The 473,774-nt window shown below is 44.0% G+C and overlaps 7 protein-coding genes across 13 annotated transcripts; 5 read left to right on the forward strand and 2 right to left on the reverse strand.

The window, feature by feature from the left end:
* Positions 1-306: 306 nt before the first annotated feature.
* MRRF (mitochondrial ribosome recycling factor) lies at positions 307-53,929 on the reverse strand. The gene is made up of 7 exons (XM_063082275.1): positions 53,879-53,929; positions 48,967-49,178; positions 41,081-41,236; positions 37,009-37,127; positions 30,865-30,956; positions 9,236-9,395; positions 307-1,224 (listed from the first exon to the last, which is right to left on the reverse strand). Exons 2-7 carry the CDS (start codon positions 49,148-49,150, stop codon positions 1,147-1,149), a joined length of 789 nt encoding a protein of 262 aa, XP_062938345.1. The 5' UTR covers positions 49,151-49,178; positions 53,879-53,929; the 3' UTR covers positions 307-1,146.
* Positions 45,132-45,386, forward strand: LOC134365919 (small ribosomal subunit protein eS27-like). The gene has a single exon (XM_063082292.1). It carries the CDS (start codon positions 45,138-45,140, stop codon positions 45,384-45,386), a length of 249 nt encoding a protein of 82 aa, XP_062938362.1. The 5' UTR covers positions 45,132-45,137.
* A 33-nt stretch (positions 53,930-53,962) lies between the features above and the next one.
* Positions 53,963-75,952, forward strand: RBM18 (RNA binding motif protein 18). Its single transcript, XM_063082276.1, has 6 exons — positions 53,963-54,075; positions 57,322-57,450; positions 64,569-64,695; positions 67,840-67,926; positions 69,623-69,708; positions 72,649-75,952. Exons 2-6 carry the CDS (start codon positions 57,338-57,340, stop codon positions 72,806-72,808), a joined length of 573 nt encoding a protein of 190 aa, XP_062938346.1. The 5' UTR covers positions 53,963-54,075; positions 57,322-57,337; the 3' UTR covers positions 72,809-75,952.
* Positions 75,953-84,583: 8,631 nt separating this feature from the next.
* On the forward strand, positions 84,584-106,830 carry LHX6 (LIM homeobox 6). 3 transcript variants are annotated; one of them, XM_063082384.1, is made up of 10 exons: positions 84,584-84,667; positions 85,825-85,896; positions 86,278-86,460; positions 86,799-86,920; positions 95,673-95,893; positions 98,520-98,620; positions 98,840-98,935; positions 99,150-99,324; positions 102,363-102,466; positions 106,751-106,771. In XM_063082384.1, the coding sequence occupies exons 1-10, from the start codon at positions 84,584-84,586 to the stop codon at positions 106,769-106,771; spliced, it is 1,179 nt and encodes a 392-aa protein (XP_062938454.1). The 3 variants fall into 3 exon arrangements, with proteins under 3 accessions (XP_062938454.1, XP_062938455.1, XP_062938456.1); XM_063082385.1 differs by lacking the exon at positions 102,363-102,466 and having other exon boundaries at positions 106,751-106,830; XM_063082386.1 differs by lacking the exons at positions 84,584-84,667; positions 102,363-102,466 and adding an exon at positions 84,967-85,017 and having other exon boundaries at positions 106,751-106,830.
* Positions 106,831-131,009: 24,179 nt separating this feature from the next.
* Positions 131,010-140,562, reverse strand: MORN5 (MORN repeat containing 5). The gene is given in 3 exon segments (XM_063081543.1): positions 131,010-131,105; positions 136,585-136,732; positions 140,516-140,562. Coding segments are annotated over 3 exon segments (291 nt in total).
* Positions 140,563-140,732: 170 nt separating this feature from the next.
* On the forward strand, positions 140,733-154,308 carry NDUFA8 (NADH:ubiquinone oxidoreductase subunit A8). The gene is made up of 4 exons (XM_063082514.1): positions 140,733-140,919; positions 146,741-146,904; positions 150,255-150,420; positions 153,988-154,308. The coding sequence occupies exons 1-4, from the start codon at positions 140,869-140,871 to the stop codon at positions 154,123-154,125; spliced, it is 519 nt and encodes a 172-aa protein (XP_062938584.1). The 5' UTR covers positions 140,733-140,868; the 3' UTR covers positions 154,126-154,308.
* Positions 154,309-200,176: 45,868 nt separating this feature from the next.
* Positions 200,177-458,965, forward strand: TTLL11 (tubulin tyrosine ligase like 11). Of its 5 annotated transcripts, none has more exons than XM_063081751.1 (9): positions 200,177-200,664; positions 245,164-245,260; positions 251,865-251,998; positions 299,258-299,833; positions 310,615-310,710; positions 311,481-311,596; positions 403,315-403,566; positions 413,105-413,211; positions 449,653-458,965. In XM_063081751.1, the coding sequence occupies exons 1-9, from the start codon at positions 200,251-200,253 to the stop codon at positions 449,943-449,945; spliced, it is 2,085 nt and encodes a 694-aa protein (XP_062937821.1). In that variant the 5' UTR covers positions 200,177-200,250; the 3' UTR covers positions 449,946-458,965. The 5 variants fall into 5 exon arrangements, with proteins under 5 accessions (XP_062937821.1, XP_062937822.1, XP_062937823.1 ...); XM_063081752.1 differs by lacking the exon at positions 449,653-458,965 and adding an exon at positions 434,445-434,538; XM_063081753.1 differs by lacking the exon at positions 403,315-403,566.
* The last annotated feature ends 14,809 nt before the right edge of the window (positions 458,966-473,774 follow it).

Consider the following 473,774-nt stretch of genomic DNA (forward strand, 5'->3'; position numbering starts at 1 on the left):
GTAAAGATTACAAATAATACCTAGAACTGTATCTAACTCATGATGGCTATATTATGAACAAATGGACGAATGGATAGATGGATTAGGGAAACAAAAAATAATTGGGGAGGGGTACTAACTTAATCCAATACCCAAAGATGAGCCCCAACAAATCCCTTGTCTGTCAACAACGGGTAGGCCCTGGGTGAAAGGTATCTCATTACCAAGTGATGTTGAGGATAAGGATAAGAGTAGAAAATGACAGAAAGATAATGTTAGGACCAGAAAAAAAAGAAGCCACCATTTGTTGAGTAGCTACTATGTGCAATTTATTCATACCACAAACATATGAATGCTCATATGCTCCAGGCCAAGTTCTGAGGATATACAGACTAATTCACATAAAGAATAATTTGGGTTCAGATAAAAGCAGTAGACTATGCTATGACAGCCAATAATGTGGGTCCTAGGTTAGGGGAGAAAGAAAGACTTCCCAGAGTATTGATACCCAAGCTGAGACCTTGAAAGTGAACAGGACTGGCCAGGTGAGAAATGGAAGAGTGATGTGGGCAGAGAAAAGAGCTCATGTGAAGATGACCCAGAGGCAAAGTACTGTTCTGGTTGCTTTATACACAGGTCCTTAGAGATCATCCATCTAGACCCACTCTATCCTTTCCTTTGTGGTTGCTATTCTTACAAATTTATTTAGATTTTACTGTTTGGTGAAAATGGGATTCTAGCAAAGTTGTCCATCACAGGTGACGGCCCACATTGGCCCAAATAGAGTTCAAAATTGGGGAAAGGGCCTGACTAACTGTTTGAAAAGGAGGCTCCTGAGATGAGGAGCAGGCGGGGCTAAGCCTGCCAATGGTCCCAGTTCCCTGGAGACATCACAGTCAAGGCAATGCCTTGAGTACAGGCCCTCTGCCAGCAGCAGATATTCTCCAACGGCCAACCATGCCAGAAGGCCCAGAGCAGAATGAGGTGGGCAGGGGGTAAGAGGAAGAGAATGAACAAGTCTGAGCGCCCCACTGGGAAGGGTGGGCCTCACTAGGACTGACAGCACAGTGACAGCCTTCTGTGTGGATGGGGGGAGAAAGGTGCCAACTTGCCACCCCTGGGATCCACCAGAAACTGGGCTCTGGAGTGTTGCTGGCCCTTGCACTTTCATCCAAGGAGTTCTTTGGTCTTCACTGCCAGATGCTTGTCCAGCTCTGCAACTGTGTCATCGGCCATTTGGCTGATCTACAAAAACACAAAATGAGATAGCCTGATAACTGGGGCTGGAAAAAGGTAGGGGAACAAATGTTCCAGAAATATAAAAAGGTCATCTGGGAAATAAAAATAGTGACAAATATTCACATTAATTGAGTCCCAGCCAGGCATTGTACTAAAAATATATGTGGGTACTTCAAAAAGTTCATGGAAAGATTTGTATTATCTTTTAATTCTATTTTCTATTTTCCATGAACTTTTTGACGATCCCTCATATATATATTCTTATTGACTCCTAACAGCAACCCAATGAGATAGATAATATTATCATCCCCATTTGCAGATAAGAGAACTGAGGCAGTTAGATTACTTATTCAGAATACACAGTTAGCACTGAGAAAATTAATCCATGGTAGTCTGGTTCCACAGCTCAAAATTCTTAATACACAATACAGAGAAGCCAGATTTTTCTGTCCCTTAATGAGCCTGTAGAACTTCCTACACCTCTGACACTCTGCTATATGAAGCCTCATACAAATTGATAAGAAGAATATTAAGATCCCAATAGTTAAGCAGAAAAAAAAAATGTCCTGAAAAAAAATACAAAGTACATCTGGTTAACAAACATGGGAAATCCAACAGACACTGAAGAAATGCAAATTAAAACAAGATACAATTCAGCTATCATAGTTAGCAAAATTTGATGTTGTGGTTTTTAATTACAACAATATTCAATGCTGGCAAGCTATGGTGAAATGGAGAAACTCATATATCATTGATAGGCATTCAAATTAATGAAAGTGTTCATACTATTTAACCCCAAAATCTCTCAACTGGGATTATCACAAGAACGGGATCTGAAAAAATTTTAAATTCTACACATAAAGTATTGATCCTGGCTTTATTTTTAATTAAAAAAATCACAAAATGTAAAGTTACAGAATGAAAAAGTATTTTTTTTTTTGTATTTATTTTTGTGGGGTAGAGTGTGTTGTTTCAACACATGCGTATACTGCACAATGAATCACTTAGGGTAGACAGTATAGTTTTGTACTCATTAGCCCACGTCTTCTCCTCTCCCCCTTGAAAAAGTATTTGAATTCATATAGTCATTAAAAATGGTTCAGACTGTCTATTTCTTATGGAAAGGGTGTAAGCAGGAATAACATTCCAATATATATTTCTGAAATGTTTGAATGTTTTATAACAAGCATGAATTGCTTTTGTAATCAGAAAGAAAAATATTTTTTTATTTATAATATCATGGAAACATGCTCATGTTATCCTTGTTAATTCAAGGACTAAAGAAAAAGCAGGATACAAAATTGTGTACATATGTAGAAGTATCTCTAAAATATGTAAACAAAAAAAATTGCATGTTTTTAAAAAAATGGAAGGAAGCTTGCAAAATATTAACAGTGGTTATCTTTTAGTGATGGGAAGATAGGTAATATATTATTCATGTGCGTATCTGTCACATGTAGCCTAGGACCTAGCACATATCAAGTTCTCAGGAAATATTTACTAAGTAAATAATAATTAAAATTTTCTGTGCTTTTTTATATTTTCCAAATTTTCTGCGATAAATGTACTCAATCTAAGAATAAAAAACAAAACACAATACAATTTAGCAGGTGCTGCAGCCTCCCTCCTGTCTAAATGGGACCAAGGGCAGGAAGATTTAGGCTGGAAGCTTTGAAGGCGGCAGTGTGGTGCTCAGGATCTGTGTACTCAGCAGCACAGCGGCTGTTGGCATCTTTATTTGCAGATCACAGGCCTTGGCCAGGAACTGGGAACTAAATGCACAGGAAAGGGTAGAAACTAAAAAGGACTTAGCGCAATTGGTCCCAAGCAGGGAGGCTGCTGGGCTCTTACCATAGCAACAGCTGCACACTTTTCAGCTGGAAAAGCAAAGTTCCTGGGGCTGCCAGACACTTCGGAAGAGTGGCTGGACTCAGAATGGCAGCTTGGTCCCTTCCTCACTCAGCCAGCCACAAGCCCTTGAGATGCTTTTGCCCCCTGTGGCTGCCTTGCATGGGGTGTGGCATGGTGCCCAGCAGTACTCCAGCACCTGCAGGCTGGCAGCCTGGGACAGCCAGGAATGAGGGCTGCAAACTTCCTACGAAAAAACGGCTTCGAGGGTAGTTTGGGGACAGGGATGGGGACTGGCAGGAGGGAGAGTACCTAGGGTATCAATTTGATAACGTGGGTTGTGGGTTAAATTCTCAGTGGGGTGACAATGTGCAAGTCATTTTCATCGATCAAATGAGAATGCTAGATCCCTTCCTCAGAGAGTAGTTGTGAGGGTTAAACAGAATCATGAACACGCAAGCATGTTTCAAACTAGTTATTTGCTATGCAAATGTTGGTTGTATTACTATGATTTTTACCATCACTTCCTGACTTTTCAAATTAATCAATCAATGAAAATACTGATTAACTTTTTAACATAATACAGGTACAAAGTGCCCTTGGGGACAGTCTGCCTGCAAGTTCATCTTTTCCATCTTTATCAGACTTCTTAAAATAAGGATGATTAACAGCAAGAACACCAACAGCTCCCACTTACTGAATACTTACTACATGCCAGACACTGGATTAAAAATTTTACAAGCATTATTGCACTTAATCTTCACAACATATGAAATACTATTCTCTCCCTTTAACATATTACAAACATTATTTCATCTAACAGTTGCACGGTAGCTCCTACTAAGCAAAAGTGTTTTGTCCTCTGTTACTTTACTCAAATCCAACAACTTCATATAACCTCTATAAAACAGGTGGAACAGCTATTATCCCCATTTTACAGAGGAGTAAACCAGAGCACAGAATGCTAACTGATCTGCCCAATATCACACAGAAAGTCAGTGGTGTGGCTGAGCCAAGAACTCACCCACCCCAATGGCCAGTTTGATGCTCCTACTCCCTTTGGGAGTGTCCATAGCATCTGGCCTAGTCGTTCCTCATTCCAGACAGGCTGTGTTAGGGTCATTAAGAATGTCAGTGCCCCAGTCTCATATTTAAAGTCACAGATGGAGGAGAGGAGTGGGATGGAAAAGCAGGGTAAACAATTATAGAGGACCAGCAGCCATACTAGCCACTTTTAAGTATGCTGTGTCATTTAGTCCCCATATCAATCCTGCGAGACAGGCACTACTAGCATCCACATTACAGATGAGGAAACAGAGGCTCACAAAGATGGAGTCATTTGCTGACCATAACAGGTGAGAAGTAAACAGGGCTGGGATTTGAATCCAGGCCTGTCTGACTCCAAAGAGCAAGCATATTACAATATGCTGCCTTACAAAGACATGATGATGAGAACATCATCATCATCACATGTGCTACTTACAAGTTCAGGAGAATGAAAGGCAGGGACATAGAAGGGGGATGGAAAGAGCATGTAGCACACCCTGGGGTAGGCCTGTGTACAAGTCATCCTTCCTGAGGCCTGGCTTGGAACACCCACTGCTTCTCCCAGTCCAGCCTCGTTGCCTGCCACCCAGTCTGCCGGAGCCCTCCCTCCTTCAGCGCCACTAGCACCCACTTTTGCTCATTTCAGAGAAGCTGCGTTTCTCAGAGAAAGGCAGTAATGAAAAGATCTTGGGCAGAGTTACTGGTGGTTTCTGCCATGTGCTTTAATGTTCAGCAGCCCCATTTATAGCAATCAAAAGTGAAGGTCAAACAGCAGGCTGGCAGATGCCAGAGTCCTGAGTGGGAAGACCCTGGTCCTTCTTCAGCAGATCTGGCCTCGGCTGAGTTGGGAAGTTTGGGGAGGTTGAGGGAGTTTGGGGGTCAGACACGACTGCACAGTTAGAACTTACAACAGAATCATTACATACTTATATACCAAAGATGAAAGAAATATTTTTATAATAAAGTTTTAAAAAACATGACATGACCTCAAAAAAATTCTGGGAAATTTTTTAAAAAGAAAAAAAAGAAACTCTCTTAAAAAATAAAATCAAAATTGTTCATAATCCCATCACCTGATATAACCACTTTTAATATTTTGATATGTATCAGCTACCAACCATTTTATGTACATGTGACTTTTCTTTATAAAAATGGAATCATAATACTATTGTATAACCTACCTTTTTAAAAAAAAATAAATTCCAAAAAAATTTTGATATCTGTAAAATATTTTTGTGACTTTTTCTATATTCATTCCAATGAATAGATGTAAAACATTTTATTTTCCCACTGTCAGAAACTTAGTTAGTTCCCAGTTTTCTACTATTATATATAATACCTCAACAAACATTCCTATAGATAAGATTCTTGACAATCTATTTTGGATATATTCCTAAGTCACTGAAACAGAAATGTACGAATTTTGGTATATACTGTCATATCATCCTCTGGAAAGGTTGTATGAATTTATATAAAGAATAATTTAATCTTTTCTGCAGAATGTGGAAGTAAAACCAATACTACCAAGATAAATGACATTTTAAGCTCACATTAAAAATTCTACGTTCAAGCATTATGGGTTAAAAAGATGAAATTTTAAAAAAATACACATATTCTAAAAACCCTGCAAGTGATTAAGCAGTACGTACCAAAGACCTTAAAAATATGCATTCCCTTGTAAGTGATCCACACTTGGGATGTTCTATTCTAAGGAAATCATCTCAACAAAAATTTATGTATAAAGACATTTACTGCAACCTTATTTATTTAACAAAAAAGTTTAAACAAACTAACAGTCCAAAATGAGGGCTTATGAAAGTGAATTATCAGGGCTGGCTGGTTAGCTCACTTGGCTAAAGCACGGTGCTGATAACACTTTAATGCCAAATAGAAAATAAAAAGCTGGATATAAGATTGTTTATATATGTTCTCAATCATGTTAAAAACTATGTAGTTAAAAAAAAAAGAAAGGAAGGAAGTATTCCAAAATGTTGAGAGCAGTTGCCTCTGCAATGCGGAATTATGGGATGAGTTATTCCCCATTTTTTAAAACAATTTTCTGTACTCTACATTTTCAACAAGGAGCATACATTACTTTGATGATCAGGAACAAAAGCAAACAAATAAATTTTAAAAAACTGATGAAGCAACAATTAGCCAAAACCTTGTTCATTTAAAAACAAAAAACGCACACCAAAAACTCCAGCGTGGTGCCTTCTGACTGGGAAAAAGAACAAAACGAAGTGTATACAAGGCTGTCTCCTAAAGATTTTCCTACCCAAACTTTTAACTGTATGAGAGTAAATGAACTTATTAACAATAACAGTAAGAACTAACATTTAAATGATGATGCTTTTAATATTTTTATATTGGAAAAATATGAAATATGGTGCAATATAAGTAGTATGATCTTTTTCCTGTAATATTACATATAGCTTAGAGAGATAACTTGAAGGTCCACACTAAAATGTTAACAATAGCCATCTCTGAGTAATGAGATTTCAATTATTTTCTCTTTTCTTTTTTCTTTTTTTTTTTTTTTTTTACAGTAAACATTTATTACTTTAGCGTCAGAAAAACTAATAAAGCTATTTTCTCTTTGGCAAAATAATAATAATCAACACTTAAAAGCACTAAAGGAAAAAAACTAGCCTGAAGAGGATGGTGAAAAGCCAGTGCTAATGAGTGACGGCTTCTGGCAAGGTCTTTGTCAAGCAGGTTTTATCAAGAGTGCAGGTTATCTGATCACTCTTCCTTTTTCAAGAAGCACGTGGACTCTGGTCCCTCGGGCAGACCCAAGCTTGCTGAGTGAGGGGAGCCTGGTAGGCCTCGGAGGTCCCCAGGCTCACCAGCAGGAAGCAATGAAAAGGCCAAGTGTCACGTGCAGAAATGGAATCCCCTGGGAGACAGACAAGGAGCTGGCCCAGACTATTATGAGGCCTGATCAGTGCTCAAGAAAAGGCCAGCCCAATCTATGAGCCTCCTCTTTTAGCTGATGCAGGGAAAGAGGACGCCAGAAAGATGGCAAGAGGGGAGCTTTGAGGGTTTAGGTGTTAGGTACTCTAATGATGCTTTTTAGAATCTAGGGCAACCCTTCGAGGTAGAAATTGCCAATCCCTTTTTACAGAAGAAACAGATTCCAAGGAGTCAAGTAACTTCCCCAAGGCCACAGGACATCAAGTGCAGAACCATCTTTTCTAACTCTGGTGCCATCACAAGGGTGTATTATAAGGCTTTTAAGTCATTATCTTCCATGTGTGCTTTTGCAGAATTATCTGGGGACCTTTCTAAAATTATACAGTCCTGGGCATGAATCAGAAAATGCAGGAGCAGGGCCCAGGAATCCATCTAAAATCCTCCACGAGGTGACTGTTGTGGCTGGCCTTCGACTAGCATCCTAACTGCTGCTCCAGGAGAAGGGGAGCTGCTAGTCAATTTATGGCCTTTTCCAGGGGTCCTCCTAAGGGTTCTCCTTGCCTCCCACTACTTCCTTCTTCACTCCTCAACCTGCCCACACTCCTGTTCAATCCTCCTAACATAATGCTTTTATTACAGACAAGGAAGCTTTGAGGCTTACCAAGCCTTTTATATTACATGAAACATTACTAACTCTATCTCCTAAACACTGGTAAATTAATCTTCCTCTCTCACTTCCCACTGGTACCACTCAGGTTCAGACCATCATCACTTTCTGAATGAATTTCTGCAACAGCCTCCCTGGTCTCCCTGCCTCCAGTCTTGCCTCTACAATCTGTTTTCTACCTGGCCACTACAGTCATCTTCTTAAACACAAATATGATCTCCCCACTGCCTTAAAAAAAATCTTTTAAGACAGTTATTGTATGAGAATCACCTGTGAAGCATTTAAAAATGCAGAACTCGGGCCCCACTCCAGATTCACTGGCTCAATCTCTGGGAGTGGGGACCCCAGATTCTTGTATTTTTATAAGCTCCCCAAGTGATTATGGTACTGTGGTAAATAGATATTGTTCAACAAATATTCACTCCCTCTCCCAGACCTCCATGTACACATATAATTCCTTGTACCAATGATACTGGGCTTAATCTATGTCATTTGCTTTGGCTAATGTGATTTGACAAGAGCACATGCTAAAAATGTGTTTGAGTAGTTGGGTTTATGCTCTTGACATCTGCTGTTGCCATGGAAAGATGCCCTGGGAAACCTGTTGACTCCAGAAGGTTGAAAAATGTATAAATCAGACTTGAACCCAATCCAAGATCTGCAGCCAAGGCCACTGAGCCCAACCTAGATCAGCTACACCCAGCTGGCCCACGGAAACGAGAATAAGAAATAATACTTTGATATTATAAATCACTGAGTTTCAGAGTAGTTTGTTATGTGGCATCATTGTGGTCATAGATAACTGATATAGATATATAGCCAATGTGGGACTCCCTGGGTATGTTAAAGGTCAAACTCTTCAACCTGGTATACAAGACCTTCTATGATGGGGTCATTCTGTCTTCTCTATTCATTCCCTAGTCTCATCCTAGGTTCAATCCCCAATGACCTACTGAACAATGTCCTTTTATATAACCATACCTTTGTAACATGCTGTTCTACCTTTCCCCCTTGTCTCTATTTTCCTACAGTCGCTCCTTTAAGACTTGTTCAAATACTACTACTCAGCACACTGAGAACATGAAGTACTCACTTCTCAGCAATCAGAAAACCAGCTAGGAGAGCATTAGCATTATTAACCAGATAGGCTCTGAAATCAGTCTACCTGTGTCTGGATCCCATTTCTACCACTTCCCAGCAATCTTTGAGCAAGTTGAGGACTTTGAAAAAATCATTAAACTTCTTTGAACCTCAGTTTCCTCACTACCAACCTCACAGTTTTGTAGTTTTGAAGATAGATGAAGTAATGTAAATGTCCAGTACAGAGCCTGGCACATGGTAAAAGGTCAACAGCATCTTATCATCCCCCATGGATCCCTCCCAGGGTCCAGCACAGGGCTAGGTCCTGGATACTCAGTCAGTGCTGATCACGTGAATGAAAAAACCAGAGGTATTCCGTTTTAATTGGCCCTGCTTCAGACATGAAAAAAGGATTCCTTGGGTCAGATACATAAACACTACATCTGCTGGGAATAGTACCTGTTTCTCTATGAGCCTAATGGTGTCCTCTGAGACCTTGTCCTTTGATTTCTTCAGCTTATTCATTGCATTGGTACGAACCTTCCTTAAAGAGTCTTTGGCCTTGTTGGTGTTCTGTTTGGCCAGTTTCACTAGCATTTCTCTGTGCTCTCTGGTTACTCTGATAAAAGATGGAAAAAAAAAAAAAAATCAACAAAATCATTCTATACATTAATTGCTAACCAAGAATTTAACATCACTCTATCAGCTCAGTGGTTTGTAACTTTACCCTCTGTTGGTTGATGATCTTCATGTTCCTCACACATACCCATGGGCATGCTCAGGGTCAAGTACAATTCCTGGAGAGTTAGCTAAGGACAGCCAGTAAGAATAGTGCTTAAACACATTACCCAGAAAGTCTAGGCAGACCTGGGATCAAATCCTGGCCACGGCCCCAACAAGAACATAAGTGACTTCCTCTCCTCAGAGTTCCTATCTGTCTAATGGGCATTGTGTCAGCACCCGTCTTCAAGAGGTAGTGTGAAGATTAAATGAGACGATGCATGTAAACTGTTTAAACACTGACCCTGGCACTTTTTAAGTGCTCAATGAAAGGAATCAATTATTAGCTATAACTCCATCCCTTTCTCTCCTACTAAGGAAAGCAATACAATAAATAATGATGCTATATAAAGAGCATCATCTCTAAATCACCCAAAACAAGTAAGTAGCAACCTTTAGAATCTTAAAAATTACTATAACACTTATGAATCAACTCGAAACTGACCAAGACACAAGAGTCCCAACATAGTATGTGAGAGCCATTGTGCCAGCTAACTTCCATCAAGTACCCATGAGAGTGTCTAGCACATTATGAATGCTTAATAAATGTCATATTTTTTACTATTAACATCCTCATTATAACAACAGTGAGCATACTGAGGGCCTACAATAAACCACTAGGATAGGCACTTTATACACTGATCCTTACAACAACCTTATGAGGCAGTTATTATTATTCCTATTTTACATTTAATCATCACAGCAATGCAGAAAAGTAGCCCAGCATGTTTGCCTTGCCTTCCTTCCTTCATCATGTACAAACTACCTATCAAAACCAGTGCTGGGCACTGAGGTACTATGATAAACATGAAAGACCTCTGTCCTGCTCTTAAGGAGCTTAGCTAGGCAGAGAGACAAGGAAAGAGACATTTACAAAGAGTGTGAGAAGTGCTGTGGTATGGGAAGTGGGGAAGTACAAGGTGCCATAGGAGAGCAGAAGCTCAGTCATCTTACCAGGAACTGTCTGAGTTTAGGCAGTGGGCACTAAGGTAAGACTTTCCTGAAGAAATGATACCTAAATGTGGTAGTCATTAGGTCAGTTTACTAGTGTTCTGGTTTTCATCCTTCCAGGCACATAGTAGGAATGCATTTCCCGACCCCTTCTGAAGTTAGGCTGTATAACTTGTTTTGGCCAATGAAAGGTGATCAGAAATGACAGGTGCCACTTTAAAGTGACAGCAGCTTTAAAGGCAATGTGTGCTCTGCCACATTTGTTTCCCTCCACCATAGTACAAGTTGAGATAAAGCTTCCATCCCTTGGGTTCCAGAACGACTATGATGAACAGCACCAATCACACAGCATGAGCAAGAAATAACTTCTATTGTTATAAGCCACAGAGATTTCGGGATTGCTTGTTATTGTAGCATAGCCCATCTCATTCTGAGTAATACACCACACTAGCATCCAAAGAACGAGTCCAAGTTGCCAGTACTGGCATGGCAAAAGAGGATGTCCAGGAGGAAAGAACATATATGAAGTCTTTAAGCTGCAAAGAGACTATGTTTGAGCTGAGGAATTGGCTGGGGCACAGATTGGAAAGAAGGTAGTAAAAGAAAAGAGGATGGGAAGCCATACCACGGAAGGCCTTGTAAGATCATGAACCCTATTTTACAGATGAAGAAAATGAGGCCCAAAGAAGTTTGGTAATTAATATGAAGTCAAACCCAGTCCCCAGGCTGGCTTGTCTCAAGAGCCAATGGCCTTACTATGACAAAATTCCTCTTCCCCCAGGTCCTGAAATGAATATCACTGGCATATGCTTCCTGACTCTCAAATCAACATGGTTCTTGCTGAATACGGACAATCCCAAGATCTGGGTATATGTTCAGTGTGAAATAGTGATGAGCAGCTGTTGAAGACTTAGGGCTTCTACCTGATATTTTCTCTGATGAGAAAAAAGTTAAAGAGTTTTGAGACAGGACAAGCTCTGAAGACAAAGTGGAGAGCTGTGTTATAAATAAATCCTTCTGGATTCAGCTTTTTAAAGGTATTCTCAAAATAAAAATGATCCTGATTACTACTATTATTAAACCTCTCTATGCCATATGAGTACTTTAAGTGTGTTACCTCACTGATCCTCACAACAATTCTCCAAAAATTAGATTCTAATACCCCCATTTTCCAATGAGGAAATTAAGGCTCACAGATGTTAAGTGACTTGCCCATGGGTTTGAATGACAGAACTAAGATTCAAATCCAGATCTTTCTGGCCTGTATTATTTCCACTACTGCATGCTGTCTACCCCTTGTAATCTATTTCAAGTAAATCACGCACTGCTGCCATTACTTCTCTGCTTCCAGGCAGAAAGCTTTTCAAAGTCAGTAATATGAATCTTGGGACTGGAAAGGACAAAACCACCATGTCAGGAGTTTAGGGATTTGGATCAGATCTTGTTACTTTTATGGTTTTTTATTCATTGAACAAAAATCATGCTGACATGTTTAGGCCTCTTTTTTGTTCTGCCAAAGCATATGTCAGTATAAGGAAGGAACAGGAAAATTAAAACTTGATCCACTGATTCAAAAAACTTAATCCTGCTGAAATACTAGGAGGGGAGAAAATAAATGAATCTAAGTCTGTAAGAAACATCTTAAACTTAGACCTTATTTAAGTATTTCAATCCTGTATTTCACATATAATTTGAAATGGGCATCCCACTGTTTAGAAGACACTTTATAAGAGAAAAAGTTTTATCTAACCAACTTTTCTTTTCACTATATTGTTACATTTATATTTTAAATGGAAGAAAAACCATACATTTTAAGAAACATAAACTAGGACTCAAAAAAATCTTAAAAGTAAAAGGTTATAAAGAAAACAAAATCAAAGTATATGTATTTAGCTTTCATAAAATGTATTATCTTTTATTAATGCAAATGTGACATTACCATACTATTAACAACAGACAGTTTCCACATGTAATAGTGTCCAATAGTTATTGACATTCTGAAAAATATTTCCAATTCAGTATGCAAATACAGAGGCAATAATCAAAAAGGTACTATAGGGAAATGGAGAGGCAAGGCAGTGAGGAGGGGAAAAGAAAGAAGGAGGGGAAGGGGATGCTGGGCACAGGGAGGACTGAGAGGAAGAAGGGCATATGCATAATGGTTCAGGGTGTTGAGCAGAAAGTTATCTAAAATACAAGATCAGAAGCAGGGTGATGGCAAGGCATTGGTTTTGAAGTCAGACAGACTGGTTTCATTCCCATATCTATCACTCAGAAGTTGACTATTCTTGGGCAAGCTACTCTCTCCAAGCCTGTTTCCTTAATTCTAAAATGAAGATAAAAAGGACACCTTACAGCACGATTAGGAGAAGCAGACATAACAGATATAAAGTACCAATAAAGAGAACAGCATATAATAGTCTTGAATAAATGAAAGCATTTATGAATGTTGTCATCAAACACACTTAATTACTTCCTTATGAAACAACGAGGGCACAACTGTTTTAGAAACATATTATATTATGCAAATATTTTAATTCCTTTCCAAAGCAGTGATTAATACATCTGATCATCTCCATCTCGCAGTCATGGGGTTCTGTGAGTATACATTAGAGTTTGTATTCCAGGCTTCTGAACTCAGCTAGTTGGTTCCAAGCACCCACTCTAACTTGATGTGCGTTCGTTCACTCATTAAGCACTGGCTGAGCCCCCTGTGCTCTGTGCCAGATCTGGGGTCAGGCTGAGGAGCTGCCGAGAGGAGGCAGGCCTGGTCCAACTTTTCTAGAGGCTCTCAGTCTTGTGATGGAAACAAACTTGTCAGCCTCTACTTAGAAAGAACAAGACTGCTGCTAGGAGAGAGGGATGGACCTGCTATGGGAGCAGCATGCAGAAAGTACAATTTATCTGCTATGAGATTTGGAAAATGCCTTAGAGATGCATAGTAACTTGTCAGCTGCAGAAGAAAGAAAAGGGCATTTGGGGAGAAGCATGGTGAGACAGGTAATGGTGGTAGAGCATGAGGCTGAAAAGGGTATATCAAGGCCAAATTTATTCTGCAGGCCTGGAGTTTTCAGATTCTTCTTTAGTCACAACACCCTGGCTTCAAAGAAAACCAAGGCAGAGGCCCTATTTATAACACAGATAAAAAGAGACTACTCCATTTGTTAAAGGGAATTGGGGTAGGGGATGGTGCTCTATCCCAGGCTACAAAGCTCAGCTACACCCCCATTTCTGGACCTGCCATGTACAGGCTGAGTGATCATAAGTAAGTTGTTTAAACTCTCTGAGCCTTGGTTTTCTCATTTGGAAATATAAACTAAAAGCAAACAAAATAGCACCTTCCTTTCAGAGTCATTGTGAGAGTTGAGATAATACATAGAAAGCAGCCAGTACAAAGCCTGGCAGAGAATAAGCACTCAGAAAATGTAAGCCGTCTTTGTTGTTTGTGTTTTGGCAACCCCTGAGGCATCTTCAAATAATGAAGAGATTATTCATGAAAGTTTTCATCAATGGAGAAATGACAGGGCAAAGATCTATGCTTTAGCAAGACAACTTTTTGAAATCTGACTGGTAATTTAACATCTCGTATACATTTTAAAATCCAAATGCACCCAACATATAGCCCTAAAATTTTCTCTTTTCAGTATTCATTTATTCACATTCAATTTATAGCTTCATTCAACAACTACTTACTGTGTACCTACTCTATGCCAGCTACTATGGCAGAAACAAGGGATATAGTATTAAACACATGAGGAGTTTACAGACTGTCAAGGAAGGCGGTCATTAAACAAATGCATGAAAAATGAATCAATAAGTTACAGTTGTAATAAGCACTACAGAAACACATAGAGCTCTATGAAAATAATTCATGAGAGAAGAGAGTCTGACCAACCTTTTCTTGTGGAGCCCCCTAGGAACGAAATGTGGAGATATTTAAGCTTAGTGATATTTAAGTCTAGATGAGTAAGAGTGGAAGGGATAGTGAAAGATCATTCTCAACAGAGGAATTGGCATGTGTAAAGGGATTTCTTTTTCCAGATAAGAAGGATACTGCTCTTGAGAGACTGAAAAAAGGCAGCGTGGCTCGAGTACAGAAAGCAGAGGGTTAAGATTATCCCAGATGAGAAGGCAGGAGAAGTGGTGAGGGCAAGACTACACAGGCCCTTCAATGTCATATTCTTAGTAGACTCATTGGTGGATGAGTGGATAAACAAAATGTGGTATATACATACAATGGGATATTATGCAGCCTTAAAAAGAAACGAGATTTTGATACATGCTACAACATGGATGAACCTTAAAAACATTATGTTAAGTGAAATAAGACAGACTCACAAGGACAAATATTGTATGACTGCACTTATATGAAGTTCCTAGAGTTATCAACTTTACAGACAGAAAGCAGAATAGCAGTTACCAGGAGATGAGGAAAGGGGGAAGTGGGGAGTTGTTTAATGGATACAGAGTTTCAGTTTTGCAGGATAAAAAGCATTCTGGAGATTGGTTGTACAACAATGTGAATATACTTAATAACACTGAGCTGTATGCTTTAAAATGACTAAAATGGTAAAAATTTTTAAGTATATTTTGCCACAAAATGAAAAAAAATTTATTTTGCCACAAAGTGAAAAAAAATAAAGAGTTCTAGTAGATATGTTCCTAAGAACAACATGGAACACCATGGAAGAGTTTGAAGGGGGAAGAGAGGAAACTTGATCAAATTTATATTTTGTATAGACGCAATATGCAAACCAGATCTAAACATGTGGCAAGAGTCTGACTAAGAGCCTCTAGGCAGGCAGACAGGGAGCTCAAGACCCACCCCGTAGCAGCTTCTTAGCTGGGTGATGAAGACAGCAGCCTTTTCCACTAGGGTCAGAGAGCCTCCCAGCATAGGGCAGGGGTTCTGGCTGAGCTGGCAGGGTCACACATTGTTTGTACAAACTCCACCAGGCAGATCTTCCAGTAACATCCTGGATGGGGGCCTTCCTGCAAAATTCCTTGAGTGTGTTCCCATGAACAATAAGCAGAGGGCATGCCCTACTGGTAACTCACACAACAGAGAATTGCAGCAACTGAAATGATACTTCCTATTGTTTCAACGAGAATGGGACATGTGCACAAAGCTATACTCCAGGTGTATATCAGAGGAAGCCATGCTCAGCTCAGGCGATTACAGCAAAAAAGTTGTAATATGACAGACATTCAACTTCGGAAGGATCTCTGGTCACTTAAATGGGGCTTTAAAATATAGAAAGGACATGCTTTAAAGCCAAGACCTAAGCTGGAATCCCAGCCCTGTTACTTGTTAGCTTCAGAACTTTGAATATGCTATTCAACTTCTCTAAACTCAGTTTTTTCACGTATAAACTGGGAGTAAGAATATTACTAAGAGGACAGAAGCGAGGATTAAGCAAAATGATGGGTAGCGAGGGCTTGGCACACTGCCAGTGTGTATGCAACTGCAGTAGTTTGATATAGGGTGGCTGCATTATTCTTCTTACTACAGAATCTCCAGGACTTGGGGACAATAGGATGTGAGGGGCGAGAAAGAAAACAATCAAAAGGGATTCAGTCACTTGGACCTTGGGCTACTGAGTGGATGGTGAGCAGAGAGTGACAGAGGGGAAGGAGAGGAGAGCAGCGGGCAGTGAGGGCTGGGAGTTCTGCTCCAGCAGCTGTGGGGAGCAGGACGGGAGAAGGAAGCTGCACTTCCAGGGAATGGCACATCAAAACACATTTCTGACAGTTCCACTGAGAGAAAGTTTGCCATTCCTCACTGGGCTTCTGGGAGACTTCCCTCCAGTAGGAGCATCAGCCTGCAATCAGCAGCAGACACATGCCCTGCTTTATTGTTTGCTGGTGGGAGCTGCCCAATGCCTTGGGGCCGCTGGCCCTGAAGGAAATGTTTTTGTTTGTGTAGCCCAGCCAGATTTCCTATGCTTCTAGGTACACCACCCCCACCCCCTAGCCATCAGCCTGTCTTACATACATTAATGTCTCATGTAGGTAGGTGTCCTTTTAGCCCAAAGGAAATCATACATTTTCGAAGGACTTCTACCATCAGGGGAATTTTACTTCTCTCTGGGAACACAACTTTAGTTCTCTGCTTTCAAAAGACTGTCCTGTGACTGAAACCTGGCTAAACCAGACACACCATCCTGAAACACAGCCCGACATGACAGAAAGAAAAAGGGGGTTGAGGTCACGGGTCACAGCTCCACATTCCTAGCTGAGTGGCTTTGATTAAATCACTTGTCTTCATCCCTGGCACCCCAGAAGGCTGGAAACCCAGGCCCTGGAATAAGCAGATGTAACTCCTGCCTCAGTTCCAATGTACATGAGAAAGAACACAGGTTTGGCAGTCAAAGCAGACCCGATTTCCACTCCAAGCTCTGCCACTTACAAGTTGAGTAACTGTGGTCAACTAACCTTTCCTGAATTACAAGAAGGTTGTATAGTGAAGTGTTTAAAGAGAACACAGTCTCTGAAACCACACTGCAGGGGTTCAAGGCCCAGATCTACCATTTCTTAGCTATGTGGCCCTGGGCAAGTAATTTTAGCTCTTTGTCTCAGTTTTCCCATCTGTCAAATGTGTAAAATATCGTTTACTTAATCAGATTGTTGTGAGGATTAAATGAGTTAATGTGCTGGTAAATGGGATGTGCTCAATCAACATTATCTATTATTATTCAATCAACATTATCTATTATTATTCCTCAACTGTCAAACGGTGAGGGGATAAAAATGTAAACTTTCTTCCACAGTGTTATGAGCAAATGAGAGATAATGGCTAAAGAACTTTGCATATGTAGGTACTGAACTATTTTAAGTTGTCAGTAACATCAGTAATAAAAATAACCACGATGTCTCCTACTGAGAGAGAGTACAGCACAGTGGCTGCAAGCCTAGGCTCTGGAGAAAGACTGCCTGTTCCACCTACTACCTGTGTGACACTGGGCACAAAGAACTCCACTCCTCTATGACTTTGTTTCTTCATCTGTAAAACAGGGATAATAACATAATAACTTCAAAAGACTGTCATGAATATACAAGGGTACTTCAAAAAGTTCATGGAAAAACAGAATTGAAAGATGATACAAATCTTTCCACAAACTTTGTGAAGTACCCTCGTATTAGCCAATACACAGACAGCACCTGGAACAGCAGTGGGCACATAATGAGTGCTCACATTCATTTATTCTACAAACATTGGCTGCATTATTGCGTACTTACTATGTGCTAGGCCCTGTTCCAGGGGCTAGGGATACAGCAATGAACAAAACCGACAAAGCTCTTCCTCTCTCCTCTCAAAGAATTCACATTCTAGTGAAGGAGAGAGAGAGACAGTAAACAAATAAATATATAAAATGACACACAGTGCTATGAAGAAAATAAAGCAAGATAAGGAGACAAGAAGGTACCTTACTATTACCACGGTAAGGGCCCATTTATATTTGCCTAGTCATCTGACCCCAGTGACACCTGGTCCCCTTCAGTAATATAATAATGATAACTAACATTTGCAGGGCCCTTTCCATGTGGCAGACTCTGAGCTGCAGCATTCTCCATGCATTAGTTCAGTGAATATTCACAACACTCCTATGACATTATTGGTATTATTATACTTTTTAAAAAACAGATTAGCAGCAGATTGTGGTGCAGACAGATCAAGTTACCTGCCCAAGGTCACACAAGTTCCTGGAAGACCTGGGAGTTGAGCACATTGAAGCCTGACTCCTAAATTCCAGGCCTTCTGCTACACTTCCTCTCTTGCTAGTGCTAGACAAATCTAGCAACTATTCTTACAAGTGGTGGTAATAAGAATAGACCAGCTCTCACAATAAGACCTGCTTAATTACATAATTCATTGCTACTCCTCTAGCTCCCCTACATGTCCAAGAGAAGTGGGGAAAAAGGAGAGAGGGGATCTATAGGAATGCAATGGAACAGTGAAGCCCAATGCATGGGCTTCTCCTCAGCCCATGCTCTGCTCTTGACTCCTGATTATACTTCCTTGTGTGTTTCAATCAGCACATCTGTACTGGGAGGGAACCTCCATTCCACACACGTGGGACCTGTAAATAGCTGGAAGAGCACCTAAAAAGCCACAGGCCAAGAGGGAAGCAACACTGAACAGGAGAAGGCAAGTATCCTAAAACTGCATGAACAGGCCTGGAAGGTAGAAAGAGAGAGAGTACTGGAACTCATCTGGGAGAATGAATGGTCCTGCAAAAGCAGCTATGGCAAACAGGTGGTGGGAATAAACAGGCTGAAAAGGCAGCTGCAGTGGCTCAAATGCAGTTTGTGGCTGCCCCAGCCCAAGGCAGGTTATTAGGTATTCTTCTCTCATTTTTTTTCCTTTCAAGTTTGCAAACGTCTGTACGTGTGTGGGTCTTGTAAGAAAAGGGTATTACCAATATTTCCTGGAACGTGCGAATTATATATACTGTCCCTGTAACAACATCCACAAGGCAATACAGTAGCTAGTACAAGGAGGCCACAGAACTGAATGGAAGTAAGTTCCATGTCAGCAGCCCAAGGAGCAATGTGATGAAACCTGAATGGCAAGAACACAGGCTTTAGAAAGGCAAATTCAAGGTTGAATTTGCTTACTAATCTGTGACCCTGGGCAAATTACTTGAACTTTCTGATCCCCAGTTTCCTCATCTTTATTATTCATCTCAAAAAGGTAATTCTAGGTAGCCAAAAAACAGTGAGATCACCAGGAAAAGATGTACACATGATATTATTAAGCAAAGAAAAAAAAAGCAAGTTGTAGTACTGTAGATATTTAATTCCATTTATGTAAACTAAGTATATATGTGTCTTATATGCATACTAGATAAACTAAACTAAATACATACATACACACACAGATATATACGGGCTTGAACATACATCTTTTAAAGTCAGGAAGGACATATACTAAACTTATCAATGGTTACTTCTGGGAAGAATATTTGGGGAACAACAAATGAACTCTTCTTTATATATTTCTGTAGAATTTGAATTTTTGTGATAAATCAGTATTATATTTGCAATTAGAAAGGAGAAATGAAAATCATATAACTGATGAGTCTAATATACAGAATATATAAAAAAACTCTCACAACTCAACAACAAAAGGATAAACAACCAATTAAAAAATGGGCAAAGGATTTGAATAGTTGTTTTTCTAAAAAAAGACATACAAATGGCCAATAAGCACATGAAGTAGACTGAGGCAGTCTCAACATCGTTAGTCATTAGGGAAATGAAAATCAAAACCATAATGAGATACCACTTCATACCCACTAAGATGGTAATAATAATAACAGCAACAAGTATTGGCAAAGAGATGGAGAAATTGGAACCCTCATATGTTGCTGATGGGAATGTAAAATGCACAGTCCCTGTGTTTGGCAGTTCCTCAAAAAGTTAAACATAGAGTTACCATATGACACGCAATTCCACTCTTAGGTGGAAACTCACATCCATGAGAATTGAAAACATGTTCATAAAAATACTTAGACAGTAACGTTCATGGCAGCATTGTTAATAGCCAAAAAACAGAAACAACCCAAATGTCCATCAACTGAGGAGTGGATAAAATGTGGTATATCTATACAATGGAATATTATTTAGCGATAAAAAACAGTACTGATACATCCTATGTTGTGGATGAACCTTGAAAACATTATGCTAAGTGAAAAAAGGTAGTCACAAAAGACCACATATTATGTGATTCCATTTATATAAAATGTTCAGAATGGAGAAATCTATAGATGCAAAGTTGATTAGTAGTTGCTTAGAGCGATCCCTAGGAGGAGGTTGTGGGGGGAAAGTGGCGAGTGACTGCTAGTGGGTACATGGTTTCTTTTTGGGGTGATAATAAAAATTTCCTAAAATTGGTCGTGGTGATGGTTGCATACCTCTATGAATATATTGAGAACAACTGAGTTGTATGCTTTCTTTTTTTTTTTTTTTTTTTTTGGTGGCTGGCTAGGACTTGACCTTGTTGTTAACCACACCACACTCTAACCAACAGAGCTATCTGGGCAGCCCTGAGTGGTACACTTTCAATGGGTGAATTATATCTCAATAAAGCTGTTAAAAATGCCATAGGCCCAGTACTGGTCTCCTAGGTGGAAAGCTTCATGATAGGCAGCATGCTTCATGGCAGTGAAGATAATGCTCCACCAAAAACCTTAACAATCACCATGCAGAAGAGGTCACAGGAATGTTCAACAACAATGTCTAACTTGATATGACAATTTAAAAAATAAAATTAACTCTCACTTGTTTAATTTCTTTCCTTTCTTCACTGTCAGACCTGCACTGAAGTCTAGAGGCTCTCCCTGTCTACTCCTGCTCCTTCACAGGAGTTTCTCCCAATAAATGCTCACAAGAATAAATACTGCTATTATCTCATTTTATAGATGTGGGAACTAAGGTTCAGAGAGTTGAAATAACTCGTCTAAGGGCTCTTTCTATTGGTTTTCTTTTTGGAGTTTTTCTGACAGTAACCTTGGCTCCTCCAGCTATGAATTCCAGCTCTCCCTGGCTACGAAGCAGCTACCCCTTCCAAGTTAATTTAGTGTGGGACCATCCTACACTGTCTTACCCAGCTTGATCTCCCAGGAAAAAAACTGGTCACCATCCATGAAAAACCACACATCAGCATATTGTGAGGAGCAAACACTTGAGAAAGACAGGATGTAGGCTGGGAGAACTATAACTCGGGGCTTTTTACTGTTATCTGGGACGCGGTCTAGGTGGAATTCTCCTTCCCATCACCTTGGAACAAACTGTGGGGAAAGGAGCCTGGTCTAGGCATAGAGAGTATCATTCCCAACAATGCCCAGAGGAAAAGAGAGCACTGATGATGGCAATCATCCAACAATCCCTAGGCCTTGGGGAGCACGTCAGTGGGCTGAGGGTGTGAAGGACAGCCAAGGTCTCACCTTTACCAGAAACATAGGGTAAATCTCACACCAGAGGCAGGAATATGCATTGGATTTTCTTATTTGGGATATACCTTCCAGGAGGTCTTATTCACCATAATTCATATTCAAAGAACAAACCAAGTGCTTATTAACAATCAAACTACAGTGCTCCTGAGCAACTTAAATTCCAAGATAATTATAACATAATGACTCCACTCTTCTCACCTCTAAAAATGGAGGGAAAGATAGGGAGAAAAAAAAAAAAAAGAACACGGGGCTATGGGAGAGATCCATGAAAAAGAGAGAGAAGGAGAGGGCTAAGATCTAAAAGAAATCAGCAAACAAATAAAATATCATTGGTTTTACTCCCAAATAGAAAAAAAATGTTTCCAAGACCTTCTTAACCAGAAGAATTAGGAAATAATAAATTTTAATTTCTTATAATATTTGTTAAGTACCTATGATATACCAGGCCTTACACATAATCTCTTATTACTCCTCAAAACCACAGAAATTATTCCCATTTTACAAGTGCGGCTGAAGAGTCAAAAACTTAAGCAACCTGCTCAAGGTCACTGCAGCAGGCATGGAGGTGGGCTGCTCAGATTGCCCTCCAGGAGAACCTGCTTCAAGCAGCACAGATGCCTGAGAGCTTCCAGCTCCCACATCTTGGAATGCACTGTGACACTCATGCTGAGGTTATGCCAAGGCCACATTCCCTGGGCTGCTCCCAGACAATGGTGATGCATGGCAGAGCTACTAGAGTGGGGTTGGGCATGACAACCGCTAGAAGCAATCTTTGCTCAGGAACACCCTATCAGCCTGGCCAAGACTTCCTCGAAGCTGCACTACAGTTAGAAGTCTCCTTCTACCTACCAGTGTCAGATCCGCATGCTGTCTAATCCTTTCCTTTCTTCACCAGTGTCACACCTGCATGCTGTCTACCCCTAATCCCCCTTCCCTTTATCTTTCACAGGCATCTCCTGCAAAACATCTCTTGTACATCTAATTCTGTCCTGGTGTTTTCTTCTCAGAGGACACAAGCTGACATACCCAGAGAGTGACAGCACAGGGATTTGAGTCCAGGTCTGTCTACCTGCAAAGCCCTTGTACCTTCCTTTATACCTCAGAACTGGATAAGGTGATAAATAAATCATGTTGCCAAATCCAACGGCCAATTCTCAGACCCATCAGCAGTATTCAGCAGAGCTGGTCACCCCCTTCTCTTTGAAACACTTTCTTCACTTGGTTTCCAGGACCCCACACTTTCCCAGTTCTCTTCTGACCTCACAAGCCACTAGCTCTCAGTCTCTTTTGCTGGTGTCTCCTCATCTCCTTGACCCCTAAACCTTGAAGTGAAGTGTTCAGGACTCAGTCCTCAAACCTCTTCATCTTCTACATTTCCTCTATAACGTAATCTCAACTAATTTCACAGCCTCCTTTACATGTTCATGATTCCCAAATTTATCTCTCTAGCCCACGTGTCCTCTGAACTCCAAATTGATATACCCAACAGCCCACTATACCTCTCCAGTTAGATGTCCAGTAGCATGTCAAAATAAATATGGACAAAACCTCCTCTTTCCTCACTCTCAACCTGTCCTCCCACAGTTTGCCCTATCTCAGTAAATGACAACTTCACCCTTCCAGTTGCTCAGTGCCATCCTTGAGTCCTCTCTTTCTAAATACACATCTAATCCATCAGCAAATCCTGGCAGCTTTCCTTTCAAACTCATCCAGTATCCATCCACTTCTTACCATTACAGCACTAATCCAGGCCATCATCATCTCTTGCCTGGATTACTGCAATAACTCCTAACCAGTCCTCTACTTTTACCCTTTCCTTGGCAGTATAATTCTCAAAGTAGCTACCAGAATGATCCTTTCATAACCTAAGTTATACTGCCCCCCTGCTCAAAATCCTCCAATGGTTCCCACTTCATTCCAAGTAGAAGGCAAAATTCTTACAATGGTCTATAAGACCTTACATAATTTGGCCTCTTCATTCCACTCTGATGTCATCTACTATTTCCTTTCCCTCACTCACTCTGCTACAGCCACACGAGCCCTTGTGCTGTTCCTTAATCATCCCTGGCAGACTCCCACCTCAGGGCCTTTGCACTTCCTGCTTTCTCTGCCTCAGTGCTAAAGATACAAGCATGGTTCATGCCCTAGCATCCTTCAGTTATCTCTCAAATATCACCTTCCTCTTAAGACTTCCACGAACAAACACCCTACCTAATACTGCATCCCCACACCCCCCGTCCATGGCATCCTTTATTTCCTCTCAGTGCCTTATTTTTATCCATAGAGAGAAAACTATAACCATCTGACATACACTGTATGTGTGCAGTACTGACTGTCTCCTCAGAAGAAGTTCCATAAGGGCAAAGGCTTTGTCTAGCTTGTTCACTATTTTATCCTCAGTGTCTAGAAATAGGTACTCAATAAATATCTGTTGAATAAATTTATGAATGTCCTAGAAGTTTTACATTTCAGCATAAAAACTCTATATTCTCATAAAAGCAGATAAGTGGTTGTTTGGGACCACAGGAGGAAGACTGGGGACTGACCTGCAAAGGGGCAGAGGAGTGGGGACTTTTTTGAGTGACTGCATTGTTCTATATCTTGATTGGGGTAGTTACAGGGACACATATATTTGTCAAAACTCATCATCAGTACACTTGAAATGGATTCATTTCATTGTATGTAAGTTAAACCACAATAAAGATGGACTGAAAAAGTAAATGCCCTATATCCCAGACTGCTTCTCAAACCAAACAGTGGCATACAAATTCACTGTCAGGTTATGCATCCTGACCTGAGCTTTGGAAATTATGCTCTGCAAAACTGTGTTATTATATAATTAAATTTTAAAATAACAAATGCTGTCCCGTGCTACAAAAATAAACAAACACAAAACAAAAACAGAAAGCACTCTTAGAAGTCCATAAATGCAAAAAAAATAGACTTGAGGTCAAACAGACCCAAGTTTGAATCTTGCTCAACTCTGCCTTTACTAGCTAAATGAACTTGAGCAAGTTATTTAAACTTTTCTTAGGCCTACCTTGCTCATGTATAAAAAACAGGGAATAACAGAATGAAGTGAGTTAAATAACATAGTATAGGGCCTAGAATATAGTTCGCACTCAGTAAACAGTCACTTTGCTTAATATTATTGCCATGAAGTGAGCCAGGGGAGGCATTCAAATACCAATAGGGTTTCCTAAAAGTGCACTGGGTCTAAGGACCAACAGAGAGGTCACTTGGGTGTATTGCAGATGGTTGTCTCGCCCTGAAATGTGCATGTCTCTAAGAAGCTCAGCACTGTGCAGCACTGTTGTAAACGACTCAAGGAGCAATAGTGACACCAAGGTCCTCCACATGCTACATTCGCTTCTCTCCCAACTATAGTCTCCCCCACCACTTCCCACTCCTGGCAGAAGAACAGGAAGTAAGACCTTAGAAGATCATTATAACATGGTTAGTAAAGGAGAAAAAAATGTAACCAAGATATTCAACATTTGGGAACTAGTTAATGCTATGTGTAAAATGCAAACACTACACAGCCTTTAAAGAGAGTGGGGAAGAAAAGAAGTACAGAACAGAATATACAGTATATATTACCATATCATTACAAGAAAAATAGAGAAGGAAATATGGACATGTGCTTGACTTTGCATAGAAAAAAATCTAGAAAATCACGGTGCTAAAAGGGGTTCCTTATGGAGAACAGAATGAAGGTATTTTAATATTTATTTAATTCTATTTAAAGTAAAACCAATGCAGACAGTGACAAAAGAAGAAGAGGAAAATCAAGGATGTCAGCTCAGTGGAGAATGAGTCAATCACATGTACTTTTGTCTCTTAGGTAAATTCATGATTTCCTTATATTTAAAGCCAGACATGAACTTAGCAATCTCAAACCAAAGCAGCTCTATTCTAGTTAGTGTGGTTTTCCCACTGACATTTGGTAAAACCATGAGTAAATGAGTGTGTGTTTGTCTGTTTGGAAGCATAATGAAGGTATGAATATGGTGGTGGCAGAAATCTGTCCAGATCAAAATGAATTCCTAAACAAACAAAAACAAAATGAATCCCTGCTCAAAACCTTTCAGGGCCCCTGATTTAGAAGAAAAAGACTGAAATTCCAGATAAATCTTCTATCAGGAGATAAAAATAGGAAGAAGGACAGTCACAAAGACCCCAATTCTAATCCCACCTCTGCCACTTACTAGCTATCTGACATCGGGCATTTACTTCTGTGAGGTTCAGGTCTCTCATCAGTCATATGAGCCTAAGAATAGTCTCCTCATTCCATAGCATTGTGGGAATTTGGGGAGAAACCATAATGCATTCAACTCAGCACCTCCAGGTGCTACACACATCTAGTGTAGGTAGTTAACAAATGGTACCCAAAATGATTACATGAATAGGAAAGAAAAGTAGAGAAAACTATTTCTATAAATCTCAATTAACAGGAATATTCAAAGAATCCATCCAGTCAACTGACTTACCTAAATACAAAAACATTGGCCAGAGAAGAAAACAAAAGCTATACACGTTGTCAGTGGGGAAGGACAAAACCCAGAGCCTTGAGGCTCAATGGTATTTTACCTGAGAGAGCCATGATAAAAATTTGCACACAGCCACACAGAGCTGATTCTCAGAGGCTGTGAAAAGAGGAGTTGGTGTTAAGAACCACTTAAGCTCCAAGTCTGATCAGTTATTTGTGGAGTATACTAACATTTATAAAGCAAATGTATTTCACAGGGCCTAGTTTCCAAAGCGCTGTAGTTTTAGGTTTAACTTAACCTTTTAAAATTACATATAGAAATGTTAACCTTGCAAAAGACAAGAAACTTTCCCCAGGCTAAAGTCTCTGATATAGATATAGAATTGTATCACAGCAAAATTGTTGGCTCAAGGACAGACGTCCTTGAAGCAGGTTAACCTACTGACTGATATGTTAAGAAAGTTGCTTTACTGTTACGTAAAAATACTAAGGAAACTGCTATAGGAAAACACAATATTTGCTAAGAACAAGCTTTTGTTGGTAGATCAACTTAACCTTTTGCAAACTGCATTACGGAATGCCACTTTGCTATTTCACTGATGTTACCAGCCTCTATTGCTAAACTATACTTAACCATAACTCCACCTATGTTCTTTTTCTGTAACTTTCTGGCCTGGAAAGTAAATACCGAGACAGAACCCCAGCTCAGTGTTAATTTTCCAAGGAGGAATGCCTCTCTCTTGAGGATTCCGGGAAGTTAACCCTTCAGGGTGTCTCACTGCTCAGAAGAGATGTGCTTTGAGTAATCCTTTTTGTGTATCCATCACCCAGGGGAAGAGAGGTGACAAATCTGTGTGAGGCAAAGCAACAGTTATTTACTTAGGATTTATCTTTTGCCTTCTTCCCCAAAAGATCAGATGCAGATTATGGTAAGATTCACATACTCAGTAGACTCACTTAAGTAAGAATGTAAGAATCACAGCAGTGTAAAGTAGTAGCTGAGCTCTTCTGCAAGTGAAAATAAAACTTAGTGATTGGCATCCAGAGTTAAGACAAAAAACAAACTTGTAGACTATCATTAGGCAGAAGAAGAATCATGATCAATCAAGAAAGGCAAATTTTCCTAGAACTAAACTTGAAATTTTATAATCAGAAACCAATCCCAGGAATTTATGCTTCTTCAGCTCCCCACCTCCCAATCTCCTAACATAAGCTTTGGTGTATTATTTTCCTCCTCACAGCTTTGCCAATTACCAACTGTGTGACCTGTAGCCAATGCCGCACCTCTCTGAATCTGTTTCCTCATCTCTAAAAGGGAATGATACTCCCCTACCTATTTGTGAAAGGGTATTAAGGAAATAGCAACATTTGCTAGCATTAATTGGGTGCTTACTAAGCATCAAAAGTTTTGTTTATATTATCTCATTTAAATCTCCCAAAAACTACATAAGGCAAGTCCCATAAATTATCATTTTTACTGATGAGCTCTCTGAGATTCAGAGAAGCAGAGACAGTTGTCACTGTCACACAGCTAAAAAGCATAAGAGCTGGAACTCAATTTCATGCTTACCTGATACCAAGGCATAAATTTAACCATTACACTTTTCCACTTTCCCTGTATACATCAGGCACATAACAGTTCTTGGCACACAGCAGGTGCTCAACACTCAACATATTAGTTCCCTTCCGAAGCTCCTTCCTTTTCTCCTAAAATTACATATTTACACTTTTAATTTTCTGTGTGTGTGTGTGTGTGTGTGTGTGTGTGTGTGTATATATATACAGAAAATTAAAAGTATATACACGTGCATATGTATATACACACATATACATATGCAGAAAATTAAAAGTTTACTGAAATAATATTAGTATCTTATATTTATATGATTTCTTTACTCTAAGGAAATCCTGCTAATTAATATGTTTTCTCATTAATCTCACCAAATCTCTGCCTATTTCACCTATTTTACAAATAAGGAACTAGAAGGCAGCAAACTGCTAGGGTGATGTGCCCAGAATCGTATGGAAGTCACTGCCAAAACCAAATAAGAACCTTAGCCTTCTTACTGCTAAATCAACCTTTATCCTCTCACATGACACAGCCTACATAATAAAGAACAGATCATTCATTTTTTATTTGGAAAACTACCAAAGGTATAATTCAGTAAGGGGCCTCATGACCCTACCACCTTGTCAAAGGGAAAAAAGAATATAAAAAATGAGGTTTGCAGGAACAGACCGTTTTGGTCCATCAACTTTCTCTTGGATTACACCCATTAACAAAGATAAAATAATGTAAAAAATAATGTAACAGATCTCCAAGTCTTTGGAAATTCAAGTTAAACTCACCAATCTTTCAAATTTACATATAACGCATCAAGGGCAATTGTTAACTCCTATGGGGCTACAGAGGTGCATGTTATGTCAATCAGATCTTTGAAAAAAAAAATATGACATATAATTGGACCACTTGAAGAAGAATCCAAATGAGTAATGAGCATTTGGCAGCACAAATTCATAGCATCACAGAATTTTGGAGCTTCAGAAGGAACTGGCAGGCCTCTGAGAACAACCCTTTCATCTGGTATGTGAGGAAACCAAGGCTCTGGGAGATTAAGTGGCATGTCCAAGGTTTCACAGACAGGAGAGTAAGAACTAGAAAATAAACCTGCTGATTAATACCTATTCCATTTGTAAATCTTGCTTCTAATGTCCATGAGTACACTTAGCACTTTCTAGAATTACTCATCTACACACAGAGTGCAGGAGAAAGGTAATGGAAAAACTCAGGATTCAAATACTGACTGCCACTTACTGGCCACACGATCTTGGAGGAATTCCTTTTTTTCTCTGAACTTCAGTTTTGTCATCTATAAACTGTGGGTTACAATAAGTCCACAAGTAAGCTGGAGGTAACATAAACAAGGGGCCCGGCACACAGCCTCTGAGCTCCATGAAGGTAAACATCAGGTCTGCACATCTCCAGCATACAGCCTGGCACAGACATATTCTCAGAAAATTCACTGAGCAAATCAATGCACTTACCAAGCTAATAGGTATTGGACGTGAATCCAGGTCTATCTGGTTCTTGAACACTAGAGGTTTATTGCTCCCAATTCACCTGATTTTAAAGCAGAGTGTTAATTCTGCCTTACAGAGTATTGAAAACATAATGGAACAAGATAGCCATTTTCTGGCCATAAGCAGGAAAATGTTCAGTGGGTAGAGTTCGTGGACTCTCAGTGCTAGAATTAATTCTTGTTGTTAGCATGGGGACACCATGAGGCATTGTAATCAACTAAACGTGGGTTTAGGTTCCAGCTTCAGCATAAGCTGTGTGGCCTCAGAGATATTACTTTACTTCTCTGAACCTAAATTTCCATATCTGGGAAAAAACCTACTTCATAGGGACTATGTGATAATTGAGGCAATACTCATGTATGTAAAGGAATACAGGATGGTGTGTGGCACGAAAAGACACTCAACTAGTGCTACACTTCATTTTTCTTCTAGTCATTTGGAAGCTTCATTCATCCATTTCACTTAGGTTTTACTCAAATGTTACTTCCTTCCTGCCCCTCCCTATCTATAATAAAGCTCCAAATTTCTCTATTTCCTTACCTGGCTTATTTTTCTTTGTAGTCCTTACCATCACCTGACATTACATTATGTAGTTATTTTTCTGTTTATTGTGCCTACTCAACTATCAGGTTGGACAGGGACTTCTTGTTCATTTTGTTTACTGCTATATCCCAACAACTAGTAAAGCACCTGGCATACAGTTAGTGCTTAATAAATATTTGTTGAATGACTGAATTAATTAATTCAACACTTATTCGGGACTTGCTGTATGTGAGGCACTATGTAGGAATAGGGATTTAAATCTTCTGCTATAGCATCTGAGAAGATTTATGTCTCACCTGGACTGCTGCTGTTGCCTCCTGACTGTTTTCCTTGTATCCACTCCATCCCCTTTACACACCATTTGTTAATCAGCAGCCAGAGAGACCCTTGCATAGTCAACAACAGATCAGGTCACTCCCCTGCTTAAGTCCCTCCAATGGCCTCCCATCACAATTAGAACAAAGCCCAAACTCCTTACCATGGCCTATAAAACCTAAACCATCAGCTTCTACTGACTAGTCCAACTTCCTCTCTGACCACTGTCTCCCACCGAGTTTCAGACACACTGGCTTTTCTCTTTCTCAAACATACCAAGGTCTTGTCTTTTCTCTTCTTTTTTTTAATCTAAAAATGTACATATATTTTCATTCATTTAAACCTTTAAGTTCTCCATATTTATATAATTAAAAATATTCTGTTCATATGCCTAAAATTCTTCAACTAGCAAGGACTAATATAAAATAACTCCTCAAGGAATATGGATTAGAGATTACAAGTGTCAAGGTTTTTTCTGACTCAGGGTCTTTGTGCTTGCTGTTCATTCTGCCTGCAATACTCTTCCCCTAGGCTGGCTCTTCCTCATCACTTAGCTCTTAGCAAAAATGTTACCTCCTTAAAGAGTCCTCCCTCCAAGGCTAAAGTTGCCCGTTCCACCATTAACCTCACCAAGTTACTCTCTATTGGATTCCACTGCTTTTTCTTTCCTCATAGCATTTCATCATCTGGACTGATTTTATCTATTTATTTGTCCCATCTTCCCAACAGGAATGTAAACTACATGACGACAAGAAATTTCTCAAACTTACTGCTGTACTCCCCGCATCTGCTACATAATAGGCACTCAATAAATATTTCTGAATCAGTAAACTGGCTCTCAAAAGATGTTTGCCAGGATGAAAAGTGTAGATAAGGTATGCTATCAGCCTAACAGTATAGCAGGATGTTGGTTTCCTTCCAAGGACAACCACACCATTTCATCAAAATATGTGCATTTCAGCCAAACTTACTTGGGAATGGGTACCCGAATTAGCGTTCCTTCTACTTCTGGGTTCAGATTCATTCCACTTTCTCTTATAGCCTTGATAGCTGCAGCTGTACACTGAAAACCAGATCAAAAGGTACACAGAATTAGTAAATAATTATTACCAGATGCAAGCCCTCTGTCGATAACTGGCAACCCATCTTGGCAGAACATGGAAACATTTAGTTCTGTTACCAGTAAGATCAGGAAGTTACATGGGTGTAGAGTGCTTTGATCAAGCTGAATAGCAAACTATGTCCACTCCTGGTACCAGTGTATTGAGGGAGAAAAAAAGGAAAAAGAAAAAAGAAAAAGAAAACAGCTCTGCTTCTTTGAAAAGATTTCAATGGTCTGAGGCAACACAGATCAAAACCACAATAAATTCTCAAGGGAGGGGGGTTGGTCTGTGCAAAGACTGGTGTAAAGACAGATGAAAGATTTCATACGTTAAAAACTTCAGTTGACATTTTACACTCAAAATATACCAGTGCCGATCTGGAATGAGTAAATAAATTTAACTCATTCGCATCTACACTCACACCAACTCACTCATGTTGTGGAATGAGCAATGAATCTCTGCTGGTGTATGTTCCAGGAAAGGTAGTATGGTATAGTAGTCAAAAGCATGGAATTTGGAGTCAGAAAGAATTCAGTTCAAATCCCATCTCTTATAACCATGTGACCCTGAGCAATAAGCTTGACCTCTCTGAGTTGCCATTTCATAATCTGAGACCATGTGGCACCTAAACCTCAGAGATGTAATTAAATGGCAATGCATATGAGCTGATGTCACCATTTAGCCAATGCAGTGCTAAATGCATCCTGTCCAACATCCTTCAGGGGCTTCTCTGACAGGTTTGCTCACTAATGCACCAACTGGCATACTGGCATACTGATGTCTCACCTCACACTCAAGCAACATCATTATAACTGCACCTGGTATGCAATACTAAAGGATAAGGAGAAAGCAGTGTAGAAAAGAGGTACTTCATTGGCATGACAATTGGATTTCATGAAAACAAGGCCTCTGACATTTTCAAAAGAATTTTAGGTTTGACCAGAGCCAATCCACATCACGTGTATTCACAAGCCAATTCTCAGCCTTGAGTTCCTCCTTAGAATTTCTGGTTCAAGGAAAAGGTGGTTGATATATATCTATTTTACTTTTTTTTTTTTTTTTTTTTTGGAGGAGGTGCCTAAAATGCTTATCCATTTTGTTTTAAATAACCTTAATTCTACACCTATGTGACGCATTACTATAAAGTCAAAGAAACAAACCAGAACCTCCACATACGGATGAATAATCCCCTTGGAAGGCTGTACACAGAATCTAACAGTGTGGCCCCTGCTTAAAATAGTTCTTAAAATGGTACCTCTGACAACAGATTATCAGAGCTGGAAGGGACCTCTGACATAACCAAGCACAGCCCCTTCATTGTGTCTACCAGGACCTGTAGGATAAGGGCACATCCCTAAGCACAGACATGGTCTTCCCTAACAGCCCAAGAGAGATGGGGAGAGGACCCACCCATCATACTGCCAGTTACTGGCAGAGTGAAGAGGAAACTGAATAGAGACTGAGTCCAATGATGTCAATTTGTCTATAGGTTTCTCCAGATATCCGAGCTCAATGTATTCAGTAATTGTAACATAGGGATTTGATTTTTTAAAAAATACAGCCAAAAATAATTTGGAATCAGGTCTGGTGTATAAAGAGTATGGCAGAGGTAAATAAAAGAGCTGGATAAAGAAATGAAATTAATTTTCCTCTGCAAAAGAACTGCCATCTTCCTTAATAAAATTAAACAGATTTCTAAAGTTAACAATAAAGAGAGGATCTCTACTTTAATCTCAGGCCTAATCTCAAATCTCCCAATTCTCTTCTGTAACTTCTCAATGAATGATAATTCGCTGCTATAACATCCCACCATCACCTCCTCCCTTTCACAGTCTGCCCAAGTGTTTCCACACAACCTTCCCCTGTAGACACAAGAGCATCCACTGCTGACACCAAGTGGGCAGGAACTACGTCTCAATACTTACACCTTCCTAGTACAAGGCACGTGCCAGGTACGTGTTCTGTGCTCAGTTAAAGCTTGCTGAATGAATAATTTAATGATCTGGTTCAGATCTATTAGAAAAACTCATCTCCTTTACTTTATGTATACAACCACTCAAAACCTTATTTTATACTTTAACTCTTCTGTGTCTTTTCATATGAAGAAAACATGTGAATCAATCAAGGTTTCATTTTACAGAGAAACCTACTGAAAGAGGTAGTACTTCTAACATATTCTAGATATGTGTATTTTTGTTTGATATGGTAGGACACAGAACCTCAGGGAATTAGAATCATTTTCCCAACATGATGTCCGAATTACTCATGGTTCAGACAAAAAAGGCATACATTCCTGTAGAATTTCCATCTCTTATCTTGGCCTCTATCCCCTCACTGAAGGGATTCTTACCAGTATCCCAGGGCAAATGGCAACACTGACCAACTGGTTGTGGCTGCTTGGAGTACTGTTTTGAGAAAGATCATAGATCCCGTCTGGAGTCAGGCAAGGAAGCATGCTGTGATCAATTAGCGATGTCTGTCATTGCTATTCTTAAGCTAATCTACGCTAAAGGACAAAAGATGATAAAACTTTTGTAAACAGGTGAACAAATCCTTGAGAATCTGGGTTCAAGTCAACTGTTAGTGCCATATCAATTACTGCCCTTCCATTTTCTTTATATCTCAATGAGTCTCTAGAACGTAAGGTCTATGAAAACAGACATCTAGTCTATCTCAGTTATCAAGGAATTCCCAGCACCTCAAATAGAACCTAATCACTTACAGAGACTTGAAATACATGTGTTGAATTAATGAATGAATGGTCAAAGGAGCACAGGCTTTTGTATCAAACAGAACTATGTTCAAATCTTGGCTCTATCACAGCAGTGTGAACTTAAGGGAGATATTTTACTTGTCTGAGCCTCATCTATAAAATGGAACCAACCTAAATGTCCATCGATGGATGACTGGATAAGGAAACTGTGGTATATATACACCATGGAATACTACTTGGCCATAAAAAAAAATGAAATACTCCCATTTGCAACAACCTGGATGAGGCTGGAGAAACTTATAATGAGTGAAATAAGCAAAGCACAGACCACAGTAATGCATTTTGGACTTGCAGAGGGAGAGAACATTCTATGGGCTACAAAGTGGAGTGGGGGTAAAGGGGAGAGGGGGACGGAGCGTGGGGATTATTGGGTGGGGGACACGGAATACAAATGCAATTTATGGTAATGGGTATACAGCCAGTATGAATCTGGCCCCCACATCACAAGCACGAGGGGTGACAATCAGCTTTGTATGTCATGAATATTCATAACCAATAAAAAAAAGGAATAAATAATGCCTAATTTTACAAACTACCTGTGTTGATCACATGAAACAAAACAAGAGAAAGTGACTGGCAACACAGTAGACAGTCAATATGCATTAGCTCTCTTCCCTCCATGACAGCAATAATGGAGCCTACAGAATTTTTTTTTATTTGCCTTGTTTTGTTCAAATCATGCTGTGGTTTTTATTCACTTCTTTTCTTTCCCATCATTAACTCTAGCTGCAGGCAAGTTTATGAAAGGCAGCAACCGTGTGTATCATTTATCAAGCAGGACACATGTTAAACAAATGCAACACAGTTTTCTGTTTTCAATGCATTTGAAAAGATTATGCATGTAAATCTGCATTGTGTCACTACAGCATGACAAAGAAATGCTTGGGTTTGGAAAGAAAGCCAACAGCATGTGAAACAGAAAGGAATTATATAAACACAGAGAGATTAGCTCAGCATTTTGAAGCTATGAACCTGGGTACTCTACAGACAGCTTCTAAGCTAGAGGAAGGAAATATTTAGTTAGAGTTATTTGTTTAATATATACACCAGATGAGATAAAAGAATTGAAAAGACAATGTAACTCATACTTCCCCACTCTGTCCCTACAAATGAACCTCTCTACTAAGATGCTTATAAAGGTTCTTTCAAAACCCACGGAATTTCAACTTGGAGAAATGGCGAAGATGCTTTGGTTGAAAAATGAAGATATACTCCAACGTCCTAAGAAAAAATTAAGCTGTTAATATCTCTTCTTGCCTCATAAGATGCTCTGGTGGCCAATCAGGTGCCTCTCCCATGAATGCCATTTGCTATTTAATAACAGAAGTGGCTGGCTCTGAAAAGCAATCTGCCTGATGAGGTCTTCAAGCTGTGTAATTAGGAGGCTATTCCCTAAATTGGCCTGCAGTACCTATGGGATTATATGAACAAGGCAGAGAGGCCTCAGTGGTTCAGAGGGGGCCAGAAAGGGAAACAGTTGTCAGTTCCCTTTTTGTCTATTTCTCTGCTCCTCAGCAACACCAGAAATGAGTACCTCCCTTCCATCACCCTAAGGTCACGTATTCATCCATTCAAGGAAAATTTACTGAGTACTACCATGTGCCAGGCACTGTGTTTGGTGCTGGACACAATAAACAAGTTAGATATGATTTTCTATATTCCAAGCTTACATCTAGTGAAAGTGAGATGGAAAATAAACATGTAAATAAATGTATAATTATTAATAGTGATAAGTGCAAGGAAGAAAAAGAACTGTGCTGTATAAGAGAGCTTAGTGTGGAGAAATAATTTACATTGGGTAGCTTACGGAAGGCTTCCCTGAGAAAATGACATTTAAGCTGTGATCCAAAATATAAGTACCAACTAGCCAGGCAAGAATGTTCCAAGCAACAACGAGGATGCAAACGGCTTGGTATGTTTGAGGAATTGAAAGGCCAGTGTGGCTAGAGCAGTGTGCAAGGATGACAGTGGCATAAGACTGCAGAGACTGAAGAGAAAAGCAGAGGACAGATCATGCAAAGCCTCCTAGGCCACAATAAAGATTCTGGACATTTTCTTAAAGATTACTTGAAGCCAATGATAAATCTAAAGCATGGGAATGACATAATCCAATATGTATTTTTAAAAGCTCACTCTGGCTGCAATATGGAGAATAGAGTGGGTAAGTAGTAACAGCATCCTCACGGATGTTCCTGGCACATTAGCTACAGAGCCCTCGGATATGAAACAGCATATTCATAGCAAAGGCTTTCCCTTTTTCCTATCTCTCACCTTGTTTGTTGAATCCAGCAAGTTCAACTTGGTTTATGTGTTTGGAATAGTACTACTGAAACAGACAATCAGAACAGGATGATTCCTTCACCTCACGTAAACAGATGAGGAAATGGAGGCCCAGAGCATAAAGCAACTTGCCCACGGTCAAACAGCCTATTGTCAGTACAAATGGGACCAGATTCCAGGTCCTCTAGGACTCACAAACTAGGCCCATTCCTAGTGGACCAATAAGGAAAAGCCCAATTATCTCCTTCAACTAAACTTAAAATCAAAAAGCCGCAAGGTTGCGATGATCTAATGCAACCCACCTTCCAGTCTTGGAAGCACTGTGCTCCATGCAATATTCTGCAATGGTCAGTCTAGTTTGAAAGGAAAATTCCTGGAAGGTCTGCTCCAAACACTAATGCATAGGTCACAAATTGGTAGCTCTTAAGCCATATCTGGGCCATTAATGTTTTATTTGTCTCACAGTCTTAAAAAAAAAAAAGAAAACTGAATTAGTTATCAACATTTAATGAACAAAGATCTCACATAAAAATTTGGGTAATCAGCTTCTTCTAGAAATACAAATCATAATACCCAGTAACACTGGTTACCAGGCCTACATTTCTGCTGGCAATGATCAGTAGGCACTGGGCAGAGGTGCCCCCCAAGACAGGGCACAGGCTCTCCAGTTTAGCAGCACTCCCCTCACATTGGTCAAGTGCCAATCACTGCATTTCCATTATTGTTTTTCTTAGGTGGGGCCTGTTTCAGTATTCAAATTACTTGCCTGGCATTTCAGTTTAACAGAAAAGGAATTTAGAAACAGGAAGAGAGCTTTTCTTTATCATTAAGTTCTCTTTATTATGTCTTCTTTCTTGTTTCATCTCAAGCTGAAGGGAACACTTCCTCCTGACCTGACCTCGCTTCCTTCATTCCAAAAGAGACCACGGACAGGGACCCTTTTAGCAAGGTCACCTTACCTCTGGAAAGCTGGCCATATTCACCAAAATCAGCTGTGGCGACTTCATGGAGATCTGGCTAATCTGGTTTAAAGTAAGCTTCCCATCAGCAGTTACCACAGTAACATGATCAAGTGATCCTAAAAGAAAAATTATAGGGTTTTAGAATTCTGAAGGACCTTAGTAGCCCCACATCTATGTTCCTACCTAATTCAGATTCAACAAACATTTAGGGGTCCCTTATCAATGTGACAAGACTGTTCAAGGGGCTTTCATAGGAACAGCAGTGTCATGCGATAGACAGCTTGAAACACTGACAGAACTATGTTAGAACTCCTCACCAGTAATTAGGGTGGCCAACCATCCTGGTGCGCCTGGACCTGAGAGGCTTCCTGTGACACAGGACTCAGAGTGGATCACCACCCCCCACCCCCAACAACTTCACCATTTAGCTATGAAACCTCAGGTGAGTTACTTATCTTCTCTGTGCTTTGGTTTCCAAATTAGTCAAAAAATAACTACCTTATAGGATTAAAGTGAGGACTGTGACTAAAGGATTGCAGCTGAAAATACACACCAAAAACTAGGGATAAAAAAGGTATCTCTTATTATTCCTTTTAGTTCTTACAACCGCCCTGTAACACTGTATCACTATCTTTACCTTACACGTGAGAAAATGAGTCTTGGGAAGGATAAATCAACCAAGATCATAGAGCTAGCAAAAGGAAAAACAATCAAGAGCCAAGACCCAAACTCAGGTGTGCTTAATTCTGATATCAATCAAGGTCTTTTCATTATATGAGTGGAACTCAAATCTGGCTGGGCATCAGAATCACCAGGGAGTTTTTAAATTTAGATTCCTGTGCCCCAGCCTAGAGATCCTGATTCAGTAGAGGCTTAGAAGCCTATGATTTTGGGGGGAGGCTGTAATATTTTTAAAGTTCACCACATGATTCTGACACACAGTCAAGTTTGGAACCATTCCCTTAAACCACCCTTGATTTTGGTGCTTAGATCCCCTTCAGAAAGGAGCACATTAAAAAAAAAAAAAAAAAGAAAAGAAACTATTAACACTTCACTGTTACCCTGTTATCTGATCTTTATCCATCAATACATGAATTCTGGAGAACCATGGGCAAAATTTTCAGAAACCCAAGAAGGCAAGCAAAAAAGCCACAGTTACATATGGAAAGGGGATATTATTCGAACTCCCTGACTTCCTATGCAATGAGAACTAGAAGAAAAGCCTTACCATTCACAGTAGGAATCACTCATGGATAGCTCATTCTGAGACACAAAAAGAAAGGGGGAGAAAGCAATCTTTCAAACAAACTGGAGTTGTCCTGGAAATATGTTATTAGAATAAAGTGGTACCCAAAGATCTGATTTGAAGTACCCAACCAGATCCAATGTCATTATAAGATGCAAGGCTGCTGACACTACTGGCTTCAACCTGTAAAATCCAGGAGGTATAATGGAAAAAGTCTCCATGGTTCTCAAGACCAATGACCTGAGTTCAAATACCAAATTGCTACTTCCTGATTGTGCGACCCTGGGCAGATCTCTTCAACCTTGTGGGCCTGTTTCTTGATCTCTAAGTGGAGAATAAAAATTATATTTATCTCATAGGGTTTTTATGAGGGTTAAATAAAAGAGTATATGAAAAGCACTTATTATAGCTGTGTCCCACTAAATGTTGACCATCATTACTTGACATTCTCCTATGTTTTAAGCAAACTGATACTAATTTTAAGTATCACATTTCTCCCTTTCACTTTCTCTAATACACTCTGTTCTCTCTTGCCTCAGGACTCTTGCATATAATTTTTCTTCTACCAAGAACACCCTTCTCAGCTCAGGTAACTCTTGCCCATTCTTTAAAATTCAGCTATAGTAGCATCTAATCTCAGAAATCTTGTCTCATTTCCTAGGCTGGATTACAAACCCGCCCTATGGACCCCAAGCATCCTATGCACACTTCTATAATGATGACAGCCTATATTAGTAAGACATCCTGCTAAATGCTTTCTATAATTTATTTGCTTTCATTATCACAGTAACCCTATAAGATAGTTATTATTACTTCCACCATTTTACAGATGAAAAAACTGAGGCACAGAGAGTGAAGTGCCCAAAGCCACAACAGTTCTTAATAATGGAGCCTGAATTCAAACCCAGGTCTGACCAACTCCAAAGCCATGGTCTTCACCACTCTGCTTTGCTGTATGGTTTTATGCATGTTGGTTTACTTGTCTGTCCTTTCACATTAGGGTCTAGGCTCCTGGAAGACAGGGACATGTCTTTACTCTCTGTATCCACAGCATGTATTAAAGCAATCAGCATAGAAAAAGTGCTCAGAAATGCTTCAATGAATAAATAAATGTACGGATGGAGAGATGAAAGGGAAAGAGGACAAGAATGAACAAACAAATTAACCTGTATCTTAGGCAACTGCTAAAAGGTGTCAGTCAACTATCTTGGAGCTAGAAATTGCTGTTACACAGATGAAGGTGTAAGGGGGAAGCGCCTGCTGGTTCAGATAGTAAGGAAAGATATGGAAGAATCTGGCAAAAAAGACTGGCTAAGTTTAGCTTGTTTCGCTTCAGGTTCTACATAGAACCTTATACAAAAATGACCCTGAAGAGAAAGAAGCAAAAAGGAAATACCAATGGGAGGCCTTTTGAAAATGGATCTTAATTCAGCTTTCCTGATTTGCCATCAGATCCTTTGCTACAGAAGTCCCAACACAGGCTTTTCAGTACACACTTGTGCTAGTTCTCATTCCCTTAAATCCATATCGACATAATGCATCAAATCCTTTTCCCTCAATCTGTCCCCAGCGAGAATCTCCCTCAGCCTCATTCCTGCCCCTCATTTTCTCAGAGGTTAACATTTAACAAATTACACTCCCAACCTCTTTTCAGGCCCATCATCTTTTTAAGTTCAACAAGAGTGGAGCTTGCTGGCTAATTTTAAGTATCACATTTCTCCCTGAGCTCCTCTCAAACTGTTCTCTCGTTTCGGCTGCAGAATGTTAACAGGCCAGAAAGCACAGGGGAGACAAAGCATTTTATCAGTTTCATACCTAAAATAATAAGCACGTTTAAAATAAACAGTTGGGAGAGATTGAATGGCACACTCTACTGTCAGCAAAGGCAGAAAAGCCCTAGTCCAAAGGTTGACAAATGATGGGAATGGTCTTCTAGTTTCACACTGGGTCTCGTGTCTGAACTTAGCATGTTTCAGACAGTGTTTATAAATGGAGCTGTTCATGAAATATATTCTAGTTTCCTTATAAACTACCCCAATCAAGTTCTGAGTGGAAGCAGCCCAAGCTCCCATAGATACTTTCTGAGGAGGTCCCAGGCTTGACTCTAGGATGCTGACAATTTGCAAAAGGCCAATTTAACAGCAATTAGATTTTTCCTGCCTGCTTGCACCATCAGCTGACAACTCACTTCTCCATCACATCTGCAAACAGTTCTCCTAGACTGTACTGACATTTCCCACTTAAAAATGCCACTTTCAGGAAGTTATTAACCCAAACGGAATCTTCGTGGTCAAGCTCAGGGGTACAGAAATGCCTCAGATGGGCAGGTTTACAGCCATTTGGTTCCCAGTAAGGGATAAGAACTGCCAGATAGGACAAACTGGAAAAAATCAGACCAAAGATGTCAGTCACTCTGAGACTAAATACCTAGATGTGTTTATAATGCAGTCATAATAAAACTCCCATTTTTGAGAGGATAATTCCATGAAAGCAAAGGCCATGCCGACTTTTATTTACTACTGTGCTTTAGCATAATGCCTAGTTCACAGTAGACAAACACTTGCTGACTGGATAAATAAATGTAGTGTTAACTGTGTGCCAGGCAGCGTGCTAGAATCATTACATACGTTACCTCATTAATTTTAATACCTACCCCAAGGCTATAAGGTAGGAATCAGACAAGTAAACCGAGAACCAGAAAAGTAAAGTAACTGCCCACAGTCACCACGTAGTAAGTGACAATGCTGGGACTAAAACTCAGCTCTGCCAAAGCCATGCTCATCTCACTATACCCCTCCCCAAAATATTGGTTCAGTCACTAACCTGGTGAAGTCCTTATATTGAGAGTCTTATTGAAATTATCCTTGAGTGCTTCCATCACAGACTTCATTTCCTCATCCACCTCTTCCAAGTTGATTATATCTTCCACCAAGGCAGTGTTAATATTCACTCTGGTTTGGGACTGTCCTTTCGCTTTGGCTAGAAAGTCAATATTTAGTGAATAAAAGAACAGCAGCATAAACACAGACAATAAACAATTGGTGAAGAAGTGCTTATTGTGTGCAGGGCAAAATGTCGAGTACTGGAAAATTATCATTGCCCTAAAAAAGAGCCAGTATTTACTGAATGTCAACTAGTACCCAGCATTGTGCTAAACACTTTCTCAGATATTAGTCATGGCACAAGTTTTATAATCAGACATTCCAGGTTAAAATCTTGACTATGATGAATACTAGCTTTATGACCTTGGGCAAGTTACTCTGTCCTTCTGAGTATCAGGTTCCCTACCAGTAAAAGAGGAATAATAATACCTATATTGCAAGGTTGCTACAGGGATACAAATTAAGTCATTCCAACACCTAAAAGAGCCCCATCCATAGGGCAGGGAATCCATAAATAAATTAACTTCTTATTTTTAAGAAAAATAAACAGAAGAGAAAGATAAAGTGATGTGTCTAATGTCACAGGTCAGGAAATGATGAAGTCAAGATTTGGTCCTAAACACACGAACTTTCCATTAGACCATCTCCACAAAATCTAAATGAAGAAAAGGAAAATGGATTAGTTCATTTAAAATGAACACTAAGACAAGAATATGCACAGTATCTGACAGCTAGTACTGACTAAAGAAACAAAAGTAGTTTAGAGATATTATACACTACCAATGGTAGTGACAAGGGCTTGTCTCTTAGAATATCAACAACATTAGGAACTGAAAAAAATTTGATTTTATGTCTAAACCATCACAGTGATTTTTCATATACATTCTATCAAGTGTACATACACAGATCACTGCCATGAGTGATAAAAATATTCCTGCATTTTTTAATGAGGAGGTGGGAGAACAAAAAGAATAAAAATATTTAAGTATTATCTTACACTATTTATTCATTAAACATTCAACAAATATTTATTGAGACTCATTCAACAAACTTTATTGAACATCTACAGAAGCTCAATACTGTGTAGCACACTATAATTTGAAATGCAATTTCAGGTATATTCCTCTATTCGATTTTCAAGATAGCTCTCTAAAGTGGGAAGAATAGAGATTACTATTGTCTCCACTGTGCAAATGAGAAGTCTGAGGCACAAGCCATTTAAATGTTTTGCCCAAAGTAAATAACCAATAAGCAGTACAGTGATTTTTAAAAAACATTTATTTGCTCATGTCATTGTCCTGCTTGAAACCCCTCTGCTCTTAACAAGGTAATGGCTTAGAATCCTTCAGAACTGATGAAAGACGTGGATCTTCAGATTCAGAAATGTAAGTTCCAAACAGGATAATAAAAGTAAATCCACACCTAGACATCTTGTGAATGCAGAAAACCAAGGATAAGGAGATCTTGAAAAAAGCCAAAGAGATAAGACAAATTGTCCATAAAGAACCAAAATTTAGAATACTTTCCAAGAGCAACAGCAGAAGCCAGAAACAATGGAAACAATAATTCCAACTTTAGACTTTTTAAAGCAAGTATGCATGTTAAAATTTAAAGATATGCCCATCAACATCAGATTGGATAAACAGTGGTACATATGAAAAAAACTACACAGCCATGAGAAAGACTGATCTACTACTACAAAGGAGAATTTAAATAAATCTCACAAACACGATGTTGGGTGAAGAGGCCAGACACAAGAACACTTGTGTCTATACAATACAAAATCTGGATATAAGAATATATACTGAATGGTACAAAATCAGACAAAACTAATCCATGTCATCGGAAGGCAGAATAACAGTTACCACTAGAAGGGAGCATAAAGGGGATTTTTGATATGGTAGGAATGTTCTGTTTTTTGATCTGGGTGATGGTTACACAAGTGATTTCAGTTTGTGAAAATCATCAAACCATATTCTTATGATAGCTGCACATTTCTATAGTGTTTATTTCTATAAAAAGGTTTAAAAAAAGCAGTAAGAATAACATTAATAACCACCAAAACAATAAGAAATAAAATCTGTATCTTCCAAATCAGCAGAGATGAAAAAAGGGGAATAAAGAAACTTGATTAATCTAGTAGAAAGAATAAAAAAAGAAAGAAAAAGTATAAAATAAAATGAAAACGCAAATACTTAGCAAATACAATAAATATAATGAACCAAAATGGTCAGTTAAAAGTTAAAAATCCCCAGTAAGATTTTTAAAAAATCTAATCATGTACAATATACAAGAGGTTTTACAAATACATAAGTACACAGAAAATTTAATGTATGGGAAGGGAAAATTATAACCCTGGCAAATATTAATCCAAAGAAGGCTGTTATAGTTACAATATCAAAAAATAAAGATTTTAAGACAAAATGCATTATTAGAAATAATGAGGGCCATTTCAAAATAATAGAAACAATTTATCAGAAATATATAATTCTTATATATATATATTTAATAGCCTCAAAATTATCAACATTAAATGGAGAAACTGATAAATCTACAATCATACTAGGAGATTTTAATACATCTTTCTTGGTAACTGATAAAATGAGCAAATAAAAAAGTCAATAAGTAGAAAATCTGATCAACATAATTAGTCCGCTTGATCTAATGAACATATATAGAAGCATGCACCCAACAATAAAATACACATTATTCTCAAGCACATTTGAAACTTACAGGAAATAACCATGTTCTATCCCACAAGGCAAACCTTAACAAATATCAGAAAATCTATATCATACAGAACATATTCTCTGACCAGAGTGGGATTAAGTTAACTCCAAAACAACTACATGTTTAAAAAATTTTAAACACTTCTAAATGAGAAACACTCATGGACTAAAGAGCAATGCATAATGGAAATTTAAGAATATTTAGAAATGACCATAATAAAAATCCTGTATTAAAAACTTGTAAGAAGCACTTAAAGTTGTTTTTTAGATAGAAATTTATAGCCTTAAATGCATATAAGAAAAGAACAAAGCATTATTCACAATAGCCAAGATACAGAAACAACCAAAGTGACCATCAGTGGATGAATGAATAAAGAAACTGTGTATATATACACAATGGAATATTACTCAGACTTAACAAAGGAGATCCTGACATTTGCCAACAAAGGAGATCCTGACATTTGCCATAGAATGGATGAATCTCGAGGACAAATGCTAAGTACAATACACCAGACACAGAAAAACACTGCATGATCTCATTTATATACATAATCTAAAGAAAAAAAAGAAAAGAACATACACAGATAGAGAATTAAACAGTGGTTACCAGGGAAGTGGTTTGGGGGTAAATGGAGAGATACAGTCGAAGAATACAAAGTACCAGATATGGAGGATGAACAAGTCAGAGATTTAACACACAACATGAGAACTATAGTTAATATTGCATTGGATTTTGGATTTTTGCTCAAAAGAGATTTTAGGTTTTCTTCACACATACACATACACACACACACACACACACAAAATAGGTAACTATGTGAGTTGATAATAAATATGTTAATTTGCTCAAGTATAAGTAACCATTTCACTATCTCTCTCTATATACATATCAAAACATAATGTTGTACATCTTAAACATATACAATGACATTTTTTTGGAAAAAAAGAAAACAAAGGCCAAGAATTAATGAACTGCCCAGCTCAGAGGATAGAAAAAGAACAAGTACACAGGAGAAAGTAAACAATAAGAAGTAGAAATCATTAAAACTGAAAAAAAGAGAGATTAACAAATAAAAAGCTCTTTTTTGTTTTGGGTGACTGAGCAGTACAGGGATTCAAACCCTTGACCTTAGTTGAAAGCTGTTTTGTAAAAGGCTTATAAAATTGACAAACTTCTATCAAGAACAATTGGCAAAAAAGACAGTAGACACAAACAAGTAATATTAAGACAGAAGAAGGGATCGAGTGGTGAAGATCTCCCATGAGAACATGCCTCTCTCAAAGGGTCTCCTCCCTTCCTCTCCAGAAAAGAAGAGGAAACACAAGAAGCGGCTGGTACAGTGCCCCAATTCCTACTTCACAGATGTGAAATGGCCAGGATGCTATAAAATCACCACGGTCTTTAGCCACGTAGAAATGGTAGTTTCGTGCGCTCACTGCTCCAATGTCCTCTGCCAGTCTACAGGAGGAAAAGCAAGCCTTACAGAAGGATGCTCCCTGAGGAGGAAGCAGCACTAAAAGCACCCTGAATCAAGATGAGTGGAAAACCATCCCAACGAACACATTTTGGAAAAGCAAGGAAGGAAAGCAGGAAGAGGGACACAGTTATCAAAACAATAGAAATTTTAATAATCTCAACAAACTACTGCAGGCGACTTTATGCCATCAACTTTGAAACTTAGATAAAATGAAAAATTTCCTAACAACATACAGCTTACTAAAAAACTAAATCAAGAATAAAGAGAAAGTCTAAGCAGTGACATGATCATTAAAAAAATGAAATCCGTGATTTAAAGTCTACCCCCATACAGGCACATGCACACACACAAATACCAGACCCAGATGATTTTGCGGGCAAATTCTATCAAACATGCAAGCAACTGATAATCCTAATTTTATACAGACCATCCTATTAAGAGAGAAAGAGCTCACATCATGAGGTTAACTCAGTCTTAATACCAAAACCAGATAAGAATACCACTAGAAAGTTATGCCCATCAATATTAGAAAGTTACATTAAGGCTAATCTCATACAAACAGACTCAAAAATCCTAAATTAATACTAGCAAACCAAATCCAATAATGTATATACAGATTATATATCAAGCAACGTATATACAAATTATATATCAAAAGCAAGTAGGGCTTATATCAAGAATGCAGAAGTGGTTTAACATCAGAAAAAGCTACTGACGTTGGGTTACCACGTTAATAGATTAAAAGAAAAAAATATGATCATCTCAATAAATGTAGTAAGAGCATTCGATTAAAATTTAACACCCATTTGAAACAAAAATGCTTAGCAAAATAGGGATAGAAGACATTTGCTTAAAAGAGACTACCAAAAACATAAAGTGAACATAATTTTTTTTTTTTTTTTTGGTGGCTGACCAGTCCAGGGAGCAAACATAATTCTTGATGTTAACATATAAGAAGTGTTCCCTGCAAAGTCAGGAATAAAACAAGGATGCCTACTATCATCAATCACATTTATTCAATTTATACTAGAGTTCCTAGCCAGTGCAGTGGAAGGAAGGAGAGGGAAAGAGGAGGGGGAGAAGGAGGAAACATATGTGCACATATGTGCGCCAAACACATGTACAAGGATGTTCATAGCAGCATTACTTGGTTTAGCTCAAAACTAGAAGCAACCCAAATGTCCATCAATTGTACAATGGATACACAAATTGTGGTATATGCATTCAGTAGAATACTATAAAGAAATAAAAATGCACAAACAATGGCTATATGCATAACATGGACAAATCTCACAAAGAGATTGTTACCAAATGAAGCCAGACAAAAAAGAATCCATACTGACTTCAAAAAGGACCAAAACTAATCTGTGGTGTTAAAATCAATATAGTGGGTTATCTTTTGGAGAGTGACAACTGAAAGGGACATAAGGGAAGTTTCCAGAGTACGTGACATTCTATTTCTTGATCTGCATGATACTTACATGGTTGTGTTACTATGTGAAAATTCACTAAGCCGTACACACATGATTTATATATACACTTTTCTGTATATATCTTCTAACACAAAAAATTTACAAAATAGCTGGCTGGGTAGTTCTGTTGGTGGGAGCATGGTGCTGACAACATCACGGTCCAGGGTTTAATCTCAGTACCAGTGGGCAAAAAAAAAAAAAAAAAAAAAAAAATTTAAAAATATATCATATACAAAAGTGATGAAAATAATATGATACCCCAGAAATAAATCTGATTAAAGAACTGTGCAAGAAGAGCAAACAGTGAAAGAGAAAAAGTGTATGTGTGGTAGTACGTGTAGTTGGGGGAAAGATTTGTACCACTAGATTTAAGACTTTATGACAGTGATTCAAGGAGTAAGGAATTTAGTGCAGGAAGAGAGAAATAGTTCAATAAAATCAAGAGCACAGAAACAAAGCCATATATACAAAGAATTCTAACATACAATAGAAGGGGCATTACAAATTTGGGAGTAAAGAATGAGCTATTCAGTGAGTGACATTTGTACAACTTATTACCCATTGCAAAAGAAACTTAAAATTTTATTTCTTACTTCACACCATATTCAGAAATATATTACCTAGGGATAGGGAAGGCCTTCTTAAAGAAGACACAAAGAAGCACAAATGATAAAGGAAAGGACTAAAAAATATGACTACACTAAAACTTATGTTCAACAAAGACACCATAGACAAAGAAAAAAGCAAAGATGATACTTGTAAAATATAATCAACAAAGGATTAGCATCCCTAATATAGAAAGAATCCAATAAATCTAAGAGAAAAAGTCAAACAATCAACTTTTTAAAGAGGCAATCAAAAAAGACAAAACTGAATTCCTATTAAAATATGAAAAATGCTGCTTACATGCTATAGTTAATGTCTAGTACACTGCAATGCTGTAGTCATCAGCAGTCCCAGGTTTCCAGTTCTGTCAGTAACTAGATATGACCCTGGGCAAATTTCTTACAAATGTACCTCAGTTTCCTCATTTGCAAAATGATGAAATCTGGATTCACTAGATAATTATAAGGATTTCTTCACTGGAAAATTAATTCCTTTAATGATAATTATAAGGACCAAATCAGTAAACGAATGGGAACTTTTTAAAAATACAGTGAAATATACAGATAAAAATTTAATACTATTATCACTATTAACAGAATATAAGTCTTCTAAGCATTAATGCTCTTTTAGCAATTTGTTAATTTTCCTATTAACAGTCAGAGGAAGGTCTGTGTAAGCCAGAAAAGGAAAGTCAGTGGGAGAATATACAACAGCATATTTCTAGCACCATCCTTGGGAGGGGACTCCCTGACTCACCACTGCAAATAGCTAGTCTGCCTGACAATTTTCTGTCACTAATTCATTCATTCATTCAACAAAACTTCTGAATGCGTACTATGTGTCAGGCCCTGTTGGGTGCTAAATAAAGACAAAGAGTCTATCTTCATCAGGTCCAACATAAAAGACAGATAATAATCAATAATCAATATTACAATTTATTAACTAATTAATGACTGCTGTTCTAAGTGTGTCAAAGGTAAAAAAAACAGTGTACTGAGTGTGGGTAATAGGGGCCATGACCTAGTCTAAGAGGTCAGGGAAGGCTTCCCTGAGGAAGTGGCATTTAAGCTGAGATCTGTGGTACATCAAAGTCTCATTCTTGGATGACACAAGCCATTAAGATCATCCATCTAAATCTATGGCTCTAATACCCCCTTCACCCAACAACTTTCTGGTTTTCATTATACTTCTAACATGCATCTTCCTATAAAGAGAGAATATATTGACCCCTGCCATGAGCACTCTGGTTTGCCCAACACTTATACCTCTAATTCTAAATCTAAAAGAAAGAAATTAGGCATTTTCTGAGCCACCAAGAAAATGAATGAGGCAGCATGGTAATGAGAAAACAGACTCTGGGTTCTAACACTTTCTCTGCCACTGTGACCTTTTTTAAACTAATCAACTGAACCATCTGAAAAACCATTTCCTCATGTGGGCAAGGGGAAAAATTCAGTATACCTCTGAGATCCCTCCCAGCTATGAAAATTCAAGGGCCAACTATAAGAAAGGGGTAAAGAGGGAAAAGTCATATGTCTCTACCTTTGGCTTTCTTGGTAGCAAAATGGCGCACTGGTACAGGTGGATAGGCCATGCGCTGCCTATGGTCATGTTGTCTTCCACTCACTGTCTTCGCTGTAACTTCTGAAACAGGTCTGGTCAAGGCTGCAAAGTAATTACGAAAGGCAGGGTGGACGAAGCGGAAGCACTTTAATCCCAAGGCCATGACTGAAGATAATCCTTGCAAACATCCACTAAAAAGATTAAGACAAAAAGGAGATCTAAGTAAAAGAGGCCCTATTGCAACTTCAGAAAATGTGTAGCAATTATCAAGCAACTCCTTTAAACCGAGCTATGTACTATCCAATTTAAATACATTATGTCTAATCCTCCTCCCAACAGCCATAGAAGGAAATACTATCAGTCTCATTCAACAGGATGAAGAAACTGAGACTCACAGATTTAAGTTACTTGCCCACAGTCTGTAGGACTCCAAATGCCAAACTCTTTCCACTACACCAAAATGCCTGTTAAGTAAATGTGCAGCAGCCTAAACCTTTAATGATGCTAATTAAACCCTTTCACGAGAAAAAGCACAAAATCTTGATAAAGTTTAAAGATGGAGAGCAGAGCACTAGAAGAGAACTTTAAACTAAATAAGAAAACCATTTTAACAGGCATAAAATGACTGGAAAATTCACACGACAGCGTTTAATTAAAATTTTCTTTGGTTCCTTATGCACTGATTACCAATTAGAATGCACTTTACTTTAATGTGAGTCTCAAGCATGATTGAGGTTTGAGGTCTTCCATGGTATAGAACTAAAGCTCCGGAAAATGTCACCCTCCAATGTGTTAACACAAGTTATACATTACACTTCTGAGGTCTTTGACCATGGAAAGACACTATTGCCGACAACTACATCTGGGATAGAACACAGTCCTAAGCTAACTGACAAACGTAGCATTAATAGCTTCTGCCAGGAATTTGGTGTTCACTCACTCAAAAATTAAGAACACTTAGCATCAAATACCTGGAAGCTGCTATCTCTGGAAATCAATTCCACATCTCATTTTTTAAAAAAGTCCCACCCTAAAATTTTGATGCAGTATTATTTATCCACTCACACGGGAGTGAATAAATAGGAGCATGAGCTTTACAGCCAGGAAGACCTGGAATCCAATCCCAGCTCCGTCACTAACTAAATGCTGCTGAATATCTCTGCATCTTGATTTCCTCAACCATAAAATGGGGATAATTATATTTATTTCTTAGGGGTGGGAATAATAAATGAGGTTATGCAGGTAAAACACTTGGCACAGTGCCTAGCACAGCAGCAGCCCCCCAAATGATACCTATTGAGAGTTATCACCTTTCCTTTCAAAGACTTTCACGCCAGGGTCAGACACATTAAAGAACCCTTGTGTGTCATTATTGAAGTGCAAGGTAGGTTAGAGTCAGTCAGACCTGAATGCAATTTTCAACTTTGGGCAATTCATTCTGCTGTTCTGGGCATCACTTTCCTCATCAATGAGAAAAATTATCCCGATCTTAAGATAAAATGAAATAATGAATGCATGCAAAACACCTAGTACAGTTCCTGGAATATAACAGCTGCTTAATAAATGGTGACTATCATTATTATCATTTCTTTCTTTAAAAGAAAAGCAAATGAGTAGCACAAAGGCAAATGATTTCTCCTGATGAAATGTTTAATAGCAAGGGATACTAGATGTTAGTGATCAGTGTATGAAGTCTATAAAAACAGCTCTGGATGAAAAATGGAATACTTTTTTCCTCTTTAATAATTGCTATCAATAGCTACTATTAATGAGGTCAGGTCTGGGCTGCTTGCTTCACCAATATTATTACATTTAATCCTCTCAATAATGCCACATAGAAAGTACAATAATCCCCACTTTACAGATGTTGAAACTGAGGCCAAGAGATTAAGTCACTGTCCAAGAACATGAAGCTAACAGCCCAGCCCTATTTTGGCAAAACTGTTCACAAAAATTTGGCCCCAAGTGAGGTTTCTAAATCTAGGTTTTTGCCTAATACAGTCAATGCCTAACTCACACTTATATCCAAATATGGCTGTATAATAATGTGTACTTTTTTTTCTTTTTTTAAATCCACAGGGTCTTAATCTGGCTGCTCTATTTAGACTGGTTTCCTGGCGTTCCTGTTGCAGGTCATAATACCAATCCACAAAGCAACAGGAAATCAAAATGAGTTAGAAATAAACAACCTTTGACAGAAAACGCAGCACCCAAAAGCAGACCCAAGTACACGTGAACCGGAAGACAATTCTATAAATAAACCACATTGCTGAAATGCTTAAGGCGTAGATTTTAATTGCACAGAAGTTAGGAAATTTCAAAGTGGAATTTCAATAAAGGCAGTCCCTTGGGTCTTTTACCTTAAGGACATGCACATTAGCATTCAGTTCAGCACAGATGAAGAATTAAAGTTGAGGAAAGAAACTAGTTATGAGAGTCCAAGTATTATCCAACAAAGTTAACCTATACACAAAAGCAGTGTGATGGAAGTTACTGGTCTTTGGACGCAGTCTGGAACGGGAATCTCAGTTCTCCCACTTACTAGCTGTGTGACCTTGGATAGGTCATTTAGCCTGGGCTTCAGTTTCCACCACATTGTTACCAAGATGACAATAAGAAGCTTTTAAAGAGATAATTATAACAATAATAATAACAATAACTAACATTTATATAGTGATAACTATGTAGAAGAAGCTATTCTAAGTGCTTTACATATATTAACACATTTGAGCCTCATGAAAACCCTATGGGATAAGTAATATGATGATCCCCATTTTAAAGATAGAAAACAGAGGCACAAATAAATAATGTGCCCAAGACTTGAACTCAAGCAGTCTAGCTCCACAGTCTGTGCTCTTAATCACTATATTATACTGTGTACATAAAACACTCAGTACAATGCCTGGCATCCAGCAGGAACACAATAAATAGTAGCTAATGTATTATCCTAACTGTATTTCTAAAATCTACTTGAAGAACTCATTCTTTCTCCAAAGTTGAGGGTCTCAAAACATGAATTTCCTTGTTCTTCATAGAAGCTGCATTTTAATTTTGGAAAGAATTAGATGATGAACCCAAAGTCCTCGCTTCCCCATTGTCCCAGCAACCCCTTCCAAACCAGCTGTATATTACTTTATAATATGTACTTTTTTACAAATATGAGTGTGCACACACACAGGCCGTTGCTGTATATAAAATAACTTCACATGCATTGTTTTATTTGATTCTCACATTAACCAGAGTCGTGATTACCACCCACATTTTATAAGATAAGCAAATTGATCTTTCATTTGTTCAAATGCTCCTCCTGCTCCAGTCTTCAAACATGCCATTGAATCTGCTTGGAATCATCCTTCCCTCACCTCTTTAACTGACTACCTCTCATCTTATGGAGTGAAATAAGCCAGGTACAGAAAGAGAAACACTGAATGTTCTCGCTTTTATGTGGGAACTAATAATAAATAAATAAACAACCAGAAAAGATACAACGATTACAATAATTCATTGAGCTTTTTAAGAGAACAGCACTGACGTTGCTGGGGTGCGGGAGAAAGTGCCAAAAAAAATCGATTACATTGTATAATGATGAAAAAAAAAATTCAGTTTAACTTTCACTTCCTCAGAGGATGCCTTCCTCTGCCACCTCCTACAACCCAACTAGGTCTCCCTAGCACAGTGCCTGCACAGAAGAAGCTGTATAAATGTGATGAATACATGAATTAAAGTCCAGAAAGAATAAGTCCTTGCCCAGGGTCAATGAAAATCTACACTTCTGATGTAGTATCTTCTGGACTGTAAGTCCTGCTTCTACTTCCCAATACTGCCTCCATTATCTCTCGGTTTGCTAGATTTTTGCTTAGAAATAGTAGGGCATGTTCTCTAAATTCAGTTTCATGTAAACAAAGGTACTTGTAGTATCTGACTATACACAGAATCATTATGTCCCTGGTGCAGCCGAAGAAGGGATGAGACATTTTAGGAGAAAGAGCTTTTGCCACAGAGCTAGGAGATATGGATTCCAATATTCCTACCTCATCGCTCCATGCAACCCACCCCCTTTAGATTCATGACCACCCATATTCAAAAAGCATTTGCGGGCAGCTCTACCACTGACTTATGACTTGTACCAAGTAATTGCTCATACCTAGTTTTTATTTCCTCAACTATAAGATAACAGGGTCAGACCAGGTTTTCATCCTTTCCAACAAAAGCTCTCCAAGATTCTGGGAAATGCAATACAGCGCGGTTGAAGGAAAAGACACCAAACGTGAAGACGTCCTGGAAAAGAGTCGTGCACTTTCTAGACATGTGACCTTGGTCAAATTCTCTGGACCTCATTCTCATCTATAAAATGTAAATGACAATACTATTTATCAGGGTTATATAAATGGGGAAGGGTTATTGAAATGACAACTGCTTTGCCACTGGGTGGCACAAAGTAGTGGTTAAAAGTTCAGGCTTTGGAGTCAGACAGACCTAGGTTTGAATTTAAGCTCCGTCACTTACTAGACACGTGATCTGATAAAGTTACCTCTTTAAGCTTCCGTTTCTTCATCATGGGAGATAATAATACCTGCTCGCCTAGGACTGTTCCGAAAAACGTTCCTGTTAGGTACTGTGCTGCTAGATAAACTGCTACTATTTGGTAAGTGCCACCCCGCCCCAGCATCCCCTAAATTGCTAACTGATGTGACGAGCCCCCCGCCCCCACCCCGCGAGACTCGCTCCCGATGCGACACGTCCCGCCCCCGGCATTAAAGGTCAAGCGGACTTGAACTGAACAGATCGGGGGCGGTGGTCTGGTCCCCTGAAGTCTCCCGGAGGTCCTTCAGTAAGGGTCGCCAACACCCGGAACCCGCGAGTGTCTCACGAACCTGCCGAGACCACTCACCAGCTATCGCCCAGGTTACTAAGGAAAGACTCGTGCGGCGGCGGCGGAGGCGCGGGCGTGGTGACGTCACGGGGCGGCGCGGCGGCGCAGGCGTAATGCGTCACGGGCGGCCTGGCAGCGGGCGGTGCTGAGTCGGACCGCGGAGTTGGGACCCGCTTTCGGGGCATGAGCTGAGGGCTCAACACGGAGGCCACGAGGTGAGTCCGGCTGCGATGTGTCCTTGCACCTCAGCATTGGCCCCAAGAGGAGGTCTTATGGGAGGCTGCTCTCGCAGGACGGCTTCTCACGCCCTGCCGCTGGCCCGGAAATAACAATATGGATAATGACCCCTCGCCTGTGGGAATTCCCGGGCTAGAATCGGGAAGCCGAGGTTCCAGGCTTGACCCCGCTTTTAGCTTTTTGGAACAAGTGCCATTGCTTCTCTGGACTTCAGTTTCCCCGAATCACTATTCCTGGCTACCAGGGTTGTTGCAGCTCAGCTGGGAGAATAGATGTAAAAGCGTTTTGTGAACTATGTCAATTTAAGGGATTGTCGCCGTTGCATACCCAAAGGATGTTGATGGTCGGCTGCCGTCTTGATCTTTTATTTCAGTTTACCGTTTCTCAAAAAGCTCTGTGCTGAGCTGCCACCGGTATTGTTTTATTTAAAACTCACAACGACCTCATGAGATAGGAATAATTGTACCCATTCTGGGAAGGAAGAAGAAACTGAGGCTCCGATTGGAGAAGTGGCTTGCTTCATTCATTCATTCAGTAAATACTGAGCACCAACCATGAGCCAGGCTGGGGATAGAACTGTGATCAAGATTGGCAAGGCCGTGTCCGCCAGGAGCTTTCATTCTAGTGAGGACAACAGAAGATAAAACATTAAATAACACATTGAGTTAGCATTATTGGGAAGAAAAAGGTAGCTGTGGTAGAGAATTACAAGAGGATCTATTTTATTAGGGAAAGCTTTTCTGTGGAGAAGACACTTAAAGGGAGATCATGTGACCTGCTAAAGTCCCACAATAACTAGGTGCAAAAGTCAGGATTTGAATCCCGGTCTCTCTGGTCCCATATTCTGCACTCATCCCGCTAAAATATGGTACCTTTTTGTGGTATTAAGTAGCGGCTGGTATTATTGGTATTTTTAGACATGAGAAAATCAGAAGTTCGTATCATTCAAGTCTCAACCCAAATGTCATCTCCTTTAGAGAGAGGCCTTTCTTCTCCACTCAAACTAAAGTAGTCCAACCCCATGTCAAATAACCCTGCTTAATTGTATTTCAACATTTATCACTAATTGTAATTTTTAGTTTATTTCGATTTTGTGTTGTCCTGCTCCTCTTCCAAATACAAGCTTCCTGAGGGCAGGGACCTTGATTTTATAATGCTCTGACCTCAGTTAACTAGACAATGGCTGGAAAATAGAAACAAAGTAATTTTTTTTTTCCTGAACAAATGAGCTGTAAGAAAGTAGAGGGAAAGGAAAGCAGGAAGAAGACAAAATGTTTCTCCCGTTTCCACTCCTGGGATTCTGTTTATGTCTGTTTCACCTTTCTCTCAGGAGGTAAGAGCGAAAGCTATGACTTACTAATTTGTCTATTTTCAGTAGATAGCTCAGGGTCTAGCAGTTTGTAGTTGCTTGTCACACACTGCTGAACAGATTGAAGATGTGAGTGGGAAAGGAAAAATTATTCACTTGTGCAGGGGGTAGGTAAACATGTTCAACAAACAATTACCTAGGAACTGATATGTACTAGATTTTATAGGGTGTGCTGAGATGTAAAAGAGGTAATGGCAGTGTCAATATGTATCAGCCGGTGTTATTAAGACACAGTTCCTGCAGTAATTACCTCTGAGGCACTTCTGGATATTTAGGACACATGTTTTCTTTAGCAGGGAGTTCTGAACTCCGGCACAGCCAGCCATCTTTCCAGCCCCTTTTTCTTTTCTTTCTCTACCACATTATACATTTATTAAAGCTTATTTTACACCTATCATCTCATTTTTGGTCCTCTCAGCAGCCTTAAGTTGTAGGCAGGGCAAAGTTTATATAAAGATGAGGAAACAAGCTCAGTGAGAAATGACTTCCAGTGGAAATGTCATAATTCGAAACCAGGTGTTCTGACACCAAGATATCTACTCTTTCCATTACTGTCTCCAATCCTAATCCTCATTCTCCTTGGCTCTGAGATGAGACATTTCAGGAGCTAAGACTAGTACAGTAGGTCCTCCATGTCCAGGGATTCCACATCTGCAGATTCAGCCAACTGTGGATGGAAAATACTTGGGAAGAAAAAAAACCAAAAACCAATACAATGTTTTAAAGAATACAGTATAACAATTTACATAGTATTTACATTGTATTTGGTATTAAAAGTAATCTAGAGATGATTTAAAGTACGTGGGAGGACGTGTAGGTTATATACAAATTCTATACCATTTTGTGAAAGGGACTTGAGCATCTGCATATTTTGGTATGGGGGGGTGGAGTCCTGGAACCAATCCCCTGAGGACACCAAGGGACTACTATAATAATTTAAGCTAACATTAACTGAATGCTTACTAGGTGCCCTGCACTTTTCTTATTGCTTTAAGTATATTAACTCAGTGAATTCCCACAACAATTTTATGAAGTATTGTCCCCATTTTACAGATGAGAAAACCAAGACAAAGAATGGTTAAGTAACTTGCCCGAGGTTACACAACTAACAAATGGTAGAAATGGAATAACTAAGGAGGAATAGCCTCTTCTTCCCAGCCTCTCTCAAACTCTTAAACATGATAATAGCTAATATGTATTGATTACTTACTGTTGTTAGTTACAGTATTTAGTGATTTTTCATGTACTATGTTTAATCTTCACAACAACCCTATAAAATAACTATTATCTCCACTAATGTATTTGAGGAAACTGAGGCCTAGAAAGTGTAGGTAATTCACCAAGTCACACAACCTGCTTTCAAACCCAGTTCTAACTCCAAAATCTATGTACAAATTTTCCATATTTTCTCTTCCCTTTTCTGTATTGCCTCTTCCATGAGGAAAAGGGAGGTAATGCAACTCTTCCCAACGCGTTTCCTTCAGTGCAGTTAAGATTCTCTGCCTGGTGGTTTCCAAAGCTTATTTTGGGTGACAGTTGTTGAACTGGAGTATCATGTAGTAATAGAGACTTTGGCCTCTTGCCCAGTCAGCCTCTGGCTTCAGAAGAGGAAAACTTTAGTTTCTCTACACAGAACCACGCCCCTTTCACCTTAAATGGCAGCTTCTGTGCTCTGGCTGCCAGAAGAGCTCTCCCAAGGGAACTGGTCTGGGGCCCTGGTTGTGGAATAACTGAGGCCTTTGAAGGACTACCCAGGGGACATGCCCTCCTTGAATAAATGTTTGTTAGGTTGAATTTGAAGTCTCATGTTCACAGTATTGCTTCTCTCCTGCCTAAATGTTCACATTTCCTTTAGTATTTCATAGAGATTGATGGAAGCAGAAACCAAAACTCTTCCCCTGGAGAATGCATCCATCCTCTCAGAGGGCTCTCTACAGGAAGGGCACCGATTATGGATTGGCAACCTGGACCCCAAAATCACAGAGTAAGTCTAAGTTACCTTAATTCAGGACATACAAAATTGCGATGTTTTCAGTGATGATGCTCAGAAGAATTTTAAGGGGGTGTAGGATATATTTTGGCCCTTTTATTTATGTTTTACCTTGGAAGGTGATGTGATGATGTTATTAGCCTGTTATCTTGTCAGTTTTCTTACATTTGGACTCTCCTGAAAGGACACAAGCTTGGTTATCCTTTAAAGCCTGTATCTCTTTTTTCCTGCTTGCTACAGATGTTTTCCCATTTCTAATTATTTTAATTCTTATACCCAGTGGCTATAAGAAATTATTTTCTAGTATCAGCCTCAGGCATACTCTTGTCCCTAAAAATGAAGCTACAAGCAGAAATATTCTCAGTACCTTTGCAAACCAGGCAAGGGGGTACCACTTGACTATAATTCATGTTAAGCAGCCGCAGAACCATAAAAAGGTCAGAATTAGAAGGGAGGAAAGGATATTAGAGATCATTCCAATCCTTCTGGTTTTCGTTCATTGATTAAATGATTTGAGTGCCTATTGTGAGCCAAGTGCCATGCTAAGTAGTTTTCAGACATTTTCCATCTGAGGAATTCCATCTTAAAGTCAAAGTAATCAGAAGTTTGGTGGGTCCGAGTGCAGTGGTGCTTACAACTAATTGATCACAAAGTAATCAGAAGTTATATGTCAAATAACTTAAAGCTGCTCTGATCAAAGGGGAAGAGGTATACTCAAAGCCTTTTGTCAATTGCAGGCCTTTCTTTGGCAATCCCTCATGAAGCTCTGTGGAACTTCTAGGGCACCATGAAGCAAACTTGAAAACTTCTGGCCTGATCCAGCTCTCTTATACTACAGTAGAGGAAATTGAGACCCAAGAGAAAAATGTGCCACGCCCAAGATCACAAAACTGATTGAATTGTCCTGACTCCCCACTCTTTTCATCACAGACATTACAGTGGAAAGGAATTTCCTAACAGAAAGAATTGAGAGGATTTTCTTGCCCCCAGTGGTTTGATAGGAGGAAGTTGGTGTTTGGTGGCAGAGTAATGAAGGGCAAATGGATAGAGCTGTATGAGGCCAATGCTCAAAGCAAGCGAGGAGTATATCATCAGTCCTAGAAGTCAGTACCTTTGGAATAGTGTTAAAGGAAAGGGTAGAAGAGATGAGGGAACCTGCTTGTTTGAGTCTGGGATGAGAGGAGGGGTATATAAGGATTGGAATTAGGAGAGGAAAGGAGATGTAAATTTATACATCGGGATCATGACAGAAAATTTAGTTCCTTAAACCTGCTCAAGCTTTTTCAGGTAAATGTAGATACATTTGGGTACCTCTAGAAATTATGATGGTATTTAAGATGTGTTGCCCCATATCATGTTACCTTGGTCACGGGGACCCTGGAATTCGATGGCATTTATTTCTCTTTTATGGTTCAGTGCTTTGAGGATGAATGTGTGAATCTGCCCAAACTCTCAATTAATGTCTGTCCATCAAAGAAGCGTTTTTCATTGTCTAACAAGCTACGAGGAGATGCTCCCAAGAGTGATTTCCATTCCCACCTCTGCTTGTCTGAGTGGAATTCTAAAGCATGGAAACAGTGTTGGTCGTGTTGGCTGCAATTCTCTGTAATGAGACTCTGGTTCTGATTGTGTCCTGCTGCTTGACAGGAAGGTTCAAATGGGCATTTGCCCCCTAGTTTATGTCATAAGTTGGAGTATGTGAATGTTTTCTTCTGTTAGAGCATTAACAGGAACATTGAGTCAGAACTTTCCCACTGATATCTCTGTTCTTTTTACGTCAAGCCAGAGGTGGACGTCAAGTACGGAACTAGATCAGAGCCTCACTGGCTGGAAGTGCTCATGCTCTCCCTGTGGCTTCTCTACTTCTCTATCACCAAAGGCCGTTTTCACTATTTTTCTTCTACTGATTCTTTACCTTAAAACATTTTGTCTGTCAAACAAACCAATTTATTAAGTAGTAATGAATTTCTTTTTAAAGACATAACTACCAATCATAGCTTATGGTTAACATGAAATGTTTAGTATTGCCTCATTTAAATTAATTACAGCAAAGAAATTTGACATTTTAGTAAGGTAAGTCTTATATTATGGAAATATATGATTTCCTTCTAGGTTTCTGAAATACATAACTTCTGGATCCTGGTCCTCTCAGGGTAGGTAAGATGAGCCTAGATGAATTATTAAAATATAGTCATTCCCGAGCACCAAAGGATTATGTACACATAATCTTTATGCAGACATATGGTACCTGTCTTCTAGTCCAGTCTCAGAAAGTATTAGTTTAATCCAAATCTTTGAACTTCTAATGACTCTTGACAGAAGTTTGCAGAGCATCTTATAGTTTTCCTGGTTATATTTACCCCCCACCCACAAATTGTTGCCAGTTCTTCCTGTTTCCCCTTCAACAGACCCTTCTTATCTCTCTGTCCTAAATATATCCTTACTCTTTACCATCCCTCTTCCTGATCTCTTCTATAAATTGACTTGAATGCACCTTCAATTCAAATGCTCTCTTACCACTTGTTTGAAGATAAATTATAGCATATATTTACCATCATGAATGGTTACAGGGCTGTGTAAAACAGAGACAATTTTTAAAAAACAACGTTTTTCCACTTAATTTTTCGAAGTTTATTTTGCAGTTAGTTCTAGTCATTCTGTGTATATGCCTGTTGGTTATTAATCTGAGTCCTGGCTGATGGACTAGGATGTCGATCAGTCTCTTCTCAACAGAATATACTTTCCTGACTGTCTAGCACTCCAATATTATGCAGTGGTTGCAGTTCTGACCATTTTAGGGCTGTGCTAGATGCCAGAAATATTTGTATGCTTAAATAGATCTTAGAGATTTGGATTTGAGGGAGTGATGACCCACTCTTCTTTATGGAGGTAGCAGAACCCATGTTCTTTCTACTATATTCTGAATCCTCTCAACTACAGTGTACTTCATTTCTTACCTATAAAATGAGAATGTTCATCTAAATGATCTGAGCATTTCTTCTTGCTCTAATATTGTATGAGTTCCTCTTTTTTAAACTTATAACAACTTTGTGAGGTAAGTAGAAACATTTTTCCTGTTTTATAGGAAAAGAAGAGTTAAGTGAGTTGACTCTGTTTACTGAAGTAGCTAGTGATAGGACTGATTTCTCACTGCCTAATTAACTGCTCTTTGCACAACGTATACTAATTGTCCAAATAACCAGTCATAACCTGAAGTATCTTATTCTAAATTTTAAAATGTAAGGACTTTTAAATTGTTGTGGGACCCACAATTTAAATGTAAGGGTAAACAATACCTTTAATATTATTACCAGTGCCTTCAACAAAGAAACCAAAAAAGTTAATGTCCTTAAGCATTATCTTTTTCCACACTTTGGTCTTCTTTAAAAGCGTTAATATTGGCTTTCTTTTTGAAATATTAAATGTGCTGTATAGAAAGCCATATTAATAGCTACTGAAGGAGAAGTATGAGAGAGAACAAAGCCAGTAGAAATTCTAATAGAGGGAGCATTCTAAGTGGAGGGGAAATCATAAATAAGGGTAAATAAATAAGAATAAGAAAGATTGTTATTTATGAGCAGAATATCAGGAACACCTTTTTGACTTAAGGAGAGGTTGAATACTAAATGGTAATGAAAATAGTAGGATAGATAGGTCAAGGCAGGGTCTTTAAAATTTGTTCCAACAAATTTGAATTTTATGTAGAAAAGACTCATTGTGGGTGTTTTGCAGGAGACCGACTTCATGAAAGTGATGTTTTAGTAGGAAGATTAAACATCAAGTTGTAGGATGAATTGGAGGGGCGCAGACCGAAGATGAAGATTTGCTAGGAGAGAATGCCATAAACTAGCCCTGCTATCAGTATCACCTAGTTAGAGACAGTGAACTTGGAGACCGGTGGTGCATCTGAGAGATGAAGTGATGAAGAGGAGTGGAGAGTTGAAGATGATCCTGAGGTTTCTTGCCTGAGGCATGTAAAGGAATCATGTTCCCATTGACCACTGGGATAGCTAAAGAGCCATCAGTTTGTGGTGGGAAGGAGATCAGTTTTGGGGTATGTTAACTAAACATGAAAGCAATGGAGAGCCATCCAGGTGGCAGTGTCCTTCTGATGTAGATGTTAAGGGATAAACTGAGTAAATTAGAATGCAAGGGAAAATAAATGCATGAGCATGTGAGAACAATACATTCACCCCTGAAGAAAGCCCTGTTTATCTCTTAGTCCATTCCTCATTTTTCCTTCATTGTCCATGCTTCTTTTCATGTCTTGGTTTACATGAAATGGTCTTTATTGTTTGCTTACTTAAATTTGAAACACAATAAGACCATTTAATAGCAAGCATAGAATAGAAAATAAAGACCCACCTCATAATAGTTTTTATACATTTATATAGAAAATTTTCTCTAAAATTGTGCACTAAAAATGATCTTTAATGTCATTTCACTGGCTTTCCATTGCTTATAACATCAAGTTAAACACACCACATCCTTCATCACCTATGCCCTGCCTACCTTTCAGCCTGATCTCTTACTGCCTACCCCCACTCTCTTCCAGTGGATCAGACTCTTTTTCACCTTCATGTCTTTGCACATGATATCTTCTCACACTGACACACTCCACTCAGATATCACCCCTTCATGGAACTTTCCTTAACCACCACATTCCCAGCACAATTTGCCCTCTTTCATGTGTGTGCTCATGTTCATAACCTCCGTGTACAAGTATCACACGGTTTTGTAATTGCTTGATTACATATCTCTCCCCTCTAACCAGAATGTGAGGTTGTTGAAGGCAGGGAACTGATTTTATTCATCTGAATAGTACAAGTACCTAATTGGTGCCTAATTGACACATAGTAGGTGTCTGCTCTAACATTTGTTTAGATTAATTACTTCTGTGACATTAGGTGGAAAGGCTGCATTAAAGACCCATTACAGAAAACACTGATTAAGTTGCCGAAATATGTGGGACTGGATACTTATTCTCTAGTGCCTGAAGGCTGCGGGGTGCACATTTCATGAAGTGAAGCAAGCCTCTGCTGAGTATTGAGCTCTCCCATACTATAGCAGCAGATAAAAGTGCTTGCAGATGTGAAAGCAAGATCCTTCAGGCTTTTTCACTATCAGAGCTTGCAGTCCCCATCTCCAGGAAACAAAATAGTAAACATTTCATTCCTTTTGTTTCGGTGTTCCGATAATTTCAAGAAATTATCAAACAAGAAAAGAAATCCTGGAGAAGTTGAAAGACACAGACCTAAGCAGATGTTCCTGGAATCTTAAGGTCGCACTTCTCGGGCAGAATGTGTTTGTTAGTTTTACAAAGAATAATCTGTTGGCATTTTCTTTTCTGAGTAAATTAAAATTCATTTCCTAGGAAATGCCCGTTGTGTTACCTTCCTGCTATTAAGCAGAATGGAGCTAATGAAAAGATGACCAGCCCACAGTAGCCCTTAGATCATTTTTTAAAAACGGGTTCGATATACCATTTGATGACAACTGGCAAGGTGTTGTGGTTTGGGATATAGTAAGTGGAAGATGCAGCTGTGAATTAAAGATCCTGGGGGAAATTCCTCTAGCTCCTCTGTGTATCTTAGAGACTCGCCCTTGCAGTAAGCCTATTCAAAAAGTCAAGTAAAGCCAGAAATTTGTACTTGATGTACCCCGCTTTCTTCTAAAGAATCGTCTCCTACACTCTCACTAGTGGTTGAGATGTCCTGATGGGAGTTGAGAATTTAGAAAGGAGAGGGTCATGGTGATTTTCTCTTTCAAAACAGATACCAGTACTAAACCTGTATTATGTTCCACTATGTCAGACAGCTGACCCAGGATAATGGGCTTCCTTGTCGATGTGCATTTGTATCAAATTTAGTATAGCTTATGATCTATTTTATATCTTTCTGTTTCCCAAAGAAGATTCTTGCTCAAGAATAAAATCTTGATGAGTTTCTCCTAGAAAACAATGTGAATATAAATGTGGCTATAACGACAACTTTACTGACTCCCTGTAGGTTAGAATTCCCAGTAATAACAGATTTAGCATGTGGGCTGATACCTTTTTAGTATCACAGGGACAGCATTGTTTAGAAAAAGCCTTGACTGCATTTGAATAGTGTGGAGGATGCCAGGAGGAAGGCCAAAGGAAAAGGAAACGGGAGAGCTGTTGGTTTGTCTCACCCTTACATCAGATGACAGGAAGTCAGAATTGAGATTGGCCACAGCAACCTGTTAGGGCCACATCTGTTTGAATAACTTAAAAGCTCTGTAGAAACCAAGTAAGTTTTAGAGTAAGGTATCCAAAAAGAGGATGAGGAGCAGAGTGGCAAGCAATAACTTAGGGTGAACGTCCTGCCTTGACCATTTCTTCCTTGGCCATACCCCAGAGTATAAACTGTATTAAGGCAACTGAGGTTGGTTAGTTACCCCATCGGTGGTTCCCCTGCCCTGTATGAGACCAGCCTCAGTCACGTTATGGTTGCACATTGTCCTAGTGTTCAATCACATTAGGGATTGAAATTCTCAAGCACTTATGGAAATGCCACTAGCTGTGGTTTGGTTTTTGACAGTTTCTGGCAAGTGCAAATTGGGTCTAATGATTTACTACTGAATCTAATAAGCAAGTCTTCCAGGACTGTTTTTTGTTTGTGTGAATGGATATGTAGATATGTATTTGTTACTTTGTTTATTTTTGAGATAGAGTAGGCTTTGGCTTTTAGAGTTTGAGTGTGTGTTTCTGATGGAGTTATAGTTATTCAAATGCCATTTCATTGCCAAGAAATTAAAAATAAATAAATCGACACTATTTTTGAGCTTTTCTCCAAAAGAAAAACAAATGGTGCTTGTGGGCCAGACAGCTGTTTGTAAGGTGTGGGTTTTTGTTTGGTATTTTTGTGTTGGATAGACGCATAGCCATGACAATTCTAGTTCCCATTCCAAACAGAGGCAAACAACTCTGTTTGCCAGATAAACTAACACAGCAGTTTGGAGGAAGGCAGGGGGCAAGAGCTAGAGATTTTATCCCTGGGGTAAATTATGTCCTGCTTTTATCTCGCACTTCAGACTGAGTGGCCAAGAAAATTCCCAGAGCAGACTCACAGGCCCTTCTTTCTCCACAGATACCACCTCCTCAAGCTCCTTCAGAAGTTTGGCAAGGTAAAGCAGTTTGACTTCCTCTTCCACAAGTCAGGTGCTTTGGAGGGACAGCCTCGAGGGTACTGTTTCGTTAACTTTGAAACTAAGCAGGTAATTGAGATTTCTTCCCTTTTCATAGTACTCATCAAACTCTGTCATAACTATTTGTGAATCTCCTTTGACTACTAGAATAGCAGTTTCTTGTAGGCAGGGGCCATGTCTGATTCGTCTCTGTGTGGCTTGCACCGAATCCTAAAAGAGATCCTCAGTAAACGAATGAATTTGTGAACAGCTTTCAAAATCTACCCTCCCTAGGTCTTACTTTTTGGACCAAATGCTTTTTTGGGATGCCCACAGTGAGCACATGGACATCGTCCTTCCTATTCTGTTTTGTTTGTTCCTTTAGTGGCTGACCAACAAAGCCTCCTTTTCTTTCAGCAGTTTTGCCCCACGGTACAGCAATCCTGTCTGTGGTGAGCCACCCACAAACTCTTTTATTTTGATTTCTTAAAAATGTACCCTTCTTCTCAATGTCTCAGAACAAATGCATACAAATTTTTAATATATGTAGAGGAAGAGAATATTCAGCTTTAACAATGATATATACATGTATCTTCTTGTATTAAAAATTAGTCTTTGGAGGGAAAATTCATTGATAAAGAAATTGAATTTGGATGTTATTAAATATAGAGATGCTGCTTAGTACTTTCTATAATTTGTTGTGTGTAAGAACATTGCTTTGTAATTGTTTTATTAATAATAATTTATATGGATGCCTTTCTTACTATAAAAGTAATATATTCTTATTATAGATGAAAATATAGATAACCACAAAAGAAAATTTAAATTGTTTAGCCCAATATCCGGAAATAATCACTGTTAATATTTAGGAGTACATCTTTCTAGTCTCTTTCTTTCGTCACATTCACACACACTTAAACACAATATGAGTACAGTTTATAACACACAAGTAGGATCATATTATCATGTTTATCACTCAAACAATATTAAAATTTTTCTGTAATTCAATATATATCAAGATAACATTCTGTATTGTGATATTGTGGTTTCACTAGTATATGTATGTACATATATATGTATGTGTGTGAACATAAGTCATTGATCTACATTGAAGATTTATGCATTTTATTATATGTGACTTAGACTGTAATTAAAAACTAATTAACATCATTTTTGATGACTGCATAATATTTTACTATATGAATATATGGTAAGTTATTTGACTAATCCCTAATTGTTAGCTATTTAGGTTGTTTCCAATGCTTCACCTAGTGTAAGCATCATGGTAGTAAATATCTTATAGCCCTCACTGTATGTATATTATTTACTACATTCATGGAAATGGAATGGCGTCATCAAATGCCTGACACAGTTGCCCAATTGCCTTTCAAGAAATGATGTATCAGTATGTTCTGAGACTATATGAAAGTGTCATTTGTTCTTATCAGAGCTGGGTATCTTTTTATTTCATATAATTTTTGCAAATATGATAGGCAATACGTGATACATTGTTATTCTAATTGTTCAAGTTTTTTGAGGAAAGTGAAAGAATGCCTTATATAATTAGCATTATATGATAGAGTGTGATGAGGATTCTTGCAGACAGCTAATCAGTGATCATGTTGGGGATAGATGTTGGTTTAAAAATACTGGACTAGGGCCGAGCCCGTGGCGCACTTGGTAGAGTGCTGCGCTGGCAGCGCGGCGACGCTCCCGCCGCGGGTTCGGATCCTATATAGGACTGACCGGTGCACTCACTGGCCGAGTGCCGGTCACGAAAAAACGACAAAAAAAATAAAAAAATAAAAATACTGGACTAGAAGTCACAAAACCTTACTTGTATTTCTAGCTGTCTTACTTATTAGCTTCAAGCAAATTTCTTAGCCTTTTTTGGCCTTAATGTTCATCTAAAAATGGGGATTCAAAACACACGACCTTCTTACCTTATAGGAAGTTGGGAGAATAGATGAGGTTACTTATGAAAACACAGTTGGCATTTAATAATATCATTGAATATATAAATTTTGAAAGAATATACAGAAATAGGAAATTATTCTTTAAAACACTTATCTCCTGCTGGCATCTTATTACTGCTGATACTTCAGAACTAATAGAGTGCCATATAAGTTCTAATTCACCAAATGAAACTTAAAAGAAAAATAAAATGCCTCTTATCTATCACTTTATGTGTGCTATAGTGGGGCAAGGATGGCCAGTGAATATCCAGTGCCTGACACATAGTGGGTTCTTAATGAATATTTGTTAAATGTCATGCTTGTGCTCTGGAGGAATAAGAAAATCGCCAGTAAAACCATACCGGAATACGTACTGGCATTACACCCCAATCTTGGGTAGCCTCTCCCTCGCCTCTAGGACTTCCTGTTCCTCTTCTGTTCCTTAAGAACTTCACCTCCAAGAAATGTGGGTTACACTTGGCTGAAAGCCTCATGGATACAAATGGGGCAGAGAAGCTTTGGCAGGATGGGAAAGTACAGGCTTCCTGGGAATGACCTAGAGTTACTATTAATCCAGCTTCAGGAATTCCTTTCAACCTTGTTGCTCCCATATCTGATAGGGAAAGGGTCAGGGAACTTTTGGCTCTGAAAACCAGGTGCATAGATTGACTCACACAAACACCTTGCTCACAGCCTCTTTGACTTACTCCTGCTTTTTCCGGCCTAGTTTCCTTCACTCCTGTATCTTTTGAAGCCATTACTGTTTGTCACTTTGGATCCAAGGAGTAAGGTCTAGTTCAGGATATAGTTCTAGGGTCTGGGTGGAGTACAATTTCTTGACATAGTATGTGTGACCCTAACTAGTAGAAGTGTGTAGAAAGGTATCACCTAATGAGAACAATACTATTGCTAACATTTGTTAAGTGCTTACTATATGCTCCATACTTTACATGCACTCTGAATCCTCACAACCACCACTGAGGAGCAAGCCATATTACTCCATCTTACAGGTAACAAAGCTAGAGCCATTAAGTGACCTGCCAGATATCATACTGCTAGCAAGTGACAGAGCCAGGATTTGAATTTTCGTCTGACTAGCTTTAAAAAACTCATACCCTTTTTCTTATTCTGCCTTTTTAAATTGTAAACCCTTCACCACTTATTTACCAAAAGCAGTTTGGTTAGAAACTCAGCCATCAAAGCTAGTGAGGCCCTATCAGAATGCATAGCCAGCTAAGCATTTCAATTTTTGACTAACATTTGTCCTTTTCCTGGACAGGAAGCAGAACAAGCCATCCAGTGTCTCAATGGCAAGCTGGCTCTGTCTAAGAAGCTGGTGGTGCGATGGGCACATGCTCAAGTAAAGGTATGTCCAAGAGGCTGGAAAGGCAACATAAAACCCCATCCTGATGAGTTTTCTGAAAGACATTTGTCCACTAACCCATTTGTATCCAGCCTTTTCACATCTGGTACAGCCATACTTTGCTCTCCTACTTGTATTTACCATGTGTGTTGCCAGATTTCTCTTTTGAGAAACAGCTCAGGAGGGATTAACTTCCTCCGTTGTTTCTCTCCACATGCCCACAGATCCTGTTTTTGATTGATTTTTTCCGTGTGGCTGATGTGTATACTCCGATCTCTATCTTTTTTTTTTGGTGGAGCTTGTTCTTTGGAGGAAAAAATGTATTTATTTTTAAAATTAGTTGCTTTAGGCATTATTAGACTCTTCCCAGCCTCTCAACTCTGCAGAGAGATTGAATTTGTTTATTGTAAATGCTTGAGAAATGGGTAGTTTGAGTGCTCAAAGCACTGGCATCTCCTTACTCCAGAGGTCTGGACAGTTGTTAGGTTGTGGGTTTGTGGGAGTTTGAGTGCTTGTATTGTCTCCAAGCCCTGAGAAGTGGCAAACTGCCCTGTTCATCCTGTAGTTGCTCTCTTGGGAGCATGTACTAGAAAAGCTGCAGTTTTTCTATAAATAAAATATGAAAAAAATATATATGAGTGAATGGCATTCTATTCCAGCTGGCACAGAGGTGGTGAAGTGTGTGGACTGGAGCTGTCCCAGGAGTAGATTCTCCTCTTTCTGCAGTGGGATTTTGACAGATCTGCCTGAGAAAAGATTTGTGACAGAGTTGGAACTTCAATCTTTAGCAATATGAGCATGGCTTTAAGAGTCACAGAAACTAAACAGATACTTAAGCTCAATGTCCAAGCTGAAAGACAAAGCTCAAACACTTTGTATCCTTATATCAGGTAATCACAGAACTTTCTCAATTTCAAGGACACATTGCCTTAAAAATAGAAACAACAAGAAGAATTAGCAAGCGCTTTTTTACTCAAAAGAAAATCAAGTCTCATTTGCCAAACTGGCTTTCGTTTTCTTTTTCTGCATCTCATTGAAGAGGCATGCAAGAGAAATCATCCTTCATTCCTGTCTTTCATTTGAAAGTCTCTATGCCTCATGGTTCTCTTCTATAAATCTTTTTTGACCAGAGGCTCCTGATTGCTCTTTAATATTACATTTACTTTTTACAAGAAGTATGTAATTATCTGACATCAAATTAAACCACTCTGTTACCGCAGAATGTTTTCTGTATCAGCAACTGAAAGCTGTTCCTACTTTTCTTCTCCACTCAGGCCTCTTAAGAATTGAGTATGATGCTTGCTACTTTGCAAAATCCAGCAGAATTTTAAAGCATTTTGAATAAAACAAAATAAATATTGTAAGAGGTGATATATGACAGTTAAATGAGAATGTAAGAGTGTAGCCCTGCTGTGTATTTATACTATCTGTGAATTTGAAAGTTGAAATTCTTTTCCTACCAATTAAGGAGGACTAATGGCTATATGGAGGCTTCTTCTCAACTTCTTTTTCTAAACTTACAGCTTTTAGGCCAAATCTGTCTGGGGTTTTGCATTAATTCTAAATGTAAAGTAGTCCGAAAACTATCCAGAAATATGCTGATGATACACTAGTGGGATTAGAGTCTCTGAACCCATGTAATACAGTAAAGAGCTGGTTTCTGCCCCCGTGAAGTAATTTTTCTTTTTCTTACTTTCAGCGATATGACCATAACAAAAGTGATAAAATCCTTCCAATCAGTCTTGAGCCATCCTCAAGCACTGAGCCTACTCAGTCTAACCTAAGGTAAGATGGTGTACTGTAGAAAGACAGTTATTCAAGAGCTTGAGCCATTTCTTCATTCCACACTTTTATTCATACTGTAGAGAATCTTCAGACTCTTCACTTAGAATAGAATCTGCTGGTTGGCTCCGTTGGTTAGAACGGGTGTTATAACACCAAGGTCAGGGGTTTAAATCCCCGTACCAGCCAGCTGCCAAAAGAAAAAAATCCACTAACCTGACATGTTGAGAGATGTGTTTAGTTAATCTCCAGAGTGTATGCATTTCTTCTCCTTCCATCCCTCCCAGATTGTGTACCCATTTATAGAATTTACTCACTCAAAAAAGTCTGGGTGCAGCTACCACACCAGGCCTTATGTTTAGCATTGGGAGTACAAAGATAAATCAGACACACTTCTTATCCTAAAAACAAGCATTTTAATAAGGCCTCGGGGCTCTTTGGCATTTGTCATTATAATTCCTCCCCAACCATGAGTTTCCTTGTACAAAATTTTAGTTTGCAGATATTTAATTCTATGTACCATTGCAGCAACTATAACAGTTTTGGTTCTAGTTTGTATGAATTATAAGTTACTTCTTTGGAGTTAATTCAAAACAGGAGAACTAAGGGTTGGGTAGAGAAAGGGGAAGTTAAGTGAATGATTGAACAGAAGAAAATATATAAGGGTGTTTTTTTTTTGGTTGTGGGGGGGTATGTGTGTGGTTTTGTATTTTTTGTTATTGGGTTTTTGGGGGTTTTTTGGCATTGTAGCCTAGGGATAAATTTTAACAATAACAGTAACAATAACCAGAATTTATTGAGATTACTCTGAAGCAGGCACTGTACTTAAACACTTTACATGCAATTTGTCATTTAATTATCATAAAAATTCTGATATAAGTACTCTTGTACTCATTTTACACATGAGGAAAATAAAGCTTAGAGAAATGAAATAGCTGAGATCATGCAAGTAGCAAATAGCAGAGTCAGGATTCAAAGCCAAGTCTGTTGGACTTCAGAACGCAGCCTTTTATTTACTATTTCAAAGAAGCTCTACGTTGTAAATGCAGGAATATAGTTCTAAAGCCTGTTCCGGGGAGGGAAGGAAGGTATGTGAAGGAGCACCAATGATACATAAGGATCAGAAATCAGTAGTCATAAAGTCAGGAAAGTGATGACTATTTGAATGGAGGACCAGACAGGGGGAAAAAAGGCCTTTCTTGTATAGTATGTGCACCAAACAAAACAGATTTATACACATCTCATTAAACTGCAGGGAAAGGTGGTCCTGAAAAGTCTTCAGGAGTGGTAAATTGAAATTAATTTTAATAGTTACTCATTTAGATTTACTGTCATATTGCTTAATTTTGTGCTGCCTTTATTTTGTGCTCTTGGAAATTTAAAATAAAATGATTTCTATGCGGGTATTTTTTGTGGAAAAACAATTAAAAGATAATGCTAATCTTTCCATGAAGAGATACTTTTTGAAGTACCCTCACATAGATTCACTGGGAGCTTATATCCACTGTGCTGTTTTCCCCATAAGGTTTGAACATCCTTGATTACAGATTGATCTCCTTGGAGGTTTTCATAAATCTACACCTGCTGGGAAGGGATGACTACCTTTATACTTGGTGGTCTTCATGTTATAATGAATGTGTCTTTAGTTTCTTTTATCAGTGTTTTCCACTTATTTACTAGATAGCATATTGCTTTCCATTTATTTTTTAAAATAGAGAACTTTAACTTACATCTTTCTATTAACATCTATGCCTAATTAGAGATGGTTGTTTCCCTGCATACAGAGTGAATGGCTGGCTGTCCCATTAATGGAAGAGATGCCAGAATGCATCTTAGTAATACCTTAGTGTTCCTTTTACTGTAGCTTTGTTTTTTAATTTCTTGCCTATGTAAATTTATGGGTATGTGCAGCAGATGTATACCTTTTGAGGAGTTCTATAAGGCCATATATACACTCATTCCAAGTTTCTCTCACTGGCTATAGGCCATTGACAGCATCAAGAGTGGAAAAAGGAGCTTGGGCCAAAAAATACCCACTGCCTGAGTGTTTTCCATTCTGGTCAAGGGAGAGCAATGATCTGAATCAGAGTGAATTCCTTACAACTTCTGCAGCATTTCCTTACCCTTTCTGTTTAATACAGAGCTGTTCAGCTCCCAACCTGATAGAGAGGAAAAAGCAAGGGCTTTGGTGATAAACTGGAGTTGAATCCTGGCTCTGCGGTCTGTTAGCTGTGTGTACCTTGGGCATATCTCTACCTCTCTACGTTTGTTTTCTTTATCTATAAAATGTGGATGGTAACCCTTGTAGGGTTATTGCAAGGATTAGAAACAATATAAGAAAAATGCTGGGCACTGTGCCTGGCTCATTGTAAGCACTCTGTGAATGATAGCCTTTATTACACACGTTTGTCAGTAGAGAGAGACCTTATAGGATTTCCAGAATGTTTTTCCATTATTATTCAGTGATTCAAAAGGTGGTACAATGTAATGGTTAAAAGCAATGGGCTTTGGAGTCAGTTTGCATTCAAATCTCATCTCTATCACTTACTAGCTGTGTAACATTGGGCAAGTTAACCTTTCTGTGCCTTGGTTTCTTTATGTGCAAAATAAGGAATATAGCCTACTTTGTAATGTCATTTTCATTCCTACAAGAATTATTTTTGAGTGCCTTCTCGCAGCCAAGCACTAAAGTGCAGAATGGTGTCTGCTTCTGAGGATTAAATGTAATGATATGTGAAGTACTCCTAACACTGTCTGGGCTTATATTAAAAACTTAATAGATGGTTTAGACTTGATCTCTTTCTTAAAATGAGAGTATTAGTTTAAATGTTTATAATATCCTCTTGCTTCTCTGATATGCATAAGAGGCACAAGGAGATGAAATAACAAGTATTTTCTGAATGCATGTAGACCCACTCTTATCCTCTGCTGTCCTTTTTCTAGTGTCACTGCAAAGATAAAAGCCATTGAAGCAAAGCTGAAAATGATGGCAGAAAATCCTGATGCAGAGTATCCAGCAGCACCTGTTTATTCCTACTTTAAGCCACCAGATAAAAAGAGGACTACTCCTTATTCTGGAACAGCGTGGAAATCTCGAAGATGATGATTGTGAATTACTGTAGCAGCAAAATCAAATCGGTCTCCACACCTGAAAGCCTCTGCCTTGTACATTGTAGATGTGAATGGTACTATCCAACAGAGCACAGTCACATGTTAGAGTTTGGTAACATAGCGTTTTTGGATGTCCTTGTGGATGTGTCTTCCTATATGTAGAATTGAGCATCATCCAGAATAAATAGGATCGTATCCCAAATTGTGATTTGAACACTGGGATGCTCTAGTTGGCTGGTTTGTTTGGATTTGTAACTCCAGAAATATTCTATCATGTGCCAGAGAAAAAGGCAAACATACAAAATGTTATTATCGAAATCAGGAAATGAAATGTATTAACGTCCATCAAAGAAAAATAGAGCATTCTTCTGTGCTCACAAGTCTTTACAACCTAAAGAAAAAGTAAGAGACGGAGGGAAGTGAGAGACAGAATTTAAATCATGTTCAGAACTATGGTTCCAGAATTTACTATGGAAATCCCTCCAACTGGACTAAAAAAGAGAAAGTTCTTGGCAAAAGAAAGCTGGACTTTTGAGGAAATGTTGTAGTAATGTGTTCAAGAATTATGCTTATTGTCTCAAAATCCCAATTAGGAAAACATGGTGTATATCTTGAAATTGTTTGCATCAACCAAACTGTAGAATCAAATTTAGCATTTTATATCACAACAGAAGTTCTGTTTGAAAACCCAACTTTTATTCTACATTGATCATTTTTTAAAAATCTAAATAATCTTGCCATCTATAATACCAAATGTTGTTATTAACGTGGGACTTTTAAAGTTGCACTTACTGCATGAGTTTGTTTTTATAGCATGAGAAGGTTCTGTTTGGAGTTGTATCATGGCCAATCTAAATAGAAAAGCAGAATTTCCTTGAAAACTTAAACATTGATGTATTGGTCACTATCAAACATATTACTTTCTAATAATTGTGTAGGGGGTCTGCATAGAAGAGGTTGAATTATCTTGTACAGGATGAGGAGGGGACATGCAGTGAGACAGAAAGTCAATGGAGCAGGCTCTACTCTGGCACCAAGATTATAATGACCTCATCTTTTATGTAGTTTTAAAAGACTGCATGATTTGAAAATGATTCTTCTTTTGTAGAACATACTTCTCCCTAGATATTATTGCCTCTTTTAAAATCCTAAGTATAACAATATAGAGAGCTAAACAAACCAACAGATTTAGGAGGGTGTTTCTTCAGCACAGTTTTGATCAATTTGCTGCCAAGTTTGACAGACTGTTTCACTGGGCAGCACCCTTGCTCCTTTACCAGGTAAATCACTTTGTTGCTCCAGGTGCCATTCCTAGTGATTACAGACTGTTTAACCCTATCATTCCTAGTAAGAGGAAGCTTTCATTATAGGAACTTAAGTCTTCCTATGGGTATAAATGAATTTAAGACACTTGAATCAAAACTTCAGCATAGTGGTTTCAGAATTCACAGAACTGGCTCAGAGAAATTCTTATCACTTTTTCCAAGGTTAATCTTTTTAGATATCTTTAGATATCAAGTACTTTCTGTATTTATTAGCTATGTCTATCTATGAGGCAAGTAACCTTCCACTTGCAGGTTGGTTCAGAGAGAGGGGAGCACTAAAATCTCCCATTTTGCTGGTGACTTCTTGGAGTGTAGAATTCACCATTTTATCCTTATAAATTCTCAAAGGGTTGTGGTGGAGTAGAACTTACTTAATGCAAATTAGTTTTCTATTTTTAATAGGAACTTAAAAATCCTTAATTTAGAATTATATAGAGTTTCCTTTAGAAACCAGAGCTATTTATTTGTATTTAAAGCAGTGTTTATTATTTGTACCAATTCTTATCCTTCTGTGTGAATAAATACAAGACAGTGTCTGTGTGGTTTGTCCATTTACTGGAATAAAGACTGCAGCTCTCTGGTAAGCTTGCTTCCACTCAGGACTTGCACCAGTGTGTCCAGTGGGGTGCTGCTTCTAAGTGTCTTCTCTGCAGAGGGCTCTGGCAAGAGTCAAGCTCACAGGCAATTCTCTTCACCCTTTATGCCCACCTACCTCTGCTGTTAGAGATGAGGAAAAAGACCAGCTGTTCTCATTGCAGATGTCACTATTTGAAAAGAAGAAGTCCCTGCAAGTATCATACCATGTTTAGTCTTTCCTTCAAAGTAGAGGTTTTAAAAGAATAAATGTATAAATCATGACTATACTGACAGCAGTCTGACGAAAGGTTTGTAAAGTACCAGTGTTAACTTGGTTCAACTCTTTGTAATGAGGTTACCTGTACTTTGAAATTATTCTTTGGTTTACTGTTTTGCTAAAATTATGTCACTTAAAATTTTGATTTATACAAGGGTAAAGAATTGAGGGACATATTCAAGAGGTGTGAACTATCTAATCTCAGCTCCTATTTTATCAGATGCAAAATGTAACCCTAACCAGTTGATTTTCTATAATTGGCATTTCAGTATTGGGGAAGAGGATCACATGAGAAAAGATTTTCAAAGCATGTAAAAAATCAATAGTGCAAGTTTTATGAAACCAAGTATGCAGCTCTGACCTTGTTTACTAAGGTATGCACAGTTAATTTCCAAATCTGCAAATATATGTGTGATTTTTTTATACTACTATAAAAAAGAACAGGATTAATTCTTGCCTTATAAATTAAATGTTAAACATTTCCTGTGTGCAATTGTTATGTTCCTACAACATGATTTGATCCCAGTATGTTTATCCTTGATTTTCTCTTTTTCCCTCCTGCTCCTATCTAGTCCTTCAACAAATCCTGTCAACTCTACTTTCAAACAATATCTTGAATCCATCCACTTCTCACCACCTCCAACACTACCATTTTTGTTCAAGCTATCATCATCTCTCGCCTGAACTATTACAGTACCTTTCTTATTATCTCTCTGTCTTCACTATTGCCTCCGTGTAGTCCATTTTCCACACAGTAGCTAAAACAACCCTTTTCAAATTCATTTAAAATGTCATTCTCTTCTCAATGGCTTCCCATCACACCTAGAATAAAATCCAGAGATCTGTAAGGCCCTAAATGACCTGTCTCTGACTACCTGTCTACCCTATAGCCTGCTATTTTCCCCTTGCTCATTGTGCTCCAGACACACTGGCTGCCTTGCTGTTCCTTGACTACAAGGGAGTCCCTATCTCAAGGCCTTTACATTGGCGGTTGCCTGGAATGCGTTTTCCCCAGATAGCCACAGAGCTCTCTCATTTGATCCAAGTCTCTGCTCAAATGTTGATCCAGAGCCTCTCCCTGGTCTCCCTTTTACAATTATAGCCCTGTCATTCTACAGTCCTTTTCTTGTCTTCATCTTCTACACAGCACTTATCACTACCCCACAACACATATGTAACTATTTTGTCTCTTCATTAGAATATAAGTTCCACATAAGCAGAAACTTTATCACTGCTATATCCCCAACATTTAAAACAGTGTCTGATATATAGTACATGCTCAATAAATATTTGTTCAGCGAAATATCAGAATCCTGGTATTTGAGAGCTGAAGGGCCCTGATAACTATCACATATGGCCTCACTGTCCAGCCAGAAAAAATGGAAACCCAGAGAGACACAGTTGGTCAGGATCACATAGTTAATAGGAGAGCTTTTGGTAGAACCAGGCCTAAAAACACCTAGTCCAGTGTACATTGCTTTGGCAAACTGGCCTGTGCCACCTCTTTATACAGCACATAAGCTAAGAATAGTTTTTATGTTTGTAAGTAGTTGAGGAAAAAAGTCAAATACTATTTCATGACACGTGAAATTAGAATTTCATTGTCCATAAAGTAGGTTTTATTAGAACATAGCCATACCCATGCATTTACATACCATCTATGGTGGTTTTCCCACTATAATGACAGAAAAAAGTAGTTGCAACAAAGATTGGCCTGCAAGGCCTAAAATAAATACTGTCTGTCCCTTTACAGAAAAAGTTTGCTAACCCCTGCTCTAAACTATACTTCATTACTAGAAATGTGTTTCTAAACCTTTGTGATGTCAGAAATTCTAGTGTTACCACAGAAAATAAAAACATGACCGAATGATGTGCGCTGAGTGTTGTTAGATCCTTATTCATGTTTCTGACCCTTTCTATATCTTTTGGGATAGGAAACTGGCTATCCCAGCCCTAGAAGCATGACTGTACTGTGAAAGATTGTATACCTGCAAGCTAAATCCCCTCATTGTCCATGTGAGGAAAGTAAGCCCCTAAGAACTTTGGCATCACATCTGCTTGTGTTAGACTTCTAGTCCTAGCTATGTGAGCAGATTAGTTGGGACTCTTTCAGTTCAAGTGATGAAAACCCTACTCTCACTACCTTATGATAGAAAATTTATTGGCTCATGTAACTGAAAAGTCCAGGTGTTCAAATGATATAGTCAGGATCTGTCTATCCCTTGATTGTGTTTTCCTCTGGGTTGGTTTCATTCTCAGGCAGGCTCTCCTTAGTGGTCTCTGGAGAGAGATTTGAATCCCAGGTAAAAAAAAACCAGATCTGTCAAAACTTATCCCAGGACATGGGTCTGTATCTTCTTTCTTCCACATTGAGTCTTACCTGGTTAGGATTACTGATTATATGGAATGGCATTTTATTTTTGATGTGTCCTCTGACCTTTCTAAGCTAGAAATATAATTTAAAACTTAGCCTTAAAAAATATAACAAATTAAGTTTTCCTCTTTAACAAACAGACTGCTCCCCTTTGAGAAGCTTTCTGCTAGGTAAGCTCATCAGAAGGAAATTTACTCATTCCTCAAACATAAACTGGGCATCTACCAGGTGCCAGGCGTAGAGGGCATAAAGATTATAATAAAGTCACAGTCCCTGTGCACTAGGATGTGCCACAATAAAGGGAAGTCTCGGGAGCAACAGGAGAGCAGAGGGCAGGCACCTAACCGAGCTGGGAACAGGAGTGAGAGTGTAGATGATTCTCCAGAGGAAGCAACACCTGAGCTAAGTGCTGAAGGATGTTTAAACATAAGCCAGGCAAAGGGTTTAAGAATGTTGGAGGAGGAAGAACAAAGCCCCAAAGTGAGAGAGTTTGAAATGTAATCAGAAGAGGAGTTAGAACGCTTACGCATACCAGGTTGAGGAGGCCTTCTACAATCCGCTCCAATGTGCACTCCCCTAATCACACCAAAACACGATGGAATCTGCCAGATCCCCCTGTCCTTGTACACAATGTTCCTTCTACCCAGAAAGTTCCTTCTCCCCACCTCCGCCCCACCGTTTGTCTAACAGATGTCTTACTACCCATCCTCACTCATCCAAGGCAGTGAAATGCCCCCCTTATCACTATACATAATGTGCTTTCTAATTTTAAAAATGATTTGCACTGAAAATAAGATAAGCCTCAGCAGCGAGTTACTTCCCAGAAAGCAAACAAGTCAACTCTCTTCTTGTATGTGAGGTAAATCCTGGCTGTCGTAAAATCTCATCAACTCCCATGGCTTCCACGGCCAGCCCTGTGCTAATGTCTCTGAAGTTCCTCTTCCCAGTTCCAGCCTCTCTTCTGAGCTACAGACCTGTCTATCCAGTTCACTCCTGGGCGTCTCCATGTGAATATTCCCCTGGCGCATTGAACCAAAACTGAGCTCATTAATTCCCCTTGTCCCTCCCCAGTTACTCTTGTGTTCCATGTCTTTGGGAACAACCCGATGAAGAAAAATAAATAAATAATTAGAAATCTGGGTGTTATCTTTGACATTTTCGGCTCCCCACATCCAGTCTCCTAAATAACCATATATGCATAATAAATAGATATGTATACATAATATATAAATATGTACACAATATACATAAAATAGAATATATGATTCTGTATAACATATATGTTATTATCTTTATAACTTGACTATGTAAAGTCAACTAGGAGATTGGATGTGGATGTATAGAGGGTATGCCAAAAAGTTCATCTTCCAATTCTATTTTTTCATGAACTTTTTGACATACTCTCATATATATATATTTATAAATGTGTGTAATATATAATGATATATAGCATGATAAAGTGACATGTAATAATTAACTTTTTGTGGTATTGCTTCTTTCCATCCTACTTGTCCCTGCAGCTGTCTCATCACTTCTCCCTTAGATGACAGCAGTGCCTTCAGGACTCAGTGAAGGCCTCACCCCCTTTGAATCCATCTTCAAGTCAACTGCTTAAGTCATCTTCCCAAGCCTCCAATTGGACCATGTCATCTTCATGCTTAAAAGCCTTTGGTGGCCCCTCACAGTTTATATTTTGAAGCTGAAATTCCTTAGCGAGTTATACAAGGCTTATCCCAGTCTAGCCTATTTTTAAGCCTTATCTACCCTCTGCTGGGAAAAAAGTAATAAGGGAGATTTACTTTAAATAGTGTGATCAGGGCAGAATTCTCTGAGGAGGAGACATCTACCCCTTGAGAATCCCCACTTACCTAGTGCCCTCTGTGTACCCATGACATCCTCTTCTTAGTGATGACAGTGGCTCTGGATGACAAAGCACTTAGCAGGTACCAGGCTACTGCCAAGCTCTTATCTTGAAGGTGCATCTTGGTTTCCTGCAATTGTCACAGGACTTGTACATGGGTTCTCTGTTAATGCCCATTTTACAGCTGAGGAAACCAAGGTTCATCGAGTTTGTCACTTGCCTTAGGACACACAAACTGTGTGTAAGAGAATCAGGTTATCAATTCAGCCTACCTGACTCCAAATCCGGAATCCTTAACCACTGTGCAACGCTGCTTCTGCAGAGACAGGATGCTGCTTCCTGTGGAACTGTTGGCTTTTAACCCAAGCTTTCAAGGTGAATCTAAACTCCTCAACTCAGAACTCAGCCCCCCAGGATCTGGCTCCTACCTGCCTCCCCAGCTTCATCTCTCAACATTGCCCCAGCAAACACCAACCGACTCTTCATCATGATCAAACTCCCCTCAGTCCTTCCTGTCTCACACTTACTTATCCTTTAGGACTTCCATGAAAAGTCACTTCCTCTAGGATGCCTTTCCTGATATCCCACCTGTAAGCCAGGTTAAGTGGCTCTCTACTTTCTTCTCTAGTACGCTTTGTAGCACCTGTCACACTGTGATGCATCGCTGGCTCTCTCCCCTCTCTTCATGGGCACAGACATGGACAGCTTCCACTGTTTCCTGTGCCTAGGATGGAACCTGGTGTGTTCATAAATATCTGCTGACCTGAATTTACCCAGCAAATGTTAGAACTGGGAGGGAACTTTGGGTGACTATGATTGTTCACATTCTCATTATACTTGGATGTCCAAAAAGCCCTTTTGCACTGATTGTTTCATTTACTCCTCTGAGCTAGATATTATCCCCATAGTTGAGGAAACTGAGGTTCCATAAGTTAAGTGACTTTTCCAAGTTTACCCAGCCAGGAAGTGGCTGGGCTGGGATTTGACCTCAGGTCTATTTGACTCCGAGGCTCTCTCTCCATCACTTCCCAGAACACCGATTCGAACAACACACACAATTTACCAACGAGGATACACTGAGGCCAGAAGAGGTAAATTGCTGGCCTAGGGTCATGCAGTGGTAACCCATTCTGTGCTCTTTCCTCAAACAGGAAATGCCCAGGAAGGTGACAAGGTGAAGACAGCGTCCTGGGCTGGGGAGTGGGGTGCTGCCTATGTCTCTTCCCATTGCCCCCTCCCCATTTGTCACAACCTGAATGTTTAAATTTCATATTTAGTATTTACTCTGAAATGGCTTTCATCTGATTTCCCCCTTGCTCACCAATTTAGCTGTCAGAGTAAATAAATGTGAAGCCGGGTCTCCAGCCTCCCCCAGCTCACATTACCTTCCTAGAATTACTCCCCGGCGGGGTGGAACTGCTGCTGGGGGCCTCCCACAGAATTATCCAGTTACTAATGAAGCCTCTTTTCAAACCCAAACCTCGGACCTAGAGTCAGGTGGGGGAGGATGGCAAAATTCACCTCAGAGGACCCGATGGCCACATCCTGTTTAGAGACCAGGAGAAGACTGAAAGTGAGAACTAGATGCCATCGTACATGTAGGGAGCTTAACATAGCTCTAGGAATGGAGTCAACACTTTGTAAAATCTTAATTTTTAATGTATGGTTAGTTGTCAACCCAATCCCAAGAGATAAGTCTTGTTATCCCCATTTTGCAAGGAAGAAAAGGGAGGCTCAAAGAAGCAAAGTGATTCACCCGCAGTCTCCCATAAAAAAAAAAAAAATCGAGTATCTTGATGAAACATACGAAACTTGCTAATCCTAATTTTGCCAAGGTCACTCCTCTCTGGACTCTTTTTCCTGCCAGAATCAAGGGTTGTTGGAAGAGAGATTTCTTTTCCAAGATAATTTCGCTTCTGTCCTCTTCGAAGCCAGGCAAGCCCTGCACTGCAGCTTCCTTAGGTAAGTTACTCAGGAGAATGTTAGGTTATTTGGTTGATTTGTGTCCTGCCTTACTCCACAAAGGATTTGATGTGGCACCTGGTAGCATAACAACTGGAAAATTCAGCCAGTCCATGCCATAATCACAGCTAATATTTATTGGTTGCTTAGTGGGTGTCAGGCATGGGTCATTTGTACAGTTTTCACAACCACAGGAGGTGGACTCTGTTATCATCCCCACTTTACAGATAAGGAAACTGAGGCTGAACAAGTGACTGAATAACTCGTTCAGGGTTACTCACATAATAAGGGGCCATGCAAAGATTGGAACACAGGGGTGTCTGGCCCTAGAGTCTTTGCACTTCACTACTGAGTTCAATGCCTTTTATTTCAGTTTTGACTTTCTGAACACTTAATCAGAACTCAGGATCAGAATTGCATAGTAGGTAAAAGTTTGGGTTCTGGAGTCTGAGTGCCAGAGCTTCAAATGGGGCTCCTATGAGCTTGTTTCCTCAACTATAAAATAAAGATAATAATGTAACTTCTTTGTACAGTTGCTGTGAGGATCAAAGGGAATAGTGCATGTAAAACTCGGTGCTTGGCACATAAATGCTTAATAAGTGGCAGTTATATTATCATTATCATCATTATCACTCAGGGAGCATACCTTTCACGTTTCCCTTCATAGGAGCGCAGCAGCATGTTTGTTTAGCCTCTGAACCTTTGCAGTCATCTCTCTACTTGTAATACTTTCTGCTCTCCCTTTAACCCATCCAAATTTCACATGCCCTTTAGTTTCAGTTCAAGCCTCTTCCACCCTTCTTGCCTAAGAAGTTTTGCAAAGCCACTACAATCTTCACAGTCTTCTTTCCTGGAGTCCCTCTGCACTCACACATCTGACATATAATGCAGCATAGTATAATGTTCGCTGACCTTCCATTTCCCCCAGCCACCCAGAGGGAAGGGGGAGAAGAAGATAAAAGAGGTCTTATCTATCATTATTCCTATTTTGCATATGAGAAAACAGGCTTAGCCCATAAGTGGTGAGGCCAGGAGTCATATCCAGGTCTTTTGACAGATGATGTGGAAAGTGTAAACGTGCACATGTGTGTGTACGTGTGTGTGTATTCAGAGAGTGGATGTGGTCATGTGTGTAGCCTAGATATCAAGATTGTACGCTCTGATGTCAGATTAATCTTACATCACTCACTTAATTTTAAACTTAATTTTAAGTTCATGGCTCTGGCAATTATTAGCCATGTGGCAACCTTTTTTTGGACATATCACGTGATCTCTCTAAACCTCAGTTTCTTCATCAGTAAACTGGGCACCATAACAGATGCTACCTCACAGAGTTATTGTGAAAAAAAAAATGAGATCATGGTTGTACAATGCTTAGTATCATGCCTTGAACAGATTAAAGTACCACCCAGGAGTAGTAGGGATCATTATGTATCAAAGAGATATTTCAGGGGGAGGGAGTTGTTCATCTGTGGTCATGTTTAAGGGTGCATGCATATGTATGTACACATGTATATATATATATATATATATATATATATATATATATATATATATATATATATATATATATATATATATATATATATATATATATATATATATATATATGCACACACCTCACCTGCTGTCACGTTGCAATCATGCTCTTAGTATAAAAGATTAGAGTTCAAAGAGAAACTCTTTCATTTTCTATGTCTGAGAGCAACAAATGACTGGAATGCAGAGGGTGGGAGATGCCATTAGCTGGGGCTGAAGCTGTTTCTGTGCACCTTGGTGTCTGTAAAGAAACAGATGTTTGTATCTTTGGGGGATATAGGTTTGGGTCTTTAGTATTTTGTTGTTGTGCAGGCATCCTTGTCTGTCTGCATCCCTTAGGATGTCCCTTGTGTGTGTGCAGACTGAGACTGTGACTATTAGGAATCCTAAACAGAGGTGTATGTGCTGTTTCTGCCTTTAAATGCCTGTAAATGCTTATGTCACCATCTGTAAGGATGTGTGTGAATATTTGGGTGTGTCTGAGTAGAGGACATCAGGTTATATGTGGGTTTGGAGCTCTGTGAGTCTGTGCTGTCTTGAAACGGATGTGTGTACAAGTGTAGGAACAATTTTGTGTGGAGTGTTTACATCTGTAAATGAGGGCAATTATGGAAGAGATGATGTGTGTGACGGACTGGAGATGGGCTGACATGGTGTCTATAGGGCTGGATCTAGGTCTTAGTGTGCATATTTGTTTTTAGAAGAGGATGTATATTTACCCATGTCTCTTTAGGCTCAGTATGTGTCTAGAGAAGGGGGCCGTGGCTGTGTCTACCTATGTCTGTATGCTGTAGGGAGTTAGTCCCCGTAAGGCTCTGAGTTTGAGGGCTCTGCGTCTCTGTGTTGGGGAGCTACGTCTCCTATCTAAATGCTTGGGTCTTCCTGCCTTCCCTACCACTCTCATTATCAGTAGAACCCTAGAGAAGGTGGGATGGGCATTGGACAGTGTGGCTAAGCAAATCCTGAAGGGAAGGGGGATATCCCAAGCACTCTAGAGTATTCAGGGAAACTCCTCTTTCCTCCCTCTAGCACCCGCTCCCTCCCAGCCCAGTCCCATTGGGTCCTTAGGAGCTGGTGCACTCTCTGGTTGTTATGGTGCAGAGGTATCTGTGCAGGTGTGTGAGAGTATGTGTGGATGCCTGTGCCCGCGTAAGTGATGTTAACAGGTAGTCATTGCATCAGTATGTACACAATTGTACGAGGCACGGGATTGCATCAACAGAGTGTAATGTGTGACTTCACGTGGAACCCATCTCCGCAGATGGTAGGACCGTGGGTCCTTCTCGTACCCGTGAGTGGGGCTGTGTCTGAGGGCAGTGGGTGCCCCTCGGGGGAGGTGAGCTGCGTGGATGTGGGCCCGCAGCCAGTGCCTTTGTATGTCAGCGTGTCTCTCTATCAGCAGCTCTGAGTTTCTGTGTGTCTCTGTGCTTGTGTGTGCATGTCTCTGGGTCTCTGCCTCGTTTGTGTGTCTCGCTCTCCCTTGGCGGGGAGGGGGGGATTGGTCACGCATGACTCATCTTGAACCGAGCGGGGCTCCAGCGGCAGGGCGGCCGCCGCCGCAGCTGGAGGGGGAGGAGGACGGGGAGGAGGGGGAGGAGGAGGAGGAGGACTACCAGGAGGGGGAGGGGGAGGAGACGGAGGGGGCGGGGGCCTCTCCAAGTTTGTCAGGACCTTCTTCCGAGGCAGCGGCGGCGGCAGCCGGGGAGGCCAGGGCTGGGGCTGGGCCCGGGACAGCGGGGCAGGCGCCTCCGCTCTCCTCCCGCTCCTGCTGCAGGCTCTGCTCGCACTGCCGGGGGCCCCCTCGGCGCGGCCGTCCGCGCTGCGCCCCCGCTGAGCCCGCCGCTCTCCGGCCCATGTACTGGAAGCATGAGAACGCCGCCCCGGCGCTGCCCGAGGGCTGCCGGCTGCCGGCCGAGGGCGGCCCCGCCACCGACCAGGTGAGCTAGAGAGCGAGCGGCTGAGCGGCCGGGGCCGGGGCCGGGGCCGGGCAGAGGCCGAGACCGAGCCAGAGCGGCGGCGAGCGGCGGCAGCGAGGCGGGGTGCGGGGTGCGCCCGCGAGCGGGAGTGTGTGAGTGTGTGAGCGCGCGCGAGCGCAAGGGGTGGGGGGTCGCGGGAAGCGGGAACAAATTATGCAAATGTCGGAGGAATTTCTCAAAAAGCGATTTAGCAAAGACACAGGCGAATCAAGAGGAGGCGAGGCCGGTATTGTCCGTCTGAATAGGCGCTGATAGCGCCGATGCGCCGGGGGTTGTGCGGGCGCAGCGCTGAGAAGCCCGGCGCGGGGCCGGTCCCGGGAGAGCCGAGGGGCCGGACGGTGCTTCTTCCTTCTCGTGGACGCCTCTCTTTTCTCTCTTTGGTCCCGTTTCGCCCCCGGTCTCGCCCCCATTTCGCTCCGCGTTTCTCTCCGACGGGCCCTCGCAAGGCGCCCGTATCCGTGGCCGTGTCACCGCTGCAATTCCGCGGCGCGCGTCGGGCGGGCGGGCGGGCGGATGCTCCCGGCCCTCGGGGTTTTATTTTCCGCAACCAACCCCCATCTCCTTTTTATTTTCTTTCTTTCTCTCTTTTTTTTCCTTTTTGCATTTTGTGCCGAGAGGAGGAGAAGGGAGAGAGGAAAGGGGGGGGGGTGGAGAGAGAAAAAATTCGATTTTTAATTACTACCATTAAAAAATCAAATTTGCAATTCTTTGGGCGGCCTGATGGATCTCACTGATTGACAGTTGGAATTGACACTCTGGCTACCTCTTATCTTGGGCATTCACGACAATTTCTAATTGCAGGTAGTTTGTGTGTGTGCGCGTGTTTTTTTCCCCCCTCGGAGGCTTGGATTGCAAGGGAACTAAGCGATTACTTCAAGAGCCACGGGTTAAGTGCAGGGAGAGGGGGAGAGAGAGGGAAAAAATCCAATCCAAATTCAAATTGCTTCATTAGAGAGACACCGCTTTTGTAGGGAAGGGCTTTAAATGCCCACTACAAAGTTAGGACTCATTGTTCGGCGCCGGTTTATATAACAGGCGCGGGGAGGCGCTGGGCTCAGGCTGAGCGGAGCCAGTTCTGCAGCCGCCGCCGCCTGCGTTCCCTCCCCCCCCTCCCCCAGGTGATGGCCCAACCAGGGTCCGGCTGCAAAGCGACCACCCGCTGTCTCGAAGGGACCGCGCCGCCCGCCATGGTGAGTCCGTTCGGCTCTGCCTTTGGTCCCCGGTACCCCGGCGGCCCGGCCCTGGGGACCTGGCCCGGCTTTCCGGCCACATACCGCTCGCCCATGCGCTGGGTGACTCCAGGCAGGCGCCGCCCTTCTCGGAACCTCGGTTTTCCGGCCGGGAATGTGGCTTTTGACAGCTCGGAGCACCCAGGATGCGCGTGTTAAAAGTTGGGGCCATTCCTTCCTCTCCAATAGGCCCTTCCATTCCTATCCTCGAGCCTACCGCGCAGCGTCCCGGGGAGATTTCGTTGTCAATTTGTGCGCTCGGGCCCCAGATTTGTCTCCGAGGCAGTGGCAACTCTGGGTGCCCGGCTCAGCGCTCCCCTCTTGCTCTCTCCCCCACCGCAGGCTCAGTCTGATGCCGAGGCCCTGACGGGCGCTCTGGACAAAGACGAGGGTCGGGTCTCCCCGTGTACGCCGAGCACACCATCTGTCTGCTCGCCGCCCTCTGCCGCCTCCTCCGTGCCGTCTGCCGGCAAGAACATCTGCTCCAGCTGCGGCCTCGAGATCCTGGACCGGTATCTGCTCAAGGTGAGACAGGACCAGGTGTTGAGGCTGTGTTGGGGGCTGTGTGGGCTGCAGCCCAGTGGACTGCAGGGAAGCAACGCCGCCGCCAGGTCCACTTAATTCCGAATCCTGGTCAGCCGCTGCGGGATTGCGCGGCTTTGGGCAAGTCCCCAGGTACCGTCTGAGAAATGGGAAGTTTATTTCTATTTCCCTTAGCCTCAGTTTTACAGAAGAAAAGTAGGGGAGACAGAAGCACCTTCTGAGCTCCAGAGTCTCTGTCTGCAAATGGGGCCGGGAGGGCTTGGGGAAGAGCGTGAAAGAGGCCTGCGCTGAGCCGACCCCCCTCCCCGCCCCCTCCCCAGGTCAACAACCTCATCTGGCACGTGCGGTGCCTCGAGTGCTCCGTGTGTCGCACGTCGCTGAGGCAGCAGAACAGCTGCTACATCAAGAACAAGGAAATCTTCTGCAAGATGGACTACTTCAGGTAGGCTGCGGCCGCCCTGCCAGCAGTGTCGCCGTAGGCAGGCCCCGGTCACATACTGAGACCAACTTTGCGGCATGTGGTCTCCGGCTCCGGAACCCCGGCGTCCGGATTGCACTCCCGGCGCGCCATGCGGTCCCAGTCCGCCGGCTGTCGGCGTCGCGAACCCAAAGCTCCGGGCTGCGCGCTTGTGCCTGCGCTTGCATAGTCTTGGGCCCGCGATCCGCCTCCAGTACCCGCGGTCCACTGGGTTTCGGTCGTGTCTCTGGCTCCGTCTCGGGTCCTGCCTGAGTGTCAGGTTCCAGTACCGACCTCAAGCGCCTTGGTCGAGCTCTGACGATCCCTCACTTAGATCCCAGCTGCCTCTGGCTGCATTTCCAGTGTGCTCCTGCTCTGGGTTCCAACCCTACTTGGACTCCAGTGGTGCCAGGGTCTCTCCCGGGCCAGACCCCGAGCTGGACTCCGGACTCGTGCCCTGCCTCTGACCCGGGCTCTGCTCTGGATTCGGGTCTGGTCCAGTCCAAAGCACCGGTGCTGCATCCGTCTCAGATCCGACCCCAAGTCCAAGCCTCTTGTTGTAAGCCACAATCTCCGGCTCCGCCTCAACCCATACCCCGGAGTCGTGTCGCATTTCCAGGCTGGGGTCCTGCCCGTTCCAGTCCCAGCTGCGCCGTCGTTTCGAGCTCCGGCTTCGGCCTCTGCCGGGTTTAGGTTTTGACTTTGCGCCGCCGGGATCGGAAGGGGGAGAGTCGGGCGCGACAGCTCAGAGCCCTGAGTAGGATTGCCCTGGGCCGGACCGCGCTCTGCGCGCCGCACTGCGGCGTCCCGGCAGCTCTAGACAGCCGCCAGTTGTCCTCCCGCCGCGCCGCCGCGTCTCAGCCACCTGTCCCCGTCTTGCTTCTAGCCACGCGGCCTAAGCCTGATGCGGTCATGAGGTCTAGGTCACTGCAGGGTCAGGGGCGCCGCGGCCATCCGCCTGATTCCAGCGGGAAGCGGCCATCCGCCTGATTCCAGCGGGAAGCATGAACCAGGCCTGAGGCCCGGCCACCGGGCCTACGGAGTCCAAGAAGAATGGTGTGGAATTGGTTCCTGGGAGGGACGCCTGTTCTCAAGTGCTTTCTCAGGACGTGGAGAAAGTTACTCCCCCGTAACTACCCTCCAACCCACAGACATCTCCACTCTTGCCTGAGGACAGGTCATGGTTTTAGTCTTCCTGGGAAGACCCAGGTTCCAGAAGGAGCCTCTGAGTCAGGGAATGTGGTGGAAGCCTCCCACCCCCCCCCACCCCTCACCCCCCGTAGAGCCTCCCCGGGACCTGGAAAGAGAGGGCCTGTGTCTATGGGGAAGTTATCAGCATTTGGGGCTTGGATACGCTTAGGAAACCATGGGAAGCATGGTTAAAGAGGTGAGCTCTTCCTTTATGTGATGGGTGTAAAAAAGTGTGAAGCTGGGGTGAATGTGTGTGGGGTCCTCTACCAGGTGGCCTAGGACTCAGTGTTCGAGGACTGTACACGTGTCTCTATTGTCTGGGATCTGTGCTGTGGTGCTGGGAAACACGTCACTGAGCAGGGTCAGGGGTTTATGGACAGCATGTGTGTTTCTTCATGGACAAACAATTGTCTTGAGCTCACGTGTGTGTGTCTACATGTGAATGTTGAGGGGCGTGTGTGTATGTGTGTGTGTGTGTGTACAAGATGGTCAGGACAGGATTACATCTGGATGGGATCCGGATATGAGAGGGTGAGTTGGCATGCAGGGAGAATCTGAAGTCCTGTCATTTCCCACCCCCACCCTGTCCTCTGAGGGGGCCTTCCTGCTTAAGACCCTCCACCCAGGCACTGAGGGATGTGAGTGTGTATTTGTGGATGGGCACTGCTGTGTGTGTAGTCAGAAGGGGGTTATCATTGCATGGTGTGTAACCAGAGTGTGATGTCTCTTCCCACTGACCCATCTGACTGTTGCTTTGGCCAGTGCAGGAAATGGAGTTTGAACTCACTGTCACCCACTGCTCTAGGCCTGAATGTAGTTGGGGAGTGGGGTGGGGGGAAAGCAAGCCAGCTGCTGTTTCCGGGCTCCTTGGAGTCATCAGCTACTAGGGACAAGGCTCCAGTTTGGGGAACCCAACAGTATGGTGTCTGAGCCACCATTGTAGAGTAAGGCAGGGCAGGACCCCTCTCCTAGCTCTGCTGGTGACCATGGACCTGGCAGCCCTTCTCGCCACTTTCCCAAATTTCTTCCCTGCTTCTGCAGCCCCAGCTCATACCTATGGACTGAGCCTCCTCGGATGCTGTGTTTTACCAGACCATGAGTGACTAGTGAAAACTCTCATCCTGACTGCACTGTTCAGAGCCTCCACTGATTCTGGAGTCCCCCTTTCCACTGCAGTGGCATAGAGGGTAGGGTGCACAGCCACTGAGGGGAGAGGCAGGGGACTGAGTTCTCTCAGACCAATTGTGACCTTGGGCAAGTCATTGCATCTCTCTGCCCTTAGCTCTTCCTTTTCAGGGTTGTCTCCCTGAGCTGCCAAGGAGGCCACTGAAGGGGGGAAGTCTCCATAAATGTTCCTAAATGGCAGTTGTCAATTATCACCATTGGCAGGATGGATGCCAGGCACAAGCCTGTGATGGCATTTCCCCAGGCAGCTTGAGGAGCAGGGCCTGCCTGGAGGAATGGGACTGGGCCATTTCTAGTCTGCAAGTTCTGAGACCTAATCCTCTTCCAGTGACAAGAGGCTCCAAAGCAAAACTAAACCAGAATTTTGGTTAAGAAAATGGAGGCAATAAAAGCTCACATTCCCTGGGCTGAGGGTAGAATTGTGGCTGTTTGATCATTTCTCCCCTGCCAGGTCTTCCTGCAGGCACAACCCATCCCTGGCAGCCCCACCTGTAACAAAAATAATAAAACCCACAAAAAGGGAAAGAAGAAGCTGGCGGCGGAGCGCCAGGAGAGGACTATTGTCTGCATTGAGCAGCAGCCCAAGCTCTGGGTGGCTGCTGTGAGGAGCCTCTTCCTGGAGACAGCATGAATGGCAGTGTGTGTGGGAGGCAGAGTTCCCTCTCAAGAGCTGGGGCTCAGGGAGGGGTCATGCACTGAGATTCTCTAAGCCTCAGTTTTCTGAAGACCAGGTTCAAGGGTCTGGTGGGATGTGGATAGGTGTACTCTGACCAAAGAAAGGCCAAAATCTCCCAAGGAGGTGGAGGGAAGGGAGTGGCCAACGCCCTGTGGAGGGGCCACTTGGGGGTTCCATGGTCTTGTCCCCCAAAGAAGGGTTTCTCCTTGGTTCAATCCCTTATCTTGCCCCTCTTGGATACTGTCTTACAGATCCTTCTTCAGTCTCCATTGGCAGAGTTGGCTCAGGAAGTTAGAGGTTAGGAAGTGATGCCAAGTTAACCAGGGAGGGAGCCTGCAGAGAATGGGCGGAGTCAGGGAGGTCCAGTGTTGCTCCTGGCTCATTTGCATTGCTGGGAGGGGTTGATTTTCCATTGGCTGTGTGCCCTTGACCAGGCTGCTGGACTTCTTTTCCTCAGTTTCTCCAATTTACTCCCCAAACAGGGACCTCACCAGCCCTTCTGTATTCAGTCTGATTCCACTACCCCTGAGTTGTAGCAGAAAAAAAATACCACCAGGAAAATGTGATAGGTATTTTAATGTCTTTGCTTGTTACGACCATTTTTCTTTCAAGAGGTGAAGAAAATTCTGGGGGAAAAATAGCGTTCCTTTCTGGGGCATTCACATTTCCATTGCCTTCAGCAACCACAACTCCAGACAACTCCCCATATCTCCCTCCCATCTAACTACCTGCAGCTAGCTGCTGTTTCCCAAACAGGGCATGGCCTGATTAGACTTGCCCTCCTGGCTCTCTTAATCTCCTGGAGCATTGTGCCCATTGAATAGGTGGGGAGACTGATGTCCTGGGAAAGTGGAAAGTGATGTGCTCAGGGTCACACAGAGAGAGAAAGCACGGAAGAGGGGCTGGGCAGAGATAAGGACACCCATTATCAGATTCCATTCTCTAAGCCAGGAACTGTGCTAACCCTTCACCTGCTTTATCTTGTTTAATCCCCAGGTCCACCCTGTGAGTCTGATATTCTAATAATCCCCACATTATAGGAGGGGAAACTGGAGTGCTGAGAAAATTCTCATACAGCTAATAAGTGACAGAGCCTGGATAAGCCTCAGGGTTGCCTGACTCTACCATCCCTGCCCCTAAACACCCCCCATACTCTTGTTCTATAAGCTGGATATGTTAGCCACCCCTCTGTGCATCATGGGATGGGTGGAATGGCAAATTCCACTTTCTGCTGGTCCTAAGATTCCCTGCCCAGTTTGGTTGGCTTCACATAGGGAGCAGCCTCTGTGCGCTCTGCTGTGTGAGTTCTCCTCGGTGGCCCTGGGAGCATTAGGGCAGAAATGACCTCCTCAGAAGCCTGTGAGTGCAGCAACTTTGCCAAGTTCAGTTCACCGGGGTCCCTGGCCTTCTTGCCTTCTGACAAGAGAGTGGGAAGTAAAGAGTTAACTTCTTCCTCCAAGTGATTATGGAGGTGGGGGTTCAGAGAGTGCCCCCAGAGCTAAAGTTCCAGTTCTCCGCTTGGCCCACGAGACTCAGGGCAAGCCCCCAGCCTTCTCTGGCCTTCTGCTTGGTGCCCAAGCTCGTCTGCGGGCTCCAGCGGGAGAACCCCACCCCCTCCCCCGGAGCGAGGGTCCCAGGGGAGGCTCAGAGCCGGGAAGCGGCCCCCCACCGCGGCGGAGAGCAGCCCAGCGGCCGCCAGCTGTTGGGGGACAGATGTTGGGGGAGCGGAGCGGAGAACTCGGGGGAGGGGCCTCGGGCCGGGACCTCCGAGGCGCGGGTCCTTTTAACCTCTTAATTGCTGGTTCTGTTTTTTTCTGGCTTCTAAGGGTTTGCCTAGAAGGGAAGGAGCAGAGGGAATAGGAAGGGCTCCACCTTCACCCCCCGCCCTCTTGTTGCCTCATAGGACCTAAAGCCACCAAGCGAACTTCTTGAACCTGAAATAAGTGAACTCCAGTCTGAGTTGCCGCAGCTCAGCTCGCTAGCTTCGTAACTAACGTTGCCGTTCCCAGTCTGAACTTCGGTTTCCTCATGCGGAAAAGGGGCAGCTTAATAATGGGGAAAGGGGTCGTGGTGTGACCCTGAGGGGCTCTTTCGTTGAGACTCATTCATCCAACAAGTAATTACTAAGCGCCTGCTAGGTGTCCGGGGTAAGCAGGCTGGGAAAGCGAGCCTGAGCCGGTGGAGGGGCACCGCTCCCTCGCACGGCACGAGTACCCCGACATCTCTGCCCCGCCTGCTGGTGCGCGATGCCCACCCTATTCCTTCGTGCAGTTGCCAGGATGCGCAGCGTCTGTCAGACACTCCACCCCCACAGCGCCTCCGTCCCTGGCGCCTCTGACCACCGAGCGCCGAGATCCGGGGAGGGGCGCGCACGGCCCAGACCTCACAGCAAGGCTGAGCTGGCGGTAGGCGCGCCCCCTAGTCCCTTCGACGCTCCGGTGGCAGCGCCCGGACACCCCTTTCTTGAAGTTTCGTTGCTGTTTTCGACGCCGATTTCGTTGCTTCCGGAACCCAGTGGCTCGGGCCTCGCCGCCAGTCTAGGAAGGAGTCTGTCGGTTTGTCACACACTCGATCCGTGAGCCTCCTGGCGCCCTTAGTTCGTGCCGTTGACCCCTGCCCGGGGTGCGGGACATGGTGCAGGAGCGGCCCGCAGCGCACTCAAACCTGCATAATCACCCCCCTCCGCCCACACACCCCACCCCAAGGATCCAGTGCGAGGACGATTTCGTTGACTGGGCCGAGCCATGGGGAGCCTAGGGAGATCCTAGGACTAGCGACAGCTCCCGGCACTTGAGGTGACACACGGAGGGTGAGAAAGTTGCTGAGAGTTCACTCGTGGCGCCCGCCTCGGAGAAGGGGAATGGGGGGACCGGGACCTACCTGCGTAGGCGCAGAACGGACTCGGGCGTGGCGGACTCGTGGGACAGGGAGACCAGAGGTGCGCGAGGAGTCTCGGGCGCGTCCCTGGCCGAGGACAAGGAATCCCACAGAACCAAGCGCTACGATCCGCGACCGCACACTTCGGCGCAGCGCACCCACGGGCCCCGCGCAAGGAGACCACAGGCCCGAGACGTGGCCGCTCCTGCCTTCCTTCCTTCCCTGCTCGGGCTCTCCCCGGTCCCCGAGGACGCACTCCCCGCCTTCTCCAGGCGGTGGGCCCCTGGCCCTGCGGCCTGGAGTAGGGAGGCAGCGCGGTCGGACCAGCCCCCCTTGCTGTGCATCCACCCGAGATCTCAGCTCCCCTTATCTCCATTGAGGGTGCTCCGCAGGTTCTAGGCCCTTTTTTGCACCTCGGAGGGGACCTCAAACCCGGCCCCAAACTGTGTGGTCTCGGGCAAGTCACTTGCCGTCTCTGAACTTCCGATTCCACGTGTGAAAAATGGGTGCCACTGTCTCCACCTCACGGTGTTGCGACGAAAGAAGCCGAGGGGGTGCAGTGAAGGCGTGGCGCCCCAGGACCCCGGCCCGGCCCGCAGCAGGGCTCTGCGCGCGGCTGGCTGCAGCATAAATAATCATAAATAATCGAAGGCCAGACTCCCCACTGAGGCGAGAGTGCTTCCAATCCGGGAACCCGGGGTGTGTTCCACGGCGGAGGTAGGCTGGGATGGGCAAGAGCACTTTTCTCTGCGCTTTACTGTGGGATTGGGAACAGAGACCACGGGCTGTGCTGGGCTCTTCCGAGATCGGGAGCAGCCTCTGCCTAGCCGGGCGGTTGACCCGGCAGAGGCGCGCAGCACGGCCTCAGCGAACCGAGCACAGAGTCCCCTTGCTCTAATTGTGCGAGAGAGTGGCGTTGGGGCTGCGCCCGGGAACGGGGACTGGCTGTAGCTTCCGCGCTCCCGCACTCGGTTCAGCTGAATGCCGCGTTTTCATCCGTCAGATACTTGAATTTGCCGCTGGAACCAGAGCATTTTTGCTGGGCTGTTTCTTCCTTGCACACACAAGCGTTTCCAAATGCTCCTCCGGTTGGAAGGGTGCCGGCCCTGGGGACACAGAGGCAAATCTTTTTGCCTCCCCCCCCTCCACACACAAATGCCAAAGGTGGAAGGGGAGAGCCAAGGAACCAGACACGTACATATTGGTTGCACCAATGCTGAAAGGGTGGTACAGGGAGCTGTGGGACTCTGGGGGAAGGCTCCTACGGAGAGGGACAGCCTGTGCAAAGGCCTGGTAATGGGAAAGTGTTTCAGATGGGGCCATAAACAGCTAGGACTGGCCTTCCATTGTGGCTGACTAGGACGCATGTTTGGGAGTGGAGTGGGAGTTCTTGGAGAAGGTTAGGGAGGAGATGGGCCTGAACAGGATGTGGTCTGTTGGGTTTTGTAAACCCCAAGGGTCTTGGACCAGATCCGGAGGGTAGAGGAGCCACCAAAGGGTTGTAAGGAGGACAGGATTCTACGTGCATGCAGAAAACTGCTGTGACTGCGGTGTGGAAGATTAGTTGGGAGGGGTGAAACTGGAACAGGGAGGCCAAGGAAGAGACTGGCAGTGAGGGGTACATAAGGGACCCTGGCCTAGGAAGGCAGTGGAGATAAAGAGGAGGAGATGATCCCAGAGATACTTAGGAAACAGAACCAACAGTGCCTGATGATTGGCTGGATGTGGGGTTGATGGGGGTGGGGTGGGGGAGAGATGTATGATTTAGATTTCCAGGCTTGAGGGGCTGGATGGGTGTTGGCACCATTCCCTGAAATAGTGTGCACCAGAGGAAACTGAGGCTGAGAGGGTTGGGACAGAGTCACAGGTGAGTCATCCACTCAATGAACAAACCTTCCTTGGCTGACTTCTGGGACAGAGTGAACCAGACTCTGCTGCTTCCCTGACGGGGGCTCCCAGTCTGGTGTTGGAGGCAGCTGCACCCAAATAGCTACACTGCTAGACGGAGAGGGAGAAGGGAAAGAAGCAGAATTGAGGAGGGCTTACGGGGAAGGGGACATTTGATCTGTGCTTTTAATTTTAATTTTTGTCTTTTTAACATTTAGTATTAGAATGTCATAGGATCCAGAGTCTGGGACTAACTGGGTACTTAGTAGGCTGCAAAGCATTAAACAAATAGTAGTAGTTATTGCTGTTGTCATCTGTTCAGCTCAGGGCATGGAAAATGAGAACTCAGAAGAGTTAAACGATTTGCTCAGGGTCACAAAGCCAGTAAATGCATACCTGTCTATTCTTCCAAGAAACTCTGGGCTTCTGTAGAGCTGGGGATATAGCGTGTCTTCATCTCTGGAGTTGGACTGGCTCAGGTTGCTATCCTTGCGAGTTGTGTGATCTCGTGCAAGTTACTTTACCTCTCTGGTTTCCATTTTCCTCACCTGCTAATTGAGGATTAGTTGGGATAATGAACATAAAAACACTCAGGGTCTTGCTCTGCAAGTGGTAAGTGCTAAAAAAATTTGCCTTTTATTCCTATTAGTACATATTACTAATGCTTATGATGTATTTTAATTAAAAAATAATATAATGTGTAAATGTAAGTGATCATCGTGGAAAATGTGAAAAACTCAGAAAAGCACCAAGAAAGTAAACATCATCCACCAGTTCACTTTCTAGGTGGGACTTGGCTGTAGAGGGGTGGTGCATCCAAACAAAGGGTGATGCATGAGGGAAGGATCACTGAGGGTCGGAGAGGGGAGGGATGGCCTGTCTGAATCTGGCCACCCCTGCCCCTGCCCCCTTGACCTGCAGCCGATTCGGGACCAAGTGCGCCCGGTGCGGCCGACAGATCTACGCCAGCGACTGGGTGCGTCGGGCGCGCGGCAACGCCTATCACCTAGCCTGCTTCGCCTGCTTCTCCTGCAAGCGCCAGCTGTCCACGGGCGAAGAGTTCGGCCTGGTGGAGGAGAAGGTGCTGTGCCGCATCCACTACGACACCATGATCGAGAACCTCAAGAGGGCCGCCGAGAACGGTAAACCCGCCCCACCCAGAACCTCTGCTCTTGGCCCTTTCCCACCCCACCCCTGCACCCCAGGAACCGCCCACACTTCTCTAGCGATGGGGCTGCGCACGGAGCATGCGCTTCTGGCTCCACCATTTGCTTGGGAGTCAAGTCACACTGCAACTATGAGTCAAGTCTCTGCAACTGTTTCCTTATCTGTAAAATGGGCTAATGATAGGACACCTTCTCAAAGACGGAGGAGCTGATGTGATGTACATCCAGGAGGCACTCAGTGAACCCTAGAGATGATTCTCGTACTGAGGCAGCCTACTCCACCTTCAGCCAGCTCTCATTGGCTTGGGTTCATCCCCTCTAGCTGCCTGGAAACAAGCTTGGGCCAGTCCCGGAGAGATGTTGTAGCTGCCATTCTCCCAACTCCTATCCTAACAGCTCCAAGACAGAGGTTTGGGGGTGGGAGTTTCATCCTGGACTAGGGTCTCTAACTGTAAGGGGAAAGGGCCCTGTCTCTCTGAGCATTAGTCCCCCTATCTGTGCAAGATGGGTACTGGACTAGAAGGATCCCTAAATTTCTTCTGGCTCTGATACTGTGATTCCCCAAGATACACAGGCTCAGGGACAGGGTCCAGGTCTTCCAGGGATCCTGAGGGCTGAGTCACAGGTGGGTCAGGGGCTGAAGGAGAGGAGTAGAGACTGGGCTGTGAGCAGAGGCAGGGACCCTTTCCATAATTCCCCTGTCAGGGTCTGTGGAAGCTGCTAACTTCTTTGTAACATGGATTATTTTATGGACTTTTTTTAGTCCTAGGAAGTAGGTGGTGTATCCCCATTTTACAGGCGAGGACACAGGCAGAGGTTATCTGCAGTACCTGACCTGCCAAAGGTTACATACTAGTAGGTCTGCCTGACTCCAAAGCCTGAGCTCTTAACCCCCATACCACACCATACCACCTCATCCCTAAGCTCCAGGGCCCCTTTATCATAAAGCTGGGGAGGCTGCTGGTATGTGGCTGCCTCTGTGAGTTTCATTTCCCATCTAAAAAACAGGCATGCCAACTCTTATCCTGCCTGCTTTCCTAGGGAACATTAATACCACAAAGTGTCTGCCCCATCCCCAGTTCCTTTGGGGAGGGGTATAGACCGTCTGCCTCAATTTCTAGGCCCAAGCCTGGGAACTAGTCAGGGACCACTAGAGTGATCCTGGCCATGGCCACATCAAAGCCATCACTTTCTCTTGCCAGGATCACAGCTAAGTGGGCCTAAGTGGATAGCTAGTGAACTTGGGGTGCTATGAAGTTATTTGCAGTGGTGGGCAAGTCAGTAGTAGAGCTGGGATGGAAAGCCAGGAGTCAGAGCTCAACCCACACTGTGGTCCATCAGTGACCACAGGATCCTTCCACACCTGGAACAACCAGGACCACCCGTAGTCACAGCCTTGCCAATTACAACCTTGTTCTCACAGCCATGCCCGACTCCAGACTCCTACCATGCAGGAGAACTTGAAGACTTAGGGCCTCAGATCTCCCTTACTGACCAGCCCTCATTGTCCACTACTGTTTTTGTTTTTGAACATGATACACAAACACACACATGTTCATTGTAGAAAAATTGGAAAAGATGGTTAAGCAAAAAGAAAAAAATAAAGATCGCTCTAAATGCCACCTCCCCTCATATTTTAGTGTATATCTTTCCAGATTTTTTCTGTGTATGCGTATTTGAATTTTATTTTTTTCTTTAACACAGTTTTTTTCCTAATTAAATAAGTTACTATAAATTGTGACCAGTGGTTATCTCTGAGTGGTGGAATTACTGGTGATTTTTATTTTCTTCTTTGTGTTTATGGGAATTTTCTGAGTTTTTGATATGGAGCATGTTTCTTTTTTCTGTAGTCAGAAAAATAAAGTATTAAAAAAAGGGAATATATTTAGTGATTTAGTATGATTGTAAAAATATCATAAGTGAGAACAGAATATCTAACATATACTTCCAGTTAACAAAATTAAACCTTAGAGAAGTAAGGTGACATATGATGGTTTTAAAAACCTCAAAAGTTACAGGAATATTGAAAGTGTCTGTAATCGCACTCCTTGGAGGTAAACCACTGCTAACACCTTCGTATATATCCTTCCAATCTTTTTTCTTCCACTCGTTTTTTATAAAATGGGGATCACAGTTCTGTAACCTGCTTGCTTCCATCTCCACCAGCTTTTGGTTTGCCCCAGTTTAGCTAGGGGGGAGCCCAGTTTGGGGCGTTTGGGTCAGCCAGCTTTCAGATCCTAGTCGAAAGGTCTGGGGCAGGGGCTTTCTTCTCTCTGAGACTCAGTTTCCTCTGCTCTGAAGTAGGGATAATGCCACCTCTCCTTATCAGCACCGCACTCTCCCGAGTGAGCCACCGGCCGGCCCGCCACCTCTCCTTAGGGCTGTGAGACGGACGAAAGAGAAGTGTCAAATAGCAAGTGGACGCTCAGAAGCAGAAACCCTTTCCCCAAAGACTGAGCTCAGGGACTAGGACCCTGGGATCCCCGCTCCCAGCCAACTCTGCTCCTGACCCTTCCAGGGACAAGCTCCCCCACCCACGTCCTTTCCAGGCTACCACTAGAAGACATGGGGACGCGTGATCAGCCGCTTCTGTCGCCCTCAGGGAACGGCCTCACGCTGGAAGGGGCAGTGCCCTCGGAACAGGACAGTCAGCCTAAGCCGGCCAAGCGCGCGCGGACGTCATTCACCGCCGAACAGTTGCAGGTACCCGGGCTGGCCAGGCGTGGCCGGGGCGCGGGCGGGGCCTCGGGGTGGGCGGGGCTGAGAGGGTCTCCTGGCCCCGCCCCCTCGGTCCGGACGCGCGGGTGGCGGGGAGGGGCTGTAGCTGCCTGGGGCGTGGCATCCAAGCCGGAGCCTCGGATTGGGCCGGGGTCTCGGAGACCTCCGCGCGTTCGTGCCTCACCGCCCTCCTGCGCCCCGCAGGTTATGCAGGCGCAGTTCGCGCAGGACAACAACCCGGACGCACAGACGCTGCAGAAGCTGGCGGACATGACGGGCCTCAGCCGGAGGGTCATCCAGGTGGGGCCGGGGGGCGGGACCTTCGGACCCGGGGCGGGGCTAGGGGCCTGGGGGCGGGCCCTCGAGCGTGTAGCTAGGCTCGCGAGCCCGCGTCGGGGACGCACGTGGCCGCCCTTCAGGAGGCCGTCCCGCACGAGGCAGTCCCGCTGGGGTCCCCTGGCGGCGCGTGCGACCCTTTTCCGCGAGGCTGAGGCTGCTGAGGCTGTCGTTCCAGGTGTGGTTTCAAAACTGCCGGGCGCGTCATAAAAAGCACACACCGCAGCACCCAGTGCCGCCCTCGGGGGCGCCCCCGTCCCGCCTCCCCTCCGCCCTGTCCGACGACATCCACTACTCCCCATTCAGCAGCCCCGAGCGGGCGCGCATGGTCACCCTGCACGGCTACATTGAGAGTAAGTGACCGCGACACGGAGGCCGCCGAGGAGCGCGCGTGGGCAGCAGAGGCGTGGGGAGACCTTGCAGAGCCTCGTGGGTGAAGATGTGGGCCCCGCAGTCAGTCGGACTTAAGGTTGGGGGAGGGGGTAAATTCCCCCTCTCTGCCTCAGTGGGATGGGACCTTTAGTAGAGGTAAGCAATTCAGCCATTCAAAAAATACTTTCCAAGCACCCACTCTGTGCCAGAGCCTGGGGACTAGGGAGAGGACAAGATGGGCAAGGTCCCGGCCCTGTGGAGCCTGCGTTCTGGTGGGCACGACAGCATGGAACAATGATCAGACAGATGAGCCTGTAGTTTTAATTGCGATGATTAGGAATCATCTGTAGGAAAGGGGCTGGATGGGAGTGTCTGGAGATGCTGGGGGCGGGGGTTGGGGGTGGGGGTGGGAACAGCCTCTGAGCAAGCTGAGACCGGAAAGATGGGTAGGCACAGGGAGAGGGGGAACCGAGTGGGGGTAGGAGCTGACCCAGAAAGCATCGTGTCCTGGGCGCGTTTGGTGGAGCAGAAGGCCAATGTAGCGGGAGCACACAGGACTGTGAGGCCTTGGGCGAACCGCCTACCCTCATTGAGCCTCGATTTCCTCATCTGTAGACTGAGGTATTAATAATGCCTGCCTCGCAGTGATGTGAGAATCTGTTCATGCACTGAGTAAGTGTATTTGGAGTGCCTTCTGTGTTCTTATCACTGGGTTACAACAGTGAACACAATGGACCAAAGCTGCTGTGCTCCTGGGGCTCATATTCCAGAGTGGGAGATGGGTGAAGAGGCAATAAATCAGTAAAAGAGGGAGGGCAGCCATGGCAGTGGGCAATGAGCGCTATGGGGGAGATGCAGGGGAAGGTCATTGTGAAGTGAACTCCAGCAGGAACCTGGAGGAGTGAGGGAGTAGCCTCGTGGGTTTCTGGAGTATGAGCATTCAGTGAATCTGCTACTGAGCAGGTGCTTATCACAAATTTTCTTTCCCTTTGCGGGTGTTTCCATCAGTTGTTTCCTCAAAGCTAGGCATGACCCTTCTCCCTCCCCCCCAAAATAGAAGTGGATACAACACACACACACACACACACACACACACACACACACACACACACACACACACACACACACACACACACACACACACACACACACACTCCCTTCTCTTGCTCCAAGTAAGGTCAGAGAGAGAACTGCGGCTCACTGAGGACTGTGTCATGATCTCATGGAATAGATGGGGAAACAAAAGACCCATTGTAAGTTAGTGGGACTCAGTATTCTTTAATGATTGAGTGTGGGCGTTGGTGTCAGACTGTGGGGCTCCAAATCCCACTCCTGCCACTTACTAGCTGTGTGACACTGGGCAGGTTTCTTAGCTTCCCTGAAAACCAGTTCCCTCATGTGTAAAAAAGAGGACAATAAGAGTACATATTTCAGAGCGGTGTTATGAGCATCAGATGAATTAGTTGATTGGAAGTCTTCAACATTTAGTACGTGCTGGATAAGTATTAGTTGCTCTTGTGCTGTTGGTAGTGGTTTTGGTTGGCAAGACTAGAAGTGCAGAGTCCTGTCTACTGTACCAGGCTGCCATTTGGAAACCAGGTTTCTTTTTACTGTTCCATTTCTTAATCATCTGCTCAGTAGGAGGGACTTTTCTCCCTTTCAGAGCCCATTAAGCACCTGTTAAAGGCTCCAAGAACCAGGAGCTCTATAGGCACCAGCTAATACTTGGTGTGGAGTCAGTAATGGATCTAGGTGAGCTCCTTGGAAGTGGGGCCATTGCTTTCAGAGTCCCTGCCAGGACTCTCTCCGCACATTCCGTTGACCAAGCCTAGATCTGCCTTTGGTGCCTAGAGAAGGGGCTGAGGTGCCCCTTCATCCTCCGCTTGAAATGGAACCCAGCTTGGGTCAGAAGATGTTGAGGGTGGACACCTGCCACCTCTTGCTGCATGACTGAAAGTCACCCTAGCATTTGTTTTATAATTAACTAAAGTCTTGGAGTCCCGAATTTTCTGAAGCCTCGGAGCTAGGAAGCTTGTGAAAGTGTTAGAACCAGACCCCAGAAAAATGAACTTTTGTTTTGCAGTTAACTACAGGCACAGGATCCTGAGTTTCCTGGAGCCTTAGAGCTTGGAATCTGATAAAAGCTTTGGAACCAAACCCCAGAAATATGCACAGACATACATACTTTTCCAAATAATTAAAGGCTGTTCATGGACCCCTTGAACACTCCAGCTTAATAACCCCAGATTTAATACAACAGCTTTACTCTACAGATGAGAGAACTGTGGCTCAGAGAGGCATAGTGACTTGTCCAAAGTTACATATCAATTGTAAGTCTGTGTACAGGGTGCTTTCCCCTGTGACCGAAGAGGATGAAGTCTAGAGACTGGCAATGGACTTCTCCACTGTAGTGGTAAACAGGCATGAGAGATTTAGATCAGACACAAGATGGACTTTCCCAACAGTTTTATATGCTAGAATAGGGTACAGAAATTCATTCAACAAATAAAGAATACCTACTAGATGCCATGCCTGATTCTAGGTACTAGAAATCCACCCAGATCTAGAATATAAAAAACAGACAAAAATTCCTGCTCTTATGAAGCTTGAACTCTAGATGGCAAAGACAGATAATTCCAAATAAACCATAAAAATATACAGTAGGCCAGGATGTTGGTGTTGGGTTGCGATTGTAAATAGGATGGTGACATGAGTGTAGAGTCCTCTAGGAGGATGGGGTACAGCCTTACTTGCAAGAGGTGTTCAATACATATTTATTTAGGAGTGTTTGTTTATCAGTGAGCTAGACAGTTATACCTTGCCATTATATAGCACTTTATAGATTATAAAGACCATCACATACAGCATTGCAACTAACCCTATTGAAATCTCGCTCAGGGCCACCCAGGTGGTGTCAGAGATGAAACTGGTCTCACAGCTCCCACCTGCAAAGCATGGGGCAGGTGGGATCCTGCATGGAGCCTGAGGAATGGGCTCCAAGGCATCCTCTCATCCACAGGTCAGGTTCAGTGCGGGCAGGTGCACTGCCGGCTGCCTTACACCGCGCCCCCCGTCCACCTCAAAGCCGATATGGATGGGCCACTCTCCAACCGGGGTGAGAAGGTAAATGGAGCTAGGGTGGTCTGGTGGATCAGAGCCATCCTGCTGGGGATGGATTTCTGGCAGCATTCCCCGTCACTGAGCAGGCACCATGCTGCTTTGTGGCAAACCCTCTCTGCCCAACCCACTCAGGCCCCCACTGTGTCCCCAGGGCAGTCACTCGAGCAGCTGCCAGTATATTCCATGTGTACACTGCTCCAAAGGCTTCCTTGCAGCCCTCAGCAATAGTTTGGCCTTCCCTTTTTCAGATTTGTGAGTTTACTTTACTCAAGCTTTGACATTCCAGGGAGGGCTTATATCATACATCACCTGCCTCCCGTCATCTCACTGGTTCCTCCTCCTCCTTTTCATTCCTGTCTATTGGGAGTTAATATCCTGAGCTAGTGGACCTTAGGGATAGCAAACCAGCAAGTGGCCTTGGTCAACTTTGTGGAACCAGGATCTCTGGTTGTCTCAGACATTAGGACCGAACATCCAGAAGGGTGCTAAGACATCACCCAGCCCAGTGGCTTGAAGTCTTTATTTTTCAAGTCCTAGAACCCATTGTCTAATCTTTTCCATAATGCAGATGAATGTGGATGGAGCAGCTCTGGGTGAAACCATGGGGTGGGTAGGGGCCTCACCTCCCTCTTGGCTCTGAGACCCTCACAGTTAGCATTGAAAGCCACTGCTTGAAGACAGCCCCTCATTTTAGAAATGAGGAAATTGAGGCCAGTTAGCTCAAGGTCACAGGCTGGATGAGAACCTGTGCATTAATTCATTCACTTATTTGTTTAACTGGGGAGACATTTCCTATGTACTGACTGTGCCCAGCAGCCCTGAGTCCATTGCCAGGAGCACAGAGATGCATTAAGTCTGGTCCCTAAACTTGAGGAGGCCACAGTCTGGAGGGGGAGACAGAGCCCAGCAGTTACAACACAGTGTGATCAAGCTGCTATCGTGGAAGCCATGGGAGCTGGGGAGGGGGTGCACAGGAGAGATGCAGGGATAACTTCCTAGAGGAGGGCAACCTCTAGCCCAGGCTAAGAGCTGAATCGCAGCTCATCAGGGAACCCTAAGCCATCCAGTGTTGCTGGCACACAGGCTTGGGAGGAAGAGTGATGAGAAGTGGGGGTCTCAGGGGGTGCTGCCAGGTGGAAGAGTCTGGACTTTATCCTGGGGCAGTGGGGGGCCCTGAAAGGCCTGTTGCAGAAACATTACATAGCAGTCCTCAGAGAGTTTGGGTTGGAGGTCGTGTAGGCAAGGCAAGGCACCCTGAGAATGGGTGTGGTGGGCAGGGAGAGAAGGTCAGTGCTTTAGAGCTGGAGGCAAAGGCCCTCCCATCCGGCAGATCCCAGTCTTGGCCATGCCTCAGAATCACCTGGGCAACTTGTAAAGTTACGTAGACTCCTAAGCCTCGCCCTCAGAGTCTGACAGATAGGTTTGGGGTGGGGTGCAGGGATCTGTGTGTATAATACCCAGTTTGTGTGATTCTGATGGGCAGCCAGGGGTAGGGACCACTCCTCCAGGATGGTCCTTCTGGTCCCATCTCCTGATTGAGCACCTACTGTGTGCTGGGCTGCCTATGTACTGGGCACCATGGGGGGATGTGTATGGTGCAGATGTACAGATAGCCTAGTTGGGCAGATACATTCATAAAAAAATGGTAGTACTCAAAGCAGAATCCTGCAGAATCTGGTGGTGGTTGAACACACCCCAGGAAGAACCCCTCTGAGAATGTCATATTCACAGCCAGGGCTGCTGTTTGTTGAGCTCCTCCTGTGTTCAAGGCAGGTGCTTTACACACATTGTCTGGTTGACATCTCCCAGCCACTTTGTGGGTGTGAGGGTGGCTTTCCTCATTGTAAAGATAAGGAAACTGAGGCTCAGAGAGGTGACACAACTTGTCCAAGGATACAGAGTCTATCAGACTCTGAAGTCCATGCAGTTTAGTAATTGCTTCCTTTTGTGCAGCACTTTACAGTTTACACAGTGCTCTCCCTATCTTCATCCTTCACAGCCTCCCTGGGAGGATGACATTGTTTTGTTTTGTTTTGTTTGTTTATGGTGGCTGGCTGGTACAGAGATGTGAACTGAATCCTCGACCTTGGTGTTACACCACCATGTTCTGGGGGGATGATTATGATGACCACCATTTCATATCAGTAGAAACTGAGGCTGACAGAGCAGTAGCACATCCAGGGTTCCACAGTGAGTGTGGGCAGAGCTGGCCTTGATCCTAGGACCACCTGCCTTGGAGCTGCCCCTTTCCTGTGAGAGGGGTTTGAGGGGACCGTGGGGTGTTCAGGGTGGGGAGCTGATGGGGGCTACATAACAAAGGGCCTGGATTGTCGAGCGAATGGCTCGGGTGTTATATGTAGGGCAGATATGGGCTTTAGAAGTATGTGGGGCCTGGCTTAGCACTTGCAGGGGACCCCTTGTCTCTCGGTTGCCCAGCTAAGCTTGTGGTTATATCTGGTCTAGCCTGAAGGATGAGCCAGGCTGGGGTCTGACAGCTTTGGCTGTAAAAGGTTTCTGGCCCCTGGGTGTGGCTGCTGAGCAAGTCCTCTCTTGCTGGGCTGTGTTCCTAGCTTTGCAGCCAGAAGTTCTGCATTAAAATGTCTCTCTCTCCTTCATGACCTTCTGCCCTCTCACCGTCAGGCCTTCCGCTGCAGTTCCTGGGAAACTTTCCTGCCCACATTTTGTCAAACCCATGGGTCCTGGTGGGCTGTAGGGTGCGGGCTGTGTGTGGTCAGCATGGTCAGCACAGGACCATATGGGCTTTCTCCCAAGTCCCCCCAGGCTTGAGCCAACCTAGCTGTGAGGAGACACAGTGTCCCCCTTGGGCTGGCCCCTGAACCCATTCGTCTAGATCAGCACTGGCCTGTCCAGGAGAGCAGTGCTTTGAGCATTCTTGGGGTGCATCCTCTGCCTGTACTGCATTATCATTTGGCCACACATGCCTGTGGATAGTTCTACAACCACATTTCTTCCTGGTTGTGTCCCCTGATCCCACAACTTCAGTGCTTGGAAGGTTCTTAGAAATCAGGGCTAAGCTGTCATTAATCAGATAGAGAGACTGAGGACCATGGAGGGGAAGGTCTTACTGGGGTCATCCATCTCAAGAGAGCTTCTCTTAATAAGAACCCCAAGCCCAGCATCCTGGAGGTCACAGGGGAGTGGTGCCCATTTGGGTGAGGAAGGCAGTGTGAGCTCTGTCAGCTCTTCCCTGCGAGACCTGGGAACACATTTAGCTCCTCTGAGCCTCAGTTTCTGCAGCCATAAAATGGGGATAATGATAGTTGCCACCACTTAGGGTTGTTGCGGAGAGTAAATGCAATGATGTGTGTAAGAGCCTAACACATGCCTGGCATGCAGGAAGCACCCCATAGTGCTGGTTATTATTATCATTACTGTTATGGAGACCATCGTCATCACTTTCCTCCATCACCTCCTCATGGTAACCAATTATGGGCAAGTAACATTCCTGATCAGAAAAGGGAACAGCCATGTGGCTGTGCTGACCAGACGTCCCTGGACCAGTTTAGACCTCCTCCTCACACTTTACTGAGAAAAGGCACATCCCATTGACCAGCCAGCCCATAACCCTTGACCTGCACTTCAGGAACTGGCTGTGTGGCAGCCATGGGATGTCAGCCGGATGCTTCAGGTGGAAGAGGGAGGGGGCGTGTGGGAGCCACGTGCATGCGTGCCTCTTGCGTGTGAAGATGAAGTGCATGAGAAGTGCTTAGTCTGTTCCCTGGTGGGTAGTAAGCAGTCAGAGGCCACAGACATGGCCTTGGAGAGGTGGAGGTGATGTGGTCTAGTAAAGAGACGTTGCTCGTTGCTCAGGAGCCATGCCTGGCCTCTGATGCTGGTCCACTCTTCCTAGCTGTGCGATCGTGTGCTTCCTGATTTCCATCTCTCCGAGCCTCAGCACCCTCCCTGTAAAGTGGAAATAATGGTGGGACTCCCTCACGGGGTGAGGGGCAGCCTCTGTGAAAGGATGCATGGAAGGCATAGGGGACAGTGTCCAGTAGACTTTAGCTGCTGCTTCTGTGTCTCATTGAATCCTCCGGATTCTGAGAGAGAGGTTTTGTCCTCCCATTTTGCAGATGAGGAAACAGGCTCAGAGAGGTGAAGTGAGTTCCCCAAGGTCCCACAGCAAGTAAGTTGACAGAGCCAGGATTTAAGCCCAGATCTGGGCCCTGAGCCCACCCTTGTTCTCTGTGCCTTCAAGGTCCTCTGGGGGGCTGCCGAGTGGAGCAGATCCCCAGCTTAGCCACCCCCCATGTCCTCCTCTTGCAGGTCATCCTTTTTCAGTACTAACGCTGCCGGCACTTCCGCATCTGTCCGTGGGCACCCCACAGCTGCCCCTCAGCCGCTGAGATCCAGTGTCCAAGCTGTGGCCAGGGATCCAACCGCCTCCGCATCCACCCCCATCTACCATCATGCCCGCCACCAGCTGGGCCCCGTAGGCCTGGCCTTTCCCTCTCCTGCTGCGAGCCAGAACCCACCAGGAGCATCACAGAATCCTCCTCTTGGAAGGCAGAACTCCCTGAAATTTGGAATCAGGGTGAAAACAACAGCCTGTTTTTTCCATTTAAACAGGAGTCCTCTTCAACTTAAGCTGATTACAATAGCAAAAGGCAGAATTGAATTGTGCGATGCCAGCAGCCTTCTAATTTACAGGTTTTCTCTCCCCCCACATTGGCCTTTATTTACTACTTCCTTGGATCCATCTCTGAATTCTGAATAACCGACAACCCCCAGTGTTATCCACTCTGTTGCTTTTGTCTGGAAAACTCTACAGTGTTTGTGGGATGTCCCCAAAGGAAAGCTATGTTCTATAATTTTATCATTTCCATCTGTCTGGTTATGTCAAGTTAATTCAGAAAGAGAAGAGACACTGACCAACCCTGAGAGGCCCAATAGGGCAGAGATGGAGGCCTGCCCAGACCAAGAGGCAGGGGGATAGGTGGGGGATGGGGGTGCACAAAGTCCTTCATTGGTTTGGAGGTGCAAAAGAGGGACGTAGCATGCTGGACTGGAAGGGGCACTAGCCATTTTAAAGAGAGGAAAGAGAAAACTGGGGATGGGGGGCAGACCCTACCTCCACCTAATTATTTGGCATATGCAGGAAATGTAGCAGAGATGGTATTGATCTGTGTGATGACACTTCTGAATGTTTGGGCAGGTTAGAGTTGGGGATGCTTGTTGGCTACTTGTTGACCCCTGGTAGGGGTGCCTGGGTCAGGTCTCTGGGGGGACCACTCATAGAGGGCCAGGGAATAGAGCCCAGTGAAATGGCAGTCAGAACGTTAACTGGATCCATCTCTGAATAGAGAAGGGGTACTTGTTGCCTAGATGAGTGTGCCAACTCAGGACTCCAGCTGGCACCTCTGGGCTTCCCCACCAACCCTGCCCAGAGCCAGCCCCACCCACTCCTGAGAACAGAGGACAGACACAGCTGTGCTCACATCCACCCCATCCTGCTGCAACTCTTCCACCCAAAACAAAAGGGCTTGGGCTACACATGACCATGACTTATGTTTTCAAGGGACGCCCATTGTCCTGTAATTCTAGAACTACTTGGTGTCCTGATGCATTTCCCGCTAGAGGCTGCTAGTAAGCATGTTTTAGCCCAAGTTGTCCTTCCTGCTGTGGTTAACCTGATGTGTTGCTTTTGGAAGGAGACTCTAGGGCAGGGAAAGTGAGTTCATGGTACATATGCTGCTGCTGTCCCTGTTTTAACCCATGGTAGACATTGCTAATCAATTGCAGCACTCTCACTGAGTCTGGATGAGGTTTCAGAATTCAAATGCTTGAAGTTGGCACTTAAAATGAAAAACTATATGCCATTGCTCTGCGACCTGGAGGAGAGCTAGGCATGGGTGTGGCTTAAGAAGGGAACCTGCTTTCTCTCCCTTCCAAAGATGGTTAGAGCTGACTAAGGGTAAAGAGAAGGCACCACTGAAAATGTGGGGAGTACAGCTCAGTTCAGAACTCATCCATTGGTAACTTGTGCCCCGCCCAGTGCTGGGCACTGACATCAACAGGAGTGACTTGGGCGCCATCCCTGGCCTCAGAGAGCTCAAAGATTTCCTTTGATTTTTGCTTCTGATGATCAAAGCCCCAATGACAACCATGTGGTAAGTGGCCAGCGGAGACCCGCCCTGGGTCACCCAGTACCCACTCTGCCTTGAGCCTCCCCCCAGGGTCTATTCCTTGCGTGGAACACATAGCATGTTACAGTTCAAACATGTCTCCACTACCCTGTTAAGAGCAGCCTGGGAATGTACAAGCTGTCAAGACTATTTATTTAAATACAAAACAAAGGGGAAAACACACACATGGAAAAAACTTGTAAGCACTTTTTTGTAAAACCAATGTCTGTTTTGTTACATACCTTTCATGTTGTGCTTTGTAAATGTCTTATTTGTGTAATAAAGTTAATGCAAGTAGAAGTGCTGGCACTGAAATCCAGAATATGATGGTATTCCATTTCTTTCCTGCTTTCTAGTGGAGGGCTTAGGTCCCTGGCTCTCAGAATATCTGGTCTGCTGGACAGTGCAATTCCCCTTCCTGGAAAACTGGTACCATTTCCCAGGTAGTAAATTTTGCATTGTAAAGGTGTGACGAGTGTTTGGTCACTCCTGCCTCTCATCTAAGCTTTGTAGGAAATTGGGCTGGCCATTCTCCTCCATTCCGGTCCCTGAACACACGTTCTCTGCTGGTCTCTGTGCTGGCTCTGCAGACTCAGAGAAGAGTCCTAGTTGACCCTGTCCTAGAGGAGCTCTCAATCTGGCAAATGCTGTAAACAGACATTCCTCCAGCATGCTATGGGGGCTCAGGATGGGCATTTGAGCTGGATCTATCATGTGAGAAGTGCCCAGAATAGGTACGAAAGAGGGGGGTGTTGGCGGTGGGGCAGGGAGGGAGGTGCGGAGGAGCCTATTTGGAAGATGGGGAAGAATTTAATAAGGTGAAGTTAAGGGAATATAGGATGGGAGACAGGGCTCCAGCTTCCATACAAATCAGGGTCTCAAAGTAGCTATTTCAGGTTCCAGAGCCACAGTGTAATCTGGGCAGTGGGGAGTAAGAGAGAGCATCTTTCTGGTGGTTGTCAAATTTTCTTTCAGCAGCAGAATCATTTGTTCAAGCCAAAGTTCCTGCTGTGGAGTGGAGCTACCCTGTAGGGTGTGGAGGTTTCTGCAGCCCCCTGTGGCCTTGCACAGAAATGAGTTACTTGTAAATGTCGTGGTGTACATGGTCACCAACTCTGCAGGGCCCCTCTCTTTATTCTATTAGTTTTTATTCTCCTATCTGGGACCCCATTTCTGCCCTTCCTCTCCACTCTTCCAATCCATTTTTCAAAGGTTGACCTAGATTAGTTTAGTTGCGTGCATACGTGTGTGTGTTTCTTACATGAATATACCTTCTGTTTTCAAAACACAGTTTGGAAAGCACAGGTGGAGCTCACCCCTATCATTCTATCAAGGTGACTGGAGCCTCAGAGGAGAGGGGTGTTCTGCAGGCCTCCTCCATTGTACAGCTGAGAGGAGCCCAGGCCTCCCTCTGGCTTCAGGCCCTGCCCCAGCAGCATCCCTCTGGGCCCCTAGTCTGAGGTCCAGTTTCCCCCTGCCCCACAGACCTCAGCAGAGCCCTCCCAAGTTTGACTCACCTTCATGCCTCCACCAGGCAGCTCTGTTGAGTCAGGGGACAAAGCCCAGGGGCTGCAGGATCTAGTGGCCTCTAAGGAGGGACTGTGATGCAAAGATCCAGGATGCCTGTGGCCCAAATGTGGCCCTGGAACATGTTGCTGCTTCCACTTCTGGTTTTCATTTGACTAATGTGATCTTTGGGGGTGATTTTGAGGAATGATTATATGCACAGCTAACAAATTGTTCTTTAAAGCAAACATACATTGGGTGCCTGCTCAGCGCCAGTTCCTTTACTTGTATTATCTCATTCAACCCATACAGCTACTCTGTTGTTTTAAACACCATTATAACCATTTTACAGATGAAGAACCTGAGGCTTAGAGAAGTGACTTGCCCAGGGTTACATGATACCTGTGGTTGAGCTGGGATTTGAACCCGGGCATGTATGATGCTAAAGCCACATTCTTTCCATGGCACCATGCTGATTCTGAGCTTAGTATATGAGGCTCAAGTGGGGGGGGGTGCTGTTGAGAGGGAGAGGCAGTCCTGGGTAATAATTCTTGGGCCTCTGGGAAGGTACCAGCTGTGAGTCTGGGCACCTGATCAGGTCCTGCTGCCCGCTGAAACCGAGGGAGTGAGTCCCATCTGCAGAAGGTGATGCTCAGTATACCTTGCAAGGCTGCTGTGAGGAGCAGAGATAGTGCACACACACCGCCTGCACCGTTAGTTGCTCGTTCAGTTTACATATATCTATTATTATGAGGTGATGGGTCTCAAACTTTAACATGCATGAGGAATATCCAGGAATGCAAATGGCTAGGCTTTTTTCCCAAAGATTCTGATTGGCAGGTCTAGGGTGAGGTCCAGGAATAGCTGTAGTTCACCATTTTGCCCAGGTGATTCTGATGCAGGGGAGAGGAAGATGCCCTTTGAGAAACAGTCTTCTAAAGAAAAACATGTGGGGCCACTGACTGCAGAAAACCTTTATTCCTGAGTCCAAATCAGATTCTAGAACTACGGCCTCTGCCCCGGGCCATCCAGTGTCAATGGGACAGAGGGAAGCCACTGGTGGAGGTGGATGCAGAGATCACAGCTTGAGCCTGTGGCCCACAATCTTGTCCTAGCCCTTTCGACAGGTACGGATGATCCACTCATGCTCGTCATCATCTGCAAGGAAAGAGAAGGAGCCGGTCGTGCTTGGTGCTATCCAGGACCTTCCCTACCCTTGGAGTCCCCTAGGTGGGGTCTTGGGACTGAGGTGCACTGCAGCACAAGGTGGTGGTCTGTTGGTGGTGACCAGTCTGTTTAGCTCTGTGCTGGGGAGGAACAGACCTTTCACTAAAACCAAATCCCTCACTTGCCCAGTCTTGTGCATGCTGCTTATAGAGGCAAGTCATCTGGCCACCCTGAGCTGCACTGATCCCTACAGGCAATCAGAGAGCAGCAGCTTCACACTCAGGCCCCTGCCTGGTCCATCTCACCACAAGCGGCACCCCTGGTACTGCGGGTCCGGGCCTTGCCGTAGTGCTAGGAGACAGAGTCTTCAGATTTTACTTTCCTTTCTGGGCTCTCCATTCTTGACCCTTTAAAGAACCTGTGGTTTCCCCAGGAGGCCAACACCCTTGGTATACTCAGGACCTTTCAGTGAGGAGCAGAGAGGAGGCAGACAGGAGCTTGTTGGTATTCCCTGAAGTTTAAGGAAGTTTAGTGCTCATGACCACCTGATAGGCAGAGGTCGGTCTTTCCCAGTATTTTACAGATGAACAAACAGAAACTCACAGAGGTCGAGTCACTTGTCCACAGCCCCAGGGTTAGCATGTGGGAGAGCCTGGAATGTCAACCCTAGTGCCGCCCAACTTCAAAGCCTGTGCAATTTTTTAAACCTCAAACACAGAGAGTTGAGTGAATCCCATTCTTCAGTCCACAGCACACCACCGTCATCTCCTTGTGCAAGACCCCTCTTTGGATTTACTTTTATTTTTTCCCCTTTCTCCTCTGAATCTACACCCACCTACTCCCCCACCACAGCAGAGACCCTCTCTAATGGTGGGATATGTAGCCCTAAACGTGCATGTAGCTCTGTGAAATATGTACTTTTGTTTTGTGTATGAATGTGCTTTTAATTTACATAAATGGCATTGTGCTGTGAATTTCATTGTCTTACTTTTTTCACTCAACACTATGTTTTCAAGCCCTATTGTCGTTGCTACATGTGCATCTAGTTCTTTGCTTCTTACTGCTACCTAATATTCCATGGTTGGCTCCTGGCACATTTAACTCTCCATCCGCTCAGTGGTGGATATGGAGGTTGCCTGCAACTCCCTGCTCCCAGGAACAATGCTGAGATGAACGTTCTCATCAGGTCCCTTCGTGGATATGTGGAAGAACTTCCCTGGAGCTATATTCCAGAAAGCGGGTCACTGGGTCCTACATAGACTCGTGCACCTTCATCGGGACTCCCAGCTAAGCCCCTGCTCTTCCCACCATACTGCCTGCCTGCCTTCTGCCCGTCTCCCTTCCCTCCTTCATTCCCCGCTTCCCTCTGCACCAGCCTCTGCCCCAAGCAGCTCTCCTCGGGGCTACAGTGCTGGAGGAGTTCTTTAACCTGTGCCTAGCCTCCCGCATAAGAGATGGGGGGATGGGACTACCCATCCTCCTTGGGTGACAGATGGCAGAAGCTGGGGAACAAGGGAACTCCCTGAAAACTGACATGCAGAGGCCAGCAGAAGCCTGCCCTTCACATCAGATCCCCCTGCCTAGGGATGCCTTCTTCTTCTGTGAAAAGCTCCAGACCCAGGGTCAGGGAGATGGAGGCTCATCCAGAGCCTACTGTGTGCTCGGTGCTTTACAGATACTGCATCTCACTGGATCTTTGTAACAGCCCAGCAGGGTAGGGGAGATTACCCCCATTTTATAGACTGGATGAGCCTTGTCCTGGGTCCAGGGCCAGTGGAATTCAAACCAAGGTTCACCAGGTTCTGCAGCCTGACTCCTAACCCCAGGGCAGATGTGGTAGTGCCAAGAGCATGCAGAACCAGCCACCTCTCCACTATTTCTTTTCATGTGACCTAAGGAAAAAGGCTTGCTGCTTGGCATGCTCTGGCTTTTGAGGACTTCCCTAAATAGCCAGTGGGCCTCAGTTTCCCCTGAGGAGGCTGCGGGGGAATCCTCACTGAGGCTGGGACACCCAGGGGTGGGGAGAGCGGTGGTGATGCATCAGCACACAAGGAGTTAAGTGCTGGTGGAGCCCACTTTTGCCACACTGTGAGCAGCCTGGTTGATAATTACAGTTCTGAAGTCTCTAGGCTATTCGAATCAGTGCAGCTGCAACCTCTTCAGCGGTAACCCCTGAAACCAGACAAACTGGGTGTATTGTACTGCGCCAGTCCTCAGGCCCCTCCCTGATCGTTAAAAATTGACAGCAATGGACTTAACAGCCCTCTTCACTACCCCTTTCACTCTCTACCTGGCGGCACAGCCACCAATTTGAATCACAGATGCCTCCCCTCCCAGCAGCTGCTCACCAACCCTCCCTCCACCTCCCCTGCGCCTCCCTGGCTCCCTGGCCCTGCCACGCCAGGGTGAGGCTGCTGGAGCACATTTCATCAATATTTAAAATGGAATTAAACCTGCAGCTTTGATTAATGCCTCCCAGATCCTGGGAGTTGTGATTACTATTTCACAAATTGCGATTGTTGGAATATGTTAATATGATTGTCTGAGAACATCTTCACCTTCTCAGATAATTTTCCCCCTTTTCTGGCAGGAGGGGAGGGAGAGAGTAGGAAGAAAAAAGATGGGGAGAAATTACCCCGTAAACTCTTTAATCAATTGTGAATTATTACCATTGGCACCATTGGCAGTGGTGCAGAGGGAAGGGAGGAAGATTTCTTGTTTGGTGCATTTCTCTTTGAAAGTTTTTAGCCTCTGTTGGCTCAGTAATTCTACTCTGGGACACTATCTTAGGGAATAATTTATTTGTCTCGGGACTATTTAGAATCACGAAAAAGGAAAATTTACATTTCCAAAACCAATGGAATGATTATTTTGCTGATATTCATTCATTTAACAAATAATTTCTAAACCCTGACTATGTGCCAGGCATCGTGCTAAGTTTGGAGGTGGGGGTGTACACTATAAGCTATGTGAGGGGATATTTAGCAGCTATTGAAAATAATAGTTATGAAGTCTGTATAGTAACATGGGGAAATGTTTTTCATGTGATAATAAGCAAAAAAAAAAAAAAAAGAAAAAAGAAAAAGAAAAAGGGAAGAGGCAAGAAACAAAATTACAGACAGTATATTCTGTGTAAAAATTGTGCACAGGAGAAAAATTAAAGATAATAAATTGAAATGTGGATAATGGTCAGCTCTGAGCAGTGTAACTAGAGAGATTCTCCTTTTTGATTTTGGCTTTTCCCAAGTCTTCTTTCATTGATGTGTATTGATGATAGAAAAACATTAAAATAATTATTGGCTTTTTCCCCTACCCTCCAATTTAACTTTCTTAATGGAGATAAAAAATTTCTAGATTCCTAGAAATACCAAAAGTGTTCTTGGACTTCTAAAAAGTAAGAAGACCTGGCATAAAAATATTGGTAAAACGCATAAAAATCAGATAACAGACAAATCTCCTGTGCAGAAGAATTCCAAATAATTTATGTACTCTGTCCTCAAAGAGTTGGAGCAAAACTCCCCACTTCTTAAGTGTGGCTGTGCATAGTGACTTTCTTCCAAAGAGTACAGTATGGAAAGGGAGAAAAAAAAAGAGTAACTTGACAATGGAAACCTGACAGACACTACCTCGGCCAGGTGATCGAGGTTAACATCAACATCAATAAGTCGTATTGACAGTCTGTACCCCTGAAATGACGGGATGAAAATGGCACTTCATGCCTGTGTCTTCCTCCTCGAAACCCACAATTCCAGTCTAATCATGAGAAGAGCGTCAGACAAATTCCAATTGAGGGACATTCTACAAAATACCTGACCAGCACTCAAAACTGTCATCAAAAACAAGGAAAGTCTGAGCAACTGTCACCCCCCATGGAGAGCCTAAGGAGACATAATCAAGTCTAATGTGGTGTCCTGGATGATATCATGGAACAGAGAATGGACATTAGGGAAAGACTGAGGAAATGTAAATAAAGTATGAGTTTTAGTTAATAATCGCATGTCACTATTAGTTCATTGTGACAAATGCACCATACCATATAAGATGTTAATAATGGGGGACACTGAGTGTGGGGATCACTAGGAACTCTGTGCTATCTTCACAATAATTCTGTAACTCTAACTGCTCTAAAATAAAAAGTTTATTTCAAAAAATGCATAAAAATCCAGTGTGCTCCCTGCAAGGTGAGAGTATCATGATCTCTAAGAGTGAAATCCCTTCACTCCCCAACCATCCAAAAAAATGTCATTCACACCTTTTGCTCTCTCATGGCCCCTTCATACCACAATTTTGGAATCTATACTTATTTGCCTATTTTCTCATGATTTTCTCTCCAATTAGACTGTAAGCTCTCAATGCAGGGACCATGTCTGCTTTGTTTTGACCACTGGACCCAGCATACAGTCGATGCCCAATAAATGCTTTGCCAGATGAAGTCTGGAATAAGCCTTTTTCATTCTGACATCCCTCAATTGCCAACAACAAACATTCCTTGAGCATCCACTTACTGGCATTCAGGTCTTAACTCAAATGTCACCTCCTCAGTGACCCCTAATCTAACTGCCTCCACTCCGAGTCACTCTATCTTGTCTTCATTTTATTTTCTTCATAGCATTTATCACTCTGCAATTTATTATTTACGTGTTGTCCAAGCTATAAGCTTCAGTGATGCTGGAAGCCTCATCTGCTTGTTCACTGTGGTATCCCCAGTTCTTAGAAGTATCTGGCACATAGTAGGTGCTCAGTCAGTATCTTGAATGAATGAATGAACACGTTCAATCCTGTGGCCAGCCCTGTGCCTAGTGCTGGGGACAGAGGGGACTCAGACCCAGCAGTGAGTGCTGCCAAGAGGCCCAGTCCAGGCACTCTTCAGTTTTTAGTCTGTCACTGGGGCAGGAAGATGTCTTTATTCTGGTTCTGAAGCTTTGGAAGGGACCTCACTGCCACTTGCATGCCCTGCCCACACAGATCACTTGGAGAACCGGGCTTACAAACAACAAAAGGAACTTGCTGCAAGAGAGACCTCAAATCTGGCCATGGAATCCCCTGATAAAAAGCCTTCCCTGAAAAGGCTCTCCACTGCTTAGCCTGGACTCAAAGGCCCTTCAGGTCTTCCTGCTTTCCAGGCCTGCTTTCCTCCCTGGCTCACTTCACACTGTAAAATGCAGCCACCCTGAAGAACTGTAGCTTGTCTTTTCACTTTGTTGTTTCTTTTGCTATGCAGAAGCTTTTCAGTTTGATATAATCCCATGTTCCCATGTTCACCAGTGCCTCTGTGCCTTTGTACATGCTGTTCCCCTGAGGGGAACACTCTTCCTTTCAGGACCTGGTTCAAGTGCAGGGCCTCTCAGAGCTCAACAGAGGCCCAAGGCACTTTCCATGTCTGGGCTTTAGTGTATATAAAAATGGAAAAAGGCCAAACAAGATGATTATACTGTGGTATATTTTAAACATTTGCATTTGATAAGTTATTGCTTTTAATACAAACAACCAAATGTAATATAAGTGTGTTATTCCAGGATTTCTTATAAAAAATATAAATTCACAGTGTGGTAAAGACATTTGGTCAGGAAATGGGGTGTGAATTTAGAGTTGTCTGATGAACATGGTCTTCCTTCAGCCCTGTCACAGTCCAAACGTTGGGCCCCTCATGAATGTGTGTGGGCTGGCTCAGTGCCCTGAAAGCTGTCCCCACCACCCTGCACACTATGGCTTTGCCTGGACGTCAGCCTCCCCTGACCCAGGCTGAGGTCATTCCCACCAGCCGGAGGCAGCCACGTCCGATGGTCTTCAGGGCCCAGCACAGATCGGCACTTAAAAAGTATTTAATAAATACAGGGTGCATGAATGAATAAAGAAATGTAAATTTGGCGACATGAAAGTAACAGGTTTACCCTGTGGGATTTGACAAAGGGGGAGGAATTCTTTCCCCACCCTAGGCAAACGGGGCTCCTGAGAGGTCACGGCAGGCCTGCCAAGTGCAGGTCCCAGGTCACTGGCTGCTGTTTCCTCTTGAGAATCGAGGCCATCAATCAGGCAGCCCCACCACAGAGAGGCTGGGTTGTCTGGGTCATACCTGGCCACTAACCACTCAGGAAGCTCAAAGCTGGGATGGCCTGGGGCCTGCCTCACAGCCAAGGAGGGCAGGGCCAGCCCATACAGGCTGCAGCTGCGCTTGGCCCAACAAGCTCTGCCCAGGTCACTAAAGGTGACATTATTGCAGTCTGCAGGTCAGCAAGGTGTTGGGGGAAGAGATCCTGAAAGTCTCAGAACAGCTGCAAGGAAATATCAGCTCCCCAGATGGCTAGCAGGGATGCAGGCAGTGTGCGTGATGGTTAAGAGCGTGGGCTTTGGGGCTCTGTGCAACCAGCTCAGAGACCTTGGACAAGTGGCCTCAAACCTCCCTGGATGTCATTTCCTCATCTGTGAAGCTGCCTACCTTAAGGGTTCCCGTGAGGACCAAGTGAGATCATTCCTGAAAAGTGCTTAGCCCTGTGCTGGTGCACAGAAAGTGCCAAAACCCAAAAGGAAAGCCAGACGTTGTCTCTGCAAGGTGTGCTTCAGGGTGCATATGACAACACAGCACAGACTGGAAGGAGTTCTGGAACAGACAGACCTTGGTCCGGTGCTGAGCCACCAAATTGCTGGGTGATTTTGGACAAGTCACTCCCCCTCTCTGAGCCAGGCTCCTCATCTGTACAGTGAGTTTAATCAGACCTCCTCCAGAGGGCAAAGTGAGGACCGGCCAGGATGAATGGCACTCGGTGAGCACCCAGGAAGTAGAAGCTACAATTGTCATTCTGATGGGTCTTTAATTCCCAAACTGGATACCTGAAAGGGAGTGTCCTTGAGGGACTCACTCAGGACACTCCTAGGACCTCTGCTTCCCTGCCAGGATGGAGGGGGGAGCCAAGGGAGGAGCAGGACTTTACACAAGGATCAGCATCATAAGGATCCAGAGCCGCAGCTCAGCTAATGATTTTTGTTCAAAGCCGGGAGGGCAGGCTGGGGCAGGCGAGCCCAGTGATGCCAAACACACAGATTAGGGTCACTGAGCACCCACAAGTTGGGCTCTGCCACCTCTTGCACACCTTTGGTCTGAGCACAGCTGCAGTCACCACTGCTATGCAGCGCCCACCCTGTGTGAGTGGGGGGGCTGGGGTGGGGACTGGGAAAGGGAGGAGACCAAGATGAAACAAGCATCTAGCCTCAGGAGAGAGGAAGAGGCTACACCGGCCGGCCGGCCGGCCTCTAGGAGGTCACACAGTGAGTGGCTGGCTGAGCATTGCTATGTGTGAGTCCCTGAGGTCTGAGTGTGGTGTGATCACATGCAGAGGGAGGAGGCACTTTCAACCCGCAGAGACAGCCCAGTGCCCATCCAAAATGCCAGGCTGGCAATGAGCACAGGGGCTCGGCCAGGTGCTGGGGAAAGGGGGCTTCTGAAGTGGGGGCTGCCCTCTTCTGCTGAAGCCCATCCTCAGGGGGCTCCAGGCTGGGATGGGGGGTACATAGCAAAACAGGCTCCCCAGCCTATGAGCACCTGTGGGGCCACCTACAGCCCTGCCACACCCGCTGTGCAAGTGCAGGGCTGTGTGAGCCGGTGGGGAGCACGAAGGCAGTGCCACGATGAGGGCGTTACAGCTCCCAACAAGAAAGAAGCTTTGAACTTTGCTGGCAGAGGCGGTGGCCAGAGGCCAAGGGCACAGCACCGTCAATATTGACTGAGGGGTCATTGCCCAGGCAGAGCCTGCCACAGGGCACTGGGGAAGGCCTTGAGGCTGCTTTCGCTTCTCCTGGTAAAGAAGCATCTTCTGGGCTGGGTAAGCCTTTGGGGAATGGATTAGGGTGAGCCACTTCACCCACTGGGAACTAGAGGCACAGGGCCCAGCACCCACACACATTTCAAGGCCTAATCAAATGCAAGAGGCTTGGGAAAAAATGCTTAACTCTAAAATATAAAAAAGAAAAACTGAAATTAATAAATCTCATAATTAATGCATTCAGACTTAATTGATTATAAACTTTAGAAATTAAAACCATTTATTACACTTGAAATTTGTTTGTAGGCTTGATTTTCTCACTGTTCCAGAATTCTCCAGTATGCACATGACTCAAGAAATCAGTCGATTGTTAAAGACTTGTAGTCAAACAGTTTACCAAGCAAAGTTATAAAGATCCTTTCAAAGTTTTAACTGCAAAAAATTTATATTTAATGTGGGAATGTGGATATATTTTGTTTTAATGTGTTGAAATAATCGGGTGAGGTCTCCAGGGTCAGGCCTGGAGCTGGATTTGGAGCTATCAACGGGGAAGGGTGAATTGGGGCATGTGATCACACACACTCATATTAGGAAGCACTTCCCTGTGCCTGGTGCCATGCCTGCCACTTTGAATGCCCGGTCTCATGCAATCCTCTTTAACACCTCCGTGTATGCACAGCCGCTGTTTTCTCGAGTGGGAGTTTTAGTTGCTCCAGCTGATGGGTAGGGAGAAAAGTGCCCAGAGTCACAGTGACTCTTGGAAATCTCTTAGGAGGACTCCACGCTGGAGAAGGACATCACAGTAAGTGACACCCAGCCAGTCTTCTGACATTGTTGGTACAGAGAGTTAGTCCTGTTGTTGAGGTCTAGATGCATAGCCAACTTGTGTTTATTGGTGACACTGGTCAAAAATACATATCCTTAAATACAAGAGTCATCCTCTGTGTGTCAAGATGCTCCCAGGACAGGAGGCACGCAGGCTGGAGACCGACTGATTCCGAGAAGTGTGTGCTGAACGCAGGGGACATGCAAAATCACCAACACTTTTTATGGTCAATGTTCTTCTTGCTTCCCCTCTTTCATCTTTTGAGCCCTGATAGTTGAATATGTGTTCACCAAACAAGTTCATGAGGCCTAGCCAGTGCACTAAGGCAGCCAAGTACAGGGAAGCCAAGTACCACAGCCAAGATCACTTTGGCCTGACCCCGTAGCATTTGCTCTGAACCTCTCTCTTCTACCTCTGCTCCCCGCTGCACGTGGACGATGCGCTGAAGGGGGCCTGGCAGTTGGGAGCCTGTTGTCCAGCTGGCAGATGCTGAGGGCTGGATTAAGGCTGGGGCAAGGGGGGACAGCCAGAAGGGATGTTAAGAAGGAATCTGCAGAACTCTGTGACAGGCTAGAACTCTTTGAATCCTCACGGCAATCTCATAAAGTCAGTGCTATTATCTCTGTTTCACAGGGGAGGGTACTGAGGCTCAGAGGTGAAGCCTTCTGTCCAAGCTCACCCAGCTAGTGAGAGGTGCAGGGCCACAGCCAAGTCTGTCCTCAGAGCTATAGTCCTCAGCCACTAGCCACTTCCCTGAGAAGCTTTTTTGCAACTCCTGTCATTAACTCCTCACTGTCTGAAGGATTGAAGCAAAACTCCCTAACCTGGCATTCAAGGCTCTCTCCTGCCCACACTGGGTCCTCTGCCTTGAATGCCCAGCTCAGACCCACTCCTACGCACCCATCAAGGCCCAGTCTGTCTATCGCTGCCTGAGGCAGGCCCCCTTGACTCCTCCCCCGTCCCTCAGCACACAAGTGGGTCTCAGGTGCTCTGTCTCGAGATTCATCTCTCTGTGCCTTTGCCATGCTGTTCCTTCCCTTCCATGCAGCAATCCACCTCTCATCTTTTATGGCCTAACTGAACACCACCTCCTCCCCCAGCACTCTGTGATTCTAGCTCCTGGCGCCAGAGAAACAGGGACACTCCCAGTTTTGGGGGGGAGAGAATCTCATATTTGATATTTCAATGTAAACATTAGTATAAGCATCATAGGGAATAGAGGATTGTGTTTTTTACTTCCTTCCATATTCTTTTTTATGGTTTATGTTATTTTTATGCTTAAAGTGTATTTTGAGAAATGGGAGGTTCGCTGCAGTCTTTTGAGCACTTGGGCTGCCTAAAGGCCCTGGGCTTCTGTCTAGAGAACACCCATCCCGGTCCTGTGACTGTCATAAACATATGCATCTGTTCCCCCCAGCACTGTGCTGGTTTGGGTAGGGTGACCAGCACTGGGTCTGGCCCCCAAGTGAAACCCTGGTGTACGCAGGGACTCAGCAGAGGCCTGTGTCTGGTGGGAACTTAGGAGGTATGTGGCTCTAGGTGGATAAGAAATGATGGGGATAATGGGGAACCCACCCAGAAGAGAATGCCAGGGGCTGGGTTGGGACATCAGAAAACCACAGGACTCTAGTCCAGTCTTGAAATCGGCATCAAAAGCAGGTGGGAGGAGGCCAGAGAGCAGTTCGCCAAGGTGACAGTGGCTCATCCCTTTGGGATATAGAGTTAAGGAGGCCCCAGTTTTTTAACTTTTCACCGCAGGGTGTAAAACACCCACAACTGTGGTCGCCGACATGCACCAAGCGCCCTGCACAGGCCCGGCACTGCTCTCGCTGGATCCCTGAGCTTTCCCACTTCATACTCACCACAACCCTGTAAGGGAGGTCTGCATTTTTCAGACAAGGAAACTGAAGCTCAGAGAAATTAGAGATGAGCTCAAGCTCACACAGCTGGTAAGAGGCAGAGCTGGGATCTGACTGCAGATCTGGCTGACTCTAAAGTCTGGCTCATAACCCTATCTGCCTCTCCTGGACCTGAGGTTGGGCGGGGGTTTTGGCCATCTGCCCTGAGTTCCAGAGCTTGGCTGGAGGAAGAAAGATGAAGCTCTTACCCTGTGGGCTCTGGCTTTGCATTCACTTCTATTAAAGGAGGCAAAACAAACAGTGCTGGCCTGGGTTGACTCCAGCTGTGAAAGGGGAAGCCGTGTCCTTTGGCCGCCTCCACGAGGCTGCTGTGGGGGGGGGGGGGGGAGGATGTATTGTTACCAGAATCCGATGGGCACCATGGCTGGAAGGGGAATTTCCAGGGCCTTTGGGATTGGGATGGGGAGAGAGGATGGCAGTGGGCAATTCCTGCAGGTCAGGGAGAGAAAGCAAGCCAGACAGCTCTCACTCCTAGAGCAAAGATCTCGACAGATGCCTGTGGATAGCTTCCATGTGGCCAATCCTGCCCTCTGTAGGCAAATTCTGTTGCTGGGTTCAAGTGTATTTTTCTAGGGGAAAAAGTCCTTAACTTTGCTCAGATCCTCAGAGAGATTGGTGACTCAGAAAGTGCCACAGTGTATCTCAGTGGTTCAGGGCATGGCCTCTGGTGTCAGAGAGACCTGGGTTCAAATTCTGATGCTTCTCTTTACTAGCTGCATGACCATCAGTAAATAATTTACTCCCTGAGCCTCCGTTTCCCCATATGCCAAACAGGGATAATGGCACGTCCGTCGAACAACTGGGATATGGTAATAAGTCCCTGGCACAGTGGAGGCATTCAACACTCATAACTTCCCTTCCTGCCCCTTCTGCTTCTAGCAAATGCCCAAGTCTGCTGGCAGGGATGTGCGATCTGTGCGGGCATTTTATTTGGCAGTTACAAGTGTGAAATTATCTTCCACAAAGCCTTCATTATGGTGCTGTTAACAATACCACAGATAAAGCAGGGATGCCCCTGCGTGCCAGCCTGCAGGTGATTATAACATTTGGGTAAATTGCCTTTTGTCTCGTTGGAGAGATGATGGCGGGTGGGGCTACGATGGAGATGCACCAGCCATTTTGCAGGAACCACAGGGAAGCATTGCGGCGAGGTGGCCTGGGTCTGTGGAGGAGCCTTGGCCGGCAGTGGGAAACCGGGGTGTCAGCCCGGGTCCAGCGCAGACAGGCTGTGTGGGGTCAGGCACATGATCTGCTCTCTCTGGGTCTCAGGTTTCTCACTTGTCGGGGGAAGGCAGTGGCTTCAAGATTAGAGGACTCTTGGTTTGTCATTGGCACTGAGAGACTTTGTCTTCGGCCAGTTTTTGAGCAACAAAGTGGGCAGAGATTGTCTTGGGAAAAAGAACTTCCACTGCAATCTTATCCTCTCTGGGTGTGTACTTTTTATATATTTGGGCTCAATTCTTTCTTTCACTAGTAAACTCCAACTTCTCATTCAGAACCAGCTCCAATGCCGTTTCTAGCTTTGGAGTCAGCTGAACCCGGGTTCAAATACCAACTCTGCCACTAATTATCTGTTTGACTTTGGGCAGGCATTTCACCTCGCCTCGGTTTCATTATCTGTGAAGTTAGAATAATAAAGATAACTATTTTGCAGAGTTACTTTGAAGATCAGATGAAATGAAATAAAATAATACTGTAAGCACTCAGTAAATGCTGGCTATTTTTATTATCCTGCTTTTTCACCTGAAATAGAATCTAGATACCTTTGTGTATCAACAGATCTAGTTCTTCATTGTCATTTTTAACGACTGAATTGTATTCTATTGTAAGAATACACTACATGTTACTTAATTAGTCTTCTGTTGGACATTGGGGATGTGTCCAGTTTTCAACTGTTTAAACAATGCCAGAGAAACCTTAGAAGACCACAGTGGGCTTTTATTTCTGGGTGTTCACTATGCAGCTTTTCTAACATTGGGTGGGGAGCAGATACACACCAATGTCTGGGAGCTCCTTGCCCATGCTTTCATCTTCACCCTCCTCATTCTCACTCTGGGGAAGCCAGCCGTCACCTCCCAAAGACTCCAAATCACATAGGCCAGGTCACTTTTCAGATCCCAGCTCACACCCCTTTCTCCCACTGCCCAGGTGGTGAAGTGCACATTCCAAGGAGGCTTGTGGTCTTGATTTTAAATTCTGTCTGGAACCCACAGGTTCAAACGCAAAAAGGCCCTCTCTGCAAATAATCACTGGTGTGTGATATTTTTAAGAAGCCAAAGCCATTGTTTCTGATTGAAGGAAAGTTGGTGCTATTTTGAAGAGCAGCACGATTAAGCGGTGGCGTTATCTCTTTAACCATTGGGAATTATATGCTGTTTGAAAGATTTGTGAGCTCTAGGACATTTGCCAGATGTGCTTGATTCGACATTTCAGACAACAAAGGGGATAATGTTGGCGGGAATCTTGACGGCATTTCTGATGATCAGAATATTCTTTGAGGATGGTACTGAGACCTTTCGGGGAAGAATTTCAGCTTTTACATAAACTAATTTGGGATGCTCACTCTCTGTCTTCCACAAAGCAAATTTAGTTCATTGTTAGTTGTATATGTTAAAATGGTTATGAGGGTTTTTTCCTTGAATATTAATAATGTGCCTTTCATCTGAGACACTCACATGGGGTATCATTAATTGGGGGGAACGAGTAAGGATTAGTGGTACAGTTATTTTGCAAATGATTCCTGCTCATAACGTTGAGGCAAGCAACAGCTATATGAAAGAGATACACATACAAACTGCCACTGTGGCTCTGGTTTATCCTTCCTGAGAGAAATGAAAGGGACGTGTGGGAGGGGGAAGGGTTAGAGTTAATCTCCCAATTTTCCATCATACTAAAGGTAATTATCCCACATATCTTCAAATGCCTCCTTATTGGCTCATAGAGTATAAAGGACCCCTTTGCAAATAAGGTAGCATCTCTTTTTGGGGACTGTGGTGTTTGTATCTTAAGACTCTGAAATGGACATTTTCATTCATATAAGAGTCTTACTGAACTCCCACTAGGTGCCAGGAACTGTGCTTGGTAGTGGAACAGCTATGGATCAGACATGCCCCTGTCTAGGAGGGGAGATAGATAAGTGCAGAATAAACTAGCCCATGAAGCTGGCAAGAAGAAGGAAAAGGACAGGCTTTGGGAAGATCTGGGTTTGAATTTGACTCTGTCACTAGCTGTGTGACAGTGAGCAAGTTATTAATCTGTCTGAGACCAGGTGCTCTTATGGCAAACAGTGTCTCATGTAAATGACCCACTTGGGGTGACAGGAAAGAGCAGGTGAGATAAACTGGTACAATGCTTAGTGCAGGGCCCAGTAGGGTCCTCCACAATGAGCATCCCTTTCCCCGAGCTGTGGATGTCCAGGTGAAGCCACATGCCATTCTTCAGGGGTTACAAGCAAAGACTTCCTGGCCTTCTGTTATGTAATAAGCATCGAGAGATGGGGAAGTCTGCGACAGGTGGAGAAAAGACGGGAAGGCATTCTGTGCTGGGGGATATATGAGGTCACAGTGGGGAGTAGAAAGTGCTGGATGTGTTTACCAATGGATGGCAGCTGGTCTGGCTGGACTAGAACATGAGGTGGAAGAGACAGGAAGATGGAAGGTGGACCTTCAAAGTCAGGCTGGGGCTCTGAATGCCATAATCGAGTGCCTGCAGACACCAAAGTTTCAGATCATTTCATTTCCCAAGCAAAACCCCCGAGGAGGCTGAGAGACCTAGCATATCCAATCACATCTGTCTCCCTAGAGACTTTCTCTCGAGCACCTAGAGAAAGTTTAGCAAATCCCAGGGCCTAACTCATTTCCCTCTCCTTCAGCCTGAGTCAATAATCATCATAATGACAACAGCCACAAATACCAATCACTGAACACCTGTATTGGGCCAGGTGCTGTGCTATGCATTTTGCATACTTAATCTAATTTTTTCTAACCATAACTCCTCCAGACAGATATTACTATAATGCTCACTTTACAGATGAGGAGACTGAGGCTCTAAGAGGAAAAATATGACCAGAGGTATGGATTCCAGGCCCTGGGCTTTTAACCACCACACCATGCTGTCTCCCTGACCAGCTCTCAAGTCTCCTGTACGGCAGGAGGTCCTAACTCAGTCTCTGTTGTGTTTTGTGTTTGCTGTATTAATTGTAATACACAGTAACTGTTTACAGTTGCTATCATTAATGGTTTTATGGTCCCAGCATAAGCAGCAGCAGAATGTAGACCAGAGACCAGCAGACTTGTAAGTAAATGGAAGTGGGTTTGAGTTCCAGCTCCACTATCACCAGTCTCTCATTCATCACTCCAAGATCGAGCTTCCTAATCTCAGAAAGAGCCCATTTCCAGCTTCCTGGATGCACGGGAAGTTTACACGAGATGGAGGGCTCATGAGCTCAAAGGCTTCAAGGTGGGTACCAGAAATGACTGATACTGTTGGGTGCCAGACAGCAGGGAGTGGTGGGGACCTGGGCAGCACAGGCCCCACCAAGGTGCCTAAACCCAAGAAATTTCAAGCATTGGACCAACCAAACAAAAACATTACAGTCCAGATGTGGCCTGAGAGCCACTGGGTTGAGAATTCTGAGTAAGCTGCTTTGAAGACTTGGATATGCATAGAACTATAATGAATTGTTTTTATTATTCAAAATAATAAATTGTCTATTATGTACCAGGAAAATTTTGTATTATTAGTTGAAGAATATGAGGGATTTGAGAGCAGGTGCTCTCCCTGCCTGCCTGCCTGCTATTTTCATTTAAAAATATTTAATCAGCTCCAACTTGTGGGAGATGCTGGGGACACAGTGATGAATCAGACATAGTCACATGGTCCCTGCCCTCAAGCAGCTCCCAGGCTGGGGAAGATGAGCAAATAGAGATACTTCTATTGCCACAGGCCAAGTGCTGTTGGGGAGGCTTGTGAGGGTACAGAAGAGGGACATCTAACCCAAACAGTGCAGTGGAGGGAGGGAGGGACAGAGGGAGAAAATGGTTGGTCAGGAAAGCACCTAAAACAGTGGCCTACCAATGCCTGGTCCCAACCCTTAAGACAATTGTGAAGTCAATTTAGTGCATAGCAACCAGCATTTAAAAAAATTAAATAGAATAGAAAATATCATAGTACATTGCACGTGCCTGTGCACGTGTGTATACTGAGTCATGATGTAAAGTATTCCTTACTACGGGCCAATTGTTTGAGAGCTACAGAGAGAATATGGTGCCTGCCCTTATCCCCAAAGCCTGGCATATAATAGGTGTCCAGAGACTTTTGGGTGAATGGAAGGATGAATTTAAAGTCTCACAGCCAGGCAGGTACCGTCCTCCCCAGTTAATCTCTAAAGGTATTCTCTAAAACCCAAGTCAAGCAAACCCAGATTTGCCAAGCATGTTTGCAGTTAAGAAATTTGTAGTCTAGCATTCAGGGCTTTCCAGTCAGGTCTGAAGGAAAATTCTTTGACCAGAGAAATAAGCCAGCAAAGAGATGGGGTGGGAGCTGAGGCAGTGCAGAGGCCCGAAGGCAAACCAAAGGCAGCTCTTGCGCCAGTGCCCTGGCCCATGGCCTTGTATAAAATAAGCGTCCCTGACTCTGACCCACTCAGGTGGCCTGTGCTCCATAATAGCAGTGGCCATGTTGTGTTTACTCTGGGATGGCCTCAGACACCCACTTCAGGCCCACAGGGCTAGCAGCTTGTGCCTTCAGAGCACTGTTTATGGGGGTGGATTGGAATGCAGGGGAGAAAGGGCCCGGGGAAAACAGAAGGTGGACAGGAGCCCAAATCAGTCCCTTGCAGGGTGACGTGAATATGGGGTAATGACTAGGTGGCTACAAACAGAGACTTCCTTTTGGTGGTTTTCAGCACACTCTGAACTTGATCTGTTCTATAACATCAGGGCCCAAATACCCCTTGGCCACCTTTATCCTCCATCATAGTCTCTTAAGGTTGGAAGATCCCTATTATCCAGCCCAATTCCCTCATTTTATTGATAAAATTCCGGACTTGGAACCCAGGTCTCCTATCCCACCACCCTGGGCCCGTACTCCTTCAGGTGCCCCTTTCCCACCATCTTGCCAGAAAGACCTCTTTTCTAATTTTACCTGCCATGTCCTCTTCTCTGTGTGTAACCAGAGAAGTCTTTCTAAAGGACAAATCAGCTACTATGCTACCTGCCTAAAACCTCCCCTTGCTCCCTACTGCCTTAGGGTGCAAAGACACCCATGATCTTTCCTCCTGCCCTCCCCTGCCCACCTCTTGGGCTTCCTGTCTTGCTTTTCTTCTCCTCAAATGTTGCCACCTCATGCTCCCGAACTACTTGCAGCTCCTGCATGTGAAATGTTCTCTCCCAGCTCTAATCCTCCTGCACATGCTGTTCCCTCTGCCTTTAACACTCCTCCCAACCCTGCTGCATTTGTCTCCTCTTTAGCTTTCAGAGTAGATCTTGCTTTTTCTAGGAAATCTCCCTAGCCTGCTGACCTCCAAGGTTAGGTGTCCTTCTAAGTTCTTTGGCAGCAACTCTGAATTGTTGTGATCTATTTTACTGTCAGTTTCTCCTGCTCCCCAAGAAAAGACTGTGACACTGCTATCACCTTCAAGCCTCACGTGGAGCCAGACCCATAGCAAATACTCAATAAATATCTGTTGACCAAACAATCATTAGTGTCCATCCTTCTCCGACCTTCCTAAGAATAGCCTTCCCTTCCCATGATACATTTTTAAGCTTATCACCAAGCATGGCTTCTTCTGCCCACAGGATTCAGGGAACCACAATTTCTGGTTCTGTAGTCATGCCAGGCTTTTTCATGCCTCTGTCTTTGCACATACTGTTTCCACTACCTGGAGTGCCCTTCCCCAGCATTCCTGTTCACAAAATCCCTATTCATTCATTCTTTAAGATCTATTATGTCTGTGACATTTTTCCTGACTGGTATCCTCCATCCGAGCCAGTGATCAGTTCCCCTTCCTCAATCCCCCCTCAGCCTCCAGGGATTCCCTCCACCAGGGTCCATATCACATTATATTGTAATCATGTTTCTGTGTCTGTCTCTACCATTAGCCTGTGAATCTTCATAGAACCAGGATATTATCTCATGGAGGCAGGACTGGAATAAAATTAAAACCTAAAAAGCTCCAAATGAATCAGATGCATTGTACCACAACTGAAGAAAGAATTCCCAAAAATATATTCCATGGAAACCTATTTCAATAAAATGCTCCCTCCTGCCTCACCACTCAACTATCTTTATGGTCAAATCCATTCAGGAAATTATATGAGCGTATCTCCCTGGTAGAGATTCACAGCACACATTCATTCCTTGATTTGTTTCATGTATACTTAATGTCCTTCTGCCATTGCCTGGGCCTGTGCTTGGTGCTGAGGCTATAGCAGTATGCCAGTTTTTAGGCAGAATTTTTGCTTCCTCTCCTACAACTTTGAACTTTACTAGTTCACAGGTCTTAGTTCTACAGGAGGAATGGTCACATCAGGTGATGCAGTGATGGTTCTGCTGAATTGGGTGTTGAAACAGCCACCTGGCCATTTTGGCTCCTTATGACACTGAAATGACAATCAAGGAAGGGGAAACTGTACTGGCTGGAGTGACTGTTCCTGATTGCTGGGGGAGACTGGGTTGCTGCTATTCAGTGGGGGAAAGGGGATGCTGTATGGAACTCTGGGGTTCTCTAGGGCACCTCTTAGGACTTCCAATCCCAATTGTAAAAGTTAATGAAAAACTAAACCAACCAACTAAATGACCAAAAAAGGCAGAACCAGTAAGGATCCAGATACTTTAAGAATGAAGGTTTAGGTCACCTACCAAATAAAAAGCCAGGCCAATTGAAGTGTAGGCTGAAGGCAGATGGAACATGGAATGGATAATGGAAAAAGGAATTTATAAATATTAACTACAGCCTTGTGACTAGTTACAGAAAGAGAACTGTAGTGGTGGGATAGTTTTTCTTCTTTATTTGCGTGTGTATGTGTATGTAAATCCATATCATCTATCTATTTATCTATCTGTACATTTGTTTTTATTAACTAATATCTTTTCTTTTGCTTCCTCTTTTCTCATTATTTTATAGAAGACTTGTTGTCAGTGGCTTGCAGGGTACTAGACATTCAGGCAGGACTGTCAAGGAATAACGTTACTTAGAGACGGATTCAATGTCTGTTGGGACTGCTTATCTCCCCTGCTGGGGGAGAAGGTGAGAGTATCTTTGTATTAATATGAAGGACATTGCAACTTGTTATACAAAAAAGCACACATTTTTGTCTTTGTTGTATGGAAGTTTTGGTACCTGTAGAAGAGCATGCACAGACGCTGAGCAACAAAAGGGGTGGACTGGGTCAGTTAGAAGCTGTGACTATCAGCCCCAAACCGACCCTCTGTCCACTGCTTTGCAATGCTGGAACCGGGGCTATTTGCACTGCATTACTGCTTTGCAATGCTGGGACTGGGGCTGTCTGCACTGCATTACTGCTTTGCGATGCTGGGACTGGGGCTGTCTGCGCTGCATTTCTGCTTTGCCAGCTGACTCCTGTTAGGTGCTGCAAGGCAGACTGAGGCAGAGGAGAACCACGCCTTTCTGTTGTGCTTGCTATTCAAGCCAGCGTCGGCTCAGCAGTGGCAATTCACTTCCAGTTGCCAGTGTTTTCCCACACTCCTAGAATCAGCATTACCGCTCTCTTTGGAGGCTCTGCTGGGCAGCATTCTCTCTGCAGGGGGCTCCTACCCAGCTTGGCAGGACCCCTTCTCTGAGCTGCCAAGTAGAAGTCCCCCGTTGGGCAGTGATGCTTTACCCCAGCACCAGGCATAGTGTATAGTATATAGCAGGTGCTCATTAAATACTAGTTGAGTGAATGCATGCAAAATAAGTACTTTAGTCCTTTCAGTGCTACCATTATGTGCTGTCCCAGTGAGACCACGAATGTCCTTGACCTCATTCTGTGACTATATACAGACTTGGTAGTCATGACAAGTCCAAACAGTGAAACATTCAGATAATCAATTTATGTCTTCTGTCAGCAAAATCTTCTTTCTTGCCAAAGGCACACGTGTGTGTGCACACATATGACACATATGCACGAGCCCATATGTGGATGAAGAGAGGAGAAAACATGCTGCAGAGTGTCAGGATAAACATACCTGCATTTCTCAGAAAGCGGTTCCTGTAGTCCTTGACTATCCTCGTGACTGGGTTATAGAAGCCGTCTCCACAATCATAACAACCCTTGGGGATTTTTCTAGGTGGGTCTATATTGGTGAGTTGAGAGATACCTTGAAAGGATGTAGTGGACAATTAGTTCACCATCAAGGCTAAATCCAAACCAGTGCCCCCATAAGGTCTGCTTTTGACTGGTTTGCTCATGTGACTGTCTGGCTCCACTGTTGCACTAAACACTGCCTATTCAGGGCAAGAAACAAAAACAGCAGGGACAGTGCCCCAGAAGAGGTCTCTGAAAATGGCTCCATGAGCAGGGTCTTGGGAACTACACCCCCTGTCTTCTTCTCTTGACTCCACTTTCCTCCATTTTTTGGGACACCATGACAAAGGGCACAGGTCCTGGAGTCAGAGAGATCCTGAGGATGAGTCAGGGCTAGCCAGGTGAACAGGAGGGCAGGCCCAGAAGAGGAATGACATTCAAAGTGTGGGCAAAGGCCAGAGGCGTGAGCCCCCAGGCCTCCCTCAGGAGACCTTGTGGAGCAGAGAACACATGAGGTAGAACAGTAGGAAAGCATGGGTCAGGTGGACGAGGGGTCAAGTAGTGGAGAACCTTGACTTTCACCAAAATTACCATAGTGGCCACCATTTATTGAATGTTTATTATGTGCCAGGCATTGCGCTCCTACTATTTCATTTAATCCGCAGAGCAACACTATGGCTCCATTGTATAGATAAGAAAACTGAGGCTCAGAGAGGTCAAACTTTCTCGAGGTTATCCAGTAGGAAGCAGCCCAGCTCTGGAACCTGTGTGTTAAGCTGCTGACACCAGAGGAGGAGCAGGCCTGGACACGGCCCCAGGAATGAGGACACTGAAATCCCCAGGAGGGACAAAAGAGTCAGTGTACCTTTGAGGTCGTGCATGCTGTGTGTGTGTATCTTGAAATGCCGTGGCCTAAGTAAAGGGAAAGTTTGGAATAAATAACTTCTCAGGTTGCTTCTAATTGTATCCTGTAACTCCCTGTTGTCTGGACTGACAGCTGGATGCCCACTGAGCACAGCACCATGTTCACAGCTCAGTGTCCCGCACACAGTAGGTGCTCTTATGTTGTTGAACAATATACCTAACCCTAACCCTGATGCTGACCCTGACCCTGACCCTGACCCTAAACCTGTGAATACTGGCTGATTACTAAGCATTTATTCCATGTCAAGCACTTTACAGCCATTCTCTCTCTGAAGCCTCATGCCAATTCCCATCTCACAGATGCTCAGAGAGGTCCAGGGGCACCCTTAGCTCTCACCCTGCCATGCAGGCAGGAAGACAGAGCTGCCCTGGTGATGCCTGCCTCCTGAGGCAAAGTGCGCATGACCCAGGAATGAAGTGGCTACTCAAGTTAAAGCTGCTCTGCTGGGGTTGCTGGAGGAGAAGGGGAGGGCCAGGCAGGTGCAGGGAAGGTCACCAAACTGCCTTGGAGATTGACAGAAGCCCCACTTTGGAAAAATCAGCTGCCATGTGAGAAGGGAGGGCCTGAGGCTCTTTGCCCACAGGACTCAATTGGGATGAAGAGCCCATGACAAAGTCCAGGCCCTGCCAACTAACTCAGGAAGAGCAATTTGCAAGGTTCTCAAGTTGCATCTAGACTGGCAGCTATTTGAAGGCAGAGACTGTGTATCTTCTCAGCTCTGGGTCTCCCTGGGGCCAGCCAGTGTCTGACATAGAGTAGGTGTTTAGGTGATGCCTGTTAATGTCATTGCCTTAACATCCCTCACCCCCCACTGTGATGTCAATATTATTATCCCTGTTTGACAGTAACTCTTTTCTGAGCACCTACTCTATGCCAGGCAGTGTGCTAGGTACTGGGGATACAGCAATGAGTAAGACAGAGCCCCTGCCCTCATGGTGCTCATAGCTGGCACGGGAAGATAGAACTGAACATTCGTGATCTGAGCTCTGGAGGGGGATCATGGCTGCTCTGTGACATGCCACAGGGAGACCTCACCTAGTCTGGAAGTTCAGGGAAGAGGTCCCGGAAAAAGGACACTAAGCTGAGACCTGCAGGATGGGAAGGAGTTATTTGAGTAAAGTGAGAGGGTTAGAGCATTCCAGGCAGAGGGAATGGCAGGTGGTCTCTTTGAGGAACAGAGAGAAAGCAAGCGTAGCAAGAGAGGAGAGAGGAAAGCAGAGAAGGACAGGTAGCCTGGGATGGGGCTGGGGACATCAGTAGGAGCCAGAGAATGTAAGTTGCATTGAGAATTTGGAGTCTTATCTCAAGGGTAGTAGGAGGCACTGAAGGGTGTGGGGGAAGGCTGGGGGGGATGGTAAGCATAGTCACACTTTTAAAAGATGGAAGTGTGGGTCTCGGGAGGTCAGGTAATTGAGGGGAGAGATGACGGAGGTCTGGAATAGGGAAGTGACAGAGAGGATGAAGAGGACACTACCTGGCCATCTCCAGATGTCTCTGCCCAGTCAGCTTCCTAGTCTCAAGTGGAAGCTGACTGGGCAGGGACATCTGGAGATTCAAGGAGACAGACATTATAGAGGGCGTCACCCAGCACCTGATATGCAGGGCACATGCTTTGCCAATGGGGCTCTTTGCTGGTATCTCTTTCTTTCTTTTTTTTTTAAAGATGACCAGTAAGGGGATCTTAACCCTTGACTTGGTGTTGTCAGCACCACACTCAGCCAGTGAGCGAACCGGCCATCCGTATATGGGATCCGAACCCGGGGCCTTGGTGTTATGAGCACCGCACTCTCCCGAGTGAGCCACGGGCCGGCCCCTGGTATCTCTTTCTTTAAAAAATACATAATTTCCATGTTTCAGTAGGTACTACAAGTAAGAACAGCTGACATGTACTGTGCACCTACCATGCGTGCAAGATACTGTTCTAAACACTTTACAGGAATCATTCACAATAATCTTATGAGGTAGATGATATGAATGTCCCCATTTTGAAGGGGAGGGACTGAGGCAAAGAGGGGTGCAGTCCCTTACCCACAGTCCCCCGACTAGTACAGTGGAGCTGAGAGATGAGGACTGGCCTTTCTGGCTCCAGGACATGGCTCTTTTGTGTTCTGCTGCACCTGCCCAGTTCCTCTTCTCTGTTGAGTTACATCGGTAGGTCTCAGCCCACCTGTTTAAGGCTGTGTTTAGATTCTCTCTCAGTTTGGCTGTGAAGGAAAGGGAGGGTGCCTGGGTACCTGTGGGCTTCAAGCCGAAGCAGATCTCCGTGTAAAACCTCCGATCATAGCTGTCACAGTAGTGCCAGTTCTCACCATCGTGCTGCAGCCCATCCGCAAAGGTGTACCCGCCCTGGAATACAAGGAGCACACACACGTCTGAGGAGGCAGAAGCCTTTTTGCTGAGAAGATCGGATGTCATGGGAGAAGGTGCTTTCTCACTGCCACAGAAAAGAAGTGATAACTATGACCATTATTATAGTTGTGACGATTAGAAGAAATGGATATAAAGCACTGAGATCTGTGCCTGCTGCTCAAAGTATGGTAACTCACTGTGTGAACTTGCGCTGACAACATATTCTCTCTGGCCCTCAGTTTCCTCACTTGTAGAATTAGGATAATGACGGCTTATATTTAATAGGGTTGATTGAGAATTCAATGACATAGTACATGCAAAGTATTTAGATGCCTGACTGTATGGCTAATTTTATGTGTCAACTTGACTGGGCTAAGGGATGCCCTGGTAGCTGATAAAACATTATTTCTGGGTGTGTCTGTGAGGGTGTTTCTGGGAGATATTAGCATTCACATCTGTAGTCTGAGTAAAGATGATCTGCCCTTACCATTGTGGGTAAGCATCATCCAATCCCTTGAGGGCCTGAACAGAACAAAAAGGCAGTTTACTCTCTCTGCCTGAGTTGGGACATCTGTCTTTTCCTGCGCTCTGACATCAGCTCTCCTGGCTTTCAGGCCTCTGGACTCTAACTGGAGCTTACACCATTGACTTTGGTTCTCAGGCCTTCAGGTTTGGACTAGAACTAAACCGCTGGCTTTCCTGGGCCTTCAGCTTGCAGAGGGCAGATTGTTTGACTTGTTAGCCTCCATAATCTCATGAGCTAATCCCTCATAATCAATTTCTTTCTCTATATCTATATGAGGGTGCTTCAAAAAGTTCATGGAGAAATAGAATGAAAAGATAATATGAATCTTTGCATGAACTTTTGAAGTACCCTCATATATATCCTATTGGTTCTGTTTCTCTGGAGGACCCTGAATAATACACTGACATATGGTAAGTACTCAGTTATCAGAGCTGGAAAGGTCAGAGCTATCAGTCATGGCCCTTTGTCCAAACACATGCATTCTGCTTTTGCTGTCTTAGTGCTAAAGGAAGCCTCAGGATGTAGAAGTTGCATTGGCTTGGGCATCAGGAAACATGGGTGGAAATTCCAAGAATACTATTAATTCACTGTGTGGCCTTGGGTAAGTCACATCCCCTTCCTGGGGCTTAGATTCTCTGGGCTGTAAAACCAGGAGTGTTTCTTAACCTTTTTTAGGTATGAGTCAGGCCTCAGCACACCCTTAGTGAAACTGATGAAAGCTATAGATTGTTTTCCCAGAGAAAAACAGTCTCATATACACAGAAACTTTTGCACATAAATCATGAGGTTTCACTGACCCCCTAAATTCTATTCATGGCCCACAAATCCCAGGTGAAGAACCCTTGGATTAGATAATTTATGATGATAGTAGCAGTTGTGGTGGCAGTGATAGTAAGAGCTAACATTTATTGAGGGCCTACTGTGTGCCCAGAACTTATCAAAAGTGCTTACATCTACTGTCTCATTTGCTCTCACACACATCCTAGGAGGTGCCTGATACTATTTCGGTAGGCTCCATAATGGTCCTTCAAAGATGTTCACATCTGCTGGAACCTGTGAATATGTTACCTTATGTGGCAAAAGGGGCTTTGCAGATGCAATTAAATTAAGGATCTTGAAGTGGGGAGATTATCTTGGATTATCTGGGTGTGCCCAATGTCATCACAAGGGTCCCCATAAGAGGGGGATAGGAAGGTCAGGGTGAGAGAACACAGGGTGATGACAAATGCAGAGGGAGGGAAAGTTATGTGATGATGAAAGCAGAGGTCAGAGAGATGCGTGGCCACGTGCCAAGGGAGACAGGCAGCTTCTAGAAGCTGGAAAAGGCAAGGAAACAGGTTCTCCCACAGAGGCCCCAGGAGGAATGCAGCCCTGCTGACCCATTTTAAAACTTCTGACCTCCAGGACTGTAAGATAATAAATTTGTGTTAATTTAAGACACTAAATTTATGGTAATTTCTTGGGGCAGCGATAAGTAATACAACTTTGTATTGTCCCCAGTTCATAGATGAGGAACTTGAGTCTCAGAGAGGCAAAGTCATGGGCCCAAGGTCAGAAAGTAAGTGGTATAACTGATTCAAACCCATCATGGCCTCCCTAGGGGCCCTTTCAAATCCAGAGGGAGAAGATTCTAGAGACCCGGAAGATCAAGAAGCGGGACTAGAAGGAGGCGGGCACCGGTCAGGGAGGTCAGGGTGCCAGAGCAGTGGGGGCTCTTCCTGCCCGAGGATCTCTGCAGCCCCACGTGATCACCTTCACAACTAGTCCCTTTTCCCAAATGGCGTCGTATCGGCTCCCGTTGGGGAAGTACAGGGTTCCTTTGCCATGAAACATGCCGTCCTTCATTTCCCCGACATATCTTGTTTCAGTCGGGAGGATGTATTCGGCTTTGCCCTCCATCCTGTAAAGACATAGGGAGATCACTGAGCCCTGCATGGCGACTGGAGGATCAGAGCTGGCAGGTGAGGGAGAGTGAGCAGAAACCTCATCCTCAGAGTCCTCAGATGTTAGTGTCCCAGCAATATTCTGTTCAAAAACAAAAGTTTATTTCATTTCCCTCAAAAGGCCCAAAATGAGAGGGGCTGTGTTGTTCAAGGGGATGGGCGAGTTTGGCCTGTCCATCTTCTCCCTTACCTAGAGGCTGCCCTGGAGTTCACGCTGCCCACTGACAATACCCACTTGGTAGGCCCAGAGAGGTTCGGGATGTACCCAAAGCCACACAGTAAATAATGTCATGCAGAGACTAGGGCTCAGGTTTTCTAGCAGCTGGAACTACATCTTCCCTGACTCCCATCACCGGCCCGCCCCTGCCCATTACACCACAAGTGGAACATTTGAAAAAGTATGACATTTAGAGACAGGAGAGGTGGGTATGAATCTTCATTGTTTTCTAGGTGTATCATCTTGTAGACTTTCCTAAACTTTTCTGTTTGTCTTTCTTCTTCCCTCTCTCCCTTCCTTCCTTCCAACAATTATTTACAGAGCACCTACTGTGTGTCAGGTGCTGTGCTGAGAGTCTGATCTGCTGGATATAACACAGATATAGCAGTGATCAAGGCTGATGCCGTCTGTCCTCAGGGGACTCACAGTCCAGTTGGGGACACAATCAAGCAATTACACAATGCGTGGTAAGTGCTGTGCAGGGGAAGACAGGACAGTACAGGAGCACAGGGCAGGAATGCCACTTGACCAGTTCACCAGCTTTTTCATGGGTGAAATGGCTGAGATTAATACTGAGATTAACCCAGGTAATGTGTAATGGTTTTCCTAGAAAAGGGCCTGACATACAACAAGTGCTTAAGAAATATGCTTTCATTCCTTCTCTGTTCCTCTCCGCTAGCTGAAGTCACCTCTCTCAACTCTGACCTTCCTTAGGCTTCTGTTAGCACCTCTGCTGGGATGCTTAGCCCTTTCTGCCCTGCATGGTAAAGGTATCCCTCATCTCCTGTATTTAATTAAAGCTTCTTAAGATGAAGAGATTGGTGTCTTCAGGTCTTAGAACCACACTTTCTTCTTAAATAGTTGCTCCATAAACATCTACTGAGCAAGAAATGGAGGAAATGGAAAGGCCAGTGAGTGAATGACAGGAGGTGCCCCTGGGCCGCGGGCCCCATGCAGGAGAGCGCTGTGGTTAAGGCCCAGCTCCTGAGCCATGTAGACCTGGAGTCCAGGCTGGCTCCACCTCTCTGTGCCTGTGTGACCTTGGGCAAGCCTGAGTTTCTCATGTGTAAAATGGGGATGATGACAATGCTTCCCCAAAGCTGTTGAGATAATTGAATGAGATAATGGATGTGAAAATATAGCAGACTGCCCAGCACAGAGTAAGAGGTCAGAAACTGTTTTGCTTTTACTCTACAGCAAGATGTGAGGGGAGAGAGAAGTCCTCTTCTCCTTCCCTCCTTTACTTTTCGCTTGAGATCACACCTATCATTTCTAAGCACTGTCAAAGTTCCACACCTTCTCTGAGATCAGACCCCACCCCTTTCCTTACTGTGAACTGGACATCACTGTCCAGACCTCTCAAAGACATCTCCAGTTCACCCAAAACAGAACTCATTCTCTCCTCCCCCAAAACAGCCTCCTCGGAGTTCTCCATTTCCATGAAAGTTATCGGAATCCTTCTGGTTCAGAGCCTCGATCTGTGCGCTGGGCTAGGGCTGGAAGCTGCTTCTGGACGAGACCAGAGCCAATCAGCTGCCAAGTCCTGGCAATGAAATTCCCAAACCTCTTCTACAGTTTTCTTTTCCCTGCAGCCTCACTACCTCTGCCTTGGCCCAGGGTCCTGCTGCCTCTTACTGGGACAACTGCAATGGGGTCTGATCTGATCTCCCGATTTCCACTTTGCCTGCCTTCCTCCTTCTCTCCCTTCTATCCTCTTTCCCTCCGTCCCTTCCATTTTAAAAATTCATTCAAGGTGAAAGTCCTTCATTCTAAATTCAAAGAAAGTTAAAAAGAACAAAGAGAGCCACTTTATAAGTGAAGGCTTTAATCCATAATGAGATTATGATTACTGTATCTCAAATATCTATCATCCATTCATTCTCATTAATTCATTCAGCCAACATTTACTGAGTGCCTACCACACATATGCACTATGAGGAAGGATACCCAGATGAAATTGGTAAGATTTCCTAATGCTCATCTCTATCAAGGACCTATCAATGGCTTTTCCACCCCTAGAATTGTGTACAGATTCCTAGGGACAAATGCATGGAAATGGTCGATGTAACACACAGATCAAATGAAAATACATAGAAGACCAAAGGTAAATGGTTCAAAGCCTACTCGTTTTGACCCTGTCTGTTTCTCACATGCAAAACCCATTGAAAATAAGTGTAGGTTCTCAAATTTTTGTGCCTAAATGCTCAGTTCCCCATCTCTATCTGCCAAAACTCTGCCTATTTCACTGTGGCCTTGTGGAAAGAAAGAACATGGCTTGGATACAGAACTGGGTTCCAATTCTGACTCAATCACTTCCTAGCTGTGTATCTATAACTGTGGGCAGGTAACTTCACTTTTCTTAATCTCAGTTCCTTTATTTGCAAGATCAGCCTAAACTAGCTCACAGGGTTGTGAGAAGAAGTACACACCAAGCACCTCTGCCATTTACCTGCTGACTTGGACAAATGTGTAGGCCTCATTTTTCTTATCTCTAAAGTGGAGATAATAACATCTCCCTTGCGAGGTTGATGTAACTGTTAGGGATAGCATCCCATACATAACACCACCTTCTCTAGGAATCTATAGTCTATCCCCAGCCAGACCACTGATCCCTCCTACATTTGAACTCAAAAAGCCCTGGAAATCCTGTGAATACAGAGCACGGATTTTACCAAAATCTTGCCCTTCAGCTTTCCTCCATCTCCACAGTCTCAAGGTAGGAGTACTTCACAGTCCCCCAAACTAGAACTTATTTGGCAATCCAATTCACCACCCTTTGCCTCAGTTTCCCCAGCTATAAAACAGAGATTCCACCTTCTTCATCCAGGGAAGTTGGCTAGGAAGAGTGCCCACCTCTGTGTTTCCTCTGCGTCTTTCTGCCATAGCACTTATCACACTGAATTGTGGTTATCTGTGTTATGCCTACTGCCTGCGCTATATTTCAATGAACTTTTTGAGGGCAGGAATTGTGCCCAGAGTCAAGTCTGGAGCCTGGTACTTGGTAGACACTCAACATTTGTTTAATTGAATAGCTTTTACTATTAGTTCATTACAGTGATTTGTGTATATAAACCGTTCTAATAATTTCTAGATTGTGAGCTACTTGAGGGAAGAGACCATGTATACTGGATTCAGATTAGCCAGTTTCTCTTCCCCAATCTCCATGTCGGTTTTCATAGAATTTTACCACTATCTGAAATTATCTTCTCATTTATTTCTTTATTGTTTATTAACCCCTAGCTAGACTATAAGCTCCAAGAGAGCAAGGATCTTGACATCTTTAATATTGTTATTCCCATATCTAAAACTGGCAGATAGCAAACACAGGCGCGCGCACACACACACGCAAGTATATATAGAATGAGTGAATCTCAGCTTTGCTGCTTATTAGATATGTACCCTTGAGCAAGTTACTTGAGCAAGTTTGTTGAAGAGTCTGGTACAAGGTCCCTTGCAGAGGCAAAAAGATAGCCGTGTTTTCCCACTCACAGATATTCAAGACAGTGAATCATGAATCCCTTACCTCCCATCTACGTATTCTCCGATATATTTGCTCCCCGTGTACTGCATGGCGCCTGCTTCTAGCTTTCAGCCCTTCCTCGGGATCTCGGAGTATCAGTGTATACAGCCTCACTATGACAACCAAAGGGGTGGGCAGAGCCAACTGAAGCCCCGCCCCCGGGGAGTCCGCAGAACTTCCTAGCATTGCGCATGCTCCGTCGCTGCAGTGGGGCAGAGCAGTGCGCCTGCGTGCCGCCGGCTGCGCAGGCGCAGGCGCTGGCGCTGTGTCGCCCTCCTTGGCGGTCAAAAGGGCTGTTCAAGGAGACGGGGCGACTAGGCTGAGGTCAACTCCTCGGGGTCGGGGCTACCGCCGTCATGCCGGGGATAGTGGAGCTGCCCACTCTGGAGGAGCTGGAAGTGCAGGAGGTGAGGATCGTCTGGACGACAGGCAAGCGGGGTATCGGGCTGCAGCTTTCCGGTCCTGGGCCCAGCCCTGCTTCGCCTCAGCGACCCTGGGCCCGCTTCCCTGTCCTCTGCCCCCCGACACATACACAGGTCGACCCCCGGACGTCCCCTCCACAGCTTTGGAAATCGCCTCCCCACCCTTCCTCTCGCATCCCGCAGTGGCTCTTGAGAGCCCCCCTCCCCCCACACAGCGACCTGCTTCTTCCGTGAATAATAGTGATAATTTTATTAAGCACCAACCAGGTCCCCTTTACTTCGTTTATGTCGCTTAGTCCTCAAACCTCCCTGCGAAGTGAGTATGAAAACCCAGGTGCGCACAGTCGAGGGAGAGAGACAGTCACCTTAGAGTAGTAGTATCGGTACAGAGTGCATTAGAGTGGAGCTCGAAAGTCGCAGGAAAAGATCATACTGCAGAGTGAATTTGCTAACAGCATGGGAGGGTGTCCGGTAACAGGACATCATTAAAGCATTCGTTTATTCAAGAGATATCACTTGACTAATTACCATGTGCACGTACACTGGAAAATAAGAGATATAGTCTCTGCTGTCATAGAGTTTATAATCTAATAGGGAGACAGACAGAGAGGAAGTTTCAGTACAGCGTAGAGAAGTAAAGGCACTATACTACTAGTGATAGCTAACATGGTCAAGTCTTTTCTGGAAGCCCGGCAGGATGCTAATTACTTTACATGCACTAATTCATCAACTTCTTCTAGCAGCACTGTAAGTTAGGATATAACTGGTCTTTCCGTGTTACAGAAAAGGAAATAGGCCCTGAGAGCAGAAGTGATTTGCCCAGGGTCACATAGCTAGTAAGTGATAGAGCTGTAATGGAAATCCAGGAATGATTTTAAAACACATGCTTTTAAACTACTATATTATGAGCAAAAGCTCAAAAGAATGAGAAGGCTCAGCAGAACCTTGTGTGTTGAGGGAGTCAAGTGCTGTTTGATGTGACCCTAGTGTTGGTGGGAACCAGCAGATGCTGAGCCTGGAGAGTTACCTTGGGCTAAGACAGGACTTTGAAGTGACTTCCACAAGGCCAGACCGAGCAGTTTGGACTTCATCGTGTAAGTGAAGTGGTGGGAAGAGTTGGAAGGTTTTCAGGCAGAGCAGTGTCATGGCAGGACTGGAGAGCAGAAAGAACAGGCTATATTGAAGGAGAGGGAAGGCAAGACTAAGAATTATGTGCCAGCGGTTATATACCAGCCACTGCGTTATGTGTTTTACCTTCATTACCTCATTTGATCTTCTTATATGCCTGTGAGAATCGCAGCTATTATTTTTCTCAGATGAAGAAATTATTGTCTATGTTCAAGGACTTTATAATAAAGTGACGTTTTCTGTGAGATGGGAGGAGGGGTGCTGCCATGGAGCCAGTCTCTTGGCCAGTCTCTTGTTTCTTGCCCCACCATATAGCTGGGTTAATCTTGAAGTGCTGTATTTTTTGTTGGAATTTTAATGTGGCTCAACAGACATCACATCCGATGTTCTGCTTCATGCAAGTGTTCTACATTTATAATCAATTTGCCTTTAGAGTTCACACAATTGAACTTAGAAACAGATAATTACATAAATAACTAAAATGCAAGAGAATGTACAACAGGTCTTCATGGACGGATTCGTATTATCTTTTTTATTTTTAGCTGCTTGTGAGTACGTGAATTCGAATCCTTGATCCTGGTATTATAACACCATGCTCTGACCAACTGAGCTAACTGGCCAGCCCTCTGTCGTCTTTTAATTTACATTTTCCATGAACTTTTTGAAGTACTCACGTATGATTAAATACTATGAAAGAGGGGCAGACATGGTTTAAGAATAGGATTTGAAATTAGAGCTAAATTCTAGGCCTAACTGCTCCCAGACACAGTTATTTTGTTTGTAAGATGAGGTGATTATAGTTGTAAAATTCTCTGAGGCTACAAAGAGAATGGAGAAAGCTCTTCTTGGTTATAATGTAAGATATAACTGAATGGCATTTATGGGCAGAGAGCTCTGTAAGTCAGAGTAGGAGCTGGGAAAAGGTAAGGAGATAAGAAAATGCAGGTGGCCAAAAATGGGTTCTGGGAACACCGAGTTTGGTGTTTTTTGGTTTTTGGGTTTTTTTGACCAGGAAGGGGATCATAACCCTCGGCACGGTGTTGTCCGCACCACACTCAGCCAGTGAGCGCACCAGCCATCCCTATATAGGATCCGAACCTGTAGCCTCGGCGCTACCAGTGCCGCACTCTGCCGAGTGAGCCACGGGATCGGCCCGAGTTTGGTGTTTTGAGAAAACAACAAATAGTCCCTTTTTGAAGTGTTGGGGATGGGAATGCTGAAAAGAGAGTTCAGGTCCAGAAGGCTTTGAATACCCTAGGAAGTTTAGGCTTTATTCTGTTAAGACTGAATCCTTTAAGGATTTGGTTGCTAATTTGTTTTAATAGCAGAGTAAAATAAGAGTTGTCATTTAGGAAGATCAGCAGCACTGTGAAGAATGGATTAAAGAGAGGAAAAGAATAGCAGGGAGACTAGTTCCAGTGGCTTTTAAAATAATTGTGGAAGATATCAATGACCCCAGCGTAATTGGTGACTGCGTACGGAGAGGAAAGAACAAGTAAAGATATCTAGAACTGATGATACTTAGCAATGGATTAGATATCAGAGGCAGGAAATGTTGAGGAATTAGTGTTAAGTTTGCAACCTGACAATAGGACTGGGGAAGCCAGAAGAAGGAGCAGGTTTGGGGAATGAGTTAAACACATTTTGGACCTCATTGACTTAGGAGTTATGACACATCCTCATGGAAAAAGTTGTTGGGAGCTTTGGTCCAGAAAGTCCTTGGACACATTGACAATTCTGAATAAAAATAAAAATAATAGCTAATATTTATGATGTACTTTCTATGTGCTAGGCACTGTTTTTAGTATTTTTATATGTATTAACTAATTTAATCCTGATAACAGTTCTGTAAAATAAGTACTATTATGCTCTGTTTTACATAAATTAAGGAAAATATAAGGCATGGTATAAATTAAGTACTATAAAAAGAGCGTGGCTTAAGGAAACAAGAGCAGGACTAAAAGATTGATTGGCTGTAGATGGTGACTCTCTGTGTCTTACTTTGCACACCTGCAGACTGCATAACCCTGCTGTGCAGTGAGGCTGTTGTGAGAATAAATGAGGAAGGATGTTGAAATTCTGTGTTGTTTGAGACAAAGAGAGCTGAATGAATTTGAGAGGGTATTCATGGTAAGCAGCTGTGAAAGGATGTTTCTCTTAGAATTCATCAATTTTAGTGAAGAAGCAGGTGAAGGGATATAGTGACATCTCAAGTTCTTTGCCACCTGAATGATGGTGATGTAATGGGAAAAGGCACAACTGGAGGTTATAATCTCTGGATTCTAGCTCTGGGGTTGCCGCTGACCTGCTGTGTCATCTTGAGCATGTCTCTATTTTCCTTCAGTTAGGAAATAGATTCACTGAGTGGGTCACATTCTTTATTTCCCTGTGACAAGGATGGTGTTTTACATGAGCAACAACATGGGTATACCTGATTTTAGTAAGACTTCCCACGTTTGTAGGGAAGTAAAGCAAATAATGCCAGAGATGTTTCTGGGCATGATACCAATTGGCATTTGAGTAATTAAATCAGCCATTTAAAGATATTTAAGGCATTTGACAAGTAAATATAGCTAACTTAATTTTTAAAATATATTAAGCTTTAAAAAATGTTTAGTGTTGATTTTTGTTCTCCCAGCTGTTCACAGGTTATGAAGCAAGCCAATGTGTACCATTCGATTAACCTAAATAATTTTATTTTGCAAAAACTTTAATACAACAACTTTACAGCTCATAAACATAAATTTATTAGAATCATCTCATGGCAGATTTCTCTTACATCGTAGCTTTACCTTTACTTTGATAATTATAAGAGTTGTAATGCTAGTGGGCTTAGTTATAACGTTATTCTCCTCTTCCTGTAGTGTATAGATGAATTACTCTCTTCATCTGTTCTTGCCTTTTATTAATAACTTAACCTAGCTGACTAAATTGTGTAAAAAATAAAATTATAGGCTATAAAAATTCTTAATTTTGCCAATCAAATTCATTAGTGTATTAAAGTGACAGACTAGATTTTATTCTAGAAATATGGTGGGTCAATTTCAGAAAATCTGTTACTGCTCTGTGTTACATTTGTAGAACAGTGAAAAAGAAGTCTGAAAACTTCAGTCTTTCCAGGTGAAGAACAACAACAGTAAAGCAAAACCAATTAGGATTAGAAAGAAACTTCCTTAATAAGGAATATCCAGATAATACCAACAGCAACTATAATACCAGACTGTAAAGTTTGGAAAAGGGCAAGATTGCCTATTGTCATTAATGTTCATCTGTATTGTCCTAGAGGGTTTGGTTAGAGCAATAAGATAGGAAAAGAGAATAAGAAGAAAAAAGATAAATATCAGAAAGTAAGGGAAACAGTTTTTATTTGTAGATGGTAGTTTTGTATCAAAAGTAACAGGAGTTTACTAGAGAGAATATGCAATGTACAAACAAGCAGTAAACAATTTGAAAGTCTAATAGAAAAAAATATTCTATTTAGATAGCATCAAAAATGCTAAAATACTGAGGAATTAACAAGAAATGTTCAAGGTCCTTATATGAAGGAAACTATAATTTTAGCTGAAGGACAGGAGTGGACTGAATATGAATAAATGGAGAGAATGCTATGTTCTGGATGAGAAGGCATAATTCATGTATTCTTAACTTTTTTGTGGCTATTGTATCCCCGCAGCCTGACAGAGAGTGAATGCTCAGCAGCTACTTGTGCTAGACACTACTTTGGGTGCTCTGTGTATGAAAGTAAACATTACATTTAATTTTAGCTTAGTTTAGGAAGAATTGACATCTTTACAGTATTGGATCTCTGCTGAAAACAAAATCCCTTCCCTCTTGGAGCTTATATTCTGCTGGTCACACGTAGACCACATGAGTGATCACTGATGCCAGCTGATATAAGATAATTAAGGAAAGGCTCTCTAAGGACATAAAATTTGAGTAGAGACCCAATATTATAAAAAAGTGCCCATTCCCCCTTAGTATATAACTAAATTCAATGCAATTCGAATGCAAGTTATTGGGACGGGTTGTTCATCTGAAAGAAAGCCAAGATGATTTTGAAAAGGAAGAATGAGGAGGATGGTTCTCCTAGATAACAAAATGTTCTGTTCAGTTATAGCAATTAAAACATTGTGGTGTCGCTATAGTTGTGATTTTTAAAAGTTCACGGGTTTTACTTTATAAGTCTTTACTATGCTTTGTTATTAGTAATGACTTGCTGGATTAGATGCTCTTTCTGATTCCTTCCAATCTAATGTCTTCTGTGACTCTCTAGTCCTCTTTTATGTATTTTTGTACTATTAATTTTATTCCTTGAGTGGGAACTCAGCAAAGCTCCCCAGAGTTGATTCCTCCCCTGCATCCGAGAAGCCCCCGTCCTCCTCCACAGCTTCATTCACTCTGTCATAAATATCTAATGGTTCTGTTAGGGCTGCCATTTCTTCATCTCTGAAATGAGGATAGTAATATCGACTTAATGAGATTATTGTAAAGGTAAAAAAAAATGTGTAAGTGAAAGAGTTTTGTGATCTCTAAAGCACTGTAGATTGGAAAGAATTATTTTGGCAACCTCCTGTCTTTCATTTTCCTGGTAAAATCAGAACAGTGCTGTCTTGTGCTTCTTCTGTTTTGACCAGCATGAGGTAAAGTTGTGGTCTCTCTCCCGTTGTTCCTTTTCCAGGTGAAAGTCAGTTCTTCTGTGCTTAAAGCTGCAGCCCATCACTATGGAGCTCAGTGTGATAAGCCCAACAAGGAGTTCATGCTCTGCCGCTGGGAAGAGAAAGATCCAAGGAGGTGCTTAGAGGAAGGCAAGCTGGTCAACAAGTGTGCTTTGGACTTCTTTAGGTAAATATCTTTTGGTATCAATGCCTATCTGGTTGAAATATCAAGGTATTCTTAAATGAAAAAGTGAATGTCCAGCTAATTAAATGGAAGGATAATTTTAGTAAGAAGTACATAGACTTTGAAATCAGAGAGACCAAGGTAGACACTCAATTGATGATAGTTATTTTTGGTTTTTTTTATTGTCTGAGATTCTTTAATCTCCATTAATTTCTGTTTCCAAATTGTAAAATAATACCTATCTTATACAGTGTTGCTGCGAAAAATATGGAAAGGCACATTAAAAACAACTCATCACAGTGCTCTTTAGCAGGCATTCACTAGATGGTTATTATTACTACAGAACACACAATTATGATGGAAAGAAAAGTGTGTTCAGAGCCATATTTTTAGGTAGGCCACTATGCTTCATACTTAAGTAAAAAATCCAAATTGTGTAATTGTAGAAAAACATTTTAACAACGATATTAGTCAGAAGTCTATAAAGTTGAGTCAGAAACTCAACTCAAAGTGTGTTGGCTATTGTAACTGTAAAGTCCAGAAATAGGCCTGGCATCAGGCAAGGCTGGATTCAAAGGCTTAAATAACTTTACACTACTTGTCTTTTTGCCTCTCCTCTTCTTCCCACAGTCTCTTAGTTCTACTTTCCTCTGTTGACCTCATTTTCAGAGACTCTTTCCTTGCTTTAGCAAAACTGTCTACATCAAGCTGCTATTCTACTTGCTTAGCAAACTTTGATAAAGAATGCCATTTCTCCAGTAGTAAGAGCAGAGGTCCCTGGACTGAGCCTGATTGTCCTGGCTGGCTGACTTCATGTGCATATCCTTGAACCAGTTGTGTTCCAGTACATAAAATTCCTCTGATTGGTTAGGCCTGAAGTGGAGAGTAGACTTAGTTTCATCCAAACCACATTGCTGAGAGACAGGGAGAGTGTATTAGTACATTTTCTGTTGTTCATAACAGAATACCTAACACTGGATAATTTAAAAGAAAATGAAATTTATTTCCAATAGTTTTGGACGCTGGAAAGTCCAAGATCCAGGGGGCATATTTAGTGAGGGCCTTCTTGGTGGGTACTCTCTACAGAGTCCAGTGGCAATGCAGGGTGTCACATAGCGAGCACTGAGCAAGAGCACTTTTTACATGCTTTCCTCCTCTCTCTGTCAAGCCCCAACTCTAGTCTCTGATAACCCATTAAGCCATTAATCCACTAATGGATTAATCTACTAAAGATAGCATAGTCCTCCCAATCCAATCACCTATTAAAGGCCCTGTCTTTCAAATACCATATTGAGTTCCAACATGAGCTTTGAAGAGGACAGATATTCAAACTGTAGCAGAAGAGTTGTTTCCCAAAGGAAGATTAGAAGGGTGTTACAGAAGAATGGGTAATGACTGCTGGCTTAGGCAAAACCCACGGATGTCCACTATGGTGACGTTAGAGGAAAAAAACAAATACCTTAGCACAATGGATGCTTTCCTTCTTGCTTCTGCTGTCTTTGTCCATATGCAGATATTTTTATGGCTATAGTCATAGTACATGTACATTTAAAAATTTATTTTTTACTTGAAACTGTTGGAAACATTCTTTCAAGTTGCTATATAGACTTTACGGTCATCATTTTTAATGGCTATATAATATTCCGTCAGTAGATGACCACTTCTTGTTACTGAGCATCAGTGTTGATTTTAGTTTTTAATTGTTTTATGTAAATCTGCAGTGATTGCCTTTGTGTATAGATCTTTTATTAATCCCTTGGCTTAAATTTCCCAGCAGTGAGATTATTCTTTAAAAGGCTTTGAACATTATTAATAGCTCTTGAACTTTATTGCTTTTTTTTTTTTAAGCAGGGTCAATTTATGCTGTCCTCAGTGCTGTATCCTTGTATGCATATTATTCAAATATTTGATAGGTACAAACTGCTATTTTATTATGCTTGAATTTGCAGTGATTTCATTGCTCCCAAGGTTGAATATGTGTGTTTGTTTATTTTAAAATGTTTGTTTTCTGAGAAAACTTTGGCAAAGCCTTTTTCCCTTGGCCCCAAAATAGTACCTTTTAAATGGGAGATCTTTGGACTTCACAAATTCCCAAGGTGCCTGCCTCTCTGAGAGGATTTTCTCACTGCTGATGTTGCTGGCTGTAGGCATTAGTAGATAATTATTAGCTGTGGGTAACAGGGTCCAGAAGAGGAATCTATACTACTAGAGTGGGGGTTTTCAGCTCTTCTGCTACAGCATTTTGGAGGAAAACACAACTGTCATTGGAAATGGTAGCTTTCTATCAGAGTGATTCTCAAGTAGAGGTTAGGTGCAGTTATGTATAGAACACCTGGAAGGGTACATAAGCAACTGGTGACATTGGTGGACTCGTAGGAGGAAAACTGAGTATTTGGAGGAAAGTATATTTTTCACTATGTACTTCCTTTGACCACCTCTGAGATTTTTCCTTCCTAAACCATGTTAAACAAGATTCATGTGTTGAGAATGTAGCTAGGTTCCTGAAATATAGCAGGTAAGCATTTTGTAATTATTGTTCCATTGTGGTAAGGAGATGAATAGAATTTCTTATGCTACCTCAACTATGGCTTATACATAAAATAATGGTATTTTATTCTTGCTTGAATTTGCATTTATTTTATTATTAGCAGGGTTGAATGATAATATAGGGGAATTTTACAAATAACTGATGCTTATATACACAGGTTACATTTTCTTCAGCCATTTTTGATGGCCAAAAAATGACCCTGCTTTTTAACAGAGAGAACCAAATATAGTTTAACTTCTTTTGTGATTACAAGGATTAATCTCTATTTTTGTTCAGTGCATTAATAGAACAAAGACCTTGAGCTTTTGAGGAGTGGAGGGCAGTTTGCCTCTACACTGAATGATCCCAGGATCTTCTGCGTGTTAGTTTGTGTGTTTGCTTCTTATAATTCTGTCTTCTTCTTTGCCATTGTCACCTCTGACATCTGTCAGCACGCGCATCTCTGATTAGGGCTCCTCCTCTTCTAAGTTTGCTAAGCTTATACTCTTTTAAATTGGATGTAAAGAAAAGAATAAATAGGTGCCAAGTGAGGAGTTCCCCTCTGAGTAAAGTACATGTGCCTTAGGCCAGTCTTTTCTTTTTTTCTACATAAAGAAATTAGGTTTTGTTTCTCAGAAATTCATTTTGTTTACTTATTGACCCTCACTGTGAGGATCTTCAAGTTGTCTTGTGAGGTAAGAGTATTTACTCCCATACCTTTCAAAAAGCAAGGCTATGTATTTGAGATCTGTACCTCTTTTTTTTCCACTTTTCTGTTTTTCATTGTTTTGCAAAGAGCTACAGCTAACCTAGTGCTCTTTTCCAGGCAGATAAAGTTTCACTGTGCAGAACCTTTTACCGAATATTGGACCTGCATTGATTTTTCCGGCCTGCAGACATTTCGTCACTGTCGCAAACAGCAGGCAAAGTTTGATGAGTGTGTGCTGGACAAACTGGGCTGGGTGCGGCCTGACCTGGGAGAACTGTCAAAGGTAAAAAAGGCTCTTGCTGGAGGTCTCACTCTCTGATTCAGGGGTGGGGTAAAGGCAGGAGGTGGTCAGAAAAGGGTCTCTGTAAGTACAGATGGGATGTGAGAAATCCAAATTTACCAAACAGATTATTTAAGGAGTGATTTTACGCAATCCAGAAAGGAATTCATTTTTTAATAGAACTATTCCTTTAAATAGATCTTCCAGAATATGCTGATTTGTTTTTGGTTAATTAGCTAATTGAAGATCAGAAAGGTGTAAAGGAGGATAAACAAAATGTTAGTGAAACACTGTCAGTTGGAAAAATCATTGAAATTATTATGGAATTTAGTGAGGAAAAAGGATCTGGGTTATGCCAGATTTTTCAGGAACATACCTAAGAGTTAAAAAGTATATGCCTGTAGTTTAAAAAGTGTGTTTTCCTACTCTTTCTCCTATATTTCCTATTTTAGTTGTGATAGCACCATCTGTTGAAACATCAGAGCTAGAAACACAAATGGCTTTATTCTTTATTCCCTACTCTTTCTTACTCCATACAGTCATCAGTTCCTGTATATTAGCATCTCCTGGAATATTTTTAGAATCCTCTCACTGTCCTCACTGCTGTTATCTTATTCTTGGACAGGAGTTTTTAACCTGGGCTACATGAATTTCTGGGATGGGAGAGTAAATCAATTGGGCTTTTAGAAGATAGTGTGCATTCTCTGAAATTGAAGAATTTAGAATAAAATTATATCTTCGCAATAGGAGTGATCCATGTGGAAAATAAATCATATATCACATTCTTTTTAAAACCCTTTCAGGGACTCTCTGTTGCTTGCAAGATAAAGCATGCTCTCCAGGGACTCTCATCTTTGCATGTCATGGCATGCAAAGCCCTTTATGATCTGATCCATCCTTGCTTCTTCAGCCTAAGCACCTGCCATTCCCTCTGGGGCAGCATAGGTAGTGAGACATGGAAGAAACTCAGGTTTAAATGGAGACAGACAGTAGATTTGAATCTTGATTCCACTGCCTAATTGCTATAGGATCTTGAGCAAATTGCTTAATATTCCCGATCCTATTGTGTCTATAAAATGGTGCCAGGAATAATCCCTATTTTTCTGTGAAGTTCACATCAGAGAGCCTATGTGAATTCTCAGTACAGTGCCTGGGCACATAAGTCCACAATTAATGTTAGTTCCCTTCCTTTTGTATATAGCATCTGTGAATAGTTGAGTCATAAACTTGGTGTCCTAAGAGGAGGAATAAGCAATATTGTTTTGTTTTGTTTTGTTTTTGTATCTGGCATGATTATCTTTTCTTCAAAGACCTTTTGATGCACTGAACAAATTATTTACATAGTTACGTAGTTGGTCATTCTAAGTTGAAAAGTGGAATTTAAACATTTAACAAATAAACCTACCTTCTCATATTTCTGACTCTCATGAAAGGAGTATTAACAAGTCATGATATTAAGCATATTTATTTCTGAATCTTTGTATTAACATTAAAAGAAATCCTGTAAAGTAAAAAAGTATTGTTGTCTTAACTCTTCTCAAAAGTGTATTTCTTTAAGAGGATTATCAGTTTAGTTATAGTTAAATTCGGTTCCATATCTCTTTCTAGAAAGGGGATAATCTACTGCATAAAGCCTAACTTTTAGCTTCATTCACTTTTGCAATCTGTTCCCACTGGATTGTCCTTTCCTCCTGCATTCCCCTGGTGAATTCCTACTCGTCTGGTCTCAGCTCAGATGTCATCATGTTCTTTGAAGTTTCTGACTTTCCTAGGAAGAATTGCCCTCTCTCCTCCATAATCCCATCATCCCGATAATATTAAAAATAACCTTTGAAGCACCCACTGTATATACATAAGGTACTTTATGTGTATTATCCTACTTCATCCCTGTAACCTGGTGAGCTACTAATAGTCCCATTTTACATCTGGGAAACTGAAGGTGAAGTAGGCTACCCAAACTCATTTACCTAGTAGTTAGAGTAGTTAGTTTGACCACATGCCTCTTCTCCTTTTCTTTTTTGGGAATGGTGCAGAAGAGGAAGTTGCTTTTTTGTTCTTTTCTCAATAATTTGTCCTTTAAAGGGGTTCTTTATTACTTTAAGTTTGAAAAACGTTTTTCTAGATTTTATTTCATAAGTATCTTGGATTCCTTAAAGGAGCTTCAAATGCCAGCTGGGGGCATTTGGAATTACTCTCATAGGCAGTAAGGAACCATTAGTGATCTCTGCTTATGACAGGGAGATGAGAAAACTGTTTTAAAAGCAAGCAAAATCCACTCTGGAATTGAAGACTTGGGCTCTAGCTCCAGCTCTGACATGACCGTGTGTATTTCTCATAGGCAAGTGAAGCTCCCTGGTCTTCATCTGTGAACTAGAGATAATAATGCCCTATATGGTAGTTGTATATCTGAAAGCTCTGTTCACAATAAATGGTTTCTGAGTTTACACATCTAGGAAGATTGATGTGGTCATATTATACAGGGTGGCTTAGAGTTCAGACCATTAGAGCAACAATCAGAAGACTGTTAATAACTGTGGCCTTATGTCTTCCCATTTATCTGGGCCTGCAATGAGAACACTTTTTGCTGGCTTTCCAGTTGAGATTCTTGTGACCATCAGGGGATAATGTGAGTGTAAATATCTCCCATCTCTCTTCCTGTTGCAGTTCAGTACTTCATCTCCTCTGGCCTGTTGGCTCAGCTCCCCTTCTCTGGTCTCCCCTCTCTCCAATCCAGCTTCCACATTTTCTGGCCTATGGGTGTGGTTTAGTTACTCCTCTGCATTAGGGGTACCTACTGCCATCAGTTTAAGATTCAAACATCTTTGCATCTAATGCAATATCCTTTATCATATGGCTCCTGTCTACCAGTGTAGTGTGTTATTTAAAAGTGCAGGATGTGAAGTAAGCTCTGTGTTCTTCTTAGCTAGGTGGCCTCAGTGAACCTCTGTAAAATGACCTCATAGCAGTGTGAGATTGGAATGGAATGATGTGCTCAGCATCGTTTCTAACAACAATATGTGCTTAGTTAGGTGCTTCATCTCCCTCCGCTCTTGATGCAGCCTTTGCTTCAACCATTCTAAAGACAGGCCTGTCTTCATGTGTACTGTTGGTTTACTTGGAATGTCTTTTCCTTCCTAATCTTCTTGGCTGGCTCCTGCTGATCCTTTACAATTAAGCTAAATGTTACCTCCTCAGAAATAGTCCAAGCTCCTAGCCTTCAGGATGGGTTAGATGTGCAGAGTCCTTGCTCCTATAGCATGCAGTTCATATCTCCATAATGGTAGTTGGGTAACATGGTAATTAGGAGGTCCTTGGTGGATATTCTTGTCTGTTAGGGATAACTAGACTGTGAGCCCCTTGAGGACAGTGTATGTCTTGTTCCTTTCCATATCCCTAACTTCAACCACGTAGCATGACATAAAGCAGGCTTTCATAAGTGTTTATTAAAGGGTTAAGTGAACCTGAACGTGATTTGCTGGAGCAGTTGGAGCAGCAGGAGCAGAGAGGAGGCACGTTCATAGACTTCCAACCTGACTTTCAACTTTGCTTCTTACTCTTCACCCTTCCCAGGTCACCAAAGTGAAAACAGATCGACCTTTACCGGAGAACCCCTACCACTCAAGACCAAGACCAGAGCCCAACCCTGAGATAGAAGGAGATCTGAAGCCTGCCAGATATGGCAGCCGCTTTTTTTTCTGGACCATGTAAAGATGGGTCCGTGGCCCACAAGCAGTCATGTGTCCAGACAACAGCTGATGAAAACGCCTGTGCGGTGGGCATCGACCGATAGTGTGTTCTTTCCGGCATCACAAACATTAACAAAAAAGTTACTTTATGTGACTTGGCAGTTATTCTATACCGTTTCCTGTCCATTAAAAATTTTAAAGGAAACAGTTGTGTTTTATTATGTTTAATGTAACCTTTTGGCCTTTAAAGATGACTTCCCTTGCTTTTTCTTCTTGTGGTCCTGCCTGTTCCTCTCACATTGCTTTAAGTAGGCATTCACCAGTGTGGTGCGGGAGCCACATTAGATCATGGAGAAATGACTGTGTAAAGGAAAGGCTTTGTTACGAGACAGCTCCTAGGGGTGTGTCTGTGTTCACACATTTTGAAGACTCAACTCTCTTCGCATCCAGCATCTCAGGCAAATAAATTTCCCTGAAGGTCATACAAGGGAAGCGTCCCAGATAGAAGTGAAGAAACTTCGAGCCTTGTGACTCAGGGCATGGGAGGGGCTCCTGGCTGAGTCTTAGGCAGTCTTGCTCAAAGTGTCTTAAAGAATTGAACTTCCACCACTTCCCCTTGATATCCCATCCTCAAGCATTATAACCCAGATGTTTTTCCTGATAGACAAGGGAGGTGGAGGCTGAGCTCCCAGCTCCAAAGCCAGGAAGTCGGGAGGTCTGAGTGTCAATTCCAACCTTGGGTGTGTTCCTTAACCTCTTGTGAGAGGTTGAATTTGAGGACAAACTAAAGGGCACATGCTTATCTACCTCCTGGACACGTTAAAGCCACAAGTGTTTATAAAACTCTTTGGTTCAAAGCACTGTTACGTCTTTTTCCCCTTTCATTCAATTTCTTTGTCACTACTAGGCTCTTTCCTCTACATCTGACTGGGTCACTTTACACCTGGTTGTGGCTTTAAATTGTCTATGGCCCTGCGTAAGTTATCTCAGCTCTCTGGGCCTTGGTTTCACCTTTGCAAATCTGAAAAGTAAAGTAGTTGGGACAGAGTCTTTCTAAAGGCCCTTCCAACTCTCATTCTAGATTCTCAAAGTGGGGAGATTGCTGTGATGCATTGGACAGATTAAGTGCAGGGTCTGTTGCCTGAAGTGTTAGGACCGTTGTTCAAAGAGAAAGCATTGCATGATCTGCTGTGTCCCCTCCCCACCCACTTCTCTCCCCACAGTTGGAAGCATTTTAGGTGAAACTTATTCCCACCTGTTCTGCAGAAGTTCCTTGCCAGCTGCCTTTGCCTCGGATTCTCCAATTTAATGAAGAAAAAGAGTAGATTCTTGCATTTTAAAAATAGCTGAGGCAAACTCCATTTGGCCTCTTGGTGGCCAAGTAATTGGAAATCATCTCTGGTGGGTAAAGTATGAGCATTGCCACAGATTGGCATTTATATGATACTTCAAGCCATGTGTTGCTTCCTGGGTTCCTTCTGCAAAGGAAACTAGACCTTGAATAAATAACAAAATATTCATTGAGCACTTTGTATTGTGCTATGTGTTTTACATGTGTCAACTCCTTCAATGCTCAGAGCCCTTTGAAAGAGATACTGTTATATACCATAGCCATTTCACAGATGAAGGAATTAAAGCTTAGGGAGAGGTTAAGAAGCCCCAGTTTCATATATGGGAAGTGGTAGATCTGGGAAACAAGTGAAGATTGGTTCCAATGGCCCTTGACCTTCAAAGCCATCAATGGTTCTCAGCTTTGGGTGCACATTAGAATCCTCTGGGGAACATTTAAATACTGATGTCTGGATTCCATCTACAGATATTTTGATTTCATCGGTCTATGGTATGGACTGGGCACGGAGTATTTGAAGCCTCCCCAGGCTATCCTAATGTGAAACCAAAGTGAGACCACAGACTGATTTTATACTCATGCATGAGGAAGCAGGCCCAGGAGGTTACGTGTTCATCAGAAGTGGTAAGTGGCTAAACTGGGATTTAAACCCAGATACGTGTGATTCCAAAGCCCGAACTTGTAGTATAAACTGGTGCATAAGAGTCACCTGCAGATCTTATTGAAATGAAGATTCTGATTCAATAGGTCTGAGGTAGAACCTGAGATTTCTAATAAGGTTCTTGTCGGTGCCAATGCTGCTGGTCCCTGGACTGCACGTTGGGTAACAAGGGAAATCCATACTGTCTTTCCGAGTGCAGGATCTGTGTCTTGACTAATCAGCTGCAGCATCTAGCACCGGTCCCTCCCCACATGTTAGTTCATCTTTAGAATCAGAGTAATATGTTCTGAACTGTTAATGGCTTCAAATTCAATTCTAGGATGTTTTAACTTTTGCCCGAGTTGGACAGCAGTCCTTGCCCTCCCACCTCCCCAGTTTGCTTTGAATTCCTTGAACAAAGAAACTAACTTTTGGCTTTCCTGTACTCTTGATGGAATTACGTGACATCACAGCCTTCTAGGACAGGAGGATCTAAGTAATTAAAGGTAATAATCTCTTAAGTCTCTCACAGCAAATGCGCATCTCAATTTCAGTAGGTAAAAGGTCAAAGAACAATTTGGAAGCAGTATTTGTGAAGGATCCCTGAGCAGGTCTTCAAATAACAGTCAGAAAACCTTCCTGCTGGTTTGGCTTGAGATTAATGAAACTAATTCCTTACATTCCCTAAGGAAATTTATCTGCCCCCCCCTTTCCTTTGCCAAGCCTGTTCCTGTCTTCCCTATCGGAGTTAACGGTGTCTCCGTCCTTCCAGTGTCAAAACATGAGATGCGTCTTTGACCCCTTCCGCTTGCTCCTCTCCAAGTTTCAATCCAAACCAAGTCCTGTTGAGTTCCTTCTATAATCTCTCACATTTGCTACTTCCTCTTTTATCTCACTGTCACTGTCCTAGGCTGTTTTTGTTCCCCTCGCCTGCATTATTAGAACCATTTCCTAATGGGTCTCCTATCACCATGTCCCCTTCCACTTCATCCCCTTGATAATTTGCTGCATGTGCCTTTGCTGCTCAAAAACCTTCAGTAGCTCCCCAGTGGCTACTAACTAAAGCCCAAATCCTCACTGGCATTCTGGCAGTCCAGAATCTGGCCCTAGCCTAGCGCATTATTCCTACCATTATCTTACTTCTCCTTATTATGTACCCTACAGTCTACAAAATACCTTTCCTCAAGAGTGCTTTCCAATTTCTAAATCTTCATTAATGCTAGCTATCCCCTTGCCAGGAAACAATCCTTTCCTCCATCTCTGCCTCTTGAAAGTCTACCCATCTCTCAAGACAAACACTCCTACTGTCTTCCCCAGGAAGTGTCCTCTTCCTACAGCCTGAAGTGGTCTTTCCTGCCCCTTTGTTCCCATGACACAATATATATAATATGATGGTTGATCACAAGGGCTCTGGAGCCGGGCTTTCTGAATTTGAATTTGGGCTCTGTCATTTAATAGCAGTGTGACCCGAGGCAAGTTACTTAACCTTTCTATACCTTATTTTCCTCATCTGCAAAATGGTGGTGGGGGTGACAATAGTAGTATCTGTATTCTGGGATGGCTATGAGTATTTAAGAAGTTATACAATGAAATGCACAGTACAGTCTTGATAAATTGTTGCATTGTTATAATACTCTATTTGAATAACATCTGTCATGGCACTGGGTGTTGCTTATCTGCCCTGGTCTTAGTGCTGCAAGAGCTGGCCTTCTGTCTTATTTATGTTTCTATATCCTAGGGCCCAGTATATGACAGACAACCAGGATTAACTATACACCAAGTGTATCTTTCCAAGGAACTTCCAAACCCTCTGCCTGCTACAAAACCACAAACAAGCAAGTTACTTCAAGGTATAAATAGGAATGACCCTTTGAGGTTAAATTTCCATTTCAAATCCTAGTTAAGAAGCTTTGGATATAATAAAGAATGTATTCTTATGCCCTGAAATGTATCATGACATACTTGGGCTTTAAAAAGTTGCTTCTAAAATAAAATAAAATAAAAAGTTGCTTCTACAACATAAGAAGTCTCAGTTTGGAGTTACGATGTCTTTGTACATCTTGATAATTTGTAATAGGTGTCACAAGTAATTTGTTTTAGTAAGATATTGAAATTCAGGGCTGGCTGGTTAGCTCAGTTGGTTAGAATGTAGTGCTGATAACACCAAGGTCCAGGGTTTGCCCCCTGTACTGATCAGCCACCAAAAAAACAAAGATATTGAAATTGCAAATATATTTACTTATAAAAAATAAATCAGAAAAGATTCAAGAGATTAGGGAGCAGTTAAGCAAGAGCCCCAGGCTTCATATATGACAAGTGGGTTTTTTCCAGTTCCAATAGCCACGCTTTTGTCCTTCAAAGTCAGCAGGTTCTCAGTCTTGTATGTACATTGCTATCACCTGGAGACCTCGAAATACCAACATCTGGATCCCACCTCCAGAGATTCTGATTCTGATTGGTCTGGAGTGTGGTTTGGACATACAGATTTTGTAATAAATAATATCACTCTTGCTCATTTATTCTCATGTATATTTTGTTCAGTGGGAGAAAAGGGTGTGTGGTTATAGCTAGAACTCTGAAAATCCATTTATTAATTACTTAATTTATTCCACCAATATTTTACAGCCTGCTATGTGCTAGTTGCCATTTTAGGCATGGATAATGAACAAGACAGACAGGGGTCCCGCTCTCATGGAGCTCCTATTCCAATGGTGGAGGCAATAAACAGGTAAATACAGAAACAAGATGATTTCAGGTTGTGATAAATCCTGAAGGGGAACTAAATGGGGTTGATGTGATGGTGAATAGCTAGGGGTGAGGGTACACTTAGGAAGAGAGGTCCTGGAAGGACTCTTAGAGGAAGTGGTGTTTGCGCTCCCTTGTGGACGGTGAGAAGGAGCAGACCAGTGAAAGAGCTGACGGAAGAGTGTCCCAGTCTGAGGGAACAGCAGGAGAAGACTCGGAGGCAGGGACTGAGAGGGCACTCATCTGACCGGGCTGTGGTTTTGTGTGTAAAAGCCCCATGCGGGTTGTTTACTCTTGCCTTTATTCTGATGGGAACATTTCCTGCCTTAGGTACCTCGACAGTCTGCTGGATGAAGTCCAGGCTCCTCAGGGTGATAGCTGGTCTCCCCAGAGTCTGACCTGGAGCTCTTCAGCTTCATCTCTGGCCATTGTCTCCCCACTCTCAATCCACGTTGAACTCTCCTCTGTGCCCTTCAGACATCTGTCTCTTTCCTCCTGCTGTATCCTCTGCCCAAAAGGTCTTCCCCACGCCTTCTTGGTGAAACCTTCCCTCAAGATTCAGCTTGTATTTTGGAGCCTTTGTGAAGCATCCCTCCCCCCTCCCCCCACCAAAGGGAATCACAGCTTCTTCTGTGTTCAGGAGCGACATGTACATTCCCATTGCACATGTCCATTTGCCCCTTATGAGCAAACCCTGTCTGTTTTGCCACCGCATCTATTCCTTCACGGAACAGCGGCCGAGACATAGTGCTCGACAACTAGTTGTTGAATGAATGTTACACAGCCGTCACCTCTCCAACAAGAGGAGCCCTGGTTAATCATCAAATGTGCATCACTCTATGCGGAATAAACACAGGCATGTAAGGAGGCTGGGGATTCTACCTTAATGATGAAGGATGTTGGAGAAAAAAGGGAACCCTAGGGCTTTTTCGTTTTTCCAAAAAAAAAAAGCCCAGAAATCCCCTGTCACAGTCTCAGTAAAAATGCCATCTGTGAACTAAAGGGAGGATGCATAAAAGGTCAAATTAGGCTATGGTAATAAGAAATATAATTGCATGCCGGCATTCCTTTAATTTGAGGGTTGAATGCAAATTAAGCAGGCATGCCCTTTCTGGAAGCCTTGTTTTAATCAATTCTGCTGCTCTGGTGGAAGAGTTGATGCTCAAAAGAAAGTGATAATAATGTTCCTTTCACTTGCCATCTGAAACTAAGGTATTATGTGATCTGACAGTAGTTTGATTTAACAGATTTATTTATTTATTTATTTGATTGTCTGTTGAACATGTAGCCCCTTGTAATGCTGTGGTTGTTTCCAAGGATCTGAGGTTCCCAGTGGTGAACTCAAAGAACTCTGAAGAAAATCCTTTAGCATCTTTTCTTCCATATCAGTGAGATGGGCAGCTTGGCAAGGAGGTGGAAGAAGCTGGGGTGCTGTGCTGGGCTCCATCTCTGACCTTGTTATGTGGTCTTAGCAAGCCTCTATCCCCTCTTAGTCAGTTTCTTTGGCTATAAAATAAGGAATTGGATGAAGACGGTATCTAGACTTTTTTCCATGTCAAAAATTATATGAAGGGCAGGCCCCATGGCTCACTCGGGAGAGTGCAGCACTGGTAGTGCCAAGGCCGTGGGTTTGGATCCTGTATAGGGATGGCCAGTGCTCTCACTGGCTGAGCGTGGTGCTGACAACACTGTGCTGACAGTTGCGATCCCCTTACCGATCAGAAAAAAAAAAAAAAAAAGAATTATATGAAACACCGTTTCCCTATTAACCAACTTGTTGATACAGTGGAATTTTGGTGATTTTCTTGAAGTAGATCTAACCACTTGGGCAGTTCATTCTGGAAATTTTGTTAATGAGGAGGGCATTTTGGGTCTTGTTTTAAATAGGTCGCCCACAATGACATTTGAAGGACAAGATGTAGAAGAGATTCACAGAGTTTGTCATCCATTTTCCTCATTAGAAATTGTTTCATGTAACTTTATTGTTGTTTTAGGCTGAGTTTGTTTAGAGGATTATTATGAAGGCTATGATCTTAAAAGTTAAGAGGGAAACCTTTCGGAGATCATTCCCTACTTGAATTTCCTTTTGATTGGGCTGAGTTCAGTCTGAATCTGTCTGTCCTCTTGAATTCAGGCTGGCTGAAACTGGCATCTGGTTGCTGCATGGAGGGCTGGATTGGGAAGATTAATATGTAGAAGTGTGGAGCAGCACCTAGAATATTAGAACAGACCTGGGCATTAGATGCCCAGAAGGCAACAGTGGGATCAAACCTTGAGACAGAACTGAAGCAGAATGTGGTTGGGACATAAGCACCCTACCAGAAATATCTACAAAGGCTGTGAACAGGCAATTTGCAGAAGAGAAAATAAAAGTAACCAATAAACATGTGAGATGTTTAATCTCATTACCAATCAGAATAACACAAATTAAAACCACAATGAGATGGCATTTTATTAGTTCAAAAAAAAATGTAAAAAGTTGAGAACATCAAATATTGACCCAGATGTGAGGAAATGGGTACTCTGCTGCCAGCAGGGTTGGAGAAAAAATTGATGCACTAATACATTGCTCGGAAGGTAATTTGCTGCATCTATCAAAACAAAGTGTGTGTACCATTCCACTCCTGTAAAAATTTATACTACAGAAGCACTGATTCAAGTACATTAAGATGTGTACAAGGATGTTCATTGCAGCATTATTTGTAAAAAACGGAAAGAGAGAGTGCGCCAGCGAGAGCGCCTAAGTGTCCATCAGTAGCAGAACAGTTGAACGAACGGCAGTAGAGCCACACAATGCAATCCTGTGCAGCCGCTGAAAAGACTGAAGTGACTCTCTCTACTGACATGAGACATTTCTATGAGAGAGGGCTCCCTGTCTGTCAGATTATGTGTTGATTATTTGTTTACTGTTTTACCTCTCTTTCTTGATGGAGCTTCTCAAGGCAGGGACTGGGTTTATTTTAGGTCCGGCAGAAGCAGAATTAAAACTTAGGCCGGGTTTCCAAAACCCGGGTTCATTGCTCCATGCTGAGTTGTCAGTTTGGAGCTGGTGAATCAGGCAACTGGTCATGGAGGTGTGAGGAGGGACAGGATAGAAAATGGAGAGTGAAGTGACTCGCCCAAGGCCACACAGCTCTAAGCTTAAGTGGCAAACACAGTCCACATGGCCACTCTGGCCGCTCTGATGACTAATGAGATGGGTTAGTCCTCTGAGGGATTTAAGAAACACACTTCGCTTCTGTGAGGTTTAGCTTCTTCCTCTGAGAAATGAGGATAGCAACAGTGTTTCCTTTCCGATTCATTAACAAGGTGATTGTGCATTGCCTGGCACCAAGTAGGTGTGCCACAAATGTGACTCCGAGTTGACAGGTGCACCAGCGGTGGGCCCTGAGACAAGCTGGATGCCGTGGAACTGAGATTTTCCAGGAAAGGGGGAGGTGTCCGATGGAACACAGTGCCCCAGCCACAGGGTGCCCCCTGTACGGTGCTCCCTGTGAGTCAGCATTAGGCTAATTGGCAAACAATGGTGTTAATGAAAAGGCCATGTTTCTTGACAAAAACCCCACCCAGCTCCCAAGCCTGGAGTCAGTTTGAACCAGCTGTGTAGCAATCCTCTGGTGCGGAGGACTCCAGCCTGCTGGTGAAATGGGGACGCAGACGCCCTCTCGTGCTGGGTGTGGGCTCTGACCCGCTGGCAAGTCCAGCACAGGAATCAAGCAGAGGACTGGACTAACTCTCAGAGCACTGGAACTTAGAGACCAATACATTCCTCTTACTTCACAGATGCGGAGACTGAGGCCCAAAGATGGGAAGGGCTCAGAGTGGTGAAATCAGGACCACTGAGACTAAGCTTCTGACTCCCTCACCTGGGACTACCTATTGGGCTACAACTAGATTTTTAAAGGTTGTACAGAGATGGATGTGTGCCCTTTTATAGAGGAATGGCTTGGCTTGGAGGCAGAGGGGGCAATGTAAGCAAAGACATGACAGTGGGACCGTGCAAGCCCACCGTGGAAAAATAATGATAACAGGTAACATTTATTGGGGCCTGCTCTTTGCTGGGCCCTGGCCAAGTGGTTTATGCTTATTGACCCATTTGTTTCTCACAATGACTCTATGACATAGGAGTTCTTGTTATTCCCATTTTACAGATGAAGAAACTGAAGCTCAGAAAGGCTATGTCATTGCCCCCAGGTCGCACAGCTATAGTAAGTAGCAGAACTAGGATTGAAGCCCAATTTTATCTAATTCCAAACCTGTATACCTTCATCAGTCTTTCCATATTATAAATAAATAATGCATGGGGAGATGCTTGGCACTTAGTAGGCACTTGAAAAATGTGAGTTGACCCTGAATCGTGGAAGTTGTCCACTCACATTCTTCAGTCCTACCGAGTGTCAAGCGTTTCCACCTGTGCTACCCATGTATGGTACGTTAGCCACATCCACCACTTTTGTCAGTGCCTCCTTGATCAACGTGCCAGTTCTGCTGCGTAAAGTATGCTCCCCAAGTTTTAGATGCAGCGCTGAGGCCCAGAGAAGAAGTTAGGTGGCCTGTCCCCAGGAACATAGCTCTAGTGGCAGAGTGAGGCATCAGACTTGAAGAGATAAGCATGAGGGACAGCCTGGCCACGTCTCAGGAGGTGGGGAGGGATGGGGTAGGACCAGGCACAGGGCAGCAGCCCCTTCCTGGCTTCCTGACAGCGCTATTGTTTGAAGCCGGTTCTTGGACATCCAGGAAATGGGCGACATCACTCCCAACAAAGGGGAGGAAGCTGCCTGCATGTTTCAGCTCCACCTCACGCGCTTGCCCTGGGCTGGAGATGGGAGCCCAGCCAAGGTGGCCTGACCCCTGGGCTCAGCCAGGCCACCCAACCCCCACCCTCATGTCTGGCCTGCTCCTCTCCTCTCTGCCAGTCCAGTTCCAAACCCTTCAAGCTTTGACCAGCAGACCTGCCTGCCCTAGGAAACATCTCCAGAGCTCCATCGATCCCCCTCTCCCTGAGAGCCTGCAGACCCTAGAGTCCTGATGGATGGAATTTAGCTTCCACCATCCTCTATGGTTGGGCAGGAGACTGCACCTTTAATTCTGCATCCCAGGCCCGACCTCAGTTTCCTCACCTCTATGGAGGCATAACTGGTCAGATGGGCTTGGTCTGGGTCATCTCAAAGGGCTCTTTTTCCTCTGCAATTCTGACTCTAAGCATCTTTCCTGCCTGGGTGAGGAGGACGGGTACCTTGAGCAGTACCCGAGGTCCCAGAAAGGGCAAGAAGAGGAATCCCAGGCAGCAGAGCTGTCATTGAGGGTGGGACAAAGCAACAAGGCAAAGTGGAAATCGAGGATGGATTTTCTATTGGGCTCTGGGATCAGAAAGGCCCGTGCTCAAACTCCAGCTTAGCCACTTATTAGCTGTGTGACCTTGAGCCAGTCACTCCACCTATCTGAGCCTTTGTTTGCTCACCCATGAAATGCAGGCAGCAAGACCAACTTTTCAGAATGGTGTGGAGATTAAATGCAGTCATGAGCATGAGAGGGGCACGAGGCATGTGGCAACCACCTGGGGCCTTTTCCCTCACTTGGGTGACTTTTCTGGCAAGAATTGGAGGGAGATAGAGAAATAGACACTGTGGCATCATAATTAAGAAACTCAAGGCCGAAAGACACTGTTCTGTTTCCTGTCTCTCTAAGAGCACACATGAGGCAAGGCCCATCAGTTGGTGGAAGAAGTCCATGTCATGGCATTTGGCAAACTCACAGGTCGCAGGGTTGCAAGGCCCATGACTTGTTATGATCTAGCATAGGAACCACAGCCCGTGCAAGAAGGATGTGCCCTTGACGTCATCTGGCTCATCTTCTAATCTAGAGCATCAGCTAAAGGAGGCCCAGAGATGGCAATTGATGTCCTCCCTTGAGGTCACACAGCCAGTGGGGACTGGGACCTAGGCCTCCTGCCTCCCTATCCAGGGCTCTTTCCATTGAGGAGGACCCCGGGATTTGGGAGGTCCCCCTCTTCACTCCCCAGATATAGCCCAGGAAATGAGGACCAGACTCTTGTCAGGGAGTGGAAGGGAGGCAGGGCCACTTGTCTGTGCTGGCAGAGAAAGGATGGTCCCAGGCACCATCCTCCCAGACAACCTTTCTCCTAGGCCTCCCCAGTATCCCCAGCCTCATCCGACCAGTGGGGCAGGAGACCTTGGTCTTTTTCCACCCCCTCTCTGACCTCAGACTCCTCTTCAGTCAAACTGACATTAAAAAATCCATCTCAAGGGCTGTTGCAAACTGACCAGATGGGAGAGTGCCTTGAAATCCTATAAAGGCAAGGGGTTGTTGTAGACCTTCAGTTTCCATGCAGCATAAGTTGAGCATCTAATATGCACCACATCATTGCCCAAGACCCCACAGAAACCCCATAAGGGAAGCACATTGCAAGTGAGGAAACAGAGGTGCAGAGAGAGGAGGGATCTACCCAAGGCCACACAGGTGTCAGTGGCTTATTCAGGACCAGAATCCCAGTCCAGGGCAGCCCTGTCCCAAATACCACACTGTTAGAGAGAGGGAGGACAGGTAGGGAGGGAAGGCGGAGAGTTGAGAGGCTCCCCCTCCCTCCCTCCCCCCAGCCTCCCATCATAGGGAACAAATCTCCAGGAAGCCCAGCGGGTGGCCTGGTCCCAGCGCTGATTGCAGGAGATGGCATGAGGGCCTGGCGGTTGCCATGGAGACTTTCTGAATCTCAATGCCTGTTCCTGCTGTGGCTTTAGAAGTCAGACATACCTGGGCAGCCCCTGGGCCAAGTTGGGCCTCTCTGAGGGGGAGGACACATGGAAGGTGGCATGCTGGCTCACAGAGAACCTCACACACAGGCGTGAGCTTTGCTGGCCAGAACATACCCACAGACCTAGGATGGGGAGATCCTGTGACGGGGAGAGGCCCCTCTAAGGATGAGAACAAGCCAATGAATGAACAGAGGAATCCAAGAAGGTCATTTCTAGACGAGTGAAAGACGGGGTGGCATGCACAGCATGCCAGGGAGCTGCTGGGCAGGGGATGAAGTTAGCCGGGTCAGACCATGCAGGACTCTGCGTGCCAGGCTAAGGAGCTTGCACCTTCACCTGGAGACACTGGGGAGCCAGCAAGGGCTTCAAAGCAGGGAGGGAACATGGCTGGACCTGAGGTCCCTCCAGCGGCCCACAGAGGATGGGGCGAGTCTACAGGGAGGGCAGCCAGTGTGGATGCAGATCTTCCTAACCTGGCTCTCTCTATTTTTTTCCATTAGCACTTACATCTTCTAGCACATACTATTTACTTGTTTTAATATTTGCTGTTTATTGTCTGTCCTCCCCATAGGATGTCAGCTCACAAGAGCAGAGAGGGTTGTCCGCTTTGTTCACTGAGGTTTATCAAGCACTGAGAAGAATGCCTGTACATAGGTGCTCAGTGGATATTTGCTGAGTGAGTGAATGAGGCCTGGGCTAGAGGAGTGGGGAAGGGAAGGCGAGAAGTGTAAGGACAGAGAGCCATGTAAAGGGAGAAATGATCGGCTGGATTGAGGTTAAGGTGGTCGGATGGTGGACGTAAGCCCGAGGCCTCAAGGGACTTCTGTGTTGGTGGGTGTGACCCTGTGCAGGTGCTATTGTAGCTCAGGTATGAGGCTGTGGGGTGATTCCAGGTGGGATGCAGGATGCTGGGGCCAGACAGAACTGGGGGCCACCTAGGGGAATCTAAGGTGGGTACCACATGCTGTGCACTGGGCTTGAGTGCATTGGGAGGGGTCTTGGGATCACTACAACTGAATGTCCAGGGTCTTCACCTGACCCATCTGAGGTTGGGATCTGCAGCATCTTCCAGGCCTCTGTTATCCAAAAGAAATATAGCACAGGCCACAAATGCAAGCCACATATTATTTTAAATTTTCTAGTAACACATTAAAAAAGTAAAATGAGGCAGGTGAAGTTAGTTTTAATATCATATTTTACTTAACCCCATATGTCCACAGTATTATTTCAACAGGTTATCATTGTAAAGGTTATTAACGAGATATTTTACATTCCTTTGTTTTGGATACAAAGTCTTCGAAAACCCGTGTGTATTCCACACTCACAGCACAGCTCGATTTGGACTAGCTGCATGTCAAGTGCTCAGTAGCCACATGTGGCCAGTGGTTACTGCATGGGCCAGCACAGCTCTAGGCTCTGGAGCCCACCCACCAGTAATGAGGTACTGGGAGGGGCTGAGTCTACAGAGATGCCTCAGGGACACCAGGGGATTGAGGCTGGGGGTGGGGCAAGGCAGCCACATGGGTCAAGGAAAGCCTTTTCCCTCTGCTTTCTTTTGGCTCAGCCCTTCCTGTTCCTTCACTCTCTCCCTCAACAGACTTTCATTGAACACTTATTACGAGTGAGGCGCTGTGCTAGGTGCTGGGGCTAGAAGAGTGCATTGGGCATAGAGTCATACTTTTTAGGATACTATTCCTAGCTCTTAGATGAGGAAGCTGATGCTCAGGGAAGTTGAGTGAGTTTCTGAAGGTTCACACAGCTAGTACCCTGTGAGCTCTTTCTCCTGCCCCATGTTGCATGGGTAACTGAGCCGTAAGTGAAGCCCTCAAGAGGGAAGAGGTTGGGGACCTGGTGGGAGCTACAGAGGGACTTCCTCCAAGGCAACCCATGCCCCTAGGTCTCTATACTACTCGGAGACATGGTGCCTCCTGCTCCTCAGTGCTTTCTCACTCAACTGCTTGAGTGGAACCTTGGAACCAGTTTGGAGCCTTGGAAGCTGTAATTCTTGATAAACCTGAATTTAGGCCATTTTCTTCCTGGATTACATTCAGTCTAGCAACGCTGCAGAAGGGGCCTCTGCTGACCTGGCAGCTCTGGAGGCTGGACTGGGAACAGCCTGGCTGTCCCCAACCTGAAGGCCCATCCCCAATCCCTCAGGGCAGTAGAGGGGCAGGGGCAGGGACTGCGGAATCACTGTTTTCAGTGCTAGAAGTTGTGGGTTCAAGTCTTGACTCCTTTTCTTCCTAGCTGATAACGTTGAGAAAGAGGCTTTGGGCTGGCTGGTTGCTCAGTTGGTTAGAGCATGGTGCTGATAACACCAAGGTCCAGGGTTTGATCCCTGTACTGGCCAGCTGTCAAAAGAAAAAAGGAGAAGAAGAAGAGGAAAGAGGCTTTGACCTTCTAGGCTTCAAAATGGACAGAGTAACCTACCTCCGAGGATGGGACCACATCGCGGCCCTGAAAACGCATGGTCCCTAAGAAAGAGTTGCACAGGGCTTGGAAAGGGACGGTTTTTCAAGAAAGACAAACTCATGTGAGTTTTGCTTAGAAACCCTGATATGGTTGCCTTCAGTGGATGGGGGCCGGGTAGGGGTTCCTCATGGGTGAAACTCTGGAACATGTGTCTAGGCTCTAGGCTCCGGGGCTAACTCTGACCCAGGGGGAGTCTCTTCCCTTGAGCTCTCCTGCATCCTGTCATTTGCTAAGCACCAAGTGCCAAGCAGGTGCTAAGTGAGTTAAATAGCTCTTCTTTGCAGATGAGGCAACCGAGGAACAGAGAAGCTTGGTGACTTGCCCACGGTCACCCAGCCAGGAAGTGGCAGAGCTGGTTTTTAAACCTTGGCCTCTTTGTTAAAAGCTTTTGCCTCTGGCCTATGCCCAGCACGTGGAGATGCCAATGGGTTGTCTCCCAGGAGTCACTTGCGGCAACTGCCTCGCAGATAGCCTGGGTCCTTCACAGGCTGGGGTCAGCTGTGCCTCAAGACATGCAAGAGCAGGGAGACTGTGGGGCCAGGCGCGGCCGGGTTCACAGGTTGAAGACTGTTGGTCTGGGCTTCCGGACTCTGTGCCTTCCCCCGCAGCCCCTTCCCGGGCCACCTCCCTTCCTGGCCTGGTGCTGGGGGTGACCAGCGGGTGGGGTGGCATCCGGGCTGGAGCTAGAGCTGTGAAGAGGGTGTCTGGGCAGAGACTGATGGCCTGTCAGTTGGCTGCCGGCACATCCTCAAATTCTCTTTCTCTGTGCAGAGTGGGGACTGTGTAGGGGGTGGGGGTTGGGCACAGCAGAAGGGGAGGGAGACAGGGCGGGGTGGGGGTGGGGAGTGGTGGGTTGTGGGATACCTCCACGGCCTACTGCCTCTTCTCCTGGCTGGCCAGCCCTTTGGCTTGGTTGGGGGGTATGTGTGTTTGGGGAAGTCAGGCCCTTGCGCCCTGGGCCTCTGTTTCTCCATCCATGCAATGGATCTGTCCAGCTGATGTGCTATGATCTATGTAAAGCTGAGCTGATTAGAACATCGGCCCTGAAATTCCAGATGCCTTGAGGCTCTCCTGATGGAGAGAGAGCAGCAGGGGCCCATTCTCAGTACCATTGGAGGGAGGCATTGAGGGGGCTGAGAAAGGCCAGAGAGGCTGGGAAGGTGAACCCTCCCCTCTGAAGGACCTGCCAGGAGGGCAGATCCAGCATGCTCCTCGTCCCACCCTGGCTGACTGTGCTGGTGAAGTGCGTCTGATGGAGGGTGACCCATGAGCAGGCAGGGAGGACAGAGCTGTCACCTGTCCTCAAAGAAGCAGCCCCTTTTCTTTTGCCCAGAGAGCGTTTTGTGATTTTTTAAATGTTCTCCTAACTCAGTAGATTGAAGATTGATGTCAAGGATAGATTCAAATTCCATCTTTATTGCTTGATTTGGAATGTTGTGTTTTAATAAAAATCCTGAGTTGAGTAAAAAAAAAAAAAAAAAAAATGAAAGAAAGAAAAAGGAAAGAAAGAAAAGAAAAAGAAAGAACCTCTCAGCATTTGGGTCAGGTCACTTGGGCCCCAAAGATCCCATACACACAGTCACATACACAATCGTAGCTCTGCTCACACGGCCACACTTGTCCTGGTTACCCAGCTGCAGGTAGGTAGCCACATTTAAGGAGACAAACAACCACACACACAATCACAGCCCAGCCCACTCTCACAGACACATCTACAGAAGGACTTGTACACACACACACACACACACACACACACACACACAGACACACACACACGCAGAGTCGGGTGACACTCACAGAGGCACAGGGCCCTTCTCACAGTCACATACTGACTTGTAGAATCACAGGTGCCCTGGGGCACACAGGCCCTCCTGCCAGCAAGCATGGGAGCTCACACCAGCCACTTCCATCTGGGCAAGCCCACGGCTGCATCCAGTTCTTGGAGAACCACTTGGAATCCGCATTGACACAGTGTCACAGGAGCCTGCCCTGGGCGGGGGCCTAGAGAATGAGGCACTCTCCTTGGGCCCCTGATCCCCCTTCAATAAAAGGAGCTAGATGGCCCCCTCTCCAGCTCTCCCAGGACCCCCAGCCTCAGCATCCAAAGTATTAGCCATCCTTTACCCCGTCTGATGCCCCATCTGATGCCAGTTGGCACGTCCTACAGATGGGGCAAACTGAGGCTGAGAAGGGGATGCCCAAGGACAGAGTCAGGTGGCGGTGGGCCTCCCAAACCCGCGCTCTCCCCCGGCGCTCCCTCCCTATCTGCTGGGCTGGGGCCCCTCGAAGCGTTCCCGGTCCCCTCCAGCCCAGCCCCCGAGGGCCTCCCGGGCACAGAGCCGCTTGGCGGCGCTCGAGGGGGCGCGCGTGGGAGCGCTCGCGGCGGCGCGCGCCTCCGGCCAAGATGTTCTCTCGGCGTGATTGACAGGCTCGAGTGCCGAGAAACAAAATTGTTTATGCGCTAATGAATAAGGCCCTGATTGCAAGATCCTGTTTGGAAAATTATAGTGCGGCGGCGGCGGCGGCGGCCGCGGCGGCCCAATTACAGCCCGCGCTGCATATTCATTTCGTCTCTCCTTTGCATCGAGATGAACGGGCGGCCCCGCGCCCTGCAAAGGCAACGCCAAATTTAGTCCCAGGTTCCGCACTCCTCCGCGCCATTGTCTGCCCCGGACCACCTGCCTCCTGCCGGCCTGATTGCCCGGGAGGGCGCGCGGGGGAGGCCGAGGAAGCCGTCCCCACCCGCCTCCAGCGCCCCTGCTCTGCTCTCTCCGCGCCGTCCTCCGGCGCCCCGTCTCCCCCGCTGTCTCTCTCCCTCTCTCTCCTTTCTCTGTGTCTGGCACACTTTCTCTGGCTCTCCAGGTCTCTAACTCTGGGTGTGCCTCTCTCAGGTCTAAAATGCAAAACATCCGAACGAATCCAGCCACTTCTCTCTCCCCTCTCCAGCTGCAGACATTCCCTGGGATCCTGGGTCCTTGGGGACAGCAGGCGCAGCAGCGGAACCTGTCTGCTCCGTGGAGGCCACGGAGATAGGAGGCAGACCCCAAGACTCCTGCCTTGGCTCTGAGGATGGCGTAGCTTGGCCAGCCCCCAAACCCGGCTGCTTGGGAGGAAGATTCCTCCCGGTCCGGCAGCCCCAGCCTCCCCCATGCCGTCAGCCCGCGCACCCTGCGTCCAGTGCCCTGGATGACCACGCTGTGCCCTCTCACACTTCGCTGCCTTTGCTGGTGCTGTTCTCTGGCTGGCGAGCCCTTCCTGTCCTCCAAGACCCACCCCAAGTACAGCTGTAAAGAGTCCTCCCCTTCCCTCTCCACCATCCCAGGCAACAGGACAGCTCCCTGCCCTGAGCACCCTCGGTCCCAGGCATGTCCTTCTGTTACAGCAGCGGGCAGGGTACATACGTGTCCTTCTTCCAGGCCTGGCCTGTGAGGCCTGGGGGCTGGGGCGGGGTCACCAGGGAGGCCTAACCCACCTCGTCTGTGATATGGGGGTGTATTCACCCCATCCTTGTTGTGGGGTGTGGGTGGGCAGGGGAGGGTGTGAGCTTGGAGAGAGAGTCTGGGAGTCATCTGGCCTGAATGGGCCCCACAGGCCAGGATTGGCCCTGGGTTCCAACCAGCAACAAGGACGACTGGTCCTTCTCATTGGGTCATTGCCCTAATTGACAGGTGCTTGAGGCCCAGGTGTGGCCAGTGAGGCCCCGCCCCATGCTTCCCTGGGGCCCCAAGGAATGACCAGGACATCCCTTCCTGGGGTGGGAATTGGGGGACCCAGATGTGAACAAAAATGGAAACTACATATACCAACTAGCCTGGACAAACACTCCCACCCAGAGACACACAAAGTAATGCACTCACACGGTCACATACACACACAGACACACACATTCTCCTTGAAAGACCCACACAGTCTGATACACAAAGGCAGGTTACAGAGTCCGAGTGTGGGGCAGCACTGCCCTCTGGTGGCTCTTCTGTCAACCTCTGTCAGGCCCAGACGCTTCCTAGAGCCACCACTGAGTGAGCCATCATGGGGGCACCCAGACCCAGAGAACTGGGAATTCCAGAGATGGGGTTCTAGGGATGAAAAGGAATTTAAGTGTCCCTGAGGACAAGGGTCTCTTAAATCCTAGTTCCCTGTCCCCATCCCCGTATATGCAGGTGTAGAACTTGCTCACAGTGGGTCCAATCCAGTGACGGTGAGAGGGACGGAGCTCCCAATTGTGGGAGGTGTACAAGCTGGGCTGGGACCAGCTGCAGATTGGTGGCCTTTAGGGGCAGAATGGGCAACCTCAGAGATCATCACCAGCTTGAAAAACCCTAGAAGGAATGTCCAGCCTTCTCCTGCCCCCACTCCAACCCGACCCCCCTCCCTCTGGCTTATTCATCAGCCATCCAACTGTTAAAGCTTCTCTGCACTCGGAGCATCAATGTGAGGTCCAGGGTGGTGGGAGATGAGGCTGCAGAGGGCGGCAAGACCACACCTTGGGGGTCTTCAAGGCCAGTCTTAGGAGCATGGACTGTATTCTGGGGGACAGGAATCAGCAAACAGGCTCAGACAGGAAAGTGACAAGGTTGCATGGGCATGTGAGCACTGGCCAAGGAGAGACTGAGGCTGGAGGGCCAGCCAGAGGGACAACAGTGGCCTGGACCAGGGCAGGGGCAGGAGTGCAGTGGTGACAAGGACACTGATTCCAGAGCTATTAAGGAGACTGACTCGCCAGGCTGTGGTGAGGGATGGGCCGTGGTGGGCAGGGAGCTGGGGGAGGTGTGAGGGTGAGGGGGTGAGGGGAGAGATGATGAGTTTCACTTGGCTGTGTCGAGCCTGAGAGCCAGGGGACATCCAGGGGAGGCATCCGAGAGGTCAAGGACAGGGAGAGTTTCAAGAAAGAGGACGGGATCAGTCATGGAGAAAACTAGAGAGGGCAAGGAGATGAGGACTGAAGACAGACATGGCAGTGGGGCTGCCCCGTGGGCCCTGGTACAGATGCTCGCTCAGCAACACAAGGCTGGTCGCCTCTCCAGGTGTCCCTGCCCAAGGAGGCCAGCATTGGGTGGCAACACTCGGGGGCCCTTTGAACTTGTGAATCCTTCAGAATGAGAAACAGGGAGGGGACAGCATTCCAGGGCAGGATTGAGGCGTGCTGCCCTGCGCAGGAGAAAAGGAGACCAGCACATCTACGGACCTGATCAGGGAGAGCAGCCGGGCTGCTGGGCAGCAATCTCTCCTCCGACCACAAGGGGACAGCATAAGAGCAGGTCATGCCTCAATCCTGCCCTGGAATGCTGTCCCCTCCCTGTTTCTCATTCTGAAGGATTCACAAATTCAAAGGGCCAGGCTTCTGCACCAGGACTGTATTTTCAGATCTCTTTTCCCCTGTGGCGTGTGCTTGGGCTTCCTGGACCTCAGTTTCCTTCCCTGCAAAGTGGGGCATTTGGACACCATAATCTCTAGGGCTCTTGTTGGAGATGCCCTTCACTGTGCATCCTCCCATCTGCCACCCCGCCGACTGCACACAAGTGTGCACAGACAGAATGTGAGAACACAGAATGCTGGCACGAGGAAGCCTACTGGCATGTACGAGCTCGGTTGAGAGAAGACCAGGCGATCCCACGAACTCAGGTTAAACCCGTCTGTAATGACAGCTCCTGAAGGTGACCTCTGGCTCCCTCTAGTGGGAGGGCTGGGGAGGAGCATGCTCTCCACCCCTTCTGTCTGCTGCCTTGTGCAGAGCTCTGGCTGGGAAGCTGAGACTGGGTTCCTTGTCCCGCTCACTGCTAACCCTCTGTGTGACGTGTCCACACCCCTGCCCTCTCTGGGGTAAAGGTGGGAAGAGAGCATGGGAGCCTCCTCAGTACCACTCTGTCCTCAGCCCTCTGAGGCACCCCTGCCCTACCCCAGAGCTGCCCCCTGGGCCCCTGGCCCTCTGGTGCTGGGTTGGGGGAGTGGCAATGCGGAGGGTCAGGACAGTTGGTTCCTGGCCCTCGTCCTGTGATCAGATCTTCAGAGAAGCTGGTGTGCTGGTAGCTTCTGGTGACCTCAGCCAGGGATGAGGAGTCATGGCTGGAGTCTCATTCTCACCTCTAACAAAGCATGGCCTTAGTCGATCACTTCTGGTGGGGTAGCATGGTAGCCAGAGCCAGGGCATAAGCAGGAGTGTCAACTTGGGGAGAAAGTGCCTGCCTGGAGGGCCCCCTTCCCCACAGAAGCTGAGCCAGCCCAGGGCAGGCTGTGGAGAGTGGCACAGGAGAGCACTCATGGGCCAGTTGGCCTGTGCCAGCTCTCCTGCTGTGTGACCTTGCACAAGTGGCCAACCCTCTCTGGGTTTGGGGACCTATCCAGGATTCTGGACAGCATCTTACAGGCCCAGGGCAGCCCTAGGATCAGGGCAAAGAGGGGCAGGCAACCTGGGCCATCCACCTGTTCTCAGGGGCACAGTCCCTGGGGGGTTGGCCTCTTGGAGCCCACTGGGGATCCAGGGGAACTGGAGATGGATCTGGCTCAGTTTGGTCCTGGTACCAAAATTTTGGCTTGGGAGTGGGAAAGGGTAATCAAAGGACTCTGCAGTCACAAGAGCGTGGCCAGTCCCTGGACAGGCAGCCCTGTGCAAGTCCCCACCCGGTTCTGAGCTGTTGTTTCCTGATCTTTCTGAGTTCCATCCAGGGTAGGATCTTCAGAGTTCCCAACTCCTGCCAGCCCATTGCCTCCCAGCTGTCAGCTGAGTTGGTTCTGAGGGAGCTGTGGAATGTGGGCCTCCCTGAGGGCCACTGTCTCAGTGATTAGCTGGGTCTCAAGGAGCTGCACCTGCAGTCTTGGGCCAGCTGGTATGTGAGGGGATGGTCTGGCACTGTCCACCTAGCTCACCTGCCCACTAGCCCCTCTCACCTGAGTCTCAGCCTCCTGCATCTGTGCTGCTGGAGCTGGAGCCTGAGGGGCTGTTGCCATGGCTGGGTGCCCCAAAGCCAGGAGAGAGAGAGATGCTGGGAGCTAGGCCCTGGGGCAGGGAGCTAGGCACTCCTCAGAAGGAAGTATCTCCTTGTCCCTATTCTGATTCCTCACCCGCCTGTGCACCAGCCTAGCACCTGTACCTGTGTACCTGCAAGGCAGCCTTCCGTATCTGTGGCTCTCCTCCCACTAGGAGCCCCAGGAGAATATGTAGAGCAGCCCTGCAGTGGGTCCAATGGAGCATTCCCAACTGCTCCAGGTCCCTAGCTCGTCTGCCAACAGCTTGTCTAGGCCCTCCGGGCTCCAGAATCCCCAGAGCCATGGGAAGCAACTGTCTGTCCTTGCTGGTGATGATGATGTTGGAGTAGTCATGTCTTCTGGCATCTGTGCCCAGCATGGCGGATCATTGGCCCTGTTTGCCACGTGCAGTGGAAGCTGGAGTCTGAGCTCATGGCAAACCTCAAAGGCCTGGTTCATGGCCCTCACTGCCATGCTGCTTGGCTTTGCACACACAGAAAAGACACGTGCAGATATGGATGCAGGGGACACAGGAGCACAGCCCCTCGGGTTCAGACAGGTGTAAACAGTTTAGCCACACAAGTGCAGGTGCAAGCACTGGTATATTCAGGTACACAGCCACACATATAGACAATGTACAGGTGTGGACAGGTATACACCAATGTGTGAACATTGAGAAGTTTCTAAAGGCATATATGTGCAGTCAGGAACACAGAGACAGAAAGAAAGACAGACTTCTACACCTGTGCACAGATCCCTGTGTCGACAAACATGCATATACATAGATGCACATGTACACACAGGCCCAGGTGCACATGAGCACTTTCTCATGGTTGCATTTACAGGAACATGCAGGAACACAGGGGAACATGCCTTACTCAGAGCACAGACCACTCCTCTAGGCCTCCCAGGTGTCCAGAGCAAGCCCTGGCTTGGAGCAGATAGAGACACATGCTCTACCCCTCAGCAGGCGGGGACGGGCTGCAGAAAGGAACTTTTACCTTTTCTTGGCAAGAATATGTCTTGGGCACCATCTTGAGTGATGTAGGCCAAATGTCTTCGTGCCCTAGGAGCTATGGCACACATAGAAGATTCTGGAGGGTGGAAGAGGTGCAAGGCATGATCCACTCCAGACAACCACAAGGACCAGTGGGAGATGGGCTGAGCGGGTTGGGTGCTCAGGGCTGAGGCTGAGCTGAGGGACCTCCATACCCACAGACAGGGTTATGCAGCACTAGAGCCAAGCTCTCATCCCACCACAGCTCTGGCCTCTGCAGAGAGTTGGGGGAGATGAGAAGGGAGACCCCTGGCATAAGGATTGTGGGTCCAGCTTCCCTTGAAGGAAATGAACAGACCCAGGCCAGGGGTAGCAGGGGTGGGAGCAATCAGGCGTCGCCTGAGTTTGCCATGGGGCTGAGTTCTCCTTGGGGCATCAGAGCCAGCTGTTATCTACAGGGAAGCTATACAGCCCTGCCCTGCAGAGAGTCCTTGATCAGAATCAGGACTGTCTGTGGCCTTGGCCTCCAGAGGTACGAGGGATCCAGCTGGATCCTGGCTATTGGCACTTCCATTTTGAAATTTTAAAAATCGAGATATAATTCATCATTTTAAAGTGCATGATACAGTGGATTTTAGTATATTCACAAGGTTGTGCAAACATCACCACTATCTAGTTCCAGAACATTTTCATCACTCCCAGAGAAATCCTTTACCCGTTAGCAGTCATTCCCCATTCCTCCAGCCCCTGGCAACCACCAATCTACTCTCTGTCTCTATGGATCTGTCTATTCTGGGCATTTCACATAAATGGAATCATACAATATGTGATCTTCTGAGTCTGGCTTCTGTCATTTAGCATAATGTTTTCAAGACTCTGTGCTTCCATTTTATAAGTGAAGAAACTGTGGCCCCAACAGATGGAGTGACTGTCAAAATTCACAGAGCAGCCAGGAGTCACTACGCAGTGTTGCCCTTTGAAGGGCTTTAGCCTGGGCGTGTGGGGCTGGGGGCTGTGGACAACAGAGGAGCTCACAGCACTTCTACAGGGATGGCCATTATGCAGCTCTGACTGTTTTGTGCCCTAGAAGGGAATGTGGGGCCAGTGTTGCCTGATACTAACCCTAGTAAATAATGATGAAAACAATAACAACCAATATTTTGAATGCTTCTTTTGTGCCTAGTGCTTACTCTTCTCAAGAAGTGCTTTCTAGGCATTTTCTCCTTTAATCTGCATGACAATCTCGAGGCAAGTACTATTGTGATCCCCAAAATGCAGATGAAGGCACAGAGAGATTAAGTAACTCAGCCAAGAACACACAGCAAGCTAGTGGCAGAGCTGAGAGTGGAATCCAGGTGCTTAGACTTCAGAGTCCCTGCTCTTATCCACCTGTACAGCTGCACTTCCTCTTCCAAATTTTTTAAGGAAAGCAGTATTACAGATTTTAATGTGAAATTCTACGATTTTAAATGTTTCTAAGTGTTGGCAACTAATCACCATTCTTTTTAAACACCGTACAGGCTGCAGGTCCTGAGCCTGGAAAATTTGGTTTAACACAAAGGGATGAGGAACGCGCCCCCCCCCCACCAGCTTCTTTCCCAGCATCACTGTCATTCCATCCATGACACCAATTGCTCACCTTCTCCTCCTGGGGAGCCTGTCGTCAGGCACCTGGGGTCCAGCCAGACTCTATGCCACAGCAGGCAGCCCTGTGGCCCAGAGGTCGCCTGCACCCGGCTGTGTGACTCTGGGCCAGTCCCTTCCCCTCCCTGAGTCTCCACTGCAACTCTGCAACCTGGGAGGAGAAGTTTGTCACAGGAATCGATGTGATAACTCTGGCACTGAGGAGCAGCTCCATAACCACGAGCTGACTCAGAAACAGTAGGAGACGCGATGGGTCAGTATTTGGCTTGGCGAGGCCGGAGGAGGCTAATCGTACCATGTATTGAGCACGGAGACAATTCCAGACACGGTGCAGAGCACATAACATGTGTTTCCTCATCAGTCCTGGAATGGCCCCACGGGCCAGGCAGAAAGGTTTCGGGCCTGGGCTCAAGCCAGGCAGCCTTGCCTGATCTGCCGCTTCTTAGCTGTACGGTTTTGGGGAGTTACTCAATTTCTGAATGTTTGTGGTTTCTTCCCTGGAAGATGGAGAGGAAAATACTCATCTTTAGGGCAGTGGTAAATATTCAATTAATTAAAGCACAAAACATGTAAAGCCCTTCGTTTCTCACATTCAGTAAACACTTTAACTGTAAGTTAGCTTTTTTCCCTTATTACAATTAATTCCCATTTAATGATGATGGGGAAACTGAAAACAAAGAAACGACGTGACTTGTCCAAGGCAGTGGTTCTCAACCAGGAGTGATTTCAGTCCTGGGGGACCATTTGTCAATGTCTGGAGATATTTGCAGTTGTCACACAACAGGGGTGCTACAGAGATGCTTCTAAACATCCTATAGGACACAAGACAACTCGCTGCAACCCAGAACTATCTAATCCAGAATGTCAACAGTGTTGAGGCTGAAGAGCCCTGGTCTAAGGTAACTCAACTGACAAATGACAGAATCAGGGTTGGAGCGTGAGCCAGTTGACTGCAAGAGTGTGGCCATGTCTGCCATCCTGGCATCTCCCTCTGAGGTGAGTTCTGGGTGAGACCACACTGCCTGTGGCTGAGCGCCAGCTTCTGGAAAGCCAGGAGTGGAGTAAGTCCCGTATCCTCAATGTAAGCTCCTCGCCCACACACCTGCTCTTGCACACAAGGGCTCTGGTGAAGCGGTGGCTATTTAGGGTTGACGTTAACCTAAAGGCAATTTTGGGGTGTCTAGGTCTCACAGCCCTGCATGTCCGAGCTACAAGGTTCACAGAGACCATTGCATCCCAGTCCCTCATGAGACAATGGAGAAATGGAACTCCCAAAAAAGAAGGTCACACAGCCCAAGGTTGGGAGCCGAGCCAATACTGGACCACAGCTTGGGTCCTCCCGCCTCAGCCTTTCCCCCACAGCCTGCCTCTCTGTGATGACAACAGGCACCGCAGAGGCTAATGGGATGCATGAGTGTACCCCATTCTCAGCAAACCCCACCCCCTCCACCCTGCACCTCAAATCCAATCATTTGGAGGGTGGTGCTTTGCACAAGAAAAGTGGCACTTTCCCCCAGTCTTATTGATTCAGAGGCCTCTGTGGGGGATGTGGGTGGCTCTGAAGGAGCTGGGACTGCTGCTGGCCAAATAGCAGCCCTGGGGTCACCGGCTGGCCAGCTGCCAGGGAGAACATGTCTTCATCCCTCAGGGAGCCTGGGCCAGGTGCCCCAGAGAGCTGGCAGAGGAAAATTGGCCTGGCACAAAGCTTGTGTCCTGGGCTGGCTGCTGGGAGCGGCTGCAGACAGACCCCTGCAGGGTCTGGTGGGCTCATCTGCTGAAACACTGAGCCCCTCTTCGGTGCAGCCCCAGAAGCAGAGAGCTCACGGTCGGATGGAGAGACAAGCCAGGAAGCAAGGCAGCGTGACTGGAGTTATACAGAGGGATGGCCAGGGTTCAGGGAGCTCGGACACAAGAATGACCCACTTTTTCCTGAGGAGAGGCCATTGGGGCTGGGCTTGGAGGAGTAAGAAGTGGTGGTGGAGCAGAGATGCCAACGGAAAGGTACAGCAAATACCAGGACAAGAGCCAGGGAGGGTGGAGCGTGTTTGGGGTGCAGTGGGAGCCCATTAATGCCACACAGAGGGTGAGCAGGGGGGGAGGCAGGCACTGCAGAAGACCCACCAGTTCCAGTGGGCAGGTGTGGGCTTATCTTACAGGAGGTGGGCCCTGGAGGTCCTTGAGCAGGTCACAGCTCACTCCGCGGTGGAGGCAGGCAAGGCTGGCCGGGCAGTGAGGAGGTGGGCACAGCACAGTGGGCTGAGCGGATGAACCCTGACCAGTAGGGCAGGAGATGGGGAACTGAGTTCAAGGTCATAGGACCTCGTGACCCTACGCCACAGTAAGGGAGGAGGGGAGCCGAGGACGCCTCTCTCTCAGGCACTTGTAGCCTTGCTGGAAATAGCCGTAACCAGAAGGGCGCGCCCTCTGCTGTCACCAAGACAGGCCTCCACAGCAGAGGGGACAGGAGATCCACCTACATTGGAGGCACCACCACAGCCAGGACTGGGATGGGGAGTATGGAACATTCTGGAGAAAGTGGTTTTCCAGCGCTTAGACTCAGGATGTCTCTGTTTTGGCTGAACAGAAGGTGATAAAACATGACAAGAGAGAGAATGAGAGAGAAACAGAATCTGAAGGAGAAATGGAGACAGAGACAAACGTACAGATACACAGAGCAACGCAGTTAGAAAAACGAGCGGATTGAAACATTGCAAAACATACAGAGACAGAGACATATGCAAAGACACACACAGGGAGACAGACAGACAGAGACACACAGAGACAGAGATGGAGACAAGGACAGAAATGGAGAGACTCCGGAGAGAGTCCTGGCTGCTGTTTGGTTTCTCCTCCAGCTGAGATGTCATTCATGCCAGGATGCTAACCCTGCTGGGGACAGCTGGAAACCCTGCCAGAGCCTTTGCATCTGAGCACGTTGCTGGTGGCTACGGTGGGGCTGTCCTTCCCTTTGGTGTGCACTATGCTAGCCCCAGCCTCTTCCCATCAGGACTCTGCTCCACAACAGCTCCTGAGATTTGAAGATGGAGGGAGACACCGTTCCCCAAGTCTTTTCAACTGAGTATTTATTGAGCCCTGACTGTTGGCTAACCTTTGTGCCAGCCCTGCCTCCTGAAACCTTCTCAACAACCTTACCCAGGAACCTGAGGCTCAGAGAGGTTAGGCTGCTAGCCCAAAGTCACACAGCAAATATGTCCTGAGATAAAACTCAAACTCAGGTCTGCCTGATGATCCAGGGATTTTTCTCTTTGGCCCTATTCATCCCCTGACTCCACAGTTTTAAATACCTCTGCCTCAGAATGTGCTTCAGTTTGTCTCAGTATTTTTAGGCTTTTTTTTTTTCTCTTCCCTATCTCCCAGGTTTGGTTGGAAAGGGAGGGAGCTTGGAGGGGTTAGGGGTAGGTGTCTGAGGCCGAGGGGCCTCCTGTGCCTCCCAAATTGTGTCTGGATCCCTGCACGGAAGTCTGGCAGCTTCTCCAGGCATGCTCCCTCCCTCCCTACAATCCCCTGGCCTCTTAAGAAGCTGGAGGAACAATTGCTAATCAGCTTCCGAGGGACGGGAATGAATGCAGGAGCCAACAACACGCCTCAATGACTGGCAGCTGGTCCCCTCTCCACGCAGCAGCCCCAGAGCCGGGCTCCTAGCTCCGCTTCTCCATTCCAGTTCTTCCTCCCTCTGATTTCTTCACGTCCTGGTGGAGCCACAGGGTTGACAGCCCACCCCCCATGTCTCCTTCCTTCACTCGTCTTCCCACGGTGAGGCCCCAATACTAATCACATTCTCATCTCTGAACTCTTGTGCACCCTTCTGCTGCAGGGACAGCCGTCCTCTATCTGGCAAACTCCTACCCATTCTCCAAAGTCCAGTTTCTGTGCCACCTCCTCCATGAAGCCCTCCTAGGCCTTTCCCACTCTTCCAAGGCAAACTCCTTCCTCTGGGCTCCCATAGCAGTGTCCACATTGTAACATTCACGGCACGGTCTCCCCAGTGCCAGGAAAGGACCTGGCCAGGTGGCAGTCAGTCGGGCAGCATGCTGTGGTGGGAACAGCAATGGGAGAGGAGTCCAGTGGGTCTCAGTCATTGGCAGATTACTATCTGGAGCTGTTCTCTGCTGTCCTCTGTCCTCGACCTGCGTTTATCTGCCTGCCTCCCACTCCTCCTCTGCCAGGTGTCTGAGTCCTCCCTACACTACACTCCTGGGGCTCCCTGTCCTCCCCTCCTCCCACTAGGAATAACTCACTCCGTGTCCCTGGGCCCCATTGGACAGCCGTCCTGACAGCATGGTCCCTGCTGCATTCCCAGCACTTGGGGAGGGATGAAGGAGAGGAACCTTGAGTTTCTCATCTGTAAAATGGGGGTAGTTGTATTCTGCCCTCCCAGGGCACCTGTGGCTAAGATCGAAGTTTGTTTTTTGCCAACTCTGAGTACGTACACTTTATGATTGTAAATGTTTATTGAAAGGAATTGAATTCCCCCAAGGCGTTCTAATGGGATTCCCACAGGCAGAACACCTGGAGGACTCCCTAAGGGAGCCGGCTGCATGCTAATGGGAGCAGGGGAAAGATGTGGAGGTATTGGAGGATTTACAGAATCAAGTGGGAGGCACAGGCCCCAAGAGCCAGACCATAGGCCGGTACAACCTGAAACCCCAGACTGAGCCCCAAGTTATAGCTGCAAGATCCGAACAGGGGAGCAGAAGGGTCCCAGCAGGTGGCAGCTCCTGCCCACAGCAGGCCAGAAGAGAGGTGGGATTGGGGACTTCTGTGCTGTTGAGGCACCAGTGCTTCCACATCATGGCCCTGGCCCCTCAACTGGGGTCATCCGTCTCCCCCAGTAGCCTGTGAGCTCCACAAGTGCAGGGCCTAGGTATTCTAGCTCACCCAGCATAAAACCCAGCACAGACAAAGTCACTGGATGAGCGAATGCAGGACAAGCCAAGAAGCCAGTACATTTGGATGGAAGGACAGGGGTGGGGGTGATGGAGTCTGAGCCCTGCTGCTACGTAGGTCCCAGGGTGGCCCCTGGCCCAGGGCTGCTGCTGCCAGGAAACAATCCACCCTCCCCACCTCCCCCCAGTCTGAAATGCCCCTAACAGTAAAAGTATAATGTGAAATGGGAATCAGGAACCAATTGCATTCCTAACAATCATTATAATGAAAATTCAAATAACGTCAGCAACTCACACTTGCAGTACACTTTGCATTTTATTTCCATTTCCTCATTTGATGAGGACTATTCGAGGTAGGCATGGTTGTCCCCACTTAACAGATGAGGAACTAAGGCTCTGGCAGTAGGGACCGTGGTGGAGGCAGCACAGGCTTGGGACAGCACAGAGCAGGCCCCAATCTGGGGCCCCGACCCACGTGCCAGGCCTGGATCACAGCCCCCGCTGCCAGAACATCTTCCCTTCCCCCTGAATTCTGGTCTGCGTCCTCAGCTGCTGTGGTCTGGGGCTCAGCCTGGGATGTCAGGATTTTGGAGAGTGGGGGTGCTGCCTGACCCCAAAGCTCAGGCCCTTTCTGCTGAGTCATTCTGTGGGCTGCAGCCAGAGGATGGCGTGGGAGGTGGGCCAGAGCGGCAAGGATGGCGGGGGACGTAGCCTGTGGAACCAGACTGACTGAATTTGACCCCAGGCTCTGCTGCTAACTGGGAGAGCTCAGGCAGTTTGTTTCATCTCACATAGATAAACCTCAGGCCACTCAGCTGTCACTGGGGACAATGACTGGGCCTCCCTCTGCCCTTTGCCCTGGCTGCTCCCTTCTTCAGGATCACCCTTCCCACCTTGCCACCTCGCCCACCTGGTTGTGAACTTGGATGCCGGTCCTATGGAGGGCTTTTCCTGACCTTCATGTAAGGGTGCCCTCTCCGTCTCTCTCTCCCTGCTGTCCTGGGAACCTGCACGTTCTGTACTCAGGCATGTACACTGTGTGCCAGAGACTATGCTGGGCTGGCAGGACGAGGAGATGGTGCACTGTTTGCATGCAACTTGCTCATGGACCCATGGAGGAGGAAGCCCAGTGTGCTGTGGGGTCTACTCTGGAGTTCAGAGGTGGCCTCCCCGAGGAGGAGACTTTTGAGTGCAGCGGGCCTGGAAGAGGAAACTGTATGCATCATGACCTTGAAGCAAGAGACCAGTGCCTGGAGCAGGGCCTGGGAAACAGGGTGGGGGCCAGATCATCTGGAGCCTATGGGCCACCCCATGGTGTTTTGGGGACCAGGGATATGGCTGACTGAGCTCAGGGTCCTCAAAGCACAAGCCATTTGAAGACTGAAAGCAGGTGACTGCTCCAGGACAGGGGCAGCTGGACACGAATGTGGATGGGGGCTGCAGCCTGGCCCAGCCACCTTGGCCACCATGGGCCAGGTCAGTTGGGTCCTGGCTGAGACCCCCAGACCCAGCCATCGGGGGTCCCAACACAGAGGAAGCCCAGTTCATACCATGCCCTGGGAGAGAGGCCCAGAGCTGGCCAGGAGCCCTTCTGAAAAAGGAGGCTGAAGCTTGGAATAGCGCGTGGGGCAGAGCTGGAGTCAGTAGAGTGGGCTCTGGGCAGGTGACACCGGGCTGTGCCTGGGGACAGCTGGCCAGCTCCTGCCCACTCCTTATTTTCGGGGGCCGAGGCAGATAAAGTTCTGGCTGTGGTGTCACGCAAGCCTGTGTTCAGGTCCCAGCTGCTCCCATGACTGGCACATCAAGGAGTAGCCTAGTTTCCCACTAGGTGAAGTGGGGACAGTGTCAGTGCTCATTTCACAGGGTTTGAGCCGAGAGTCAGTGAGGTACAGCACGTCACACACAAAGCACGGCACCGTGCACATGGGAGTTGCTAGAAAAACCTCACCTGCTCCTATGAATCAGACACAGGTTTGCTCGCAGGAGCTCATGGCCTCGGGGGAGGCTGCCCCTGCCACTAATAAGCCTGAGGCCCTGGTCAAGAAAGGGGTCTGGGAGCTCAGAGGAGGGAGCCTCATCCTGGCTCAGGTGGATGTGGGGAGAGAAGAGGAGGCGTGGTCAGGGTAGGCCTGAAGGTGGCTGCCGTTAAGGCCAGTCTTGAAGGACGGGTGGGATTCCCTCAGGCAGATACTGGTGGAGACACCCCAGGAGACCTGAACTGTGATGCTTTGGGGCTCAGTGTAGGTGAGAGGATGTGTCTGTGTCCTGAGGGCTCAGCCCAGCGCCTGGCTCTGAGCTGGGAACAGTGTGCACTTGCTGAGTGAGGGACCTGAGATGCTGGAAGGAATCTGGAAGGTCCCTCATGCTGGATCACCTTGGCCTCCAAACAGATATACCTTCAGGCTAGAATCAGTAATGGATGAGAGCAGGACAGTGCAGAAAGTGATAGGTGTTAGGGAGGAGTCACAGGTCCCCTTGTCACTGGCACCCCCCAAGCAGGGGAATCCTCTTCCACCCCAGCTCACACTCCATGGGGACTGGCAGGTGGGTGACAGGAAGGGGCTGGTTGGAAACCCCAGCCCCCAGGCACCATCTCCCCAGGGATCTAGCCAAAGCTGGGCTCTCCACCAGTGGGGACCCTGAACTCCTAGTTTGGAGTGGCTTTCTTGGAAAGATTGTATTCTGAGGTGGTGGTAGTGGGGTATTGCTGACCTGATCTATCTTCTGGGACTCTGGAGCCGGGTGTCCCTGCAGGCGGCGGTACTGGGAGACTAGTCAATACCCCCAGGGCTGCTGAAGAGCAGACTGCCTAAGGTAGGGAGGGCCAGGTGGGGCGGGGCTGGGTGGGGCCGTCCAGACTCCGCACTGGACGTCTTCCTCCTCGCATAGAGATGGGGCTTCATCTGAAGGGTCCGGGGTCCGGCCGAAAGGCAGGGCCCCAGACAGGTCACGGTGCAGTAGGGGTGCAGGCCCCTTGGGTGCCCAGGCTGTCCCACACTCTCAGAATCCCCGTGTGGCTCCCTCCCTCGCACTTCCCCAGCCGCTCCACTCCTCTCCCTGGAGCAGGCGCCTCCATGCTTCCCCCACGCCCTCCCCATGTTGGCTCCCAGAAGAGGGACGAGGCGTCGCCAGGCGCCAGGGGCATGCAGGCTGTGACAGCGCACAGGGCTGGGGATGGCTGGCACCGTACTGATTGAGCTGATCGGGATGCACGCCAGAGGCCACTGCCTGTCCCTGCCTGTCCCTCCTCCACCCCTTGGCTTTGAGCCATCTCCCTGACCCTGGCTCAGTCCTGGGACACCTGGTGCTTATGACATTCTTCCTGGCCTGGAGCTGAATAGGCCTCCCAACACCTCTGTGCTTGGGCCCTAGCTCTGCTTCAGGGGTCTAAGGAGCCAAAAAAGCCAAATACATCAGTCACATAGCAATCGGTTATTATGGGCCTGGCCTCTGCTGAGAATTTTCCCTAGAAGGTAAATCTGTTCCCTTGCTCCACAGCCTCCCTTGGAGGTTTGCAGATTGCCGAAGTCCCCCCACCTTCTTCCCGATTCCACAGCCACGTCTGGTTTCCCCTCTCCCCATCCTGTCTCCTTGGAACAAGCAAATTCCCACAGATTCTTCCCAGGCCACTGCTGCATACCCTTGGAGTGCCTCCAGTGCCCGCTTCTCACACCCACCACCAACGGGCTCCATCAGGGAGAAGAAATACAGATGAGGAACAGGTGAAGGCAGGGACAAGATTTGGCAACCCTAACACCAGGCTTATGGTCCCCAAGGCATAAATGGAAATAGAAGCTGGGAGACCCCCACTGCCTCCACAGAATCTCGAACACAACACGTTCCCCATAGAACTCAGTGTTGCTTCCCAAGCCTGACTCTCCTTCTGCTTCCATTTTAGCAAATGACAGCTCCATCCCTCCCTCAGTAGGGTAAGCCACAGCCAGGGAGTCACCCTGGGCGTTGACCTCTCCCTCACCTCCCATGAAACCTCTCAGACATCTCTAGTTCTACCCTCTTCCCTCCATCCCTGCTGTTCCAAACTGTGCCCAACACCCAGAACATTGCCTGGCACATAGTAGGTGTTGAGTGAAATTTTGTTGAACAGATGAATGCATAGTTCACGCTCTTGCCAGCTGCCTCCAGGCTCTCTCCTCCAATCCTGCTCTGCTTCCAAACCCTCAGTGCCCCCCGCTGAGCTCAGGTGGTCTTTGTGCTCCCTCTCCTGGCTTGCAAGACCCTGAATAACCTGGCACTTCCTGTCTCTCCAGCCTCCTCCTCCATGCTCTCCTATACATAGATGTTCAGCCATATCTAGGCTCTTGAAGGCGACCAACTGTGCACCAGGCTGATTCACACACCTGTCTTTGCACATGCTGGTCCCCTTGCGTAGAAGGCCTCCTCTACTTCACTCCATCTGCCTGGTGAACTGTCCTTGCTTCAGGAGCCTGTTCAAATGTCACCCTGGCTAAGATGCCCAACTTGACAACCTTGCACATCTCTCTATGATGGCACTTCGAGCTCTGCTGTCATTTATGGATGTATCTTGCCTCTCTACGGAGCCCCAGGGCCTTGTCCTACCCATCTTTGTGTAGAGCTCCCAGCACAAGCCTAGGTGCAGAAAGCAGGAACAAAGGAAATCGCTCAGCACCAGTTAAGCCTGAGGCACGTGGAAGGTCATGTCCAGGTGCACGAGCAAGCATCCTGTATATTTATCTTGACCCAAAGAAGGTTACTGTTTCAGTTATTTATTGATGCATAACAGATGACCCTAAAGCTCGGTTGCTTAAAACAAAGGCAACTTATTTTTCTTGATTCTCGGGGTTGACTGGGCTCTGCTGGGAAGTTCTGCTCCGCATGGTATGGCTAAGGTCACTCATGTGGCTGCATTCAGCTGGGAGCTCAGCGGGGGCTGGAACTGCTCATCCTTGAGGGTCTGTCCCCCTGTGGCCTCTCATCATTCTGCAGTCTTTCCTGAGTGTCCTTACTATGGCATCTAGTCTGGCTTCCATGAGGCAACAATCCAAGAGGACTTGTCCTGGTTCATACTTACTAATGTTCCATCGGCCAAAGGTGGTCACGTGGCTATTACTGGGGTTGGGGGTGGGGCACATTTGTCACGCCTATCAGATAATTGTCTATCATGATCATGTTTCCTTCTCTAGAAATGGTCCTGAGTATAACTGATCATTCTCCCCCACATTAGGTCAAGGGCATTAGAAATCAAAGGCCATTAGAAGTGGCCTCTTACCACATTGCTTTGACCCTAAGGCCCAGCCAAAGTTGGGCTTTGTCTCATTAATCAAGGCTGGGTCTGCAGGTGGGGCCATGAGGGAGACCCCCAGACCTAAGCTCTCTCTGTCAAGCAAGAACCTTATCCTTTGGGAGACTGGGTCTTTGAAAACAGTCCCCTCCCATGGGACACCGGTCACTACAGGCAGTAGAAGAGGGAATAGAACTCTGCTTTCTACCAAGAAAGAGAACACCAGGAGCTTCCCCTAAGTGGCCAGGCTTTGTTGCCTGGAGAGGGCAGGTGAGAAGAACCTTTTCTCCCCCTTCCCCACTTCCCATCTGTCCCTTCCTCATCTCACTTTCTCTTTTCCCATTTCTAATGTAGGAACTTGGGCTAAATGGCTCAAAGATTCCTTCCAACATCTCAAGTCTCTTTTTCTGTCACCATCCTTTTTGGGCCAGGTAATGATGTATTTATTAAGTACCTACCAGGTACCAGGCAGGCACTGGACACTTCACCTGCCCTCACCCTAGTTGTCCCTGGATGTCACTGAGCTTCCTGAGTCCTGCACTACTGCCCTTTAATGCTTGGCTCCTGAGCCTGGGCCCATTGCCCAGGTCCTACCCGAGGTGCACTGTCACTGTCCAGAGTTCACTCAGCGTTTCTGGCTCTTTCACCTCATCACATGGTAGGATTACCCATCCTCTCCCACTCTGAAGTTAACCTTGCTCTCGCCAGTGCTATATGAGCAGAACAGACATGCATTGCTTCTGAGTGGAGCTTTAAAAGCCACTGTATAATTCACTGTGTCCCCTTTCTTTCCACCCATGGTGGTCACGTTGAAATGGAGCCTCTGTTAGCCTGTGACCCTGAGTGATTACCATGTGCAGAGCTCCCTTCTCTGTATGTGTGAGTAAGAAATAGACTTTTCTATTAAGTCGCTGAGATTTGGAGAATGCTTGTCACTGCAGCATAACATAGCCTATCTTGACTAACACGAACATTCAAGTTCAACAGAAGAGGCTACGGGGCTACTGGAGTCACCTGCCTGACCCTCATACCTAGCCTATCTGGAAAATGACAAGACAGTCTTAGAACTATCTCAAAATTCTTTTGGTAAATTCCAACAGAAGCCAATGGGTCTTGGTGGTTAACTGGTTGCAGAGGAGTGGGAGGAAGGGAGGGGTCAGGTATCCAAAAACAGAAGGAACTTCCCTCCTTCAATTCACCCCTTAAACCAACAAGGAAAAGGATTTCTCCTCAAATTGGGCCACTTGGGAAAACTTGAGATTTATTTTTCTCTGTTTATTTTTACTTAATTTATTTTAACCTACTTTCCAAAGTTAGGCTAAAATTGAGCTCTCAGTGGTGGTGGTTTCTCTTCCCCCAGCACGATTCCGCTGATACATTTCAACAGCCCTTTCTTCTTGACCTGAGTGAGGCATCTCTCTTGATTGCATACCGATGATTGCTTTGTAAAATATTTTTAGACCCTGACAACCCTCCAAGAAGCCTACTGACAGGAGAGTGCAGTGGCTTTCAATTTCTCTGGACCTTTTAGGAAAAGTAATTTGAAATTTGGTGTTTGCCCTCTGCCTTCACAGAATGTTTAGAGGATGCAAGGTAGTCTCATGTTGTCAGTTGCCTTATTTCCAGCTTACTGCTTCATAAGCCTGGACGTTATTCTATTACCCGTAAGTAGAGGAACGTGCAATTCCTCTTCTCCTGGGGGGCTGGCATGCGAGGCCAGGGAGGGAGGTGGGAATCCGTCCTAGGTTCAATACTAATGCACCAGGATCTATGGAGCACGAAGCCTGGAAAAAGACCCAGCATTTCCACACCATCTTTTAACTGACTTGTAAATGTCATAGCCAAAAGAGCTCTCAAGGGGCATCTGCTAATCTCCTCACCTGGCGTAGGAGAAAGAGAAGTCCAGAGGGCATAGAGCCAGGCCAGGGTCTCTCAGTGAGTTAGGATACAGCCAGCAGGTGACAGCATGATAGACGGTGGAATGGAAATAACACAGAGTTAGCACTAGACAGACTGAAGCTTGAATCTCAACTGTGTCACTCACTCACTATGTGACTTTGGATGAAAGCTTCCTTTTGTCTCAGCCTCAGTTTCCTCATCTTTAAAATGGGAACCATAATAATCCCCAGCATTTATAGAGCACTCCTGTGCAGGCTCTCTACATATTTCAAGTCACTCAGTTTCTGCAGCACCACTCTGAGATGGTCACTGTTATTATCACTCCACCTTTCAGATGAGGAAAGCAGGGGACAGAGAAGTTATAAAACTGACCTAGGTCACAAAGAAGAGTGCAGATTCCAACCCAGGCAGTCTGGCTACTCTACCCGCACTAGGAATCAGCACATTACAGAAGTGGGCCAAATCTGATCCACTGCCTGTTCTTTTAAACAGCTTTATTTGGATATAATTCACATGCCACACAATTTTTATCTTTAATGTGTACAATTCACTGGTTTTTATTACATGCAGAGTTGTTGCATCCACCACCACTATCAATTTTTATCATCCTAAGAAAGAAACCCTGTGCCTCTTAGCCATCAAGCCATCGACCTTCATCCCCCCCCCCTGCCCCCGCCCAGGGCTTCCCAGACCTGGAAAACCACTCCCATGCTTTATCTCTGTAGATTTGCCTGTCCTGGACAATTCATACGAATGACATCACGCAGGGTGTGGTCTTATGTATCTGACTTCTTTAAACACCTAGCCATGTTTTCAAGCCGTGCTAGCTGATTCATTTACATGTTGCTTATGGCTGTTTTCTCCCTATAATGACAGAATTGGGTAGTTGTGAAAGAACCTGCAAAGCCTAAAATATTTACTATCTGGCCCTTTACTGAAAACGTTTGCTGACCCTTGCTCTAGACTATGGAGTATTATAATCTTTGCTTTGAAGGTCTGTTTAGGTCAATTTCCCAATATGTTAGAAGTGCTAAGCAAATGTTAGTTTCTTCTCTCCCTCTGTCCCCCTCCCTCCACTCCTCTCTTTCTTTCCTAGCACCCTTTCTTGGAACAGACAAGATCAGGCCTCCTTCTGCAGCTCAGTTTTCTCCCCAGAGCTGTCTTCACTGCCCTCTGGCCCTCCTGCATGGGTCTGTCTGTCCACCAGGTGCGGCCACCCACCTGGCACCTGTTTTCCATTGTCCTTTTCCAGGAAGCTTCCCAGAAGAGGGCTTCATGGGAGTCTGCTGCCAGTCAGGGGATCTCTTACTGGCCATTTGCCCACCTGAGGTGAGGGGGTGCCAGCCTCGGGGTTGATGGCAGCTTCAAACTGATCTCCCAGGGAGGGGGGTGCCCTGGAGGAAGAGGCCCAGACTGGAAGGATGCTGGAGATGCCTGAGGTCACCCCACCCATCCTCAGGATGATAACTAGAGGTGGCTGGTATCCCCAGGGCTTCCAGAGACCCATCTGCAGAGAGCCAGGAGCCTCGGGGCAGAGACAAGGGCTGTAGGTCCCCAGACTCCCTGCCCTCTTCCAAGTGTCTTCCTTGGCTGAGTGAATTAGAAGGATGAGTCTTTTGGGGACAGAAAGAGAGGAGGAAGAGGCTGGGGTCTCTGGAGACAGGCTGGTGACAGAGGAACCCAGGCCGGGTCCCTGGTGTGTAGGGAAAGGGAAACTGACACAGGGAGCCTGCCGTGGCCTGAGCAGCAGGAAGGCCCCTGGTCCCTCACCCCTCGCTCCCTTCCCCCAGCCGCCACCTCTCTGCTGCTCAACTGCAGTGGACCCCTCGCTGGTCTCCCTACTCTGATCCCGCCTCTGACCGGCAGAGTAAAGTCAAGCCTCGGGCTCTGGGCCATGGTTGGCATATGGGTGCCACCCCTTCCAGTGTGTGCCCGTGGGCACGCACTCGCTTTCCTTGGGCTCTTTCCTGTTCTACTAGGCACTTCAAAAAGTGCTTGGAAAAATGGAATTAAAAGATAATACAAATCTTTCCATGAACTTTTTGAAGGTCACCCGTATAAAATGGGGGCCACCAATGCTATCTACCTCCTTGGTTGTTGTGAGCACTAAACTAGTTAGTCCATGTAAAGGGCTTAGAAGAGTGTCCAGCTCGATAAATATTAAATTGCTTTTATTTCTTGATGCTCCGGGCATTCTTCCTGAAATAGAAATCTGATCATGTCAGCCCTCTACTTAAAACCCTCCCAGGGACCCCCGTAGCTATGGGAAGGGGCTTGTTTTGACACTGACCTTGCCACCCCCACCACAACACTCCCCCACATTCCCTGGCTCGCCACTCTGGGCCTTTCCTTGAGCTGTGGACTCTGCCAGGCTCCCTGCTCTAGCCTCTATCCCCTCCTCTGGGACTTCTCTCCCTGGCTCTTGCTCACAGTATGTGTACATGGCGGTCAAGGGTCGGGGGATGCTCATTTTACAGACAGCAGATGGTATTTGCAAGCCCATGCTGTGAAGCAGGGTCCCACCCCCTGTGGACTTTTGGTCATTGTGGAGCCACTGACCCTTGCTGTATTTGAAAATATTCCCCATTCTCATGCCTCTCCACTCCAAGCAGGTAATGAATGGTGTGGGTTCTTAAAACTCGGAGTCTGTTGAAATTTGTTTTGTTTTAAACAAAATTAATCCATGTTATTGGAAATCAGGAAAGTGGTTGTCCTGGGATGGGGGGTGACTGAAGGGAGCACGAGGGGGCTCCCAGGGTGCTGGAGATGTTCTGATGATGTTGATTGCATGGGTGTGTTCAGTTTACAAAAACCCGTTGAACTTTCTGTATGGAAAGCATCCTTCAATAAAAATCTCAAAACTCCATTTTGTATTAAAACAATTTCCTCTTCCACCTCTCTATCCCTTGACAGAACTGTAGATAGAGAATTGTAAAACTAGAGGCAACAATCCTCAGGCTAAATAATTCAATTCCATAAACACAGCTTATCCTGTGCCAGGCCTTGTGCTGGGGACCCAGGGGCTCAATCAATCACAGCCCACTCTTCAGGGGATCCTGGTTTAATGGGGACAGAGACATGCAGCTCAGCACAGGGGATCATGAAGGTGAACTGGAGAGGAGGGAATGATAGATGCTTTCTAGAGAATCACAAGGCCAGGAAGGACATAAGGGAGAGCAAATCTCCTGCCAGACTTCCCCCAACCATAACAGAAATGAACAGGTTACTGGATGAAAATATAAGGCGATTAAGAGCTTGGGAGTAGGAGTGGACCCAAGCGGGGCCAAATCCCTACCCAATTTGCAATTTTAGGCAAATGACTTCACTCTCCCAGCCTGCCTCCTCCTCCTCGTATAAGAATAATGACAGCTGATACATATTGAGAGCTGACAGGTAAATACCGGCTGTTTCTGCTCTGTTTTTCCATGTGGTGGCAAATCCTCAAAGCAACCGTAATAGTGGGAGGCAGGTACCATCATTTTTACCTTTTCACAGTGGAGGAAAGAGCCACAGAAGGGTGAGGGAGCTTATCTCAGCATAATCAGCCTGGAAGTGGGACAGTTGAGACTTGCACCTCAGCTGCCAGCTTCAGAACTCACGTTCTACCTCCATGCTAACCTGTCATATGGGGAAGGTGACGCTTCTTCCCTCGAGGGTTATTTGGGAGGATTCGATGCTCCCCGCTGTTGTGCCAAACCCTAACAGGAGAGGAGAGTTTGTATCTGGGCCTTAAGGATAAACTGAACAGACAAGGGGTCAAATGGGGCGTGGGGGAGGTTGCAGCAGGCAGGGGGAGTAACAGCGACTAAAGCCCAGAGGTACAAAAGTGTGTGTTTGCAAACAGGGCCAGGTGGGAGCTGTTCGGAGCCACTCAGATGTTTATTGCTGTGGAACCTTCAACTCTTCAAAAACTGGACCTTGGGCGCCACCTGGTGGCAGCGTCTAATACTGACAGGGCAGAAACAACCACCAGGAGTAAAAATTACCCACAACCTTCTCTCCTAAACCGTCCCTTCCTGCCTCTTTCCCCTGAAACGGACTTGCTGGAAAAGTGATATAACAGAAACCAAGTTGTTACATTGATTTTCCAGTTATCAAAGCAGTGCATGCTTATTGTAGAAAGTTTGGAAAATATAAAAAAAGAATAAAGAACATAAGTCACCCTTAATTCCATCACCCAGAATATCTGTTATTAGTATTTTGGTATATTTTCTTCCAGTATTTTTCTCTGGATATAATTTTCACGTAGCTGAGAATTCATGTGTGTGTGTATATTTATGTGTGTACATACATATGGACTCAATTATGTTCGAACATATGTTGAGTATTTTCGTGAACAAAGGCTTGGTGTAGAGATTAGTGTGGGTGTTGGGAGCTAGTGTCAGACCACCCTGAGTCTGAATCCTGTCTTTGCCTTTACTAGCTATGTGACTTGAGCAAGTGACTTCTCTGAGTAGCAATTTCCTTCACCATCTCTAAAATGTAGTTAATAATGGGACCCATCCCAAAGCTGCTGTATGCAAAATGCTTAGTACAGTGCTGGTCACAGAGAGGTTATTCACCAACAATAGCTTACTGTGTAAAGCTTTGTCTTTCTGGTTCTTAGCAGCAATCTCTAGAAATGGCATTGATTTCTGGGTTCAAGGATATGAAGAGCCACAAGGTTGCTACAGTTTGCCAAAACTGAGAGGAAAATTTGAAGCAAGATCTCGTGTCTCCGGCACCACAGCTGTTCTCATTTGTCTGTATACTCTTCCTGGCCTTGTTCACGCAGAGCAGTTTTTCAGCATTGTAATTACAATGCTTGCACCCGTTCCCTTAATGTTACATCACTGACATTTTCCTAAGAGACTAAAGCTGTCATCGGCAGCATTTGCCATAATTCACTTAACTCTTTCCTTATTGTTGAATATCTGAGCAGTTTAATTTTCATTCTGTCCATCTATCCAACCATTCAAGGACTAGTTATTGAATGCACTGAACTAGGCATTGGGATATCATGGTCAACAAGAACAGTATGGTCATTACTTCTGGCTCCCGGACTCCAGCCAGCGAGACAGTCCATAACAAGTAAACAAACAAGTAAAACTCCAACTATAAGCCGTGGTGAGCGCTGTGAAAGACAAGGAGAAAACTCCTGGAGAGAGCTACTTTATTTGTGCATTTGAGTATTTTTTAGAAGGAACCCTCGTCCCTAATTCTCACCTGCTTTTTGCTCCTCAGAAGCCACAGCTGATGCCTCTCTCAGAGGAGTCTCATATGGGGTTGGGTTTTCCACTGACACACTTTGGAGGGTCCTGAGAAGTTGGAGGGTACTGTGGTGCTCAAACACCTGAGAGCTAGGTCAAATAGGCCTTGTTTCCTGTTCCCCCTTCCTCCAAGGCTTGTGTTTTAACTATTCCAGTCTGCTTCCTGACCCCCTGAAGAGGCTGGTTATATTCTTCTTAAATCTACCTGCACTGTGCCTTTTCCTCATCTTCCCTCTCAACACAGGACCTCGCTAGGTCTGGGAGACTTTGAGCCAATCCGCAGGAGCATTCACATCTGGTGGACAAAGCCTCAGTGGTGAGGCTTAGTGGGCAGAGCACATGCTGGATTTCCAACCCTGTGAAGCTCCTTGCATGACTGCAGCAGACATGTGCAAAGGCCCTGAGGCAGAAGAGGTCTTGGGTTGTAAGGCCAAAATGAATATTTCTGTGTGTCATGGTCTTTCCAGATTTGACAAATGAAGTTGAAAATAACTCACGAATTGATGCATTCATACTACTTTCTGAGGGCCACTATTTTCTAGCCCTTGGAGATGGGGATAGACAAGGGTACTTCAAAAAGTTCATGGAAAAATAGAATTGAAACATAATGCAAATATTTCCATGAACTTTTTGAAGTACTCTCATAGAGAGGAATCAAACCAGATTTGTCCCTTCCCAGACGAATGGAGGAGTCTGAGATAACTTCTATATAGCATGAGAGAGAGACCATGGTGGAGGGTTATCATGTATGTCAGCAGAAGAGTAGAGAGAGCAACCATTTCTACCTGGGGTGCTGAGAAAAGCTTATCCAAGCTGAGTCTGGGTTTTCCAGGTAGAGACACAACAGAAGGGGAGTCCAGACAGACGGAACAGTGTGAACAAAGGCATAGAGGCAGGGAAAGGGGGGCGATTTTAGAAATTGTGATCAGGAAGGGCCTCTTAGGACAAATAACGTGTTTGGACTTTATCTGTAGATGACAAGAAACCAGGGGAGGTTTCTAAGCAGGGGAGTGGCAGGTCTGTCTGCAGTGTGGAGAATGGATGAGGGTGCAGCGGAGACTGGACACCGGGAGACCCGTGAGGAGGCTGGTGCAATGGCCCAGGCTAAAGACAGTGGCCTGAATTGGGACAGTGATGATTGGGTTGGGTAAGGGTGGGCGAGATATCTCAATGTAAAACCTGTAAGACTTGGCAATGGCGTGGTTTTAGGAGACCAGGGAGAGGGATAAGTTAAGCCTTGGCAATTTTCAAGTGTGGATGACTGAATGAAGGTGGTGACACTCGCCGAGGCCAGGGACACAGGAGGAGGGACAGGATTTGGGGGGCAGGGTGGTGGAGAGAGACTGGGGGGCAGTGAGGGCTTCTTGGTACCATGGACAGCTCCAAGGATCTCTAGAGGACTTCAAATAGAACCCATTGTGGCTGCCTTGGAATCCAACAGAGGAGCTAATTTACCATGCAGACCCCTAGGCCCACCAGATGCACTGCGTCGAGTCTCGGGGGGTGGTGTTCTGGAGCCTGCATTCTAAACAAGCACCTCGGGTTATTGGGTACAGGAGGTCATGTGACTATACTTAAAGAAACACTGAAATAAAGCCGTGGTGGCTTGGAGAACAAGGAAAGCAAGGGTCTCGGTGTCTCAGGTGAGAGATGGGTTCAATGTAGCTCTTCCCTACGCCAGTCTCTCTTCTTTATAAAACCCTTTGTGGTCAACCGACTCCTGTGTATCGTATTGGAATAAGAAGGCATGGTTGCTGGTGGGTGAATTTAAAGTCTTACTCTATGCATTCAGAGAAATACTTTTGTATGCTTTGTGTAGTTTATAAGAAGGATTTTTTTTTTTAGCTTTGTTAACTGTAAATTCACTTCTCTTCCTCCATTGCATGTTTAAAGCTTGTCTTCACTGTGTGCACACCGAGCATTTCTTTCTTTGTGCGTTGCTGACTGTTCAAATGTAACAAGTATTATTAAAATTAAGCATTAACTAATAAAAAAATAAAATTAAAAAGACATCATGGGCTACAAGGTAAGCAATAAGAGCGCCATCTGCTGCCAATAAGGAGGTTTGGACCTCTGGAGTTTAGGACTTGTACGTTTCAAGGCAGTTTATTCACTATGCGAAACCCCCGGGCCAAAGCAAAGAAACCAGACACCTGGAGCGATGAGAGAGGTAGAGCGGCCACCTTCCTGGATAACTTCTGTATTCCTTTCACTCTACAGCGCAGTGTGGCAAAGTTCACCTGTCTGCAGTCACGATCACTGTCATCTGTGGTGCTGTTATACCCCATTCCCTAAAAAACCAAGTGTGGCTCTCTCAGGTTGGAGAGAAGATCCCTCTCCTTGAATTGGCTTTAAAAATTTATGGAAATGCACAACGCAAAGAAATGATGAATGTTTGAGGTGATAAATACACTAATTACCCTGATTTGATCGTTGCACATTGTACACATGCATCCAAATATCACAATGTACCCCATAAATATATACAATAATTATGTTTCAATTAAAAAATAAATTTAATCAAATGAAAAACAAAACAAAATTTACATGAACCCAAAATAATTGCATGCACAGGATCAAACAGATATTTGTACAATAATGTAATAGTAAATTATTCACAATAGCCAAGGTGGCAGCAACCCAAATGTCCATTGACAGATGAGCGGATAAAAACAATATGATGTATACATACAATGGAATATTAATCAGCCTTAAAAAGAGTGAAATTCTTTTTTAAAATTTATTTTTTTTTCATTATACATGTTTATGGGGTACAGTTCGTTGTTTCAATACATGCATATATTGTATAATGATTTAATTAGAATAGCTAGCATATCTATCACCTAAACATTTATCACTTTTTGAGGGGTTGTAACATTCAAGATCCTCCTTTCTGGCTATCTTGAAATACACAGTACAATATTATCAGCTATTGTCACCCTAGGGCACCAGAACTCATTCTTCCTACCTGACTGTAACTTTGTTAACGTGGTACCAGTCTACCAACCTTCCCCTGGCCCCCACCCCCCTGCCTTTCCCTGTCTTGGGTAACCATTACTCTACTCTCCATTTCTCCTTTTTCCCCCTCCCTTTTAAATTTATTTTTCTTAATGGCCCATGATAATGATATATATTTATGAAGTACAATATATTTGGGTACATTCATACTGTGTGCAATGATCACATCAGAGTGCTTAGTATGTCCATCACCTCAAACATTTGTCTCTTCTTTGTGTAAGGAACATTCCATATTATCTTGATTACCTATTCAAAGACCCACAGTACTTTGCCAACTGTGGTTTCCCTATATTACTGTAGAACTAGATCCCATTCTTCCTCTCTCTCTCTACTATTTTGTATCCACTGACCACCCTCCCCCATCACTCCCTCCCCCTGCCCCCCACCAGTGTATAGTAACCACTATTCTACTCTCTACTTCTATGAGATCAAAATTTTTAGCTTCTACATATGAGTGAGAACATGTGGTATTTCTCTTTCTGTGCCTGGCTTATTTCACTGAACATAATTTTAAAAGGAGTGAAATTCTGATACATTCTGTAAGAGCAAACAGTCATAGATAATGAGCCTCAGAAGGGCCATTTTGTAGAATACAGCTTTAAACAGAATGTTAGCCATAAAGAAGTCTTTTTGTAACTTTGGGTCACAGCATAGCTCTGAAGAAAACACTGCAAAACTTAGCGATTGGGAAAAGCAACATAATAAGTGCTCATCAGTAACTTAAAGAACTAACCATTCTTCCTTTAGAGTCACAGATGCCTGGGAACAAGAGGACATCCACCTTGTGGGAGCCAGATAACACCCCCATTCCAGGGATGAGCTGAAAGAATTACAGAGCTGACCATAAGACGACAAAAGCCCCGAGCCTGCAGGATTGCATGCAGCAGCCTCGCCCTTCTGTTTCTCCCACTTTTCCCTTTAAAACCCTTGCTGAGGTTCCTGAGCCTCTGAGACAGTTTTAGTCTGACTGTCTCCTTAGACGTTCGCTAATAAAGCTTCCTACCTCACACCAACGTTTGGGACCGATGGGTCTTATTTTTGAGCAGAGAGCGGCTGAACTTTGCGCACTGGTAACAATGCTACATGGATGAACCTTGCAGACATTATGCCAAGTGAAATAAGCTTGACCCGAAAGGGCATGTATGATTCCACCGATACGAGCTACTTAGAGCACTTAAATCCATAGAGACAGGAAGTAGAATGGTGGTTACCAGGGATTAGGGCAGAGGGGACTGGGGAGCTATTGTTTAATGGGCACAAAGTTTCAGTTTGGGGAGACGACAAAGTTCTGGAGACGGGTGGTGGTGATGGGTACACAATGATGTGAATGCACTTCATGTCACTGAACTGTACACTGCAAATGGTTACCACAATAAACAGAAATGACATAATAAAATAGAGCAGTCGTTAATATCCTCATCCTGACTGGGAGTCTGTAGGGCTCCTCCGTGGCTTTCCCATCCCACCGGGGAACTCCCGGGAACAGGGGAAGCTGCTCCCCACCCCCCTCAGTCTGGGGGCGCTCACAGGACCAGGAAAGCTTTGCTTCCACAGGAACATGCGCTGCTCCTCTAAGGCCTGGACGTGTCACATCCATCATCAGACTGAGGAGGTTCCCGTGGCTGGCTGCCCTGGGATGGGTGAGGCTGGCTGCCCTGGGATGGGTGAGGCTGGCTGCCCTGGGATGGGTGAGGTTGGCTGCCCTGGGATGGGTGAGGCTGGCTGCCCTGGGTGCCCCCTCCATCAGACTGGCAGTTACCCCAGTGAGTGTGTATCGGGGAGCCGGGGAAACTGAGCCTCTCGTTTGAGATACATCTGTCTCCCCCGCCGTCTCACGGCTCAGGAGCCCCTATGGGTTCAACACTTTCTACCCTCAATCTGGCCACCGGCCTCTGCCCTCCAAGGTCAGCGCTCACAAACCAGGCGGACCTTCCGGGTGGGCGGGCCCGGCGGCTTTTTTTGCCCTCTTCCAAGATGGCCGCCGCCGCCTCACTGACAGGCCTGGTCACGTGGACGCCCTGGCCTATGAGGTCTCTGGGGCTTGGTCCGCGATTGTCCCTTCCCGGGCCCCGTCCCGAGGCGGTGGCTGCCCCTGTCAACCCGAGCCTGAGCGATCATGGCAACGGGCTCGGGCGGGGAGCGCGTGGCAGCGGCGGCAGTTTGGGTGCGGGCCGGGGCGGCGGAGCGGCGGCGGCGGCGGCGGCTCTGGCCCTGGCACCGGCCCTGAGCGCCATGCGGCGGGGCAGCTCCGAGAGGGAGCTGGCGGCCCGGTGGGAGGCGGAGGCGGCCGCGGAGCAGGTCCTGGTGGACGCGGGCGCAGCGGGGGAGCCGGAGCGCGGGGCGGGGCAGGAGCAGCCCGAGTGCCCGGCCGGGCCACAGGCGCAGCCCCGCGCGGCGGAGGACGGGGGCGCTCGCGTGCCCCCGCGGCCGCTGCCCACGCTGTCCCCGTCCCAGCCGAAGCCGGCGCCGGAGCGGGGCCCCGGCCCGCACGGGAAGCCCAGGAGCAAGGGCCGAAGCTGCAAGAGGAGCCCCGGCCGCCGCTCCGACGAGAACGGCTCTCCGAGGCCCGTCACCGTGGACAGCTCCAAGGCCAAGACCTCCCTGGACGCCCTGAAGATCAGCATCCGCCAGCTCAAGTGGAAGGAGGTGAGGCCCGGCCCGGCCGCGTGGGCACAGGGGGGTGGACAGGACGAGCTCCCGCGGTGCGCCACGCCCGAGCCTGCTTGTCAGCCGCAAACTGCTCATCCTGCAAGGCCTAGCCCCAAAGTCACTTCCTCCAAGAAGGCTTCCCAGACCCCTCCAGGCCAACTTAGCCACACCCAGTCTCCAGCCATCTGCACTCGCCTCCTCATATTGTAGCTGTTTGTTTCTATGTCTGTCTCCTCCACCAGCTGTGAGTACCTAGGGCCTGGGACCCTCTCTCTCTCACTTCTTCGTTGAAGTTATACTCGTATGTGTTTAGCACTGATTGTGCGACTCTGGGGCAGTGTAACAGTGTGGACTTTGGAGGCAGACAGACCTAGGGTCTCATTACACCTGCTACTTAGCTGTGTGATCTTGAGCGAGTTGCTTCACCTCTTAGCCTATTACCTCTGTAAAGTGAGGCCGATAATACCTGTCATTGTTTTGTTAGTGTTAGAAGACTTGCTGCTTGGTGTTGTATAGCACAAATGTGCAGAACATGGTAACTTATGTTACCCCCCTCTCCTCTCTGTCTTCCTCAATCACCATATGATCACCATCACCATCACCATCATCACCATCAATGCAGACACTGTGGTTTATGTTTCGGGGCTTGGCATATAGCAGGTGCCAGTAAGCAGTGGATGAAAGGGTGAGTAAGGAGATGAGTTATTGATTTCTGAATCCATTTTAGTCCTGATGGGGACTTGGATGGAGCACCAGTGACTTCCAGAGGTGTCTGTTGCAGTTGACTGAGTGGATAAAGGCTTTTGACTTTATTTGCTGCATATAAGGCTATTTAATGTGTTTTCAGGAATGTCACGATTTCAATTTAGGGTAACTGAGTATGAAGACTTACCCAGAAGTTCTGCTGATAGTAACAGGGATCTGCAGCAGGCAACATGAGGACTCAGGTACTTAACCCTGTGCTTGGCTATAGTAGATATTTAGTAATAGTTTTGTGAAGTTGGAACATGCAGAGAGATGGCCACAGAAAGGATTGATGTGGTCAGAGGGTTGATGTCCCAGTAGGAAAGAGTCATTTGGTTTGGAGGGAAGTCAAGAATCAGGCAGGGCAAAATTCCAGGTGAGTAGCCATTGAGGAAGACTGACTCCACGTTTCAGGACCCTCAGCGTTGGGGCTCGGGATTCAGGGGACGATTTTCATGCCTGAGAAAACTGGGGAAAGTAAGGACAGACTCCCAGTTCCACAGTGTCTGGGTTTCTAGACTGGTTCCCAAGTTCAGGCCAAAGATATGAGGGCCAGACAAGGTAAACTGGAGAACTCGTCAGTGCCATGGTCCTGATGAAGAGAGAATCCTGGGACTGAAACCAGGCTATGGAGTCAGGTGAGGCAGGTTGGCTCAAGCAGGGCCCATGCTTACTTAGCCCTGTGGGAGAGAGAGAGTATGAAGCAGCTAGATCTTGTTAAGAGAGAGGGGGCCAGATGGACTCATACATCCCAGCCCAAGGCCATTTGCTCATTCTGTAAATGTCCACTGTGGAGTTGCCAAGTTCTGTGCCAGGCCCCGGGAATCAAACAAGCTAAGATGTAACCCTTGCCCTCAAGGACCTTATAGTTCAGCAGGGAATAAAACACAGGTAAAGAAGTAATTGCAGTAATTACAGAGCATTGCTGCCACTTTATGAAGTGCTCTTTTCCCAGTTATCTGCACAGCTTAATCTGTCACTTCTTCAAATCTCTGATCAAATGCCACCTCCTCAGAGAGGCCCTCCCTGATGATCCCCCACCCGTCTCCAGCCCTTGCTCTTTTTTCATAACACTAAACTCTGCCTGTATTATATTATGTATTGTTTGTTTATTGTCTGTTTCCCTCACTAGAATGTAAGCTCCATGAGGGCAGGGGCTTTGTTTTGTTTACTGCTGTATCAGCGATGCTTGGCATGTAGAAGTTGCTCAATAAATATTCATTGACTGGATGAATATATTATGTGATGAGTGTTTCTCTCTCTCTATGAAGGTATATATGTGGGAGGTAGAGGAGGGGCACCTCAGGAAGGGCTTCCTGGAGGAGACAAACCCGAGCTGAGTCCTGAGTGCTGAAAAAGAGCCGGCATTATTTAGGGGCTGTGGACTTTGGGTCCCTGGTAGAGGGAGTGGTACGGGCAAAGCAGAGGTACATTCAGGGCCTTGCATGTGATTCAGTATGGCTGGATCATAGAGTGGGAGGCAGAGTGGTGAGAGATGAGGCTGCAGAAGTGAGCAGGGGTCAGATCATGTGCCATGCTATGGGATTTGGACTTTTTTGGAAGGAAGTATATGTGAGCCATTTCAGAATTTTAAGGTTCTTCCATTTATCAGCTGTGCTACTTTGGGCAATGAGTAAATTCATTGGGCTCAGCCTGCTTGTCTATACAACTGGGGCGGGTAGAGCTAGTTCAGAGGTTTCCAGTCTCTCTTCTGCTACAGCCACATAATGATGATGTTCATTTACATGAGACCCTTGCATTGGCCTACCCAGTGGGGTGGAAATTTCCAATCACTACCTGTAACCGCTCCCTTCACTCCCACTCAGGAAGCATATTGGCACATAGGTGGAGATGCGACTTCTAGTATATTTTAAAACATCATTTACTCACAACAGTAAGACTTTACTATTAGATGTGTGATTATTTACTTAACGTCACTCTTCCACATTAGTCTGTGAGGTTCTGAGGGCAGAGACGGTGTCTGACTTGTGTCTCTAATGCACAGCACACTATAGGTATTCAATAAATATTCATCAAATGCACGATGGAATACTTGCAACAGAGCTCACTTCTCATCTTGACACCTAGAATATAGAATTTGAAGAGTTTCAAAGTAGATAAACTTTAAAGTTCCTTCTAGCTTTAAACTATGAGTATGGTATTCTTAATACCCACTACAAAGTTGACTGCATGACATGTAACATATGTGTAGACCTGGTACTGACACAGTGCAAACACATGACCTCTCTAGGCCTCAGTTTCCCCAACTTTTATGGGGGTGATGTTGGACAAGATTATCTCTAACTCCCAGCACTGACGTTCTAGCAGCAGGAATTTCTGCCAGGGGCTGGGGTGCGAGGGGTTGAGCAATAGCGTGCCCTGCATATTATGCTGTTGCTACTGCAAGCTTGGGGAGTACCTGGATGGCTGGCTGGCTTTGGCAGGGGTGGGTGGGTAGCTTGGGTAAGAGATAAAGTCATGAACACCAACCAGAGTGTAAGCTCTACCTCCTTTTGTGGGTGTATAGTGAGGCTCTATATAACATGGTCCACTTAACAGGATATCACTGAGCTAGCATGTGAATTCGGAAGTTTGCTTGGCTCCAGGGAACACAATCACCCGTCTTTTTCACTTTTCTTTATTCCACCTACATTTAACATTGACAATAACAACCCCAATAATGAATCCTTATATAGCTCTTACTCTGTCCATTTTACAGATGAGAAAACTGAAGTACATGGAGGTTAACTTATCCAAGGCCATAGAGCTAGTAAAGGGCAAAGCTAGCATTTGAAATAGGTAGACCATCTGAAACCAAGCTTCAGTACTGTGCTCTTCCCATGACTTCCTGCTGGCTCTCTAGTGGCAGACCCTGGGTTAGGGGTTGCAGAGGTAGACATGAGTTGGATCCACTCCTTGCCCTCCAGGAGATCTCAGTGTAGAGGGACAGACCTGCAAACAGACAGTTATAGTCCAGTCTGGGAGTTGAATGGGTAAAGGGCATTCCATGCAGAGTAGGAACAAAGGCAGGGAGTGTGGACCAGGTTTTATACACAGGATGGGACGATGGCAGCTTAGGGAGCATGTGGGAGAGTGGAGAGAGATGAGGAAGGAGCCAGATCACGGAGCACGCTGAAGGCCATGCCAAGCAGCTTGTGCTTGTGACTGAATTTGATCACAGATTGCTGCCATATATAGACCCAGCTTCCCTTGCCTACTCTCCTTCAGTCTCAAGTGAACCAGGCCAATCTCTGATGATTCAGTTTTCAGTCATTTCCATTCTGGTTAGGTCTAATCCAACTGTGTCCACAATGTTAAATTTGTTTCTCCAAGGGAAAATTCACAGATGTTAGCTCTGTAAACTTGTAGATAGGATTAAAGTTATTCTCGAATAGCAAAATCATGTTTACAGAGTCACCACTGAAGTTGTGACATGAAACAGAAGGACGGTTCCAGGCTCATGGCAGGTGCTCAATTTTTGTACAATTGTGTGTTCCTCTTCTAATCATGTGAACTTCTCTGCCAATCCCCTGCATATTCTTTTGTGGTTTTGCTACCCTCATTAAAGAAAGCCTTAGAGAAAAGACACCCTAGAGAATAGATGCCACTATTGTGAGCTGCCCTCCTTGGAGATGTAAGCTGTGTATATGTGCACAGGGGTGCCATGGACACCAGATAACATGAATGAGGGCTCTGAGAGATTTGATAGTGGGACCTTTGTTGATGACAGTTTGCATAAGCCCCTGTCCCGAGATCTATTACAGTATGAGCTCTTTGTTTCAGAGACTCCAAATCATGTATTGTTTTCTGAAATTTATCCAGCCCTTCTACAGAACATGTATATACTTACTATGTTGTCCTACTTACAGCCTATGTAATATTGGTTACTGTTTATTAAATATCTCTTATGGGCTAGGCATTGTGCTAAGTGTTTTATGCTCATTAAACACTGTTTTGAGTATTTACTATGGATTATTTTACTGAATCCTCACAGCAACCCTCTGAAGTAGATCCTATTATCATCTCTGGTTTATGGATGAGGAAACTGAGCTTTAGAGAGATGTTGGTACAGGGCTAGCCTAAGGCCCAGTGGTAGAGATGTCCAGGGCCTGTGCTTGTAGCCAGTGTACAGTCCTATATGGTCTTTTTTGCTATTTTTTTGCTAAAAACCATCCTGCAAGGGGTTATTCTATCATCATCATCATCATCATCATCATTGTCATCATCGTTATATGCAGATAACAAGTGAAGAAACTGAGGTAGGCACAGCAAGTAAGTGAGAAGTCAGGGTTCAGGTAGTCTGTTTTGTTCCAAAGCCCACTTTAAGATGTGTTCTATAATTCTGCACTTCCTAACCCTCTGTTTCTCATCTGACCCATAACTCTCAAATGGCAGCAGAGTCACTCACAACCAGGAGAGCAATATTGCAAATAGGGCTTAAAACAAAACACACTGAAATATATCCTGCCTGGCAGAGGGAGCATTTGGTGCCTGTGCCTTCCAAATCCCATCCTGCTGCTGCCCACAGTAGGGAAGGAAGTCCTGTACCATTTGACTTGCCGTTTGATTTGCCCTACCCCTCCATGGAATGTGAGCCTGCTGTTTGAATCTCTCTGTCTCAGATTTCTTCTTAAAGGCAGAGTATAAAATGAAAAATTGGATAATTTAACATTCCCTCCCTTTCTAGTTTCAGTGATAGCCATTGTGATTTACTTCCCATTTTCTGAAAACAGCATTATATTTGAGAACGGTTTATACCCTACTCCATCAAATGCTCTCCTTCAACAGACATGTTATTTTAATGTCTAATCCACAAGAATTTTTCCTTCGTGAGTTTAACTTGTCATAATATAAAAATCACAATTCATTACCACTGTTATTTGAACAATATAATATGTGTAATAGCTTCATGAATCCACACAAACTCCTTAAACAGTCCTTTAGAAGACAATAAATTCGAGGGGCTCATATTCAAGTTCTGTGACTAACTACTACAAATTGAGGTTTTGTTTTGTTTTGTTTATAAACAGGTGTTGTAATTGTTACAGCTGTTTTCTGTGTTATAGAACATACACTGTGTATCATGCCTCAATTTTGGTAGCATTTTGGATTCTGGTTTTGTATCAACAGAAGGTGATTGCAAGAATTCAATCATACATTTCTTTCTTTTAAATCTGTTCCTTGAACATATTGTAAAAGCAATTGGCCTTCTGTAAAGGGGAAGTATTATATCCTGTAGTTAGCACAGGCTTTGAAATCAAACAGATGTGGGCTAAAGTCCTTGCCACTAACTGCTTATGTGACTAAACTTATTGTATACTAAATATAGAATATCTCTGAGTCTGAATTTCTTCATCTGTAACCAGGCTAGTGATATCTATCTTGCAGAATTTTTGTGAGATTAAATGAAGGAATGTATGTAAATTGCCTTAACTCAATGATCGGCCCAGTGCAAGTGTTCAGTTAATGTTAATTTCTTTCCTTTCTGTTTGATCTATTTTTTTTAAAATGAGGGAAGAAAACTACTATAGATTTTAGTCTGCATATATAGGTTACTGGTTAATCATAACAGACATGACAAGCTCATTTGACTCATTTAATAAATATTTTCAGACCTACTTTGTGCCAGGCTTTATTTGGTTCTTGGAATATAGCAGATAACAAAAACACACAAAGATGGTATGGGATGAGGGACAGCTACATTTTGGGTGGACATCTACTTGATGTAGTCTAGGTTCAAATTATTTTAAATCACACTGATTTAAAATTTATTTTTTGGTTTTTTTTTAAATCAACTATATTTTTAAACTTTCATAGGTCTATCTGAATTTTTTAAAGCCTCCATTCTGGACCTGGTGTTGATCTCATACTTTGTTGTATTAATTATATACATCACCAAGGGGAACTCATTTAGCTATTAGAGTGACATAAGTTCACACATGTATATACATATTTATTTTTAATTTTTTATTATTATTACTTTTTAAATGGTCTCCAACATCAGCATCTTGACTTTCGGTTCACAAAAGAAATAAGGTGACTGTTTCACAGGAGGGAACCGAGGTTGTTGTACCTAAAAATACCCATCAGCTGCGTGGAAGAGATGCACATTTCGTGGGCTGATTTCTTTGCTCTTTCCTCACATTCCTAAGCAGCCCCCTCAACAAACCTGGAAAGACCATAGCCAGACATGGGTTTGAGTCTTGGCTGTGTTGCATAGTGGCTCTGTGTCCCTGGACAAGCTGCTTTACCTCTCTGAGCCACAAGTTCCTCATCTCTAAGAATGAGCATAAAAATACTTGGTAGCGTGATTGTCAGGATTAAAGGCAGAAAATATTTAAAGTGCCCGGTACTTTAAAGTGAGCCTACGTGTTGTTTTGAGTTTCCCTCTGATGAATTTCTATGACATCTTAATTAAATTTTGTAACAGAGAAACTGATGGTATGAACAGGCCCATAACCTTGCTATTTCTCTATTTAGTTTTGAACGTTTCCTTTTCTTTCGGGTGCTCCTCTGAAGCCATCCTGTCCCTGAGATTCCTCCTCAAAGGCCACTGTTTTGCTAGAGAAACAATTGTCATGTTTGTGTCTCTATTCCGGGTGGACTAACATCTCTCTTTCCTCCTTCCGTCAAAGTGTGCCCTGTCTTCACAGCTGCTTCTGTTGCCACTTGTGTACCCGTTTGTTTCCCTAGGTGTTTCTGAACCATCATCTAGTAATTTTTATGAATGCTTTTGCAAGTCCTAGCAGGCCTTTCTGGAGGCTCCTTCTCTTCTTCCATCTGCTTCTGTCATCCGAATAAAACCTTCTCATCCCTAATGAAGCTGGAAGAATAGGGCAGTTTATCTCTGCTGCAGTCTTCCCTGGTATAGTTTTACTTTTCAAATAAGTCCTTTGATACATCTGCCTAGAACTTCCATGAGGCCAGTTTTCATATTTTATTCTTTATGCTCATAGGGAGATTTTATTTCTCATTGTGTCGGAACTGTGGCTTAATAGAATTTTTAAAAGCACAAAACACAATTTTCGGGACATCTGGATTATTTACAAATATATTTGTTCAAATTCCAGAAGCAATACATGCTGATAAAAATTTATACAGTTCGCAAGTATATAGAATACAAACTGAAAATCTCTACCCCCATTCCCCGCCCTTTTCCTCCTCTTCCCTAATTCTGCTTAGAGGTAACACCAGGATTATAGTTGGATGTGTATCTTTCCACATTTTCTTCTTATTCTTGTATGTATCAGGATGGCTAAATTGTGCTATAGTAACAAGAATCACAAAACAACAGTGGCTTAATACAGCCAAAGTTTATTTCTTGCTCATGCCATGGGTTCAGTGCGGGTTGGTGGAGCCTCTCTGGGTGATTCAGAAACCCAGGCTTCCATTATGACACCTGTTTCCATGAATCACTGAGGGGAAGGGCACATGGTAAATTTGCACTGGCTTTTAAAACTTATACCCATAAGTGACGCATCACCTCTGCTCACATTTCGTTCGTCAAAACAAGTTACACGTCCATGGCTAACTTCAGAGGAGCTGGGGCTGTGCACTCCTACCATGAGGGTATAGAGAGGAGAATCAGACCACTTGGTGAACTGTGCTAATGACTACCATGATATAAATCATTTATAGAGATACAAAATGTTTATTGTATATAAATGTAAGTAGAAACGATTTTTTAAATGCTGCAATTATGTAATATATACACAGTGGTACCTCTGCAGTTTCAGATAACTGTAAGCAGAATATATTAAATGGAAAATTCCAGAAATAAACAATTCATAAGTTTTAAATTGTGTGCCGTTCTGAGTAGTTGATGAAATCTCACACTGTCCCACTCTGTCTTTGTCCAGCATATCCACACCGTATATGCTACCCACCGTTAGTCACTTAGTAGTTGTCTCAGTTATCACATCGACTGTCATAGTACCATTGTATGGGTATTTAATTATTAGCTATTGTTGTTAATCCATTATTTACCTAATTTATAAATTAAACTTTATCATAGGTATGTATGTATAAGACAAAATATAGTATATATAGGGTTCAGTGTTAGGCATTCACTGGGGGTCTTAGTCCCTGCATATAAGGGGAATGTATATAGTGTTTGGCAACTGCATTTTTAGCAGTACCTTGTGGATGTCTTTCTGTTAATATATATACATTAATTTCATTTTAATAACCACATGATGGTCCATTCTATGGATGTACCACAATTGAATATTGTTGAATTTTGTTTCCATATGTTTGCTTTGCAATTGATGTTGGAGACACAGGTCCTTGGATTTCCCAAGAGAAGAATCCCATGGGGAACCCACAATAACTTTAAGCTCACATGGCAGAGCCTCACTCATCCTCTGTTTATTGCAAAGTGAAAGTACACACAGAAGGGTGCACGGGCAACCTTGTAAGGGCTGCCCCAGGGCTTTTCAGAGACAGGGCTTATATCTCAACTTCTATGAGAAGGAGGGTCTCTAACTTGATTAGAGGGAGGAATAGTAGAGGTAGAAAAGGGAGGTTTTGGTGCTTTCTGCAGGTGTAAGCTCTTTTCTGAGAATTAAGGAAAAGGTTTTTTTCCTTTTTTTTTTTTTTTTTTTACTTTGTGGTTTTGTTTCCTGCTCAGAAAACCACAGAGTTCCAAAGAAGGGTGAGCTGATTGATAGGGTGGTTAAGCTGCTGCTGCTGCTTGTCTGATCAGAACAGGGGCAAGTCCCTGTTCTATCCTGCCCCACTATTACAAAGAGTGGTGTGGTAAACATCACCATTCAGACATTTTAAGTATGCATCTGTGCAAATACTTCTGTAGGATAAATTCCTGGGAATCATTAGATCAAAGGGTATATGCATTTTGTATTTTGATAGTTATAATGAAATTGCCACCAGCAATGTTTGAGAGTGCCTGTCTTCTCATATTTTCTCCAATACCATATATAGAGCTTCTAAATCATCGCCAAACTTATAGGTAAAAATATGTTCTTTTAATTTACATTTACTCTGTCAACAAAGTTGAGCTTTTTGCGTAAGTTTATCAGTTTATTAGTTTATTGCTTCATTTGTGAAATGATTGATTGTATTCTCTGTTCATTCATCTTTTGGGTTATACTTTGTTTATATTTATGCTTTTAAAAATCAGCTTATCAATATTATGGATAGCTACTTTTAATCTCAAATGTATTGTAAACATTTCCCCCTGTTGGTTATTTAAACATCTAATGGATAATTATTGGCCTTGTGTGATCAACATTATTATAATTAAATTTTTTCCTTCTCATTCACTAAAAACAGTTCTTAATTATTATTGATTTAACTTAAGAGGGCAGAAGAAACACACAAGTCTACCTTCAGGTACTATAAAATCTCTAGTGAGTTAACAGGCTTTGTGGAGAGACTTAGAGCCTTACATTTCCATGGAACTGGATATTTTATACGGAACTTTCATTTATGTAACTTGACTTTTACTTTGTGCAGTGAGAGTGACCGATTTCATTTCATTATTTCTATTTTACAGATGTTAGAGTGATATAAAGTTAGATTTGGCTTTGAATCCTCACCACTTGCTAGTTCTGTCACATGAGGCATCATGATACTCATGGGGTTGTTGTCCCATTTTAATCCCATATGTAAAGTGTATGGCAAAGTCAGTGCACAGTGTTTGTTTTGTTTCGTCTTTTCCACGCTTCAGAGGTGTTAAGAGACGTACAGATTAGAACTAGAGGCTGGCTCTCCTGGCTCTCAGGCTAGGTCTTGTCCCAGTGGACCCTACTGCCTACTTGAAGAGAGTGTGATTTCCTGGCCCATTAGAAATAAGAACATTGGAAGTTAGTGTTTACTTAAGTCATTTAATACAGGACTGGGCTTTGAGCCTGGAAGTTAGTTTTATTTAAAAAGCACATTTCTCACTTATATAAATAATCCTTGTACATTTAAAAAATTTAACAATTTGGAAAAATATTTTAAAGATTTATAATGCCACCATTGAGATGCAACAACTGTTTTCACTTTGAAGCATCTTTCCAGTATTTCTTCTGAGTATATATTTTTGTTTTACAAAGCTGATAGATTTTATTATGTTAATATTAATGCCCAAATTATAATTTAAAGCATTTCTTTGCTATAAAAATTTTCTTTTTCTCCTTTTGAACACTTTTTAAATTTAAATTTTATTTTTAATTGATGCATAATAGTGGTATGTATTTATGGGGTACAATGTGATGTGTTGTACATTGTATAATGATCAAATCAAGGTTATTAGCAAATCCATTACCTCAAGCAATTATTATTTCTTTGTAGTGAGACCATCCAAAATCCTCTCTTCTAACTATTTTGAAATATACCTTACATTATTGTTAGCTATAGTTCCCTACTATAGGCAACTGAACACGAGAACTTATTCTTTCTGTCTGCAACTTTGTACCAATAATCAATCTTTCCTCCTTATCCCTCCCCTGACCCCTCCCCAGCCTCTGGTAGCCACTATTCTACTCTACTTCTGTGCTTTTTTAGATTCCACATATGAGTGAGATCATGTGGTATTGTCTTTCTGTGTCTGGCTTATTTCACTTAACGTAATATCCTCCTGGTTCAACCATGTTGTTGCAAATGACAGACTTTTCATAAATGTCATGTTAATTGCTGCAAAATATCTTATTCAGCGAGATTTATTTTATTTATTTTCCTGTTATTAAGTGTCCAGATTGTGTCTTCTATTAAAAATTGTTCTGGAGTGTTTCTTTCCTATATTTCATATTATTTTCTAAAGATAACTTTCCAAAAATGAAATAATTGGGTCACAGGGCATTTAGATTTTAAGGCTTTTGGAATGTATTGCCAAATTGATTTCCAAAAAAGTTTTAGCAATTTATAATCAACTTTCAGAGTACGTGAGTTCCTGTAAGTACTTACTTTTGACGAATATAATGACAAATATCAGAGAAGAGAGTGAAACAAATGAATCTTTTCTAACCTGTGGGACCTGTCTTTACCAAATACTTAAACGTAATCATCACTGTATAGTTCAAGGCAGGGCATTTTGCTGTGGCTATTTTATGTAGCCATTACATCTAAATTTAAACGGCCATATCAAAATGCAGAGTCACTCTTTCTAATTTTCAAATAATATATTCAGTAGACATGCTTGACTTCTCCATCCTTGACCTTCTCCCTACTTCTTACACCTTAGCTCATTCCTGATCTTACCCATAGAGAAAGGCTTAAGAATTTCACATACAGTCGGGCAATGAAACTGCTAAAAGTTTCAATAGATTATTTCTTAGGTTTTGTCAAAATATCTGTGGTGTAAAAAAGAAAGTATACAGTAAGAGTTGTATTAAAATGTCATACACTGTCATTAGCCATTTGGCAAATGAAAATCAAATCTGCATTGAAATACTACTTCGTATCTGCTAAGATGTCTATAATAAATAAGACAGTAAGTGTTGGCAAGGAGGTACAGAAATTGGGACCCTCATATGTTCCTGGTGGGAATGTAAAATGGTGCAACTATTTTGTGAAACAGTTTGACCATTCCTCAGAATGTTAATCGTGGAATTACCACATCCTACCAATTCACTCCTAGGTATATGCCCAATATAGATAAATATATGTCCACGCAAAAACTTGTACATGAATATTCACAGCAGCATTATTCACAACAGCCAAAGAGTGGAAACAGCCCAAATGTCCCTCAGGTGATGGATAAATAAAATGTGGTACGTTCAGACACTGGAATATGATTTGACCATAAAAAGGAATGAAATACTGATACATGCTATAACATGGAGGAACCTTGCAAACAGTTTGCTATGTGAAAGACGCCAGTCACAATAGACCAGATATGGTCTAATTCCATTTATATGCAATGTTCAGAACAGGGAAAGCTATAGAGACAGAAAGTAAACTAATGGTTGCCTAGAGCTAAGGATAGAAGAGAACTCTGGTGGGAGAAGTGGGGAGCGACTGCTAATGGGTACAGGTTTTGTTTCTGGTGTGATAAAAATGTCTTAAATTGATTGTGGTGTTGGTTGCACAATTCTATGAATATACTAAAAATCATTGGATTGTACATTTTAAATGGGTGAATTGTCTGGTATGTGTATTATACTTCAATAAAACTGTTAAAAATGTCATGTGCTCATCTAGTTCTTGTCATTGAACAGTACGTGTTTCCTAGATAGTCATTGGAAATATGCTTCAGGGACTCAAATAAGTTCAGTTTCTCCTGCTGTTAATTCTGCATCACAGTGTTGCCTCTTACTGGTACACTGACTCTTTGAGCACCCGAATCTAAAGGAATACTGTCCTGGTGGTGTAAAGCAGTGGTAGCTGTAACAGCACTGCAGACTTTTTTCATAAGAATGAGTTTTGTTTTTTATGGAGGGGGGATTTTGGATCTTTGCCTGAAGAATAGAGTTTGGACTCCTTGCAAAGGCTCCAGATGAGGCTTTTCACCACTTGAGATGCAGTATAATATGGTGGCTGAAAGAAGGCACTTTGGACCCACACAGATATGGGTTTGAAACAGCTCATTGCGTAACTGTTGGTATATTTTACTCTGAGCCTGAGTTTCTTTATAAAATGGGCATGGTATTGTACATGGAGTTGTTTGTTGCCAGTATAAAAAGATATAATCATGTAAAGTACTTAACCTATAATGCCCGGTACATAGTGAAGACTCAGTTGAATATTTTTTTGACTTCTGGCCCTAAGCTTCTCTAGACTTACTTCTGGTATCTCCTGCCTTCAACTCCCTGCACAACTGATACCATACTGCATGTGGCTCACTTGAGCCTTCATGCTGTGCCATTCCCCTTTACCTTTGTTCTTGTTTTCCCTTCTCCTTACAATGAGCCCTCCCTTTCTTTGGTTAACTCTTACACATCCTTCAAGAATCAACTCATGGCTCATCTTTTCCATAAGTCTTCCCTGATTCCAACACACACACCCCAGGCTAAGCTAAGTACCCTTCCTTGGTCACTTATAGTATTTTATACGTATCTCAGTTTGATTTGTTTTTTCAAAGAAGAAATTTTTGTCTTTATTCATTTTCTCTGTTGTACCTTTTCTTTCTATTTCATGATTTTCTACTCTTTATTATTTATTTTCTCCATTTTGAGGTTTATGTATTTTTTGTTCTTTTTCTGACATTAGGTTGGGTGGTTTTCTAATAAAAGCACTCAAGACTACAAACTTGTCTCTAAGTACTGCTTTAGCTGCACCTACAAGTTTTGTTTTGTAGTATTTTTTTACATCACCTTTTAGTTCTATGTATTTTACATTTTCATGGTATTTTACATTTTCTTTGACCCATGGGTTATTTAGATTTCTTTCTTTTTATCAGCACCGCACTCTCCCAAGTGAGCCACGGGCCGGCCCTATAGATTTCTTTCTTTTTAAAAAATTTCTAAACACATGAGGTTATGTCTACTTATCTTTTTGTTATTAATTTCTAACTTAATTGCATTGTGATTAGAGGATGTTCTTTCTTTCTTTACTTCTTTATTTCCTTCCTCCTTCCATCTGTCCTTACTTCCTCTCTTATTATTATTTTTTTCACTTTTGCGATTTTTTGTTCTATGGCCTAATATGAGGGTAGTTCAAAAACTTCATGGCAAAATGGAATTAAAAGATAATACAAAGCTTTCCATGAATTTTTTGGAGACCTCTCATACATGGTCAGATTTTGCAAATGTGTCCTGTGTGCTTGAAAATAATGTGCATTCTCTAGTTAATGGAATGCAGTATTTTATATATGTACATTAAATTAACTTGTGAATTGTGTTATATAAATTTTACAGTTCTAATGTTCATCTGATCAATAAGTTAAGAGTTATGATAATATTTTCCTCCATAATTGTGGATTTCATGTCTTTTAAAATCAATTATTTCCCATTTTCTTCCTCTACTAGTCTGGCAGTTATACATTCTATTTTTATCTTTCTGGTGGTTACTCTAGGAAATTTAGTGTGTGTGTATAATTTCACAAACTTTAAAGTGAGTATCTTTACTCTCTTCTTAACAACACCAGGATCATAGGATGCTTTTTCATTTTGGCCACATCCTTTCTTACTTATATGCTTTTGTTGTATGATATTTTAGTTCTATCTTATTTTATCATTTTTGGAACTCCACAGATTAGACATTATTATTATTTTATATGGTCTCAGCATTTTTTAGGATTACCCGCACTTACTGTTTTCTTTGTTCATTATTCTGTTTTATAGCTCAGAGCTTCCTTCTGGGATCATTTTCTGTCGTCTGGAAGTAACCTGCTTTTAGAATCTTCTTTGTCTCAGATGTCTTCGGTGTCACTAAGACATTTCTAAGTGAGGATTTCTTTTTATTTATTCTGCTTGGGATTTGTTAAGATTCTTGTCTCCGAGGTTTTGGTATCTTTTACCACTTCTGGAAAGTTCTCATTCATTTTCTCTTTCAATATTGTCTCATACAATCTTTCTCTTCTTTTTGGAATTCAGGTGTTAGACCTTTTTTGGTGGTAGGCTCCTGCCCCTTGGAACTTGAATCTCAGCTAATTCTTTGAGGCCTGGATTTAAACTGAGTATGTTTACCTTGTATAGATGCTTCAGAGGTCATCTAACCCAGAACACTTAACAATTTTTGGTGTTAGTCTTTCTAGGTTCTAGGTGTAGTATTAATTCTGACTTCAGACTTGCATTAAGAAGGTGTTATGGCTAGACATTCTGAGGGGAGACTTTTTCCCTTTTATTTCCCCTTCCTTGAACCAAGGCCAAGACTAAGTGGGCTTTCTTTTAGCTCACCCAGTGAAGATGTGGCCTTTCACAGGGCCTGGCTTGGTATGGGAGTTTCCAGTCTGATTCTTACCTTGCAGCAGGCATTCAGGGGCCAGACCACATGCAGAGACCAGACCATTGCCTAAATGTATAGAGAACAAGATAATTACAGTTGCCTTTTAAAAAGATCACTGTGGTTGCCCGATGGAGAATGGATTGCAGAGTGGAGGCAGAGGCAAGTTAGGATGCTGTTATAGACCTCAGGGGTGAGGTGGTGTCACCTGGGACAGGATGGTGGTGGGTGGAGAAGGTTATTGATTGAGGCGATCTGCCTCTTCCCCTAGACTGTAAGATGTTCAGTAGCAGGGAGCTTGTATTATTCATCTTTGAGTCCTCCAGTGCCTGGCACAAGGAATGCATTCACAAATGGCAATTGAATTGAACTGTGGAATCAGTAATGGTTCTAATGTTGCTTATTTGGACTACCTTCAAAGTGACTATTTTTTTTTAAAGGGAAATGACATAAAGGGAATTCTAGGCAGTGAACTCATGCCTGTGTTTAGCATTGCGAATCTCGAGCCAGAAATAGAGAACCAGCTGTACGTAGGCCCAGACAAGCCCTAGGTTTTGGCAGGGTTTATTTTCCATGATAACATTGCTTTCTTTAGCCTGTGCACTTGTTCTTTTCTTAAGGAGTCTCAGGCTCTGTTTGAAACTACTTACACAAAGGCTTACCATTTAATGAATTTTTCTGACATTTTTTCAGAAATTACTAAACTTTATGACTCTTTAGGCAGGCTGCAAAGATGTTCCTGTAATGGTATGTTGTAGCTGTGAAAACTTCTTACTCCTAAGGCATTCTGTACGGAAAAATTGCTCTGTGTCTAGGGAAGAAAGGGAGAGGCAAATGGTCCCTGCTGTGTGACAGTTTAATAAGCTTCAGCTGGTCACTTAGGACTGTTACTATAAGAGTTTATGCAATACTATTCCATTAGAATGTGCGGAATGATTTCTAGAAAGTTTGGTGAAATAAAGCATACATATATGATTTTAAGTTCTAAGTCCTAGAAAGTCTTCTTTATTCATTCAATAAATATGTGTTGAATGCCTGCTGTGCCCCAAGGCCTGTGCAAGGCACTGGGGATATAGACTCTGCCAAACACCATCCCAGTCCTTGAACCAGGGCCACCACTAGCCCATACTGCCCTCTTTTGTGAATTAAAAAATGGTGCCCCCACTTAAAGAAAAAATATTAAATTAGTCAATATACTATTTATATCTCAATAAGTCTGTTGCAACAATGGATTATTAGTCATAAATGAATATGTTATTAAATAATATCTACATAGCATCATAATGAAGTACTTGTTGATTTGAACTTGGAATTCAGAAGTATTCTGGTACAGTAAACACACATTAGATGATTGAATTACAATGTGAAACTTCAAATTTAACCAGTGCACTAATACCAATGAAGGATTAAAATAAAAATTTAAAGATACTCAACCAATCATCCATCAGATGTAAAAGCAGATCCTTCTACAGAAGCACAGGCTATTTTAGATGTTATTAGATCAGTAAGTTCTTCTGATTATCGAATTCTTCAAAGGGAAACAATACATATTGGCTTATTAACATAAGACACTTGACTGCTACCTGATAGAAAGTTCTCATCCTAAATATAAACTCACCCAAATATAAAGTCATCTGATGTTTGTTTACCAAACCAGAATATTTCTGAATTCCTCATTTAAATCAATAAGTATTTTCATTATAGTAATGTGTAAATATTATGCAATAACTAATATTTCTCATGAATAATCCATTTGTTGTAGAGTTAAAAACATAATTATAAAAATATTCCAGATGTTAAGGATGCCTGCATATGTACAGTATCATGGCACCCTTGTGCATAACCTAAAGAGCCACACACAGTGGCCTCGGACGCCCCAGTCTTGAGGGGAGCAGGCATAGCTGATGAGTCCAGCGTGGGATGTTAAGAGTTCCACTGGAGGTAAGTACAAAACGTGGGAGACAGGAGGGCAGAATGCGGTCAGCCTGGAGGTGTTAGGAAAGTCTTTCGTGAACGAGAAATTCACAGGAGAGTGAGGTGCTTGGTCATTCTGATGTATTTTGGCTACAAAGCAGCCTTTCAGCCTTCTTCCTGGGGTCCTGCTACTTTCTAGGTAAGTGAGATAGCTGTCTTCCAGATTGGTGAGGTGTTTCTATTTTTAGATAGACTGTGTTGATCTTCTTTCTTCCTGCCTACAGCTTCCTCTGTCTTGAGGTCTCAGCTCATACCTCCCTTTCTCCAAGAAGCCTTCCCTGCTCCTCTCTTCTCCAGCTTGGTTAGATGTTCTTTCTTTGTGCTCCCATCATCCCGTCATAGCATGAATCAGCTTTACTGTTATTGCTTGTTTACTTCTCTTTCTTTGCTACCAGATTTTAAATTCAACTGTTGCTGGGGCCACATCTCTCTTGTTTGTTATTGTTTATTATTGGATCTTCACACTCCAGTGTACAATGCCAGATTTTGATAAATATTGGCTGAAATAATTTTTCCATTCATTCATCAAGTATTTCCTGAGACCTTACTTTGTGGCAGGGACCCTGCAGAGTGCTGGGCAAACACAGAAATGACACCCTGGGGGTAGCTCCCCTCAGGGAGCTCACTCTCTGGTTGTGACGATCCAGTGTCGGGAGAGCAGTGTTGAAGGCAAGGAGAGGGAAGGGGACCGCTGGCTCAGATTCAGGCTTCAGAGAGGGCCTCCTCTAGAAGGGGCCTCCAAGCTGAGTCTGGAGGATAAAGGGTGAGCTGGGGGCAGGAGAAATATTCAGACGGGAGCTCAGCATGTGTGGTGACATGGTGGCAAGCTAGACACGGGGCACTTGGGGGACCACCAGCAATTTACTCTGGCTCAGGTGCACAACGTGTGGGAGGAGAGTGATGGGAATGGGGCCTTAGAAGTAAGCAGGAGCCAGGTTGTAAAGGTCTGAGCTGCGACTGAGAGCTCTGGGAGCCACTGGAAGAAAGGTCTTAAACAGGTGTGTGTGTGTGTGTGTGTGTGTGTGTGTGTGTGTGTGTGTGTGTGTGTGTGTGTGTGTGAAAAATCACATTGGTATTTTAGGAAGCCTCTGGCTGTGGTGTGGAGGTATATTTAGGGGTTGAGGTGGTGAATTGGAAGTAGGGAACCCCTCCTTGAGGGCAGGGACAATTGCTTCCTCCTCGATCTCTAACATCTGGCAGGTGGCTGGTATACAGCAAGCACTCAAGGACATTTTGTGACTGAGTCAGCCTGCGAGACCAGAGAGGTAGGTTTCCTAAGCCCTCACGGCAGATGACAGAAGTTACTGCCATCCCGTTAGTGAGCCTCCCAGCAACCCTCTGAGACAAGCAGGACATACATCATTAGCTCCACCTTTCACATCAGGTACCTGCTGCCTGGACCGATGAGTAGTTTAAGTGTGGCAAAGCCAGAATTCAAGCCCGGGTCTTTGCTGAGGCCAAGTCAAGTGCACGCACCTAGGGATGGGGGGGGGGGGGCAGTGCAGGGGAGAGCACTGGCTCCCCGGTGTCTCTTCTCTGCAGGGACCACTGGCCTCCTTTCTGATGAGGAAGAGACCAAAAGAGGTGTCTCCAGGCTTCCAGCCACGGAGGGGTGTCTCATGTGTCGCTCCGTGCTGGTGCTGCCTTTCCAAGTCTCCTTGCAGGCAGGGAGAGACAGAGGCCCAGGGGGCAGCCGAAAGCTGTCTGTGCCAAAGCAGAGGGGAGAGCTTTGTGTGCTGCTTGTACTCTCGCCGCCTGGGTGTCACGCTGCTATTTAATAAGGGCCTCATTGCTTGAAGGGCCATTAAGTAACCAATGATATGTTTCAACCTCATTGAGAAGGACAGCGCAAAGTTAAATCAAATTCAGACCATGTGGAATTACAATAATAAAGAGGCTGTTGACACGCATGGCCCTCTTCCTAAGGGCAAAGGGAAGGGAACAAACCCTCATCCAGGGTCCGCTCTGAGCAAGCACTGTTTAGAAGCTTTCACATTGGTTTTCTTACTTAATACTTCCAGCAATGCTGACAAGCAGAGGCTGTGCTGTCCCTTTGTAGGTGGGGAAATGGAGTGCTTGGGTTGGCACTAGAGTCTCAACCCGGGAGCTCTGATCTCACGGCACCTGCTCCTTCTACTGTCCTAGGCTGCCCTCCCTGTGGAGTCTCTACTCGCCAGGAGACAAGCAATGATTTATTTTGTGCAAAGGGCAAATTGTCAGCAGCCTGTGCCTGTTTCAACTGCACAATCCTGAGGCAAGAACTTTTCTGTTTGCCCCCATGTTCCTGGCACAGTGCTGCACAGGCAGCCAGATGAAGCCTGGTAGGTTCTTACTGCCCTGAGGAGGGGTCGCTGGGCTTCTGTTATTCTTAATTAGGGAATTCAGTAGAACTTCCCTGGGTATGAAATATGTTTTACCTATTGTGTAAACATTTGCCAATTAACGGTGCCTCTCCAAGCTTAGTGGAGTAAGAGGGTCATGTCTGTTATGGCCCCAAACTTGGTTTTCGGCATGCACCTCATTGCTCCAGCGACACACAGATGACTAGTCCAGTCGTCACTTCTGCTGGTTTCAACTTTCAGATGGTCCCCACCCGTCGTTCTAAGGCAAGACTACTCTCCATATGATCCTGGATTCTGGCTTGATGATTTGTGTCCTTCCTTTTTGTCCCCTGCCACGTCAAACTTTCCTTCTTGTGTTTTCTGTTGAAAATCACTTAAAGAGCTTTCTAAATTGTATGGTATTATTATTATTAATGTGACCTAACCACCCCCCACCACCACTCTGTTCCCCTGTTCTCCGGCCTTTGAGCTGGTATCACCTCAGTCTATAGTCTGCTCCTGTTTCTGGAACCTGGGTTCAGTTATGTTACCTGTGAACAAAAATTAGCACATTAGAGCTCCCCCTCCCACTCTTCCACCCCCATTTTAAAATATCATATCCAGAGAACCCATTGTAATTCAACCCACTGTATTCTGGGAAGGGCCTGTTTTCTCACAACGTTGCTCAGAATCAGAGCTTTGTGCCTATGGATCTCTTTTATAAAATTTTAATGTATCTTTATTAACTGTTGGTTCCATATTAGCATAATCCGTCTCTCACTGGGCTATAAATTCACTCTTGTTTTATTATTTATTGACAAACGTTTGTTAAGGGCCTTTTAGAGTCAGACCACCACCTCCATTATCTCACATATTTCTCAGAATAACTCTGCAAAGGAGGTGTTATCAGCCCCCTTTGCAGTTGGGGAAAATGAGGCTCAAAGAGGTTCATTAACTTGACCGTGTTTCATCTAGTAAGTGGTAGGTCTGGGATTTGAACCCAAGTTGTTTGGAGACTAAATCCACAACTTCCCCCAGCTGAAAGCCAAGGTTTACAGTTTCTTATTATCGTGCTGCTTCCGTTGCTCTGCTCAACTCCTTAATTAACGATGACTTCAAATTAGTAGCGTGTTGCTGAGCCTTCTGGTGTGGGAATGGGTTCTGTTTTGATAGCAGTCACATAACCTATACTAGGAAGACATTACTTAATCCAGAACGAGAGACTGTAAGAATCCATGGGAAATCTTGAAGAAAGGAGGGGCAGCATTTTTATTTGACTGGCTGGCTGACTGGTCTCTAGAAGGTTTTTATTTATTAAGTGTTGCCATTCCTTTTCTTTTTGGAAGGCTAAATTACTTCAGAGAACTCCACCCAGTTCTCCCCCCGCCTCCTGCCCACTGGATTTATTTTATTTTATTTTGTTTTGTTTTTTAATATTTTAATTTTTTTTTATTGAATCAAAATTGATTATACATATTTTAGGGGTTCAACATTGAGATATGTTGATCAAATCAATATTACTATCATATATATTGTTACAAATCGTAATCATTATTTATGCCCCTTGTCCAATTTCTCACCATCCCCCCTCCCTCGCCCCTACCCCCTCTAATTACCCTAGATTTCTTCTCTCCTTCTGAAGGAATAATGGTTACTCTGTTGATTTGCTGCCTAAATGATCTGTCCAATGCGGAGAGCTGTGATCAGGTCCCCCAATATTATTGTAGAGCAGATGCTTCTTCTGTCACTCTGGAATGGGCTTTGTGGAAAGAGACAGCCTCTTCTCTTCTTTGTCTCTGCTGGTGACTCTCCTTGTGTCGATGCACTCCAGTGGCTGGTGGACCATCTGCGTGGTAGCTGTGGCATCTAGCCACTTTTGCGGCAGCCGTGGTTATTGTGGTGGCTGTGGTGGGCCACCCACATGGAGGTGATGTTTTTGGCATGCTCCTTGGCGCTGCCGGTGTGCCTGGTTGTGGGGTATGTCTTGTCCCCTTCTCCATGCCTTGGGTCTCTGGGTGGGCCCCAAGGCGCTGGCGCAGTGTGCCTGGTTGTGTGTGTGGGAGGGGGGTCCGGTTCCCTTTCTCCATGCCTTGGGCTCCACCCAGTCCTTAAAGTGGCCAGGAGATTGCAGTCAAGTAAACTAATGTTTTGGGTTTTAGGTTTTCTGAAGCCATAACTTAGCATTTTCCAAAGTTGCTTGATCATAAGAATCACTTGGGGCATTTGTTAAAATTTGATTTCCCAATAGGGGTGGGAGCTGGAGGATCTTTATGTTTTTAATAAGCCCCCTTAGGTGATTACTATGATCAGACTCATTTGGGAAACACTGAATGTCATCACAGAGAACTTGGTCCCCTTTGTGGACCGTCAGCCTTAGATTTGAAGCACAGCTGGTCATTGTACTCTAGTGAAGGAAACATGAATTCTGGAGACAAGAAAGCACAGGATTCAAAAGCCCATTCCAACCACTTATAAACTGTGTCATCGTGGGCACGTAACTGAATGTTATTATCTCAAGATCTCTGTGTGCCATTTCCTCTGCCTTGAAACAGAAAATGGTTTCTCTTTCCCCACCTCTCAGGGAATCATTCACTGATCCCCCCACACTGGGTCACTTACTCATCATTATTTTTGTAAAGAGTTCTTAAATGTCTGTCATTCTCCACTAGACTCTAAGCTCCATGAGAGCAGGAACCATGACTCTTTTTTTCTTTTTTCTTTTCTTATTAATATATATATTTTTTACATTCTAGGGTGTTGTTGCAGAGCAGTTGGGAGGTAGGGGAAGAGGGGAAGGGGGAAGGAAATGGGATGGAAGAAGGAGGAAGGAAGAGGCGTGGGATTGAGGCCTATGGCACCCCCTCATTTCCACAGGGGAGACTGAGGGGCTTCCAGTGGTGGCTTGTTCATTGCCAGGCTGGGTGCAGATGTCAGAGGGGTGTAGCAAAAGCCATTGCCCCCCACCACTTCAGCTTGGGAACCCGGGTCCCTTCTTGCTGCAGCATGGTGGTTATTGCTGGGCTGGTTGCAAATGTTGGGGAGATGTGGCTGAGGCCCTTGGCCCCCCACCACCCCAGCTATGGAGAGCCCAGGGTGCTTCCTCCAGTAGTTCCATGGTTGTTGCTGGGCTGGCTGTGGTTGTTAGGGGGCATGGCTGAGGCCCGAGGGCCCCCACCACTCCGGCTCAGGAGAGTCTGGGGTGCTTCCTGTGGTGGCTTAGTTGTCATTGCTGGGCTGAGGAACCATGACTCTTAACATTTATTATTACTTGCCCAGCACCTAGCACAGTATAGTGTGAATGAACTTTGAGTCTTATTTTTCTCATCTGTAAAATGAATAAATGCTGTCGATAAACAGAGGTATTGAGAGATTAAAATAGTGAGCATGAGAGCAACTGATATACAGTAGGCATCTAATAAATGTTAGCTTTTGCCTTCTTTTGGAGAACCCACTTATGGTTGTTGTACTGAACAGAATAGATTATAACTAAAACTTTAAGGCTGTTCACTTGAGCTACCATTCTAAAAACTTTCCAGAATTCTTAAAGTTTTAGAATTTAGCTTCCTTATGTTATAACATCAAGGTCAAGGGTTCAGACCCCCATACCAGCCAGCTGTCAGAAAGAAAAAGAAGAATTTAGCCTCCCCCTCCTTCCCCAAGTCGAAAGACTGTCTTGCACTGGTCTTTTAACTTTGTTCTGGTGACCTATTTTGAGATGTCTAATAATTTTACCTGATTTCCTGCAGATAGCATATCTTTAAGATTTCTTTATTCAATTTGGTGCTGAGAATGAAAATGATATAATTGTAGATTGACTTAATATTTTTAAAAGGTTATGGATGATAGAGTGGGTTTCAAAGGTAGCTTTATGGAATCTCTTTTCCTGGAATTCTTTAGAGGAGAATAAGAACATTGACTTGTGAGGATTCCCTCTAATCCTTTGTGAAATCCAGACTGATCTTATTAGGTGAACTAACTTCAGAATTTTATTTTGTTTCCCTACTCCATTAGGAATAACTTTCAGATGTATGACTACCATTCAGCTTTAAAGTATATGAGAAGGACAGCTATTAATAGGCCCTTCCTCCCATACTTTGGCAAATGGAAGCTGCCCCAGTGCTAGGGTGACCAACTGTCCCGATTTGTCGGGGACGGTGGGGGTTTCTGGGACACTGAACTTTCAGTGTTAAAACCAGGATAGTGCTTGGCAAATTGGAATGAATTGATCAGCTGTCCTACCCTGCACAGAGTAGCTTACTGAAGGAACTGGGGCAACAGTGAAGGATGCATTAATATGCTTTTCTGTTGTTTTAAGAAACACGGGAACCATCAGAAGTTAAAACTGCCTTTTAAAAAAATTTGTGAGAGTTTTTGAAAATTAACTTTGCTTTTAAGGCCACTAAACTAAATAGAGGTGGTCTTAAATAAACGTAATTACTTTTGCACCATTTTTGAAGTCAAAGAGAGTGATTTAGAAATGAATGCTATTGTATTTAAAAACCCAACCCTATCTTTTCTGCCCCTGAATGGCTATAGCTAACCAATTTATGTGACCCATTTTCTAGCATTAATCACTTTTGCTGATATGCTACGAATAGTTCATCTTTGAGGTATTTTTTTCCAGTTAAACATTAATAGTAGAATTGGTATCATTGTATTTGAATCTTGAAAATAGGTCAGTTTTGAAGGAAGGGACTTAACTCATAAAAGTTGTATATTATGATTTAACTCTCACAAGGTAAAACTTAAAATTATTTTAATAGGTATTTATGGCTATGTTATTCCCCAAAAGTATGTAAAATGGCTTTCAAAAGACATACATTGTTATAAGTTTCTGTTTTTTAAATTTAGGTTAAAAAAAATCAGAGCAAAGGAGCAATAAAGTTGATAGGTATAATAAGATAAAATCAGGGAAATATTAATACAAAGGTCCCCTCATATCTGCAGTTTCACTTTCCAAGATTTCATTTACCCATGGCACGGTACAGTTTTGAAAGAGAGAGACACCACATTCACGTAACATTTATTACTGTATGTTGTTATAATTGTTCTATTTTGTTATTAATTGTTGTTAATCTCTTACTCTTCCTAATTTGTAGATTAAACTTTATCATAGGTACGTACGGATAGGAAAACATAGCGTATATATAGGGTTTGGTATTTTGCACGGTTTTAGGTATCCACTGGGGGTCTTAGAATGTATCCCCTATGGAGAAGGGAGACTACTGTTCTAGAAATGAATAACATAAAGATCTTGCACAGTTTTTATGATGAGACACAGATTTGGTTCTGAGCTTTCTGGTTACAAAGGAAAAACAAATGTACCAAGTTGTAAGTCATGTTGCCCATAATATAAAATAAAAGATGTTTGAGAGAAGTCCAGCTTTTTGGAGCTCTAAGGCTGGGGGGGAATTTTTCCACAGGGCCTTCATCAGGGAGGCCCTGTGCAATGTGGTGGATAGCAGTCTCCAACATCATCCTCTAGTCAATGCAGTTTCAAGATTTCATATGTGACAGAGCCTCTCAGTACACACTGAGGATGTAACAACCAAGTGCCCATAAGACTGGTCACTGCAATAATCTAGTGGTCCTGCCCTGGGGCTGTGCACACTGCGGCTGTGCCTTTGAGTCTCCTGACAAGCTTTTTAACATGCAGATTCCTAGGTCCCACCCCACCTCTACTAAATCAGCATCTTGATACTTTTAAAAAGCTCCTGGATAATCCTGACAGAAAACCACTTATTTAGAATTTTTAAAAAATATTCAAAGTAGAAACCCAAATGTCTAATAAACATTTGAAAAAATAATTCAATCTCACTGGTCAATCATAAAAATGTAAATTAAAACAACAGTGAGATACCATTTCATATCCAGTAGATTGGCAAAAATATTTTGCAATGTTGAGTGGAGTTGAAAATGGGTGTACTCTGTGACCCAAACAATTCTACTTCTACAGAAATTCTTGTCCATGTGTACAAAGAGATGCAAAGAGGATGTTTACTGCATTATTCTTTGTAATGAGGAAAAATTGGAAAGAACCTAAAATTCCATCAATAGAGGGATGCATAAATCAACTTATGCGTGTGGGTTGAATTGTGTTCTCCGAAAAGATATGTCCAAGTCCTAACCAGTATCTGTGAATATGACCTTATTTGGAAATAGGGTCTTTGCAGATGTAATTAAGTTAAGGATCTTGAGATGAGATGATCTTGGATTTAGGGTGGGTCTAAAAAGCAAGTTTCCTTATAAGAGACAGAAAAGAAGAGGACAGAGACGCACAGAGGGGAAGCTCACGTGAGGACGGAGGCAGGGATTGTAGTGATGAGTCTACAAGTCGAGAACACCAAGGGCGGCAGGCATTCGTCAGATGCTGGGAAGAGGCACGGAACCAGCCATGCGGACACCTTGATTTTGAATGTCTGACCTCCAGAATTCCAGATAATTAATTTCTGTTTGAGCCCCCAAGTTCATAGTAATTTGTTATGAAGCCCTGGGAAATTAATACAATGAAGGTCTTCTCTCAAATTACAAGGATCTCAATCGTAAGGTTGCAGTTCCCCTTCAACCAAGAGAATGGAAACGTGGAGCTAATAATCTTCCATAGTGCAGTTGGAACACTTTTGTCCTGCTCTGAGGCTGAAAGAGCCCTTGGAGACCAGGTAGTCCAACGCCCTCCATTTTACAGGTGAGGATGCCCAGACAGGGGAAGTGACTTGCCCAAGACTCTTGAACTAATAAGGGGTAGAACTTGGATTCAAACCAATATGTCTAATTCCTGTGTTCTTCCCACTTCACTTGTGGCACGGGCACTAGAATGTGTCAGGTCCTGTCAATCAATATGGCAGCAATCAATATGGGAAGAAGTTCAGATGCGGGCACTGGAAGACTTGAGTTAGAGTCTTTGCTCTCCCCTGCTCTACCACCATGGCAAGGAAAAGGTTATGTAACTTCTTTAACCCTCAGATGCCTCTTCTGGACAGTGAAGCTAAACTTCTTCCCCTAGAGCACCTGAATCTCTGGATGGAAAGGCTCAAATGAGATAACATATGTGAAAAGGTATTTACTAAACTTTAAACCACTACACACATGGTAGTTATCACCACTGTCATCTAGTGTAACCTCACCCAGGAAAGTGAAAACTAAGCAAGTGCGGTAGGCAGAATTCTAAGATGACCCCAAATGATACTTGCCCTTGTATAACCCTCTCCCCTCTGAGCCTGGGTGGGACCTGCGGCTACAATGACACATCACCTCCGTGATTGTTACATTATATGGAAAAAGGGAGATTTCCCTGGGTGGGCTTGATCTAATCAAGTGAGCCCTTTAAAAGCAGAGAGTTTTCTCTGGCGGGTTGCAGAAGAGGAAGTCTGAGAGATGCACTCTGGCTAGTCTGGAAGGAAGCAGATACCCACACTGTGAACTGCTGGTGGGGGGCACAATGACAAGGCACTGTGGGTAGTCTCTAGTTGCTAATAGTGGTACCAGGCTGACAGCTAGAAGGAAAATAACAACCTCAGTCCTACTGCTGTAAGGAGGTGAATTCTGCCAACAAACTGTGAACTTAGATGATGACCCTGGGCTCAGATGAGAACTGCAACCCTGGCAACATCTTGATTTCAGCCTTGTAATAACCTGAGCATGGAGTAAGGGAACCCAGTTATTCCATGGTGGGTTTCTGACCTAAAGTGGTGAGCTAATAAGTGGGTGTTGTCTAAAGCCATTAAGTTTATGTCAATTTTTTGTGCAGCAATAGAAAGCGAATACAGAGAGGTTGAGCATTTTTCTCTGGGTCACAGAGCTGTTAAGTACACATGTATATATGTCTGCATATTTCTCCAAGAAACCCTGAGCTTCTCTAGGGCTGGACCTACATGTTATTCATCTCTGGAGTCAGATTGACTGGGTTTGTGCCCTGGCTGTGCCACTCATGAGGCTGAAAACTGAGGCAAGTTACTTTACCTCCCCGTGCCTCAATTTCCTCATCTGTAAAATGGTTTGTTTGGAGTGACTTTGCTTAGAACCATGCCTGGCACAAAGTAAGTACACAGCAAATGTGGTGGTAGTTTTGTTTTATATACCTGCACTTAGCTCAGTGATAGGTGCTCCATTAATGTTTGTTGAGTGGATGAATTAATTAGTACTACAATCTTGACCTCCTGATTCTTAGTCCTACAGTGTTTCTACTAATCATTATTTGCAACATGATATGGATTTTTCCAAAGCTAACTTTACTGGCCCAATTTCTTCAGGAGGTACCGGGAAAGCACTAGAGGTGGTTAAACTGGTACCAGAGTGCTTAAAGACCTGCATGCTGTGGAAGCTGCCTGAAAGTTGTGCATAGATGATGTATTGGATTGTGTCTCCCCAAAGTTTAATGTGTTGGAGGCTTGCTCCCCACTGTGACAGTATTAAGAGAGTGGGAAATCCTTTTATGGTAATTGAAAGGTGAGGCCTTGAAGAGGTGATTAGATTCTGAGGACCATGCCCTAGTGAATGTATTAATAATGGTGATCAGGGGCATGGTTCTGAGGGCTTTGAAAGGAGAGCACGTGAGAGTCTCCCTCTCTCTGCTCAGCCATTTTCTGCCATGTGTGACTCCAGCACTCCTGTAAAGCCACCACCAAAGAAGACCTTCACCAGATGTGTTCCCTGGACTTTGGACTTCCCAGCCTCTGAAACTGTAAGCAATAAATTTTGTTTTCTTACAAATTACCCAGTTCCTGATATTTTGTTATAAGCAACAGAAGCAGCTAATACAGCTGGCTTTGCCTTAATAGACTATGTCAGCTGATCGGAGTGACACACACACACTGCAGTTGCCTCATTATCTGGTCATCAGGGAAATGCCAGCTGTCACTGCCAACTGAACTGGACCATCAATCAGTTTGTTCTGAGTTTATTAAGTAAATTAAAAGGTATTGCTTAAATACTTACTAGAGGAATAACAACTCTCATCTCAAGGGCTAGCGAAAATAGTGTTTTTTTGCCACAGCTATTGGCTGTGTTGAGCTGTGAAAGATGAGAAGATTTGGAACCTATAATATATTCAATATCAGAAGCAAAAGGAGACTCCAAAATCTGGTAAAGATGCACATCCCCTCTAGCCCCCTCTCCCATTGCATCTGGACTGTTATTACTGATAGTCCCTTTTAAAATTCTAAATAGTAGAGTTGACTCTCTTGCAGCTGAGAACTAGCCCATCACTCTTGAACTGACCTACATTGTGGCCATATACTTCCTTTCCTGCCGCCGCCTTGTTCACCTGCAGAGAGATGCACATGTCAGTTATAATCAAACTCTAGGCCAGAGAAATGAATGACCAAAGTCTGCACATGTCTGCCATTCACCTGAGCAGTTTCATGTTAAGATTTATTTCGAGGCTTATGGATTGTGGTTCCACCCAGTTCTCCTCCCGTAGCAAGGTACAGCCAAGTCATGCTTTACTCCCTCCACACCGAGCCACCTGCCACTCATTCCTCCAGCATCTGTTACGAGACTGCCCCCTCCCAGGCACCAGCAATATAGAGATAACAAAGATTTCCTGCTGTGGAGGAATTTGCAGTCATGCTTCCTCATGCTCCTGTGCTTCTGCACATGGGGCTTCTCTAGCCTAGACCACCTTCCTGGCTTCCGGGGTTGGCAAATTCTCATTCACTTTTCAGGCTTTTAGAAACCACACCATTTCTGTCCCCAGCAGAATTACTCACTCTCTGCTTCATGCTCCTGTAGCCCTTTGACCCTCATCTGCTAGATTGTTTGCTACTTTGTGTTATGGTTTGTTTATAAGTTCACCATCCTAAAGACAGGAATTATGCCTTACTTTTTTCTAAATACCTCAGGACGTGTCATTGAATTTATGTATATGACATTTGCTTGAATGAAAGACCAAGTTAATAAAAGGGCATAACTATTCTTATGTAAGGTAGGAGGGTAGAGAATAGAGGTGGGGATGGAGCCAGAGAATAAACATGCTTTTCTAATATCTCCTTTACCATCAGGGGGAGAGGGTGTTTATAAATATCCTGTTATATCAGCCTTTACGTTCTATGGTCCAAAAAGCCAAAGGAAAGCTCAGGACCTTTCTGAATCATCTCTCAGATGTATAAGGAGATGTTTTTATTTCCGTGAAGAGTGGGTCTGACCCAATCAGCCTGAATCGTGTCACGTTATGGCAGCGCAGGTTCTATTTTTCTCTTGCATACCTTGTCACTTCTTGTTCTTTCTTTTTAGGGGGTCGAGGAACGGTGGTGGTTATTTTTTTTCACATATTCAAAGCAACAGGCAATAAAATACCATCTTCCCTGAGAACGTTTTAGTGCAGTATTGGGGTTGGAGACTTTAGTTATTGGTTCTTAGCACCCACTGTGCAGGGTGGCTGTGGAGGAGCCTGCCTCCCTGTCCGCTTCTGGCCCTTTGCTCTTCCTTCTCAGTAGTCACTTGAACAGAGCATTCACTCATTCTTCAGTTCTCTCCTCTTTGGCTCCTCTGTGAAATACAAATTCGTACCTCTTGCTTTGGCTTCTCTCTAGGCCCATTCCTGTATTTTGAGTCCCTTGTAGGATAGCTCCTTGGATTTCCTGTTGACCCCTCCAGCTCAGTACTTCTAAACATTAACTTTCTCTCCCAAATAGACTCCCATTCCCAAGACTCTATTTCATTAACTGCTCTGTTGGGCACTGAGATCGGGAGGCGAGGATTGGGACAGGCAGCGGCACCCAGACAGAAGAGGTAGGTCCTCAGGGTCAGAAGACTTGGGCAGAGGCTGTTCAGCACTCTGGAGAGCTCCTAGGTAGAGCAAATTCCTTCCCTCCCCTCCAACCCAAATCAGCCTAGGTACTTAGTGTACACCCCGTCATTACTGGAAGTCTGTGGTAGTTAAATGAACCTCATCCTTTTCCCCGAGGCTTAATTCTTTGGAGACTGAGGATTTAATGGGCCTGGGTTGTGTTTCTTGCTCTACCACTTACTGAGTGCACTACCAGAGGCTAAGTTATCTAATTGCTCTGAGTTTTAGTTTCTTCATCTGTAAAATGGACATAATAGATCTACCTACATCATAGTGTTGTTGTGAGGGTGAATTGAGATAGCACATGTAAAATCCACAGCATATAATATGAACTCAATAAATAGTAGCCACTATTTTTATTATTATAGAAATTATCGGTATAATAATATTAATTCTTCTTAATAATATGTGATTGTATGATTTACGTCTCTCATGGCAGTGGCATATATCTGGGAGATTCAGGCTAGTTTTAGGGGTCAGGAGGAGCAAATGAATTTAGGGGGACAGAGCCTATTCACCTTTATCTAGTTAGTCCTCTGAGAAAGTTCTTCTCTCTCCCTTGGGTACTTTATTTTGACAGCAGTGATGTTTAGGGTCAGGACAAATCATCGTCAATCCCTGGAAAAGAAGAGCAGACTCCTGTAGACTTGCACAATGGGAATTACTCTGCATGTGGCAAATGGGGAAGCCAGCTGGAAGAGCTCCCATATATGCCCTCGGCGGCTTGCTGGTTAGTGGTACAGACGGGGGAGGGCTGGGTCTCCAGGCTCCTGGTGTCTCTCTGCTCGGTCTTTGCATGTGCTGTTTGCCTCCCCTGTGGGAACACCTTTCCCTCCCACTCTTCCTGGCAGCTTCCCTTTTTCTCTTCAAGAGTCAGTTCAAATGTCCTCTACCTCTCCAAGCCTCGGTTGCCTCTTCTGTGAAATAGGGATATGGTGGCTATTTATAAGATTGTGTGGAGATTTGGCAGTGCAGATAAAGAGCATGGCTTTAAGGAGGAATATAGTAGACACTTAGTAAGGTGGTGACCACAGGCATTGTGATGATGTGTTATTTGTCTGACTCATCCACCATACTACGAGCTCCTTGAAGACAAGCACTGGTTCATTCATTCTCCTATTTTCACCTCGTCTGTGTTGTCTCCCACCACTATTCCTCTGCTCCTGTGTATGAACTTCTCAGCATTCCCTGAGATTACACCTGCTCAAAGGCATGATCTGTTTGTGTGTTGAATGAATGAATTGATGGGCTGGCTGAACCGTGGCGCCTTTAGACTGGCTTTCTGGTGGGAGTTGCTACTGGGGAAAGTACTGAACTGGCCTAGGTTTCTGGTTAACTGGGGGATGAGTTGCCCTAAGAGTTGTCAGGTGTGACTTTGGATAAAGTTGTTTGATATCCTGGGTGGGAGGAAGGTGCTGCTGAAATGGAAACCTAATTTGCTTTGTTTCCATTTCATTTAATAAACACATTTAAGTTTTCATGTGGAAAAGTCTGGGTAATTTGAGGCCTAGTAGCAAATTGATATAATTTACTGACTGTGAGGAAGTAGAGAACAGGGAGATTACTGTTGATAATATTGCAGAGCATCACGGAGTTAATTTATAATTTATAATTGATATTGGAGCTCTTTCCATAGGATGAATTATGATAGAATGGAGTAAGCATCATTTAATGTGGTTATTTTGATGTTTGTGTCACCCTTATGAATTGGAAAATGGAAAAAGAACGTAGTGCTAAATTGGTGTCTAATCTTTTCAGAGCTATTTTCTAAATAAACTGGAATTTTAATTAAAATTGCAGCCAGGAAGTAAATCACTTGAGAAGTTTGGGAAGTTTTTGTTTTTCTCTTGCCTAATATAATTACCACTAATAAAGATTCTTTATGGGTGGGAAATTAGACAGCAGAATAAATAATGGGAGGAGATTGCTATGGTGCACTGAAGTTATGAAAAGGGCAAGGTTACCTTTTCCTCCTGCTAATGTGGGTTTTTCCCCCACGATTAAGTTGGTTGGTAACAATTTTGATCTCATTAAAAGTATTGGGATCAGAAGCAGAAGCAGGGTGGACAACAGGCCTCGCCGCAGCTCTTCCAGTTTTAATTCATACGAGTCCATTATAATGAATGAATTTCATAGAAAGTACAACATACTTTGGTGATTAACTCAGTGAATGACAAATGGCACGCTTACGCAGGGTATCGTATTTGCAATAACGAAGAAGTGAACAGAAAAGGGAAACTTCATAGATCACAAGAATTGCTACTTTCCAGCAAAAGGTTGTTAATTACTTATCCTCTTGCTATATTTATTGGCTCTATTAGAGGATGAGTAATTATTGCGTTCCTGGGAAACCCACTGGAGCCAGACGGCGCCTTTATCGAATTGGAAGACTCCTGAGAGTGCTGTGGGACCCTCTCCCGTCAGAGTCCCGAACGACCAGGAACCTGGCGGAAGTGTGACGGGAATGTCAGCCCATGGGTGTAAGAGAAGAGGCCTCTTTAAAGTGGTCGACTGTCAGAGTCGTCCTCACACGTGAAGCCGATGGCTGCTTTTCCTCCTCATGCCTTCCCCACCCACCTCCCAGTGCGTACTTTCCTCTTGGCCCGGTCACCGCCCTTTCTCCCCAGCCTTGGGCATCTTCCTCGTGGGCCCGTCCCCTCACCCACTCTCCATTCTCGCCTGGTCTGGCCCAGCCCTGCTGGAGAAATTCCCTCAGCTTTCCTCCACCTGCAGAACCAAGTTCAAGGCCCTCAGCCTGCCCTGTGAGCCCTTCGTGATCTGGGTGGGCCGTGTGTACCTCTCCAGCTTTGTCCCCCTGCCACCCCAACCCTGGGCCCCAGACACGTGGAACTTCTCCTGCCTTCCCAGACCCCCTGCCTCGCATACCTGTTCCCTCTGCCTGGTTTCCTTTCAGCTCTTCCTGGAAAATGCCTACTTCATTCCCAGCTCACATGGCCCCTCCCTGGTTAAACTTTCCTCACCTTGAGCAGAAACCAGTGCTGCTCTTTCTGGGCTCTGACGTGGCACTTGGGCACTTGTCCACACCTCTGCCTCCACCCCCGGCCTGGCTCCTGGATCCCTGGTGGGCTGGAGCCTTGTTTGATTCACTACTGCTTTCCCGGGGTGGATTTGTGGAGGGCCAGCCTCTGCTTTTTCTGCCATCAGGCATGTCTGGGGACTTTTCCTCTCTGCCTTTGTCACCAAGGTACTTAATTAGGTAAAGAACAATCCACGAGGCTTGCCCTCAATATTCCCTAATTGGACTAATTTAACTCCTACTATGTGCCTGGCCATTCACAAACATTCTATTACCTATGAGGTGGTTTTTTATCTTCACAACATCCCCTGTGACCGAGGCTTTGCTACTTAGCTTTCTCAGATGATGAAACAAAGGCACTTAAGTAGATGGCAGGGCTGAGACTTGAACTTGAGGAGAGGAGCTTTTCTGCAAGTGTGAGCTTTCTCCAGAGGTTAGGTGCCTGTCCACTAAGACCTACATACCTTTAATATCTTGAATACGCCATGTGCACACTTCACCCTAGGCTAGTCTTGGAAACACTCCCATCTCCTAGCTCCTTTGGGTAATAGAGAGATGGATGCGGGGAGAGTTTTTAAACAAAATATTTTATCAGCTGATAAGTACAGGGTGACAAATGATGGGAAGAAATGGAAGAGAAGAGGGGAAACCAGCATTTTTTGAACACCAGTGTGCACCAGGTGCTGTGTGCCAGGCACGGTGCTAGGGAGTTCACACATGTTATTAATCCTTAGAATCTCCCAATCAAATTGACATTATTATTCTCACTAAGGAAACAGGCTTGGAATGGCTCTGTGAGTGAGCTCCTCCATCCACCCCATCCAAAGACACGGCAGTGGGGAAGCTGTCTGGTCCCTTCCCAGCACAGGGAGACCTTTCCTCATGAGCCCCACTGTCCACAGGCAGGAGGGATCCTGGAGTCTTCCCGTGTCTCCTCAGTTGGTGAGTGGCTGCTCTCATGTGTCTGGGACGACTGCCACGCCATTCACTGAGATGTGAGTAGAAGGGAAGAGGAGTGGGCTGGCCTCCCTCTTTCAGGCTTGATATGCTCACGTTTGGCAGCTAGAACTACGTTCCATCTGGCCACACCCTTCAGGATATGACAGATTTCCACCGGTATTTTCACTGCTTGCTTGCTTGCTTGATTGATTGAAGAAGAGTGCTAAATTTTTAGTCCATCCTCGAAGGGCAGTTGATCGGTCCGTTTCTTGTCTTAATTGACCTTCTTTGTCTTCTACATTTTTCTGTTATGATTTTTGTTGTTATGGGTTCTTTCTAATTTGGTCTTGAGGTCTCTCTGTTGAGAATGGCCATAAGCCCTGACAGCCACTCTCTAGGAGAGCCCTGACCAGGGAGAAAGTTAGGTTCAGGTGTGTGTGTCAGGTGGGACACGATGAAGAGGTGAAACCAAAACACGTGAAACAGAAGAAATTTATTATTCACACGTCCCAGAGAGGTTAGAGGTGCCAGCTGGGGGCCAACAGGAAGTCTGGAGATGACACGGAGCTCAACCAGTGGGTGGGATGCAGAGGAGGGAGGGATAGGGAGTGAGACAGAGAAGCCATAGTCCTAATATTGGAAGTGACATCTCATCTCTTTTGCTGTATGCCATTAGTCACATAGACCAAGCCTGTGGCAATGTGGAAGAGGACACACAAAGGCATGAATCCCAGGAGGCAGGGATCATTGGAGACCATCTTAGAGGCTGCCAACCACAGATGGGTAGGTGGGGGAGATGGGAGGAAGAAGAAAAAAATGCCTCTATCCTGAAGCCTTCTGTCCAGTGGGGGAGGCAGTCAAGTAACATAAATGCCGTACAAGGCAGTGGCTGTACTATTGGCATCAACAGAGTGTGGAGGGAACACTGGGGAGAAATCTATCAATTCTGCCCGAAAGCATCATGGAAGGTTTCCCAGGTGCCGGTCCACCACGGCGTCCTTATTCAAGAACTGCCTAATGGTGCTCGGTATTAGGTTGGCATCTTTTTAAATTAAAGTTACTGATTGAAGTGATTTCCCTGGACATTAAAAATAATAACCTGTCCTGTATAACAACAATTTACTGTTTACAAAGTGTTTTTCCATGCATTGCCTCAGTCCACATCACAGTCCTGGGAGGGAGACAGGTTTTATTGCTATTGTTTCTCTCAGTTGTAGATGAGCTGCTGAAGCTTCCATAGTCACCATGTCAAAGTCTCTGGGTCAGGTGTGGTAGGTTGGGGCTTGAGCTAGGGTCTCTCTAGTCCAAGCTTGGTGCTTTGGCCTCCATGCGTCCGTTGTGTTCCCCTTGAGTACTTCGGGACCCTCATTTTAAAGCAGCAGTTTGGGTCCTTCTGTAAATGCATTACATGCATACTTGTCCATATCAAAGCTTATTTGCCGCTTTTATCCCCAGTCACTTGAAAGATTTTCTATTCATAAAGAAGCTTTATGAAGAAAATCACTCACAAAGTACAGAAATGTGAAGTGTGCTTTTATCAGCATCCATTGTGAAATTTCATTTTGCAAAATCCCCAGGGGGATTTGAACTTGCTCTTTGGGCCATTAGAAGGACCCGAATATCAGTTCTTTAAGCACAAATATGCTCAAAGGATGCCTAATGGCTTCATCTCTTGTTTGAGCCTGGCTATTTTGCAAGTTTTTTCTTAGTCCTCTGGGCAAGAAGGAAAAGGATTTTGAGTCCGCCCAGGTGTATACTCTGAGAGACAAATTTCCTTTGTGATAAAAATGGTAGCATGTAGGGTGAGGATAGGTTAGTTACAATAATTCATGTGTGATTAATAAATACAACTGTATGATCAGTTCAAAAAGTAATGTGTAGGGGTTTAGTGCATGAGCCTTGGGATCAAGCAGACCTGGATTTGATTGTGACTCTGCTCTACAGCTCTGAGACCTCGGGAAAGTTATTTATTCTCTCAATGCTCTGGTGTCCTCATCTGTAAATAGGGTTAATACTAGCACCTTTCTCATAAGGCTGTTGTAAGGATTAAATGGGATACTACATGTAAAGAGTTTAACACATAGACATAGTTATAAGCATGACATAAGTGCTAACTTTAATGATGACAATGGTGACAAGTATTTGAGTAGCTTTTATTTGTAAGTTCATTTGTTTTTGTATTCATTCATGAAACATTACTGCAGATGTTGTTAACAACGATATCTGTAGACAACTAGGGGCTTCAGTGAGTCTTTGAATCTCCTAAAATTATGTGGAAAATTTTGTGCATGTGTTTGCTTTTCTGGGAAGAGTCTCAAAGGGATTCATGACCCCACAAAAGTTAAAAATAAAGTCTATATTGTGCTGAAGATACGGTGCTAGGGACACACAGATGATTCTGAGACTGTCATCATCCTCAAAGTGTTCATAAAGTGGGGAGACAGACAGACTTATAGACGAGATGTTGCAGAATGGGCTGTGCTGGGTGGCAGCGACAGAGGCCACAGAGAAGGGAGAACTAGTGGAACAGCCTCACGGAGGAGGGGTGGAGGCAAGACATGTAAGAGGATCCTGGGCAAAAGGAATAACATGCAGAGACCCATCCACAAAACAGTAAAGTGCTGTCTTCTTAAAGTATAAAAGGTAGTCTGACAGAGACAGTGCAAGAGCCCAAGGTGTAAGTGGCCCAACTTGAGGTGGGCAGGTTGGCAGAGGGGAGTTAGTGAGTGGCTTTCAGGCCAGGCTTGGAGTTTAGACTTGATCCTGTGGTCCATGGGATGGCACTGAAGAGCTGTAAGCAAAGGTGTGATGTGGTCAGAGCTGTGTTTAAAAGTAAAAACTGCTCTGACTAAGGGGAGACCCTGGAGGAAAGGAGGTGAGGGAGGGGGCTGGCATGGTCCTTATCCAGGTGAGAGGTGAGGCCCCAGCTAAGGCAGAGGCAGTGGGGACTAAGGAAGGAAGAGAAACAAATATTAATTAGGAAATATTAATTAGGAGAAAAACCAGAGGGCTTTCTGACCAGTCGAATGTTGGGAAGGGAAGAGCCATGGGTGATTCTCAGGATTATGGCTTCTAATTTTCCTGTGGGCTCGGGACCTATTGGGCAACTGGTTAGCTACCATCAGGGACCTGAGACAAGTATGTCACACTTCCCAGTGCTAGAAACTCATAATGTTATAAGGGAGGCGAGGGTAATGCATGAAATAATTCAAGTACAGACAAACCATGAGCAGAGTAAGTGCCGAGGGATCAGGAAGGTGACCGCTGTGGGCTCAAGTAGCTCCGAAGCCCTCCTTGTTATTGCATCTATGGGCAATATTTAATTCTCATCTGGCTTGACCTCTCAGCCTCTCATGTCTCCTTTAGTTTTGAGACACTTCCCCCCTTGCCTTTTATGGCACCTGCTCTCTACCTCTCTGTTCCTTCTTTTTCAGACGGTTCAGTAGGTCCACCCTCCTCTCCTCAGGGCCTCCTGTGCCTGTGCTCTGCCACGGGATACAGCTGCACCTGCCCCGGCCTCTGCTTGCGTCTTATCTCGCAATACTTTCCTCCTGTCCCCTGTGCTTCAGGACTCTGACCTTCCCTCAGGCTTTCCAGTGTGCCACAGCCAGTCCTCCCTCTGGGCTTCTACATTTGTGCTCACTCTTGCCACCTCATCAGCTCCTGTTCTTCCTTCTAATCTCAGCCCAAATAGCCCTTCCTCAGGAATAGGGCGACTGTTGCATTTATTGCTCAAACTGGGATACATTTGAGAGTGAAAGGGGGCATTAAGAACATCAGGAATAATAACTGGAACTGTCCTGGGCAAATGGACATGTCACCTGATGCAGGGTGGCCTTCTCTGACTGACTCCCCAGATGTGATCGGGTCCCCTGTGCTATCATTGCCTCTGGGCTTTCTTTTGTAGCCCTTACAGTGGTCTATAGTGATGCATTTGAGTGACTATTTGATTCAACTCTTTCTCCCCAATGAATGGTGTACTCCACGGTGGCAGACGTTTTTTCACTGTGTCTTTGACACCTGAGACACATTTGCTATATAATATGTACGTAACGAGCATTTAATGAGTTAAATAAAGTACTGATTAAACCCAGATTTGTATTCTGTGTAGTGTCCCAAGCATTTTCATTTCCTTGTCTTGGTTGGTTCCATCATTGTCTTGCCAGATTTCCTCATCTCAGTTTATTAAGGACACAGAGGTTTGACCAAGATCTCATAATGAGCGAGTGACAGAGACAAGTCTAGAAGTCTGAGGTCTTCTGACCCCCATCCCCTGCTTTTTCCAAAAGGGTTTGAAGAAGAGAAAAGGAAAGATGACTCCTAGATTTACAAACTGGGTATCTGGGAGGACGGTGCTGACCTTGAGAAAAGTGGGGAGTGGGGTCTGGGAACAACCTGTCAGTTTTAATTGCTCCATGCAAATCTGAGCAGCATTCCAAGCTACAGAGAGCTCAGAAAAGAGTCAGAGATGGCCCCTCAGCCTCAGGGGGCTGAAGAAGACAGTTTTTTGTTTTGTTTTGTTTTTACTGTGGTAAAATATACATGATACAAAATTTACCATTTTAACCATTTTAAGGTATATGGTTTAGTTGCATTAAGTACATTCACTTTCTTGCGCAACCTTTACCACCCATCCATCTCCAGAACGTTTTCATCTTCTCAAACTGAAACTCTGCACCCGTCAAACACTGACTCCCATTTCCTCTGCAACCGCAATCCCTGGAAAACACCGTTCTCCTTCCATCTCTATGAATTTGACAACTCTAGGTACCTCATATAAATGGAATCATACAATATTTGTCCTTTTGCGTCTGGCTTATTTCACTTAGCATAATGTCTTCAAGGTTCATTCATATTGTAGCATTTGTCAGAATTTCACTCGTTTTGAAGGCTAAATAATATCCATTATCTGTATACATCACATTGTGTTTGTCCATTCATCTGTTGATGGGCACACTGAATAGTTACCACCCTTTGGCTATTATGAATAATGCAGCTGTGGGCGTTGGTGTACAAATATCTGTGTGAGTCCCTGCTTTCAATTCTTTGAAGTATATACCCAGAAGTGGACTTGCTGGATCACCCAGTAAATTTGTTTTCTACAGTGGCTTTCAATATTCCCAATATACAAAGATTCCAACTTTTCTATACCTTTGTCTCCTTAAAGTCATTACTCCTTAAAGTCTCCAATCATTACTTTCTGCTTTGATTTTGTTTTTGGTAATAGTCATCATAATGGGTATGAAGTGGTATCTTGTGATTGTGATTCACGTTTCTCTAATTAGTGATGTTAAGTATCTTTTTGTGTGCTCATTAGCCATTAGTACATATTCTTTGGAGAAATGTCTATTCAAGACCTTTGCCCATTTTTCAATTGTATTGTTTTTGTTGTTGTTGAGTTGTAGGAGTTTTAAAATATATTCTAAATATTAATCCCTTATCAGATATATAATTTTCAAATATTTTCTCCCATTCCATGGGTTGCCTTTTCACTCTGTTCATAGAGTCTTTTGATGCAAATAAGTTTTTAATTTTGAAGTTCAATTTACCTATTTTTTTCTTTTGTTGCCTGTGCTTGTTGTATCACATCCAAGAAATTATTGCCAAATCCAATGTTATAAGGCTTCTCCCCCTACATTTTCTTCTAATGGTTTTGTTTGTTTGTTTATTTGTTTGTTTTGACAGCTGGCTGGTATAGGGATTGACCCCTGGACTTTGGTGTTATCAGCACCGTTCTCTAACCAACTGAGTAACAGGCCAGCCCTCAAATACTTTCAATGTTTTTAGTTATTATATTTAGATCTTTCATCCATTTTGAGTTAATGTTTGTATATGGTGTGAGGTAAGGGTACAACTTTATTCATTTTGCATGTGGATATCCAGTTTTCTTAGCACCAGTTATTGAAAAGACTACCCTTTTCCTGTTGAATGGTTTTGTCACCTATGTTGAAAATCATTTGGCCATATACAGAAGGCTTTGTTTCTGGGCTATCCTGTTCCATTGGTCTACATGTCTGTCTTTATGCCTGTATCACACTGTTTTTGTTTTCATTTTTTAAAAATTTATATTTCTTATTTTTTTTGTTTTTTTAGAGCAGTTTTATGTTCACAGCCTATTTAGGCAGAAGGTACAGAGATTTCCCAAATACCTCTTAACTGCTCCCCCATACACAACTTCTCTCACCATCAACATCCTGCATCAGAGTGGTGTATTTATTTGTTACAGTCGATGAACCTACATTTTTACACATCATTATCATCCATAGTCCACAGTTTACATTAGGGTTCACTCTTGATGTATGTTCTCAGGGTTTTGAAAAATGTACAATGACATGTATCCAACACTGTAGTATCATACAGAGCGGTTTCACTGCACTAAAAGTTCTCTGTGCTCTGCCTGTTCATCTCTCCCTCCCCTTCAACCCTGGGAAACCACTGATGTTTTCACTGTTGCCATAGTTTTGCCTTTTTCAGAATGTCATGTAGGTGGAATCATACAGCATGTAGCCCTTTCAGATTGGCGTCTTTCATTTACTAATATGCATTTAAGGCTCCTCTATGTCTTTTTGTGGCTTGATAATTCACTTCTCTTTAGTGCTAAATAATATTTCATTGTCTGGATGTACCATGGTTTATCTATCCATTCACCTATTGAAGGACATCTCTCAGGTTCTGGCAATTGGTAAATACAGCTGCTATGAACATTTATTTGCAGGTTTTTGTGTAGATACAATTTTTCAACTCATGTGGGTAAATACCAAGGAGTGCAATTGCTGGGTCATACGGTTTTGGTATGTTTAGTATTATTAAGACATTGCCAAATTGATTTCCAAAATTGTTGTACCATTTTGCATTCCCAACAGGAATTAATGAGAGTTCCTGTTGTTCCACATTTGTTGCCAGTATTTGGTTTTGTGATGTTTTGGATTTTGGCCATTCCAATCAGTGGTATCTCATTGCAGCAGTGATATCTCATTGCTGTTTTACACACTGTTTGATTACTGTAGCTTTGTTATAAGTTTTGACATCAGGAAGTGTGAGACCTCCAACTTTGTTCTTTTTCAAGATTGTTTTGGCTATTTGCAGTCCCTTGTTATTCCATATGAATTTTAGGATGAATTTTTCTATTTATGTTTAAAAAAAATATCATTGGGACTTGGTGCAGACTGCATTGAATCTGTAGATCACTTTGGGTAGTATTGACATATTAACAATATTAAATCTCCTAATCTATGAACACTGAATATCTTTCCTTTTTTTTTTTTTTTTTTTTGTTTCCTTTAATTTCTTTCAGGAACATTTTGTAGTTTTCAGTGTACAGATCTTTCACTTCTTTGGTTAAATTCATTCCTAACTGTTTTATTCTTTTTGATGCTATTGTAAATGGAATTGTTTTTTAAATTTCCTTTTTGAATTGTTCATTGTCGGTGTATAGAAATGCAACTGATTTTTATGTGTTGATTTGTATCCTGCAATTTTGCTGAATTTATTATTTTTAACAACTTTTTGTGGAATCTTTAGGGTTTTCTGTATATAGGATCATGTCATCTATGAACAGAGATAATTTTAATTTTTCCTTTCCAATGTGAATGCGTTTTCTTTATTTCTCTTGCCTAATGCTCTGGCTAGAATTTCTAATACTGTGTAGAACAGAAGTGGTTATAGTGGGCATCCTTGTCTTGTTCCTGGTCTTAGAAGAAAAGCTTTCAGTCTTCTCTGTCTTTGAGTATGATGTTAGCTGTGTAATCAGACAGTTTTTAAAAAGAGTTTGAAAGGAATTAGGATTACGAAGTCCTGGGACCTATTTAAAATTGTGTTCCTCTGTATTCCCAGCACCTCACACAGTGTCTGGCATATAATAATTATTGAATGGATGGTAATTTTGAAAAATGGCAGTTTCTCAAAGCTGAATGATCTAAAGTATTGATTTCGTATTCATGAGGTGGTAAGGACTGAGGGACGACAATATGAGGAAAAAGAGTCATCAGGTTGTCCACTGATGAGGAGCAAATGTTGGTCCCTCATTGCAGGCAACAAAACCACTTTGATCTTAGTACACTTTTCTTGGCTGGCCTGCTTTTTAGAGAAGCCTCTCTGGTTAATTATTTTTTTCCCATCTCTATATTAGCCTTTAACAAGTGGGAAAAAAAATAACATATGTTGTGTCTCTTTGTATTTATGGCTACTGAATTAGTAACTTACAGCCTATTGGATGCAAAGAAAATCAGTGAAATGCTATAAATTATAGATGGAAGTTGTTAATGCTAATAGAGTGTATAACATATGCCTCGCTTTGGCACAGCTTTGAAATAATGTGACTGATTCAAAAGGCTCGAGCCTGTCTGCCTTCATTTTAACTTGGAATGGTTGGAAAGTGTGAGTCACTCCATATCATCAATAACGCCATGTTCTTCCATTGGAACTCAGCCCCCTCAACTTGAAGAAGATGAAAATTCTGATTAACTGTAGTCTTAGAATGGGAAAATCAAATGATTTTATTTAGTGTGTTGGCATTTCTCTTCATTTGGATCTTAACAAGCAAGTTCTAAACATGAACTAACAGTCCCCACTTTTCTCCTCTAACAAGGTCCTCTGAGTTACAGATTTTAAAAGTACGTTTTGTAGATGCAGAACTTGTTGATAACTTTGAGAAGCAGCAGGATGTCGTGGAAAGAACAGGCCCTTTGGTCTCATTGAGGGATTTCTTCCTACAGATAAACGAAAGCCTATAGCTTGTGCCAAAGAGGAATTACGAATACCATGAAGGTATTCTCAGGACACAAAGCCTATAGCTTGTGCCAAAGAGGAATTACGAATACCATGAAGGTATTCTCAGGACACAAGGCGAGCTTACAGGATCCAAGGGCAGGAGGAGCAGCTGGGCTCATGAGGGTCTGGGCCCAGGACCTGGAAGCTATGAGGACTGAGGTCACTCAGTCTGTGTTTCCAGGGATACATGGCCTCATCTCTATCTTTTCTCTACACCTGCTCCTTTCTTCTCTCTCAGCAGACTGGCTCCTTGGCTTCTCTGTGCACATAGCCAAGTGCAGCTGCCCAGCTCTGGCTTTTTATCACTCCCAGTTCAAGGGCCAGCAGAGGCTGCCTGGTATCTCTGATTTCCAGATTCCTGCAAGAGGAAATATGGTTATTTCATGTTGAGTCAGATGGCCACTCCTGGTTTGTTCACTTATTAATTAGAAAAGTCTTTACTGAGTTTTAGGAACTATTTTAGGCACCAGGGATACATCATGCCCTGTGGAGCTTCTGTCTGTGTGTGTGTGTGTGTGTGTGTGTGTGTGTGTGTGTGTGTGTGTGTGTGTGTGAGAGTGAGTGTGAGTTGGGGGGGCAGCGGAGGTGGGGGAGATAAAGAAAGAAAGAGACAGAGACTCAGAAAGCTTATTTTGGGGGAGCTGGCTTGAGCGTTTCAATTTTCAGAGAAAGCAAAGTATGGGCTTGGAATTTGGATAGACCTGGATTCAGATCCGTATTCTTACACTTGCAAGCTCTGTGTGACCTTGGGCATGTTAAATTACCTCTCTCAGCCCCAAGTTTTTAATCAGTAAAATAGGAACAATCCTCTATGGGGTAGTTATAAAGATTAAAGTGAAATAATGCTTGTAAAGCCGGCAGAATAGTGTCTGCCACATGTAATCGGAGCCATGCCACTCTGAGCAAGTTATTAAACCTGTCTGAATCTGTTTCTTCATCTATAAAATGGGAAGGAACATCACGTACCTCACATGCTTATTATGAGGATTAAATAATGGGATGTATAACAGGGTGCTAGGAATTTGCCCATAATGAACACTCGGTGTGCTCACTGCTCCTCTTGTCCTTGTTATTAAGCACATTTTTTCTCTTTCTTCTAGTTCCCATTTGGCCGACGCTTACCTTGCGATATCTACTGGCATGGAGTTTCATTTCACGACAATGACATATTCTGTGGTCAAGTGAACAAGTTTCCAGGTATCTGCTGTTATTGTTGGCATTTAAAAATGTTTCTAGGGCTGAGACTCAGGGTACGCTCTTCTACAAAAACATGACAGTGTTTTGGAATCAAACTCGAGTACTCTTAATTGGGAGCTGCTGCCGGCACTCTGTTGCTGTGCTGTTACCCAGGGAGGGAAGTTAACACAGAGATAATCAGGACCCAAACCACCAAGGGTTTGAAGATCGGAGGCAGGATTTTAGAATTTGAAGACAGGCTTTTTTGGTCTAATTCCATTGGTGGAAGAACATATTTTTACCTTTGGAGTTATAGATATAATATGGAGATCTGATGAGGGGATTATATTCTCAAAATGAAAAAAGAAACAAAACATTTCACTTGCAGAAAACAAAAGTTCTGAAATTCTAGAAATAAATCACAGAAATAGGGTATCAGCTTCCTTTTTCTTTAAGTATCATAGTTAGAGGTACTTTTTAAAACCAGTCTCCATGCTGACTACCAGGCAGCAGGCAGCCTCTGCCTTTCACCTGGCAACATTATCTCAGTGACACTTCCCTACAAGGAGGACTCAGAGCCAGTAAGTGCCATAGCCATCACATTAAGCTACCCCCCCTTATTCCACTCCCAGCCTCCCCATGTATCTTTTATCTTGTTTTTTAACCTCTACCACTTTCTTTTGCTATGATTTATATTTTTCACTATTTTTGACGGCTAAGTGAAGAGGGTGATTAAGGGTATTGGGACTGCTTAGGGAGAAAGGAACATCTGGTTAGTTTGAGCACGATGCGGTCAAAGGGTCTTCCACTTATTTTTTAAAATGTTGGTGTATTTCACAAACCGTATTATAATACAATAATAAGTAATTTTAAAAGAATATCACCCTGCATTTCATCCCTCATTTAATAAAACAACAATGTGAATATTTCTTTATTTCCTCCCAGACCTTAACCATGTTTATTTATCATTTTTACGTGGTTACAGTCAGAGTGTAGTTGCCTGAATATAAAATGTTTTCTCTTAGTATTATATTATTTATGCTTTTTTTAAAAGGGAGAATCAGTTTACTCTTTTTCGTTAACATTCTAGCCTAGGTCTTTAAGAAAACACATCTTAGAAAACCCAGTATTCGCACATTGTACACTGGCTATTACGCATCAACTAGGGGGTTTTCAACTAATGGTACAGACACACAAGGTCACTACAATAGGATGCACTAGGCTCAGATTCACTTAGAAAGACACAAAGCAGGAAACACAGCTTGCCAGTCAGTCAGTGTCAAGCATTTCTCTTCAGTGGAGTATTCGCAAGAGTTCCAAGGGGCTAGTCTCTGGCCCCTCAAGTGATAGCTCAGGTGTGGGGAGACAAGACGCACATCGGTGAATGTGAGTCTTTCTTGGCTTAGATGCCCAATAGGGGCCAGTATCTCTCGTAACCACTCCATGTAATGGCTTCCAAAGTCCCCACAAGGGTCATGTTAAGTTACAAGAATCACCACACTCAGGAAATCCTAGAGCTGTGGCTTCCTAGCAGGTGTTTATAGGATTTACCAATCAGGGATCACTTTAACTATGTGCCTTGTTATCCAGTAACACAGCTAACATTCCACCTTTTGGTTTCCGGGGGAACAGATATAGAAGGTTAACCCAAGGTCAAATTTGTCCTTAGAGAAGGAGAAAGGGTTTGGCTGGAGAACAAGAACGATTGCTGCAGCTGGGGTTCTTGCACACCAGTTTAATGGGAAGGCTATTCTTTTCTCTGTCTTGCTGCTCAGAAAAGGATACTTGGTGAAGCCACTGAAAGGACTTATTGGGATAACGGGAGAGCACAATTTGAAAGAGAGCAACTCTGAAGAGGACAGAGTTCCTAAGACATGAGTCATCAAATCAGGCTCACTGACATTTTCCTCACTTGCTCCTGCTGCATCCAACGGCTAAGAGTAGGAAAGAAGAAGTAGCCATGGATCTACACTTGGAACACAAATGAGAAATGTAGAAAGAAGTATCCCCAAAGGACTAGTTTCATCTTGAAAGGCGATAAAAGAATATTTATTCCAAAGAAGCAAGTTGGCCCCATCACATATTCCCCATGCAGTGATTGGAACACACAATTTTCCACTTTACTAACAGCGTTTAATTAGTTCTAATGACAAAGCAGGCTCTGGAACCTCTAGGCAGAGGAGCGGTGCTGCCACACCCTCTGCCCTGCGAGACAGAGGAATCCTCAGCAGTGGGGTGATTCCGTCTCTTATATATCCCATTATTCTAAAAATGCCTCTCCTATGCATTGTTTATTACTTAGAGTAAGTTCTAGCGGATATGCCAGGCAAGTGTAAACATTTCACATGCTGAATAAACTGAGAACTTTTGGATATACATATGGAAGTAATCTATTTTGTTTATATCAGTACATTAGATTTTAGTTACTTTTCTACGGTCAACTTCCTTGTTCAAAATATGTTATTATACCTTAACCGATGAATCAAGACTTTCTATAAAAATAATCTGATTTAGATATGTCTTTGCTTTCAGAAAGTCCAGATTTGCCAGTCTTCAGCTTACAAACAACAGTTTTCTGTAAACAGCCCGAAATATATGTCAGTGCGTGGCAGGTGGTCCCCGAGAGACCACCATAAGGAGGGGGCTTTCTGTCGAGAGGGAGGGAGCTTCAGTGTGAAATCTGTGGGGGCAGCCAACTGTCCATCTGGTCTGGGCTCTGGGGATGCAAAGACAAGGAGAAGGGCATGTAGAGAGAAGTCAAGTACAACGTAAGTGCGTGCTAGAGGAAGCTTGGAATGCTGTGGGAGTTTGGAGCAAAGCCATATCACCTAATCCCGATTTGCCTGGGGTCAGGCAGGGTGAGAGATCCTGAAGAGAAGATTGGCGTGTGATCTGAGTCTCCAGGTATGGATGGGCCTAACCCCCACACCAAGTAAGGGAGCAGAGTGGGTGCAAAGACAGAATGCTTCAAGCATTCTGCTCATTCAGCAAAGGCCAGGTGGCCCATGATGGTTAGAATGGGTCAAGTGAGTGGACAGTGGAGAGTGATAGGCCTTGTTACAGCCCGAGGGTCATGGAGAGCCACTGAGAAATTTTTAAGACAGAGAGTGACATGGGCCAGCTTGCATTTAGAAAGATCAGCCAGAAGGAGACATCGGACGTGGGTGGGAAGGTTGAAAGAGGAAACAGAGATACAGAAGAGAGGCTGCTGCTGTATCCCAGCACAAGGTGAACTGATTAGCGGCAATGGGAGTAGAGAGAAGAGGGTGGATCTGAAAGTATTTATTTGTTGTTTGGTGTTTGTAATGTATTTTTGCCAAGAATTATTGTTATAAGTAATGTTTGGATTGAATAGTGCTCGAAATATAGCTCAGTTTTTTTGTTTTGTTTTGTTTTAATTGGGTTAAGTAGGTTGTGTGGGCAAGCCCAAGGAGCGAACTGTTGTGCTCTTGGTTGACTCCAGTGTGATGAGACCCACCAGGCCTTGAGATTCCAGAGTAGCAGACAGCAGAACTCAGGCCTCAGACTGAGTAGCGGGTGGAAAGACATTGGTATCGGAAGCTCCAGCCTGAGTTAGGGGGGTTTCTCAATTGATAGTATTGGGTCTCATGGCTGGCTTAGCTTCAGCACAGCCATGGTGAGCCTTCCCCACCCCCCCACCCATTTTCCTTTCTTCTCTGGGAACTGAGATTCCTCTCCTGGGAAGGGGTAAACAATACTGTTATCATCAAGGGAACATCTTGTGGGTTGTGTCTAGCAGAATGGGGCCAGAATGGGGCCAGAATGCTTTGTACTGAGATAGTGGGTAATCGGGAGCCTATGCCTTAATCGACCAGATGTCATTGGACCACAAGGACTATGTCACCTTGCATACCACTGATTTCAAAATTGCTTTCAACCCCAAACCCTCCTTCCTGCTTTCCTTAGTTCGGGGGAGCTGATCTGGCTCAGTTTCCCCTCCACATTAGTAGAATAAAAGCTATTGGCTGCAAAAGTGCCTGGCTGGGGTCTCTCTCTCTCTCCCTCCCTTTTTCTCCATTTTGCCGAACTTAACAGATAGAACTACCCCCATAGGGACATCTAGGGATAGACCTTATTGAGAAACACAAGTAGGCAGTCAGCCTCTAAAGAGCCTGTTAGTAGGTAGCAGGTCCTTAGACCCTGGGCTAAAGTCACAGCAGGAGGACTCCAGCCCTTGCTGGGTAGGCTTGGGGTGGGTAGAGGAGACACTGGAAAGAACAAGGCAAAGGTCTCAGCTCTGGGCATTGCTAAGGCAGCCACTCAGGCACCAGGAGCAAAAGATAGGTTACCAAAATTTGGGGACAAACAATGGAGCCTCAGAGAAGCAGGTAAAATCCTCCTTATCTAATTGGAATACAAAGCCGGAGTCAAGCTTTTAGCAGAGGTGAGCTGACGGTTAGATCTTGAGCTTCCATCTCGGGTCAGAATGGGTCCCACAACCTAGGGAGGGAGTCACCAGTGGGGAGGGGTCAGGTGCTGCAGCTGCTTGGAAAGGAAGTGGATCCTAGAGCCACCAGGGCCTGGCAGTGTCCTACCTTTGCCCATATTTACCCTGGGAACATGTACCGTGGCTCAGCTAGAAGCCCAGCTACTCTTTTCAGTGTAGCAGTGAGGGAACATGCCACTCCCCATAGCTGTCTCAGAGCCACCGCCAGAGGTGTGGGGTCTAGTGAAGTCTAGTGAGGGTCTGGTGGGGAGCCAGAGACTCTTTCCCTGGGGGCACTGGGAGGGAACACAGCTTAGATAAGGTGGAGGAACAAAGGCTCTGATGGTAGGTGATTGAGGGAGGTCTACGCTGATGCCTCCCAGAGACAGGCATTCAGGCAGGATTAGGAGTGAGCTGTCTACAGCCTGCAGCAGGAAGTGTGTCTGGGAAAAAGTAGCCACTGGCTTGTGGAGTGCTAAAATTGGCTGTTTTCAAACTGCCTAAAGACACAAGGGTAAACTTGGAAACAGATCTACTAGCTTATGGGGGACTTATGGAGGATGTCACAAAAAGAGCCACTGCAGATTTAAATTAATATTTACTCAATTTCTGGACATTGATTTTCACAGCTGCAGTGTTCAAACTGCCCTCCTGTATTCACAGCACTTCTGTCTGTGTGGTGCGAGTCCTTCTGACCTGCTGAGGGATTTCTGAAAGAGAACCTGTCACAGCTGTCACATGCCATTAAAATGCAGAAAACACTACAGCGCTATTTGGTCAAGAGGCATCACCTACCTGGTGTAGGGTGCTGCATTACAGTTAGTTGTGCAAGCTTTCAACTTAATACAGTAACTAAGATGTTAGACACATACAAGTAAAATGGTTCAAAAAAAATTGTAATTTTGTCTTGTTTACTTTGTGTTCAGCTCCAATGAACTCAAAAATTCTAACTTTGTGGCAGAATAAAAGGAAATAGGTGTAATTTTCCAGACTCATTTCTTGAGAAGTTCAGAAAGGTGTCCTCAGTGAGTTTTCTTTAATATCAAAGAGTCCACGTTGGAGCACAGTTTATTAGTGCTTATTAAGCTCCTTTATTTCTTACTTAATTCTTCTGTATATCCTTCTAAACAAGAGCTAAGAAGCTGGGCTTTGACATCTTGAAGCTGGGATCTTTAGATTTATTGCTGCTTTTAATATGCTGAGGAAACAAGAAGTTGGTTATTAAAATCTTCCTTCTCAGATGTTTACCCTTGGTATCCTGAACATGAGAGTTTAGAGAACTCATTCATTCTGACTGTGCCCATTTGTAATGTGTGATCATTTGGGCATGCCAAGATGACACGGAACTCTGTACTTTCTATTAGAAATAGCTTTGCTAAGCAAATTTCTAGTGTCACTAATAGAACTTAGTCTCTTTCAGGGCAAAGGCCTTTTTAGTCTCCATTTTGCAGTGATATTTGACTTAAGAAATAAGCATGCTAAAATTTACAATAATTTTTACCTATTTGCTTAAAATTTGCTAAAATACAAAAGTTTCTAATGATGTTACAAGAAAAAAATCCACCATTCTTTTAAAATATTTTATAAGTGAGATATTTCAATCCCTTCTGGGCAAATTAATGAGATCTGGTCAATGTCAGGTCAGTATTTATAACTGAAGAACTCCTGTGGATTGCATTTTTCTGTTAAACTGTAAATTTTGTTGTGCTGTCTTTTCCACTTCCTGTCCTTGATTCAAAGAGACATGTTTTATGCTGAAAGGTGTATATTTTTTTATTTTACATTTTAATACTCAAGAAAGATGAAAACAAAGCTACTTAATCAAGCTTCTCATAATGTACACAAGATAATATTCTCCAGGGTACAAGATGGAGGGAATCCCAGAAGTATGTATGGTGGCCCCAAATTAAAGAGGGTATTAAGTTTTAAGTGCAAGAGATAAATACTCCTCTATTTGTTACCTAAGGGGGTGACAAAAAAAATAGAATAATAAACTAGGGGAAAATACATTCTTTCAAACCGATACTTCATAGCAACTCATGCCTTTCTTTTTTTTATCCTGCCTGAAAAAGTGAAAGTGAATATGTCGGGTGGATGGTTTTAAAAGTCCCAAATAATGGCTGTTTTATAGCTCGTGGCCCGCTATTGTTAAAATCTCACAGCTTCTCTTTTCCCCAGGCATGACGGAGATGGTGCGTAAAATCACTCTGAGCAGAGCGGTGAGAATCATGCAGAATCTCTTTCCTGAGGAGTACAACTTCTACCCTCGCTCATGGATTCTGCCTGACGAGTTCCAGCTCTTTGTCGCTCAGGTAGATGGCACTCCGTCCCCATGACCCTTGAATTCTATTATGGTTACAACTGTGTCCTGGGTCCTGTGTGCTGGGAGCTGGGGAAGGGGTCCCCAGGGAGCTGAGACTGACTGAGGGGAGTCTTCGCAGTATGCAGTAGGTGTTGGCAGTGATCAGGGCAGCTTGCAGGGTTGAATGGGTAGGGTGGCAGGTAGGTAAACTGAAGAAATGGATCTTGACACAAGAAGACAGGCCGGAGGCTGATATGGGAGCTGGATCATGGAGTAAGAATGCTGGAAAACCAGGGAGCTGGACCCAGAGCAGGTGGTTGAGCCCACAGATGGAACAGGGCCGTTTGGGGGAATCTCGGAGGCATCATCTCCCCAGTTTCTTGAGGTCTGAAATGGGGGAAGTGGGCTCTGTTTAAAGGCCAGGGAGTAGTTCTGACAAACTGAGGGGAGGACCTTTTCAGTGTCCTGCCTTAAACTTGTTCCAGAATCCTTTCTCAAGTGACCCATTCCATCTTGAAGCAATGTCTTTGAGCATGAAATATTTTGGAGCCTTCACCACAGAACCAGAAGGAAAGCTAAACTCAGAATTGGCATTTTAGTTAGCCTTGTACCAGTTTCATTTGGGGCTGTTTCAAAGCCTCTGCCTGTAAGTCCCACAGTCTGTACCATGCCTCTGATGGTAACTACGCAAAGAATGCCTGTCTAATCATGATAAGATGAATACCATTTACCCGTCCTACTATGTTCTCGTCATTGTGCTAGAAGCTTAGCACTTAATCCTCACCGCAATCTTGGGAAATTGGTTTTCCTGTTACCCCCATTTTATGGATGAGGAAACAGGCTTTGAGAATTTAAGTGACTTGCTCGAGAAGTAGGATTTAAACCTGGAACTGATTCCAAGGCCCGTGCTTTTTATTGTCTATCTTATTGCCTCTCTATTGTTTTTGTTTTAATATTGAATTATGAAACTTGTAATAGTGTTACAATTTATTAAACACAAAAACAGCTTGAAGTGATAATTTTTAAAAGGAAGCTGTCTATGAGATGGTGGTCACATGGGTCTGTATGCATTTCTTAAAATTCATCAAACTATTAAGTGCGTGATACTGTATGCAAATTGTGCCTCAAAAGTTAATTTTTAAAAATATCAGTTATTTTCCCTGCTCAACTCCAAATTTCCCACTTCTGTGACTCTCCCCATGCTACTTTTGCTATGAGGAATACCTTTCCTTCCCGTCTCTACAACTCTAACGATTCTCCAAGACAATGTTGAGATGAGATACCGACTGTGTCTTCAAAATCTGAGTGAGAGGAGCTTTGCCATCATCTCTGGCAATTTCTTTGTGCCTCTTTGCAGTCATTCCCCTCAAAGCCTCACCCCAGGCAACTGCTGGTCTGCATTCTCACTATAGATTCATTTTGCTTGTTCAAGAAATTCACATAAATGGAAACATATAGTAGGTACTCCCTTGAGTCTGGTTTTCCCCTCTCAGAATTAGATTGTGTTTTTGAGATTCATCCACCTCTGTTGTGTTTATCAGTAGTTTGCATTTTCATTGCTGAGGACTGTTCCACTGCATGAATATACCATGATTTGTTTCTTTATTCAGCAATTGATGAGCATTTTGCATTATTTCCAGTTTGGGGATCTTACAAATAAAGCTGCCATGACTATTCATATGTAAGTCAGTTTGTGAATATGTGTTTTCTTTCTCTTGGATAATACCTAGGAGTGGAATTTCTGGATCTTCTGATATGTGTATATTTAACTTTATAAGAAATCGCTGTATTAGTTTGTTTCTGTTGCTCATAACAAAATATTAGGAACTGAGTAATTTATAAGAAAATGAAATTTCTTGCTTACAGTTTTGGAGGCTGGAAAGTCGAAAATCCAGGGAACACATCTGGTGAGGGTCTTGGAGGTGGCGACAGTGACCCAGGGATCTCACATGGCAGAAAATGGGGAAGCAGAGAGAGCAGAAAGATAGCTCCTCATGCGTTCTCTTTTTAAAGCTCTCAGAACCATGACCATGACCACCATTTTTAATCCATTCACTAGGCATGGTCCTCAAAATCTAATCACCTCCTTAAGGTACCATCTTGTAATTACCATAATAAGATTTCCCACCGTCTTAATAGTCACAATGGGGATTAAGTTTTAGGGGACATTCAACCCAGTGTAATTGCCAAACTTCTTATAAGAAATTCCAAAGTGGTTGTACCACTTTACATCCTGCTGACCTTGTGTGAGAGTTATCGTTCCACATCATTGCCAGTATTTGGTATTGTTAGTCTTTTTTAATTTTAGATATTCTGGTAGATATGTAGCTGTATTTCTTTATAGTTTTAATTTATACCTCTCTGATGACTAGATGCCGATTACCTTTTCCTCTATTTTTTGGATATTTGTATATCTTCTTTTGTTAAGTGTATATTCAAAATTTTTGCTCACTTTAACTATCATTTTATTTTTAACTCATAGGTTCATCATATATTCTGGATGCAAGTCTTTTGGATATGTATCATGATGTATTTGTAAATACATTGTGAATATTTTCTCCCACTTGACTTTTCAAGTGTTAACATTGACTTTTCATTTTTTAATTCTGTCTTTTGAGAAACGAAAGGTTTTAATTCTGATGAAGTTCAATTTATCAATTTTTCTTTTGTGTGTGTGTTTTGTGTGTTTGTGCTTTTTGTGTAATGTCTAAGACTTCTTTGCCTAACCAAAGGTTATAAAAATTTTATACTTTGTTTTCTTGTAGAAGTTTTGTAATTTTAGTTTTTATGTTTAGGTCTTTGATCCATGTCAAGTTAGTTTTTGTATATGGCATGAGATTAGGGTTGAAGTTTACCTTTTACCCATGTGGATAGCCAAGTCTTTTAGCACATTTTATTGAAACGGTTGTCATTTTCCCCATTGAATTACCTTGGCATGTTTGTTGAAATTGGCCATGTATATTTTGGTCTATTTCTTGATTTTTCTGTTTTGTTCTGTATGTTTTTATATTTTTCTACTTTGTTCTCTATGTATTATATTGATCTGTATGTTTGCTCTTAAGCAAATGCTCCACATTATCTTGATTACTATAGCTTTATAGTGAGTCTTGAAATCAAGTAGTGTAAGGCCTCCCATTTTGATTACTTTCAGAATTGTTTTGGCTGTTATAGGCCCTTTACATTTCCATATAAATTTTGTAATCAGTTTCTCAGTTTCTACAAGAAGGCTGCTAGGACTTTGATTGGCATTGCACTGAATCTGTGGATCAGTTTGGAGACAGTGGACATCCTACCAATGTTAAGTCATCTAATTGATAGCTTTAATCTTAGATCTTCCTTAATTTCTTTCAGCAATGTTTTATAGTTTTCAGAGTACGTATTTTCTGCATATTTTGATAAAATCTCTAAGTATTTTAGTTTTTATGCTATTATAAATGGTATTTTTTGAATTTTACTTTCTAATTTATTTGTTACTAGTATATAGGTATAGATACAGACTTATTAATTTTGTACTTGTATTATATGACCTTGCTCAATTCCCTTACTAGTTCCAGAAGTTCTTTTTTTATATATTTGTTAGGATTTTTTTTATCTCTTCCTTTCTAATCTATATGCCTTTTATTTCTTTTTCCTGTTAAATTGTACTAGGCTAGGACCTTCAATACGCTGTCGAATAGAAGTGATTAGAATGAACATTCTTGCCTTGTTTCCAATCTTAGGAGAAAGCATGGAGCCTTTTACTATTACATAGGATGTCAGCTATAGGTTTTCCCTAGGTGCCCTGTATCAGGTTGAAGAAGGTTTCTTCTGTAGTTTGCAAAACGTTTTCATCATGAATGAATGGGTGCTTAGTTTTGTTAAATGACTTCTCTACTTTTATTAAGATGATCATATGATTTTTCTCCTTAGTTTGGTAATATGATGAATCACATTGATTGATTTTTTTAAATGTTAAACTAATCTTGCATTCTGGATATAAACCCCACTTGTTAGGGAGAAGGGAGGGAGGTTTTGGTGATGGGGAGCAATAATCAGCTACAATGTATATCGACAAAATAAAATTAAAAAAAAATAAATAAATAAACCCCACTTGTTTATGATGTATTATTCTTTTTATATACTGCTGAACTCTTTTTGCTCTTACTTTGTTTTTTGCGTCTTTGTTCATGAGAGATTTGGTATGTAACGTCTTTGGTTTTTGTATCAAGATAGTGCAAGGCTTATTAAATGAGTTGGCAAATGTTTCTTACTCTGCTTTTCTGAAGATTTTTTATAAGTTTGGTATTATTTCTTTCTTAAATGTTTTATAGAATTTACTGTTGAAGGTATTTGGGCATGGGGCTTTCTTTTTGGGAACATTTTAAGTTATGAATTCATTTTTTAGGAGATATAGATAATTTGTGTCTTTCAAAGAATTAGTCCTTTTCACCTAAACTGTAGAATCTATTGACATAAAAAATATAAAAATAGTATTATTCCCTTATTATTTTTTAATGTCTATGGGATATGCAGTGCTGTCCACTATTTCATTGTTGATATTGGTAATTTCTGTTTTCTCTTTTTTTATATAATCATCTTGGCTAATATCTTATCAATTTTATTGACCTTTTCAAAGAAGCAACTTATTATTTGATTGTTAGTCTCTATTATTTGTCCATTTTACATATCATTGATTTGTGCTTTTTATTAAAACATCCTTCCTTCTACTTTTTGGTTTAATTTTCTCTTCTTCCTCTAGATTTTTAAAGAGGAATGCTAATATCACTGATTTTTCTTTTTTTAAAGATGACCAGTAAGGGGATCTGAACCCTTGGCCTTGGTGTTATCAGCACCACGCTCTCCCAAATGAGCCATGGGCCAGCCCTGGATCACTGATTATTAAACCAAAAGCAATAAATTTCTCTCTATGCACTGCTTTGGATGCATCTCAGAATTTTTTATTTTTTTATTTTTTTAATTTTCATTATCACTCAGTTTAAAATATTCTCTAATTTCCCTTGGGATTTCTCCTTTGGGAGAAATAAATAATCTCTGGTTATTTATAAAAGTGTTGTTTACTTTTTAAATAATTTTGGATGTTTTCAAGTATCTTTTGTTATTGATCTCTAATTTAATTTTGTTGACATTAGAGAGTATTTTCTGTATTATCTTAAGCCCTTTAAACTTTATTGAGAGTTTTCTTATCACCTATGTATTGTCTATTTTGGTGAATATTTCATGTGCACTTAAAAATAATATGTATTGTGGAGTTGCGTATAGCATCCTAGAAAGGTCAAGTTGATATTTTTTACTGTTCACATCCCCCTTATAATTTACTACCTACTTGTTTTATCATTTACTGTATTAATGTTGAAATTTCCAACTCTAATTGTGAATGTCTGTTTTTAGTTATGTCAGGTTTTTCTTTATGCATTTTGTTATTAGTTTGATGATTTGCCTCCTTTATAAGGTAACTTTCCTTGTCCTGGAGTCTATTTTGTCTGATATTAATGTAGCAGCTCTAGCTTTCTTTGGCATAGTACTTGCGTGATATATCTTTTACCATTCTTTTATTTTTAACCTGTCTGCAGTTTTAAAGAGTGCTTCTTGTTGACAGTATGTAATTGGGTATGATCTTTTATCCTATTTGACAATCTCTGCCTTTTAATTATTTTGTTTAGTGCATTTACACTTAATACGTAATATTAAGTGTTGGATTCAAGTCTACCATCTTGCTATTTCTTTTTAATTATCCTATCTGTTTGCATTAATTGACCACTTTTAGTGTTTTATCTCCTCTCTAGGCTTATTAGCTATACTTATTTATTTATTTATTATTTTTTCATTTGAATGTGATTTCATTCATTTATTCATTTGAACAAATACTCACTGCATTCTTACTATATACTGCATGGGGCTAGAACTAAGGCCACAGCCCCTACTCACAAGGAGTTCACTCTTCAGAGGAAAGGATGAACACAAAAACAGAAGTAAAACAATGTGGTAGTTTCAGTGATACAAACATTTTTTTTTTTTTAATTTTTGGGTTTTTTTTTTTTTTTTTTTTAGGGAAAGCCATACCTCTTTAAAAAATGTTTTTTCAGTTTTTGTCCTAGCTCTAAAATCTAGGGTTTACAATACATATTTAACTAATCACATTTGCCTTCACATATGACATACAAGTAAAATATAAGCACCTTACAACTGTATACTTCTATTCCCACTACCATTCTTTGTGCTATTGTCATGTTTTACTTCTAACTATGTTATAAACTCTACAATACAGTGTTATTATTTTTGCCTTGAAAAGTCAATTATCTTATTTTAAAAACCCTAAAAAATGGGTAAATTTGCCTTTTGTACTCACTCACATATTTACCACTTCCAGCACTTTTCATTCCTTTTGCAACTCTGGAATTCCATCTGGTATTATTTTCCTTTAGCCTGAAGAACTTCTTTCAACTCATTTCTCTTAGTGAATCTCTGCTGGTGATGAATTCCCTCAGCTTTTGTTTCTCTGAAAATGTCTTTATTTAGCCTTCAGTTTAAAACTGTTTTGAATTTATTTTAGACTTATGAGAAAGATACAAAAATGGTACAGTGAGAGTTTGCCTGTGCCCTTCATCTAGCTTCCCCCAATATTAACATTTTATACAATTACTGAAACTGGGAAATTAACATTGATATAATATTATTAAATAATCTACACACTTTATTTGAATTATTTTTGGCAAGAATACCACAAAAGTGATGTTGTAACCTTCTCAATGCAACATATCCAGGAGGTACATTATGTCAAGATGTCTTATTCCTGGTGATGTTAACTTTGATCACTTAGTTAAGATTGCATCTGCTAGATTACTATCAGTTACTATTTTTTGCTCTTTGCAATCATTAAGTGTCAAGTGGAGAGGTGTTTTGAGGCTATGTAGATAGAGTATTTATCTCATACTTTTTAAGAGACAATTTTGTTTGGAAATAATTGGCATACAATAAACTGCAGATATTTAAAATATGCAGTTGATGCATTTTGATATATGTAAAATCCTATGAAACCATCACTACAATCAAGACAATGAACATATTCATTACCCCAAAATGTTTTCTCAGGTCCCTTTATAATCCTTTCCTTCTTTTCCTCCCTGCCCACTCTCTACTGTCACCAGGAAACTGTATCTGCTTTCTGTCAAGATTACTTTGCATTTTCTATGATTTTATATAAATAGAGCAGGTACTCCATTTTTGGTCTGACTTCTTTCACTCAACATAATTGTTTTGAGATTCATACACGTTGTTGTATGTTATCAATAATTCTTTCCATATTACTGCTGAGGAGTATTCCATTGAATGTTTGTACCACAGTTTGCTTATATCTTTACCAGCTGCTGTACATTTGGGTTGACTCCAGTTTTTGGCTATTACAAATAAAGATATTGTGAATATCCATGCATAAAGCTTTGTGTGGACATGTTTGCATTTCTCCTGGGTAAATGCTTAGGAATAGAATGGCCGGATTTTACAGTTGGCATATATTTCCTTTTAAAGAAAGTACCTATTATTTTCCAAAGTGATTGTGTCATTTTACATTCCCACAGCAATGTATGAGCATTTTGGTTCCTCCACATTCTTGCCAACACTTTGTAGTGGTAAATCTTTTTAATTTTAGCCATTCAAATAGGTGTGTCCTGGCCTCTTATTGGTTTTAATTTGCATTTCTCTAATGAATAATGATGTTGAGCATTCTTTTCATGTGCTTATTTGCCATCCAAATATATTCTTTGATGAAATGTCTGTTCACATGTTTTGCCCATTTTCTAAAAAAAATTGTGTCATTTAGTTTTACTGTTGAGTTTTGAGAGTTCTTTATATAGTTTGAATGCAGGTGTTATCAGATAAACCAATTACAAATATTTTCTCCCAGTCTGTGCCTTGACTTTTCATTCTCTTAATAGTATCAAAGAACACATTTTTAATTTTGATGAAGTCCAATATATCAATTTGTTCTTTTATGGATTATGCTTTTGGTATCATATTTAAGAAGCTTTACCTTACCCAAGATCACAAAGATGTTCTTTTTTTGGTCTAGAAGTTTTGTAGTTTTAGGTTTAGGTTTCTTGTTGTTGTTTTTATTTTTGGTTTTAGTTTTAGGTTTTAAATTTAGGTCTATGTATATGGTATGAGGTATGGTTTGATATTCACTTTGGGGGGGCACATGGATATCCAATTGTTTCAAAAACATTTGATGAGAAGACTAACCTTTCTCTTTCAAATTGTCTTTGCCCTTATGTCAAAAATATTTGCCCACATATGTGTGCATGTATTTCTGAATTCTCTATTGTATTTCATTGAGCTATTTGTCTGTCTTTTTTCCAAAATCTCACTGTCTTAATTACAATAGCTTTATAACAAGCCTTGAAATCAGATAGTGTTAAGTCCTCCAACTTTGTTCTTCCTGTTTCAAAGTTATTTTGGGCTATTATAATTCTTTAATCTGTCATATGAAATTTAGAATTAGCTTGCCAGTTTCTCCAAAAACCATGCTGGGATTTTGAATAGGATTGTGTTGAATCTATATATCACTTTGAGTAGAATTTGGGTCTTAATAATATTTAGTCTTCTGATCCATGAACATGATATATCTCTTTTTACTTAGATCTTTAATTTCTTTGAACAATATTTATTAGCTTTTAGTGTATGGGTCTTTCATTCTCTTGTCAGATTTATCTCTAACAACTTCAAATTTTTGATACATTTGCAATGTTTTATTTTTAAAATTCAATTTCTAGTTGTTCAATGTATGTAGAAAATAATTGCTTTTTGTATATTGATCTTGTATATACAACCTTGCTAAACTCGCTTAATAGTTTCAATAGCTTATATTGTAAGTTCCATTGAATTTTCTATATAGACTATCACATCATCTGAGAATAGGATGGTTTTGTCCTACTTTCCAATTAGCTCTTTATTTCTTTTTCTTGCCTTATTGCACTGGCTAGAACCTCTGTACAGTGTTGAATAGCAATCTTGCTGGCAAGTGTCATGGAATTTTTCTTGCTCTTAGGGGATGAGCATTTGGTTTTTCATCAGTAAGTGTGGCCTTACTTGTAGGTTTCTTGTAGATGTTTTTTATTAAGTTGATAAAATTTTCTTTTATTCCATATTTTCATTGATTTTGTTTTGTTTTGATTTTAATTAGGAACGAATGTTGAATCATATGGATATTAATTTTTAGCATGTTAATATGGTAAAATATATTGATTGATTATTAAATATTAAACAAACCTTTCAATCCTAAGATAAACCCTGCTCGGTCATGAGAAATTATTCTTTTTATATATTATTAGATTTGATTTACTAAAATTTTATTTAGAATGCTTGCATCTGTATTCATGAGGGATATTTGTAGTTTTCCATTTTTTCTATAGTTTTTGGTTTTATCAGGGTAATGTGGGTCACATAGAATGAGTTGTTATGTATTTTTCACTTTTAAATTTTCTGGAAGAGTTTGTGTCAAATTGTCATTCTTTCTTTCTTAAATGGTTGGTAAAAGTCACCAGTGAAACCATGTGGGCCTGACATTTTCTTTATGGGAAGATTTTAACCACAAATTAAATTTCTTTAAACAATATAGACTATTCATATTATCTATTTCTTCTTGAATAACCTTTGATAGTTTGTGTCTTTTAAGAAATTTATTCATTTTTTTAAGTTGTCACTTTTATTGACAGAAGGTTGTTCATAAAATTACATTTTATCCTTTTAATATCTTCAGAATCTTTACTGACATCTCTAATTCCTAACATTTGTAATCTATGTTCTTTTCTTTTACTGATCAGTTTGGTTACAAGTTTATCAATCTTATTGACTTCCTTTGTTGGCTTAATAACTGTTTTTGTTGTTGTTGTTGTTTAGTGGTTCCATTAGGATTTGTAGTATACATCTTTAACTTATCACAATCTACCTTAAAGTGCTTTTATGCCATTTACTTATAGTATGAGAACCTTATAATTCTATACTTCCATTTTCTCACACCTGGCTTTTATGCTGTTTTTTTTATACATCTTTCTTTTAAATATGTTATAAACCTAAGACTATGTTGTTATTGTTGTTTAAACAATCTATTATATTTTAAAGAGATTTAAATAATAAGGAGAAAAATTTTATATATTTACTCATGTAGTTATCACTTCCAGTGTTCTTTGTTCCTTTGTGTTGATCCACATTTCTGTCTGGCATCATTCTTCTTTTGCCTGAAGAGCTTCCTTTACCATTTCATATAGTAAAGGTCTTTTGGTGATGAATTCTTTCAAATTTTATTTCTTAAAATTTATTTTGCCTTTAGTTTTGAAATATATTTTCTCTAGGTATAGAATTCCAGATTGACTTTTTTTTTTTTTTTTTTTAGCACTTTTGTGTGTGTGTGTGTGTGTGTGTGTGTGTGTTACCGGTAAGGGGATCGCAACCCTTGGCCTGGTGTCGCCCGCACCGAGCTCAGCCAGTGAGTGCACCGGCCATCCCTATATAGGATCCGAACCCGCGGCGGGAGTGCCGCTGCGCTCCCAGCATCGCACTCTCCCGAGTGAGCCACGGGGCCAGCCCTTTTAGAACTTTTAATATGTTGTTTCTCTGTCATTTTGCTTGTACTGTTTCTGACAAGAAATCTGTTTGTATCTTTATCTTTGATCGTCTATGTATAAGGTGTGCTTTTTCTCTAGCTGCTTTTAATATATTCTCTTTATCACTGGTTTTGAACACTTTGATTATGAATGTGCCTTGGTGTCATTTTTTTCCATGTTTCTCATATTTGGGGTTCAGTGAACTTTTGGATCTGTGGGTTTATGATTTTCACAAAATTTGTAAAATATTTACCCATTATTTCTTCAGGTTTTTTTTTTTCTGTCTCTCTTTCGGGCACTTTAATTACACATCAGGTCATTTGAAGTTGTCTCACAGTTCACTGATGTTCTGTTCATTTTTTAAAAAAACAATTTTGTTTCATTTTGGAGAGTTTTTATTGTTTTGTCTTCATGTTCACTAATTTCTTCTTCCTTATTATCTAATCTGCTGTTAATTTAATTTAGTCTACCCTTCATCTCATGCACGGTAGTTTTTATTTCTAAAAGTTACATTTGGGTTTTTAAAAATATCTTCCATATTTTTACTTTGTGAACATATGGGATGCATTATATAATCACTATCATAATGTCATTGTCTACCAGTTCTAACTCTGTGTCCATACTGAGTTGGTTTTGATTTCTCTTTTCACGGTGGCTAATATTTCCATGCTCCTTTTTCTGCCTGTGATTTTTAGCTGGCTGCCATATACGGTGAATTTTTTTTCTTTCAAGTGGTCAGCGGTGAGTATTCTCTTCAGATATGGTGAATCTCACTTTATTTGATTGTTGGATATTTCTGTATTTCTACACATATTCTTAAACTTTGTTATGAAATCCAATTAAATTACCTGGAAATAGATTTCAGGTCTCGTTTTTAAGATTTGTTAAGCAGGACTGGAGCAGTGCTTGGTCGAAGGCTAATTATTCCTCACTACTGAGGCGAGAATCTTATGTTTACTCTACCCAACACTCCATGAATCATAATGTTTTCCGGTCTAGCTGGTGAGAACAGACAGTATTTCTGGCTCTGTGTGGGTACCAGGCACTGCTACCTCAAATCCTTTTGGGTAGTTCTTTCCTTGGCCTCCGGTGGTTTCCTCACATGTATGCAGTGATCTGTGCTCAGCTAATCGTTCAAGGGAGACCTTCTGTGGATCTCCAGGGTTCTCTCTTTATGCAGCAATCTCCTTTCTAATACTCTCTTCTAAAAATTCTAGCTATGTTAATATCTCTCCCCTGACCCACAGTCCTATTTTCTCAACTGTGGGAGTCCATTGGGCTCCATCAGAGTCCCCCCTCTGTGCTGCGAGCCTGGGGTGTCTCTCAAGGCAGTAAACTGGGGCAATCATATGTCTCACATCATTTGACTCCTGTTTGTTAGGAATCACTGTCCTTTGCAGCCTGATGTCCAGTGCTTCAAAACTGCCGCTTTGCATATTTTGTCCTTTTTATAAATTGTTTCTAGGGGAGAGTCAGTCTAGTTTCTGTTATTATAGCTTGGCAGAAGTAGAGTCCTCTGAATGAATTAATACATAACACTAACAACAGAGTATTTATTGAGCATTTTTATCTGGATTACTGTCTTGGTCAGTTTGGGCTGTTGTAATACTACAGACTGGGTGACTTAAACAGCAAACATTTATTTCTCACAGCTCTGGAAGCTGGAAATTCAAGATCAGTGTGCCAGCATGGCCTGGTTCTGGCGAGGGCTCTCTTCCTGGTTTACAATTGGTTGTCTTGTTGTGTGCTTACATGGTGGAGAGAAAGAGGGCTAGCCCTTTTCCTCCTCTTATAAGGACACTAATCCCATCATGGGAGCCCCACCCTCATGACCTAATTACTCTCCAAAGGCCCCCCCCCCAATACTATCTTCTTGGGGGTTAGGTTTTCAACATATGAATTCAGGGTGAGGGAAGGGAGACAAAAACATGCAGTCCATAGCAATTACCTAACTTAAAATTCTCTAGCAACCCTAGTAGGGTTCTTATACACGAGAAGTGGGGGAGGGGAACTGAGGCACAGAGAGGTTAAGTAATTTGTCCAAGGTAACACAGTTTGGAAGACTGGCTTTAGAGCCAATACTTTTACCTTCTGTGTAATCATATGGGAAGCTATTTGAATAGATGTGTGTATAAGGTACAAAAATATTCCAGAGAAAGGAGTAAAACTCTGTTGGTGATGAGGGGTCAGGAGTGGGCAGGGCAGAGGGCTGATGGAATAGAGGGGAAGAGAAAGCTTCCTGGTGAAGGTGACACCTGACCTGATTTTGAAGTAATGCGCTTTCCTGGCAGACAAGCCACAGAATAGCATTCCAGCCAAAACCAATAGCTTGTGCAAAGGTATAAAGTCATGAAATAGTATGGTGTATTGAAATGATTAGCAGTCTGGCGTTACTGGAGCTTTAAAAGGAAAGAGGATTTGGAAGTAGATGAGGTGTGAGCAGTAGAGGCCAGCTCGCAGAGGACCTTGAATGCTGGTTAAAGAGCTTCACAAGGGGAAGCCATGCCAGTGCTGAGTAGAAGGCGGGGAGGGATGTGGTCAGGTTTTAGTATTAGAAGGGTAATCTGCTGGCAGAGAATAGCGTAGACTGTGGAGGGCAGGTGAGTGACACCTATTACAAATTATATTCTCCTCATTTAGGCAGAAGAGATGCTGAAGGTTGTATGGAGACATTCGGACAGGAGTCTTATGCAGAGAAGGGCCAGATGTGAGGAATATTTAGAAGGTGGAATCAATAGGACTTGGAGACAGATCCAGTTGGGGGCTCAGGAAGAAGGCAGAGTTGACACTTTCAGAATCTGGTGGGGGGCCATTTGCCAAGAGGAGAAATCCAAGAGGAGGAGCAGGGTTAGTGGAGAAGGTAGAAAGTTGACTCTTGTGACCTGAGCACGTGTTGAGTGCTTAAATGTTGACTGTCTGATTTTAGTTCTTCGGGGAGATTCTTTTCTCATCAGTAAAATGGGGAGGTTGGGTTGGGTGATCACTCCAGTCTCTTCCTGTTTTCACATTCTGAAATTGAGATTTCAGAGCCTGTTTGACTGATGCTGAAAGTACTTAGGATTGGATAGCTCTCTAATATAAAGGAGGATTTTTTGTCATTATAATGGGATTAATTTAGAACCTGCCGATTTAGGGCCTGGCACATGCAGAGTAAGACTATAAAAACCCTATAGTACACATTTGCTAGAGAGGCCTGGAACTGTCACTTGTTCCTATGGGATCTTGGGTAAGTCCCTTCTCCTCTCAGCCCCATTTATTCATCTCTTAAATGAGAAAATGATCCTAACTTCGGAGTGAGTGTGGGAAGCCAGTGAGTGTTTAATGATGAAATGCTGCAAACCTGATGAAAAAACTGTAAACCTGATGAAGGAACATGTGGCATTACTATTTTTAATAGCTCCTTTGTTTCACAGAAAACAATGCATTCACGTTAAGAATTCAAAGAATATAGGAACGTGTAAAGTAAAAAGTGAAAAAAAAGTCCCCACTCCCCATAAATAACTTGAACAGTGTAGTGGATATCCTCCAGCCTTTTCCTGTGTGTAAACAAATACACACCAACGCACACAACTTTTTTTCTTTAAAAACAATGGGATTATACTATACATTCTTTTCTTTAGCCTGCACTTTCTCCCACTGAATATGTTTTAAGCAACTTTCATGTCAGTGCTACATAGTATCCTATTGTATGAATGCATCATAACTTTCAGAATCGTTCCCCTGTTGATGAACATTTTGGTAATTCTCACTTTTCTTGTTGTTAGTCAACAAATAACGCAGTAGGGAACACCCTCCTGTAGGTATCTTTATATGCCTGTGCCTGCATTTCCTTCAGATAGATATGGCAAAGTGGAATTGTTGTGTTAAAGGATGTATGCATTTACATTTTTGACAGGTAAAGCCAAACATGAGGCCTTATTAGGGACGGTGCACTTAATCACGAGGGTAAGCAATGTCTTGACATTGTCTGAGCTCACTCGGAAGTGGGCTCTCAGAGGGGGCATGGTGGGCTTTGCCTTGTGGTTCCCGGCAACAACAGGACTCACAGGTATGAGTCGCTGTAAAACCATTGAAAACCCGACACTTTGTAAGTTATTTCTCACATTAATTAAGATGTTATTGTAAGTTTATTTCATTAAAGAAAGGGAGAGATTCACATTTTCCTGCTACCCGTTTGCAAAATTGGTACCCAAATACAATCAGCAGGTGGCACCAGGCGGAAGCAAGCAGGATTCTCAGTGGAAATTTTTGTGAAGACTAGAAGACGATGCAGCCTTTCTTTCCAATTTTAGCAGATGGCCAATAAAAAAATTCCTTGGAGTTTATTTTGCATATGGTCTTCCATCTGGGTATTTGAGAAAAGTACAGTTTTGTTATCAAAACAGTATTTATTATGGTGAAAGAGTTTGTATTTCTCAGCAGAAGAATTTTTCAGTGCATAAAGCCAAAAACCTGTTCCGTCATGTTTTGCAGTTTCTGGAAGGGAACCAGCAAGCATGGGGTTCTTCCATTTTCCTCCCCAGTTGCTATCCTCAGTCAGCTTTTATTGATTCAGCCCCTCAAGCCTGAATGAAGTGCATTATTTGCAAAAACTCCAGAGAACAATGTTCTCCACTGGGTTTAGGAACTGGGAAAATGTGGAGTTATAAGTGGGTCAGAGTCAAGGCGGAGAGAAAGCTGCCATGTGAACTATCTATTCCCTGTCCTGATTCCACGCTGATCAAATAACCTTCTGGTGAAGTGATTACTCGCATCCTTTTCTGTCATACAGACAATATGCTGATTTGGCTGACTTTGAGTCACCCAATGGCTTATCCAAAAGATGCAGTTTAAACTCCTTCATGTGCCGTAAAGAGCGCTGCCACCTCTGCAACCTCAGCCTGACCTCTCCCTCTGGGGTCCTTCCTACTCAACGTTTTTAGGTGCTCAGCAGCAGCACGCCTCTCTCGCATCTGACTGCCTTTCCTTTTGTGTCCCAACCCACGTCCCCAGCTGCCTGCTTTCACCTGACCAATATTGCTTGTCCTTCAGACCCCTGCTTAGCCTTCACTTTCTTCGTAAAGCCTCCTCTGCCCCCCATGTCTGGGGCAAGCCCTGGACAGCACCTTTTCGTACTTCAGCGTATTACACTACTTAGTGGCTGCATGTTTAATCGCCCTCTCTCCTACTTTAAGTTTCACAAGAGCATTGACCCGATTGGTCTTATTCATCATTGTATCCCCAGTGCCTATCACATAGTAGGAACTCAAGTATATTTGCCAAATTGAATTGCCAATTAATAAGCAGGTGCTATGGTTTAAAATTTTTTATCTCTTGTGAGTTTAGTCTTCAAAAGTTAGCTTCTCCAAGGCCAAGGGTATCAGCATGGCCCAGCCTGTCATGGCTAGACTTGGGCCATGAGAAACTTACCAAACTGATGCCCTCAGTGAGAGCTCCGGGTGGTCTCTGGTTCCCCTTTCCCTGGTGGTGCCCAGCCTCAACTGGGCTCCCGCACATTTGCTGCAAGCTTGGGAGCTGATGTGGAGAATAGAACGTCTCCTGCTTGTGAAGTGTGGCGTCCCTGGAGGCCCACGCAGGGGCCCAGGGTTCTGGTGCGTAACTAGCAAAAGACTGAAGGCAGAAGCAAGGGGACTCCAGCTGTCAGGAGAAGGCAGATGATTCAAAGCCACAGGCAGAGACTCTGTGGGAGCCTGGTTTCACCTCCCCGTCTGCTCCAAGTTTTATTTCCTTTCTGTCAAAAATAGAACTTCACCTCCTGCTTAGCTCTATCATGCTGTTCTTGTGCCCCTTGCTTAACAGCTCAATTTGTTTACTGGGAAAACTATATCATTTGAAACTCAAGATGCTGCTCCTTCCTGGAAATGCATACTTAGGTTCGTTTCATGAGAAAGTACTTTTAAACAGCCCGAATGACACCGGAATCTGTGTAGTGTTTTGCAGTTTACCAATTGTTTCTTATATACCATACATGACCTCTTTTATCCTCACTCAATTTGGGGAGGTTTCATTGTCTCCAATCTACAGATGAGGAAACAGAGGTTCAGAACCTCAGGTATTTGTTCCTGGTTATACATGCTTATTATACAACTGCTCATGTGCTCAGGTATTCTCACTTGGTTTAGTGCAGTCATTTCCTGAGACCCACTAAGTGCCAAGTGCCAGGGATACAAAACAAGTTAGAAATGTTCTTGTCCTCAGGGTTTCTGGTATAGAAGGGTGATCATTCATTCAGTTAGTTGGACATTTATAGGGTCCAGATCCCACTGTGTTTCCACTGCCTGTTCTTACTCATCATCTTATAGACAAGGAAGCTGAGATTCAGAGTTAGGTAAGTAACTTGCCCAGAGTCCCATGGCTTATAGATTTGTGTAGCTAGAACTAGAACTCCATCACAATTTCCTCAGCATCAATAAATATTTACTGAGAATCTTTTATGTGTCCAGCACTTGTAGGCTGGATAATCAAAGACAAAAGATGTGGTCTCTGTTTACAAGGGAGGGTACCGCTAAGCAGAGGAGTTGATGATTTGGAGGAGGTAGATGGTACAGGCTGCGAAGACATTAAAAGCACAGGCACTATGGGAGCCAGAGTAACAGGGAGTGAGAAAGATGGGGAGATGGAGAAGTCAGGAAAACCTCCTGTGCAATCATTTAATGTGAAATGAAACACTGAAACAGAGTTAGAAGACCTAGGTTCAAGTCCTGGCTCTACCTGTTCACTGGCTATGGGACCTGGGCCAAGTCACCCCACCTCCCTCTGCTCAGTGCCTCCTTTGCAAAAGGAGAAGATTGTAGATTGTCTCTAAGGTCCCTAATCTTTTATGATTCTGTGGCTTTGGCGTTCCTGGACTTCAATAAAACTCCAAGCTGAAGTTAAAATTCTGCACAAATTTCTGCTGTTAAGATTTCAGTTGGAGCACAAAGGGCTTTATGTAATCAATCATCTTCTTGCTAATGCTGGGGTCAGTGTAGCCGGGGCTCAGTGAAGCGGTGGATAATGAAGGCTGCAGTACAGCTGCTGCATCTGGAAGTACACTGCAGGGCTGGCTGTGGCCACCCCGGGCAGTCGCAATCTCTGCTCACCCCCTTCCAGGCCGGTAACTGAGGCTGTGTCTGCACATTTCTTGCTGAGTATTTCTCAGCAATTGGCTGAGACTAGCAGTTCTGGTAAGCCAAGGCAACCTTTCTGTTGGTGCCCATTCAGAAAGATTCATATCTATCAAGGTTCTCATACTTCTTGACTATAGCCCATGCCACCGTTTCCTCCAATGGGGATACCCTTCTTGCCCTTCTCCAGTGGACAAACTCTTACTAAGTTCCCTTGTGTCAGAGTTGATGTCACCAAATCTTTGAAGGCCTTTTCTGATACCTTCTCCCTGACACCACCCCCTACTCTCCTGTTGCCCTGACCCTTGGACACTTGACCATTCTGTCTTCTGGGTCCCAGCTATACTCTTCCTTAGTTATTGGACTCCAAAACATTGTATATGCAGTGTTCAAGGTTGAGAGACAGTGAGTATGGGTTTGATGTCAATATAGGCCTATGTTGAAATCCTTTCTTCATTACTTTTTAAGTGTGTACCTTGGGTAAATTATTTAATTGCTCTGAGTCTCAGTCTCTTCTTATGCAGCATCATAGGGTTGCTATGGGAATCACATTGTATCCCTTCAGTGAATGCACATTTACTTCTCTGCTATCCCTGCTAAACTGGAGGCCCCTGGGGAGCTGGAAACTGGTCACATTTATCTCTGTCTCCCCAGTGCCCAACAAAAAGGGGGCCCTCAGGCATATGTGTGAAGTGAACAAATACTGAAAAAAGGCTCAGCAGTCTCAGACGAAAATTTAAACTGGAGCTAAGAATGCTTAGACAAAGCATTTATGTGCGTTTCTGGCTTTTTGGAAATATGGAAATGGACTTATTTTAATTTTTAATGAAAATCTAACCGTGAGAACAATTATCTCATTACTTGATGATAGATCATTTAGGAGAGAAAAAGAGCTAAGACTTCTCGGATTGAACTACATTCCAGTTTGGTTTAACTTGGCTGATGTTTTTTTCCCCCAGAGACAGCCCTGTGCAATAACACCTCTAATGGTAAGAGCTTTATTGTTTAATTTTCTAAACTCCAATCTGCTGCCAAATGTATTTAGTGTTTTAAATCACAACTATTATAATCTTTGCAGTGCTGATTTATTATGTGGAATTTTGAGATGAATGTGATCATTACAGGGGCACTGCTTTAATGTGCCTTGTTTTTCCCCCTTCTCTTTCTCTCTAATTGAAAGCTTTTAAAAAGAAAAAGTGAAAGAGGTAAACATTTTTCTGGGAGAGACTATTTTAAAGGTCAAGAAAACCCTGCTTCCCCAAAGCGAGTAAAAGGTCATCTTTTACCCTTCAATTTTTGTCCTTTCATCTTGCAAAAGTTCTTAGTGATGTTGCCTAAGTCACTTGAGTAGAGATGTCTAATTTTCTGCAAGAAAATAGTGGAGCCAATCCTGACTTCGGTGCCTGTTTCAAAAGGAAATTATGAAAATTGCTCTGACTCTACCCTCTTTCCTCACCCTAAAGAAATGAAGAAATTTCTCCTACTCTGTTTCTTGTTCAACTTCTTTTCTGTGTAATTGCTTCTTGGAGGGGTTTAATGAAAGGCAAAGCAAAGTAGAGATTTGGATTTAGAAAGGTGGTGTAATTGAATTTTCTGGCCTTGTTAATGAAAGGGTTCGCTCTTCCTTTTTCCTTTCACCCAAAAAAGTACCCCCTTCTCCCACCCTCCTTCTGAAATTAACCCCATACATTTTCTGGAAGGGTTAGAAGAGTAAGATAAAAGGATTTGTTTTGCTGGAATAGTTCTACAAGAGTGCTTCTCTATGCTTTGGCCACCTTCTATTTTCTTTTGACTTGTCATTTTACTTCAATTTCAGACTTACTGAAAAATTGTAAGAATAATGCAAATAATTTCTACCTCCCTTTCACTCAATTGCAAATATTAACATTTTACCACATTCACCCTCTCTCTTTCTATCTCTTCTTTTTGAGAGTAAGTTGCATACATGGTATTCCTTTACCTCTAAACACTTCTGGCTGTATTTCCTAAATATAAGGGCATTTTCTTTCATAACCACAGTGTAATTATCAAAATCATGAAATTAACATTTATCCAATACCATTATCTAACCTAATTATATTCAGAATTTATATTCAGAATTATATTCAGAATTTATTCAGATTTTTAAATTATATTTTTTATTGTATATTTACTTTGGTTATTATTAAAAACACACACTATGATGTGCTCTGACCATAATCCGTGAATGCATTATATACATTTTTTCTTTATTTAATTCTCATATTAAACCTATGAGATGAATACTCTTATTGCCTCCATTTTATAAATGAAAAAAAAAGTAAGACTTAAACTTACCAGCAGGCTGAAACACACACACACACACACACACACACACACACACACACAGAACAAACATGAAAAAAACAAAGAAAAGAAGGCTTAAAGAGTTCAGGTGATATGGCCAAGCTTATATATTCCTCTCTGGGTTCTCAGCAGGTTCAAACAGCCATTAAGTAGCAGATTTTGCTTTGAATCATGATCTATGAGACATCAAACGACATGTTTTTTTAATTATATTTTTTAATTGACACACAACTGTATACGAGTATAACGTGTAATGTCAAATCAGGGTAGTTAGCATAACCACCACCTCGAACACTGATGATTTCTTTGTGTTGAGAACATCTTAAATGCTCTTTTCTAGCCATTTAAAGATACACAATAAATTATAGCTAATGATAGTCACCTGCCAGTACTACGGAATACTAGCACTTATTCCTCCTATCTAGCTATAAGTTAGTATTGGTTAACCAATCTCTCTTTATTCCCCTCTGCTCACTCCCCCTTTCCCAGCGTCTGGTAACCACAATTCTTTTTTTTTCAAAAGATGACTGGTAAGGGGATCTTAACCCTTGACTTGGTGTTGTCAGCACCACGCTCTCCCAAGTGAGCCACGGGCCAGCTCTCACAATTCTGCTCTCTGCTTCTATGAGCTCAACTTTTTTAGCTCCCACCATGTTTTTAACCATTGTGTAAACATATTTTGAGGAACTCTGATTTTGAGGAAATTTTGGCAAGTTGAAGTTCTAGAGAAAATTATCTTAGAAACAAGCAATGAAATTTAAACATGTATGATATGGAATATTCAAATGCACATTGAAAACTGTCCCTCATTTGGATTCATTTATTAATACAGCTAACAATACTATATGTGAATATTTGTTTTCATAGCAGCATAATTAATGGTATTAAATGTCCATTCTGTGTGCAGAGGTTAGCAAACTTTTCTGTAAAGGCCAGATAGTAACTATTTTCAGCTTTGCATGTCATAGAGTCTCTGTCACAATTACTCAACTCTGCCATTGTAGTGTGAAAGCAGCCATAGACAATACATACATAAATGAGTGTGGTTATGTTCCAATAAAACTTTATTTATAAAATAGACAGTAATGGACCATGGTCCAAAGTTTGCCAACCTCTGTGTTAAAGGGCCAAAATAATCCATTTCATTGAGGAGACTCTAAAAGAGTGCTACAATTGAAATCAAGAAAGAAAAGATATATTTAAAGTTTAAGTAGTACCTGAATCTCATTTTTATAAAGAGAGGAAGTTGACATGATTTTTGTTTTCACTGTATTAAATGATGATTAAGAAGAAAGTGACTATGTTAATTGATCAGAGTAATTTATAAGACTGTCTTAACTGTCAGATTAACTAAGTATTGGAAGGCACTTCAGAGACAGTATTAGCACATAAATAACGTTTAGAAGAACCAGAGTAAAGCCTAGTATCAGTCAGTCACTCTCTATATATTCAGCGACCACCCAGTATGCAAGTCCTGTTGGAGAAATTCAAGGATTAAAAAAGAAAGTGAAAGTAAAGAAACAAATATCAGAGAATTAAATTTACTTAGTTTATGGGAAATTGTGTGATTATTTATTAAAATTATTTATTTCTATATAGTAGCCATCTCTAGAGATAACAAAGAAGAAAATAGATTAGCCTCATGGATTTAGATTTTTAACCATCTGAATTCACGGTATGGATGCATATAACCTCTTGAAATTAGTTACATCTCTATTAGTCTACAGTTTTATGAAGCAGACATCAAAATGACAGTATATATGTCTGTGTGTATGTATATGTATGTGTGTGCATATGTACACTGTGATATTGTGTTTATGTATGCACATATAATGTTTATATGAACGTAGTATTTATATACACATATATAGTGTATATACTCATATATGTGTTGTGTATATATGAGGATACTTCAAAAAGTTCATGGAAAGATTCATATGATCCTTCAATTCTATTCTTCCATGAACTTTTTGAAGTATCCTTGTATACATATATATTGTATGTATATTGAATGTCTACATATACAAGTATATATTATACAGAGAATAGAGAACAATAATTAATTTACAGATAACGAACATTTACACTTCCTTTATCTCATCAATTCATCATGTCAAAAGTTGATATAAAAAAGGTAATATGAAAAAACCTTAGTGAAGATAACAGTGAATAGATTTTTTAAATTTAATTTTATTTTTTAATTGACTAATAAAAATTATATATGTTTCTATTGTACAACATGTTGTTTTAAAATATGTATACAATGTAGAATGGCTCAATCAAGCTAATTAACATATGGATTATGTTACATACTTAGCATTTTTTGTGGTGAGAACACTTTTCAAGAATACAAACCATTGTTATTAACTATAGTCACCATGTTCTACAATGCATCTCTTAAAAGTTATTCCTCTGACCTAACTGAAATTTTGTATCCTTTGCCCAACATCTCGCTAGCCCCCCTAACCCCCCTACTTCCCCATCCCCTGGTCATTCTACTATCTACTCCTATGAGTTCAACTTTTTTATACTCTACATGTGAGTGAGATCCTGTGATATTTGTCTGTCTGTGCCTGACTTTTTCACTTAACATAATGTCCTCCTGGCTCATCCACATTGTTGCAAATGACAGGATTGTATTATTTTTTAAGGCTGAATAGTATTCCATTGTGCATATATACTACATTTTCTTTATCCATTTATTCATTGATGGACACTTAAATTGATTCTATATCTTGCTTATTGTGTATAATTCTGTGAAGAACATAGGAATGCAGATATCTCTTCAACATACTGATTTCATTTCCTTTGGATATATACCCAGTAGTGGGATTGCTGGATCATATGGTAGCCAGTTTTAATTTTTTGAGGAACCTCCATACCGTCTTCCATAATGGCTATACTAATTTATATTTCCACCAACAATGTACAAGGATTCCCTTTATTCCACATCTTCTCCAACACTTATTATCTTAGTCCATTTTCTGTTGGTGTAGCAATACCACAGACTGTGTAAATTATAAAGAAAAGACGTTTATTTAGCTCAGGATTCTGGAGGCCTCAAGACCATGGTGCCAACATCTGGTGAGGTCCTTCTTGCTCCATCATAACGTGGCAGAGGCATCACACAGAGGGAGCGCGAGAGCATGCCAGCTCAGGTCTCTCTTCTTCTTCTCATAAAACCACCAGTCCCATCATGGGAGCCCCACCCTGATGACCTTATCTAGTTCTAATTACCTTCCAAAGGCCTCACCTCCAAACACTGTCAACATATAAGTTTGGAGATTAAGTTTCTAACATATGAAATTTGGGGAACACATTCAAACCATAGCATTATCTTTTGTCTTTTTTACAATAGCCATTCTAACAGGAGTGAGGTGATACCTCGTGTTTTTAATTTGCATTTCTTTGGTGGTTAGTGATTTTGAGCATTTTTTAAAATATACCTATTGGCCATTTATATATCTTTTTTGAAACACATCTATTCAGATCCTTTGCTCATTTAAAAAAAAATAGGATTGTATGTGTTTTTACTATTGAGTTGTCTGAGTTCCTTATATATTTTTGATATTAATCCATTATCAGATGTATGGTTTGCAAATATTTTCTCCCATTCCATAGGTAGTCTTTTCAGTTTGTTGATAACTTCCTATTCATATTCTGACAATTGTTCCAATAATGTACAGCAAAAGAAAGTTTTGGATTGTGCATTGCACTCCGTTGTGATGTATCTTTAGTCTCCTTTAATCTGGAAGACTTTCTTAGCCCTTTCTCTGTGTTTCATGACATTGGCATTTTTGATGAGTACAGACTAGTTATTTAGCAGACTGCCCTTCAATTTGAGTTTGTTTTAGGATATGCTTTTTTTGGCAGGAATACCACAGAAGCAATGTTTGTTTGTTTGTTTTCCTTGGGAATATCATATCTGGAAGCACATGATGTCAATGTGTTTTATTACTGGTAATGTTAACTTTAATCATTTGGTTAAGATGGTGTCTGCCAGATTTCCACTGAAAGGTTACTATTTTCACCTTTCTAATTAATAAGTATCTTGTGGGAAAATACTTTAAGACTATGTAATGTTCTGTTACTCCTCCAACTTTCACTCTCTAGTTCCCCCCCCCTTTTAATAGAAACATAATTGATTATACACATTTGTGGGGTACAGAGCTGAATATCAATGTCTGTACAATGTGTGATGATCAAATCAGGATAATTGGCGTGTTCTTCATTACAAAATGTAATCATTCCTTGTGTCCATTAACCAATTTCTTGCTAATCGCTCTCCCCTTCCTCTTTCCCACCTCCGGGAACCACAGTTCTTTTCTCTCCTGAAAGTTCAACATATTATCGTGAATCAATCTTTCCTTCCTTTCTCCCTCCCTCCCTCAGTTCCTTCCTTCTTATTTATATTTTTTAGCTCCCACTTATGAGTGAGAACACACAGTGTTTCTCTCCATCTGTGCCTGCCTTATTTCACTTAACATAATTTTCTCCAAGCTCTTCTGTACTACTGTGAATGGTAGAATTTCATTCTTTTTCTTATGGCTGAGTAGTATTCCATTGTATACATATATATATATCACACTTTCCTTATCCAGTCATCCATTGATGGAATTTAAGTTGGTTCCATATCTTGGCTATTGTAAATAGAGCTGTGATAAACATGGGAGTGTGGGTATCCCTTCAACATGATGATTTCCATTCCTTTGGGTTTTTTCCCACTAGTGGGATTCCTAGGTCATGTGGCAGTTCTATCTGTAGTTGTTTGAGAAACCTCCATAATGTCTGCACTAATTTACAGTTCCACCAACAGTGTAGAAGAGTTCTCCTTTCCCCGCATCCTCGCCAGCATTTGTTTTTCTCAGTCTTTTTAATAATGGCAAGTCTAACCGGGGTGAGATGATATCTCAATGTGGTTTTGATTTGCATTTCCCTGATGATTAGTGATGTTGAGCATTTTCTCATGCACCTGTTGGCCATTTCTATATCTTCCCTTGAGAAATGTCTATTCAGCTCCTTTGCCCATTTTTAAATCAGATTATTTATTTTTTTACTGTTAAGTTGTTTGAGTTACTTGAATAGTTTAGATATTATTCCCCAGTCAGATATATAGTTTGCAAACATTTTCTCCCGTTGTGTAGGTTGTCTTTACTCAGTTGGTTGTTTCCTTTGCTGTGAAGAAAGGTTTTAGTTTGATACAGTCCCGTTTGTTTATTTTTTCTTTTGTTACCTTTGCTTTTGATGTCTTATTCATAAATTTTGCCCAGTCCTACAACCTGAAGTGTTTCTCTTATGTTTACTGCCAGGAGTTTTATAGTTTCATGTCTTTTATTAAAGTTTTTAATCCATTTTGAATTGATTTTGTTATATGGCGACATGTACGGATCTAGTTTAATTCTTCTGCACATGGATAGCCAGTTTTCCCAGTACCATTTGCTGAGAGGCTGTCCTTTCCCAATGTATGTTCTTGGTGCCTTTGTCAAAGATCGGTTGGCTGTAAGCACACGGATTGAGTTCTGGGTTTTCTATTATGTACCATTGGTCTGTGTGCCTATTTTTACACCAGTATCATGCTGTTTTGGTTAGTGTAGCTTTGTAGTACAGTTTGAAGTAGTGTAATGTCTCCAGCTTTATTTTTTGTGCTCAGGATTGCTTTGGCTATTTGGGGTCTTTTGTTGTTCCATATGAATGTTAGGATTGTTTTTTCTATTTCTGTGAAGAATGTCGTTATTTTGATGGGGATTGCATTGAAACCATAGATTTCTTTGAATAGTATGGACATTTTCACACCGTTAATTCTTCCAATCCATGAACATGTAAATGTCTTTCCATCTTTTAGTGTCCTCCTTAGTTTCTTTCAGCAGTGCTTTGTAGTTCTCATTATAGAGATCTTCCACCTCCTTGGTTAAATTTTTTCCTGGGTATTTTGTTCTTTTGGTAGCTATTGTAAATGGGCTAGCTTTCTTGATTTCTTCATCTGCTGGTTCATTGTAGGTGTATAAAAATGCTACTTTTGTGTGTGTGTGTGTGTACTGATTTTGTTATCCTGCAACTTTCCTGAATTTTTTTATCAGCTCTAGGAGTTTTTTTTTGTAGAGTTTTTAGGTTTTTCCATATATAGGAATATGTCATGTACAAACAGGGACAATTTGATGTCATCTTTTCCAATTTGAATGCCCTTTATTTCTTTCTCTTGCCTGATTGCTCTGGCTAGTACTTACAATACTGTGTTAGGTAGGAGTGGTGAGAGTGGGCTTCCTTGTCTTTTTCCTGTTCTTAGAGAAAAAGCTTTCAGCTTTTCCCCATTCAGGATGATGTATGCAGTGGGTTTGTTGTATGTGGCTTTTATTATGGTAGGATAATTTCCTTCTATACCTATTTTGTTGAGAGTCTTTATCATGAAAAGATGTTGAATTTTGTCAAATGCTTTTTCTGCATCTGTTGAGATAATCATATGGTTTTGTCCTTGATTTTGTTGATGTGGTGTATCATGTTTATTGACTTGCATATGTTGAACCATCCTTGCATCCCTAGGATGAATCCCACTTGATCATGGTGTATAATCTTTCTGATGTGCTGTTGTATTCTGTTTGCTAATATTTTGTTGAAGATTTTTGCATACATGTTCATCAAGGATATTGGCCCATAGTTTTGTTTTGTTTTGTTTCGTTTTGCTTTGTCTATCTGATTTTGGTATCAGGATGATGCTGGACTCATAGAATGAGTTTGGGAGAGTGGCATCTGTTTCAACTTTTTAAAATAGTGTTAAAGGATTAGTACTAATTCTTTAAAGATTTGGCAGAATTCAGCAGTGAAGTCATCTGGTCCTGCATTCTTCTTTGTTGGAAGATTTCTGATTACTGCTTCAATCTTGTTGCTCATTATTGGTCTGTTCAAGTTTTCTATTTCTTCTTGGTTCAGTCTTGGTAGTTTGCACAAGTCCAGAAATTTATCTATTTCCTCCAGATTTTCAAATTTTTTGGAGTATAGTTGTTCATAATAGTCTATAGCGATTCTTTGTATTTCTATGGTATTGATTCTAATGCCTCCTTATTCATTTCTAATTTTTGTTATTTGGGTCTTCTCTCTTCTTTTCTCAGTCTTGCAGTTAGGTTTGCTGTTTTGTTTTTCTTCTCAAAAAAACAAATTTTTTTCATTGATCTTTTCTATTGTTCTTTTGGTCTGTATTTCATTTAGTTCTGTTCTTAATTATTTCTTTCCATCTCCTAATTTGAGGATTGGATTGTTCTTGTTTTTCTAGATCATTGAGGTGTAATGTTGGCTTATTTGAAGTCTTTTTGTTCTTCTGATGTAAGCATTTATTGCAATAAACTTCCTCCTTAGTACTGCTTTGCAGTGTCCCACAGGTTTTGTTCAGTTGTGCTTGTATTTTCATTTTTTTCAAGCAATTTTTTGGTTTCCTTCTTTATTTCTTCTTTGACCCATTGGCTGTTCAGGAGCATGTTGTTTAATTTCCATGTATTTGTATAATTTCCAAAGTTTTGTTTCTTGTTAATTTCTAATTTTATTCCATTGTGGTCTGAAAATATATTTGACATGATTTCAATCTTTTTAAATTTGCTGAGACTTAATTAGTGGCCTAACATGTGGTCTAGCCTGGACAATGATTCATGTGCTGGTGAGAAGAATGTATATTCTACAGTTGTTGAATGAAATGTCCTGCAAATGTCTGTCAGGTCCATTTGGTCTAAAGTGCCATTTAAATCCAATATTGCTCTGCTAGATTTTGTGCAGATGATCTGTCCCATGCTGACAGCAGCATGTGAAATTCCCCAACTATCATTGTGTCAGGGTCTATCTCTCCCTTTAGACCAATCACAGTTGCTTTATATATCTGGGTGCTCTGATGTTGCATGCTGCATTGATCCTTTTATTATTATATAGTGTCCTTCTTTGTCTCTTTTTATAGCTCTTGGTTTGAAGTCTGTTTTATCTGATACAAGTATGGCAGCTCCTGCTTGTTTTGGGTTTCCATTTGCATGGACTATCTTTTTCCATTCCTTCATTATTAGTTTATGTATGTCTTTATTGGTGAAGTGAGTTTCTTGTGTAGTTTTTTAATCCATTCAGCCACTCTGTATCTTTTGAGTGGGGAATTTAATTCATTTACATTTGGGGTTGTTATTGAAAAGTATTGTCTTGTTCCTGCCATTTTATTATTTTTTTCTAACAGTTGATTAATATTTCTTATGTTCCATTCTTTCTCTTTTATTGTTTGTCTTTGCTGTTTGGTGGGTTTTTTTGTTTGTTTGTTTTGGTTTTTTGTAGTGATAAGATACATGTTCTTTCTCTTTCTCATGTGCATATCTGTTCTACTTGTAGTTTTTATTCTTCTTCGTGTATTTATGGTGAAATATGTCACTCTTTTGATTCCAGATGTAGGACTCCCTTGAGGATTTGTTAAAGGGCCAGTCTTGTGATGGTAAATTTCTGCAGTTTTTGTTTGTCTGGGAGAGATACTATCTCTCCTTCATTTCTGAAGGAAAGCTTTACTGGGTATAGTATTCTGGATTGGCAATTTTTTTCTTTTACCACTTTGAATATGTCATCTCACTCTTTCCTGGCCTGTAGGGTTTCTGTGGAGAAGTCTGATGTTAGCTTGATGGGGTGAATTGATGTTTTTCTCTTGCTATTTTAGCATTCTCTCTTTATGCTTGATTTTTGACAATTTGACTGCAATGTGTCTTGGAGAGGTCCTTTTTGGGTTGAATCTGTTTGGAGATCTTTGAGCTTCTTGGATCTGTGAGACTGTATCACTCCCAGTACTTGGGGATTTTTTTTGGCTATTATTTCATTAAATAGGCTTTCAATGCCTTTTCTTTTCTCTTCCCCTTCTGCTACACCCATAATACAGATGTTTGTATGCTTAAGGTTATCAGAAAGATCTCATAGGTTTTCTTTATTTTTTTTAATTCTTTATTTTTTTTGATCCAACTGTGTTAATTCACAAAGCCTACCTTCCAGTTCAGAAATTCTTTCTTCCACTTGCTCTAGCCTGCTGCGTATGCTCTCAGTTGTATTTTTTATTTCATTGAATGAATTCTTCAGTTCTAGGATTTCTGTTTGGTTCTTTTTTATTGTTTCTATCTCTTTGCTGGATTTCTCATACATGTCCTAGACCATTTATTTCACTTCATTGTGATTTCTATCTATCGGGGTTTTTTTTGTCCATCATGTTGAATTTCCTTAATATTGCCATTCAAGATTCTTTTTCAGGCAGTTCACTGGTTTCCTGCTGTTTGGGGTCTGGTATTGGAAAATTGTAGTTTTCTTTTGGGAGTATCATGTTTCCCTATTTTTTCCTGCTTCTGATATTTCTGCATTGATGTCTGGGCATCTGGTGGTGTTGTCACTTGTTTTATTTTTGGAATGGTTTTTGAGGTGAATGACTCTTATCTGTAGAAGTGTTTTATATTGATAGCTGGGTTGGGCTTCATAGGTTTGGTTCTGGGTGAGTGTGGTAGTAAGTACCAGCTCGTTTTCTGTACCTTCTCTGCTGGTGCAGGTGAGCTTCTGTGTCAGACAGGATGCTGGGCTCCCAGCAGAAGTGGTATAGATCTAGGTGGCTTGCACACTTCTAGCGTATTCTCCACTGGTGCTGGCAGGCTTGCTGCATCAAGCAGACCTCTGAGTTCCCTGAGTAGGAGGGCATGAATTCTGGCATCCAGTTTAGGGGAGAGGTGCACATCCTGATAGCTGTCCATTGAGGCAGGTGTGAGGCATTGGGTTGGGCAGGGCTTTGAGTTCCAGGGGGAATGGGGGAAAGGAAGGCATGTATCCAAATGACCAGCACACTCCCCCCACTCTCTGCTGGCATGGGCAGTTCCCCTATGTTGATCAAGACTCTGAACTCCTGGAGGGAAGGAGGACATATATTCAGGCAGCCAGTGTATTCCCACCCTCAACTCTCTGCCAGGGTGTGCAAGGCCACTGGGTTGGAAGGACTCTGAGCTCCCCCAATTCCCGTTCCAAAATGGTGATGTCCAGAGGCAGCCTGGGACCAAAGGGGGAGGAGGTGACTTCATATGTAGTTCTCCTCTTGGAAAATATAGTAGTGTGGGCTCTTTACTGCTCCACACACTGGGTTCACTTTGCAAGAACTGCATTGTTCCTCTGCATCCTGGTTTGCAGGTATCTCCAGTGGGGTGCCAGCTGCCCCTTCCCCACCCCCCACTTTGTCCTAGCAGTACAGGGTTTCTCCATTCTCTGTGCCAATCCTGGTTGGGAGTTTCTCTTGTTCTTCTATGTTACTGCCTCAAGTTTCCAGGTCTTGAGAGGATTTTCCTTACTGTTTAGCTGGATTCCATTGTTTTCCTAAACACTCTACTCTTGGGGTGACTATTTGTTGCTTTGAACATTTTTTTTGCATTAGAGGCAAGGGTTGGCTGCCTCTGTACAGCCATCTTGCTGGAACTCCATTCTCTAGTTTTAACCTCATTTATGATTCTTGCCTGAATCAGTTATTATTATGATTACCAACCATTATTACCTAACACCATCATTCCTTCTACATTTGTTAGTAGAATTTTGCCTTATCATTTATGTATCTATGTATGTATGCATGCATGTTGGTGTAGACTCATGGATTCTTATTTTATTCAGTGAATTCTAATCCTTTACTATCATTATTTATTTTGATGCTCAAATTATCCAAGATTTGGCCTATAGAGCCCCAAGTCCTTTTTACAGTCCCTATTATTCTTTAAGCACTCTCATACTTTTGCCACAAGATGTCCCAGGCTTTTCTTTCATTTTCCATGGCCCAGTCCTCCAAGCCAATTCTCCAGGGAGTCCTATTTCCTTTTCATGAGTGCTAGGTGTGCTCATTGCTACAGGGGTGTCATTCCAGTAGCTCCCTTCCCCTTCCTTTTATCAAAATAATTTATGATGTTCTGTTTACTATCCTAAAATGAAATATAATCAACCTATACACACAGTTTTTAAAAAAATAAACCCACTCTAAATGCTCTCTAAAGCAGGAAAATAGAGAAAAGTTTATTTATAACAAAATATATACATTTCAATGAGTAAATACTTTGGCGCTGTTGCACTATACAACATAATGAAGTGGTCAGATGCTTGTACCTATGTGTAATGAATAAGTTTGAATATAAGAAAAGTAAGAAATATTTGATTAAACAGTATAGTCTCTACATAATTTTTTTTATATTTGACATTTTAAACTATTTTCATATATAATCACTGGATGTTGTATGGGTGATTCAAATACCATGAGCCACTGTGCCATCAGTGATGTGATATTTCTGAAATATTGCATAGACTCTTGGTAAAGATGCATTAAAAAAGGCAAAGTATAACATGGTTATATTTTACATTGGTTCTATTTACATAGTTCTCTCATTCCTGGAAAATTGTGACACTCAATTTAAATCACATTAAAAAATACTTTTTATTTATATGTAAGATGAACTTAGGTTCTAGGCTATATTCATGTTATATATAAATAGATCTTTCACCTTCACAAAGGTGTAACAGGACTGCAGCCTCTCTGGCATTCCAGGCCCCTGCCCACTAAATGCCAGTAATACCCTCCGTTCACTGTGACAGTGAAAAACACCCCCAGAGGCAAGAGAGCAATGCCCATGGTCCTAGACAGGAGCCGAAGGCAGCCCACTCTGCCTGGAAGCAGGAAAGAGAACATGCCAAAAACACCACTTCTGGGAGGGTGGCCCACCACAGCCACTGCCACAGCCATGGCTACTGCAAAAGCAGCTTGATGCCACAGCAGTAGCCACAGCCATCATGCAGGTGGCCCACCAGACATTCAACTGCATTGACACAAGGAGAGTCACCAATGGAGACCAAAAAAGGAAAAGGACATCTCTCTCCTCAAAGCCCATTCCAGAGTAATAGATGAAGCAACTGCTCTACCAGATGACCAGACATCAATGTAGATACAAGAAATATGAAAAACCTGAGAAAATATGACACCACCAAAAGAATACAGTAATTCTCAAATGCCAGACCCCATAGAGCAGGAAACCCTTGAAATGACTGAAAAGGAATCCCAAGCAACAATCTTAAGTAAACTCACTGAGATACAAGAAGACTCAGTTAGACAATATAATGAAATGAGAAAAAACAATCCAGGATATGAAGGAGGAAATTTACAAAGAGATTAATACTTTAACAAAGAATGTAGCAGAACTCATGGAACTGAAAGATTCACTCAATGAAATAAAAACACAACTGAAACTGAGAGCTTAAGCAGCAGGCTAGAACAAGCAGAAGAAAAAATTTCTGATCTTGAAGATAGTCTTCTCAAAGTATCCCAGGAAGACAAAAAAGGAAAAAAAAAAAAAAGGAAAAAAGAATTTTAAAAACTGAAGAAAATCTAAGAGCACTAGCAGACAACATTAAGCACACAAACATTCAAATCATTGGTATTCCAGAAGGGGAGGAGAAAGGAAAAGGCATGGAAAACCTATTCAGCAAAATAATAATGGAAAACTTGCCACATATAGGGAGAGGCACGGACATTCAGATTCAGGAGGTTCAAAGATCCTCAAACAGATTCACCCAAAAAGATCCTCTCCAAGATAGGTTATAGTCAAACTGGCAAAGCTCAAAGACAAAGAGAGAATCTTAAGGAAAGCAAGAGAAAAGCATCAAGTCACCTATAAGGGACCCCCTATTAGACTAATGTCAGGCTTCTCAACAGAAACACTATAGACCAGAAGAAAATGGGATGATATATTCAAAATTTTAAAAGAAAAAACTTTCAGCCAAGAATACTATATCCAGCAAGGCGATCCTTCATAAATGAAGGAGAAATAGTGTATTTTCTAGACAAACAAAAACTCTGGGAGTTCACCACCATACAACCAGCCCTGCAAGAAATCCTCAAGGGAGTCCTACATCTGGAATCTGAAAAACAATAATCACTACCATGAATACACAAGAAAGCACAAAACCCATTGGTAGAACAAAAATGCAAGTGAGAAAGAGAAAGAAATGAAATCTTACCACGACAAAAAACCATAATGACAATATAAGAATGCCCCTGCTTTATTTCTGATTTTAGTAATTTCAGTCTTCTCTCTTTTTTTCTTGGTCAGTCTAGATAAAGGAATGCAAATTTTCTTGATCTTTTTAAAGAACCAACTTTTGATTTTGTTGATTTTCTCTATTGCTTTTTAATCCCCTATTTCATATATTTCTGTTGCAATATTTGTTATTTCCTACTTATATTGATTGTGGTCTAGTTTGCTCTTCTTTTTCTATTTTCTTAAGGTAGAAGTTTACATTACTGATATGAGATTTTTCTTATTTTTAATACAGGTGTTTACAAGTATAAATTTTCCTCCTAGCACTGGATGAGCCCAGAATCATATAAATTTTGATATGTTGTGCTTTGATTTTTATCTCAAGAAGTACTCTCTATTTTCCCTGTGATTTTTCTTTTTACCCATTGTTCACTTAAGAGTGTGTTGTTTATGGGCCAGCCCCATGGCTCACTCGGGAGAGTGCGGTGCTGGTAGCGCTGAGGCCACGAGTTCGGATCCTATATAGGGATGGTTGGTGCGCTCACTGGCTGAGTGTGGTGCAGACAACACTGTGCCGAGGGTTGTGATCCCCTTACCGGTCAGGAAAAAAAAAAAAAAAGAGTGTGTTGTTTAGTTTCCACATACTTGCGAATTTTCTAAATTTCCTTCTGTTGGGCCGGCCCGTGGCTCACTCGGGAGAGTGTGGTGCTAATAATAAATTTCCTTCTGTTACTTTGGTCAGAAAACATATTTTCTATGATCTTAGTCTTTTTAAATGTATTGAGACTTGTTTTGTGGCCAAAAAAACCAAAAAAACCTCTCACCCTCACTTCAAAAACAAACAAAAAACACCCCCAGAAATTTCCAACCCTTCCCTAGGTGGCAGCGCCAGCCTTATTGAGAACCACGGATCAAACTGTATGAAGCAGCATTTTCATCTCTCTGTCTTAAGAAACACAAACACTGTCATATTGCTCAAAGGCCTTTAGTTTTTAATGCATTCCAGAATTATGTCTAACATTATGGATTTGCGTGATTCCCACTTTACTATCTGAATCAGGATGAACCTGGTCTGCCTTCCTGGGTGGAGAAGCAACCTGAATTCGCTGCCTACGTGGTCAGAGCTTGCACTCAGAGACGGTGTCCACAAGAAGGTTTGTAACCTCTTGTAACATGACACCATCCTGCAGGGAGCCTTGTCATAACCCTTGTTCTCCAGAGCATATGGAATCTCGGAAGCCTGACACAGAAGAATTCTTGGTGTGGTCATCAGACAAATGTGTCTATTGTACAGATAAAGAAACTGAGACCCAGAGAGGGAAAGAGGCTTGGCAAGTCACACAGCAAGTCAGAGACACTAATTAGTCCTAGAGTTGAAGAAGTCAATACCAAAGAATAAACACATTTGGAGGATTGGAAAGCACCTGAGAGACCATCCAGGCAGCTCTCTCTTTGGACGAATCCCCTTTACACCTCGACCAATGGTCAGGATCCAGCCTGTACTTGGTCATCTTCAGAAATGGACAGTTTAATATTTTTTCAAGGCAATTCATTGCACAGTGGGACTGTTCTAACTTTTACAACATTGTTGAGATGAGACCTTTCTCCGTGTCTCTCATCCTCCTTTCCCCACCCCCTCTGGAAATGATTTGGCTCTCTTGGTCCATAGAACATGCACGTTCCCTGTAGACCCTGGGACAACACTTCAGATATTTCAAAATTGTATTCATGTCTCCTGAGCTTTCTTAGCTATAGTCTCCAGCATTGAGCTTGGCACTGAGACTGTTGTGATGAACAAAACCCGGTGCGGTCCTCGTCTTTATGGAGCTTTTACTGGAATAGGAAAGCAAAGACTACACAAGCACGAACACATGCACTGAGGCCAACTACCCCCACTGCATTTACCAACGTCATGTAATGGAAAGAACCAGGGCTCTGGAGCTGGCCAGACTTGCGTCTAATACCATCCGCAGCTACATGTGTGGCCTTGCAGTATTGCCTTTAGTATCTGTAAAACTCAAATAATGATGTCTCATAGGGCTGTTGAAAGGATGAACAAGAGATAGAGGATTAAATAAGAACGCTGTAAAGCACGTGGCACTGTAATGCTCAATAAATGTTCGTTTCTTTCTCTTTCTCTTTCCTTCCCCACTGTGACATGTTTGAAGCAACTTCCAGATTTTAGAAATGGCTTAAAGCTCAGGATAAAATAATGTGTCAGAGTAAAATCAGCCAGATTGATCTCTGCTGCTTTTGGACTTCACCCTTTGGTTAGATAACCGTGAGATACTTTAAACATTATATGGGCAAAACATGAACAAGGAGCTCATGCATATTTGGATTAACTTTGAAGGCAAAAATGTAAATGGCCTCACAGATTAATTGTTGTAATGTTATAGCAGATATTGACTAATATCACCATATCATCATATCTTATATATTGAAATTATAATCAGTCCACTTTATTAATCTGAGTATCTGTGAGTTCCTGCTGGTGTTCTGCAAGTACATTATAATTTTTAAAGTGTTTCCTGGTCATGCAAGTCTGGGAAATGCTGGACCAGAAAGGTTTATTATTATCTTTATTTGATGGATGATGATGCTGTTGTGTAAGAAGTATCTTACTATTTCTTACTCCTCTTTCTTCTGTGTCTGTTTAGTTTATGGTATTATATCCTGATATCCTGAAATGGCTGTCCTCTTGAAGCTACAGCGTAGCTGTCCTGTCTTTGTGGGTCATAGGTGAGGTCTCCCTAAAGAAGGTAGACTTTCCAGTGTCATCAGCAGGGGATCTCTTAGAGCTGAGCTTCCAGGGACTATAGACGTGCTCTAGGGCATAGGCAAACATTGTCCTCTGCCATCTAAGGGCAAAGTTAAGAGCCCTGTATGCTGAGATGAGAGTATCTGGTAAACAAAATTACCTAGTTGCATGTTTTTCTTTGTGTTTATTTCCCTTCTGCTTTCCGTGAGTCATTAATAAATTTTCTTAAAAGCTTGGTCTATGGCTATGGGGAACTAATGAAAGAGTCGGAGCCCGGACTTGGTTCAGAGCATTAAAGGAGGTCAAGACTCCTCTCCCTGTCCTAAACCCATTGTGGTGGTGGCAATGGCCAGTGAGATATCCCCAAAGGGAAAGTGAATTGGGGGGACTGGTCGGGGAGTATGTCCCCACGCAGAGAGACTGTCTCCATTGCCCCTCTTTGATTTACTAAGGAAGCAGGGAGGTTTCCTCACAGATGACCACCAAGGTTAGGTGACTGGCCAGAGGTCAGGGTGTGGGTGCTGGGCTAACATTTCCCGTGAGCACACTGGAGAGAGCTTAACCCGAGGTCCTGTTGTCCAGTGGCCACCTGCTCCCATTGAAATAAAAGGGGGAAAGCTGACAGTGTTTATTTAAGGAAAAGTGGCTTCCATAGCTGGCCTCCAGTGTCACAGTAGGAGTTCCTGTGCAAAGCTCAGCTCAGCTTGGCTTCCAACCAGCATGCTCATTTAGAACACCACAGAGCTTCATGGTGATCAAAGACATGTTAACGTAATTTCTTACATGTCAACACCTTCGTGTTTCTCCTTGAAATTTAAGCTAGCGGTTGAAACCCAGAGGCTTGCAGGAGATCCTGTTCTCACTCTGCTGGTGTAAATAATCAGGCTGATGACTGTCTAGTTCCTGGGCAGGCATTTGACTGCCTGGGCGCCAAGTTCTCAGAATACATTGGTATGTGTTTAAAATTGTCTTCCTGGTTTGTCGGTTTCCATCGGCGCTTCTCTGTTTGAGATCAGAGCTCTTGCCCAGAAGCACCAGCCTGGTGCTACTGCTCATGCCAGGGACCCTGAGACAGGCCATGCCACTGGTACTCAGGGTGACAAATGTCCAGATCATCCCAGACCTTCCCGCCTCACCCCTCCCTCACTCTTTATTATTCCCACCCTCCTGGCCCTTTGGCATGCCACCTCCTATCCGTAAGATCTGTGGGTCACCTGACTTCTCTGAGCCTAGATCCTTTTTATGTAATGTTATTAAAAATGCTCTCTCTCTCTTTCTCTCTCTGAAGAACAAAATTTTTAAAAGAAAAAAATGACATCAGTATATTTCCCATAGCATGGCTATGAGGATTAAGTAAGATGATGAGTGTAAGACACAGTGTAAGTGCTCATAAGTGGTAGTTGATACTGTTGTATATTATTATTAATTGCATTTTAAAGTATTAAGCTGTGAGCATTCCTCTAGGAACTGGTACATGGGCTCTGAAAGGTGATATGATTTAGCAGGAAAAGTACGGCCTTTGGAAATTTGAACACACACTATGTTCAGATCCTGGCTCCCTAGTGTACAAACTGTGTGAGCTTGGGAAATAATTCATTCTTTAAGTCCCAGTTTCCTCACCTGTGATGGAGGTAATAACAGTATTGGGTTGAACCACATGAAATTGCATATATGTATCATATGTGTATAAATAATATATATGTGTGCACACACAAGAGTCTTCAAGAAGTTTATGGAAAGATTTGTATTATCTTTTAACTCCATTTTTCCATGAAAATGGAGTAGATTGGTACACACATAGTGTATACATGTACTACACAGTATATATATATACACTGCATATATAGAAACACTAAAAAACTTACATATACACACAGCATGCATATACACACATACATACACATACTATTTCTGACCTATGAAAATGACAATTTTATATGTTCACCCTATAATACCTACCTCGTAGGGTTGCTTATAAGAATTGAAAGCAATATCTGGGAAATTCCCAACACAGAGCCTGTGTTGCAGACCTTCAGATCACCTGGAAGCTATTACAGTAACACATGTGAGAAATGCTGAGGGAATTAGAGGACCGTAAGGTGCCTTAAGAAGTAGAAATGTCAGAATTTGGGGACTGGTCAGGGTGGGTGATGTGGAAGAAAGCAGAAGCTGGGGTGATCCCAGGTTTCTGGCTTGGGACATGGGTATCTGGTGGCCATGTTTACTGATAGGACATACGAGGTGCAGATTGAGGGAAAAGACCATGAGCTTAGTTTTAGACATCAGATTTGAGACTGAGAGTGGGGAAATACCTGCTTTCAGGGTGGACTATAACTGAGGTCCAAGGAGGGGTTGGAATTGCACAGGATTAGCATTTGAAGTAATGTCACCTTGTAATCTCAAATAAAATGTAACAGCACTGAAGAAGTGCGACGGTGGGCAGATTCCAAGAAGTACCTGCCAAGTCCCACTCCATCAAGGCTGTTCCTGTGCCAGGTGGGCTCAGGGCAGGCAGAGGATCCAGAGATGAGGGAGACATTTCCCTTGACTTCAGGGAGTTAGCAGTTTACTCAGCCTCTTTTTTGTAGGGAGTAAGGGGGGAACCTCTAGCTAGAAAGTATAAAAATGGAAATGCTATCATTTACCTTGTAGGACTAGAGCTCATGTATACATATTGATGATACATATTGATGTGCACAGCCCAGCACCTGGCATGGTCACTACTGCAATTGGTCAATATGGCTATTTTAGCCAAATGAGCATTGGGAGGGAGGGCACCTGGCTTGAGTGTTGCAAAATATGACATTGATATCCCTGCATTAAAAAGAAAAAAGTTTAATGTGTATATTATGGCAGGAATGCAAGAGACAGAGACTGTGGTGTCAGGAAGGAGGAAAAGCTAGGGCCAGTGACCTGAAGTGCTCTTGACTGTAATCAAGTCTGTACACTTGGAAGTGAGCTAAAGATTATTTAGGCAGTTCATTAGCAGGAAGTCCTCACTATTGGAAAAACGATTTTAGCTGGAAGGGGAGCTTACTCAGCAATCGAGTGTTATTTTCTGGGTGGGCTCAGCTGGGATGCTTTCTGGGCTCTCAGTAGGAGACCGGGGAAGGGGAGAGGGAGGCTGTGAGCCAGGGAGACGAGGCAGCCATGGGCTGGACTCTGGTGTGGTGGCCCCTAGGAGCATGGGAAACGTGAGGCTGACATCCAAGGGGACCCAGGACGCAGCTGAGGGTCAGGAGACAGGTCCCAGTCACCCAGGGGAAAGCACTGTAGGATTGCATCGGCCGGCGTTCAGACTCCAGCCAAGCAGGCTAGGATGAGCCTCGATCAGGAATCTGGAGGATGATCAGAAAATCCAGGCAGACTAATAAAAAGAAAAGAAAAGAAAAGAATAAATAGTGCTGTGCTAAGAACAAAGGCCAGATACTACTGAATCCTTTGAGAACTGCAGGAGTTAGCACTGTTATTCGTGTTTCACGGGGGAGGATACTGAAACACAGAGAGGGTAAGTAGCTTGGCCAGGGTGCTACAGCTAGGAAGTGTCCGAGCTGACATTTGAACCCAGGTTTGCCCACCTCCAAAGCCCCTGCCCTGTACTCTGCGGCTCCCCACAGACACTCAGAGAGATGGACTTGGTGGAGGCAAAGAGAAGCTGCAGCCAGGGGGTCCCATGTGCTCAGGGCTCAGCCAAGGACTCCGGGACGCTACGCTTCAGACCAGGCAAGAGTGGCTCAGAACCCGTTGGTCAGGGGAATTAGGTAGGGCTGGGCTGAGCTCTGGCTGGGACTGTACCTGCAGAGAAAGAGTGGGGGAGGCCAGGCAGGGCTGGTGTCCCCAGGCCCCTCAGCTCCAGCAATGAGGGGTCAGGTGTTGAGAAGAGACCTGGGAGGAAAAGGGTCAGTCTCACAGCATGACTAGTTCCTATTAAGTAAGTTTTATAGTCCCAGGTGTGTTCCCAGAGTGGCTTTTTGATTATCCACTAATGACGATGGAGTATGACCCCCATAAAGGTACTGTTCACCAGAGGTGGGATCTGTTAAATTGCCTTGGCAACAGGCTGGGTAAAGCGTGCAGAGAGGCTTCTCCTTGCCTCTGGGTTTTCCTGAGCAGAAGCCCTGGCTTTCCTGACAGCCATGTGACGTTGTGTCTGCCTCCCTAGTGTATCTGAGAGCATCTTCAAAAGAAAGGGCAGCGGGGGGCCCAGGACTGATGCTTTGGCTCCACCTTCTAGCCTTGTGACCATAGGCTTCTTGCCTGCCTCTCTGAGCCTCAATTTCCCGATTCTCTGTAAAATGGAGATTTGAAGATTCAATAAAGTCATATCTCTGTAGAGTGCCAAAATTTATAATAGCGCTGAATAAATATTACGTTAGGCAGGACAAGGAGAGAGTACTTATTTCCAAAGTTTCTTTGGAAAGACCTCTTTCGATGCCTGAATGAATTCTGGTAGAAAGGACTTTGGGTTGGAAATCTGGAGAGTTCATGTTTTAGTTCTGGCTCTGCCACTAGCTGGGTGGCCTTGGGCAAGTCTCCACGCCCCTTGGCCTCGGTGTCTTTGTTTATAACGTCTTTTGTCTGTGCACGTGCAGCGATTAATCCTTCCTGGGTCCCTAAGGGCCAGTTGTGAAGAGACAGGGCAGCTCAACATGCAGAAGCACTTCGGAAAGGAACAGTCTGTGCGCAGGGTCGCGGGCCAGAAAGTATGCTCAGAGGGAGCTTTTGGAGGTGGGCCATAGATGAAGGGTAGGAGCTCTGCAGGTAAAGGAGGCGCAGAGAGGCCGGGGGAGGCCGAGGGAAGCACGTGTAGGCACAGAAGCATAAAGAGGGATGGAGGGGAGGGAAAGAAAGGAGGCTCTAGGGTAAGTTAGACTAGCCTGCTGCAGAACGAGCCATGCCAGAAGTGGTTCGTGAGTGGTCAGCTACAGCTCCTTGGGAATCATCGATGCTACTTCTTTTAATCGATGCTATTTCTTGGGAATCAACAATGCTGTTTCTTTTAAACTGTTTGTATAACCTCAGGATACTCATCGGTGATACACTGAACAGGGTTTTTTCCCTTTGCCATTTAGGTTTTACTTGGAGCACTTCAAAAGCCAGGGGGCGAGGGAAGTGTTTGACCCTGCAGTGGCAGGAACTGCTCCTTTCCACGTGGCCATGCCTCCCCCACTGCCCATTGAACTGGGAGGTTTGTTTGGATGCCCTTTCTCCAGCTTCAGAGTTTTAAATCTGAATCTCGCCCCTGCCAGACAGCAGTTCTTATTCTTTCTAAGATTGAGAGAGTTATTGTATCAAAATTAATCTTCGCTAGGAGATATTGGACAACAGGGTCTGGTTCCAATGACCAGTAAAAGGCTTGGGGTATGAGGTTATAAAGGCCTAAATTAGCTCCATGGCTACAGCTGCTCAATGAATACTCATTCAATGGATGAACTCCTCACCCCCCCCCCCCCACCTTCATCAAACGAGACCTGCACCTCCTCCTGTAATCCCTAGGGCTATAAATGGTACATTGCATGCCATCATTGCTGAAGCTGATGCCTGCCTCTCTGCCCCCGCTTCACATCCATCAAGTCACCAGGTGCCCCTGATCCTACCTCTTTTCTATCTCATTTCCCTATTTCAACCCATTGTCCCTTCCCCAGCTCAGGCCTTCAGGACTTTGACAGCCTCTGTACCTTCCTGTAGCTGGTTTCATTCCTTCCAAACCATCTTCCTCGTGGGTGCCCTAGTGACATGGGTGCCATGTCACTCTCCGGTTGGAAATCCACCAGTTGCCTACAGATCAGGTAAACACAAGATGTGCTGTGATCTTTTCTGCCTGTTCCAGCCGCTGGTTCTCAGGTGCATGCTTCTCCCTCTGCAAACTTGTCCTGGGTAACCTGACCCACCGGGAAGGCCCCAGCCATCATCGGGGGCCTGATGACCCCAGATCTCTCTCCCAAACTCCAGGCACACATTTATTTCCTATAGAACTTCTCCAGCCCCGTGACCTCTAGGTTCTTCTATCCAGCTCATTATCGTCTGCCTGCCTCTCCTAAACCTTTCCTCCTCCTCTCATATTCCCTGTGAGTCTAACCACCAGCTGCCTAGACATTTGGAAGTTATCCTGTATGCTCATGTTTCCTTCACCTAGTCACCCAGTTCTATCGATTTTACCTCCAAAATATTACTCAAACTTCCCTCCTCCTCTCCAACTCCACTGTCAGCCTCAGTTCAGGCTTTTCCTCTCTGTCCCCCACCATCTGCCCCCTCCAGTGCATTTTCTATGTGGCACACAGAGGGGTCTTTCTAATGAATTTAGTTCCTTCTCAAAGCCTTCAGTGAGTCCCCATCACTTCAGGACACTGTCTAAACTCCCTAAAACAATTTTTAAGGCCTTCCCTATCAGGCCCCCACCTCATACCCAACCTTGCTCTTCTTCCAGTCCCCTTTCTGACATTCATCCTGGACATGGGCTCTGGAACCTGACTGCCTGGGTTCAAATCCTGGCTCCACGATCTATTGGCTGTCTAACCTTCAGCAAGTTACTTGACGGCTCTGGGCCTCGATTTTCTTATCTATAAAATGGAATTGTTGAGAGGATTAAATGAGGTAATACATGTAAAGTGCTTAGAACTGTGCTGAACCACAATAAATGCTCAGTGAGCCTATGCCAATTTTGTTGTTGTTTTTCTGGCCCCTACTTATCTCACTGGTGGGATTTCCACGTGCAGTCTGCACCCCCCTCTTCACCCCTTTCTGTTCTCCAGCCACTGGAACTATTTGCAGTTCCCCCGATGTACCCCATTCTCTCCTGCCTTCATAAAACCCTGCTGTGGTAGCATGTCATCTGCTCAAGTTCCTCCTCTCGGCCTCACCGTCTGCTTCCCACCCTGCCACTTGACTGGCCCTTCTTGTCTTGCCTGTCTGGCCCGAGGTAACCTCACTGCAGACTGCCTTCAGTCTTCACTGGACTCAGGAATTGCCCAGTAGGCAACTGGAACTAGGAGTTTGCCCTGGGTACTGGGCTCCAGCCCCTGAGGCTGGCAGGGACTGGTCCCTGCATCCTGTCCAGCATGTACTCTGTGACATTTATTTAAAGTACAAGAGGCTTGTTTTTGCTTACGATTGCAGCCCATGCCAGTGACACCAGGAGTCTGGGTTGCTAAGATTGAATGCAAATCCACCTGAGTGACAAAGGACTGCTCTAACTGACTTTGACTTTCCTGGTATTGCAGACACAGTATTTCTTCAAAAATTGGCCTCTTAACTGCCTCTTACTGCTAATCACGTTTTGTGGCTGGGTATTCCAGTTGCTGAATTTCTTCCTCCAAATATTTTAGCTTGCTTTTCCCAAATGCCCAGCTGACTTCCTCAAATGCATCATAAATTTCCTACCCAAATCTCCTGCTCTTATAGATCATCCCAATGTGCTGATCACAACAGCACAGTATGAACTCTCTGGTGTGATTAATGCCACCTGCATGTTTTTAACACAGCCTTCAACTGTGGTGATGTCAAGATAAATCATGTTCAGCACTTGTTAGTCAGTTGAAGCCAGGGACCTTAGTGTGACCCTTTATTTTATAGGTGAGTACAACAAAGCCCAGGAGGTTAGGTGACTTTCTCAAGGTCATGCAGTTAGAAATTACCTAACTAAATTGGGACTAAAATCTTGGTTTTCTGTTTTTTCACTTCAGTACTTCTGCTAATTCACCAAAAGCTATTTCTATTCTAAAAAAAATTTTTTAAATTAATTTTAAAAATTGTGGTAAAATATACATAACAAAATTTACCAGCCTAACCATTTTTAAGTGTTCAGGTCAATGATACTGAGTACTTTCACATGGTTGTGCAACCGTCACCACCAACCATCTCCAGAACTTTCTCATCATGACAAACTGAAACTCTGTACCCATTAAACACTAACTCCCCACTCCCCCTAACCCCAGCCCCTGGAAAACACCATCCACTTTCCATCTCTATGAATTTGACAACTCTAGGGACCTCCCATAGGTGGAATCATGCAGTATTTGTCTTTTTGTGTTTGGCTTATTTGACCTAACACAATGTCCTCCAGGTGCATCCATGTTGTAGTATGTGTGAGAATTTCCTTCCTTCTTAAGGCTGAATAATATTTCATTTGTAATGATACTTCTTTAAGTCCATTTTAATATCTTAGTAGCGTGTCTTACTGTTAAGTAGTGTTGGAATTTTGAACGGGGTCTTTCCCAGTCGCCTTTCCTAAATATCCACTAGGGGGCAGTAAAAGACGCATACATTTTTCCATAGGCTGGAGGACTGCGGAGCCATCAGCCACTACATCCGCCGTGTATCTCTTTTAGGCACCCGTGTATACAGGTACAAGATAATGGATTTCCCGTCCAACAGCAGGTTTGGATAAAACTAGAGATAACATCAGCTGTAGCCTAAGTGCAAGTCTTACACTCCACTAACACCAATGCACAAAACTTCATTCAGTATGTTGGTTTCACAAGCAGAGCACAGAGGGATACATTCCGCATGTGCTCACTCATTTGTGGGAGCTAAGAGAGAAAGGAAGGAAGGAAGGAAAGACCACAGTAGTGCCGTGATCCGACAGAGCGAGGGGACATTCCTAGGGCTACAAATTGAAGTTGAGGGGAGGGGGAAGGGGAGGGGGTTTGGGGGATAATTGGAAGGCGACAAAGGGTACAAAAGCAATTTCTGGTAATGGGTATGTCCCCAATGTGAATCTGGCTCCCACATCATGGGCAGAAGGGGGGACAATCAGCTTTGTATCTCATGAGTATTCGAAATTAATTAATTAATTAATTTTTTAAAAGGATAATTGACTAAGGCAAAAAAAGAAAAAAAGAAATTTAAAATTTACTTTAAAAAAAAATGTTGGTTTCAGATTGGATTTTTATTTCACTCACATTAGTCTAGTGATTCTCACACAGGGTACACATCAGTGTCACCCGCGGTGCTTTTTCCAAAATACGCATGCCCAGGTCTCATCCCAGATCTACTGTATCACAATATCTGGAGCTGGGGCTCAGGTGTAGACTGTATTTGATTCTGGTCTGTGACTTTCTTGTTAAGAACCATTGAGTTAGTTCTTAACTTTAATTACTGGGGAGAAGGGGTCTCCCTTGTGTTATACCTCAGAGAAGAGTGAATATGAATTCTGGAAAATCTTTTTCACTTTTTAAAGAAGAGGCTGAAGGGTCTGGTGGCTATGGGAACCCCATTCCGAACAGCTATGAGACTTTGCTATAGGTTGCGTCTGTATTGTAACAAGTCAGGAACCCAGACAGATCTGAAACTGGGGCAGTCCTGGCCAACTCAGGATCTATGGACATGGTTCCAAGACGGCCGTGCTCAGGGGCCAAACTCCTTACGTGAGACCAGAGCTCAGACACCAATACTGTCTGATATAGAGACAGAATCTTCTTATAGTAATAGGAAAAGAAGAGGTAAAAATGGCCCAGCGAACCTGAGGTGGGATCAAGGGACCTCAGTTCTCATCCTAACCATCCCACCAGCCAGTTACAAGACCCAGCTCAAGTCATACCACCCCTGTAAGTCTCAGCTTCCCCTTTGAATTACGAAAGGATTGGGTGATGGTGATCTCTGAGGATCTTTCCAGTTCTAAAAATTCAATGATTCTATTAGTATTAATAATCTTGATTTGTATGGTACTTCTCTGGCAAAGAGCAGAAGAAATATTGAGTAATGCAATGAATGACAGAAACTGTTGACCATGTAGTTTAATTTATTTAGGGCATATACACTGAATTCAAAGGAGAAAATATTGCTCATGATAATATATTGAACTGTTAGTATCTTCAGCATAGCAAAAGCTTTCCAGAGGGAAAAATTACCCATCAGTGCAAACTTGACATTTTTTACTTCCTGATCTATAGCTGCCATTTGTCCAGCATGCTTCTATTTACTGTAAAGGACCAACTGTATGAATGCTTTGGATGAATATTAAATAACTACGTAAACGTCAAGGTCGCAGTTGCAGGAAAGGCTCAGTGGAAGGCCCTGGGAGGCTTGCATTGATCTCTTGTGCAGTTCCATTCTCAAATCCTGCTGACAAGGGAAACAATTGATGTGGACCATTATTAAGGCTTTAAGTGTTTCTCCACTGTTAAAGATCTTTTACAAGCCCGGAATAACTGATAGCGCACAAGGAATTGGCAAAGCTTCATGTAGAAATATAGGCTGGTCAAAGAGATAGGTACAACCCAGAGTGCAGATGTTCTAGGCTGGGCTTAGGCAGCAAAGGTGGGGGCCAAGAGAGCCCCACTCCGGGGCAGCCCTCCCACTGGGTCTGCTGGTGCTGCCCTCAGTTACACAGTTCAGAAGGGAGCTCTCATGCCACCAGCTGCTGAGCGGGGCTTCCCTCTTTCAAATCCACCTTTCCATTTCCTCCAGCTTCTCTCCCCTGGGGACAACCTGTTCTCCTGCCATTTCAGTCCAGACATTCTCCATAGCTGCATAAAGTGTTTCACAAGTGTCCAGGAAAATCGGGCAGAGATGAATTATTCAGACCCACAGGTCCCAGACTGACGATGTGGACTGGTCAAGTTGCCTGGATAATTACATGAGTGTCCTGCTGACCTGGAGCTGGGAGGACAGCAAATACTGTGGATGACAGGGTCTAGTTTTGAAAAGATCTCAGCAGACTGAAGGACTGGCAAGTCTACTAGATGAACCTAATGAGGGATGTAAACTACAAAACCAACATTTCCTGTGCACTAGGCCTGCGTTTGGTACTATGCTTGGCCTTTGCACATTTCAGTGCATTTCATCTTTACAATGACTCAGTGAGAGTAGGTTTTTATGTCCCCATTTTTAAAGTGAGAAAACCAAGACATGCTGATATAGAGGAAGGTGCAATGGCTTTCTAGTCATCCCCTTAGATTCCAGTCCCAGTTCTGCCCTCTATTTAGCTGGCAAGTTACTTCATCACTAAAAATAGCAACATTGAGGCTCCGTGGCTGTCTTTCACATGTCAGGTTCTGTGTGCTTACCCTCTCTGCTTCCTGTATGATGAAGAGGGGACCATGCTTTCTGAGAGGGGTAGATGCGAGGACTTATGCAAAGTGCCTAACGTAGTACCTGGCACGCCGTAGGCACTCATAAATGGTATTAGGTCACCATCATTGTTATTAGGTACATGACTTGTTCAAGGTTATAGCTAATAAATGGTAGAACAGGAATTGAGCCCAGGGCTTGGAACTGCCAGTCCACTGCACTCTCAATTTCCCTCTGGAGTGCAAGATTGAGGACCATACGTATGTCACCATCTCAGTAATTAGTACAGTGTCATCTCCATGGAAGATGCTCAGTGAGTACTCAGATATGCAGGGATCATTTTGTCACTCATTCAGCAAATGTTTACTGAAGTCCTGCTCTGTGCTGGGGATCCAGAGAGGAAAAGAGTATAATGCCAACCATTCTTTTTTCCCCTCCCAGGTTCAAATGGTGAAAGACGGTGACCCCTCCTGGAAGCCCACTTTTATTGTGAAACCTGATGGTGGTTGTCAGGGTGATGGAATCTACCTCATTAAAGACCCCAGTGACATCCGCCTGACAGGGACCCTCCAGAGCAGGCCGGCGGTGGTCCAGGAGTACATCTGCAAACCTCTCCTTGTTGACAAGCTCAAGTTTGATATTCGTCTGTATGTCTTACTAAAGTCTTTAGACCCCTTAGAGATTTATATAGCCAAAGATGGACTCTCTAGATTTTGTACAGAGCCATATCAGGAGCCCAGCCCCAAGAATCTGCACCACATCTTTATGCACTTAACCAATTATTCCCTGAATACCCACAGCAGTAACTTCGTCCATTCGGACAGTGCTGACACAGGAAGCAAAAGGACTTTTTCTAGCATTCTTTGTAGGCTGTCTTCCAAAGGCGTTGACATCAAGAAGGTCTGGTCTGACATCATCTCTCTGGTGATTAAGACTGTCATCGCCTTGACTCCAGAGCTCAAAGTTTTCTACCAGTCGGACATCCCCACAGGGAGGCCGGGGCCCACGTGCTTCCAGGTAACCTGCGCCAGTTCTCAGCCTGAGTTCCCAGCCTTGACAGGGCCTATTGAGGGCTCCCTGGCCTTGTGGGGGATGAGCGATGGGGACGGGGTGGCCAGGGGTGGGGGCAGGGATGGTTGCTGGTGTGGGCTTTGGTGTTAAACTTGGGTCCAACATCCAGCTTTCTATTTGCTTAGCTGTATGATTTGGAGCAAGTTACTTACCTTCGGTCACCTGTAAAAATGAGACTAATAGCATCTACCTTAAAGGTTCTTGTAAGAATTAAATGAGATAACACATGTAAAGCAGAGTGCCATTCATTCTTTCAATAATTTATACCACTTGCTTTGTGGGGGTCAGGTATTGTCCTGGGTACAAGTGACACAATAAGTCATGTCCCTGCTTTCAGACACAGAGTCTATTGTAGGAGACAAATGATTTAAAAAGCAATTATAGTGTTACAAGTGCTAGAACAGAATAAGAAATGTACTAGGTGCTGTGAGATTGTGGAACCATCAAACATTCTCTAGGTGGGAGTGCGTTGGTCCGGGACGGCTTCCCAGAACAACTGGCAGTTCAACTGGAACTTGAAGTAAGACTTAGACGAAGCAGGCAGGACTGGGGAGGGGCGGGGGAGGCAAAGTTTTCCAAGTGGAGACATGTTTCAGCCCTAGAGGTAAGAGGGAGGCATGATGTGTTTGAGGCTCTGAAAGAGATTCAGTGTGGTTGGAGCAGAGGGTCTGAGGCAGGGATGTTGTGGGAGATGGGGTGGGAGAGGTAGGTAGGGGCCAAGTCATGGAGAACCTGAGGCCAGTGGGGGCTACCACAGAATGTTAAGCAGGGTACAGATGCACTCGGATTTGCCTCTTGCAAAGAACAAAGTGCCTGCAAGTTGGAGAAGGGATTGGGAAGGCTGGAGGCAGGGAAGCCCCTAACGAGACCATCACTTGCGTACAAGCAAGAGAGGATGCTGGCTTGGATTAGGAAGGTCTTGGTGGAGATGGAGAGGACAGATGGATCTGAGTACTGTTTAAAGGAGGTAGAATGGCTAGACTTGGTGACTGGAGGGGTATGGGGGAGAGACGGTGGCCATGGGGGAGGGAGGAACCTGGGCTGACTCGCAGGTGGTGTGGGTCCTTGGATGGATGGATAGAGGCCATGGAAGAGGAGCAGGCTTCTGGGGGAAGGTCAGGAGTTGGACTTGAAGTGCCTGTGTGACACTGAGTGGAGAGGTTGAGGGGACAATGGATAATTGGGTTTGGAGTTCAAGAGAGAGAGGTCTGGGCTGCAGAACAAGATGGAAACTCATGAGCACTCAGATGGAGGCTGAAGACATGAGAGGCTGTGGAGTGAGAAGAGGCCTGAGAAGGCTCCTGTGGGCACCAGCATCTAAATAAGGGACAAGCAGAGGAGGGGGAGCCAGCACAGGAGGCCAAGACAGTGTCTTGGGATCAGGAGAGGACGTGCTTGAAATGCCAAGGAAGAGGTGCTCAGAGAAGAAGTGGGAAGGGGTCAGCCACGTCCCATGCTGCTGAGGTGTCGAGCAAGACCAGAACTGAAACTGGCCGTGATATTTACTAACAAGGCGTTTACTGGGGACTTCAGCCAGAATTGTCTTGAGCAGTGGTCGAGCCAGTGGCCAGAGTGCAGCGGACTGAGTCAGAGTGTGGGAGGGAAGGAACTGGGGAGTTGGGCCATTTAGCTGTGGAGGTGGTGGGTGGTGTTGGGGTGGGGTGAGGACATGGAGTCCAGGCACTCAGTGGGCACACACTGTCCTGCCACCAGATAGATCAGAACGGGGAGGAGGAGATAAGAAGGGGTACCTGTGGGACCCTCTCCATCTAATCCTGAAAATTATTTTGTAGCACTTGATATATAAAAAAAGAAAACATGGAACGTATTTGTAAGCCGTGAACCAGAACAACCAAACGATTATCCCAAACCGACTCCCAACCCAAGATCCTCAACCAGTTCCTCTCCCATCCAATTTCCCTCCTCACCCCCGAGGTAACCATTATCCTGAAACTTATGATCATCATTTCCTTGCTTAAAAAAGTAATTTTCATATGAATGAATGAATGTATCCCTAAACAATATACTGTTTTGCTTGGTTCTGAGTTGTATAAAAACACCATTTATAAAGTACATAGTCTTCTGCAACATTCTTTCTACTACGTATAATGTTTCAAAGGTCCACCCATGTTGATGGGGTCACTGTACTGTTGCATCTGCACTGTTGTGTGTTCCATTGTAAATATGCACAGTTTAGTTATCGGCTCTTCTGTCGGGAACATTTGGGTTGTTTTCAGTCTGTGGCAGGTGGGTAACAGGTGGCATGGAACAGCAGGGAGGTGAGGGGAATGGGGCAGTGTCTCCAGTGGACGGGGCCCCAAACCCAAAGAGACTGCCCCTGGGGCTGGGCACCAGGCAGCAGGATTTCCAGGCAGGCTGGTGGAACCCTTTGGAGGGGAATTCAGGTGGTGATCAGTACCAGCAGGCGATAATTGTCATCCAGAGATCTGTCCTTAGGCACTTGGATCCCGGGCCTTTGGTTCCCAGGCAGGATGTCCAGCTCAGCCACCGGGTAGGTAGTCTAAAACATTAGAAAGGGTAAATGGGCAGAATTTAGAGGTAGGACCAGAGAAAACAAGTCCTGACCCAGGCCATCCAAATGTTAGAGCAAAGGATAGAGTTGCAACGTGGACACATCAAGGGGTCATCCCAGGGGAGTGTGTGGTTGTATCTGGTTGACAGTGACAGCTATTCCAGGAGTATCATGTGGGCCCTGCATGCATGGCCAAGCCACAGAACCCTGGCCTGGTCAGAGAGGCAGGGTGGAGGACCGGGATGGCTGTTTTGATACTTGTCTTGCTGTGGACAGGCGGCATGGGGCAGCCACCAGGGTGGAACCAGGGGCCCAAGGCTGCAGGGAACTTGAGGGCAGTTGGGAAGGGAGCCACTGGGTTGGACAGATCATGTCTAGTGAATGGAACCACAGCCTTGTGACCGTTTTCCACTGCTTGACCATGCTGACTACTTCCAGCATTTGTCCGGGCTGCAAGGAGGAGTACAGGGCTGGGAGTCAAGCCCAGGGGAGAGCTCTGTGTGTGACCACGAGCAGGTTTCCTCACCACCCCGAGCCTCGGTCTCTTTCTCTGCATCACCTGCACTCTCTTTCCCCCTGCCTGTTTAGGAGTATCGGCAAGCAGCAGAGGTGAAAACACTTTGACAAGGCATACAGAGTGTTAGCTCTTTGGATTTGTTTTACCACACATTTCAGACACACAGTGATTGAGAGAAAAGATAGTACCCTTTTCTCCCTGGAGTCCCCTCTTACTTTTTAAAATTCTTATTAGTTTGGGTATCAAACACCTGAACTGAATTGGAACCCAAAGATTAAGGGACATGGTATGGTTCTGCTATCAACTTGCTGTGTGATCTTGCATACATACTCAACTTCTCAGTGCCTCAGTTTCCTCCCCCATGTCCCAGTGTTGTTGTCCACCTCCAGTGAGACGAAGACTATGAAGGGCTTTGTAAACTGTAATGTTCTGCTCAGATATATTAAATCCTTTGCTGTGCAGTCCCTCTCACTTGTAGCTTGGGCCCGGCCCAGATTGCAGGATTCCAGAACATAAACTCTAGCCAACAAAATTACATTTATCTTAAACATGGGACTCTGACCCCTTTCCAATCATAGCCACAATAACTACTTGGGAAATTGCTATGGCCTGGAGCAGCTGCTGGCACTGCTTGGGCTGTGGGCAGGTTTCCTGTAATCTGTTGCCTAGGAACGTGGCTGCCCTGTCATTCCAGTCTGTCCCCTGTCATTGCCCAGGCAGCCCCCAGCAACATACCCTCATGTCAGTCTTCTTGAGGGCAGTGGGGTGACCCTGACTTAAACAGCAAATGTCAATCTGGGTGTAGATGACTCATATGGCAGAAATACACATGCAGAGGAAAGGTTTCCAGCTCAGCATTCAAGAACATTCTTTCCCAATTCCATTGGTCTGTATCTTCTACCCCCCTGTGTCTAACTCTCTCCTCAGCTCGTGATCCTTTCTCTCAGATGTCTAGAGGGGTCACCTTTCCTAAATCTTAAGATGTTTCTCCTTTTTCTTTGTTCTTTTTGACCTTCTCCTGACCCTTCAGGCCAGACGCCACAAAGGGAGACCACAAAGCAGCGTAGTGGTCAAGGGCTTGGGTTTTGTTCTCAGACACCCTGGGTTTGAGCTAATCTCAGCTCCTCATGCAGCAACTCCAGCTGGTGAGCTTGGCAAGTTAACCTTTCTTAGCCTCAGTTTCCTTATCTGCAAATAGAGATCATATTTGTATCTACCTCAGAGAGTTGTTATAAGCTCAAATAAGAGAAGGCTGTGTGGGACATTTAGCACAGTAGCTAGCACATAGTAACAACTTTATAAATGACAGTTTTCGTGATTATTACATTGTTTCTTATCTGCAACAACAGCCATTCTCAAACTTGTCTATGAGGACGTGCCATGACACATTCACATTTTAAACTTAACTGGAATGCCAGTGTTCCAAGGAGCATAGTTTGAAAACCAACTCCTCAGCCTAGCATTTGTCACCTCCCAGCCTAGCCTCCGTTCAGCTTCCCTGTGCCCTCCCTGAGCCGTGAGGGTCCTGCAAAACAGATCCAATTCCTGTCTCTAGGTCTTCATTTGTGCTTTCCCAATTCTGCCCTTTTTGTTGTCTTCTGTTTTGGCCAAGCTGGTGTGTTCTCACCTATTCTCACTGTTTTCTTTTTAATTCAGTGCCTTCCAAGGTGCTGCTCAAGCTTACATCTCCGTAAAGCCTGCCTTGACCACTTCTGATGTTTAAGCTTTTTTCTAGTTTGGATTCCAACACATTCCCTGGGCACCCGCTGAGACAAGCCCTGGGCTAGTTGTGGGGCATGTGGTTATGGATAAGACAGGTTCCCTGCCCCTACGGGGGTTCAGTTGAGTGGGGAAGACAGACATGGGAATCACAACTCCTTGTAAGAAATGCTGTAAGAGGGCACATACAGGATTCTGGGAGAGCCCAGAAAAGGGAGTATTTAACTGTCTAACCCAGTCAGGGAAGCCTTCCCAGAGCAGGAGATGCTAAAGCTGGAGCTTAAGGCATGAAGAAGGATTTGCCAAGCAGGAGAAGGTGAGGGACACCACACTGTCCTTGTTTTCCACCTAAATCACTGGCTGCTGCTTCTCAGCCTCTTCCTCTGGGCCTGTCAATGTTGGAAGTCCACAGAGCTCCATGGAAATTTGTCTTTGTATCGACAATCACTCCTAAATGATCTCATCTAGCCCCAGGGCTATGAGTACCAACTACATGCTGCTGACTCCTAAACCTTTATTTCCAGCCTTGCCCTCTCCTGGAGCTCCAGAGTGGTATAGCCCAGTGCCCACTTTAATTTTCTACTTGGATAGCTAGTGGGCATCAAACACTTCACAGGTCCAAAATCTGACTCTTGACTTCCCTCCCAAGCCTACTCTGCATCATTTTTCCTGTTTCAGTAAATGAACAGCATTCTCACTCAGACCAAAAACCTGAGTCCTCCTTATTTCTTCTGTCCCCCCCCCCTTTCCTACATCCAATCCATAAGCAACTCTGCAAATACACTTTAAAATACAGCCACGCACTGCATAACGATGTTTCAGTCATCAGTGGGCCCCATATACGATGGTGGTTCCATAATATTATAATAGCTATACCATATAGCCTAGGTGTGTAGTAGACTATGCCATCTCTGCTTGTATAGTACACTCGATGTTTGCACAATGACAAAATCACCTAACGACACATTCCCCAGAACATATCCCCATCAATAAGTGACATATGATTGCATATCCCAACACAACAATTTCTAACCAACTCCACTGTACCATCCCAGCCTAGGCAGCCATCACCTTGCACTTGGATTACTGCAATAGCCTCCTAATTGACATCGCTCTTTCTACCCTGATGCCTATAGCCTATTTTTCTCACTGTAGACAAAGAAATCCTATAAAAACATAGGCTGGATGAAGTTTCTTCCCTTGTTCTAACCTTCCAATGGCTTTATCATTGCAATAAAAATCCTGGCTCCTCATCACAGTCTATAAGGTGCTACATAATCTGTCCTTTGTCTTTCTGTCTGACTTCATCTCCTACCACTCCAACTCTTGCTCGCTCCTTGCTGTTCATAAAGACAATGGAATGACAAATGTCACCTCCGCAGAAAGGCCTTCCCGGACCATCCTAACTAGATCACCAAACCCTCCCCTCCACTCACTGTATCACCCTCTGCATTCCTACCTTGCTTTAATTATTAATCTGCTCATGGTCTCTCTCCCCTCTAAAGTGTGAGCTCCAGCAGGGCAGGAGCATTATCTTGTCCACTGCTTTATCCCCAGTGCCTAGAGTAGTGCCTGGTATTTAGTAGGTACTCAATAAGTATTTGATAAAGTAAGTAATGCCTCCCAGGTAAAAGAGTATAAAGGCAGAAAGTAGTAAAGGATCTTATACTAATTGGCACAACTAGAGCCCAAGACATGCAGTAGCAAATGGGAGGAGATAAAGCTGGAATGTGAGGCAGATTCCAGGTCATAGAGGAATTTGTAGGACTTGCCATTGAACTTAGGATTCATTCTGTAGGCAGGGATTTAGGAAGAGGAGCGTTGATATTCTATTTGCATTTTAGAAAAATGACTCTGGTAGCCGCTTGGGCCAGATCAATTTAGAGGGTGAGTTTGACAGCAGGGAAAAGGTGACAGACAGTGCAGACCTGAAGGAGAGTAGAGCAGTGAGGATGGGGCGGATCTAGAAAGCTCTTTAGGAAGGAAAGTGTATAGGGGTGGGGAACCGGCTAGATGCAAGTGATGAGGGGAAAGTTTTGACTTGTGTGACAGGGTGGATAAGGAATACAGGAAGCAAAGTAGATTTTAGAAGACGGTGAATTAGTTATCTATTGCTGTGTAACAAATTACTCTAAAATTTAGCAGCTTAAAATGGCAAACATTCATTATCTCATAGTTTCTGTGGATCAGGAATCTAGGCTCAACTGACTGCCTCTGGCTCAAAGCCTCTCGTGATCCACATGCAATCCACGTGTAGACCAGGGCTGTGGTCATCGTAAGGCTTGACTGAGGAAAGCTCCTCCTCTAAACTCCCTCACAAGGCTGTTGGCAGGCCTCAGCTCCCCCCTGGCTGTTGGCTGGAGAAATCAGTTTCTTGCCCCCTGGACCTCTCCATAGGGCAGCTCACTACATGGCAGGTGGCTTCCTCAGAGTGAGCGAGGGGTAGTGAAAGAAAGCATCCCAAGGTGGAAGCCACAGTCTTTTTATAACCTCATATTGGAAGTGACATCCTATTATTTCTGTCCTATTCTATGTGTTAGAAACAAGTCAGTAGGCGCAGCCCACACTCAAGTGGGGGGGGTAGGAGGGTTACACAAAGGCATGAATACCAGGAGGTAGGGATCATTGGGACCATCGTAGAGACTGCTGACCACGGATAGTGAGTTTGGATGTGTTGAACTTGAGTCTGGGACCTCCCAGTGGGGAATACTCTGGATGCAGATGGCTATGTAGGTCTGGGGCTAACAGAGAGCCACTCTCAGGGGGATGTAGCTTGGAGCCTTTGCTTAAATTTACAATTAATGGCTTAGGGCTCTTTCTCTTTACGTTGATATGAAGTTTTGAAGCTTCTAGAGATCAGGGATAAAGGACAGACATCTCTAAATCCACCAGAGCACCCCTCACGTAGGAGGTGCTCAACACGTAATTGCTGATTGAATTACCCGGGAAGGCAGAGAATCACATGGTTGGAAATCTCTCTCTCCATCTGACAATTCCTGCTCTGCCACCAAGTGTTGGAGGAACTTGGAGAGAGGTTTTCCCCTCTCTGAGCTGTAGGTTCCTGGTCCGAATAAAGTGGATGTTAGACGAGATTAGTTTTTCAAAAAAAAAAGTAAAGCTTTTACCCCAGGAGCCTAAGTGTGTAAAACAGGTAAAAGTTGATCTGAGTTGGTTAGCTTCCCCAGAAAAGAACCCCATTTTGAAAAACACCAGACCTAGTAAATTCCCAATTTTCTGCCAGCTTGAGCATTCTGTGATTTTACAAGATCAACTCTGTGTTTCTCCTGGTTCTGTGATTCTGTTTACTGAGATCCATTGGTACTACATATTTCATTGAGCTTTTGAAAAAATATAAAAAGTTGGCCTTTATTAAATACTTACTGTGTGTCGAGTACTATGCAAAATATTTTACATTGCATTATTTTTGTTTGATCCTGTCTCCCCTTCTAGAGTGTAAGTTCCAAGAGGGCAGGGACTTTGTCTAGTTCACTATTATATTTCCAGCAGCTAGAATAGAGTTCTTGGGACACAGAAGGCATTCAATAAATATTTTATGAATGAATGAACTGAGGTAAATAAACACTATTCATATTCCCGTTTTACAGGTGAGGAAACTGGGGCTTGGAGCTGCTAAGTAACTTGCCTGTGTAATCACACAAGTTAAAGGCAGAACTGAGATAAGACATTATCTCCTCTGACTCTAAAGCACACTGATGCCATAACTGGTGGGAAGCTGGCAAGTGGAGCTAGCACATATTGAGTACCTTCTATATGAAAAGCGTAGTCTTAAGTACTGCTTTTCACTTCACATCAACAACTCTGAAAGGCAGCTACTGTTATCCCCATTTTTCAGACGAGCTCAGAGAGTCTAAGTACCTTACCTAAAGTTGTCTAGTTAGTGTAAGAGGCCGAACGGAGATTGGAGCCCAGGTCTTTCTGACTCTAAAGCATCCCTGTACAAGACCCAACATATTAAAAGACATGCACCAAAGTGTAGGTTTTGGAAAATGTGCCACTGGTGGGTGCAAGGTAGTATGGCTCATGAGGTGTTGCCACCCCTGGTCCAGCTCCCAGCATTGCTATAGCTACATCCAGGAGACCACTGGGCACTGAACTGGTAAGAGTCCAGCAGGCTGAGAATGCACAAATCTGGACTGCTCCGAGGCAGCAGAAAGTGAGGTGCTGACTGCGGACGATGCACGCTGGCACCGCAGCCCCATCAGCATCGTGCATCTCAGACCAGGTCTGAAGTTAGACTGATGATGTCACCAGAGTCTCTAAAAGGCCTCATCACTCATATCCACTTGTCATACATTATTAAGCAGATCTATAATCCATGTAACATTTTCTACTGAATTTCCATCTCTTTCTTTTCATGACCAGGGAAGGAAAAATTGAATAAGGATGACTTTTCCAACTTTTCATCCTTATTGCCCTTCATTGAAAAATAGCTTCATCTTGACTCACCCCCCCAAAAAATGTCCTTCAGGCTCTCATTTCATTAAGAAGGATGAAGTTACAGTTTAATAATTATCATTTAACTAACACATATTCTGTATGGACAAGTAAATGGATTTCCCTCATCTTTTCTTTTTGAGTCCACAGGGGAAGGGAGCCTACAATCATGTCTTTTTCTTTTTCCTCTTTTATTCTCCACATCATATCTTGAGACTTTAGGGTACTGTCAGTTAAGTTAGAAACTCCCTACATTATCACTTCTGGAGAGTGTGAGGGTCCTCCCGAGCATCTGAAGTCCTGTAGTCTGAGTCTGAATTTAATTAGGACCAGTGGGCGGCCTCAAGGATGTGGAGAAGTTACCAGGTGAAGGGTTATTTCAGGCAGAGAGAACAAGATACACACGGGTGACTTGCCCCATTGTAGGGCTTGTAAGGAATTGAAAGGAAACAGAGTGGCCGGAAGATAAAACCTCACCTGAGGCAGCAGGCTCGATTCAAGAACATGCATCCAACAGATGGTGTTACAATGGGCTTTGAGCACAGGCCACCTTCAGTGGGACGGGACCAGTGCGGTCATACAGGGCCCCTTGCTCAGAAGGGCTCCAAGCTTGGTTGAAGGCTCTGTTGTGTCACCATCATGAAATTATTAGTACTGTTTGGACAAGGGCCCCACATTTTTCATTTTGTGCTGGATCACACAGATTGTGCTTGGTGGTGAGATCCAGCTCTGTTGCTTACTAGCTAGGCAGCCTCGGGGAAATCTATTGGCCTTTCTGAGACTCCGTTTCTGCCTCTGTAAAATGGAGCGCATGATCCCACCTTCAGACACAATGTCATGAGGATTAAATGAGATTATGAATAATTCCTGCACTAAATGGTAATTGGTGCCTGTTAGGTGCCTCGGGAATATTCCCTTCTCTTTAACTAAAAGAGTATATCAGAATCACCTGGGGGAATTTGTATTTTCAAAATACATCTTCCTGGGTTGCGGTCTGAGCAATTCCAACTCAGTAGGTGTGAGTACGGGGATATGGTAGTTTTGAAAGGTATCTTACATGATACTGATGTATACCTCAGGTTAAGAAAGGCAGCCTTAGGTTTTCAGAGATCTAGCTAAGAAGCCACTTAATAGAGGATAGCAGAGGAGAAGGCAGAGGGAGAAAGTGATGGACTATGGCTGATCCTTTACGTAATAAAAAACCTGTTAAAGAAGAAAGAGGTTATCGTCTTACAGCACTTCAGACCACACAGACAGAGCTGAAATGCACGATGGGAACTCATCCCATTATCAAGGCTCCTGCAAAATTTTCTGCTGTCTATTTGGCCTGACAAGTACACCCAGAGGCAGAGGGGCCATGGACAAGAGAAGCCAGGGTCACGGCCAAGGTTGGGGACTGAATTTGAATTTATTTTCTCCTTAATGACCCTAATACTGTACTCAATTCCCGAAAAGAAATTGTGGCTAGAAGGAGTAATTCTGAACTATGTTTTTCCTGCCCAGATTTTAGGCTTCGACATTCTTCTAACGAAAAATCTGAAACCTATACTACTTGAAGTAAATGCAAATCCCAGCATGAGAATCGAACACGAGCATGAAGTAAGTACCTTGAGCATGTCGTTGACTATATTGCCACCCTGCTGCATGTTCCTGCTCCAGGCTGTTCACTGGGCTAAACAAGATTCAGCATTTTCAAATCTTCACAGTGAAGTTCTGTTCAAGTCAAATAATTTTAGTTTGGTTGAACTCTGAGCAGAGTCTATTAATATGAGACCTATCCGACCTATGGTAATTTCAGAGCATACCATTCCTCCAATTTTTAAGGTCTGGAAACTTAGAAGCAGCTGAGCCTTTCCATCAGTTTTGACATGAACTAATTAGTTAGCCTCAGGAGATGAACTAATTGAAATTCTATGAATATGATTTAGCCGTGTTGACATGCTTGAATCACTAAGATGAAAAGGACATTTAACAGCGGTTATATTTTTCTCCCCCTACCCCCAAAAATGTGTTTAACAAACTGGAAGAAAATACACCAAATACTAATATTGGGTTCTGGGGGGGATTACTGATTCTTTTACTTTTTAAACCCCTTTCTATATTTCCAGATGTTCCACAGTGAGCATGTAAAATGTTGATAATCAGAAAAACAGTGCTATTTTTCCTCTTCATGTATTTTGTTAATTTCTAAAAGGAAAATGACATTTTTAAGGCAGTATAAAGGGAACCTTTTAAATTTCTCTTGTATACATTAGCATAGGCAAAATTAAGTAGTCCAATCCCTTGACCTCTTTGGAAGATTGGATGCTAATAGCCCCCTGGCACCGAATCACGGTCTCCACTGTAACACAGAATCCTTACCCTTCAAGCTTTCTCCAGGGGTGTTTGAAAATGTCCCCAGCCTTGTCGATGAGGAAGTGAAAGTGGCTGTGATCAGAGACACACTGCGCCTCATGGACCCACTTAAGAAGAAAAGAGAGAACCCGTAAGTATTTTTTATGACATTTGTTTCTATCAACTCTGCTTCATGTCCTAAGCGGGTATGTTCCTGGTACCTGTTAACACTGAGTGAGATTTATATATTATACTACCTAATAAATCACATCTTCATTTTATAATTATTAGCCCCCAAGCAACTAGTAATTCAAAATCAGGAGATGAAGACGTTTACATTAATCTGACCTATGGGGTTCAGCTGATGTATTTCTAACCGATTGTTATCCAAATCTGGAAAGTCTCTTCTAAGAACTCATCTTCCCACAGCGGTAGGATCTCTGCTTGCCCACCATTGTCTGTGTGTTGCTTCTCTTTGTAATTCTCAGGTGTAGGAAGAGTAAAATGAAGTGTAGAGGAAGAGGGCCATAGATAACAGAACATGGTAAGACTTGTTTCCTTTTGATCTTCTTGTAGTTTACACTCTTGGCAGTGTAAGCTTTTAGTTCCAAACTTTGCAAAGCCAATTTAATGGATTTCTGACAGTTCTATCATATTTACAACAGTTATCATTTTTGTCCATCCCCACCCACCCAGTGGGACATTACATCAGGACGTTGGTGGGTGTGTGTGCCTGGTACTCCCTCCATGGAATCACCCCAGAAATGAATGACATTTCACTTGGATATTTTATTTGTTCTGTTTTTACCAAATTCTAGGCTCTCACAAAGTAAGGGGTGAGTCAATACCATTGTGCCTGTGTTTTAAGCAAGAAAAATGAAAGACAGGCATTTCAAATAGCACTTCTCATACCCCCTGATGATCAGATTGACCCAAACAAGTTAAGCCCTCGTCAGCTCTGGTTCAAGACTGGGAGGAATGCTGACTTCCCTCAGCAAGTGATGTTTTGCAGGTTCCTCTCCTGAGGCTCCTCACCAGCTGGGCTCAAGCCCAAATATTGTTAGAATCGCCCTACAGGAGTGCTCCTCACCTTGGCTGCACATTAAAACCATCTGGGGAGCTTTCAAAAATACCAGTACTAGAGCCCCCATTTCTAGAGATGCTGATTTTAATTAGGCTGGCCTGGAGGCCTGGCCACAGACGTTTTTAGGTTCCCTTGGTGACTCTACTGTGCAGGCAAGGTTGAGCTCCACTACCCAGCAGGAAATGATACCCCGAGGAGTGTTTTGTCATATTCTGAGTCAGGCTGGATGGTGCCTGCTCGGCTGAGTTCTTCTCAAAAGCATTCTTTACTGTGTGAAGCACAGATTGCCATTGTTGGCAAGACTTGGCTGAGAATGTTCACCTGTAGTTTGTTTGGGCCAGTCCTTCCAGGTGTGGCTTCCACTGATCAGTGCTTCAGAGTGGTGGTGTGTCTGGGCTGCCGGATCCTTCAAGCAATGCAAACACGACAGCAGCCAAATAATGTGTCCACCCTAAAGAAAAGCAATGGATTGATTGCAACATGGTCAGATTTATTGCAATAAAACTCATTCCTCAAAAATCTATTCTTGAATAGTTCTTGATCTCACCAGCAGAGATTAGGTCCTGAGATACTGTATGTCACTGTAGGAAGATTTTGGTGGCTATCTCTGCTAGTATGGCACAGCGGTACAGTTTTTTTAGTATGACCTTGACACATTAGCATTCTGATTAAATAAGAAGTTCAAAAGCTGCTGTGTGGCCTGAGCCTGCTTACTCTCTGCCACCAAAACATGAAGAGATGGAAGGGTTCCACGTTTTCATTAAATGGCATTAAAACAAAATTAACCTCCTCCTTCTTGTTTGTTTTTCTTTACTTACACCTGTATAATCCATATGAGAAGCAGATCTAAACCTTAATAGCAATGGGGCACAGGAGCATAGGGAAGGATGGGTGAGGCATTTTACAGCTTATCAAGTTGTAAGTAGCAGCATCTCACTTTAAATTTAAAAAGCATTGACTTTTGTATTGATAACCAGGGATGGTTAGAATTTCAAGAACCTCACTTCAATTTTAATATAAAAACCCTTTCATCTCACCCTTTTTTTTTTTTTTTTTTAACGTACAATGCTAGGGTATATGTTAATAGCTGAATACCATGTACTGATATTTTTCCTTAATTTCACTTTTTTCTTCCACTCAGAAAATGATTATCCACAAAAGCACTTGGTAATCTATAAAGTGCATTTATACATAAGGGATTCTTATTATCATTTTGATAACTTTACCATGCAGAGGAAAAAGTTGAAATTATTCTCAACCACTTTGTGTAGACATGTTTCAGAATAACTTGAAAAATCATCAGATTTATGCCTATGGAAAATGCACAGTGACATAGTGCTGAATCCTATGTGTACAAATCTGAGACCATGTCACTCCAAATGCATAAAATGATGTCACATAGGCTTCTAGGCTGGAAGTTACTTTTAGAAGCCAGAGTTTCTTACATTTGAATAGGATATAATCTAAATCTTTTAAAACAAATGGTGTCCTAGCCTTTCCCTTCAACTGGTTAGCAAAAGAGGGTCCCTCATGAGTTCCTTCTTAAGGACAGCTTGTCAGCAAAACTCTTGAGGCAGGTCTCACTTTGCCCACACACAGTGTAAAAGAGGGAAAAAGTAGGTTCTCTGAATTCTTCCATCCTCAAACTGCTGTGGAAAGATGCAGAGGAGACATTAGGAAGGGCACAGACGAGTGTCCATGTGCCACGTATCTTGGCACACCTCTGGGTCTTATAGGCCTGCTTCGGATTCTTGGTGGGACTGAAAGCAGTTCTCAGGCATTCTGTGGGGGGTGGAACTTGACCCTGCTGATACCAATCTTGGCATACTTGAAAGCACTTGCTCTTGAATCGAAGAGACTGAGATTCAAATCCTGGCCTTGGTGTCAGCTGGTGGTAAGACTTTGGGGAGGTTGCATAGCTGTTTTGAGCCTCAGTATTTTTTTCTATTAAATGAGGATAATGACACCTAAATAAATAATGAAAAAAAAATTTTAATGTATAATAGGCACTTAGTAATGTTTAGTTGACTACTCAGCAGTAAAATTATCTACTGGACACAAAACAAATAAAAACTAATGCTTAGTAGTTATTCTCTTTCTTGGTAAACTTAAAGTTGAATTTTGAATTTAAAACCAATGACATATCCTAAATCTGAAGCTGCTTCCTCACTGTGGACCAGAATCAACATTGGAGCTGGTTACCAATGGAGGTTTCTGTTTCCGGGTAGTAAGATGTCACTGGTCCTTATTTATTTGGTGGGTTAGGAGAAATTACCTTTGTCTCCTGAAAGAGGATACAGCTGTCATATGAGAACTGTTTTGACTCTGGTAACAGTTTGTCATATTTACTGACTCTATTGGTTTTCATACTAGGGCTCTGTGGAGACACTTTAGGGACATGGGAAGCGGGAGGCTGATGGGGTGGGAGTCTGGAAACATCATATATATGGAGGTAAAATTCATGTATTATGAAATTAGCCATTGAAAAGTGTACAAACAACTCAGTGGCATTTAGTACATTCACAATGTTGGGTGACTGTCACCCCATCTAGCTCCCAAATATTTTGTCACTCTGAAATGAAACCTATACCCATTAAGCAATCAATCCCTAACCCTTTCCCCCTCTCCCCAGCCCCTGGCAACTACCAATCAGCTTTCTGTCTCTATGGATTTACCTGTTCTTGACCCTTCATATGAATAGAATTATACAGTATAATCACAATCTCTTGTGACTGGCTTCTTCCCCTTAGCGTGATGTTCTTGAGGTTCACCCATGCTGTAGGAATGTGTCAGGACTTCATTCCTTTTTACGACCCAGTAACATTCCACTATATGGATATAGTACACTTTAGTATCATTTTGTCTGTTGATGGATATTTGAGTGGAAGCCATCTTTTTTTCAACAAAATGTATGCTGCAATGATCTAATTTATATCGTGGCACTCTATGTTAGATTTCATTTGAGAAGAAAGGTTTTTTTTTTCTGCTACAAGAAGTTTTTAGAACCCCTAATTTAATCCAACCCCTCACATTATTGGTAGAAGCATAGATCTTAGAAATCATCATGCCGTCAGCTCCCTGGTTCGAGAATCTCCCTTCTAAGCACCCACGACAGAGGAGCAGCATGTGTCCTGGCAGGGCACTGGGATTGGCATCAGCTGGGTCCTTCACCGCTGATCATCCCACTGTGAGCTTGGCCAAGTCACTTTGCTCTCTGATCTTGTCTGTAAAATGTGAATCAGGGTACCTCTTTGGCTGGATTGTCATGGTCATGATATGAAGGGATGCATCTGAAATCTAAGAGCATCAGACAAATGCTAATCCTTAGGGTCACCCAGTGGCCGATGAGGCTTTCGTTTAAAATTATGCTGATGGTGACATTTGCCAGCTCCTGAGGCTGCCTGTCCGAGCTGTGCACATGATGGCTCTGCCCCTCTGAACCATGCATAAGGAAGGTAAGTCCCTTGCTAGTTAGGGCCCTGGGTCCCCTGACTCCCACACCAGCGTTCTCTCCACTTTCCCACACTGCTTTGTTTGTCTCCAGTTTCCTCTTAACTGTCAAAGCTTAGCTTAGAAGAGAAGGGGAAAAAAATAAAGAAAATTAACAGAAAATGTCCTCTTTTCTCAAGGTATTTTGGCAGCCTAAGTCTTTTTTAAAAACTTCTATTGGACGTAGACGTGAATAAATTGCATTCCCTGATTATTTTAAAACAAGGTGATTATTCCATCAATTGATTAATTTTTGGAAGGTTAGTTTACCCCTTGGGGAACCATTTTACTAGTATTGTGCTTCTTTTCCTGAATGTAGATATTTCTGGTAACTGAATTCCTTTCTCAGAAGTCAGAACCCTGGCTGGCCAGTTCGCTTGGTTGATTAGAGCCTAGTGCTGATAACACCAAGGTCCAGGGTTCGATCCCTGTACCAGCAAGCTGCCAAAATAAAATAAAATAAAACACCTGTATTAAAAAAAGAAATCAGAACCCTTTACTGTTTAGTACCCCAGAGTAATATAAATGAAGGCAGAGACAGGCTTGGAGAAATCTGAGGGGGTTTTACTGATACCATGATACCACACTATGCCTGGGAGCTGGGTTATAAACTGCTCGCCTCTTATTCAAAGCCCCTTTTCCCACAGTAACATTTCACAGCCCTCTCCCATTTCATTTACCTCCTATCACCATAAAAATCAGGTTTATTAAAAAGGGAGGAGTCAGCCTGCCAGAGCAACTGTAGTCGTAATTCAGAGATGTTTGTCCCCTAATGGGTTTATTGGGAGCTCAAGGCTTTGCTTCTTCTTGACTCCAAGAGTATCTCTTGGATCCTGTGCCATGTTTAGAACCAATAGATGAATCTCCAAAGTAGGGAGATTCTAGGTAGAATCTAGGCTAAAGATGAAACATTCTAAGGCAATGGAGAATAAGGAATCTCTCAGTGGCTCTGTTTTGTAGCTGGGCCTTGCCTGACCAAGGAATGTGGCTTTGTCCAATCCTGGAGAAGAATAGACAAAACGCATTAATCAAAACTCCTCCAAATCCAGATTCCTGCCCCTTAAATTGGCAGTACATCTTATTGAAGTCCCCCCAACAATAGGGAAGAGGGATTCCTAACTATCTTCACTAAGCATACCACTATAAACACAGAGCATTATCTTTCTGATGAGACAGAATTCTTCTGGAGACAGACTCTTCTAGAATCATGTACCCTGCTGAATGGCCCATCCATGTGTGCACAGCTGAACTTTGGTTGAAATTCTGGAGTTCAGTTGATTCCTTATGGCTCATTTTTGGCCAGACCCTACAGATCAGCACACACTCACCCAAGCACCTTTGAAGATTTCACACAAGGAAGAAGTCCAGGTCGTAGAGAGATGAATATTTGCATTCTCACTTACATCTCATTTGCATCGTATGTGGATTAGAGAAACAGACATTTGTTTATTTTGAGTGCTTATTGAGCACGTGTACGGTGTGCCAGGAGGAAGACTACAGAAGCAAATTAGCTCACAGGCCAGCAGGGGGGCCAGAGCCACACATAAATACCTATAAGGTGGAAAGCGCTAAGTTCTGTAAATATAAAGACAAATTGCCAAGGGAGGAATGTATAGGAGAGATTATTTCCTGATGGGAAGAATTTTTAAAGCCTGATGAAGAGGTGGCAGGCACTTGAGCTGAGGTTTGAAGGATGGGTAGGATTTGAACACAAAAAATGAGAGAAAGGATGTCCACGATGGAGGAAACACAATCCTCTGTGGGGGGAACCTTGAAGAGTTCAGGGAGGCTGTAGAGACAGGTGCATGCAGTGGGTTAGGAGAGAGGAAGGGGGGAGCTAGAAGGGAGCCCAAAGGCCAGAGGTGGATGACCGCCAACGTCAAGCTGCAGAAATCAGACCTGGTTTTCAATCTGGAACGCAGGACATCTTTAAGGATATCTGTGAACCCTGGAACTATGCACAATTTTGTGTATATGTGTCTATTTCCTGGAGAAAAGGCCAGAATTTCCTATTTTCAAAAAGTTAAGAACCAAACTGTCCTATAATCACTGGAGACTGCAAGAAACTGAAACAACTTGTCCAGGGTTGGGGCGTTGTGGCTTCAAAACACACTGTGCTCTCCATACCTCAAAAGGTCTCAGGTTTCAGATGGGAGTCAGCAGACTAGGCAAACGTACATGCATTCCAAGTAAGAACAGACAGCAGACGACTAATGATAAATGCATTATTTCATATGCAAGAAATAAAACCAGATAACTCTCTTCCCTTTGAAAAAGTTTAAGCATTAAGTCAGAAGTAACCAGTAAAAAGCCTTTCTTGTAGTCTGTTGAAAGGGAACCATTTCCAAGTCAAACGGGGGAGGTGGAATTTCCTGAGTTGATGCAAAAGTGTCCTTTCAGACGGTCGTTAGACAGGAGCCGAGTCCCTCCGCCGGCAGGTAGGCACGTGCTCCCCATCGCCCTGTGCGAGGAGCAGATGGGAAACCAGACAAGCATATGGCCAGCCAGTCACCACGATTGGGGAAACGGCAGTGTGGAATTCTGCGTGGGCTCTTCCAGAGTTATTGTGGGTAGTGATGGGGCAGCAAATGTGTTTGGAAATTTCCTCACGAGCTGCTCCAGTGAGCCTTAACTGTTCGTGTGCTTTTAAAATCAAGATTTAGATTCTTGGAAGGACACAGTGTGGTCTGGGCTCAAGAGACCAAGGTTTTGATACTAGTTCCACTCTGCCTCAGATAAGTCTCTGTACTCTCCTGAGCCCAGTTTTCTCATCAGAAATCAGGGGGTGGGGGAATGCTAGCGGCTGCTCTGCCTATTTCATAGGAAGTGTTTATCGCGTGCTTACTGTGTGCAGCTAGGTGGTAAATGTTTGTATGTATTCCCATTTAGTCCTTGCAGCAGCCCTACAAGAGTGTAGGGGCTCTGGCGACTTCTGTTTTACAGATGAGGCTTGAAGAGAGGTTGAGTGACATGCCCAAGACCACCCCACTTATAAGAAACAGACTGAGATTTAGAGCCAGGTCTGTCCAGCTCTTACCCTGCGAGAGAATGGACATAAAGGACCAAGCACACTAAAGAGGTGGGCTCCCACAAGGTGCCGTCATTCCCGGGTTGGGTTGGTGCCTATCCAAGGCTCTTTTTCTCACTGTAAACTTTGGGGCAGGGACTTACCTCTTTATCTCCGGGGCCAATCACACAACATGAGTAGGTGCTTATGAATGAGGAAGGTCTGTGGCCAGCTAGGAGGCTGCTTTATTTTTAGTAATGTGCAAAACCAGAATGAATAAAATATAAGCCGATGTGCAGAGAACAGCTACTTAAAGCAGGATCTATACATGAGACAAGAGAGGACAGTGCCAGACAGGAAATTATTCATGTGCAATTGTGTGTCACAGACTGGGGAACTGGCTGAAGTTTCAGAGGAAGGCAGGGTGAGCCAAGGGTCAGGTCGAACCATATGAAATCGCCAATATTAGACCTCTTTTGGAATACAAGAATGGTAATTTCATATGATTCAATCTAATAGCTGGCCTGGAGTGGTCAACACAGGCTTCTCAAAGGAGGCAGGGCTTACATTTGCTTGGGCTCAGATTGGGGAGAGGGTACGAGGTGGGGTGGGGGAGGCACTGTGGCAGGCCAGGGCCACCAATCATGCTTCCAAAAGGGCATTTTGGGGTGGAGAAGACAGAAGCTGCTTCTCTGCTGCTCATTTCTTACTAAATTTCTTTCTCATTATGAAAGTAATGTGTGCTTATTGTAGAAAAATTGGAAAATATTGTAAAGTACACAGCATAAAATCTCCCTCAAATTCAACCACCCAAAGTTAACCTTTAGTAATTTTTTAGTTAATAAAAATAGTGTAATTCTCTCATATGGTCTTTTATACTTAAGGCTGCACCATTTTGTCATTTTTGTAAGCCGCTTTTATTTTTCCCCACTTTATATGACAGTAATTCCCTCCTTCTTACTGTCAACTCTTTGTGAACATATTTGTCATCAGTGGCTGGCCCAGAGTTTGCCTCCCTATCGGTGAATGTTTAGTTTATTTCTAGACTCTTGTGCTTAAGGCCTGTGTGCAATTGGAATGTTGTCTTAGGATAGTGAGAGTCCTTGAGGTGGCAGGAACTGAGATCCACTTGTGTTTTTATTCACAGGTAGCAGAGCAGACTGGGTAGGCCTGGAGTCAGACGCTTTGGGGGTAGATCCTGGCTCTGCCATTCACAGTCCTAATCAGTACAGGTTACCGCCCTCTCTGTACTTTGGTTTCTTCATCCATAAAAGGGATTTTTCAGTTATATGTTTCAAAATCTGCAAGCAATGAGGAGTTTTTAATCTGGAGGGAGGGAAAATATTGCTTATTCTTAAGAGGGTATTTGTCATGGGAAATGTCCACTCTGAATGTATTTAAACAAATTGAACAATGTATGTAACCTGGAGGTTTTTGGGGTGCGTGTGTGTGTTTTAAGGAAAATAACATGTGAAGGAAGAGGTGGTAAAGTAAGTGGGAAGAGAGCTACGCGATGACAGGTTAATCTTTGGCTGTGGGGATGGATTTGATTTCCCTCTCATTATCTGCTAGATTAAAAGAAATGAAGGATCAAAATTAAAGCCAGTTTTAGTAATCATTTGAAAGCCCTTGGTTATCACACCAAATGGTTGGCAATATTCTCCAGCTGCTTTTTTTCCTTTTTTAAATGCAATTTTCATTTCTTCCTTCATTTTAAACAGCATAAGAGCTCCTTTGCAGCTCCCATCACAGAGGCTAATATGAGGGGTGGTAGGAGAGGGTGGGATTGGAGCAGTTCAAAGCAGTAGGATCCACCCCCAAGCTCATGCTCTGCTGGGTGTGCGTATCATAAGTGACAGTCAGCGGCACATGTGTCTAGCTGGGAGTTGGCTCTCTTGGGTGTGACTTCCTGTCTGGGTGGATGCCTTCATTAGCTTAGAAAGGATCACTTTCTTGCTCTAGACTATACCATGCCTGTGCAGCGCTGGAGGCCAGCCCTGAGAAGCTGCTAACATACATGCATGAATGAGTGCATGTATACATGTATGAATGAATGACTGTTGAGGGCTTGTTATGTGTGGGCCCTGTGCTAGAGGTCAGGTCAGTGATGCTCGTGAGTCTCTATAAGGTGCAGCATGCAGCGAGAGCACCAACCACAAGGTGAGCCGGGCCCCGGCATGAGGGGATGTGGGGCAGGATGGAGGCCGTGAGAGAAGCCTAAGCAAACAGACACCGGTGTGGTCCACAAGGCAGACAGAACACGGGCATCAAAGCACTGAAAGAACTTCAGAATGTTCATAGCCATGTCACTCATAAAAGCCCCGAGGTGGAAACGTCCTAACATCCACAAACAGAAGAGTGCACTATTTATGGATATGCGCTCACTGGAATACTATGTGTCAGTGAGAATGCATGAACTATGGCTCCACACATTGATGTTGCTGTAGAGCAAAGGAAGCAGGTCATAAAAGAAAATCTGTAGTATGGTTCCAATGAAAGAAAATTCAGAACAGGCAAACTAAACTTTCTCATACAGAGATGCAACCCTAAGTGGTAAAAATGTGAAGAAAAAAAGAGAAATAATGATCAGGGAGTTTAGAATGATTACTCCTGGGCAGGGATGGGCAGAGGGAGATGTGACCTGTGAGGGTCACAGGTGGTGGGCTGAGATACTGGCTGTGTTCTTTTTCTTAACCTGGGTGGTGGCTGCATAGTATTAGAATTATTCTTTAAATATACACATCTATTTTATACACTCTCGTGTATGTATGGTATTTGACAATTTTGCAGGATAAAGAGAAGTCTAGTGTGGCAGGACCACAGTGAGTGAGCAGAGGAGGTGTCAGAAGATGGGGCCACATGCTGCAGGGCCTAATTAATGGGTCAGGCCAGGGGTTCTGCTTTTTATCCTAAAAGCAATGGACAGGTTTGAAACATCAAGGCGACATGATGAAGTTTGTGTGTAAAACGATCACTTTGGCAACAGCATGAAAGCCAGATTGGAGTGAGGCAGGGTGGGTGTGGGGGCAGTTAAGAGTTTTGAGAGATGATGGTCATGTGGATTAGGTGGCAGCGGTAGGGGTGGAGAGAAATGTTTGTATTCCAGAGGTGTTTAGGAGGATGAATGGATATGATTTGGTGATCAATTGGATGTAAGAGGTGAGCATGGAGGAGGAACCAAGAAAGTAGCCCAGGTTTAGCACCTGGGTGGCTGTTGGTGCCAATCATGGAGGTGGGGCATCCCGAGAAGGGAGCGGCTTTGCGGAGATGTGATGAAGGGTCATGTACTGTCTAATAGATGGTTTGGTATATGGACCAGGGGCTCATGAGGGGATGAGGCCCGTTAAAAGGATAAGTGCCCTAGAGTAGAGTGGTGAGTCCACACGGGTAGACTAGACACTGTCTACATCAAATCACTTCACTGGCAACTGTGGTGAAGTGGGGTGAGCCTGGGGCAGAAGGTCTGGGTGCAGATCCTGACTCTGACGCTCTTTCTGGCACATCGTTTAACTTTGTTCCCAGCATTTATGCCAAGGCAGCATGTTCATAGAGCTCAGCCCTGCTTGCTGTCTCAGTTGCTGGCCACAGAAACATCCTGTCCTTGAAGTGCCTTTTGCATATCATCCATGTTGTCGTAATTTACTGTCAGGCTTTTGTACATGTGCAGTGGCTTGCTGTCCTGAAGAAGCAATGGGTTCTATTATAAGTTGTGTCTATGCCTGGCGGTAGGAGTGACAGGAACTAAACTAGTGGAGCAGGCAGAGAGGGCGTCTCTGGAGCACCTGCTCCATTGGGCTCCCCCAGTCAGGCTCCTCCCATGCACGTTGTCCTGATTTCCATCTTCACCCCCACACCTGTTAAGTGCTTTGCAGTGTATAGAATCATTTCAAAGCCAATTATCTCAAATAATCCTCACCCAGCCATGCAAAATAGGCAGGATATGTCATTATCCCAGTTTTACAGGCAAGGAAACCAAGACTCAGACAACATGGTATCCCACAAGCTGTAGGTTTTATTTTTTAGGACTCTGTCTACTGGAGAATAGATTGCTGGTGATGGGAACAGTTACCCGTGTGCCAAATCTATGAGCTGAGGCCTCAGATCAGTTGTACTTCTGTATACCATAACCTCCGTGAGGCGCTGTAGGGATAGTGACTGGAATATGTCCTAAGAGGCCTGATTAGGAAAGGGGGACTGGAAATCCTCTGCAAGAAGGAAAGGGTGAAGGTGCTGGGCATGTTTAGCTTGAGGGAAAAAAAGACCTCGGGGATAGCATTACCATTTTTAGCTTGAAAGATTGTTATGTGAGAGAGAAGATAAACTCACTGTGGGTGCCAATGGGCAGAACAAGAAACTATGACTGAAACTCGCAAAGAAATTTAAGCGCGATGAAAGAAAAAAACCAAAAACCAAAAAACCTTGCTTTGCCTGAAATGATAACGGTTGACTCAAAGGAGTGGTGAATTCCATGTAGATAGAAGTAATCAAGCCAAGACTAAACAGCCAAGTGTAGGGGAGGTGCACCAGCTCTGGAATCAAGCAGACATGGGTTTGGTTGTTGGTTGTAAGATCTTGGGCAAGTCACTCAACCTCTCTGAGTTCTGTTTTCCTCAGCTATACAATGGGAATCTTGCTACCTACATTGCAGGTGGGTTGTAAGGATCAAATAAAGTTTCAAAGCAGATCTCTGGGTCCACTCACTCCAACATCTGTTGAGTTCCCACCAGGTGTATGACTTGTGTCATCTGATTTAGTTTCCATTAATTTGCATGCAGGCCCACCCCTAAGATTTGCAGGGCCTGAGAAAGTACAAATTGAGAAACTATGGCTCTATTAGAATAGTCAACTGGGCCAGCCTGGCAGCAGGGATAGCACAGCTGGGCATCAGCTTCTGGGTCTGAGTCAGCAAGACCACTCCCAGATCCCTCTTCCAGTGGTGCTTTGGAGTCTGCCAACTCCCCCCTGCTGAGGTCAGCACAGGCTGTAGGAATGGATGAGGCAGATCCAGTGGAGGCAGAACCTTAGAACCTACAGCTTAGTAGGGACAGAAGAGGAGAGGCCACCAGGATGTGGAGGGGTGGTTCACAAACTCTAGTGGGCATCAGAATCACCTGGAGGCTTTGTTAAAGTCCAGATTGCTGAGTTCCACCCCCAGAGTTTGCAATTCATTTGCATTTCTAACACGTTTCCAGGAGATAACCGATGTAGCTGGTGCAGGTACAACACATTGAGAACCACTTGCCTGCTAGCCCTTGTCCTTGTGTCTGCCCCATACCACCTGAAGACTCTTGGAAGCAGCCCTTCATCCCCTCGTAGGGGTTGGCATGGTGCTCCCAGTTGGATGGTCAGTAGGACACATCCTTATGCATGAGATGGCATTATGCACAATGTGCCTGGAGAAGGAGTTTGCCAATAACACAGAGAACAAGATGCCCCAGTTAATATAACTCTGCTCATAGGTGTCACATATGTGGCTTGTGACCACAGAACTGCAAAAGCAAAACAGGACCACTTCATAAATACACAGTATTAATCTGTTTCCTTTCCCTGCCTTTCTATGCAGGTTTTTTAAGACAAGTGAAATATTAAATGATTGTAAAATCTAACCTTCAAGGCACAATCAAACCCTTTTGAAACAATTCCTCTAATGAGGGGAAATGTTGCAGATTTCACCCCCTTTCATTCTCTTCTAGCTGATTTGTGGGCAAAGTCCTAGATGCATTCTTAATTTTGACTCAGCCTTTCTCTACAGCAGAACAAGTGGTGGGGAAAATTTTTTCTCTAGGCAACAGCAACATTTCTGTCTCATTTGTTTGGTTTTGCACTGTAACATGGCAGCTTGTGGGGCCGCTAATTTGAACTTAGGCCCTTTTAGGAATGCATTGTTCATGATCAGTAAATACACCAGGTTGCAGATTTTAGTCATTTAATTATTGAATATGGGAATTCTTGCTTGCTTCATGAATATTTCAAAATGGAACAATAGATAAATTTTATTTTACTCCCAAATTTCACTGTAGTTCTGAACCACTTCATGTATTTCAGGATTATCTGATTACCCGATGCTGTGTGCTCTATTTTTCTTCAGGGAATTTGGTAGCAGTTACTTTGTTCCAAACCATGGAGAAGTGCAAGACATTTATAGGCAACAGGTCATCTTCTCACCATTTAGTTTGTCCTTGGATCTATAAATGTCCTTGTTGGAAATGGAACTTGAAACAATATTTTTATAAATGGGGATGTAGCCTTGTACAGTGGAAATGGCCTCAGAGGGCTCTAGAGTCCTGCGGGCCTGGGTTTGACTCTTGACTGTTCTTCCTCTCTGTGCAATCTGGGGCAGTCACTTAACTTCTCATAGTCTCGGTTTCTTTATTGGTAAAATGTGAATAGTAGTAATAACCACTTAACAGGATTATTGTGATCATTAAAAGAACTGCACTGCTTAACAACACAGCATAATGCGTGTACATGATAAGCATTTAATAAGTGGTAGTTATTTTATAATTATCCTTATTGCTGTTATTATATAAAGTCTCTATCACAGTGCTGAGAACATAGAAGTTGAATAAATGGTAATAAGTATTACTACTACCATTAACATCATTACAATTCTTGCAGATATGTATTTAAATATGCAGTTTTCCACCTTGCAAGTTATATGTGTTTTATTTTTCAAGATAAGAATTTATTTATATAAGTAAATGGACACCTTAATGAAGTTCAACAAGATTGAAGTCAATCAACGGTGCTCGTATAGTCTAATTAAGATAATCCCTGATGCAAAATATTCGTTCAATATGTGCCTCAAATTGAAAGTGGGTTCTATAGATTTTCATGAACTTCTCCTCTCTGTTGTGCCATGGGTATGGGGACCTTAAATAAGAGCAAACTTCCCACGGAAAGGCAGCTCTCACCATGGGAGATGACTCGACTGGGAGTCAAGGTCCTGGGCTCTGACCTTGACCTTGGGCAAGTTCCCACACTCCCTGGGCTGTGGTTTGTTCGTCTCTAGAGTTTGCCATGGTGCAAAAATGCTACAATTCTGTAAGTGCTTGTGATTTATTGCCTCTAAAAAGAGAGACATAAAAACTGAAAAGGAAGATTTCATCCTTTAAAAACTCTTAGACTCTGCAAATTTTGCCAGTGGCTTTTAAACCATCAGGTATTAGGTGCCACGTATTTGAGGGTGCCTTAATTGGAAGCTGTACTTATCATCTGTAGCCTACGTGCTTGCATTAAACATGTTTTTGACAGTCTCTCCCCATCCAGCTTCTTGCTTCCAACCAGAATGATTCACTTCTCCATTGCATTCAGAAGAAACACTTCAGTCCTGGTTATGAGTGTTAGTTGGTTTAAAGAAGAGAAATAGGAAGGTATTTCTAAAAATAGTTCTGGATACAGCAGGCCATTTTTTGGTGCTCTTATGAGTGTGCTTTGTGAGGGTTACATTACAAGACTTTCCGTGTATCCTCTGCCCAAGTTCATTGCAAGTGTCTTTGAAATTGGTGAACCAGTGCTTGCAATTAGGAGCTAGAAAAGTGCTTGACTCTATGCTTAGCTATTGTAGATGTGGCCCAGTGTCTCCCATGGTTTGAATCTTAGCATTTATTCTAACAGTTGTTTGTGAGAAATCTTTTCTCTGGTCTTGGAGACCTGTTGAATTGGCCTGAGATAGTGTAATAGTGGGAATACGTGATGTCAGTCAAGAGAACAGACAGGTATCAGTGTGGACAATGTGCTGTGTGAAAGAAAAGGGATGCTGGTGCTGGGAGATCTGGTCCCAGCCCTGGCCCTGCTGCTGACTTGCTTCGTCCCCCACACTGTGGGCAGGCGCTACTCTGAACCCTGGGGTTGCAAAATAATTCAACGTGGCTCCCCTGCCAAGCTCCATCATCTGTGCTTTCTTCTTCTCTTCAGTGGGGGTGAGGACCATTTGATGCTGAGGACCATTTCGGCTCCAACATTCTGTTTACTCAAGTACTGATAATAATAGTAATAAGTCTCAGGCCTGTTGTGTACATAGCCATTTTGGTAGAACTCCAGCAACAGGTAAACCTCTGGAGGGTTTCCAAATTATACATGGCTCTAGAAAGTGTGCTTAGTTTGTGAGCTTTGATATACCCCACTGAAGGTTTGTTGAGGTTTGGGGGGGACTTGTTTGTTTGTTGTGTTTTGGGGGCAGGGGTGGAGGTCTCCATAAACTGGTTCTCAGCTCCTTCTTGGTAGTTGGGAAATGCTTAGGAATTTTCTATTCTGGGCTCTTACTGGCATTCACATTGCTTTCTATAGTGCCTCAGATTAAGATCTCAGCAAGGGCATGGCATCTTCTTGATGTATGATGTATTCATTTAAAGATGAATTTTCTCTTTTAGTTTGTTTTACATTTGAGTAGTTTTTGGTGGTATCACCCATTCTCCCATTTTCCCCATTTTTCTCCTCCTTAAACTATGTGTAGTAATCTGAATTAAAGGAATTGCATTCATATAGCACGATAATGTATTGGGCTATTATCATATATCTGCCAACATTTGTCTTTTCTTTAGGAAAGAGCTCTGCCTCTTTCTGAGCTTTATCTGTCAAATGGGGATTCATAATTGTTAGAATCTCTGAAGGAGGCCCAATAAATAGCCCTCTCTGTCACCTAGGTTTGGAATTACTGGAGAATAAGACAAAGGAACAAAGAGAATAAGGGTCAAAATATCACCCTCATTATGAAAAAGATGATGTTGGAGGCTGTGTCATGTCTATGGGCAAATGAGCTCCCTGGTGCTCGGTGAGATGCTCAGCTTCCTGAATCCAGAGTGAGACTGAGACAGGCAGAGTCCCCCTGAGCCCCAGGTCAGGACTGTGGGTGACCAGAGCCAGCCCCTGGTGACCGGCAGGAATGTGCTCTGAGAGGAAGGAGAAAGGGGTCTGAGCCGCCTTAGCCCAGGGTCTCTCTCTAAACTCTATTTCCTCAGGGGTACAGGGAATATGGGGCCAAGAGAGGCCAGAAATGTTATGCTAATGGTGTTCCTTTCACAAGGAAAGAACCATCCAGCACAGGCAGAGAGTGAGTGCCTCCTCCCCAGCGCAGAAACAGGAGCTAAAAATAAGCTTCGGAGTCTGACAGAGCAGGTTCAAATCCCAGTCCTGCACTTTCAGGCTGTGTGATCCCAGAGGAATTCCTCCACCATGGTAAACCTCACCTGTAAAACAGAGATGATAATCGGTCATTGTGAAAATTAAGTGAAAAAATACATTAAAATGCGAGGTACTGAAAAAGTGCTTAATAAGTAATAGAAGGCCAAACGAGATAGTACGTATGAACGCCCTTTGTAAATTATATGGATTTATATACATATAAAGAAATATTTATGGTGGGGCTTTTAGTGTGACATTGAATTCTACTTGCTATGAAATACTGTTAATGCTGCCTATTTAGGCTTATTTAAATAGGCTGGAGGTACTCGGAGGCTTGTTATGTATCTCTTCTACCAGCTCTTACAAAGAAGATCCACAAGCCAGAAGGAAAGAAGGAAGTAAATTAATGAGACACTTCCAGGTGTCAGAATGACCATCCTTCTGATTCCAGCTATTTTTGTACATTCTCTTAGAAGCTGTCACGTAATTCTGCAGCAGTCATTAGAAAGTATTCGCTCCATTTAATTTATGCTGAGAAATCATTAGTGGGAATGTGACACAGGCCAGAGTGTTCACAAGCTGATATTCCACCGTCAGGCTTCAAGGCGCAGCTCCATTTGCCAGAGGCAGCCCTCGAAGGGCACTCAAGAAAAAAATGGAGGGGAGGGGACAGTTGTAGTTTCACTCTACCGCCTCCTGGTCCCTCTGTTATCATTGACATTACGTTTATTGAGGGTTGCCATGGCTAGGTACTTTAGGGTTTAATTTTTTTCCATAAGCCTATGAGGTATTATGATCTTCAATTTACTCTTTCTACATCTGCCCAAGGACTTGGGTGGAATAGGGATTTGTACCAGGTTTCACTCATTGCAGAGCTCACGTTGTCTCTGTTGGGATCTTGGGTGACAAACTTCTCAAAGCAAGGAAGGAGGCTCAGTAAGAACCTCGCAGCTTTCATGCCATTGACAGTTGGTATTACCAGCAGAGTCCCCCTTTTCCTGGCAATTTTTATTGCTGATATTCTGCCCAGCCCACGTGTTTTTTAATAATATTGTTTTCCTCCCTTGGCCAGGGAGTGCTTGAGTGCTGCTGTGAGGAGCGAGGCTCTCTGAAAGACCTGTGCTGCACGCTCGGTCCTTGACTCAGACCTGCCTCTGCTCTGCTCAGAGAAACCACAGTTTCAATTCCAGGTTTTGTGGAGATGAATAATTTGGAGTTTCATTCAATTCTGAAAACAAATTGCCAGGCCCAGAGGGGGGTGGTTATTAAATAGTAGTACCTGTCTCAGATGGTAGAGGTAATAACTGTAGCTGTGCCTGGTCCATGGTGAGCACTCAGCAAGAGGAGCTGTGGTGTGACTGTTATTATTGACCAGCTCGTGGCCTTGGGGATCTCACCGTCTGCAAGGAGTGACACTGAGACGGGCAATTCCAAACCCATTTGGTGAGTGTGGTGGTACAGGGTGCAAAGCATGTAGGACAGACGTGACTGAGTTTTGGGTGGAGAGTCATTGGAAGACTCCCAGGAGATTTCCTCCAGCAAGTGTGGAGTGAGTAGAGGCTGACTAGATGGACACAGACAGATAAGGCTGGGGAAGGCTTGGGAACTCTGCTCAGAATGGGAAGAACTAGAGACACGGGACACATTGCCTGGGACATAGAAGGCAGATGAGGAAGACTGGTGGCTGATCCCCTATGTGAAAAGGTTCTCTCAGTTAAGGGGCACATTGATTCAATGTGGCTCTGAAGGGAAGGGCTAGGACTAAGAACAGAATTTACCAGGAGGCAGATTTTGGATAAATATTAATAAACGATTTCCAATAACCAAGGTTTCCTAAAAGTGAAACAGGACTGGCTTGGAACCCAGCAGTCTTATTCCCTGTCACTGATGGGCCCAAACAGAGCCCTGCAAAGCCAGGAGAGAGAGCCCAGGCTTTGGTGTCAGAGACCAGATTTGAATCCAACTTGCATACTTGCAAGTCACTTAACTCATCTGAATCTACATTTCTTGCAAGGATCCAATTACAAGTGTGAAAGTGCTTTATAAACTATGAAACATCATACAAAATGTTAATGATGATGGTCATTGTCATATCATTGATGTTACTAGGAAATATGTCTTCGTCATCCAACTAATTTGTTTTGGATTTCCTAGAGTTTTTAGCATAGTGCCATCACATAATTGTAAATACCTGTTAAATTAATTAATAAATTAATCAACGATATCCCCCCAAAACTGTCCCTGAAGCTTGAACTTGGGTCTGTCCCAAGCCTTGTATACAGTAGGCTCTAACTTAAAGTGTATTGAGTAAATGAAGGAGGGAGGGATTATATACATTAATTGCCACTAACTAATATGATAGTTATTGGGTTAAGCAGTTTACTTATATCTCATTTAATTTTAAACTCAGTCTTGTGAGATGGCCCCAAAAGACAGTGTCTGGCTCAGGACTATAATGGTGATGCCAGTATTGCACAGGAGGCTGGCCCAGCTAGCCTGTAGGTCATTCTCACCTCCACGATTCCACATTTCTTGGGCAGCCATGCTCTTGGTGAGAAGGGCTTAGCTCTATGACCATGGGAGACACATTCCCATTTGGATCCACTTGCTCAGCTTGCATTAGGTTGTGTTCTTGCTCGTGCATTGTGTTGTGTCTACACTAAGTTCACGCGGGCAGTGGGAACTCAGAAAACAGTGCTTCACTCTTTTGTGAGCAGCCCTGCAATGGCACGCATTCAGGAATGGTGTCACTTGCTCCAGAGCACCGCCGCAGCCCACATGGTGCAGTCAGAGTTAGGTGCATGGATTTTGGAGCCTTAGATCCTGGATTCCAGCCTGGTTCTGCCGCTTCCGAGCTCGGTGGCCTTGGACAAGTTGCTCTTCAAGCCTCTGTTTCTAGAACAATACCTACCTCACCTAGTTATTGTGAGGATCAGTGCTAAATGCTTGTTTACTCCAGTGCCTGGCATATGGAAGGGCTCAGAGAATAGCATATAATCACAATCAATGAGTGACTTTTAGAGTTCTCAGACATGGTAGATATCATTCAATGAACAGTAGCTACTATATATAATTGCTATAATTTGCTAACTACAGAAACATAATTTGCTAACTACAGAAACAAATGGTAAAAACCATTTTCTCAATCACTGTAATATTGAGGCACACAGTTTTTTGACAAATATTGAATAACTGAAGATCAGCATGTAAGTCAGTGACAAATCCCTTCCTACCAAAAGTATTTTCATTTCTCAGGGCAGAGAGTGACCCCAGGATCATTGCTTTGGTTCTGGTCCTGGCACTGCCACGTTCCAGTTGTGTCAACTTGGGAAATGACTTCAGCTATCTAGGCCTCAATTTTCTCCTCTGTAAAATGGGTTTAATTGCAGCTACTTCATAATGTTATGACAAGATAATGTAGCTAAGTGCCTGGGTAGAGATTGACATGTAATTGTTCAGTAAATGTCGGTTCTAGTGCCTGTCTGAGAGCATCTAGCTCAGTGCCTGGTTGCAAACGAGGCACTCAGTAAACGATAGTTTCCTTTATTCCTTTTCAATTTACAATGTCCTTCAATCTTCTAAAAGCACTGTACCAGCATAACTGGGCTTTATAGCTATTGAACCATGCTGATAGAGGAACCTTGCTGGGAGGAGAAATGTCACAGTTCTTTGTTCAATGGGAACCATTTAAAGCTGAGCTCCGCGGTGGCACTGGGAGATCGTAGGGGGTGAGTAACTTCTATCAGTCTCTCCTGTTGTTCTGTAATAGGAGGCTCCTATCCAGCATTCCAGTATTGGAGCTGAACACATCGAGACAGTTAAGGTGGAGACGGCTGCCTGGTGGCTCATTTCCGAGAACATTTTCTATTATGCTCCTGGTGGCCAAGACAGGGGAGCACCTCCTGAGAGCTTGGTCCACACTTGTACTTTCCCTTTTCACTGTCACTAAGTGACTTTAAGTCAAATGCACCCAGCCAACAGCAGCATGCAAAATGCATCTGTACCCATGTGGCATCTTCATAAGAACTACAGATGTATATTTTTCACATACTTGAAGTTTATCTCTCTAAATTCAAAAACTCTTTCAATTTTACCTATTTGGAGTAGAAATCTTTCTAAAATGCACTATATACCTCTTTCCTGAAATCAAAAGAACATATTTGACATTTTTTCTCTTTTCTTGGTGCCTTAGAATTAAGAGGTGTGCTGGTAAACTGACTTTCAATAAATGAAACAAAACATCCCCTGATTTGTAGGGTTTGCCTGTTTCCATGTAGTAAATATTCCTACCTCAACTGATTTCAAGCTATCCATGGTTTTTACAACCAGCTCGCGAGATTCCTGATTGTTTATGGTCAGCTTGAGTTCCCGGCCACAAGGAAGCAGCACGGCATAGTGGAATGGTCACGGCCATTAGACCTGGCAGACCTGGCTTTAGTCCTCATTTTTCCACTTGACAGTTGGGCCACCTGGGACAGGATACTTAACCTGAGTTTCTTCTTATAGACTGAGGTAAAACGACTACAGTAAGGGTGATGGTGAAGACTAGATAAGGTGGCATTGGTCAGGGGTCCCAAGCCCAAGTGCTGCAGGGGCCAAGCAGGCGACATAATGAATGAGGGAGTGGGGTGGGGACTTGGGTAAACACCTGAAACAGTGGTTCTCATGCCTGGCTGCACATTGAACCGATGAGGAGCTCATCTGTGCCTGGCCCCTCAGACCATGTAAATCAGGAGACTGAGTATAGTTTCTAAAAAACAAACAAACAAAAACACCTCCCCCAGGTAATTCAAATGTGCAGGCCAAGTTTGAGAGCTTCTGGTCCTGAGGGACAGACACCCACACTAGGGTGGCTAGTGCATGTCACTGCTGAAGACAGTCAACTGCTTGGCACTCAGCAGGGGTTACAGCATAGCCCCCCTGCCCCGTGGCCTGGCACTGTATGGTAGCCTGGTAACTGTTCTTTGCCTGGGAACTTTATTACCTTCCTAAATCTTAAAGGCTGGCTCCAGGCATCATCTGTGCTGTCAACAAAAGCCCCACTTGGTGTTGTCCTGCTGTTTCTAGTGGGCCAGGAACTGCACAAAACCAGAGGGCTGGGAGTGTACTTATACCTTCTTGTATGTTAAATGGGAACTGATGAGCCTCTGCTGGGGGCTAGGAGCAAAGATTCTGGGATTCTACCCCCCACTCTCCCTTCCCTACTGGAAAGCCACTGTCAGCTCGTTGAGACCCCCACATGTGTCTTATTCTCTCACGCCTCTGTGCCTTTGCACACTCTCTTCCCCCTGCACGGAATGCTCTCTGCCCATTTCCCACCTAGTGACGCCTCATCTTCCCAAGACCAGTTCCAAGTCCTCTCCTGGAGAAGCCCTTTCTGCCATCCCAGGAGGTCAGCCACACCTCCCTAGCGTGCTCAGGACCTCTGCACCCACTTCTGACACAGCACTTTCCATACTGTACGGTCATTACCAGTTTGCATGTTTGCTGTAATTCAACAAGTATTTAGTGCCTATTATGAACCAAACACGAATTGTGCTAGATTTATGGATTAAACATCTTGATTGTGAGCTCCTCAAAGGTCAGAACCACGTCTGATTCATCCCTGTCTCGGGCATTTGGCACAGGGCCTGGCATATAGGGCTTTCGATATATTTGAAAGATGGATGGAAGGATGGGTGGCGGAGAGTGCGTGCAGGACGGTGAATTAGAGGGATGAGTTCACTGAAAGGGTGACTTTCCAGGTAAGTGGAATGTTTTTGTACTTTCCAGAAATTTCACAGGGAGATTTAATACCTACGGCAGGACTTATTCATGGTGGTGAAACTGTCCACCACTTCCTTTAAAGGACTTGGACATTGACTTTTAAAATAATTTTTCTCTCTAATATTGTCCTGAATGAAACACTAAACTTAGGGCGAGTTTGGGAAATTGAGTCGTTTGCTATTGGTGGAGGAGGGTGGGTGTAGGAAGCAGAGGCTGGAAGGATGGGCAATGGTTCGGATAATAAGGCTCCTTGAATGCCAGGCTAAGGAGCTTTAGATTTGTCCTGTGGGCAGACTGAAGGGCCCATGGACACTGTAGCAGGGACTGGCACCATCAGTGTTTGGGCAAGAGTCATTTGTGGCTGGCCCATTAAACAGATCCTTCAGAGCAATTGCTCTCAATCTTCTGTTCCTGTCCTTCCCATTTGCATAATTTACTTTAAATTATTGCTTTCCTTATTTTCCCAGCCTGTTCTGGCAGGAATGGCCTGCTGCTGGGTGGAATTAAACTGATGGGACCTCAGGAGACCTCCTTTGTTCTTATTATCAACCCGTATACTTTTCAGAGGAGATTTTATTAAAAGAGATTATCTGGGGTTTGTTTCTAGACAGAGCATGGGCCAGCGACCCTCCGTCGCACCTGACTCCTCCCTGTGTGTGCAGTTTTAAAAGCAGGTGTCACTCAGAGCTTAAGGAGCACCAGTTTCTAATTATTTGCTTGTTAAACCACAGGCCTCCAGATCGTGCTGTTAAAATTACTAGTTTATACAGTGAAGAAACCCTGATGGTATTTTTATTTTTATTTTTTTTACTCTGAAAAGAAGCATATCCAGTTCTTTGCTGATGCCCCATTTTTCTGAGATGATTGTTGTTGTTACACGTTGCCATTACTATTTATGCCAGGGGCAGCTCGGGTGCTTTGCAAATATTATTTTCTTGTGAATTCTCCAGGATCTCTGCAAATACTGTTTTTCCAGAAGAGGAAATTTGGTCTCAGAGAACTGAGTCACTGCCTAGGGTCAAACAGACATATGTGTCAGGCTGGGATTCAAACTCAGCACAGCCCTGGGCCGAGCCTAAGTCCGTGTTCTTTTCTACAGTTTCTTCACCATAATGAGCCTACTGTTCTCCACTTGCCTATGTCTAATTGACCATGTTTTATGACACAGGAACTTGTATTTTAGTGAAACAGCATCTGGAAAATAATAAGAATAATTTTAAAATATACCTTAAGTATATGATAGATGTATATTAAATACCACTAATACTTCTGCTGTACATCTGTCATTCCACTTTTTAAAAAAAAGTCATTTCCGTACTATACTAGTAAAGTCTCAAGTTCTAAAATTATCCCAAGGACAGGGTTCAGTTCTTCAGTGATTTTTTTTTCATGGTATAACCAACCTTCCTAGGCTCTATGTATCATTTTGTTAATTTGGTGATAGTCTGTTCTTCTTTCCAGGAAAATGGTAATTGTGTGGAATTAGTTTCGATTAAGGATTTGTAAACTTACATTCATTCGATTTTTTTGCTCTCTCACTATGAGTTTTTTATAATGTGAGGATTGATTTTTATTCTTTGATCAGACATAAGGAGAGAGATGAGCAGGCTTATAGAATTATTCAACACATTTTCTGAGCATCTCCCATGTGTGGGGTGCTTTTCTAGGGCGGAGGACAGAGCCGTGAAGCCAACCTGTGAGGTCTGCTCTCATGGGCTTGTATCCAAAAGAGGGAGATTAAAAGTATGAGGGTACTTTAAAAAGTTCACAGAAAAATGGAATTAAAAGATAATACCAATCTTTCCATGAACTTTTTGAAGCACCCCTGTAAGGTATACAAAGAAAGAAAAGATCCAGTAGAAGAAATGTGCTCTGGTGCCAACAAGTATGACAATGGACAGTGACAGGCAGTGAGATGCCATCATTTCTTTGAGGCTTCTCTGAATAGGGGGGAGACAGATGCTTCAGCAGATACGAACTCTGGCTTCCAGCCAACTGCAGGTTTGACATTTGCTGTTTTGACCACTCTTGAGCAACCGTGAAGATCTGTGAAAGGCAGCAATTTGTCATTTTGCTGAGGTATGGATTATCTTCTACTGTAAAATAAGAGGTTTTTGTCTTCTGGTAAAATAATTTGGGCATCGACAAGTAGGAGAGATACATGTTTAGGGGAAGTGGTGAGTCTTTCTGAGAGTGAGTCTTTCTGAGACCATGAGATCAATCCACACAGGTCTTATTTCACTTGTTAACTCAAAAACCTTTAACTTAGTGTTTGTGATGGTCTGTACACCTCAGAAGAGCTTGACTGCTCAATCCCTGTTTTTGTGAAGGCAGAACAAGATGCATAAATAGTTATATTACAGTTGGCTCTTGACAGTCATGAGGAAAGTGTCCAGGGACCTTTGGGAATCCTTAAATTGGCTATTTATAGTTATGCAGATATGCAGTGGTCAGCTGGGCTTATTCACTAGTTAAGTGGCTTGTTAATTCAAACCTAAAAAGGGCGATTCAAGGCCATGCAAGGTGTTTTACATTTGTCATCTCATTTCATCTTGGTGACAATCATGTGATTGGGATTATCATCTCCATTCATTATGCTAAATGTCACATAACCTTCAGGGTTGCCAGTGCCAGGGAGCTGCTGTACATCATCCCAAGTTCTGTAATACAGGCATGAAAGGATATGGGAACGCTGAACCGTGCACTTGCTTGGGGGCACTAGGATGCCCCTTATTGAATGAGAGGATGTAAAAGCTGGGTCTTGCAGAATAAAAGAAGCTCATCAGGTAGAGAAGGGGAAGGGATCAGACAGTGAGAACCACATTTGCAAAGGCATGAAAGTGAAAGCACCTATTATATTCAGGCAAGAAAGAGATCGTGAAACGTGGGGAGGGAGGGAGCAGTAGGGGATTAATTTTTGCAGGTTAGAATCAGACTGGGAAGGGTCTGAGTGCCAGGTTCAGAGGTCAAACTATATTCCACAGCAGCGGGAAGCATAGGATGTTTTTAACTAGAGAGTGACATCCCTGTTTATTCATTCAACATTCAGCAAACATGTATTGAGCAACTACTATGTGCCAGGCACTCTTCTAGAAGGTGGGGTTACAGTAGAAGAAAGACGGGCAAGGCCCCAGCTCTCAAACAGCTTACATTCCAGCAGAGGGAGGCAGACAGTACACAAGTGAGCGAATAAATCAATGATCAAGTGTCACTTAGAGCAAAGTGCTAGGATGATGTGACAGCGCCCAGGGAACTATTTTAGGAAGTGTGGTCAGAGAAGACCTCTCTGTGGAGGTGACATTGAAGCTGAGACCTGAATGTCAAAGAGGAGGCCATTATACAAGGAGCTAGGGAAAAATGTCCCAAGCACCAGGAACAGCTGGCACAGAGACCCTAAGGCAGGATGAGTCCGGTGTGTCTGAAGTCCACAAACAGGAAAGGCGGGTGTGGCTGGCTGGTGAGCAAGGGCGAGAAAGGTAAGAGAGGATGTTGGGGCCGAATCACAGAAGCTAGGGTAGGAGTATAGATTTTGTTCTAGGTTTGACAGAAGCCCTGGTGACATGATTTGATTTTCAGCTGCTCTGTGAAGACTGTTTGGCAGAAGGGCAGGAGCAAAAGGGAGACTTCCTCGTTATTGCAGGAGCCTGGGGGTGTGTGACGGTGGCTTGATTGAGCTCTGTAGAAGTGGAGAAAGAAAAGGAGGTGGACAGGCTCAGAATGTGTTTGGACACAGGGCTGACAGGATTCCTGCAGGATATGACTGGTGAGGGAGGGAAAGAGGAATCAAGGGTACCTGAGCAACTGGGTAGAGATGGGGAAGACAGAGGAGTTGCTGAGCTGTTTCACACTAATATCCTCAGGGGACAGTTCCAAGGATGGACAGGAACAGTGAGAATGAGAAGGCTGCAGGGCCAGTTGGCAGATGAGAAAGGACCACTCTGACCAAAGGCACTGGGCAGTGGAGCCGGGGGACAGGAATTGACCAGAGAGATGGTTCCTGGCTCAACTCAGCAGGCTGGGGATCGCTGGGAGCTGTTGAGTGAAGCTGGGGGCTCAGGCACGACAGGGTTGAGAATGAAACAATTAATTTAGATGAGGAATGCAGCAGGAAGACTAGAGTCCAGGGAAGAGAGAAGTCCAGTTTAGGGCTGGTCGACTGTAAGAACCACGTCGGTGCTCAGTAAATGCCGGCCGTTATCATCATCACTGTCAGCATCATCACGGATTTCATAGCTATCAGCACGTCCGTGGTAGCTGAGGTCACTGCTGAAGGTGAGGTCCCCACGGAGCACAGAGAGCACAGGAGAGAAAAGGGTGAAGGAAGAAAGCAGCCCCTGCCACCACTTCTTTTGAAGGCAATGCAAAAGGCATTTTCTAGTATTCAGGGCTCACTTGTGCGATGAACGTGGCTTGACTTGAAAGTTTCTTAATATTAACTGCAGTTTCAGAAAGTAAAGAATAAGCCACTGGTTACGCAGAGCAGTCCTGAGGTCCCCCTTACGTGGAAGCGCCTACAAATTCTCTGCCTAAGATGATGACGGACACTGCGCCATTAAAACGTTTTAATGGAGAAAAATGGACGTGAATGGCAAAATCTTAAGTGTGTTCATTTTCAGCATCATGAAACTACCTGGCTCCCAAGTCTAGCCTGCTCCTGCAGTCATTGGAGTTCGGAGGAGCCTCCAGCTTCCTGTTACCTTAGCCAACATTTCTGGGTTCGGTGGTGAATAAAGACCTCTTTGTTTATTAGAGTTGAATCATGTGTTCAGAAGTTAGTAATCTAAGTAAAATTATATTTCCAGTTTATATGAAACAGGAAAAGAAGAGATCGGTAAATGCTTTATGGAGCCCACTCTATTCCACGCGGTGAGCGAGAGACAGGCGTTCGGCATGGCGTGGCGTGGTCCCTCTCCTCAGGCAGCTCAGGACCTGCACCTGGAGGCAGAAGTGATGTCAGTACAAGGGGATAAGTGCTGATAGTCCAGGGCACTGTCAGGGCTCAGGGAGAAAGTGACTCGCTCTGCTCAGAGAAGGTGACATTTGAGGAAGGTGCTGAAGGATGCCAGGCAGAAAAGGGGAGAATGCTGGGCTAAATGGGAGGCCAGTTAGGAGAATGTGACAGTGGTCCAGGGGAGAGCCGAGGAGACCTGAACTAGGGTGCTGACCTGGGGACCATCATGAGGAGCATTTTACCTCTTCTGTGGTGGCTGATTGCATATGGGCAAGTGAAACAGAGGGGAGGCCTAAGATCACATTCTGTTTAAATTCCGAGGGAGGGAGAGATGGAGGACTAGAGAGGACGGGCCAGGGAAGAGCCTGCAGGTTTCCCATAAGTACACAACTTTATGTCTTCAATCAAACACATATTCAAAACATATAGCAGCGTAAGCTGTGCTTTGAGAGACTGGGTAAATGTTTGATCCGGGACATTGTTGTAATACCTGAGATTGAGCTGGGTTGAAAGGTTCCAGTAATGGAGGAAGATGAGCCAGGCTGCTTGGAACAGTGGGGGAGGGAAGGCACGTGTCCTTTCTCGACAGGTCACCTTTGCAGGTAGCAGAAGAGATTCACTCACCTCTCATCCCCACCCACCCTCCCCCAGCCTCATTTCAGCGAACTCCCTGCACCCCCTGCCTCCTGCTCCCTTCATCCTCTCCTGGCTGAGCAAAAGTAGAACATGGCATACAAGCCGAAGCCTTGACTCAGGAAATGCTCTTCAGGGCTGTCACTGCATCTGTGAGGTGCCTGACCTGCCATCCGCAGGCTGAGCTGGGTGCAGAAAGGGGACACGGATGAGCACCCGTGATTTCCTCGGTGCTGAGGTATTGAGCTTTATCTTGTTCTTGCTTTTACAAACTTAAAAATATATATATATATTTGATAAAAACCTTTGAAACCCTCAGAAAACAACATAATGGATATTTATACACTTCCCACCAAGATTCTGCGGATGTGAACAATTTTGCCCTATTTCAGGTCTCTTTCTCTCTCGTTTTTCTAAAATAAATTGTTTACAGATATGGCATTCCTTCTCGGCTTCCCCATAGTGAATCACTACATTGTTTTATTTTACTACATACGTATGTATCTATAAACAATATGTATGATTATTTAATATATCAATTTTTATATAAATGATATAATACTGTACACATATCCTTTTGCAGCCAGCCTTTTTTGCTTAATGTTATGTTTTGGATTGGCTGGTTAGCTCAGTTGGTTAGAGCCTGGTGTTGTAACACCAAGGTCAAGGTTTCGGATCCCCATACCCGCCAGCCACCAAAAAAAAAAAAGGGGGGGCGAGAAAGCATTATGCTATAATATTTATCCTATATGATGTATATGGATCTACGCTGGATCCCTATTATTTATTTTACCTGCTGTATAATATTTTATTGAATAAGCCACAGTTTATTCATCTCTTCCCTCCGATGTAGTTTACTCTTACTAAGGAAAAGCCAGGTTGGTCCTCACGTGTGCGATCACAAACAGTGCTGCAGTGAACACCTTTATATCTGTCTCTCCTGCACATGTGCAAGAGTTTCTTTGGGGTAGACACCTACTGTGGAAATGGGCATTTCCTATTTTACTGCTTATTTTCTCATATCAACTTTATCTGTTTGGTTTGCTGCTGTATCCCTTGCACCTAGAACAGTAAATATTCAATAAACATTTAAAATAATGTTTAAATGTTTAAATTTTTTAAGTGAATGAATATTGACAAATTACACCCCAGAGTGATTGTTCTAACTTACCCTCCCTCCAGTTTACGTGAGCATTTTCATTTCCAGCATTCTTGCCAACACCTGCTTAAGAAACATATGAATGTTTGCCAATCTGATGCATAACAAAATGGTATTGTACTGCTTTAACAAATATTTTTGTGATCATTAATGAGGTTGACTGTCTTTTCATAGATTTATTGGACATTTGGGTTTCTTCCTCTGTGAATTACCTGTTCATCTTCTTTGCCATTTCTTTTTTCTTGATGATTTTTAGAAATACTCTATCTTGGATTAAAACCCTTTGATCATTATATGGGTTTTACATATGGTCATTTAGTCTGTAGTTTGTCTTTTACCTTATTTTAGTTTGCCTTTTGATAAACAGAAATTTATAGTCCTATTATTTGTTTGCTAAAAATGATAGTTTTATTTCCTCCTTTCTTCTCCTTATATCTTTTCTTTCTTTCTTTCTTTCTTTTTTTAGCAGCTGACCAGTGTGGGGATCCAAACCCGTGACCTTGGTGTTATAAGGCTGTGCTGTAACCAGCTGAGCTAACCAGCCAGCCTATTTCTTTTTTTTTAATGTCTCATTGCCCTAATGATCGGGGGCATGCTTGTCTTATTCCTTATTTTAAAGAAAATGCTTCTAACATTTTATCATTGAGTATGATGTCAGCTGTGGGATTTGGCAGAAATCTTTTACCAGGTTATTTTATACCACCTTTGCAATCCTAGGATAAACCTTGGTAGTGATATATTATTTTTTATACTGTACTGGATTTGTTTCTAGATGTTCTCTTTGGTTCTTTTCTTAAATTTATTGTTTCTTAATCATTTTCTTCCGTTAGGGTTTGGTGTCCTTTCTTTAAATTTTTGATTATTTTAAACATTCTTATCTCAGGATTTTGTGGTTTGCCTAGATTTTTTTGCTTAGGGAGAGACATCTCTTCATGCTTTTCATATGGAGTCTCTCTCTTCGGCTTCCATTGTTTACATGGCATCAGGTTATCAAGCAGTTACTAAGCAACTACTACATGCCAATATATAGGAGGGTGAGGAAAAGGAGGCGGCTCTGGACTCTAATACCTCACTGTTGGGTGACGACTTATCATACAACCAGTGCTTACTCTTTGCAAAGCTCTTTGCACAACAAAGCGATACGGGTGAGTGATGAAGAGCCCAGGATTCAGAATTTGATGAATCTGGATCCAAACTCTGGCTCCATCCATTACTAACTGTGTTGCCACAAGCAAGTTACCAAGTTACTTCATTTTTTTTAAGCCCCAGTTAACCTCTTCTATTAAAGCAGGATAATAATAGTATCTACTTTGTGGAGTACATCTGAATACATATGATATAAAATGCTTAGAGCACACAGTGAAAATCAATCAAAAATAGCTGTCATTATTATGCACATCCATTTTTGCTTTTGAGCCTCACAATTGCTTTATGAGATAGATTGTTATTACCACTCAACAGAGGTTTTTATACAAACATGTGGGAACACTTAGTAATAGATTGTAAAAATGTTGGTTTTTATTAATATATGTAAAAGGGCTTAGATAAGTGTAAAACACCAGGCAGATGGAAGGGAATGTCATTCTCTGGGATGGTTTAAACCCAAATTCTTGTCTAGATTTAAGAGTATCATTGAGAATTTAAAACCATATTTAAAAAAACCCAGAGAAACAGCCTAGCATGTCTGAAAAGGAGGGAGCCGAGAAAGAATTGCAAATATCATTTAATAATGATATTTAGATGTTACTATGATGTTTTAAAAATCTATATGATGATATAGTAAAATGATTCAAAACCATTTGCATATAGTCCAAATTATTTTTCACTTTTTTTTTTAACATATTCAATTTGTCTGGACATATAGTCCCAATTTTATTTAAAAATGTATGGTTTATGTGCATAGAATATATCGGAAGGAAACACACTAGCATGTTAAGCATGATCTCTGACCTGTAAGATTGTAGAAAATATTAATTTTTTTTAAGCTTTTCTGTATATTCCAAGTTTCTACCATGAGGCTGCTCTGACGAAGAAAAGTGGGAGCCGGGCCCTCCCTGTTAGACCCGTGTGAGGGCAGCTTGGCATCAAGTTACAGAGGATTTGGTGCCAGTGGGTGGGACCCCTGCTTACAGGCACACACTGGAGCTGGGGGCCTCAGAAACAGGGTGTCTGGGTCCACAGAGGGCAAAGAAGTGGAAACTTGTCTCTTCTCTCTCCACAATCGAACTTGATATAAATGATCTTAATTCTATATCCGCTTGTCAGCCTGTAATGACTGAGTTAGTTTGATTCTTTCAGCTTGCTGGGAAGCACCTGTCCAGGTAGTTCTAAGAAATGGATGTTTGAGATTTTTTTCTCATGCTCCAACATCGGGTGTCATCGTCTCTCCATCTTCTCTCCTGCAATTCTCCAGGCAAGGAGGATCTAACTGAGTTGGCCAAACCACCCTTCATGTATAGTATTTCTTTCTGGTGGTAATTAGCTCAGCCAGTCCCTTACAGACCGGGTTATACAAGTTACTACCTGAGGCTGCTTTTCTCAGAAGTGGCCAGGAGGGGTCAGTGTACCTAGAGACCTGCTGAGACTTTGTGCTGGGTCCAGGCTTGGGCGGCTCATGTTCACTGAGAAAGCCCTGTGCTCTGTACATTACATGTGCTACTCCAAGGGAGCTCTTCTCTCAGTTCATCCAGGTACCCAGGCCAGAAGCTATGGAGTTTTTTATGAACTCACAGGGAGTCCCCTTGAGTTCACTTCCTACAGACCTCTCCACTCTGTCATTTTCTCCATCTTTACCACCCTTGTCCAGGTCACTATCCTCTCGAGTTTGAATAGCTCTAAGAATCTCATAACTTATTTCCTCCTCACCTTCTCTTACCCATTTTGTTCTCACAGCAGCCAGAGTAATCTCTTCACAACTCAAATCTAGCTGGGTTAAGTTCTTGCTAAAAACGCTGCAGTGGCTTTTCATTTCCCCATAGGGTAGAGAGAAAACCATTTTAAATGCCTGACCAGGCTTTGAGTGATACGGTCTAGACTTGCAGTTCTCCAAGTGTGGTTCTCAGACCCCCAGGGGTCCTCAAGATCTTGTCAGGGGATGTACGGTGTCAAAACTGTTATCATCATAGTACTAAGACATTGTTTGTCTTTTTCATCGTATTGACTTCTGCACTGATGATGCAAAAGCTGCGACAAGTAAAACTGCTGCTCTTTATTACTGCTGAAGACAGTGACTCCAAACCACGCCACGGACTCTCTCGCAGTTCAAAACAAACAAACAAAAACCCAGACTCGCTTAAGAAGGTCTTTGATGAAACAGTAAAAAAAAAAAAAAATTAATTAATTAATTAATTAATTAATTAATTAATTAATTAATTAATTAATTAATTAATTAAATCCAGCCCTTGAACACACCTTTTTAAAAATATTCTGTGTGGCAAGTAAGCTAAAGTACTTCCTCTACCCACTGCAGGACCATAAAGCTCTTCATCTGTTTGGGTTGCAAGCTGAGTGAGCCCCTTTTTGCCTTGGAACAACTGGAAAGTTTTTTTTCATGGATAGGACAATTGGCAGATTATCATAGTCCGTTTTGTGCTGCTATAATAGAATACCACAGACTGGGTAACTTATAAAAAAACAGACTTATTTCTTACAGTTCTGAAGGCTGGGAAGCCCCAGGTCAAGGGGCCTGCATCTGGTGAGGGCCTTCTTGCTGCATGGCAGAAGGCGGAAGGGCATGTGTGCACATGCGCGAGAGACAGCAGCGGGAGGGAGCTCGCCCAAGAGATGGCCAAACTTTATTGTAACATACCCACTCTCTAGGTAATGACATTAATCTATTCGAGAGGGCAGAGCCCTCAGGACCTAATCACTTCTTAAAGGTCCCACTTCTCAGCACTGTTGCATTGGGGATTCAATTTCCAAAGCATGAACTTTGGGGGACATATTCAAACCATAGCAGCACACAAACTGTAGTTGTGCAGATTTGGGCATTTGCAGACATTTTCTTGAAACCGAAAGAAGTGAGCTTCTCACTTCAAGGAAAACAACCAACAACATTTGCCACAAATGATAAACTTTGAACTTTTAAGCAAAAATTTTAGAAAACTTGTATCTGCCACCGTGAGCTTGATAGTATTCCAATGTTTAAAGACTTTTCTTCTGAGATCAGTGGTGATATTAATGATTGTGATTTTCTGATGGGGTATAATGAAATGCACATTTGGAAGACCTGTGTAAATCATTATTTTCCAAATGTCCAATGCATGATATTATACAGTTCTGCCTGAGTAAAGGATCCATTCAAAATGCAGGATAGACCAATGGATTCGAATGTAACAAATTATGAAAAGTTTATTGATATGGTTTCAGCCTTCACATTGCAACTAACTTTTAAGAAAGCGCCACTTGACAAGCTTTGGTGTGTGCCATGTTTTCTTCATACGCTTCGTTCCCAAACGTATCACAGCTGACTGAATGCAGAAGCAGATCTGAGAATCCAACTATCTGTTACTCAACCAGACGTTAAAGAGATTTGCAAAGGGCCGAGCCCGTGGCGCACTTGGTAGAGTGCTGCGCTGGGAGCGCGGCAATGCTCCCGCCGCGGGTTCGGATCCTATATAGGACTGACCAGTGCACTCACTGGCTGAGTGCCGGTCACGAAAAAACGACAAAAAAAAAAAAAAAAAAAAAAAAAAGAGAGAGAGTTGCAAAAATTTAAAGCGGAGTTACTCTTCTCATGGTTTTTGTTGTTGTTGTTGTTTCAGAAAAAATATTTGCATTAACATATAATGGATTTAATAATGTTACTTTAAATGAATTAACATTTATAAGAGTTCTCTGTTGTAGTTTCTATTATGGAAATTGATAAATTGTAACAGTATATGGGATTCCTGAGACCAAGACTTTTGACAACCACTAATCTAGACACTAGATAGAAAGATCCAGATCTCCAGCCCCATCTCACACCACTCCCCATGTTCTGGAGCTCCCCCAAATTGCCTTCTTCCCTAACCCCATCAGTTACTCCAGCCTGACACCCTCTGCCTCGAGTTTCTTCTGCCAGAAACACATTGCTCCTCATTCTCCAATGTTCTTTTTTTGCCTCCCTCACTCTTACCATCCCAGGCCAAGAAAGGCTTCTCCTTCCCTGTACCTACCACATCCACTCTCACCCCCCTTCTGTAGGCTTCATGTTAATATATCTCATACGTGTTCTCTACCTTCAGATGTAAATTCTTATTATGTCCCTCTTTTATCATTTCCCTCTTGTACCTATTGTGCCAGTGCCACCTCGTCGGCTGTCTGGTGTGTTATATTAATCACCATCTGTCCAATAAGAGGCAGGAAAAACTATCCATCTTCCATGCTAAGGGAGCCAGTTGATCACTCTTTTCTTAAGATTTCATACGTTTTGAAGAGGTTCTCACATACCGCTTTGCAGGCTCTAGTATAATTTGCTCTGTGGTTTCTTTCAGCTCAGGAAGAAAAGCATCTGCATTTTGTCATTAGTGAGGCTGATTTTCCGTCTCTTGTAGTTGGAAGTCCCTGAAGTGTGCGCTTATTTTTTGCATCTGCCAAACTTCCCATTTTGATGGTACATCATCTTTTCTCTGAGCCCCAATCCCTTGAAGTATAAACTCAGACCTCATCTATCCTCAGGATCAATGGGAATTAGCCTTATTATTTGATTTTCCTTTGCAAAAAAGTGGGTTATCTAGATCTATCAGCCTGCGGTACTACTATGAAGGGCTCGATGAGATTTTCTTTTTGAACTGTTAAGAAAGCCTTTGTAATAGCACAGGCTATCTGTGCTGTCAGCTGAGGAGGTGTGGGAGAGAAGCTTCTCCTGGCAGCTAATGATCCTGGGCAAGCCTCTTTTCCTCTCTGGACCTCATTTTCCCATTTGTGAAATGAATGGGCTGGTTGTTTGCTCAAGCTCATCCTGCTCTAAGACTCTGTAATCCAAATGCTTCCTGAGAATCTGTTATGTGCCCAGGCTGTGCTTGGTACCCAGGAGGTGCAGAAGCTGTAGAAACCACTGCTGTGTCTCCAGAGAAGAATGCAATGTTCTTGGAAACAAAATACTTAAATCTACCAAAACCTCTGGTGCAATACAGAATGGTATTCATTTTATATATATACACATGCACGTATATATATTTATTTACATTTACACACATATGTATATTTATTAATGCTCACCTTGTGCCAGGCCCCTTGCTACATCCTGGGGTGTGGTGGAGGCAGGTGAGGAGAATGTTAAAGGTTAACTCTTGTAGTGGAGCTAAACAGAAAGTACAGCCCACTAGACCCCAAGGCTTAACATGTAGGACATTGGCTGAAAGTGCCCTGAGGTGATGGGGCATGAGTTGGGGTCAGGTTGGAAATGGTGACATCTGTTTAAGGAACTTGGGGAGCCTGCCTGAAAGAGTTGATCTATTATCAAGTCTAAATGGTGTGGCTTGATGATAAACAGTGCTAGAATCCAGGGAGGAGAAAAGTCAGAGTGTGCTGATATCACTGAGAAGAGCTGTGTAGGAGGGCAGGGGAGAGAGACGCCACAGATGGCAACAAAACTTCTTTGCTGGGAGTGCAGTGGGACCAGCAGTGCCCTCTGGAAAATGGGCAGCTAGACTGAGAGGTGAGCCAGGGCTAGTCTGACTGGACAGAGCCCTTCGGGAGCGTTTAACACAGGCCTGTTTCCAACATTCATCGAGTTGTTTAAATAGTTGATGGGCATTTTAGTTCCATCTGAAATGGGGGCTTGACTATTTCTTACAGTCTGGAGAAGGTGTGGGTAGAAGAAACTCGAGAACTCTTACTCCATCTCTAATGAGAAGTCTGGTAACGGAGCAGCTCATTTTAACCTTTCAACTACTTGGCTCCCTCCCTGCCTTCTATCTAGGAGAGATCTGCATGCCTGTGAGGGGCTTGAAGGATGTCAGGTGGCCCGGTGCCATTAGCATGTGCTCTGTGCCCTTAGCGCAATAGATCATTACCAAGCATGCTCAGCCTTTGACAAATGGGACAGCTGCCACTCAGGCAATTTCCCAGTGAATGGCTGAGCCAGGTGGCGGGGGAAGATAGCCGGCTTGACTGAACATGGAAAGCTAATACTAATCTTTAGGTCTTTGAACCTTGCCATGTTACCAATTAATGGTAGAATACAGTGAAATAAGTAATTAGGTGGAGTCCAACCCACTGGCCGTGCTTCCCTGCTTAAGTTGGTCCCATCTCCTGGCCATGTAGAGCACAGTACAAATTCGGTTACTGGCAGGAAGGGCAGCGTGGGATCGTGACGCTTACAGTATTAATAATCACCGACTACTAAAAACATTAAGCGGACATTTCTGTGCCAAGCTGGGTACTAGGAAATGCACGTGGAAACATTTATCCTCACCACTGCCCTGTGAGGTGTGGATAGAGCCTCAGCTCAGTCTCAGAGATGCCAAGGTCAAAGCATAGAGAGGCATAGTGACCAGCAGGACCTGAGTGGCAGACCAGGAACAGCAGCAACCTGGGGGTCCTTCTAAGCATTGGCCCATGACTCCACCACTGCCCACTGGCTGGCCAGCCCTGCACTCACCGCTTCGTCTCTCTGCTTTGGTGATCTGCGAGGACTAGGACTCTACTGGTGCTGATTGATATGGGATTGAGTTTAATTCTTTACCAGCCAGTAGACTTTGTCACTTGATGGAGTGTCTTAATATGTAGGACATGGTTTTAGCAATTGTGTAACTGAGAAAATGAACCAATTTGTGTCTGTGTTTTCCCCAGACAAATGATCATTTTGGGCTACTCCCTAAAGCCTCAAACTATTTGAGTAAAAGAGAGTTCCTAGAAGCCAAATGCCTGGAAGAATTGAATGCCTTTCTCTCTCCCCTCAAGCCTGTCATTGATAACTGCATGTTTTATCCCATAATCTACAAATCACAGCACCTCGGTACAGCTGGGAGTTTGCTTCTGGTAGAGCAAGGAGCATTGCTCAGTTCTTTTGCCTCTAACCTGCCCTGTGCTCAGACTTGGTTTTCCCGGACTTCACTTTCCTCAGATGATGGAATTGGATTGAGTCACCTTTAAGAAACTCTTCCAGCTCTCAACTTCTGTGATTTTCTATTTATCGACCCCTCATTGTCCACTGTCTTTGGAGGATGCAATATTCCCTGCAAGTGAAATCTTTTCAAATGACAGGCACTTGTTTCACTAAGCACCAACATTTACAAGTTTAGTCAGTTAAAACTGGAAATCTTTTCAAAAGCTTACACAATTTTTCTTAACTACAGTAAATATTAATTGTACTCTTGGTGGGTTAGTTTCTTCCTTCTGGACCTTATTGCTGAAAAGAATTGCAACTCACCCTTTCTTCTACAAATGCTCAAAGGAGTAAAGTGACCTGTCTGGGGTCATGCAGCTCAAGAGGGTGGAGCCTGCCTCAGCTCCCTCGTCCAGGGCGCTTTCCTCTCCTCAACGGTGTTACAGTGACTTTTTGTCCCTAAGGCCTTGCCTGCATCATCTCAGCACTCAGCCTGGGACCCGGCACAGAGAGATCACAAATAACTGCAAGTCACTTCAGAAAGTTCATGAAAATACTCATATTACCTCTGAATTCTGTGTTGCAACAAACTGTTGGAACTACCCTCATATTTAAGGAACAAATGAATGAGCTTGTGTCGCCCCTGAATGACCTCAGTGTGCTGTGCTTTGTGGCACCAGTGTCTGACTTCAACATTTTGGCCACCCCTTCCCACCACATTTTTTATACACGGGGTCTTCAAAAAATTCATGGAAAGATTTGTATTATCTTTTAATTTCAATTTATTTTTCATGAACTTTTTGAAGAACCTTAGTATATTTTCCTTGGCCAGAAGAGAAACGACAAATGCCCCTAGCTCTCCTAAAATAAAAAGTGTGACTTTTGTGGAAGGTCTGTGCAGTTCTGTGACCTCTGGAGCTCACCTCCTGTTGGAAGGCCACGTTTTGACAGTTGAAGGCGTCCAAAACTTCACGTACTCCTTAAAAATCACAAAGGTTGCTTCTGGTAGGCTAACGATTACTTTTTGTCCTAATGAGAAGAAATAAGTCATTTTATGGTAGTGTGGCAAATGTGTGTTGTGTGTACACAAAAATTGACTAAAAGTGTTTAAAATCATCTATCATGGCTATAAATAAATAGCATTAAAAACCCAAAAACCCAAAGGGGCAGCAGGAAACTTTTGGAGGTGATAAATGTGTTCATTATCATGATTGTGGGGATGGTTTCATGCGTGTATGCATATGTTCAAACCCATCAGATTGTACGCACTAAATATGTGCATCTTTTGTATAACAATTACACCCCAATTAAACTGTTTAAATAAATAGATAAATAAACAGAAATCGCATCAAATTTTCTAGAAGTAGTACTCCTTATCATGGAGGGGGCTGATTGAGAGGTGGTTGTGAACAGAATTCTTGCTCTGTCTGGGTCACAGGCGTGACCATGTGCACCACACCCCTCTCTACTACCACCTGCTCCTGTGGATCTTCCTCTTCTACTGTGATACTTAAAGATTGTGGTTCCTGGAGCACCTCCACTAAAACAACTTGGCTACATATTTGATAATATCCAAGTCTCTGGGCTCAAGGCTAGGAATATGCATTTTAACAAGCTTTTTGGCTGATTTCTTCATCACACCAAGGTTTAAGGGTTATTGACGTGTAAGGTAAGATCCAAATCCAATAACATGTAACATATAAGATCCTTCATGACCTGGTCTTGCTACCTTACTAAAATCAGCTTCCCCCATCTCCTGCCTCCCAGTGATCTGTGCTATAATATGGAATAAATTGTAACTAATAACCCAGCACTACAGATGCCCTTCCTTCTATTCAGAACACTCTCTAAGCCTTTCTTTGCCTAGCTAACTCCTGGTCTTCTGTCAGCATCCTGTGCAGGATGATGGTAGCCCCTGTAAGTCTTCCCTGCCTTCTACCTTCAAAAAAATGCCCATTTTCTGTGTTCTTGTGGTATTTATTCTTTTACTTCAGAGTTATGTTTACATATTCTTTTCACCTTCCTGAGGGTGAGGAAAATAGGTCTCATATATCTCTAGATTCATTTACCTGGGAGTGCCTGACATGTATAGTAGGAACTCCATCAATGTTTCTTTTCTTTCTTTCTTTTTTTTTTTTTTTTTTTGATATTTACTGATCCAGAAAGAGGCAGTTTGTAGAGGATCATGATGCTGATATTTGTTGAACAAAAATAGTAACCATGAAGATCAAATTCCAGGAAAGTGGGAAACCTAGAGGGAAGGTCATGATCACAGACATATCTATCTGTCCATCTGCCTGTCTGCCCAGGTGTAGATGCAGCGCATGTGCTGTGTGTCAGACACTATGAAAAGAGCTTTGTAAGTGCTATTTAATTTTTACAACAGTGCCACTATTATTTTCTCCATTGGATGGGTGAGGAGACAGGCTTAGAGACATGAAGTAGTGCTGTAGACTGAATGCTTATGCCCCCTCTCCCCCACCAATTTTATGTTGAAATCCTAACCTCCCAGTGGTGGTATTGGGAGGTGAGGCCTTTGGGAAGTAATGAGGTCGTGAGGGTGGAGGCTCATGAGTGGGAACAGTGCCCTTACAGAAGAGACCCCTGAGAGCTCTCTTGCCCTCTTCCCACCATGTGAGGACACAACGAGAAGTGAGCAGCCTGCACCTGGAAGAGGCCCTCACCAGAACCTACCATGCCGGCACCTGAGCTCAGACTACCAGCTTCCAGAACTGTGAGAAATAAACTTCTTTTGCAAGCCATGCTTTTACAAGTCTATGCTTTTTGGTGACAGCCGCCTGAATGGACTAAGACAAGTAGTGTGCCTAAATACAGCGAAATTGGCAGGATCCACAGCCAGGTCTGTCTGATACCAACACCCCTGCTCTGACCTTGAGGAGAAAGTGGGACTGAAGGTGGACAGGAGGCAGCCCAGTGACATGAGGAGAGAAGAGACGGGCTTTGTCAACAGAGGGTTGGCTCTGAAGCCCGCTCTGCCACTGACCCGCCTGACACATGGCATATCTGCTCTCCTTCCGAGCCTCAGGCTCCTCGTCTGTGCCACAGGGACGGTAAGAGGAGCACCTGGAGGCCTAGGGGCTTCCACCTGGGACGTGCTCAGCCCAGCACCTGCGCCAGCCGCCGTTCCCATCATAGGGTGTTCTGAGAGTAAAAGGGATTAATGAATATGAATAAATGGTTAGTAAGGTGGGTGGCACTGGACAAGAGAAGGGAGGAGTTAATTTCAAATTCTAAACAAAGCATGGGGCAGTGGAGACCAGAGGCCCCGTGGAGAGGGCACGTGGACAGCCCTGAGCGCTCTGAAGCACGTGGCACCCTTTCCCTGACACCTGGCATGTTGGGAAGGGGATGTGGGCTGCGGGGCCTCCCCAAGGCCAGTCCTGGCTGTGGGCCCCAGAGCTGGCCCCTCCAAAGCAGACTCTTCACATCTAAAATACCGTGGCTACTCGCCGGCAGGCGCGTGTGAAGGGGACCTTCAAAGTGTGCATCAGGATCGTCTTCTGGCTGCAAAGATTAAAAAATCCCTTGAGAGACTAAATAACCTCAGAGGCTTCACATGGGTAAACTGGTGTCTTTGTGAGAGGAACACAGAACCTGGGAGAGATTGATATGACAGGATTTTCAGAGCTCCCGTAGCACAAGAAAAGTGCGAAAGCAAGATGAATGCTTTTATCTTCTGAAGAGCGGCCTATGCTTTCATCCAGGATGAGAGGCCCTGGATGCCACACTCTCTCCCCAGTGGGTGATGTTCTGAAAGGGTCAGGTTGGAGAGCAGAGTGGGGAGCCGCCATCTGCTCACTCATCCCACAAACCTGTCATGGGCAGACCCTGATCCAGGCCCTGGACTAGGCTCTGTGCATAGAGAGATTCAAAGACCAGGCCTTGTGGCTGAGGCACATGCAGTCTTGCCAGGAGACAGCCATGAGAGCCCATGAAGAACTTTGGTCCAGGAAACTGTGGGAAACCTAGGGAGGAAGCCTCTCGTGCTGCCTGGGCGTCCCCAGAGAGCTTGGCTGAGGAGGCAACCCATGAATTTGAAGAATAAGTAGGTGTTTATGAGCAGAAGGGGAGAGAGGGCATCTTAGGCAGATGGGAAGGCATGAGCAAAGGCCCAGAGTCCTAAATAAGACTGATGTATCCAGAAAACAGTGAGGAGGGTCGATGGGGTGGGGTATGCAGAGGGAGCCCGAAGCCTGGCAAGGTCAGTGGAGCCCACCAGCCTGGGAGCCTGGGATTCATCCCGTGGGCTCTGCGGAGCCAGCAAGAGGTGTTAGAGCACCCAAGTGACATGGGGTCACTTTCTCTGGGTTTCTAATTTTTTTCTAAGCTTTAGCTTAGGAAAAAACCCACACATCCTGTTTGTCATGTTCTTTGGCGCCTTGGTCTTTCCTTCAGAAATGTCATAGTAGGAGAATGGAACTGAAATTCTGCTGGCGATATTAGAGATCTGTCAAAAGACCCTTTCAGAGGAGAGAGGAAGAGCGAGTCACCTGTGTCTCCTTCCTCCTCCTTCAGCTGAGCTGTTCTCCTTGCCAGGATGAGAAAAAATTCTTGTAATAAGACGATATAGTTGGATTAAAACAGGTTGAAAAGAAACAAAATCAATATTCTGCAATCTCTTGTGTTATATACAGCCCCGAAACTTGCTTACAGACATTTTGGTCAGCTTCCAGCCCCTTGTGACAAATGACCCTTTCAGGGAGAGTTAAGATGTCTCTCACGAGCTGGAGAAAATCTCGAGAACAAATTTGAGATGATAAAAGTAGCTGGGCTTGATGATTTTTTTGCTCAGGTTAAAAAAAAATGCTTGTTATCCCCACAGGTATTCCTGCAGGAGATTGCCTGGGCCTGTTTTTTCTCTCCTCTTTCTGGAAGTGCCCGATTTCACTCTCGCCCCTGCCTTTTCATTAGGGCTCTCCCAAAGCTATGCTCTCCACCTGCCGCCCTGTTTCATTTTCAAACCTCTTGTCTTCATCCACAGAACTCTCACCCACCTCTTCCCCCTTGTCTTGCTTTGCCAAGTCTTTTTCATTTTCCTCTGAAAGGCTTCTTCTCAAAATCTCCTCTTAATTGACATTATGATTGAAACAAACCAACCAACAAGTGACACTATGCAGTGTGTAGAAATGGGAGCAACCCAGGGCTGTGGTCTTTGCCCTTTCTCTCTGCCGCTGCTGTAAATGATCGCTGTTACAGCACTGGGAATATGGCATCTGGATAGGAAGGAAACGTTCTAGTCTCAAGTTCAATGGCCCTCCTACACACCCAGCGCCTACTATGTGCCAGGCACTGTGCTGAGCCCCAGGAGCATGAGAGAGTCTGGGAAGACTTAACTCCAGTCTGGGAAGACTTTGTGCAAGGCCAATGACTTCTCTAGCACAAAAGCAAATGACATTAAAGGAGGGATTCTTTCATTTGAGGGCAAAAACGAGAGTGTTCCTTCCTTGACAACTAAAGAAAGGCAGTGAGATGTGTTGGAAAGAAAGCTCGGGCTCAAGGCAGACAGATCAAGGTTGGGACCTTTGTAACTTTTGTTGGCCCCTATGAGCAGATCAAGCCACTTGCTCTCACCGAACCCCAGTTTCTGCACCTGTAAAACAAGATGCCTGACATCTACTGTTATTGGGAGCATTAAAAGGTGAATACTGTCATAAGGCACTTAGAACAATGCAGGTCTCACAGTATGTCTCAATAAGTGTTGATTTCACCTGTTTCTAAAGGACTCCCTTTGCAGTTTTGGAATAAATGACAGTAAAAACAATTTTTTTTAATTACAATGGTAATTTTCATTTTTGAAAAAAATGAAAAACCCAATGTCTGCCAACAATTTTAGTGCCCCTCTAGACCCCGTCCACCTGGAGATGTGGCTTTAATGTCTTCTCGTAATGTGTAAGCTATTTGAATTCTGCTGACTTTTAATTGACTTTATGGCATAAACTTTTCCACACAATGCTATGCAGTCCCCATAGCCACTTTTAGTGAAAACAGAATATCCCAGGGTGCAGTCGTAGTGTAATTCACCCCCATATTGGACATTTATGTGGTGTCTAATTTTGTTCTTCTTTAAATAAAACTCGACTCTGGAATTACTGCCTCAAAAGGAATGAATATCTTCAAAGATCTTGCAAAGTGCCATTTTGCGTTTCCTAAGGGTTATAACTACTATCTAATGACTGTGCAAAGCATTAGGTGTTACATTTGTAAACATAGTTGCTAATTTAGGGTGTGTAAGGTGGTTTTGAAATGTACATGTCTTTGGTTGTTAATGAAGAAGAACATGTTTCCATATAACTGTTTATGTTTACTGTTTATATTTCGTTTTATAGGACTTGAAAATTATCTGCTTATATCCCCTGTCTATTTAACCATTGGGATTTTGAGGTTTGATGCACACATATTACACACACATGCATACACACACACTCAGAACAGAAATTAACCCTTTGCCCTGAAAAACTTTATTTGGACATGACAGGGCAGAGGTAATTACAGTCCCCACTTGACAAACAAGCACCTATGGTAGAGGGTGAGGGAGACCTGTCTGGGGCACTAACTTCAGGGCATGGTCCCCTCTTATCTATGCTAAGAATGGACATTTCCCCTTCACTGTCAGGTGATAGCAAGAGATCTTAGAGGATTTCCAGAATTGGAGTCACTTTCAAGAGAGAAAACAAATCTAGTCTTAGTGAATCTAAAACTTATGGTTAGCAAATGAGGTCTTTCTGCTGATTCCAGGGGAGCTGCAGTATCACTGCTTACTTCACGTCTCCTCTGGACCAAGGTCAGCTTGCTCCCAAGGTGGTTACCAGTCTAATGTAGCATTTTATAAACTTGAGAACTCTGGAGCCCAAAAATTCCTTCAGAGATGCTAGTGAAAAATGCTACATTAAAAATTCAATAGTGACACTTGAGGTGATTTTACTTGGTACCAGGGCCGCAGCTGATAGGCATAAATGCACAAAGGCACAGAAATCGTGGATAATGACAAACTCATATTAAATGTTTTAAAAAGGGTATTAATAAAATGAAAACAGAGAAGGGTAAACTTCTTATGGAGTATTCACAGATCTCATGAGAAATACTAGTCTAAAGAAATCTCCTAAGGGTTAGCTGTAAATTGTTCAGTATAGAAACCCGTTGTCCCTACTCAATTGGTTCAACCTAATTGGTTCAACCTAATGGGTTCAATTGCTGAAATTTCCTCTGGAACGAGGCGGTGGAGTTGAAGAACAGCAGGAGCAGCTGCTGACGTTTGGAGAATGCCGACTGTTTGCCAGGTAGTGTGCTAAGCTCCTGCAAGATGTTGTTTCATAATCCCTGAAACACAGATGAAAAGGAATTAGTCTGTGACTGTGTCAGGCTTCCCAGTTCCTCCCTGGGCTCGCAGAAAGGCTCTCCAGGGCAGACGGTAGCCTCTCTTGTACATTTCTCAGCTCTTCTTCCATGAACTTCTAAAGCTTAGGATTTCTTCCCTTTATCTGGCCCAAGGCTTCCTTGCAGGACTCTCTACCCTTCTCCGCCAGGGCAGACGGTAGCCTCTCTTGTACATTTCTCAGCTCTTCTTCCATGAACTTCTAAAGCTTAGGATTTCTTCCCTTTATCTGGCCCAAGGCTTCCTTGCAGGATTCTCTACCCTTCTCCGCCGTCTTTGTTTCTGCTCTCTACTTTCAATCCCTTGTTCCCTCTTTGTCTAACTGTCCCCAGTTGGACTGACTCATGAGTTGCGATTACTAAAGCTGAAATTCTCAAGGTGCTGAAAAAGTACACAGAAATAAATCAGCAGGCGCCAGAATCTCTCCTAAGGGGGACTAAGCACTGGGGAGGGATTACTGAGGTTTAATTTACACAACAGCTGTGTTTCTAAAAGTGTGTGTAAATCAGTCCAGGGATAATTGAAAGGTACTAGGGGAAAAAAAAATGTTACTTAGAGGAATCCTATGGCGAGCTCTCTTGTAAAACAAATCTTAGGATCCTTCCAAGACAGGCTCTGATGTCACCTCTTTCTTGAAGCTCTCTCTCTGATATCCCTCCTTCTCTGCATGACCAGATTAATTGCTTCTTCATCTAATCACCCTTAGGACATTGTGCATGCCTCTGCCTACCTGCCTTGTGATATAAATAGTTCTTAGCATAAAAAAAGGTGTAAAATTCATGTTTGTTGAAGTAATGAAAGAAGGATCTAGTAAACCAGTAAATTAGATTCAACTCCCTGAAGGAAAGATGCATATGCAATTTACCTCTTTCTTTGCGTGCCACCAGCTAGGGTCTTCCCCTAGGCTCTTCCTCTTTTATTGGTCAGTAAGTATTTGAATGAGTGAATGACTAAAAACAAATTAGCCCCTCTTAATTTGTGCTTTGGTAAATCACTCTGTTGACAAAGATTAAGATTATTAATTAGCTTTAAGATTATTAGAAATTCGTTGGCAGAAGTCAAAGTAATTCAAAAGCATAAGGATGCATTCCAGGCTGTTTGCACATTAGTGGGCTGCCCTTTCCCTCCTTACCTCCCCAGGCCAAGGGGGCCTGAGCCCTCCGTGGGGGTAAGGGTGTTGCTTGCTCTTTGGGAACAATCCCTCTCCTACAGTGGAGGCCGCTCATATTCATATCATTCACAAGACTGAAATGATCGTTGTTATATTTGGTGGCATAAACTTGGGAGCTACAATCTTATCTACTGGTGTTTGTCTTAGAGCCGACACAGAAGAGTTTCCAGAGGGAAATCTCGGCCTTGTCCCCAGATCCTACCTTGGCCCATTCCTGTGGATGTGGGGTGGCTGTCTATTCAGGTACAAATCTTGTTTGGTACCTCAGCTTTAGAACAGGATGTCAACCCTACCTTTGGTTGGATTGAGTATCAAAGAAAATAGCTTCGTTCTAAATTTTAAGATAGGCTATCTTCTTCTCAGGGGTTTGCTGCCTTGTGACATCATCATAGTTTACTGGAAGAGTATGGGGTTCATCTGAGGTAGATCACTGGATCAAGCCAAACCATTAGAGAGCTTTGCTCTGGTATGCCATTGATCCAGCAGCCTGTCCTGACTAAGCCCAATGCTCCCCTGCAAGGGGAAGCATTATAAGAAGCAATGATTTTAAATTCACTATCATGTGTAAAGAACTTAAATCAGTGATGAGCACATAGTTATAGTATTAAAGTGTTAGCTATTATTGTTATCATCATTGTCATCACCGTTAGTGTTATTGTTAGGATGTTGTTGAGGACATCATGCCCTACATCACTGGCTGTCTCACCACAGGCAATTTCTCTCTGGCATCAGGTGCAGGAAAAGCTGGACTTCTCCTGAGCCATGGGTATGTCTCCTGTATTATAACATCTGTGGACAAAATGGATCTTTCAACTGTTCTATTTCCCTCCTTTTTTTGACTATTAGGAAGCCTGGAGCCAAATTTGTGCCTCACTCTGACACCCTCCCCCCCAGCAACTGTGAATACCATGGGAGCACATGTCTCTGTGTCTAATTCATCCTTACCTTTATCTTTTTATCCCACCTGTGCTCTTCCTTTACTCCTCTTTCCATGTGGATTCATTTTAAATCATCTTATCTCATCTATCTCTGTAAGCCACTTTATATTCTTTTTTAAAAGAACATGTATGGGTTTCTTTTTTAAAATCAATATTTTAAAGGATTTGAAAGGGATGACCCTCCTGAAGTTTTATTGCCATCTTTCAACTTGTTTAATATTGATTTTATTAAAAAACAAAGAATGAAGACTCTTAAATTTATAAGTAAACAAGTCCCCATTTTCTTGATCATTTAGTCTGACTTCTGATCTTTGTAAAAATGTCAGTTTAATTGACATTTACTTTTTTTATTGACAAATACGATCATAGAGAAAAGTGCCTAATTTACAAGTGTACTGTTCAATGAGTTGTCATAGAGTGAACACTCTGGGATAACCAAATCTGGAACCAAGAATATTACCAGTACCCCAGAAGCCACCCCCCCACACACACACCCTCCCAATACTCCCTACTCCTTCCTCCCCACAGATAACAACCATCCTGATTTCTAACAATGTTTGTTATTTTTGCCTGTTTTTGAACTTTAAATATCAATGTGGTCATACAGTGTGTATCATTTTGTATGTGCCTTCTCTTACTCAACATTATGTTGGTGTGAGTAACAATCTTAAGGAAACTTAATAAAGATACAAGAAGACTCAACTAGATGACAAAATGTACTAAGCAAAGCTATCCAGGGTATGAAGATGGAAATTTAAAGAGATTAATACTCTCAAAAAGAAAGTAGCAGAACTTTTGGAACTGAGGTATTCATTCAGCAAAATAAAAACACAACTGAGAGCTTAAGCAACAGGCTAGAACAAGCAGAAGAAATAATTTCTGATCTTGAAGACAGTCTTTTTGAAATAATTCAGGTGGACAAAAAAAAGAAAGAAAGAAAAAAGAATTTTTAACACTGAAGAAAATCTAAGAGAACTAGCAGATAACCTTAAGCATACAAACATCTGAATCATGGGTGTTCCAGAAGGGGAGGAGAAAGGAAAAGGCATTGAAAACATATTCAACAAAATAATAGTGGAAAACTTCCCAGGTATAGGGAGAGACACAGACCTTCAAATTCAGGAGGCTCAAAGATCCCCAAATAGATTCCATCCAAATAGGTCCTCTCCAAGACACATTATAGTCAAACTGGCAAAGCTCAAAGACAAAAAGAGAATCCTAAAAACAGCAAGAGAAAAGTGTCAAGTCACCTTTAAAGGAGTCCCCATCATACTAAAGCAGACTTCTCAAAAGAAACACTATAAGCCAGAAGAGAATAGGGTGATATGTTTAAAATAATGAAAGAAAAAAACTGCCAGCCAAGAATACTATACCCAGCAAGGCTATCCTTCAGAAATGAAGGAAAAATAGTGTATTTCCCAGACAAATGAAAACTGTGGGAGTTCATCACCAAAGATATTTAAAACATCAGAATGAAAATTGATAAAATATCAGGATTAAGACAGTACCTTCCAATAACAACCCTACATGTAAATGGGTTAAATTCCTCCCTCAAAAATGCAGACTGGCTGATTGAATTAAAAAGCTAGATCCAACTATATTCTGTCTACAAGAGACTCATCTCACCTGTAAAGACAAAAACAAATTAATAGTGAAGGGATGGAAAAAGATATACCATGCAAAAGGAAATAAAAAATGAGCAGGAGTAGCTATTCTTATATCAGATAAAATAGACTTTAAACCAAAAACTATAAAAAAGAGACAAAGAAATCTGTTATATAATGATAAAGGGATCTATCCAGCAAGGAGACATAACAATCATAAATACATCTGTACCCAGCACTGGAGCACACAGAGATATAAATCAAAAACAGTTAGACCTAAAGAAAGAGATAGACCTAAACATCATAGTTGGGGATCTTAAAACTCCTCTTTCAACATTAGATAGATCATCTAGGCAACAAATCAACAGAGAAACATAAGATTTGAACTATACTCTGGACCAATTAGACTTGGCAGATACCTACAAAACATTTCATCCAACAACCACAGAATATACATTCTTCTCATCAGCACATGGAACATTCTCCAAGATAGACCACGTGTTAGGTCACAAAGCAAGTATCAAGAAACTTTTAAACATTTGAATCATTTCAAGTACCTTTTCAGACCACAGTGGATTAAAACTAGAAATTAATAACAAGCAAAACTCTGGAAACTATACAAACACATGGAAATTAAACAACATGTTCCTGAGTGACCTATGGAACTGAGAAGAAATTAAACACGAAATCAAAAAATATCTTGAAACTAATGAAAATAAAGACACCATATCAAAACCTGTGGGACACTGTAAAGATAGTAGTAAGAGGGAAGTTTATTGCAATAAATGCTTACATCAAAAGAATAGAAAGATTTCAAAACAATAACCTAATGTTACACCTCAAAGAACTAGAAAAACAATAACAATCCAATCCCCAAAGTAGTAGACAAAAAGAAATAATTAAGAGCAGAGCAGAACTAAATGAAATAGAGACCCCTGAAAAAGATACAAAAGATCAATAAAACAAAATGTTGTGTTTTTGAGAAGATAGACAAAATAGACAAGTCATTAGCTGGACTAGCTAAAAAAAAGGAGAGAGAGGACCTGGATAACAAAAGTCAGTAATGAATAAAGAGACATTACAACCACTACCATAGAAATACAAAGAATCATTAGAGCCTATTATAAACAACTATATGCCAACAAATTTGAAAACCTGGAGGAAGTATAAATTTCTGGGCACGTACAAACTACCACAACTGAACCAAGAAGAAATAGAAAACCTGAAAAGTCCAATAACAAGCAATGAGATTGAAGCAGTAATCAGCAGTCTCTCAACAAAGAAAAGCCCAGGACTGGATGGCTTTACTGCTGAATTCTACCAAGCCTTTAAAGAGGAATTAATACCAATTCTCTTCAAACTATTCCAAAACATGGAAACAGAGATCATTCTCCCAAATTCATTCTATGAAGCCAGCATCACCTTGCTACTAAAACCAGACACAGACACAACAAAAAAATAAAACTACAGGCCAATATCTTTGATGAACATAGACACAGAAATCCTCAACAAAATACTAGCAAACAGAATACAGCAACACATCAAAAAAGTTGTACACCATGATCAAGTGGGATTTATCCCAGGGATACAAGAATGGTTCAACATATGCAAGTCAATAAATGTGATACACCACATCAACAAAATTGAGGACAAAAACCATATTATTTGCTCAATAGAAGCAGAAAATGCATTAGATAAAATTCAACATCGCTTCATGATAAAGACTCTCAGAAAATTAGGTGTAGAAGGAAATTATCTCAATACAATAAAAGCCCTATATGACAAACCAATCGCTGATATCATCTTGAATTGGGAAAAGCTGAATGTTTTCCCATCAAGAACAGGAACAAGACAAGGATGCCCACTCTCACCACTCCTATTTAACATAGTATTGGAAATAGGAGCCAGAGCAATCAGGTAAGAAAAAGAAATAAAGTGTATCCAGATTGGAAAGGAAGAAGTCAAACTGTCCCTGTTTGCAGACAACATGATCTTATATGTAAAAAAACCTAAAGACTCTACCAAAAACATGAAATACCTAGGAATCAATTTAACCAAGGAGGGGAAGGAGACCTACAATGAGGACCACAAAACACTGTTGAAAGAAATTAAAGAGGACACAAGAATGTAGAAAGACATACCATGCTCTTGGATTGGAAGTATTAACATTGTGAAAATGTCCATTCTACCCAAAGGAAACTAAAGATTCAATGCAATCCTCATCAAAATGCCAATGACATTCTTCACAGAAATAGAAAAAACAATCCTAACTTTCGTATGGAATAACAAAAAGACCCAGTTGCCTATGCGCATGTGGGTTAATTCCAGGGTTTTCTATTCTGTTCCATTGATCTGAGTGTCTGTTTTTATGCCAGTACCATCCTGTTTTCGTCACAAATAGCTTTGTAATGTAATTTTAAGTTGGGTAGTGTTATGCCTACAGCTTTACTTATTTATGTATTTTGCTCAGGATTGCTTTGGCTACTCTGGGTCTTTTTTTTTTTTTTTTTTTTTTTTTTTTTTTTATTTTATAATTAAACCTTATTTTTATTTGTTTAGTTACTGTATACCTTATTTATCAAATTTGATTTAAAAACCACTAGATATTTTCAAGTGGTTTTTAAATCAAATTTGATAAATAAGGTATACAGTAACTAAACAAATAAAAATAAGGTTTAATTATAAAATAAAAAAAAAATAAAAAAATAAAAAAAAAAAAAAGACCCAGAGTAGCCAAAGCAATCCTGAGCAAAATACATAAATAAGTAAAGCTGTAGGCATAACACTACCCAACTTAAAATTACATTACAAAGCTATTTGTGACGAAAACAGGATGGTACTGGCATAAAAACAGACACTCAGATCAATGGAACAGAATAGAAAACCCTGGAATTAACCCACATGCGCATAGGCAACTGATCTTTGACAAAGGCAACAAGAACATACATTGGGGAAAAGACTGACTCTTCAATACGTTGTGCTGGGAAAAGTGGATATCCAGGTGAAACTAGACCCATACCTCTTGCCATATAGCAAAATCAACTCAAGATGGATTAAAGACTTAAGTATAAGACCTGAAATTATAAAACTCCTAAGAGAAAACACAGGGTAAATACTTCAGGAAGTAGGACTAGGTAAAGCCTTTAGGAATATGACCCCCAAAGCACAAGCAACAAAAGAAAAAAAATAAACAAATGAGATTATACCAAACTAAAAAGCTTCTGCACAGCAAAAGAAAAACTTAACAGAGCGAAAAGACAACCTACACAGTGGGAGAAAATATTTGCTCACTATGCATCTGACAAGGCATTAATATCCATAATTTACAAAGAACTCAAACAACAGTAAAAAGACAAAACAACTAGATTAAAAAATGGACAAAGGAGCTGAACAGGCATTTCTCAAAGGAAGAGATACAAATGGCCAAAAGATCCATGAAAAAATGCTGAACATCACTCAGCATCAGGGAAATGCAAATCAAAACCACACTGAGATATCATCTCACCTCAGTTAGACAGGCTATTATCAAAAAGACAGAGAATAACAAATTCTGGTGAGGATGCAGAGAAACGGGAACCTTCCTACACTGTTGGTGGGACTGTAAATTAGTGCAGCCATTAAGGAAAACAGTATGGAGGTGTTCTCAAACAACTACAGATAGAACTGCCATAGGATCCAGCAATCCTACTGTTGGGTGTATACCCAAAGGAATGGAAGTCATCACGTCGAAGGGATACCTGCACTCCATGTTTACTGCAGCTCTATTTACAATAACCAAGAGTTGGAACCAACCTAAATGTCCATTGTTGGATGACAAGAAAAATGTCATTAAAATGTAGTATATTTACACAATGGAATACTACTCTGCCATAAAAAGAATGAAATTCTGCCATTTTTAGCAACATGAATGAACTTAGAGAAAATTCTGTTAAGTGAAATAAGTCAGGCACAGAAAGAGAAATACCACATGTCCTCATTCATAAGGGGGAGCTAAAAGAAGAAAGAAAGAAGAAAGGTACAACAATTACAATAATACACTGAAATTTCAAAAGGAGTGAACAGAACTGAGGTTACCAGATGTGGGAAACGGGGAGGAGAGGGCAAGAGAGGAATTGGTAAAGGACCACAAAAAACGATTACACTGTATAATGTTGAATATACTAATTATCCTGATTTGAGCATCACATATTATACACAGATATTGATGTTTAACTCTGTACCCCACAGATATATACAATCAACTGTTTCAATAATAAAAAAAAATTATGTTGGTGAAATTCATCTGTGTTGTTGGATTTAGCAGTTCATTCATTTTCATTGTTGTATGGGATTATATCTCATGAATGTACCACAATTTATTTGTACTGTCTACAGTTGATGGCTTGGGTTATTCCAGTGTTTGGCTACTATTTCATGTCCTTTGGGGGAACAAGGTGGGTAATAGAAGAAATGAAATGAAATGAATGAATGAATTTTTAAAATTATCCCTGATGGTGCCTCTCCACTCCCAAGTGTCTTGGCCATGGAGCCTCTGGAGCCAAGTCCCTTCCCCATCTGAGCTCCCTGGACAACCCCTACATTGTCCTTAATGCCATTTGCCCTAGACCCAGCTTGGGTGACTCCATTCATTCAATCAACAAATAAGTATTAAACATCCACTATGTGCATGGTATTGTTCTGGAATCTGGGGGTACATAAGGCAGAAAAACAGATGATAATTGCTACACTCATGGCGCATATGTTCCAGTGGCATAGAGGTCCTCCACCCTTACTCTGATATTTCCTATTCACTCTGCAACTTCTGCTGTCTCCTGTCAGTGCTCTGCCCTGTGGCAGCCACTGTCTATTAGGACTCACAGAGTCTTGCCCTGCACGTTCACAGCCCAGCCCTGCGGCAGGGATGTAAGGAGTCTCTGCCCACCCATGCAAGGCTTTCTCCTCTCCAAGAACCTGCTCCATGAATTCCAGCCACCCCAGCACTCTAATGCTGATCTCCGACTCCGTAGCTCAGCAAGTCTGATTCTCCCAGGTCTGTGGTCTTGTAAAGTGCCTACAGGCTGAAAGCTGGGTAAACTAAGGCGCACCTCATGTTTTCCTTTTTTCAAAGATCACAGGCCTGTGTGCCTATTGTCCAATGCTTAAAAACACTTTCCTCAGGCTAGCTGGTTAGCTCAGTTGTTTAGAGCATGGCCATGTAACACCAAGGTCAAGGGGTCAGTTCCCCATGTCGCTGAAACACATAAATAAAAAATAAAAACACTTTCCTCAAAAAAATTTGCCTAGTTTTATAGTTATTTAGAGCAGGAATATAATTTTGCTGTCACTTTTTTGTGGCCCAAAGTGGAAGTGTGTGCTTGTCTTTTTCATGACCCCTTATCATTCCGTCATGTGGGCTTAACTTAATTCTAGTGGATTTTTAAGTGCAATTTCTTTCCTATAGACAAAGGAGAAATTTAAACGTAAGGTTTAGGGATTATACTCATTCTTACCCCTAATTTCTGCTCACTTCACCAGGTGCCATGGGTCGCCTTTCTCCCTCTCACCTTTTTTATTTATTGTGGTAACATATACATAACATAAAATTTACATTTTTAATGATTTTAAAGTGGACAGTTCATTGTCATTAAGTACATTCACAGTGCTGTGCAGCCATCAGTTCTAGTGGATTTTAAAGGTAGGTGTATTTATTGAGGTTAAAGTTGACTTCCGGCACGCAATAGAAAATATTTGAGCGAATGTGTGACTGAATCCTGTCACTGGAAAGAATGTTTCTAATTAGTTGGAATACTTTTGGCTACAGGTAACTGAAAACCCAACTTAGTTTGGCATAATAATAAGGAAATGTATTATGTCCCATAAAAAGATGTCAAAAGCTAATGTAGCTCTCAAGTTGTTGAGTTTAGTGGTTCAATGACATCATAAGGCACCCAGGTTCTTTCCCTCTTTTTGTTCTTTTATCCTCAACATGGTGGCTTTGTCCTCAGGCTTGGTCCCCTCATAGTCACAGGATGGCTGCAATGGTTTCAGGTATCATATCCCAAAATAGTAGTATCTGAAGATAGAAAGGGGACCATTTAAAGAGTGTCTTTAAAGAGCAAAATACCCTAGTAGATTTCCCATCACATTAGCCAGAATTGGGTCACAGTCTTAAACACATGCCAATATTGTCAAGGAGATTGGGCTCACCACGACTGGTTTACACCAGTCAGAACCCTTCCCTGGGGCTGGGCCTTGGGCTGGGGTCAACCTCTCCAGAAGCACTTGGACTTGAGGAGGAAGATAGGCACCTAAACAGAATTTGAGTTTTGTTAGGAAAAGGGAAGGGAGCTTGGGTGGGCCATCGATCATGTCTTCAACAGCTTCCCACCCCTAAAATAAATCTACATCGGTTCCAAGTAAGAGACATTTTTACCTGGTGAGAAATTAGGTTTGTCTGAATAAAGTGTTAAGACTCTTAACTGGAGATTGAATTTTGTTACACTTTCTTCAACCGCCTGCCTGTCTTCGGCTACAGCTCAACTCAGACATGGTCAGCCATGCTCAGGGTCCCATGAGCACATGATTCCTTCAAGCCTCATGCCATTTCTCCCCCTCTTATTTCTTATATTTTAAGGGTCAGCTCAGGAACTTCTTCCTCTGAAAAACCTTCCTCAAACCCCAGAATCAAATGGATTTTTTCTTTTTCTGTATTCTCTTTCACTCTGTTTTGCACAAATAGCCACTGTATATCAAGGCATTTTTACCACTATTGCTTTGTTTAAAAAATTATAAAAGTAGCAATACACCTTCCTTATAATTAATTCAAACAATGTGTGAAGTCGATAAATTGAAAAGGCAAATCTTCCCACTCAGTCTGTCCCCCAACCCTAACCCCACTTCCCAGTGATAACTACTGTAAATAATTTGTTTTTGTCCTTCCAAACCTTTTTATGTGATATCTAAATGGGCAAAGAGAGGTAAAGTTGTTTTGTGGTTGTAATTTATATAAAAACGGGATCGTACTGTGTATTATTATTTTATGCATATGTCATCCTATGACCTGCTCTTTCACTTATCGGTATAATAAGGACATCTTTTCATGTCAGTAGATCCAGATGTGGACATTGTTGTTTCTATGGCCTGCATCTATTCCAGTTTGGGGCCTTACCATACTATTTATAACCACTTATATCTGCAGGATAGATACTTAGGAATAAAATTGCTGGGTCAAAGAATAGATGATTTTCAATGTTGATAGCTACTGACAAATTTTATGAGAGTGTTTGGGGGCCAGCTACTGCTTATATAAGATAAGTACTTTCTAGACTTTCAGACTTTATAAACCAATAAAATGAAAAAAAAAATCGTGAAGATAACCTAAAGAAAGTAGCCAACATTTTATTTTTCCATGTGAGGATGTTTTTAAAAATCAAGTACCAATTGTTAGCTCAGATAATTTCCAGTGCTGGTATAGGCCCCAGGCCAACCTGGAATTGGCAAACTTTTCCTGTCAAAGGCATGATAGAAAATATCGTAGGCTCTGCCAGCCATACCTTCTCTGTCGTGTCTACTCAGTTCCTCCATTGCTGCGTGAAATTAGCTGTGGATAGTACATTAATGATTACACGTGGCTGTGTTCCACTAAAATTTTATTTACAAAAAATACAGACAGAAAGTTGATTTGACCCAATGGCCATAGTTTCTCTACTGCTGCCTATACTATGGGGTAAAGACCAAGAGCAGACTGTCTTAGGATCAAATACCAACTTCGTTACTTACAAGCTGTGTCATCTGGGTGAACTATTTTACTTTTCTGAACCTCAGTTTCCCCAAATGTAAAGTGGGGTTGATAATCGTATGTTCAGAATTGTTGTGAGAGTTAGATAAGAGAGGGTATGTAGATGTCACAGGAGCTCGAGAACTGCCACTTTTAACTGAGCGTGAATGCTAGATCCGGAGTCCTACAACCCTCTTCCTTTCCCCAGCCCTGACCAGGGAATTACATGAACGAGCAGGAGACAGGATTATTAAGGGCTGGCTGAATGAAATGCTTGGAACTTTGACTTGATTTCAACAGGAGCACTGGGCAGAGACATCATGTCCCTGGTCTTCCTTACACAGAGCCTTCAGGGGTCAGTTCAGTAACATCTTGGTTTTATTATATCCATTGCAAGCAGCTTAAGGCTTCCAAAAACACAGTCCTAGACAGATGCCGAGCCTGTCCAGGGATTAGAAATATCCGTTTCCATTAAGCATAAATTAACTTAGTCACCAGGTATGAAAGATAAGCAACATAAACAGCATTCCCTGAAGCTTTCATTAAAATTCAAATTCTATTTAAAATTTAGCTTGTATTTTCTAGGACTTGAACCCATTCAAAGACATAATATCTGCTGTAAATTTTTACCCTGACAGAGTGGCAGAGACGACTGTGCTGGGGACAGTGATGTACTAGGTAATTTAACTTTGCCTCCTCGTCTTCTTTTTGCCAACCAATGGATCTGTACATTTTAAAGAAATAATTCGTCTCAGTAAGATTTGGTCTTTGACCATTTTCAGAAGCTGTCAGACTGATCCAAATAAATGAAACCCCGAGTCAAGATTACCAAGAGCAAGGTGCGTAAAGTCTTGTTCAGATCCATGCTATGGAAAGTGCTCTTACGGTAAAACAAACAAAAAGGGAGCACAGATGATTAATCATCAGGAGGCTTCTAAATCCAGACCCCCCTTGCTTTGCCTCTGTCTGTGTGGGGTAGAGCAAGGTGTGCGGAGAATGAGGATAGTGGTCCAGAATTCATTGTATTCTTTGTCAAACTTTGCAGGAGAAACTACCTTGAAGGAGATTCAACAGTGTCAGTGTGGCATTGTAGAAAGAACATTGAAGTCAGACAAACTTGGCTTTGACTCCTGTTTCTTTTTTCTCTGACTCAGATTTTGGGCAAGTCTCAATTTCTCTGAGCCTCAGGTTCCTAATTTGTAAAATGAGGAAAGTACAGAAGGCTCTCAACTTACAATGGCTCCAGTTCAGATTTTTTGACCTTGGCATGGTGCAAAAGTGATACACATTCAGTAGAAACTGTATTTCGAGTACCTGTACAACCATTCTGGTTTTTGCTTTCAGTTCGCAATAAGTTACATGAGATATTCAATACCTTATTATAAAGTAGGCTTTGTGTTACATTATTTTGCCCAATTATAGGCTGACATAAGTGCTCTGAACATGTTTAAGGTAAGCTAGGCTAAGCTGTGATGTTCGGTAGCTTAGTTGTATTAAATGCATTTTCAACTTAACATATTTTCAACTTACGATGAGTTATTGGGAGGTAAACCCATCATAAATCGAGGAGCAACTATAATGCTTTCCCCATAGAATCATTGTCAGGGTTGGGAATAATCTTAGAGAGAGCCTAGATCTCATCACATTTTAGGTGCTTATTAAATGCTTAATATTGTTTGTTTGTTTAAGAAATAGTTGCTGGATATCTGCTGTGTGCCAGATTCTGCGCTAAGTACTGAGGATCTAGAAAGTCATTAAATACAGCCCCTGCTCTGAAGATGCTCACAGAGGCAATAGGGGATCAAGGCAGACAAAGAAGAAAGTCACAGTTTAGAGCAACAAGTTCAGCAGTGGAGCATGTACCAGGTACAGAAGTGACACAGAGAAGGGAGGAGTATGCCCTGTGCTATGACAGTGAGGCTCACACAGTATACCGGGCAGAGAAGGGTGTGATGAGCAGAAGGGACTGCTCATGCAAAGGCAGGGCAGCTTGCAGAGCATCGTGTTCAGAGGACTATAAACAGCACGGTATTGTGAGATGGGAGGGAGCAGGGCAAGGAGAATCATAAGGACGGGCATCTCCTGGTGCACACCCACACCTTCGGAGCACCTGATTTGAAGTGCTCTGGATGATTCTGGGTGGCCACCGGGGCTAGCTGGCATCACATGGCCTCCAGACCAGAAGGTGTCTCTTCCAAAAGGAAATCCCCGCACTGACTCCAATGAGCTGCAAATTTGAGATGAATCTACTGGCACAGTTGAAAATGCACTGGATGAGGAGGCCCAGGCAGCCTGGATCCCAGTCCCTACTCTGTCTCCCTGCCTGTGACCTCCACTAAGCCCCCTAGGAGCAGGGGTACTATGTCCAGTTCAGCTCTGAGTGCCCAGCCCAGAGCCTCTCACCTAGTCAAAGCTTTTTGTCGGACAAACATTCAGATGCCACATCTGTACAGCAGGGTGACCAGCTTTATGCTGCTTCACCACAGTGCTGTTCTGAGGGCCAGGAACAAACAGAGTTGGAAGAACTTTGTAGAATCTCAGGGTTTATTTAAATACAGAGTGTGATCACCACCACTATTGTTAAAAAGAGTTATACAGTACACCAATTAGAACCTATACCAGGGGCTGGCTAGGTTAGCTCAGTTGGTTGGAGCACAGTGTTATAACACCAAGGTCAGGGGCAGCTGCAAAAAGGAATCTATACCAATGTTGAAAAACTAGCTTCCCCACCCATTAAAAAAACTTTATACTATTACTACTGGCTCTCTCATTTAACAAAACCCAGCACATACCCTTTAAAAATACAAAGAAATGCAAACCATGTAGTTATATTTGGTGATTTGCCTTTTTACTATTGCAAAGTTGACTTATTAGTCAAAACAATAATTATATTTGAGACAGTCAAAGATTTCCAGGCTATTTTCTACTTAATTTAAAAAAATGTTACAGGAAAAACTTACAGGAAAAAAATCTTGGAAATTTTGCCTACCTATAAAGCAAGCATTATCTCAAAAACAAAAAATGTTTTCCCAAACATTCTTAACTGTCTTGACAGCTCAAATGTCACTTTCCCCACAAATGCACAGTTCTTTGTTTTAATGATGAACGTGTTCTAAAGAAAACCACTGCTGGAGGGGGCTAGAATTGGTGTTTGATTAGAAGCCGTGGTGATGCACCACTGTTTTCCAAACTGTTATACTCAGCTGACAGAGGAAGCTGCGAAGAAGCTGGAAGGTTTCTAAAACAGTCACAGACGAGATCAGGCATGTTCAGGGTGGTAAAACAGTCACAAAATACAGGGATGTTTTCTGTACTAGCAGAATGTTAAAGAAACTGCTATAAGGAACAGTATTTGAAATCAAGCCACACTGCTAACTGCAGATAAGTAACATCCTTTGGCCCAATTAATAAATGCTATCAGATGTACCCCATGAGAGAAAGTCAGAATATAAGATACTTACCCAAGGTCATCTGTAAGAACTAAATAGATTAGTTTTCCCTGGGACATCTGTTGCTGAACTAGTGTTCAGTATCTGCAAAGCCAGGAGACCACAGCTGCACTTGAACATACTATTGTGTGAGCAAATTAGTTATCCCCTTCTGGGCCTCAGTTTCCTTTTCTGGATGTTGAGATAATGATTTCCGCCCTGCTTACCTTACAGTATTGATTTGAGGATCCAGTGAGGTTATGGTGGAAACTGGAGTGTTGAGCCCCGGGAAAGCATCATTAGGGCATTGTTAACAGTCAGGCCCTGTCCCCTCTTCTGCACCACCCCCGAGCGTCTTGGTCACTTGGAGCCATCTTGGGTCCTGCTTCTGTAGAGCTGCCCCAAACCTGCACTTCCTGGGGACTTCCCTCATCCCATCTCCTATCTGGGGATGACCCCGGAGACAGGATCAAGAGAACCCAGCTCCAACTCTGGCCCTGCTCCTCCCTTATTGGGTGGTTCCGGGCAAGTCCCTCCACCACACTGGGCCTCATTTTCGTAGACCTAAAATGAGGGTTTGGCCTAAATGATTTCTGTAGTCCCTTCCAACAGAAAACTGTAGAAGTCCACGAGCACTTACAGTTGGCTCTTATTTATCATCACAGTCTTTGGTTGTTGGAGACTCTTGAGAGAAATAAGCCTTGGGATTCTTTTGTTTTCTAAATGGTCCATGTTTAACCCTTTAAGAATTTTGGCTTCTTACATACATTTCAGTGAATTTGACTTTTTATTTGAATGATGATTCTGCAAACCAGTTCTAGATTTCTCTGTGATGGATGCATTAGTGCCTTTGAAGAGCTCTGAGGTTCTTGGGTGGGCTTTAGAGAGTTTTTCTGCTTCTTCCTCTGTCTTCAGGCTATCAGCTGTTCCTTCACACTCTGCATATCACGTGCGTGTGACATTCTGTCTCCTTCCTTCTGATTTGCTGGTTGTATCTGGGTTGTGTTTGTCTGAAAATGAGATCGCCAAGTCTGTTAGAAAGTAAGAGAAAATAGTTGTGGAGTGAGGCCCAAGCAGCCCTCACTTTGCATACAGGCTTAACGTTCAGGGCGTGAACTTTGAGGTCTTAATTCTGGCTTCTCAGAGGACTGCTCACTTGCCTTCTGGTTCTAGATGGTGTTCTAAGTAGATGGAGGAGGTTGCTAGGTGCCCGAGTTATGACAGGGCAGATATTTCTCTACTACCTGGTGGTCTCCTGGTAATGCCCATGTCTGTCCTGACCCTTGGGCTCCCCCCCCCCCCTTCACTGCTCTTCCACACACCTGAGGCTCCATCCACATTTACCTGGGTTCCAAAATGGTGCCCTTTCCTGCTACACTCCCATTTGTTTACACTTGCAGTTTCCTTCGTCTGAAATCCAGGCATTCCTCTCTTCCCCCGCCATCTACCCAGCACTACCCAAGTCTTTCTCCCTAGCACCACTGCCTCGTGGAAGCCTTGGAAACCTGCCCTGAACACTGCCCGTGAGCCAAGTACCCATTGTCCCTGTGCCTGCCTCTCACTTTACTCTTGCATGACACCAAGTGATCTCTGCATGAGTGATGCCTCCACCAAATGTGAAGCCTTCTGTGGCTACAGCTGCCTTGCTCTGCTTTGGATCTCCAGTATCCTGCACAATACCTGGAATAGAGGTCCTCAGTTATGGTTGGAAGGATGAGTGAACAAATGAACAGATGAAGGGATGAATGAGCAAGTTGACTAACTGCTGTGGGTTGAATTGTGTTCCCCCCCAAATTCATATCTTGATATCCTAATGCCCAGTAACACTGAAAGTGACCTTATTTGGAGATAGGGTCTTTACAGAGGTAATCAAGTTAAAATGAGGTCATTAGAGTGGGCCTAATTCAATATGACTGTTGTCCTTATGGTAACAATCGAGTCCTGTGGGATTCTCCTTCTGGGGGAATCCCTGACCTGTGTGGGTCCACGTGCTTGTCGCTATAGGATCTCTAATCACACCTGCCAGACAGAACTTAAAGGAAAGTCTTTTTATTTCAGAAGACGTCGACCAGGAGACAGAGGGTACAGCCCCAACTGCCTCCCTGATTGGCTGAGGGCTGTGATTTACACAGGTAAATGTATCGGGGAGACAGGAAGTCTTCAAATGTGATGGACAGCTGCTTCTTGCTTTAAGGGATTGTCTTGGGTGAGACAGGATATCTGGATAAAATCTTAATCATTAAGGGATGGCTATAAAGGGAAAAACTAAAAATTAGTTCTATAGTGTATACATGAGTGTGGGGGGTTTTGTACATTTACACTTATAAGGAGAGGACATTTGAAGTCAGCTATGTACAAGCAAAGGAGAGAGGCCTGGAAGGCAAGCAACATGTCTGCATATCCATTTCTTATAATAGATGCTCCGACTAGTTGAAGAAATCAAATGAATGGACAAATGAAGAGATGAGTAGCGAGAACCACTGCTGAATTGAAAAACGACTTTATCAGTTACTTCAATATTTCATGATCTCCCAGTGCAGCATTGTCAAAATGGGAGATAGATTTCTTTTCACTGCTCACGAAACACCAGCTTGTGGCAGCATCTCTCATAAGCGTGATTGTTCAGCCTGGTGAGCGTGAATGAGCCGGTCACGATGCCGCACCCGCACTGCTCTTCACTGCCTCGCTGTCCCCTGCCTCGCACGCTTTAGCAGAAGAGAGAGCAAAAGGGTCCAATGAAATGTCAGAAGTGGGAGCAACCCTGGGGTTGTCTATTCCAGCCTGCTCATTTTACAGATGGGAAAACTGAGGTTGTTAGAGGGGAATGGGATTTCTTGGGTCTCAGAGCTAGTTTGGGATGGATCCAGGACTGGAATCTGAGTTGCCTGATGCTTCCTGCTCATTCTTCTACCCACCAGGAGAAGGTTTATTTCTGCTTCTCTTGTGCAGCCCACATGCCTTACGTTTGGCTGTGTCTAACCCGCACGGCCCTCTTTTTTGTTCTCCTGTTCTCTTCTTTCTTCTTTAGGAGGTAGTTACCATTATCCCTATTCTGCAGATGGTGATATTGAACCTCAGGAAGGTAAGATAACTTATCAAGGTTGTAGCACTAATGACCGGCAGAAGGGGGATTTTATCCCAGCTGTGTTACCCCAAACCCTCCCACCACCTCACTCTTTTTCTTAATGAATCTTTATCTTTAGGCCTTCGCTATTTGTTCCCCAATCACATAAAACATATTTTAAAATATCCATGCGGTTAGAAGAAATACATTTTTCATGGCAAACCACCAAAATGTGTGAGAATACCCAGAGAAATTTGCAGTGAAATTTTGCATAGTTTGAGGGTCTTACTTATCCTTGGAAGGTTGCTACCAGATAGAAAGGAGTGAGCAGATGATCTAGACATGGCAGATAGCAGGGGCTGACACATGGTGATTGCTTGGAAGAATCTGAAAAGATTTATAGATAATAGACTAAAGGTGGTGATCTCTGAGTAGTGGAAGACCAGACTCTCTCTCTTATCCGATCTGGCTTTGCATGCTTATTTTCCCTCATCCATGGATGATAACAGGATCATTGAAACCTCTATGTTTTGTTGTTTTTATTTCTCCATGAGCTCTGGGAAGGCAGAATGAGCTGCTTATTCTATCTGGATCCCATCCTCTAGCACAATGCCTGCTACCTGGAAGGTAGTCCATAAATACCTGTGAAATAACGAACGAAATTTCCTTTTGTTTTGGAACCGCCGAAATTTTAGAAGCAGTACTCTCTTCTTCTGACCATCGTTCTATGTACAGCCTCTGGGCTAACACTGGGCCTCCTTCAGCTTCCGCTTTAGGACCTGTCCTGCTCCCCAGATCCCCAGCAAGGCACAATCCATGTGCTCTACTGGCAAATTGAAAAACAATCCTCAAGCTGCTTGTGCGAGCCTGTTATGTGTTGATGTCTACACCAAGTCTAAGGAACCACACTAGGTTTCACCTCCCAGCCTAGCGGGAGATCTGAACAAATAACTCAAATATGATAAAGACCTGTGTAAGTGTTAAATGAGGCCCTGGCGATGAGCTGTGGAAGGGTGATTAATTCTGCCTGGAGGAATCAGGAGAAGGTTCACAGAGAAGACGGATATTTTAAAAAATTTATTACATAAATGGATTCCAAGCAACTGACATCCCAAGTTCACATTCTGCACAAAAAACTCAGAAATAGAGTTCACTGTTTCCACTTCTGGCTGTTTAGGCTGCTGACTCAGATTCAGATTCATAGTTTTGAGAAGAGTCTAAAAAATAATTAGAGATACAAATCTCACTGACTATTTCCTATTATTAGGAAAGTGATTGTGGGTCATTTGAAAATACTGCTTAACCTCATTACTTCTAGTTTCACTTACTACCATGTGAAATATTTTTAAACCCATATTTGTGTTGCAATTTTTTGTTTGTTTTTTGTTTTATTTTATTTTATTAATATTAGTTTTTATTAATAAAATAAAATAATAGAAAACTGTGTCACACTACTGTAATCTCAGCAGTTAACTTGATGGGAAACAAAAGATTATAAATGGAAAAGCTTTGAATCGGAGATTATGAATTTATTCCTTAGTAATTTACAAGGACATAGACTGAAGTTAGATTATTTATCAAGGGCCTTAAAAATGTTAATATCTGTTGACTCAGAAATTTCACTTCTGTGAATTCACACGAAAAATATGATCCAAAATTATGAGAAATATTTTTTTGAATAAATATGTTCATCCAAGTAGTGAAAAATTGGAAATAATCCAAATAATCTGTTAGCTTAAGGGACAGTCATTTTGTCATTAACGATGATAGCTATAAATAATTTTGGTTATATTGCAGAATGCTTATAAAAATTATTAAATGTAAAAGCAGGTTACAAAATTGTGTGATAGTATGATTTCTACTGTGTGAAAATATTATATGCATAGAAGAGGACTGGAAGGGAATTTACCTAAATATTGAAAGTGATGATTTCTGAATGGTAAGACTATGTATGACAGTTTGTTCTCTTGCCCATCTTTCTATATTTTTCATGCCTTCTACAAAGAGATATTACAATATAAAAACCAGTGATATTAGAGAGAACCCCCATCTGTACCAGAAAAGCAGCATATGGACTCAACTGAAATGCAGCAGACAGGGGGCTTGCTGTCGACTTAACACTCAGAGTGCAGGAGCTAAAAAGGAGAGTGAGATAAATCAGCCAACATCCCATTAAGGACCTTAAAAATAAAAATAAAGCAATAAAAACTCAATAGAAACCCAGGCTAAACAGATCAAGAATAAACCCAACTGCACACAATTAAAGACACACTAAGCCTAGAGTGGGATGTGGGAATCAAAAGAGAGTGTGAGAAACATTCTTTTCTCCAGGGTTCCTAACTACAATGGTGCAGCTAATGCTTTGGGGGAAATGCCTAGCACAAACAATGGAAAAAGTAAGGTCTAAGGAGTCAGGCCGATTTTACTCAAATACTCTCTCCATCAGTGGATACCAGGGCACACATGTGCACTCTGGTCACTCAAAATGATGTTTTTAAGAACAGTGAAGTCCAGGCAAAGATATTCACTATAGGTTGAGTGGAAGAAGAGACTTTCAAAACAACAGAAGATCCATTTTATATATATATAAGGAAGGATGCACCAAGATGTTAACTGGTTATTTCTGGGCTGTAGGATGAGAAATGGTTTTTATTTGCATCTTATTTGCTTATCCATGGTTTCATTTTTTCCCTACACAGAATATGTATTATTTTTATAAAGAGAGAAAAGCAATAAAAATAATTTTTTGTTTAACCACACGATAGATCTTCTGTTTCTAACAATGTACCATACTAGATACCTAAAGAAACTCTCCTGGTACATGCTGGGTAAATTAAAAAAATTTTTTTTAAATGTATGGATGAGCTGGCAGGAAAGTAAGAGAAATTCTCAGAAGCTAGAAATAATGAGAAAGCACAGTTCCAGAGTGGGTAAGCAAGAACTGAAACTGGGGCTTTCCCTGCAGACATCTGAAAAGCCTGGTAGCCTAGAGCTGGGGCCCAGTATGTGGAGACAGGAGATGGAGCCTAGAGCACAAACAATGAGGAAAATTAGAAACTCCCACATAAAGCCAGGACCACTAAAAGATTATAACCTCATTGGGTGAACTAGGAAAAACCCACCTCACAGGGCAGTGCAGGGACACTGGCCAGTCTTGGCCGTGACTCTGAGGGGAGAGGGAGATAGTATCTTGCTTAAGAATCCATAAACTCAATCTTATGAGAGTTTAGGATTGGAATTTACAATATCTGTGTGACTTAAAAAATAGAATGTTATAATTTAGTTTAAAGCTGTCCTTAGCTGTGAGTGTTCCCAGGCACAAGGCAGAGGCAAACACAGCTCTTCTCTGACAGCATAAACATTAAACCCAAGACTGAGAGAATTCCTACCAATACAAGGAAGATGGGTTCAGAGTGAAAGAAAAAAATCATTTTAGAAACCCGCAGAAAAATAGGTCACATAGGCAAGAATAAGGAAAAACAACAAAATTTATATTAGTTTCACAATGACTACAAATATTAAAATTATTACATGTATAATGTAGAATAAGTATACTTAATATCTTTAAAGACATAGGAGAGTATCAAATTAAAACCAAGTTAGCAAATTTTGTTTAAAAAAATAAGGCAGATTTGAAATGAAAACAACTTTTAGACATGAAAACTAGTATCATTAAAATAGAAACTCAGAGGATGGGTTTAATAGCAGATTCGGCCCAGCTGAAAAGAGATTAGAGAACTGACAAACAACAGAAAGACACATTTAAGAAATTACTCAGAATTTAGCACAGATAAATAACCAGATGGAAAATACAATGGAAGAGTTAAGATATGGAAGATCAAGTAAGAAGGTCTAACCTACATTCAATAGGAGTTCCAGAAAGAGATAATAGACAGAATGCAGGGAGCTGATATTCAAAGAAATTAAGGCTGAGCATCTTCTAATGATAATTAGAAATGAAAGACATCAAGGATCAGATTCAGGAAACCCACCAAATCCTAAGCAAAGTAAAGAAAAAGAAATCCGTGGGTAGACATATCGCTGTGAAACTGCTCAACACGAGAGACACGAGACAGATCACCTGCTACAGCATGTGGTCATTAGACTGACAACTGACTTTGCAACGGTGGCAGCAGAAGCCAGAAGTCAGCGAAATATCTTTGGGCACTCAGAGAAGATAACTGAGAACTTAGAATTGCATACCCTAGGAACTTGTCTGTCAAGAGAAGAGGCAACATAAAGACCCTTGAGAACAGAAGCAACAGACACTCACTAAAGGCGAGACGCTCTAGGTAAATGCAGGGTGACAGGCTGTGGGGACTCTGATGAGGCACCCTTGTGCGATGTGGAGAGTGTAATAAACACAGGCATTAGAGACAGGCTGTCCTGGTAAGAGAGCAGGTGTATGAACTTGGGCTATCATGTCACTCATTGGCGTCTGTTTCTTCCTCCATGAAGTGGGGCAAATAGCGTCCACCTCATGGAGTTACTGATAGGATTCAATAAGAAACGACGTAAAACTCCTAACAGACATTGGAAGGGTAATTTATTTATTCATTCAACATATATTTACTGAGTATGTAATATGCACTAGGCGCTGTATTTAGTTGCTGGGAACACATCAGTGAACAAAACAGACAAAAACCCAAACCTCAGGGGAACTTCCATTCTAGTGGTGGTGGGATGGGGGAGGGAGAAAATAGAGGGAAAAAAAAATTGATTAAAATGTAGAGTGAGTTAAGAGGCAATAAGTTCTGTGGGGGGAGGCGGGGAAGGGCATGGAGAGTGTTAGGGCTCAGGGAGGGCCTTGCCGAGAAGGCGGCATTGAGTCCACACGTGAAGGAAGGAAGGGAGCCGGCCGAGGGAGGAAACGTGCTCCAGGCAGAGGGACCCTCAGAGTGCAGGGGTCTGGAGACAGGATTGGAGACAGCCTGGTGGCCAGCAGGGCTGAAGCAGAGGGGGCCACGGAGAGAGGGGTGGGTGCACTGTCAGCAGCTCGTCCCCACGGCGTGTCCCCAGATGGAGGCACAGGTCTGACAAGCACGGGGGCTGTTGGAGCAGGAGAGGGGCCCTGTGCAATGTGAAGATGGCCAGGTTTCCAGAGGCTATCAGGGACTGGGCAAAGAAGAAGCGCAGCCAGCAGGAGGAGCCCAGATGCCGGACATGCATCTCAGCACGCTCCTGGGGGGCACACGTGGACGTGTTGAGTGAGGGCTAGCCCTGTGTCTGCACTTCAGGTGAAGTGACCCTCTCCCATTAAGTGCCATGCCCAGTCAGCCTGGCGTGCCTGAGCCGTGGAAGACACAAACTCCACTGAGCACTTGCATGTGGGTTGCTCATGATAGGACATCGAGGACCCTGCATGCCAGAGCCCCCACACTACCAGCCGCTCTCTTCCAGGCCACCCTCTGAGGATCGCTAGCTCCCTTGGCTCATGCTTCCCTGATCTACTCCCCTCGGCCACCCCTGCCATCCCCGCTGCAACCAGTGGGGTGACTTCCATCTGCCTGATGCTCCTCCTTTGAGAAGAGGGCTCCCTGGCCTCTTCCTTTTCCACAGTCACCCCTCTCTCCTTTCTAGCTCCCCAGCTCTTCCCTCTTGGGGTGGTGGTGGTGCGGGTTTTATGACTGGAAGGAAGAAAAGGAGGGAGGAAGAGGAGATGAGAGAAGGAGAAAAAACATCCATTTGATGGGGAAGATGCAGTGAAATGGGGGAAAGCACAGCGGGGACTGAGGCAGAAGTCAGGGTGCCTAGGGATGGGACTGAAGTAGAAACACGGGCAGAGGAAGCTTCCCTGAGGAAGCAGCCTTTTAGCTCTCTCCTGAAATGAGAATGCTGGAGATTTAGGTTAGAAGTTGCGTGTGTGTGTGTGTGTGTGTGTGTGTGTGTGTGTGTGTTTGTGTGTGTGTGTGTGTGTGTGTGTTTGAGGGGGAACACCCAGGAAGGTGGGCTCATGGGCTGTGGGGTTGCCAAGAGTTAACATCCTGCAGGGATTTGCAAACACTGGACTGGAAGCCTAGTGAGAAAGGGAAACTAGAAAGACCAATTTGGGATTATCACCGAAGCTTCAGCGATGGCCAAGCACTGACAAGGCTGAGCATCTGGAGAGAATAGAGGACCACAGTCAGGGGGCTGGAGAAGGAACAGGGATGAGTGGGCTCAGGCTGCCTGGGTTTGAACCCCAGCTCTACCACATGCTGGCTGTGCGACCTCCACTGAGGTACTTAACCTTTCTGGACCTCAGTTTCCCACCTCTCAGGGTTGTTGTGAGGGCTAAAAGCACTCAACAGGTATCAGCTAAGTGGAAAACCAGTATCGTTATGCATTACTGGAAAAACACGCTCAAAGCACATGGCCCCCTGTGGGGGGTCCATCACACCTTTACTCACAAAGGACCCGCTTTTTATTTTTCCCTGTGTGTGCATAGCAGTCTGGCATTCTTAGTTATCCAGGTTTCTTTAACAAGTCTATTCACTTCTGGACTGTTAGGTCAAACTCAAATTAATATGGCCTGTATTAAATTTGTTGACGAGGCACTCGGTTGACATTGATGTTGCCAAGCTGGTTTGGCGAGGGAGTCATGAGGAAAGACCTGTAGGTGACTGGGGGCAATCTGTAACCTGCTCTGCTTCGTGCCTCTGACCCTTTGCCCATCACCCACACAAACAACCTCAGCCCAGGTCCAGCAGGAAATTTGTTCCCCTAGCCACCAGCTTCCTCCTGCTGCAGCACGGGGCCTGTGCAGTAATCCTCACCAGCCCCCAAGGCCCCCTGCTGAAGTTCAGGGATCTGCAGATTTCCTTCTGCTTGCCTTTCTGGGCAACCAGGAGCATTTCTGTTCCCACATATGAGAAGAGTGAGTCACTCTGCTGGGAATAATTAGGAAGAGGGCCTGGAAGTTGGGAAATGAACAGGGAAGGGGGAGAAGAGAAAGGCAGCACTGAACAAGACGTGGACTAGGGCTGTGAGTGGGATAAGGAGAGCTGAGGACAGTGGCTGGGCTTTGGAACTGGCCTCCCAGGTGTGTCAAGCAGCAGGTGACTGGGGTGAAGTGGGCCGATGGGGTGGATTCCCAGGTCTTGAGTTAGGAACGTGGGGCTAGAGCTGCCTAGCCCTCAGGAGGGGCAGGGGTGTGGCAGGCTGCAGGAAAGACCTCTATCTGCAGCACCTAATGGAAGGCGGGAGCATTTCAGGCATCCCCAGCATGCCAGCACTCTGTCTTTTGTAGGACCCTGGTTATTTAGTCAGAGAGAGCTGAAGCTTAAGAGGGCGGCATGCACACACACGCACACACACATGCACGCATGCACACAAATGAGGTTCACTGTGAGCATTATCTGCAGCAAAGCAAGACATATTCCAGGCATCTTGTTCAAACTGCAACAGAGAAAGACCCTGAAAACAGTCTGGGGAACAGTATGGCAACTTAGAGTTACTAAATTTAAGGTATGTAAGATAAAGATATAGCTTTATTTAGTCCTCTGTCCTTATTGTTTTATTCGATGAACATAGGACTTCTGTAAAAGAGCTTTAATCAGCTTGCTCCTGTCCTTGGTCGCTCTCTCCCCAGCCCCAACTTTTCTTTTCAACCATGAGTTGTCCCATCTTAAGATTTTTAGGAATATGAATTTGAGGGTTTTTTTTTTAAAGGGTTCTGTAGCTCTGTCTCAGCACTTGTAACATCCACACATAGCTCTCTTCTTTTTGGGGTCTCTCCCCACCAGACTGTAAACTCCTTGTGGGCAGGGACACTGTCATTTATTTTATAGCCTCTGTGCCCAGCCCTGGGAATGCAGGAAGTGTCACCTGCTTGCCTGCTTGGTGCCAATGTAATATGTTTAGTACCTGTGGCTTTGTTCAAGCATTTGACAAAATGTGGAGTCCAGGTCTTTATTGGCCCCCATCCCCCCTCCCCCTCCCCCCAGTTTGTGGTGTCCCAGCCCTTTTTCAGTTCCACAGGCCAGGTGGCAGGATGGCCCAGAATGCCTCCTGTGGGCCTCCCTTCCAGGCCATCCTGCAGCTGCTCTGTAGAAGTTACTTGTATTTGTTCAGGCAAAACAGCTTGCAAAAAATAGTTCACTATGCTTTCTGATTTCAGCTTTCCAAATACCTATATGGACAGAAAACACAGATTCCCTCCAGTTTCTAACAGAATGTCTTCATCGAGGCTTAAGCTTTCGAAGCTTTCTGTAGTCAGGTACTGGCCAGTGGAGTAGACATAGCTGGGATAACGCTCTTCTGCTTTGCCTGTGGCTGCATCTCTCAGTAGGGTGTGGTCCAGGGGGCACGAGCAGAGGAGTGGGGTCGCAGAAGCAGAGACCTAACAAAAACTATCCCCGATTCTCCCTCACTGAGTGGGAAGGGACATGGCAGAGTGGGAAAAGGACATGTTTTGACAACAGAAAGACTTGATATGAATCCCTGTCCAGCCATTTTGCTGTGTGACTGCACAAATTATTCACCCTCTCTGAGCCTCAGGTTCCTCATCTGTAAAATGGAGAATAATTTGCTGTAAAAGTGTGGTCAGAACTGTGTTAAACCTTGCATGCCATGCACACACACACATACACACACACACACACACACACACACACACACACACACACCCCACACACGTGTGTAGAGAAGGATAGAGAGACACAGAGAAGAAATTCTGTGAAGAAAACACCAACATGTTAATTATGGTTATGTGTAGGTGGTGAAACAAACTGTGAATTTTTTTTTTCTTTTTCTGCTTTTTGGTATCTTTAAATATCTTTTTCCATGAACATGTATTGACTTTATAATTAGGGGAATAGAAAATAAACTTTAAAGCATAAAATAGGAAAAAAGAAATAATATGCATTAAGTAGCATGCATAAGTTGGCACTCAGTAAATGGTAGCTATTTTTTACTAATTAGTTATTATGCCTAATAATAATAATTAGGAGTAATGGTTTCCTCTGGGACCAGAGGTTGTGAAATTAGTCTGCTGGTGGTTGCTGATGACTCACAGCTCCCTTGCCAGTGAGAGGCAGTTCTGGGTTCACTTCTGACTGGGGTCACCCCTCAATCGCCTCTCTGACCCTCCTGCAAACCCCATCGCTCCCACCGCTGCCTCCCTCCCCTCAAAGCAGTCCACAAACAGAGCTCCCTGTGCCCACAACAAAGGGGACCCCACTATGGGGCAGGCAGAGGTATTCTCCAGAAAGTGCTATGACAGCACATTGCCATCCCTCTGGTGACAGCAGGCCATTTGTCCAGGGGACAGTAAGAGCAAGAAGACCGAGAGTCACCTCTATTTCTTCTATTTCCAACATCTAAAATGAACTTGGTGCTGCTGGTTGGAAGATGATGAAGAACATGTCCCTCTATCTTGAACTATTAGTACAGTGAAGATAATGTTCAGGATTTAGCTCAAGTGAGAGTTTTAGACTAAACTCTAAAATCCTTTTGGGTCCAACCAAAAAGAATTCAAAATTTTGCATCAAGGAAAGAGAAAGTGAAATCTCTAAGTAGCTGTGTGACCGTGAGCAAGTCAGTCAACCTCTCTGAACCTGTGTCCTCAGGTTTAAAATGAGGGATTGGCACAGTGGGTCCCTCGGGTCCCTGGATGTTCTCCATTCCAGGACATGATGATTACAAATACAGCCAGTTCTGAGAAGAAAATGGACTTGGACACTTTCTGGGCACAGGGGACATGCTCCCAAAATGTGGTGGATAAGACAGGAAAGGACAGGAATTCTGTCTGGGGCTGACACTTATTGGCATAGGCCCAAAGATGACAAATGATAGAAGGACTTCAGATGGTGGCTTCTAGAACAAAGGAAGCAGATCCTCCACAAATCCTCTCAAACCCTCAGTTGCAGCAGAGCTGACACTGAGCCGCTAAGTGTTAAATGCCCACCCCATGCTGGGCGTGGTGGCAGATATGGCACATATTGTATTGTGCAACCCTGCAGGAGAGACTCTGCCATTGTTTCAAAATGAAGCAGCTGAAATGCATGAGGTTGGCTCATGTTTTTCAACAGACATTTTCTGTGCATCCACAGTGTGCTTGGTGCATAGCACTGAGCATCCCAGAGCAAGTAAGATTATCCTACCCTGGTGGAGCTAGCAGTTTAGAAACAGCTACAGACAAGTAAAGGGGTAATTGTAATACAGTGTGAAAAAGGCTTCAAAAGGGGTAAAAACAGGGTGTCATGGGAACCTAGCACAGGGGGCCACCCAAGCCAGCAGAGGGTGGGGCAAGGTGGGGGGAATGACACTCCAGGCAGAGGCAACAGCATGTGCAAAGGCCCAGAGCTAGCAGGCAACAGGAGGACTGGTGAGCAGTGCAGTCTGGATGGAGCTCAAATGGAAGTGCGGTATGAGACGGGGCTGGAGAGGGACCCGGAGCCAGAGCGTGGGAGGCTTGACCAGACAGAGAGTTTAGACTTGATCCTACAGGCAAGGAGGAGCCAGGCTTTCCTGCATCTGTGCACACAAACAATATTTATTGAGCACTGACTGTGGGCCAGGACTGAGGAGTGAGCTGTGAACACAATGTCAAAAATCCCTGACTTTGTCAACTGACATTCTTTATGGAGGGTGGAGGGTGAAAGGGCAGGAGAGGGACAATAAGCAAAATAAATGAGTAAATAAATAAATCTGCACTATGAGGAATGGTGGTGCTATGGGGAGAAATGAAGCGAGCCAGGGGCCCTGGCATGCTGGGAAGGGTGTGGGCTGCGACCATACACAGAGTGGTCAGGGGAAGCCAGTCTCAGAAGGGGACATTTGGACAAGTCCTTGAAAGAAATGAGGGAGTGAGCCAGGGACAGGTTTAAGACCAAGAGTGACACAGTCAGATCTGCTCTTCTTCTGTGACATGGAAGACGTGCTAGAAGGGGAGACTGAAAGCTTAGAGACTGATGAAGAGGCTGTTGAAATTCAGGTGACCCTCTGGTGAGGCTACAGGTGACAGCAGAGAAGTGGGTGAACTCAGGTGAGTTGGGTGAACTCAGGCGGGACTTGGCTGACTTGGTTCTTGTGAAGGAAGAGGGAGAATTCATCTCTTCCTCTGGTTTCTGACCCAGACACTGGGTGGGTGGCGAACATCTCCTCTGAGTCAGGGCACAAAGCTGGAGGCTTAGGTTTGTGGTAGAAGGTGATGAACTGAAAAGTAATTTGCCCATGTGCACCCAAGTTCTTAGCAGCATTATTCACAGTCGCCAAAGGTGGATGCAACCCAGGAGTCCATCGATGGTTGAACGAATAAACAAAAGGTGGTATATATATACACACAGTGGAGTGTTATTCGGCCTTTAAAAGGAAGGAAATTCTGACACAGGCTGTACCGTGGATGAATCTGGAGGTCATTATGCTAAGTGAAATAAGTCAGACACAAAAGGACAAATCCTGTGTGACTCCACTTATGTGAAGTCACATGAGGGCAGTCAGATCCGTAGAACAGCAGGTAGGATGGTGGTAGCGAGGGGCTGGGGAAGGGGAACAGGGAGCTGCTGTGCAACGGGTGCAGAGATTCAGTTTGGGAAGAGGAAAACAGTTCTGGAGATGGATAGTGATGATGGTTGCATAGTGACGAATGTACCTGCTGCTGCTGAACTGTACAACTGAAAATAGTTTAAATGGTAAATTTTAAGTTATGCATATTTTATCAAAATTAAAAACATTTTTTCTAAGCAATATGCCTCAAGTCATATAACTAGCAAGTCCAGCCCAGCTCTAAATTTCCTCTTGCACCCCTTGCCTGTTACTCTGAGCTCCCTCTGTCTCTAGCTGTCCCCTGTCTTCCAGACTGGCTTGGATCACCTGGTAAAGTTATTTCCCATCTCTGGGCCTATTTGTCCTCACCTGTAACCTAGGGATGATACCTCACAGGGTTGGAGTGAGGATTAAGTGAGTCCATACACCTCACATGCCTGCCAGAAAGTGAACTCATGACATACTAGTTACTATTACTGTTCTTGTGCCAGAGCAACCTGACTTAGGTAAAACAGCCCAGACTTAGACTAAAATCCACGCTCCAGCACTTATGAGCCAGGTGACCTTGAGCCACTTAACCTGCCTAAGCCTATTAAGAGGGGCTAATAATTCCTGGCTGGCAGGGTTGAGGGCAGAACTAAATAGGACCTGTGGTCAAGGCCCCCAGTGCAGAGCCCGTGTGCCACAGCCTCCCATAAATAGAAGCTGTTATTGTGTGGACACAGGATCACAGTTATGCAAAGAAAAAATTAATACAGTGACATGACCTCCTGCTCTACTTCCATGCTGCCTTATAGGCAGAAACAGCACCTCCACACTAGCAGCTGAGGTGTTTGAAGAATCCTGATAATATATCCCTGTGCTGGCTTCAGTAACATGTCAGTGTCTGATTTATTGGTTTCACAAAGGAGACTGACTCAGCCAGGCCTAAGTAACATTTACTGAGCCCCTGCTCTGGGCCTGGCCCCATGCTGCTTCCAGAGAGTCAGAGATGATTCTGACACTGCCCTATCTGCAAAAAGCTGATATTGGCTCAAACAAGAGCTCAGGATGTTGTCACAGCAAACCTCACAGGAGTTGAGAAACCCGGGATCTTTCCTGAGCCCTAAAGCCTAAGTACTGGGAAAGACCTGACAAGCCAGGTCTCTTCTCCAGAGCTCAGTCCTTGTCCACATACAGAATGAGAACCTTAAACTTGCTGGTCTGTATGACTTGAAGCTATTTCCTTTCTAAATGCATTGATGCCTTTGCCCCATTGTATTCTTCCTGGGAGCAGGCTGCATGGCATAGAATAATTGGGGGAAGTTGAGCCAGAATCACCGCCTTTTACACTGTGGAGACCAGGCTTTGGGACTTTATCCGTCAGCCAGGATGGGCTTGACCTCATGGCCTGCTGGGACCCCAGCAGCAGACTGATGAAGACAGGGAAGGTTCTGGAGCTGGGCAGAGCCAGGGCTACCAGGAATTAGAGAGGGGACTGAGCCAAGCCTGCCGGCGAGTGGCCTGCCTAGGTGAACAGAGTAGGAATTAGGAGTGGAGGCTCCATGGCCAGGGCAGCCCCAGGCTAACGGGAACTGGGCTCCAGGAAGCACGACTCATTCCAGACCCTCACTCAGGGGCCGGGATGCCCGGGTGTGCCCGAGCAGTTCAGACCTGCCTCCCAAGGAGCACACCAGACAGCTGTCCTAGCGGGAGGAGACTGTCCTACAAAGGCAGTTGTACTGTGGGCTTGATCTGCACGCCTGAGGGGCAAGAGCCCACTACTCACATCCCATTCCTACCCCCAGGAGAAAGGGGAGAGGACAGCCTTTGTGTGTTTGCTCCCAAGAGCTTCCTGCATGGAGGATCCTGAGAAATTTTCTTCATTGGCCAAGTTTCCCCTTGCCTGTGGGACTACAGAGAAAGTGTCCCGCTTTCTGCTCATCTGGGTCTGCCTTCTGGCCCTCTCCCTAGCTCATGCCAAGGCACGGGCTGCTCATCTCACATGGGATGCTGCGCTCGTGTTTTCTTATCTCAGGCCGGAATTGAGTCAAATCCAGCAAAGCTTTGTTCAGATCCTGGGGATCATTGGTATGTGCACCAGCATAGCGTTTCCTAGTCAAATTCTCAGTAGCCAACCAAAGTCGATTAATGCGGGCAAGAGAAATTGCAGGTTATCATTCAACCACTGCTGCCATCCATATGCATGAAGCCTAGGGACCTGACTCCCTTGCAGAATTAAGCATAACCTTTAAAGGGACCGATTGCAGAGGAATCGCTACCCCCTACTCTGACCCGCCCCCCAACCGCTTCCCTGTAAGCCAGAGCAAATGTTGTTTCAGTTCTGCAGCAACCAGGGAATTGTGTGGGCTGCCCACATGCAATATATGTTCTCGAAGAGTCTGATGGGCTTCTGCCACTTAAGAGATTGGTCACATTTAGAAAGATTCAGCTTCTGTGAACATGTCATGGCTGTGTAGAGGAAAAACATACTATTATCTCTAGAGCTTGCCTGAAACAACAGGCTTGTTCCTGAAACAGATGTTTTGTGAAACTCACCGTGACAGGCTCACCATCTTGGGTTGGAGATGGGCCAGCACTTAGTTACCATCCTCGCAAGGACACAAACATCTCTGCTGGGTGCCCGCTCATCCCACGCCTCTGGGCTCAGAGGAGATGCTCCCTGAGGTTCCTCCTTTTGGCTCTCGGGTTCTGAAGTTAAAATATTTTACAAGCCTGATAGTGTAGACAGAGGCGGTCAGCTAGGTGCACCCTGGGAGAGAAGTTTCCAAGATACTGACTCAGAAAATTTTGGTTCTGTTTTACCATTTACTGAGGGCCTACTATGCACCAGGCACGGGTCTAATTGCTTTCAGTTACATTATCTCAGAGTAACCCCTTGAGGTTACCCATTTCAGAGAAGAGGAAACTGAGACCTTGTATTAGTTTCCTAGGGCTGCCCTAACAAGCTACCACAAATGGTGTGGCTTAAAACAACAGAACTCTCCACAGTTCTGGGGGCCAGAAGTCTGAAATCAAGGAGTCACCAGGTCCTTCCTTTCTCCTAAGGCTCTAGGGGAGAAACCTTCCTTGTGTCTTCCAACTCTTGGTGGCTCCAGACATTTCTTGGCTTATGGCAACATCACTCCAATCTCCACCTCTGTCTTCACATGCCTTCTTCTCTGCATACATCTGTGTCATAACCCCCTCTGCCTTTCTCTTATAATGACATCTGTCACTGGATGTAGGGTCCTCTCTAAATCTAGGATGATCTTGAGATCTTTAACTTGATTACACCTGCAAAGTCTCTTTCTCCAGATAAGATCACATTCACAGCTTTCCAGGGTTAGGACTTGGACATATCTACGTGGGGGCCACTGTCAGCCCACTGCAGCCCTCTGAGTATGATCTAGTTGCTTCCCCAAGGTCACAAGTGAGAAAGGGTCCCAGTGAGGCGTGGAACCCAGGCTGGCTGTCTCTGAGCTGAGACTCTGCACGGAGCTTCAATCAGGTTGTCACTCGTCAGACGCTATGAGGCAGCGCTGCTGTCAGCGCTGAGATACAACATCATGCATCGGGCCCCTGTTCTTAAGAAACCGGGTGAGAATGAGCTTTGCATGTTGGTTACGAGTGAGAGCTCTTGAGTCGCATTGATCCAAATTCATAATCCGGCTTTGCCACTTCTAAACTGGATGACCTTGGGCATTATGTCACCCCTCTTGTGTCCAATAGGGAAACTGTCTCATATGTAAAATGGGGATCATATTAAGAATAACAATAACCACAGAGGGTTGTGGTTAGGATCAAATGAGAGAATGTGCCCAGCACACAGGCGTGCAGTCAGCCAGAGCCCGGCAACCTGACCCCACAGGCTTGCTCAGTGCTTTCCACCTGCCTGGATGCCCCCAGATATTCGGATCAGAGCTTCCAAATGGAAAGGGGACAGTGGAGATCTTCTGTATAGGTCCCCAGAAGCCAGGATGAGGAAGAGGGAGAAGCTAAAGGTGACTTCAGGGTTTTGAACTTGACTCACTGGGAGGATGAAGTTGCCAATAACATGGAAATAGCAAGAAGGTTGGTGGGACAAATCACGTTCAACATTGTACTCACTGAGATGCAAGTGGAACGTCTGAGTGGTTTTGTCTGGCAGGTGTTGGACTTAGAAGGTGACTTTTAAAAGCTACCTGGAGCCTAAGAATGAGAGAAAGAAATGAACCTGTTTGGGCAAATTCCAGTGCTGTCCCAGGTTAACGCTTTTGGGGGCAGAGAGCAAATTAGAAAAGAGAAAATGAAGCATTAGTACACACTGGTTCGTGGTCATGGCCCACAATTTCCTCGCCTGCAAAATGGGCACAGCGCTTTTTTCTCCCAAGCTGCTTCTCAGGTTGCATGAGATCAGGGAGGGGGAATTGCTCCAGAGATGGTGCATGAGCCGTGGCAAGAGGCAGAGGCATCAGCATTGGTCACATCTCCCCAAATGCTGAGAACGACAGGAGAGGCACAAGTGGAGTGCCCTGGTGTCTGTGTCACGGCTGAGGAAGTGGTAATTGCCCCCTCTCCAGACAGTACTGGCCTTTACAATGCGTTTTAAATCTGTTCATACTCACCAGGAACTACACAATAAAACTGGAATTTCTCCATTCCCTAGCAAGGGCAGTACTTTTGCAAGGGTGTTTTTTTTTTTATTTTTTTTATTTTTGCAAAGACAGGTGTTTTTGTACTTCTGTCATGAACATTGTGGAGTGTTTCTGCCTCCCACACTGTGTGTGTATGTGTGTGTGTGTGTGTGTGTGTGTGTGTGTGTGTGTGTTTGGCAGGACAGGGTAGGTCAGTAGACGTTGCCATGACAACCAAGGAAGAGGCTGCTCTGACTTCAGCAAGGTACTTGTTAGCAGGGAAACTAAATGATAGACTCTGCTGTGTTTACTTCCTGGGGGGTCAGGGTCCCCACTACATTCCTATTGGCATGGAAACCTTTGGGTCCCACAGGTGATTTGGTCAGGTGGGAATATTAATTTATTTGAATGGGTGTTGGGAGATGCTACTGTGAAAGAGAAAGTGTCAGGACACAGTGGGTCTGGCCATATGTCACAATAAGCACACTTCTCCTAAAGGCTGTCCCTCGGGGGTGGAGGTGGTGAGTGGCCCCAGTCTGTGCATCTCCATATTTCTGGGATTTTATAATTGTCTCCTGTTGAGAGCCAGTGCTATGTCTGGTGTCCTACTACAACTAGATCCTTTACATTTAGTATTCCATTTAGTGCTCACCAAAATCCCGTGGTTTTTGCAAAACACCACTTTGCAAATGAGGAAACTGATGCCCAGAGAGGTTAAGTACCTTCGCCAAGGTCACTCAGCTGGTAAGTGGCAGTGTTGGATCTAAAACCCCCGCTTTCTTGATTCATAACGCCTACAACTCTTGCCATGCTGCTGTCCTGCCTTAACCTTGGACTTGAACTTATCCAGTCTCTCCAGAGTCTCTCAAGCCATCCGGGAGAAATCATCTTAAAAATGTACCTTAATAGCTAAACGTTTAGTTCTTCTGTGAGAAACGCCACTGCAAACTGTCTGGATGTCTGCTTGGGGAATTGTTCAGTGACAAGAGAAATTAAATACTTTAATGGATTTTGACAACAACTCTATGTTAAGGGAATTCAAATTGCATGAAGAAAAAAGTTAGACTTTCTCTCCGGACCTGATAGCTAATATGCGTGCCTAATTTATTAGTCGAATTTTCATTTTTAATCTAATTTTGTTAGGACCAAAGTTCTTTGAGGAAAAGAGCGTTACAGGCTGGAGGAGGCATCGAGATCTTCTGGGAGCTGCCCCAAGGTCCCTGACTGCAGAGTGGGGCCTCGATAACTGTGTGTCGAATGAATGACACCAGCCACCACTGCTCTCCCATTCACTGTGTTCCAGCTAGAATGCCAACCCCTTGTTTCTGTCACCACTTCGAATCCCTCCACACTTCTGTGAGGTGGGTTCTATCGTCCATCTCCATTTCACAGAAGGGAAAGGAGGCTGAACGATAACGCAATTTCCCTAAGACCATGCGATTAATAAGGAGTGGAACCAGGATGACTGTTATTCTTATTACCATAAATGATTATTGCCCTACAGATGGCTTTATACAACCATAAGCTGAAAATGACACCCAGAGGTCTTCTGCCCATTTTCTTGCCTTCAGGCAAAATTATTCCAAATTCTCCATGTTACTTGTCTCAAAAAATCTCTTCTTTTACACAGTCATTTATCAGCTTGTCTTTTTTGCATCACCTGTTAGATGTAGCGTACTGTGAGGGGAACAAAAATGGATTCTATTTCTGGCAAATTCACAGTCTATCAGGAGAAAGAAGTCACAAACTGAAATGGCCATAATATGAGTTTAGAAAATGACAGATTCCACAATGAAGTGCTGTGGGAAAATCAGAAGAGAGTATTTCTGAGTGGGAGGGATCAGGGAAGCCTTGTGGGCTGGCATCTAAAGTGAGCTCTGGAGGACGAGCAGGACTTGAACCTGGCCGTCGGCGAAGGGGTGGGCAGGACCCAGACACGTGCGTGAGCCCCTGGGCACAGGGCACGGATCAGGGAGGCTCTGTAGGGCGAGAAGCAGGTCAAGGACAGAGCCTTACAGGACCAGTAAGGGTGCTCAGAGGAAAAAAAAACAGAACGGAAAAGCACCAGGGAGAGTGCACAGGCACAGAAGCCAGGAAGTGAGGGTTTCAGGACGAGAGCAGTCAGCTGCCCCGAATGCTATGAAGAAACTGAGCTGGAGAAAGTTAAGACGGTCAGCAGCAGAAGCCAGTGTGCACATGCTGAGATCAGGAGCGGATCGCAAAAACAATGGCCTTCTCTAGGTCACACCCCCCAGCCAGGGCTCCGATTGAGGGCTCCTGGCGGCAGACCCACAGAGGACAACCTTGGCCTCACTTTGCTTGAAGCCTAGAGAGAACAGGGTCTTCAGAGACAGACATACCCTAGTTACCAGATGATCCCACTAGCAGGCGTGTGACCTTGAGCACTTGGTTTAACCTGAGCTGAGCTTTGTTTGTTAAACAGCAGCAGCTAACACTTACTGAGTGCTTCCCACATGCCGGGTTTGGTTCTACATGCTCTATACGTATTAGCCCTTTTCGTTCTCACAAAAATGCTGTGACATGCAAAGGTACTGCAAAAATAGAACTAAATGATAATATGAATCTTTCCATAAACTTTTTGAAGTACCCCCATAGGGAGAATTATTATTCCCATTATAAAGATCAAGATACCATGGCATGAGCAGATTAAGAGAATTTTTTCTAAGGTTGCCAGCTAGTTAGAGACAGGGACAGGATTCCAACCAGGCATTCCAGCTCTGGAGTGTGTCTTAATATCCCCATCTTAGGATCTCTGTGTAGGGGATAATTAATGCATGGTAGAGTTCCTGGCCCATAGAAGGGGCTCAGTGAGAGGTACTCCCGTTTGTCCCTGACCAAATACAAATGCAAAGTCAAAACATCCTGGCCTGAGAAAGGTCTGCGTGTTCAACCCCATAAATCCTCACTCTCATACATTAGTGCAAATCCCAAACGGAACAGCACACCAAACAATTGCTTTGGAAAGTGGGATGCAAATGCCAAGAGCTGCTGGGATGTCATCGAATGAAGATGGTTTTGCTTTCGACACCCTCACTGCGAGGATTGACAGGATGTGCGAGCTCCGCTGGGTGGGAGAAGCCTCAAGGCAAATCAGTCAGTGGCAAGTGAAATTAACAAAGTGAGCAGATCTCATCTGAAATCTGACTGGGGAATAGCTGGCCTGGGATATGCCTACTGAATTACTGAATAAGGGTTTATCGGGTGCTTGGTATACAAAGGAGAATTAAGATTACCGTAGAAAATGAACTGGGGTTTGGATGAAATGGAATGCCAAAAAGAAATTACAGTCTAGGCAAAGAATAACTTCCACACATAGTTTTCCTCCACTCATTGTCTGTTCACACAGCCCTACAGTTTGGTGCAGAACTGTGTTTAAACACTAAAATGCTTTGTGCTTCAGATACGCGCTGAGTGTGTAATTAAAAGGATCCCTTCATTAGCGGAGTTATACAATGAAAGCTCAAGTTGGCCCTTTCTGCTAATTTTGGAGGTGGTAAAACAGAGGCTAATACAACCACTGATTACAATTGTCGCGTAGACAGCCTCTTACTGTTGACGTTAGGAAATCTTTGTTCTCCCAGTGTACAGACATGCTCTTCTCAGCAACTGTGAGAGAAAAAGAGCAAGAAAGATTCACCTTGAAGTAGAGGAGTGTGGAGGTATAGGGGTTAGAAATGTGTCCCCTGGAGGCAGACCACCTGGGGTTCCAATCCCAGCCTTGTCGCTTAGGCAACTGACTTAACCTCTCTCAGCTTCAATGTCCTCAGATGTAAATTCAAGTTAATAATCATGTCTAATTAATTGGACTGCTGTGGGAATTCATTGAAACAATGACTATATTCATTGTCAGGTACTCTGAATACCTACTATGTGGCAGGAGCTGTGTTGGGGTTTTAGACAGAGTCATAATCAAGCAAGAGAGGTACCTGCCCTTCTGGGGCTTTCCATCTAGAGAAAGAAACAGGCATAAAACAGGCAGTTCCACAAGTAGCCTTTTAGGTATAAACGTGATAACTACTACAAAGAAAACGAGTGTATACTGTGGGCTTGGCATTGTGCAGGGCATAGATTAAGCTCTCAGTAAATTTCGTGATGCTAATGCTGATGCTGATGTACAAAGTCAGGAAGGTTGTATAGAAAGGATTGATTGATTCTGTCTCCGAAAGCTGTGAAAAGCATTTTGGAAAAGGTGATTACAGAATCTAAGATTTGAGGGATGCATGTTTTCCAAGTGAGTCACTTGCAAAAGAGAATTTACAAAGGGAGGGAGGGATGTGGAATGTGGAAGACGAGGTGGGCATCATGGGGACCTTATCCGGTGTGCCTTGGGCAGCCAGTGCAGGCAGGGCTTACAATTTGAAAAATCTTCCTCTGGGTTCTAGCGAAAAGCTAAGCATCAGCCATATCATCCACAGAAAGACAGTGGCCAACTACTCAGTAGGTTTAAGAGGGACTCTGAAGCCCTTCAGGCAAAAGTATTCTCCTCCCTGCCTGCCAGGATTGATGGAAGAGACTGAAGCTTTTCATTCAAAATTTCAGCCGCTCTGGCATTTAAGCTCAATAATGGAGTAGTTTCTCTTTCTTCCGCTTCTTCGTTTTAAAGGCTCTGGACAGGACGTCGGGGGAGCTAGACCTGCCTTTGCCACGACCCCTCCCTCCCTTGACACCTCACCTCAAGCAAGGGACGTGGCCTCTGCTTCATTATATATTTCAAAAGGAAAAGGAAACAAGATAACTGCTAGTGTCCTTCTAACTCCAAAGTTTAACTTTTTCTGTGTGGGGGCAGTACAGGTCTCTCGGTGCATTATTATGTGACATCAGTAATCCTCAGTAGAGAACCAGGGTATCGGGTAAGGTGCAATTCGTCATCAGCGAGGCCTGGGATAATGAGACACAAGGGGAGGATTTGTCCAGGTTGGGACAAGAAGAAAGGTGGAGCCTGGCCCTGGGCCGCCTGAAGTGAGATTCCCCCCAGGAGGAGCAGCTGGAGGTGCAGGAGGACAACCTAGTGTCTAGTTACCTGGAGTGAGGGTGGGGCAGAAATCCCATCCTCTCCTGAGATCCATAGGTGAATGTTGATCTCTCCCATCGAGGGCTGGTGACCAGACAGTGAGACCCTGGAGATGACAATACCTGTGAGATAAAGATGTCGGCGATTGTAATAAAAATGGCTACGAGGCACTGAGGTGCTGTGCTAATAAGCACGTGTCCATTTTCTCTGTTCATCTTTACATCCGTCCTGTAGGTTAGGTACCATTCATTCTTCTTCCCATTTTATGTACGAGTAAACTAAAGCTCTGAGGTTATATGACTTGCCTAAGGTCACACAGCTAGTGAGTGGCAGAGCTGGGATTCCAACCATGCCTTGATCGACTCCCTAAAGGCCATGCCTCAGCCACTCTGACCACCAGGCCCCAGCCCCAGAGGGGAGGAGCCAACTGGCAGAGCCCCTCCCAGGCCTGTGTTGACTCTGACTGTGCTGCGAGACACAGTGAGCAAGAAGGATGACAGTGAGGACACTTGCCCCATGCTCGGGCACAGGGCAGACGGGGCCCTGTTGGAAAAGAAGCTTATTGGGAAGTCTGTAAAATGAAATGTCAGTTCCTCCATCCGTGAAATGAGAGGTCTGTGCTCCATGACCCCGAAAGGCCCTTGAGTTCTGGGTCTGTAGGAACTGGGGCATTACAGTAAGTCCTCCTGCTTGTCCTTTTGTTCCTTCATTGTTGCCTGGTCCAGCGGGAAATGCTCCTGCAGCAACCTAGGCCCAGTGGCTCTGGGAGTTCATCCCCGAGCAGGGTGGAGACCTAGTCTGCTGTGTTGCCTCCAGATCCCTTGTTAATTCATACATTTGACAAACGTTACATGTCAGTGATTCATGTGAACCTGTAACTATAAAGTAACAGATTGATTTATTTGCCAAACAAGACGGAATGGCCATGTCCAGATGAGCACTGGCCCTTCCCAGGAAGTCACATTGAGGCCAGTTACAAGCCCCCCTGGCAGATTCATCTTATGCTTTATAGAAAGGCTGTGTTTTTAATAATACACAATGCAACCATTCTGTGCACTCGTCCATTCTCCCTCTTATGCCTAACAACACCCCATAAAGTAAGAGCCTTCTCTCCATTGCAAAGGAGGAGAAAATGGACTCAGAGAAGTTGTGTAACTACACCAAGTTGAGCAGGATGGAAAGTGCCTGGGCTTTGAACTCAAACACGTTTGGGTTCAAATTTAATAGCTGAGTAACCTTTAGAAAGTAGGTTAACCTCTCCGAAGCTCCGTGTCCTTATCAGTGAAGTGGGGCCACTTATAATACCTAATTCATAGGATTCTTGCCAGGGCCAAATGAGATGCGACACATAACCTGCCTGACTCAATGCCCGACAGCTCCCTGGGTGTGGAAGCCACATAATGCTGTGGTTAGAGAGAAGGACTCTGAAGCCCACCTGCCTGGGTCTCTGTCTTGCATCCACAGCATATCAGTTTGTATCCTCTTGCTTTGGTGTCATCTGTAAAGTGGGAATTACAATAACAGCGACTTCATAGGATTTTATCAACATTAAACTTTTGAAAATTGCAGCTCCTGCCACAGAGTAAGTGGTACTAATATTACCACCATTGTGTTTCATCGCTGTTAATGCTCCATCGGGCGATGGAAGGAAGTGGGCCGGCAAGTGCTCTGGGGAAGGAAGGGTCATTGCATGAAGGGGAACTCATGGGAGGAGATCCAACCTGACTGTCAGAGAGAGGCTCCTCGTTAAGTCCTTTCCTCCTCAGTTTGGAAACCAGGTTTCGTAGTCTATCACCTTCTCTTCAAATTGCATGCAGCGCCCATCAAGCAAATGGGGCCTCTGTGATGGCAGAGATTTACCAAGTGACAGAGCTGGACCATGTGGCAGTTATGTTTATTTTTAGAGACTTCATCCTCCAGCTCTTTAAATTAGTGGCAGGGCTCATTTAAGGGACTTTGGTGCATGGTTAGCATTTTCTTCAGGAATGCCAATGTGATACTTGTGCACTTGAAATTCTCTAGTGACTGAGGGGACATGTCTTGGCCAAACAGCAGGGAAAGGGACCTGCCTCGCTTCCTTTGCCATGCAGCACCACTACCCACCAGGCTCTTCTGCCAAGCCGTGAGGTTGCCTGGGAACATGATCCAGGGTCTTCTCTCCCTTTTGTCCCCCACATTCAAGCAGTAGTGGCCAAATCTTTGTGTATAAGGTGTACTTGGGCCAGCTTTCTGGCTCTCCGCCCACTGCAGCTGCCCTAGTTCAGGTTTCATCTCCTTTCACCTAGACCAGTGATTCTTAGCCTTTAGCCTGCATCAGAATCACCCACAGGGCTGGCTAAAGCAGATGGCTTAGCCCACTCACAGTTTCTGAGTCAGTAGGTCTGGGATGATCCAAGAATGTGCATTTCTCACAAGTTCTCAGGGGACACTGGTGCTACTGGTCCAGGACCATGCTTTCAGAATCGTTGACCTAGACTATTCCAATGGCTTCCTAATGTCATCCACTTATCCCCTCTCAATTCAGAATACATACTGCTGGCAGATTCTCTTATCTTCACCATGGTTCTGATCTTGCCACTCCTTTCCTCTAAATCCACCGTGTCCTCATCCCTTACCCTACCACACCCAAGCACCGTTCTCTGACGTTCAAGATCCCGTAAGACCTAGATCCACACTGGCTCTCTGGTCATGACACCACCAGGTCATTGTTTATGTATAGGTCTTGTCTTCCCCCATTTGCTGGAAGGGACTGTGTCCACCTCACCCTTGTATCCGAGGCCCGTGGGACATGTGAGTGCTTGGGAAATGTTTCGTGAATGGATAAATGATTGAAGGGAAGCTTAACTAGAGATGGAAATTATTTCTCTGAGAGAATTCAAGCAACTCCTCTGATATGAGAATTTGACCTTGCTATATCTGCCTCCCTGTTGGGAATATGTATGTAGTTTATACACAAGCAGTAAAGTCTCTGGCTTGATTTAAATCAAATTAGCACAAGAACTACACAGTGAACTAAGCATCAGGTATGTAGTGAGACAGTCCCAACTATAAATCCTGATTTCATCACTGATTGTGTGACCTTGGGCAAGTAAACAGGGTCTCTATGGGCCTCAGGATCCTAATCTGTAAAATGGGAATAGTTTCCCACCTACCGCATGGAATTGTTATGAGAAACTAATGAGATACTATAGGTAAGTCGCTTGGCACAATGCTTGACATATAACAGGTCCCGAAAAATGGTGTTTTTTAATAGTAAGCTTTCCAGGTGAAATAGAGATAGGTGGTTTTTCACAAGAGTTTTAATAAAAAAAGAAGAATTCTATTTTATTTGAGAAATGATAATAGATACAACATTCCTGGATTTTTTCCCCTATTTTAATGAATTAGGGATACACCAAATTCAATTTTAAAAAAATTATCCCAAAGGGACTGGGAAGCTTGATTTATATTTTCTTTACCAGTCACTTTTGTTTCATAATCCTGACATTTCCATTAAAATGCTATTAAGTAGAAACAGGATTTTACAGTATTTGTGATGGCTTCGATCTCAATGTGATAATTAGAATTATCTCCAGTAAAGATACCATTTCTCATTGTTTTATTTCCTCTTATATATCAGCTATATCTTTAGTGTCTTCTTCCAGTTGAGTAAAACCACTTCCCCCTGAATTTGTGGTTTTGAATTAATGAAAATGACATCTGTGGCTATGAAGGCCCTTTTCATCTTAGTTTATTAACTGGGATTCGGGAAGAATGAAAAATGGTAGTCTTCCAGGAAATGCAGCAACCCTTGAAAGAAATGTGAAAGGCTGTCACACAGAAGAGAAAGCAGACTCACTCTAGGTGGCTCTGGGGGCAGGATGGGATGCAGGAGGTGGACACTGGAGGGAGACATCCTCTGGCATCCGTGGGAAAACCTGTCCAGTCTGACAGGTCCTGGAGGGGTGGGGTCCCCATCACCAGGGCCATCCAATCTAAGACCCCCACCCTGGACAAGGTGCTGATTACATGACCACTGGTGCTAATGTCCCTATCTACCAGGGTTCCAATTTTTTCTCTAAAATGACATCATTGTGAAAATGTTCTGGAACTAAACAGTGGTGATGGTTACACATTGTGAATGTACGAAACGCCACTGAATTGTACACTTTAAAATGGTGACTTTTATGTTGTATATATTTTACCACAGTAAAAAAAATGTGACATCACTGGACAGAATGATCTCCAAAGCCACTTCTAGCTGAAGCATTTTATGCATCTGAGAGGGAGCACATCACCCAAAGGACTGATCACTAGATTCTATTTAGTCAAATGACAAGCCAGGTAGACACTAAATATCTACCTCAGAAAGAATCGTTAATTACATTATGGTTCAGGCTTAATACAGAATATCACATCTGAGAAATTATTCTCATGAAAACATACTTAACACCATGGGAAGATAGTTGTGATATAAAGTGTAAAAAGAAGGATTTAAAATATATGTAATGTAATCTTAACTAAAATATAGACAGGAAACCAAAACATTAGTGGTGTTTGTCTTTGAGGTGTGGGGTTACAAACGATTTTTACTCTTTTATACATTTCTCAAAATGTCTACCCAAGGCATGAATTACTATAATCTAAAAAATAAACAAACAAAAAAACCCTCTTTAAAATTTAAAAAAAAAATAGTATTTAGGATTTTGTAACCCTCGATGTGAATTATGATGTGCTTTAGAATAACAGGTTGGTAAAATAGAAAGAGCTCTGGATTAAAAGAACTGATGTATAATTCCAGTTCAGCCAGGCCAAAGAGGTGCTACGCCTTGCTGTGCCTCAGTTTCCTCATCTGGAACAGGAGTGTAATAAGCACAGTCTACGTCATAGTTGCATGAAGAACAAGTGAGATCACAAACGGGGGACAGCTCTGCAGACTGAAGAGTTCCCTGAGCTATTTTCATTGTTACCGAGTGTATTCAAACTGTACATTTCCAAATCGTCCCTTTAACAAAAACATAATGAGTGCTTATAAAGTCAGCGACTGCCACTTATCCAGTAATTTAAGACCTAATTTCCAGTTAGAGCATCGCTTTTTTCTCATCTTTCTTCCTATAACCTCAATGGGAAAACATTTCATTGCATCTGAAAAGTAACCACCTGACTTTCATTTGCAGTCTTAAGTTCAAGGTGATGATGATGAAACCGTTTTAGCTGGAGGAGGATTGTATCCCCGTGGGAACATTTGCCTCTCCCAAGGAATCAGGGCTCTCTCTCTGTAGGGGGGAGCATTCATCTCCCCAGGACCCTCCACACTGTGTTGAACTTTCTGGTTCTGCCCTCTGTCTGTCCTTGCGTTGAGACCAGCTCAAGACCCACTTAGAAGGAGCTGTGCACAGGCCTTCTGGAACTTTTTATTTACACAGGGTGTTCTCTTTCCTAGAGGCTGGCTCCTTGGCCTGTCGTGAAGAGAGGACCATTTGGGCAAGGCTGTTAAGCATGTTGCTTCTCTATCAAACCTCCTTCCCACTTAAAAGGGCACACCAAAGTCAAGGGTTTGGATCTCTATTCTGGCCAGTCACCATGAAAACAAAACAAAACAAAAAAGCTTTTCCAGTTTCAACAGATTCAATGAAACATTCCCCAAGCACCTAATACATATCAGGCCCTATAGAAATAGGGCTGAATAAGATGTGGTCTGTGCCTCCAGTGAGCTCACAAAACAGTAAGAGAGACGGCATGTAAACCAAAGCAGTGTGGCCATGGCCAGGGAACCAGTAAGCGAGCACAGGGAGTGGGAGTGCAGCATGGAAGAGAGTCATCGGTGTGGTCAGGGGACATCTCAGTTTTTTTTTTGTTTGTTTTGTTTTGTTTTTATTTTGATATTGATTAGAATTTTATTTTTTTATTTTTATTTATTTATTTTTTAACTTTTATTTTGTCGATATACATTGTGGTTGATTATTGTTGCCCCGTCACCAAAACCTCCCTCCCTCCTCCCTCTCCTCCCTCCCCCCCAACAATGTCCCCTCTGTTTGCTTGTCGTATCAACTTCAAGTAATTGTGGTTGTTATATCTTCTCCCCCCCCCCACTGGTTGTTTTGTGTGTGTGTGTGTGTGTGAATTTATATATTAATTTTTAGCTCCCACCAATAAGTGAGAACATGTGGTATTTCTCTTTCTGTGCCTGACTCGTTTCACTTAATATAATTCTCTCAAGGTCCATCCATGTTGTTGCAAATGGCAGTATTTCATTCGTTTTTATAGCTGAGTAGTATTCCACTGTGTAGATGTACCACATTTTCCGTATCCACTCATCTGATGATGGACATTTGGGCTGGTTCCAACTCTTGGCTATTGTAAAGAGTGCTGCGATGAACATTGGGGAACAGGTATACCTTCGACTTGATGATTTCCATTCCTCTGGGTATATTCCCAGCAGTGGGATAGCTGGGTCATATGGTAGATCTATCTGCAATTGTTTGAGGAACCTCCATACCATTTTCCACAGAGGCTGCACCATTTTGCAGTCCCACCAACAACGTATGAGAGTTCCTTTTTCTCCGCAACCTCGCCAGCATTTATTGTTCAGAGTCTTTTGGATTTTAGCCATCCTAACTGGGGTTAGATGGCATCTCAGTGTGGTTTTGATTTGCATTTCCCGGATGCTGAGTGGGAGTTTTGAAAGTGAAACAGAAGTGTACCAGGCAGCCAGGGCCAGGGGAGAGCAGGCACGAAGACACCAAGGTGGCCCAGCCTTGGGACTGATGGCATGCTTGCTTGGAAATGGAAGCTCTGGGCATGAGGCCATTCAGTAAGGAGAAGGGACTGGCCTTGGTGTTGAGCTCAGTACCGTGGGATGTTGTTCTGATTTTCCTGGATCAGTTAGTCTATGGGGCACTATTTACCAACCATGCGTCATGTGCTCAGATTCTTTCTCAGGAATGGACATGTCAGGTGGGACTGGCTCACACCTGGCCCAGCTCTGGGGCAGGACAGGAGCCAGGAAGGGGAGCTGAGCACGAGTGCAAAGAGAGGCATTGGGTGTGAAAGGGAGCTGGGCATCCAAAAGCCCCGAGGCTCTGCTTCCAGGCCAGGCCATGGGTGGCGAGGTGGGAGGGACAGTGTTCAAGGTCTGGAGGGAAACAATTTGCTGGCCAGGCAATGACTGGACATGAGGAGGGCTGAGAAGAAGCAGGAAGGGCCTTGAGCGCCAGAGGAAGAGTACAGATTCGGGAGTCCTAAAGAGGTTTAGCGAGTGAGTGACCTGGCCAGGTTTGCTTTAAAAGAAAGTGATTCGGGTGCCAGTGTGGAGGATGGATCTACGGATGGGCAAAGCTGGAGGAAAGAGGAAGGAAGACCTGTTGCTACAGTCCAGGCAAGAACTGACAAGGCCCAGGCAAGGGCAGAGCAGGCAGTGTTTTCAGGACTAAGGAGGTAGAACTGGCTGTGGAGGCAGAGGGAGGGGAGGGGTTGGCATTTCCTCTGATTTCACCTGCTTGGGTAGCTGGCAGAGGGTGGTGACACTCAAGGGGGTGGGGACGCAGATTTGGGGTTAGGGAAAATAGTCTGTGGGTCTGGAGGTGAGAAAAGCATTCTGTGCTAGAGGAGAACATTTGAGCATTATTAGCTGCTAGTTTTCTTGAATAGCAGAATAATTTCAGAATAAAATATCTAGACTAAGGAATCACAATGCTATGATCATTTTTTTTGTTGTTTGAATTCCAAATAAAAAACCAGTTAAGCCAGAAAATGTAATTATTTCTATTCCTAGAGTTGGGTAACGGATGCATCTTTATAAATTGTTCATTGAACTGTGCCCATGGCTCCTTGCCAACCCTCAATGAGATTTTTATATTTTTTAATTATTCAATTGCTACCCTTAAGTAGGAGTTTGAAATCAAACTCAGACTGCTCCATAATAGAGTATTCTCTTGAATCATGAGCACAGTGAAGGAAGTTTTCCATACTGGGAAACTGGATGGTAAAATACAGGAAGGATATTTCCAGTCCTGACTCTGCCCTGAGTTCAAGTTCTGCCTTTGCTACACACTAGCTAAGTAACCTTGGGCAGGTCAGTTTTCTGGTGTGTAAAATAAAAGTAGTGATGAATGCCTGCCTCCCAAGTTTGTTGTAAGTCTCAAGTAAAGGGGAACAAGCAAGGGAAAGCCTATATCATTAATTCCTTGTGTGCTTCAGGTCTCAGCAGCTTGAAAAACCATTAGCTGGAAAGGATGATCCTTTGGACAGTGAGTGGACCAGAGCCCCAGACTGCAACGCCAATCCCGAAGCCCACCTGCCCTCCATTTGCCTCAAACAGGTTTTCCCCAAGTATGCAAAGCAGTTCAACTACCTGCGTCTGGTGGACAGAATGGCAAATTTGTTTATCCGCTTCCTGGGAATCAAAGGGACGATGAAGTTGGGACCAACAGGCTTTCGTACCTTCATAAGGTCAGTGAGACCAGCCTCCTCTGGCTTGGGCTTTGGGCAGGGTGGAGTCCAGTCGTACATCTGGCTGGTCAGATCCTCCTGACTGCTCTTGGGAGAATCTGGGATGCTTTATCAATACCCTGTTTGAGCTGGCACAGGCCTGGCACATATAAACTCTTGTCTGTTGAATGAATTAATGAATGTTATGGATTTGACAACATTCACCCTCCCATGTTCATGGTTAAAAACAATTCTGTTCTTCCTTGTGCTAGGTCCTTAAAATGTATATTGGTAATTGCCCCTTGGAGTCAGACAGGCCTCATGCTTCTTAAACTGAGGTGAATATTCTCCCAGAGGCACATGGCTATGTGCTGGGCATTTATGAAGTCACAGCAGAGAAACAAGGCACATCTTTCCAAAGTGTCAATTTCAGGAGGGAAACGTCAAATAATTCAGTTGATAAATAATTTAACAGATTTGTTAAAATAACAGATTTGTATAAAAATAACATGGTCACATTATAGAATATAATGCAAAATTTGCATGAATTTTAAAGACAAAATAAAGAAATTGTATTTTTGCTGCAGCCTGCAAAGTAAGGAATTGCCACTTAGTTTCCTGAGATTACTCGTTAATTTGCCTCTTCCCTGTGGGACACTTTGGGGCAATACAGGAGCACTTATTAGCTGTGTAACCCTAGGGCAAGTTAATGACCATCCCCGGACCTCAATGACTTCATCCTATAAAATGGGGATGAAGCTACCTATGCTCTATGATTGTGTGTGTAAGTAAGATTAGCTAAGATTGCATAGAAACATCTAGCATGTGGCAAGTGAACAATAAATGTTAGTTTCTTCTTATAAGTGAAATCATATTTTTATATGTATATACACACCCCCACACACACTCATATGTATTTATGCTATAGATTAAAAGTGTCCTGCACAAAGTCTGGCACAAAGTAGGTTCCCATTAAGTATGTGCCAAACAAGTGACTCTAGATCCCTTCAACAAATGTGAATTGGCTACAACAGGGAATTCCTCCTTAGCAATTAATTGTAGCACGTACTTTTCAAAGAAAGCCTCTGCTAGCACTCAGTGTTACTGTTGTTTTTCTCATTACTGGTTTTAATATTTCTACCTCACACCTCAAAGTCACACTTTTCACAATTTTATTCACTAAGGCAAATAATTAGAAGTCTTGAGTCAGAAACCATTTTGTCAAAGGCTTTTCTCCAAATAAGTTTTATAAATTCCAACTCTAGCCTTCTGACATTCCTGATAGGCTGGTAAACAGCAGTATTGGCAGGAATTTTTGCCATTTCAGTAAACCTGAAGTAGTATTTGCCTGGTGATTTTGAGAAGGGCTTTGTGTTAGTTTGCGGGGTGGGGTGGGGAAGGAAAGCCCAGCGGAAAGAGCACACAGGGTCAGGCAGGTCTGGCTTCAAGGCCAAGTATGTTACTTAGTAGCTGTGTGCCTTTAGGCAAATCCCTTATCTTCTCTAAGTCTCAATTCCCTCATCTGCAAAAATGGGAATCATTGTTCCTGCTTTGCAGGATGAGGTGGGGAGTTAATACATCATAAAGCACCCAGACTGGTGCCCGGTTCATGGGAGCTGTTTGTTAAATGGGAGTCTTGTGATCTTTGTCTCCATTAGCCAGTGGGAGTTTACAAAAAAGTCAACAGGCACGTTATTATTTGCCCTGAAAATACTACCTAACTTGATACCTTCTAACTCATTTAGGAATTGCACTTGACTTTTGGTAATAGAATACCCATCTACAAATGGCTTAGTATAGTAGTGAGAGCAATTTTCTTCATATAACAGGAAGTTTGGCAATGGGGGGTTCTAGGGCTGGTTAATGACTCCACAATATGATCAATGTCCCACTTTCTGTCTTTCTGCTCATTCATCCTAAGCATGGCTTCCAGCTTCAGGGTTGCTGAAATGTGGCTGCTCAAAATCCAGCCATCAGAGTCGAGGTCCAGGTGGGTAGATGGAAGAAGGGAGGAAGAGCAAAGGCTTCCACCAGATGAATTAGATCCCTTTAAGAAGCTTTCCCAAAAGCTATATCCAATGACTTCCTCTTTCATCTTATTGGCCACTTCCATCTGCATGGGGAGCTGGGAAAAGGCGTTTTTCTAAATGTGCATACCACTGTCCCATCATAATGAGAAAGAGGAGGAAGAGAACAGATGAGTAGGCAGTCTCTGCCCCTTTGTGATTCTTGGTCTTTAGAACACAGGGAAATGGCTTAATGACAGAGGCCACAGGTCACGAGGGTACTTGAGGCACTGTGGAAGCATTCGGGGACCCAAGAGAAAAATGAGGTTGGGCAAGATGGGGTGCTTCTCTCAGCATGTCATGGGGCCCAGTCCTTCTGGAATCAATGCAAGAACTTTCCGGGTCCTCCCCACCCTTTGCACTGTTGCACGGAACCCTCAGTTCAAGAACAGAGAGAATGAAGGGGTGGCTCGGCTTCATGTGGACAACACCTTGGGAGCCGCAGGGAACACTGGCCCTGTGAGATCTGTCCTGTCTCCACCTCGTGTTGGAAAGGACTATATCCGGTCAACCTAACAACTCTTCCTGAGCTTCTGGTAGCCACAGGACAGTCAAAGATAAATAACAGAACCCTGCCTGCCCTTAAGGGTCTCTCAGTCTAATAGCACACAGGAACAAATCAGTAAATGCAGTCCTTTGGCAGAGTCACAGAGCAGTGGCTGAGGTCTCCCCAGCGTGGCTGTGTGCAGAAGCTGGAAGTACAGAATTGGGGATGCGTCGTCTGCTTGGTGGAATCAAGGCAGGCCCACAAGGGCAGGCAAGGTTGGGACTGGTAAAGCGGGAGTTTGCCAGGCAGGAAAGGGAGGAACACACAGTCCCAGCAGTGGGGAGAGCCTGAAAGTGGATTGCATGTGTGGAAGTCAGAAAAGGTTTATCATCCAGGCTAAGCAGGTGGTGGAAACTGAAATGCTTCCTTTTTACTCCTAATAAGATCCTATCAAAATGTAAGAGAGGCCTGGTCGGTTAACTCACTTGGTTTGAGTGTGATGTTATAATACCAAGGTTAAGGGTTCGGATCCCTTACCAGCCAGCTGCCAAAAAAACAATACAAAACAAAAAACATGAGCGAAAGGGAGATAGTTGAAAAAAGATGGGTTCCTTAAGCATCACGATCTCAGTTGCCCACAGGAGCAGCCAGGAAGCATAATGCAGCACCACTGGCTGGAGAGAAAAGGTTGTGGAGGGTGGAGTTGTGGCAATCTGGAGAGCACGTGCCCTGTCCAAAGGGGCTTAGTATCACCAGAGCTTGTGATTTTTCAAGAGCAGCTGGACATACTGATTTTTACATAGAATTTCAATGCACATATATATATAAATGTTGGCAATTCAAAAAAATAATTGTAAACACTGTGTGGGTTCAATCAAAGTGTGACTGCCCATAGTGACCATGAGTGGGTGACCTCTGGTGTGAGGGCAAGGAGATACATGTTAAGAGGACTGCTGTGTTTATACCCACTCTTGAAAAGGAAACAGAACAGAGAGTGGTTCTAGTGAAGAAGATTCCTAAAATGCTCGCAGACTGGAACTGGGTGATGTCAAAAATACAGCTGCAAATCTGTCTCTATGTGATAGGCTTTATGAGTTTCTATCCTTTTGTTCACTATAATTAAGGGCATTTGCATAAGAAACCAATTTTTGTGATGTTAGAGACTGTTAGGTCCTGCAGCCGTCGTTCCCAATCTGCAGCTGAACACCATTAGCGGGAGCAAGGGTGAACGTGACGATGGACAACGGTGTCTTCAGGTGGGGACAGGCAGCCTAAGCAGACAGACTCAGACAGTGATTGATCCTCTCCTTTCCTCCCTCCCCACCTAACACAGGTCTGTAGCAATTAAGGATGCAGGAAGAAATGGAGAAAATACTGCACAACCACTAATAGATTTTTCCTTTTAAAATGTACCAAGAAATCCCAACAGCAACTTCATGGTAAAAGATGATATTCTCTGCTTTTAGATATATCAGAGTATGTTCAGTCTTGCTGGCTAAATTTAACAGCATGCATTTTCTCTTAACAACTCTGCTCTCTCTCCTTTCCACTTTGGTTTGAATTTTGCTTCATTATGAATTAATGATATTTATGCCATATGTTAAATTGAACCAAGTGCCCTTCTCAGGAACACTTGGAAAAAGACATATTCACTGGCGAGATACACACTCCTTGCAGAGCTCCCACGCAAATGGCAGCCGTTGAACTTGGCTTTCATTTGCGCTACACACTCTTTCTTTCCAAATTCCTTGAAGAGAACTAGAGGGAAGAAGAAAATAATAAACATTTCGATTGAATTTATTTTCAGTGTCCATCTCTCACAATGTGCTGCATAGATCAGCAGTTTTCGGAGTGAATTATGCTAATGCCAGTCTGGCCATATTCTGTTTTGCTTTTTTACCAAGAAATGAGAGGTAATGAACCATCGTTCTCTTGTCTAGACTTAACTCTATCTAACCAGCTTTTTATGTCATTTCCTCAGGAGACACATAATCATAGCACCTATTATCATGAATTAAGCATTTCTTTTTTCCTTTTTCAAAAAAATTTTATAATAATTGCTGGGGTGTGGAGGCTTCTCTTTCTCTGAGAAATAGAAATTACCTGATTGAATCTTCAGCTTGACAGCTTTCTTTAAGGAAAATGCCTTTTTGCTATTCTCCTTCCATTGGATTACTTATTTGGGGAGCATCCTGTGTAAGTCACTAAGGACACTTTCTCCAAATACATCCTACATCAGAATTTGACATCAGTTTGCATATGCTGCATCTTCTATTATGGCAGCTGGGGAATTAAACAGTTTGCAAAAACTGGGTTTATTTCTAGGAAACGTAGCAGCATCTTTGCACCTTGAGCTTTTGCTTTGTGCAGGGCTGTTCTGCATTGAGATTCCTACTCGTCCCTTTGTGGATTCTGATCTCGGGTCACCTTTTGAATTAAAGGATGGTTTTCTCTCTTTTCCTTTTTTCCTTCCGTTCCCTTCCATCGTAAGAAGATATTAATACGCTTCATAATGGGTAGCTGTGGGGGGTTTTATTCTCTGAGAGGCAACATGGTGTGTTAGAATGTTCTAGAATAGAAGTGTCAGGGGCTTTGCTTCCCCCCTCTGTCACTACTCTTCAGTGACTTTGAAAATCTCCCCCTTCGATCATGATTCCTTTCCAGCAATATTGTGAGATTCTATGCTGGGGACATCGATGGCCGTTAAAAATACATGCATTTTAAACTGGAATTGTATCCTTTTCCCTCAGAATGTTTAAATAATGTGTGTGTGTTTTAATAAATGTTGATAATTGTTAGCTTTCACCTTATAGAAACCTCTCCAGGAAAAACAAGCTTCTTTTCTGCACAGAGAAGGATGAACATAAAAGAAATTCCATAAATAGAATTTCGTGGAGTGGAAAAAGTTGGTTCCTAAATTTCCCATGAGATGTCAGTAGTTGTTAAGAGGAAATGGGGACGATCATTTCAAATCCTTCTATACTTGGGCTGCTAATGAACTTGAATGATTTGTGATTCTCTCCCACCATATGGGCCCAAATTCCTTTGATTCTGAAAACAAAAACAAAAACAAACAAAAAAAGCCACATTTCTTCAAACTGGTTCTACATTGTACAGGAGGGATGGGAACTTCTTCTGCCACTTGCCCATGTGTGCCAGGCACTGAGATAGTGCTTGAAAGAGCCTTGTATGGTGAGTGGCCTTATTCTCACTATACGAATAAGGAAATTGAGATGCAGAGAGCTTCCATGACTTGCTCAAAACACAGAGCAGAGTCAAGATTCAAACCCATGTTTCTTTGACTCCAAAGCTTGTTATTTCCATGTACATTTCTAGCTTATCCTTTCTTAAGAACGTTTTTGGTTTCTCATGTTACCATATTTTTTGGACTACTCTTCCACTGAATAATCTATCCTTCCATTCATTAGTCATTTGAAGAACTGCATCCCAGGGCATAAGGAGAAACTGCTCTCTAAGGACTAAGAGCTGCCAAGGCTTCACATTTTGACCCCAGACTCTGATCACTTACATCCTCTGAGGGTGGTATCCAGGACCCATTCAGCTCTGCATTGCTTACTGCCTACACTTAGTGGGCATAGAATAAAGTCTGTATTGGGTGGATGGATGGGTGAAAAATTCATTGCAAAGTCCTGGTGTCTTGACTGTTGGAGCCATTTCCTGTTTGAGTCCATTGAGAATGTTAGTGACCATGACAATAAACCTGGGAGAACCTGTCTCCAACTGACCCTGGTTGTTTTACCCCCAGCCATCAATCCCAAAGCTTCCCAACTGGAGCTCTCTAGAGGCTCCCGTCCTACTGGTCCCTGGCCCGAGACTTTGTGTCTTGGCTCCTGGGTTCCTCCTGTGGCCCTTGGCTGGGCCACCTCCCCACAACTCCCAAACTCACTACTCTATCTGGATGTGGAGACCAGCTGTGTGATCTTGGGCAAGTCATGTCCCTTCTCTTGAGCCTCAGCTTACTCTTCATTGAAATAGGACTAAGAATACCTCCCTCATAGAGTGGATATAAAGTTTCAGAGAACTAATGGGCAGGAAAGGGCCTGGCATACAGATGGTGCCCAAGAAATGCCTACAGAATCAAAATTCTTTTGAAGCATTTCCTGTCCACTGCAGCCAGTGCAGATCCCTCCCTCTCAGTCCAGCTAGCAGATGTTGCAACCAACAGTATTTGCAGGCATCGCTAGGGAGGATGAGTTACCTTGAAAGGGGATAAATGGAGAATTCTCTTGGTAAATTACAGCTGCTGCTAAAGGTTTGACACTTCTATTTTCTACTTGTCAGAAGAAAATAACTATATACCACTGGTCAGTGTGGTTTCCCTTTTTATACTCCATTAACCCACAGAGCAAACCAAGCTGCACTGCCGTCCTGTGGGTTAGCAGGTGGTCCAAAGGACACTGATATGATAATTAGAGAAAACCTGTGGCCGTTCCTAATGAAGCTTTGGAAATTAGCAGTGCAGGTTGTTCGAATACCTTGGGAGAGACTGGAACAATGTCCCCAGCAGAACCCAATAGAGATAGCCATCTTGGTGACAGGTGATGTAAAAAGCTCTGCGTCCACTGACATGTTGTTACTAGGGCTCAATAACTGTGCACTGATGTGCTTTGAAGTCTGCCACAGTGACTTGTGATTGAAGGAGCCCAGGAGGAAGCAGGATGTGAATTAATGGCCTGGGAAATAGGGGAGGGAAGAAAGGAAGGGAGAAGGGAGGGAGGGCAAGCAAGTGCGCCCGTGTACCAGGAGCACCAGCCTCATCTGGCGCCGTGCTGGGCACACTCCTGGCACCATCACTAGGGGTGTGCATGGGCTTGGAGAGGGGGCTCTGAATGCCCAGACCCTGCTTGCCAATCACCTCCCTGTCCTGTTCCTAAGGGAGCTATTCACACAAGGCATAATGACAAATGGGAAATCACAGAACCACTTTGTCATTAGCTGGGGCAATGGAGGTGGATACGTTTGAAAAGTTGAAAGCAGCATTGAATGTAGTTCTGCCAACCTGACAGCTGGCCCAGAGGTCTAGCTTTCAGGACTCCCAGGGCAGATCCAGACTACCTGGGGACTCACCTCCCAGCATGATCCTGTTCAGGAGGGTAGTGCACCCGGATAAGCCAAGAGCTGCCTCTAGTCTGAACAGAGAGCCTGAGCCCTTGTACCCAGACACTCTGACCAGTGTACGCCATTTCTCCAGAATGGGTAGGGTCACTCCCTGAAAGGTCAGCCTCAGGCAGCTTCCAAGGCCGAGATGGTTCTAACTCTGAAAGAGAAAAATGGAAAGGCAGAGACAGATCAGGAAGGGAACTAACAATCACAGTGGGCCTACCACATGCCAGGCACCGTGCCAGGTCCTTGGCACACACTTGCTACCTTAACAATCATGTGGGCGGGTATTATTATGTTCATTTTAGAGAACAGAAAATAAAGGCACAGAAGGCTACAGTCAATTGCCCATGGTCACACAGCTAGAAAAAGCAGCAGTCAGGATTTCAATACTGATCTGATGCCCAAATCATGCTCTTTTTCATTTACCAGAGTGCATCCCCACACTTCCAGATGAAAAAAAAAAGAGAGATGGGGAGAATTGTAAGCACCCCTCCATGTCTTGGACAGGGAGTACCCTGGCTGAGGTCAAACTGTGAAAACCTGGTTTCTGTGGCCTGGCGGCACCTAAGCAAAAGGAATATCCAGAGCTCAGAGGCCTGCCCCCTCCTTCCTGTCTTTTCCAGCTGAATCCCCCAAAGTCGGGGATGAGCTTCAAGGGGCCTCCCCAACAATGCTGTCTCAGCCCACACAAAGAGGTGTGCACCCAGCCTGTGCCATTCTGCACTATAAATCTTGGGCTTACTGTGAGTGATTCCAGGCTTATGTAAAACTTTCGGGTGACAGATTAAGATGGGTGAAGTGCAGAAGCCCTGTCTGTAGATTTGGCCTTGGGGACTCATCTGGTGAACACTTCCAGTAGGGAATTGCTTCTGGACAACTGTGATGGCTCAGCCTGTGCCGGTGATGTACTGTCATCATTGGGTCATCTGAGCGTAACATCATCAGCAGTCTGGATGCTGGCAGGAAAGGGCAGTACCACAGGCCCAGCTTTTCTTCCTCCTCCCACAGACTAATCAATAGGAAGATGAAGATGTCCTCATAGGGTGTGTTTTTGAAATGTGGAGTTCTTATTTCCTTTTTGGAGCAGTCAGGGATCTACATTGCTGGGTAAGGTCAGGCTGATACGCAGTGGCTTGTAATAAAGACCACCTGTTTTATAGGTGAGGAAACTGAGGCTCAGGACAGTAAAATAGTTTAACCAGAGCCATGCAGCTTCTTAGTAGCTGAGCCAGGATTCAACTGAAGACTTGCTGTCCTAAGGTGCTGCCTCTTTCCAACCCATTAGACCTCTATTCAAACAAACGGCTGAACTTACAGGAACCCATGGGATCTAACCTCAACTTAGCCTTCTGGACAACTTTTCTCCCACATTCCCAGCCATAAACCCTTTAGCAGTTCCAGCTTTGGGAAGGGAGGGCATTCCAACAAGGAACACAGCCCAAGCAAAGACATTGTCTTTGTCGGTTAGGGCTGGTCTAACAAAAATACCATAGACTGGGTGGCTTAAACAACACACATGTATTTCTCACAGTTCTGGAGGCTGGGAAGTCCAAGATCCAGGTGCCCATAGGTCTGATGTTTGGGGAGAGCCCGCTTCCTGGTTTGCAGACAGCTGCCTTCTCCTTGTATCCTCACCCAGCAGAGAGCAGAGAAAGGAAGCAAGCTCTGTCATGTCTCATCTGATAAGGGCACTAATCCCATTCATGAATGCTCCACCTTCATGGCTTGATCACCTCCCAAAGGCCCCACCTCCTAATACCATCACATTGGGGGTTAGGATTTCCACCTATGAATTCTGGGAGAAATAAACATTCAGTCTATAACAGGCATGGAGGCAGGTGCCAGTCCAGCAGTAACACCTCTCCCTTCCCATCTTTGGCAGGAACTGCAAGCTCAGCAGCAGCAGCTTGTCCATGGCGGCAGTGGACATTCTCTACATTGATATCACAAGGAGGTGGAACTCCATGACCCAGGACCAGCGGGACTCAGGTACCTGGTGACTGCCTCCTGGTGGGGGTCCCGGCAAGCACGGGCAGTGCATTTTCTGCTGCTTCTGGTTAAGGTTGTAGGTGGGGGAAGGAGGAAGAGGATCCTATCAACTCTAGACATCACATCGTTCCAGGGATTGAGCTGAAATTAAATTCTGGGGCTCTTTCAGCTCCCAAGGCTGTGCACACCCAAATTCTAATTCCACCATTAGCATTCCTTGCCTTTGCCTAAGGCTTTGACTCCATCTACAGCAGGGATGCTCAGTTATTCGTTCACCCATTCGTCCCTCAGCACATATTTACTGAGCATCTGCTGGGCCGGGTCTTGGATAGACTGGAGGGAATAGCTCTTGGTGCTTGCCCTGAAGGAGCTCACTGTAGAGTTGGGAGGCAGATGAGAAAATGCTAGTGTGATGCGGCGCGGGCTAGGATGGAGGGAAACCCAGCGCAGGAGCTGCTCATCAAGAGGGCCAGGGAAGACTTCTTGGAGAAGGACGTGTGGGATAAGTGTTGGGACAGACACCCCAGAAGGGGTGTTTCCCGGCCTCGGCATGGACGCATGCAGGAGGCTGTTGAGCTCAGGCCACCCCAAGTAGCTCAAATGGGCTGGAGCAACAAGGGAAGGGAGAAGAGGTAGAGTGGGGTTGCAGGATCTGCCAAAGCCTTGAATGCCGCACAAAAGAATTTGATCTTGACCTTCTAAGTTAGGTGATGAAGGATTCCGTTAGAAGAATCCACCTTTGGGCGGATAAGTTTCTGACCTTTCTCCTCACAGAAGGTGTTTTTCTAAAAAGCTGTGATAACCATAACTGACATTTGTACAGCTCATCGCAAAACTGCGAAGTCCTTTCGTGCATATTCCCTCATTAAATGTCCCCGTGAACCAGTGCAGTAGGCACTATGAGTCTCATTTCGCAGATGAGCGAACCTCAACTCAGGCCCCCAAGATCACACAGTCACTGCAAGCCGCCAGCACCCGGTGCACACGCTTCCCCTCTGCTCGGCTGCCCCCCTAATCCCCACCCCTGTGAAAGGGACGTGCAGAGGAGGGGTGCCTCGAGGAGCAGCCTGCTGCTTAATCTGATGGAGAGGACATGAAGTCAGAGGTTGGGAGGTCCAGATTAGAGTTGCCTATGCCATTTCCTACCAATGTCAGCCTGAAAAGTCATTTCACCTCCTAATGTCTTTATCTATGAAGTGGACCAATAGCACCCGTTCTCAGGGTTGCCCTGAGATCTCACGTAGCAGTGGATACAAAAGCATTTGGAGTCATCGCTGACAGTGCAAGGCAGTTAATCTCATCAGTGGACACCACTTGGGGACAATCCCAGGGCTGGTCTGCCTCATAGCTGCTGCTCCCCTGGAAGATCTGTCCCCCACCCATGTGGGCTGGAAACAGTCCCACCACAGAGACATGGCAGGTCCTTCCTGCAGTGCGCCGGAGCTCAGGCATCATTTGCTGCTTGGCTTAGTGTTTGGTAATGATGCTACCAGCTACCAGTAGTTGGCTGTTTCGTATATGCCAAGCACTTTGCATGTGCAGCACTGGCTAGGATTCCTCTGGTATGATTATCTCTATTGCACAGAGGAGAAAACTGAGTGAAGCTCAGAGACATGGCTGGTGGCTAAGGCTCAAACATAAACCCACCTCAGCTCCCCTTCCAGATAGCTTCTCCTACTCATTTGTCCTGGAGTGAGGTGACCACGGAGGTCTCTCTCACTCCCCTTTCTTTAATTCAAAAAGCAAACTCCCAGGAACACCGGTAGTCACTGAGTCGACAAGGTGAGGGCTTCTATTGCATCTCTGCAGTTGGCAGCTCCGTTACAGCCTTCCCTGGCAACCAGGAGAGGCGTGAGATGGGGCATCTTCGGGAGAAGTAGGCAGATTAATTATCATTTTGAGGACAGAGAGTGCTCATGTGACAATCGAGCAGCAGCACTTTCTGCTGACGCCTTCAGAAAGTGAAGAAGTGTTTGCTCTGTGAGCTGAATGTGGGGAGTCATCACGGGATCCCGTGGAGGGGGCCAGATGAGGGGGTGGGGGTGGCCGTGGAATTATTAAATATTGAAATTGATCAGGAGTAGCAGCAGGAAGCTATTTATCATGTTTTATTGCTTCAAACTCGCATTACCATCTGGCCCATTGTTAATTCTGAGTAGCTTTTCATGTTTTGTTTGCCTGTTAAATTACTCCCTGTAAGCGAATCCACAGGGGCTGTCCACAATACAGGCTCCGGTGAGGTTGCTGGGGTCTGCCGGGGTCTCTCTACTCTGCTGACCAAGCTAAGGACATAAGAGAAATCCTTATTTTTAGCACATACCGACGAGCGAGGCCAGGGCTGGCATCTGCTGGGCCCTTCACCGTACCCCAGCCCCTGAACACGGGGAGCAGCCATCGTTAGTGGTAGCGGCAATTTTGAGCTTACCACGTATGTGCATATATCACGGCTAATTCCCACAGCAGGCCTTCGAGGTGGGTAATAGTATCCCATTGTATGGAGGAGAATCATGAAGTTTTCCAAGGGCAAACACAACTTGTCTAAAATCTTATAGCCAGTGAGTAACAGTGGCAAGATTTGAACTCAAGCCCCCGGCCTCCTGGCCCACGGTGCTGTCTCCAATCCAGGGCCACACCAAGCAGTGCTTGTTCACGTGAGTGGCAGGAGATAGAGGGGACAGCAGCGTCAGGGAGGCACAAGGTCAGCTCACGCAATACGGGGCCTGCGGGAGGACGTCATGGGAGCGGGGGCCCATGCCTTGTCCAGGCTGCTGTCTCCCCTTCCTTCATCCTTGAGTTTATACTCCTGTTTCCATCACTCCCAAAAGGAAATAACAGGCTCTGGGGGTCTTAGAAGTGGGTCTGGGCACTAAAGCCAGGAGTAGGAAGTCTCTCTGTGCTCATGGTCCCAGGGGCCACAGCTGTCTTGTCACCAGTGCCAGCTGGGGCCCAGTTCTTGCCACCTCTCAGGCTGCTCTGACATCCCTGGTTCTCAAGGCAAAGGAGCATCTGGAGCTAGCCACCTTCATGGGAACATTCAGGAAGCTATTGGATAGCAAAAGAAGAGATTCGTGGTTGAGTGGTGGTTCTGTCTTTTGGCAAGTGACAACAGAAAGAACAGAGAGTTTTCCTTCCTTCCCTCCATGCAGAGCCAGGGGATTCTCAGGCCCTCGGTTCCAGTTAAGTCCTGGAGAGAAGTGTGGGTGCCCTGCTGAAGGGACAGCTCTACCCCTCAGCTCTACCCCAGAGCTGCTGTGGGGTTGACAAGAAGTCTGTGAAGAGCGGTAGGACAGGGCTGTCAATCTCAAAGAGTGTGCACCCATTCATTCACTCATTCATTCATTCATTCAACACACAGGTAATGCACATTTTACTGGATATTGGTCCATGTGGGGATATAAAGATAAATTTTTTTACAGATGCTATCCTACTAAGAAAAAAAAAAATAGAGACCATTTACCATACATTCACTCTGTGCAGAAGAAAAAATGCTTGTTATGAATTATCTCATTTAATTTTCACATACTCCTCTGAGGTAGGAGTTGTTATTTCCACCCAATGGATGAGAAATTGGAGGCTTAAAGATGTGAAGTTAAACAGACATGCTGAGCATCAATTACAGTGGGGACCCTGGGATTTGAACCGAGACCAGTCTGACTTCAGAGCCCATTGTCCTTTCCATTATACCCGGTGTCTCAGTCACACAAATGCGTACAACGCACAGCTGACAATTGTAACAGGGTGTGATCAGAGCTGTCGTGGGAGAAGCAGCAAAGGAGGCGTGCTGTGAGGGTCTAGAGACAACACATACAGGTACTCAGCATGGTGTGTGACCCAGAAAAGGCACCAACTGTGTGTCCTGCCTCCTGGCCCAGGATGCTGTCCCCAATCCAGAGCCTAGCAGATGGCCTAGAACTGCAAAAGCAACTCACCCAATGGCCAGGGAGTGATTGATGAATGGACAAAAGCCAAAATAAAAGACGCCCGCGTCCTCAAAGCAGGGAGTTCTGGATATGAAACCATGGCTTATAATAGAGGTGGTCTCCTTGGCAGGGTCTCCCTCCCCTCCCCTAAATGCCCAGGTAAAACACCAACCCATGGGAGCTCCAGTGGCGCAATCGGTTAGCGCGTGGTACTTATACAAAACACCAACCCATGTGGATAAGGTCATCACCCCTACCCAGCACCAGCTGTGACAAAGTGCTAATGCCTCTCCCCCCTGCCTGCAGCCGGCCCCAACCTTCCTTCTGCCCAAATGAGACAGTGCTCACCACAGGGGTTAGAAGGATCCCTCATGCTTTAGACCTTCATGGACAAAGATAACCTGTGTGAGACCTTGCTATGGAAACGGAGAAGGAGAAAATGGTGCTTAAAAAGATCGGTGAGGAAAGGAATCCAAACTAGTGAGAAAAGCATGCACGTTACTCTCACCCCTGGTTCATGAGGCACCTCCACTGTGGTCCATGCATAGCCTGCTTTTGTTTAGTTAGCTTTTTAGTAGATTAGCTGTTTGTAATAATGGAATAAACATCCATAAACTCGCCTCCCAAAACAAAAGCTAGGGCTTGACCATAACCTACACCTGACACGTGGCTCTCCCCCAACACCAGCCTGTTCCCTGCCTCACCCCCTGAAAGGATCCCTCATCTGCGTCCTGTATTCATCGTTCCCTGACAGGCTTGCCTTCCTCTCTGTTAGAATGTCAATGACTGTTCTGGTGCTTGATGGGATTTAGTAATATGCAGTCTCACACTCTCCAGCACGCCAATGTAATTGTCATTTTTTAAAAGAAATTAAGGATTTTAATTTCCAATTCTAGCATTTCTGGCAGAACACAGAAATCTAAATGAGGGGGTTAGCAACAAAACTGGGGTGTCATAGCCCTCTCGTTGCCCAGAATCAAATGAAGAAACAAATTTGTCAATGAAGATGCAGTTGGTTCATGTAAATTGCACTTACGAGTCCTTCTTATCATGGGGACTTTGCCCTCAACTCTTTCCAGAGTGGAATTTCAGGTCTCTGTGGTGACAGACAAGAGCAGCATCAAGATGAGGCAATAAAAGGTGATGTCGCTGGTGTCAGCTACAAGAGACAAACGTTTCGCTTGCAAAGGGAACATTTGAGCCCAGCACCTGGGCGTCTCATCCATCTAGCACGAGACCCACATCTGGGGGCTTCTGAACCTTTGTTCCCATCGCATCCAAATGCTTTGCTGTTTGAGATATGAGTTAAAGGTCCTTCTCAGTAACCAAGGGAAACATGATTGCAAAGAAAAAGAAAATGGATCAGGAGGTCTTCCCCACCCACCCCTTCCCATGAGAGCACACAGACAGCACCCCCCCACACACACACACCTTGCTTGGAGAGGGGAATCTAAGAATGGCGTGGTTAGTGTCTGATATGTGCTGCAAACTCTGAACAAAATAGGAAGCGTTTCTTCCACTGCTCGATGAACTCCTCAGCTACATATCCCCCTTCCTGGGGTTGCCTTGGTTAGTTAGACTGGGAATATATCCAAAGCCATGGGCAAATCTGGCTTCGAATCAGGGCCTGCTAACTTGCCAGCTATGTGGCCTTAAGCAAGTTACCTGACTTGCTCCAAGCTCCACGTTCCCTGTCTGTGAAGTGGAGACAGTACTGGCAACAAGGCTGTGGTTGAAGTAAAACAAAGCATGGAAGCGCTCTGAGCAGGGTCTGCCCCTGGCACATGCCCAGCCAATGGGGCCCATCACCCGTTGTGATCACTTCCTCCCGCCAGGAGCTCTGCAGGTGCTGGGGACAGAGACGGGAGGAAGGGCCTGGCGCAGCTCAGTGAGAGGGATGGGACACACTGGCAACAGACTCTCCGTCAGTACCCAGCAGAGTGAGGGCCCTCTTCGTCCTGTCGTCGCCCGTTGGTCTTCCACCATGCTGGTGGGTCGTGTGGCCGGGAAGAGGAACCCACATGTCTAACTCAAAGAGTGTGGAGACAGGGGCCGGGTGCTGTGAGGCTGCGGACGGCAGTGGGGACTGCAGCGCTGGCTGCCTTGGGCCCACGTGGAGGGAAGCCAAGTTCGCAGGCCCCGACCAACTCCCACCACACCCACCTAGCCCCTGTCACACTGGTTTTGGCTGGCTGTGGAGGACCCCAGCCTCCCTCAGAATCTTCTTTCAACTCAGAGCTGACCACCAACTGCTGCAGTCGCTGGTCTCATGGCTCAGCTCTAGGGGAGAGCACCTGGACCCCTGTCCCCTCTGCAGCCACCACTCCCACCACTAACCTCCCTCTCACTCACTCCAGCCAGAGTGGCCGGCCACCTCGGAGGAGCCCTTGCCTCTGCCAGAAGCCCCCTCCCCCCACACACACCACTCAGGCCCTCGGCTTGTCCCCCTCTCATCTCATCCCGGTCACAGTGCTCGTTACATACTGTGGAATGAGTGGGTAGCATCTGCCCCTTACATTAGACTGACCCCACAAACAGCTGTTTCTGCCTTCATGAAGCTTAGTGCTGCGCCTGGCACACAGGAGGTGCTCTGCAAACATGTCGCATGCACCCGGGGTCAGCCCCTGCCAACCAGCTGATCCTGTGGGTGTCTGAGCTTATTACCATCTCTCGCCAAATTCCCTCAGTCGACTTATGCAAATCTTCTGACGCCTATACTTTCATCAGCCCCAACTGAAAAGTTCCTGGTTAACGAAGTACTGAAATATTTAAAAGTAGTTTTCCTTGGACCGTTTAGCAAAGCCTCCCTTATACATATACATGGTTGCCCTCCCCTCCGAAACACAGGAGGCCGTGGAGAGCCGGGCCGGTCTCACATGGCGCCTCCCTCAAGGTGTCTGGCACAGACGATGCTCTTCAGCCTTGAAATTAGCTCGCAGTCAGATGGGCCTCTCTGGATGTGCGCCCTACACGCTTACAAAACAGTCAGTGTCAGAATGATTTTTAATAGAAGCAAGTGAGCCAACAGAAATGCCAGCTTGGCCTCCCCCTCTCCCAGACGTGGATCTTCAAGGCCTGCTAAGTGCACCGTGTTTCATGTAGCTGTCCCCCCACGGGGGCCATCGGGTGTGCCTTCACACCACTGCCCCTCTGTCGGGCAAGCCCATCCTTCCTCACCCTCAGGCACCTCGAGGGTGGGCAGAGCAGGATCTCTGCCCATTTCTGCCCCCACCCCCAAAATGGACAAAAGGAAGAAGAGCCGAGTGATTTTTTTATGTCAGCCTCCCCTTTTCTCGTACACTCTCTCCAGAGCTTGCAGGAATGGCAGATGCAGGATTCAGCACTGGGGGAAAAGCCCGGGCAACTGAGTCAGAAGTTTGGGCTTCGGTACCTGCCACCTCCTGCCGGGGGACCCTTGAAAAGGCACTGCTCTCTGGGAGACTCAGTGCCCTTTAAGACGGGGTGGATGACATCCCCCTGCAGTTGTTGTCAGGATTTAGTAAGGAAGTACATGTCTGCACCAAACAGTAGCTCTTTTTCTTTTTTCTAGCACCATCATCATTCCTGACACGGGTGTACACTTTACAGATTACAAAACGGTTTCCAAAGCCTCTTGTCCACACGCAGCATGCACACACTGCTGACGAGCTCGGTCCTGTTACTGCAGCCCCATTTACAGAGGAGGAAACCAAGGCTCAGAGGGGCCAAGAGACAGCGCACGCAGGCAGTCAGGGCAGAGCAGGATCTGGGCCCTGAGTCTCAGTCCTGGGCTGCCTCATGCAGTGACAACTGTCACAGCACGAGAAGATGTAAGCACCGTGCCAGTCCCAAGAATAGGGCAGAGCTGGGTTTGGTAAGATGGTGTGGCCCCTGGTCTTAGCCCAGGGTAACATTAACGACGAGGAACACATCCAGGGGAGCTGTCTAGCTCTGAGGGCTCCTCCCCAACCACCTCTCCTCTGTTTCTCCTCCAGCCTTGCAAGTCAGTGTCATGTTTGCACATGCTTCACTGTCACAGCAGGTCACTGAATGCTCCCAACCACCCCGAAGAAAGGAATCTCTATTATCTCCAATTTAGAGTTGAGGAAATGAGGATGAGACAGGTTAGGGGCCACCTCCTAGTACATGGTGGCAGCTAGTACATGGCAGTGCTTGGACAAGAGCCAGACCTCCCGATGCAGTCTTCTTCAGAGGCTGCCTCCTAACGGGCCTGCCAGTGACGGATGCGAATCAAGCACCTAGCACAGGCCAGGTGCTCTACAAGCATTTTTAAAAAATTAATAGACTATTTTTTTAGAGCACAGATTTACAGAAAAACTGAGCAGATAGTGCAGAGAATTCTCATCAACTCCCCATTTCCATATGCAGTTTCCCCTACAATTCCATCTTTCATTATTGTGGCACGCTTTTTACAATTAATGACCAAATATTTGTATGTTATTATTGACTGAAGTCTGTAGTTTACATTAAGGCTCACTCTGTGTCGTACAGTTCTCTGGGTTGTGACAAATGCATAATGTCATGTGTCCAGTCTTACAGTGTCATACAGAATAGTGTCACTGCCCTAAAAATTTCCTGTGCTCCACTGTTCATCCCTGCCCCTGACCCCCTGGCAACTACTGATCTTTCTACTCACTACAGTTTTACCTTTTCCAGAATTTCACGTAGTTGGAATCACACAGTGTGTAGACTTTTCAGACTGGCTTCTTTCACTTAAGTCATCTGCATTTAAATTCCTCTGTGTCTTTTTATGACTCGATAGCTCATTTCTCTTTGTCTCTGAATGATAGTCTATCGAGTGGATATGCCACAGTTTGTTCTACTCACTTATTGAAGGACATTTTGGTTGCTTGCAGTTTTTGGCAATCATAAACAAAACTGCTGTGAGCATTCATGTGCAGGTTTTATGTGGACACAGGTTTTTCAACACAATGGGGCAAATACCCAGGTGTGTGATTGTTGGATCATGTGACATGATGGTTAATTTTAGGTGGTGTGAACTTGACTGGATTAAGGAATACCTAGAAAACTGGTACAGCATAATTTCTGGTTGGGTCTGGGAGGGTGTTTCCAGAGGAGATTGGCATGGGAGTTGGCGGACCGAGCAGTGAAGATCTGCCCTCAGTGTGGGTGGCACTGTCACTCGGCTGAGGGCCCACAAAGACAAAAGGATAAAGGGAAGGTGATTTCCTCTCTGTCTCGCCTGGAGCTGGGACACTCTTCTTCTCTTGCCCTTGGACATCAAAACAACAGGCTTACCAGCCTTTGACTCCAGGACATATTAGTACCTGCTCCCACCACCCACCTGGGTTCTCAGGCCTTTGGCCTTGGACTGAGAGTTACACCATCAGCTTCCCTAGTTTCGAGGCTTTCAAACTTGGACTGAGCCATGCTACTGGCATCCCAGGGTTTCCATTTTGCAGATGGCCTGTTGTGGGACTTCTCAGACTCCACGATTACATGAGCCAATTCCCCTGGGAAATCCCTTCTCATATATCTGTATAGACATGTCTAGATAGATATCCTATTAGTTCTGTCTCTCTGGAGAACCTTGGATAATACATATGGTAGGACTATGTTTAGTTTTGTAAGACACTGCCAAACTGTCTTCCAAAGTGACTGTACCGTTTTGTATTCCCACTGATAATGAATGAGAGAGAGTTCCTGTTGGTCCACATCTTCATCAGAACTTAACATAGTCTGTTTTTGGATTCAGCCATTCTAATAAGTGTATAGTGGCACCTCATTGTTTCAATCTGCAATTCCCTGAATTCAAATTCCACTCTGAGTCTTTTCATGCATCTGTATGTCTTCTGTGGCAAGGTGTCTGTTCAGATCTATGTCCATTTTTTTAATTGGATTGTTAGTTTTCTTATTGTTGAGTTTTTAGAATTCTTTGAATATTTTGGAGACAAGTTCTTTGTGAGACATATGTTTTGCAAATATTTTCTCCCAGTCGATGGCTTATTTCTTCATTTTTTTAACAATGCCTTTCTCAGAGCAGAAATTTTTGGCTTTAATAAAATCCAACTTGTCAATTTTTTCTCTCACAAATATTGCCTTTGGTGTTGTTTCTAAAATTTCATAGCCAAATCCAAGGTCATCTAGATTTGGTCTTATGTAATCTAGATGTTTTATAGTTTTGTATTTTACATTTAGGTCCATGATGCACTGTGAGTTAATTTTTGTGAAAAGTGTAAGGTCTATGTCTACATTCTTTATTTTATTTTATTATATATTTTTTCATACTGATGACTGATTGTTCCAGCACAGTTTGTTGAAAAGACTATCTTCCCTGTATTAAATTGTGTTTGCTCCTTTTTCAAAGGTCAGTTGACTATATTCGTGGGGTCTATCTGGGCTCTCTTATCCATTGGTCTAATTATCTATTCTTTCACTAATACCATGCTGTTTTGATTACTGTAGCTTTATAGTAAATTTTGAAGTTGGGTAGTGTCATTCCTCTAACTTTGTTCCCAGTACTGTCTTGGCTATTCTGGTCTTTTGTCTTTCCACACAAATTTTACAATCAGTTTGTCAATATCTACAAAATAATTTTTAATTTGGATTGTACTGAAACCTAGAGATTTTAGGGCTGGCCCGTGGCTCACTTGGGAGAGTGTGGTGCTGATAACACCAAGGCCATGAGTTTGGATCTCCTTACCAGTCATCTTTAAAAAAAAAAAAAAGAAAGAGAAACCTAGAGATTTTAATTGGGATTGTATTGAAACCATAGATTGAGGTGGGAAGAACTGACATCTTCACAATATTGATCTTCCTGTCTATAAACATGAAATATCTCTCTGTTTATTTAGATCTTCTTTTATTTCACTCATCCAAGTTTTAGAGTTCTCCACATATCTACCTTGTACATATTCTGTTAGATTTATACCTAAATATTTTATTTTAATTTATTTTACTTTGGTTCTAATATAAATGGTGTTATGTTTTTAATTTCAAATTCCAAGTATTCATTGCTAATATATAGGAAACCAATTAACTTTTGTATAATAACCTTGTTTCCTGCAACCTTACTATAGTCACTTATTAGGTGAAGGGTTTCTTTAAGTCATTGGGATTTTCTACATAGACAATCATGTCATCTGAGAACAAAGACAGTTTTATATCTCCCTTCACACTCTGTATACCTTTCATTTCCTCCTCCTTGTCCTACTGCATTTGCTAGGACTTCCCACACAATGTTAAACAAAAGTGGTAAGGGGGAGATCCTTGTTTTGTTCCTGATCCTAGGAGGAAAATCATCTAGTTTCTCACTATTAAGTATGGTGTCAGCTGTAGGGTTTTTGTAAATATTCTTTATCAAGTTGAGGAAGTTCCTCTCTCTTCCCAGTTTGCTGGAAGCTTTTTAAACCACGAATGGGTGTTAGATTTTTGTCAAATGCTTTCCCTACATCTATTAATGTGATCATATGATTTTTCTGCTTTAGCCTCTTGATGTGATAGTTTATATTTATTGATTTTTGAATGTTAAAGCAGCCTTGCATATCTGGAATAAATCTCATTGGTCACGGAAAATAATTCTTTTTATATGTTGTTGGATTTGATTTGCTGATATTTTGTTGAGGATTTTTGCATCTGTGTTTGTGAGAGATATTGGTATTTAGTTTTCCTTTCTGGCAATATCATCTGGTTTTAGTATTAGGGTAATGCTGGCCTCATAGAATAAGTTAGAAAGTGTTCCATTTGCTTCTATATTCTGGAAGTGATTGTAGAGAATTAGTATAATTTCTTCCTTAAATGTTTGGTAGAATTCACCAGTGAACTTATCTGGGCCTGGTGCTTTCTTTTTTGTGAGGTTATTAATTATTCTTCCAATTTCCTTACTAGATATATGCCTATTCAGATTATCTGTTTTTCCTTGTGTGAGTTTTGGTAAATTGTGTCTTTCAAGGAATTGGTCCATTTTATCTAAGTTATCAAATTTGTGGGCATAGACTTACTCATAATATTCTTTTATTATCATTTTAATTTTCATGGGATCAGTAGTGATGATCCCTATTTCATTTCTGATATTAGTAATTTGTAATTACTAATCAGTAATCTAGTAATCTTTTTTCTTAGTTAGCTTGTCTAGAGGTTTATGGATTTTTTGATCTTTTCAAAGAACCAGCTTTTGGTTTCATTGATTCTCTCTACTGATTTCCTGCTTTTAGTTTTATTGATTCATGTTCTAACTTTTATTATTTCTTTCCTTTTCCTTACTTTGGATTTAATCTGATCTTCTTTTCCTAGTTTCCTAAAATGGAAGCTTAGATTATTTATTTTATTTTATTTTATTTTGGGGGGTGGTTGGCCTGTACTGGGATTTGAACCAGTGGCCTTGGTCTTATAAGGCTGTACTCTAACCATCTAAGATAAGTTCTATTCTAATTTTCATTTAGTTCAAAATATTTTCTAATTTCTCTGGAGACTTCTTTTCTGATCCATATGTTGTTTAGACATGTGCTGTTTACTCTCCAAATATTTTAGGACTTTCCAACTATCTTTTTGCTACTGATCTTTAGTTTAATTCTATTATGGTCTGAAAGTATATTTTGCATAATTTCTATCTATTTAAATTTATTAAGGTGTGTTTTATAGCCTAGGATGTAGGCTATAAAACCTTTCTATCTATCTTGATGAATGCTCCATGTAAATTGAGAAGAATTATGAGTATAATCTGCTCTTGTTGAATGAAGCATTTTATACATGTCAATTTGATTCCAGTTGATTGATGGTGGTTTAGTTCAACTGTATCCTTAGCAATTTTCTGCCTTCTGGATCTGTCAATTACTGATAGAGGGGTGTTGAAGTCTCCAACTGTAATAATAGATTTATCTATTTTTCTGTGTAGTTCTATCAGTTTTGCATCAAATATTTTGACTTTTTTTAGGTACATACATGTTAAGGATTGTTATGTCTCCTTGGAGAACTGACCCCTTTATCATTGTTATCCACCCGTATCCCTGATAATTTTTCTTGTTCTATAGTCTGCTTTGTCTGAAATTAATATAACTACTTCAACTTTCTTTCAGTTAGTGTTAACTTGGTATATCTTTTTCCATCTCTTTTTATCTATCTGTGTTTTTATGTTTAAAGTGGGTTTCTTGTAAATACCACATAGATGTGTCTCAGTCTGTCACTTAATTAATATATTTAAATTATTGGTATAGTTGGATTTATATCTACAATGTTTGTAATTGCTTTCTATTCATAGCACTTGTTCTTTGTTTCTTTTTTTTCTTCTCTTTTTCTGTCCTTTCTTGTTTTTACAGAACATTTTAAGGATTTCATTTTCTCTTCTTTTCACATATTGATTTTACTTCATTTTTTAAAAATGAGTCATTATCGGGCCGAGCCCGTGGCGCACTTGGTAGAGTGCGGTGCTGGGAGCGCTGCAACGCTCCCGCCGCGGGTTCGGATCCTATATAGGACTGGCCGGTGCATTCACTGGCTGAGTGCCGGTCACGAAAAGGACAAAAAAAAAAAAAAAAAATGAGTCATTATCCTAAAGTTTGCAATGTGTATATCCAGATAAGTCCATTTTCAAATAATACTATACCACTTCACATATAGTGCAAGTATTTTATAACAGAGTATTCCCAACTCCCCCACCCATTTGTTATAACATTGCTGTCATTCACTTTACTCATCCCTAAGCTGTAATCACCCACCCCATACACTGTTGCTATTATTACGTTGAACAAACAATTATCTATCAGATCAATTAGTAATAAGAAAAATAAACATTTTATTTTATCTTCAATTATTTCTTCTCTAACTCTTTCTTCATGTAGATCTGACTCTCTGACCTATATGAATTTTCTTCTCTCTGAAAAACTTCTTTTAACATTTCTTACAAGACAAATCTACCGGCAACAAATTCCTTCAGTTTTTGTTTGTCTAAGACTGTATTTCTCTTTCATTTTTGAGAGATAATTTTCCCTGGATACAGAATTCTAGGTAGATGGGGTATTTTTCCTAACACTTTAAATATTTCATTTCACTCTCTTTTTGTTTGCATGGTTTCAGATGAGAAGGCCAGGGTACTTCTTATCTTTGATCCTCCATAGGTGGTTATTTTTTCCCTTTGGTATTTTTAAGATCTTTCCTTTGTCTCTGGTTTTCTGCAGTTTGGATATGATATGTGTAGTGTTTTGGTATTTGTCTACATGGTGATCTGTGGTTTTGTAGTCCTGCATGGTAGATGTAAATCCAACTATACCAATAATTAATTTAAATGTGAATAATTTAAATAATTTATTTAAAATAATTTAATTTTGAAAAATTCTCTGGCATTATTACTTGAAATGTATCTCCTGCTCCCTTCTTTCTTCTCCTTCCACTACATGTATGAGGGTACTTCAAAAAGTTTGTGGAAAAATAGAATTTAAAGACAATATGAATCTGTTCATAACCTTTTTTTTTTTTTTGGTGGCTGTCTGGTAGGAGGATGTTGCTTTGTGTTGCTTCACTCCCCATGGATTTGTCACCCCACTTCCCCTGGGTGATGGAGATGCAAAGGATTACTCAAAGTCCCCCTCTCTACTGAGCAGCGAGAGGCCCCAAAGTGGTTAATCTCCCTTTGGGACCCTCAAGAGAGAGGCATCCCTTCCTTGGGAAATTAACGCTGAATTGGGGTTCTCTTCCTACATTTATTTTCCAGACCAGGAAGTTACAGGAAGAGAACAAAGGTGGAGTTATAGTTTAACAATATAGGCTGGTAACTTTCAGCAAAACAAGCCAGATGACATTCCAGTAAGGCAATTAAGTGATCCTATCAACAACAGTTTGATCTTAGCAAACATTCTTCCTATAGCAATATCAGTTCAGTATCTTTACATAACAATCAGTAACTAGTCTGTCTTTGAGCCAGCAACCTGCTGTGCCACAATTCTTATCTTGCAACAGAGACTTACAGCCTGAGGGAAATTTCCAGTCCTCCGCAAGGTCAATATTTGAAACTGCAAGGCTTTGGAAAACCAGGCCCTGCGAAGTACATATGCTTTTTAGTATATTCCACATCTCCCGCGTTTTATTTATTTAAAAGGAAAAGCAAAAGCTATGGATCAGGTTGGCATAGTTAAGACAAAAAAGCATTTTGTTAAAGCAAAGTTATTATCATTTAGCATGGCAAGTCCTTTTAATTTACTTCAGGTGAGGACCGGTGATGTCATCGTCTCTCAGGGTGGCTACAGCAGCATCACTCCAGGTGCTGTGAATTGGGTGTAATTACCAATTGTTGAAACTCCAGAAAGGGATTCTGCTCCATGTAACAGTTGATTCTGAGTTCGGGGAGTTTGTTATTATTAGTTCATCTGTCCAGGACATTATTGTTTTCAGAGCATCTAGTCTTATGTAAAATTTGATCAATTACAAGTCTTTTGTTTAAGAACAGGATGTCTCATCCAAGTTACAAACAGCCTCTTTAAGGCCAGGAAAATTTAGAGAACTGCTTTTGTAGAGAAGACATTATTTCCCCCTTATGATCAAGGCATTCCTCATAAAAGCATAGATGATCAATATCTAGATTGAAAAGGTCTTATTTTTTGTTGCATAAATCTCTCAGTGTTGGGAAGGCTCTTTCCCAGGTGGTGACTGAAAGAAGCATCTCAGCTCACTTTCTTTCAATGATCTGTCCCACGTGGCTGGGAATGCTGTTTCCCAGGTTGTGTTTTGTCCCACATTGGGGGGAAAGATGAACAGCAGGATGAAGCAGCAGTTTGGCCAAATTTATGGCAGCATAAAAAAGAGATCAGCAACTTGGAAAGGAGACATGCTATCTTATATCCAAAGTTTTAAATTATATCCTGTTATAATGAGAGAGAGTGTTAATTTTCATTGAACTTATAAAAATAGCCACATTGCCATAATAATTATAAGCCTACTTAAAGTTATTAAATTTGGGGGGGGATCAAATAGGGAGAAAACAAATGTTTTTATCTCTGTTTTAAATGACATTTTACCAAACTGTTGTTAGTTATAGATAGCTTAAGAGAGAGAGAGTTTTCTTACATTTGGAAAAACATTAGGAGAACCAGCAGTGTTTCAAAATAAGGAAATTGTAAAAACCCATAATTTTTAAAAATTAATTTACTGATTAACTTTTGTTGTTTTGACCTTTGTGAACAATTTCACAAACCCATCAGTTTCTTCATTAGAATTTTGGAACTTCAGTTTAAAGCTATGAACTCAAAGTTTGTCAGAAAACTGTACCTATCAGAGTTTTTTCATGAAATATTTGAAGACATAACATTTTAAAATTATAATTAAACCAAGATTATGACTGGTAGCATTTATATCAAGACACAGATATTTAGGAACCTTACATGATTTTGGAACACATATCCATAACACCTTCAGTACTGACAATGCTTTCCCATGTAGTCTAATTTCTTAAATAAGCCAATTAGTTTTGATACATCTTTTATATATCCTTTGAGAAACTCCAGGGCCCTTGGAATTCCTCAAAGTTATTTTAAACTTTTAGAATTTTGTGTTGGAAAGCCTTGTTAAATAACAAAAAGGCTTAAAACATTTAGTTGAATCAGATCACAAATTACTACAAAAAATAAAACCAAAGTGACAAAGGGTTTCAAAAGGCAGAGAACACAAGAACTTATCATGAAATAAGTTTTTTTAAACCAGTTATCTAAGGGACAAAGAAAACCTTTTACAATTTTGTGTTAAGAGCAGTTAAGTGAAAAGACCTTTAGTAATCCTGTTTGACTAGTAAACCCAGTCAGCAACGTGTGCTGATAAGAACATTTTTATACATTCATATTAGTAAATAGGCGTCCATTTGTCAGAGCAAATTTCGCAAAGCCCAGTTGAGTTTTAGCTAAACTTATCAAATACATATTTATGGTTTCCCAGCCAAAAACTTGGTGTATTAGATTTATACCCTTATCAGTTAATGCTAACTAGGACCTATGCAATATTTGGCATAAGTTTCTTTTCACTGGCCATTTTAGGTCCCAGGTTTCCACATGGTGTTTGGAGCCATGTGGAATCCAGAGAGGCAGAGGGCAGTATTCACTATCTATGTCTAAAAGATATTGTCTCTCCCAGCATGGCCAGGAGGCAGAGCTGAGATAACAAGGAGACATATTGACCTAGAGACAAATTTCGGTAAAATGTTTGAATCAAATTTTGAAAATATATTTATCAAAACTTTAGAAGATTTAAGTCACATGAACTTGAAAAGTATACTTATTTATTTAATGAGCGCACATTAATTATAAGCCAATTTGGTACCTTGAACATAAAACGGTTACACAAGCAGACATTAACATATAGACATAACACACAGCTTATGCATGCAGACATAAACAAGAACAAAGATCTTATAGGTTTTGTTTAAAATGTAATAGAAAGCTCACTAGTAAAAAGGACAGTCAGGCTTAGATTATGCTCTTTCCAAAAGACTTATTGGTGAGCCTTCACCTTGCCTTAAAGAAAGCAAGATAACAAATTTACATTGTAAAACAAAGTATGCAAACCTTTTCAAGAAGATGCAGAGAAGATTTTCTTCCTTTAAGAAGATAGCATAGAATTCTACCATAGGATTTGGTGAAGAAATACATAGATGAGACTAGAAGAGAATTTAGAAGTCTGTTTAAGATAACCAAGTGGATGCCAGAAATGCAGGAAGAGAACCCCAATTTAGCATTAATTTCCCAAGGAAGGAATGCCTCTCTCTTGAGGGTTCCAGGAGATTAACCACTTCGAGGCCTCTCATTGCTCAGTAGAGTTGGGCTTTGAGTAATCCTTTGCATCTCCATCACCCAGGGGAAGTGGGGTGACAAATCTGTGGGGGTCAAAGCAACACAAAGCAACAGGAGGATCCACAAACCCTTGACCTTGATGTTATAACATCACACTCTAACCAGCTGAGCTCACTGGCCAGCCCCATCCATGAACTTTTTGAACTACCCTGGTATGTTATACCTTTAGTAATTGTCCCACTATTCCTGAATAGTCTCCTTATTTTAAAATTCTTTTTTCCCTTTGTATTTCAGTTTGGGACATTTCTATTGGCATATCTTTAAGCTCACTGATCCTTTCTTTGGCTGTGTGTGGTCTACTGATGAGCCTATTGAGGGCATACTTCATTTCTGTAAGGTGGTTTTTTTGTTTCTAGCATTTCTTTTTCATTTTTTCTCAGACTTTCCATCTCTTCCCTTACATTTCCTATTTATGGTTGAATGTTGCCTACTTTTTCCATTAGCGCCCTTAGCATATTAATCATCATTTTGAATTCTCCATTGGATAATTCCAGCATCTGTGTCATACCTGAATATGGTTCTGGTGCTTGCTTTATCTCTTCACACTGTGTTTTTTCTTGACTTTTAGCAGGACTTATAATTTTTTGTTGAAGGCCAGCCATAAAGTATCTGCTCATAGGAGCTAAGGTAATCAGGCTTTTAGTGTGAGGTTTTATATTTGTCCTGCTAGGAGCTGAGCTGTGTTTAATGCTTGCTGTAGCTGTAGGTGCCAGAAGCTTTGGTTTCCTCTAATTTCTTTTTTTTTTTTTTTAAAGGTGACTGGTAAGGGGATCTTAACCCTTAACTTGGTGTTGTCAGCACCACGCTCACCCAGTGAACTAACTGGCCATCCCTATATAGGGATCCGAACCCGTGGCCTTGGTGTTAGCAGCACCGCACTCTCCCAAGTGAGCCACGGACCGGCCCTCTCTAATTTCTTTCGTTTTATTTTCTCCCCTTCTTGTCTTTATGTTCCCTCAAAACCCTTCTTAAATGGAGTCTTTGTCTTGCAGCTCTGTCTGTTGTAATCCACTGTTATGATACTGGAGCCCAGTTGATATGGTGGTAAGGTGCCAGGAGAGAAAAGCATTCTATAATCTTATGATTAAATCTAAATTTTTTAGTGGGCTTTTCGTCCTCCCCTTGTGTAAGACAGGAAGGCTAGAAAGGCTGGAGTTGTCCAATTACCTTTCCCCAGGTCAGATAAGCCTCAGGTAAAGCCGTTTCCCTGTGGGAAGTCCTTTGTTATGGAGAATGCTCTAGGGCTATTTCCCGAAGCAAGAGGGTATTTTCTCCAGTCTTCACCTTCAGAAACCCAGTGAGGATCCAGTGTGGGGGACCCCTAAGACTGAATCCCTAGGGATTTTTAACTGTCAATCTAGTCCTCCTGAAGTTCATCAATTATCAATTGAGTGTTCTTACCAGTTACTGGCTCCACAGCTTCTGCTCCTGGTAAGCTAATTTCAGCTGTGATTCTCTGTATTCATATGTCTCTCCAGTTTTCGGGGTGGCAGTTTGCTCTGTGACCTTAATTCTCTGACAGATCTAAGAAAAGACATTGATTTTTTATTTTCCCAGTTGTTTTCTTGTTGTGAGGATGGGATGATGACTTCTAAGCCCTTTTCATGTTGGAGCTGAAACTGGAAGTCCTCTGTATTTTATATTTTCCCACCAATCCTGAGAGCTAAGCTTTCTATTCCAGTTTACAGAGTAGAAAGCTGAGCCTGAGAAAGGTTAAGTGATGAGCCCAGGTCACCCAGCCAGTGAGTGGGACAGCCAAATTTGTCTTTAGGTTCCAATGGTCTTAGAGAAACTGCACCAATCACAAGCATCCAGAAGTCTTCGCCGTAGAGGCCCTTTTGGCAATTTTCCATGAAATTCTTGGTCAGATCTGGGCTTGATCATTTAACTTGGAAGTACAGTGAGAATCTCCTGAGCCATCTGGTCAGTTCTTTGCCTGGAGTCAAAAAAATGCCTGAGTTAACCAAGACAGAGCCTCACCCAGCCCATAGTTCACCAGGAGCCAACTTCAACATTCACTGATAACATACCCCCATGTGCATTCATCTTACTGCTACAGAATCCTAGTGTTTAAAGCTAAAAGGGGCCTTAGAGATCATCTCTTCCTACCCCTTCGTTTCACTGATGAGGAGCTCTGAGACCCCAGCAAATTACTGGGAGAACCACCTGATGTTGTTGGCTTCCTACCTCCCCACCCTGCTCTTTTTCCTAGATGTTTTTATGAGTAACTTAGACACATTTCTCTTTGAGACAGTTAGTTCACAAGCATGGGATGGAACCTCCCCATCTTGCCCCACAGGAAGAGAGAGAATGAGGCACCATGCTCTCGGGGGATCTGCATCTCACTGGAAGACTGGGACATGGTCAGGCATCCTTGACCTCAAGTCTTCCCTGAGGTCTAGATAGACCAGTGGTTCTCAACTGGGGGTGATTTTGCCTCCCAGGGGACATTTGGCCACGACTGGAGACATTTGTGGTTGTCACAACTGGGGGTGAGGAGTTGCTATACTGGCGTCTAGTGGGTAGAGGTCAGGGATCCTGCTAAACCTCCTGTAATGCACAGGACAGATCCCCACCGCAATGAATTCTCTGGCCCCAGATGTTAATAGTGGCCATGTTTTCCCTTTGGCCTCCCTAAAAGACAAACCCTGGGGCTGTGGTAACAGTTCTCCATGCCCCACCCTGGCCCTACAATGCAGCTACCAACCAACTCAGGGAAAGGATGGCGTCCTCAGCCTGGGGCACACCCCTCCTCTGTTCAGGGAGACCTTACATGACTGAGGTGCTTTCTTCTTGTTAGCTGGTGGGAGTCTCTGCCCACACTTCCCCACCGATCACATCTGCAAGGAGAGGAGGAAGCCTTATGTAAGCACAGCCTCAAACAACCTTCTGTCATTTGGGCTCCCCAGGGCCTGAGAAACCCCCGCCCTCCTAAAGTCTCATGGGGAATGTGGTTCTGTTGTGAACAGGCCTTGCAGGGTATGCTTGCCAGCTGCAGGGTGGAATCTGAGCTCCTTGACCTTTGAGACTGGCCTTGCTAGCCTCATCTCCATCCTCTGCAACCCTAGCCCCCATTCCACCCCTCTTCTCCCCGTGCACCAGCCACAATGGGACACTCGGGGCCAAGCCCGTATGCTGCTTCTCTGAGCCTCTGCTCATGCTTTTCTCCCTGCCTGGAAAGCCCTTCCCTACCTTGACTGCCTAAAATGCCCATATGTGAGACCCGGCTTTGTAAAGCTTCCAGACACTTCTCCCTGCCTTTCCCACCAAGCACTCATGCTCTCTTCTATGCTCTGTTGGTTTGGGGCGCACCCCTCCAGCAGGCCATACCTTGCTGGATCCTAAGTATTTGCATGTGTTTGTATCCCCTCCACCTGCCCCCAGTGGACGCTGAGTGTCTTCACGCAGTGCCTGATTCAGGTTTGGGACCTGGGTCTAGCACAGTGAGAGCTTAGTAAATGAGTGAGTGAGTGAATGAATGAACGAATAGGTAGATGCAATCTCACTGGGCTCCTTATTCTCACAGTGGCTACTTCCAGGACCGGTAATGGTTCCCTGCTGCTCACCTGGTTAGCTGAGACACAGGACACGTGACCTCAGTTCTACCTCTTCTCCTACCATTGAAGCTGTGTGATCATGAACAAGTCACTTGCCCTCTCCTCTCTGTGCACCCATTTGAGGCCAACTGTCACATGCAGTGTGCCGTGTTCTGAGCATCTGAGGGTGGGTACATGGTGGTCCCCAGTAGAGGAGGTCATTGAATCCTAACCAAGTTCAGGGCTCTCCCTAATGCTCTGTTGGTGGTGGCCCTAACTGGCCTCCAGACAGCACCGCTCCCAGGCATGAGTACAGTGAAAGAAACATTTAAGTGCACTAATAAAATTACCTTCTCTAAAGGAGGCAATTTGCATGTTAATGTTTTGGGTAATTCTGTGCAGCTCCAATGCCCTCAGGGCTGCAATTTCTCTCTGACAAAGTGACAAAAATAAACTCCTATATAAAAGAGCATTTCTCTTCTCATTTGTGCTCTAACATGACATTCTTAATATGAGTCAAGTTGAAACCCACTGCTCTGTCTTATTTTTGACACTGATCTGCCTTCTGTCACCTCTCCAAGTGGCAGGCCAGCTATGAGGAGCTCCTCAGAGGGGTCTCTCCTGAGGACAGGGCTCGGTCCTCTTGGTGAGTGAGCACCCCTTCCCTGCCCATGGCTGAGGCCTTTCCAGAAGGCCCAGCCAGTTACTGGAGGACAGACATGAGGAGCTGGGAAGAGGGTTGCCTTTGGTGGGTGAGTCAAGCCAGCCCAATTTCTCCCAAATTGCCCATCTTTGGAAAAGAAAGAGCAATTGAAATGGGATGGGGATTCTGCACCACTGCCCTGCAGGGGAGCAGACTATTTACTCTGCCAAGCTTGGCATCTCTGATGCCTTAAGACAATCAAGAAAGAAGCGCACATTTACAGGGCATCTTCCCTGTGCCAGACAAGGGGCTGGGCCCCTTATGTCTGTGTCAGACACCTCAAGAGCTAGGCAGGGTAGGTGGCAGCTGAGGCTTCCAGAAGTGCAGCAAATTAGCCAAGGTCACCCAGCAGCATGTAGGAGGTGGTCTGATCTCGAGCCTGGGTTCTTCCTACCCTAAGTGGACCAACTAAAGTTCAGCGGGTTCAGTGGGTTCAACTAAACCTACCACACAGCGGGTGCTGGCAGTGACAGGGATGTTCAGGGACCGACAGAGCCCCCAGGCTCTTGTGCCCCTGATGCCTGTTAGCAAAGGCAGAAACAAACATGTCATTAGATGCTGTGATGAGTTCTGTGAAGAGAACAAATAAGTTTTAAAGAGTAACAGAGAAGACCTAATTTATGTTAGGAGGTCAGTCAGGGAGACCTGTCTGTACAATTAAGCTTTGAGCTGAGATCTGAGCGCTAACTGAGGGCAGGGGTGTTCCAGGCAGAGGGACTGGCCCAAGGTGAGACAGTGTGCAGCATGTTCTAGGAAACGAAAAAGGCTGGTGACAGAAATGAGGGCACGCTGGCCCGCAAGGCAGCCGGAGGAGCGGGTGGGGGCTGGATCTCCCAGCGCCCTCGGATCGGATCAGGGTAAGGAATGTAGGTTTGTGCTGGATGTTGTTGTTGAAGAGCTTAAAGCAGGGGAATGCATGGTTTGATCTGTGTTTCTAAAAGTCCATTCTGGGTGCTGTGTTGGACAAGGGCAATTGTGGAAGCAGGGAGACCAGTGAGGAGGCTGCCGGGGGTCCAGGGGTGGCAGCTGCTCCGGCAGGGGGAGGAGGACAGGTGGCGGAGGTGGGGGGTGGGGGTTATAATACTCGGGATGTGGAGGTGTTGAGCCGAGGAGGGGACTGTGGGAGAAAAATTTCAAAAATGACCGCAGGGTTCTGGCTTGAGCAACTAGGTGGGTGGAGATACCATTGACTGAAATGGGATTGGGAAGGGAAGACCAAGAGATTCATTTTTTTTTTTTTTTTTTAAAAGATGACCGGTAAGGGGATCTTAACCCCTGACTTGGTGCTGTCAGCACCACGCTCAGCCAGTGAGCGAACCGGCCATCCGTATATGGGATCCGAACCCGGGGCCTTGGCGCTATCAGCACCGCACTCTACCGTGTGAGCCACGGGCCGGCCCCCAAGAGATTCATTTTTAACAGGCTCTTTGAGATGCTAATGAGATATCCCAATGGCAAAAAGCAGTCTGGCCTGGAGATAACAATTTGGACAGGCATCGATTCATTAAAGGTATTTATAGCCTAGGGAATGAATGACAGAAAGAGAGAGAGGAGAAGCCAGGCCTAGGCCCCAGAGCCCTGCAGGGCTCAGCGCAAGGGAATGTAGAGTGGAGTCAGCGAGCCTGAGCCTGCGTCTAGAGTTACCAGAAAGATGCAGAGAGCAGCAGGGAGCAGGGTGCAGTAGAAGTGGAAAGAGAGTGTTTGGAGGAGGGAGGCGCCCACATTGCCAAATGCTACAGAGAGGGAGCTGAGAGGAGCAAAGAGCCAGAAGGGAGGGAAGGGGCTCAGTCATTAGGCAAGAGTCGACTAGATGGGAGGCAGGGAGTGGAGGGGAGGCCGAGCTGACCGTGCTGGGCCAGCAGCCCTCTTGGGAAGTTCAGCTGAGCAGGAAGCAGAGAGAGGGACTGGTGACGGGAAGGATGCAAGGTCAGGTAGCCTTTCCAACCACGCAAGATCCTGGGGCTGTGTGATGGTCAAAAGCACCATTCCGGAGCAGGGAGACACTGACATGCTGGGAGCATGGGAGGGACTGAGCCCAGACCACCTACCTTCCCTTCCTTCACTGCCCCAACCCCAAGGCCCACCTGCCTGGCCAGCCCTGCAGCACCAGCTCTGTTCCCCAGCACCCAAAGAGAGCCCTTTCACAGCACTAAGGTTTTGCACAACCTAGGTCCTCTCCTCAGAAAGATCTTCGTCCCCAATTCTGACCAGCAAACTCCTGCTGACCCTTCCCCAACCCCAAGACAATTGGGCAAGATCTGTCAAAACACATACCATTTGACCCGGACATTCCACTGGAAAGAAATGATCACTCATTCAAGTATGTACTGATGTATGTACAAAAATGTTCATTGTGGCATTATTTGTAATATCAAGAAAGGAAGAAAAAGAAAGAGAGAGAGGAGAAATAAAACATCCTAAACATTCATCAGTAGGAGAAGGATTTTTTAAAATCTTGGTACCTCCACACTATGGAATTGTAAACAGTCTATAAAAATGGAGTAGATCTACATATGCTGATATGGAGAAATGTCGAGGCAGATGGTTAAAATTTTACAAGTGCAGAACAATACATACAATGTGATTCTGTGTGTGTACCAAATTATATGTACATAATATTGGTGCACACAGAGATGCACATATTCCATTTCTATGCATGTATGCCCGAGACTGCAATCAGTATACACTTCTGGTGCCCAGGAACTGGAGAACACAGAGTGGAGGAGGAAAACAGGACTTGCTTTCCACTGTCCACACATCTCCATCTGGATGTCTTCACCACGTGCACCAGGGGCTCTCTAACCTTTCCTGCCTCTACCAGGCAATGACTTGCTTCTTCCTCTGTGTTCTAACCCCGTCCGCTCCCCAGCTCCACATGCCTCTCTCCCACCGTCCATCCTACCCTCCCCCTTCCCATCCTACCCTCCCCCTTCCCCTTTTCCCCTCTCCCCTCCATCAGATGAAGCTTGTCTATCTCTGTGTCCACTGGAGGGGCGGTCAGTGAGTGCTGGTGGCGTTGAATTGCCATGGTTGCTGTCACAGGGAAGGAGAATTAGCTCTGTGTAAAGGTGGCACTGGTGCAGAGGGTTTGCACATTTCAGCTCACCGCAGAGAGCAAGCAGCAGTGAGAAGGAGCCTCTTGGGGCGGTCATGAGCACCACGTCACTGGAGATGGCCAGGTGGGGGCTGGATGACCACTGTTAGTGATGTCAGGGAGAGTGACCCACACCTCAAAGGCTCACAGGGCAACCACAGGAAGCCGGAGAGAGAGTACCAGAAACATGCGTTTTCTGCTCACTCACACCATGCTGCTCCGTCCCCCTCTCACTGAGTACACCCAGTGCCCGGAGGTGGCAGTGTGCCAAGGGGACAGATTCCCAGAGCCCAGGTTCGGATTTCCACCACCAGCTCCAGTCTGTGCAAATGGCTTTACCTCCACCACTCAGCTAGCTAACAGAGCCGGAGACAAAAACGTAGTTTCGCTATGTCCTTAAACACAGGTGAACAACCGAAGGGTGAAATGGAGCACCCTGAAAGCACCTACCACCCAGATTTGGTTTCGAGGATTGAATGAAAGGTGCCCATTAAGTGCTTGCCAAGTGCCTGGCACATATTAAGCATGAGCTGTATACCGACTACTCTCATTAATTCCTCTTATTTTGAGTTGTTATCATCCTGTAAAGGCCTGGATTGTGTTCTCTCTGAAGTCCTTTTCAAGCTGGAGATTTTGACCACTTACTAAAAAATGAGTATTGAGCCTCAGAAGGTTCCATGGCAGCCACTGATCTATGAGAAATGTCTAGAATTGCACAAAGCAGTTGCAGGAAGCGGTGACCGGTACTGTGGCCTTGTCTTCCCAGACAGTGACTCAGGAACTTGTGTCTGTGTCATGGTGGAATCGGGTAATGTTGGATGGAACCGCACTGGGACCTCTGGGCCACTCTGCACCGGCCAGCAGTGTGACCTGTGATTAATGAAACAATGTATTTGTTGCTTTCATCTTTGATTATGTTTGTTATTTGGGTGCTGCGGGCTTCTGGGAGAAACAATTTTTCTGCAGGGTCTATTTATGGTTCAGTCCTGGCACTTATTAATTTCTTCATCCAGCCAAGGACAAAGGTGATGGTGACTTGTTGCTATAATGCTTAAATACAATGACTGCGCGTACGCAGCTTCTGTTCCCAGGCTGTAGAGGAGGCAGCAGGAGCAAGGTTTTCTTCCCTTCTTTCCTTAAAAGATGGGCCTCGAGATTTGCATGTGGACTGGGGGAGAACTGGTATACAGCAGTGGTGGGAATCCCAACACCACCACTCTCCAGCAGTGTGACCTTGGGCAAGTGGAGTATGACCTTGGGCAAGTGCCTGGGCCTCTCTGAGCTTAGTGCTCTTGTCTGCACAATGTAAATGTTAGCAGTGCTAGTCCCTTAGGGTTGCCACAGGACATGGGAAGTGCTCAGTAAGAGTCCAGGTGGGCAGAATGTCCTCAATAAATGTGGTTTGTGATTTTAGTTATTACCATTTTTTAAAACATTCACAAGCCACCATTGCTCCCAATACTTCTAGAATCCTGAGAGGTCACTCAGTCAAGCCCCTCATTTTACAGAAGGGGCAAATGACACCCATAGAGGGGAAGTGACCATCTCAAAGCCAAGAAGTGCATAGGAGCAGAGAACATTAGAGAACCCAGGTCTCCTGATTCCCTGGCCTCATGACACTCAGTCTGGTGGGGAGACAAGTGACCTGATAACTGCAATAAAAGAAGAAAATGAACCCAATGTTATGCAGGCACTCCAGGCAAATGAGGTGAAAGTGCAGAAATCCCAGTGAAGAAAGGATGGGAGGTGCTCATACCGCTATTTTTTAAGCACAAATGGGTGGAAGCTTGTAAAAGCCACTCAGGACAGATATCTCTGTCCCCACTTTACAGATGAAGAAACTGAGACCCAGAGACATGAAATGACTTGACAACTAGTAAATGGCAGAGCTGAGACCCAGACCAGCTCATCTGAGCCCCAGTTGCTATTCACGGAACCAAATGCCATCTCATGAGAAATGCCCAGGTTTGATCTACTGTATGTGGGGTCCTTTGAGACCTCAGTTCCAGGCTTGGAGAGACTATGGTGATGTCTAGGGGAACCATGCAGCCACAGACAGGGAGCCAGGCTGCAAGGGGCCCTAAGAATGCTGAGAAGACTGAGATTCCTGTGATTAACCACGTTGGAGTTCGTGTAGCCTTCACAGATAGCTCTTCTGGGGACCATTTCACTGCACAGACAGGAATCGCTAAGCTAATTCTAGTCAAGATCATTCAGCTTTATTTCCTACCACTGATTCCAAACAGAAAACTTGTATACTTACACATTTAGAATTTCACTATGAGACAGAAATATCTGTTCTAGGTGAGTAATAAGAAAGAGATTTAAAGGTTGGAGAGAGAAAGAATTGGCAAGTAGCTGTCCTAGCACACCAATACCTTGAAATAGAGGGCCGAACCCACGGCTCACTTGGGAGAGGGCAGCGCTGGGAGCGCCGAGGCCGCAGGTTCAGATCCTATATAGGGATGGCCGGTGCGCTCACTGGCTGAGCGCGTTGTGGGCGACACCAAGCCAAGGGTTCCGATCCCCTTACCGGTCACAAAAAAAAAACAAAAAAAAGAAAAAGAAAAAAAAGAAAAAAGAAATAGAATTACTAGCAAGGAAGCTCAGGTATTTTTGAGAGAAAAAAATCTGGGATAATATCCCTGGCTGCTGACAATAATTTGGATTTAATTATATCACATAGGCAAGTGTGCTCTGTAAACTGCAAAATAATGCATAAATGTCAGATATTAAGAAACCATAATGTAGGACAAAGAACATGGGTTTGAGTGTCATATAAGCATGGGTTTATTTTTTATTTTATTATTATTATTATTATTATTATTATTATTATTATTATTGGTGGCTGTCTGGATCCAAACCCTTGACCTTGGTAGGCACAGGTTTAAATGCTGCCTCGTGCATTTAGGGGTGACTTTGACAAGCTACTTGGCTACTCTCTGGGCCTATGTTCCTCAGCTGTAAATGGGGAATACTTCTAATAATGTCCTCTTCTGAACATTACTCTGAGAAACACATGAGAAAGATATTCTTCACAAATTGGAAAGTGCTGTGCACATGGAAGTTATTATTCTAGTTTTCATCCTTAAGCCCCAGAACAGATGGTGGGATTATTGAAGAGCAGCTACCAGTGCTTTCATTAAGTCCTATGAGCAAGGACGCCTCCCTGGGTGTGAGAGGAGAGAACTTTGGGCCAGAAGGAGCCAGTGGGCCCACCCTGGCCCAGCTGACTGGCAGAATGAGGCCAGGGCCTGTCAGGGGCTGCATCTCAATGTCTGAGTGGCAGTCTCGGGTGAGAGACGTGCGTCTGGCTGCAACCAGAATGTTTCAAAGGCTGCTTTCTCCAGTGACATCTATCAACCCAAATGAAGTTTCAAAAAATACTCAATAGCTTATTTTCAGACAGGTAGCCTGTTTGCAAGGACCAACGGGTGTGACAGCACCTTTTTCTTGACACCCAGCGCAGATGGATAAGGCCCCTCTCTCTTTCACCGCAAGGCTGGCATAGCTTGTCCTTTCTAAGTGGCTGGAATTAACACTCCGACTTGGTCATCTCTGTAGATTCAAACAGCAGTGGAGTGAAGAAGTTAAGAGACTTGTTTTAGGGGTCTGACACTTTTGGCAAGTCTCTTAAATGTAAAATGGGATTGAAAATAACACCTGCTTCATCAGGTTTGCGTAAGCTTAAGTTAAATAATGTAGACGAAACCCTTAGCCCAGGGCCTTGCACATAATGGAGCCTCAATAAATATGAACCATTATTGTTTACTTTCATTACTTTTACTATAACGGGTCATCAGAGCAATGTTACCAAAGAGATCCAACTCCAGATCCCAGCTGTGAGGGGTTTTCTGAGCAGCTGCTAGAGGAGCAGGAAGGAGGGGTATGATTTATTACATTTTTTTCTAAATGTTGCAGGTAATCTCAGACACTTGGGTAGTGGTAGGAGAGTGTCCCCAAGTGCTGGGTGCACCTTAGCAGAACCAAGGGTTTGGGGATGCTATGGACTGTGTTGTGTCCCTCTAAAATTCGTACGTTGAAACCATAATCCTCAATGTGACTGTATTTGGAGATAGAGCTTCTAAGGAAGTAATTAAGATTAAATAAAGTCACAAGGGTGGGGCCCTTATCCAATAGGATTAGTGTCCTTATAAGAAGAGACACCAGAGGGCTCAATCTCCCTTTCTCCTATTCTCTCTCTCTCTCTCTCTCTCTCTGCCATGTGAGCACACACCAAGAAGGCAGCCATCTGCAAGCTAGGAAGAGAGCCCTCACCAGAACCCAACCATGCTGGCATCCTGATCAATTTCCAGCTTCTAGGGCTGTGAAAATACATTTTTATTGTTTAAGCCACCCAGTCTATGGCATCTTGTTGTGGCAGCCCAAGCAGACTAAGACCAGGGGCAGGGAGTGAGCTTTCAGAGGAGAAAGCTCATTCTATGCATTCCTGAAGGTTCTCAACACCCACAGTGGGGCTAGCTCAGTATTTGGTTTCTCAAAGACCATTCTCTTGACTTCTTCACTCCACTGCCTCCTCCAGAGCCCTTCAAGAGATGGCCAAGTTGGAGTTTTCATTCCAAAGATTCCTGATCACCCATGGTGCAGAATCCCCAGCACCTCTGTTACAAATGCAGTTTCTAGGGCCTCATTGCCATCACATAGAATCTCCATGGGGAGGGAGCAGGAATCTGCATTTCTGGCAAGGTCCGCAGATTATTTTATGCATAAAATGTTTGAAAACCACTGGCACAGATATGAAGGCCAGTCATATCTATGCCATATCACCTTGGCCTGGTGTCAGAGGTCCTCCTTCTTAAGACACTTGACTTGCCCTCATACCACATCCAATCCAGGGGCAGATCTCACATTGAGTTGGCACGACCCTCTACCCATATCCAGAATCTAACCATCCCTCGCCACCTCCACCACTACAACCCTGGTCCGCGCCAGCACTGTCAACTCTTGCTTGGACTAGTGCAGTAGCCCCTTAAGGGAGTTCCTCACCTTTCTTTCACATGTGCCACCTACCACCTGGTCTCAACACAGCAGCCACAGTGATCTGTTACTTCAAAACTCCCCAGTGGCCTCCCGTCTTCTTCAGCATGAAGTCCTAAGTCCTAGCATGGTCGACAGGGCCCTCTGTGGCCTGGCCTCCTAGAACTTTCCAGTCTACTCTACTTCAGTACAAATAGAGAAGGGCAGGGTCTAGGAGAACACAGCAGAGCTCTCCCCACTTAGTGGTCCAGCCAAGACACTGGAACAAACCAGGGATGTGTGGTTTCTCAGAGACCGAGGGAGGACCGAATGCACAGTTGGAACAATGTCATGGTTTTTCAGCTCTATCATTAGTCTTTTAAAGTGTAACTGGTTGGGTTTGCTCTCAGTCAGAGTATTAAAAGTAAAGACATTTGTAGCCCAAAGTCAAGCTTCTCCCACTTTGGTGGCAAGTCCTTTTGCAAACAGGCCCCTTTTTGTAGATGAGCTTTCAAAGTGAAGTGTATACAGACTGGACTCAGAAGCAGGGAGAAGTGAGGGGAAGGGACAGTGTTCTCAAAGTGGGGTCCCTGGACCAGCGGCCTCAGCATCACCTGGGAACTTGTTAGAAATGCACATTCTCAGGCCTGTGACCTCTGAGTCAGAAACTCTGGGGGTGGGCCCTCAATCTGTGTTTTAACAAGCCCTCCAGGAGATTCTAAAGTTAGAGAGCCTCTGTTCTGAATCAATTTGGTGTCATAAGTCTGCAAATCTTCTAAGGGAAGGTTTAGATTGCTCTTGTCCTTTACCCCTTGGTTTACCTCCATACCGTCAGCTGTAAAATGGGAGCGATAACACCTGCATTACAAACTTGTTAAAAGGTTCACCAATAAAAGGTCTTTATTGGTGCCTGCTGTGTGCCACGCTGTGCTGGGCACTGGGAACGTAGAGAAGATTAGGACATGGTCCCTGCCTCCAGGAGCACTGAGTCTTATTGGGGAGTCAGCCCTGTAGTCATGGATTTATCCCAATATATGACAAGAAATGAAAGGACACACCAAGGAAGGGTGATTAACTCCATTGACCTGGGACTAGGTCGAAGCAAGCTTTCCAGAAACAGATACCTCACAGGCTGGGTTGGGAGTATTTTAAAAATAATATCTTTTTTCTAATTACTATCAACAATGATGTGTATTATCTTATTTGGAAAATACAGAAAAGTAGAAAAAAGGATATAAAAATACCCTATAAGTCTAGCATCGCCTCCTCCCCACTGTGTTGTGAATAAACATTTGCAATGAACACAATTGTCTACACTGTGTCTTCCTTTGGAAGGTGTATTTTGTTAGGGTAAATGCCTAGGAGTGTGATCATTGTGTTAAATGATATAAACACTTGAATGGCTCTTGAAACTTTTGCCAAATTGCTTTTCAAAAGTCCATGGCAATTTCACCACTGCCTTACTCTTGCCATTATTTTACACTTTTGTTAGTTTAATGAGTGGTGAGCAGGACAGCCTGTGGCTGGACGGGACTGTTTCCTCTCACTCACTGATGTATGTGAATTGCCCATTCACAAGCTTCGTCCATTTGAGTCCTCTGTAAGATTTTAAATATTTTTAACATGCAATTACTGTAATTACCAGACCAACATTACATTTATTAAAAACCATCACCACCCAGATTCCAAGGGTTTTATCGTAGGGGAATAAACGAGTCAGAAATAAAAACCATGATATACCAAGTGTTTATTATAATGTTCTCAATAATAGTGAACGCATGTAAACAGTCTTAGTGTCCAACAGGGAGTGTGGAAATGATGTACGAGGCAAAAATTTGACGGAATATTATGCACCGTTATAAAATAACATTATAAAATAACGGTTGTGAAGGCTGTGTAGCAACATGCAAAACTGTTTATGATATAATTTTAAGCAAAATAGAATTGTATGTGTGTTGTCATCACAACTAAATGAAAATACATCTTCTGCTGACAAAGAGAGGGTGGAAGGTGAGTCGGTGAGAACGCGTGGTTTCTACAGGGAGAACAATGCATGATCCTTCCCACACTCTGCTAATATTCTCATTATATTTCATAATACGCTATCCTAAGGAAGGAGAAAGACCCGGTTCTGCCTGGTAGAAAACGTCAACACCCTGTGCCGGCTCCAGCCAGGTGAGGTGGCCCCTGCGCCCGAGCCAGGCTAGCCTCTCAGGTGGGAACCCAGCAGCCCTGATCCTGGAAATAACTCAGATTATTCTCAGTGATCCTTCCCCTTCCCCACCCCCCTCCACCCCGGCCCCAAGGCTTACAAAGGTTAGGTTCTCTGAAGCTCTCCGAACATTGACCTGGGTCAGGCCACCGTTTCTGGGCCGCCTTGATGAAATGATGATCAAAAGCAGTCTCTTGTCAAACACACACATACGGCCCTTAGATGCACCATCGTGGGGGCCAGAGACCCATGCACTCGTGGGGTGCAGTCCGGGGCGTCCCTTCTTCCCAATCCTCCCCACCCTCTGCCCTCACTGAGATGCACTTAGTAGGGCTGAGCCCAGTATGCAGGGCTGGTGGTCTGTGGAGATGACCCTTTCCCCATCCCCTGGCCCCAGTAGGGTTTGGCTTGATTATTATCTTTATTTATTGATTGATTGATTGATTATTATTTTTTGTGGCTGGCCAGGAAGGGGATCCAAATCCTTGACCTTGGTGTTATAACACCATGCTCTAACAGCCTATTATTATTATTCTTGTTTTGTTTTGTTTTCGGTGTCTGTTTGGGGTTGAGGGTGCAGCTTGAGGGTCCTCTGAGCCTCAGTTGGGCTACCCAGGGAACAGTCCTGTCAGTTACGACTGTGTTTGGGGTCCTTATGTGCCGCCCTGCCCTTCGGTAAAATAAAGATGCTGGACAAGGATTCTAGGGTCTCGGGAGTGACAATGGCTTTGCTGGTCGTTAAGATCCAAGGGTCCTAAGGGGTGACGGGCCCGTGTGTGCAGGGATCTGAGCCACCACCCACCTGGCTTAAACAGAGAGGGGTCCCTTTATCTGTCTAGCATATTGGGCTCCCTCAGAAGAGTTCATCTGAGGAATGAACAAAAGAAGCATGCGCGCACACACAGACACACACAAGTCCCACAAGGTTTCTATCACTACATAAAAATGTTAGAAATCATCAGACTAGAGGATGTGATCAGGCTGTTACAGGTGTGGGAATCCACGACTCGGATCACGTCTGTCTTTACCCTGGTACCTTCAGTGGCTCCCGCTCACCTCCTCTGGCATCAATTCCAGCCCCTCAGTGGCCCTGGCCCTCTTCAGAGTCTAGTGCGGCTGGCCCACTGCCCAGCCTGTCCGCTGCAGGCCCCCAGGTCATGAGTGTGCTGCACTCACCTCCCTGCCTCGCTCATCCCCTTCTCAGCCCAGCTCACTGCCCCCCAGCTCATCTCTGCCCGACAAAGCCCTCCCCATTCTTCAAGGCCCAACGCCCCTTCCCCACACCCCCACACCCTCCCAGTCCTTGGCTATGCCGTTTCCCACAGGTTCTACACATTTCCATCTAAACCTGCCCGTCCTCCGCGACTGTGTCCTTACCCCAGAGTTCTCGGTAGGGATGCTCAGGAGGGGTTTCGGAAAGAAGGTGCAGAAGCAGCAGCGCACGAGTCCTGGGCTGGGCCACGTACCTAGTTCTGTCTCTCTGGGCCTCGGCCTTCTCATCTGCACAGTGGGAATGTGGAGAGGATCAGAGTCCTGGCATAGGGGACCTGCTCATGTAAGTCATTAATGTCCACTCCTCTTTGCTTCCTCTTCTTTTTTCCATGTATGTATATTAAACTTTTTTATCAAAGTAGAATATATATACAGAAACTTGGCATTATATATTTTTTTCAAAGTAATACATGTACCAGCTTCAAATTCAAATAGGAGCAAAGTAGCAAATATTCAAATAAAAGCAGCTGCCCCTGCCTCACCTCTTTCCACCCTCCAGAATTTCCCATACATGTTTGCTGTAGAAAATGAGAAAATGTAGACAGGCAGAAAGAAAACCAAATATAACACACTAAATCCCACTTCTCATTTTAGAATGTCTTCTTCCAGATGATTTAGCCATCCTTTTTTCCCAAATAGGTACTTATTGTATTTTTTCTGTGCATTATAGCTCTAATCAGAGTCCCCGATTAAAGGAACAAAACTAATACTTATTGAGTAAAAAGGTGCAGTGAACTGTTCAATTCTTGCTACTCAAGGGTGTGGTCCAGAGACCAATAGCATCGGCACCACCGGGAAGCTTGTTAGAAATGCAGTGTCTTGGGCCCCACCCCAGAATCCACCTTTTAACAAGTTTGTGGTGATTGGAGCACACATGAATGCCTTAATGCTAGAAAGGGTTGTGTAGATCAGAGCTACTCAAAGTTGCAACCCAGGAACTGTCTCCTGTTGCCCAGGACAAGAGGCTTGAGCCAGGATGTAAACAGCATGCTGCTTCCTTTATGGAGAGAGGCTTGCTACAAAATACTGTCAGCAGAACTAAACAACGTGATCGATGAAGAGAACCATTTATATTCTGGCCCAAGCTCCTTATCTTGTCAGGGACCAGGGATGTGCAGTTTGTGGACTTGGCACCGTGGGCCGACCACACGTTGAGCAGCACTGTTTAGATCACGCAGTTGGGAAGTAGGGCTGGGACTGGGTTTCTCTGGCTTTAGAGCTGGCCTCTTCCACTCTGTGTGTATCTGATCCTCCCACCCAACCATGACACACATGCACATGCCTGCACGCATCTCCTAGGAGAGCCCTGGTCTGGAGCTGGTGATTAGAAAACATCTGTCTCTCGAGCAAGACGGAGGCCCCTGTTTCTCTATGTCTTTGTCCACACCAGACCTCTGTTTACATTCAAAGGGTTTTACACCAGGGTTGCTGTGCTTTTATCAACTCCTCCTGTCAGGGCCAAACAGAGCAGGGGACTTGCAGGGCGTCCGGACTCAAGAAAAGCAGAGGCACACAGCTTTGATGGACTTGGAAGGGGACAAAAACCAACTTCTTTGCTCAGCTCAAGTTCCCAAGGCAAAAAGCTTTCAGATCCCAGGGTCCATATTTAATCCACTATCCACAAACTCTAAGCCAGGCTTCTTCCTGCAGAGACAGGAGCTGGTAAATAATGTCTCAGCCACTGGGAAGGTGTGGATTAGCAGTGTCAGAGCCAGCCTCGTCTAAAATGCCGTGTGGCATTTGGTCAGCCTTAGTGTCACTTTCACCAAAGAGTGCAGGGCGGGAGTCCCAGAGATTTAAGTCCCAGGGTTCGCTTTTACTTGGATGTTGGGAAAACCCAGAACTTTTCATGTAGCACACTTAGTTGTAAAACTTGGGAGTCAAAGTTTAAATTTCCAGTCCAGTATTCTCTGGCTGTGTGACCTTGGGGAAATTACTTAATCTGAATGTCAGTGCCCTCATCTGTAAAGTGGGGCATAATAATATTGACCTCGCAAAGGTATTATGAGGATTAGTCACAATGTCAGTAAAGTACCTGGCACCAACTCATTCATTCACTCATGTATTCAGCGTGTCTATATTGAGCACCTTCTGGGTACCTGGCGGTGGGGGATACCGTGATGAGCTGGAGCTCACAGTCCAGCAGGGAAGATGGAAGCTGTCAAAGAATCACACAAACACTGAGCAAGTTGCAGTAGCTGCTGCAAAGAGAAGTGCAAGGAACCTGTACCGGGGTTGGGTCTAATCTGGGGATCAGGGAAGGTTTTACTGAATAGGTGATTTTGAGCTCAGATCCCAAAGATGAGTAGGAGCTTATGAGGCAAAGCAGGGGAAGAGCATTCCAGGGGCATAGTGGGGACTATTCATACGTTCCAGAAGATAACTGGCCAGAGAGAAGAGGCTGAGAGTATTTTACTTTTTGAGGTAAAATTTACACAGAGCAAAATTCATGAACCTTAAGGTACAATTAGGAGTTTTGGCAAAGGGAAACAACACCTCTCTCAAGATATAGAGCACTGCTGTCAGATTGGGTTTATCTTAAGTTTTCCCCCTTATTATAAAAGGTAGGGAGCTGGGTTTTAATGGGGACAATTTGCTGTGGTGCTGAGGGATAAGGCTTCGGGCTAGGTTTAAATCCCATTCCTACCACTTTCCACACATATGACTTTGCCCCCCACTTCTCTGAGGTTCAGTTTTATCATCTGTACAATAGGGTTAATTAAACCTACTTCACAGGGCTGCTTAAGGGGTTGCATCTGTAAATGGTTGTAAAATGCCCAGCTGGTGCTGGGCTTAGTGGGCACTCTGTGGGATAGCCCTGGTAGGAGTTTCCAGAGTGAAAACAGTATGGTGAGAAAGGCTGGCTCTTGCTGGCAGCCTTGTGATTGGAGTCGGGCCTTGCCAGGGCAGCGCCCCCTAACACGATGTCTTTGTCCACAGGGATGTGTCTGCAGGCGTTTGTTGAAGCTTTCTTTTTCCTGGCTCAAAGGAAGTTCAAGATGATGCCACTCCATGAGCAGGTGGCCGCACTGATTGACCTGTGTGAGTACCACCTGTCCCTGCTGGATGAAAAGCGCCTGGTGTGTGGCCGGAGTGGCATGGCGGGGGGCCAGCCCCTGTATAGTGGAACTCCCCAGGAGACCTCCCCTCCATCCCAGCCAGCGGGGGACATCCCCCCACCCCGCACGAACTGTGCCAATAAGCTCTCCCATCCCAGACACACTCTGTCTTGAGGGTCACTCTGTCTCCCAGAAGAAGAGAGGGCCCTTCAGGGCTGAAGAGAGCCCCAGAGAAAGGGCAGGCTGCTGAGAATTCCCATCCGAGATTCCCGTTCGTCATGTCTGTGTCCTGCCAAGTGGCACTTCACACACTGCCTAATCCTCCTGCCTTCCTCCCAGTGCCTGTTGGTGATCCACCCTGTTTGCAAGTCATCAGTGGACATATGACATCTAAAATGTGACAGATGGCACCTTCTGTTCTGGGCTCACGGGGAAGCACCAACCTGGGCAAATCTGTTGTGTTTGGGGCACAGGGCACAAAATGTCTAGGACCGGGAGCTGCGGAGAGGAAACAGAGTCTTGGGCCTGCAGGGCCTCAGAGTGCTGACTGGTTAAAGCCCACGAACATCGTATTCCTACACCCCGCTCTGTGAAAGTGAAGCGGAAATGTCAAGCAAGCGGCTGCGATCGCCCATCCCAATCACGTGCTTCATGGGTGTAGTTAACAGATGAGTCTCATCTATTTCATTAGCTTGCCTGTTGCTGCAATGTTCGGTTTGTTATTAACTAAGAAATAATTAATTAAGAACTAAGACTCCTAGAGCCTTGGAGCTGGTTGGCGACTCAGAGGTCATTGGTTTGATTTTGTTTAACCTTGACCTCCAAGCAGGAATCTCATCTTCAGCCTCCCTGACCAGATGGTCACGTGGCCTCTGAGTGGACTCCATGCGTGGGGCCGGTCAGTCCAGGACAAGTATTGCAGGGGGCCCCTGTGTGCCCAGCTCTGTGCTAGGAGCCCTGGGCCAGAGGAGGGGCTTCCGAGGGCAGGAAATAAGACCCAGAGTAAAACCAGGGCAAGCAGGAGTGTCAACAGCTCAGGCGTTAGACCTGATGTCAGGAGAAGGGGAACCCACACTCTCCTTCCACGAGACCTTTTCCTTGTCTCCATCTGTGTTCCCAGGCAGCCCCTTCTCAGAGAGGTAGCCTCAGAGGCAGCATTCTGGAAATGGGCACAGGCAAGTCAGAGTTCAGAGTCCATTGATGACAGGCAGATAGGACTTTGCAAAGCCACACTCTCCAGAGTATTGCTGGAATTGGGGGTTAATGTGGCCCTTCCCCTGAGAGCCCCCTTTAAAGAATCCTGAGGGCCCTGGGGAGAGCTGATCATCATACAAGTTAGGATGGAAAGTCTCTGAGGGCCTTGCATGAGGAGCCTGGAACACAGTAGGACGCAGAAAATGCTCACTGGTGCAGGGCAAGGGCAAAAGTGTGTCCTAGACGAGTTCACGTCTTCCTACTCCAGCTTCTTTTGCTCCCTTCCTTCCCTCTGACATCCTGTCTCGTCTCCTGATTCAAGTCCCCCTCACTAAACTGATGAAAGCCACTGACTCAAGGTCCAGCACAGAGTGCTGGTGCTCAAAAGGGTCTGTAGACATAAATACTTGAATTCACCCTCCCCAGAGGATTTTTAAACCCAAAGAAAATGTGGTTAATCCAAGATCTCTCCAACTGTTGGCAAGATATTTTGGAGTAAGAGTCCCCTGTTCATCCTTGCCTGCCCCTGCTTCCTGCCAGAAGACCACTTTCTCGATGAGTAAGGCTGTCTCCATGCTGAACGGCCACCACACAGTGCCCTGTCCTGCCACCTCTTCCCTGCTGCTCCTTAGAGCCCAAAGGCCGCTGCCCTTCCCTGATCGAGAGGAGCCCTGGAACCAAGCCCTGCAGAGCACGCTCTGGGCTGTTCAGTGACAGCACACACTCGTAATAACAATATTTCCCCAAGCAGAAAGCAGGACAGGTGGCCTAAGATGGGAAAGGGCAGGATTTGCCTCCCGATGTGCACTGAGTGCCTCTTACATGGGCACATTTTACAGGTATCATTTGCTCGATTCTCCAGTCACCTCAGGTAATTTCAAATGCTGTTCTCATATTCAGATGAGGGGAGAAAGGCCTGGATGTCACTTGGTCCAGTCGACTCTGTGTCCCTGGGTGAGCGTGATCCAGCTCCACATGCAGACATCCGGCAGATCCACCCTGCTCTGGCGCTGCCTGGGCCCTCCAGGGCTCTGCTCACCGTCACAGTTTAGTGGCATGGGCCAGAGTAATCAGTGCTCCTAAATGGCCCCCTGTGAGAAACTGAGTTGAAGACCCCACGCCTGCTCTTCTGGCCCCCTTTGGTGGAACAAACGGGTTTCACAGTGAAAGACCCAAGTGAATTGTGTCTCGACAGACGTTATCAGCTGGGAGTAGCAAAGTCTTTGAAACAAAGCTCTAACTGTACACCATTTCTCAAAGCTGGTCTTCAGAAAGTATTCACTTGCTAAAATGGAGTGCAATTTTCAGGTCTAAAACCGACTAAGCAGATTGAATTTTTGGAAAAAAAGAAAAAAATCAAGAGGTTGAATTCCAGCCACACTGGGTGAGCTGTCATGATGAGAATTGTTTTCTCCCACTCCTGCTCGTCATCTGGAAGCAGGTCGCCCCGCCCACCACAGTCACTGTCCTGTAATGACGCCCCTCCCTTTGCAGACAGGTCCCTAAGTAAACCCCACACCCCTGGAGCACCCAGAGTCTCAGCAGTGATTGCTAAAGAAATGAGGCTGCTATTTTATAAGGCAAGAAAGTGACAAATTGGACCCTTTGTTCCCAATACTGTTGGACAGAAAGGCCTAAGAGTCAGCTCCATTATCAGACTGAATGACAGGCAACTTCTCCCACCTCCTTGGCTCCTAATAGGAATTCCCACTGTGTTTACCCTCTTTGGTAAATGGCCACTCATTTTACAGGGTGTAATTGAAATGATAGCAAAAGCAGATGGTTCCTTCCTCCTAGAGGAGAGAAAGCAGAGCCAGGGAGCCCGGGCAAGCCCTGAGATACTCCAGTAGAGCGGAGCCCCCTGTGCTTTGCCGTCAGATAGGCCCATTCCTTAGAAGGGCCTCGGGATCCCTCCCCAGGCTCTTCTCCCCACCCTCGCCTGCCCCTCCTCCCCTCCTGCTGATGCCTGCCCCCATGCACACACAGTCCGGCCACACTGAACCTCTGAGTTTCTGGAAGGCTGGACACTCCAGTGGTGCTGAGTGAATGGGGAAGAAGATCGGGCTCGGCGTGTGCTCAGTTTGGGGTGTGCACATCCAAACAGGCTGGACAGGTTGGTGGGGCCAACGGGGGAGGGAGGCTTCTTCCAGAGTCCAGAGCAGATCAGCAGAACTGGGCGCAACCCACCTGCTTCTGCCGGGCCAGCCCTGCCCCTCTGCTGTGCCCCTGGACAGCATCCTTACTCCTTGCATACTGAGGGTGCTGCTCCTGCCTTCCAGCCTCCGGGGCACAGGCTCAGTTTTTCTGCTGTGAAGGTGACAGCTTTATCCCTAGAGTGGAACCCGTCATAGGTGCTTATAAAGACATGCTGGGGTCAGTGCAGTTCTTGGCAAGTGCTAGTCCCAATGGGCCCATCCCCGTGGAGGAGGCAGGGCCTCCTAGAGACGGGAACCTCCATCCCCAAAACGAGCCTCCTTGGCTCCTCTTCTCCTCCAGGCCTCCATCCTCTCTCCCTGGCTTGGAGTTCATCATCTCTCACCCGATGTCATCTGTCTCCTGCCTCTCACCCCTCCTGCCCACCCTCCATCCCTATCAGCCTGGAAGGACTACAGAGCTGACATGCAGCCCCCTACCGAAAGCCCCCTCATCACAACCCCTCAGCATCAAGTGTCTTCCTTTCTTTCCACCCCGCAATCCATGCCTGGCCTGCACACCGTGGGCCGGGCTCTGCGCTGCTGACCCCACGCTCCAGGGCTCTTAGTGTCTGCTGACATCAGACCGGAAGGGAGTGTGCTGTTTCCAGCCCGGTGGGCAGTGGGGGAGAGGGTGCCGGCCAGCTCCTCGCCCCCCACCCTTGCCCTTGCTGCTCCCTCTGTCGATGGCAAACATACTCATCTCTCAAGGTCCTGCTCAAATGTCCCCACTGCAATCCCCCAAGCAGAATGAATGGCTCCCTCATATACTTCCGAGAACCTGGAAAGTTCCATCATTATCATCTTTACCTGGGAATCACGGCATTCACTCCCACCCAGCTGTGAGTTCTGTCAAGGTCAGACATGTGCTGAACCTATGTGGGCCCCTCGGACACAGAGCAGAAGCCCCCCAGGTGCTTGTGAAGTAATAGGAATGTTCAGCAGGCCCAGGTGAGGAGCCGGCACTGCCACGCACGTTCTCCCCTTAGCCTGCAGATGCCCTGAAGAATCGTGGATTTCCAAACCTTGCTGAGCCAATTCACTGAACACCTCCATGTCTCAGCTGGCTCGTTCTCCCCCCACCCCACCCCAGGCACAGCAACTGTCCCATGGCTCGGAGCAGACAAGGGCTCCTCTGACCCCAGGCAGTCTCTCCATGGCCCTTGGTGCTCAGGTCTGGACTGTGACCCCTAAGGACACCCCATCTGTTTCAGTCTTAGAGACTGGCTGCCAGGCTGGAGGGCCCTCACCCCTGCTCCTCCCAGCCACTCAGCCTGTCTCTTCACCTCGACACCAGCCTGCCTTTGTGGGAGCTTGTTTAGTTCAGAGTAGGTCACCCTGAGGTGAGTGTAGGTGATCAGGGAGCGGGAATGGACCGGGCGGGATTTTGGAATGGTGTTCTGTGCCTTTCGAGAGCCAACCCTTTCCTGCGTGAATTTAACCACGTGTGTTCAGGGCCTCACCGTGTACAGAGTACTCTTCCGTCCATCCTCTCCGTCTGATCCTCCCAGCAACCCAGCGAAGGGTGAGGGTCGTCATCACCCTGTTTTCACAGATGTGGGCCTGCTGCCCAGGAGGTTCAGCGACTCATCCATGGTCTTGCAACTGCTGAGAGGCACGGCCACTGGTCATGCGGAGGCCCCCCGGCTGCAGACCCCATACTCCTTCCACAGCCCCTGACTGCTCTCCACAGAACCTCGAGGCTCCTGACAAGCCAGTCGGGAGAGGGTTTGGGCCCCATTTTACAGACACAGAAGCCCACGTCTCAGAGTGGCTGGGTGTTGGCTCAGCTAGTACCTGGAGGTCCTGGTGACTTCATTTGGGACAGCCTGACCTGCCCTTCCCACTGAGCCCTCCAGGAAGGCTCTTGAGCTATGTCCCCCAGCCCCACAAATGGGGATGATACGTCCTCTCCCGCTTGATCTTTGGGACAAGATCGTGGAAAGCATACTAAATGTGAAAGGGGTTTGTATCCAAAGTGCTGCTCAAGTGCAGCGTTATCTTCAGGCTGGCTTCTGGCTTCCTGCAGCGTGTAAAGCATGAAGGTAAAAGCTCTCTCTTGAATAATGTTGTCCATCAAGACAAATGAAGCCAAAACAGGCAGCTCTCCCCACACCTCCCCTTCATCCTCACGTATTTAAAGACATTCTCAGGCTGAAAAACGGTTCCTGCCGCCCCTCTGACACCTGGAATTTGCCTTGTGATTGGCAGAGTGTTACTCCAAAATAGCTTAATTTTTTTCATTTCTTGATTAACGTCCTACAGTGCTTGGCCCTCTAATTGAGAGCTGGGCAGGAAGTGCTCGGTGTTTGAGCAGCTTCCCTGGAAGCTGAGAAATGATGAACTCTCCTGTCGGGGAGCTGCTGCTCCCAGTGGCTCGGAGAGCTGTCCCCTTCGCTCAGCCGGTAAATTCACCACAGCGTGTACTAACGTAGGTGCCACCTCACCTTGATTGATAATTTTGCCAATCTCCTATTTGGCTTGACGAATGTGAGAGAAATTTTCCCATGCGGCATATGAATTTCTCCCTCACAAAATAAGTCCAGATTTTTTTTTTTTCTTGTTCTAGCAGATAAAGCAGCTCTGCAGAATAGTCAACACATTCAGTTACTTTCATCTCTAATAACAAAGTCTTGATTTTTATATAACTAGAAAAACCATGCAGCATAATGCTTACACATACACACAGAGCACCATTACGCTTTGGTATAAAATGGCAAAATTACTGATATTTTTCTCATTTCTGGCAATTTGCTTCTGAGTCTTATTTAGAGAACAGAGTTAAAAGGGTTCTCTGCAACCCTGGAGTGGCATCACATGCTTAGCAGCAGACTCATGGGACACATTTCCTCTGATACAAAGGCATCTGCTACGATTCCAACCAGGGCTGTAATCTTGGGTCATGGGACATTGTCTGCTCCTCACCATGGCTCCTCCAGGCCCCTCCAGGCTACAGAGATATTTTCCCTTCAGAACCTCTTATATCAGAGTGGGGAGAGTAAGAGCTGAGAATCCCAGAGGATGCCGTGAGCCATGCTGGAAAGAGCAAGGCTTGGAGTCAGACCTGGGTCTGGATTTTGCTCTGTCTGTCACTCTCTCCCTGTGACCATAGGCCAGTGACTTCAGCTCTCTGATCCCTGCTCCTTGCCTGCTCAGTGGAGATCATGTCATAACATATATGTCAAAAGCTTGGCATGGGACTTGGCACCTGGGAAGTGTCTGAATAAACGTCTGTTGAGAAAAGGAACAGTCTCGGTGTGCTGACACAAGAAGGATGCCAGGGGATGCTTCCACCCTCCTTGATGTGCCTGACAGGGGAGGCTCCTTGAGGTCTGGGAAGAGGCCCCATGGCTCAGGCCCTCCTCCCGCTGTGCAGCCTTTAAGAGGCTGCAGCTTCTGCCTCTTAAAAGCCTTTAAAAATTCTTTATTAATTTTTCATGGCACATAAAGTCAAGGTTCTGTGATTTGGCCCCAGTTATCTCAGTAACTTCATAAAATGCCTTAGTAAAACAAAGCTGAGTGTTGCTAAACAGGCTCATTTTATAAACGACTGCAAAGTATTGACAGTTTCTTCTGCATGATGATTTTTGACAGCAAATCCACTGGGGTAGACAATGCTTGTTCATTTTGGGTCAACTGGTGAGAAAAGGGCACCTTTTAATTTTTTCTTCCTTAATGGTTAATGTTTGCCTGGGAAGCTAAATATTGTCTCCAGGAAATGGTGACATCCTGGGGAAGATACAGGGGGGATTTTGGAAAATCCTCCAACCCTTGATCTGCTGGGGACAGTCTCCCTTGGGAGAGAGGGACCTGTCCCTAGAGACTGAGACTCTGCAGCAGGTACACCTGCCCAGGAAGAGAGGTGCAGCTGGGCCTGAGTGGGTGTGTGCTGCCCATTTCACCCTTGCAGGGGAAGCTCGAGGCAGGGCATCTCCCCAGAGAACTGTTCAAGCTGCACCTAAGAGGTGATTCCTGGTGCTGCTGCTTCCCCCGAGGGCTCTGTCCCTGGGAGCAGAGGTCCTCGCGCCCTCTTAGCACGCCCTCCTCCTCCACCCTTTGAGAGCAGCATATATCCGCTCTGAACATCTCCCAGATTGTGGACCACCCAGTGGAAAAGGAAAAGCAGATGGCCTTGAGTTAAAAATAACATGAGACCCCAGCTCCCTGGAAATCATCACACCCGGGGGGCATCAGAAAAGCGTCCACTTCACACAGCCCCTCTCCAGGGAGAGAGCCACTTGGGCAGACTCTGTTACCATGACTAACTCCTGCAGTCCTTTGGACCCTTCAGGTTTGCCATTTTATGAACCATTCAGATCCTACACATGCCCCGTGCCCCTACAATGTGCCAACCCCTTGGTCCTAGGCTCCCCGTCACAGGTCATGGCTCTGCAGCATGATAGAGCTGCTGCCTCACTCTCTGCTGGAGAAACCCAGGTTTGCCTGCCCGAGGTCCTACAGCCAGGAGAACTGCCTTGGACCTCTGCACCTGGGCCAGGGGTGTCTGGGGGATTGAGTAGAGACCCCACCTCTGTCTTTAACGCAAGCAGCTCCAACTATACCACCCTATGTTACAGGCTTCATTACACAAGTGCATCCATGGCTGCTGGATTCCAACCTTCCAGTTTTACAAATGAAGCTGCAGGAGCCCAGAGAGGGAAGGGTCTTGCCCCAAATGCCCAGCAAGGAGGGACACGAGTTAAGGCCTCTTCTGTGAGGGAATTTGTTATGCTGTTTGCTCAGAGGAGTAGAGCAGAAGCCAGTGCTTCTCACCAAACATCCACCATGGAAAGCAGCCCAGGGAGCCACTAGTCCAGGAGTCTCAGAGCTAGTTTCCATAGAACCTGACATGGAGGAAAGAGGGTGAGAGAGCTCCCTGCGGTCCCTTTTATAAGGGTGCTATTCCCACCCACGAGGGCTCCACCCTCCTGACCTAATCACCTCTCAAAGGCCTCACCTCCTGACACCATCATAGTGGGGGTTAGGATTTCATCAAAAGAACTTGGGGGACACAAGCATTCAGCCCATTGCAGCTGGCTACCCCCAGCCCCTTAGCGGACAGCACTGGGCTCATGGCTCACTTGGCTGGAATCATCAGACACTTGGGCCCGATGATGTGATTCACTGAAGCATTCGACCTCCGTACTTCTTCACTCATCACTCTAATAGATCTGCTTGGAGCTGTTTCCAGAGCCTGTGATTGTTGGCATCAGTGGGTCACTGGGTCTGTCCCTAGCTGTGATTGGGGTAAAACAGACCCCAAGCTTGGACAGATCAGAAGTCTGTGGGCCTGGCCCAAAATAGGACAGCTGCAGGCAGCCACTTAATTGAAGCCTCATGTTCTAGCTTTAAAAGTACTGTAAGCTCTGCATTCTGCCCCGTATTATGTCTGTATTTTAGTCAGGCCAGGCTAGGCCATACTGAGATAGCAAATAAACCCCCAAGTCTCAGTAGTTTAACAGAGCAGAGGTTCATTTCAAGCTCATGCAAAGCCTGACGTGGGTCAAGCGGCTCTGAAGGTTGACTGTCCTGCACGAGCTCCAGGCTGCTTCCAGCCAGGGCTCTCTCCTCTCAACCCTGGCCTCTCCATTGCCTCAGGTGAGATGAGAAGACAGGAGAATGGCAGAGGACATGCCCAGGGAACAGCCGTCTCTCTCCCTCCACCCACGTGCACCACCAGAGTGCTGGGATAGTGGGACATGGGCTCTTCCTGTACACCCGAGTAGGCAAAAAAGAAATGGGACTTGGTGAACACGTCGTTTTGGTTTCTCCACGATGCATATTTATTTCTGTATAAACACATTTTTCTCCCCCTCAATCTTTAAATAAAATGGCTTTTCCAAGAAAACGACCGTGTGTATCTTACGGCTGCCGCACGGAGCATCCCGCCCATCACAGCTCCCCGTTTAGATGAAGCATGATGGAGGTCACCTGGGTTTCCTGACTTGGAGCCCCAGGGGAATACTGGGGCTACCCAGCAGCTTCCCATCCAGCAGTGACATCCCAGGCTCCGTAGCTTGGGTGAGCTCGGCTTCAAGCTGCTCAGGCAGCTTCCCCTCACCAGGAACACTGAGTCCAAAGCAGGTCACCACTGAAGTGTCCTCTTGAGGAGGGCGGGAGCTGAAGATCTCAGGAAGAGTATGTGCCCCCCTCAGACCAGAGCAGGGCACTCAGTCCACACCCCAGGGGCCATCTGGCCCAGAAACAGGTGGTCTGGTCCAGCCGGCCCCAGGTGCCCCTGCATGTAAGCCCAGGCCCCCTTGCCTAGCCTGCTGTGGCGGGTTGGGCTGTGCCAAGCAGCCTCATGCGGTGAATCGAGTCACATCACAGCCCCTCCTGTAGTTGGTGGAAGTTGTGTCATAACTAACATACGGCAAGGGAGGTGGGGGAATGTCAATCCCACTCTCAGTTCACATTTACTGAGCACATGCAATGACTAGACCATGCCAGGCACATTCTATGAGTCAGTTCATTTAATCTGAGAAACACACTCAGGAAATGGATCCTCATATGATCACCCCACTTTGCATTTGGAGAAACTGAGGTGAAGTGACCTGCCCGAGGTGGCACAGTTTCTAAAAGCCACAGTGGTTTGGGGACTCCAGCCTCACAGAGACCACACTCCAAATGCAAGCTCCGTGCATACTGCTGTGTGGAACGGCTCCCCTTTCCAACAGCAGGGGACTCTGCCAGGGGGGTGGGCCCCAAGAACATGGGGAGGGGGGAGGCTCTGGAGGACGCCTTGAGTAGCAACGTGTCAGCAAACGTTTCTCTAAAAAACCCTTGAGCACAATTAAGTCCTTGAGGAAACTCCTTGCCTGCCCCTACTGCTAGGAGGACTCAGCCTTTGGGAATTGACCTTGGCAGCAAAGCGACAGCAGAGGGGAACATAATCAGCATGCAATAAGCCGGACAGCCTCTGTCTCTGGCCGGAATGTGCCTGGCAGTGGGGGAGGGGAGGCGGTGGAGGACAAAGGCAACCATGTGCCAAAGACTGGCTGCATCCCGGGCACCAAAGTCACCCCATGTGTCATGGCAAGGTGGGTGGCATGGCTCAACTCTTACAGCCGAGGAAACTGAGGTTTGGGGAAGCTAGGCACCTTTCCTGAGGCCACAGAAGGTTGCCCTCCCCCGGCCATGGGGCCACCACGGAAGCTCTAAGCCCGGGGCAGGTGCAGGGCTGCATGGGACAGCAGGGAGGAGGAAGTGGCTGCCCACACTGCTGCGGGTCAGGAAGGCCTCGACTCCAAGCACCCAGGGCCACCAATGTGTGAGCAAACAACCCGACATCCAGAGAGTGTGCCCCAAAGCCCGGGCTCCTGACTGCACAGCCAGGAAAGAGGCTGCCCACGCAGCTTCAGGCTTCAGTTCAGGGTCCGGAAATGCCACTCTGGCTTAGTTCTCTCTCCATGCTCACATGCTGCGTGCGAAGTGGTGCCTGACAGGAGGGCAGGGGACAAAAGTCTCGTTAAAAGAGGGGCCTTCCGTGCAGGAACAAAGAGCCGTCTGCTTCAGAGCCAGCCAGACAATGTTCAGTCATGCTCCGTATTCTTTACTGGGTAATATGGATGAATAGTATACACTTCACATTGGCTTCCATGAAAAAAAACTTTTTAAAGAGTTTTGATTCTTGTGATACAGCTGGGAAATTCACTTCCATGGAAACTCATTCTCTAAAGCCACTGGGTAAAATGAGACCCCACCGCATGAGACAAAGAGCACACCCCACCCTCTGGGCCTTTTGTTGTTGATGTCATTTTTTAAAAATATGCAATATGTATATGTATTGGTGTATAGATGCGAGTATACATATACAAGCGATCTTCAAAAGTTCATGGGAAGATTCACCTTATCTTTGTTTCATTTTTCCATGAAACTTTTGAAGTACTCTCGTAAATGCACACATACATAAATACACACGTGGCCTCCATGCACATATATGGCTAAAACCAGTAAAAACGGCACAAAAAAGGTATACAGTAACAAGTAATCTCCCTCCCACCAATCCCTCAGTTATCCAGCTCTGTCCTCAGAGGCAACTACTGTTTCTGGGTTTGTCTGTCCTTTCAGAGAGAGGCTGTGCATATACAACAATTCTTACATAAGTGTGTATCCCCCTTTGTTCCATATATTGACCTGCTCTTCTTTTTTCACTTAACAATGTTTCTTGGCCATCACTGTGTGACACATACACTTAGGTGGGCCTCCATTTTTCAATGACACCATGGCATGCCATTATTTGATGTACTATAATTCCTTATAATGCTGTAGTTTACTTAACTGGTGCCCAGTTGATGCATTTAGATAGTTTTCTGTTACTACAAAAGTCTCACAAGGACTGTTCTCGTGTATTCATCTCTGGGTCCTAGAAGGCAAGGCACTAGGTCGAAGGGTACACCCATTTAAAATTGCAATCGATATTGCTAAATTACCCTCCAAAGAGGTTGGATGAACCCTTAGTCCCACCAACAATGTGTGCGAGGGCCAGTTTCCTCATCATCCCAACACAGTGTATTGTCAGAACACGGACTTCTTCCAATTGATATATCAAAAACGTGGCACCATCTCATCATAGATTTAATTTCCATTTTTCATCTCTTGAATGCCATTGGGGCTCTCTTTTATGTGTTGCAAAGCCATTAGTACTCCCTTTTCTATGAAATGGCTACTCCTGCTCTTTGCCCATTTTTCCACTGGGCTTTCACGTGTTGGTTTGCAGCATCTCTTTGCAGATGAAAATAATTAGCCTCGAGCCATAGTTTTGCAAAATATATCCTCTATACAGGCCATTTGCTGTCAGCCAATGGTCTCTCTGCCTCCAGCCCATTCTCCACAGGCTGCCAGAGTGGCCTTTCTGAAAGGCCAAGCTGATCTTGTCACCCCTGTGAAGACACAAAACACTCCCTGCCACCAGGATCCAGATCAACTCCTCACCTGGTTTTGGGATCCTTCTTGCTTGGGGCCCAGTTTCCCCCGACAACCCTGATCAACAGGGCCACCACTTGCGGCCATGAAGGTTATGCCACACACAGGAGACAGTGACACACTGGTAAGAACCTCAGTGGTGCCCCCTAGAGGGGAGCTACTGGCAGCTCTGCTGAACTCCCCAAAACCTCACCTCACCACTGTCCACACTTTCCGCCATTCCCCAAACGCCCTTTGCTCTTTCATGCCTCTGGTGCTACATCCACCTGCTTCCTTCTGCCCCTCTCCTGCTGTGGCCTCTGAAAACTGACCCTGCTCCCTCAGGCTGGCTTCCCCTCCGTCTGGGCCCCCACAGCCCTCCTATGTCCCTTTAACACACTTCATGGTGATTCTCTACTGTGCAGTCTCCAGGACAGTAGTGTGTTCCTTTGTGGCTGGATCCCACCCCGAGCCAAAGCCTGACACAGAGGAGGCACTCAGGAAATGTGTGTGAAATGAATGAATGAATGAATGAATAAGTGGGTGAATGAATGAATAAGTGGGTGAATGAATGAATAAGTGGGTGAATGAATGAGTGAATGGATGAATGAATAAGTGGGAGAATGAATGAGTGAATGGATGAATGAATAAGTGAATGAATGGGTGAATGAATGAATGAGTGACTGAATGAGTGGGTGAATGAATGAATGGGTGAGTGAGTGAATGAGTGGGTGAATGAATGAATGAGTGGGTGAATGAATGAATGAATGAGTGGGTGAATGAATGAATGAGTGAATGAATGAGTGAGTGATTGAATGAGTGAGTGATGGAATGAGTGAGTGATTGAATGAGTGCATGAAGGCACCTTCTGACTGCTGAATCCAGTGACACAAGGAAGGGGTGAGTGGTGAAGATCCAGAATCTCCTCAGCCTCCTCAGCCTAACTTAAAGTTCTACATTTACCCAAAAGGCTGTTCTTTCATATAAATAACCATTAAATACCTTGATAAATACAAATTTTTAAAATGCAGCAGGCCAGTCCTTTCCAGGTAATTATAGTCTGCCCTGCGAGTGTGCAGTGAAAGCCTGTTTATTCAGTAGATCCAGAGCTTCTCAGGTTACAATTTAAGGCCTTTTCAGAGAGCAGGTTCTCTGCCCTCCCCTGATCTCCCCCAGAGGGGTGTCATAGGAGGACCCTGGTGGGCACAAACGCCTCTTCCATCAGGATCACCCAGGGGCGCAGGGCCCCTGGACCCTTATGGTCTGTAGGGGCCAGTGGGATGCAGGCTCTAGAGCAGCTCCTCCCCCGGCAACTGCTTCCTACTCCGATCCAGGCCAGCCTTTGCTGGCCAATTCATCCTCAAATAGGGAATGTGTCCCCAGCTGTCAATCTCTGCCACCATGGTTCCCTGGACACCTGCAGGGCCTCCCACTGCCCCACCCATCTGTCCCTCCATGAGTCCCTCTCCAGCATACTGGCGGACCCTTAAAAATATAAGTTGGATGACGGCCCTCCCAACTTCACTCTCCTCTATGGCTTCCCCTCACTCCAAGGAGTAAGACCAAGTGCCTTCCTGGACCCTGCTAGTGCGTCACCCTGTGGTGGGGTTGACGCCTCTGCCCAGGCCTCTGCCAGGCCCCCAGGGCCTCTTGGAAGCTCTCCTCTCCCCACCCTCTGACCTGCTAAGACCTGCTCAGCCAGCAGGGCTGGGTTTCACCCACTCCCCCTTTCCTTCCTCCCCCAATCAATAAATACTGAGCGCCTGTGTGCCAGCACGTACCAGGCCCTGTGATACAACGGTGTGTGGGCACAACCAGACATGGCCCCTGCCTACCCAGAGCCAAAGGTCCAGGGAAACTTGCTGGAGGATGGGCAGGGGTCAACTAAGGGCAGGGGGCAGGAGCCCTGGGGGTCATGGGGCAGGGTGAGGTTGGCAGGAGAAGGGCCAGACCCCACAGGTCACATGGAGGATGTCCTCCCTGCCACTGGATGGAGAGTGTTCAGAGAACGACACCATCAGCGTTGTGTTTTTAAAGATAACCACGCTCACCACTTGGGTGGAGCAATAGTGGGCGTGGAGGGGTGGGCTGGGAGCAGGTGCAGGGGTCCGGGCAAGGGGGAAGGGCAGCTCCAGCCTGGCTGTGGCTCTGGAGATGAACAGCCCAGACTCAGGGATTCTTGGAGGCAAAGCTGACAACACTAATTGCCGTCTCTCCTCCCTGCTGGACTGAGCCTGGTCTGACCTGTTGGAAGCTGTGCTCACAGCAGCTGGGGAATGGTTGGCACGAGGTAGGTGGCATGTTTTGGGAATAAAAAATGACAGGTGAGAGAGGGAGCAGTGAATGAATGAATGGATTTAACAGATGGGGAAACTGACACCCTAAGTGGGTTAGGGGGCGGTTAGTCACTTGGGTGGGCTGGTGACCACCATGGCGGAGCAGAACCCACAGCAGGGCCAGGAGGAGGACAGAGGCTGTCTGCCCAGGCTCTGGGGCAGTGCAAAATTCCCGTCTCCTCCCACCTTGCTTACAAATACCTGTTTTCATAACGTGTCATTTTTCCACACGCCCACAGGCAGAAACACACGCTGTCCCAATAAATAAATCTGGGCCACTTTTCAGCATCGTTTACCTTCCCTGGGAAGGCTGGGTCACGCGACATCCAGCAGCAGCCCATTAGCTGATGGGCTGGAGCATATCATATTGAATTCCACAGCCCACAGAGCCCGCGAGACCCCTGCTGCTCTGAAATCTGCGCAGATTTATTAGAATGCAATTGTGCTGCTTATTTCCTGTAATGAACATGTCGCCCCCTCCTCTTGCCAGGACCATTTCTCCAAACCTTTACCAGGGAACCAGGAGTGGGAAGATCTCAAACTCACTTCCTGCTACATCTCGAAAGGAAGATTGAAGGGGCGGGGCAGGTGCTGGGGTTTGAACTTGGGTGCAACTTGCAGACAGATGTTCTCAAAGCATTGCACTGTCCTCCTGCCCCAGCCCCCTGCCCCTGATCCCCACCTACTGCCCTCTGCCCTGTATCTCCCAGCCTGCCTGCCCCTGTCCTTGGGTACCTCTGGCCCTTGCCCCCCACCACACTGCCCTCTGCTGCCCCAAAACCTATGGATGGGCCAGCCAGGGACTCAGCCCCTGCAGTCCACAACCCGGCCACATACCACACTGCAGCTGGCTTTGCTGCACCTCCTGGGAGTTACAGGACTGGGCCTCTGCCTCCAGCACATACCACACCACACCTACCACACCTCTTCCCAAGTTAAAATGGGACACATGCCCAGACTGGTGTACAAACCGCACCTTGACAAGAAACACATCCATGGATACCCAGTGGCATCCCAAGGTGTAGGCTACACTGATTCACACCAACACATGGCACGCCCATCACAGCTAGAATACACAATGTTCACACACACACTCACATGTACACACTCACACACACATACACACACACACATATATACGCACACACATACACTCATGCAAGCCCACACATGCACACTTCCACATGTATTTTGAATTTCCAAGTGGCAAGTAAACCTTTGTTATTAATTCCTGATTTATTGCTCTGTGGTTAAGAAACATGGCCTTTCCTTTATTGGACCTTCTATGTGCCAAGCATCACGTCATACAAAGTTGTATAAACTTGCACTCCCCTACCCAGTAACAGAGAAAACAAATAAATCAAAATTGACAATCTGATGTTACATGCTGTAACAGAGGAAATCCCAGCACCTATATTTTCTTTAGCATATATCACATATTTTTCTCTATTTAGGCTGGTTCCTTTTTTGTTTCTATTACTTAAGCACTCCTGAACCAAAAAACCAAAATTAATTATAATTTTCATTTGCTTTTCTTGAATTATTAGTACAGATGAGCATATTCTCATTTGTTTATTGTCCATTGGTATTTCTTTTTCGACTTGTCGTTTTGTATCTTTTGCCTATTTTTCTGCTGCGACTTTTCAAATTTCCAGTTATTTGTCTTTTGCATTATTCTTAAATAATCCTTCAAGCTGATGCTCTAGAACAATTACTACTTTCACTTTCTGGGCTTGTGTTCTGTTTTTCACCTTCGGCAATGACATTCTTTCTTTAGGAGTTTTTGTTTTCTGGCTGCTCCTTTCTTTTAGCAGCACACTCCCAGTCACTGAGGAAATGTCATTTGAGCTAACCCAGAATTCTCTCCAGACCCCATAGAGGCTTGTGCATCACCGACATGCTGAGACTCAGTGTACAACGGGGAGCAGAACCATTGCCCTGTGCAGACAGTGATCCGAAAAGGAATCCTGCTGGGAACGTTCATTGCAGGTTGGCAGGCTCATCCATTCCCGTGGATGCCCTGCTCGGGGTGGGGGTGGGAAGCAGCCCACCTCTCCCTCCCTGAGGTTGTTTTTCTCCTGCATGAGCCTACACAGGTTCTTCTTACTTTGCCTGATCCAGGAGCCACCTGTCAATCTTTAGATTTCGTGGAGTTGGAGGTATAGGTGCAAACTCATGATTTCTAGAATGTGTATATGCACATTTGTATGTGCGCATGTATATGTGTATGGACATATATTTGCATTGTGTATATAGGTATATATACATGCATTTGTCTCCTAGCTCTGTCTGCTAAAAAGGTCAAGAAGAAAAGACATTCTAGTGGCTGTAAGATCTTGGTCTGTAATACCATTCCCCATAGTTCCTTAGAGAAATGTTCAAAAACAACATTGGGGCGTATAAAGAGGATATGGGCACCAGCTTGAAGGGGCACCCAGTGGTCAAATCTGGGACTATTTGAGCACTAAAATAATTAGGTTACGAATTGTAAACCCTTAAAATAGTAATGCATGAGTCCATACCAAGAGTAAATAAATAAGTCAAATAGTCGGGGAGAAGGGAGGACCTAGGTTGACACCAGAATTCTGAAGGTGAACTGGTGGAGTAGAGGGAGTGTTAGAGTTGGAAAATCATTTTTTGCAATCATCATAGTAAAGATGGAATCCATTATGAATCCTTAATGGTTGCTAAATTTAGGGGGACATTTTGATGCAGAACAGGATGTTTTCATGGTCTCAAAGTGTCTCCAGCAGAGTGCTTATTAGTTGCAAAGAAGATAAAATCCCCCAGGAATTATACAGCGGAGAAACTGGACAAAGCCTTGATCAGGTGATCGAAATTAACATCACCAACCAAGGACAGATGGGCATCTTGTGCCTCCAGATGTGTTACTCTGAGAAGCACTTGATTTGCCCATAACCAGTAAGTAGTCATGAAGAAACATCAGACAAATACAAAATTTTGTTTCTATTAAGAAAAAAAAAAAAAAGATGGGGGATGTGGGTTGGTTGTATTGTTCCAAAATGTCAATGCCATAAAAGACCAAAAAAGGCTATGAAAATGTTCCACATTAAAAGAGGCTGGAGACACATGACAACTAAATGCAATCCCTGACCCTAGACTGGGTCCTATACTAGAGGGAAAAAATACTATAAAAGGACATTATTTGTTCAACCGAGAAAACTGGAATGTGAATGTTAGAGAAAAGTATGTACCGATGTTATATGGACTGAGTTGGTAACCATACTGTGGTTATGTGAGAGAGTATCCCTAATCTTAGTAAACATACACTACTGAAGTATTTAGGGGCAAAGGGCCATGATATATGTAACATGTAACTTATCTTCAAGGAGTTTAGGGGGAAAAAAGTGTGTGTGTGTGTGTGTGTGTGTGTGTGTGTGTGTGTGTGTGAGAGAGAGAGAGAGAGAGAGAGAGAGAGAGAGAGAGAGGCTGCAAATGATAAAACAAATAGGGTAAAAATGGTAATAGGAGATTTTGCATAAAAGGCCTATGGGTGGGTGTTCCTTGTACTGTTGATTTTAGCGACTTAGCTGTAAGTTTGAAATTATTTCCAAATCAAAAATTTAAAAAAAAAGAAAAGATTCCAGGGCTTGAAACTTTAGACTATGTGCAAGTATAATCATTAACTATAAAAATAAAAGAAGAGTGAAAAAAATAATTATATCTGTAATGAAATCTTGTCCACAATAAAATACAGCCAAGTGAAAAATCAAACTATTGATCAGTGTGTAGTGTGATTCTATCTTTGTTTTAAAATATTAGTGCAGGAATAAAATCTGTCCGAAATCTTGATGACCTGTTAACAGTAGATATTTATAAAGAGGGGGATTTGTGGGTGAGGGAATCCCTTTTAACCTTATATATTTCTGGGGTTTTTTTTTAAAGCTGGTTTTAGGAAATTTTGTGAAAGACTTCAAAATAGGCTGAAAAGATTACTGAGTCTCCTGAATCCTTGCCTTTACTTTGTCCTTGAGCTACTTCATAGCTAAATCGTGAAAAACTGATCATAGTGTGAGCCTTATCCAGAAAAACCCAAATGAGTAATGTCTGGTGGCACACACTGGATTATTGTGGATGGACTAGTTTTGCATCTATTTGTGCTTTTCCCCCCAGCATTTGTGAAGGCCTGTAGAAGTGTGGCTCTTTGAATTCTCTTTTGAATTTGTTGTGACAACTGTTTCCCTCATTAACTAATGAGTTAAAAAAAAACATGTTAAACACATGCTCATTTTATATTTGTGTTAGAGTCATTGTTTTAACATTAAAAAAACATAGCCTTTAACACAAGCATTTGTTACTTTTGTCATTAAAGGTAAAATCTATAAATATTTTAAAGGAAAAGTATTCCTGAGACTCTCTAGAGCCCTTCTAAATCAGAATTCCCCCGACCTACTGACTATAGTTTGAACTCCCTCCTGCCAGTCCCTCATGGGCGCAAAGTCAAACTTCACACATCAGCAAAGTGTGGAGACCACCAAGTAGGCCCCCAGGGATCCTATCCCAGCCTTCCCCAGGAATAGCCACTGTACCAGAGTCACTGTCTAGTGGGAAGGCCATGGCTAAAGTCAGACCACTATCCTCTGGGAAAGAGACTGTTTGCATTTCTGGCTAGGCCTCTCAGAAGGCAAGACATCCTAGGCTAATTTCTTTTCTGGATGTTCTGAGGATAGTAAAAACCTTTTTTAATGCCATAAGAGTCACAAAAATAGCAGTAAATTTTAACCATTTATGTTAAATACATGAATGTTTTAATATAAATTCAGTAAACAGTACTGTTCATCAGATAATAAGATTGGGATCCTAGAATGCTACGAGGTGTGCACTGGAGGCAGGCTCTCTACCCTGGCCAGGGGTCTGGTGACTGCCCAGACGGTATACAACCTCATTGGGTTGTCCAGATCTGAGGTCTGCTATCCACTTGCCTCTCCCAGTAGCCAGTCTCATCCCCTCCACCCTCCAACAGGCACCAATTAGTGTCTGGAAAAGCAATCTCAACTTTGTGTATTTATTGGGTATTCAGCCACTTTACTGAATGGGGACCATTTTTTTGGTTGATTTCCAGGAAAATTCTAAGCACATGATTCTGCCTTTTGCCTCTTTCCCCCAATAACTATAATTAGTTTCCTTCCTGCCTTTTTGCATTGAAATGTGGCAGAGTCCTACATTCAAGTCTTGCTTCTTACCTCATTGGAAAGGTCGCTCATGTCTTGCTCTTAAGGATGATCTTGGCTACTGTCTTGAGATTTTTTTTTAATGTGTTTTTATTACAAAGCAAAAGTATGCTAGGAATAACTTAGAAAATACTGATAAACAAAAAGAGAGAGAGAAATAAAAGTCATTTATTATCTCATTATCCCTAGGTCAATGTTTTGTTAACACCTTAGTATGTATCCTTATAATAGTAATTATTATTTTAAGATTTTATTAGTAAATTATTATTCCCATAACAGATAGTATTTATTTATGTGTCAGTAACTGTGCTAAATAGAGGGATGACAAGCACATTAATTCAGCACATCCTTACAAAAGACCACTCTGTGGTATAGATACTATTGTCCCCATTTTACAGTAGAGGAAACTGAGGCAGCTTTCTCAATTTGCTTAAGACTATATGACTAATCAACAGCTACCAAGACTCAAACCTAAGGGTCTCTCATGCCCAAGGTGAAGCTCTTACCTACACTCTACTGTTTCCTAATCCAGATCTGTTTTTGCAAATACCGTTTAAAAACTAAACTAGAATCCTCCTGGACATACAGTCTGTTATCAGCTTTTACATTTTAATATATTATTAACATCTTTCAATGCCTTTTATTATTCTTCTACAAATTTAATGGCTGCATAGTGTTTCATTTTATGGATATGTTTTATTTATTTTTAAAATGGCTCTATATCAAAACAAGAAATAAAAACCGGTTGTAAAATATTCATACAACACATAAGAATATAAAGCAAAAAGTGCAAGTTCTCCTGCCCCACCCTGCTGAGTCCCACTCCCCAGAGGAAATTGCCATTAACAGTGTGATATGTTTCCTTCCACACAGTTCTTCTTTGTGATTTATTGCATGCAATGCAATTTATTTTTCTTTAAAGGAATGAGGGCATACTGATATACTGCTTGCTTTTCACTCACAATGTATCATGAACATCACTCCAAATCTCCACATCCTTTTTAATGCACAAGAATCAAAAAGTTACATTTAGCTCTTGGATGAGCAACTGGGAGGATGGTGGAGCAGTTTTTGGGGATTGGAGGATGAGAGGAGGAACAGTTTGGGGGTCAGAAAGTCAAGAGCTGTTTCAGACATTTCAGATCTGATGCTGTGAAATATCCAAGTGGCAATGTCAAGTGGGCACCTGGGACCTGTGCTGTGGAGCTCGGGGAGCGGTGGGGCTGGATATAGAAATGTAGGAGTCAGCAGAGAATGGACGGTATATAAATCCATGGCAACAGTCTCCGGCTGCCTTTAGAAAGGGCTCATGCTCTTCAATTCACCCCAGTCCCCACCCCTCCCTTTTGTCTCCAGACACTGGGTCTGGGTGTCATCTGAAGCAGGACTGCTTCAGTCACTCATTTCTTGCCAGGCCACAAGGCTTCAGGCTTTGTGACTGTGGTGTATTGTCAAGGTGTATTTAAAAAAAAAAAATATATATATATATATATATATATATATATTTTGGATATATATATATCCAAAGCTTGTAACTAAGGGAAAAGGAAGGCAGCCTGTCATTCCAGCATCCTAAGAGGGCATCTTTATTTGACTTACCATTTACTGTAGATTAAAAGCCCAGATTCTGTGCAGTTATGCCCAAATTTGTATATTTTTGTCAGGTGAAGACGCATACCCCACTGGTTATGGTTTTATTGCCCTATGGTTTTATTAACTAGTTTTGACTATGGACAGGAAAGAGCACACAATCGTGCTCACTGGTCCCACCATAACTTCACAATTTCTTACCATGATCTCTCACCGAGACTCCTGACCTGGAATTCTCAGGAATATCAGTCCCCCTTCACTCTCTGGGGCCACCGTTCCACAACACCTCCTCATTCGGGCCCATGTACTCAGCCTCCCGTTCCTCTCTCGGGGCTCCTAGCGGAGGCCACCCAGCATGGGTCAGCACAGCTCTGGCCATGTTTGGGAACTTCACAGTTTTGTGCCCTGGAGCGGGTCTTTTTTCATCGACAGATGGTCCCTGACTTAACCATGGTTTGATGGTTCAATTTACATTTTTTTGACTTAACAATGGGTTTATCGGGATATAGTCCCAACATAGAGGATTGTCTATATTGTGCCGGGTTCTTTCAGTCTGAATGCTCGGGTCCTTCCTGCAGCACTGGGAACTTTGCTATCATTATTTTTTTGATGGTTTTCTCCCTTCTTTTCACTTTTTCCCTCCTTTGGGAATTCCTAAGAGTTGGATGTTGGACAGCCTGGATTGAGCCTCTACATTTTTTGTTTGTTTTCCTCTCCCATTTTCTATTTGTGAATCTTGATCCACTTTCTGGAAGAAGACCGAGAGAGGAGAGAGAGAGAGAGAGAGAGAGAGAGAGACTTTATTTGGCTCACGATTCTGGAGACAGGGAAGCCCGAGAAGCCTGGCACCAGCATCTGCTCCGCTTCCAGCGAGGGCCTCGTGCTGTGTCATAACATGGCAAGAGGTCAAAGGGGAAGCAGGCACGTGCGAAGGGGCAGAATGCTGATGGTGTCCTCACTTTATGACAACCCCCATTTTCGGGAACGAATCCTTTCCTTAGAGAACGAATCCACTCTCGCAAGAGCAAGAGCTCACTACTGCAAGGACAGCACCCAGCTGCCCACCAGGGCAGAGCCCCCAAGACCACATGCCTCCCGTTAGCCCCAACCCTGAAAGATCCCATCTTCCAATACTGCCACATTGGGGACCAAGCCTCAATGTGAGTTTTGGCGGGGATGAACCATATCCAAACCGTAGCAGGAGCTCTTTCTTGATCTTGGTTTCTTTTTCATAGCATGCGGTTCTCGTTTTCTCTCTCTGAGGATATTATAGTTCTGGGTTTTTTTTTAAAAAAGCTCTTCTCTTCCTGCATTGTCTCTGTTTCCTTTTCAGGTTGGTTGATTTGGCCTCTCCCCTTCACACTGCAAGATTTCCTCCTCTGTCTGGGGGTCCTTGTGTTGTTGTGTGTGCGTGCAAGGCATGTTGATAGGTGGGCCCCACTGTGGGGTGCTGGAACAATGATTCAGTCTTTTCATTGGGGGAAGTATCTGGACGTTCTTTCTCTGAAGCTAGTTTTTCCTAAGAAGACTGTTCCAGTTAGCCACCTGGGGGACAGATGCCTGGCTCCAGGTACTCTGGAAGCAGTGGAGGGGCTGGGGGTGGGTGGGGGGAGGGCACGCTATTAAGGGCAGAAGCTCACTTTATCAGCATCTCACCTGCTTTCAGTCCTGGATCTCACAGAGCCTAAGTCTGGAGCACACCTGTTTCAATTTCTCCAGAGAATAAATGTCCAGTCCCTCGCCAGGAGATGAGGGGTACAGAGTAGTTTCCTGGCTGTGCAGAGCAGGGGCAGGGGGCTGGCTCTGGCAGGGATCCTTCTCCTGAGCCTCTGGAGGCTCCTTGGGGCCGAGCTCAGTTCAGGTGAGTCTCTCCCTTCCCTCTAATTTCATCAGCACTGCTTCCTCCGCTTCCACCTGCCAAAGTTTGCCAAATTCTTGTATCTCTTCACATCTCCACCCACATTAATTTTGTCCTTATAGGTGATAACTCTTTTCTTTCTTTCCTGTCAGTACAGTGAGGTTTGGGGAGGAAAAGACATAAATTCACGTGGTCAATATATCTTGTTCAATTAGAAGACTAATACCTTTTAAAAACCTAATTTTATTGATTCGATATTTATTTTTCAAACTTTCTGATGGTAACCTTAAAAAATTAAACATTTATTACTAATCTATAGTTTGATGGCTTCAAGGCACAGAATGTGGCCTGAACTAGTGGTTCTTTGGGCAGCTTTCTGAGGTTTTCTTCATCTCAGCATAGAGTCAATGTTGGGTAATGTTCCAAATTATAACCGAAAAAAAGGTGTGTTCTCTCTAGGGTAAGAGTTTCATATATCCCTGCTTATTACACTTTATTATTAAAATCCTCGAGGTTATTTTTTGCCTCCTTAATCTGCAATAAAGTAATACTGATGGTGTGTTGTCTCAAAGGCAATTGTTTCTGTTGATTTTTTCCTTTGAATTTCCGTTTTTTTCTTTCTATTTGATGCTGTTTTATCCACAAACAGAGGTTCATGGCCTTTGTATCTTCACCATCAATGTCTTCTATCAACATGAAATGATTTGTCTCACTCTTTGCTATTCCCTTGAGTTCTG

Source organism: Cynocephalus volans, chromosome 17 (genome assembly GCF_027409185.1).
Source record: "Cynocephalus volans isolate mCynVol1 chromosome 17, mCynVol1.pri, whole genome shotgun sequence".
In the NCBI taxonomy this organism is placed as follows: domain Eukaryota; kingdom Metazoa; phylum Chordata; class Mammalia; order Dermoptera; family Cynocephalidae; genus Cynocephalus; species Cynocephalus volans.

Coding starts and splice junctions, on each gene's coding strand:
- TTLL11 (XM_063081751.1), top strand. CDS start 200,251: ATGCGGCGGGGCAGCTCCGAGAGGGAGCTGGCGGCCCGGTGGGAGGCG. Junction 251,999..299,257: donor TCCAGCTCTTTGTCGCTCAG/GTAGATGGCACT, acceptor TTCCCCTCCCAG/GTTCAAATGGTGAAAGACGG. Junction 310,711..311,480: donor GAATCGAACACGAGCATGAA/GTAAGTACCTTG, acceptor TTACCCTTCAAG/CTTTCTCCAGGGGTGTTTGA.
- LOC134365919 (XM_063082292.1), top strand. CDS start 45,138: ATGCCTCTCTCAAAGGGTCTCCTCCCTTCCTCTCCAGAAAAGAAGAGG.
- NDUFA8 (XM_063082514.1), top strand. CDS start 140,869: ATGCCGGGGATAGTGGAGCTGCCCACTCTGGAGGAGCTGGAAGTGCAG. Junction 140,920..146,740: donor AGGAGCTGGAAGTGCAGGAG/GTGAGGATCGTC, acceptor TTCCTTTTCCAG/GTGAAAGTCAGTTCTTCTGT. Junction 150,421..153,987: donor ACCTGGGAGAACTGTCAAAG/GTAAAAAAGGCT, acceptor CACCCTTCCCAG/GTCACCAAAGTGAAAACAGA.
- RBM18 (XM_063082276.1), top strand. CDS start 57,338: ATGGAAGCAGAAACCAAAACTCTTCCCCTGGAGAATGCATCCATCCTC. Junction 57,451..64,568: donor CTGGACCCCAAAATCACAGA/GTAAGTCTAAGT, acceptor CTTTCTCCACAG/ATACCACCTCCTCAAGCTCC. Junction 67,927..69,622: donor GGGCACATGCTCAAGTAAAG/GTATGTCCAAGA, acceptor TCTTACTTTCAG/CGATATGACCATAACAAAAG.
- MRRF (XM_063082275.1), bottom strand. CDS start 49,150: ATGGCCTTGGGATTAAAGTGCTTCCGCTTCGTCCACCCTGCCTTTCGT. Junction 37,128..41,080: donor CAATATAAGGACTTCACCAG/GTTAGTGACTGA, acceptor TTTTTCTTTTAG/GATCACTTGATCATGTTACT. Junction 30,957..37,008: donor ATATGGCCAGCTTTCCAGAG/GTAAGGTGACCT, acceptor TCTGGTTTTCAG/TGTACAGCTGCAGCTATCAA.
- LHX6 (XM_063082384.1), top strand. CDS start 84,584: ATGTACTGGAAGCATGAGAACGCCGCCCCGGCGCTGCCCGAGGGCTGC. Junction 86,461..86,798: donor TGGACCGGTATCTGCTCAAG/GTGAGACAGGAC, acceptor CCCCCTCCCCAG/GTCAACAACCTCATCTGGCA. Junction 98,936..99,149: donor TCAGCCGGAGGGTCATCCAG/GTGGGGCCGGGG, acceptor CTGTCGTTCCAG/GTGTGGTTTCAAAACTGCCG.